This window comes from Opisthocomus hoazin, chromosome 2 (genome assembly GCF_030867145.1).
Source record: "Opisthocomus hoazin isolate bOpiHoa1 chromosome 2, bOpiHoa1.hap1, whole genome shotgun sequence".
NCBI classification, from domain to species: Eukaryota; Metazoa; Chordata; class Aves; order Opisthocomiformes; family Opisthocomidae; genus Opisthocomus; species Opisthocomus hoazin.
Genome location: NC_134415.1, coordinates 103184849 through 103696838, shown reverse-complemented (window position 1 = coordinate 103696838; position 511990 = coordinate 103184849). Strand labels below are relative to the sequence as shown.

The 511990-nt window shown below is 41.5% G+C and overlaps 5 protein-coding genes and 2 long non-coding RNA genes across 33 annotated transcripts; 5 read left to right on the top strand and 2 right to left on the bottom strand.

The window, feature by feature from the left end:
* Window positions 1-66614: 66614 nt before the first annotated feature.
* Window positions 66615-377054, bottom strand: DST (dystonin). 20 transcript variants are annotated; one of them, XM_075414626.1, is made up of 105 exons: window positions 376819-377054; window positions 376328-376389; window positions 360862-361050; window positions 342977-343184; window positions 279192-279253; window positions 257777-257866; window positions 257152-257250; window positions 254845-254922; window positions 252820-252912; window positions 233819-233985; window positions 217336-217448; window positions 217094-217200; window positions 216438-216557; window positions 216011-216106; window positions 215804-215931; window positions 212814-212907; window positions 212305-212459; window positions 210923-211382; window positions 210707-210835; window positions 210417-210494; window positions 210145-210306; window positions 209939-210043; window positions 208032-208127; window positions 206603-206728; window positions 206054-206206; window positions 205646-205800; window positions 205386-205512; window positions 204048-204231; window positions 202926-203083; window positions 202424-202602; window positions 202056-202194; window positions 201057-201250; window positions 198629-198791; window positions 197876-197959; window positions 197677-197784; window positions 196836-196934; window positions 193667-195241; window positions 185468-185602; window positions 182819-182907; window positions 182009-182144; window positions 175313-180925; window positions 174959-175105; window positions 174588-174803; window positions 173604-173750; window positions 172382-172615; window positions 170841-170993; window positions 168561-168794; window positions 167994-168275; window positions 165693-166238; window positions 163175-163351; window positions 160540-160663; window positions 158418-158626; window positions 157829-158146; window positions 157485-157651; window positions 156783-156939; window positions 156390-156516; window positions 153405-153467; window positions 152163-152398; window positions 151094-151223; window positions 149083-149282; window positions 147217-147712; window positions 144778-146252; window positions 134982-135143; window positions 133685-133855; window positions 132245-132411; window positions 129897-130056; window positions 129320-129646; window positions 129060-129144; window positions 127713-127954; window positions 126558-126764; window positions 121939-122058; window positions 121655-121762; window positions 119720-119938; window positions 116036-116239; window positions 112976-113207; window positions 112398-112624; window positions 111578-111700; window positions 110761-110862; window positions 108632-108733; window positions 107292-107465; window positions 106345-106500; window positions 103722-103919; window positions 103092-103220; window positions 100340-100510; window positions 98829-98984; window positions 98390-98596; window positions 96579-96698; window positions 92420-92589; window positions 91924-92083; window positions 90380-90574; window positions 89046-89174; window positions 85478-85621; window positions 84456-84644; window positions 83561-83690; window positions 82594-82757; window positions 82100-82262; window positions 80492-80646; window positions 80243-80317; window positions 79347-79364; window positions 76153-76270; window positions 73664-73732; window positions 72691-72890; window positions 72129-72239; window positions 69296-69419; window positions 66615-67873 (listed from the first exon to the last, which is right to left on the bottom strand). In XM_075414626.1, exons 1-105 carry the CDS (start codon window positions 376997-376999, stop codon window positions 67608-67610), a joined length of 25176 nt encoding a protein of 8391 aa, XP_075270741.1. In that variant the 5' UTR covers window positions 377000-377054; the 3' UTR covers window positions 66615-67607. The 20 variants fall into 20 exon arrangements, with proteins under 20 accessions (XP_075270741.1, XP_075270742.1, XP_075270743.1 ...); XM_075414627.1 differs by having other exon boundaries at window positions 376355-376389; XM_075414628.1 differs by lacking the exon at window positions 193667-195241 and having other exon boundaries at window positions 376819-377053.
* On the top strand, window positions 361043-375125 carry LOC142360610 (uncharacterized). Of its 2 annotated transcripts, none has more exons than XR_012763245.1 (5): window positions 361043-361145; window positions 362036-362120; window positions 363329-365071; window positions 365159-365332; window positions 371061-375125. It is a non-coding gene; the product is annotated as an uncharacterized LOC142360610 (long non-coding RNA). The 2 variants fall into 2 exon arrangements; XR_012763246.1 differs by lacking the exon at window positions 371061-375125 and adding an exon at window positions 366357-366949.
* Window positions 377055-377403: 349 nt separating the features above from the next.
* BEND6 (BEN domain containing 6) lies at window positions 377404-402582 on the top strand. 2 transcript variants are annotated; one of them, XM_075414623.1, is made up of 11 exons: window positions 377404-377492; window positions 379370-379530; window positions 391279-391340; window positions 391458-391686; window positions 391791-391936; window positions 392451-392549; window positions 392928-393105; window positions 394546-394763; window positions 396114-396306; window positions 397935-398073; window positions 400549-402582. In XM_075414623.1, exons 4-11 carry the CDS (start codon window positions 391491-391493, stop codon window positions 400814-400816), a joined length of 1437 nt encoding a protein of 478 aa, XP_075270738.1. In that variant the 5' UTR covers window positions 377404-377492; window positions 379370-379530; window positions 391279-391340; window positions 391458-391490; the 3' UTR covers window positions 400817-402582. The 2 variants fall into 2 exon arrangements, with proteins under 2 accessions (XP_075270738.1, XP_075270739.1); XM_075414624.1 differs by lacking the exon at window positions 391279-391340.
* Window positions 402583-409473: 6891 nt separating this feature from the next.
* On the top strand, window positions 409474-450709 carry ZNF451 (zinc finger protein 451). Of its 3 annotated transcripts, none has more exons than XM_075414620.1 (15): window positions 409474-409684; window positions 410095-410178; window positions 419318-419401; window positions 420625-420750; window positions 422271-422382; window positions 422998-423148; window positions 424650-424776; window positions 426724-426877; window positions 428898-429045; window positions 429598-431252; window positions 432353-432487; window positions 436466-436596; window positions 437554-437740; window positions 447169-447243; window positions 449562-450709. In XM_075414620.1, exons 2-15 carry the CDS (start codon window positions 410098-410100, stop codon window positions 449612-449614), a joined length of 3219 nt encoding a protein of 1072 aa, XP_075270735.1. In that variant the 5' UTR covers window positions 409474-409684; window positions 410095-410097; the 3' UTR covers window positions 449615-450709. The 3 variants fall into 3 exon arrangements, with proteins under 3 accessions (XP_075270735.1, XP_075270736.1, XP_075270737.1); XM_075414621.1 differs by lacking the exon at window positions 409474-409684 and adding an exon at window positions 409758-409852; XM_075414622.1 differs by lacking the exons at window positions 409474-409684; window positions 410095-410178; window positions 419318-419401; window positions 420625-420750; window positions 422998-423148 and having other exon boundaries at window positions 422272-422382.
* A 6555-nt stretch (window positions 450710-457264) lies between these two features.
* On the top strand, window positions 457265-466368 carry BAG2 (BAG cochaperone 2). The gene is made up of 3 exons (XM_075414619.1): window positions 457265-457561; window positions 463218-463327; window positions 464117-466368. Exons 1-3 carry the CDS (start codon window positions 457380-457382, stop codon window positions 464515-464517), a joined length of 693 nt encoding a protein of 230 aa, XP_075270734.1. The 5' UTR covers window positions 457265-457379; the 3' UTR covers window positions 464518-466368.
* A 2375-nt stretch (window positions 466369-468743) lies between these two features.
* On the bottom strand, window positions 468744-483915 carry RAB23 (RAB23, member RAS oncogene family). 4 transcript variants are annotated; one of them, XM_075414616.1, is made up of 7 exons: window positions 483828-483915; window positions 481524-481724; window positions 480598-480683; window positions 474843-474999; window positions 473243-473325; window positions 471862-471954; window positions 468744-471009 (listed from the first exon to the last, which is right to left on the bottom strand). In XM_075414616.1, the coding sequence occupies exons 2-7, from the start codon at window positions 481676-481678 to the stop codon at window positions 470870-470872; spliced, it is 714 nt and encodes a 237-aa protein (XP_075270731.1). In that variant the 5' UTR covers window positions 481679-481724; window positions 483828-483915; the 3' UTR covers window positions 468744-470869. The 4 variants fall into 4 exon arrangements, with proteins under 4 accessions (XP_075270731.1, XP_075270733.1, XP_075270730.1 ...); XM_075414618.1 differs by having other exon boundaries at window positions 481524-481760; window positions 483828-483899; XM_075414615.1 differs by lacking the exon at window positions 483828-483915 and adding an exon at window positions 483435-483699 and having other exon boundaries at window positions 481524-481760.
* On the top strand, window positions 483882-490239 carry LOC142360609 (uncharacterized). The gene is made up of 5 exons (XR_012763244.1): window positions 483882-483992; window positions 484098-484266; window positions 484922-484987; window positions 486518-486572; window positions 488309-490239. It is a non-coding gene; the product is annotated as an uncharacterized LOC142360609 (long non-coding RNA).
* Window positions 490240-511990: the final 21751 nt, after the last annotated feature.

Genomic DNA, 511990 nt, shown 5'->3' with positions numbered 1-511990 from the left:
GCAATCAGAAATTGTCATCCTCCTCCCACACTGTGAAAGCTCTCGATGTCTTTCTTTGTCTCAAGACAAATAAGTTCCTTTAGCCAAGTCTATGTAGACAGAAAATTCTTTCCTTGTGGAAACTCACAGGACTTACACTGAGCTAAACCCGTATTACCTAAATATGTTGAAAATTCGAGCTTTAATGACTGGAATTAAGAAAAATAGCTTTCTAAACCTATTCTTTTGTGTCTATTTTCTGCCTCCTGAAGTAGGAATTACATTGTGCAGCCCTTACTCTTCCTTCCTTAAGAAAAATTTTAATTTTACCATATTTTCTTCAGTGAAGATTTAAAGGATAGAATAAACAGGAACGTTGCTGTCTTAACTGAAGAGAAATGTTTGGAAAAGATAAAATGTACATTAATAAACTGTTTTTTATTACGTAGGTCTGCTTCTGTGATGACTTGCGCACTAGTAGCTTTACTCAAAAGACTTACGTGGTGTGCATGTTGGTGTGTGTGTCAGCATTTGCAGGGCATAGTCCTGAGGATGTGAGTCATGGAGGTAGCATGACTCATCATTGTAGAAATCATATGAAGGTCAATTCTCCCAAGACTCATTTCACCATACACAAATTCCCCTCCTCCTTCCCTTGCAGCCGCAACACACAGCTCTCTCCCATGCCCTTTGGTGTGGGGCAAGCAGACCTGAGGAAGTGGTAGGGCATGAAAGACTGGTCATGAAACAGCATCTTTTAAATTCATAAACAGTTCTGCATAATAGTTAATAAATACATATATTTAGATTTTTTCCAATGTAATACAGTGTTCAAGTCATGTAATTTGAGAGATTTCCATCAAATTCTGTATTTGTTACTAGTGATCATATGCAAAACTGTGACATTTCAATGTGTTATAGAAGGCTAGGCTGATATTACTTACACATTCAAGCTTAAGAGTATTTTCTGCTAGTTTCAAACTTAATTTCTAGTTTTCAGGTTTGGCTGGCCTGTAGTTTCAGTGAAAGTCTGTGCCTATGTGTCTTTTACTTTTAGCCATCCCTACAGTCAGCCAATAAACAGCAGGAAGCCAGCCAGGAACCAGCAAGCTCAGAGATGAGTGTTGATGCTGAACCAGCTCAATTTACACCTGTGCATGACAGATAATTTTCATGGGACCAATCCCACTCCTGGTAAATAGAAATACTTCTTTTCACCTCAGCAGATGCCTAGTAAGTAAAGTGTACGTACACTTCTGATAAACATATGTTTGCCTGTGAATGACAATATTTAGTAAGAGTTGAGGCTGCGTTTAGGACACCAGGATCACACCTCACACCCCAATGGGGGTGCATTCTAGACAGCTTTAAACTGTATGTGCAATCCTAATAAATACAGGCGTTGTAGTAATCACGCCACTTGGAATTTACGCTACAGAAAACTAGCAATGCAAGACATTTCTTTAGTTCTGCTGTCAGCAACCACACCACATGCTTAAACCATCTCGGCAAGATCAGGTTGTTTTTTAATGGACAGAAGTTTGACAACTTTATTGCACATCAGCGTTTTTGTATTTTGCATCATTTCTCCAATAAATACATTTTGGTTTACCATACTGGAATAGCCAAGATTCTGAAATGAATGCTGCATTATCATGATGAGAGCAGGGACTGGGGCTGGGAAAAGAGAAACTAGAGCTAATGCATGAGAAATAAACTGGAAAATAGTAGTTGGAGCCCTGGATTTGCAAAACAGAGTTTCCACAATCCCTGTCATTTAAGCCGTTGCTTAAAAAAGCTCAATGTTTGGAAAGTTGCATTTCCATAGTTAAAGTGATAGCTCTTCGTAGCTTAACGATGCCAATGCAGGCACTCTGGGCAATAGATACAGACACCTAAGCTGGGTGTCCACTTTAGGATCCCTATCTTTTTATGTAAACACTAAAGAGAGAGAGGCTTCTGCAAGATATATATGAGAACATTTTGGCTAGGTCTTTATCCTTCATTAATAATGCAAATCTGGAATGGAGTTACATGAAAAAATAGCCCTCATGGATTAAATCGGTCTTTCAAAAATGGGGTAGTACATTAGATTTTCAGTAACTGTAGTTGCTAACACAGAAGACAAGAGTATTTAAAATGCACAGAAATTTTTGAACTTGGAAAAAAATCAACTCCTTGGACTTGCAAGATTTTACAGCAATCTTACAGATTTCTATTCACACAAAAAAAAAGTAAACAAGAGCTAGGCTTCCTGCTTTTTCCTGCATAGTGTTATATTAATCCAGTAGGCTCATCTACACCTGTAGACCTTTCCAGAGTATCACACTCAGCACAACTCAGGATACAGAATCTGGTCCCACATATGTCATTTTCATGGAGTCAGGTCGTACAGAATGTTCTCCCAGATAAAATCACTCTGATTTGCCATGAGAAAAAAGAAGAAAAGGACAAAAGTAGGATTTATCACAGATAGAAGGCTGCACGTAGCAGACTCCAGTGCTCTAGTACACGGGGTGGAGAAATTCCAGCTTCAACAGCTGTCCTGTAACTCAGGCATTTTGTAAAGCACACCATGAGCTATTTTCTTCTCTTGTGAATTAATGTAATCCATACTGATCAGCTGAACCTCAGAACTGAATTTAGATGTGCTGTAGGCAAAAATTGTTTCCAGTGTACTTGACTTGCACAGGCTAACACACAAGATTTTTTTCTGTGATGTGATCACTAACTTAGAGCAGCTCAAAAATGTGCAGATCCCAAAACCAGATCTTGACCTTGTAAGTTCTACAAGAGTCATTCTAGGAAGCACCTCCATGGAGAGGTACTGCGTTTTAGCAGTGGTTACACTGTTGGTGCTTTGGATATAAAGGGAGCAAGAAGAAGGTTCAGTCCTGCCTCAAATGCTGCCTTGCCATTCACAGCAGTTACAGCTGGTGACTTCTGCACAAAAAAGAAACAAAGAGGTAAGTCAGGTAAGCCTAGGATTTCTCATCCAGCACACTCAAGAAGAACTGAATCAATAAGCAGCATTTAGAAAGTACTGTGTATAAGAAGTGTATTTAAATATTAGTCCTTTTTAATCTTAATTTATAGATGATTCTCAATATGGAAAGGCTGTAACTTTAATTTTTCGACACAGTCTCCCATAACATCCTCCTAGGGAAGCTCAGGAAGTGTGGGCTGGATGAGTGGTCAGTGAATTGGATTGAGAACTGGCTGAATGGCAGAACTCAGAGGGTTGTCATCAGCGGCGCTGAGTCTAGTTGGAGGCCGGTAACTAGTGGTGTCCCCCAGGGGTCAGTACTGGGCCCAGCCTTGTTCAACTTCTTCATCAACGACCTGGATGAAGAGTTAGAATGTACCCTCAGCAAGTTTGCTGACGACACCAAACTGGGAGGTGTGGTAGATACACCGGAAGGCTGTGCTGCCATTCAGCGTGACCTGGATAGGCTGGAAAGTTGGGCAGAGAGGAATCTGATGAGGTTCAACAAAGGCAAATGCAGGGTCCTGCACCTGGGGAGGAAAAACCCCATACATCAGTACAGGCTTGGGGCAGACCTGCTGGAGAGCAGCTCTGTGGAGAGGGACCTGGGTGTCCTAGTGGACAACAGGTTAACCATGAGCCAGCAGTGTGCCCTGGCTGCCAAGAAAGCCAATGGCATCCTGGGGTGCATTAGGAAGAGTGTGGCCAGTAGGTCGAGGGAGGTTCTCCTTCCCCTTTACTCTGCCCTAGTGAGGCCCCATCTGGAGTACTGCGTCCAGTTCTGGGCTCCCCAGTTCAAGAAAGATGAGGAGCTACTGGAGAGAGTCCAGCGGAGGGCTACAAGGATGGTGAGGGGACTGGAGCATCTCCCCTACGAGGAGAGGTTGAGGGAGCTGGGCTTGTTCAGCCTGAAGAAGAGAAGGCTGCGAGGGGACCTTATAAATGCCTACAAATATCTGAAGGGTGGGTGTCAGAAGGATGGGGCCAAGCTCTTTTCAGTGGTGCCCAGTGACAGGACAAGGGGCAACGGGCACAAACTGAGGCACAGGAAGTTCCGTCTGAACATGAGGAAGAACTTCCCTCTGAGGGTGATGGAGCACTGGAACAGGCTGCCCAGGGAGGTTGTGGAGTCTCCTTCTCTGGAGATATTCAAGACCCGCCTGGACAAGGTCCTGTGCAGCCTGCTGTAGGTGACCCTGCTTCGGCAGGAGGGTTGGACTAGATGACCCACAGAGGTCCCTTCCAACCCCTACCATTCTGTGATTCTGTGATATCCTTCAATTTGGATTATCTTTCAGAGATGGGGGGGGGGGGGGGTGGGGGTGGATAAAAACAGCTGTTACGATAACCTGTGGATTGCTCCAGTGGTGCAGAATTCCTTTCAGACTCTTGAATGCACCAGGGACATTTCAGATTTTTGTGAAGAGTATAACCCAAGTTCTGAGGATCAAAAAACACCCTCACATCCTTAAATGACTTCATCTGTTCCCATAAAACATGGGTGGAACATCTGGTAGAAGTGGAAAGTACTCCAAAACTTTTTAAGAGCCAGGGTTTAAATTTGTAAGAAATAATACTCATTTACAAAGGATCACACAATTTTCCTGGGACAAAAAGTCAGTGATGGTGGGTTGGAGCCCTGTGTCCAAAAACATGGAGAGTAAAATAATGGAAAGTTCCTACATATGTGAGGAAGGCACAGCAACTTCTACAGCAGATTTGTACCAAATTTTTACAGAGCAGAAAATACTAGCTACTCTTCTGGATTGAGAAACAGTCAAAAGATTATTCCTGAAGGAGGGACGGTCTTCTAAATTATGCTGTGCCTGAATCATCCCAACTACTTGCTATAGACCTGTGAGAAGTCAAAGTTTTCTGTTAAGTTTGTACTTTGAAAAAAAATAAAAAGAAGTTCAAGTTCAACAGGCATCATACAAAAATTGTCAAAGGCCATAAATTAGAGAACCAAAGAAGTTCATTTATTTGATTACTATGGAGATCCTCCATTTTTTGTCATAACTTTACTTACTGGATCCAGAATTCACAGGTAACCATAGACCACAGACTCTGGAGTGACTCCAAGGATGTTTGTGAATTCACAAGCTGCCGAAACACACGTTCAGATACCACCACAATGCTGGAACGGGAAAAATGGTTATTTATTTCTGTTCAGCTACAGACCTAGTGAGAATAACTTCGTCCCTACCTTGGGTTGACTTCTAAGAATGACAGTTACTTTGTAACGTGGCTTTTCAGCAGCACTGGAGAAGGCTTTTGGCTGACCAAGGCAGATGTGCTACCTGAGCAGCTGTATTCTGTCTTCTCTAAAGAGAAGTCCACAAAGCAAGTGGAAACAAAGAATTTCAAGCTAGATCACATCAGTCTCAGTCCAGCTACAGGCTAAACCTGTACCAAATGCTGACCCTGACTGGGCAGATGACCGTGGCTGCATGAGCCAGATGGCAAACTACGTAGATTGCTAAGGGTTTCAGGAAAAAGTCCGTTTGAAAAACATATTTTCGCTAATTATTATAATGGTTGGTAAAGTCAATTAAAAAGTCATCCTTTACTGTTAATTTCTAAAAAATGGTATCTTGAAGCAAGCTGAGGGCATGGAAGTCAATGAATCATAAACAGCAGGAGAAAAAAAGAAAAGAGGCTGTCAGGAGCCTTAAGAAATCATAGTCCCTGTCCTAAATCACGTCCATGGGGCATTTGTCTAATTTACTCTTAAAGATGTCCAGCAATAAAGATTTCACAGTTTACCCAGGCAATCTCTAATCAGCTTTATTTGCCAGCATTGTTAAAAGCTTTTCTTCTTATCTAACCTTATTTTTTTTGTACTGCATGTTATGCCCAGTACTATTATTTTACTCACTACTGATTTCAAGAGCAGATCATCTTTAATATTTTTTTTTCAGGTTCCCAATTTTAAGACTGATAAAATAGTTCTATTTGCTGTGTGCCTTTGCAAATATCAAGTGAAAAATTCTGGTTTTCATTTTAAGAGCAACATTTTTTTCATGTTAATTAAGAATTAATAACATTTAAGATCTTATCATAACCTATGTGCCACTGTCATTAAATCCACAGAAGCCAAAGTGAGTAAAGACAAAGTCAGACATTGAAAAATACTGCATCTGTGCTAGAAATTTATTCTGGATGTAGAGAAAGAAGTTATATGGATGAAATCTGACCCTGTTGAAAATCAGTGACTGATCTGCCATAGATTTCCTTAGGGACAGGATTTCAAGAAGTGAAACATATTTCCCTGTCAATGACTTGGTTTAAACAAAGGATCATCTTCCATTTTCTTTCCTCCCTCTCCATCATTTTTTCTTCAGGAGGTTCCTCTTCTTCTGTGTGTATTATTTTCCTGGTTTTGGCTTCGTTCAGATTTTTCAAAGATCTGTAAGTTGTAAGCAAGTGGGAAAATAACATTAAGCAGCATTACATTACTACATGAATAAACTGTCTAGTTCCTGTTCTAGCCTTGCATATAAAAGTTTTGTAACTATTGAAGTGTAAAAAAGGTTTGTGAAAAACACTCCCATCATAATGTACACTCCAACAGATGAAGATATTATATATTCACTTTCTACTGAAAAGTCACATATATCTATGAGTTTATATCAAATAAAGCACAACTCATGATTTCCAGCACAATAGATAGTAGTGCTGGGAATTATTCAAGGTTTGCATTGTTTGCCAGTAGACGTTTTTATGACTGAAACATGGGCTTTTTATTCTTATTCCATTATTCTAATACTCCATATTTAAGCACCCAGTTTTTATTAGGCTCCTCTTGCCAGCTTCAGGAGGCAGCCACTGTAAGGTAATTTTATACTGAGTACTTCTATTCCGAATAATTTGTCAACCACTCACTTAACATACTTTAACAAACAAGAAGATAGTTGTCAAAGTGCAATAAACAGGGGAATAATTATATTACAAAAATTTTATAATGGAGATTTTTGTCAAAGGATGTAATAAATTTAAGTTACTCAGAAATGCTCATGGTGAGTCTAAGACTGAATAGGTTTTTTTAACACAGATATCTGGATCAACTCCATGGTAATAGACTTGTGGCATCTCCAGAAATGGCAATTTTTCCCTCTCAATCTGCCTAACAGACACAAATTCCTACTAAGTAAATGGATTATTCCCCCTTCTCTTTCAAGAGCTAAAACATGAACATAGAGCCAGGAAAACATGGAAAGCATGGAGGGGAAAGGTAGGGAAAAAAAATCAGGAAAGAGCACATAAAATTGAATTGCATTTGAGGAAATACAGACTCCTGAAACGACATGCTGACTCAGTGCCGCAAGGCTTGCCTGGCTCCCCAATGGCTTGCTGCAATGTCTCGATGATTTTCTGACTCCTTTTCAAGACTGCTGGACCCCGCGTAGTCCAGAGAACAGGCGTGAATTTTCTTTCCAGTTCTGTAGATTCAAGTGCTACTGCTCAAAATATAATCAAGTCCATCCTGCTATTACACAAGGTTCAGCAATAAAGTGGTGCAATAAAATCATGACTCTAGCACAAAATCTGATCCCAGTGTCTTTGGGAACTTGATTTCTGGAAACTTAGGAAGTGAAGCAACAATAATACTTTCCTTTGAGATCAACAGATGTTAATATTCATGTCATAATCACTGGTTACTGCCCTTTTGCATACGGGAAAATTATGACAGATTATGTTTTGTGTGACACTGAGCTGTTTTTCCTTAGTAGTACACACGTGATGGACAGTAAACTGGCATCAAATAATGAAGGGGATGGTAGCTGAGAAGTCAAAACCCAGTTCAAGAAACTTAAAAAAAAATGCGTTAAGACGATGCCTAGAGAAGTACAGAAGTGAGAATGAGCTTCTTTTTGAAAGGGTGTAGTTTTACGTTGCAGTGCACTGAATCCTACCTTAACCCAAGCAAAGGGAAGAAATGGTTTTGCATAGGAGCTGAAAAAAAAAAACCACCAAACACCAAAACGCTGTTATGAATGAGCCAAATGACAGTGACTGCCATTGCAACCTCTCTGCAGCCCCAAAGTGAGGGAGGGCAGACAAGGTGCCGAGGTGGGACTGCAGGGTGAGTCATCCCAGGGTTCCTTTGCTGAAAGGTCAGCGGGGAACGGGACAGGGACCAACCAGCATTACTCAACTGCTCTGTGAGTTAACATTTCCCACACCCCGGCTTTTTCCTCTGACTCCAGCGTGTCCTTCCACTCAACATTTTTTTATGTGGAAAATTTGGACTTGGAAAATGTATATACTCAAGTTACTAGAAGCAGTTTTGTAAACCACTGCACGTCAAAAGCCAATGTCATCATCATACAATGTCATTAAGAGCATAACTTCTGGGATAATAGCATTAGCCCATGAGTACTCTTACAGTTTCTGTATAAATTATTTAAACACAATAGGGCAGTCCGAGTATCCCCAGCTATATGTTTAGAATTTAAAAAAATGATCCACAACACCAGAGCTCTTCTTGTGTACTTGATGTGTTCAAGGGGTTTTTCTTTATTTTTCAGTCTGTTAAGTTGGCATGCTCATTTTACAGCAAGCAAATTTTGTGATAAGCATTTTACACATCATCAAAATTAAATATTGTCAAGATGTGCTTGGAGTTAATTTTCTGAGGTGTTTTAATAATATTCCAGTTTGCAATCAGATTTTAAAACTGGATATTTTCTAAGTGATATCCGAGAAATATGGTGACCTGATAAACAAATCTAGCATTGATGTATAGACACAAAATATTAAAGATATATCTAAAACTATTCAGTAAATCTAGTAAGATATGTAGATATGTATGAAGACTTTGAGGTTTTGTTTCTTCTGAACGGTGCTGTGGTCTTGCTGTACCACAACTCCCAGAACTCAGACTGGCCATGAGAAGTTACTTCTGCCGGTAAACTTGGACTTGATTAATGTGCAAGACTTCAGTGAACGAGCCCAGCAAACTACCTTTCTGATTTTACATCTGGCATAAAAATATACAGACAATTATAAACCAAGCTTTTTTCCCCTATGCGCTTGCCTGTTTGTACCAGGATTATTACCGTTCAGTTTAAAAAACAAAAAACAAGTACACTATTTGCACATATGACATCTGTTTGCAGAGTGTTCACTGTTATTTACCAGCTTCTACTGAACTTCAAATATAAATATAAAGCAAGCTGTGTATAAGATTTGTATAGAGTACAGAATTTTGTGTATTCCACCATACATATTTAGTGGTATCATGTCTTCAGACTTTAACTCAAAGATCAGATAAAATACAGCTATAAGCAGTTTTGTCTAAAAATCTATACCATGTGGCTCAGAAAAAAAAACATAAACTCTCATAGTGCTGTGTACATCTAGCAGCAGCATTCAAAGTGGAATAATACTGCTATAAGCAATTAGTTTAAAAAAAGGGAGTAAGAGTCATTCCAGAACAAGATGCAACAGTTTGGTTTTCTCATCCAATTCATCGCAGAGATTTCAAAGTGTGCTGTCAAATAGCTTGGGCCTGATATAGATGACCTCATTTTGGTTATTACAACTTGGCATTCATTTTCCTCTAAAGAAAGAATGCTAGAAACACTCTATTGGGAACTACCCTTGTAAATTAAAAGCATTCCAGATCAATCACCCTATACACATTTAGACATAATCCTCCAGATGCTGAGCTCAATGCGTTCCACCACACACTCTGCCCACCTGCTGGCAGGGCTTTCAAAACACCACAGCCCTCACAGCCTCAGAATAATAAAACACATAATAAAGACGTTCTTGGACATTGAGTTTAATAGGACAAAAATATTTGTGGGGACTAACCGTGCTGGTTACTGCATCTTTCCCCTGCCCAGACAGTGGAAGAAATCAGGAGCAGCAGAAAGAGTACAGAAAGGGGAATAGAGGGAATTTTGAAGCACAACTGTTGAAGGGAAGAGCAACAGGCAGAGGTAAAGAACAAATTTTGGCAACAAGGCCAAATCCACTGCAAAAAAATCCTAAGCAGTAACAACACTAATTATATTCTTTCTCACACATATTGTAGAGAAGGCATTAAAAAAAACCTCCAAACAAACGAAAAAATAGGAGGTGAACCAAAATACTACATTATTTTAAACCCTCAGGATCTCTTGGGTCAGTTTTAGGATTTTGGTGCTTTACAGAGTACAGATTATTTATTCCAAATTATTTTCCAGAGAGGAATGATGTTCAGTTGTCGCAACATAGGGGGTCATACTGGATCACAATCTTAACTTTGACTGATCTGCTTCTGACAGAGTAGCACGTACAGAAGGAATAATATAGACTGTGTTTTAAATGTATTTTTAGCAGGAAAAATTCCAAGAAGATAACTTACCTTTAGATCTTTGTTGACTTCAAAGCCATTTGAAGGTTATAGTCCATAACTTTTGCCCCCTTTATCTCCATTTTCACCATGCTCAGCTCAAATTTGTGGGGTACTAACCACACTGGGGGATTTTGATCACAATTAAAATTATTAGCTCCCCCATAGTCTCTTAACTAGTCACCCACTATTTTACAACTTGTTCAACTGCTCCCTTGAACTGGCAAACCTGCCTTGAGTTACAAACCCAGGTGAGACAAAGGGAGAGCTACAGGTAAAAATGATCCACTCAAGGACTTGGATCACCTGGGAACAAGTACCTTGGGAAAGGAGCTTCATATCCTCAGTACTAACACTTTCTGCTATGGGAACACTGGAGTAGGCAAAGGTTTAAGACACATCCTTGTGACATTTTTCCAAAGCAGCTGGTTCCGCTCAAGAAAGGAGTGGGAGAACAGGAGCTGGGGCAGAGGGCACAGCAAAGCCGCCAGCTTCAGCAGGATCATCCTCCACCAAAAAGAGTGGGAAGAAAAAGATGAGAAGTCAGGGCAGCCCAGGCCCTTTTCCCTCTGAAAATGCTCTCCTGTAGCTGGTGAGGAAAAAAAGAAAGAAGGGATGAAATGTGGGCATGCGAAAGTTTACTTCTGCTTACATCCAGAAAGGGGAAAAGAATAAAAAAAAGCCTTTCCAATATATTATCTCATGAGATATATTATTTTCAAATATGTCCAGCTCAGGTGGAAGATACATATAGTGCTTTTACAGAATAGTTTAAATGGTGGCTAGATTTATACCTCCCTCATGTTCCTTATGTTTGAGTACATATTTTCTGATCTACTTCTGCCACCCAGTGGATAGCTGATATGAAATCTTCCTTTAGGGTTTATTTCAAAAGATGTCCTAGAACACACATCCATGTCTGTGTCATTCTGAGCAGGTAGCTAATACCAGGGTCTCAGTGAGCAGCCACCAAACATGAGCTACCTAGTCTGAGTATCACACTGAAGGTCCAATCAGCAGAACAGGGAGAATGGGTTGTATTAAGCTAAGTACTCTGAAAATTCAGGGGGTTTTGTGTGTTTTTAATACTGTAGTAGTGGCATTTTTTTCCCACCATGGTTTTTTCATTCCTCAGTTTCACACCTGTGAAGGAGAGATGAAAATACTCCTTTGCTGTACAATGTATTGTCAAATAAAACTAACTCATCTTTGTGAAACAGGGAAGACGCTCCTGTAACAGCTGCCTAAAAAAAGCCCTTCAGAAACTAAATGATTTTTTTTATAACAGCAGCTTAAATATGGTGAAATAAGAACACCTAGAGCCACATGCTGAACTCAGCAAAAGATGTAAAAGCTGTTACTGAGGCAGCATTATCTATTCTGTGCTCTGAGGGATTAACTGAAGCAAATGCTATTGCGATAAACACAATCATCAGGCTTAAATTGGGCTTTTACTAACATTGGAAAATTTGACTTTCCAACATGGAAAACGGACATATTGAGTTAAAACAGAAATTAAATTCATCTTCTGTCTAAAAGGTTTCTTAAAACATGCTTCAACTCCCATAAAAAAAAAAAAATGGAACAATGCGTTACTTTCTCTTCCACCACAAATGCTAGTTGTGAAAAGGGAAGGTGTTACAGAAGACTGAACAAGCTCAAGCTTTGAAATCATCACCTAGCTCAGCAAATCTTTATGTGTGGCTAGCCATAACAGTTGTGTGAACAATTTAGGGTTTGCCAGACTAGAAGGCACAAGGAAGCTTATTGCAGGTCTCTGAAATACCCACCCGCTACGCATTCAGACAGCAGGTACGGAGGGGCCATCTATGGGCTGAGATTTTCTTCACTGAGATGGAGAAAGCTGAGATGCTAAGATTTAGTTGAACTGAAGTATAAATGTATATTGTTCTCACCCCCGTTCTCCTAAATGAATAATAGAGGATAGGCCTTTTGGGAGAAATGATTGATAAAGCTCTGATCACACTGCGTATCATTAATTTTATTTATATACATATATTTTCCTACAAAAGCTGAATTGCTTAATGCAACTTTATTTTCACTGGCTGTTTATCATCAGTCAGTTGAACAAGTTGTGATAGTTTTGCAGAAGCCCATAGTTACACTGCACACCTTCAAGGTGTGTTGTACATCTACATTAACAAATCATTTTTCATCTTATTTCCCTCAGCCAACCATCACATCAGTCAGTTTGACTCGTCTGTAACTTTTGCCTCTGAAGTGGAAGGAATTGACCCTGCAGCATTGCTGAGGTGAGGTTAAGATCTTGAAATACACTATTCCTGGAGTAAATGTCATTCAGACCCGGGCAGCGCTAGCACACACACAGCGGTTCAGAGCAGGCTACACTTCTATTAGTTGCTACTCTGACTTCTGCTTGACCCAGAAGTACAAATCTCCAAAACAGATAAATCGCTTCACAAAACCTCTGAATTATCCTCACCTGCCTCGTTAAAGCAGCTTTAAAACACCTGTGCTCCCCAGCAGCCCATCCCCTCCTGTTCCCTCCCGAACCAGCTGATCCTTCCTGCCCGTTTTGCTCCTCCTGCTCGTAACTCAGTCTCATCACACTTACAGACACATCTTTCCAGTTTGCCTTGCATCCCCAAGGGGAGAGTTTGGGAATGATTGGTATTCCCAGCTTCCTCTCTCCCTTGACAGTCTCGCTGCGGAGAGGGATGCTAATAACACCAGAACAGAGGGATGTCTGCAAGTGGCTTAAAAGCATTAAACCCTCATTTCCCTTTGTCCAGTAGCTTCAAGTTTATGGTTCATCAGGGAAAACCTTAACTCAAGCTGGAAGATAGATCTAAAAAATGCAGTATGTCAGCTATCATTTCCACAGCAACAGGTCTGGCAGCCAAAACAGTGAATGAAGTAGCCTCTTGGCTGTATGAACTTAACCCCTCCTGAACCTCGTGGTCCTTTTTCTCTAGATCTCATATACTCGTGTTACATTAACAGGCATGAACCGTGTCTTGTTCTGCTGTTAGGTAGCAGGAGATGTTGTGGGAGAGTGGAGGAAGTTTGCTGCACTTTGCAACCAGGGAATGACCTTTTCTTTTTTGTTTGCTGGTTTGTTCCACGCCAGAATCACAGCGATCGGGCTGTGCAGGGTTTCAAAGACCAACAGGAAGAGCAGCTTTGATATTCTGTACGTGATAAAGAGTAAGGAAAAGAAAGAGGGAGCGTCAGAAATTGATAATTCAAACAAAAAAGAGCTCCAATTGAGGAATACGAAGTGGAGACAGAGATAGATTAGTCCTTCTGGAGGTACAAGAATATTACATTGAATGTGTACATATTGTCCTGTATGTAAGTACTTTCCTTACAGCTGTAACTCAGAGTAAAAAGCTTACTTTATAGGAGAGCTGGGGGAAAGCAATCATTCTGCGCTTTGATATTCTACCACCTGTGAAGATCCATAGGACCGTATCACGTAAACTTCATCTTAGAAGTAAGGAAAGGGAAACCAAGAATTGGTAATAACCTACCTAAAGCCATGATTTTCTGGATTGTATCTGATACACGATAATCAGAAACGTTAACAGATTTTCTGCTTTCCAGTCCCATGTTCTAGACTATAAATCTTCTCCAAAATACTTCCCTCCCTGCCCCAACAAATACTGTGCTCCTCCCTCAGCTACCCACCCCCAGGAGGGGCTGCTGGGGTCAGGGTCCAGTGAACAGCTTTGCAGATATGACTTTCCCAAGGGCTTGCAGGTGGAGCTAGCGGCTCACAGCTGCTATGGAGAATTGAAAAACGAACAGAGCTGAAAACACTAAACCACTCTCTTTGAGGATGCAAGGGTGCCCAAACTGCACTGCATAAGTAGTGGAATTAACTGTTCATATATGCATGCTCATTTAAAATGCTCCAACCCAGTGCACAAGCTGTTTATTTTGCTGTTACTGGAATGCATCAGAGTGAAAATACATTCTTATAGGAAATAAGCAATTCAGCAGACAAATGCAACCAGCCTTGTGAGATGGAATTGCTGTAGACATTAGCATGTGCTTGCTGCAGAGCTGTCTCCTGGAGTGCTCTCTGGGCCATGCATAGAGCATGGCAAGCAGCATAGGTTATATAGTCCCATGAAAATAAACACTACAGGCAAGAAACAAGGTCTCTGTCCTAGGATTTCCTGAAGTAAATACTGCAAACGGTCACCCAAGTAGTCAATTTTGCTGTTGATTCCTCCATCATTTTGCAAAGCAAACAAAATTTCTTGTTTTACAAATCTGTTTATTCCCTTAACCATCAAAATTTAAAGAACAAAACTTACCTGTTGGACCTTGGTTGCCTTCAAAGTCAACTAGTCCAAAACCTCTGGCAGCTTTATCTCTGTTTTCAGCATGCTCATCTAAAATTTCATGAGTATAAAAATTTTAATGTTTGCATTCAGGTGGAAAACAGTTCATTGTTCATAGAATCATAGAATGATAAGGATTGGAAGAGACCTTAAAGACCATTTAGGTCCAACACCCCTGCCATGGGCACTTTCCACTAGACCAGGTTGCTCAAAGCCCCATGTGGCCTGGCTTTGAACACTTCCAGGGAGGGGGCAGACACAACTTCTCTGTGCAACCTCTTACACTGCCTCACCACCCTCAGAGTAAAGAATTTCTTTCTTCTATGTAATCTAAATCTGCCCTTTTCCAGCTTGAAGCCATTACACCTTCACCCATCTCTACAAGCCCTTGTAAAAAGTCCCTCTCCAGCTTTCCTGTAGGCCCCCTTCTGGTACTGAAAGGCTGCTAGAAGGTCACCCCGGAGCCTTCTCTTCTCCAGGCTGAACAGCCCCAACTCTCTCAGCCTCATAAGCTCTCATAAACTTTGAACTTGAAATTCATTGAGGAAAAGACAATATTAAAGTTTTTCAAAGATATTCTATCTTTCAGTCTTTGTTTTCCAGGATCACCAAAATCACCGTAAAATCCTTGTACCCCATGCTACCTATCCGTTCCTTTCAACCTAAGATTGCCCTGTAAAATTCTTAACATTGCTGCAAATCCATGATTTCAATTCATATTAATTCTTCGTTGTTTAATTCCAATCAGTAACAGCAAACAAAACAAGTTATGCACACAGTGAAAATTAGTCCAAATTTTCAATGTAGAAAAAACAAACCAGAGACCTGATTCTGAACAGAGATACAGCTTCCCTTTTTTATGAATTAGACTCTTTAAAAATGCTCTTTTCTTTACACAGAAGGCACAGGAAAAAAAAAAACATAACATTAAAAAAATAATATTGAAGAACAACCTCACAGACCGTGGACCTTTGTAAGGGACCTTTCTAGCCTGGTTAATTGTATCTGTGAGAGCCAAGGATGTTTGTTCTAGAAAATGATCTTGTGAGAATAAGGGACAAAGCATCTACAGATGCTTGCTTTATTAGGAATAGTGTTTAAACAGTGACAGCTGATAGGTAGTGGTGAGAACCTGATCATGGTTTATTCTGTCGTGGGCAAGGAGAGGTCCTCCAGTCCCACAGGCCGCAGCGCTCTGCCTTGCCTCCCAGCATGACTGCGGGTTAGCATGGTTTGTAATTGGTTTGTATCTGGGCAAAGATGATGCAAAGATGGTAGGGAGTTTGGGAAAAGAACAAATATTCGATTCGCAGGTCACATTTGAAAAGTGAGGCTTGGAAGGTGTGGAGATACAGCGGAGAGACATCACCCCCTGCAGAGGAAGAACGCAGAGAGCCCACAGCAGCAGGAGGTGGAGAGGGAACACTAGAATCCACTCAGGAAAAAAAGGGGATTAGGAAGGCAAAGACTGTTTAGAGCAAAGAAATAGCATACAACAAAGCCATTTTATGTTTATTTAAAAGGACAAAATGAACAGTAACAAAAGCCTAGACATTTAACTGCACGGCGTGAAAACTGAGATAACATTGTGTACTTTCACTTTGGCACTGCTGTCTACATATCCTGAAATGTGTCTTAGGGGGAGTGAGAGCGAGGAGGGGAGAAGAGTTAAAAGCAGATGGGTTCTTTCAGTCTTATTAAATTGCTTGTAATACAGTTAGGTTATTAACATGTTATGTCTCTATGAGGTGGTAACGTTAAATTTACAAAGTGAAACAAGGTTATTTTTGCCTGTTTTCCAAACCTGGCACACAATCCCTTACCATTTCATTCCACTCTCAAAAGAGTATTTTGTCTATCTTTGGAAAGCATCACTAAAAATGCTTCACTACCATGGTATTTAACTCCAGATTTGGAAGAGAAGTTTTACTTGTTTAGAGTTCATGACACTGTAGGCAGTGGTCAGCAACAGGGTAACAAAGGTACATGAAGAACATATATGAAGATATATGAAGGCAAAAAGAAATAACACAGATACTTTTGCTGATAACTTTCTAAACTCTCCCCTTTCTTTTAGATCATAAGGTTTTGGCTGCAGCACAGTAATGAACGTAACAACTGCAATGAAAGATTTGGTTTCAAATTTGCTCTTCTGTGGTATTCTTTGCTGTAGGCACTAGAAAATACTAATCAACTATATATAATGAAATTAAGATCCCTTAAGGGTCCCTCAAGAAAGGGAAAGGTGAATTATGGTCCCTCAAGAGCTTTTAGATCAGTGGGAGATGAATACTGTGGTTATGAGTCATTGTGTCCTTTCAGAGTTGTTGAAAATACAGATACAGACAAAGTTTTAACACTGTTGCATATAATTTGGAGGTAGTTTTTTAGAAAAAGTTTATCAAATTATTGCTCAGCTTGTAATAGCTTTAAAATGGATTTATCTAATTTTTTACTGTAACTTCACTGCCTGCTTCTCAAGGCTAAATTTGACATAGCAATGATTTCAAGTACTTGCTTTGGGCATTTTATTTTGTTTTGCAGGCTTCTAATTTCTTCCATAGCTATTCAGTATTTGTTTTCCCTGTTGGAAAGTAAATTCCCCTGGTTCCTACTGAAGGAAATGGAAAACTCACTTCAGCTTTAGTTCAGTGAGAACAAAATGAAGTATAACATTACACCAAAGAAAGTATTTGCTGTTCCTCTACTTCATGTTCCATGTCACTTAGTGCTTCAGCTACATTTAGATTTGTGAAATGGGCCTATTTTCTCTCCTATTAAACTTACCTCTTGCCCAGAGTGTCCAGGAATATCCCTAGGTCCTGGAGAACCCGTCGGCACGTTTCTGTAGAGGGGGCAGCTGTTGGCATGTTTCTTCCTCATGCTGTCTGCAGAAGGTGAAGTTTGCTCTAAGAACATTCTTTCACACACTTCTAATTACATGAGTTTCTGGAAAAGGTAGTCCTTGTAGTTAAAGAGCTTTAGAAACATTAGGAAAATAAAGTAGAAACAGTTCCATCAGAAAATCCCTCCGAAACACCTCCTAAATTTCCTGTAATTATCTGGTTAACAATGTTGGGCTGTACTGCCCTCTTCTAGTATCCAGCTAAGGCTAAAATGATGTTTATAGTCCAAATATTCAAGTGTGATTATTTTTAAACATGGCTTTTACAAAAACAAGGAAAAATTTTACAAGAAAATGTCTGCGATCTTATCAGCTTCGATTAATTTCCTTGTAAAGTTAAATTCAGATTCAGTGAGCCAGAAATCTTCCCTAATGCGTTTTCACTGCCCTGAGGAATAACTTTTCGCCGGTTTTGTTCCCATTCCTATCCTTTTGACGTGTGAGTTATAATGATTTCCTGCTGTGTCGGCTGAATTTCATATATCTTCTCGTCACCCTAACTGTTTGGTACCCTTCATGATATTTTAGCTCAAAAAGAACAGCAAGTCCCAGAAGTGGTGCCACAGATGGAGCGGTGCCAGGCAGACCTCTGGCTCCAGGAGCACCTTTCTTCCTGGCATGGCCTTGGCAGCCAGTCTTCCCTGCTCTGCTTCATCCATGGCACCTTCAAGCTTGTGCAGTCCTTTGTCTCCTTTCCTAAACAAATAACTCACTTTTATAGCACTTTGTGAACTATGGCTTGCCATAACACCATCATAACACTTATTTAGCTCTTCCTGGCTTTATTCAATTGATTTTGCAAGGAGTTCGGGTTAGACGAATGCAACAGGAGTAGGGAGAAAGGAACAAATGGATCAGAAACATTTCTTTACTTACAGTTCCTTCAATGCATTTTTCTGCCATTTAAAACAAAACATAAATGTTGATATTGCATGTAATTTCAAACCCCAATTACTTCCCACCAGTTTACATATCAGCTTTCAGTATGTGTAATTAATATTTTGCAGTTTGTTAGCATCACCACAGAGATCCAAGCAACCTATGAATTATCCATCATGATGATGAAGATAGTGGAGGATCACCAATGTTTTATTCAGAAGTCTTGGTTGTACAAGATGAAAGATGTAATATATAGTATATGTGGTTGACAAAATACCCACAGGAGAAGAACAGCAAGTGTGAAAAAACTGGTAAAAATTACAAATACAAAAACAGTTAAAATACTATTTTAAGTTTAATTTCATTACCATCATGCACAGCGAACTATCTTTTCATCTCTTTTAGCCTATATACCTGGAAGACCAAATTTTCCCTAGAGCTAGAAGAAAACGTCTTGCATAAAAAAACATTTAGAAATCTCCATAAGTGGTCATTTTTTAATTAAAAAAAAAAACTTTCTTATTTCAATCATTTCCACTTCGAATGATGTGTGCTTTTTCTTTGTGACATTTAGTATGACAATGATCCTGATGGCTTTTATTCACTAAGATTTTTGAAAACAATATATTTTTCTTAACTTCTTCATAAACACATTAACTAGCTCTTAATTGGCAAGTTTAATTTGCAGATGTCATAGCATTTTAACACGTGCTATAAATTTATTCCTATTATTCGATATATCCTCTTACATTGGATATATTTATTCCTGTTACACACACAGGAAAATCAAATCACAAAATGTTTCATGACTTACCTGAATTTATTCTTAATTCATGGACGAGTGATATAGATTAAGAATCTCTGAGTTCTGGTCCATAATTGTTGGACTATGGGATTATTTCAGTGGGCATTTTCAAAGAACAGATGCTGATGATGGGCATTAGTGGACTACAAGCTGAATTAAACAGGCTGTTAATATTCAGGATTGTATTATTCAAGACCAAGAGGTATCATTCAGCCTCAGGCAAAAGATTTACACGCTAAATGAGGGTGTTACAGGTGTGTCTATGCCACAAGTTCAAGGAAAATAATCCTCTCCACGACTCTTTTCACCCTGGTTTTCAGCCTACACTTTGAGCCTTGCCTTAGTGCACTGACAAGAATACCAGAAGCCCACTGCCCACACGCGTGTGCGTACCGACAGCATGGCACAGGTGGTCACGGCAGGCAGCATGTTACTCATGCAATTACTAGGTTGTCTGGAGGGAAAAAAAAAACCCAAACATAGATATTTTGAACGTGCAAAGAACTGAAGGTCTCCAAACCTCTGTTTCACTTCTCATTGTCATAAGGCAAATAATGGAAGAAGCTTTCCACTGATTTACAGCCAGGTTCTTCTTAATTGCTATACATATCTCTCCAGCAGTGAGAGGAGTGGGAAGGTTTTCCCTGGACTGGTCTATAAAACAGCCAGGAACAGATCATGGCCCGGTGTATGTGTACCTTTTCTGCTTCATGGAAGCATTCTCAGGACATGGTTTAGCGGACATGGTTTAGCAGACATGGTGGTGTTGGGTTGACATTTGGACTTCATGATCTTAGAGGTCTTTTCCAACCTCAATGATTCTATGATTCTATTCTATGATTTAACACTCTAATGGAGGTGGAAATGACCAACGGTGGGTGTAGGAGCTCAGTGGGACCTCAGGCCCAGCCAGCGGCGCTGACATGCTTTTTGCCAGATACCGTCCGAGCAGTGGCAGTGAGCACCCCCAGCTTTTCCATGCTTCAGAGAGCACTGTGTTTGCACACACATTGTGGTATGGCTTGGTCATCGACAGTACAAAGCAATCACAGGAGCACTGGAAGATTTCTCCCTCAGAAGGGAGGATTAAAGAAAAAAAATTTTCAATATCATCTTCTGCACTTTATGGGTGTTTTTATTCCTGCAGCCACACACATTTACACATAGAAATTGGACATGTTTCCAACTAGCTGCTAATTTGTTTTCCGTATCTGTTTACCTCTGAAATACATTTCCTCTCCACTTTAGCCGTAATTGCCCTGTGCTGACTGTACTGTAATAAAAAAATCAAAGTGTCTAATCCTCAATTGAAAGCAAAGTCTCACGAGAAACCGTCTCTCTCAGTACCTCCTGTCCACGGCGTTCTGCATAAACCTGCAGAAAGCAGGAAGTGAAAATTATGGTAGTTATATTTCTTAGCTGCTTGATGGCTATTCATGTGAAGCCAAATCCCAAGCCTCACATCCATTCATGTTGATTGCAAAAACTGACTGACTTGATTACACGTAATTAGTAACGATTTAAATTCACAACTGCCCTGGGGAGACTTATGAGTCCTGGACTTCCAGGAAGTGCTGCTGTTCCTTTTGGACCCGTTGCTCCTTGCTCAGATTTATGTTTGGGAATCTGTCTGACTGCTGTGACCACTGGCTACCAAAGGAGGAAAATGAGAAAATTCTACTTAAGCACCTTTTGTTGTGACTCCTCCAGTGTGTATGTGTTTCACGTGGCTTTGGTCATCCATCTCAGTGCCAGCCAGCATGCAAACGACAGCTAGTGCTTGGTTCTTTGTGCTCTACTCTCCATTTCTCCTAGGGCACATTCAGCTCTAAGAAGAGCCATCCCCAAGAGCTGTTTCAGAAGCCAGTGACCACCTCCTCACCTAGAGTCTGCTGTCAGCAAAGATCCCAGCCAGAGAACTGCTTATTCCGTATCTGTTAGCACATGCTAAAATCCACTGAAAATTCTAATCTAGATTAAAGGAAAAAGTGTACCCTAACACATGCCTTCTGTGAAAATAAACCAGACTTTATTTCAGAAAGGACAATCCCAAACAGATCACAGCATGAAACATCGCCAAGTTTTGTCTGTCACTTTTGTTGTGTTCAAAAACCTTCAAGAACTGTGGCCATCTGTTCAAGAAAAATGAGCAACGAACAGATGAGGAGTGAAAAATCAGTTCTTCCTCAAGCTGCCCCAGGAGCTGAATCTAGCCAGAGCATTTGCAGATCTACAACCCTCTGCCATGAGCAACAAGAAAGGGCTCCCCAGTGCAATGCACAGTGGCAAATTTAGATTTTAAAGGCTAGTAACCAGAACTTACTTGCTAATGAGAAGGATGTATAGCTTCTTTATGATCCTGCTTATGATCTGGAAAAGCTGGATGGAAGTAAAGATGCGGTTAGTACTGGATTTTCCGTCAGTGTGAATCAGAGCTCCACTGGAAAGGACCTTCAATCTTCTGCCACTGAGTTTGTAGACTCAAAGTCATAGACATGTTCTGAGTCGCTTTCCAGTTTACATTTATGACAGAAAACGCTTTGGCATCTTTTCCTGCTCTTTCTCAAGCTGTCAAAATAAGTTATGTTGAAGAGAAGTATTTAAGCCATAATTAAATACGGAAAAGTTGGCTCTGAGAGAAAAGCCTCAAAGATTGTGCAAAGCTGGGTTTAGTCATTGAAAGAAGCTGTTTCCAGGCTTCCTTAGCATTTGCACGTCCTTTAGCATGTGTATGCAAACAGGTTTGCAGATCCCAGAGGACTAGTCTTTCCTAGTCACCCAGAGCTCTGTGGGTGCATACTGATTCTTATTTAAATTATTTCATCAGCAATTTTGAGCCATATGGAAGAGAAGGTGATGCCAGTAGGCCAGTGAAGCCTTCCTCCTTTATGCATTTCTGTTTATGACAGGCAAGAAATTCTCTTTCCACCAGCACAGCTCCAGCCTCAGCTATAGAAAATGGTGCAATTCAGTTGCCCTCCAGAAAAGACAAATGGAGCAGCAATGCTCTTGTAGCAGGTTTTGTGCTTTGGATGACCATGTGGCATGAAATAAAAGAGTGCCAAAGAATCCATAGGAGGGTCTAATTTCTGCAGCTGTGACCACCATATCCATGTTTTCAAATCCATCCCCTCCCTGCCCTCCTCTCTGCCTTTCCCAGGCCCACCGCCCTTCAGAGGAAGCTGACTTTCTACCACATTTATATAAAGTGTTAAAAATGGGGATGCCCTACAGATATAGAGTTAGCTATGTAAACAAGACAAATCAGCTAAACAGTATACAGAATTTGGTGGGGCTGGGTTGTATTCCATTTGTACAGAACATGAAAATTTAAATCAAAATGAAGAATTCAGATTTTGGTCCTAAAAACTATGCTTAAGGGAGTCCTCAGCAAAGGTGCAACAATGGTAAGCAGGTGAGGGACCATGTAATACATTACTCAGTCTTAACAGCTAAATTACTTATTTTATGAACTACAAACAGCAAGTTCCGAACAGTGACCAAGTCCGAATTCTGCAGAAATTCTGAAATGCGTACAGATTTGGGAAGGAGAGGGGAGAATATGCTGCAATACCAAAAGGTATACTTGTCTGCAACAAGTTCTGACCAACTTCCTACCACTCGTTTAGTAAACAGGCTCAGTGTCATTTAAAAAACTTTTAAAAGTGAAGGAAGGACTGCTGCATACTTTCTGAATACTTTTCTTAGCAGTGAAGATAACCAATAGTAGGGAAAATGGAACAAAGAAAGTAATGTTAACCTGTGCTTTAATCACCATTACTGTAAGTACTTCTTAAGATGGTAAACCACCAGACCCATTCAAACCTTTATCAGACATCACATGTTCATCAATTACAGTAGTTAAAATTTCACATATATAAAAATATATATAAATGTATATAAATTTATATATAAATTAAAATTGTTATAAACAGTTGTCTTATATCGTCAACTAGAGTTAGATTGGTTGAGAGCACACTGGATTTTGAGCTGCCCTATTTCTATCTAGGATTTTCCAGACACACACTTGCATATCTATGCACGTGTCTGTGTATGTGTACATATATGCATATATATATATATATGCACATACAAATAGTTATGTATGAGATGCACATACATGTATGTGTTTACTGCCCGAATGGGTAAACCCAGCACCCCTGGGCAGCATAAACGTGCTAGTGCAGACAGGCTCTGATCTACTTATAACCTGTTTGTGCAGTCCACATCGGATGCTTTTCACATCTGACACATGCACAACGCAAAGTGGTCCGAGCTCACAGCAGCCGAGTTAGACACAGTGATTTTGCAGGAGTTTTGAGTGGGTTGCAGGTGTCAAAAAGTCCCAGAAAAATGTTTTCCAAAAGTGTTTTAATTCTGACTACACTAAACGTGGTGTTGAAAAAGGAGGGTATGTCTGGATGAACTTGGATATTATTTGCTCTAATTAGGAGTTATTCTTTGTGTATGGATGTAACAATACCTATGTTATGGATTAAAATACTTAGAGTATTGCCGGAAGGATGTAATTAAATTTTAGTATACATTATTGCTTTGTAGTGAACTTTATACATTTTGCTGTAAAGTTTTAGACTTTATAGCTTGGAATCCCCGAACTCCCATAAACTAAAATTCTCCTTGATCTCCCTAACAGGTTAATAACAGCTATCAATATTAGACACAGATGTGTTACCTTTCCCAGGAATCTACGCCAGTAATGCAGCACACTGCTGTAGAGACTTCAATGCACTTCGTGTATCTTTACCTTTTTTAACACTTTATATACATAGTCGTCTGGATTTTGCAAATGCACACATGCACACGAAATACAGACATGGTTAGAGTGAACCAGCAATACACTACAGCAGTTCTGGGGAAGGAATAAAAAATGCTTCTATATCTAAAGACAGAGAAAGTTTTAGTCTCTCTTTTTCTGGGACAGAAAAGCAGAAGATAATTCAAAAACTTTGAGTAACAAGAAACAGGCTTCTGAAAGTCATCAGGAAAAGGGCATCGCCAGAAAGGCGTCATTTGATAAAATCCTGCAACAACACAGATTCAGTATTCACTCCGCGAGAAGACAGCTGTCTGTTGAGTCATTGGTATCACCACTTGCACACCAGGGCTCTTCCTACCATAGAACTAGTGCTTTCAAATTTCTTTCTCAGTTTAGAAACCATGATTAATGATCCCTGCAGCAGCAGGGAGACTTGCTGCTAAACAAATGATGGGTGTTTTGTTATGTTTTGTGACCTCCAATCCTTGCATATCCCCACTGTAATAAACTATTCAGCCTTACTTTCCTTCCATATCTTCTCCCAGCATTCTCATAGTTCGGCACATGGGGAAAAATGGCATAAGGTGCAACTGGTCCAGACTTCTGACACAGCGCAGCGGGCATTTGCTGCCTGACCAGCCTGCTGCTGCCAGGAAGAAGAGAGGCTGAGTTCTCTTTGTCTTGCTCAAAACATGGAGTGCTAACCCCAGACCCTCTCGGTATTTAGTCATCCCTGTTCATAAAGCTTGTAAGACCTTGTTCACTCCGAGATGAGTCACATTTTGTTGGAATTAGCCAATGGGACATGGAAAGACAACAGTCAGAGTGATGCAAAAGCTTCATGTAGGAGACAAGTCATAAAAGCAACCTTCTCTCCTTTCGCTTTGGTGTGTCCTCTCTTTCCGAGTCTTCCGGATACTCCCTAAAGGAGAAAACGTCATTTGTACTAACAGCTGCTTTCAGTGACAACAATTTTATGACTCTATTGTAACTGAAGGTGATGACATTATGTTACATGTATTTCAACTACAGACTTTAATAATACACTTAAACTACAGGAGACACACAAAGGTGTTCACGGGATAATTTACCATAGTCAAAGAACTATTCTCCTTCGAAAGAGAAATTCATTTGTAACACAGAAAATACTGCAGCGTTAATCAGCCTATCAACCAAATTAGTCGTTTTTATTTTGCTGATTTTATCTAATTTTCCAGGCAATTATACAAATTCAAGTGATAAGGAAATCGTACAGACCGAGTTTCTTAGCCTAAGGTGTATCGTACAGTTCTGTGGATTTTAAAGGAGTTACGCAAAGGAAACTTCTAAGCATGTAGCTTTGTATTATTGGTAAAAGAAGTTCGTTCTCCTCCCTCATGCTTTTATATTTACTATTTACAGATAAAGTATCTGGATAAAGATTTAGATGAAGAAGTGGCATAGCTCCTTGTCAAGCTACTGATTTTCACTTTAAGAGCTGATCTAAAAAAGTATAAAAAGAACATTCAGCTTGTTTGGTTTTCACATGTGTCAGACCTTTGAAAGCCACAGAATAGAAAGCAAAAACTATCACAGAATCACAGAATCACAGAATTGTAGGGGTTGGAAGAGACCTCTGTGGATCATCTAGTCCAACCACCCTGCCGAAACTATTCCATCCAACATGTAATCTTCTCACAGCTTTCTCACCTTAATACAACTACTATTGCCTGAAGAAAAAAAATGTTGTATTTATTAAGGAAATCAAAAGGAAAATTAATTGGAAACCTACAAAAATAAAAACCTACTAAAATTGTACAATTGTTCCAGAACTCTGACAATTCCGTATTCTACTGGGCCACCTAGAACTCAGCTAACAAGAGATAATTGCGATGTTTCATGATAAGTGAATTTATTATTGCAGAATTGTTTAAATGACTGCCCTGAAACGCAGCTCTTTCCGCTCACCTTCTAGTCACACTCGGAGCCAGAAGATGTTGCGGTTTTACCCTGTTGCTCAGCGCGGTGCTGGAGGACACGGAGGCATATGCAAAGAGAAGATGCTGCCGTTACCTACCCCGGTAGCGATCCCCACAACAGTGTATAGCCAGGGTAACACTCAGGGCTGAGAAACTAGCATTTCTAGTGCAGGCTACGGCATCTGGCAAGCATGACAGCTAAGCATGAGAAATCTTCACATCACACATGGACAGAAGTGTAATGGCACAGCGCAGATGAGGTCACGCAACAGTGCAGAGCCTACCATGACAGGAATGATTAAAACCTCTCAGCTTCCACCATGCACTTTTAGGTTTGGCTGCTAGGATGGCAGGTCGCTCAGAGTGGCACCAGAAAGCTTCAGCTTGGGAATTCATTTTTTTCCCCTCCTCAGAGAATTGTATGGGTGTGTTGATGTCTTAACAAATGGTTAAACTCTCAAATCCCTCAGCAGCCGTCCTCAGCGGGCCATGGCCCTTGCTTCCTTCTTGCTGAGAGGAGCCAAACAAGTCCTACAAGAGGCCAAGTTTGTAGAGCCCAGGTGCTTTTCCACAGCCGGAGGGGAGAGGTGTGGGAAGCCATTTGTAGTTTGTCATGGGACCACAGTGCACAGGCAATCCAAAAATTGTGCCGACCGACAGATTTTCACTCTTAAAGGGAGCAGAAAAACCGCACTGTTACTGGAGCCCAGCACGGCAGGAGGAAAGCACCTATACTCTGGCATTGCTGCTCTGCTTCCCACCCTCCTTGCTCCAAAGCTGGCTTGGTACAGAAGGATGAAATCGGGTTTTAGTATCAAAACTGAAGTATACGGCTACTATTTTTATAACTCTGTCAGACTGTCCTTTTTGCCCTTGATCGTTGTATTAAAAGAAAAACAGGGTATGAAGGGGGATCAGCAGCACTTCCACGTGGACACGCAAAGCTCCTCATGGACAGCAAGTTGTTTAATTACCTGGTGGCCCAGTGCTCCATGTCCTTGCAGTCTGCTGCTGGCATGACAGGTTTCCAGCGGCACCATGTTGAGCAATTCCTTCATGCTGGGAACAGAGATGCATTATTTATTTTCTGAGTCCTGGTTTCCATCTCAAGGCAAATTTGCCAGCAAATGAGTCTCAGTGACTCTGCAGGCAGGGGAGGGACAAGCAGTGGAGAGCTGGCAGGACTTTTCTTCCCCTGCATCTGGGAAGAAGATTTCCAGGACAAAGCCTGGACAGGCAGGGAGGAGGCAGAGGCAGATGGAGAGAAAAGCAGCCCGCAGCTGTGCCAAATGCAAGCAGCCAGCTGGGATCCCAGCGAGCAGCTCTCGGGAACGGGACTTGGGCCTGGCTTTGGTTTTGATTTCACTGCGTGAGGAACTGCAAAGCTGTTTCTTCTCAGAGTGCACTGGAGAGGTTGTAAAGTCCTATGGCAGAGCTGCCTCTTGGCACACACTGTGAGCACAGTCGCATCAATATTATGCAGCTCCTGGAATTCCCACCTCAAGCAGGACCTCCTCGGTTACCACCAGCTGGGCACCCGTGCCCCCCTTGGGAGGTGATCTACACTGCACCAGGCTGGCTCACGGGTACGGCAGCTCTGACCCATTCCCAGCTAGCAATCCCGTTCCGAACCCCCTCCACAGGCAGCACACACTGTGAACGTCAGCTTCTTCGTTTTTGACAAAAGCCATCTTGGTTTCCAAGTGCTTTCGCTTCATATGCCAAGTGAGTGGAGCCCAAAGCTCGCTCTTTCTGTCTATAATCTCATTTTAGCCGTGCAGTCAATTAGGAAGCTGCATGTTCTTAGACAATACAGAGAATTAGAGGGAACTGGTGAGCTAATATTAAGTAATCATCAGCAAAAGCAATCTGGAGAGCAAGCCCACAGTACTGGGAAGAGAGCACAGCCTGACTGTATCGGGAAGCTCCCGGCAGTCTTCCAAACAGGCTTTATCTGCATTACAGTGTATTTCAAGTTGCTTTAAGACTGAGAGACACATAAAAGAATTGCTTTTAACTACATACAGTGTGACACTAAGCAATAAACAAATGCATGAGTGAAACAAACACGCAAACCAAACCCCTAACCCTGTTCTGCTCCTGGACGCGGCTCGTCACCCTGCCAGCACGGCAGCCGCAGTGTCCATCAGCCCAGTGATGGCCCTGTTTCCACACAGTCTCAGACATCGTCCCGCTGGTTTCCCTCGTCCCTCCATTTTATCCAACACCAGTGGGTACCCCCCCACACACAAGATTTCAGGTCCTTTGGAGAAGCTGCAGACTCTTCTAAGCAAATACTGCCTAGGAGGGAATTACACCTCTGCTGATTTCTCTTTTTTTTCCAATGATAAATTAATATTCTTTCGCAGTTGAGATTTTTAGGTCAAATACTCACTGTCTACATATTTATCAGGAACAATACTCTTTGTATTAAAAGTATACCACCTAATTTTCATTTAACTGGTTTTCTCCCTTGTAATTTCTTCCATTTAGGATCTACAAAAAATATTAAAATTAACACAGCCAACTCTTTCACAATTGCTAGGCTTGGTTAGTAACCACAACACTGCATTTCCACACAGAAAGGATGCCACCGCTATGCAGAGCTGTGTGGCCAGATCAGGGTAAAGCCCACACGCGTGAAAGCTTCCCTCCTTTCTCAGCCCCACGGTCACCGCGAGAGGGAGGTGTTGGTTAAGCAATACTGGTTTAACGCCATACGCGAGGAAAACGCTGTCTGGTTGTGGATAGCTCTTACAAGAGATAACTACATAATAAGAAAGAAGAAAAACAAGTTTGCCACAAGTAAAAGCTCAGTTTTTCTGCCTCTAAAAATCAGAGCTTTTTTTTCTGACTTCTGTAAGATCCATAAATAAGGAAAAAAAAAAAGAATCTGCTTGAAGAGTGTTAAAAATTCTCAGTAAAAGGGAAAAATACAAATGTAAAGACTGCTTTTGTCAGGCTTAAAAACAAACCAAAAAAACACAAAACACAAACAAAGGATACTATCTGTAATGAAAAGAAGGCATGCCTTAAGAACATTCACAAGGAGCAGTTCACATCAGGGATGACGGAAAAAATGGGCACTTGTAAAAAGCTTTTTTAGGGAAGAAAGGTGGATAAGCTCTCAGAAGTACAACCCACTAGTGAGTGCCAGCAGTGAGGCTCCCTGGTCAAGCCGGTCAGCATCACGCACTGTCAGGTACCGGGAGGAAGCAAGGAGTGACCCACCTGGCCGAGCCGCTCGCCAACTCCTCAGCTGATGGGTTTCAGTGGCAAAATGCATTCATTTCTGCAAGCGCTGCTCTCCTCACTTATTGGGACAGAGTGGACCTTCTAACAATCAAGTAATAATTTTGCATTATTTTCTTTCTTACTCAGAGTTGTCTTGTGCCAAGAACCATCAAAAGCTTTCTTTGCATTCTTAACTCTGCTGAGCATGAGCTTTGAATCTGGCGGGGCACAGAAGACACCCAGAGCTTGCCTGTCTGTCAGGACATGGATGCTGACATGGGTATCACTGTCAGGACTGCTGACTTGCCATAAATCCCACCCAAGCCGTGGACTGACTTTCACAACCTCAAAGGCAGCAGTGATGGAGTACTCAGATGGGGAGCCGTATGGGTAAGCCACACTGTAAGAAAAAGACACGTAAGGCCTGCTAGAGTCTGCCTGCTGACAAATACAGAGAAGATCCATTCAATAAATCACATTTCTAATGGTTTTCACACAGCTATTTTAATGGCCCTGTAAAGCACCAGAGATACCCACATCAAGAGATGTTGAGGAATACATTTTAAGATCAGTATTTAAAGGATTTGGCTTCGTGAGGTTTCCTGATGCTAATTAACCATGTGTCTGGGGACTTCAAAGAAGAAAAGGTCACTATCTGCATTTTTATCTCGAGCATACATCTGCCGAAGACACCGGGGCTGCTCTTGCTGTGGGCCTGCGCAGCATTCAGGACTGCTCTGCCAGCTGTGCAGCAGAGCAGGCGGAGACGACCAAGAGCAGGTTGTCCCTTTACCTGATCCTTTGAGGTGGGTTGCCTTCCAGCACACCCAAAGGTAGCGATCTCAAGGCGCTTTTATGTGTATTGATTGCAATTAACACAATGACCTGTTTGTTTAGTAGTGTCTCATCTCCTAAAAAAAAACACAGAGAGCTTAATTTATAGCTTACGTAGAGCTTTTCCAGTGCTGTGTGGTAGGATTGCTGTGGTGAGTTACAGTTCATAAGCTGGATTCTTCAGCTCTGCTTATCTCACTTGCTTCAGACAATCCAAATCCCTGAAAAGGCTCAAACACTGCAATTTGGAAATAGTTTTATTACTTTAATTTGTTTGACATGGATCCACACAAATTTGTACTTGGTAGAATTTTCTGCTCATCTGTCTGACTTCAGTGCTGGAGTTGCTTTTTAGAGGTAGTTGCTTACCTAGAAACGCTGGCCTTCTGAGTGCCGCCAATAGAAAATGTAATTGTTGTGGTTATTTCCTAGTCTACCTTCTAAAGTCGTCAGGTTTGTCAACTCAAAGGAGTGAAGATACTGCCCTTTCAAAGAAGGTCCGTATGCTAAGGGCACGCAGGGCCCTGGTGCGGGCTGTTCCCAACAGGGTGACGGCTGCCCCCAAGGAAGTCAATCAAAGACAAAATTATGGACCTGCTTCTTCATAGCCTACTAAAACTGGAAGTTCACGATGGTTTGGACTGGAGAACACACAATCCCAGCTCCCCACAACTTCTGAATCTGTACCTAAATCGATCACTTGATTTCTCCTTTAAGAAAGCTCAGTGTGATTTTTATTAATTGATTTGTTTTGGCTACCTGGTGCATTGTACAGTAAATGCACTTTCAAACCAACAGACTAGTTGGAAGGTATGAGACATTTCCTTCCCCAGCTCTAACAATGACTTTTTACCCTGGGAAAAAAATATCTGCTCTTCACAATTGCTTATTTCATCAGTAATTAGAAATAAAAAGGGAGTGTTTTGTCAGGAAATGTGGTACTTATCCAGCTGCAAAACACAATTGCATCCACTTGCTTATTTTACATGTAGGCTTCAGTTTTGGGAGCTGAGCTGCAGTGCCTCACTGCCGGTAGCTTGCAGACTACGGGCTGTGACAGCGCTGGGTCAGCTGTACAAGTCTTGAAGCCAAGCACAGAACGCAGCAGGAGTGTTTCCATACCGATCTCCAGCATGCTCTACCAACTGGAGGAGATTTACCATTTCAGAATACAGTGAAAGACCCAAACATAGAGGTAGAAACACATTTGGTGGGTTACTTTATAAAACAGCATAATCTTTGGATGAAGAACATGTGTTTTCTGTTCATTTTCACAAGCCAGGAAAACATTTTAAGCTTAATGTTAAACTGCATCCCCAGTGAAGGTGCAGTTCCAGTGGGCTTCTAATTCTGTGTATACACAAATGAAATAAATACACATAAATATGTACGTATCTTAAAAAAATAGGGGAGGAGTATTCTAACAAAAGAGATCATTATTAATTCCATGAGCTATAAAATAATTTCTCTCAAAAAAACCCAAAACATGTGTTGTACCTTAATACTATTAGTAGAATTTGTTGGACTATTTCCATTTTAAAACATCATGGATAAAGTATGAAGTAAAAGCATCGTTACTTCTCTTTTCTTTTTCATTGTAGCATGTTTGTGTAACAAAGTATTTACAACCAACTCCAGACTAGACTTTATCAGCTATGAGGAGAAAAGGGTAAGAGAGAGCACTTTTATGTTTGCATACTTGTAGCATTGATTAAATACAGGCACAATGAATTACTCCAGGCACAATGAATTATAACCAGGAGAACAGAAACAACTTGAAACTACATTGTGTGATACATTATATATGTATCTATGAATGAAACATTTAATAGTTAATTCTGATCACTATTAATGATAGTCCACTACTAACAATCTCTTAAGCATGAGGCTTGCAGTGATTTTTATACAAAAATACATGAATGAACATAAATAAAATAGTTGATTGCCTTATAGGTGTTCTTATTTAATGTTCCTGAATCTCTCTCTAAAGACTCTCTACCTCTACACTGAACAAAAAATGTGTAAGTACTAGGAATGTAAATATCTCCTCACTATATAAATTAATGACCAAGAAATATACATTGCAATTCTTTTGAAACTTAGATTCAAGAATCATCCACAATGAGAAGGCAGCAAGTGGCATCTTCCATAGCTAGATTATTAATATACCAACTCCTCGCATTTGTTGAAAAAATAATAGCATTTCAACGAACACATATTAACGATATTCCAGATGTAGCACACAGAAGTAGTACAATTTAACCCTCTTTTACCAAGAAGTGACATTGAATTTTGAATGTGCCACTTAGAGTTTATTGTGAAAGTCCGCTCTAAGAATTCAGTTTTTTGCTCTTCTACAGACTTTCACTATATGATTAATGTAGCTATTCTTTTTCTTTTTTTACATGGTTTTGATGTTTTCCTCTTTCCTGTTTCCTGAATTTAATTAGCCAGACATGGATCATGTTTTCTTCATGGAAAGGTATGGTATTAAACAGATTTACTTCTTACCATTCTCAACATAAGATCCAGCCCTAAAGCTACTGATGCCAGGAGGAGTTTTGCTCTTAACTCGGTTTTAAAAAGATAAGGCTTAAAATTACTTATGGCAAAACAAATCTCAATTTGTTCAATTGATACCTGGAAAGCAAGCTTCTGCTTCCTCGGGGACTCCAGGGAGGCAGGGAGCAGCCCCCTGCTGAGAATATGTAGAGGTCAATGAGTTTCCCACTGATCAAACCCTTCTTACTCCTTTTAGTTCTGATCACCATTAGTGATCATCTGCAGCCGACCATCGACAGACTCACAATGTTGTGTTTGCAGCAGCGAGATCCTCACCACAGAGGGCTAACATGTACGTGTATGTACATAATGTCTGTGTGTGCATGTCTCTCTTGCGAAGAAGAATGAATGATCAATGAGTTCCAGGAACACCCTCCAAAGCCTCCCTGGAGACGACACAGAGACAGACCCTTCTTCTGACGCTGAGGCATTTTGGAGTGCTTCCAGCTGGGTAACTCCAATCCTGCATTTGAGCCCAGCCATACCCTGCTCGGCATCAAGCCTGCAATTGCTGCGTTTTGCAGCAGACAACCTGCATCACCATCTGCCCCATCAGCCTGTCTCTGGCTGTAAATAGAAAAAAGGCAGAGGAGTAAAGAGATATGCGTGTACTAACATACACAAATGCTTCTCAAAACATGGATAACAGCAGTAATATGCTATTAGGATGTTGCAGCAACAATAACAATATGCATTTGGAGCATAGCGCTTTAAATACTGATATTCAAGTAAATAACAACATCTAGAAATCACTTCCTAAAATAAAGATCAAAGGACTTCTTGAACGCCATCTTTCAAAACCTTGCTCTAAAATGTTCTAGTAGTATAGCCAGTTACTTCTATATCTCCGTATATTTAATATAGCGAAATGTTTTTATATCACCTCATAGCTATCAAAAAGCCATCTTTGTTTAAGTATGTGTATATTTACCTTAAAAGACAGCCTGCACATTTCTTACTTGATACCTTAGGGAAAAAATGCTTTTAACATTCCCGTAATACATTTTTAAAAATTTGTAAATCAGCTGCAGTTTAACCAGTTGATCCTTTTGGTATCCCAATTATTTTGAATAAAAGCACATGTTGTTATAAGGAAAAGGGAGAGAAATCAAATGTAAAAATTCCTCTAACACAGTTAACCATATGCTGCACTTTCGCGGCAGCGGGGACGAACAGCCGTCTTGGATGGACACCCTGTGGTGGGTAAAATTTTTGCAATACAGGAAAGCAACCACCACAAGCAAGAAAAAGTAGATCTTTGACAGGCAAGAAGCAAAACTGCGGTGGGAAGTAAAAAAGACTATGAGCACACATGGCACACACAGGCAAGCAGAAGGAAACATGTAAAAGCTGCGGATGAAACCAGACTCACAAGGATCCTCCCACCAAATGTCTTTTCAGCCCCACATTACCTTTGGGCACCGTTTTGCATCCCATTGCCTACAAACTCTGCCTCTTGCAGGAGAGTGGGTTTCCTAGTTTTTTGCTTCTCTTGGAAGGTCCCTTCGCCATTGGAATTGCCTGGAAAGTCTCACCAGGGCTGAAAGATATTCCTGGATTGCTCTTCTCCCATCTGCCCAAGAGCTTTCAAATAGGCGACAGCGCTTACAAGATTTTTCTTTTCCTTGTTTTACCTGAGGGTGGGTTTGTAGTATTTCAGCACATCACTTACAGTCCATCAGTAAGGGATACCTGTTGAACAAAAAATCTAACAAAAGTTTTCTAGCTGCCACTCTTCTGGAATTTTTGACTGCCCATTCACTACAGAACACAAGAGTTAATAAAAACCCTAATTCACTATAGTAAAATTGATTTTTGCTGATAATTAAAAGTCATAAGGAAACACTTCTTAACTATTCTCCTTATCTGAGGCAATTTTATTCATACGTGGAAGATTCTGCTGGACCCTGTGAGGCATTGTGTAGTAACAAGGTGCAATATTTTACAAGGAACTGGTAGATCCAAGAGAAACACATCAGCTGTGGGTAGAATGAATTATGAAGGCTCTGTCCTAATGATTCTGCTTGACTCTTAGAGATACCATGCAGAAAAAGAAACAATCAACGTTACAGCTGAGCAGTCCATTAGTAATCATTTATTTATTTCTCCTTCTCATAGCACCTTAAGGAGACTCCAGGTTGATGTTCTCCTTAGGCTACCCTGGAGCACCAGGACAGAGGAATGGGAGATACCATCGCTGACACTGGAATGAACCCAAAATACATCATTTGTGTCCTTTTGTGGTGTTCCAGCCACCCCACCAAATTATCCTTGAAAGAGTACATGAAAACTGAATAGTTGCCAGTAATCCAAACCATCAGTTTTGAGTGTTCGCTGAGTTATATTGTGTCTGACTGTGTGACTAGCAGCAGCACCAGGGGACCAGGTAACTCTCACTGGTACCAGAGTGTACCTCCTCATTCAACACTAAAATAGGTTCCAGGGAATACATGTGGTAGCAATTACTGTCATCTTCCATTGAGACTGCAAATGCTGAAAAATTCCTTTTAATCCATACTTTTTCCTCCTAGTAGACCAGATACTTCCGCATGTGATGACCAAGCCTGTGCTTTCTGTGATAGCTGCACACTCCTCTCCTATGAAGCAATAGCATTTGGCTATTTATTTCTTCTTATTTCATAAGAAGCAGCTCCCCACTCTCATCCAGAGCAGAAATTTCCCTTCTACCTTAAGCAAATCTAGTGTTAATGAACTTCTATTATATACCACCTACATCAAAACATAAAATTGTGAAAGGAAATACAGAATTATTATGTTTAAAAACATTAATGCCACACTGAGACTCCTCATTTACAAGCTTGAACGGAGTGCTTACCTGCATATTGTAGCCTTGGCATTTGCACAACTGCAATGTACAACTACCTGGTTGATCCTGCCAGTAGCATATGCTTGTCTCAGAGCTTAAGCCATGCACGTCTAAGTACACACGGGCAGTGCAGTGAAACTGCGAATGGCTCGTTAAATCAGTTATTGTTCCTTTGGTCACTCCACCCAGAAAACAAACTGTATCCTGGGCTGCATCAAGAGAAGGGTGGCCAGCAGGTCGAGGGAAGGGATTCTGCCCCTTTACTGCGTTCTCGCGAGCCCCCACCTGGAGTACTGCATCCAGCTCTGAAGCCCCCAACATAAGGACATGGATGTGTTGGAGTGGGTCCAGAGGAGGGCCATGAAGATGATCAGAGGGCTGGAGCAGCGCTCCTAACAGGAGCTAAGAGAGTTGGGGCTGTTCAGCCTGGAGAAGAGAAGGCTGCGGGGTGACCTTCTAGCAGCCTTCCAGTAGCTGAAGGGGGCCTACAGGAAGGATGGACAGGGACTTTTCACAAGGGTGTGTAGTGATAGGACAAGGGGCTCTAAACTAAAGGAAGGCAGACTTAGATGAGATATTAGGAAGAAATTCTTCACCATGAGGGTGGTGAAACACTGGACCAGGTTGCTCAGAGAAGTTGTGGCTGCCCGCGCCCTGGAAGTGTTCAAGGCCAGGTTGGATGGAGCTCTGAGCAACCTGGTCTAGTGGAAGACGTCCCTGCTCATGGCAGGGGGGTTGGAACCAGATGATCTGTAAGGTCCCTTCCAACCCTTACCATTCTATGATTCGATGATTCTGTGAACATAACCTTCATTAATTGCTTGACTTAAAACACTACAACAACAAGATTCTTTCCAGAGTAGCGTAATCGTCCATAGGTTTGAGGACTCTTATTTCATCTCCTGTTGCTCTTCAATGGCAAAATAGAGTTCTCTTCTATTCCTCTTAAAATTATCAGAAAAGCGTTCAGCTTCAATCTGCATGACTAATCTTGCTTTAGATTTCACAAAACCTGTATTGCAGGAGTGAGTATAGCATATTTTCAATAGATTTCTTGGTAGCTCAGTGAGAACACCTTGCAAAAATTTAGCAATAGCAAAAGATAGCACTTAGAGAAGTAGCGATGTAAAACTTGAATCAGGAGATTAGCATCATACCTATCAACTTGAGTAAAACAAATCCAGCATGGTAGCCATTAAGTAGCCTTCAAACTAACACGTCACCTGACACCTGTCCTGGAGTAACCCTTCCAGCCATAATACTCACACAGCAACTGCAAATTATATGAACATTTGAAAAAAACCATGGGCCATCCACACACAAATAGGTACCACCAAGTTTCAGGCTCTTCAGGCTTTGATTATCATGTGGCTCATTTTTATTTTCTGATAGGAATCACACCTAGTTTCTTGGGCTGAAAACAAACAGATCAATGTTTCTCGTTCTTGCTTCCACTTCCTCTGTTTCATATTAAAATATCAGAACAAAATCAGTGATGAAAATATTCATAGCCAAATGCAACAATTGTCACTTGCAGCAGTGGCTCAGCTGTATCTGTGCTCTGCAATATCAGGGTGGAAACCTAATGAGTTCCAAGGGAAGTCCTCTGCACCACCATGAATCAGCCCTGTGGTCATCAAAAGTCTCCCGTAGACAGGAAGATTCCCAGGCGTAGGCATGTAGTGAACACCTCTTCCAGCCACCTCAGCAACCCTCACAAATTCTGATCCCAGTGTCCATGGAAGGCTGCTGCTTCTTTCATTTCTGCAAACGCTCATTCCTTCAACAGCTGTCCTTTCTCCACTTCCACAGGGCATTTTTCCCCTTCAGCCCCAGTGACTATCTCAGTCTCCCGTTTTGATACAGTGGTTCTTCAAGGCTATCCTCTCAAACATTATTCAAACAAGAAAATATTTTAATAGCAAATGTTTCTAGATAAAATACTGATATTAGCCCTCTGCCAAGGACTACAGCTGGTACAAAGTTGCTAATGAATTAATGGCAAGGTCAACGCGTCATCACTGGTAAAAAAACACAGAAGTTATAACAATAACTAAGCACAAAAATCCACCCGCAAGCACAATCTTGCAGATTCCTCATACTCTTAGATCAAAATATTACAGTAGAGAAAGGAGACAATCTTTCCTATTTCCAGGTGTCTATTTATAAAATCCACTTCTGGATTGCTCTTCTGGTTGTGGTAGGAAGAGTAAAACCCTCCATAGCCTGAACACGTAACAACTCCAGGTCTGCACTTTCCCAAGTAGCAGATGGGTCACTGGTCTATCAGACAGAGCTTTAACATTTTGCAGTTTAAAATCAAAACCGCCTAATTTTCACTTCAGAAATGAAAACCTCAGGTTCACCTCAGGTAGAACACAGTGCCTCAATTACGGTTGGAGCAAGAGGGCCACAGTGGCACACATTCTAGCAGGGATTTTCTCTGGCTGGGCCAGGGGAGGGCAGCAAAATATTTACTAAAGAGATTCTTCTTTTAAAGTCCTCATCACCGAGCTGTCTCAACAAATGGCTTCATAAAAACCATGGAAGAGTTCAGTACTTCTTTGTTTGGCTTACAAGACCTTATGTATTTGTTTATTATAGCTAGAAATAAGTTTTTCTAATAGTTGAGACTATTTTTCACATCGGACATCGTGCCTTAAAACAAACAATGCTTCCTCTATAAATAACTCCGCGGTGCTCCCATTCTTTCCAGAGTTAATGACATCCGTATCAAGGGGAGGAGGGTGCTAATGCTCTGCCTCGAAGCCATCTAGTCTGTTCTCTGGAAAGCCTGCATAAATTTACCAGTGGTTTAAAGCCAACTGCATATCTCCAGCACAGCTGTACTGGCATACTGATCATCTTGCATCATTCGTTTGCTATGAGCACACGTTATCTCAGCCTTCAGTTTAATATAAAGGGGAGTCAGCAGTACTAATGGAATAGTTTGGAGACTGTGTCCTAAACTGCGAGCCAAATTAAAAAAGGAAAATATTTTAATGCATCTGTTAATGGATTTCGTGCAATTCTCTTTAGAAGAATTTGAATATCTATTATATTAATTTTACATTGATTTTTCATGAAAAGCTACTGATGATAACCTTCCACGTACGGACAGACTGACTGCAGAGAGACTGCTGAGAATAAAATACAACATGTGTAAAGTCTTCAGTCTAAATCAGAGGAGCTGTAAAATGTCTTTAACTAGGGAGTGCGCACGGGTTGTATAGCCTGTAAAAAAACTCACTCTCTTCATGTAGTTTTTGGGGCATCCTCCTGGAAATGAGCTTTCCTACTGATTTTTATAATGACAACAAGGCAGAAGGCAGAACAAAGAGGCACCACAGAATGGTTTGGAGTCAGGAAGGGAGCAGAGGCACTGCATTATGCCTCCGGCATCTGCTCACGCTTTACTCCGAGCTGGCCATACCTCCACCGCAGAGCAGCTCCAGCACTGGAGTTCACGCTGATAGGGGAGGGGAACAGATGCCGGCATCCCAGGGGTGACAACTGGTGTGCTTCTGGCTTTGGCTTTAAGCAGTCACTTCGGAAGGAGCACACAGTGGGAACGATGCACACGCTATGGTCAGAAATTTGAATCATGCGGGTGATTTTTCCTGGCAAACACTGGCAAAATCCAGTGTTTAAACTTATAACTGAAGCAAAGAGCTGTTAGGTAGCTGGATGCAGTTATATATAAACGAGTGTTTAGATAATGTAGTGAGTGCAGTGGAGAACCCTTCCTACCCCACAAAATGACCTGTAGGGAAAACACAACAATATTATCCCCAGTTACACCCCTGGAGATTCAGGACAGAGTAGCCTGTGCAAATGTAGCAAACCTCAGAAACAGAAAGGGTTTTGCTGTGTTTCTCACAAAGATATTGGCAGCTGCTCGTACTGTGGATACTTGACTGCAGACAGCGAATGTAAAGCAAAGCATCACGCAACAGAACCGCTGAAATGCAAAGAGCAAGGGCTCGAGCTAGGGGATGCAGCAAGCTACCGGGGCTTTCCTGGAGGACTGTCATACAGCCAGCTCCAGAGCATTTGCAGCTGATTCTTTAGAGAAGGTGAAATTCTTGATAGTTCAGTGAAAATACGAAAGAGACAGGCGATCTCTTAGTAAGAGGTGGAATTTCAACCAGGAAAGGGAAAAGCACTGACTTGGGGGAGGGGGGCAGAATTTTACGCAACACTATTCCTAAATTAATAAAGTCCTAAAGTAGGATATTTCAACATAAAACAAATTATCAACTTCCTTTTGGTGCTGGATGAACTATCCATAAGAAATACTTGCCTAGGTAGGATGTAACTATATGTAATGCATCATGACTAGTTACAACGCACAAAGTACCTGTACGTACATATAAATTCTACTTTATGCTTGCACTTGGCTGTGGCAAATTATTTTCACTGGCACACGCTGTAGTAAATGTAATTACAGAAAACACAGTGCTCACAGAGCAAGTGCTGGCACCAGAATGGAAATCTTGCAAAAGAAAACTGCTCTGCTTTAGAGTATGCGAGGATTGACCGAATAACCCTCCTGGACCATGCAACATTTCCAAGGTCACGAGCGTCTGCTGAAGGGCAGGAGGACAATCCATGCAGGTTTCATCCAGTGCAGCTTTTCTCAACTGGAAAGCATCGATATGATTTCTAAAGCACATGGAGCTGTCTTAAGTGGTTGTTTACAGTGGTATTAATTGCTACGGAGCCCTGATCAGATGGAGATGTTGAAAGGAACAAAGCCGGAAAAGTGAAACAATAGCAAAGAGGAGGAGTGGCCCCGTGCACACAATAACCAGGTTCACAGCTGCTGAAAAACATTTCACGGACCTGGCTCCCTGGGACTGAACTGTCTCGCCAAGGTTGTCCGAGAGACACCCATACAGACACTCGAGCTGGTCTTTCCTTTCCAGGTTTGCCGGCTTCCTGTCGGGCCTGGGAGAAACGCCCCGTCCTGCTCACGGCGTATTCCCTCCGGCTTTTGCTGTCAGGCTCCTCATAGCTTCCACCAGCCCATCTCTGCCTGCCTGACTCTGGCCCTTCCATAGCACCAAGCACCGCTAAAGGGTCAGGAGCTGCATCTCACCCTTGATGAAACACACAGCGTTGATGCCACCAGGATGAGGGTTAACACAAAACCTCTTCACAGCTGGAAGCCTGGCTGTTGCATGCTGAGGTGTCCCTTGTCTTGGCTGTTGCCTGGCCTGGTTCCCCAATATCTTCCCTGCCTTAAACCGCTAGATTACCTCCACCTTCTGCAAAAATATGGGCAAAAGAGATAATGTCTTTTACTCTTCTGCCAGCTCCTTGCCCCCATCTCTGCCACTGTCTCATTGCTTTCCTCTTATATTTCTCATTTTTAGTTAATATTTTTGCCAGGGCAGCATGCAGCTCACTTGGAGCAACAGCTCTGACCTGGGGTATAGCAAATTGGCTGTATATGTAATTTGCGCAAGTTCTGGGAGCGCACAGCAGGTCTCATAGGCCCAGAACACATAAAGCAAATTCTAAATGCATTAGCTATTATATATGATAGCCCTGACATCACGTATTTCTAGCTGGGATTTCCCAGACACGAACACAGAGTATATGCTAAGAGTCTCTCGGTCATAACTGACCCTGTAACTGTGGTTGGAGAAAACAAAACAAGAAGTATTACCAAAGGTAGCACAAGGGTGGTTTATACTCTTTTCCTGCAGTGAGAGATTAAGCCCACTGGAAAAAAAATACGCTAGGTACAGCTATGTGTTAATAAACAGCTCATGGAGAGCCCAGGAACAAGCAGCAAGGCAGAAATGAGATACATCTTGCATTTGTTGGATGCTTGGGCAGCGTAGCACGGTTCTGTTCAGGAAAACAGAGTTTGCCTGCACGGCGAGGTGGGTCCATCAGGGCCACAGACGGTGAGGGAGGCAGCCAGGGCTCCTGCCCTGGTCTGGCAGCTCCTCCCTGCCCTGGGCTTCCTTCCCTGAACCATGCCCAGCGGTGGCAGATCTGCAGCTGGGAGCAGAGCAGGAGCTTGCCAAGCGAGGGGGTGACTGATGGCGGGGAGGGAGGCACCGTGCAGCTGGGACACATCCCGCGGGCGCACACAGCACACCGAGCAGGCAGGGGCCCAGCAGCATGGCTGGCTCCTGTGCTAAACGATGGCCAGGGTCTCCGGGACGGAGAGGGGCAGAGGTGCTCATCTAATCGCTTTTCTCGGGGCTCCAAGTCTGAACTGCAGAATGGCTCCTTTGTCTCGGCCCCTTGCTGGGGCTAAAAGCCATGAGGCATGAGGCCAGATGGCCAGGGCAGGCTCCCAGGACCCAGAGGGAGGAAAAGAAGGAAAACTTCTTTCCTGAAGTTTGTCCCGATCCCTGAGGCTTAAAGAACAGAACTCCAGGGAGCACACACAACCTCTGAGGGTCTCAGACAGCTAGAAGGCACTTGCAAGGAAGGAGGGGAGCTGTGGATGCACCGACCTTCCGGCGACACGCAGGCTTAGCTGCTGAGACCTGCGTCACGAGAGGCGTGTGATGTCGAAGCGCAGCTGGTGAGTGGGATCTCCGTTCGCCTACCGTGCCACGGGCGTGCCAGGAACAAATCTAGTTTTAAAAGAAAGCCCCAGGACCTTGTGGTCCCCTGAGCAGCAGTCACTCAGGGAGCTTCCCGAAATAGAAACCGCGCAGTGGGTGCCAGAGGCAGCGGGGCAGCGTAACTAAGAAAATGGATGAAACACAAGTGCTGAGCAACGGAGAGGTATTTTTTGTATTAGCTCTGCCAAATGGATTATTTATGCCCTAATCTTCTGCTGTTGGTATGACCGAGCTTTTTGAAGGGAAGTTGCAGCCAGCTTCTGCTGGTTATTTAAATGAGGCAGATAAGCTCACACCTTAAAGCGTTTCCACCAACCTCTGGCTGCCACCCCGTGCATATGGATTTCAGGATAATTCTTAAGGAAGGCAGAAAGTGGCAGTTTACAAGGAGATATGCTGGGGCTGATGGGACATCAGGACTGCCCAGACTTTAAACAGACCTGAAGTAGCAAAACTACATCAAAGCACTGAAAGGATGTTGCTTCAAGAGAAACACCATGGCATGAAATGCTGATTAGAGGACCTGGAGCCTGGGAAGGAGTGGAGGTGGCCCAGGTGGTCTTTGCTGCCCAAGGGATGTCAGTGAAAGCTGACAGGCAGGCAGGCAAATGCACATGAGCAGGAGAGGGTTCTCCAGTTCATGGGAGTCAGGTGCCCTGGTGTGAGCACACAGAAGTACTTGGAGTACAGAAGGAAAAAGAAAGAAGCTGGACTCCAGAAACCACCTTGAAAGCTTCAAGGCTACCTCGAACAGTAGCATCTGACCAGCAGCACTTGACATCTACCAGTGGCCCAAAGCCTGCCTTTGGGTGCCTCCTTTTGCAAAGCCCTAGAGCCCCTCTTCTACATTACCAAAATCCAGGTGTCGCTCCCCGAGTAACTGAAACCACCTACGTGGGACAAGCAACAGATCCTGCCTCTTCCTAAATAGCTGTGTTCACGTCATTCTGGAAGAACAGTCATCCTCAAGTGTCTGTAAGAGACCATGCAGCTTACCACAGCTCATCACTGAACTAAACCTTCTAGTCAAACTTTGGGTATTTAGATATTTATATACATAGTGTGTATGTATAGACATTAATTTTGCAGAATTCTATTAATGGGCTCCTACCACCTCCCACTTCTCCTTTCGAGAACCTCCAGTGTTCAGCCATCTTTACTACTACAATAGTTTATTTTTCTTTAAAGTTTAACAGAAATCTCCCTTACTGCTATTTAAGGATATTGCTTCTTGCACAATCCCCACTGGAATAAATCCTTTATTCCCTTCCTCCTTGGAGCATCCTTTAAAATATTTTAACAAACACTGTTATCATGCCTCCTCTCAGTCTTCTTTTCTCTAGACTAAACAACCCCAGTGCCTTCAACTCATAGGGCACGATTCTTTTAAACCTCTGTCATTCTTTTTGTTTGCTTCTGGACTCTGCCCAGCTGGTCCACATCTTTCTTGAAAGTGCAGTGTCCACAGAATCACATCTGAAACTTCACCAATATGTTACATACTAAAATAGTTACTCCAGAGGTCCCATACGCGGTACTCCTGACATTACATCTCAGTGCTAGACTTGTAGTTTTTATTTTTCCCCCTTCAGGCTTTCACCAGTGAAAAATACAACTTGGGATGTTACCAAGACAGTTGGGGAGCATAGCACAGACTCCCGAGGCAGGAATCTGATGGCTCTGTGTATCAAACGAGGCCAGATACCAGGGTAGACTTGAGAGAAGAAGTGATACCTCTTGCTAGATGATACAGACTTGATAGTGAATTTAAGCTGAATCATGGTGATGCTCACAATGCTCTAGCACAACTATTTCAATACATCATGAGTGGCAAATGAGAGTACTTCTGTTGCCATTACAGCGCTTTTTGGGTTGTGGTTTTGTTGCTTTGTTTAAACTAAAATTACTTCTTGACCACTAAATTACTTCTTGACCCATTGCTAAAAACTATACCAATAGAAAAACTAAGGAGGAAGTACACACAAAATTACTTATACACACAGAAGTGTGTGCTGGGAAAGAAATCTTCAGTTTCCTAACTTTGTGAGGAAAAACTCAAGATTATGAAACCAGTGCCATCATAGCCAGCACAGACAGGAAAACAGTATAATGTATGGTTCACAACTGACGTTTATTTGTTCTGCTTAATTATCTAGTGGCAGGATCTACAAAAGTCTTCACTAACTGACATTGTAGTTACCTTTCTTCAATATGGAGATCTGCAAAAATTCCTCCATAGCCTGCAGTTCTATTTCTTCCTGTCTGGCATGAAATTTAGCATCTAATTGCACTTTAAAGTTTGGCTTATGATTGCCTGCGAAACTTTTTCTCAGAGCAGTATCTGACTCGTACGATCTGGCATCATCATCCCCCCATGGACTGTGTGTTTGTCTCAACCAGCCCAGTTCTATAACAAAAGCTTTCAAGGTTTTTCCCTTTCTTGGTTCTTCTTCTCCTGACCCATCTCCAAAATTTCCTTCTGTCTGGGCATGTAAGAATGCACAAATCTGCATAGCACTACCTAATAACCCACCTGCTCTTCCTCACAGTATATAGGCCATTAAAGATACTACCTGCTACTAATTCTGCAACACTCACAAAATTGCCTACATTTCATGTCCTAAAGTACCTTCTTTTGCCCTTATGAAAAGGAAGATTTCTCACCAGAACTGCTTCCACCAGTCAGCCAAATTTTTTGAGGCTGCACCAAAACCGTGAGCTTCTCCATTTTGTCATTCACCATGTGTCTCTTCTCTTCTGTGTTCCTTCAGTATCTGTGCTACTTTCTTTGTGGTCTTGTCCCCATCTATGGTCTTTCTGGTCTTGGTCACATTTCTAAGCGGACATTAATGTGGAGCCTGAGTCAGTGTTTAGAATTAGCAAACAGGTGGGTTAACGGATACTGAGGAAAGATCCTTGTGGGAGAGAGAAGCATGTACCTGCATTAGTCACACCGCTAACTTCAACGGTCTTCTACAACTGGTTTGTACCAGACTGCTCCAGGAGCAGGTTAGGTTTCTGGTTTAAAATGGTTGCATACCTTCACACTCTAGATTTAGAAACCGTCTCAGTTCCAAGCTTTACAATCCTTTCTTCTAATATTAGCTGCTTCTTCCACATTCTAGAGAAATAATGCGAAGTTCACACAAAACATCCTAAGATGTTCCAAAATCAGAATCTGTGGGGAGCACTGCAGTGGGGAACCCACCCAGGTCTTGCGCCTCACTCGGGACACTTGCAGTCGTCCAGAGGTGGACACAAAGACCAGTGTTTTAAATTCTCAACTGAACCTAACATGATCTAGTAAGCAACAAAAATAACAAAAGAAAACAAAAACGGAACAAACAAAGGAAAAGAAAATCTTTTTCTTTCAAATTTAATTTGGGGTGCTTACCACACAGAGAGGCAGGTATCTGTGTTGAACAGGCTGGAGATTAAAGTCCCTGTAGTCAGCATGTGGCATCAAGTCTCCTCTGAGATTTTATATAGTTAAAATAAATTTCATCCAAGGAAATGCTCAGTAGAGTATAGTATATGCCCAGGTAGATGGAAGAGGGAAAAGGAATGTATTGCATAGAGACCGATACAGCTTGTGGAGCTGGCAGGGCTCAGCACAGCCAGCACCAAGCTGGACCAGGCTCCTCCAGCAGCACATAGGCGTGTGTGGCCCGCTCAGGTCTGGCTAACATGCCCAGAGTGCTAAAAGCACGTTGCTGGAGAAAGCCGTGTCTCTGCAGGCAGCAGCCGAGGTGCAGGGAGGGTGGCCAGTGCTGCCTTGCAGAGTAGAGGGCTCAGTGCACATCTCAGTAGGCTTCAGCTGTTCTCCCCCAGGGACGGAAGGCAGTGTCTGGGCAGCTCTGGCCCGCAGCCTGCTTAGGGGTTGTTATCTTGTGTGGCCACAGCACACAGACAGCTGATCCACTTCTGAGCCAAAAGAGATCCCGAGAGCTGCTGGTGGGTCCACCGTACCTGTGCTAAAAAGCTCCTTCAAAGGCAGTAAGTTTATCAACAGCAAAAATCAAAACTGCCTAGATAACCAAGGATGCCAACAGCACCATAGGATGCAGAGTCAGGCCCTTGCCTAGCCCTTAATTTAACTTTTCTACCCAGCTCCCAGATGGCAGGGCAGCCAGAGTACACGCCACTTCCCAGGAGCGTTCGGTGGTTTAGCACAGAGCAGCACTGCACTCAATCCTGTCATCCAAATTCTTCGTTGTTCTTGGAAAACACACCAGCATACCATGGGAGCAGCTGGTCTAATTGCTTCCTTTCATTACCATCTATGGATGCTTCTGTCAAGCTAACCTCCTTTACTGACTGGGCTTCTTTACAGCTCTTGACCTTCAGCCTCGTGAGAGGGTTTGAGACACCAGCCACATTGTCCACTCCTTCCATGGTCTATTTTTTAACCACTCTCTGCCCTTCGTAGTCATTCACAGCAGTTACTCTTTCCACAACTCAGCCTGCTGCACAGCCTAAATTGCAGATTTTCTGAAGAACAGTCTGGATGGGGCATTTTCTGCTTCACACAGGCTAGTGGCCATTTTTTTTTTTTTTAAGCTTTCCAGATATTTTTTTTTGCTTGACAGCCTAGTTTCCAGTTACTTACTTTCAGTTCCTACAGAGAAGAGTTCTTCTTTGGTGTGAGGTACATATGGTAGAGGAACTGCCAATGTCCTATGAGCATCTCACCTCCTTCCTCATTCCCAGTACCCTGCAATGTTTGTACCAGTAATCAGTACCTAAATAATGTTTAGCAGAATGTCTGTGACAGCTAGTAGAAAATCACTCCCCATGCAAGATCGTTAGAAACAGCAGCAGAATTCCTGCAGGAGCAGCACAGCATTAGGTCATTTACTGAACACAGAGTGGAGTTGAACAGGTAGTGTTTTTCTAGACTTTGTAGTGGCTAATAATTAATAACCAGCCACTTAAATTTGTATAGTACAAATTTTATTTCCCTTGAGCTCTGTTTTTATTTCTTAACCCCGAGAGTAGACAGGTTTTAGATCCTCGGTCTAACACCACCGTCATGTGATTCCAGCAGCGGGGATACAGCAGTCCCACCAGACAGATCTCTGTCCGAGTGGCAGATTTCTCAGCTTCGCCTGCACGCCCAGTGAATTTGTGCTCAGCAGATGCTTCTGACAGGCAGGCTGGATTGCCCTCCAGCTGTGACATCCGCGTAGACAAACCAACACTTCGTTTGAACCTGCACAGAACAACTACAGCGTAGCTGGGCAGAGCTGGATTCCCTTTCACCTCTTGGAACAGAGACAAAATAAAAGACAGAAGAGAACCACAACCATTCTGGGCTGCTTGAGGACTAGTTAGAGGATTTGCATCCGCACTTAGCACCTGAGAGCTATAGCAATTAACTTTTGTAACGCTGGAGCCTTTTCTGCTTAGACAGGAACAACACCAGAACAACAGAAGTTGATACAGAGTGAAGGCACGAACTTAAAAAATAGATATAAGAAAAACATCAAGGAATTAAATCTACATTTGTGAAGACAAGTCCCAATCAGAAATTCAGTGTGTTAGCGATCCCAGAAAACTCTCCATCTTCACGTTTGTCACATATTCAGCTAGAGAGCAGGTTGCAAAGAAAGGGAGAATTCGTCTTGTGAGGCAAACCAGAAAAATGAACAAAAGGGTAGAAGTTGAATTTGAATCAAAAGCCAACAGCCCTCAAAAGCAAAAACATAAGTTTCCTTCATACAAGTGTTTTCATTACTTAGCTTGTGGAAAATTGCTCTATAATTAGAAAAAAGAATGAAGTGAGTTTTTACTCTTTATGTAGTAATATGTATTTTTTTCCGACAAGAACATTTGAAAGACCTAAAAAATTTTTGTCTTTAGTAATAAATTTGCAGAGTAAAGTAGCCTGACCAACAAAACACTACTATAAAACTACGAGATTTTAAAACTCTAAAAATCTGGACAAAGCTGCAAAGCCAGTCCTCCTTGCAGAGTTTACACGCTAGCCGACAGCTTGATGTGAGAGATGAGCTGAGATATCCACCAAGAGGACTCTAAAGGCATGATGCAACTATCCTTGAGGGTGAAAAAAATGAAACCACATAGTTTACAATAAATGTCAGCTTGAAATAATTTGTATTATAGCAGTACCCAGAGAGTTTCTTACACTGTCTATTGTGTAATATACTATGCAGTGGTTCTTTTTCCCTGGATCTTAAGTTTAAGCTCATATTCACACCGCACAGTAGATTGTCATTTTAGCGATGTCAAGGGTGCCTCTCAGCAAGACGGTCTGGGTATAAACATCATTAGCCAAAGCATCTGCTGTTGGCCGGTGTCAGAGACAGGATACGAAAACAGAGAAGCTTTTGATTTTATATTGTAAGGCGATGAGCTGCACAGAGATATTAGGTTGGGTCTCAGCGGCAGCTAAATGTTGCCAGCTCGAGTCAATTAATCTTCCTTTCGGGCTGTACAAGCTGGCCAGGCACAGCCAGAGCCACAGCGCTGCTCTGCTGCGGTATCTCCCCGGAGTTTAAGTCTCACTAACTGCGGGCAGACAGGCTGGGTGGAAAGGACCAGCCCGCGGAGGCCTGGGAAGGTGGCTGCTGCTCTCTCTCGTGTGAGTGTTGCTTGTAGGAAGTGGGGTAGGAGCTCACTCGCTGGGTGAGGGCACTGCAAGGAACAACACGTGGGGGAAGAGCAAGAGGAAGTGTCTGTGTGTCTCCAAAGACTTCTGTCTGCCTTAACCACGTGAAAATCAGGTGAAACTAAGGATTCTTACCATGAAACAAAGGCTCTTTAAAACATTACAGGAGATACAAATCAGTAGGTGCCATGAAATAATAACACCATGAACAAGAGTACCACTTACTGTCGGAAATGCGGACAAGGTCCAGAAGATGGGAGCACTGCTGAAGGACCCCGTCTGTGATCACCGTGCACAAGCGCTGTACAAAGGTGGGAGCGCTCATCCCAGCGCAGCAGGGCAGAACCAAGAGCTCTGTGACGAGACCAGACAAATGGGGAAAAAAACAAACCAGGCTGAAGAGACCAACTTGCAAATCCAAACCACGTGTGTCCCCCAGCTGAGAAGGGCGTAGTGCAGGGCACCTTGCATGGGACAAGGGAAGCCGTGCCAACGAGCCACAGGAGTCGTTACGCGTGCAGACGGGCACTGCCTCGTGGCAGGTTTTCAGGAGAAATCAGCATACGGAGGTGGAAGAAAACCACTGCGGGTCTCCAATTGGGACATAAATAAGGCTGTGCAAATAAACCACAGCTCACTCAGCTGTTCATGGGAGATGTGCTGGGATCTTCTGAGATGTCCTTCTGAAGGAAGATTAATAAATACACAAAACCCTTCACCCAAGAGCAGCTGGACTGGTAGCTAGCAGAATCCCCGGCACGGCACACTGAGCACCGCGGTTACAGCTGTACGCTAACCAGAACCGGGGCTGTGCCCCAGCACGCGGGCCAGCTGCCACGGACCAACCACCACCGCTAAATCCACTGTCAAACATATGGAGGGCTGCATCCAAAACAGGTATTAGCACAGGATGAGGACTGCTCCCAAACTATGCCCGGGAATTGCTTACGAGGGTGAAAAGTTGGTTCAGGCCAAACCCGCGCCAGAGACCTTTCCAACAGCTGAACTCTAAGGATGGGACTGGGTAGCAGTGCTCAGGCACTGGGTCACTCACTGCCACAAACACAGCTAAGTGACTCCCTGCCAAAGGCTAATTCCTGCCACGCACTCTGTATGCTACAGTTCAACTATACAGTAAGCTATATGCAAAGACTATATAGATCTTTATTGGGAGATGCTATATGCTACACAGAGACTGTAATTGTTCCTTAGTAATAACACCCAACTCCAGCTGCTGTTATAAAACAGTGACAGCAGCAGAAAAATGTAAAGTGGCAAATTCAGGGTTAATTTTTTTGTTTTTTTGAGGTCTATGTGACTAGAAGAGTTACTGACCAATACATTTGACCACTGGACTTGAGAAATTGGTAGAAACTGTAGGAAGAAACAGAAGCAGCAGACACTGCCCAACGTGCTAGCCTGTGGAGGAGCGTTCCTGGAAGAGAGGGAAGTCACGTCTCAGCGAACTACCAGAGTTACTGCGAGGGTGATACACCTGAAGTAGTTTTCTTGGATTTCCAAAAAGCTTTGAATAGGGTCCTTCCCAAAGACCTCTAATAAACTAAGCCTAGTGTATAGGAAAAGGGGAGATCCTTTCTAAAATAACATTTTTAAGGGTGGGAGGAGAAAAGGTAGAAATAAAATACAGCTTTCATAGTGGAGGTTATGTCCCTGTAGGGAACTGTGCCTTTCAATGTACCCATACATGGTATAGAAGAAGAGGCAGCTTACCACAGACAAAAGGAAAGAGTTGTGAGGATATCATAGACTCATAGAATGGTTTGGGTTGGAAGGGACCTTAAAGATCATCTGGTTCCAACCCCCCTGCCATGAGCAGGGACATCTTCCACCAGACCAAGTTGCTTGGGGGCAGTACAACGAAAGAAGCGGTTCAACACTGAACGGCCAGAGGAGGTCAGGGGGACAGACTCCCACGGGGCAACAAGCTTACAATCAGCAAGTCATGTTAAGCAGTGTAACGAGGCTGGTGAAAGACCCAGATAAGTTCTCTTCTTATTTCTACCATTCCTGGGGGTACAGCAGAAGAAGGCGACAGCGGCAGAGCAGATCATAGCCATGGTCTCAAATCAGCAACACTTTTCTGGGTCACTCTAAGAATACAGCTGGAAAAAATAAAGCGATTATAAATCTGGCAACAAAACTAATTTTATTTTTAGACTGCTGTCAAAATACAATGCTTAAAAACATCAGCGGTAATGGAAATTTCTTTATGAGACCCACCTCTGCCTTTATTCTTTAGCTATGTCAGTGGCTAGAATAAAATAATTTTTTGTGGTTTTATTCTATTAAATTGTGTGATTTTAAGCTCTGTTCTCCTTGGTTACATCTACGACACAGCACATGGTCTTCTCTCCTTATCTCCCATTGCACTTTTAATCCCGCTTTTCCAAACATCAGTTCTGTTTCCCCAGTCTCTGTTTCCTGCAGCAACCAACATTACTGCTCCTTCTGTAACATCTCCACAAGAGGGGAAGGATTTCGTATTCACAGGAAACACGGCTTCCTAATGGAAAATGTTTTTCCCTGCCACGCTTAGGTAACCGAGGCGCGGCACCCTGTCAGACAAAACGTGTTCTCTTGCATTTTAAACGATCTTCAGGCTCAGCAGATACCCAAAAGTACTGAATGTCGGACCCAAACACAGAACTCCAGTTCCTCTATTATTTCTGAACTCTGTCGAAATGCAGAACTTCATTGCCAGAAATCACCATTGCTCACATTTTAACAGCAAAATCGGAGCAGCCCAAGTCTTGGAAGATTTGCAGCTGGATCCCTTTGTTTTTACAAACAGCTGGATCCTGCTACCCCTTGAACTCTGCAGGCTTAAACTACATCTAAGAAACATGCTTAATGCAAAGACTGCGGAACCTGGCAGAGATGTAACATGCCACCTGCAGCACTTACCCAATTTATTCGCTTTAATCCCATATTACATGGTGCAAGGAGAGATGCGTTAGTTCTCCAAGACTCCTTCTGGTATCAGAAAATATAGAGGCGTACACAAGTCACACAAGAGTTGAAAAAAAGAATGTTTTTCTATTAGCAAATCTGAAAACAAGTGCATCTTTTGTTTTCTGTTGGAACAGGCACCTGATGAGGCCAGTCTATGTTGCATTCCTGCAGGGAGCACGCTGTTGCAGCATGTCGTGCATCAGATCCAGGCACGAACCCCTGAAAACTCACACTTGCCACAGGTGTTAGACATTCTTTGTTTTCTGGGTTCCAGGGGATTTACTTTTTCCAGTTTGCTGATAAATATTATCTGACAATGCCTGAAATATCAAACCTGGTGCTTGCAGAGGAATGACACCAAGGGTGCCTACACAAGCCCCAGCAACGTGGAGACCTCCTCCCCTCCAGGATGCCGTGCCGTGCCCGGCCGGCTCCTGCCCTGGCGGCTGCCCAGGCTGCCGAGCAGCGCTGAGAGGCGTTTTGGGTTTTGTCCTGCAAGACCTCAGCACTGAGACCATTCAGCACAGAAGCACTGCCCCAGTAAGCACCCGATCTAGCCTGCACCGAAACCATTCCACACAAGCTGAGGGAGGCTTTCATCAGGGTCTGCTGCTGGAGCAAAGCGGTTAGCTCCGTTCGGTCTTCAGCATCCCAAGGGAAACTGTCAGAAGGAGAGCAATCCTGCAAGCTGGGGAAAGAGCCGTCTTCCCCCAGTCTGCCCCTCCAAATGTACCGATCTAGGATTACAAAATGCCTCTGCATGTAGCAGCAAGACACAAGATGTGAGTCAAGCAGAAGAAAAATCATCACCAAAATTTGACATGACAGACAAACGTAGCAGGCATTAACAATAGCCAGTTTTTTCATAGCTTGCTTAGATCCTTTGGATAAGAGCAGGCACATGATTAACCAAAAATTCTAGCCAATAGCTGATGTTATTTCAGCATTTTTCAAATGCTTCAACTAGAACCTTGTCAAAATACACGGTGGATTTGTGCTGTATGTGCTTATATGGCAAGGTTGATCCGCACTGATACTATTACCGTGTTGTAAAGCATAAAATCTAGTTAATGGTTTCTGCCAAACCATGAATCAGTTGCAAAATAATGACCCGAAGTATGTTCTTTTTTCCATTTTCTAATAGTTCTTCACAGCACAACCCAAACAATTGCTCATAATTAAACTGATTGGAGGAGCAGACACTGGCAGGAAACACACCGCTGGCACCAGTCCGATAGCACTTCATTGTACTGAATTTAGAACAATTACATCAGTTCCTTTTATTTTGCAGAAAGGGGGGGGGGGCTGCTTTTTTATCGTTTGCTCACTACGAGCAAAATCAATGTTTATCAAATCTCCTGAAGCAGATTTGTATATGTTTAATGAGCAGCATAAATGCATCCTTGGGTACCCTGCTGCCTTTGCCAATCCTGTTTCACCTTCTTTATGGATGCTTTGTGTTATTAGTCAAGATCTGCCAGGGTTTTTTCTAGGAAAGCATGAGCAGATCAGCTTTTAGTAATGGAAGGACAGAGAATGAAATATATTATACAGCAAGCAAGCAAAGGTACAGAGTGAAACCAGACTCCACATTTAAAAATACGTGACTTGTGCCTTCTGCCACACCTCTACAGTAAGAGCCATGCATACGTATTATTGAGCAGAATGACATCCCACAGCACTGTAGGGAAGCTAAAGCCAAGTTTTTGTCTCGAGTGGACGTGTCCAGTTCAAACAACATCCGCAGAGAGCCCAAAGGGCATGCTGGCACCCACAAACAGTCGAAAGAACGCTGCATAAAACCATGACACCGCCCCTTCGATTTCACAGTAGTTTTGTATCCCAGACTAGACTTCATTCCCAGCACTCAGGAAACGTTCCTTTCCTACACAAACCTAAAAACTTTCAGCTCTGTTTAAGTACCTAAAACTCACAGCTCTGTACATGGATATCAGCCACATTTAGGAGGTCCTTCAGCCAAATGAATGACCTATATTGCACGGAGCCTTGTTTTCGGATCCCATGGCTACCTCACAGAATCACAGAATCACAGAATCACACCTTGACAGAGCAGGCAAGGACTTCTCTTCGTTCTGCAGTGCCTGGTCTACGGGGCAGCTCACAGAGTAAGAGGATGGGGTGGTCCAGCAGTGGTTTCTTGCTCCCAGCAGAACACGTGCAACTTTGGGCTTGTCCAGAGGCCAGCCACAATCTGGCAGTCAGTTAGTTACTCATGCACTCAGTTAGAGCGCTTTTTCTCTCACACATGCCCAGAGATGTAGCACTTCCCATGAGTGGCTGTGAATAGATCTTTGAAGAGGTTCGCACAGAATGAATGTACCTCTGTTTCCACAAAGCGCTGAACAAAAGGGCAAACTTGGTTCAGAAATATAATCTATATTAGTGTATTTATAACTAGCGAGATCTGTGCATTCATATCTCATTTGTTACCCATGCAGAAACAAAATCCAGAGCGTTCTGTGGGGAAGGCAAAAAAAAAACAAAAGGGCTTCTGAATAGAGCACTGTGCAAGGAATGAGGAAGATATGGCTTGCAGCTTGCCTTCAGCAAGTCACTTTGTTTCTTTGCCCTTCTCTTTTATGGTCCTAAGTCTTGTCTACCTGTATTGACAGCTCCTCGGGAGCTGCAGCTGTGGCTGATGCTCCTAGATTCATAGTACTATAAATATCAAATATCGTTAAGAATATGATTTTGTATGTCGTAAAGGTGAGGGTATAAGTCACGGAACCAGAGGATTGTTGAGTTTGGAAGGGACCTCTGGAGATCATTTAGTCCAGCCTCCCTGCTCAGAGGATGGCCAGCTAGAGCACTCCACTCAGGACTATGTCCAGTCAGGTTTCTGATGTCTCCAGGAATGGCAACTCGACAGCATGTCTAGGCAACCTGTTCCAGCATTCAATTACCTTCACAGCAAAAAGGCTCTTCTAAGTATTCTTCCTGTGTTTTCAGCTTATGCCCATTGCCTTTGGCCCTTTCATGGGATACCACTGAGAAGAGTCTACCTCCATCCCCTTTATTTTCCTCTGTCCCTCTGTCAGATAAACAGCTCCCTCTCTCTCAGCCTCTCTTTTTATGTAAGATGCTGCAGTCTAATCATCATTGTGGCTCTTTACTGGGCTCCCTCCAGTATGTCCATATCTTGTACTGGGGAGCCCAGCACTGGGCACAGTACCCCAGACGTGGCCTCACCAGGTCTGAGCAGCGCAGAAGGATCCCCTCCCTCGACCTGCTGGCAATGCTTTTCCGGACTTCGTACTTCCCTTTGGTGAATGTCAGGAGGTTCCTGCCTGCCATTTCTCCAGCCTGTTGAGATCCCTCTGAATGGCAGCACAACCTTCTGGTGCATCAGCCACTCCTCCCAGCCTTCTATTGCCTACAGAGCAAGTTCCAGAGCCAAACAAACACAATGTGGATTAGAACAGGAGCAGAAGTTCATTTCGACCTATCTTCCCAGTGGACCCTGGCTATACGGTTTGTGCAGCCCCAAAGCTGCTGAGGCCACCAGGACTTTAAGCTCCCCATCAGCTTGCCCGTCAGAGGCACGGCAGGGCCGCTGTGCAGAAAGGCCGTTTGTCTTGCTCGCGCTGCATCATGCCACTCTCGGTCATGAGAATAAATCAATTACACGGCAAAACGAAGGAGAAATAACAGCTGCTTACTACAGAAGCGCAGCAGCTCTGAGATACAAGTAAACTGTCAGCTTTTTTTATTGGATTTTTTCCATTTTCTGAACAATCTCCTTTTGCAGTTTATCTTTCTGCATAAGAAGGAGGGTGCCTACTTTCTATTTATAACTTTGCTGGGAAAGATTCAATGCTTTGATTTTATTAGAACACTATTAAAACAGAAACATTCCAGAGCCCCAAACTGAAAGATAAATTCATATTCATGTTTGTGTTTCCCTCTAGCCTGCGTTCCCTAGCAGAAACTCTTGATGGGCACAGTGTAGTGTAACTGCCTGACTTGAACATTTGTACCTAGCACATCCAGTGCCTTCTTTACCAGATAATCCTCTACGAGTAAACACTGACACTTAACTATTTTTAAAATTAATCATAATTTAAATTTCCAGATAACCCAGGATGTCTTTTCAGACAAAGAGAATTAAATTTAGGCTCCTAAACAGACTTAATTAAATAATGATGTGCCTGAAAGAGAGGCATGTTCTTTTCAGGCTGAGGACTTGATGAAGATCAGCTTGTGCCAACCCAGTTTCCTGATTTGCCAGCAAATTTCCTGAATATTCGCAGCCAAACTGCTTAATCAGCTTCCCTGTTTCCCATCTGCAAAGGCGGCAGATCCCCACTTCCCATCTTCCTGCATTTTAGCTCTCTCAGTTGTAAACCGGTAGGAGCAGAGCAGCACTCGCCAGAGGTCACAGGCACTAGAACAAGGGCCCAGCGGTGCCACAGCCATCACAGGTTTGTATTTAGGACACCTCCTACAAGGACTGAACACTTCTGCCCTGTAGACAGTTTCAGTACATGCTACCTTAGCAAATGCTCAAATGCCTCTTGTTTCTCTTTGGGCCACATAGTTCAGAGCAATTCTAACTTCACCAAGAAGTGTTTTTCTGCTCTCCCATCTCATCTGCTTTTTTAATTTTCAACATCTCTTTGGAGCAAAACCTAGATAACATGTTATCTCTAACATAAGAGAAAGTTTGGAAGTACACAGAATAGTCCTCCCTTTCAAAATCAGCCATCTATTGGCCTCGGGAAAAAAGAGGAGGGGAAAAAAAAAAGTGTTTCAATACATTTTAAATTCCATTCTCAAGGTTAACTTTGTTTGTGATATGCTAGGAAGAGGTATGTATGAACAGGAAAAAGTACCCTAAGGCAAACCATTGAAGATGAAAGTTAGACCTGCATTTATTTGGGATTTTTCAAAGTACTCGCATATATTCACTTTTGCTTCCTCACATTGCACTTTATTTCTCTGTTTTATTCAGCACAGGGGACAGAAGTACCAAATAGTCATTACAGTTTCTCCACCCAGAGCCATGAAATCCAAGCGCAAGAAAACCAACCCCCTATGAGCAAGAAATGCCATCTCCATTTTTCAACCCCTGCGAGTCATCGCTCTCGATGCAGCCTTCAGTTCCGCGAGAGAGGAGAAGCGCTGGCAAAGTGCCGCAACCACTTCACCAGGCCAGACAGCACGGAGTTAGAGATCTGAGAGGAGAGTCACCAACAGAAGTGCTGAAAACAGAACGTGTTTTGTTCGACTGATATTTATTGGAAGCACTGCACCACTGAAGCATTTCTGAGGCAAACCAAGATTATCCAGGAAACTATCACATATGGTATTTTTCATATTTCCAGTAATTTGACTTTGTTTTGTTTTGTTTTAACTATAGAATGAACCCCTACACAAGGGCTTTATACTGGTGGCTTACAGAATCGTGTCAAGAAATACCAGCTCAAGAAATGCCCTGATGTCATCCAGCCTGACACGCTAGCTTGCCTCTTCACACCCTTTTGCAACGTCCCCCTGTGTGAAGCCTCTCCCGATGTTGTATCAGCTTGAAGAAGCCCTCTTCATCTCCCACTTTGCTGCCAGAACAGAGCCCTGCCAAAGAATAGCTGTTGCAAGAGCTGAGGTTAAATCTGAGACTCCTTGTTTCCTTTTGGGCGGCCCCCCCTCCTCAAAGATTAACTGAAGAAAAACCTTGACAGAAAACACAACTAAACTATACAACTCTATTTAAAAAAATATAAATTAACTTGATTTTTGGCCATCTTTCTCCAGGCTTGATCAAGTCACTCGCAAACTCACCCCCCACCCACCCACCAGCTCAGAGCCAGGAAAACAGCTTTGTGCTACAGGACTTGCTGCTCACACTTTAATTGGCAAGTTCTGTCAGTTATTTCTGCTTGAATTGCACCCTGATTTCAGACTTTAATTAGGAACTATGCTTTAATAAGCTTTTTCTTTGTCGTCCATCGCAATGGCATTTTATCACTGTCATGTAGCATCCTTGGACAGGATACGAACTAGGACAAAACCTTTTGTCTACAGGCACATGGATTTGAGCCTTATTTCTGCTATTCTAAGAGGTATGAATAAATTATGCCATAATTTTCTCTGACATGTATTGTTTACTAGATCTCCCCAGCGACAGACACAGCTGGTGCTCCAGTCTGAGACTGCACATGTGAAATTACACAGTACAATTTATGGCAAAAATGTTTCCTTGCAAGTTAATATCACAACAACAAAATGATATCTTCTCGTCTTGGCTTTTAATCCAGCTGATTTTATCTCTAACTCTACCTTCCAGACCATGTATACAGCCTTGTGTTGGACTGCAAATGACCTCAGTCTGGTAAGCTCTCACACAAGAACTTAGTAACAAAAAGCCACCACCAACCCTCAAACACAGAACTCTCCAAATCATCACTTGATGTTAATGCAGCGGCCTAAAATATTGCCCATCCAACAGGTGCCTCTAAAGGTTCTCAGTACATTAACAATCATACCCTACATAATTATTCCACAATTATGTATTTTTTCAAAGGTTAGGTTTTTTTAATGGTCAAATGACATCACTTTGCCTGAACTAAAACTCTCTCAACATCATTTGAGTACTCAGCTGAAAATATTTGCTTCTATTTATGTAGAGTTGGAGACTACATCTTATACCCTAGAGTTTAATAACATAGCATTTAGGGCCAGAGGCTGACTACTAATATCTAAAGACATCATATGAAAAGACATTCCTGTATACAGCAGGCCATATATCTAGGACAAGGAAAATATTCCTTAATCTCTGCCACATTGACTGAAAAACTCAACTCCAGTTAATAATCCCCCTTTTTAGTTAGCGTTGCTATTTAGGAAATTCCTAACTAATTGTCTACTTCTACTAGTTTTGCAACAGACAAGAATAACATAAACAAAACAAAACAAAAAGTTCATAAAACAAAGGAATGGGTCTGTATTATCTACCTGTCTTTTCTGTCAAAACTAGGTTAACTCAAATCATGGTTAATAAAAACCACAGGAGACCATTCTGCCCCTTCCAACATAATGGCATTTTCTACAAAAGGAGAAATCTTTTCTCTTTTTCAAAGAGTTTTTAGAAGCATTAATTCTAGATTTCAGCCATATTGTGAGAGAAAAGGAAAAACTTACTACCTTCCGTTAGGAGGGGAAATGAGTACATCTTCAACAGTCCTTCCAACACAAAAATCACGGGGCTTTGTGAATAAAGAAACATGACCAAACTGGAAATCTCCACCACATAAAAATTCCTGCCCTTGAGGGAAGGTTAGAAGAGAACAATACATATCTTACAGGTCTGAGTCCCCCTACTCAGTTACTCCTGCGAGGTACTCACCTGCTGCAGCAAGTAGCACAAGTTCTGGTCCACCTACACGGACCAGCAGGACACACGAGGTGATGGCATGGTCCCGCTTTCACCTCCCATGCAAGTACTTGGAGCTATGGGCTCCATACACAGTTACACGTGCGCACCTTCAGAAAAGGAGATCTGGTTTCCCAAATTCCCACCTGCCACAGTCTTCCAGAGCGCCCCTGCTGAGGACACGAAAAGAAGATGCTCAGATTCCTGCCAGAGAGGACACGCAGAAGCAGCTAACAGGCCATGTCATTACTGATAGCTATTCCTGACTACGTACGGAGCTATTTATTTGCAGGCTTCGGAAATCACTGGGGTAATTCTCGCGCTACACGTGGCCACCACTTTGTGATACAGCAACTAATGGAAAGCAGCAGCCAGCCCTGAGCCTGATGAAGCCACCAGGCATTAGAAGAAGGACGGGTCCAACGTGCGCAGAACCTTCCCAGCACCAGGGGGGAAATCAGGCCTCTCGCTGCTGGGCTAGGAGCGTGCCCACCTATCGCAGAGGTCTTGTTCTCGTGGAACCAGGCCACCAAGCAGCTGCCAGCTCTGCCCGCAGACCGGCCACTGCTGTGTGTTGTGACCCTCTGCCGCGGAGAGGGCAGAGCTTCCCCCCGCGCTGACCTCCAAGCGTCGCTCCCGCAAGGCGACAGCCCAATGCCCCCGCGGCCGCTACAGCCCAGCGGAGCATTTGGGCTGGTACCGACCGGCGTTGTTTTACTGGATGAGGTCACGGCAATGTTTTTGGAAAGCCCTACGCACATCGCTGGCAACAGAGTGGGAGCTCGGAGGTGGCGAGCAGTGCTGTCACCTGGAAAGATTTAAAGCTTCCAAATACTAAGCGCTCATTCAGGGGCTGAAGTTTCCACCAGTAATTAAGGAGAGCTTTTCCATTAGCGAAAGCTACATTAAAATTCTTTTCCATCATGAAGAACAAAACCCTCCTCAAAAATCTGGAAAGATTTAATAAGTCCTCATGATCTGGGGAGGGGGGTGAGGGAAGAGGGAAATCCATCACCTCCCTGGGCAACCTGTGCCAGTGTTTCACTATCCCCATAGTAAAAAATTTCTTCTTTATATCCAGTCTAAATCTGCCCTCCCTTACTTTAAAGCCATTGCTCCTTGTCCTATCGCAACAGGCCCTGCTGAAAATATTTTCCCCTCCTTTCTTATAAGGCCCCCTTCAGGTACTGGAAGGCTGCTGTAAGGTCTCCCTGCAGCCTTCTCTCGTCCAGGCTGAATAACCCCAGCTCTCTCAGCCTTTCCTCAAAGGAGAGATGCTCCGGTCCTCGGATCATCTCCGTGGCCCTCCTCTGGGCCCGCTCCAACAGCTCCATGAAAATAGAGATTATTTCTTCACTATTTCACCTCCCAGGTAAATGCAGCGTGTCTGTATAAAAAAGAAATCGCATGGAAAAGTCTGTGTTGGCTAGATGACCACATCAGCGGACTTGTGTCGGCTTTCCAGCGCCTGCAAATGCTGCGGTCAGGCTAACGATCTTCCCGCGCATCGGCAGAAATAACGAGCCCCCGCTCGGCTGCCAGGCCTCCCGGGCGAGGAGGCGGCCGTGCCTGCGCGGGGACAGTAACCGGGAGGTTCAGCCCGAGTTCAGGAGCTGCGTGGGGCTCGCACGCCCGCCTCGCCATCTGGCCGCCGACAGCATCGCTCCGGCTTCTCTCAGGGAGCCGCGCACACGGCGCTGGAAAATTCAGCTCGCTTGTTTTAATAGGAAACGCTGCAGAGCTGCTGCACAGTTCGAAACAGCTGTACCAAGTATTGTCCAGCCTACTCCGCGAGGGAAAAATACAATAACAGTCTGTGGAAAGAGCATTCACTGCTAGCGTTGCCTCGCTTTTGAAACAGGCGTTAGGCTTGCCCAATTTAGTTGTGGTTTGTTTACAGCATCTCATTGCATTTCTACAGAACAAATTAAATTTGCTTTAAAATGAATGTCTGTGTTTTGCCAATATAATGAACTGTGCTCTGGATTAATTTTTGACTGAATAGAGAGAGCTACTCAAAGAAATAGTTTTCAATAAATATTCATCTCACCCAGAACTTAACACTTACATAACTAATTTTATATTTCTTTATTCCAAAAAGAGCTATTTATGCATGGCCACACTCAACTGTGCTTATTTAGAATGCAAATAGAGGAAAAAAAACCCAAAGCAACCACACCAAAGTAACGAACAGCTCGCGTCTTTTGGGAAACCCCCTTTCTGTTATCTTCCTCTGATCCGTAGGGCACGTGAAAGGAAGAGAAACACACCCGTATGCTGTCCTTTTCAGTGGCCCCAGTTTTCAAACAGTTTGGGTCTTGAGGATGTGCACGGCCTGCCAGAGTGTCCCATGAAAGACACCGTTCATTTACGCTGATGCCAGTGGATCCCAGTAGGATGAATGATGGGAGAACCCAAAGGGAACAGGATTTGCAGGCAGTCGGTGTGACTGGGAGCAACACAATGGGGAACACGGTTACTGCTTGCTGGGTTTCTGGCTGAAGGATCCCAGGAACGCTCAAAAGTTCCTAAAGTATTTGAGAGCGATAATGCAACCAGGTTCTCCACTCATCTAACACGGTTTGCGGTTCCTGAACGTGACTAGAAATGGTGCTAAATTCTATGATGATCCATGCTTTGCGTTCCCTAAAGCACATTTCGTGCACCGTAAGGGTGTGTGAGTGATAAAAGCCAGCAGCAGCAGAACTTCCAAACCATTTGTGAAAATCCCATCCCTTGTTACCCTTAGCTAGAAATAAACTCATTAATCTGGGGTGGGATTCGTTCCAGTTAAATTAGCCATCTAAAGGTTAGTGGGCTAGGGCCAAGCTAGTCACTGCAGGATCCTCAGCGTCAGTGGAAAGCAATGCGCACCTCCCAAGAGGCGCGGTGAATCACAGAAACACAGCGATGCTTTTTTCCAGAGCACCCTTCCAACAACTTCAGGAACTTCTGAGCCAGCGTTCGCAGCTTTGTGTTAAAACCTGTCAAGGGCTCCACTGCAGATCTCTTCCTTCTGTTAAAACTGACCACCTTCTCCTACGCTGTCTTTCCTAGCTTTTAACGTGCTATTTAACCTCATGAAGACTTTTCTTTTGATCCCCTGAGTGTTTACTTCTTTGAGAATTTGCGGTGAAAGAGCTAGCTCAATGTTTTTGGAAAGCCATGTGGTCCATCTCAAGCTTTGTCCACACTAACTGACCCTTTCAAGGGCTTCCAGGCAGCTTGTAAGGCATGACCTCCCTGCAGAAGCTAAGCCAACTCTTCCAAAGTACATTTATTCAGGTTTCCACTAATATGTCATTTATTATTGCTTCTATCATTTTTTCAAGTCCAAACCGACCAGCAGTTTCCCAGAGCTTACCGCTATCTTTTAAGAAAGAGCTTGCAATATATGTTCGACACTTCTCAGTCCTCTCATGCCCACGTGAGATGAGAGGACTCCGGGTACCAGCTCAGCTATTTCACCTTTCAGTTCCTGCAGCAGTCAAAGGGTGAACGCTACCTGCTCCCCGTTACCTCGTTCTGTTGTTTTCGTCCATAAAGCTTCAAATCAGTGTTGTCAGAAGTGAAGCTACACCCCCTCTCCTGATCAGCAAATGCGGAGCTGCTCAATATTTGCAGGATTTGCAAGCCTTTTTTTTTCATCCTCATTTTGAACTGACTTGTTTCCTGTCTTATACTTTGATCACGGGCTTTTAAATATAGAGGTATTTCTTTGTCGTATGAGCTCACTGCCTTTAAAATAGCCCAGACAGTACAAACTCTTCCACAGGTCCCTAGGTTCCCGTTATTCTGTGAATAAAAGAGGACTTGGAAGAGCTATGATCCAGCCCCAAAAAAAGGAAAGAAAAATTAAAGGTGTTGGATATTCTTCTAAATGTTGGAAAGACCATCATGACCCCCACAAAAATCTACAAGTCTGCTTTTCCTGTCAGGACAGAGCTATCATCACTCTGGCTGCCTCCTCCCAGAGGAACAAAAAACATTGTAGATGTTGACAGGGCCTGATTTATGGTTTGGGGTTCTTACTCATATTCAATCATCCAAGTGCTAAGAACACATCTATTAAGTTTCTCGTACGTACTCATCCAGGATGCCAGCTAAGTTACGCAACCCACCTTCATCACTCTTTCCTTCAACCTCCAAATACAGAGACACGGCTCGAGCACCCCGAGCTGCAATTCAGACTATTTGAACAATCTCAGTTCAGAAGAACGACTTCGTTGTGAAACGACAACCCCCAAGACTCTTCTAGCTTCAGGTTAGACACCACTTCACTTGCAACAGCTGAACTCTGAGCAAGTCTTAACAGAAGAACTTCAATCTGCATAGAAAATACCTCAAAAATATCAGCCAGCAAGCATTTTCATACAAGCTGCGTGAAATTTAAGCTGCTGCCTCAGCCATTATTGCTGAAGAGCTCCCTTTTCACAGAATCACAGAATGTTCGGGGTTGGTAGGGACCTCTGTGGGTCATCTAGTCCAACCCCCCTGCTGAAGCACGGTCCTCTGCAATGTTCTCCTTTTTAACAAATACAACTTTTTTCTACAGATATGAGTAACCTACCTGCATTTAGTCTGACAACATTATTAAAAAAAAAAAAAAAAAGCAAGCAACCAAGCCAACCATCTCTCCCACCTCCATGTCTGCAAACAGGTTATTCAAATTCAGCAGAGCGAAAAATTTTCTTCAGGAAAGCGCCTTTTCTTTGTTCCACAAAATTCTGCTCACCTTGCATGAAGATACAAACCTGCTGCCACCACCACTCCCCACTGCGGCCCGTGGTCAGAGCGACCATGTAGCCAAACGCCACTAGCCCAGGATGAGCTCGGATGCCACCACACAGCCCAAGAGCTGGAACCACCCGGAAGGCGTTAGGGCAGCGGTGCCCAGATGCAGCAAACCAGGTAACGCTCGCTTTCCACCCCCGTGGTTGTTTACCCAATATTACAGCAAGTGCTCAGCAACGTGTCCTCTTGCCACGCCACAACCAACATCTGGCAGCACTAGGGCCCCTCTCTCGTACGCAAGCTGTGGGGCGTAGATGGTCCTGCCGGTCCTACGGCAGACAGCAGCAGGGGCAGCTGCAGGTTCAAACGCTGCTGCTGACTATGGTACGCTCACTTCAGAGTTTGTTTTCATGAAATGCATTCATTTTTAAATCCTAATTGCATATAACCTCACCCCTACGCTTTTGTGAAGAGATGTGCCCCAGGCAAAGATTGAATCGCTGTCATCTACTCTATTGGCACGTAACTAAAAGGCTCACAAAATACCTGAACTGAACGAGCTGAGGATGCCTGGGCCACAAGTCATCACTAGCTTTTCTGATGGTGCATTTTTCACTCACAGCTTTCATCGGCAGATTTCAGAAAATTCTGTGGACACTTTCCTACTCTGAAGGCAGCAAAACAGAAATTCTGAAAGCTGAAAATGACTGAAAAAGAGCTTAGAACTGAGCCCGTTCTTCCACGAGCTAAATATACAGTATTCACTCCACAACATGGTTCTCACAGCCACAGGCTTTCCAACCCTGCTTCCCTCCCAGTCTCCTCCGCTCCTTCACCGCACGGGAGAACTACAGAAGACACAGGCGTAAGGGGCTGGGCCACACTAAAAGGTTGCCTCTACTTACAGTCGTCCAGTGGGCTGGGTGAATTCAGGATCAGCTCCTGCTGCTACAAGGAGGATAATAAATGGGAGAAAATGGATCTCCGACGGTGAGGTTATGGAAGAACTCACGCGACTGAACAAGGTGGGGAATTGGTTGTAGGGCTGATCCTTCCTCTTTCATTTATGTTGCTATCAAAGAAGAAATATTTTTGAATTACAGGAGGATTATAATTTAATACCTCTTCTTTCTTTACAAAAATTGTTCAACCAAACTGAGCTACCTGTCACTTACTGGTTAAGTCCACAACATGCCCTTTTCATCACATTCTGTAGATTTGCCCTTGGGTTAGACAAGTGCAGAGGATCCGACGTTTATTTTCAGACTCCCATTAGTATAATTTTTGCAATACAGGGGACAGAATTTTGCAAAGTCTCTTAGTTTTGGTAGTTCTTATTTTCAATCTAAAGTAGTTAAATCATTTTTGGAAGAAGGTAATTAACGAGGGTATAACATCTTGAGAAAGATTTGGGCTATTTCTTAACAGAAATCCTAATCCCATTTAATTTACTGTTGCTTTGGTTTCCAATACTGGATGATTCTCTGAAGCCCATAAATGAACTTCCCCACTTTGCCAGTCCCAGCCTCCTGTGCCTGGCAGTAGCCAACACGCCACAGAACTCCACTTGGCCCTTGGGTTCTTTAGGCTGACATTGGGTTTCTCAGAAGCTGGTCACAGCTCTTCTGTGAAGTTACGGAAAATTCCATAAAGTTGCATAACTAATCAAGTATTATGAACATATTTAAAGCTAGGACCACAATATACACACCTGAAGGTGCTTCAGGATGTGCCAACACTGCCTTGTACAGAAGGAGCCGCTCCGTCTCTTTGGGACGCAGGGAACCGAACTACGCGCCTGTTGCATGGGAGTGATTCAGGTTTGCCACCCCTGCCCCTTCTCCATCAGCCCTGTGGTTATAAAATGCACCGAGAATGTTACATGGGGCATCATCTCCTCCTCCAGCCAAGTTATCTGTGCGAGGGCCTAAATCCTACCCCTCTCCTTTCTCCCGGTGATGAGGAGAGATGCTTCAGTGCCTATCTGTAAATGCAGGCTACTTCACTCAAGGGTGTTGTGGGGTTCCAAAAAGCACTGAAGCCATCCTCATGGAGGAAGGAAGTCACTGGATGAACAGCAGCAACAGGAGGGGTGAAACACAGAAAGACAAAGCACCGCAGCTTGAGCGATGCTTTAGTATCCAGTAAATGTGTGTGCCGATTCCCAAACCAGCTGCGGGAGGGCTGGTTACTGTCTGCTTTCCCCAAACACTCACACAGCTCTGTGCTGGAGGAAATCCTGACACAAGTGGATTTTGGTTGACTGAATCATCTGCTGAGTATTCTTTTGTTTTTCTGTTTCTTATAAACCAACTGCGCGACCCGGCTTGTGAGTCTGCAGGAAGCTCTTGTGGCGACTCCGAAGACATCATCTTAGTCACGCTGGCAGTGAGTTCTAGGAGAGAGTGCAGGCATCACCATTGCCTGCGTGTAATTCACTGAGATTCTGCTTCATTTTCAGCACGTTAAAGGGACCAGCCATACACCACTCCTCCCCTAAAATTCCTCTACCAAAGGCACGGCATTTTCTGGTATGTGAACTGTCAGGTTTAGACTCTTTGGTCTGCCACGTTGGCCAAATTCTGCCTGAGTCTTTCTGTTACTATCAAAGAGCACTCTGAATTTCTAGGGATTCTGTCACTACTTACTAGAGCATCTGCCCAGCCACTCTACAGCAGTCCCATTTGAAGCTGCACCCTTTTTCCACTGGAAAAGAACCATTATTAATCCTTTCAAGGAATCCATGAATGGCAAAAATATTTCACCGACACAAAGAGCAAGTGAATTGCTCTTTTTGCCTTTCATACATGCCATTTCGATGTCACGGTTTAACATGGAGAAAATAATTGTCGACACAATAATTGGATATAATTTCATAAATGATATGGTATGTGCAATTTAGTTTTATTAAACAAATACAGCAGCTAACCAAAATCTGATTGCTGATAATGGGAAATTATATTAAAGCTTATGTTACTATGGTGATTACTGGTCATCTGAAATGATATACGCCCTAAATCATAACACAGAAAATCATCTTTCTGTGAAATAAGAAATACAATAGAAATAAAGTTAAGGGACATGTTTATGTCGGAGCTTTCTGCAAGCAAAATTGCTTTGATACAAAATGAGTTCAATGATACAGTGCTACCACCCACTCAAGCAAAAGAAAACCTCACATTTACATGAATGCACTTCATATTGATATTCTTACAGAATAACAGTTCAGATATCCAGAATGTGTCTGGCCTCGTTGAAAGCAATGGCACAGAAACGCTGCAAGGTATTGGAGTATCATATTACTGGCGAGTGCTTAATTAACTGTGAGTTCTCTGAGAGGCGCGGTATAAATAAGGGTACTGTGAATGTGGGTTTGTATTCCGTAGTAGTTTTGACATACATCCTTTAGTGTTTGTTTAGTTAGCTCAGAATGTGTAATTGTGTCTTTTGGCTTTTTAGTATTCTCTTTTTCTTTTTCAAAGAAAAACCATGAGGTATCCTTTACTGTTAACCAATGACATAGTGATAGGCCTATTCCATTCGGGCTGCAGAGACTTACTGTACATTCAGTACACTGTACATTCGGCAATTATTTTTAGTGTACTTTCTACACATTACTGTGTACAACTGTTAGTTTACATTAAAACTCTTCCCCCTTCTCATAGGATATGGCATAAACAAAACCAAATCTGACAAAAATTATACACATAAAATAAGAAGACAAATACACAAATAAGGCCATCTGCAGAATTAAAAATCCACCTCTTGCGATATTTCACAATAATTTCTACATAATATTTTACATCTTACGAACTTAAATACTTAATGCAAAAGGAAAAGACCTTTACGGAGCCAATCATATTATCTCTTCAAGGACCTGTCCGATTTGCTGGCTAGTGGCCTTCTCTGGGGAGTTGGAATTTTAGAAGGCTTGGCTGATCCTGGCCGAGAACCTGCTCGGGGTGTCGGTCTGCTTGTAGCAGGAACAGTCTCTGACATATCTGAGCATACAGACTGGATTTCTGAAATGTCAAAGTCAGATGCGTCACTGCCTCGGCGGCTACTTGACCTGCTGCCAGCCTTGCTTCCTGCTCGGCTTCCAGGTCTGCTTGGAGTTCTTCTGGTTTCTAGAAAGAGAAAAGATACCCATCAGTATTAGAGGGAAGGATGGAAAAGCTGTGCAGGTCCTTCCTAGCTCTTTGGCAACCCCCAAAATTCCTCATTGTACAAATTAAACTTTAGACCTCTGCCAGGCAAGCTAGAAGATGATGGAAGTTCCTCATGATAATAAACAAGAGCACAAAATAATACGGTATCTCCCACTAGAGAGAAGGAAATGTGAGAGCAAATGCCGAGACATAGTTAATTTGTCACTAGCACATCTCATTAAAATTGTATTATCCTGGCAACTTTTCTTGACTTGCTAGACATGCACTGTATATCCACTCAACAGCCAGATCCTTTCTTTCCCCTGCCATTTTCTCAGCTGTGAACTGAAAGAATTCAGTACCTGGCTTCTTCCTGCATTCAGGATTTCCCAATATATGTACCCTGGCAGACGAATATCCCAATTTTTAAATGTGTGTACCCCTCTTTTTTTTAAAAAATCAAACCCATACAGTCGAAAGCTGCAAGTAAACAAGCACAGAGTATACATTTCTCCCAAACACATCACTGAGTAAATGAGCAAGCCTGCTGAAGTGAAATCCTGCCCTGACAATGTGCCATGAAGAAAAAACCACAACAAAGAATCTTTAACAGAAAAACATTAATGTGGTTTTTCATAATTTTCCAATTACTTATTGAATCTTTTTGATCTTGACAAATCTGGTTCCCTGTATGTGTGAAGAACACCCAGCTGAAACTGAAATCTCAGGTGGCTCATTTTTCAAATCACCTATAACTTAAAAGACGCCTACTCTTTGAACAGGATTTTCCAGCACTGCTCAGCATGCTCTGCAGAGCTTAAGATCCGAAGGAAAGCCAGTAGAGCCACCTTCTGTTCTAACCATCTAGCCCTCTCTCCCTTACACAGAGCTGCTCTGAGGATCCTGGAAGAGCACAGCTTCACTGCTTTCTGTTTTAATACACCATTTAAAAAATCTCTGAGGGACATTCCATCAATAGAGTCATCTACAGCTGTTCCCTGCAGTTCTTCTTTCAAAAGAAATGGAAAAGTAATGATTAAGTGACCCCTTTGCTCCACCACAGTTGAGTATAACTTCAATACTGTGAAGAACCAAACCCTTTCTTTTTAAGTAAATGCTTCTTCCCTAGTTCCTTAGGCAGATACATTGCAGATACCACTGCCAAGAAGGCTGCAGTCATGAATTTGCACATGCAGAGCTGAACTTACCTGCTGTGCAACTACATGAATGGAGGACCATTATCCTGATAACGTGCAACCTAGGCAATACTAACGCAGAGACAGTAAGACTTTCACTCCTTCCCACCCTTGTTACATCTCCCTCACACCAGCACATGACCCTAAGGATTCAGGTGGAAAGCAAAGCAAGCAGTAGATCAAGCCCTGAAGTCCAGACACTCACCTGCAAACTGAGCTCTGACTCTGGTAGCTGCTGTTGAGAGGATGCCGCTGTCTTCTCCAGAGTGGAAACCCTTCCCTGATAGATATCCTGGCAGTCTGAGTTTACTTCCTTGAATTGGTGTTCCCTGTGTAAAAAAAACCCCGAAGATATGGGTTTTTTCAATTGTCACTACTGAAGACAAGGTCTGGTATTAGGTAATATGTAACTTAGAATACGATCATTGTAACAACATTTACTGTGAATCTCAAAGACTGGGCTGAGTCACTATGGACATTTTTCATGATTTGAAGTTTTGAACATTCCTTTAGCAGTTAGTACCTGAAGTAGTCCAAATGTAAAACAACAAAAAAATCACTTTAACAGTCTGCTTGACATTAACATTTTAGCACTCGTTGTGTGTATTTCAATGCATATGAAGAAAGAAAAATGCTACCTTCTTATAATTAGTCAAGCATGTAAGACTAGTTGATGGTACATGACTTCAATAAACAGAGACAAGTAGTTGAGGTTTTATGTCTGCATAGGTTGACTTTCCACCATTCTGACTGGTTATAGGTGGTTATATTTGTTTCAATTTTATAAATATTTTGATGGCAAAACAAAACTATAAAATTTCAAAACCTTTTGCTAGAAAAAGGCAGAAACAAAGACATTGGACTAATTAAAATTGTTCTTGTTGTCAATATATTGTCTGAAACGTTTCTACTCCATAGTCTCACCCTGCCTGCTCTCTCATTTCTGAGATAAAACAAGTCTTGATTTACAATCTACCCCAAACAGGAAGATTTCTTTCAAAGCCACAGGAATTAAATCCTCAAATCTCAAAATGCATGTAACATACTAGATAAGAAGTGTATGCAAATAAGAGGAAACCTACAGTATTCATATTCATTTAAACAACACAAAAATACTAAGTAAATATCCACACTGCAGTGACAAACGCAGCGCGCTGAATGGCCTGGATCCTGTGTTCCGTGCCCTCGAACCCCACACAGTAGTGGGGTAGAAATAGGTACTGAAAACCAAAATCCAGCAGAGTGTGTTGGGAGCTGCCAGAGCTGCCAGCTCGGAGCACTTCTGGCACATCTGAACAAAAGAGCACTGAGATGCTACAGAGCAGACAACCTGCTGGCCCTGACAGGGATGGTCACAACGTTAAACTCTCTGTAGAGCCAAGTACAAGTGCTTAACATCCAGCCAGCCACACCTCGGAAATCTGCTGTACAGACACTGCTTGGGAGGATAAGGAGCAAGGGAATGCTCTCCACTACCACCGCTGAAACTGCTGCACTTTGGGCAAGGCATTGGGAAAGAATCACTGGGGCAAGAAAAGATCAAGTTGTTCTTCAGTTTAGTCCTAAACACAAATGCAGTCTGCATATAAAATACATAACTTCTCCTGGGCAGAAAATGCTGCAGAATGCCTCAGAAATTCACTGCAACCTACCCCAACCTGACTTGTTCCATTTATAATCTTAAACCATGGTGGTTTACATACAAGAAACTCACTGAAACTACTGGCACTTGTAAGAGCAGTGAGAAATACAGTGCCCCCCTTTGGAATCAATGCCAGCTGCTTTCACCTCATTGTGACTCAATGAAAACACCACCTTCCATGTCTGTAAACCCTTTAAAGTACCATCAATTAATCTTACAATTCAGTTACCAGCTATGACATGGAAGAAAACAGAGGAATATATTAGAAACTGACAACTGACTCAACTTTCTGCTGTTGTTAACCATTCCAAGCAACAGCCCCGGTGACTGAAGTGCTGGACAAATACACACACCTGCAGTGTGCACAAGTAACGCACCCGCTCGCACGGAAGGAGGGAGTGAGCAGTGCGTTACGCACCTTTGAGCAGAGCCACGCTGAGGCCACGTAAGCTCAGCACCGGAAGGGATCACGTGAATGGCAACAGGCATCGAAGCGTGGATTTGTGAAAAGCAGATGCAACAGAGGTGATGGTAGCACAAGCTTTCCCTCAGCGATCCCTCCGTCTAACCCAGGGCAAGAGCAACTCCTACGAGTAACAAGTCAGTCTGCAGCCTGATCTGGCTGCAATCTTTCCACTGACTGTAACGACATCAGAGGAGACACTTTGGCTCCAAGCCCATTCAAATTTTGGTCATGCAGCTTGATTGCCAGCACAACCCTGACTGCTATACTAGCAGTTTCTATGTAAGTCATGGGCTGCAAATAAGACCAAAGCTTGTTTCCTGTTAGGTCATCAAATAGCTATCTCATTAGAGAGACGATTGGTCTCCACCCCCCCTAAGGGAAGCTTTCAGTTGTTGGAAAAATTTATATATCACAGTCAGTCTTTTGTGTCACTTTCTTCACAGTCATTGGGTATTTCTTTATTTAGTGGCTTTGCACTGGAGATCATAATTAATCTCATTCCTGTACTTCATGAATATTACAGTACATTATGAACTCAAAGTAAAGTTTTAGGAAAGAAACATGCAAAGTATATAAACTGATTAAAAAAAAAAAAAAGTACTTTTCCACATTTGCTCATCCAGTTCATCGCATACTGTTATGATCTATTAATCATTCATACTTCAAACATAAATTCATTGAGGCTGAGTTTTCCTAAAAGTCAAAAGCCAGAACAAACAGAACATCAGAAAAAAAAGACTCGGGGGGGGGGGGGGGGGGGGGAATAAAAAAGAGGAAAGAAATAATTTGACAAAGGTCTAAAATAAAGACAACGCATTAATATGCAAAGGATGTTGCAGCTCTGAAGCACTGAAACTCTAGTGGCTGTTAGCGAAGTGACAGTTTTAGTGAAGGAAGGTCATTAGACCATAGTCTCTGTCCTTACTGTACCTCTGCAGATGACCCTTGATAGTCTGAGGATTCTGGTGGCTTAGAAGGAGTTGACGTTTTGCTGTTTGTCAACCATGGTTTACCATAGTTGCGTGTTAAGTGATGGGGTGTCTGTATGAAACAATGGTAAATCAAAATATGAAGGACAGTAGATGGAAAACAATGTCATGGAGAAGGATACCTAGGCTTTCACAGGGAGATCAAATCTCATAGTAGAAATAAGAACTAAGCAGAAAGAGTTGATGACAAACGTTCTGAAATTAAGAGATGTCACAGCTTATTTTTTAAATGCAATGGTTCATTGCTCTTTTAGAGCATATTCCCAAATTGCCAGTTAGCTCATGTGGCACCTTAAATGTAAAGAATTCTTCTATTCCTGTGTTGCAAACAAATAGTGAAATACATTGAAAAGACTTCTCAGATCCTCCCCAGACTATGAAATAAAATTGAGATACTTCTTCCCCGTCAGCTAGGGAAAGCACCAATATTGTGGAGCAAGGGGAAAAAATCCAAATCTATACCCCATCTGTTAACCAGCGCAGTTTTGTATGTTTCTCCTTACCTTCGGTGTACTTGTAGCAACTGCTTGTGGGGCAGCTGCCTGGCCAGCCTGACTTGACAGAGAAGTAGATCTGTTGGGAGAAGCACCCCTTGAAGAGGGTCGTGATCTACGGCCCCTTGGTCGGAAAGCTGCCATGCTCTGACTGGCACCATCTGCCAAAATGAACTTTTCACGCAGCTCCACGTTCGTCCTCCCTTTAGCTGCAGCAAAGAAAGGTGTTCATTTAGTCAGATATGAAATTTGTCACCAGGCTGTTTATTGTCACTTTTGCCATGCCAACTCCAACACATCTTAACAATAAATAAAATGCATTACTGTGTAATGCATTTATTTTGGACACAGAAGAGTTATGTGCAGAACTCGCTTATTTCTAATACTTTATGCCAGCAGGAATGAACCACTGTCAAAGGAAGTCAGCGTGATAATGGAATGCTCAATGTGCTAAATCATTGTTAATCTATCAACTATTAATACACAGACACAACCTGACGAGCAGTTTTGCTAACTCTGCAGCTACTCATAATAAATAATACTTGCTTAGATGTTCCAGGAGAAATTGCTAAGTACAAATTACAGGAAAGCAGCAAATATATTTATTCAAAACTATGAAGTTACGTACTTTGGTGACATGCAATGATGAACATAAAATCCAAACTATGATGAGGTAACTGGTGGCTAAGCACTCACACACACATACAAACACACATATGAGAGAATGTTCCGCAAGAATAGATGCAAGACAGGTTAGCATTTAACTGTGTCAGTATGAATGACAATTGGTTTTGAAACACTCTTACAGCATGTCAAAAAAAATTAGCTTGCAAAGCACCAGCCCATGTAGGAACACATTAAGCTAAATGTGATGGGTGTAGCATATTGTTAAAAATATATATCTTAATAAAGTGGGAAGGAAATGAAGAGAGAGGAGAAGAGAAGGAGGAGGAGGAGGAGACAAAGAGAGGGGTTTGCCAACCTATAGTAGGCTGAGTGGTAATTGAAGAGTTTGATTCCGAACGTAACATTTTACTCCCGTGATGATGAACTAGAAAAAATGACACAGGACATGGGTCACATTAAAGAAAATCGTTAGCAGGAGAAGAAATCAAGTATAGCAGCTGCATATGCAAGAGACTCAGAGCACCAGGCCAAAAGACAGGATTCAGAGCAACTGCTCTGAGGCGAGTTTTCAAAGGTCCCCTAGGCAAAAAGCAAGTAGTGCTTGGATAGACTCAACTGCAGTCCCAAGTATACTTGTGTAACAGTATTTATCTGCTGACATAAAGAAGTAATGTAAGCTAAAATTATTTTATATAACTACGTTCAATACTCTTAAAGCTGTTTATGACAATAGTTCTTTGAAATGTGATTTATCTGAATACACAAGAAGCCCTTGATGGAAATGCGGATTTGCTACATGAAGTGCTAAACGAAAAGTCTGAACCTGCATCACTGACTTTAACGACTACTTGGCATCACTGACTTCAACAAGACCAGGTTTTAGGCACCAAAGCACAACGTCCAGTGTCTGGATGATTTTATAGAGATCAGTATTCCTTTAGACCCACTGTGTTGACTTAGTCATCTGCTCATGTATTTCCCACAAAAAAGGGATAAAGTACTATAGAAAATACTATAGAGATACATAGAATACAATATTTCTTAAAGAAGAGGGGATGAAGTTCCTCTTAATGGGAGGACAGTAATAAAGAATTCCGATAAATTAATTAGATAGTTATTAAGTAGTGTGTATCTCAGTGTCAACCCAAGCAGGAACTGCAACAGTCTACCTGTCAATGGGCCCAAGAAAAATGTTTGGGATACTTCAAATCTAACCAAGTTAACCCTTCAGTGAAGTCAGATATTTCAAGGCACATTTCATTTTCCACTACCATGCACTTTTGAGGAATAGGAGTAGAAAGCTATAAAGTAGAGATGGCTCTGCAGGCCTAAGTGACTTTCCTTATTAGCAGGTGCAGAATTAAGTGCTATATTTCAGTTAGACCTGTAGTCCAACACCAATAAATGTAATATTACTGTTACATTTCTTTAGTAAACAATATAAGCAATATGTTGGTAAGCAAAAGGACTATTTTTAATACTGCTGAAAAGCTCACAGATGTCATCACAAGGTTATGACAGGTCTTTTATGATACTCTGATAAGAAGTTTTATGGGTACCTTTTAAGCCTGTAGACAAAGGTTTCTAGGCCTTACTGGCACACCCTCAGCCTTTACGGGGTTTTTTGGTAGCTTCTTTTGGGATTTAACAGGGTTTTGTGCCAGCTTCTGTTTGGATTTAACAGGGTTTTGTGCTAGCTTCTTTTGGATTTAACATCCTTGACTTACCGTGACAACTACTACAAATACAATCTCCCCACCCTCTCAAAGTCTGTAGTAAACTGTTTAGAAACCTTGGTCTCAAAGCAGAAGCCGTGTGAGATAGCTGACACTGGAGTAAGGTCTACAGGACAGTTGATGTCTCGGTCTTCACTAGCTCACTTGCCTCTCCTGAACCCCTCTGTGCTGTTCTCGCGCTATTACAATACTGAGTATGGTCCTATAGAACTCCTGAGAGGTAACAATGCAGTAAACTTAATGCTGCTAGATAGTAGGACAGAATTACCTAGTTAAAAAACACCAGCTCACTCTGAACACAGTCTTTATTCTACTTTCTGCAATTTTACTACTCTGGCTATTATTTGACTTGTATCTCCCTCACCCCCTTCACAAATGGCTTCTTTCCTGTCTCCAGCTGTTTCTCCAAGAACAGTGCCAGACAGAGCCTACTTTCCCACTAGACAAGTAGGCTTTCCGAGAAACTAAGATGTCATTACGTTGCTGTGTACCGTGCTGGAGGGCACGGTGATAGAGCGCTCCCTGCTTCCCCAGAGCACAGAGTCCTCCTGACCAGAGCGTTTTCCACTTGCTTCGCACAAGGCTCAGCGCTCTGCAAGTGGTTCTGGGGAGGATGCCAGTGAAAAGACAGGGCTACAAAGGCAGAGCCTGACAGCCTGGGCACAGTCCCTGGCCAGAGATTTTTTTTGGTGTTGTTATAGTTACTCTTTGATTCAATTGCCTTATTTTGATTTATTGCCTTAAAACTTCTCCCTTCCTGAGAAGGTTTTATTGGACATTTCTGTGCGCTGCTTCTGCCAAGTCATACAAGCAGTTTACATGCAATAAACTCTATCTGGGCTAAGTTCAATTCTTAATTACACCACTCTAACGCTGGAGGAACTGCGCAGAAGACACCACAGTTATTCTAGACGTACATCAGTGCAAGTGAAGAGGATCTTAACCATGGGATTTAAAGTTTACAAAAACAGATCATTATGCGACGTTTAGTGAGATGATGTTTACAGAACTGGCATTTTATGCAATTCAACCTCCATTTTGAGACAATGAATGGTGACTGTATCCAAATAATTATCTGCATGTTCATTTTAACTGTGGTGTTACATACCCCTGCAAGGATCATTTTTCACTAAGAACTCATCAAGTGCCATCCAGCCACCTCCAACACGAACCATGACCGTACTTCTTAGGATACGAACAAGGCGCAGTTGTTGAGAGTCACCAAACTGCAATAAAAATAAAACAAGTCTCAGGTTCTCAGTCATCCAGATGCAGTCCAAAGCTGATAGGTTAAAAATTAGACACTTAAAGTTTATTTTGAAATTTAATTATTAGTAAATGCTAAAAAAATCAGATTTATTTATGCAGATTGTTAAAGCTGTTAAGATTTCAAATCAGATGCTGCTGCATTAATCCAAAGGAGATGGTAGGACGGCAAGGAAGAATCTCAGGTTTAATTTTATGCTGGATTCTCAAATGTCTGAGCTCATAAAAGAAGCAAAATTAGTATCACGTTATTTAATTGGTTACAATCACGTTTGTGCAAATTAATGAAGACCTATTTGCATTATTTCACTGTTAAATCTTAAGCAAACTCTCTTCTTCAACAGTCTAGATTTTAATGCTGTCAGCTGAAAGGAAGGCAGCATCGCTTTAAGTGATCAGTATGTGGGCTGGAAATTCAATGCATTATGAGTGTTGCACAGTTCCATCCATTGATGCATTTAGAGGGATATTTTCAGGTATAGCTTTGACACTCCTCACCTATAGTGAGGTGCAAGCAGTGAAGGGAACATTAAAGAAGCAATGAATGATTGATAGCTCTCGTTATTGCACTTTGTTATATAAACTGTTTGCCACTCCTCTGTCTACGAATCGAGGTTCTTCACAATTCAGAGATGCACAAAAACCTGTTTTGTACTAACTCTTCTACTAGCCCACTCTTCCTTTGGGCTGATGGCCAGGCCTAACGTATGTATTGCTCTTGAGACCTGTATAACAAAACCTGTATGCAGTATCTCTGTTCAAATCCAGATCAAAGAAAACATGATCAAAATGTTGACCCCCACGATCTCATAAAAGCTAACCAGAAGAATTCAGTACTTTTTATCCAATGCCACTAAAATGTTTATTTTGATATCAGATCATCAGGCCAAGTGTAGTGCTCTCACACGCAAACATGCAGAGCACTTACTGAAACCAACGGGAGTCAAAAACACGTTTTGGGACCATCTCTGGACCCTTGGAGAAGGCTGGCCGTAGTTCAACTGTACCTACTTGCTCCAGTAAGAAGGCTGAAATGCTTTAAATGCAAACCACACAAACGTGCTCCCTACTTGTTAAATGACTTTACTTTTTTGGTACTACTTAAGCCAAGAAGAGAGAATAAGTTTAAAGGAATATTACTTTTAGGAACCAAACAAAAGCAAAGCTTGCTGCTTAATTCAATAATATTTTTGTTTGTTATAAATAACAACATTCACATGAGCATTATTTGTACAGGCTTTTTAATAATGCATTCAGTATGTGTCAAACAAAGAACCGTTTTGTATATGTAGATCAAAGTTAAAAAAAGAAAAGAAATGGCATGCAAATTCATGCCATTTATTTTCATTGGCTTGTTTCTACAGAGATTTTTTCTAGAGGTTCTACAGATACTAGCTTTTTCTCTGTTTTTAAATTTTTTTCCCTATCCTAGCTTAATTCTTCATTTAGACCCCACCAAGCAACTACACCACGGGTCAGGCACAGTATCCTTTGCAAACTGCCTACCTAGGCTGTGGTTAATTCAGACAGTGGGGCTCCTGGAAAATAACACAGGTATCTATCAAGGCATTTTTCCTAATGGTAATTCAGTCCATTTCCTTCTTAAAATAGCCTGGATACCAACTTTCCTTGAACAGTATTTACTGTTGTTTCAAATAATCAGAGGTAAAAACACTGGACTAAAAATGTAAAGGAAGTCTAGTTTCAGCTACAAAAAGGCCTGTTCTTGACAACAGCCATGTAACATCACTGTCACTAGAGAAGCCTCAGCCAACTGGCTGTGGGTGATTTTTACTACGACGCTGTTCTGCACCAGTAAGAATTAGATGCTCTCAAAAAACGCTGTATTTTTCCTAGATCTGAAAGTACAGATGACAGATAAGAGGATTAGCACAATTTCAAACAGTCTTTTCAAACAGAGGCTTGTTCTATATACGGAAAACTTTCTAAATTATTACTTAGATATACTGCTCGAGGCATGTGGTAAGACTATCCAGTGCTCTTCGTGCTTTCTTCTATACTTCAACAGGCTTTGCCAATAAATGAGAATGCAAGTACATTTTCAACATCTCTAGATTTAAAACAGCTAATGCTGTTAACACTAGCATTTCCAGAATGGATTATACATATTATTGCCTTTATGAGAGCATGAATAAGATACTAATGGTGTCTGGTTTGTGTAAAGTATTTTCATTCTTGCCAGGTAAGCATGATTTACCAATTTAAGAAGCTGTGTATCAGTACGTACCACACGAGTAAGTGAGCTCTCTTTAGCGCATCCTCCCTGTACCACTGTACAGTGCCACTGCTGTACGACTCACTGATGACCCAACTGACAAAAAGCATTCTTAAACACAGCTCCAGTACATTACAGACCTGTCATAGCTCATTGAAAACACTCTGGGAGACAGAATAGTCTGAACTGGAATATCAAGTTTAATTTGCCTATTTCCAAAATACGTATTTGATGATTCACTGCGTTAGTATATAAAATAACAACAATCAGCTAGGTTCTTAATCATTCTGCTTGACAGCACAGGGATTTTTTTCTTCTGAAAATGAAAGTATTTTTTGCCTAATTTGTAATAAATAAGTGATATGACATTGCGATCCGTGTTTACTGTGATTAGCCTTTAATCTGACAGCCTAAAAAAATACAACACAGAATTTGGAAGCATTCCGCTATAAGACTGAAAACTGATAAAATAATACTAATTCTAAAATTTCAGTTCAAATGCTCAAGATTTTTTACTATGTGAATTGCTGCTGACCGTTATCTGGTTCCTTTAAAAGTAATCTCCTTAATGAGGAAAATGGCCAAAGAAAGCAGGTGAGGGACTGAAGAGGAGGGATCCTGAGACAAGCAATGCTCCATAGCGTTTAAAGAAATACCACAGCTGATCAGCAATGAATTAGCTGAAGATGAAAGGATGGCGAGAAGACTGACCATTGCAAGCTTAAATCACTATGCGTTAGAAAAAAAGGGGAAAAAAAAAGAAAAAAAGAAACTTCGTAACACATTCCACTGGTCTATACCTGATTTCCCAGGAAGAACTGATAAGAAATGAAAAATGGAAGAAAGACACGATTAGTTTACAGGAAATTCTCTATATGACTCTAGAACACATGCAAACTAACACATCAGACATTCTAAATAAAGTGTCTACTTCAGAGACGAGCAGGTAGCTAGCCATCCGGAGACTGAATATTGGAAAATATTCAAGGCCTTTGTTTCCTTCCCTTTGTTGTTTCTGTGGTCTTTTAAAATAATCTACCAGTATTTCGTAAACTCTCTTAGCAAATATTGCGTATTTCATCTGAAATTGTTCTGGTTATTGAATCTAGGGGTAGCAGATCTTTCTCTACAATGTGATATTTATTTTTCTGTGATCTAAAAGCGTTCTGCGACTATCTAACACATTTCTTGTACTTCTTCAGAAGGAACAGTGTGCTCAAATAAAATGACGAGCAAGTTTGATAAAAAATTGATTGAATACACTTTGGTAAAAGATTTTTCAAGTACAACACAATACCACAGGGAAATATCACTGGTTTTATGAAACTAACAGAAAAACAGCTACAGTTTAAAACACTTTGGGTATCCAGGCAAAAAGACTGTCTTTCAAGGAGCTGTTGTATGTCCATGTGCATGTGTGTATGTACGTATGCATGCAGTTAGCTTTTAAAAATTCCCATACATTGAAAACCGTTTCAGTAGATTCAGTGCAAATAAATGTAAGCAGTAGCATTTTCCCGTATTTTTAGCCTGTATGTTCTAACAAGAAAAAACCACAAAATTTAGGCAAGCTTAAGAAAAGATACAATTGTCATACAAAATTCCTGTAAATTAATATAGCCTAATTCCTTGCATAACCGTGTCACACAAAGAATCTTTAAGCTGAAAGAACTAAGAAAGTCCTTAGCAGACTTACCCTGTACTTGTTATCCCCAATTTGTTCCACTTGAAACCGTTTTGCACATTTACATTTAGCTACCTGCCTTGTAACCTGCAAAAAAACCACAACTGAATGATTACTTTACAGCTAATATCACATTTCTAAATATTTGTATATTGGTATAACTGGCAAACTTCCAATTATACAGGAGTGAAAACAAAATTAACTATTAAAGAACACGACCCCAGTAGAACCGAGTGCAATCTAAGAAAGCAGAGAATGTACCTCATCTTCAATCTTGTCAGCATCTGTGAGAGGCTTGTATGCATCCTTGTTTGGATGCAGAGCTGCTACAAATTCGTAGTAGTCAATATATCCATCACCGTCTCTATCAAAAATATCTGCAACAGCACTCATTTCAAGTCGGCTTGTTGGGAATTCTGTAAGACAAAGACAACAACAAAACCTGGCTTTTCAATCCCTTTATCACAAATATTAAAATGCTTTTCGGCACTAGGTGACAGACAATGCTTATCAAAAAAATAAAATTCAAAAGAGTGAAGGAATCTTTCTGAAAAAACAAAATGGATCTCCAACATTACCTAGATATTGGATTAAAAGGAATATTATAGTGTGGCTTGAAGAGCGACACAAAAGCAAGGGCACAGATTAAACTGTAAGATATATGTCTATTTTTTAACATTTTGACCTTTGAAGTGCATGAAATACCACAGATTAACAAGATAAATTGTTAGTGAGGAAAGGTCAAGTAAGAATTTCACTGCTAATTAAATTTGGAATTCAAGGCCTTCCCACTGCAGAAACATGCATGGTGTTTCGTGAAATCCTTCTTTAGATCAAATTCACAGCAGCAGGATATTAATCCACACCGAGATTCTCTGTGATACGGTCAAAGATAATTTCAAGGTGGTGAACAGGCATTAAGTCATGAGTATTTAGCAGTTGTAACAAGTTGATACAAACTGAGTTAAATGAGTAAGCTGTTTAAGCCCGTGGTGGTATCAGGGTTTTTTCATGAACTTCTGCCAATTCACGCAAAACAGCGATGTGCACATATAGTGAGTACATCACAGCATTTCCAAAAGCAGGGGGAAAATACATACACTACAATATTCTCCTACTGAGTAACTTTAACATGAGATGTTAAAAGCAGCCCAATTCTGAATCTTCAGCGCTCAAAGCAGAAGTCTCTATGCTCTGAAGATAAAAGATGATTGTAAGCAGTAGGCCCTTATCTGTTGTGAGTCAGTTGCTAAAGGGAAATGTGACCACACACAAACATGACGTTGCAGGGTTACATCACACCACCAACTGTGCATACCTAATGAATACCATTCCATCAGGAAAGCTGGGAAGAGTCCCTTCCTATTCTGACTGCTTGACATTTTGATCCTCAGTATACAGGCATATGAACACTGTCACAGTTCACGGAAACACTGGTTTCAAAATTACATTATTTCCTTCTATAATTTATACTATTCCATGTAAGTTCTTTAATAAAAATCATATGATCATATGACCTGATGTTTTATAAGGTATGTTCTACTATTTGACTAATCAATGAAAAGTGATTCCTGAAGTGGCTAGTGTACTGTAGGAATGACAATATGTGTCCCGTAAACCAGTAAACTATTAGTTAGCCAGTAGTATAAATGTGACACTCATTATTTGATTCACAATGTAAGAGTTTCTAGAATCTTGAATTATTTTCAAGTAAAATAATTATAGTTTAAATTAATCATAATTAACGACTTCAAAAGGGACATCTGTGACCTTCTAACACAATAAACTGCGTAAGGTACACTACATAGACAGTAAGACTTCATGAGATGTTCGTTCCAGGTTCAAGATACAGTTAATTTTAAAACTTACTTGAAGACAGAATCCCATCGATAAATTCCTGCCTTGTTATCTTTCCATCTTGATCTTTATCAATCCTCCTAAAGAAGTCCATCACACGAGACTTCTTATGGTTCATCCATCGCATGTATTTTTTCCTCCAAATATCAAAATCGAAGTTGGCAAATTCTCTCAGCTTAATAAAAAAGAGAAAGAACTTTTTTTAGTTAAAATCAATCAAGCTAGAAAATCAATGAGAGATATACCATCTGCGTTCTTTTGAACAACTGGGTCTTTGAGGACCTATATAAAAGATTTTAAACATCTTAACGCACCTCAGATCTAAAATGAGAATGACAGTTTTTAAAGCACATTAAAGAACATGTATCACAGGGTTTTTAGTTAGCTGTATCATACAATACAACAAATATGGAAGATGTTTACAGCATTCACAGTATTGACAATTTAAGCTAGGGTAAATGAAATTATGCAAAAAGTATATATGATCTGTAGAGTCCTTTTCTGACCTCTTCAAGTCTGTCCAAAGCGTCATTAAGCTTTCTTCTTCTTTCCAAGGCCAGAAGCCAGACTTGCTGCCATTTGCTGACTAAAAGGTTTACTCGTGGATTCTTGGTTTCAATTTGCGCCTGGGCTGCTGACGGATATATGCCTGGTGTCGGGGAACGCTTTCCTGTTAAAACATGATAAACGTGTAAGTCTCACCCAGTTCAAACACAAAAAACATTCACATGAAGGGTACTTGACCTTCTAAAACTACTCCTTCCTGTCCCAAATCATGAGCCCATACCCTGATATGATTCCATTTAATGGAATTATTTCTTTTTCCCCTACCATTGCTGGGGAGGGACCACATGGTGGTTGAACATCTTCTGTCTAGCCAGAAGTAGCTAGTGGTGGCTGCACTTCTGAAGCTGCACAGGTTAAACAAAATCTTTGCAAATATCTCTGAGTTGCAAAGTAAACAATCTGATTTTAGAAGCAGGTTCCACATATTGGTAAGTATAAAACACAATAGGTAAGTACATCTAAAAATACAAAAAGCAATTTCCTTACTTGATGATTCACTTTCTATTCAACTTCACTGAACACACGGTCTAATTGGATCCATATAATTTCATAGACAGTAATAGCAAAATTTGGTCTCTACATCTTTATGTAAAAGAAGTTGTTTGCACTTTCAGATCACGGTAGATTTGCAAAGACTCACCACGTGCACACTCTTGGAAGTTTAATAGAACATGAAAGGCTGCACACTTTAAAAATCAGTGTTCAAGAATTACAGGACAAAATTTAAAAATACAAGTCTGCTATGAGAAATTTCCTCACATTGAAAAATGAGAGACCAAAATGAGCCAAGAGAATTTCACCCTGTTTCACTAGAAGTTAATCAAACCTATTACATTATTAGTAATGTTATCTTTATAGATAGAGCAATGGTGTGTGTGACCTGCCTCAAAACACTTCATTACTTACTTCCTGCTCTCCCCTTATCAAGGACAGGAATATGAGATTGTACTGGAGTGGGTTCAAGTGCCTTTCTTTTATAGGTCTTTGTAACTTTATCCACATCAGGTTGTTTTCTGGTCATTTCCTCCATGAACGCCTGCAATCAGATAGAGGTGGTTTTAATTAACAATACACAAAAGTGACCACAGGAATGAAAAACATATAGAATAGCAAAACACCAAAGTCACAAGAATGGCACAGAAAGATTCTTATAATGCCAGCCTCACAAAAAAGAGGTTTTGTAGGTAAGAAAAATCGTCAGTACGAGCTTTCAAGACCACTGTGGCCTGGCTGTTAAAGTCTAAAAATCAGTTTGTCAAACTCCTTTATTAACTGTGTATGGTGAAGTGATGTACAACAGAATTTTGACTCCGAGTACTCAAGTGTTCCTTGCTGTCCAGACTGCAGTTCACAGCAGTGAGACAGCTCTGCTGTGTAAGCTGGGGTAAGCCTATGAGCATTCACCACATGTGCAGCTCCCTCTGGCACTTCATAAACATATTCTTGAAATTCAACCAGTAAAGCCACACTGCAACACTAGTTCTAAGGCAGCAGCACTACCATACAGTTCATGTGGGTCTTTTTTATTACTATTATTATCCTTGTTCCTATGGGAAGTTGTAGGTTTGCTTTTAGAACAATGTGGCACTGTATTTCTGTTTGGTTGGGTTTTTTACCTCTGTGTTGAATAAACTACAAGCACATCATACACATACAAAGCACACAACCGAGTACCTGAAAAGGGATTCGATTATTAGGAGAGAAAATAGCTAAGAAGATTCACACTTGATTATGAAGCCTAGCTGAGACATGAGCACCACTTGTGGAACATGTAGGATGCACGCCACTTAACGTGCCTTACCTGATGTTCGGCTATAAGCGCTTTAACTTCCTCAATCTCCTGAGGGATAACCTCTTTATCTTTTTCAGTAAGTGTAGTCTCTGCCCACTGCAACCAGGACAGCAAGGCTTCCAGCAATTCCTGGTTAGCAATAAGTCCAGCCAGAGCTCCTGCCAGTCTCTGCTGATGTTGTTTAGCCCACGCTAAGACCTTGATAAAAGAACCAATGCATGAGTATGTGCACATCTGAAATTCTTTAAAACGTATTTAAAATGGCTCTGCTAACTGTAAACCTAGATTGATGTTTGATTATCAAAGGTGCTAGATGTAGTGACTGATCACTAAAGGTGCTAGGTAACTAGAATTCTCAGTCCAATATCACATTTTTTTCCACAGATATTCAGTATTAGGTGCTGTTAAATGCAGTAAACAGCACATTCAGACAACATACGAAGAACTTTATCAAATAACATGCTGAAGTTAGTGAATCATGCAGGATTTGGTGCCCGTCTTCCTTCTCCTGAAGCCATACTTCGCTAACACCAGTATTCTGTGTTTCTTTAAACTTAATATACACAGAAAATACCACCTTAGCAGCTGAGACTGTGGTACACTCACTGAGACCTACTTGTAGCCACTTAAATAATTTGGAAATCTTCTAGATTAGGAATATGTTGGACTGAAATCCTCCCTAATGCAATCAGAAAATGCTCCAAGTTTGCCCTGTATTTTCCTTCCTCTGTAACTTTTAAGCTTCTCTGTAGAAACTAACAGCTTTCTTCACATAGGAAGTGTCAGGCAATATTTCCTTTAATACACACAAACAAAGAAGCTCGACCATCTGCTTTAGTTCTTAAAGCCTTGTAAGTTTTAAAATAAAACCTAGGGAAGCACGGTATTCACATCCATCACTGCGGGTGTTTTAAATGTTTAGTTCTCAACAGCTGGATCATTTCCTCTCAGTGTAACTACCATGTTAGCTGTCAGCTATGTTCCAGTCAAAGGTGGACTGTTGCAATGAAGACGGCTTGACATATACTGACCTCTTCAAACCTGGCTCTGATGATTGTTATCCAGTGCTTAATGGTGGTGATGGAGTCCGGGTGGCAGATCGCTAGGATAGCTTCTCCCATACTGGTTGCTTTATTCAGTTCTGCCTTTTTCTCTTCCAGTTTCTTCATAAATTCCTAAACCAGAGGTAAAAATTTCAATTAGATGTTGATAAAATTTGCAAGAGAATCTGAGTGCTTAGTCTGGAAGGTCACGAGCCTCTCAATTGCTCAAACAGGTTCAACTTGCAAGTTTAATTTGTCTGAGAAAAGTTAAAAATGTTTAAAAAGCCTATTCCACATGAAGTACTAAATGAAGCTCTAAAATCTTTACCCCAGCTTGCCACGCCTTACGAACCCACCATACTGTAAATACTTGAAAGACACGTGCCCTTATTAAAAAAAGAAGGAAAATCACAGCATTTTAGAACTGCCATAAATCAATTATATGATGGTTAGAATCATTATTGGCAACACTTCAGATAACTTGGTTTGTCTGTCAGTTACAGTAATTCTTCATAACAAACTCTCAAGTGCCTAGCAGAGGCTGGAAATGTCCAACTATAATTACATGTTCAGACAAGATGATAGAAAATGTCAGGAGCAGCTATACTAAACTAACACAAATGTGAAAACTCAGCAGCTGAGGGGGAGAGACATAGGAAGAACAGGGACAGCGACTGCTAATCAACCAGCTGTTTTCAGAGGCGCTGCCATGTGGGAAAAATCTTCTAAACGCAAAAGGATGTTTACAGCTTTAGACATCCAAGTTCACAGCCGTTGATGTTCCTAGGGAGTCCAGCAGAGGAAAGGGTGGCAGGACCAGAACGGGGTGCGGGGAGGGGGGGGGGGAAACAACAAAAAACAGAAGGACTTTTCACATCCTTTCTATTGTTTGCATTTCTTTTGCTTTAAATTATCATTACTACAATAATTTACTGTTCTGCCTATTTCGTTATATCTAAATGTTGTGTAAATCTGTGTGTCTCTGTGAGCACTGCTAAGTGGAACTGCCAACATCTCTCAGAGCCTAGCGGAATTTCTTGTTATGCTTTAACATCTTTAACTGGGCTATAAAATGGAATCATGCCTCTGAAAGTTTAACTCTTCCTCTCTCCATCTATGAAGGGCTATTTTTGATTCCAGAAATTAAGTATCAGCCAAGTCAGATGCTAGAAAAATTCATAATTACCTAAACATTGTAAAAACAGATTCTACAACAACCCATAATGACATTATCCTGTGCCTTTGCAAAGTAAATATGAAGCTATTATGAAATAAAAGCGTTAAAGATATAACATCTTCTACCTTTTCTAAAAGCCTGGAGTAGGCAGGTCTATATATATAAAGAGATTCATTACTAACTGTTTTTGACTTAAGCTTAAATTAATGTTTAAGACAAAATCATAATAGCATTCCTCTCAAAAATGCATGAGTTCTTACAATATTCCAGTTCAAAACGGTTTTCGAAAAGTTGAGGTGGGTTGCAGTGAGAGATCACTAAAATAAACCAGGGCCAGGAGGAAAACAGGCAACAACGACAACAACATTGTTTTCCTTCACAGCTGTAACAGAATAGCTCAAAATCTACATGAGTGACACACTACATAGAGTGTATTAAGCTTTCCCTCAGTAAAGGGCAATAATTGTATTAAACTCTGTGGCAGTCCAGTGATAGAGACACATTTACAAAAGAGGAGATGGGATGCTTCTCGTTAACTAATGCAGTGCATTAACCTACTATACCTCTTAGTCCCTAGAGAGGATGGCGAGTGACCTATCTGCCTGAGACAGCAGAATTTATTAAATCATGTGCAGTATTCAAGAAAAGAAAATCAGTAATGGGCATAAAGATGGACCATTTGGATAAAATACTGTCCTGAAGAAACCTTTCAACATGTAGCTGCATACAAATGCATTAAAAATATTTTTACAAGAATCAGCGATAAAAGGAAGATACATTTCATATTGATGTAAATAATGTCAGTAATATTTTTATATTAATATCACAGCATTATAATATAGACATGGTGTTTAAAACTAATATCACGTATTACATTTTCCCTTATTTTCTTTTTATTTCTTCCTGAATGCTAATGTTCTAAGCTTAAAGAGGAGAGATCACTCACTGAAGGAGGATTTTGCTATATGTGCTTACTGAGTGGTAAAGCAGCAGTGCCACAATCTTTCTCAGCCTGACAATTTCTGTATTTCTATTATTTGGCCTTTAAGAAGAAAATGTGGTTGGGAGAACATCTTCCAAAGCCTACTAAACAGATTTAAGTACAGTATGGCCACATCTGATGCTGAGGTTGGTTGTCTTGTGCTAGCGATTATCTTCCCCAGCTGGACAGGGTTTCTCAGAGACAAACTTTGCTTTGGTTTGAAGCTCCAAGTTATGCTTAAGCTTTGACAGCACAATTTGGAGCTTTTGTACACACATATTTTGTTAATCAACCTACACTGCAGACGGAGAAATTTAAGATGTTTTTTCCTGATGATTTCAGTGGACCTAAGATTTCATTCAGACAGTTCTTTCCTCTGTATTCAGAAGATCAAAAAATTAAAGGGAACTGATGAAGCACATGTGGAGGAAAGGCATCTAAAAGACAAAATTCATTGCACCAGAGACAGCAGGTTGCTACTGCCGACATTAGTCAGCATATGCTGATGCAGTCATACATTTGCCAGCTAAAGAACAGCACCCAGTTTCCAGGGCCCTAAATTAAATCTGAAAACTTCTTCAAAACATTGTAGTCCCAGTACCTTGAAAACTCCTTAGTTAAGAACCATTAGATAGTCATACCCTACATGTACTCCCCTGTGTAATAATATATTCCCAAACTCAGTTTAAACAAGATGCTTTTCCACTTTCCATTTCATAAGTTTTGTTGTAACTTTCTTCAGAGGGCACTGCTTTCTTGGTACTATTACTACTGCACTTACAAGAAATGTTATGTGTGGGCTTAACTGTGCATGTTTGTAGCCTCCTGTTTGGAGAGCGAAAATATGACCTCTGTGCTCCTTGCTTTGCCATTTTCCCATCTCATTACTGCAAAGATAGTTCAATGGCATATAATCTAGTATCTGCAGTACCTATGGCCCTGCAATATTTCAGTACCTAATGCACGTGAAGTATGACAGCATGCTGTTTCATCATGACAGATGGTTAATGGATGATAACATTATTCTGCTGACATTTACAAATGACCTTGAAAGAAAAGTATATGCTGTTTTGCTCAGTGGTGCTAAGACGACAGATCTACTTTTGCTACTGTAGCAGCTTGTGCTGTAATTGTCAGGCAGTATATACTCCACAGAGGGGGGCTGCATCCGTCTCGCAACGTTTACAGCAACTTTCTCAAGGCCCATTATTTTCTTTGTAAGCCAAGATGACTCAAACAACAGCCCAACACACAAGCTATAGCTTCTCTATAGAAACAGTTGCAAAAACAAACACTGGATGCTGGCTATTACTATATGGGATAGACTTTGCTTCATTTCCTTTATTCTACCCTCTACCAGACCTACTGGAATGAACCCTCTTCATTTTCTTGCTTACCCTGTGCTGGTCTATCAGTGTACGCAAGGCCTCTTCGTCATCTGGAAGGACTCCGTGGAAACGAAGAGCCTGCTCCGCCTCTGCCAGCCACTCCAAAAGGACATGGACAACAGAGTGGAATTCTTCTGCCTGTTAAAATATAAGAAGTAGTCACGGTCGCTCGTGAGGGGATCTGACAGACACACTGCAGCTTACACAAGGAGACTGAGCCCACATTTGGAGTCATTAATCATGCAGCAGTACTAGCACATTAACTTTCCATTAAAAAGTCAATGATATACAATACTACATTTTCATAACTGTAAAACTATCTCATGCTTCCCAAAAAATTACAGGAAGCCTAAAAGGCTGTTCATGCTTTTAGCCATCTGATTTATAGTGTATTTGCAGCTCAGTTGAGACTGTCATGCCTTTACGCTGACGAATTACACAGGAGGTGCTTTCATGGACCAGCTGGAGAGATGAGAACTGTATTTTCTGCATAGCTTAAATCACCAGCTAAGCAAAATAAGCCCGTTGGCAGCTGATTCTTTTATGCCTCGAGAAAACAAGAAGGTTCCACCTTTGGGCATAGCCATATTCAGACACAATTAGTGTTTGAGGTAGCTCAGGACTGTGCCTGTTGAGAGACCGGAGAGCTGGGCAAACACAGTACCCTGGGAAAAGCAGGGTAGGAATTTTTCTACACAGTGGAGACATCGCTATTGCAGGAGCCGCGTCCTAGCATCAGCCCACGCTGGTATATCTTCACAGAGGGGTATATCCATAGTATCTCAGGTTTGGAAACAATACACATGGACCTATCTGGGATCGGTACCAGCCAATACTCACATACACAGACTGTTCTAGCTCCAGAGCGTACTCAGCACCACTCCATTTTTTCTGCAATGTATTTCACTGTGCACTGTAACTGTGCCAATGTAAACAAGTTTTCTGTACACTAATTTACTTCTTTCCAATAAGGCACAAAGGGCATAAATATGATTGCAATCTCCAGCTTCCTGTGAAGCAGGCATAGTTCTTAATCACCCTCTATGCTTGACTGTAACTTCAGTGACTTCCTTAGATGGTAAGGTCTTTGAAACATTTGCTTTGTATTTGTGGTATAGACTAATAATAGCAGCAAAAAAAAATGCTAAGAGGCATTATTTATGTGCTGTGGTAAAGGGATGAAGGCAAGGTAAGCAATGCACGAACAAGAAAACTAGTATTTTCAAATTAAACTAAATCGAACAACATTAAGTGAAAAAGAAATTAAATTTTTGGCAACTGGGCTTCAACATATCTTCACTGAGTCTGATCAAGTACATGTAGCACCACGAGTATTCCCCTACCTGCCGAAGAGCCTGTTCCAGTCGTGTTTGCTTGGATACTGACAGGGCACAAACTGTCTCCCACCGAGTGCTAAGCTCCTGCATTTGGACTTTGACCCAGGAAGAGTCGTCACGACTGCCTTCTATCAGCTCCCTTGCAGAGCGCTTCAGAGCCTGGACACTGCTTGTTCTTTTTCCCAGCTCCTTTTGGAAAACCTAGACATCACCAAATATATTTGAATTGAAACATTTAATTCATGAAGGCATGATTATGTAAAGAATAACAAAAAACTCCTGGCTACAAGAAGAAATCAAAATACGGATTTAGTTCAATCAACAGTAACTCCATCTAAGTGATGCAAAACACAAAAGTTCTGCTTATGATTCTGTATGAAGATATTCACACTCTACCCTATCCTAATAAAACCAGAATATGGTAGGAAGATATCAGGCAGATCCTGAGAACCCACCCTGATGCAATGCACGGAAAATCTCGCCTCCTTACCACGCTGGCTTTACACTCTTTATCAAAGCAACTGATCTGACACACTGATTAACGCACAAGATTGCCGTGGCAGGAAAAGATCATATAAAATGTTAACAATCAAGGAGAAGATTTAAAATCATAAATACAGAAATAAAACCCCATCTGGGGGTCCAACTGTAAGGCTGTAGATCTTGTCACAAATTCATATATTTATATGACAGCACGGTCACATTTGCAGATAGAACAAGTTCCAGTTACATAAAGGAAATTCTTAAAAGAAGATATGGCAATTGTGCCACTGACTATGACTTAGTTGTGATACACAATGGGACTTCAGCAGCAATTCCAGCATATTTCAGGCTAATTTTTATAGACAATCCATGTTTCCAAATACTTTTTTTTTCCATGAGCAACAAAATCTCCTCCTTACTGAATAGTGTTTGGATACTGGAAGTCACTGGTAGATGAACAGAGGGACCTTCACCTCATAATCCTCGCAGGCATCAGACTGTGCGTAGTCTTTGCAATACCGGTAACTTCAACAGCTGTTTCTTCCGACATAATGAACTGCAAAACTGGGATTCAGAGGCACACTCCTACATCTCCTACTTGCTCCCATGTCCAAAACCACTTCAGTAACAAAATACTGCAGCTTGCCAATGTAGGCTTCCTGGGCCATAATCTAGTTAATTACTCCTGTGCACAACTGAAGCATTGCAACTACTTTTCTTGATGAATATACAGCAGTCCCGTGGGTTTGAAAGGCTGCTGCAGTCATGACAAGTGCACTGGACATTTGGTTACAGATGTACTAAATAAAAAGCTCTGTCTCCCCAAACATTTCCAGTAACATAATTTTTGCCACCTCTTGCCCACATATGCACATATTCGGAAATGCACACTTCTGATTTTTGCTATGATATTCATAAATACACATGATAGCAGCATTAAATGGAATATTTCAGCGCTAACTGGTGTCAATGAGTCACCAACAGGTGTTTTCTCCCATGTATGTTTTACAGCATTGTCCATTGTTAATGACAGTCTAGTAAATAAAAAAGACTATTTTTGGAATTACCTTATGATTGTCGATCAGATTCATCACTAAATCAATGTCTCCATGTACTGGCTGATCTTCCGCTAGCTGTGGTTCAATTTTGTATAACCAGTCAATGAGAGCTTGCAGGGCGTCAGTAAATTGCCCTGAAAATAACAGGGCTTCCTCCAGTTTATTTTGTCTGGGAGGGGGGAAATGAACACACACACACACACAAAAATAATCATTCCAACATTTTAAGAAAACATTTTCAGCATAAAATGTTAACAACTAAGAGCTTTAAAGCAGTGTTTCGCTTTCTGAAAAGTGGGACCATCCTCCCCTCCCAGTCTTCTTCCACACCATCAGGAAAAGTGTGCATTTCTAGTATTTTACTGCTTTGGTGCTCCTAATTACCAAACAAGCTAGCCACTCACTCTGGTTTTATTTTTACACAACAGAAGCCAAGACGGAAGCCAAAAGAATTCTTCTAAGCCTTTTTCTTATCTGCTGAATAGTCCAATTGGTTTTCATTTACCTTTCCACAGATTTTCCACAAATTGTATCCCACTTATCCCTTAGTTCACTCAGCATATCATCGAGTTTCAAATTGTCATCAGCCAAGGTGGTTTTCTCTTTCAAGGAGCGTCCAGTCCTATTTGTGGTATCATACACAGAATGTTTGGCACCAAGAGATTTCTGGAATTCCTATATATATGGAAGAAAAATAAAACGCCCATATAGCATTAGCTGCTTACAGATAACTGATCTGTGACATATGCAAAATTTCTAGCCTGCTAGTATAACAGTGCACCTGAAATTATATGGGGCTTGACACTGGAAGAGTCCCTGCCTTTTGTCCCTCTCTGGGGATGTAGCTCTGTGCCTACTGGAACAACTGCTCAAAAATCCTCCTTCAATGAGAGCAATGATTCCTGTCCTACCACAATATTCCTAAATTTCACTAAGAAGCTGCCTGGTAGTCAGAAGAATGTGAAAGAACTGCTACTTTGGGAGCCATGAACTGAGCAGTCTTCACACTGCATTTTCACATACCAAGATTTCAAGCCAGTGTAGAGCTACTAAGGTCCATTCTGTTTCAGCTCAGCATGGTCAAGCTGGGAAACCTCCAACCACAAGCATTTAACCCTCCTAAGATCGAAGCACACTTTGGGAAGAATCGTATGCCAAAAGCGTACATATCCAGGTATGAGACGCAGCCAGGTGACAACTCAGTAACTCAGTTTGGGCTGGAAGTCATGACCACAAGCAGGTTTCTGTGATCCAGGGACTTTGGAAGATGACAGTGACGCAGCAGTTGCAGCTGCCTGCCAGCTCTGACAGCTCCTTCTACACAGAGCCTCTGGAACCTTTTCAAAGGCACAGAGGAACACACAGAAACATAGCTCATCTAATACTGCAGAGGAGTTAACTGACTGTCAGAGTAAATAATTAAATAAAGGAACACTGCCAAAAGACAAAACCAGCCCAACGCAAGCAGCTTTTAAATGGCAGCAATGCTTAAAGTGTTTTATTTCACACCTTCATGAACTGCAAGCAGGAAAGCAGTTAAAAAAAAAAAAAATCACAAATTTGCTTTAGGAAACTCATCTATACAGAATCAAATAAAGAGGCATGTAAGGATTGCAAGGATTCCTCACGGTCACTGCCAGCACCTGTGTGCCTACTCATCGACTGGCAAGCTGCTCCCAGCTGGCCTGCACCAACCTGTGCCATGGTAGCTCACAACTCTTCCACCGATTTCCCATATGTCCACATGGTCATCTGCTCTTTTGAGATGTGAACGTGTGTCAGGGAAAGCTCAGGTGGAATGGAGGTGTCTTTAAGAAGTGGTAGGCATTGGGTTATGCCACGTGGACAGTATGACAACTTTACCTAGGGTGATTCAAGGTTCCTTTTTTAAAACTTGCTTGGCATTTTGCACTGTACTGTCGTTACTTTGGGATTATTTCAGGATCCAGAGGGAACTAAGGATCAAAATTCATCAGGGGAAAAAAAAAAAAAAAGACAGCATTTGTTTTGTAATTCAGTATATCCTTACTGTCCTTTTATTTTCCGCATTAGAACTACAATAATTTTCAAAATAATCATTTTTTTATAAAAGTTCCTTCAATAAAAACAGTATTTCTGTTCTCCTTTTATTTGATTTGGTTTATTAACTACCTAACACTACATGCAGTGTTACTTGATTCGCACAAGGGAACACAATGAAATTGCTGCCAGAGAAGGATCACACAGGAAAAACAGATTCAAAGGTGAACAAAGGGTTGCAGTTAATTCACTCTATGAGAGACTACACTTACTACAGTGTATCTACTTTAATTTGCTTTCACAGAGGTGTAACTGAGAGTAATTTCGGTTTAAGCTGCCAAGAGCAGACAGGTAAGATGAACGAAAACTCAGTAATTATCTACCTTTCTTCCAAGAAAGATGGGAACACACAGATAAAATTAGCCAGGTTCTTATAAATGTACTCTAAGGAACATTCAGCATTAGCACAGGAATGGACTGGGTGACCTAGTAAGGGTTTTTCCATTCCTGACTTCTAAAAAGGAGAAAAAATTGCTGATAAACAGACCGTGAATAACCCCCAAAAGTCCCTGGCAACATACTAGATACAAGTGCGAGAGAAAACATATTATCTTGGATTTTCTCTTTCAGGGACTTTTTACTTTTTTTTTTTTTTTTTGGCAGTAACAACTGGCAAAGAGCGAGTCCAAATTATTGCTTACAGCACACACACGCCTCACATTCAGTTCAGATAGCAAAATCGTTAACTAAATGGAGCAAGGAAACCTTCAAGGCTGGACAGAAAAGATGAAGACAGACACGGGGGTATATGTGGGAGTGGAAGGAAAAGACTCAAAATACAAGGAAGGACATCGCAGTGTTGGGAGGTTTGACAGCTCATTAAAAAACAATTGAGTTGATTTCTTGGGGGGGTTGTTTGAAGTTTAAAGTCACAAAGTTCACAGAACTCCCTCTCTCACACACATTCATCTTCTTCCTCCAAACCGCCAGTTTCAATCCTAATTTCCCTGTGCCACATTCTATCCAATTCCTTCATGAGAAAGGCGATTCAAGCGACTCCAGTAGCTATTCTCTACAGGCATTTTGTACAGAAAGAAGCTGGACAAAAGATATTGAGAGAGTGATGAGTCTGCCAATCCATCTGAGGAGGCTTGGGCTCATAAAATGTATTGCTGTTAAGTAAAAAGAATGAGTGGGATTATCGAGTTTAACATATCAGAAGAGGGGAGGAGAATAAAGGTAGAGAATCAAACCTCAGGACCTGAAAGAACCTCAAAGCAAAGTCACATGTTCACCAAACTTGTGAGAAGTTTGAACTTTAGATAAAGAAGGGAGGAGTGGAAGGATTAAAAAGACTGATCGAGTCAGAGAAGACAAGAAAGACTATCTTAACAGATAGATTTTTTTTTTCCTGAATTCCTATCGCTGACTTCAAATTCTGGCAACAGTAGCAATCCCAGAACAACTGAAACTGCAGAGTTAGCGTAACAGAATGTTAATGTAGGTTTTATCTAAAATTTTTAACAGCAAACATAGGTAAAACTATTTTTGCTTGACCAACAGCAAACTTTCCCACATTAAAGGAGAGTATTTCCCCGGTTGACGTACAATACTTAAACCATGATGTAAACTGAGAGATGATAAAAATATAAAGCAGACGGATGCAGTAACCAATTGTTAGTATACATGGCAAAACTTGTCGGAGGTAAAAGCAATCATCAGAAGCTACACTGAGTGGGAAAAAACTAGATATGCATACCCTTGGGGATATTGTGCAGAACGAAAAAAGTAGGAGTAAATGGAGAACAATAAAACTGACATGAAAAGCAGAAGTAAATGTATGCCAAAATGTAGAAAAATGAATACTCTCTCTCTGCTGAAACTGCTCCAAGACAAATCTTGAGACACAGTCTGTCTCTGAAGATTCTACCACTCAGCCACTTGATCCTCTGCAATTTATTATTCTAGCCTCTTTGCAAAAGTAAAAATGAAGTAAAGACTTCTTCCATCCTTCCTTTCGCTCTGTGTCTGATGGAACTACAGAGCTTTACCTTTATCATTATTAGTTTGAAAAGCCAGGTCAATCGTGGAGATTTTCACATTTTCACCTACAGTAGTTGGGTTTGAGGAAAGCTGGTTCTGGAATTTTGAATCCCATGAAGAGAAACAACCTTTACTACTAATGGTGTCATTGTGCCTTCTAGAGCATTTCATTAACATTTCCACTTGACATAAAAAGCAACTGCCAATCAAAATACAAGATTTTTTTTCAGATTTGAGGTGAACCTGTAGTATTAAAAGGAAAATCCCAACCCAAATAACTGGATGGTAAATTTGTGGTTTAAGGACTGAAAAAACCCTGTAATAAAACCTCTTCAGAGATTCCTATTCTGAGATAGTATTACTTTGGTTTTTAAAGTTTCCATGGTGCTGTATTACTATGTCTTTTCCTCTTCATAGGTAACCACCCTCCACAGGTGAGGTACTGATCCACTCAGGTACTGTCCACCTGTAACACACCACCATTTAATTTGCTGCTCATAAGCACTCCATTGTAGCAAGGCCACAAATCTACTTCCTTTGCTGATTGAACAGTACAAGGCCGATCTCACTGGGCACTTTGCATTTCATCGCTCTCTACTCACCTTATGCTGTGCAAGCTGCATCTTTATTTTGTCAGGGTCATTTGCAATTTCAAGATCTGAGTCCAAAGATTTCTCTGACTCTTCCAGCCATTCCATAAGTTTGTGCCAGGCTTCATGGAACTGCAAGAAAGTGAGATTTGCATGGATTTTAAAATTCACTGGTTCATAAAATAGTTTAAAAACATTAAACCCCAACCAATTCGCTACAGGCCAAACAAGTACTCTGCAGACTTCAGAAAGATTTGCTATGCTTTTTCTCCCTGGTCTCTCCAACAGGACTAGCCCAACCATGTGTCCACCGGACTTAGCCTCCCTTCTCCCAAGTGAATTAGCAACCTTTCAGGTACATGATCTGCAGACACAGTACGTATCTTTCAAAGACATATTGGTAACTTCTGTTGATGTGCTGGTCATTTAGATTCCTACATCTTTAGTAATGAATAGTAAAAACAGAGAGAACGGGGATTAGCTGTTGCCTTTATGGGACCACAGCAGTAAATCACTGGGGAAAACTCCCGTCTGGATGACTGCCCAAGATTTTCCCTGGGATGCTCATAAATGCTCTCATTACATCAAATGCTATCTTCACAGGCAAGGAACAGATTCTTGATCTTCCTTCCTGTCTCAACAAAAAGAGTGCTTCAGGGAAGGAAGCAGGGAAAGACTAAAGATTCAACCAGCTTTCACAAAGTGGCATTCCTTTGGGACTCAATTTTTCTAAGCTGGTCATTTCTCTCTCTGTGTCTCTTTTGAAAATTCTTCTTGCCTGGGCTGCCTGCACATGAAAGCACAAGAAACTAGTTCAGAAACCTCTCAAGGGTCCTGAACCCTGTTGTTCAGGGCTGTGGATCAGGCCTTGACACCAATATCCTTCAGCACTCCTTCCCAGCTCTGCATAGATAGTTGTCCTAAATTAGTAACTTCTTGCATTCAGCTCTCTAAATGGATACAGAGACAGAATTAATTTCATTGTAGAACTGCTGTGTGCATGAATGCACAAGAGAAACTGTTGGAAAACAAGTAACATTTGCTTGGCTCACGGGTCAATTTATTGCTCAGAGTTCTTCCTCTGTGAGCTGAGTGGTGGTAGCAGTGAGCATGGGAACGTGGTTAGGCTGTGAACATGACCAAATCTCGAATGGTCACGTTCACTTGAACAAAAAGCAGCTAGAACTTCCTATTGATGTTGGAACAGATTACATTCCTCTCACACATTTTGCATCTTACCATTTATGTTCGTCAGTGAGGGAAACATATCTAAGGAACAAAACACGAATGCTCACTGGTGAGGAAAACTGTGTAAAAAAAACTCTCCATGTTTCTGAGGAAATAAATGGAGATATCTTACCACACACAAGATACTGTCCTAGTAACTAACATGAGAGATTGAGGAAGTTAAGAGTATTAATCAGGGCACAATGTAAACCCAAGAAGAAAATACTAAGGAATACTCCCACAGATTAGTGAAAGGGGTTCACTGCATTCTTTAAAATATAAGAGGTTGATTGTGAAAACTTCTTCTCAAGGATAGATGGCACTAATATACATCTGGAAGCCATACTGTAACTTTCTTCTTTCAGACTACCCTGTATTGCAGACAGAAATCACTGCTTGGGTTGAAAATGACGCTTTCACCTCCCAAATGAAGTGCTCTATGATTGAATCACAGAAATTGCTCCACTAACTCAACAGTGTCTGTTACACTAAACCCTGACTTACTTGAAAGTGCTTTAAAGTACCATATTATTCAAGAGTCTGGATGTAATTACAGCTAAGTTCAAAGAGTTGTACAACAGCTGTTGTCCGATTACCTGTTTGGCTCTTTTCCTTGCATCATCCAAAGCTCTTCCCCTTTCAACTAAACGTTGAACTACTTTTTCCCATCGACTCTGTACACTAATCAGCAGATTCTTAATAAGGACAACATCCTGTTTCTGGCTGAAATATTTCAAATGGGTTCCAGTTTTGTCCAGCTCTATGATCTGATCTCGATGAGAATTCACTTCTGTGGCAAAAACCTTGGAAACAAAGGGAGAAAATTATTCTGAATACTACGTTGCTCAAGCACTGGGTAAACACTGAAAAAACCCAGTCTGATAAAGAATGATGTAGCAAGCAAGGCTATAAAATGCAATTCTAAAACAAATTAAATGTTTCTCCGAGTGCCAGCGTTACAGGGTTCATTTGGACATTGTTAAAGTGTTTCCACAGAGTGGGAGAAAAACATTACACATCTGTTTCTTCACATACCTTGTGTTCATCAATTTGAAACAAGACAGTGTCCAAGATAAGACTTGGCCGAGAAGCTGCAGTTAGGGTTTGCTCAGCCTGAGTAAGCCAGTTGATGAAATCTTGAAGTGAGTTGTGGAACTCCATTGCTAAATTGAGGGCTTCTTCCAGTTTGGTCTGTAAAGATAGGTCATACTTTAATAGCAGTTGATATTGTGCAGGAGCTTCAGGCAAGTAAACCACTTTAGTTCAGCATTTTGGAGTAAACCATTTTAGTTTAGCATTTAGTTTAGTATTTTAAAACATTTTTCTAACTCAAAGTTTCTGAGTTTTAAAATAACAGCCTACATTTGAGCATATTAAAGGAGATGGATATAAGAGTAACAGTAAAATTATGCATAACACGAGTGGAAAATACAGTATCAAGATAAAATTTTCCACACTAGAACACTGCATCTTCTACTACTTAATCCTAAGGGGACACATGGATTTATCAATTTCAATACAAACCCAGTAGAATCTCAGAAATCTAAGGTAGCAGTATGTTTGGAGGAACCTCAAAGAGGTCATCTAATGTACTCTCTTGCACTAAACAAAGAACAAGTCTGCCTAGACCACTTCTTTTTAACGAAGCCCAGTTGTCACTTTGGTTGCCTGAACCAAGACGAATCTTGGATATAGAATTTTTATCATGAGACAGCAGTCAAGAGTTTTTCAAACAATCGTACTGCTGGCCTAGCTGAGCACTCCAACCTTACAGTTTCCTGTAAGAAGGTGCTCATATTGACTATTAATTAGTTTGACATTCCCGCATTATATATTTACCTTAAGAGACATCACCATTCTTACTTTAAAATATAACTAAGTTTTGAGTTAAATATTTGTGCTTTATACATATCAGTGCTGTACAGACAGTTCCTCTGTTTGTAATTATTGATATTCTTCATTGTTTGAGGTAGAACAAATGCACAAACTTCGTGAAGGAATGAAAGGAAAACGAAATTAGTTAAGAAAACGTATGTTGCATATCAGTGAAATGCTATTGATCTATGTTAGAACAGAAGGTAGTCACTTGAAGTAAGAGGCAGAAGGCCAAGCATTTGGGAATTTTAAGGGAAAAAATGGATAAAAGCTAAGCAAATTAATGCATAAATTCTGTACTGAGAAGGAGATAAACTTCAAAGATCAAATAATTTTATTCACTCTCTCGTACCTGCTATTACTGTAATAAAAACCAGAAAAGCTCCTGTCCTACCAAACGAGCATTATCAGTATCAGTTAACTTATTGCTATGGAACAGACTTATGCCATTCTCACCCATCCCCCCCCCCCCCCCCCAGTTATGCATAATCAACTTACTGAATCCCATTTTTTCCCAGGACTTTCTAAACACACCAATGAATTCTGCATAACTGTCTCTACAACCGATTTTAAATCCAAAAGATCAAGAAAGTATGCATGCATAAAACCAATGAACATTAACATCTTTAGATACATGATTTACACTTCTATTTTTATGTAAAAACACATACTTTTCTTTCACTGAGCTTTGTTTGTACTGATTCCCACTTTTCTTTTAAGTTATTTATGTCCTGCTCAACGTTTGTTTCAGCAGACTCCGGGCATCTTGCAAGCATCTGCTGGCCTTTCTGCATTAGACGCTTGTATGTCTCTTCTTTGGCTTCAAAGGCAGCACAAAGTTCCTAAAAAAAGAAAGCACAAAAAAATAAGTCAGGTAGAAATCCAATACTCTTTACAAATGCTAGTATAATACTTATTCCTCCCTCAACATTTAGCGGGTATGATTAAGACTAATAAAGGAAACATATATAATTCATAAAAAGCCAAATGAGCAAAGAAAGGGCCCAGTTCTTCTGGAAATTAGAGCTTGTATTGTCTGTCAGATGTTTTCTCCAAGACCCAAAGCTTGGCAAAGAAAGTACCATGCCCTTATGGCACAAGGTTTGCTACAACTTGGTTGATTTAAAGTCCATCTGTAGCTGAAACACAAAAAGCACCACCATTACACAGTGCGCTGAAACCCCAGACCTATCCAATACTCATTCAAAAGTGGGTGGGTGGGACAACTTGGGAGGGCTGCTTTATTGTACATCGCCTCTGTTGTTTTGTCTGTAACTTCCTTCACTCACTAGGCAAGAGCCGTGAAGACATTTTACACTACAAAGTAAGCTGGAAGAGTAACAGTAACAACTGTTTTACCTGCTAACTATTCTAGTAACTATTCTTTTTTAACCATCCACGAAGTTGCTGCAGACTCCCAAATAAGGAACATCTTCCAGAAGATGGCTTGCCAATAGGAGGAAAAGAACTTTCTCCTCTGATACCCAGGACAAGAGCCCAAACCCAGTATTTTCTCTGGGTTGAGAGATACTGTACACAGGGCTGTACCTGATCACAGAGGACAGCAGGTTCAACCATGAACTAAGATTTTAACAGGACAGAAAACTTCGTTTTCTTTCTGAGGACTATGAAAAGTGATGTCACCCAGCCTGCTTTCCCCTACGCTCCCAACCGCCCTACAATACTTCTGGTTCCCGTAACCTCCCAGAGCATCTTATTTTACTGCAGCACAAGAACCCCTCAGAAGTGAACACAGGGAGCAGAGCACAGGTGAGAGACATGGCAAGGCAGGAGTGGCCCCAAACACTGGGGCTGGGCTCAGTCTAAGACAGGGGCTCACTGCAGTGGTTAATTCTGCAGTACAGTCACACTCTTAAGAGGGCAGGAACAACTGAAGTTATTTTAAAGGAGGAACTGAGAAAAATGATTGCTTTTAGAAAAGGAGAGGGATGTTCTGAGTGGTTCTGGGACAGCCAAAGAGGGGTCTTTTTAAGACCCTTTCCTGATGATGTCCTGAAATGTCTCTTCATTATCCTTTGTCTTCCTGGAGTTGCCTTAGCTGGAAATCTCAACTCCATTTGTGAACTTCTTATGGTTGAGGGCTCTTTTATTCGTATCTGTAGAAACAGACCTTATACTCAAGAAGATGATTCATAGCATTACTTCCAATAAGAAACGATCCAAAATACAGGGCAAAACTTTCTTCTTCAGTTTCACGCCACAAATTGACATGGTTTGCATCACTTAGGGGCAAGTCTGAGTTCGCAATTTATGATAAACAGTACTTAACATGACAAGTGGCCGAATTCACTGAATCATGATTATGCCTCACCCTCAAAAAAGGTTTTTTTTTCCTTAAAAAGTGAAGGAATTGGGGGAGGGGGGGGGGAGGTGAGCGTGCGTGACAAAAACCGCAAGGTTATTTCTGTGTTTTGTCCTAGTTTCCCATCATAACTGATTTTAAAACTGTAAATTATTTTCCTTCTCAAAAATAGTTACTGGTAAATTTTGGAGGAAAAAAAAGAAGAAAACAAACATGCCCCTCACTTGTGGGGCAATGACCTTTAGCATCATTCCAAAATAAAATCTGATTTTTAAAGCTGTAGCAATACAGCATTCTAATGGAAACTGTGTTAGGCATATTCGAGTTCAAGGACAGTTCAGTAAATATCACTGCTACATCTGAGCCAGGAGGTCAGGAGTTCAGGTCACTGAGTTTGGGATTATATCCTGGCCTAACAGCACAGCATGATTTTACATAACTGGAGGACTATGAACCACCTTCCTTTGAGGTAAGACACCAAGTTTAAGTGCTTTTTTAAAGCTCTATGATTCTAAAAGGCCAGAGAAATCCATAGGATGTTTCTTAAAGAGAAAGGAAGAGAAGGGAGTAATTCAGGCATCCTGATCAGCTTGCCATTTCTAATTAAAGCAGAGTCTCTATATGAGCCAGCAGTCCTTATTACTTCTGTGGTAACGATGACTTTAATGTCAGGTTTGGTTAGATAAAGAATAAAGGATCGAGTCTCTTAATTTAAGGTCCAGTGAATGTGGATCACTATTAGATTCATCTTCGTATCTTAGAAAAAGCAAAAATGCAGTTATAGGGAGAGAAGGGAAAAGAAGAACAGGAATCACTGAAACATCTGCAAACACCTTCTATTTTTCCTTCCGAGAATAAGGATGCAAAAGTTCTTTTAATTCTGTCTCAACACTATTAATGGTTCAGCTTTGGGCATCTCCCAAGGGACTACTTTTCCTACACTGAAAACACCAGTGTTGTTTTGAAGGCTATTAAAATTTTTTAAGATACTGGACAGACGTTGTGATATAGAGAACACGCTCTGTATTTACCATAAACACTCTTGAAAGATAGTTAGTCCTGAAATACAATTTGTAAAGCATTCTAATACTGATACTTACCATATGGGTATTAAGCTGCTCTCTTGCTGTTTCTGGTAAGCCTCCAACAGGTTTTGATGCCAACAGCTGACGTTCAGTGTCCGTCAGCCATTGCTGCATATCTTCAACTTCACCATGGAAACCTTGGGCCTAAATTATACCATATTATTTTAGAGCCTACTTAAAATGTTCTCCGTTCTAATACCTGCTCAGATGCAGAAGTACACTGGCAAGAGATTTAATCAGATATTTGCAATAATCAAAGGATATGAAAGGAAAAAGAAAAGAAAAAAACAAACCAACTCAAAATTCAAACTAGCTCAATCCAATCTAAATGATAAAAACAAAACCCATGGAAATCTTGAAAGCAGGCTAAATGAGCAACTGTGAGATCAATGTTTTCCCTGAATAATACACCTATACAGAAGTTTCACCCTTTAAAAATATGTAGGCCAAGAGCCAAAGTCTTGATTCAGCACTACAAAAGACAGTGGCCAGCTGTGGAAGATACAGCTGGATTCAAACTTTCTCCAAATTCAGGAGTGTCTGCTTTATGGTTTTGATTTATGCCAACTTCTAATACATGTATCTATGTAATTCATGTAAAAAGACACTTTTTCTGAGTTTTCTCCTTATTTATTTCCTATTCACCTGGATCAAGGCACTGTCCAGCTGCTGTTTCCTTTGTTCTGTTTTTTCCAACACGTTTTGCCAGCGCTGATTCAGGAGTTCCAGCTTGCTCCGTAAATTACTTGCTTCTTCAACAGCACTTGATTCAATCAGGTCATTTCCTGCTTTCTTAACTGCTTCCACTGTAGACTGATGAGCTAAAACATCATTTTGTAGCACCTACAATTGTAACACAGCATGTATGACTGGCCATGTTAATAAGTTATCGAATGAAGGCAATCACAGTGACTGAGATAGTTCTAATCCAGTGACAATGCAATAGTTTAACATCAGCACAGGTAATAGCAATTAAAGCTAGTAACTAAAGTCTCTTCAATCAAAAGCAGTAACAGACCATTCTGCCAAAATGCTACATTTTATTTTTCTGTCTTGGAAAAAATAATACATTCCTTCTGAATACATACATTTCTGAAATTATGAAACGTTTCTAGTACCGCTAGCAAAGAATTACTTCTTCACTTCCCTTCATTTACTACATACTTCCCTGTACTACGATTTTTCTTTGGTTTTGAGGGCACGGTGTGAAAACAGCGTTATATACAGTAGTGCAAACTGCTTGTGGAGCAGCAGCCTGAGAGGAGAGAGAGAGAGGAACAAAAATACTATGTGCCTGCTTGTGCCATAGAACAACCTGACTGCTGTGATGTCTCTTAACGCATTTCAGGTCTACAGCTCAGTTCACATTATGTCAGGCTACCAGAACACTTCAGCCGTGCTAAAAGCTGTGGAATGACTGCAATACTAACACCACAAGACCTCCTCCATTTGGTTGAACTCCTGTTGTCACCAACCACAGTAAAACCATAAAAGGCAAAAAAGTACATTTGGGAAACGGATGCTGTTTTCACAAAGATATAAAAACCAAAAGCTTTAAAATACCTGAAATAAAGAACAGAAAAGGAGAACATGCAAAATGGTTGGGAAGGGAATGGCAAAGCCCATCTAAGAAATTCAAGTTTATAACTGTTGTCTTCCATGGGGTCTGGTTCAAACTCACCTCCTTCAAAATGCTAGCATATAGAAAAAAATGTAAAGCTAAATACAAAGGAACTTTAAAATAAACTACACAGAGCACCTGATGAAACAGCAATTCACAAGTAGCCCTTGGAATACAAAACGTGCATCATGTGCTTTAATCCCTCTAAGCTAAACAGTGGAAGATATTTGCTATTCTGTTTTCCTAGCAGGTAGGAAAAAAAAAAGGGATGTTCACAGAAGCAGATGTATCTTACTCCTTCCTTCCTGCCGAGGCTCGCTAAGAACAAGGTCTATTTTTTCCAAAGTTATTCAAGAGATCGATGTTTTTCCAGGCTACCACAGGATGCGCTACTGTGTGAACTTTCTAACCTATAAACTCTAGTTTACGAACAGGAAGTAGATTCATTCTCGTATTTGCTGAATTTCTTCAGCACTGAGGGCAGGTGAAGTCATAAATGGTGTCTGGATGCTTCTTCAGTAGTAGAACACTTCCATTCGGTAAGAATATAAAAGGTTCATGGTGCACAAGCTGAGTTTGTAGGGGTTGGTTCGGTTTTTTTTGGTTTGGTTTGGTTTTGGGTTGTGGGGTTTTTTTTGTGGTTTTTTTTTTTTTTAGAGGACCTGTTTATATCAGTAGTCACATAGGGCATGTAGAGACTGCACTCTACTCAAGGTCCAACTGACCACACAAAAGGCTTCAGAAGCTGCATAGCTGCATTAACACAGACAATAAAAATTCTTTAATTATCTGTGTACTGTCAATTTCAATCATTTCTCTCTAAATCCAAAACGGACTCTGAATACTCTTCACATCATACGCAGGCCAAAAATTAAATGGCAGATTTAAAGAAAGGAGCGCATTTATGAGGTTAGATTGAAATCTTCAGGCCTAGAAAAAACACATCATCATGGACAGCACAAAGTCACACAAAGAGGTAAGGAAGATCTCTTGTTCCTGGAGATACTTTTCCAAATAAAGGCCCAATGGAAGCATTCTTTGACGGGCTCCGAAGTCACAATAATCAGTAAAAGTACTAAAACAAAAAATAAAAAATTAACCCTACATTGTATGGTACAGAGAGAAAAAGATGGGGGCATGGATACCCCTAAAGTTTGCTGAGATTTTCAGAGAAGTGTTCTCTGTGTTAGCTGGACCCAACTGAGATACAATTTTGCAGAATTCAGAACAACAAATCGCTGTTTTCTGAGATGGCAGAAACAAGAACAAAAGATGCGTAACAGTCGTGGGTTTTGTGATACCTGGCCTAAACACAACTAACCAAGGAATTTATTGCTTCAGGGAGAGCAGCAGGTTCAATAACTCTTGAATTCCCTGGGTCAAATGAAGGTGAATAAAGGTGGAAACTAGGGTGAGTTACAATATTTTGGCTAAAACCTAAGCCACTTGCAGGACATACGCAAGGAAGGAAGGAATATGGAGGAGTAAAAAGGATGATACCAGTTATTCCAAGCCTGCATTTCAGCTATATTCTGCATCTTCAAAATCTCTATAGAGGATTCTCAAGTGCCAAGTTTTACTACAAGACTTATCACCAAGATAAACATCAAAAGAACATTTCAGTTAATATTCATTACAATTACATACATGATGTTTGGCAAGTTCAATTTCAATAGCCTTGGGGTCTCCACCCACAGGTTTCTGTTCGTTCAGCAAGTCTTCTGTATGCGTCAGCCACGTCAGTAACTCACCCAGGGCATGCTGGAACTGCCCCAAGGCTAACAAGGCACCTTCCAGCTTGTGCTATAGTGAAAATAAAATTAACAATACAATGGTTTCACAATGCTATTGAATTGGCTTATATTACCATTAGTCACCATAATCCAGAGTGGAGTCCATGTATATGACAGCATAAAAACCAGGGAGAAACAGTTATCCAATACAAGCAACCCCTTTACAGTTGGAGCTGAGTCAGCAATTTCCTTGCAAAGTCTTACATTCCAGGCTTGAATTCCTGATCTTCCACGACCCCGTGCAACTGGAGCAGAGTTAAATTTGAAGGTTCTCTCATCAGAGATATGACAGACACTTAAAATATAATTTCAATATAAATGCAGTTTGGTGCATGATCTTTTTAAAACCTTTTCATTGTTGTGAAATGATTCAGTTCAGAAAAAAATGCACTTCAAAGCACTGATCTTTAAATCTCTATTTCACTTTGATAATTTAAGGAAAAAGCACTGAAACAGTTTAATATTAAGTTGTTCTATGGTTTGGGTTTTCTTTCAAGTGCTCAGTTCCGCAGCTAATATTATTTTGCACATATAAACATGTTTTCAAGTGCTACTGAAGATGTCATCAAATAACCAAAATAAAATACTGTTGACAGAGGAACTGACAAAAAATACTGCTAAGAGTTTAAAAACCATAAAAATTAATCTATAAATTCTAAAATTTAAACTCTATTATGTATAGTTCTGTAATTTTCAAACTAAAAGGAATAAATGTGTAAACTGACATAAACATCACACATAATAAAAAGCTTCTCTCAAAAATATGTCATGAATAAAGCCCCCACCTTCAAGTTCATTTACCTGTCTGTTTACTATTTTTTCTTCTAGGCTGTCCCACATTAGTTTGAGCTCTGAGAGTGGGTCTTGAACAGTGTGCTTGTCACTCTCCGCTGTTACCTTCTTCAGCAGCAGTTCTGCCTGATGGTTCAGTCTTTCCATTTCTATCTGCTGCTGATAAGCTTCTGTCTTAAATTGCTATGGTAAATAGAAAAAGAATACAAATTAACATATCACAAGTAATGACCTTCTTGCATATAGTATAGTTCAGCAATATTTACAATACTAATGCATTACTGTTAACTTTCATTAATTTGCGGGTTTTTTTCCAGGGTCAAAATGCTTGTAAGACACTGATAATCCAGAAAGTCCCAGCTAACTGAAAATATGCAACAATGCCTTACTATTCTAGCAGACATTGCTAACTGTGACCAGAGGATGATAAAGATGCCCAATAGGGAAGTATTCTCCAGTGATCTCCTAGTCTGTAAAAAAGGCAGAACATATCTTCAGTAACTTCCACCTCTTGTGGTTGTGATAATGTAATACTTTAAGCTTCAAATAGAATTATTCTTCAAAAGAGCTGAAAAGGAATTTTGCTCTAGTGGAACATCCTCTTGTACACGCAACTCGGGCATCAGTCTGAACACAACTGCACGTGTGTTCTTCTGAACTACGTAACATTATGGTTCATTTGAAGTTACATCATAAAATAGAGAGATTAACCTGCCCACAGCCAAAAAGACATACAAGTGAACAACAAAACTGAGGACATTCCCTGATCCTTATACCTCTCTGTTTTTTATATATAGCTTAACAGCCTACCAACATCAGCAGTATGATCAGTATATAGACAGGTTTCTAAATCAGCCTGAAATTTTGATTTTCAGCTTACTGATGTATTGGGAACGTTGTGATCTGTGTGAGCATTTAGATAAAGATCATAATGGCGGAAGTGAAGCTTCGGAGGCATCCTCCCAGAGCCTCAAGGAAGCTGTTCATGGTGGAAACCAGCAAGCATCAGGTCATAGCAAAAGAACTTTGTACATAATAACCTTTTAGCCTTTGAAAGAGAAGGAATGCTATTACAAGTAATTCTGGGCTATCAGAACATAGTCACAAAATAAAATGTAGTCTTGCCAAAATATGGAATAGATTTTAAAATGAAATACATTTTAAAATGAAAAGTTTGTAGTGAAATGTGCTTTAATATGTTCATACAGATTCTCTTTTACTAGAAATTTAAAATTTCTTATGACTCTTGAAAAATACAGAAAAATACTAAACAACAAAGAAAAACACTAAACTACACAGAAAAACAAAGACAGATGAAAATATAAATGAAATAAATTGCTAGTTCATACCTTAAGTTCCTCAGTTTGCTGCTTCACCGTCTCCAGATCTGTTCCAACAGGGGACATAGATGCTAACTTGCTGCCAGCAATGTCTACCCAGTCAAATATTGCCTGAAAACCACAGTACAAAACTCAAATGTGAGCAGAAAAATAGTGTCATGTTTGAAAGATGTATTAAGTAAAATATCAGATTATTTTTTTTTACCCCAGAGAACAATATTGCTGTGCTCTTTGAAAGAAAACAGCTTTCTTCAGCGAAACCTAAGTTTCCTTGCAATACAAGGGATCAAATATGAACTAAAGTATTTCATGTAATAGTTACAAGAATGTACATGTTGCAAGAGTGAGCTTCCATTAGCAGTAATATTCTGCCAGTACTATTCATGCTGAGCAGCACTCTACTCCTTGAGTAAAATCAGCAATTTTTATGAGTATCGTGAAAGGTAAGTACAAGACAAACTCTGTTCTGCAGTCCTCCAGAGTGAAAATGGAAGGCGGTAGCTGAACAGTAACAAACTTTAAATGATGATTACAAACAAACTTCTTTTGAAGGATAATGTTATCTGTGTAAGGAACATGAAACATGACCCATTCAGTACATACTAGGTAGTGAAGGGCTGTCACTGAGCTTAACTGGATCTCCGTAGGATAATGCACTTATAACTTTAAAAAAAAAAGTGGTGTCTCCCCAGTTCTGAGGCTTTGTGGGTACTTCTTTTGCTCCTGACATAACGCAGAGCAACCTCAAGAATACTCTACTTACAGATTAAGAACAGCTATATCAATCTGTGTAATTACATAGGGGAAAAAACCACCTCTGCTAGCCCTTTTCCTCCTGCCTGCTGTCTGTGATTCATTATGGAGAATGGCTTAGAATGGCGTGTTGGAGCTGCCCACTGCTACACAGCTCCCTGAGAAAAGAAGAACGATCCCCGACATGCTCAACAGGACGAGGCAGCTGCAGCTAACAATCTGCCCACAATACTTTTCATATTGTCTATTGAAATGAGCATAAAAAGGCATTTAAAAACGGTTCTTTCAGAAAGTACCAAGTTTGCAGGATGTACAACTTACAGCCACAGGAAATACAAAGCATTTACCCTAATGGCAGTGTTCTTAATGTAACCCTACAAGTCAGCCTCTGTGCAGTATGAACATACGAAAACTTGGAGAAAAATACATAGTGAGGGTGCACTGGGAAACAGGCATGTTGCGTTATTGGTAAGGAGTGTTCTGCTGCTTGATCTGCACTGAACACTCAAGCAACTGCCCTCAGTGTCATGTGAAACTCTAATTTTAATGAGCCATGAAAGACAATCATTCCGCTGGGCAAAAAAACAGCTTTGCAAAATCTGACCATGTTTGGAATCTTTTCAAATGTTTCAATCTTCTAGCCATCCACTGACAAAAGACACAAGGCATGCCACACAGCCAAAATACGCAAAGAATATGCAAAAAAACCCCCAAAACCCAGCACACAGAGAGAAAAGATATCTTAAAAAACCAGCTGGAAAATTTACCTACAGATTTACAAAGTGAATCATCTTCTAATGTATTGTGATTGGATAAATTATACTAAGAATAGTATAATGGTCCAGCAACTTTATGTTAGTAATATTTTTTGCTTAAAATAGTCAAATATTTGACTTATAAAAAAAATGGAATAGAATTGAAATTCTTTGACTGTCCTCCACTCAAAGAAAATAGCAGCAAGTGAGCATATGGACCTGCATTCTGTTTCTTTCAGATTATGTAAATGTGTCACAACTTCGACTCACCCATCATAGGAAGTAATGACTATCACAAGAACATATGTGCAGGATTACCATTAACGCATGCTTTCAAAAAACCTCTGCTCTTATCAATAAACAAGAGGACATTAAATTTGAATCTAAATACAGTGCAACAGATGAACAACTACATGAAAGAACCAACCCAACAGATTTATTCTTTCATGCAAAAATACCCCAAATCCAAAACCAAACAAGAGGAAAAAGTATCTGCCTACTCCAGAAAATAGTCACTATAATCAGAGTGATACATTACTTGCCACCCACCCAATCACAGGACATTTTTTACTACAACCACATTAAATCCTGTTGACTCCAGACTGGGTTAGGTATAGCACACATTCTTACCTGCAGTCCATCTTGATACTGAACAGCTGCCTGCATAGCTTCAACAAGCTTATCCACCCGTTCTTTCCATGTTTTGTTTAAGACATCCCAGGCAGAATTCAGCTGCAAGTAAGTGCAATTTTACTGCTGTATAATGTGCATTCACTAATTAATCACTGATCAGTAACACCAATAAAGTAAGCATGAGTAGTTCATATTCATTCCGTATTAACACTCTTGTTCTCCCTATCGCTGCATAGTTAGTTTCCTTCAGAATACACTAGAGGTTCTGGATTACAAAAGCTGTAAACTTTAATACTGATTACTGAATATTTTTATTAACATAAGGATTATATTTAATACAGCAAATATTATTATTAAATCATTTGGAGTTGCATCATTAAAATAAAAGGTAGTTTAAAAGAAATACACATTGCTGAACATGTACTCTGTAGTCATTCAAACAGGATTGTCTCAGTTAAGACGTCTCACTTGGCACAAACCAGACATGTCTGAAATTTATTCTAGCATTGCTTTTGAAAAAAGCAGTCATCTATTGTACTAATCATTGAGTAATTTTGCAAAAAATACTTTATCTTTTACAAAAATTTTAATCCTTAACTCAATAAAATAAAATTGTCTGTACATTGTAATCTAATCTGAGTCAAGATTCATTTACTTGAAAGGCAAACCTTACTGTACCACAAAGGCTTCAGGCGTGTCTCACTTTTGCCACAAAATTTTAGTTTCAAAATTTGTTGTGGGCAGGGGGGGATATACCAATTTCAGCTGATCAAGCATCTAACATAACAGACTTAAGCATCTGCTTTTCCCATACCTCATCTATACTCTTGTTGACAATAGGTTTGTCAGGCTCTCCACAAGCAGCTCTGAGTTCAGAGCCAAGGCTCACAACTGTTTCTAGTTCTTCTTGTAGCCCATCAATTTCTTCTTTAGCAGCCTACAAAGAGAAAAAAATCCAACACTGCTAATACTAAATTTAATAATCTATGTACAGCTTGCTTTTAAGACAGAACAGAGCAGGATTCCACCTTTGTTTTCTTTGAAGTCACTGGGACTTACAATTGGATGCTTAAACTATAAGCATCTGTTTGCAGCATCAGAGTGAAATCAACTGACATCAGTCTAAATTATAATAATGGCTTATGATGTCATTTAGTATGAGATGGAAAAAAAAACAGGAAGTATTAAATTAGATTTCTTTAATCAGAGTGTTTTCTTTTTCAGAGGTTATCATTCAACCTTCAAATCTTTTATCAGCATAAGTAATTACAGGCTTAGAGTATAACACATAGAGCATAATGCATCTGTACACCTTTCATTTAGATGGTACGTATTACTCAGGGAATCCAAAGTATGTGCAACTTCTAAAAGTCTCAGTGACGTGCTTATTACATACATGTTTATAAACAGATATGTAAATATAATGACAGGTACATGTTGCATGCTCATTGCAACTAAGCACTGATATGTGCTATTTACCGTAAACTCTTGAGATATCATTATAGTAAATGTCTATACAATTATCCCTCAATCTCTAAAATAAAAATTCTCCTAGGGTATTTCATAGTAATTCTGTCTATTCTCTGCATACTGTGAATAAAATACTTCAAGTCAACAAAATACTTTCTACTGACCTCAGCAGCTTCTTGCTGTTGCTTGACTACAGATGGGTCAACTCCAGGTCCCTCCAGTTCTCGAATGAAGTCCTGAGTATCTTTAATAGTAGTTACAAGAGCCATATGATCACACCAAAACTTTTCAGCTAGTTCCATTACATCCAACAGTTTGGCCTCCCTTTCCTCCGTCAAGGTCTGGATGTCTTCCCAAACGAGGACCATTTGGTCTAGTTTATCTTGAACAACTAAACAACAAAGGAACCAGATTACTACCTTGGCAAACAATTCTTGGCAATAAATCTCTCTACAGTTCTACGGAAGAAACATATGTGCACATTTTAAAATTCAGATTCTAAAATTGTTTCTTTACAGGACTCCTTATAATGTTAAGTGGAAACAACCAACATGGTCTTTGAAAATAAAACAAAGGTCATATCCACGATGAATTATTTTAAACGAATGCTTTGCTTTCATAAATCTTGAGCAGCTTCTCCAGGAGAGCACAATCCCCAGATTAACGGTCATCAAAAATGAAGATTTTTATATGCTGCAGCTTGCTGCACTTCCACTACATGAAACTTTCCTCAGTCTACTACCTTTAGCAGATATATCCTTATCAGCTCCTTCTGAGCGAGCAATCATTTCCTCCCCTCTCTGTTTAAGCGTCTCATACACCGGCTGAAGTTTTTCCAGATCCACTGACACATTCTTATTTTCACTGATTTGTTCTTTAATCTTCTCAACCTCCGCGGAGATCGAAGGTGGCTGCCTCAGACGTTCAACTATGCGTTTCAGACTCTCAAGAGTTGGATCGATCTTGTCATGAAACTGTGAGGGTGGTAAAGGACAGAAAGAAGTGGCAGAGAAATTAGAAAAAAGCCAGTGAAAAATGGCATCTGAAACTCTATCAGAAAAACGTACTTTAAAATTAGCATATTTTAACATCTCTACCCAACATATATATGTGCAACTTGCAATACCCTCCTCATGGTTCTTCCTCTCTTTCAATATCTATATTACAAAAATGACCTTGCAAAATGGTATTTCCTCTCAGTCCTCAGAATTTTACTATCAAGTCTGGGTTCAGTCCTGAGACACTCCATCTGAAGACACTGTACATGTGGTAGTCTCTACTTCCATCTAGTCCTGTGTAATTTGTACAGTAGTTTGTACCTCATTTTGGAGAGCCATGGCTTTCAGATTTCATCATTTTAGAAAGACATTTACTGTAACATTAAATACATACATTTCCATATCAGGACCAACATACTAGCATATAACCACCGATTCAGCTTTGATATATAAGGTCACTCGAAAAGACATTTGTTAGTGTCCAGGTGGTGCATGTTAGTGCAGTAAAGGTATGTTACTTTCTGCAACTAAAAGCAGACAACAGCGTGTATTATGTTCACTAACACCTGACTGAGCGCAGGCAGGTGCCCAGAAACTCAATTACAGCTATGTTAATGTGGTTCTTCCTTTGGTACAGGTCCAAAGTTAGCCTTTACTATATGCTTTTGGATCCATAAAGATTCCTAAAAATATCTCACCACCATGCCCCTTTCAAATTACCAAAACTAATAAACTGTGGGTGCATTTAATGATCCTCCAAGATCTACAAAAAGAACTCCTGACTACACTTGGGAAAGGTGCTGGAAAGAGCACAGCAAAACAAGATTACCTTATGTGAACAAATAGCTACATCCTTTCTATTCAAAGGAATATAGGCAATACAAATGCAATTACCTTTTCCCACCATACAACCCACTACAAATCAGACTCTGTGACTAATGTTATGGACTCAGTGTTTATGTTAGAAGCGTGAATATCCTACAAGCCAGCAAGATGTGTTATGAAAGCTAAGTAGCCTTCCCACATTAAAGACTACTGAAAAAATGATTATGGCAACAAAACCTTACAAAAGTGATTAAAACAATTTAAAATTGGCAATACTCAAGTCTAATTTTAGGACATGTATATTACATTTTTAAGTTGTCAGTGCATTCAGTAGGCGTCCCTGTATTCATACTTCAATGAATGAGACCAGGTGGTTTAGAACTTAAAAGGAAGAAAATGCAAGTCATTACAGCCTCTCATTCAGGCTCAATAGGTTACGTCCTGCCTTTGATACGCCATGTAAGTTAATGTAATTTAAAATCTGAAGAGTTAAATAATTAGTCTTCCAGGACTGTCTAGACAAACTTTGACATAGCATCATAGTACAGGGCTCTGTTAATATATATTTATGTATCTTAATAAAAAAAGATTATGTAAAATTACATTCTGGGCATTAGAATGTTCTGCTTTGCCATCTGCATATACATTTATGGACATAAAATGAACCTTAAAGTATTGCATATATAATTATTTTGTCAGCATCTGATTATATTATAGCTGTTACCAAAGAATGCACTTTTATTCTCGCTTTCTGTACTTAGCCAGTAGGTGTTAATGTCTATCACATACAAAGCAGGGAGTCGAATACTAAGTAAATATCTTGATTTTCAAATGTGCAGCTTGAAACAGTGGGAGGACCAAGCATTTATGATAAAGAAAAACACTGAATCTAAACAAACAGGCATGTTTCAGAGGTGTGAATAAGGAAGGTGTTTAGAATGACTGAAAATATAATGTCTATAACCAGTTCAAAAGCAAGATAATGTCACTTTTTTCCCTCAGGTTCTTGAAACTCAGACTGCAGGGGCTAAGAATATGACATTTAGTACCATTACCTATGACAAAAATTTAGAATATAGACTTCATGAGAACTTCAAGGTGTATTTCTTTATTTAGTATTTTAGACCTGAGCAGAATATAGCACTTAATTTCCACCTAACACAGGAAAAGAGGAATTTCCTATAAAAACAGCAGTATAGAAGTATAGAACAAAGTATTTTTCTTCAGGTTTTTGTATAAATTCATGTACACAGAGTTCTTATCTGAATTTGGGGTTAAGTAAAAGAATTTCAGTTTGGGTTCAATGACAATTAATGCAATATTTTAAAGTCTCCAGAATGTGATACCTCTATCGAGGTTCATTGCATAGGCTGATGAACCTAGGACACACAGCTTTTACGGACTTGATCTGAATTTTATGCTTATGATAACATTTTGTGAGGTCTAACTTTGCTTGCAATACTTTTACATAACAGTTCAAGCATATGCGACATTATGTTCTTGCGGGTCTCCAATGAAGAGCAAATGCTATTACCACTGTCATTCTACCCTCTAGTTCTATTGGTAATGGACTGTAGATAAAGCTGCCGAGTTCTAGATATAACTGTACTCAAGTTAACTGATCAACACTGATGTCCATACACTAATGAAGCATCAGCTAGTAACAGACCAGCAAGAGAAAACAGAATAAAGTGAAAATAAAATCCCAAATTTTTAGACCAAATGTTTTTTTTTACTAAAAAATTACGCAGCATTAAAATTCTTCAGCTGCAGCAGTCACACTACCGACCAATATATAAAATTATAATCCCTCAAGAAATAGAAAAATCCATGCCATAAGCAGTGATGTGACCATTCACAGGCCATTAGGTTGAAAAATCCAGATAAAACAGAAGTTTAGTCTTGATATGTGAGATGACAATGTCTGTGTATCTTTCCGTTTGAACGAATCCAATTATACTTTAAACTTAAATTGATACCTGGGTACACTGAGAAATGGCTTCATCCAGTGCCAGTGCCCGCTTTTTGACATCTTCCTTAATTTTACTGTAAAGGGTGTCAGCTGCCACGTATTTCTCTTGGATAAAAAAACCTTCTCCGGGGCTCAGCTCCAGCAACTGAGGTGCAGTTTTGTTCATCTTATCTATATGAGGCTTGTGCTCAGCGATCAGCTCACGCAGTTGCTATAACAAACAAAAAAATTTATCAGTTTTTTATGCTTGCACCACCACATTACAGCTGTCCACACTTCTAGCACATCCAGCTGGCAAGAAATTCCAAACAAATACCCTTCATTCTAATGTAAAGCACAAATAGTATCAAATAAAGTTAATGACTTCTCTGCCCGTGAGCTCTCCCATTCCAACAGAGCTACCGAGGCATAAAACATCACAATTGCAGACGCACTGGGAATGTCCATGCCATACTTTTGTAGGACATATGATTACAGGTAAAATATTAGATGCTAACTATGCTTATGATGCTGACAACAAACACTCCCTATCGTATCTAGTACCTATAATGACAGAAATGGCAACAATATTCCAGACGTGTGTAACACCACCACGTATATACTTTTCATGTTGATACTTGCCACTTGCCGCAAAGCCTTCCACTGAAAAACATCACAGAAAGAGGTAATGGCATTGCAAGAATATAAATTCAAATTATCCTTGATTTAAGAAGAGGAAACTAGCACAAGGAAGGGTCAAAGGCATCAGTGAAAAAGACAAAAGGACAACAAAGATTGATCAGTAGAGACCTCTCAACCTAGTTTAGCAGCCTCCCCTCCGGCCATGAGACCCCTCTGTCTTCACAACAGCACTATTACTTAACTGATCCAAAGTTTAACAAGTAATTAATAAGTTAATAAAATCTGATCTCAGCTTTCTACTCTTTCTCACTTCATAAGTCAAAACTGTGCAGAAGACTATGCAGAGGCTTGTGGAAGTGAAAGGTCACAAGGTGTCTTCCAACTTGCCTAAGGATTTTGGGTTTGTTTACTTGCACCCATAGATCTGACAAAATGGAAAGTTTTTTTGTGCGAGTAGCCCAATCCTCCCCTCCAGTTTTATTTACTTTCTCAGCTCACCCCTCCCTTTTCAGAAAAATCCCACTGTCTTTGAGGTACTGTCTGTCTCGGCGTTGTGAACTTCATGCGTTTCTGTCCTATAAGCCATGTGCTGGGACGAGAGGCACACACTCTGTTCCTCCCAGCTCAGGGTTTGTTTAAAATAATGAAGACACAGAAAAGGGCCAATATCAGTCCCAGTGTAAATAAACCCTCTTCTTTTCAACTAAGGTCCCTCCCTTAAAAAGAAATCCTGATACCAGTTTGCTTACTTGCTTCTCCCCAGCAGAGGAGAGGTTGAGAAGACTGAAAAGACAGTGACCATGACTCTCCACTGTCCCCGATGATAAAACAGCAACGAAAATAGAAAAAACCCTGCCTCTAGCTACTCACTGAGCATGTAACTCTGTTTGTACGCCAAACAACAAGAAAAATAATGTTGGTTAGCACAGCGAAACTAAGAATAGTTTGAAAGTTTTTAGAAAATAATTTGTGTGTTTTATTTTTGTGCACAAATAAGATGATTTGACACAAGCCACAACAGCGCACGCTTCTGGGCCCAAACCTTATGCTACTACTCGGCGCACAGCTAAGTTCAAACCAAACTGACTGCACGTTACTGACACAGCACCGACTCTATGAATTCCATGATTCCGAGTGGAACAAAGATAGTCATCAGTAAATATATCAGAACAAATGGAAGTGAATACAGAAAACTGTTTTCAATTCACATTCAGAAACTTTTTTTTTTCCCTAATAGAACAATAAACGATTTGCTCTTCTCCCTGATCTACCATTGGCTAAACAACTCCAGCAAATAAGTATCTCAGACCAGATTACGTGTTAAAATTGTCTAACATTAATCTTCTACTTAACAAACAAATCTCAGCTAATGGCATAGCCCAGGGAAAATGCAAAAACAGAAGCTCATCTGAAGGGCCTCTCACGCAAGCAGAATGATTAAAGTAGATGGGGAAAAATCCTTTAAGTAAAGCAAGCATGATTTGGTTCTTGGTGACTAAGCAAGATAGTTTGTAAAGCTTATGTTATATAGCTAGTCTTAATAGAGCATGTTTGCTCATTGTGGACATAAAAGGAAGACAAATAAGCAAACCCAGTTTTTACTAGTACGTAAGAGTGGCACATCTTCATTAACTGGTCCCAGAGTAAACAACAATTTGAAGCCAGGGTTCATCCTATCTAACTTGAATCACTTAATTAAGGAAGCTAAAAATAAAAAAAAATTGTTGCTCTATGCACAGCTGGGAGAGACAGGTATCTCCAGCAGCCATATGGGCTTTGCATGTGCCAAGATACACAGGTTTTTAACCTCGGTTGGATACATCTGGCTCCACGTGATAGTAGTAGCCATATAGGAAATGTACTAATTTTTATCCCAGCTGATTATTACTTCGTGTAAGAAAGCCCATATGGTGGCCAGCCTACAACACAGTTGCCTCTATTTTGTGATATTATGGTAAACAATCATTTCTTTTAATTATTACATAGCAAGCATATTTGACATGAGAAATTATTATGGGACTGGCTGGAACCCAAGCAATCAATTTTTGGCCCTCTAATTGTCCATCTTCCTGGCTCAACTAAGTTTAGTACCAACGATACCAACAAAACAAAAGCCGAATTTTTTACATGGACATAAGATCAAGATATGTGCATATTTCTATATAGACTGTACACAAAGGCGGCATTTTACCTGACAGCACAGAATGACAGAATGGTAGGGGTTGGAAGGGACCTCTGTGGGTCATCTAGTCCAACGCCCCTGCCGAAGCAGGGTCACCTACAGCAGGCTGCACAGGACCTTGTCCAGGCAGGTCTTAAACATCTCCAGAGGAGACTCCACAACCTCCCTGGGCAGCCTGGTCCAGTGCTCTGTCACCCTCAGAGGGAAGAAATTCTTCCTCACGTTCAGATGGAACTTCCTGTGCTTCAGTTTGTGCCCATTGCCCCTTGTCCTGTCACTGGGCACCACTGAAAAGAGTCTGGCCCCATCCTCCTGACACCCACCCTTCAGATATTTCTAAGCATTTCTAAGGTCCCCTCGCAGCCTTCTCTTCTTCAGGCTGAACAAGCCCAGCTCCCTCAGCCTCTCCTCGTAGGAGAGATGCTCCAGTCCCCTCATCATCTAGAGCAGGTACTCTAGTTCTTCAGACATTCATGTTTTACCTTCTTTTATTTCTTGCTACAACATCCCATGTCTGTTCTCTCTGTTTATGGGTTTGGTTTGTTCTAATACTGACATTAACATATGCTTTTAAATATAATTCTTAACCCTTAACTTTTGCGTGCTCAGCTCTTATTAGAATGGCAGTTTTTCCCCTTTAGCCCTCTTCTATGCTTAGACATTGTTTGCTGCCTTCCCCAGGGAATCTTGTTTGCATTCACAGTTTGGGAAACAGTACAAGCATGATTGAAAATCTATTTATTTTGTATTATTATTTTAAATAATTATTTTTTCAATAGATGTATAACTGTCTGGGTTTTAAGCATTTAGCAGAGTACTCCACAGTGTTAAGCAGAATAATACTTGGGTTTTTGACACTTCGTTTTTAAAAATTGGCAAAATGCTTACCCTATGCTCTTCCTGTTGTTGCTTTAAAGTTTCATATTCAAGGGCTGGTGCAGGAAGCTGAGAGATGATCATTTCTGTCTCAGTTAACCATGGCCAAAGTTCTTCATAAGTCTCCCAGAACTGGTTAACCAGGGACTGAGCCCGCTCCAGCTGCAGGTTTCTCTCAGAGTTCATTTGACAGACTGCATCATATTTCTGTACGAGGCTTTCCATTTTTTTCTGTAAAGTAATATTAACAAAAAATAGCAATGTTTGTTTTTCCACGTCTGCTACCTCCATTTCTAAACAATCTTTGCTAATCACAGCACAAAACTGCAGTGAACCAACTTTTAGTTTTGATAATGTTTCTACAGTACCAGTGTTTAAGGTGGACAGAATCAGTACTGCGGGAGATCAGACTGTGGCGGACTACTTTCAAAGTGACTAGATCATATTTAATGATACTGATACTTACAAATAACACTTCATTCACAGGGCTTCCAGCCAAGCTGCAAACGATTTGACTGCAGACCTTAACCCCGCTTACTTACTGAAGATGCTCATCTTCAGTGACACTTGGCAGAAACTATGTTTTCCACAGCATTTCTGCACCAAAGCATCATAAACAACACATAAAAATCTGTTGGTTTTTTTTATATCTGGCAAGAGAACAGGATGTACTGTTGTGCTTGTAGCTTACAAACTTGCAATAGAAACCACACAACATTATTTTCCAGGTTAGAACACAAAAATTAATGAGGATGTGTTACCATTAATAATAGGATAGAACTACAAGGTTTTAAACATTACAAGTCTACTGTATTTAGGCATAGATAATAAAAGAAAGTATCAAATAGCTATACATTTTCCCTGTGGAACAGTGCCCAGGTTATCATTTTTATGAAATATTTTATGTGACAATGCACATAAATACTAGCCTTGGAAAAACTAGACATACAAGCCAGCCATTGAATTTGAAGTAAAGAATCTTTCTTGGCAGAACAAGCTACCCTTTCATTTGTTATGTCTTGCATGTAAATTAAGTATAGAGATGCTATCCAAAGGACAAAACATAGCCTAAACACACAGATATACAGTATTTTTGACAAATACAAATATTTAATAGAGGCTCACACAAAACTGCTCTCCGTTACAGAACATCTTATCTGTTTTAAATTCACTTAAGAGCAAATCAAATTTATTCAGACATCCTGCAGCAGAACACAATTAGCGAAGTACTGTTGTTCAAGGAGGGTGGTCGCTGGAAGGGCTAAATTTACACACCAGATCTAGCCTCACTGTAATTTAGTAAAAAAACCCCAACCCCACAACTAACCCATTCTTAAATGCCAACAGGAAAAATCTGTATATATACACAGCCCCAACATCAGGCTCTGCGTGTATGTGTGCACGCGTGTGTGTGTATAAATAAAGGCTTAGGAATGCTTTTCATGGGCTGTGTTAGTTAACACGAAGGAATAACCTGTGGGCAAGTAAGGCCCACACTAAAATCAGCAGAAATGAAAGTAAAGATTCACGCTGAGGTGCACAGCCATTGAATCCGGCACAGAAGTACACACGCCTAGAGCGTCACTGGCTGAAGAGAACTGGGGAAGATTAAACAGACAGATTCCACACACACCACCTCACATGACTAATACCTATTCACTCCATCATCCACTGCCTAAAATACTGTTTACCATGGATGAAGATGATAAACAGGGTTTCAAATTAGCGTCAGGCAATGAAGCAAGTACACAGTGTTTGCTCTTTGAACATCCTGAAGGAAGAAGAGTGACACACAACGGTATTTCTTCTAGTATTACAATCCTGAGACTAGCAGTGGCTGTAATTAATACTTTTTCATTAGTATTTCAAGAAAGACACTGTAGGAATCCATCTGCTTATTTACTGCCTGCATACCCACCGCTGTAGCTGCAATTTAAGGAACTTTACCTTCATGGTCTGCTTCTCTTCTTCGGTGCAGGTGTTCATAATCTTATCCCCCGATTTAACAAGTTCATCTATAGTATCTTTGTGTCTCAAAATCTCCATGGTAAAAGCCTTCAAACACAATAAAAATTTGTCAACAATAATAACAAAAATAGAGTACATGGAGCAAAAACTATTTTTGAAGCGCATTATGAGGGACTGAAAATTAAATCATGCTAGTACATTTTCTAGATGGAGAGTGTGCCGGCCAATAATTAACATGACAGTTGGAAATGTATTTCTTTTACCTTTTGAACTTGTAGCTGAGCTGTGGTCTGGTCTCGCTCAAGTCTAATATCACCCAGAGACATCAGTTTCTTTTCTGTTTCTGCAATCCAGGCAAATTCAGCATCAGCTGCTTGATCAAACTAAATGATGGAGACATGAATTAGTTCAGCAGTTCTACAGACATGAAATTAGAATGAATGTTTCAAAAATTTTAAAGAAGATTAAAAAGCATACTTCTGAATTGTTAGAAAGACAGCAGTTCACTTTCCATACGAGGTTTTTAAATAAATGAAATACAAAGCCCAAAACGGTTCTGAGGGATTATAATTCAAACAGCTTAATTCATAAGTGTGACAAAGCAACAGAAGCAAACACATTTTTTCAAAGCCTACAGCTCTCTAGCAGACATAAAGGCAATTTAAAAAGCGTACAATTTCAGAATTTTAACTAGACTGTTTATTTCATTTTATTCTACTTCCACATATCTTTTCCACCTCTATGTTTATTATTACTGCTAGTGTTGCAATTATCCTAAAAGACAGTTGCTTGATGTTATCCTTTTAATCTTCAGAGCTGCTTTGGTATTAAATGATAAACACAGTTCAACTAAGTAGGTGGAAAAATCTCACTGAATTCAGAGCAGACAGGATTTCATCCAAAACTAGACCTTGGATTAAATATGAAAATTCTTCGGGTTCAGCCAGACCTTTTCCTAAAAGATTAACTTTTCACTACCATTAGTCAATACTTAAATGTTTCCAAAATTACCTCAAAGCACTAAAGTAATGAGAGGATTTAAAGGATCTGTTCCTTACTAATTTGCGAAGGAGAGCATGAGATCCTGAAAAGTACATGCAGATCATCTGAAAAGACGAAATTTAAAAAATCATTCTTTCTTTCTTCAGCTCAAGTTTATAGGCATGTACCTAAGCACACCACGCTGCAGTACTCAACAAGGGCAGCTTTGAGCTTAAGCCTACAGAAATATTACATGGGACGATCATAGAACCACAGAACAGTTTGGGTTGGAAGGGACCTTACAGCTCATCTAGTTCTAACCCCCTTGCCATGGGCAGGGACATCCTCCACTAGACCAGGCTGCTCAAAGCCCCGTCCAGCCTGGCCTTGAACACTGCCAGGGAGGGGGCAGCCACAACTTCTCTGGACAACCTTCAGATGCACAAAACAGTCATTGTAGAAACTACTAAGAACTTATTCATTTATTTAGAACTCTGATCCCCGCTGCAATTAGCTAAACATTGATATGGCTCTGAGATACTGTGAAAGTCTATCAGGATGCTTAGGTCAGAACCTGCTACTTGTATTGCTGACACCCACACTTTCCTCAGAAGTCTCTTTCTGACCACTCTCAAGTCCTCCGTGTCTTAAATCTGCTGCTCTGTGACTTTGTGGCAGTAGACCATGCTAGTCCTGCTCCTGTAACATAGCTGGAGTTCACTTCAGCCACTACATCAGTCTTGTCTTAGCGGTTAATCATGAGTCACACAAAAACAAAACAAGCAATTCTGAGATTTCATTCTTTATGAGTCAGTTTTGTCAGCCTTTATAATCCTTTTGTTACATGAAAGAGAGCACACTCTTCTTCACTGTATGTCATTTCTCATTTAAAGTAATAAAGTAAACTTTATCCTAAATAATGTGACTTCCTAATAGACAGGTATATTCTGAAAGAATCAGTACTGTAAATTAGCATGAAGCACATGCACCAGCGATAGTTAAATCCTGGCTTTAGAAACTGCAGTTCAAGCTCTTCAGAAGCCCATCTATTTATGATCCAAATGAAAAAGGTGATTTCAAATGCGTTAGATGTACAAATTAACTGCAATGTGACTTCCTCAAACCAAATATCCATGGATATGTGAGTAATATTGAGAAAATATTTATGGGAAATAACCAAATCAAGACATGGCAGTGAAACTTCTCGTAACACAACATCAAGGTTTAGAGCCACAACTGGGCTCTAAACTCCATTTGCTGAGAGTATAAGATTTTCGATTTGTGATGGTCAAACATAACATGAAGGAACAAAAAGCACAAAATTGGCACTCTCTGCATCCAAAATCTGAAGTGTTTTCTTTCCATTATGCATGACAGTTACTTATAAGCCCCCCCAAACTTCACTTGAATCACTATAAAATCATTTCACCCCCACCCATTTTAACTAAGCACAGTTCATTGTGGTACTTTTTCTTCCAACCAGGAATGACTGAAATCTGAATATGATGACATTGTGATTTGCTCTGTGAATGCCTTCTAAAGCACTCGGCCATGGCTGCTTTAGAGTGAAGAACAAGTAAGCCAAATGTAGAATATGACCTTCTGTTTCTACACAGCACCACTTGCACTAGGGTAAGACACCAACCAATGCCTTCAGTATCAAGAAATCCAGATTAAAAAATGTAGCTGAACTTATCTCCAGGATAATTCTAATCATCTGGGACCATTTTGCCCAGGTAGTTAAAAAACAGGACGTTGCATTAGTCTATTAAACCCTCCAGCTTCCATTCACAACAACAACATGCTTACCTGTCCATATAGCTTACTGCATTTGTCACCTTGGCCCAGTAACGTCCAGCACAAACCCCACACTACTCCAATGGAACCCTCATGTTCTTGGTGGCTTTGCCCTCCACTCAAAACATTTTAGTAGTACAGGCACTTGAACAAATTGCCAGAAGGTAAGCTTGCAGAGCACTAGTTTCTCCAAAAATATTTTTTGTTTTGCATGGTATTTCTCAGATCTACATGGAAAGTAGCTTAACCTTCACTAGAAGCATGTTAAGCCACTTGATATTTATCACAAGATATAGCATACAGGAGTATATTGTGGTGATGTGAGCTGGGTTGCAGCAGAGGTTATGGGTATGCGGGACTAGGGTCCAATGTGCCATCCTAACGTTAGCTAGTGGAGCACCAGCTCCAGACCTTTCATGCCTGGACTTGAATATCATAGAATCATTGAACGGTCTGGGTTGGAAAGAACCTCACAGATCATCTAGTTCCAACCCCTTGCCATGGGCAGGGACACCTTCCACTAGACCAGGTTGCTCAAAGCCCCATCCCACCTAGCCTTGAACACTGCCAGGGAGGGGGTATCCACAGCTTCTCTGGGCAACCTGTCCCAGTGCCTCACCACCCACACAGAAAAGAATTTGTTCCTTATATCTAATCTAAATCTATCCCCTTTCAGTTTAAAGCCATTACCCCTTGTCCTATCCCTACATGCCCTTGTAAAAAGTCCCTCTCCAGCTTCCCTGTAGGCCCCCTTCAGGTACTGGAAGGCTGCAATAAGATCTCCCCAGAGCCTTCTATTATTCTCCAGGCTGAACAACCCCAACTCTCTCAGCCTTCCCTCACAGGAGAGGTGTTCCATCCCTCTGATCATTTTTGTGGCCTCTTCTGGCACCGTTCCAACAGCTCCATGTCTGTCCTGCACTGAGGGCTCCAGAGCTGGATGCAGGACTCCAGGTGGGGTCTCACTAGCATGGAGCAGAGGGGCAGAATCCCCTCCTGTGACCTGCTGGCCACGCTGCTTCTGATGCAGCCCAGGAGACGGTTGGCTTTCTGAGCTGCGAGGGCACATATTCTGAACTTGTGCTAGGAGATGCAACATACTTGCATAATTCTGAAAAGCTGAAGGAGAGCCAACATACACTCTCCTATCTTGCCTTATCACTCACTAAAAAAAAAAAATAAATCACCCTTTATTTTTGAGGATTTGGTTAACGAGACAAGACAATATTCATAGCAAATCCCTTAAAAAGTTAAACATGAAGTTATTTTTAACCTCATTTATAAGGAGATCTGAGTTACTGCCAGCCTCTTTTAGTCAGCTTTCAACAAACTTTGAAACAATGTCACACATGCTTTCTCCTTGTCCAGTTACAACTGTTTATGGGAACTACTAGCAGAAACAGAAATCTTCACCAACATTTTTATGCCTGAACTGTAGGTAAACACTGGAAAATTGTGTCTCCATGACGCATTTATAAGCAAGGAGCTTAAATATGGGACTATTTAGTGACGAAATTAGAGTGCCAGTTCTCACACTGCAGCCACATATACACTTCCGTGTGCGCATAGAAGCCTCCACATTAAATAACACAATTTTTGAGCCCCAAGAAGAAAAGCATTGTGGATATGAAGAAAAGAAATTGTTATTTAAATCCTCCACTACAGCCTGAACAAGAGGATCCAGCTTTTAACTGTGGAAAGTACAGAGGAGCTAGACAATCAGCTGATGCTGACTGTGTGGCAACACTAGTGATTTCAGTGTTGCATCCAGTAAAACTGGCAAGGGCAAGGGATCTGGACCATATTTTACTCAACATAACATGACCTGCGAAAGATAAGGGCCATTTAGTTCTTACTTCAGCAAACTCCCGCTTAAGGAACCACTGGATAGTTACAGTGATTTTAGCTACAAGACTGATGTTTGTGTCAGCAAAAAAGCTGAGTTCTGGCATTCACATCTCAGCAGTAGAGTCCCACTCCACTCAAACAGGCCTTTGTTGCTCAGCCACAACAAATGTTCAGCAACTGTATGAAAGGACATGTCTTGTTCAGGTACACCTTGCCAGACACTACCTGTTAGTGCCCAAAGAACAGTTATCAGTACCTGCTGAGATCTCAGGATGGCAGCATCAATCTCATCCACCTTCTGAGAGATCATGTCGCTCACCAATCTGTAACGTTCATTGTCCTCTGTTATCATCTTGTCAAGCCCCTCCCTGGCCCTCCAGGGCACCAGCTCCAGGAAGGCACTGCCAACTTCATTCAGAGAGTCCAGTAAGCCTTTGTTGTTCTTCACTTCTTTGTTCAACTCCTGAAAAAGGCCATTTAAAGTAAACATGCCAGTATAGGAGCTGAACACACACAGCTTGCACGTATTTTTGTTCTTTCAAGTACTCTGAGTCCAGAACTGAAATGTTTTCCACGCAAACCAAAAGGGATAAATTACCACACTTCTTTTCAGCTCAGTTGTATTAGCTTTTTGATATTCTAAGTTGTTTGACAGAGAAATGGGTGATTCTTGAATTTTCTACAGAATATATCTTAAAATGTGTTCCTCCAGTCAGTATGGGAGTCTGAATTCTTTGCAATTTTGTAAAAGCTGCTAGTACTTACTGAAGCAACCAAAGAAAATAAAACTAACTGATGTTCTTTGCAACCTGCGACTCCATAGGGAATTCAAGTGCTTTCTTAAATTCTAAAACGGATTAAATTCCAGTCAAATTATCACACAATGCTTCAGGAATGAGTTTTTACGTGCACAGAACCCCCTTCCCCCACCTCATTTAATTTCTTTTTAAATATATAAGAAATATAATGGAATTATTTTTTTTAGCTTCCCCCCCAACATTGTCCGCACATGCAGTTTATACTACAATTTTTCTTTTGAAATAAATATCATTAAACAAGACTAGTAAAATATATTTTAATATCTAATTAACTGACTCTTTTTATACTTTACAGAATTTTATCCATGTCACAACTAAAAAACCAAAATAACTTTGTTTGACAACTTAAAGAGTTTTCCCAGGATTACGCAGCTGCTTCTCTTGTGCTAAAAATAAACCTCAGCCCAATTTCGTAAGTGATTATAACAGATGACTGTGGAAAGTGAGTTTGATTCTTAACTACTGTAACATTTCGTCAAATGATCTGATGGCAAAATTAGTTATTCTGAAAACAACTTCATGCCAAACAGAAGTTAACACAAAACCTAGCTGAATCATAGAGCAATAAATAACTCACAGGTTCTAAAACCTACTTTTTGTCTTTCTTGTACTTGGCTTAATTCTTCTCCCTTTGGTATTTGAGCTTCATATGAAATTAACTCCACCTCCACTTCATCAAGCCATTTGCAAAGCTCCTCGTGAGTTGAGTGCAGTTGACGTGCAAGCTGCAGAGCCTGCTCTAAGGTCCTGGATACATCAGAACTTAATTTTGTAATGTCTTTGTATCTCGTCTTAATGCCCTCCAGTTTATCTTGAATTATTACAACTTCATCACCTAAAATATCAGAAGGATGTTATTTTCTGTGATCACAAATATTTAATAGCAAAAAAAAGCCCCAAGCCCCACCTACTACAGAAATCTCAGTATTTCATTTATAAAGTAACCCAACAAGATGACAAGGTCAACCCTCAACAGTTGTAAATTATCCTACTGTCAATAAAGTCCACAGAGCTACGAAGTTTACCTCAGCTCACGATCTGTCCTTCTGTCTTTTTTCTGCTTTACTAAACCATTAGAAAGTAAAGACTTACAACCAATATTTAACACAAAAGTTCTTTAAAAATTCAACCCTTAAATTCAGAATACTTTTAAAGGAAAAAAAAAATTACAAATGGGTTATTGAAAACATGAAGGAAAAAAAAATTAACAAAATACTATTTTCAATTACACTAATATTTGACATCACTGTACACCCTCTTTACTATCCATTTGAAACACAACTCAAAAGGCTAAAATAAAAACAACCTACTGAAATTTATTAGCATATATTCAGATTTCATTACAGACTATGCATGATGCCTAAGTTTGGAACAGAAAGGGATACCTCCCTGCCTCCAACCACATGTGTGTCTTAAAGAGTTCAAGAACTTCAGCAGTACTAGAAAATCCGGACAGCTGTTGACCTGAAGAACAGACACGTTGTGTGCAACTGGAAAGCAACTTTTCCCACAGTATTAGCTCCAATGGACGAAGCTTTCCTCTTGCAGTAAAAGGTAGTCTAGTATCTCGTTCATCTGCAGATGCCTGCAGGGAATCGACTGCATCCACTGCCAAACAGCCCTCCATTATGAGTAAAGTCCATAACTTGCTATTAGGAATGGAATGCAGGTTCACTAAAATAATTTTCCACTAAAAATAATAAATGGTTCAGGGGCCAAATTCTCTATAGGCAAAAAAGGACTTTTGCTCACTTACATTAATAGTAAAATTGGCCCAAAGACATAACCTACCTTGACCTCAAACCTTTATTAAAATAAACAACTATGACTATTTTAACCAGCAAATATGAACTAGTATCTGCAAAGTTCCACTTCACTTTTCTCATAACCAATTACAAGAAGAAAAGCCTGCTTAATCACAGTTTTATATAAGGTCTCACCTGTTGTTTGCTTGAGAAGCTCTAAGCCATTTTGTATAGCCAAATCAACATTTTGTTTTCTAAGAAGAATCTCTTCCTGAAGATCCTAAGAGAAAAGGCTATTTGTGTTACCACAGACATAACATATTATATTATTTTTATTTGAAATAAGCATATTGCCATTTTAAACAAAATATATTAATGAAAAATAAATTAAGTATGGAAATACAAATCAGATTTTAAAAATGAACTAAATAATAAATGAACAGAAATCAAAATACCAGTAGTTCAGAGTGCTGTTTCTCAAGCAATTCTGTGTGGCAATCTTGGACTGACAATTTGCTCAGTTTATCATGGACTTCGTTCAGCCAGTTCATCAACTCAACTTCGTCCTCTCCAAAAATCTGAGCATTGCTGTAAGCTTGCTGGAGAAGTTCAGACCTGCTGTTGCTCTTCTCTTGAATCTCAATGTACCGGGCCTGAGAAGAATCTAGCTTTTCCTGCACCATATCTTTATCTTCCCTGGAGCTCATAGCCTTTAGAGACTCACCAATGCTAATGGCCTGATGTAAACCCTTATTGTGAGCTAGGACATCGTCTTCTAGGGCCTACATGTTTTTAAATAATGAAGAATAATGGAAAAGAAAATCAGAAAAACATAAAAGAAATGTCAAATGGAACTCAATAAAAATGGAATGAAAAAGGATATATTGCCAATGTAAACATATAAAACTCAAATTATAGGAAAAAAAATTCAGTATGGTAAAATATAGGTACACCACAACAGCTGTGCCAGTTGTGTTGTACTTTACAGAAGCATCTAAAAAGAATGACACAAGCGTGTGGTTTGTATCTTACTTTATGCTGAGAAATTTGCTGCTGCAATTTGGAGGCCTGCGTTCCAATGGGTTCTGCATTTGCAAGCCTCTTCTCTGTGGTGCTCAGCCACTCCACCAGCGGCTCCAGAGCTTCATGGAACTGCTGCGCTACCACCAAGATGCCTTCCAACTGACGGTTCCTATCAACATGCCAAGAGAAAGGTTATTTTTTGTGACGAAGTAAGCATGAAGTAGGAAGAAGCGGAGGAAGCACCTTGAATGCTTTGCAAAGAGAGACATACTTCTGTCCTATTGTAGGAACCAGTCCCGGAATGGAATAGAAGTATATCCATGACACTCAATGAAAAACAAGGTAAAGTTAAAATCAAAGAAAATTTGAAAAAAAACACCGCTGAAGCTGTTTGAAACACTTTTAGCTAATACACAAGTTTTGCAAATTTAAAGGCTATCACTTCATTCATGTACGTTTTGATAAAAATAATCTAGCACTCAATTCAGCAAAACCCAATTAGGATAGTTCTCAAGTTTCTAGCTGTCTTCAAGCATAAAGTTACATTCTCTTGACAATTTTACATGTTTTAGAGCCAGGCAAAAGCTTTATTGAACCAGAACGTACTGTCATGCTTCCTCAGCATTTTAAAATATCTTTAAACCTTTGTTCAATGATGTGAACAGAACTATATGGATCTACTTTTGCATCTCTTGTTCTGGATAAAAGCTCTCAATGAAGCTAGTGAGACAACGTTAATAAAGCACAGAGACTTGACCTCCAAATAAAACAAAGCACTATCTAAAACATTTCTGTTTCAGTTTATTACATTTCAGAGAAGGCTCTTGATTACAGGAAGTCTTCTCTACAACCACTGCTGAACAAATTCCATTCAAGCAGACTTTTAAGAGAGATTTGCCCTGAGTGAAAAACTTCACAATACTGTCTTTCAAATGGGGATATCTCAGTCCAGATAAAAGCTATGTTTATACGTGCTTCCCAAGGCTTATAAACAAGGTAGACCTGACACGCTTAGTCACAGAAAACTCAGTGAGGTTCTCTACATAATTTTCAAAATCATCCTCAAATCTCCTAATCATTTCTAGAGACTGGCCAAAGAAAAATGGAGACCAGCTTGCAGCTAATAGATGGCTTGGAAAAAGCTGCAATTTGATTTTTAATTAAATAGCACCAGACGGAGAGAATAATATTAAATTAAACATGACATGAACATTTACCCCAGCTAATGAGTCAGACTCCTTCAATTAAAAAAAAAAAAAAAGAAGGAAGTAATGGTCTATTAGTGGTTGACTCCACTAATTAAATAATCATATTATTAGTATGAGGTAACAAAAGAGGTTCAGAGTAAGAAACTAAGAAGGCTACCAGAAGTAGCAGGTGACAACAGAGGCGAGTTCAGTGCTTCTCTAAGCGCCCAAATCCCAACACTTTGTTCTTCACTGTGAAGCTTCACTGTTCACTTAAATTCCTTTTCTTCCAACATTCCACACCCTTTCTTGTTCTCAACTATATGCCTTTCTGAGGCCGCCTCTTATGCACACTCTTCCTATTCTGAACAAGGCTGTTCTTTTTCAAATCCCCACCCAGAAAACATGTTCAGCAACCCTTTCAACAAGGATTTCTTCAAAGACGCTTTACAGTAGTTGACTTTCCAGCTATTTTATATGTTGACAACAAATAAATCTACGCGTGTGTATACACAGATACTCTCTGTATGTTTTTTGGTTTAAACTGGAAATTGAATTGGATTGCAATGACTTTAAGAGACTCTTTTCTGTTTTGCTAGAATGTATCTGCATACTTCGATGGTCCTTTTCCTTCTTGAGACCTACGGGAGATAAGCACCTTGAGTAAGTACACCAGTAACTGACAATGTAAGGATCTTTAACTTGCAGAAACGAATTATATGGATGACACCAAACAGAAAACAGGAAGAAGAGCTGAGTGGCCCCTCCTCACAGCAGGTTGGGATTTTGAAGTTCCAAGGGAACATCATTATTATTTAAGTGTAAAATTTGCACTTGATTCTATGCAAAACAGGTTCTCTCATCAAGAAACTTGCACCCTAATGAACTAACAGAGATAAAATATTCAGAAGACACATATGCAGTTAATCCTAGCAGATTGTAGCATCTTAGGCTGAACTTTTTTTAAAAGCTTTTGGTCTGTTCAAATCACTTCTCCACTTTTCCTTCAAAGGCCCTATTCTATCAACATCAAAGACGCAATACCGTAATGTAATCACAAGAATGACAGTGCTCACAAAATTTGACACTATAGAGTTCAACATGCTGGTTCTAATCATCTGCTACATGCTACGTCTAAATTTTTCAGATCTATGAAAGAACTTCAAATACCTTGTCTCAGCTTTACTGAGCAATGCATCCCATCGACTATCCAGGAAACTCAACTGTTTCAAGATTTTCACTCTATCAGCAGGTTCTGCTGACTCGGCAATTTTCTCCCCTTCACGCTTGATTACCTCAACGGTAGGCTTGCGGTCATCCAGCAGCCTCTGGAGAAGCTACAGAGAAAACAATCAGGCACCAGGTTACTAAGAAATGTTGCGGTAACACCAGTGTAAAAACAGAAGAAGCTAGACTTCTTAAAAACCTGTTAAAGCAAAAAAAAAAAGAAAAAGCAACTCCTACATTGTCATTCAAGTGTGAATAATGCTAATCAAAAAGAGAGACACACACCACACTACACCACACACCCCTAACACATGCTCATTTTAGTTTCTCAACTGTTTTGCCATGAACAGCAGAGTTTCACCAAGCCCAAACAACGTCCTTGCTTTTTATGGAGCAAGGATGTGTAGTAGCCTAAAGAGTGAACATATAGAGGAAGAAGTTCTACTTAATACCATTGAGGGAAACAAGGTATTTAAACTATCTGACATGTTTTATATGAACATTTTTGAGAAAGCTGCATGCCCTTCTAGATTTGGCAAAACAAAGATAATTCTGATATATAGAGAGACAGGAAAATAGACAGAAAATATATTGTATAATCGACTCATCACCTGCTTGAGATACAATTGCGTTCACTGATATAGTCTAGTAAATTAAGTTCTCCCTCAAGAATAAAACAGACCTCTGCCAAAAATCCTCCCTTCCTCCATTGTCTAGTTGCCTTTGGTAACATTAACATTTTGCCTCTGTAGACATCCCAGCACAACAGCCTCTACTGACCAGAACTTTATGTTGAATCTCTCACTGGCAGTGGGCCACACAGTCCAACTGCATGGACTGTTCGTTTCATGAGCTACATTATACTTTTCTTTTCTATAATTATTACGAAGATTTGCAAAAGTTGACATCACTGATAGTGTTTCTACATCCGCACAGGCCATTTCCAACAGCACTGCAACTAACTACCAACAACAATCAGATCACAATCAGCATATTTAAGTCCATCATCTGCAATATTACCTTGGAATTATCACAATGAAAATTTACTAGTTTTTATTTCCTACTTTCCAAATGACCAAACACCAGATTTCATGCTCTCTCTTTTTCCAAAGAACCTTTAACAATTCCTTCCAGATCGTGTTAGTAATTCTGAACAGAACACAAATTGCACATTGTCACTCTTTGTCTTATGTCTCAGAAGATAAGCACTTCTCCCAATCCTGGACAGATGCCCGAGTATCAAACAGATGGCTGCTTTAAACACCTCAGCACATTTCAATGTAACATAAAACACTTGAACAGATTTTATGCTTTGCCAAAGACTGGGAATTTGTTCTCATTGATCCAGTGGAAGTAGAGATATTCTGAACGCGTTTCACTTACTTTCTGTTCTTGTATTTGGGCCTTCACAACTTTGAATTCAGCAGATGGTGGTTTCTGATTAGCCACGAGGTCTTCCGTATCAATAAGCCAGCTAAGGAGAGATTCAAGGGCATCCTGAAATCTCCCACAGTGAAGGAGTGCTTCCTGCAACTGCGCAGCACGCTGGGCAACCTGGAAAAAAGTACAGGATCAGACTGTACTCACTTTTTCCTTCTCTTTCTGTGAAATAAGTAGCCAAAATCTGTAGAATACCTGGCAATATCACAAACAGATAATCTCATTTTCATAGCTATTCATAATAGCACTATGGCACAATTTAGCATTAATTTCTCGGGGCTACAGACACCCAGTGACAAGAAGAGGTTGAAACCCAGTAAATCAGACTGTCCTAGGAGTCCTTTACAAGAGATTCACCTGTTTTACATAGCTGCAGTATTATGATATATACTGACAGGATGTTTGTGTTTCACATGGTCTTTATTTTCCTTATAGAAAGACCGAGCCAGGAACGCAAAGCAGCAACTCTCATTAAGGAGCACCACTCTCTTCAAAGGGAAGAAGAAATAGAAAAGGAGAAGGCAAACTGCAGAACCACGGGTGTCTGTGGTTCTTCTGCATCACTCCTTCAGGAAGGCAGAGCAGAGGAAAATGAGTGCTGTTTTGACTTCCTACCCTTTCCGTTTGCAACAGCAGCTGCTGCTGGAAGCGCGCTCTTCAAAAGCACAGAATACCTACAGTCAGTTTTCCAAAGCAGCGGTACCTTCTGACGTCCCGAGCAACACAATCCTTAAGGCGCCATAAGGGAAATTTGCCACTAGTTGCACAAAGCTGGGCTGTATCACTGCTCTGTGCACTGCGCAGGTACAACGGTGTCCATGATTATGGAGTGAAAAAATGCGTGAATAAAGACTGAAGAACTACTTAGAAGAAGCTGGCTACAAATGACAAGTGACCTTCCCCATGAATGTGTCACAACTCCAACCTCATTGATTGGGTTATCAAACTTCCCTCCTCTGCTTAAGCAGGAAGGAACGCATAGTCCTAGGGCAGTCTTTCCCGAATAAAAATCCAGGACAGACCTACAGAAAGTTTGACAAAACCTTATAAATGATAGCAGTACCTCTGGTTAGTAGCGATATATATCTTATCCTCAGAATTACCAACAAAGTGCTTGTGTAAAGTAATACAATTCATATTCTTAGTCAATATTTAATTTCCTGTATTTTGAAAGACATCAGCAAGCAAATAATCAAAAAGCAGAACACAACAAGAGCAGAATAGTACACAAAATAATAACCTTCTTATTAAGAGTCTTCCATCGCGTGTTAACGTCCTCAAGGTCATGTTCAAGGTTTTCTGTGTTGGTACTTTTGGCAGCGCTTTGAATAAGGCCTTGGCCCAACCAATTCACCTCCTGTTGTTTCACTTGGAGGGGTTCAATTTCTTCTTTCTGGAATACCTGCAGTTGAAATCGAAGACACACATGAAACACTGTATCTTCCAACATAAAACGCATCTGGTGTTTACACAGTATGCAACAAAAACTCGCTGAAAATTGGTGTCTGGAAGGAAGGAAGCCACTCCTCATCAGCACCTTCCTAAAAATAAATTAATAAATCTGAGCAGAATATGTTCAATCTAAAAAGAGTAAATGCAATACACCATAGAGGGAAAACGATGCACATTTCCATAGGTAATTTTAGACAGGAAGAAAAGGGAGAGAGAGAGAAAGGGGGAAAGTTTTTGAAGAAACAAAACAAAACAAAAACCCACAACTTCCAACAGAAGAAAGAATTCAAGACCAGAGGAACTCCTGTATCTGATTAATTACCTATCTACAAAATCTACCAAAAAATGGCACAGAAGGATTGCTAAATTGTCCTCAAATAAACAAACACACAGACACCAAGAGCGACAGCTGGGCTTTTTTTCACAATTTCGGACAAAAATCTCAAGTTAAAGGAGCAGTGAAGGAAGAGACATTTTAAGGTAGTTTTTAGGAGAATACAATGGTAACACGTGAGAAGGAGGCACTACAGATGCTGCTGAAACAGTATCCCAGCAGACGCCCAGGAGAATGGGTTTTCATTCAGAGGGATATTCTTGCAAATTGCCAGGGCTTTGACCGTACCCAAACAGCAGTTTGAGCAGTTTTCCATTTGCTTTATTTTACTCTTTCGGGTATTTTAAGCTTTTTCAGCGCCAGATTATTACAACTAGCAACAGCCGTGTAAATCTCCATTTGTATTCAGTGGCATCAGGCTGCACTGACACCAGCATCAATGAGATCAGAAACTGGCCCGAAGCCCCTGAATTAATTACACCGGCCAGTGAAAAATAACCAATGAATAAACAACGTGAAAGAATGCTCAACTTTTGACCCTAAATCCTTCTATTTCTATAGCAGCATTCAGTATCAGTGTTGGTGTACACTCCGCCTGTTCAAAGCAACCTTTCTCAGCGCCCTGAAAGCGGGGATCACCCCGGACACGCCAGTGACTCTCCTCTTCTGTGCTGAACGCCGCGGGCCCAATGATGGCTTTCAAAGCAGCAGAGCTTCCACCAGCCTGACAAGTCAATCTAGAAGCTAGAGCAACCACGCTAAACACGAAGGGGAAAGTTCATCGAGCACCCCTAAGAATTTTGTTCCTATGGAGAAAAAAAACCTGAACATGGTAAGACTGGTTACATGAAAACCAAGAGAGTGCAACCAGCTGGCTGCTCCCAGAAAATGGCAAACGCTTGTGTTTTTCTTGACTGTAGGGTAGGGAGGAGACAGAACAGTATTTCCACACAGAATCAGTAACATTCTTCTTTTCTGTGCCATAAAGCCTCATCTTTCGCGAGCAACGTCCTACCACAGAGGACTGATCTCCACAATCTGCCCTTCAAACACGCATGCATTCTTTGCAGAGTGAAGCTTAAAATAAATTACAATTATTGCTGAGGCCAAAGTTTACCAGAACAACTTAGCAACAAAGCTCGAAGTATCTCAGATTTCAACCAGAGTGGGAAGAAAAAAATTACAGACCCGATGAACACCCTTTCCTTATTACAAAGCTTCACTTCTTACTCTCTTACCTCATCCACTGCTTGCAAAGCGCTGCGAGACCCTGCGCTTGTAAAACACTACCGTAACGTCCGATCTGCTTTCTGGCATGCAAACGCGAGAGGCGGCTTCCAGCAGAGGCGGTGAGCCTTCCACCCACCAGTTCTGGGAACCACCAGGCTCCGATGCTGCTGCTTCTGCTCGTACCTTGAGGAGCGAGGCTGCCCGGGCCCACGGCATCGCCCTCGCGTCACCGCGCTGCCCACGCATGGCAGGCAGCGGGCAGCCCGGCAGCGGGAGGCACAGCCGCCCGCGGGGCAGTGAATCACCCCGCCCCACGTAGCTGGAAGCCATCTTCCCCCTCAGAACCTGCCCCCAGTTCGCTTTCTGAACTGGCCAGCTCACTGCTTCTGGACACCGCGTGTGTGCTATGCGAGTAACACCTATTTCTGCATCCGCCAAATTAATACAAAAAATACGTCTTTGAGACAATAAAACTGAAGGAAAGCTTTAAACAAATACATCTAAGGCCACATTATAACTATTCCACAAATCCATGGATTTTTTTTTTTTTTTAAATTACCTTGTTAGACAACAGGCCATTGCAGACTGTATCCAAGGTTTCTTGGATGCCAGTAGTCCAGATATTGCCTTTACTTCTCCCTGGGATAGCTTTTGGACAGTTTACAGTACTATCTAATTCAAGCTGTTGAACAGAAAATGCCCTTTGATTTGAGCCTGTACGTGCTACACCGGATTCCTCCGTATCAGATAAAATCTCGTACTTTGTTAAATCCAAGTCACTAGTATTTACAGCAACATTTGCATAATAAGCATCTACATGATGAGGTGCATCAGCCACATAATCCTCCTCCACTGCTGTGACTGGTGTTTTAACTTTATCATAAACTTCGTAAGCATTCTCCACTTCATTTTTGTCAAGGGAAACACTTTTTCCACCACCTGGAAGGGGATCATCATGTGACACAGTTTTTTCTTTGAAACCTTGTAAGTGAGAGTATTTCCTCCCCATCTCTTCCTGCTCGCTGTTACAGGTCTGTGCATCGCTTTGTTTCACTTTTCCAGAGGGTAAAATGTCATGCAAAGCCAATCTGCAGCTTTCTTTGGCAGCGACACTACTGCTTGCAAGCAGCGGGGTTTGCTGCTCTCTGCAAACTGCTGGCAAATACGGTCGGAACTGACCTTCTGCATGGATATCTTCTGCAGAAGACAAACTTTGGATCTGAGCTTGCTCCTCTGCTAACAGTGCATCGTGTTTTTCCTCCCTTTCTGTTGGAGGGCTGCATAAACCAGAATCATCCTCTTCTGAGGTAAGAGAATTCGTACCCCACCTGCATTTGCCCAATCTAGCCGTATCTGACATATCAGCAGTTTCATTAAAGGAGCATTCACTTTTATTCGTGTAATCCGAAAAGTTGGGTGGAACAAACATTCTCCACGACCGCCTATGCTCCTTCTTTTCTGCGTGAGACTTCGCTTTGGGTAATCCAGCTGTCCGAATTATATCACTGTTCAGTTTGAGAGCGTCAAAGATCATTTTTTCATCTAACTTGTTAGCTTCACGGTTTCGGAGCTCAAAAACACTGGAAGAGGTAAGGGCACCATTGGAGCACAAAGTGCTGATGTCCAGCGTTCTGTGACTGTAGGGCAGGGTCCGGTCCGTGAAATGCCTCGAGGAGAGGCTGCCCTTGGAGCCCGAATCGATCTGTTCGTTCAGCCGCACAGTGTCATAGATGGACCTCTGCGGAACGTAGCAGTCCTCGATATTTAGATCTTCATCTTCCTCCCCTTTGCCAACACATGGGGGATTCTGACGTAGACAGTCCGGCCTGCTAAGCGGCTTCCCCATCCTGAAAGTATTTGCACAAGCACACCGCTATACCTCCGTTTTCATGGATATGGGGGAAAGGCTTCAAACACACTAGCACTCTGAAGAATTATAGTAAACTTGCCATTAGCATAAGATGCATAGATACAAAATGTACATCATAACTTGTGAGGTGGCTGAGGTCATTCATAATCAGTGCATCAGTTGAAAAGCAACTTTACCTGGATGTGAGGGCTTTTTTTCCCCCTCTAGAATATAAAGTGCTTCAGTAAGAAAGTCAATGTCACAGAAAAACAAAGTATAGCAAAAACCAGCAGTGGCTCAAATATTTCAGACACTCCATGGAAGGCTTCACTTCTTTCTTCCACGTCGGAATGGGTATCTGAGATCTCCAGAGTCAGCCCCCCCCACGCACCCGTGTTACAGAAGGCAGCACGTTATCTTCTGTAGGTGACGGCTTAACTGTAATCCATTTAACTGGTTTGCAGAGTCCTATCCCCTTTATAAATAAAAGATGGTGCGGCAGCTTGAAAAGACGGAATCCACAGTGGCTGTGTACGGTCCAGGCCAAGGCACGGAGAAAATCTTGAAGGCGGGGGGGGGGGGGGGGGGGGGGAGGGGGGGAGAATAAGTTATATCCAGAACAGTAAGAATAACAAACCAGCCCTTTACTTTTTTTGGCAGCAGCTACAAATAACCTTGATCCGAAAGGCAGCTTATCCTCCTCTCGCACCAGGCTTGTCCGCGGTGCCTCCGCAGGTCCCGCGGGAAAACATCGCTCTCCCGCCGCCGAGCCGACGCGTTCCTCGGGCAGGCCGGCAGCAGCCAGGCGCTTCGGGCCGGCTCTCCGAGCGCCACCCCGGGAAGCCGCGGAAGGCCCCCCGAAGGCGCGGCGGGTTTACACTCCGCAGGTCCCGGCTACGGGCGGCGGCGAGCGGGCTGCCCGCGCTCCCTCCTCCGTCCCGCAGCGCAGCCGCGCAGGAGCAGGCGCGGGAGGGAAGCCCCCTCGGCCACCGCCGCCGCGCCCGCCCCAGCCGTGCCGTCCGGCTCCGCGGCTCGCCCCGCTCCCCGGCGGGCCGGCCGCGCCCGCCCAGCGCCGAGCTCCAAGCAACGCCCCGTTTCGCTCCTCAGGCAGCATCTGCTGCCGGCCCACCCGCTGCCGGCGCGGCCGCTCCGGGGGGTCCCCGCCTCCTCTCCGCCACCGCTCGCTCGCGGTCCCGCCGGTGCCGGGCGGCGCGGGCAGGGGCGGGGACATGGCGGCCGCCTCAGCGCGCCGGAGGAGGCAGCTGAGGAGGGGGCAGCTGAGGCGGGGGCGCGGCGGCGGCACGCCGCGCAGCCGGGGCGGCCCCGGCCGGGAAGGCGGCCTGCCAGGGCGCGGCTCGGTGAGGTGAGCCCGCACGGCTCCTCCAGCCGGCCGGCGGTGCGCGTCGCTTCCAACCGCCGTCCGCACCCCGTCACCCCGGCTGATAAAGCCGCCATCTAAACGGACGCTTCCACACGAAGTTTAAACTGAAAGTTTATCTGTGTTACTACTCTCAAAATCCCCCAAACTCGTCTTTAGCGGCTAGGTCTTGGAATAGTCACACATCACTCCATCCGACAGGCAGAGACAGACGCTCAGCCCGGTTTGGTTCCCTTCAGTCTCGGTTCCTGGCTCTGCGGCAACAGCTCAGGGCGGCAGGGTCTGACAGGACAACCACCGCCCAGGGGACACGGCCGCGCCACGCCACTGCCCTCCCACCCAGAGAAACATCAACAAAGTATTTCTATTTGGAAAACTTTTTTTACAGGACTTAGAGCAGCACAAAAGCAGCCTAACAGGACAAAGATTCAAGTTTTGGACATTTACACCTTTTAAACACCGTTGAACGCTTTGCGCCTACACTTCTAGCCCATAACCTGGAGGCGCAGGGCTGGGGGACTCACAGGTAACCCACCGCCAGTGCAGGAGCGGCTGCCACGAGCAAGCTGCTCTGCGCCGGCAGGAACCATGCCGCTAACGTCCAGAGACCTGCGCTGCTTGCGTGACAGCCGCCATCAGCTCCAGCGACGGTTCAGAGCTCAGTTCAGCGACAGCGTATGGCACTCAGTGCTAAAACTTAACACAGGGCATTAAAGTACAATCAGCCGGAGCTTTGAGAGTTAAGCAGTGAGCAGGACACACTGTATGCAAGAAATACAAACACACCACACCTTGTGTATTGATTTACTTGATACGCGGTCAGCTGCATATACTGAGTTCATGTGGGACAAATTCTCTCTTCTTCCTGTCCAGTGAGCAGCCATAATGTATTAAAGTTATGCCAAACAGATACTCACCTCTGGATTCACTAGTTGAGAATATATACTATAGTGGTAAAGATGAGAAAAGCATTTTTTGAGGTCCTGACATCTGTGGTTACTCTCACCCAAAACACCCACAAACAGATCCTTACTGAACTCAGAGTGCTGCACCATTTTATAGGAAAAGTATGTAACTGAAATTGGTATTTGTTCAACAGCAAAATGACTTTATTAACATTTTAATAATACTTTACCATTTTTCACCGTATCGACTTAAGACTTTCATACGATGCATTAGTCACTTTCAAATGCAATACTTCAAAGAAAAGCTTGAACAGTTGCTTATTTTACCTTTGCTTTTCAACACAGACCCTAACTGTAGGAAATCCCAAGGGAGGGGAGTATCTTATCCCAGGATTTGAAAACCAGTGCATGGGAAATGCAACACTTCTAGTTTCTTACTGAGCTTAAAGAGAAACCTCCGATTATTCTTTCAACATTATCTGCTTTCAAAGTGAAAATCAGAGGACAGAAACCCTCTACACAACTAACATAAGCCAATTAAAATCTTAGTTCAAGCTCACTGGCAGGAATACTCAGGGCAGCTAAAAACTCCCATTAAGTTCAATTAGAAGGCAACCTCTAATGACTACATCTACTTCCAAAAATTAAAGTAAAAATCAAATGAACCATACACTGATGAAAGGTGTAGCAGTGCCATGTTGGTTTTACTAAGAAGAATGCCTTTTAATGGCAGCACAAAAAACTCTGCAAAGGTTTCAAGAAGTAAAATAACTCAGCTTCTGCGTTTTTTCTTTCTCTGTTTCAGAGAGAAACTAGCTGCAAATACTGCTCCTACCGCAAACACCCTAGCACTGTGTGGCTGCCCAACCCAGGGCGTGCGGTTCAGCCCATTTGCACAATTCTTCTGTGTTTTGCTGTTGAAGAAAGGTGGCAGAGTCAGTGTACCTCAACAGAACTAATTTACTGACATTTGCTCTTAGTACCAATCTATGCATTGTGTACTGACTTTGTGGAAAAAAATGTCTAACAAAGCTGAGTTAATTACTAATTAATTTTGTGTGTTTTATATTAATTGAGACAAATTCTTTATTTGATTATACTCTTCCTGGAGTACTTTGTGAAGTAAGAGTCATGGTTCCACTTTCAAATAGACTCCACTGGAGATTTTCATTTACGGAAAGCAAATTTTATGTCTTCATTGTGAATAAATATAGTTGAACACTGACAATAAGTACTTTCAATTTAACACTACACTGACTGGAATAAGTAGATTACAAAGAAGAAACATAAATAAAACAAGTATGTATATGCATACACGTATTTTTATATATATATAAAAAATACAACCTCGAAGCCTGTTTATTTTTTTAAAATAACTATGTGTTTTAATATCATGCCAAGACGACGCACAGAGCTCTAACTCTTTGTACATAAAAATCGGTCAAACCACAAAAACCACCTCTGGCCCATTACACAAGACCCTTCCCTGAAGACAGTGAAGATTTCAAGTGAATAAATCTATTTACCAAAGAACAACTCTTCTCCTTCACTCCTGAGGAATGGAAGCTGATTGTACTTGACCACAGAAGCTAAAGACATAAGGAGCTAGGTGGTGGCTTTGTGGCCACAGCCACATTTTCAGGCTGTGTGTGTTTGCGTACGTGCACAAGCATGTCAGCAAATACGCCACAAGTGCAGCAGGATTTGTGGGAGCCAGTCTCCCTACAGTTTGCTGCCTCGGGTAAAAGGGTAAGGAGTATGAAGACGTACATTACCCGCTGTAATTCTGCTGTGCCCCAGGAACGCTCACACCAAGTATTAGGAGAGTAATTGGTGATCCTGATCCTCCTGCTATCAGCATCCACTTGCTACCTACCACCCTTACCTAGTTAAAATTTCCCATTCTGCACTTCCTATTTCCCTTCTTCAAAGGCTCCCCACTCTGCTGCTCTATTCTTGCATTTGCTCTTCACCTATTTAAACAAGCCATTCACCTTTTCATCATTTTTCATCTCCCGTTTAACGGCGTTGTCTTTTCACTCATAAGCAAATACATGGCCTAAAAGTTGCTGTGAGCAAAACACATTTTAAGCTTATAAGTATCTAATATAAATATAATCCTGGAGCAGACTTCTGGACACAAACATGCTGCTATCGCTGTTCTCCTTTACGCCTCTCCAGGTTTTTTGGTCTTTTCACCACAGAAGCTCTTTGGTTGCAGGGACACCATCTCCCCGCAGGTCTGCACAGACCAGAGCAGGCTCTCACTCCTGAACTGTACAATTGCTGGGTTTTGTCCAATGCCCTGACAAAGTACAACACTGAGACAACACACAGGGAACTGGATTCTTCTACTGTCTGCTCATCAGCCTGCTTCCCCCAAACGCGTCGTTCTTTGTAGCCAAAAAAAGACAGAGAGAAATATAAATACAGCAGCAAAGACCTGAAGCTACACCTAATGTTTGAAAACGCAAGAAACATGGTAAAATCAGAGATCACAAATTGGCTACAACTGAAACCCTGTGCAGTCAGTGTCAGCAAGAGCAATCACAGCGGGAGCTTTTGCTGTTTTCCAATATCCAAAGTGTTTTAGTAACCATATACAAAGAGAAGCCATTTGTTTCTCTTTGAAATTGAGATAGACTTGTTAGGACAGACTGGCATACAATTTTAATCCTCCCAGTCTAATGGAATCTCCTCATAATGTAACAATTTGTTCAAGATTTTTGTCTCTATTTATCTTCTTTATTTTGAAAGATCATCAAAGCTCACAGCAACTTGCATCCACAATTCCCAGATTAAAGTTTCCAGCTCTAGTTTTCCTTCCCCGCCCGGCTGCATTTAAACAAGCAAACCACCCCCTCTGTTGGGCCAAGCCCGTAATGACTTCTCCCAACAGCGCGGTTTATCGAATCCTGTTACGATTTTATGATTATGATGTTACGATTAATTGTGAACTAACGTACAAGTCATAGAAACGTTTTAATCAATATAAGCAGCACAGAGTATGCAGTGCTACTATAAAGCTGTTAGGAGATTTACGACCTTTATCAAACACTGCTTACATCTGTAGGATTTATAAATCTTTCCAGCGCGCACTGGAAATTCATTTATTGTAACCTAAACCAAGCAAATATCTGTAGTTCATTTCAGCACCAAAGCACAATTTACACCCACTGTCACCGCGACGCATTTTTCTGAGCTGGACAAGGATTGCTAACTGGCCTATTAAAAAAGCTACGCGCAGAAACGCCAAAGCACGTTTTGGACAAGGATGCTACAGCAAACTCCCTACATAAAAGGGGGTTTGTTTTACCTGATTTCTTCTTACTAGGATGTTTCTAGGTAAGGGTGGGATTCGGTGAGGTAAAACTGGCCAAGGTATCAGAACACCAAACAGCAAAAGGTAAGGTCTTAAATCTACACATGCTGATGCCTATACCCATGTGAAAAAACCCAAACTACTCAGATGAGCAAAGTGAGTATGGGCTGGTACATGACCACTGGAGTCTAAAACTTACGCCACAGTGAAGAAGAAACTTTGTGTAACACATGGACATCAGAATAGAGACAATACACAGTTCTCAAACAGAAGAGGTAGATGGACTGCATAAGGAAACAAGATAGTGAAGAGAGGTGAAGGAAGAACTGGGGTGCAGGAACTGTGAGCTGGGATGCAAAGTTATCAGTGTCTGACAAGCCGTAGAAAGGGAACGCGTCTCTGGAGCCCACAAAGATACCCATTTAAAACATATTCAAAGCATACAGGTAGAACTGACTGCTGTGAAACAAGACTCCTCTAAAGTCTGTCCTTAACGAATCCTTTTGACGATGGTTAATAAAATTGCATCGTGGTAAAATATAGCAGTAAGAGAGAACTCTTCCTACCTTGAATGTATTCAGCTGCTGATTAATAGTCTCTGTTTCCATTCCAACAGGACCTTGTGACTCTTCATGTTTTTCCGCTCTCCCAAGCAGACTGGAAAATTCTTTTAGCTCACTGTAAAACTCCTCAACACGGCTAATAGTACCCTCCACTTGATCTTCCCTGGCTTTTGCTCTGTCCAGTAGCTTGTTGCACTGTTTATTTAAGGCTTCCAAGTCTCTTTTTATACCAACAAGATCAGGAGAAGCTTCTGCTTCTGTGGCTAGCATCATTTTACAGTTTCTATTAGCATTTTCATTATTCATTATGAGATCCTCCAGCTTTTTCAGGAAACATTTCATGTCCTCTCTCTGTGCTTGCAGCACCTTGAGATCTCTTCCCACTGGAGCCATGCTGTCAAGTTCATCATCAAACTCTGCAAACTGAGAGAACATCTCTCGGATGCTGTTTTGGAAATGGCCAATTCCCTGAAGTCTTGCCTCTAGGAACGAGCACCTTTCTTCAACCTGCTGGTTCACTGCAGTGTATTCTCGCTCCAAAGACTCAGCCTGGAGCAAAAGGTCAGAAACACCTTCTGAATCAGAAGCTTCTACCACCAGGTCTTGGGCAAGCTTTTTTGCTAAATCAACATGAGGCTTTAAAGCCTGCAAGGCTTTCTGCTGGGCCTGCATCATTGTCAGGTGTTTATTACTGAATGACTGAGGTCCAAGCGAGTCGTGAGATTCCAGATGTTCTTTGGCACTTTTAAGTTGTTTTTCAGTTTCCCTGGAAGATTCCTGAAACTCCTTCAGCCTTTGTGCCATATTTTCCAAGCACTCTCTCTTCTTCTGCAATTGCTCTGTGACCACATTAACTTTCTGGTTCAGCACCTTAGTTTCTTCTTGAATAATTTCTTTATCTGTTTGACTTGCACTGAGCAAACTTTCAGCAGTATTATTTAACAGCTCCACCAGCCCATGGTGTTTATCCAGGTCCTTCTGCCAGGCCCTCACCTGAACAATAGAATTCTCTGTTTCAACAGGATTTATGCCAATTTTTAATTCACAAAGGTTGCTTTGGCATTTCTCTATCCATGGCTGCAGATTTTCTACATGCTGCTTGTATTTGAGAGCTTTCTCCAGACAATCTGTTAATTTATCTTGCCTTCCTTTTACCTGCTTATTCATTTCATCCCAGTTACTTCTGAGCATGGCCATTTGGGACTGTAACGCTGCTTTGTCAGCTCCCTGAGTCTTCTGTAAGATACTTTCTCCTTCTGCAACAATTCTTTCATATGAACTCATCTGATCAGTCAGGGTCTTCTCAAAGTCTTTCTGTTCTTCAATTAGTGATTGCAAGGCATCAAGTTTGGCTGATACAGGACGAGCCTGGTTCAGCTCTTCTTTCTTTTTGCCTAGCCAAGCCTGAAAGTCCTTAGACATTTGCTGGAACTGATGAGAAGTGGCATATGCTGACTGAAGCTGCTGAACATGGTTATCTACAAAAGAGAAGACAGGACAGAGGTTCATTATCAGAACCTGCTGGTATTCAATGAAGAAATAATAATTAATATTGATTGTATTATGAATGATCAGTAACCTGAAGAAAGCTGGTCCTCAGTATGTGGTGTTCATCTGGAAGACAACCAAGTTTTGTTACAAGGGACAGACTTGTGCCTATACTACAGCAGAGCAGTGAAGGCATTTGGACATGAATCAAACGAGGTGAGCTTAGCCAATCTGTGTCTGCATGAATCCCATTCATGCAGATTTGGGGGGTAAAAACCACACAGTCATGTTTCATGGTATTATGAAGTGCAAGCACAGGGAATATTAAATAATCTAGCCTATTAGCATCTAACTCATGGCTTGCAGGCAATATGTATTTTTAGGGAGATCCTTTGAAGTTCCTCACAACCAGAGGAAATTAAAAAGCTAAAACTTAGGCTGTTAGGGAGAACAAAGTCTGATATGGCTTGCAGTGTATTTACCTGTTCAATTCTGTGGCTCATAGGGTAAGGGAAGGCTGCAGACTACCAGCCCCCTTTTGTCACCAGCAATTTTATACAATTACGACTGCTTTTTTGCCAAGCCATTAACTGGTGCTTGCCTAAAAATTATCATTTTGGCTTACACTCTGCACCTATGCAGTTAGGTACTCGATGAACAGCATCCTCTTTTGGTATTCTAATTCAGTGAAGATGCACCTGAAGTAAGAGATGAGCAAAGCAGCCCTGCTGCTGTGCTTCAAATTCTCTCCCAAACTGTTCACTAGCGATACCAAGTATTGTTTCTACCCAAAGTATGGGCACTCTCCTAAATTCTAATGTACAAATGCATGGGGGTTGGACTGGATAGAGGGCTGAACTAGGCTCAGCTCACTTAACAGCTCTGTAAAGACAAAACAGACTATATGTTTTACTTTATGCCTTAGTTACTATTTTTCTTTAAATAAATACTAACCTGATTTTTGCTCAATATCCTTAAACGATTTTAAGATGCCATCTAACTGCCTTGTAAGTTCTGCTTTCAAATACTCTTCTCCAACCAGCGCTGACAGCTCTTCACAAAGAGCTCGAGCTGCATTTATGTTCTTCACCTCCTGTTCTATCTCCTCCTTCATTTCTCTAGCAATTTCCAGTTGTTGTTTCACAGTATCGGGTTGTGCACTCACAGCCAGGCTGCTGCTTAGTTTGCTATCCAAGGCACTTAGCTTATCAGACAGACTTCTGAGTAGACTTTGATACTCTGTGCTTTTCACGATGGCTTGGTCAATTCGGTCACATCTGTTCCTCAGCTGGCCTGTTAGACTGTCCCATTTTTGTGCCACAGCTGCCAGTTGCTCTTTTACGACTTCATGGGAGGGTGGATGTTCACCAGGTCTCTTCAGAATCCCTTCACCAGCCATAGCTAACTGCTCGTATTGTGGCTTTCTGGTGTCAAACTCTTTGAGCAGAATCTGGGAAGAAAGAAAATTTTAAAAAGCATTTACTTCATGAAAAAAAGAAGCAAAGTGCTTCTGACAAAAATCAGGCAGAATTTGTTGTAGCTAAGCACCCTTATTGAATAATCAGTCTCCGAGTTTAAAAGCCAGTGAAATAATTGCATCTTCTACACACAAACTGTGTTGTTTCCAAGCGTTTACATCAAAGAACCAGAAAAAATGAGGTTAATTTACACATCATCTAATGGAAATTCAATCAGCAGATACAAGTAAAAAATGAATTCTGTTACTACTACAGTAATTAAGTAACCGTACCAAGCAAAATAATCACTATTTTGTTTCAAGCAGTGTCTTTTTTCCTAGACAGTTTTGGTCTTTGTCTTAAGATAGAACTTCAAAGAAGGTGTATTCTGACATAATATCGCAATGTATTATTAAATCACAGAGAATATTTGGATAATTCACAAAATTACTTAATGTGTACTGTAAGACCTTTAAAGTTTATATCACTGGTTCCCAGTTTTGGGGGGGTTTTTTTGACAGTAAAGTCATAGCACTTGCAAAAGAAGGGACAAATAGCGTGGTTTTACTTTACAGAACATTCCAAACCCTCTCTTTTCAAGTCAATTAGCTTTAAATTTTAAGGACTGTTAAGTGATACGTGATAGTCTTATGCCAGCTGTTGAGATTTCTGAAGTGCTTATAAACCAATATTACGTCATTTTCACATAATCTTAGAATACAGTTCATGTTTTATACACTTCATTTTAATCAATATTGATATGCCAGTTTTAATAATATTTTTGCAAAATAAAAATGTTATTTCTCATCACAGTTTAAAGTAACTGGCAGCAACAGAAATGTCTGAAATTAAAATTTCTAGTTTCTGCAGCTTTGTCTGATTTAACTTTTGTTTGTTTTGTCTGCAGTTTGCTGTATTTCTGTAAGTAAATTACTCCACTTTTTCATTATACTTTTTCTTCTGTCTTTCACACTCTTGGACTCATATCTATTCACAGTACTGCATTTCACTTGCCTTCATATAGAGTCAAGTCAATACAATCTCAAAAAGCTACTTCTACAGCATAGACTGTGTATGACGACCAACCATAATATGTTACATACACACTCAAATTAATAAAACTTCAAAGGAACATACTCATTCGACCATAGAGAAACCACAGTATGGTCAAAACACACACTCTTCACTCGTGAGAATTTTTTTCTTATAATTACTGTAGTCAAGTATGACTTAAGCTGATTATTTGCTGATAAACAAATGTTAATAGCTCATACTAACTGTGATCTAAATGCAGAATAACACTTTGCTAATAGCAAAAAAGCAGAAGAACCGTAAATCAATAATGCACAGTGGCATTACTCACCTGAACCTGTTGCTTTTGTGTATTCAGCATATTAGGATCAATTGATAGTGGTCCCAGCACGCTGACCATTAGCTCCTTTTCTATAAGCCAGTGCTTTAACTGAGCTTCTGCTGTCTGGAACTGGGTCAGGTAGTTTGAAGACTCCTCCAGTTTTTGTTGTCTCTCAGATGTAACTTGATTGAGCTCTTTCCATTTGGAATCTAACAATGATAATGTTAACATATTGCACGCATGTTCTAGCAGATGGGTCGTCAGACAGCAGACTATGTATGAAACATAAACAGAGCTCTCTAATAAGGCTTTTTGTTGATTAACTCCAGATGCCTTATTGCAGTGACTCGGCAAATACATCTTTTAACAGTCAGATCCATATACACTTCAATGAAGGTCTGCAGCTTAGCACAGCCACGTGCGGAATTTTTAAAGCAATGAATATACAACATGTAATAAGGTTGGATTAGAATATTAGTAAGTGAAATACCACCAAATTAAGGCTTTGGTCTCAAATGACATAAAAGCCAAAGGGCTGTACTCAGTTTTAACTTAGGTGCCTGATTTAGACAGACAAATCTTGCTGCTTATTCAGTAAAAAGAAACAGGTACACTTCCAAAGGTGAGCAGAAGCTCTTATTTAGGCTGCTACTCTGAGCAGCCTTCTCAAGCAGCACACCTCTTCCCAATGTCTGTATTAGGAGCCTGTGGAGATTAACTGCCTCATTTAATGGCCTCAACTTGCATCAGGGGAGGTTTAGATAGGATATTAGGAAAAATTTCTTTACTGAAAGAGTGGTCAGACATTGGAACAGGCTGCCCCGGGAGGTGGTGGAGTCCCCATCCCTGGAGGTGTTCAAAAAATGTGTAGACTTGGCATTTCAGGACATGGTTTAGCAGGCATGGTGGTGGTGGGTTGACGGTTGGACTTCATGATCTTAGAGGTCTTTTCCAACCTTGATGATTCTATGATTGAGACATCTAAACCAGGTACCTATTGGCAGGTAATGAGAATATTTCTGTACACAGGTATTTCAAAAGTGTTGTGCGAGGTTCACACTTAGGCCAATCTATGGTCTCTTCCACTTGTAGCAAGTGGCTTCCAGAGCAACCATTGAGTCTTACAGTTTTGTAACTTCCCTCTTCCCTCTGTGATACTGTCAGTGCTTGCTCAGTCAGCTCTGATATTTTGCTCACTCATTTCCTGCATTTCATCTGTGTTTTTTCAGTTTCTTTTGCCACTTCACTGTCTTTGACCTCTGCTCATTCTGTGTTAATTCCCTTCAACACTACTCAAGTTCTTTTGGGAGACCTCAGCCGCTACTTAAACTTTTCAGAGTTTCACTTACAAAGAGGACAGATCGGAAAACTTCTCAGCTTTAAAATTACTTTTGGTGTAGCTATAGACATGCCTATCAGTATGAAACAAGATTGACCTATGATTTATTTAAAATATGACAAACCTAAGAAGAATTTTTAAAAGCTCATGAAAATTATGCATTGCAGTTATCCCAAAATCTACTGTCGAAACATGGTCGTTTCCTTTTTTTTTTGGCAAAATTTATGGAGTCAGTTCTAGAAAACAGTAAAAAGCCATCAAACCCACAAAATTACAAGGGCCAGTAGTGCATGGGAAAAAGGCATGCAGAAAAGCATTACCAACAACTCAAACTGTTCTTTACATGAAATTAGAATTCACTTGATTTGTTGTATTTTGTAAGAACAACAACATATGTATCCAGAGCACTAACTGACCAGTCAAGTCAAAGATTAAGCCCTCTCCAAGAGGGAGTGAAGCTATAGCCTTTGCTCAATTGCACCGACCTCAATTCAAAGCCCATGGTATCAGTGGAATTATTCCAGATCCACACTCTTGTAAAAGGGAGTTATTTCCACAGAATTTAAGTGGTAGGAGGGAGCAAGATATTAAAAATACTAATGATTGCTAATACATTAAAAAAACTCATAATAAAACAACTTCCAAATCAGTCTGAGCTATTGCTCAGCTTTACTGAAGTACCTATTTTATCCAACATTTGCCTCCACTTGGGTGCCTCAGGAGAGTCAGGGTTCTTCTCCAACAGCTCTGTCACTTTGTCCTTTAGTTCCTGCACTTTATTCGCACTTTGCTTTAATTCATTTTCAAAAAGCTGCAAATTCAAGTGACAAAATAAATAAGAGACTAAAGAAGAATTTTAAAGTGTAAAGTTTGAAGTCTATAATACTGAGATGCCAGGCATGAAGATAAACAATAAATATCTAGAACTTATATACTACTTTTCTGCTATGATTTAGTCTGAGTTTTAGGACTGAATGTTATCCAAGTCTGAGGAAAGTTAGTAGCTGTTCAGGTTCATTTTCAAGGCTGGTCTGCCAAATATAAAAGAAGAAACTCAGCTGAATCAGATTGTGTCCTTATTTATCCACAGTCACAGGCAAGGAAAGAATTTTCCCTATCCATTACATTTCCCTTTACAAATGAACCTTTACATGTGTAAATATTGTCCTTCATTGCTAGGGAAGCATACATCTTCAGTGTTGAAACAGGACAGAAGCTTACTGCTGATTCAGTGGTTTTCTCATATTCGTTACAAAGCGGGGAGGAGACTGCTGTGCAGCTATATAACTTAACAAGCATGACAGCTGCTGAAGAGAAACGCTGTCTTGGAACAGGCATAAGCTGCTGCAGCTGCAGAGACAGGGAGGGCTGTGGAGCATCAGTGAACCAGCAGCTGCAGAAACAGCTTTGGGATAGATACATCCCTCTGCATCTTATAAGCAACCCAGTATGCATCTCTAAACCACTAAGGAGATCAAAAAAGTTTACTGCATTATCAATATAGCCTCATCTATTTAAACTGGCCACCAAAATGATTATTTTCTGACCTGCACAACTCCCTTTCTGTGACACAGTGCTCCTTTTGGTCCACTGACACAGTTTGCCAGATTTGCTCTAAGCCTGACTGGCATGCTTACTAGGATCATTTAAATACTCTCTGCAACATTAAGCCAGGCTGAGATACAGGCTGTTCAAACAGGATTTGCACAATAACTGCAAGAAAGAGTATTCTTTTGAAAGGACAAAGTACCTTATGTTGCTCAACTTGGGCTTTAACCGCTTCACTATCAGTTGGAGCAGCTTCCCAATCTGATGCAGTTTTGTCCATTTTTTGCAACCACTGCATCATTGAGGTTGATTCTTCCTGAATATTCTGCATTTTTGAAAGCATACTTTCTAGTTCTGAAATCTTTTCCTTCAATAAAACTCCCAGATCTTCATAACTGTGATTTACATCAGACATGGCTTGTTGAACAGTTGTTAGTTCTGTAAAAGGAGAGATGCACAAAGACTATGTTAGAGGTTACAAGCTCTTCAAACAATACTTAGAATTCAAGAGCTTCTGAACAGTACTCTGAGTTACAAGAGATAATAGCCCCCCAAATAAGAAGTCGCTGAACACATTAAGAGTTCTTTCCAGATCACTCTAAATATGGCAACACTACATCTGAATCGCCTAATGTAAGTTGCTATTTGCAAGAGCTTCTCATTTCACAGAAATCATTACTTCAACACACAGGTACACAAATACCACAAGTACCTTACAATCTTTCTACCCATTGTTATTTTAATATTTAAAGCAACATTTCCAGGACAAAAAGTTGAACATACTGGCCTACAGTTCAGTTACTTATATGACAGCCTAACATTACTGCAATAATATTTTGCTCACATTCATGTCCCATTATAAATGTGTTTTTATCATTAAGAGAGCACAGCAGGCAGACTGTGTACTAAGTAAACTGTAGTTTAGGAGAACGGACACTGCAGACTTGGGACGTGGCTATCCATAAGCACACATAAAGGTCCTATGCAAGTTCCTTTGTTTCTGTAAAGCAGTTGGTCACATACAGTGATACACAGGTATGTAAAATGGGTGTCTTTGTACATGTATGCTTGTGTATGTGTTGTGAAAGCTGGTGGGTGTTAAAAAGTTTCAAACCACATACACACGTACTAGAATTTTCTCAAAAGCCCTGTGTTATATTAAAATAACTATCCCTGTATACAATTATAGAAGTACATACTGATTCAGAAAACACGGCCAGATTTGATCTGTCTTCAGAGAAAATATCAAAGGTAGGTATTTTTACAATTAATTTTAGTATCATGTCCTAGTCTATATAGTTTCCTTACGTGACAGTGATGTGAAATTTCAGTCTTGTAGTGACTGCTACAAGCAGATTTATATACAACATTTAAAAAAATGCTTCTACATTTAACAGTAAGTGGTAAGTATATTTCTTTATCATATCCTGAAATTTTCACTGACCTTTATTTTTCAGGAAATCCTGAGTTCCTGGAGCTCCTCCTTCACCATTTAACACTGTGCCACCTGTGGATCAAGAGAAACCAAGTCCCATGCTTATCTGGGCCTTTTCCCACCAAAATCCCAGCACTGCATTTCCTCTTCAAAACAACAGGATATATAGCTCTCATTAAAACATTAAAGAAATACCTGAATGTTAACCTTGTAATAGCAAATACTTTATTTAAACTGTTTTACCGTTTTTCAGGTTGTTTTATGTTTTAAGCTGCTTAAGTTGTACCACATACGTACAGCTTACACATAGTGGGTGGGTGTGCACACAGATGCACATATGCATGATGTATAAGCAGTCCTACCACTCATAATACTACACTACGACTATAGCGTAGCATAGTCATACTATGTTATGACTATAGCATGGCATAGAGTCCACTGACTATAGTGGAAAAATGCCTAGTGTCTACACCCTAGCTGTGAGGCCTACTCACATCCATATGGCAAACATCACTTCCTTCCTCTCCCCAAAAGGAATCTGTTCCCCACTGCCCACTGAGAACATGGTTTTACCCAGCCATGCCTGGGTATGGCCCAGCAGAGGGCTAGCTAGCAGACGCTGAGACTCTGAGGAAAGCATTAAACACTAACGAGCAAAAAAAGCCCAAAGTGGTCATTGCAAACACCACAACCAAAGGCACTCCTTACTCAGGACACCTTTACCCACTTGGGAAGTCACTGAGTAACCATCCCTGGAATTATTTAAAAGACATGTAGACATGGCGCTCAGGGACACGGTTTAGTGGTGGACTTGGCAGTGTTAGCTTTATGTTTGGACTCAATGATCTTAAGTGCCTTTTCCAAGCGAAATGATTCTATGATTAAGTGGTGCTGTACCTCTGCACAAAAAGCTCTTGATACCAACTGGACGAATTCCTCCCTATCTTGTCATAAGCAAGACTCAAGCATGTGCTCCATGACAGGGATTGCAATGTGGGGTTCTTGCTGTTACACATGAAGTCCTTACTGTCACTCAGAGGCAGCCACTCCCCCTGGCAGCCCTACCAATTATACATTGTTTCAAAGCCTCTGGAATGCGGGCTACATGGGCTTTGTAAAACACCATCAGACTACAGAGCTAAGGCACATGGTCAAGCCACAGAGAACTGCAAGGAGAATCACTTCCTGCTCTCCTGCACATATTATACAATCATAGAATGGTTTGGGTTGGAAGGGACCTTAAAGACCATCTAGTTTCAACCCCCCTGCCTTGAGCAGGGACACCTTCCACTAGACCAGGCTGCTCAAAGCCCCATCCAGCCTGGCCTTGAACACTGCCAGGGAGGGGGCAGCCACAGCTTCTTTGGGACAATCTGTTCAGTGCCAGGCCACATTGAGCTTTTCATCAACCAACAGCCACAAGTTCTCCTCTGGGCTGCTCTCAATCCATTCTCCGTCCAGCCTGTATTTGTGCTTCCCATATGTATTCCCAAGATGAGCAATTAACAGAGAAAGATTAACAGTTGCCTTGGAAAAGGCTATGCATCCCCTCTACAGTACCAGCTGGAGAGTGAGGACCACATTAGTGGCAGCTGGAGGGTGGCAAGAGAAAATAAACCGGATAAGAGAAGTCACAGGCCCCAGCCAGAGCCTTGTAAATCTTCATGCCTTATTAGCTGGACTCTGGTATTTATAACTGTGATGAAGTGATACACAGTATGGCTCTTGTCTAGGAGTGCGAATACTCTGGCCTGGAGGATTACAGCTGCTCTTATATGCTGGTTACTTAATTCTTTTTCTATTTGGATGCACAGGGATAGAGAAAGGGGCAGAGGAAGAAGCCCATATATCCCATATAAGGTTCCCAAATGTTCTTTGAATGATTTTTATTTAAAATTCAAACAAGAACGAAACCAGAGGCAGCTATGACAAAGAGGTATGAAAAAGAAAGTACTCTACTCTTGCCAAATAGGTATCCTCTGGTAGCTCCCATCCTCCCAGTCCTTTGCAGATGACCAATGAGGGCCAACACACTTGAACTGATGAGGTCCGGATATAAATTCAAGAACTGACTGAAAATGTGCTTATGGCCATTAAAACACCCTTGGTACCACATGCCTTGAACTATGGCTTGAATGATACTTAGTAGAATTACCAGTTTCTGTAAAACAGATTAACATTTAAACCCTATAGTACAGAAAAACATGGAAACAGATTTGTTGTCTTTAAAACTGGATTACTAGTACAACGCATTTAGCTGAAGCTCCAGACTGGAAACACATTTTGGCCTAGTTAAGTCATGCTGAGATATGGAGCTGATTCCCTTCCATGCTGTTGTTTCAACTAAAATATTGACTAGCATTAATTATGCTGTCATATTGGCATGAATAGGTTTGCTTAGGCTCACTGTTTAGATAAACCATGTCCTTACCACCCTTCTAACAAACACTCCATGACTCTGCAAACCTTTCTGTGTTTGCTTGGCATCACTCAGAACAGCCCTGTGGTCATGAACAAGGTCTCTCTGTGGCAGCAAAGGTGTGCAGGTACATCAGTGTTTGCAAAAGCAGGGTCCGTATTTGCCCTCCTTGCACACTTGGTGGATATGTGAAGCACTGAACACCAATCAGAGTAAGTCAGTCTCTCATTATCAGAAGTTTTCTGGGATGAGGTGAGGGCAACTGTGATACTGTTCATTTTGTCCTTTATCTAGGAATTACTTACTGAAGTAACAGCTTTAGGAACTGTTAATCATTTACATTAAAGCACTTTTCTGCTATTTGGCAGCGCAAAGCAATCAGAATGCGTACTGAATTACTGCAGCAGTTAGACAGTTTAAATGAGTCACAGCAAACAACGGTCAGAACAAACATGGCTAACTGACTTCTCACAAGCCATAATAGTCAGAAAGCCAATCAAAGGGTCAAATATTTTAATTTTGGTCTTAAAGGTTTTAAAAGGTTTAAAAACTTACCTGATTATACAAAACCATACCTGATTTTGCAACTGCTCGCAGTTTGGCAGGAGAAGTTACAGCAGTAATTAGACTACACAGCAATGTTCCTCTGCTATTCATTTTCTGCAGTTCAGGTGATTTTAATGTCCATTCATCTCTTAAATTCTGGTTAAAAAAAATAGTCATTTGCTCATTACAAAACTGCTTTCTGACTTCAAAAGACTTAGTGTAGAGAAAGGAACAACACTGCTACTTGGGAATCCCCTGCAGTATATCCAAACATGCAAGGGAAATGGGAATATAAATACAGACTGCAAGGTCTCTGGGCCTAATTAGTGTGACTGTTTCCCCCCTAAGTTTGTACTTTTCTGTTACTAATGCACGCCCTTTTTCCTTCAGCCGTATTTCACTTCTTAGCTACAATGTCTTACCAATGTATCTTCCAAAGGCTTCTTTAACTCCTCTGTATTCAGAGAGGGTTGCGCTGCTGGAATTCGTTCTGTCGTCTCTTTTATCCATTTCTTTAATGATTCTACAAGAAGCTCAAAAGCATCCATTTGTTTCTGACAAGATGATACATCCTCTTCTCTAGACAAAGACAACAAAAGAAATTGAGCACTGAATGTCAGTACTCCTTCTGACAATTAAAACAACAGATATCAATCTGATACTGCTGTTTCTAAATTCAATGAGTCACAAAAACTAATTTTATGGATATGAGCAGAATGCTGAAAATCTGGTCTTGCTGTACAGGTAACAAATGGAAGCTCGAATAACTTCTCCAGTTTTCCTTTGCAGCCTGATACTCTAAACGGTACTCTAAAGCAATTTGCACAAGCATCAATTTATATTCTGTCAGAGAAGGAGAGAAGCAGAGTTTGCTTAGAACTGACAGGACTCCCGTGAATGTCACAAAATTTGAAGAGAGTTACTTCTCTTTACAGCCAACATTAGAGTTCTTGAACCAGACAAACTACAGAGGCATTTCCAAAGAGTCTTTTTTTTAATAAAAGAACACTCTGCTCTGTGGCTAACTGCAATCTCTTGAGATTGCATGCAAGAGGACAGCAGTCATCACAACATTCACCCCATATTATGAGCCAAGGCGGAAACACTTTAATTATTCCACTTACTTTTCCTTTACAGTCTCCTCTACCTCTCTGAATTTCTTTGACAAAGTGTTTACTTTTTCTAATACCAATGCTTTATCTCCAGGAAGAGCATGGAATGAAAGTTCTTCAAGAAGCTGCTGCAAAACCTCCAGATCCTTCTTATGTTGCGCCATTTCTACACTAGCTTCCTGCAAAACAGGATTACACTCTTCATATTAGACTTTACAATCACTTGTTCAAAATTAAATTCTTAATTTTAGCTAATGAACCAAAGTTGGGAAACAAGCATGCCCTATTTATTGTTCAATCACTGAGATGAGTTAGACTAGAAATGCACAATATATAAAAATGGAATGGTACAGTACCTGCATATACTGAGACACTTCACTAACATCCTTTCTTGGTGCTTCTGTCTCACTGAGTGCCTGGTTTTTCTCATCTAGAAATGACTGAAGTTTTTCTGACAGATCTTCGAATAACCCCACTTTAGTCTTCAACTCCTCCATTTTCATCAGCTTCTCTTTATGCTTGTTACTTGCTTCAGAAAACCGTCCTGCAAGTTCACTCATTTTAGCCTGCAGTGTGGATGCAGTGGATGGATCTGCTGTTTCCATGAACTTCTTCACTTTCTCATTCATAGTGTTCATACTGCTTTGGCGACCCACAATGTCTTGTTCTAGCATCTGAAACAAGGAAGCACTACTGTGTATTGCTTATAACCAAATTTTAAGAAGTCAAACTGGTCCACCACATGAAGCAACAAATCAGTACAGCTAGACCATCAGTGTAGATCTATTTCAGCTACAAAACCCCTCATGTGCTGTTTTACTTTATGCAACAATCCTCTTTCTTAAGCATTTTGAATCCATTAAAGCTGCCAAACTAAGATTTCAATTCTTCCTTGAAATCTGAATTATCAAACAAATATTTCTTCTTTCAGAGAATGGTACTTACAATGCTTTTACTAATAATATCCTGAAGAGCAGCAGAATTCAAAGGCACTTGATCTTGTTCTTCAAGGCTCTTTTCAACACCTTCCATCCAATCCAGCATTTCATCCAAACCATCCTGCACGCTCAGGGATCGTGTCAGAGTGATTTGGAGTTTCTCATTCCTTTCATTCACAGACTTGGACAAATTGTCATACCTCTCCACAATATCATCTGATAAAGAGAAAACACATTTTAATTTTTTCCTTTACCCCAAACTACGCTTTTAACTCATTTTACCAGTTCTTACCACGTAAGTGTGAGTCAAAAATTGCCTACATCAGAATGAAGCAAAAACATCAGCTTTCTTCAGTAAGAACACACAAGCAAAGATCAAAACCTTCAAACAGAGCCAAGAAGCCCATGGGACAAGGGAAATGAGGGAGCAGCTTACAGCTGTGCTCCCCAGCTTTTAAAAGCTGGTTCCCATGCAGCTCTAGCTTATGACAGCTGTTGACTGTTCTCAAGAAAAAAAATAGCAGAGTAGTAAGACCGCTCGTCTATAATTATGTCTCTTATGTCATAGCTCAAACTGAAAGGTTCTTCCAGATGGTTCTTCACTAGATCTTCAACACTTTTGGAGTAAGCCTCTGAAAGTTACAGGTTCCATGTACCTCCCATGGAGTTTCATCACTGACTCTAAAGAAGCAAGTCCACAGTTGTTTTATTCTGTTGCTCTGCAAGTTACTTATGGGATTCCAGTAAGAGACAGATGTGTGACGCATAGAGAGTCTTCAAACTTCAGACAGTCATGAATGTCATGCTGTGCTACTTCTCACAAGTGACAGGAAAGAGTATTGGGTGGTTTTGGTAGTGGCAAGGTTCTAGGCCTTTGTGAGAAGAGGCCAGGGGCCGCCCCATGGAAGACATAGACGGTTTCAGACAGCTCCAACTGAGCCACCACAAGGCACAGCTGAGTTCCTCAGCCAAGCTGGTGATGCCTCTGAGAAAATGTATTTAAGAAAGTGGAAAATGCTGCCTGGGACTGAGAAGTGATGGAAGCAAAAGTGTGAAAAACAGCCCTGCAGACCATCAAGGTCAGACTAGCAAGAGGTGTTCCAGGTGCTGGAGCACAGGTTCCCCTAAAGCCTATGGAGCACCATGCTGGAGCAGACAATCGCCCTGCAGCACACAGAGGACCCCATGCTGGAGCGGGTGGCTATTTCCTTAAGGAACTGCAGCCCGTAGAGAACCCACCCTGGAGCAAGACTATCCTGAAAGATTTCAGCCCGTGGAGAGAACCCATGCTGGAGCAGGGAAAACGTGTGAGGAGCAGCAGAAAAGAGCTGTTACAGACTGACCACAACCACCCATTCCCCATCCACCCTGCACTGTTTGGCAGGGACGAGATGTTGAGTAGTTGGGGAGGAAGGAGCAATGGTGAGCCTGGAAAAAAGAGCAGGGTGGGAGGAAGGTGTTGCTTTTATTTGCCTTTGTTTCTCATTATCGAAACCTATTTTATTTGGCAATAAATGAAATTTAATTTTCCCCAAGTCAAGTCTGTTCTGGCCATGACAGTAATTGGTAAGTGATCTCCTTGTCTTTATCTCAATCTATGGGCTCTTTCATTTTCTCTTCTACCCCCATCCTGTTGGGCAAGGGGAGTGAGAGAGCAGCTGGGTGGGCGTCTGGCAGCCAGCCATGGTCAAGCCATTACAGACAGTATCTTGAAGTCAGAAGGAAATAATTCCTTGGCTAAGCAAACTTCAATTAATTGTTTGGAAACAGATAGTTGGAGTCATGTTCCTTGAACCTGAACATAGTCCTTCCCACTGGAGAACTTATGATCCTCAGCAAATCACGAACTCTGTTTGGTATGCCCATCTGTAACATGGGAATTAAACATAATTCCTATTACTGAAAAAAGTAGTCAAAAATAAAATGACAGCTCTTAAGTGAAAAGCATATGGGTCAATGTAGGAGACAGACCAACAATGAAGTTACTGTGTTGTAACAGCTTATGATTCAACAAAAAATGGACTTGAACAGTGACACAAGAATGTGGAAACTCTGTATTTTGTCTCTTCCAGTACCTGCATTCACACACAAGTGATAAAAAGAGGTATTAAGAAAAGTAAACATTTTACCCAGTGTTTTCTGAATCTCATCTTTGTCTGGTGTCAGCTCTCCCCTTGTATCCAATAACACTTCAGCAGCTTTTTTCAGTTTTTCTACAGCAATTTGGTGGTTAGACACTTGTCCCTGAAGAACCTGTAAAATTCCACAATTATCAGTTACACTTTTCAATACAGGTAATTGTTACACACTCAAGGCTTGAGATACGCCATATAACCTAAAGCTAGCGCTGGGAATCAAGTAACTCAATTTGTGACCTCTCCTTTAGAAAAATCTTCACCAGTGGCTACGACTGCTGTTGACCTTCTGGCCCTTGTGTTAGTTTATTCACCATCTTTTTTATCTTCTGTTTTACAATACTTCGCTGACTCAACGTATTTCTCACATGTAGCTTCAAAATGTATCTTTTGATTAATTATTTTTAAAGACCACTTGTACAGTCTCATATACTATTTAAAACAAAAATAAACATACATTTCAACTCAGCATCGGAGAACAATGCGGGGGAAAAACATACAGTCAGCAGCAGTAGTTACACAATTATGGCCAGCTGTATTGACAAAGGATCAGGCTGATATCGCAGCGTAAAGAGGAATAGCTTGCAACAAGCTGATCACCTTCACAGTTTCGGAACCTCCTGGAGCCAGTGTCACTGAATTTTGCCTAGGTTTGTCCATCTAACCAAGGAACACAGGTTTAGAGACTAGCCCAGCCATGACTCGCTCCAGAGTCAACAGAGACAAACAGGAAAGCTGAATCAACTTCTGAAAGTAGCTTTCTCTCTCCAGTATATAAAAGTACTTTCGGGTGAACAGACTTTCAATTATTTCAGGCCTCTGTGCTAGTGTCTGTGATGTGTCTTTGTTTTGATTCACTTGAACTTTACAAAAGTCCAAAATGAAGAGACTCCTCATTTATTTTTTGATACACACTGAGTGAACATACGACTCGAAAGGAATCATATCTGCCCTGTCAGGACAAAGAAGTCAGTGCATTCAGCACTGGTATCCCAAGCACAACAGTATGCCAGAATACAGTATGTCTTGCTGACCCACTTGACACAATAAAACTCAGATAGGCCTGAAGAGGAATTATCCTCACACTAGAGAAAAATACTGTACTTGTGAAAAAAAAAAAAAAAAAAGGAAAAAAAAAGAAAAAAAAAGATGTATGCTGACAGAAAGCAATCAAGCTAATGCCAGAGGCACTGAAGAATATTCTGAAGTACAGTTAATCCCCATAAAAAGATTAGATCCCACCATGCTGCCAAGGTCCGTGTGTAGCTGGATTATCAGCTGCCTGTGTTGGCTACAAGGGACAGCTTTAACTTGCAGCACCTGACTTCTTCAAAAATACTCTTTGTTTTGCGTTCATTAATTGGATTTCTTTCTTCAGCCTCCTGTTTTTTCTCTTCCTTTGAATCTTTTGACATGTTGTACCCTCTCCCTTCTTCCCAGCTCATATTCATTGAGTGCTCTTTTGTGTGGCAAGTAATCCATGTAGGCGTTTCATAAAAGAACCTTGGTACTTAGTCCTTTTGTATTACTTGCATGAAAATTGGCATTATATAGGATATAATTCGTTTTGGCATAAGGAACAAAAAGTTTAGATGAAGCTTCAAATTCTAATTGGTGTTATTCCTACTTTTCTAGTGCTTGGAAGCACAAATGTACCTAAATTGTTCCACTGTTAGGAGTTCCAAATTTACACTTTTAATTTTGTTGTCTTGCAACCTGGTTGTGATTTGTCTCTGATGTGTCATGCACCAAAGCATTGGGCAATTCCAGTGGCAGATTTGAAAGATACCATATGGTAAAGGTAACTCTGCCCAGGCTGATGTAAGGGAAATGGTTAAAGCACATACTTTCCAAGAGCCACTGACTACCATTTGTCAATAGCAAACATATCAGACCAGCATGGATACTCCACATAGCACAGACAAAACAATGAGGAAATGCCTGACCAACAGCCTTGCTCAATGAAAAATAAACAAACTTGCATTTTCATTATAGTACAGACCATTGAATGTGTTTACAAAAACATAAGAGTTAGTTCAAAGACCACAGACTGATGAAACTTTACATAACTCACCTTATACTTGGGTTTCTAAAGACTTCTGTAAACCTACATTTTATGCAACTAACCAGAGTTTTACCTTCACAAGCTCCATCTCTAACCTGTTTTGCCTCTACTAGGATCTACATAAAGTTGTGAGTTACACCAAAAACAAAATACTGTTTTTCCGTGCAGCGGAAATTACGTTATATTCACTTTCTGCAGGGCCTATAGTACGTCTTTATCAGGAACTCGGTCCCAAGCCCTGCTCTGACAGCAAACTGTAATCACTAAAACCTTTCTTGGTTCAAAATCTTTCCAGATTTCACCCTACCGTTTGCTCAGTGATACAAAACACATCTTGCTTTTACCACTGCCGATGGCATCATGGTCCTCCACTTTTTTTCACCCTTAGTGCTTTTCAGATAACACTCTGGACAGCTGAATTTGAGAATTATAAAAGTTGCATGCCCACATGCAAGGCAAGAACTTGGCCTGCAGCCCCGTGGATTATATTAGATCATCCTGTTTTTCAGACAAAAAGCAGTTCCTTTTAGGACAAAAGCACTTCTGCTTTTTAACACTTTTCACCTTGGTTTCTTCTAGTTGTCTCTGGAGATTTTTGGGATCCACTGCAATTGGCTCTGATAGTTGTTTGTTCACAGCTATTTCAGAGGCCTGGAGACCTGACAGAAGTCCAGATGAGGCATCTTCATAATGCCGGTATTTATCCACCAGGTCTTTAAGGTTATTTCCAAGGATGCTACACTAAAAGAGCAGAAACGAAACAAGCAAATACCCACACATTAAACTGTGTGCTGTATTTCATACCAACCTCAATGCAATACTGCATGATTTTTTCCTGTCATCGTTCTACTGTCTAACTGATCTTCGAACTGAGGCACCACAGCCGGAGACGCTACACACGTCTTCCCAGTCTGTGCTCCTCAAGAGTGATTTAGGCTCAATTCACTGACGCAGGTGGAAAACCAGAATTTAACCCATTGTACTAGAATAGGAAAAGCTTCACGAAGACTTTTTGATTCACCAATGTAAGATTCTTTCAAAGGTAGCCAGTGAAAGCTAGAAATTTTTCTTTTAAATCAAAAGATATGTGTATATTCACCAAAATACAGACAGCAAAGTACTGCTTTCATAGTTGCCTTATCTGCATAGCAAATCCAAAGTGATATGGCTCGTTATGGCACATACGCTTTTTTTTGGTCACTTAAGAATGTAATCTGACGAAGATGCTATCAGTCCTGTATGTTGGCATGCCCCACAATACATACAGTGAATCATCACGTAAAAAGGTCAGTGGAACTCTTGCAGTCTTTTTGGAGATGGTTTCATATGCAAAATCTGATTATATGAAGTCATAATATTTATAAACAGTTACTTTAAATATTTATATTCTGAACCTTCTGTACAGTGTATTTTAATATTTACATTTGCTACTTGGTCTCCATCTGGTGGGCAAACATAGAACGCACTCATTTACATACCCAGTTAACAAAGAACTGACTTTAAGATTCCTTCACACATAAGCCTATAAACTTTATGTGTGTGTGAATATATATAATGAAAATAAAAGAAATATAAATATTTATTAAAAGCAAAAAGCTTTTACAAAAGGCAAAATGGTTACTACAAATACATCTAAGACTTGGAAGATCTCACTTAGAAATTGTGGAAGATTTTGCTCTCTAAAATTCTGTCCTTGAAGTTCTTAAAGAGACTCAATTTAGTAAGAAAAGTCTACCTTGTGTTGGTTTTGCTTTGCACATTTATGGTCAAATCTTTAAAGCATGTCTATCATTTCTGTGCTAAATGTATATATGGAAAGGGTAGAATTTCGCAGTTTGACTAATCTGAGCCCACTAATCAAGCTGCTAGCACAGGATTTTGACACACTTAAAAATAAGCTCTCTGAAAATTTTGCAATTAGATCTTTACATTCACACTCAAACTAATCCAATAAACCACCGTTTCACTGTTCATAAAGGTTAAATAGGAAAATTAAAATGAGCAAATGGAGAGCCTTCTTCACAAATTGTTCAACAGAGTTTACATTGTTTTTCTAATCAAGCGATCAAATCCTTGACTTTACAGAGTTTATGTTTCTGAGTAAAAAAACCTTCAAAAGGTAAAGATCCTCAAAGATAGCAACTGCTGCAGACAAACACTGAATAAGTGGACATTGAAGCTCTACTAACGAGTTTGCACCTATGATCTTAGAAAATTATGAAATGGCATAGTTAAAGCATACAGACAGTAACTGTTTCTTAAATGGCTCAATTAATAATTATCTCAAATGTTTACAATTTCAGCATATTATCAATATTGAACACCACTTCGTTGGTTTTTTTGAAAATGGCTGTAGAGTCGGCATGTGAGACCAGTTGATGATGTTTGTCTTGTCCTACCAGACAGATTCCACACATGAACCTGGCACAGAGAGATGGATTATCTTCCCTCTCTAAGGTACACGGAGGATTTTTCACTGCTACTTTCCCATTAGCTAGAAACTAATCTCAGATTGCTAAGAATAACATGCTTACTTGGCAGAGTAGTGGAAAAGAATTGCTATCCTCAAATCAGTATGTTCATGTACGCCTAGTGCTGACAACAAAGGTCACATTGGGACAAACCATTTCAGGATACAAATCAAATTCAAATTTTGAATGTTAATCTTGGCATAGTTGCTCTCTTTCTAAACTCATTTTATTAGTAGGAAGCCAAGTAAATAAGCAGTTGTGGGAAATATCACAAGGAACAAAGAATTGTTATCCATCTAAAAGAATTACATTTTGTTTCCATGTGTCATAAACTCAAAGTGTCTGTTTAAGGCTGCAAAGAACAATGAGGAAATCTGGTCTGATTTCTCCCTTATAACACAAGGTAGAAAATTCCATCCATTCAGACCGTAAATAGTCTGGCACTTGACTAAAGCAGATCTTCTAGAAAAGCATCTTGTTCTGTTATCTAACTTTATAAAACAAAGAATTTATAACTTCCCACAGTATTTGTTTCATCAGCTAACCCCTTTTTATACAAACTGCCAAATCAATTATAGCAGTCTTTCCTACTCAGTATAAATAAAACTTACCTTAGTATAGAGAGATTTGAAACGATCTGAAGCACTATCCAGTTTATTTTGCACCTCAGTATATGTAGCCGAAGTATCAATACCATCTTTGTCAACCTTCACACCATCTCTTTTGCTACATGACCTTGCAGCATCTAAAACTCTTTGTCCAGAAATTGTAATATACCGTAAATCACCTTTGTGAGATATCACATCTTCTGAAAAACTCTTTTGCCTTTTCAGTTTGACCATAATACCACTGAAGTCAGAAGCACCTGCCTCCAAATTGTCCAGTTCTTGTTCTGCCTGCTGCAGCCAGGTTTCAAATTCACTGTAGTCTGCATCAAATTTCTCAAGTTCTTCTCTTAGAGAATGAGTCAACTTCATCTTCCGTTCTGATTCAGCTAAAGCAGTCTCGTACTGAGCCTTCAGCTCTTTCATGTTCCTTTGCATCTTCTCTTTTTCTTCAGGGGAAAGGTAGTGCCCCTGTTTCTCAAGCAGTGCCTGAGCAGACTGAGTTGCTATGATGACAGCCTGCTGCTGTGAAATAATTTTCTCATGTTGAGCCTACAAGAACAAACAGAATAAATTATGACCAGCACCTTCTCGGATGGCTCCTCAGAAGTGACGAGTAAAATAAAGTCCATAAAAATGATGAAAAGCTTTCCTAAATTTCATATTATTTGTTAAAAAACATTTTGTGATTAATTTAAGTGAAAGTGTGACTCCTGGTCATCACATTTCCATGTTGCAAAACTTTACAAAACATCCAATGGTAATTTTAGCCAGATATACAGGCCATGACCAAACAGGAGTCATCACTGGAACTTGGAAATACTAGGATATATATATATCATACAAGCACTTTCCCCTCTACTTTTAAAATACAACTCTGTAGAGTAAAACTCGGTATTATGAATCTCTAACTTTTTTACTCATAAAAATTATTTGCTTATTACTTAGCACTTACGGGAGCATGCTTAGTGTAATCAAAATTATCCTAATTCCCTGTCTCAAAATAGAATTTATCAAATAAAGCATTCAAAGGTGGGTGACTTTCCAAATCAAAACTGTTCCATCTCCTGTTACACACACTGTAGCTACCATTTCAGACAAACAGACCAAAAGGAGTGCAAGTGTCAAACTCTGAAAACAAGACAGATACTTTCTTCTTATATCGAGTGAACAAATAGTATTATCCAATTGTTTTAATTTCATTTTTCTATTTCAAGAGCAGTGATGCTTATCAAATATACTTGGTCATAAAACACGTCCTTTTGACATTAAAAAAATCAAGACACATTCTATGCATGTAGATTGTTTCAATCTCATAAAAAAAATAGTAAGTCATAGGAACTAGAACTGCATCCCAACTAAAATACATATTTCAAATATATTCTTTCAAAAAATCTCCGTTCTTGAAGGTCCTCTATTCCCATGTAGAAGAGCTACATAAAATAGATTGGTATGGTTTTCTTCCATGACTACAGTGGGCAATTATTCTGTAGGCATCAGGTGCGGAAAAGAAATGTCAAAAAAGTGGAAGTAAAAACATTATGTACACAAAACCAAATGATCTTACTTTCTTAGGAATTTTTTTTGTCTTTTTAATAAGAAAGGAAATCCAAAATAGTACCAGCAATCAGCGTAATCATTTTCATCAACACGTCCATCAAACCACACCTAAAAGTTCTTGATTGCTCAACTGTAGGTCAACAAATGCCATAAAACTGAGCTCTTATTATTTTAAATGCTTCCAGTTATCTTATCTGGAAAATGTATTTTGAAAATACTGCACTATGGTTTTATGTAACTCATCCTTTGAAGTGTTCAAACAATGCTTTGCCCATGTGTTAAAGTTATAGGGAATAAAGATTATAATTTCAGCAAACTATTATTTCCAGCTATTTGTAATCAGTGTTCACAGGGAACTGCAGGGGGTTCAATCATTTAGCTATTCAAAAGATTTCTGAAGAAGTCACATAAGGAGTATGAATTTATGTTGCTTTTTTTGCTTTTTATTTACTTGCTTGATTTTCTCACTATAAAAATTAAGAATAATAGACTCACCACGAGGATTCTTAACATTTACCTTTTAAAGTATGTCCTTTCTCTTACTTTGCAGAAAAAAATCATAGTAAAAGTGAACAAGTGACAAATTCGCATTACATTCTGACTACTGAAATTCCTACCACTGCGTATCACTAGCTTCCTAGTGCCTGTTCCAAAGTCTATGACAGAAAGGATGAGACTGAATTCTCCCATGTTGAATGAGCACTGACACGCTTAGCACCAAATGTTGAATAAACCCACCAACAGTACCTTGACTTTCTGATACTGCTGGTTCAGATTATCTTCTGTGCTTTTTACTAGTCCATCCATCTGAGTTTCAATGTCTTGCTGAATTTCCAGCAGATTACCATTGACATCATCCTCTTCTCCTTCCAAAGCCTTCACATCTCCCTCTTCAAAGTGTGTTCCATTCTGTTCTATCACCTGCTTAAATTTCCGGCCGTGCTCTGCTTCTTTATCCACATTTGATAACCAATCCAAGAGATTTTCTATTGTATTTTTACTTTCTTCCAGCTGCTCTATGGCTGCAACCTACATTGAAATTTTACAGTTTCAGTTCAGAGATCTGCTTTAGTCATTACAAAATATCACATGCAAACAGAGCATTTACAATATATTAACATTAAACAAAATTTTTGATTGACATATCTGTTGCTGTTTATTTTACAAAGAAAATAAACCAGCAAACAGCTTATTAGTCACCCAAATGAAATACGATTTTTATCTCTCCACAGCATATCAATAAGAAGTTGCAAGACTAATCCCCTAAGACATGCAAAAAGTTCGAATAAAGGTATGAAATGGTAGCCTAAAAACCTTTTCCGTTTCCTGCTTAATTGCTGTTGTCATAGCTTTATCCAGTTCTTTTTTGGACTCTTCTGCCTTCTGGCTAAGGAGCAAACACTTTGTCTTAGCTTCATTCAGTTTCTGTTCAAGAATAGTCTTATCTTCCCGTGACAATTTTTCTCCATTCTCTTTCAAGAAGGTTTCAGTATTTTTCACAACCTCTGCCAGTGCCTGGGCACTCATTCTCATGTCTTTTTGGATCTCCTTTCGAGAAAAAAAGAAAGCAAATAGAACTAAATTATTCACTAGATCTTTGCAATTAACTTCACTGGAACTATCTTTGTTCTAAGGGTAAGCCCCACACAGGTCCCTTCTAACTTGGGAGAGTACATGAGACATTACTAATTTGCAGATAGGATTACTAAAAAAAATAAAATCAATTCAACATCCAACAATGTTGCTGCAGCTCAATCTGTCTTTTTTTTTTTTTTAATTTCAAGTCTGTTGGCTTAACCTTCTATTCAGACTGAGGCCACTTTCTTCCTTTGTTTAGCAGCTCAAATATTGTATTTCCACGTACACAGAAGAAAATATATCTTAATTTTTTAGATATCAAGAGATAAAGTAAATCTGCTACACCATAGTTAGCAAGGTGAGTCTCCTGAGAAATTCCGTTTTATTACTATCCTAACAGAAAGCTACAGAAAATAAGACGACTGAATAAGATTCAGAAACTTGTAGTCATCTTTACCAGGTGGAAGTTTTCCCTTATTTCTTGGTTTTGTTCATGCCAGAAACGCCATAAGAATATTTTTCTTTAATTGTAATCAATCATAGTATTTCAATCTCCAAAGAAGGTTTAAATCCATTAAATTTCACAGGGACAGATGTTCAGTTTTTGTTTATCCAAAGCAGTTTGCCTACTCCTATGATAAGCATCAGATTAAAAAAATCTGCCTCCCAGTTGTCAGAGGGGAGCTTTAATTATAACAATAATTACGCTGTTGAATACCTTCACCCAGTTACTAAAATAATGGGTTTTTATCTTTATAGGCAGTGTAACACTCTTGAAGCTGCAAGACAAAACACTCGATTCTCATTCTAGACCACAGATCTTGCAGTACTTTTAGAACAGTTTGCAGTTAAAACTGCAGCTCATTTTAACACTTCAGCAAGTATGTTAGAAAGACTTTCCTGGGGACACTATACTAAGACAAGATTCTCCTTCTCTGACAAAGATCTCTGTGTTCCCTTTCAAACAGCTCACTAAGGATGAACGCTCTGACTTGATCTATATGAAAGACCTTTTCTAACCCCCCATTCCACTCCTGAGACACTTCTACAATGGTGTCTACAAGAAATTAGTCACCAAATAACAACTAGTCTGCTAGGCAGTCACAAACAGCTGATGGAAAAAAAATGAAGCGTATGCTGTATCAGTTCTTCACTCCCATGGGCATCCCATTTAGGTCATAAATTCTGAAGACAGGTAAGCGATATTAAGAGGTACTACAGGGGTGTCTGTATCTTTCCACTGACCATAAGGAGAACTTCAACAAACTAGATGTGTTACTTTGAAGGTAAGTAAAGCAAGGCAAAACTAATAAGGACATTTCTGCCTTTATAGATTACTAAACCTGATTTGGGGCGCTACAGTATGGTAAGCTACTACTAGGAGAAGAACCATGAATTCAATCAGTATCAGTCAGGACAGAGTAAATGCTTATCGATGACAGGACACGGCTGAAAAGCAAGGTCTCAATAGCAAGGCAAGCAAACTGGAAGGGCTCTGTTACACAAGGACACCAAGGGGATAGCAAGCAACACCAGAAAAAATCAGAAATCAAACCAAAACAAGACTGAGGCAATGGAAAGCCTCAAGCAAGAGAAAGCCTTGCAGCAAAATTCTTCAAAATACTGTGAACAGGAATAAGCGCTCCCCGATACCAGTTAAAAAGCTCGTTAAGTTATTCTAGTGTAATAAACAAGTGTGATATTATCATATCCAGCAGGAACAATCTTAAGCTAACAGATAACAAATATCAGGCCTGCTCCAAGAGGGCTTCTTGAAATGTGCAGTACATAGTCCCTATTCTAGTATCTCCTACTCTGAAAGCTTCTTTCCTCCCACTGGCACATACTGGAGTGTATTCATGGGCAACAGTTTAAATGCACGCCTTTACTTCTGGCAGCTCAAACAAATCTGTTTTACTCTCCTCTCACGTGACAGTCTTGTTATTCAACAAAGAGTCTAGTCAGTCTCCCATGCACCCAGTTTTCTTTAACTTATCCAATTAGAATTGTGCCTACCTCCTGTTTGGTCTGGTATTGTTCTAGCTCAGCCTTGCTGTCTCCAATAACAAGAGACTCTTGCTGTCCGATGAGTCGATTTTCAGTCTGCGTAAGCAAATCACAGATTTCCTGCAGTTTCTCTTTGCATTCCTGCTGCCGTTCAGCCACATCCTACATTAGAGTCAAATACAATCGAACAATAAAACAAAACTGTCCTCGCTTCAGGGACTAACAAACACTCTAATAGGAATTACCTGTGAACATCAATATTGCAAAGCAATAATTTTAGAAGTATGCTGTAAACATGATAGCAGTGGTACAAAGAGCAAGATGACCATACAGAAGTTATGGATAAACCTCAATATCTTGTAAGTAAAAGAGACCATGTTCGATGGAATTGCCCAATAGAAGTCTGACCATGCACATATGCGAAGGATGAAATCTCCAAACAACAGGAGGGAAAATCCAGTCTCTTAACCGCTTGAAACCTGTGATAAACTCTATTAATTCTGAAAAAAGGATATCAAAACAGAGGTTAGTTGTGATTGTGAGTTAGATCTTGGTGGTATGCATAATATGTTATCTGAATAGAAAATGTTCACTTTTTAAGCAGCAGTAAAGAACAAAACATGCAAGCTCATTATTGTTACTAATACCTAGGAAAGTTATCTGTGCCTTCCGTTTACTAAATTTTATGTTTCTTTCACAAAGTATGGTGGAAACGAATGTTCTTAAAACAGCAAAATAAAACAAAGTCTTCAGAATGCTAAAACGCCTTTCCTTATGCACAAACTGGGGGCTGAGATGGTGATTCTAAGTCTTAACAGTGCTTCTGTGAGAGCAGAGCAGATGAAGTTACCAGCCAGCCTCCTCTAACTCTCTAAAGGCTGCTTATGCTTGCCACCTGCAGCCATGCCAGCTGAAGAGGTAACTGTCCCAACTTGACTCTTAGCCTTCCCCGTGCCCAGAACTACAAATATCTTAGCTGATTTACTCATGTTTGTCCCTCTAACCTGCCTCAGCCAAAACATGCCATGCTATATCATCTATATGATGGTTTTAAACACATCTGGTTGACTATAAAGACCCAGAAAAAAAAAGTCACAGAAGCAGATGACCTGACAAATCAGAGGAAAAAAAGTCAGCAAGACAGAAGTAATGAGCGATAGTAAATTCAGTGATCAATGCAGCTGCAGCCAGAAGAGTTCACTGCTTTGTTTAATTACTGATATAGCTGCTAAACAAACAACACCTAGGAGAAACCTCAAGTAAACTACTCTCATTGCTAGCAGGAGCAGACCTGGTCACCTCAGGCTGTACAGATCCTAATGCCCAAAACTGTATCTGACCATAATCTAATATCCTGTTTCTGTGACTGTACCAAGGAAAGACAAAAATGACAGTTCCCTAAAGCTGATCAATACCATCTCTGTAGAATTATTAATGTATCTGCAGTAAAAACTGAGAAGACAGGAATACACTTAATACTGCATGCTGATATTAAAATTCCTCATCCATAGACAAAACCACTCCGCACACATTTACACACAAAGGCAAACCTTCTGATCACCCAGCTCTCGCGCTGCCTGTAACTGAGTCTCTAAACTTTCCACTTGAGATGTTATCGCTTCCTGTACTTCCTGAAAAGATTTTTGGGTGGTATTTAAGAGCCTCAGCAGCTGTTTGCTCTGATTAGGAGAAAGGTCTTGGGCGTTTTCAGAAATGAAGAACTGAACATCAAACGCAGTGGACTCCAGTTGCATTTTTTTACAGCTGAGCTCTGCAGCACTGTTCTGTAAATGAAGAGAAGGGAATGACTAACAATGAAGACAAATTCAGTACAAATAAAACACAAACATCGCCACCCTCTGTTCTTAGCTCCTGTTCCAAAACGCTTTTGGGAGACAGTAAGTGAAAACTCTCAGAATCATTCTGACACATTCAGATATGACATTTGAATTTGTGCATGGTTTGCCGCTCGGACAGTCCATGTCCACGTAATAACTAAGATGACCCTGAACATCTCTTTTCTTTGCCCTCTCAGACGGATGTCTGAAAATTGTCTGACCATCAACTCTGGAAGATTTATGGCAGGTTAGGTTTAACATTTCTAGGTTCTAGGTCTGAAGACCCAGAAATGTTAAAATAGTTACTTGAAAGCATTCCTATTCTTAACTCCACAGCAAGAAGCCCCACCTCCAGCAGTGTGGCAAATTCTGCCAATAGTTACACACTGTGCAGCCCCTATGACATTACCATGCATACTGGAACCCTATCAAAGCACAGTAAAATAATGTAATTTTTATCATTCATACATACAGTGGTGTATGAACCCTACTAAAAACTTGATCTGACGTGGAGTGTGTCTAATGAAGAGGCTTTCTATCTCTCCTCATCTTCTGTTCTCATATGTAATTGATATGGAAAGCAACTGAACTTCAGTAAAGATTCTGGATCTTATGCATAAATAGCAAATTTTAATAATTGAAATACTTGTATTATAAATTACCTTTTCAAAAAGGGTCAGATTTATTGCAACAAATGTAAGCAGAACCAATAGCTTTCTTGTTAAACCAAACTCTATCGTAATTTTTCTCAATATAAAAAACAAATCAACATGATTTTATTAGTGGATTATCAAGTAGCTGTCTTCTTAAGTAATTACTTCTAGCCGTCTAAGTGATAGAGGTTAATGAACAGGTATACAAAACCTAGCTAATAATTCATAATAAGTAGTAACATTTGTGAGAAGCACCAACACCTGCCATAAAGGATACTTACTCTAAGTAGCTGTAAACTTCTCTTCATCTCTTCTATATCGCTGGTATTCACTATGAAGTCATTCATGATTTTACTGTTTTCTGTGATCCAGTCTGAAAAACTTTGCAGCTTGCTTAAAAGTTTCTGGTGTAATACTGCAAGTTTAGACTAGAAAGGAAGTTGTATATTTATTTATGCCTCTGGAGTCTAGTCACATTTTCTACCACATTAAATACAATCATACATGTATTTTGATATTAACATAAAACAAAATAAAGCAAAACCATATCCTTTCTTTTTAGGTGAATTATCATGAAGAAAACCATTAACCATTAAAGCAACTCTAACAGCATTTCTTATTTGCTTGAGATTTGACCCCACTAGATGTGTCACTCCCAAGCTCTCTCCTACAAGGAAAGGCTGAGGGAGCTGGGCTTGTTCAGCCTGAAGAAGAGAAGGCTGAGAGGGGACCTTACAAATGCTTATAAATATCTGAAGGGTGGGTGTCAGGAGGATGGGGCCACACTCTTTTCAGTGGTGCCCAGCGACAGGACAAGGGGCAAAGGGCACAAACTGAAGCACAGGAAGTTCCATCTGAACATGAGGAAGAACTTCTTCCCTCTGAGGGTGATGGAGCACTGGAACCGGCTGCCCAAGGAGGTTGTGGAGTCTCCTTCTCTGGAGATATTCAAGACCCGCCTGGACAAGGTCCTGTGCAGCCTGCTGTAGGTTACCCTGCTTTGGCAGGAGGGTTGGACTAGATGACCCACAGAGGTCCCTTCCAACCCCTAAGATTCTGTGATTCTGTGAAGCTGGGTGCTTCGAACCATTGTAAGTAAATTTTGCATTAAAATCTTGGTGTCGGAGTAACTTAAGGGTTCACTCTCCTGCTTGCAGTAAATATGTCCCATTTTCAGTTTCCTGTGTAATATATTCCTTAAGTCTTCCATTAGTGTGTCAGCCATTTCTGGCCATCGTGAAAAACATACACCAATAAAAACATACCATTTCCGAGTCAACAGCATACACTATTTGTTTTACTCGCTTTGAAGACGTATCACAGACCACCAAAAATGCTTCCTGCAAATAGTCATAGCTTATCTTTAGCTCTTTAAGATTCTCTTCAGGAATATTCCTGTGACAAAACTTTAAAAATTCTTCTGTCAACTTCATGTCCTTTTTTAGGATAATTGCAAAGGTAGCCAGTCCTGATTCAAATGTCTACAAAGAGAATATATATAAAATGCATTAAGTTACTAAGCAAGAAAGATGCTTAAATCTGAATTACTTTAATTATATTTGAAATCTCGCTTTATCTGAGGGCTTTTCCTAGCACTCATCACTGGAGTAACAGGCATAAAGAACACTTTACTTACCTCTAGTTGCTCCAGTTCATCTTTTAGTATTTCCAGGTTGTTACTAATAGGCTGCTGGTTATTTAGGTGGCTTTTCATATCTTGAACCACTGCCAAATGTCCTCGCATTTTCTCTGTTAACTTTAAACACTGCTGTACTCCATCAAACTGAAATAACAATAAGAAAAACGTTTTCCAAATGAACCGACTTGAAAATAAGCAACAGAAGTCCTTGTTTTAATTATAATTGTTTTAAATTTATCATTTAATTTTTCAACCATTTTTCCAGTTTAATTATTCTCTCCTGCACTTGGAAGGATTCATGCGATTCCTTTAACACAGGATACATAGCACATACCAGCTGTTGTTACTTACCGTGCTGGTGGGGGTGTCCTCCAGGACTGCTTCTTTTGTTTTGAAAACAGGCTCAGCAAAGCCTTTGGACAAGCTGTCTGTCTTCCCATGTTCCTGGTCACTTTTCCAAGCAATGGCTGTGTCATCTGCCAATGTTTTCTCTTTAGCAATTTCTGATCCAAATTCCGACTGTTCTGTTGAGAAAAGAGTACAAAGCCCATCTACTCTGCCTTCACCCTCTCCTTCTGTTGTGATACCAGCAACCTGTGAGCTCGTAAGCAAACCACTTATCAGCTCTTCTAATTTGCTTGTACTTTCATCTCCAGGTGAGATTTGAAAAATCTCCAGAAGTTCAGAAGCAGTAAGTTTCGAAACAGGAGCTTTCGCTTCTGTTTCGCTCTTCCTTTTACCTAGATCCTCTGTCTTTTGCTTGCAGGATTCCTGCTTCAGAATATCACGAAGAAGATCAGGACTTCTGCAATCAGGCCAAAGCAATAAAAGAGCATCACTGTCCTTCGACTCCGCACACGGTGTGGTAACCTTTAAAGCAGTTCTAACAGCATTGCTTATTTGCTTGAAATTTGCCCCACTAGACGTGTCACTCCCAAGCTGGGTGCTTCGAACCATTGTAAGTAAATTTTGCATTAAAATCTTTGTGTCGGAGTAACTTAGAGGTTCACCCTCCTGCTTGCAGTAAACATGTCCCAGTTTCAGCTTCCTGTGTAATATATTCCTTAAGTCCTCCATTAGTGTGTCAGACAATTCTGGCCACTGTGAAATACCTTCCTTAACTTGAAAATCTTTGCAGGGTCCTGTTTCCTTTTGTGATGACTCCATGGACACTTCTTTTTTGAAACCATTTCCAAGGGAAGAAGTCTCACTGGCCATGAAATTTTCTCCCTTTGTGTTTTTCAGCGTCTCATGTTCCTTCTGGGCACCGTAATTGAAGTCAGCCCCTACGCTGCTCAGAACTGCAGAAGAAACATCAGTGGTATGGGTAGGACTCCCAGAACGCAGCACTTCACTCCCTTCCCCTGATTCTGTGGCATCCTGAATACCTCCTAAAGCATCTGCTCCTACTGGGGAAAATTCATTATCATTGCTGCTCTTGTTTTCTGAAAAGTCTTTAAGAACATTGCCAGTATTTTGACAGATAAGCCTCCTTGTTTCTTCAGTTATGCTAATTTCCTTTGGTTTCACTGTATCAGCTGGGGCAAAAGAGCAAGTGTTAAATTCACTTGAATGCATTTCTTCCCTGTTTAGCAGAAAATCCTTTTCATTCTGTATACCCTTTTCTCCTCTTTCTCTGTCCTCAAAGAAACAGGATTCAGTTTTAGCTAATTCTGAATGGTCATCATCTTTCATGTCTGTTGTATACAGTGTCAAAGAAGCAGAAATGTTGAAATCTCTCTTAAATTCATCTGATTCTGCACCACCTCCACTGTCAAGCAAAGCTTGATCAACATTTGCTTGTTCTTTACTTGAAAAAGGAGCTTCTCTATCAGCTTTAACTACTGATGCATCAAATATTTCCCCAAGGCTTTCCATCTGAATGGGACTTTTACTGAGCCCCATGGAATCACATTCCTCCATAACGTTTACTCTATTTTTATTTTCTGTAAGAATTTCAGAACCTCTTCCTATTTGACCATGCTTCCTACTGGTGACTGGATGTACTTGGTCACTAAGTGAACTATCACCATCATTCATATAAGGCATATCCACAAGCAATTTATTGTCCATTTGGGATGAACTCTCCTTCAGTTGTTCCATACCAGCCGTATCATTTAATACTTTTGCCTCTGCAAAAACTGCTTCCCTCTGCTTCTGCCCAAGATTCAAATGTAACACTGGCATGGTACTACTCTTTGTACTCATACTATGAATAGAGCATTCAGAGAGAAGCATATTTGTGTGAGTACTTTCATTATCATCAGTAGCTCTCTTTGTAATTGGGAAGGCTGTTAGGCTAATGTCAGATGCCTCAATATCATCAAGAAGCTGAGAACTTTGAACCTTAAGCTGTGTTTTATTATTTTGTTCACTCTTACAGTACATCCCTTTGGTGTCAAAGGTATTTTCAGACTGAATAGGCTCAGTGGTATCTTGTGGCATGTGTTTACTTTTGACACAAGTCCCATATTCTTCTTCTGTTTCCTGCTGCCTGTCTTCTTCGCTGGTACATGTAAGATTAACACATCCTTCCTCAGAAACTTCTGATGCAGATTCATATTTTCCTGAGGATAGTTCTTCATCTTCATGGTTAGACTGGCATTGCAAAGTATACTCTCTCTTCTGGCCGAAAGAATAGCAACAGTCATCAATATTCTGATTATTTTCATTGCTATTTTCCGTGTCTCCTAAAGAAATTAACTGCTGGTTACCTTTATCTATACATTGATGGTGTGAGTAAAAAATACCTGTTTCTTCATCACTGTCAGAATCAGTGTCAGAGTCATCATAACTATCATAATCCTCCTCATAATCCTCCTCCTGTGTTCCTTCAGATTCATCCTCATAGGAGTCACTTTCTGCTTTCATTTTATCTTCCTCATTTCTGTCTCGTACTTCCACTTTATAAATGTTCTGTAAAGAACTAAGGCCTCCCTTCTTTCCTCCTTCAGTCTCTAGAGTAACTGGTAATTTTTGCTCCTTCTCTCCGAAGCTCCCTGTTCTATGCGTCTCCTCCTCAGGGATTCTCTCCATAGTTTCGGCACTTGCAGAAGCTGTATTTACGTTCTCAGGTAGACCTGTCAGATTTACATGCACACTCTCTATATTACTTGCAAGTTCTTGAAAAAAGCTGGTTTCTTCTCTCAGGGTTATTAGACCACCTCTCCCCTTTAGAAAACCTAAAGGAACTGATGTTCCAGACTGTTCTGGCTCTGGTGCATCATCATCCTCTACCTGCAAGGTATCGAAACCATCATCACCTTGAGAAGTGTCATAGGAATCATCGTCATCAATTTGTGGAGTATCATAAACATCACTGTCATCATCATCAACCTGAGGCGTTTCATAGGCATCATCATCATCAAACTGGGAGCTGTCGTCTTCAGAGGCTACCTCACCACATGTATGCTGCAAGCAGTTATTTTCAAACTGTAGGATGCCATCACTCCCTTCTACTGACGAGTCAGAACTACTGTCACACACAAGTAACTTGCTGAATGTAAGATTGCTTTCTTCTACTGTTAGCCTTTGTGCTGTGCTGTTACTGTCCCCCATAGGTGGTCCACCACGTATAACAGTATCGCCATGCACTGAAGGCTTGCAGTGCACGTCTCCACTGTCTTCCAGACACAGCTTACTCCGCAAATCCGTACAACCCTCCGAGGGTGGCCTGCCACGTATATAAACACAGTCCTCTAGTGATGGCCTGTTAGGTACATCAGTGTAGTCCTGTAGAGGTTGCTCGCTATATCCATTACCTTCAAACTGTAGTGTGTCACCATACTGACTAACCATTTCTTCTGGAAGTCTATATTTAGTATCTGTACTCATGGAGGAACCAAGACTTCTCTGAAAATCGTATTTCTTGTCGCTACCCGGGACTATTCTGCTATTGTCAGCTTGCAGTATGTGTGGCCCATATTTTGTGCACCTTTCCAGCTCTCTCCAGGTTTCATTATCTGATAAATCTTTCACACTCAAGGAATTTTGTAAGGTTTTATTATTCTTGTTTTCATTACCCAGACTGGCTGCCACATAAATCTCTTCTTTCTCTGTTTCTGAAATAAGATTTGGATTTGAGTCATTTGGAAGATATCCTCCAGCGTTTCCTGATTTTGCCTTCTCGTTGTTATGCTTACACAGTTCTGTCCACTCAGAAACCTCCAGAAGACCTCTGAGTGTATTTCTGTTCATGGAATTTTGGGTGCTATTTACTACATTTCTAAGTTCTGTAGGGCTAGTTAACAATGTTTCCTGTGTATATTCTGATTGCTCAGTACCAACAGCATTGCAAACATCTGCTCTACACACACAGAGATCTTCTCCCTCTGAAGATATGTAACTCCCAAAATCTTCAAACTGACTTAATTTCCTGTTATTAGAAGTATTCTCAGCACCTGAGAGATCACCCTGAACACTGCCTGTGACATTAGGAAAGTGGACACTGCCAGCTGACTTTTGATTAATTCCTTTCGGGCTTATATATTTGTTATTAAACTCTATTTCTGACAGATCAGCATTGTATGCAGCACCATCACCTTCCAGCAACATATTGATGGCTTCTTGCAGTTGTCCATCATATAATAAAAGTCTTCCTCCAGTGTTTGCATCCATATAACTATTTATCATCAGATAACATATGAATAATTTCTTAGCTTGATCTAAATTATGACATACAGGGTCTTCTGTGGAAGAATCTTCATGTTCCTCCTCACGGTCATGAAATACAGATGGCAGGAACTCGTACGTCGATAACCATTTTGCAGCATTTTTACAAGTGGACTCTAATTCCTGTAAATTGGGCATTTTATCAGGTAAAGTCACATTGGTCAAAATAGATACAGCATTGATGTCTATTATCCCTGATTGTGCAGCCTTATCTAGACTGACTATTTCACAAGTTTCTGGAATGTAAAGTGCAGCTATTTTCTGTCTATCATTTAGTATTTTGAATGCCAGCTTGTTTGTTATCATCTCTTGGTGCAAAGAAGTTGATACGGGGAATATTTCACCAGTGTGAGGCCAAATAAGTCCAACAAAGCCTCTCTGTGCTTCTAACACCAGCAACGCACTGGTAGATGATATTAAGTTGCACTGCACAGCTTCATCAACAGTCAAGCGTTTTCCTGAATTTGGACAAAGGATTCCACCAGTCTGAACCTGATGTGTGAGGATCCCACAAGCAGTGTCCTGATCTATCATCCCTTGTCTCATGGCCTCTTCCACCGTCACTCGCTTCCCTGAGTCAGGGTCAACTATACCTCCAGACACTAACTGAGCACCCAGCAGCCTGAACATCGTTTCCCGATCGATGAGTCCTTCATGGGCTGCCCTCAAAACAGTTACCTTCCTTCCACATTTGAACGTGATTCTACCTTTTTCTTGTGGTCTCACAGGTAGGAGTCTTAACCCTGTTTTTTCATCCATTATGCTTCTACGAACCATCTGTTCAAGGGAAATCTTCTCAGCACAGCTAGGGTCTATGAGATCTTTACATGTGTCTTGTCTTTCCAGAAGCTTTGCATATAATGTTGGAGAAACCAGATTTCTCTGGAAAGCACTCTGCAAAGTCAGGTTTTCTCCAGTAGATGGCAAAATCAACTGCCCACTTGCAAGCTGATTCTCAAGAATTTTAATAGCCAAAGGTTCTGAAATTAGACCTTGTTCTAAAGCTGATACTACTGGAAGATTTGATAATGATGATTCTGAAATAAGCTTCTTTGCATTACTCAGTTCCTGCAACTGCAACAGAGTCTGCCCATCAATTAAGGCACAAGCTTTAGCTTCTTCCAAATCATAAGATACTCGTAATTCTGGAGAAATTATTCCAGAAAGGATGAGCTGATTCTCGAGCAATCTAATTCCAGTGTCATAGTCAATAAAACCTTTTAAAATAGACTGAAAGACTGAATGGACTTCTCCAGTCGTTTGGTCAGTAACACCAGCAATGACTTTATTCACCTAAAAAGGAATACAAAAGAAAAGCTATCACTATTTTCAGACTGCGCATTTTAAATTTTCTTTTGATTTTGAACGTGTGATAAGCGTAAAAACATGTACTTACCAGGCCTGGAGGAATGCTGTGAATGTTAGCAGCTCAAATGGGCAAGTGATCTATGTCAGTCATTCAACAGCACACGATGTGATAAAAGATTTTAAATCAACATGCATCTGTGAATTGAAAACCTATGCTTTGCACACATAAATAGGGTTAGTGAAAGACAATAGAAGACATGATTGCAGAGTAAGCAAATAGAACATATACCTGAAAGGCAAATTTTCATGCTCTAAATGTCTGTGAAAGGTTAGAATATTCAGAAACAGTATGTGATTCAAAACAACCATGCTATTCATGTTTACAGCATACAGCACTTCTTTATATACACCCAACAATATGGAATCAGGTACTCTAGCACCAAATGTTGCGTTTAGTTTGCATGGAAAGCATGAAGTCAGTTTGGCAACATTATCTGAACTAATTATACGGACACTGCCTCTGTGTGTATATGAGAACACTCATTTGCAACATAGTTTTTGATAATTCCATACTTCAGATTAAGATCCTTTAACAAATGTATTTGTAGTGCCTCAGAGCTAATGATGTTATGTGATCCCATTTTCATATCCACATAAATTTTAAGAAAAACTGAAAGTCAGTCTCTTCTAGGACATTTCTGAGTGATATAGGGAAGAGATTAACGTTATTTTATGGTGTCACTTTTGCAGCAGAAACAAAGATTCATCTAGCAGTCAAAGAATGGCTTTCAAGAGAAGAGTTAAGAGATGAATGATTTATCTTTCTTCATGCAAGGCACACATTATTAAGACTCTTTACAAAAAAATATGATGAGCAGAATGTTCATATGCACAGGTAAGGTCACACACAGTATTCCACAGCAAATGCACAAAACCTTCAGTCAATCAAATCTCAAATTTCTTTATACACTGTTAATCGCAGCTGCTTCTTTCACTGATCATGTGGGGTTCCCAAAACCATGCAGCAAACCTCAAGAGAGACTGAAATGCAAGTTTCTGTCTTGTTACCTTTTCTTCCATCTTTTCATCACTGAGATACTGTGCTTCCTGCAGCTGCTTCAAAGCTTCATTAGATAACAAACTGTAGCTCTCCTGGAGGGATCTGACTTGCCTTTCCATTTCATTTCTCTCTTCGTCTGTCATTCTATTATAAAAAGAAAAATTAAAATGGAAGAAGGAGATCGCCAAGTAATTTGTAACCTGCAGCAAGTGATCTGCTTACCTGTACTTCAAAAGGGGGGGGGGGGGGGGATTGGTAGAAGTAGTCTGAAGAAAATATAGCCTAATTATGACAATGTTCAAGAAAGCTACGATCTGCTTGTAGTCATTCAGGAAAAGAAACTACATTCATCTGTAATCTACTTTATCACTAAAGTATTTAACATTTGTGTGTGCCTTTATCTACTGATTACCAGTCAACACAGGTAACTTAGCTAGCAAGGAGTCATGATATATCTCAGCAATTTAGCAGCTTAAACAGTCTGATTTTGGACACAGATAAAAGAAAATAGTGCCACATAGTTCAAGTACTAGTTTACTACTAATTTGTTAATTATTTTGACTTCAAAGGAAAATTACTATCTAACATATTTTAAGCTGATCAGTTATACAAAGTTAGCCAAATTACTGAAATAAAAAAAACTGTATCAAGCTTCCCCCAAATGGGATGACAGAATTATAAAATTAAAGAAAAAGACTGACATATCTGTACGTGAAATGTAATTGGAACTGTAAGATGACAACATGATTTCTTTTCAAGCAAACAGTATGTACTGATTCAATTAATTTATATTACTTCAAAAATAAAAAATGACATACTTGTCACCGTGCTTAGCTAAAAATGACTGAGTAGTCTGCAGAGCTTCAGCTATTTGTTCTTTCTTAGTTGACATTTCATCCAGGGAGATCTGAAAAATAAACAACCTGTGTTCAAGACTTAACTACGCACATACATAAAAACAAAACCAAACAAACAACATAGTATTTCTATCTGGGACTAAGCTCAATAATATAAGAATTTGTGATTTTTTTTCTTTAAACACTCGCTGTTCCTAGAATGATATTATTTACTATGGAATTGTATCATTTATATATTGGTAAGTTGTCATGCTAAGCCTTTCGGTTGAATAAGTTACTTGTATTAGAAAACTACTGAGTGAGATAAAGAGAATTCATTTTTAAATGTTATTTGTTTCAAAATTAATCAATTACTTAAAACCACTTATTACACTTGACATAGTTTAAAGCAGCTTTATAAAAATATGTGTACAATGGTCATGTTCAAGAAGTTGCTCACCAAGATGAAAGGTAATAACTTCTTAAAAAAAACACACTAGATGGCAAAAAACCTTCATGAAATTCAATGCTGGAGACAATGCAGTATCAGTCACTTGAAAAAGAAAATAATTCTTTATTAATATTCTCCCCACTGTAATTTCTGTGTCACCCCCACTAAAGCACTTGCTTTGGCAGAGGAACTTGTGAGAATTTAATCTCTTAATTTTTCCGAGAAACTGCCTGCAGTCTCTTCAGGGAAAAACATTCATTTTGGATAAGTAAAGGCAAAGAATCCAAGGGGAGCCTAGGACTTCATTAGCAAGCCCGAGATATGATCAATGTTGGTGCTGCGAGAACTCTATGAAGGAGCTTGGGCCCTCCATGCACCTGGGTCTGGACACAACCAGTTCTGTCCCCGTATGCATTGCCTCAAAGGGCCTGAACATGTTCTTGAACACTTTGCCATCACCACCAGCAAGCCACAGTCCCACCACTTGTGCTGCCTGGACAAAAACCAAGAGAGCAAGCACTGTAAGCACCACACAAGAAGATGATGTGAGCAGGCTGAGGCAGCAGGTATGGTCATGAGCTCCACTTTGCTTGGGGAACTGGTATCACTGCAGCTGCTGTGTGAGCCCCATCACTACTGGCATCAGCTTCTCCACCCACTCCATGGCTACACCACACAGCAACCCCAAACCTCCCTGTGAAATGTATTTCAGCTGACTTTAGCTATCAAATCACTAGTCCACACGTTTCTACAAAACTTGTAAAGGCACCTGTGCTTGTCAGTGGAGATACACAACCAGGCACCTCTGGAGGGCGCTGCTAGCTTTCTGGGCTGTTTCACACAGGAAGGAAATGCCCTCGGCAAACGCCCATCTCCCATAGGCTTGCAGAAGCCAAGGTAGCTAACTCACGCATTACTCACTGAGGGTTCAGGCTGGATGGGGAAGATGCCACCCATAATTGCTGTAGTAAGCTGAGATGCTCTAAGGGGTTGAGCGCTAGCCCAATGCTGACAAAGGTTTGCGCTCTTGTCATTAACAAGGGCAGAAAAAACCAGTGTTGAATGTTTTTGCAAACCCTGATCCTAACTAGTAGTGACTTACCAATCAATATGCTCAAATCAATACTAGCTTACTTCCTCCTATAGATACAGGGACAAACTCTGTAACAGAACTAGCACTGGTCCTCTATAGAACAAGCAGCACGCTGGGACCAGTGGCCACCAGGACTGCCGACCTGCCCACCAGCAAGCTTGATTTATGCTCACCTTGCTCCAGTGGCTCTAACCAGCACAGATGACCCAAATAAACCCACAGGAACAGGCCGCCAGGAGGGCCAAAATCACATTTGCATGACCACACATCCAGCCCTGTACTGGGGGATACGGAAAAGACAGTGCTCTGTCCCTCTGCTGCTCGGTGTGCAGGTAGACTCCCACCTACTGACATCTTTTTAGGTGTCACTGAACTATTCTGTGGGACAAGCCTAACAGGGGAGCTGTTGGAAATGATAGGAAACTTCACAGATGGAAATTTATGGTCAGTTACAACTGTACAAGACAACCACCCATCTTCAATAGAAAGGCGGCAAGATGGGCCACCGCAGCAGCCTGTGGACTGGTGTGGTAACGAAGAGGGTTAGGCAAGACCTGCTGTGTTCCCTAAGACAGGAATTTTGACTGTTCTATAAGAAGAGGCCCCCTCAGAATAACTTTTTAAAAGCAAATGAAAAGAAACCTGGCCCTCAGGGCCCTCCTGCCCACCTTCTCCTTCCTGGTGCGAGGGTGGAAGTCACCAGGCGTGTCCACTGAACTACTGCAGGAGAAAGGGGCAGAGCTACAAAGCGCCGTCCTGCCAGGATGCACTGTCCCTCTGCGAAGGCTGAGCTATGGTGTTGCAGGGTCTAGTTTCTCTAAACAGACATTCTGCTCTGTCAGAATACATCACAGGCCAGGCCTGCAAAAAGCAGCTTGCACTTCTTCCTGAGTAACGTGTTTGCGTCCCTAAACACTGATGTTCATTTACCCGGCTCTTCACTCACAACCAAATGTGAAATTACATCTGTAGTAAAATGTGGATGGCGATGTGGAGGTAAAAAGTACTTATGCAATATTTTGTCATTCGAATCAACACAAAAAGCTAAAAAGAGGAAGTGTTATTTTACCAAAAGACATCTGTGTACCTGCTGCTTAGGCAAATCTGTCTTTTCAGCTTTTTCTCCTTCTTCTTTGCTGAGTGTCTTGCTGAGGTTTGACACCCATTTCAGTAAATCCCCAGCTTTCTCAACATGTTCCTTCTTTTCTTCTTCCACTGACTTCTGATGAGCACCACGAATTGTAAAAAAATATGTAAATGTAAATTGTTGGAATATTTAACATTCATGTTCATAGAAACACAGTTCTACCACAATGGCAGTATGATCATGTAAACAAAGTGATTTCTTTTTATTTATCACCACATGCATTACTATGACACTTTGATGTAGGAACAAAAATGCCACATAATTATAGACATAAATGATTTGTAATTACGATTACGATGCTTATTCATACAAATGTACATTCATTATAAAATGATTGATATTAAGAAAAAACACAGCTTCCCAGCCATTACTCAGCAGATAAAAATCTAACCAACATTTGCATATAAAGTATCTTTGAATTGCTGCCTTTGCATTACCCTCAGGTGTAGATATGTACAGCCTGCACAGGATATTACTATTTTGCAATCTATGAACATGGATTACTAAATTACAGTTAGGAAGAATACACTGCTTTTATGTCTACAGAAACAAAAACAATAAAAGTAAAATCCCAAGACTTCATTTTTTTTGTGCACAAGAAAATATATTTCTTTTTACAGTAGTACAACTTGTTAGTAGTTGGAAATTTATCAATACTTTAAAAACAAGCTTAAGGCCTTCCATGCATCATAAACAGAGCAAAAAAACATTTATTTTAATGATTTTTTTATTTGATATGTAATTGTAATTCATTGGCCTATTAGAGCATGAAAACTATTCTAAAAAAACCGCAACCTGAAGTGAGAGGAAAAAAAAACAAGATATGTAATTTTATGATGTGACTAGCCCATTAAAATTAATGAAATAGCAGTGTGAGAAAAGTTTCTTGTGCATACATGTTTACTGGATGGCAGATTTAACCCTTGCATGCTCTTTTGCCACTTTTGTAAAATAAATTTTATTTGCAAATTGGTTTGTGATATTAAATGAAGTAATCAGGTCACATAGAATACTGCACTGTCTTCATTTGCAAAATGGACACCTGATTTTTAATATAAGAATCCCATCCTAATCTCACCTAAATCTACCCATTTGCACTAACATTAACTTCGCCATCCTCAGTACAATCTCTGATTTATAGTACCTACCTATAATATCTTACAATGTCAGATAAAGCCTTCAGGTAAACCCTGAACACATATCTGCATTCTGAAATTACGAATCTGCCTAAGTTTATCTAAATATTTCAACTTTATAACAAATAATATATAAATCCAGGTTTCACATTTTAAACTAATTAGTGGTCTATATTAATTAGTTTTACAGCAACTCATTATTACATTAGACAACACATTTACAGTTTTCCATAAAGGTCATCATAGATCTTTTTCCTTGACTTGAATGCGTTTTAAAGCAGGCCCCAAAATGAGTACCAATATCTTTGTTCCATTATGAATTGTAGTAAAGACTGGAAATTCCCGTTTTCATGGGCTGAGCTGCTTCCAACAGTCGCAGCCCAGTGTGGCAATCAAACACAGCTCTGTCTAAAGCTTCTTTATAGGTTAACTTCTTCTTCGTTTTTGGGCATGTTATAATTTTAACATACAGTTTTTCATCTTTCATCTTCGTAGCTGTGACAGCATCAATAATACCACTCTTAATTGCATCCTCCAGCGTTAATCTGGAATGAGACTTTGGATCTATCAACCCACCAGTCAAGTACTGGTATTCCAGGCAGCGCATACCCATTTCTTTGTCTACAGCATTTAACTGCATAGCTTCAACAGCTGACAGAACTGTGTTCCTTACAGGGTGAATGATCCCGGTAAAGACCAGTTCACACTGCTCGATTTGCTTGGCACAACCATCATCAATTAACTCCCTTTGGAGGGCTTCTGAAACATTGTACCTTTTCCCAGTAAATGGATCAATTATGCCTCCTGTACTAACCTGAGCTTCAAGACATCGGAGGGCAGTAATTCTATCTACCAAGTTTTTGCGGGAGGCTTTTAAGACTGGAATTCTTTCATTGGTTTCAGAAAGCCAGAACCCTGCAATAGGGCTGTTTAAATCTTTATTTGGCTGTGAACTGCTAACTAAAATATCACCAAGCTCATTAGCTGTGATTAAACCCTCCTTGTATTTATTGACTAATGCTCTGCCAATTCTACCCCGATTTAAGCTCTCCTCAATATTAAACTGTATACCAGTTTTAAGATCCGTAAGCAAAAGAAAAGAATTCCCATCAGAGTCAAAACATGTAGACTCCTTCCAATCAAATTCCTGTTTTGAAAGCTCAAGATATGTAGCTTTATCAACATAATTTTTTTGATAAGCCTCATATGAAGTCATTTCAGCGCCTGTTTCAACATCTACTACAGAAATTTTATGACTTTTCTCTGCTGATGGGCTGCTTATTTTCCTTTCACCAAGTGGAAGCAGAAAGCATTTACTGCTTACACTGAACAAACACATTTTCAGCAAATCACAGTAGTACATCACTTTCCTGCAATTTGGATTGTGAAAACATTTTGCATTACTAGAAGGTTCATGCAAAAATTTTAAAATTGTGTTATTAAGCAAGCCAAGCTGCACAGCGGTTTCTGGAGGTACACGGACACTTCTTACAGGATCAATCACTCCCCCACTTGCAATTTGAGCCTCAAGGATACTTTTACCTTTTTGTCTTTCTAGAAGTCGAGCTTCCATAGCCTGATACACAGAGAACACTTTCCCAGAACAGCAATATCCCAAAACAGCTTTCTCTGCCTCAAGCAGTCTACTCTTGAATTCACTATCTGCAAGCCCTCTAATGACTGAATCATCAACAGAGAATTTCTGACCTGTTGTGGGATCAATGATGAAACCAGTAGCTGCCTGGGCCTCTAAAAATGCTAATGACAATGCTTTTGCTATGATCCTTCTCTTTGCTGCTGAAGCAAATGAAATTATTTCTTTGCTGGATTCAAGGTACAGCCCAGCTATAGCTGTAGGTTTAGTTAAAAATTTTTCAAGATTTTTCTGAACTTGATCAATAGTTTTCTGCCCTGAACGGAGCTGCTCAACTGTGAGCCTGTCTAGAAGCTTAACTTCAGTCAACTGCCTGGCAGTTACATCACATCGGAGACCTTGAAATTTAATATCATCACATTCCTCCGTAAAATATTCCAACTGAGTGTCATCATCAACAGTTTGCAAAATCTCTTCCCCTAAGAAAGAGCTCATCTTTGCAAAGTCTTCTCTCCTAAACCTTTCGGATGTTTTGTATCCCTCAAACATCCTCTCTTCATTACCAAAAGGCTTGTCCTTTTCTTGGTTTAAAGTTGTGACTTCAACATGCATGTCATACTGCTTGTTCTTCGCTATCTGTGAATAGGAATTTTTTGACACAGTGAGAAATACATCTGCAGAACTATGCTGTATACAATTCACTCCTAAATCCACCACCAGAGAAATAAAAGGGAGAACATGAATGTAAGTCAGAAAGGAGAACTGCTACTAGCATTGGAGAGCAGAGAAATATAGATAGCTAGAATTTTAAAGTGCACTTGCCATTTCAAATCTTTATTCAGTAACAGCAATATGACTAGACTCAGCAACAGTAACTGCTGCTTGTCACCTTACCAACTTAGCGCTGTTAATCAAAGCTCATTTGACCAATAATGATCCAATGGTGTATGTGAATTCCTATCTCCAATACAAAGATTTAAAGTAACATGTCTTAGATATTAACAAATCTGCCACAAAGGTTTAATGAAAAGCTTCTTGTGTAATGTAAGAATGAAGGGGTCCCCTTCACCAAGGTAAGAATATCAGAAATACTAGAGAGAATGCAGAATAGTGACAAAGCATAAATAAAACCAAAATAGACTAGTAACAACCAGCACTAGGAAGGCAAACCCTCACAAAACATAGTGTGTACCTCCAAGGGATGCAGTTTTACCACTCCTAATTCATGTTTCTTGTCTTCTCCATGTCTAACAGTTTGTCTGGAACTGTGCAGGTTCCTGTTTCTCATTTTTTCCCCTTCAGATGTTCCAGAGATTTGGCTTGCTTTATCAAAAGTTATCTGGAACTGCGTACTTGTTTGAGAAACAAACTCTGTGAAAGATTGTGGGCTTGCATCTTCTTCTAGCGACTGGTTTATTCTTGACATCTGGAACTGCACCTCTCTCGGTATCTTATCATCAGCACTCACGTACAATGTGTTTTCTTCTATCTGATCAGATTTAAAACCTGATCTCTCTTGTTTCTGCCTTAACAAAGGTGAGCTAGGCTGTGCATGTGGAGGAAGCTGCCCAAATTGTCTAGCTGTGGTGTCACTCAGGTAATTGAAATCATTCCCTCTTCTCTCACAGCTCAATTTAAATCCAGAATCTTGGAGTTTATTATTTTGCTGAACTTCATTCTGAAGCAAAAGAAACCTGTGTTCGCTCTCCTTGACCTGCAGGTCCATTTTGTGTTTCAAGCTCTCAACCGTGCGCTTCTGCACTTCCAATTCTTCCTCAAGTTTCCTGCACTTCTGGTGATAGTCCATTTCAGCCTGCTTCCCTTGCTGTAGTTGTTCGTGACATTTCTTAAGCCTTTCTTGCAGATCTTCCATTTGTATCTTGTACAACGTGATGTTCTCCTCAGCCAAATGCTTCTCCTGCTGAAGAGTAACACATTCTAGTTTTATGCCAGAAATGTCCTTTTCTGTGATGCTGTGGGATTCCAGTAATTTTTCAACTTTTTTCCTAAACTCCTCTGCAGAGTGTTTAAACTTGATGGATTCTTCCTGAAACAGAATCATCTTCTTGCGTGCCATTTGTTCATCCAGAGTCTTCTGATGGAGTTCATCCTGTATTTTTTTTAATTTACTACTTAGCTCTTGTATATGGGCTTGTTGTAGTTGTATCTTCTGCTCATTCACTCTCTTTTCCATAGTTAGAGCGTTCATTTGGGCATTTAGATTTTTAACTTCCCGGTCAATGGTTAGGGTGGAAGCACTTTGTTTATCACATTTTTGTTTATATTCACTAGCCAAGTCTTTTGTTTTTTCTAGATCAACTTCTAGGCTTTTGATTTTACATATGAATTCTTGCTCAATTATTGTTTGCTTGTGCAATTGTTCATTTGTTGTACGCAATTGCTCTTTGAAACCATCTGCTAAGGCTTTTAATGCATCATTCTTCTTCTCAATACTTTGTTTTTCCAAAGCCACCTTCTCTGATTCAGACTGAATTTGCTTCATCAGTAGTTCTGTTTCAGTATTCCATTTATTAAGGTCCTCTATCTTTTGTTTCAACGTTTCTGACACCTGATTACTTTTAGCTAATTCATTCTTCAGCATCTGAATTTCCTGCTGGTTTTCTTTCTCTGCTCTTGTTTTTTGAAGCAACTGTTCTTGAATCTTCTTATATTGGTCTTGAAGATTATTTGCTTCTCCTTTGCATGACTGTGTTCTGTGTTCAGCTGCCAGCTTCTCTTTTTGAAGAGAACTGATTTGTGAATTTAAATGTTTGATAGTGATCTCAGTTTTTGTCTGTGATCTAGTTAATTCCTCTACTTCTCTTTTTAGCTGTGTCTTCTCTTGCTGAACGGATTTCAGCTGCTCCTCATAGCTCATCTTAATTTTCTTAAGGTCTACAGCTTCTTGCATCACCTCTTCAGCTTTACCTGTGGTTCTATGCAGCTGCTTGTCCAGCTCTTTCAATTGTTGCAAATATCCCTGCTCTGCTTGGTCTTTTTCCTCCAACTTCATTTTTAGGCATTTAAGTTCACTATTGACTTTATCTAGTTTTTCTTTTAATAAACGAGACTTTTCTTCTGTTGATGATTTCTGAAGCTCAGTTTCATTCAGTTCATATTTCAGGTCTTTAATAGTTTTATCAGCTTTTTTGTTAGCAAGGGTTAGCTCATCTATCTTCTGTTTAAGCTCTTCCACTTTTCTAGCCTCTTGTTCCTTCTGGAAACTTGTAATTACAGAATCAGTCCTACACTGGCTGCCTCGTCCAGCTGTGAAAGTTGGCAGCGAAGTTTCTCTAGTTACAGAGTACCTGCCTTCAACAACCTTCCTTCTGGCTTCAGTTTTCTCTTTTTCTTGCAGCTTTATTTCTGATAGATTCACTCTAAATTCAAGATCTCGTTCCATTTGCTTTATCAGTTTCATAAGTTTCTCCTCTCCTTCTGTTTTTTTCTTCAGCTCCTGCATTAAGGTTTTTTTTTGTTGCTCTAAATCATGAAGATTAGTATCTTTTCTTCTTAGATGCTCTTCAAGGTTTCTTCTGGTAAAGGTGCTTTCTTCTATTTGACTTCGAAAAGCACGGAGGTTTTCTTCCATTATACTTCTTTGAGTCTCTGCCTGAAAAATGAGCTTCCTTACACACTCCAACTCCTGCTCTGCATCTGCTTTCTCTTTCTCAACATTCTCTAGATCTATATGACACTGCTTTGCCTCTTGTTCAGCTTTGGTTTTCTGAAGACAGATCTCTTCCATGTCCTTTTGCTGCTTCTTCCGCTCTTTTTCTGCAGCTTCCCTCACTTTAGGGAGCTCCTGTTCCACCTGGAATTTCTGTTTCTTCACATCTTCCAACATCTCCTCAAGTGTTTTTACCTTTCCCATGAGTTTTCTGTTCTCATCAATTATGCTGTTTTGCTGTGCCATTAGATTTGAATACGCCTCACGCACTGATGCTTCCTCCTTCTTTAAAATCTGTAAAAGAACGAGATAAGTTGGAATGTACTTTTTGGAATACAGCATATGAAACATGTTAGGCTCTTCAAAAAGCAGAATGGAAAGTACTTACTCATATATATACGGTATGTCCAGAAAGTAGGACGAGCAGTTCCCACCACCATCACCTTCTCTTGATACAGTAAGCTTCAGAAGTTACCATTAGCCAAATATGAAACCCTTCATAAAGGCATCCACAAAGCGAAGAAGTCCTGAAGCCTCTCACTTCAGTCAGATGCCTCTTAGTGGTAAGCAGCGTCAAACAACAGCTCGCATATGCTTTTTCTCCAAACAAATAGTTAGAGCAAACAGTGAGCCAAACACTATGTGCAAGAATTCCCAAGCAGTAAGTGGCCTACCATTTCTGGATCAGTTCAGCAGGCCTTGGAAGAAGGATTTTATTTGCTAGCACAAATAACACAAGAGAAGTTTAGAAATCCCCTCCAAGAAAAGAATCAGTATCTGTAGCTAGAGCCAAGATGCATCAGCTCCAGAAAGAGAAGTATCTAAACCCCAGGACTTCTATGCTCCGGACTGTGCTCCACAGTCCCAGTGCCTCCATGGGCTCAGCTGGGGGATGGCAAGAGCACAGCTGCTCTGCAGTGCAGACACCAAAGTATAAACACGGTAATCGGGAAAAGGCTAGTGAAAACCAGTTGGCTAGTAGTCTCTGTATGTTGGCAGATCAAGGGAAACTCTTATAAGCAAGATGTGTATTCATCAGCAATAACATGGTTGAAATCATACATACCTTGTCTTCATTAGCACTGTTACAACGTTAGTTAAGAAATGTGAGATAACATGAGGCAAGAACAGACCTATAAGCCTATGATCATACACACATGGCATGAAGGGTAATTACAGCAACATTTTCAAACAAATGTTGGTCTAGTTCAAATTTACCAGATTTACTTGATTTTTCATGATATATGAAACTTATTTCCTAAAAGGCTAATGCAAAGGCAGCTTCTTCAATTCCTCTCCGTATTTCCCATGTCACAATCTTGAACAGACCCCAGTGGATACACAACATTTAAATTGATTTCTTATCACATCTCCTTTTATGCTCCCATCGACACAAAATCTAATGTAGTATGCTTGAAAAAGAATAACTAAAAATAGAGATACTACTTTCATTATTTCTAATTGACATGGCTGAGCATCAGCTGGGTGGAGAGCAGGATGGTACTTAAATAATAATACAAAATAAACATAAAAATAAATTTATAAGAATTTAAAAAATTAAGCATCTCAAAATACACAGTAATTAATATATCATTAGCATATTAATTGTTTAAATTATGTTCAATCAACTTTAAATCACTTGACCTTGACATATTTTGCGATTCAAATGTTGATTTAGATTGGTTCAGAATCATTCTTAAATTAACTCTTTCATTTGCATTGCACAAAAACTCTGGTACCTTCACAATAGTTGTGCTCCTTCTCTCTTCATTATTTCTTTTTTTTTGCTTTTCTTTTTTTTCAAGTGAGGCTTTTCCCCCTGTTTTTTCACAGGATGTTTTCTGGAGTTGATTGTTTTTTCCAGGTACCTTTGTCCCCTTACCTGTACTGTCCATTTCTGCCACTAGCCATAAGTCTTTACATTTCTGACCCTGTTCTAATCTGTCTTCTCCATGCCACTTCTCCCCCCTCACACTTAAATTGTCCAAATCAGAAATTTTACCCTGTGATCTTTTTTTCTCGCTTTCTTTCTCATCATGACTCAAATGTTTTGCTAATGCATGTTCTGATAACGGAAAACAATCCTCTCCTCCAGAAATAATTTCTGAGAGGGCTATATTTGCATTCAAATCTCCAGCATCTCCTAAAAATTCTGTACCTAACCTTGGATCACTCTGCACCGGTGACAGCTCAAAATGTAATCGATAAGATTCTAGGACTTTTGCTGCACACTGATTCACTGAAATATTTCCTGAAGAAACCGCCAAAATTTCTCGTGTTGTACTCTTGACTTCATTTGGATTTAGATTTGATTTTTCTAGGATTTCCCTTCCTGCTATAAAGTAACTTTTACCCAGAGATGGCCTGTGCAGTTTGTTTGTATCCCTTTCAAGACTACTAGAAACACCTGGACTGCTCACAGATTGCAAATTTAACTTGTTTTTTACACTTCCATTGTGCGCTGCCAGTTCTCTAAAAGAGGACGCAACTTTCTCTGAAGGCACTGCATCTCGTACACCTGGAAGAGAGTTGCCTTTTTCACCACACACTTGAAACTCTCTGTCTTCAGAGTTCAAAGTATTATGGCTATTATTTTCTGTAAAGCAATGTTCTTTATGCCAACATTCAAAATGAGTTCTTGGTGAAAAATGTTGCTGCTTGTAAGGGTTGATATTCAGGGCATGCTTTCCAGTTTTTGGAGTAACATCATCACTCTTCGTTGTTAGCTCAAAATTAGATTCTGATTGCATCTCACATTCTTCCTTTGCTGGAACATCAGTCTTTGCCTTTCTTGAAAAGTTTTTTCCTGTGGTTTTGTGTATCACTTCCAATTCAGGCAACTTCTTTGATACTCCCTCTGTTTTCTGCCTCTCGCCATTAACAACTTGCTCATTTAACATTTCATCAGGATCCTCAACCACACTCACACAGATCTCAGCTGAAACAAAACCATTTTCTTCTTTACTTTGATTACCAAAACCCATTAAATTCTCTTGCTCTGTATGTAGCTTATTTTCTCTGTTGCCACTAATGCTACTTTCTTGACCACTGAAATTTAAAAATCGCTTTAACGTTCTATCAGTTTTGATTTTATCATATCTGTCTACATCTAATCTTCTTCTGTGAATTTCCAATTTATTTTCTGCATGTTTAGGTGAACTGGAAGAGTTATCTTTTTGCAAATATTCCACATCCATCATGCTCTCATTAGGTGTGTCTTCCTCTCTGAATTCAACAGCTTCATTACACCCCAAACGCTGAAAGACTTCAGTTGACTTCACAGGTTGCTGGAGTTCACTCTCTTCTGGTAAGCTCTGAGCACGACAGCACATGGATTAAACTGATATATGATGGAAAGCATCTTATTTTTTCCTTATTCTGTGCATTAATGCCATTACTGTGACTTAGGAAGAAAGACTGGCATGGAAGAAAATCTTGGAACAATCACAGACTTCAGAGGTCTGATCCCAGAAGAAAAAAAATTATCATTCCTCCTTTGAAAAGGTTTATTCATTTTCTGATTTGCTACCCTGATTACAAAGAAAAAACCCATCAAATCACGCTGAGACTGGAAACCTACTGAGGTTATCTTCAAAGAAGCTATCAAAGATTTAGAAGGCTGCTGGAAGGTGAAGCAGGCTAGCAGATGGGAGGTGTCTGATTTCCAAAAAGCAGTCCTGGAAATTCGGAGCAGACTGAAACTCAAAAAATAGTTTAAAACATTCCATTTGCTCCTGAAGAACGTGAAGCCTATCGGCATTCACAGGTTTCGTCATCCTTGTTTCAATTCTTGTTCTTTGTTTCACTTTTTATCCTGGATACCACCAGCATTATTAGTCATACTGAATTATTAATTATAATGGCTACTTATCGACAAACATTATATATTTCCATCAGTATGCTCCACCACTTCATGATGCACAGAGATACATGCTGTTAATGTTAGTTTGTCCAGAGGGATTCAATAGCAAGAAAACCCAGTAAAGCAAAGCCAGTACCAGCATTCTATAACGTTTAAGAACTCTGTTTTTCTCTGCAATAACATGAAAATTTATTCTCTTACAAGAGTGTTTTCCAATTTTATGTAACTTACATGGTCTACATTTAATATGGGCGTTATTCTAGAGATATGCACTGTATAAACAATACTGAAACACTGTAGTCCTTAAAGAGTGACTATACGATCTCTTTCGGAGAGAAACATTTCAAAAGAAAATGAAGTATTTTTTTCTCAATTGTGTGGAAGTTTGATTCCGCAGCAAGCATGTATTTTGAGTAATTTGTCCGCTCAATTTCAGTAACTTGCTCTTGTTAATAAGATTCAATATCTGTTTGACCTCAAGGAATCAACACAGTAGAAAGGTAGATGGAAAAAAAAAAATCTAAACATGTCAAAGGAACTTAAGAAATTAATTAAGAGGCTATTGCATCTCCCTATTTAAGAACTCCATTATATATTGTAAAGTGGACCAGAATGCATACTATGGAATATTAAGGCCTACATAGCATATAAACAGTACGCGCACACTAAGTTTGTCCTCATCCTAATGTCTGCATTTATCCAAAAGATTGAGCCCTAAAATATTAAAGTCTTAAAATGTACCGTATGTAACTACATCTCCATCAGAACTTAGTGAATCATAAGATCCTTCTAGCTGGAAGAACTGGTAAAATGTATGGATGGTATAGGATTTTGCTTATTTGGACGATAATGGTGTAATTTCATGCTCCTACATTCCTGTATAAAGTGCAGTATTTTAGGAATTTTAGTCTTTTGATGCTGTGAAAATCACTTTCACTTTCTATCACTTTCATATCTGTTGCTAACTTTGTAAATAATTCCAGCCGGTATAATGCTGTTTGCCTAGCTATTCTTTTTGCTCCGTTGCCTGCCAGGGTATGACCTACCTCTTCCTCTTCCAGTCTTTTCAAGGAGTCACCTGCAAACTTAATGTACTGGATCATCGAAGTCACTAAGGCAGTATAACGAGTTCGTAAATCCATGAACTGTAGAGAAACAAAGGGGGGATGGGGGGAAGAAAAGAGAGGGTAACACTCCCGTTAACACTCAAAGAAGTGATAAACACTACTCTAGAACCTATCCTGATTTTGATTGCAAAATCCTGACTGTGGAATCCAAAGTGCTAATTTTGACTCCAAAGTTGAATGCCATCAACAGGGTGCACTTGCACAAATAAATCCCAAGGATTTATGAGGAGATCCATAAGGAGACGAAACAAAGAATATGTTTTGACTTCATAGTCACCTGGTTCTTCGCCCCTGAAAGAACAAGTTATAAGATGGACAAGCCGTGCTGGTCACTACTCTTCTGTCTACCAGTCAGCAGGGAGACAGATTTCCCTTTCCCACCCAAATGAGGCTGATTTGCCTTGGAATCTGTCAAAGTGTCCAGACCTGGTAAGTTTTACCATAGCAAAAATGAAAGCTCTGATGAAGATCCAGCCCAGAACTAGTTCTAAATAGTTTTAGTGAGGTTCATTTCGCATACAACTTTTCATAATTTGGGGGACTTTTGTTCATCAACAGCAATATACTGTCTCATTATGTAAATGCCACATAATGACCAATAGGATATTTATCACATCATAGATCTATAGAGAGACAAAAATAACCTTGCTTGGGTTACTCTATTTAATAATTAATGAATCCTAAATCCCATTCTTGTGTTTACTCTGTTTTAAGCAAAGACTCAAAAAAATCACATTTCCCTGCCATACGAAATCCTCACCTCTTGAATAATGAAGTCTGATGAGCTTTGCATTCTTTGGCGTTTCACTGGAGATTTCTGTTGGGAGTCAACCATAGCTCTGTAAGTCATAGTCTGCAACTCATAGTCCTGTAAAAAGAAAAACCACAAAATGATCAGCATTTCACATGATATTGACACTAAAAAAAAAAAGGATTCTAAGTATAACATTATTTATTACCTTCACAGCAGCTGAGTATTGTTCCGAATACTTCTGGCACTCATCTATTTTGCTTTGTTTCATTTCAATCTCAGAAACCAGCATCTGTAAAATATGAATCTTCATCTTAAAAACTGATTTGTATTACTATTATTACTTAGCATTTATACTTTATCTAACATCATGAATTTTACATAATACACTCATTTCCACGTGTGCACAAGTAACTACATGCTCAAGCCCATGTCCTAGCTTTGTCAGGCTTACAGAAGTGAAAAAACCCTGTCAGGTTTAGTAGCTGGTGAGTGAACTTAAAAAGAAATTAGGAATATACCACTTCATGCATATAATTTGTTATTCTATTCAAGCTGCATTTCCTCCTTGCAGGAGAGAGCTGTTGAGTTTAGCCCTGCCTCCATGAAAATATTTCTATGTCCATAACTACCAAGAGCAGTACTGAGAAAAAAAAAAAAAAGATGTGATAAGGAGAGTTCAGAATTGCAGGCACTCTCTAAGGTTTTGCTCTTCTTGTAGATTTGAAGACCAAGACCACCTGGTCTATAAACTGGCTATAATCACTGAGTGATACATTAACAATGTTAGCTGCACTGTAAACATAAAAGCTCGTGATTATTTGTAATTTTACAATAAGGGCTGAGGGACATCAGCATTTCCTTTCAAGAAGAAAGACTGGCACGACTGGGTTCAAAACATATTTTAATTCTTTTTCAGTCATTAAAGCAGTGCTTTCCTACAATGAGAACCCTATCATACCTTATGTTGGTTCAGCTGTTTAGCCAACGCTTTGCTATTTTCAGGACGGATTTCTTGAATCTTTCGCTGAGTATCTTCCACTTGTTGAATCCACGTGTCCAAGGAATTGTAAGTATCTTTGTAATACTTCAGAGATTTATTAATACTTTCTAAGTCACGCAATCTGATTTTATTTTAGAAGATATGCCAAAAGAGAGAAGATTAATATAAAAGATAAAAAGTACAACACCAAGCCAAGTACAGCTTTAAAGGCTTCAGATGCCTTAGCTCTGCTATAGCTTACACTATAAACATACTAAAATAACAATAACAGTAAATTAATTTCTCAAACATGAAGATTCCCAGCTTGAAGAAACCTTTTGATTTGTCTTAGATGACATCCAGGAGAGATCTGACTGCAGAAGAAACACCTGCATGCATCCCTCTTTAGCAAGCTAAACTGCTTGAAACTCCATGGCCACAGGAAACCCCAAGCAAGAGGGAGGGCTCTGCAATAGCAATTAATTCTGTTACTAGGGAGAGTATTTCAAAGATGACCTATGTGAATCAAGGAGGAGAGGGCTGTGCTGCAGTTACGTAGGGGTTCACCATACTCTCTGTGCCTCCCACAAAACAACAGGAGTTAAACCAAAACTAAAGCCTTTGAATATTCTCACATGTCAAAATAATTGATTCTGTAAGTCCATTTTTAAATCATGTTTTTGACCTGAGAATACTGCGTATTTCTTGAAAGTGTTTTCCACGCTGACGAGGATGCTGACAGTTTTTCTTTCATGATCCTTATACTGTTACTTCAAAGATCATATAAATATAACTACTCCAAAACACTGTAGGATAAACATACTTAGTAAACTACTTTTTATAGCTTTACTCGGAATAAATACTTTGAAATGCTCTAGTGTCGTTCTTAAGATGCCAAAAGGAGAATGAAAAAGAGCAAGCAAAGGAAACCGTACTGCTCAAGTTTGATACTTAAGCTTGTTTTAAAGCTAATGACCATGAAAAAGAGAAAGAATCACGATAACTGCAGCCAATATTTGTACATACTTTTCGTATAATGATCATCAGTATCAAGCTGTTAGGAAGCAGCAGAGCAAATATTTGCAGAAAGCAGCTTGTTTACAGCTATATGCTGCAGCTACCACAATCTGTCCTATTTACACTAGAAGCTACTATGTATTAATAGTAATTTTTCAGTGTATTCTATTCAGGATACAGTCCTGTGAGGAGAGCATGTGGTTCATGCTTGCCCTCTGAGGAAATAACGACACTTCAGGACCTCATAAAACTACTGTTTCATCATTTAAATTATCTCATACTACCAGCTGATTAAGAAATCTGAGGTGGATTTAAAGCTAGCCATTCTGCAGTCAGCTTTTGCCCAACTTCCTTGTAACTTCCAGTAACATGAAACAGAGACAACTAAATGTGTTAATTACAAGTGAATAACTTCAGTATTGCGCCCGAGTGGACGTTCACCCCTTAGATAAGGAGGACAAAAGATGTGAAGGGTTGTTGTGTGAACTTTTACATCAACAGCACTATCTTTGATGCTCTTGTTCAGGTTATCTATAGTGACAAACTGAAGTAGATTTTAAAGGCAGTAAATTCAGGTTGTATAGCACAGACTTCCTCAACTTGCCCATACTTTTTCCTTCAGTCTCTATATATCTGTTTCCTTTGCATATACGAAATGGAACTATAGAGACTGAAGGAAAAAGTACTTCCACGAATGTCATGTACGAGCATCTCCTTCAGAATTACGAGTAGCTGTGTTCTGCTGTATCTGCACATCTGTGTAGGCATGTGCCTTTGAGTAACATTCTCCAATACCATCATGACGGTAACACTGAATGGCTGAATTTAGAGCAACATCTCAAGTGGATATTGAGACTGCATGAAAACAGTTGCACACTGAAAGAAAATACTGGCACTTCACCAAAAGTTATTGCAGCAAAATGATCACAGAAGTCAACGGAAGCTAAGGACTTCCAGACTTAGCACTTGAGTCCTTAAAAGCAAGTTAACATGAATCCAGTCATAACTGATGAATCAGCTCATCAGTTTAGCCTGTCAGAACTAATTATGTGGAGAAACAGATGGTACTTCCATAGGACAGTAAACCATTTCTGCGGGCTTTTTCTGGAAAGAAAAAAGACAATTTCTCTCTACTGTGTCCCAGTAAGTTGTAACTAAAGTTTCTGTATCTTGTTAATGTTTCGGTGCTCACTAGTCACAGACATTTCCTGTCAAGAAGTAAGACAACGATGCCAACAGCACAGAAAGGTAAGAATCCTTGATCTTAGCGCATTTCACAAATAGTTCAGAAAACCATCCTGACCTATTTTAACATTCATTTCTGGTTATTCTTCCTCAGAAACAATAAAACAGCATAAAATACAGACTATAATAAAAAAGTTATACAAACCTGTTTTCAATTTGAGAATGAATGTTCTGCCACCTCTCAGCTAACTGATCAACTTTTTCTTTACGCCAGTCAAAGTCAAGATCACGTTCCTTGTGCATTTTAAACATCTGATCACTGATCATCTTTGCTTTCTGCAGTTCATCCTCTAAGGCATGGAACGCTTGTCTTTTCTCATCTACTTCAGATCTCCATTGCTAGTATGTGATAAATGACAAATTGTAAATAACTCCTAAATTATGACAGTATTTTATACATGAGTAGAACGTATAAATGAATAAATGGAAAATGTTTAAATGAGTATTTTGCTTCTGGTTGCTCAAGCACTGCAATAGGACCAGAATGAGTCTCAAACAACTAATTAGCTACGAACTGCAGAATAATTCTAAGTAACAGCATCCCCCACAACACATTCATCAAAACACAAACTGAAAATTAATGCGCTTATCTTCTAAACTACAGCTTTCAAAAAAAATCATTAGGTAGATGCCAATCATTCTATCTGCATTACTCATCATTTGCAATATTAAAATGAGGCATGTACAGCACACAAAAAATGCTGAACTTCAGTCTTACCCCTTCTCAAAGATAGCTGTCAAACCTCCTAGGAAACCCTGATTAGTACACCATAAGAAGTAGCAGGAATATTATTGTGGCCACATTTATATAACAATATATTTATGTTACCTTAAGCACATGTCACCTTTTCAAGAGACAAGAAGTAAGTCTTAATGGAGCATTAACAAGTGCCACTCTCGGAAGTTCAGATACTTCAAAGCATTTCCTAACAGCATGAATGCACGTGCAAACCATGCAATTCCTAATGCTCCAAAGCTGTCATTTTTTTTGAGATGTCAATCCTAATACAGACTTTTCTCCAAATACACAAGCCAACTTTTGATACACTACACAGTATAGCATGATCAAAACAGGTGTTATAAGACAGATCACTTTGCTATTATTTTTTTATTTGCCCATGAAAAGGCACCAGCCAACTCTTACCTTTAATGTACCCATCAGATTTCCTATATGGTTTTTGTCAGCCGTTACTGCCTCTTCTGTACACAACTTTGTTTCATACATTTTTACTAATGTTTCTGCTTCTTGGATGCTCTTCAGCACCAAATTTACAGTTTCCAATCTGAAAAACAGTAATCTCCTGTCAACTGAACCATCAGTAACAACACTCAACACACTTGTGTTTTTCACCCTTTTCACGTCACAGGGTACTCCTTTATACAACGTTAAAATTACATTAACTTCCTTTTCCTTGATCACTATTATTCATACTAGTATCTCCATATATAATTTATTTTTAAGAGAAAACTATAAACTAAAACATGCATGATGGGAGATGGCCTATTACATACTTATCTATGTAAATGGAAGACATGGAATAAACTTGGTTCATGTTCTGAATAACAACATTGAGTTCAGAGCGCAGAGTAGGGACTGAGGGTGAACCAGCAGCTTGACTGAAAAACTCTTCGCATTTATCTGTGATGACTCCCAAGTCGTCCTTCAGACGATCCAGTTCTTCCTTCAGTGTCTGTAAAATGAGAGGTGATTGACAGATTCTACACCAATCTCATGTACAGTCTACATCTTATTATCAGTACAGGTCTGTTCTCCTTTGCTTGTTTCACGTGGACATCACTAAAAATTTTTAGAAAGGGACATACATGTAACAGGGAAACTAACAGAGTCACCATTCATTGGCATATTTTTTCTCAGAACCACAAGCTTCATCTTTGACTCTTGTCTTTTCAAGGTGGACTGCAAACCTTCCTGGCTACACTCAAAATGTCTGGATATATTTGTTTTAAAATAAAACACTTTTCCTAGGTAAAACAGTCCTTCTCAAAGGCTCACCGCTTGCTGCCTAATCCTGAGCAAATTTTCATGTACGTCATCCCTTTCCACTGGGGTTCGGATCTGCCGTATTAAGCGCTCCTCACAACTCTCCAGCTGAAGTCTGATATTTCTGACTTCGGAGATATACAGATTGTAAATAGATTCTTCCTGCTCCTCTGTTGAAAGAAATACAGCACGTATTACCCAACAAAGCCATCAGGTCATTTCCAACAAGACTTCTTACAAAACACATTCTAAAGTCACCATTCTACAGGTATTTTCAGGACTGCCTGAATTTCCATCAGTTTCCACTGGAATTTTGGCTGTAAGGCAGATTTTAGGAACCCTTAAATTTTAGCTATTATTAGGTCACCTCTTGACACATGAAAAATTCGCGTATATCTTTGACCATTCATCCCAGGCACAGGCATCATACCTTACGCGGGCACTGCTAAACTCCGTGACTGCTGCTTTCAGTTGCACGGTATCAGGGCCATTACTACAGCAGGCTCTCTTTCAGATGCACAGGGCAACACATCTTTCCCGAAGTGTAGTGAGCTATGCTCATGTAGCAATCGGCTTTGCGCTACTGTATTTCAAGTCATTAGCTACTTGACAGTAAATCAGAGCAGATATTTTAAGCTTTCTGTTCTTACTGTAGTTAAAAACAGAGTTAAGAGAGCAGAACTACGGGCATTCTGTGCAGGTAGAAGAATATCTAGGACACTTTCTTACCTTAACAATGCAAAAAAAGCTCTAGTTCTGTTATGAACCCAACAAAGTAATCAAGCTGCACTTCCAACATTCAAAAAAAGCAAGGCATGACTAAGCAGTGAGCTGCTGTGCACAGAATAAATTCTTGCATGTAAACTTTTTTGTAGTGCTCTGTATATTAAGTAACACATCAATATTTTTACATAGTTTAATATATACAAAGTCAAAAAAACTTAGAACTTCTGTACAATGTAATTGTGCACTCTGTTAAAATAATGACTCTGCTCAGAAGAACTTGGGCATTAGCAATACCAGTATGATAAAAGCGGTAATTCACTAGAGCTTGTATTCAGAGAGAGAAGTTTTACCAACAGCTACAATCTCTCTCGTGAGGGCATCTTTCTACATTTCTCAGCAAAGTTTTACCTCTTTCTGCAGATTTCAGAAGCTCTTGATAGTATTGCTTGCAAACATTAACTTCCCTTTCCAGTTGTGCAGTATCGGAGCTTGTAAAGATTTTGGACTCCTGGCTATCTTCCACAAAATCATCAAAGCGGGACTGTAAATTGCTTAGAACCTGCTGATGTTCGCCTGGCAGCATTGTCTTTATCTGCAACAGATTATAAACCCACAGCACGGTCAGCAATGATGCATCACTCGTTCCCTGTAACACTTTTTATCAAAAAGCAATATTGACCATTTACTAAGATGGTAAAGTCAAAGAATCAAGGTTCTGAAAGCTTGCTGTTCCTACGCTGGAGCCCACTTGACAGGCATCAGCATACCAGCTGATAGCTTACACTCACTATAAAATCCTTTTCCACCTCTAATGCCAGTAATGGGCTGTGTTAAGCCAATCCTGTACCAGACACCATTTTTCCATCTCATGCCACGTAGCAACCAACAGGAAGCCAGCAAGAGTCATAGAAGCAGGGACACTTCAAGGACTATCTCAGATTCCTTCAACAGCAACAGTGGGAAACTAGGAGTGAAAATGTCATTTGGGGCATTACAAATATTGTTGCATCAGTTTGTAGACAGATATCTACCAATGTTGTATAATAAACTATTCTATTAAATAGTGTTATGCTATACATCTAACATTGTGTAATTCAGTGATCTCACACACAGTTTTAATCAGACAGAATAGTATTTTGATCTGTATCGCAATCTCCTTTCTGACAAATTGGTCCTAATTAGGTATTTAACATTTCAAGTTACAGACATGTATAAGAATGAAAAATGCATTACAGAGGAATGAGTGTTCAGCTGCCTTCAGCTTGAAAGACTAAATGTTGCTTCACAGATGTTCCACTGTTAGTAAGAAGTTACAACCATAAGGAAATAACAAAGGGGTTCATGGAGATTAACCTTAGACTAATGAAGCAAATCTCCCCAGCTATCTTCAACATAAATGCACAAAGGTAGACTCTTCCAGAACAAAATTCAGTTTCAGTCACTGTTGAATTGCTTTTGAGAGATCCTGTCCCTCTGCTGACAACTGGAGTCGACAGAGATTGGTGCAATAAGGCTACAGTTAGTTCCTGTAATACGACCTCTCCGCTCCTTCCCCAAATGCATCTGTGCAGAGGCTGCTCACACCAAGGCAGAACGTGGCACAGTGGTCACCAACGTGGCCACTGCCAGCAGTTCCCACAAGACGAAGATTGCTGCCAGTTGTTGATTAAACACTACTTCTGAGAAATGTAACCCTATGACTTCCCAGCAAATGGCTCAGCGGCCCTTGCTAGACACAGCACATACCGAGGCAACATTGCCGGCTCGAACAGCTTCGATTTCGTTGGTCAGGTAATGCCAGGACACCACACTCTTCATGTTTACATGCGACTCGTGCCAAAGGGCCAGAACATTCTGAAATTGCTGTTCAATCCTGAAACATAAAAAGACTCCAACTTTAGATCAAAGTAACACATTAAAAGGATAAAAAAATTAGTCATTATTTTAACGCAAGCTTCACATAAATGAATTTTAAAAGAAAATTGGTGGGTTTGTTTTGTCCCTACCTGTTGGCTGTATCTATTGCTTCTTTGTTTGGTGGAGGAACTGTAAAGCACACAGATGGAACCATGGCCTCATTACCACTGGGGCTAATGACTTTCCATTTAGCACGATGGGAGTTGTTTGCTAATACACACTCATCATCTTTGTAAATAGTTATCTAGTATTAACAGAAAAGCAGAATAATTTAATGAGCTAAACATTACAAAATACTCTCACAAAGCACTTCTGTAAACGGTGTCAACAAATAAGCAACAGAACAACACAAACAATGTTCAACACAAGGATTTGCTCTTATTTACTAGGGTGGAAAAAATTTAGAGCCTAGTGTTCTCCAGAAAAAATGGTAATTAATGAAACTTTAGCCGAATTCTCACGTCTGTAATTGATTTGAGGAAATTCAAGTTTCTAACCTCAATTTGTCTATAGTCACAGATGGCTTTAATTGGGATGGATGCTTTGAGTATACAGTCAGAGTTCCTTGGCTTCAGCTGAATTATTGCCTTTGCTCTCCCAACAAGGCCTGCTACTGTGCTCTTATACTGCAAGAGTTGTTCTTTTTCTTCCTAAAACAGTCAAAGAAAAAACACATCACAAGAGATGGCCAGAATACAGTGCTGTTTCTTTGATCCTGTTGAGCTTTTCTTTTCCTGATTTATTTTACTGCGTTTCTTAAGCATAACACATTTTACAGCAACAAAGAATCTTTCAGAAGGCACTGTTTTCCCACAACATCTGGTATTGTAAAGATAAACAAATAAAACTGTATTTTAAGGATACGAAAAACAGTCACTATACGTGGATAGATGCAATTATTTAATTATAAGTTCTAAAAAACAAATCTTATTTCTATATTACTTCACTTCAAAGGAATAATTTTAACTCATATTTTATATCCAACTGTAATCTACACACTTCTTATTTAATTGTAACTCACACTAATAGCATCCTTGAATTCTTACCATAGACTCTTGGACAAGATCTTCCAGCCTATGAAGGCTGCTTGATCTATCACAACTGTATTTTCGATATATGGTATCTTTCAAATTCTTTAAATATTCCATGGCTTCTTTGGCATCACTGAAAAACTAGGATGACATAAACATCTGGGTTATTTTTAAACAACCTAAAAAGTTCACAAACAGCTACACTATGAATTTTTCTTTAAGTACTGCCTTTTTAAAAATCATCTTTTCTAGTAGCTTGAAGTGACTACTGCACCACACAACACTATTCATAATTTCACGCCCAAATGTACTGTTACAGAAGGCACACCTTGTAACACCAGTTATTCTTGGCACTATCTAGATGCAAAATTAATTCAGCAGTTATTGAACCTTAGTTAATTACTGATCCTTCAATGGAAACATTTTCCGAAGTGATTCTTGTTTCCCTTACAATTACAATTACTTTCATGTATAAAGAACAGAGAAAGCCTACAAACTACAGGAAACTACCAGCAAAATTCAGCAAGCACACTGGAGCAAATCTTCTGTGTCGGAGCGAAAGTGAGCTGCCACACCTGGCAGCTCTGCATGGGCATCTGCATCCCAGCAAGGCTGGGAAGGGAAATGCCCTGTGACAATCCTCACTCCATTCTGCCCCTGAAATCTCATTTCTCTAATCCAGAATTCCCACTTCTTTGCTTTACCACTAGGAGCTCAAATCGCTCAACTTTGTCTTCTCCAGCATCTATTTCCTAACTTCAGGCTCTCTCAGCCCAAAGGCATCTCATCCCAACATCATCCCCCTTTCACTTCAACCACCCAACCCAGAAGACACTAAGGACTAATCTTTATAATTTAAATATAAAACAGAAGTAGGTTTTTTTTTTTTTAATCAAAAACTGTCATATCTTGGATCCTTATGCATGTAACGGAGAAACCCTTCAATCTTTGATCCTCATGCATGTGACTGAGTACTGCACCATTTGCTGATGGGTGTTTTGTTGGGCGTGTTTGCTGTCAGGGTGTTCTTTGCTCTGTTCATTATTAATGCTGTATGTTCCATTCCTGTTTGGGTAGTCCTGGAACATCCAGGAATATGTTCTCCCTCAGCCATCATTAACCTCCCTCCATTCTACAGCATCTGCAAAACCTGTATTGACAGTACTTGTGTAAGTCAGGGAGAGAACACAGCACTGTTGTCAGAGCCTCTACTTGCAGCTGCAGCACTCAGAAAACACATCAGGCCTGACTTTCATCTGCTGTGAAATGATGTAATCGTAGCGAAAACAACGATGCAGGTGTGGTAATACCATGGGAGCATGGCTCATCATCTAATGATTGCAGATGACAAATGTCAATTCTACAACTACTGTGAGAGAGCAACTAGCACTTTCAGTGAAACTTTTTTACTATGGTCCTAACTTAAAACACTTCACATTCTTACCTCAAAATATGCAGCATTTTCCCTCAAATGTTGTTCAACACAGTGACAGAGCTGAAGAATCCAGCTCCACTGTGTCTGCATTGCAGCTCTATAGGCCTTTAGAGGAGACAAAGAGATTTTAACAAAAGGAAATGAAAATTAAAACAGGCATACATTTCCAGAATTTAGGAAACATAAAAGTCATGATGCAAACACAAGCATCGAAACCTGAGCTCCTCACCCAGGAAAAGCAAGCTGCAGCAAGGCAAACTCCAACCAGACGCGAGAAAAATCCTGTTGCTACAGCGTGGTCAAACAACAGGAAACTTGCCCAGAGCAGCTGTGAAATTGCCATCCTCGGGCAGGGTGAGAAGCCAGCCAAACAACGCCCTGCCACCGCTTTAAGCTGGGGCTGGACTACAGCTCCTGAGGTGCCCTCAGCCTAAGCCAGCCTGTGATTCTGTGGCTCTATTTACTCATTCAAAATAGCTGGATTATTCCCTGGATGCAAATCAGGTATTAAAGTAACAATGAATGCACAAGAAAAACAATTAATCAGGACTTGCTGCAATGTATAAATTTGTGTCACAGTGGCACAGGACTTTGCAGAACGCCACCCTACTCGAATGATGTCTCCTACACTGTCTGCAGGGTGCTGCCACGAGAGCTGCACTGCAGGAGCGTTCACCAGCAGAGGGTACTCCTCACTTTGTGAAAGCAGCCAAAAGGTTCAATTTTTCAATTCCACATGATTCTCGGGGAATTCAAAAAGTTTTTACATCGGCTTCAATGAACGTCATCCTGATGCATTAATGCATACGTTCTTCTGTAGAAAAGGCAGAAATTTCTTTATTTTTCTTTTTAAATGTCCCAGTATGGCATTACTGCAGACATAACCTGCACAGTCATCTTCACTGTGATGGCCTTGTTCCATAATATTTATCTTTAATATTTATCTTTATTCTTATTTTTATCTGTAATATATTCCTTATTATTATGTTATTCTTTTTTATATATAAAGCATATTAGACTAATAAGAACCCATTAGAACAGCATATACTTTTAAAGAATAGAATTCCCCACATTACATAAAAAGTCATTTATTATTCAAAGTAAATGTCAGGAGAAGGAAGGGAGGAGTTTTCTTCATGTTTCCAATTTACACAGATACAAGCTCACTGAGCTGAAGAACCATAACCGTTTTTTCACTCTTATATAACAAAACAGCTTTTCATTGTTTCCATTTTTACCACCCACTATCTGTATTTACTCTTTTCTTGAAGATCTACAGGGAAAAGCTTTTTACATTCTTTTTCGCAAACTTGTTATGACCCTACAACAGCTACGATAAATTTTCTGTAAACTGTTAACCTGTAATACAGAGCTTGATTCAAGTGTGAAGTAAATTGCATCACCTGGTCAGATTTTTAACATCCAAACAAGGTGCATGACGCATTGACAAGTAAGTTATCAAACCAAACCTAAACCATAATAGGAACCCATACGTGTAGTAATTGACTAGAAAAGCTCTACTGCAACTTTCTTCAATCCAACAGGAGAGAAACCACATATGGACTGTTCTGTGCCCTCAGCTTGCCAATGCAATTTGTATCAATAACTGCAGAAGCTGCATGCATGACCAGAAACATCTGTACAGACCAATCCTGGAAATTTTAATTTTAGACTTCAGGGGGATTTTATCTAAGCAATCCAAGATGTAACCGTGACTTCACAGAAGTGTTTTTACTTTTTGGAAACTGGAAGACGGATATATCAGAGATGCTGAACAGGAAAAAAAGGCCCCATCATTCAGAGGCTTGTTATTTAATTTCCTATGAGTTAGCACTTCCCTTCTTTTCCCCAAAAATCTAAGACCTATTAAATCAGAAAACTATTTTCCTGTTTGTGTGCTGTATTTACTCACTTACCTCAATGGTTAGCCTGGCTGGGTGATTTTCAAGAAGCAACTGCTCAGCTATTTCTTGTACTGATTTAATAACTTCTTCTTTTTGATCAAGTTCTCTCATTAATTCCTTTTATCCAAACAAAAAAAAAAAAAGATACAAAATGTTTTAGAAATTTCTTAAATTCCTAAATTTGATTATTCCCTCTGGGTTACATTAGCAATACTTACCGCATGGTATTCCTTTTTTCTTGTTATATTGGGATTTCTTTCACTCCAGTCATATGCAACCTCTTCCTCTTCTTTTTCATTCAGCCATATCAGCTCTCTAGTAGCACGAGACACAAAATTGTGAAGAGTATCCAGGTGCCTTTCCTGACTTCTCGATGTGTTCTTTATTGAAAAGAAAAAAAGATTTACAAAAATCAGAATTTAAAGCTCATCCCTTACCAAAGATGATGTACATTGAAAAGCTGAACATGAAAGAGGTGTGACAAACTTACCAAGAGTTTTGAATACTGACTCTCCAGTTTGTGCAATTTTTCTGCATAACTGAGTTTAAGAGGGGCAGTCATTTGGATCTGTATTTGGTACATAAAGTCAAAAGACAACAAAAAAGTTAGATTATGTTAAACGATTAGATCTCCTGATTTCATGATGTGTCATCTAGAGATCAGAATCAAACGTAAGTAAGACTGTGAAACCTAAACACAGTTCTAAAACGCAACACTAGTTTATGGGTCACCCAGCAGGAAAGTAAGTAACCAAAGAAATAAAGAATACGGTGCTGTACCTCACTGATTTTAGCTTCTTTAAGGCTGGATTCAAATTCCTCAATAGCTTTGTGGACATTTTTGTGATTTTCTAAATGGCTTTCAACACTTGGTAAATCTGAACCCCATTCTGCTCGATCAAGTTGCACCTTACAAACAAGAAAGAAAAATTCACCATGATCAGGAAGGAGTAAATACAATAATTAGGAGCGGACTGTTTCCGTAAAGATTGCTACCTGCATTTCTTCCACCCAGCTCAATAGGTCCTGAACAAATTTCATGTTCACCTCTTCTTCTGTTAAATTCTGATCCACAAAAGCTGATTTCATAAGAGGTTTTCTGATTTGCATCAGTTTGAGTGTTTGCAGAGTCCCACTGTCTACTCCTGTCACATAGCTTTGAGTTAACCGTGGTGGGATGCCTGGTGTGTAAGCTGGAGTGATGGTTGGTGTCAGCCTGGAAGCAAGACCTGATGAAAGGCCAGACGTCAAGCTGGAAGAAGTCAAAGTAGGTGTTAATTGGGTCATTGCAGCATTTATTTCAGGGGTTAGGTTTCTTGTAAATCCTGAGTTTAAGCTTTCAGTTATTCCTGATATCATCAGCTTTGTCTGCTCTGTTGTCAGTACACGCCCCTTGTTGTACACTGCAGAACATTCGGTCCTTATGGCCATCAGCTCATCACGAAGTTTTGCAACTCTATTAAAATAAAAGAAAATAAATAAATAAATACATATAATTTCAATGGATGCTTATGATTAAGGTTTATCATGCTGAATGGAACAGCAATACAAATTCACATGATCTCTTACACTTTAGTTGTGCTTAAGTATTTATAAATAAGCATTTATATCAGAAAGTATAGGGTATGTCAGCTTATACATAAATACATAAATATATGTCAGCTTATACATAAATAAGCTTATATATAAATACGGATAATAGACGCAGAAATCAGGCAATGACTAGAAAATCAGCATGGTATGGGCACTAGCATGCACCATTCACAGTTGCAGGGAACAATCAACAAAGCAGAAATCTTACAAGATACTACATGTTGATGCAGATCAAACACTTGCAGTTCACTGCCAATGAGCTGTTATGTGCTTGATCCCACCCTATTCAGGACGAATCCTGAAAAACTTTGGAGCCACTTCTTCATGAAATTGAATTACGCTGTTTAAATGCATCTTTCTGCCAAGACTGTACACATTGCCACATAGAAGCTAATGTTACCCCACTTATTACCTGTTAAGACACCTACAGCTATCACCAGAACTCTCGCCTCCATTTTTAAAATCAAAGTTAGTGAATTCTAAAAGCATTTTAGGCGCAATAAAACAAGTTAACATCTTTAAACTCAGATACCCAGTAAACATTATACATTTAAGTCGTGTTCTGGTGAATTACTTCATTTTCACAAATCAGGACAAACAGCTCCTCCTGTGTTCAGCAACTTTTGTGAACAATGTATCCACCAGAATACCTGATAATCTTTATTTGGGTGCCCAGCAACAGATTGAGAAGTTTTTCCATAAACAGAAAGATCTGAAAATGTTGTCCATAATGGGTATCCATATTTGGGACATTTATTTATTCATAAAAATACACTGTAAAGTACCTTTGCACAAGCTGGTCTGCCTGATAGTATTTTCCATCAATAAGAATTTGGGCATCAATCACTTGCTGGCGGAGAAGGTTCTCAGATTCAAGAAGATACCCAGCTATCTCTGCTTCATGTTGGAACTGGAGCCCTGACTCTAGTCGCTTGGTGTCCTGAACAAATAAGAGAAAGCCATTAAGCCCTGCAGCTAAAGCAAAGAGAAAAAAGCTATAACAATTCTGATTTTTTCCTCTTTTTTTAACACCTTCTGATCTTGAAACAACTGTGAAGCATTTTATCTAACTACCTACAAAAAAAAAAAAAGGTAACAGAACTCACTCTAGGCAATTTTTGGTATTTTCTTGAAGAAACGCTAAATTAACAGTACAACGAAAATAAAAGTAGCAGCTATTAAGTACACATTCAAAAATCCCAAAGAATTTTTTTTTTTCTGTTTTTTTCTAGTAGCCCTTCCACTGCAGGAAGTGCTCATGAACACAGACAAGAAAAATCACCGACTGACTTACAGCCTGCAGAGCATTCCGGGCAAGTATTAGTTTGTCCTCACAGCTCCGGCTGTCCCGCTGAATTCTGTTTGCAATCTGCTGCAGCATTTCCAACCTAGGTGATAAGAGAGCATTTCAGAAAAATAAATAAATATTAATGTTATTTATATTAGCTAGATATGTATGACTTTATAAACAAACAAAACAAACAGCATCTAAATCCAAGCACAAACACATATGCCAAGTTACCTGTTTCCTTCTAAGGTGCCATTACCAAAGCTTATACAAGATTTAATCAGTGTGGGACCACAATTAACAGAAAGGAAATTTTCATTAGAGTCAATGCTGGTTCCAGCACTAGTGCTGTTGCTAAACAGTGAATCACTGCTATGATAGCTATAACTACTGCTATTCATTTTTACATCCAGAGCAGGGTCCTTCTGGCTGTTTACATTTGCTGTAAAAAGAAAAGACAGAACTCCTACAAAACATACAGCTTCTAGGGATGAAATTTCACCACTGGCTTTTGAAACACCTAGCACGCCTCCTTTAAATAGGTTTCAGTATGCATATTCAAAGTCCAGCAATTAATATTCTACCAGCTCTTCAAAGGATTCTACCTGGGGCTATGTACGCTACCTTGCTTTTGGCTTCCCTGCCTTGCATTAAAGCTTTGCAAGTACAGACTAGGCAGCAACATTAGGGCGTCTCTAGGAAACAGACGTGCCAAATATTTTATTGAAGTGTCACTAAACGTCTACAAGCCAAATAAGAAGTCTTTGCAATGTTTCTCAGACTCTTCAATGAAAAATTTCAAAAAGGAGTAAAGTGAGAACTCTGCACCCCACAGTAAGGCACAAAACACCTCCATGTTGGGCTGATTCCTCTTCCTTCAAATGGAACTGCACAATAAAACTGGGGGAATATCATGGTTAATCAGCTCGTAACAATTTTATTTGAGACACCTGAACACCATCCAACCCACCATCATTACTCCACTGTCCAAGTATGCATGTTTACTAACTGCCCTGTCCCACTAATCTGTCCTCCTGCAAATTACCTTTCAACTTCTTCCACATTCAGAGCTAATTGCTTCTTGCTGTTCTGACCACAAAACAAGTAAGAAACATCTGATCCCTGCCCTTAAAGTTTACGTTTTCACACAGAATCTGGGTTAGGGGTGATTTTTTCAGTATTTCATCCCCCGTTTTCAGGACCTCCTGAAAAAACACCCCCACACTATAAGATGACTGTGTCTGCACAGGAGAGCACAGCCAAGGCAGAGACACACCCCTGCAGGAATGTCAAACTCTGCTAGTTTTGCAAACCAGAGCTCAGTTTGGCACTCTCCTCACTGACATCACATTAATTTTGATTCCATACACCGACCTGGCCACACGTCGTCCATCTGTGTTGATACCTTCAGATGTAGTTACCAGACTTGCAGGCAAGGTTTTAGTACTTACCAAATTTCAGTGTTAGCTGAGGTCACGTTTTTGCCACAACCAAATCCCAACCCAGGAGCTGCAGCAACACCTCCTATTAGTGAGATGCACTAGCAACCAATATGACAAACACGGATCAAGTTCTTGTGTCCAGATCAACCGACAATTTTAACTTTATCACTAAGCCAGAATCACTTCACTTCCCTCTCATTTTACAGTGACCACCCCACGTAGTGACCATCACTGTACGACCTGCCACTTCCAGTGTGTTTACCAGTCCTGAAACATGGAATAGAGTTTATGTTTGCCTACCTGTGCTCAGTCCATCTAAATAAAAAAAGAAATAAACTAATGCCATATAGACACATTCTCTACAAAGATAATCCAGCTTTCTGCAAGTATGAATAGAATTCCTTTTGGTGAATGCAGGCCCTGGGCAGGTCAGGACACATTAACCTACAAGATCTAGCAGACTGTATTTCTTCTGCTGCTTTCCAGTGTTCTGCTCTGCATGGTGGGAACAACTCTGTACTCCCCTACCGGAACGCTTTTCGCAGCAGGATGCTTTGAATCAACACCTCCCACTGAATCTGCCATTTCAGTCACGCTCTTGCTTTTGTAAGCATGACACATATTTAATCAACTTTGACTGTCTTTGGGATCTTCTCTGGCTAAAATCTGTCTTTCTGAGGACTTCCTACACAAAGGTCTGGATTGTTCACACCTAATTTCAGGTACCTAAACCACAGAGAATGATCACCCTATTGCCACCAGAAAGTCAGTGCCAGGACTCTCTAGAAAGTGATTCAGATCTTAGATGTCTCCTCTGGATGCTTGAAGTTAAGCAGAATTAATCCAGACCCAGGTGTCTATACCTACCCACAGGTAGAAGCCCAAAGAATCATTTAACTTAAAGAGTTAAATACAAGGGTGTTTTTGATTAATGAATGGGTAGCAGCTGTGTCTGCCACAGAACTCAAAAGAGGTACCATTAAAAAGCAGAAACATTCTAAGACTGCATCAAGATTTTAAATAAGTATGTTATCAGTGATGTACAAAACAGTGTCACACATTCTGCTGCCATGGAAGACTACTATGCGCTTTGCACGTCTGAACACTCTGTGTGCTCTTGAGTACAGACAACTTTTAAGCAACCTCAGAACAGGACGCTAGACCACAATGCTGTGCACCAGTGAAATACAAATTTCACATAAAGGATGAGGATGTTGCTTACAAGAAATCAAGCCCAAATGAGACTGTGAAGTGATATGAACCTAGCTCTGACTAACTGTACAAAGAAGGTGTTCATATTTGTGTTTAAGTGCTTTGATGATCTGAGACACAGATACTGTTCATCGTGACCTTCTGAAACCATCGAAGTTACTCTGATCTGGACCTGCTTCTATGAATTAGGTAAAGAATTTCAGGCCTGGAACAAGGGCAGAATTACTTGATCTAGAAAAATAATGTGGATGTTACCATGGAAGATGACATTTACTATTTTCAACAGCAGTTAAAATAGCAGAAAATATATTAACCAAGCCTGTCAAACATTCAGTAGCATACCTCTCCACTTCAGGCCGAAGGGTCTTCTCTCTCTCCAGCATGGCAATAATAAGCTTTCCCCACTCTTTTTCTATATCATTTGGATGGTAGCCTTGAGGAAGTCTGATGCGTCCAAACTCTATCCAGACCTTAACAATTCATACATATTTGTTACTTTAAGCCACAGAAAGGGAACTTGTATACATTTAAATGCATGTTAAAACTTACCTCTAGCAGTTTATATAGACGTTTAATTTTTGATTTATCTGTCTCCTTTGGTGGAATTTCTGTTTCTTTAAACTGTAAATATTGATTATAAAGTGCCTACAGAAACATAAAAACCATCATCAACTTTTACTTACAGTGAATATAACCTTACTCTCTAAACCCTCTCCTAATATTCTTTATGAACTTATGTTCTTATACTGTTCTACTTGAGTTCTACCAAAAACGATCAGCGACAAGCTAAAGATTTGCCTTTGATTATTCCTATGTTAGTAATGGATTTATTGTACTTTGAAGAGGTTAAAGAGCAGTACTGTTCTACAGTTGATTTGACTGTACAAATCAACAAGCACTTCATTTGTTCAAGCATGCTCTGAGTCAGCAAGAGAAAGTGTCATTCCAACAAGGAGTTTAAGACACCACACCTCACCTTCAGTTCCACAGGATTGTTGGGAAATGTTCTGTCAGACATTATTGTGACATGGTGTCTGATCCACTGCATGAGGTAGTTCACCATATTCTGATATTCAACCCATTTGACTTCAACATCCTACCAAAGCACAATCCAGATTACAGATCAGAAGGAAATCACCTGAGCGTTCATTTTTGCTTTATCTTTGAAGTCTGAGGTCTTCACACACATAGAAAAGAGATTTCTAAGCTCTGCAATTCTGAAACAATATTTACTTGCTTATTACAGCTCACTTAAAGCTCCCAAATATATGACTTCACTCTTTAATTTTGGTCCCAAATAATTTCACTGAAAACACAAAATTTTCTAGTTTAATAAACTTCAAACTAGTAAGAATCAGAGAGGCATAATTTATAGCTCCATGACTGAAAAGAACTTTGATTCTATCTTTCTCCAGCTTCAGGTATATTGTTTTTAGTTAAGCTCTTTGCATGAATATTTTCGTGTCCAGAACATGAAACAGCTGCTAAGCCTCTAAAATCTCAACCTAGCAAAGCACGTCAAAGAAAAGTACAACTGCAGTCCTACGAAGATGCAGCCAACAATCTGGAGCTGAAATCAAGAATTGTATTAATGAAGCTCACACACTGCACAAGTATTTTTCTCCTACTTACATTTGCACTGATGCCTTCACCACCTTCTGGTACTTTGGGAAAAGCATCATAAAGTGATGACACATAAGTTATTACTGACTTCTCATCAGGTGAGGAAACATCAACATCTAAAAGAGCAAGACAGAACAGTGCTTTATCACGTAGTTGTAAGAATGCCCACAAATATGCTACTACCTGCGGGCAGACTGGATTTTATTTTCATGCTAGGGGTTTTGCAACAGAGCCCTCTGCAGCTATCTTACCTTCAGGATCCAGAAGTCTGGCCACACCAAGTTTTTCTGCTACAAAAAAAGCATGTTCTAAATTTGCAAGGTTGCTTTGAACAGCAACGGTATTCATGTCTATCAGGTCCGGCCTGTCAAATAAAAACAGTAATACTTGATTACAACTCTTGCCAGTTTTAAATCACTGCTGTATTAGTAAATCAAATCAAGAGCATGGATGGATAGAGCAACAGCGTTTTCATGAAGAAACTTTTCACTAAAATCATGTGAATAGGCTGAGGTCAGTGAAAAACACAAGCAGCAGGCAACTACAACACTGTCAGTTCTTCTTCATCTACAAGCTAAAGTTTCTAGCCATCCCTTACATACATCTCTATTTTCTTATTCATATTTATTCATGTGCATTGTCATTGTATCATCGCACCTTGTCTTTTCCACTGCCCCAGAGGAGGTTGAACTCGCTTTTCTCTTAGGACTCATTTCTTTGAGGAAGTTCATTTCTACTGCCTTTACAAATTTTTAGTTATTCTCCATCAAAGTCTTCAGCGCATGTCAGAACGCACACAGAAACAAGTTCAGTCACAAAAACATCACTTTAACCTGGAAGACGAGTATTCTCACAGGGCTCTAAAGAAGTGTTGTTCAAACCGCATTGAAGCCCTGCTTTCAGACAAACACTGCTGCCAGTTCTCTTGCAGACAGCCCTCAGCCCCATGCACTTACACCTTCACCCTGCTAGACTCCATTGCCAGCCACAACACTCTTGGCTTCAATGGAATACATAACTTAAGCAAATCTTACCTATACACATTTTAAAGTCACATAAGTATTATCCTGTACCAACATCACTATTCTAATGTTTTAAATTAATGTAAAACTTAAAAATTAATATTGTCCTTTAGATTTGCTATGTGGTGCTTGCAATGCCAAGGGCAGAGTGTGTCACTGTCTGCCTCCTTCAGCACTGGGAACCCTCCTAGCCATAACAACTAAGAGGGAGAAGGGATTTTCAAAGATGCCGAGCAAAAATTCATTCCACTGAAGCCAACCACAGTCACTAGGGTCTGAACCCTTTGCTACTGAAATCCTATGTTCCTGAAAATCAGACCCACACTGAAAAAACTCTAAAACAAACCCCAAAAGAAAGGAATATTACATGCAAGCTTTAGTGAACAATTCAGTCCTTAAATTTTCTCGTTTTTATTCTAGAGAAACTGTTTTCTTAGTTTTAAATAATTACAACAGAAATAAAATTTAAATGCCACATTGTTCAAAACAAATGATAACATTTTATTTGGCAATGCCCAAATTCACTTGATCACAAAATGGTATTAACTTTGCGAAAGTCAATACAAGCTTGCCTTCAAATTAACTACAAGGGACTGTAAATAAAAATGTATTTCTTTTCAGCCATTTAGAATCACTTGTTTCCCTTCTGCTCTTCAGAAGACAAGCCTACAAGACAGATAATGATACTGCATCTATTATTTCCTGAAAGAACATTTAATTAATAATAAAACTTTAGCAGTGTAAAAAGAAACATAACCCTCCTAAACCAGCGGGACTTTCCACTTCCAATATGCTTAGGAGGAGCATGATCAAGCTCACACCATTCTTCTCTCAATTTCAGTGCAGTGAAAACAACACAACGAAACCAATATCATCCGTTGCTCTTAGCAGCACAGAAAATCCATGAAAAATAAAAGACAATACTAGAAAAGCGAACAGAGCACTCCAGTCTCCTATTTCAGTCACAGTAATGGAGACGGTATGAGCAATAAAGATTGCTTTCACAGCACAGTTTTGACGAGAGAAGCAGGCTTCCGTAGGTGTAACACCGTTGGTTTGGTTTGGGGTTTTTTTTCACCTGCCTTCTTTACATTTGTTTCACACTTTATAAAAACGGCCCAAAAACCACTTACACTGCCTGTTCGATTGCCAACTCTTTGAACAAGAAAGAACAAGTTGTTGTAAAAGCCTTGACTATTCCCAGAAAACGAGCTGCAATCTGCAGAGACACTGACACGATAATCTCCTTAGAATAAAGCCTTCATTTAGATGAAGAAGGGGTAAGGTTTTTCTCACTGCAGTACAGGTAAAAATCAGTAAAAACAACTGATGTGCAACACATCGTTTTACGTCGGTGCTGTGGCTTCACCCCCCAGCTGCAGAGCCCACTCCATGAGATGCCTCCCCCTCTTTTAAACTGACTTTCCCACCTCTGCAACTCCTACCACCATAGAGTTATTCCATTTCCCCTCCCAGAACAAGGGGAAATTGCAATGAATACTGCTGTTTTCAGTTAACTATATGCTTCACACATAGCATACTGACCTAGATTAACTGGTCTATATTTATCTAAACTCTTGATCTACCAGAAAATACTACAGCAGACAGCATTTGCCTCTGCCTTGATAGTGCTTGCCTCTGGTCTTCTGAAGCAGACAGAAGGCTCAACAGCTCATGGAGAACAAGCCCACTGATGGCATATAAAAGGGAGAAGACAGGTAAGGTGACTGGAATGCAAAAGTACCTGGTAGTGGCCATGGGACGTGTACATTGCCAGGGCCATGGGGCCTCCACCCTCTGCAGGTCACCCTTTCCCCTTCCCAAACAGGAGAGGAATATGTTGCAAAGCCACGGAAAAAGGAGCTTACCTCCCAGAGCTCAGAACAAGACTTTTTTTAGCCCCAGAAAAATGCATTCAAAAAACATGGCTCAGGAAATCACCAATTGCCACATTGTTCCTTCTGTTTAAGAGTGTTTTCTCACAATTTTAAAGAAAAATTAAAAGTAATTTTTATCTGCTGTAAGCTTGCAGAGATACCTGTCCACTAACTGGGTACTTGGGAATTTGCATTTGAGCATGCGCACACAGATTTCAGTGCTGCGATCACCGATCACCATCCTTCTCTGAAAAATCAAGGGAATCTGGTATTACGGAGCACAGATTGCGCACAGTGAGCGTTGTGGGGCTGTATTATAGAGGCTCACAAATATTTTCCAATATGTTTGGTATTATTTCACTTCTTTGAATTCTCAAATACTGCTAACTGCTTAAGTTGCAGTTGTGATGAGTATCCTCGTAACACATATTCATTTAACTGTCTTCAATGAAGTAAACACTAGATGCAAAAGCATCATCCATCATGCCAAATTTTTTCATTTTTAAGGCTAAAGAGAAAATATGCAAGTTTTGTAGAAGCTATTTGTCTTGTATTATATTTTATCTCAATTTGCATAGCACTATTAAGTAGTTTTACACAGTCAAGAATAAATTAAATTAAATGCTCTTTTAGAGACGATGACTCTACCTTCTGTCATAATATTGTGAGTCATCTTATGGCAGAATTTTCACCAGGCTGGGACCTTGCCATCAAAACACATACATGAACATCCCAAACACCAGCCGAGTTGGAACATTCCATGCAAAGGAGATGCTTCTGCTGCAGCCGCACCTAAGTCAAAGGGTTTGGCTTCTACATCACAAGTCATTAATCGTTTCATTTATAAAAAGACTGGTGCTTGCCCTTCAAGATCTTCGTGTAGGTGTTAGAAATTAGACACAATTTGTATCAGCAGAATGGAAAAAAAAAATGTGATTAATACCACTTCAATTAGGAAGCTGACAAAACTATGATCAATTCAAGAAAACAAACACCTAGCACAGAGAAAAGCAAGTGAACGGTATCCACAGGACAGCATAAAGAAATGAAGGGGTTTATAATGCAAGTTACATGGATCAAATGCAAGCTTTCTACTCTCCAAAGACTCCTTGAAATCAAAGAGTTGTGCATAATAAATAAAGTCAGTCACATGTAGATTTTCCCACAGCCAGAATCTAATACCTAGTAAAACAGTTCAAGATCCAAACTAGCAGCTACAATACTTGTCCATTAAAACAAACGGTTAGATTTGAAGAAAACTTCATGTTTCAAAGTGGGAAAAGATATTAAACCGAACTTTTATTTTCCCAGTCAATGATGAAGAAACCACATCCTTCTCTTCACTGGTCCCAGATGACAGCTGCCCAAGTCACAGCAATGTTTAACTTTATTAAAACGTATATACATCAGAGTAATGTTCCAGATGAAAACACTGTTAATGAGTTCAGGAGGCTAACTGACAAGCCTGAAGTTATTTACATGAACCAACTAAGCTGTTTAATCTGCACATCTCCGTTTCAGTCAAAACTCTGGACGCTGCCTGTGTAATACCTGATTCTGGGCTTATATTGAGCAGAAGTATTAATATAGCGAGTTTCAAGCAGCACTCTCAGAGAAAACACGACTGAATATGCAGAGTGAAATGTACACGTTGCTATAGTCCAATTAGCTTTTCCACTGCTGTAATTAGGAACTGTGTATAAAAATTAAACAAATTCTTGGCTTCATTGTTCACAGACAATTGAAAAGGACGGGTACCAGAAAGTCTCATGCATTTTTCAGGGATGGGAGGACTACTGAAACATATTAAATACCATGTCAGAATACACTGTCATAAAATAAATTTTAAAAGACAAGAATAGAGAGACTTCTCAAACAGATAGGATTCAACACTTATTTTAGAAGGGAGCACAAGAAATGTATCATCATCTACTCCAGAGATTTTGGTTAACAGCAGACAGATCGCAAAGAAAGGAATCAGAAATAGGAAACGCCCATTTACAACCGAAATTTATTCTCTATCTCTTCTAACATGTATCTCCTGTTACTTTCCCAGGAACTCTACAAATGAGATGATGAAGCAAATCTACTTAGTATTTAACCTACTATACAGTAATGCCTACCATTTAATCTATCCCTCATCAGTTTCAAAAGCGCTAAAAAGTATTTACATCAGCCCATATGCAGAGTCAGTCACGGAATCACAGAATCATGAAGGTTAGAAAAGATCTCTAAGATCATGAAGTCCAACCATCCACCCAACACCACCATGCCTGCTAAACCACGTCCTGAAGTGCCATATCGACACGTTTTTCGAACACCTCCAGGGATGGTGACTCCACCACTTCCCTGGGCAGCCTGTTAAATGTTTGGGAACTTATTAAAGAACATCAGGTACAAATTTAAGTCTTGTTCAAAAGAGTTTGCCAAAGAGTCTGCTTCAGAAAGAATGAGGCATAAACACAATGGGAATGAACCCTGGACTTCAAACATACTGTCCTTGTGGGCATTGTTATTGATGCCCAATGCTTGCAGAAGCAGTGCCTGTGCATTGTCATGACCATGAGATCTACTTATAGTGTTGGAGGTACCCTTTGCTAATGCACACGCCTAACGCAGTTATTTTCCTGATCTTTTTTCCATTGTCACATTGGAGCTTAAATACAAATGAAAAAAAGGCCATATAGGACTAGCTGGGTTCAGTAATCCAGTTTCAGAGAACTTGGGAACCCAAGTTTCAGGGAGCAGAATAATTCAGATTTCCTTCCACATAGTCTGATCACTTACAGCGGAGGAAGAGGAGAGTTTCTGCTCAAAAATGGCAAGCAGGTATGTACGACTTTGTGGCATTATGGAGGAACAGATCTCCCCCATCATCAGAATCAAGGCCACAACACAGACACACAGCACAAGGTTCTGTAGCAGGTTCCTTGGTGCCAAAACCCCCATACTGAGGAGAGGAGGTACAAGGTTGACTCCTGAGTCAACACTACGTTCCACTATACGCTAGACTATCGCACTTTCAGGAGCTTTGGATTACTTACAAAACTGTGGATTTGTCTCATAAGGATCTATGGACAACAATCACATGTGAGGAGGTCTTCCAGCTTCATTGAGTTTCTTGCTCTATGTTGGGAAAGAACCCTTCAGTCTCAGACATCAGTACACAGATGTGAGCACTGATTTCCATGCCAACATCTGCAACTGGCAAAATTAAGTTTTGAACCAGACGTCCAAATGTCTGAACCAGGTGACCTTTTTTGCCTGAAACTCCTTTGGCACTGGTTCTTGGGCTCACGTGTCTGCTACACGGTTAGTTTTGCACACTACTCACAAACATTTGAGTAGAAAAGCTACAAAATTAAACATGAAAGATACTTCATGAACATAAGTGTGATGGAGTATCTAAATGAAGAAGAACTGGCTGCAGCTGTCCTTCAGAGAAAACACTCAGTCACAGGACAGGCAGGACTTCTAATCTATAGTCACAACACCATTAAGCGGAGTCACACAGCAAAGAAGGTTTGCATGGAATTATGTGCACCCAGGTCTGACCATCAGTAACCAGCCTCGAGCATTCACAGGATTTGTAACTGTAGACTGTAACTTATACGGAGAATGGTTTTGGTTCTTTTTAACAGATTCATCTGAACGTGACAAGAAAGAACAGAGAAAGATTTGAGAGTCTCCAGCTTTTATACTTCCCTGAGATCACAAGGTCTCTATTACTTGTATGTGAGGATGAGGAAAGTAACCAGGGGTGAGACTCCGCTCCATATCCAGGCACCTAAATTCAGGTGTATACATGCAAGTGTCTATATGTATTTCATTACAGTCAGTGGAAACCTGGCCAACACATCCAGTGCAACCTACCTAGTACGCTATCCAGAACCTAAGAATTACTTGAGAGCGAGCCAAACCCACTGACCGTACCGAGTAGAAGTTCAGATAGCTGCAAAGCCGACATGAAATGTGCTGCCTCACTGAACATGCATGTTTTGAGACTGACACCTGCAGAAAAATAAAACAATACTGTACCTTTTAAATGCAGAAATGCTTAACTGGTGTTCTCACAGACTTTATAACAATGATTACTGCAGATATGCTTAGGACTTCTTAAAGACTTTCTCATTCAATTAATATGAAACAAATTCAAAAACGCTACCAAAATTTTACCACCGTAATTAAGGAGATGCATGGTATGTCGAGTCTGGTAGCTCATCATTCAGCACTTAAGTTTAAAGGTGAAAGCAGGTGAAAAGTACTCCATGAAATCCTTCTATCTTGGCCATCTGATACAGTTTATTTGAAGTAAGTTACATAGATATTCGACTACTTTTCAGAAACAGCGGGGGGGGGGTGTTACAGAAAATATTTCATGTAATCTCAAATGTGAGACTAAAATGACTGTTCAATCATAGACTTTACAATAACTTCTTCAACTACTGTGACATGGCAACACAAAAATTACCCCAACATCAAGCCACTGAGTGAAGCTGAGCAGTGTCATCACCAAAGTTAGGCAACACTTCAGAATTCAGGGAAAATGAAAATAATTTTCTAATTGAAAATTGCCATTACACAAATGTTTTGTCCTTGCATTTGTGATAAAACATGCTGCTAAATACAGCTCTGCATATTGTTTCCTCAAGTACGTGGCGAATTCTTTTCTCAAAGTCCACAGGTCCCCAGTCTCAACGACACACTGTGCTAATGTATTTTGCATAATCGCTGTGACTTCTATGCTCTTCTTAGCTTTGTTTTCTCTTGTGTTGGTATGACAGGAATGCCTGTACGATTCACGATTTTATGTGCCTCTATAGATTTCATTCAATGCCTCTCTAAAGATGAATAATCATGCTTTTTTATTCCCTCAAGAGCTGAAAAATCGCCATGCGATCTGGACTCTTCAGTCCTCCTCTGTGCATCTTATTCATAATTTTTCATACAGATTTTCAGATACAATGAATAATTCTGAAAAAAAACTGTGCAAATGATGGTGAGTTGGAAATACTGCAACAAGGGCACACTACTCACAGATATATTTCTTCTTGTTCTTCACATATTCCAACATACCAAGACTTCCAATAGAAAACCAACAAATGTTTCAACTGCACTAAAAATAAGGGTACCTGAGGGCTTTTCTTCTGCAGTCCCCAGCAATATATACTTCTAATTGAGACAATTCCTTCTATCATGCACGTCTCTGGTTTGACCAGCACTGAGTTTAATAAACCTTCTGAAGCCTCCTGTCCCACCTTTGTTAGCACAGCAAAACCTTACCTGTAACATGCCGCACCAATTGATTTAGATAAGGACACAACTGAGGCATTGCAACGTCAAAGACCTATTAGTTAAATGTTGAACTCAGCTTTAGCCATGTCTAACGAACCCTAATCACAACTTGGCAGTAAGTTTGGAACGTAGATTTCAAGCTCAGTATACACTTGAATGAAACTAGAAAGGATATCAGTCAGTTCTTTTACCAGCATTAAAACCAGATTTTACATTCTCTTCGTAACATGAGATGGTTTTGTCATTACAAAAACAGTAATGATACAGTAACTTTGCCATATTTTTGCCTATGATAAAATTTAAACAGGAACAAGGCTCATAGCTGTTAACCTCAACCCACACTGTGCAAGCTACAGAAACAACCATAACCTTTCCTTGGAGTGTTCGAATATCAAAACAACAATGAAGAAACCCAATCAAATTGTTTTTCTGTTCTCCTCCCTGAGAAAAACCCCTCCAGACCCCAGCAGCGACTGCCTGACACACTTGCTTCCCAGTGGGATTAATACAGTTACCAACAGGGAAGAAGGCTGAGGTACTGCAATGACTTCCCAAAAGCTCCCTGTGCCGTCCTCCCCTGGAGGCAACCAGTTCTCCAAAGGCCACAAATCTGAGAAAGGCACTGCCAGAAGACCAAGACCTCTCCCTGTCCAATTTATCATGGGCACAGACTCCACCCCTGCTCGGACACCATACCCTTTTGGATAAAGGCTTCAGACACTCATGGGTGTTCTGGTCTTTACAGATCAAAGAGTAAGAGACACAGGACACCTGAACAAAAAACTGCCCTTTCAATTCAAAGTTTTACTTTTCGCTTTACTCCCATTTGGCCTAAGCAAGAAAAAAGCTTTGATTTCATCCCAGTATTTTTTTCTTCTCAGTTATTGCAAAAAGAAAACTGTTATCTTCCCTTCAGCTGCTACTTAGCAGTAGGATCCAGCACAGCATACACAGGGATCATTTTAAGTCCAGATCTGAAATTAATCAACCCAACCGCCTGGAAGTCTTCCATCTAATACCCACTAAGGCTAACCAACACCACAACACAAGATGTTAAAATTGCAGGCCTGCTTCCAGTACTATTTTAATATAGCCTTTACCAAGAGCCATCACAGAATTTTTATGAGTGCATTCAATTAAACTGCAGCTGAGGTTACTTGCTATTTCTAAACCCATTAGTTATATGTATATGCATATTCAGGCAAGGAACATTAAAAGCACGTCTGCTTGTCAATATTTTTAATCATCCTAAATGCTGTTTGTATTTTCCCAACTTGTCAATTGTTAATGCCAAGTTTGTTTATTCTGCATAACAAAAACTGTTGAAAACAGTAACAACCAGGCTTCTGAACAACGAGGTGGGTGGGAAGAGGGGGTCAACGCAACCAAACCCACATTCTTCTTAAAACTGGGTAACAATAAATTATAAATCACAAAACAGCAAGCCAAAACTAGCAGACCCAACTAATCTCTTTATTTGAAAACATATCCCCTAGCACTTTAGGCTTGACACTGTGTAATACTTAGTTTCTTTCTCATTAGTTCCCCGAGGGTATTCAACGTGTTACTGCAAACTGAGGCACCACCATCCCTCCCCTTAAGGAATGTATTCATGTCAGTACCTGACCTGCCGCAACGTGTTCTAACATCAGAGGGATGCCACATGCACGGCCGGCTAGGAGCTTCATGTTCAACCAACTATACATACACAGCAAATCCGCCTGGGTAAGGCTGAAAGAGCTGCTTCTAAAGCAGAACAGTTACTTCGCAGGCAGGAATCTAACTTGCTCCCCACTATACCACACCCCCAAAACCATCCGCTTTGTAATTACAAAAGCGTACGGAGTCATTTTGGCAATATTTCAAAAGAAAAGCACTGCGACCCTGGAAAATTTGCCTCTCTCACTTTACCTAGCATTTATGGAGCTGTCACACCGCTGCTTCCTTTGCGGACGCGCTCTTTGTCGCAGCTTCTACTCCTCTCCCTCCCACACGGAGCACCCAGTGCACCTACGCTCTTTCGGTGCTGCATTCACTGTTAGCCTCTCTTGTTCCTCTTTTGCTTGGGGATAACAGCCATTTTCTCCACACTCTCTCTCTAAACTGTACACAGCTTGAAACTACAGGCATCATTAAGGTCTTGTGCAAAGTCTACCGGTAGCAAAGGCTCTTTTGGATCAGACCCCCACACTTCTTTGACAATACAGCAAACAACATTTTTCTTCAAGCTTGTGCTCAAAATGAACCCCTTTGAACTCCGTCACCACCTTCCCTCTCTGCAGCATTTCTAATACTTATCGTTCTTGTTAAGTGGTCCCGAAATTTGTAGACAACTGTCTGCACGTGGTCTCAGCAAGCCTTGATGGAGCACAACAAGAAATAAACCTCGCTTGCTGCCGTGTCTCACACCCTTCAGGTGTATACTACAGTCCTGCTTGCCTGTCACACTGCTGCCTGACCTAAACACAGGTTATCTACTTATTCTCCTCAACAGTGTCTTTCCCATTTTGTATAGTTGCTGAAATTCACCTAAAAGTCCACATGTAACCAGACATGACAATGCTGAAAGCGTACAGAAGCCCAGGTCAAGCACCTGACTGCTGAAATTACTAGTTCTTCCCACAGCACGACTACAGCCCACTGCCACTCTCACTCCCCCAGGCCCAGTTCAAGGGACAACAACGACCCAGGACTGCTCTCAGGAGGCTGCACCCTGTCTAGGGGCGGAGAGGAGAGTCCTGCCACGGGGATCCAAGCCCTGCTGTACCGCTTACCCACAGGGCCAGAGAGCAGGGGCTGGAGCCGCTTCATTTACGAGAACAGATCTTAAAACACACAGCTCTATCTGGGAACTGAGCTTGCAGCGCTTCCTGAACAGACACTACTTTTCACCACACAGACACCACCGGGGCTACTCATTAAATGCCATTATCTAGTTAAGCAAGAACATACTGCTCTTGCTGGAATTTTGTTTGTAAAGAGCAAAATTACCTCTTTATTATAAAAATTGTAAGAATAGAAAAATAAAATGCAGAAAGGAGTGCACACGTTGTTACAAGAAGTGTGTGTGTCTGATGTTCATCTTCTTTTCATATCCTCCATGCTCTTCTCTAGAAAGCAAGACAAGCTAGTCTGTAACCATGTCTGTTTTCTGCGTTATCAGTAGCCACTGTCCTTAAAGTGTCTACAGGTGCCATTTAACTGTAAATCTTACAGCTATTATTCTTCCTATTTCTTAAATTCCATTTTCAGACATTTTTTAACTGAAATTGCCCACAGTCCTTATGTACCAAAGGCTCAGTGCAGTCTGAGGTCAAAAAAAGGAGTTTGTTACTTTGGTATATTTAAATTTGCTTTGCTTTAAAGTAATGTATCTGTAAAGTGTAATGTAGATCTATAATTTAGATTACCAGCTCCAATCTATCATGCAGCTCCTAATGAAAGAAGAGTAGCCTTCATTCTCTATAGACACCAACTGTTTCTATGCATTTTAACAATGGGATACAGTTCTAAAAAATAAGTATTTCTTGTTCCTGGGCAAAAGGCATGTACGTAAGAAAATGAAAACACAAATCAGGCGCATTTGCCTAAAACACAGCCTAGTGACTAGAAATGCATGACAAAGCTGCAAGATGGAGACCCCAGCGCGTAGATGTTCGCACCATCTGCAAAAAAATCTGAGCATTACATGCTGATTAAAGTCAGCCTCCAACTTTGAAGTCTGGCTTACAGGTTTTTGCTACGTATGATATGATGCTATAAAAGAAACACCATGTACTTTTTTAAACTGCCTGAAGTCAGATTTCTTCCAGCACAACACACTGAAGCCAGTAACACACGTCTCCAATGAAAAATTAAGCTATAAAAGGCCAATAATAGATGAGACATACAGAATATTCTTCAATCTCCTGGGCATATGTGTAGCTTTCACTAATGGACCTGATCACACATCCAGAGAAAGGTGTGGAGGTTCAAAAAAAGTCTGAAAGATGAAATATTTAAATAAAATCTTACAATTAACAAACATGGTAATGTTCAGCATTAAAAATGACTTTTAAATCTGACCATTTTATTTGATCTTTCTATGTAAGGACAAATATTCACACAGAGTAACAACGTGAAAAGCAAAATCCAGGGCCTGCAATGGAGCCCTCTGAGGCAGCTCTCAGGGCTGGTGTGGAGCTCTGCTCATTTCCCAGAGGTTTAACCACATACAGGATGTTTTAAAATGGAAGCTTGATACACTCTTCAGAAGTTCAGCCAAGTAATCTTCAGTCTCACCTTATAAACACAGACCATTAGAACCTGCTGAAAATATAAGCAGCCTTCTCACATAGGAACAAATTACATTTTCCTAAATCTGGAGGAAAAAAATCCAGTTGTATATGGAGCCAAGTACCTCAAACAGAATATTTTTTTCCTCTCATTTCTGTCATTCATAAAATTATTTTCCTTTAAAGAACACTGCAAAATGGACTAGATGACCTCTAGGGGTCCCTTCTGACGCAAAACTTTCTATGATTCTATGAAATCACCAGAAACTCATTTATACTCTTAACAGAGGTAAGAGAGAAAGTGACTGAAGGCCCTTACGAAACGCTCTGACAATCTAATCGCTGTTGCTTGAGAAGAAAGAAAATAAATACCCTGCATTTGCTCAGGAGGGCAGGTGACTGACTTGAGTGGGTGTGATCTGGCACCTGCACGCTGCCCATGTCCCCAGGCTCAGCTCTGGGAGCAGGGCGCTGCCGGCAGGGCTGCGGGTGCACATGGGGCAGGGAGACTGGGAGGAACCTGGCTCACCCAGCCGCCACACACCGGCCTGCTGATCTCCGCTGAGGTGCTGCAGCGGGCGCTACAGTTAGTCATGGCAGGGAAATGTCAGCCTTCTGACATTCTTCTCCTGCTTCTCCCACCCACCCTGGGGGGAGCAGGGAGCCATGGCAAATCCATGCGCTATTCCTCCAGTTCTGCATCATAAATCTTCGCTGGCTTGTACCAAAAGGTGCTGGGATCCTCTGCTGGGACAGGAAACAAAAAATGGAGCCTGCTACTGGCAGCCCAGGTGAACAATCCCCACCTGCTGTTCAGAGCAGGCAGGCTGCCAGCCCCGCCGAGGGGAGAGGCTCCCTGCCCGCTGGCGACTGATTCACAGCCCAGCTCCTCGCCCAGCCCTCCACAGCTTCAGCAGCTTCCTGAAGTATCAAAGATGGTGCGTACTCGCGATTCAACAAATTGCTTATGCCTGGGAAGGAGGTAATTACAACCTGTCACTCCAGTCCCCTGCCACTTCGAACTGGACAGCAACATCTCACTATCTCACGGACAACCGACTGTGAGGATCATGCTGGATCTGTACGGCTTGCGATCTCGACGATGCATCCAGAAAGGGCCTCCCAGCCATGTTGTCATGGTTTGCCTGTCTGCGCTCAGGTTCAGCTCGGAGACGGCGTGGCTCCTGTCCTCTGGGAGCTGCCGGTGCTCTCGCCTCTGGCTGAGCTATGGCCCCTGCAACAGCGCAGCCCACCCAGGGGCCCATGTCCCAGCCTGTCCCTGTCCCCAGGGAGGTGCCCAATGCCCGGGGCTGGGGCTGCCCTGGTCCCCCACGGCTGCCCTGCTCCTCGCTGGGGCAGTGGGACGGGCCCTGGCTGCCAGGCCCTGCCCTGACACCCTCCATGGGGAGCCCCTGCCACAGGTGTGTGCTCTCCACCCAACACACCGCTTACTGTCACTCAGTACAACCGCAATTCTAGATACCAGTCTGGCTATTTCTGAGCCTCCTGGTTATTACTGTCACAGTGCTTAATGTCACCCTCTTAAAATAAGGACTGTGCCCATTGAAATCCCATCCAGGGCTGGCAGTTGTGTTTCTGCTGAAGAGCCCCATCCCCGCTCGCTGAGAGCGGTTCTCCTCCCGGCCCAGGGCACGCGGGGCTTCTGTAAGGAAAGGGACCCCGGCCAGCACGGCACACGAGGGGCTACAACGCCGCACCACAACTGACAGCCGCGCACCCGCGGGGTCCCAGCCCACCGCCCACGTCGGCGGGCACGGCAGCTCCCCGGGGCAGCATGCCAGCCGGCAGCATCCGCAGGATGCTCGGCCGCGCTCCCGAGACCACCTGGGATCCACAAACTGGGAGCCACTCAGACCAGACAGACAGAGCATCCGGAGATGCTTGCTGCCAGAAATGTGCACATTTTGCTAGTGTTCAACCTACTTACTGCTCAGAACGCAAACCAAGCTTTAAAAGAGCTCTCTGGAGTAAAACACTGTAGTTAAAAATATCAGACGACTGTTTGGAAAGACCATTCCTAACTTGTGAGCAATAGCTGGAAATTATTATCTGTTTTAACGGTACAAAACAGCAAAGGAAAGAAACGCAGGAGCTCACTGAAATCAGCAGAAAAATCTCACTGACTTCATCAGCAAGGTGGAGTCTGAGAACCTGTAACCTCTTGCAGCAAAAAGACATCACATAAGGCCGGTAAACACTCCTGGGGAGGACACGGGATCCTTACGTGGAGACGTTAGTTCGCAGGAAGAGGAGAAGCTAAATGGCAACTGGCACAGAAGCGCACTAAACGGGGACTCTGCTCCTCAGCCACTGAACCGTCTGCTTCGTGCAACGCACACGTGTCAACGGTGCCTGTGCTTCCGCCAGCTGAAATGCTGTGAATGAAACTCACGGAGCGCTGCCAGGAACACTGCTCCAGCAAAGCAACTGCAGGTACTCGCTCACGTCCCAAGGCATTAACAGTCACACAGCCAGAGGACAGAAATGAAGATCTTCATTATTTATTAACTGACCTGTACCACAACTACTCATTGCTGAGCTGTAAAGGCTACACTGCTCTCTGTAAGTGGTACAAGACTCTGAAGTAGCTCTTGGAAATTTCCATATTTTCCATTATTCCATCTCATTAAGCTCCTTCCTTTTTTGCCCTCCCCTCTCTCTGTATTTTCAAATTGTTTATTTCTGTAAACACTTGCCTGTGCTATGTTCATCCCTTTGTCTGCTCTGCCCTGAAGTAAAACAGCCTAGTCTTTTGCCAGGTATTTCCCTTTGCCTTGCCAATGTTCCTAAAAGCAGACTTTCTTGGTGGCATGCACCTCCACCGACTGGCTACCCGGAACAAAAGCATAGTCAGAAAAAGACCTCATTGCTTCTGATGCAGCTTCCTCTTACCACGAAGTTCTGCACTGCCCCGGCTAACGTCTCTAGGACTCAGAGCACTACATGCTATGCTTACAGCCTCCCTACACAGCACATGAGGAAAAGGCTGCATCTGCTTGACTCATCTCCCATTTTACTTCGGTGTCCTAGTCCCCATACCGTATGCCTGTTGGCTCTGCCTAGGCTTCCTTCTGTGGTGAGCCAAACGGTCCTGCAAGAGGAAAGCCAAGAACAGAATAACCTACTCAGGGTCTGCTCCCTGGAGCTAGATTAAAACTTACCAAATTAGTCTCTCCCCACTTGGGACACTCCTTCTGTATTATACCATGGAAATCATATACTCCCAAACTTCCTTATGATATGCCCCAGGGTATACAGCACCAACGCTCGACACATGCTATAATAAAACCCAGCAGCTGCAAGCCTTGCACAGTGAGGTCAAGTCAGTATACTCTCCCATGTGGTCCTCTAAGACACAAACCTCCTTACTCAACTCGGGAACAAAAAATGTACAAAACGAGACCGATGCCACTAACCAAGAGGGAACGCTCATCACAGCAATGATCTTAAATTGACGAGTTTTCATGTCCAAGTCAGCTTTGTCGAGAGAGACATGTTTTCACTTAGAATCTGAAATCCTCTCTTGTCAGTAGACTTCAACTGTATTTTAAGTAAGTTAATGTAGCGCATCCTTCAGCTTCTAGCCACAACCACCAGTGGTTCTACAAAGGTCTGTTTATAAGATTGTGGTCACAAAAGTCACAAAAGCATAGAAAGGGGGAGAAAGTGGCAGAATTCCCTTTTAAGGCTGAGAACATTCAAACCAGCTGGCCCCATTTTTCTTGAGAATACATTGCCATTTTACAGGAGACACATCTCAAGAGTAGATCTGGGCTCCAAGCAGAAATACCAAGGAAGCTCCAGCCTCTAGGTAGAGTAAAGTCATACAGAGAAGAATAAGGGGATCTTGGGCGCATCTTAGGTCACGCAGTAGCTGATGGATTTCACCAGAAATGCAGTTTTGGACTCTGGTGATCAGTTCTGACTCTACCCTGCCTCTACTTAAATGTCAGAACGACAAAAAGGGGACTGTGGAGAAGACTGAATCCCAGGGACATTCTTCTTGGCAGCTTGAAGGTGCCCCATGGGAGATGTACAGGATTAGTGGAGATGCTCCTCTGAGGAAGGAGGGACACGCAAGCACTAATGAGGCAGGCTTTGGCTGCGAAGAGCAGGGAACTGCCCATGAAGAGCTAGTGTCATCTCCACAGCTGCAGTGCTATTACAGGCATAAACCACAGAGTCCTCTCTCCGTGTACATTAAAAAGCTGTAATTATTGTTTTTCAAGAGAACAGAGTACTTACCTGTATCTATGGATGATGGCATTAAATAATCTTCCATCTCGCCAGCAGGTAGTGAAATTTTCACAACAGACTCCAGCATAACCCTCGGCTGTCTGCTGTGACCACAGGAGCAGTCTCTCCTTAGCAGACATGTCCTCCGACTCTCCAGTAACATGGATATCAGATATCTAAAATATAGTTAATATAAACATTACTATTACATCTAACACACGATCATGTTCAAAATATTGCAGAAAACCACTCTGCATTACTGAAGAATTTTCTGTCTGGTATCTGCATACATGAATATGTTGATTACCCATGTACTGTATTAATATTCTTTCATGCCATATCCTCATGCACTCTTAGCATCTTCAATATGAAATACAAAATTCATAGCTTCACAATTTTCTTCAGTTAGCTAGTTCTTAATTTCTGGGGACAATATAATACTATTACATAATAAAAAACACTTAAATATGTCTATTTTATGTTTATAAAGTGAATAATAATCTATTTTATGTATTACACCTATTATACATAAACGTTCTATAATTACATATAAAATACAACCTATTGTACACATACATATTCACATCTATGTAATACCCATATTTGTATTACATATTTTATTTAGCTGCAATGTTCCTCTCAAACCAAGTTAAATTATATTATATGCTGTTCTGGAATTCTGTAACAAAACAGTCATTTACAGTGAAAACTGACAGTAATGGATTTCGGACAAAATTTTCTGAGAAGCATTTTAGGAATGACTGAAAGGTTGAAGTATTATACGTAAAAATTTTGCTTGATAGAGAAGGTTTGTTTTTGTATTATCTGCACATTATCAACTTCATGACAGACGAATCAGGAAGGCAGGAAAGTACCGGGAAGTTTACACACAAGTACTACTTTCTAGTACCCTAAATTCTGCGCGATGAAGTTCGATCAGTTTGCCTAGAAAACTACCACTGCATAAATACGAAGCAGACATTTTCCTAATTTGCATGTGTATTGCTTGCACCTTATGTGATAGAAACTGTAGTCAATGCATACCTGAAATGCAAGATACAAGAACAAAAATATAACACGCCTTGATAAACAAAGTGGTATCACAGGTTGTCTTTCTTCTAAGTGGCCACCTTTTAGCACTTCAACAACCGCAGATAACATAATATGTCATCACGAAGAACACCAAGAACCCAGGCACTGTGAGGCACTGCACAAGGCTGAGGGGCTTGCGCAGAGGCAAGAGGGCTTGAGGCAACACCAACACTGGTGGGTGGACAATAAGCACCCCCAAGAGCCCACATGGAAGAGGCAACGCCACACAAGCCTACACGCAGCACCGCGGGGAGAGACAGGTCTCTCCGGCTCTGGAGCCAGCCTGGGGCCAGGGCTCGGGGCAGTTTTGGCCACAGACACCTTTGGGGCAAGGCAGAGAAGAGGCTGAGCTCTGGAGTGGTGCTAATTCCAGCAGTCTGTTCTAGTGTAGAACAGGGAGCTACGTTCATGAGGTCAGATGGGATGGTCATAACAATGCCTCCTGGCCTTGAAATCCCTGCACGCAAAGGTATCTTCTGCCTGGGCTCTTCCTGGGGGAATTCAGACAGCCTAGGCTGGAAACTATGGGGTTCTCCTCACATTGAAGCCCTGCCAACCACAGTGCCAGGAACAGAGATGCAGCTTTCCTACTGATGCTGCGCCATCAAGGTCTAACAGGAGGTGGTGGAAAGCACTGGGAAGCAGGGGACTAAAGCAAGAGCCTTGGAGATGTCAGAGCATCTGTCAGAGCTTCTGCAGCGCGCTCTGCCATTTCTGTTTAACCACCTCTCACTCTTCTGGGGGGGATGAGCATTTACAGCCATGCAGTAAGCTGTGAGTAACTTTAATGCAGGGAACAAACTAACTTACATTATTTTCTATGCAAGTATCCACAAAACACGAAGTTGTGAAAGCAGTTGTTTAGCTACTTATCTCAGGCCATCATATCTGCTGGCTGTAGGTAAGGGAGAGATACAGGCACCTATGCTAGAAAGCAAAGTAGTTTGAACTGTTCAACGAGCCCGTAACTACCTCCAAAGATCCGACGGCATTTTTTACATCCTACTGTCTCCAGCTTCCACACTGCACATTTTAAAGAAAAATCAAAGAAAAAAAAAAATCCCTTTTTTGTTTAAAACACTGAAGAGAAACACATGCAGCTGTGATTGTTTATAAGTTTCTAGGTACCAAAATCCCGCACAGAGTATTTACTACATGAAATCACACAAAATATAGACAGTATGAGTCTTGTAAGTAAAGACAACAGAGAATCCAACATGGCAAAAGACCAACTTAAAATACCTCTGAAAATTTTCTTGTAAAAATATAGGGAACTCATCTGCAGTGTAACACTGCCTTTCTACTGGTTACCTTTATTCTTTGGTATTTCACAGCAAGAAAGCAAACTAAATATTTTTTCAGTAGCTTTAGTTTCTATTCATCACAGAACAACCAGACCACAATATAAATTAAGTCAACCATGTACCACTTATCCAGACAACGCTTCTGAAAAAGATGTCATCTAAAGTGCCAGATGTCTAGCAAAAAAAAACAAAACAAAAAACTGATTTTTTCCCCGTCATTTTCTGAAAGCCCCCTGTGCGTAATCCCTAAGTATCACGTATTTTAATATATTCTAAGCAAGCTAACAATGTAATTTGCTAATGGCCATTCCTTACTGCTATGTTCAGACCTTTAGCCTCCTTCACGGTTAATTGACCAGCAACAGCTATGTGCATTTCAGACCACAGAGAGTGCAAACGCAGCATATTTGAGTGCACATTAGATTCCTCTGGCAACAAGTGACTTCAGACATCAAGGCAACTTCTGAAGGTCGTACTTGTATCTGTTGTTACATACAAACAACATTTGTAGCTATGGACACCAGCACAAGGAGAGTATTTCTCACTCTGAAAGTGACCACTGGGCAAGCTTGCAATCCAAATTTTGGATGGCTAAAACCTGAATTTATCTTATTACCGTAGGATCAACAGGTTTTTCAATCCAGAAATCTTCCAAGCACCATTCAGCACCCTAGTTGGCCATCTGAAGAAAAAGGAATAGACCAGACTGGGTTTAAAAACTGAAACTGCCTTTCACTGATGGAGGTAGCCCACTTACAGGTTAAAGTACATTAACATTAGACTGAGCCTTGAAACAGACCGAGCACTTCTGTTCTCTAAATGAAGTATTTCAGATTCCAAGGCTAATATTTCAGACTTTCATAAACACTGAATTCATATTTAAAAAGTAGAGAAATACACTGAGGGAAATGGTGAGTCAAAGAGCTATATTTTACAACGCTTACAAATACGCGCTCTGCTTTGCAAGATGCGCTATAAACTTGCAACTGCTTAATAACTAACATACTACCCTCACAAAATAAGGTGTCAGAGAGCGCACATCTTTCGTTTGACAACCCCATAAGGACAGTATAGATACTTGTCTACCAACTACGCATCACCATCAATATTCATAACATCATTTGCCACAAGAAAAAAATAAAGACTACTAAATTAGGAATACTAGAATAAAAAAGAAGTTACGAGGCAATCAAATCTTTTATTGTTCAAATTGTGTCCTTCAAAGCAAACAGTTTGTGTGAACCTCTCATTCTTACATCCCACAAGCCTAGCATTTACCCGCTTTAACCTGTTGCTAGAGGACATCTGTTCCTTAAGCGTGGAACAAATTATTGAGTTCGCATGACTTTGAACAGTTGTTTGCTACAGATCCTGTGCTCCAAATTATCTCAAAGCCTGTGAATTACAAGTTATGTAAGAAAAAGTGACAGAGGTAACTCTCTGCACAACCCATGCATATCAAGATCAAAGACTTCACTGGCACTAAATGGTCTATTTCTTGTTTGTAACTGGAAGAACTAATTCACTTCTGCTACCACAAGTGTTTTTCCTCTGCCTGCAAGTTCCCCCTGCCTCACATGGTACACGAAGTCCATACACCAGAAAGCCTCAAGCTCTTTGCTCGCACTGATTTCAGTGATGCAGTTGTGAGTCCAAAGAGCAAAGCATATCAGAGAACACCTTTCAAGAGATGGTGGTGCTAGATCTCTGAGGTTCATTTTTTACAGTGCAGAGGAAGAGCAAGACTGGTATAGATAGTAAGAAGTCCTCCCTCCAATTCCGTCTTACCCAAATGTTTTGAAGCAAGTCTAAACTTGACATAATGTACTTAACTGCACAAAAGTATATAATGGGCTAAAGATGTATGATGAAACATATCCTGATGTCAGCTAGCCCTAAACCAGAAAACTCTGAATATGGAGAGATTTTGAAATGCTGTTTTCCATCTAAGCTAACTAGTTAGTTATGTGCTGTGTTTGAAAAGGACTGTTGACAGCATGCTGAAGGAAGTACAGTTATACGAATGGAATTTGAACTTGCATGTGATCACAAGAAGTCATCTCCCCTGACGTTACGGTTGGACTTTGTGAGCTTCCATTTGGCCATAAATTCAAACACTGAATAGGATTCAGCTCTCGCAAGGCTCTGTGGAGCTGCGAGTCCAGCTTTGGGCAACACCCTTCAAAAAAAACACTGGATCAGCTGAAGGAGATTGAAAGAGAAAAACAAACATGACAAAGATCTAAAAATACATGGCCTGTTCGGAAAGACTGAAAAATTTGGTTTTTTTAGTCTAAAGTAGGGAAAAACAAGGGAAGATATGGTAATAGTCTTCAAATATGTAAAATGTTGTTGCAGAAAAGGTAATAAAAGGACTCTTCTGGGAATGGGAAAAGAATTGATGAGTTTAAAATGAGCATACCTGTTTTCAGCTAAAATCATGTTTCAAGACAAAAGACAGATAAGCAATAGAAGAATTACTCAGGAAGCATGTGAAACCACCAATAAAGCAGACACAGAAGAACAAGGATCAGTCAAGAATGGTTTTCATTAAGTTATCTTGCCCTTAGGTAGAGAGATGACCTAGATGACTTGTCCAGAACCTCTCCAGCCCTAGTTTTGTATTTCCATCAATGATTAGAGATCTCCTTCATTCACCAGTATTTAAGGTGGATTGCACCTATTTCTTGTATTACAAGAAAGTAAACAGTACTACGCCAATAAAGCAAAACTCCTTACTTTTGCACCTTTGCCCAGCAAATCACATTCCAGAAGACGAACTGGCATGTCTCCTTCCATTAACTGTACTACATGAACAGGTAACAAGTGTATAATGAGTGATAATAAGATAATGAGTAATAATGATATTGAGTAGACAGTGAGGTGGATTGAGAACTGGCTGAATGGCAGAACTCAGAGGGTTGTCATCAGCGGCGCTGAGTCTAGTTGGAGGCTGGTAACTAGTGGTGTCCCCCAGGGGTCAGTACTGGGCCCAGTCTTGTTTAATTTCTTCATCAACGACCTGGATGAAGTTAGAACGTACCATCAGCAAGTTTGCTGATGACACCAAACTGGGAGGAGTGGTAGATACACCAGAAGGCCGTGCTGCCATTCAGCGTGACCTGGACAGCCTCCAAAGTTGGGCAGAGAGGAACCTCATGAAACTCAACAAGGGCAAGTGCAGGGTCCTGCACCTGGGGAGGAACAACCCCATGCACCAGTACAGGCTTGGGGCTGACATGCTGGCAAGCAGCTCTGTGGAGAGGGACCTGGGAGTGCTGGTGGGTGACAAGCTGACCATGAGCCAGCAGTGTGCCCTGGCTGCCAAGAAAGCCAATGGGATCCTGGGGTGCATTAAGAAGAGCGTGGCCAGCAGGACGAGGGAGGTTCTCCTCCCCTTCTACACTGCCCTAGTGAGGATGCATCTGGAGTATTCTGTCCACTTCTGGGCTCCCCAGTTCAAGAAAGATGAGGAGCTACTGGAGAGAGTCCAGCGGAGGGCTACAAGGATGGTGAGGGGACTGGAGCATCTCTCCTATGAGGAAAGGCTGAGGGAGCTGGGCTTGTTCAGCCTGAAGAAGAGAAGGCTGAAAGGGGACCTAATAAATGCTTACAAATATCTGAAGGGTGGGTGTCAGGAGGATGGGGCCAAGCTCTTTTCAGTGGTGCCCAGTGACAGGACAAGGGGCAACGGGCACAAACTGAAGCACAGGAAGTTCCATCTGAACATGAGGAAGAACTTCTTCCCTCTGAGGGTGACGGAGCACTGGAACAGACTGCCCAGGGAGGTTGTGGAGCCTCCTTCTCTGGAGATATTCAAGACCTGCGTGGATGACGTCCTGTGCAGTCTGCTCTGGGTGACCCTGCTTTGGCAGGGGGGTTGGACTAGGTGATCTCCAGAGGTCCCTGTGATTATACAAGCTTATATGAGCTTATATGACGGTTGGAAGGTGTCTTGTTATCTTACAACTATTTGCAATAATTGCAATAAACAGATGACTATTTAGCCAGAAATATTCTAGTGAATATGCTGATTACAAATTATCTACTTTTTATTTTGTATAAAACACATATATTGCCTGTAACGTGACTCAAATACATGGGGGTTTTTCTTGCAGATTATTACTAGTACTGTAGCTAAGAAATCCACAAACATTATGTAGATGCATGGCAAAAAAAAGCTGAGGAACTTGCAGCCAAAACAACAGCTGAGTACTGGAAGTAGATGAGTGATTCTGTTTATGTATCAGATGTTATTTTCTAAAGAAAAGGTTAACATCTATAAACTGGAATTGAAACTACCACAAATTAAATTGGAAGAATAATGATAATACTTTTATGTGTATGACATCATACACATAAGTCAGTGGTTTCGACACAGGCTGCTACCACCAAAAACTGACGGTAACCCAAGCTGGTAGCTATCTTTTGCTGATACTGAATGAAAACCATAGCTTTTTTCAACACAGGAGACATCGAATATCACAGTGGCAGTGTCCCCTGCAGAGAAGCCAAAACTACAGCCTTGACTTTCTACTCTACCTACATTGTGCTAAAACATCACTGAGAAGGGGAAGTTGCTGCAGGAAACCTGTTTCAGTCTTGAGTCACAACTTCTTGACCTTCATGCAAACTATCATCTGCTCTATGACAGCCCTGCGTTAGAACTGTATCAGAGCATATCTTGCTTGAGGTAGTGATCTTCCTGTATTAGGAACAAGGGTGTAGAAATTAGGCCCCAGCAGAGAGTAAAAAACTTCTCTCACAGGTGCTGGTGAACAGCCAGGAACGAAGCTTCAAAACACCCTGCTTACCTGGATTTTGTAAATAGGAAGACAGAGTTAATGTGGTAGCACATATTTGAACAACAAAATTGTAATTGTTTTAGACACCTAAGACGACATGCCACAGAAAGAAATTCAAAAGGATATATCCCAGTAGTGAGGACTACGCTGTTGCAGAACGTAAAACATTGTCTCTCTGTTGCAGTGCAAATTAGCCTGCTGTACCAATGAGTGTCCTCTGGTGTCTGCCCCTCAGCTTGAAAAGCCAACACGCTTTCAAATAGCAGCCACATCTGAGGCACTGCGTAAGCTGAGAGTACATTACAGCATGGATTAGTCGACAAGGTGAATGGAGGCTACTGATCTCTGTAATTATGGTAAAGTACATGGCAAAAACTGAGATTGGTATCTGCAAACCGTGTGGATCATCTCTGGCTGATAACAGGAACTTTGTGGATTTGTATTAATAACAGCTTTAACGTTTTACACTGAAATGCAAGACATGAAAATACTTAGTTCTGAAAAGCAATCAAAAGGAAAAGGGTCATGACTTTGTAAAATAAGCTAGAGTCTGAAATCCAGTCTTTTTCCTGGCTTTGTTTTCAGGTCAAAGCTAGGAGCTCTTACAATTACTTATACTCACAACTTTGGGTGGAGAAAGGGAACTGAACTGAAAATCACATATTTCAGTAACCTGGGCATTTAGCTTGATCTGTCGGTAGATTTCATATTTGTACCATCATGCAGTGTTTTATTGATACCACCAACACAAGTCTCAGTACTGACGCAGGTGCTCAACAAAAGCCTCACGTTTTTCTGCCCCTTCCCCCTGTGGTAACAAGGTGTATACACCCAGTTGGAGCAGTAACTGCAGCAATACTAGAAGTTGTATTACTCTGATTATAGAGGAAAAAGCAGCCATGCTTGGCTGAACAGACAAGGCCTCATACTCTTTTACCTAGTAATGACGTTTTTTTCGAATCAAAGAACAACCCTAAGCCGTTACTGAATTCCAGCTAAGATTAAGAGGGCAAAGATCTCCGTGTATATTAGGAGGCTACTTGTACTAGTGTGTACTGTGTGTTGTAATTGGATGTGTTATCTGTATTTAAAAGCTAAGCTCAGAAAAAGTATAATGTGATTCCTGTTACAGAAGTAAATTATATAAACAATGGAAGTGCAGTTAGCTCTCTGCTGGAAAGAGTACCTTTGGCATATGTCCATTCCCTCTGTTCACTCAGCTTCAAGCTCAGATGTCCCTGTGAGCAAGGGGAATCACTTTTGGACCAGACCTGGTATCAGCATTTGACCCACACTTACAGAGTTCAGTTGCGCTGAAGATAAGCGAGGTAGAACTGGTAATAGGGATTGAACTGGTGAACGTGGATACCAACAGACAAAAAATCACTTTCCTTCCAATATTCTGCAACTAAGCTCATACCCCGGTTTCTTTCGTTGTAAAAGGAAAATAATCCTACCCTCGCAGGAAGGTGGAATTTCAATAATTAATAGGTTATACAAACATTCTAGAAGGAAAGACCTTTTAAAAGAAGCGTACAGCATTATTAACATGCCTTACGTTCACTTTTTCTATTTCAAACTGCCTACATATTTCTATCTTCTTTCATTTCCTATTGGCTATAACTGAAAAGAATTAGAAACATTCCATTGCTTGATACAGGACCCAAAGGAATTACAAGACCGTCAAAAGTTGATACGAATACTTACTGGAGATACTGAATGTGAACGTAAACAACTCTCTAAAATTCACTCCACCTTCTAGAACCATTTTATCACGAAAATCTTTTTCCTAAGTTAGGAAACAAATCAAACTACAGACAGCAAAACAGCAGAAGGATACACCAACACTCCTGAAGTACAGAGGTATTACTTAACTGGTGAAAAAGATGAAGTAATACGTTCTATCCTACGACAACCTGTAGTATCATAGCATGTAAAAGGCTTATATACAGCAAAGCGAAGATATTTTTGCAACAGTAAAAAGGCTGTTCCAATATTTATTCTTAGCTAACTTTCAAATATAATGTACTGTGCCAAAATATTTACCTTGCTCCTGTTTGGTGGAATGCTAAATAATGCCTTTTCTTTTGGCAATTCAGAAAGTGCAGCATCAGAAGAATAAAATCTCTTCTCTTCAAGCAGCGGATCGCTTTTGCTTTCAGAAAAAAAGTGATGCAACTTTTCAGATTTATTGCTTTCTGGGACATCATCAATGATTCTACAAGAAGTTGCTTTTAACCCTGTTTCTTCACACTGTCTGCCTAAAATGTGGATAGCAGAATCCAAGCTGGCTGCTTTTCTATAACAAAGACCATTAGATTTCTTCAGGAACGCTAATTCTCTCCTCCTGCCATCCTCTGAGTATTTCCTCCTTTGTGTACAGCATTTCTCTGAACTCCTCTTGTCTTGTTCCTTTAACCATGTCTCTGCTGCATCAGACTTGGTGAGCTTCTGATTATCACCATGAAAACTGTCCCCACAAAGAAAATCACTCTTTGTTTCACCCGGTAAAACTTCTGCTTTAACAAGATCAGCTGAAAGGTCTGTACTCACGGGCAGTGCACTACCAGCCACTGTCACTCTCCGGGGGAAGGAGTCAGCCAGTCCCACAATCTTGGGACGATTCTCGGTGTTTTCTGAAATCCCCACTTCATTCTGGCTTTTTTCTTCATTTTCTTTAACCTGTGCTGAATCTGGTCCCTCCCCGGTCGATTTCTTTCTCCTTTTTCTTCTGAAATATTTTCTTCCAGGGGAATGTTTAGCTGGACTTAACGGAGCTTTGGCAGGATCTAAACACTGTTCTTCCTTTTCAGCCCTCACACATCCACAGACATTCCCCATTTGGCTTTCGGTAACTCACAGTCGCATAGGCTCATTCATTCCTTTATATTTACATACACTTCAATCCTCCTCAGAAAGTTAAGAACCGCCGTTTGTGCCGTAATTTCTTCCAGACTTCACGTCCACCCTCCTCAGCACGTAGCCATTTTGCTTATGAGAAGCGCACACGCAATAAACGTGGTGGCACGGTGCCCAGGCCGGGCCTGTGTCCGATTAGACACTGTAGCTTATTTCTGGCCACCAATCCTCTTAAATAAACATCACTGCTTCAGCGCTGGGCTGTAATGCCGATGGCCTTTCACAGACATGACATAGCAGTTATGAGCAACAGAAAACTCTCACATGCATTTTAACTTCCTGTTTCATTTAGTAACTTGAGCAAGATAAAGTAGAAATCTATGCAGCAACCTTTGAAACTATTAGCTACACTTCAAATCCAAAAGCAAGCAGTGCAGCGAGTAGCAGGGATTTAGCTGGCAGATTTGGTTTGCACTTTGTATGTTTTTATTATGTATCCAATGATCTACAGAGGAGAAGATTAAAGTGAAGGATCAGAGATCGCTCTGACAGCTTGTTGGGGGTCAAATTGTTATTTGTGTGTGGAGTTTTCATAGCGGCTGTGATTTTTCACTGATTTGTCAGCTGTAAATAACCTGCTGCTTCACTACTATCACACAGGCACAATGGCTTGCTCAGGGGCATGGTGCTGTGTACTAGGGGCTGGAACTTTGCAGCAGATTTAAAGCTGCTGGCAGATACAGGCAAAGCAAATCATAAGAGCCAGTCTGTCTAGAAAACTGTCCACAAAGCTACTGTTTATAGAAACAGAGCTTTATCCTCCTCCTATGCTCCTGTTCCATGGGCATCTCTGTGTAGCTCTGAACATAACAGCCAAGGAGCATCCAACTACACCTGAAACTAGGTAGAAATGTACACTCTTAAAACTTAAGTCTAATCACCAGCACACTTTATTTGGAAAATATCTTTTTATGTTTCCACTTCATTTTTGTTACTGATATGCTAAACCTACTAAAAGCCACGCACATCAGCAGGGGTAGATGTGTATGGTTTCTCATGCCGAGAACGAACTACTGAGTGACTCGCCAAGCATTATCAGGTGCTGCCATTGAGTTTCCCTTGCTTATTAAAAAGGAATTGCAATAATGAAACGCAGAGACTTTATCCCCAGGGGCCAGTTCCACTGAAGTATTCTACAACATTTTACTGACAGGATCTAGAATGAGTAACACAGCAAAGAAGTAGCATCAGCCTTCAAAGAATTTCCAAGAACACAGATGCTCATTGCTGACTGCTCTCAGGGCACTGGGGTAAAAATTGACAGTAATGCTTCGAAAATTTTATACCGTAACACTAAGGGACTAGAAGAGTGTTACAGAATGCTGTGTACCACTGATAAAAGGACAGCTACGTACAGGCACAATGCTAACACATTTTTTTTCAAAGCAGATGTTTATGCTATGACCACACTCTTTCATGGCCTTGATTTGTATTTGCATTTGTAGTCTGCTTAACACAGAGGTGCGGTTGTGACACTTGCTCCCTTAACTCACAATAAAAAAAAAAGTTTTCTCAGCTTATAGCAGTGACTTTCAGACATGGCCCAGAGGACACGCTGTTTTCAAACACACTGCCACAAGTGACTGAGTTGGGTCCCGACGTGGGCCCCCTTAATTAACAGAAAAGCACATAGAAAAAAAAAAAATAGTCTTTGTTACTGACATTGCTGTCTTCATACAAACAAATGGCTTTTACCCCTGAAAATATACTTTTCTCCTCTCTCATCAGAAAAGATGATTCAGGACTTTGCAGTGCAACGGACCAAGACTGATTTAATTTCACACAGATACAGCTTCTAGTTTAACAACAACATGCCGAACAACAATAATCTGTGGTCAAATAGATCACAGTATAATAATATTTCATTATGTACTCTTATAAAAAAGACTTATGATTGTCTTGATAAAATAGAAATTATGTAAAATGTTAAAGTGTCCAGCATTTGAATGAACAATTGCAACTTTTCATGCTGTACTGTCTAATCAAATACACATTAAAGTAAATATAAAGTAAATTATTCAAGTAAATATAGCCTACCAAAAGTACACTGCCACTGTTGTTCTTCCTCCACAAATTTCACAGGAGTTAAGAATTTGCTTAAAAATACTGCAAATTTAAATTTTCAATGCATACTTAAATTAAGACACATGGGCACTGAAGTTTCTAAACAATAATTATATTAAACTATTTAACTGTTTTAATGAAGCATGATTCAGTACGTATTTGCTTTAAGCTATTTACATCTGTTTAATAGTCAGCATGATATCACCTTCTTCCAGAGAATGTCCTCAAAGCATTCTGTTATTTCAAAACTCCTGTTCAAATCAGTGGCACACTGACTGTCATTAAAATGTCAAATAAAAAAAAAAAGAAACAACAAACTTTATAGTCAAAAAAAAAGAAAGAAACAACAAACTTTATAGTCCCTTTAACTTTCTAAGTCACTTCTGCTCTTGAACCAAAGTAAAGATCAAGGACAAAAGAATTCACATATTGCATTTATATCAGCTGTGGCATTTTTTATATCAAAGAAAACCCTATGCAAAATGATATTCCATATTAAAGGAAGATGATAAATCAACATGCGAGTAACTAAAGACAAAATGACCACTTTCAGCTAACCGAAATTCTATAAAGTCATAACTGGTCTCAGCAAGGAAAGAGACAGGGATAAGAGGATTAAACTGGAGATTCAGAAAAGGGAAACTGAAATTTCTTCCAAAATCTGTCTGCTAGAGCAAAGAAATATGATACTATAAAGCATCAAAAGAGACTGTCACCAAAGCCTATGAGAACCACCACAACATAGCAAAGACCTGACCACACCAGAGGCTTGGTCTCCAACATCTGACTAGACCCGAGCAGAAGCTCAGCGCTGGCTAAAGCCAAAGATCCAGATGATCAAAGCTGTTAAAAATACTATGATGGGTTGTTATCTTTCTTTGCTTTTTTTTTTTTTTAAAAAAAAAAAACTAACAAAAAAGGCCACCAAAAATACAAATTTATACCCACCAATGCCAGAAAGTTTTAAAGAAAGATTAGCAGAAGACTTTCTGGCGCATAAACCCTTAAGAAGTGTAACATGAATAAAGGATTAGACCAACACTTGTCTGCAACTTGATCTGTCTTAGAGGCTACTTAATCACAAATGAGAGGTTAACACTAAGACATGGCAAACAAAGGATTAGCATCGCGACATGAAACAGCTCAGGCCAATCTGTATCGGTTTGCGTTTAACCACAGATTTCTGTAACTTGTCAAGCATGTCTGTGACTGGGGAATCCATTATGTTCTTAACACGGGACAGGTGTATTGCACATTATAGTGGCAATGTTGTTGAATATCTGCGTATTTGTTAGTCTGCAAAATGCTGAGACCATTCCATCCTTTGCACACTGCTAATTTACGCTTTATCATTGGTTTCATACGGTTAGCAAATGTTCTGAAAGGAAAGGTTATTCCACTTTGCCAATCAAACTGCACCTAGTATATTTTATCCTAGAATAACGTGATCAGAAGCCTACTAGGAATACATTTCAGGCAGTTTTGGATCTAAGATCCCTTCCCGCTCTACTTTTTTGTTTGTTTATGCAACACAGCAAAAGCGAGATGTCATTTCATGGTACTAAAACAGCATAACAGATAATCAGCAAGCATTTTGTTGCACAGCCCAAAGGTCACATGCAGAATGACAGAGAGATAGACATAAGTCAAAGAGAAAGTGAAAATTAAAGCTGCACAAGATAAAGAACAAGGCAAAAAATAAAGGCTTGCCAGCTCAAACAAAAGGTTATAATTGGAGCGGTTCGAGCCATACTGGCAACCACTCCTCAAAACTCTAAAGAGTTGTTCTGTTTTCAGGTACCGCTGAGCTACCAAAAGTCATGACCCTGAACAGGAGAGGTTTTACATCCAGTGAGATGGCTTACAAAAAGAGCAATTTGCTCCTTGTTGGTGGTTTTATGGGATTAAGGACACAGAGAATCAAAGAGATGAGCTAACTGCTTATAAATCTTATCCTGCTACAGATACCCACTATTTGTAGAGATATAGTCTAAATATGACTCTGCAACGAGCCTTAATGCCTCTTGTCCTTGCTGTGACTCAGATGAGTCCCAGAAATTCCTAGAACTCCACATTCATCTTCTTGCCTGAGAGTTAGCAATTTATTTTTTTTTTTAAGTGCTGAAGAACTCCAGAAGAGATAACTAGCAGTTCATCTGAGGAGTAAAATACAGGAAGAGTATACCCCACCAAACACTGAATGACAGCTCTGCTGCAACGGCTAATGACTGGGAATCGCAGCTGCCAGGTGGAACACAGTTTATCCCACAATCACTTACAGTCAGAGATTTGACAACTGGCTGCATAGCTCCATCTTTAAATCTTTGAGAAGATCAGACCTTGAACTGTTCTAGCTATTTCAAAGCAGAGGCAGATTAAACTTCAGTCCTTGGGCTCCAAGGCTCAGGGCTCGGACAAGACCCAGAGGCAACCTTCAGAACCAGCTGCTCCCAGCAGAAACGGGTGCCAGGAGAACAGCAAGCGAAGGCCAGCCCCAGCTCTCTAACTCCACATTTCCACCTCAGGAAAGCAGGCAGTATGTCTCTTGCACGGTGATCCTTATCATGGACTGAACAGCAGAGCCGCTGAAGCAGAGCAAGGTGCACAGGCCCCAGAACATCCCGTTACTCCTCTGCCTTCTGCACGTTGTTGACTGGAACGGGCCACCACAGCTGAGCTGTCTCCTCCTCTGGCCACCTCTCATACCTTGTATGAAGGTCATAGCCTACGTGACCAACACAAGAGCACTTCAAAATTATTACCTGTACTGCAGGCTCTTTAACACCTAATTGCAGCAAGAGTTATCAGGAACTTGAAAAAAGGCTGGATAGCTGTCCTTTATCTCAGCCAAGTCATCTCCAAACAAATCCACCCTTCTTACCTTTCCACCCAACACAGGTAAGTATTTAATTGCTGATCTGCTAGACCAAACCAACAGTCTGCAGACTGCTTTGGGGCAGACCGCTAAGAATGAATTTTGCTCGAAGGCTTCTGGGGAATCAACAGAGGAAAAAAAAAAAAAGTATTTTCTGGCTGACAAGAGAAAGGTGAAGAGGTGACCCGTGCCCGAAGGAGGCCCAAGAGACAGCAGCTGCTTGGCCAGGGGTGGCTGGAAGGTGCTGGAACATCTTTACCCACCGGAGCCCTGACAAGCAGCATCCTGCAAAGAGGCCTGACAGCAGGGAGCTGGGGAGGGTGGAAGGAAAAGTGTCTCACAGCAGCTCCTGAGTTGCAAAATGACGATGACACTGAAACAGAAAACATCTACCAAGTCATGACTTAGAAGATCCAGAAATTATCTAAGTTCTGAGTTCACAGAGGCCTAATTTTGACTGCCTGAAAGTTTAAATTTTCAGGTTTAGCTTTGTTTTGGCCTGTTTTTTTTTTTTCAACTAACTGCAAGTTATTCTAAATATTTAACATTTGTTAAATTAAAGAACGTTTGCAGTGGTTTGAAAAGAAATGATTGCCAATTTTCAGAGAAATTATCTTACTAAAACTGTGGTTACTTACTGAGGCCAAATTCTGCTTTCCTTTACAGTTGCTCATCTCCAGTGTCATCAGTGAAAATGTACTGGGTATTGAAAGAGGAGTCCATTTAAGTATTAATTTGGGTATTTATACATACAGCCTATAATTACACAAAATACTGTAATCTGATGTAGCATGTTCCACAGGTGTCAGGAAAATAACTTACAGTAGTTATTGCATTACAAAACTGAGTTTTAAAAAAGCCACATATTATTAAAAGCATGTGAAATGCATACATTGAAAGATTGCCTAAATCCTACTAGCATACATGTCTCAGGGATTTTCAGTACCCACAGGACAAATTATTTTCTAACATACTCAACTCAGTAAACCACCAGATCTCCCATTCCATCATTTCTGTATCTTACATGCAATTACTTGGGACACAGAACAATGTATAATCTCTGGACTTACGCAGCTGCAAGAAAAGTCAGTGGTATAACTTAGAAGAAAATTTATATTTATCTAATTATGGGTACCAAATCACAAAGCCATAACCATCTCTAGACATAATTCAGACACAAGAGAAACTTTATCCTCAAATGTGTATCATATTTTATTTTTGTTCATCATCTCTTTCCCCTAAATCATTCCTAAATTAATTCCAATACTCAAAAGGATTTTCTGTTTTGAGGAATTATTTTCCTCCAGATAAGTGCCATGACTCAGAGAAACAAGAAGCCACAATCAACAGCCAAAGAAAAAAAAAATCCCTGGCATCTTGACTACCTCCCAGATTGCAGCATTATTAGAACACATAACTGATGGAGCAAAGGCAGTAACATCCCGTAGCAAGCAGCTCCTTAGACTCACTGAGAAATCAACTACTTCTGCAAATGCCAGGAAAATTTAAGGGGCAGTTCAGATCAAGACCTAGCCAGCACATAAACACCTATATATAGACAGCTGCGCTGAGGTGTCTTAAAGAGCCCATTTTATTCAGTGGAAGCAGCATTTAAGTTTCTTGAACATGGGCTTCTAGAGCTCTTTGAGATCTCCTGTTATATCCCAACTGGCCTCCAGCTGCAGGTCTAGAAGAGCACAACTCTCTCCTAGATCTGGCATCTCATCAGAGAACTCCACATGCACGTGCTGGATACTCTAGCACACCTCAGATGTCACTCAAATACCACTTGTCTTTAGGAAACTGAATCAAAAGCCCTAGTTGGTACAGTTAATGCACCCTGAACAGCAATGTGTCACACCTGGAAGTAGAGACATAAGAAGAAAGTCAAGTGACCATCCAGAACATCTGAGCCACTTAGAACTATCTGAGAGAGCTATATGGAGATAGCAGATACACCACAGGACCTAAGGAAACTTGCTTCCCACTGCATATCCTGCTGGGCACGATGTGTCATCTCAGATCACACTAAGCACCTATGCTGGACAACTGTACAGCTCAGCAGGTGCTCTGGGCACCTACCACGAGCGACCTGAATTACTCCACCAACCCCACCCAGTGCACTCACTAGCCCTTCAAGCCTCACATCTGTTGCATTTACCACCATTTAAGATGCAGTTTATCCTGCCCTGATCTATCTCTTCCCAGATGACAGTGGGTTTCCCATAAGACCTACGTCATTTTTCACACGGGTGTCTCATAAATCTCCAACAACACAGATGTTTATGTTTAGGCAAACGGACTGAGCCTTTAGTAGCTGGTTAGCTGACTCACTCTCCAGGCTATACTAGCTGTATAGACTGATCTGTCGCTCAGATTATCAGATTACAGGGACAACTTAGAGAACACATTAACACAGCTCCCCATAAGCACCTGGATTTAAGTGTCTTAAATTCACACTGAATCTCACTGTAACTTGCCCAATATCTATAGGATTACTCCATGCATAAAACACAGTTACTGTCATGAAGCTTCATCCCTTTGTGAAGACTCTGCCGTTAACACTTTTCTGTTTGGATCTTTCCCTCATTAAAAATCTAAGGGAAGACAAAAAAACTATGCGAGACGCAAGTATGCACCTTCTTCTGAACCTCCTTACACATTCTGAACCCAAATCAGCCACACACGGGTGTCAGTGACACCAAACTGCCATATACTTCAAAAGAAGCGGCGTACAGGCAAACGCCACGGTACCACAGATTAGCACAGCAAGCGTCTCTCACTTCACCTTACGAATCCCTTCCGCATTCAGTGGAGGTACTGCAGCCATTCATAGCAAAAAGACAGAAAATACTTTTTTAAAAATCCTGCTCCCTAGTTATTTCACACAGCAACATTCAGTCATTCCCTAATTCTGTGGGTCATTCTTAAATATATTTAAGGCCAGCTTTCTTTCTCTGTATAACCATGCAGGAGCAAAGACTGACATGTCAGAGGGGAGCTGAGGGAACACTTCAGGTCCCTGCTAGTGGTGAGCAGTTGATGGTTTCTCCTTTACCCTGTGCACTGGCCCGGGCTAAGCTGTGCACCCTCGTTAGACCAGAGCCACATTGGCCCCCTTCATGTCTTCTGTTCCTCCTTAGGATTTGCAGTAAGGCAAATTAGATGCTAACCGTCTTTTTTCTTTTTTTCCCAATCATAAATCCAGTGCAGGATATTCCTTTTTCTGTATGATCATGTAATTTTCTGATCGCTTGAAATGCCTGCTCAGCACAGGGTCTATCTCTAACAACGCTGCAGTCACTAAATGGGAATTATCTGCCATCTGAATTACATCATCTCCAGCCACGGCCATTGTGAAAGCCCCATTCTGAGAGGCAATTTAACACCACGCGCTGTAAGGCTGCATTATACTGTACAGAATCCCGGCAGTGTACAACACCCAGAGTGCCACCTAGTGTGACCCGCACTGCCATCGCCGGCGCCCAACACAAACGCTGACGTGGTAGGGATGCTCGGAAAGGCGGACAGTGCTGCTTGCTGACATACTCGTTATCAGCAGAGAAACTCAGATCTGGAATGAAAAAAAGATTTTAAACTCTTCCTTACGTTTTAATATTCAACAAAAGAAGTCTGTAGAGTAAAACAAGACCAGTTTGCCCAAATGTTGGAAGAAATACACCAACCATTGTCTTTAATGATGCTCTAAAATCAAGATATTTTTGAATCTCACTCCACAGACAGGAAATTAGACAGTGAACAAACTACACCTTCAACTTCAGTCTACATCAGATAAGATACATCATCAAAACCTTCATATACACATTAGAAAAGAGTCATAATCTGTATTTTTGCACAGCCTATCTGGAGCCCTGTCTTAAGTTCACACATTCATCATAACTGTATGCAAGAATCCGACCAAAAACATAATGCCAAGAAAACTAGGCTTACCTGAAAGTGCAAAATTATGGTCCATATCAACCCCAATATCAACTTGGGATTCCCATCTGTTATGTCATCATTTCTAATGTTAACCAGTTTCACCTGCCATCGTGGAAAGAAAATACAGACAAAATTGAAATAAATATGCCACAAATACATGCTGCACTACACAGGCACAACTATAAAGGATGCATTACTCGCTTCCTGAGCCTACTCTGTTGATTTCTTTAATTCTCAAAAGCAGAAAGGAATTACATACTGGCTGCAAACGGCCCGCTGGGAATTGCCCTTTCCCAGCCACGCCGAGCTGAGAAGATCCCTCAGCTGTCACTACGCCAGCAGATCTGCTCCCTGTGCCACGCACCCTTCACCTCAGTCTGTGTCGGGGGGGAAGGCATGATAAAGGGGGAAAGGACAACAAGAATACAACAATCTGTAACTGTGATGTATCGGTCTCAGGAACTGTGAAGCTATCACCGCCTTTCCTCCACCCCACGCTCTCCTGCACCAAAGCAAGAATTCAGCAGCAGGAGAACTGCCTTGACAAAATCAGGAATTTAATACCACATTTAAATAACCAGTAGCTTAATCATGACAATGCTTCTTATCGCTTCTGCTGCTGTACTCATTCACAGTGCTGGAAACTTGAAATGGTTAACAGGATTAAAACAAAGGCTGACATTTTTGCCACTCCAATAAACTGAGATCCAGAGTGAGTTCAATAATTCTATTTTCTTTGTCATATTTTATTATTATATTTTTTTTGTATGTATTATGTACCCATATGGCCTGGCAATTAAAAATGACTCAGCTAAAAGGTATTATAAACTTATGTTAGTAAAGTTACATGCACATGATTTTTCACATATGCCCTGTTATCAACACCGAGCAAGCAAAGGCATGTGCTTCTCTTCATCTGCAGACATAATCTTAACTACTAGAATAAAAACAAACCAAAAACGTTCCCTTGGGGATAGAGTATATTCCACATTTCAAAAAAGAAATTAAAAACAAATCCAAATGTTTTCATCCCACCGCATTATAAAAACTGACTGTGTTTGGCAAAACTCTACAAGATAGCCAAATATGCCTTCTCTCCGTTGTTTCTTTTTTTTTTCCCAAGTTGGGCTTCAAAGTTATCCATACACAGGATCTCTCCACCTTCAAATCACAATAAAGTGTTGTATTTGGAGGTTATACAGCCAGCCTGAGCAAGCTACCTCCTAAACACGGTTTAGAAACACCTAACAGGGGTCTGAAACGTTAATCAAATGCAAGTCCCACTGGCACCTTGCTAAGACCACCAAAGCCCTACAAGCATTTTGTACAGTGGAGTACAACCATCTCCACAAAACCGTGAGGCTGAAGAGAGCACAGAAACCCTCAGATCACAATCGACGGCTGCGTGATGGCAACCTGCGCTTCCCAGTGACACCTGCACATTCACAAACACGAGGATGACCTGACCCTGCATCTCCTGTGCTTTAACACACATGGTCTCCCCTACACAAATAAGACATGGCGCAGCACAAGTCCAGCGGTCTCGCTGCTTAAAAATGCCGTCGTGACTGTCATTTGAAGTAGCCATTCATTTACTTCATAGCGTATTTGTTCAATGGCTCACTTCAGTTAACAGGGAAAGCTGGCTTTGAACTCAGCGAAGCAGAACTGCGTTGTCAGTGTATGTGCATTACTCAGTGACCCAAAAGATAGTTTGCAGTTTCACTCAAAATACCAAAAGGTATCTGTTTTTATAACCAAGTTAAGTATCTGTCTATGGCCTACTACCTCATATTTTTTCAAACCTCTAAGTAGCAAATAAAAAAAATAATAAAAACTGCTCAGAGAGGGGTGGTGTAAAGTTACCTTTGTCACACCTCTCTCAACCATCTCAAGCATGAGATGAAGCTAAGCATATACCAACAGCTGTTGTACAGCATGCATAAAAGACCAAGCAGAACACATTTTTATTTATTTATTAGCTACAGGTGACAAAATTTTCATTATTTCTTTTAATTAACATTCTCACCATACCTGGCGTTTTTTCAAATAGTCAAGTGCAATTTGGACATTCTGGAGCCTGTGAAAACGCATCCGACCTTTTTCTCGGGGCTAAAATTGGAAAACAATAGTTGTTAGATTCTCTTGTCAGACCCAAGAACAAACAATTCAATTTAAAAGACACCGTGTAAAACATTTGAAACACTACAGTTTTAACAAAGCCAATACCTTCGGTGGAAAAGTGTGCTTTAACAGTTTTAAACTGTAGTTGAAATTCTTTGGTGCAGTGGATGGCAAGAGAGATCAGTGGTCCCAAACTGCAACTCTGATCCATGCAAGGCTGATAGCTGTTTCCCTCTAAAGTACCGTTTCGGTCAAGAGGACTAAATAAGGCCCTACATGAATCTACCTACAGAAACTAAACTGCAATATATTATTATAAAAGATTTAGAGTATATTATGCAAAGCAAAATATAAGTAATGTCAGGGACCTTTATGTTGCTCTGGTAACCTGTGATGGCAAAGATTACCTCTGTATGAAACTTTATTATTTAATATTATTTATTATAATCTTTATGATATCGACACATCTTTATTTAAAGCATCTAATAAAGATAATATCTTCCTCCAAACAGAATAATAAAACATATACAGCCCTAGAGCGTAAGTTTAAACTCTTGACTCCAGAAGAACATTATAAAGCATGAAAAAAACTAACAAGTCACTCTTCTCAAAACAAAGTCAAAACTAGCAAGAAGAAACTGTAAAGTAAGCATGAGTGGTGTGTTAATGGAAACATGGCAAAATCGCATGCAGTTAGTGTAAAATCACCAAGAAGAAGAATCACACAGAAAAACCATATTTTACTTAGCTGTCACAGATCAGCAATGGGAAAGCAATTAAATTTATACCATCATCATCATATCCAAATCCTTCTATTCTTCTTCCTTATTTCAGATTTTTCAGAAACTTTCACAGCAATAAACTGAAGCGGACTACAATTGCTAGGGATAAGCCATGAATATGGGTATTTCCTCAGACAATCACTGCGGAACACACAGGTAAGCCCAAGCCTTCCTCAACTGCCTTTTTTTTCCCCCCATGGAGTACCAGATGCTTGCCAAAAGGAAACATGGGAAAATGGAGTTGAATAAGAAGCATAAACTAAAATACAAAGCATTTTAATTTCCATTATTGAAACTTTGGTTTAGCTCCTTGTTTTTCACACTGATAGCCCAGGAGCAAGTCCTGCAGCCCTTGCTACTGAGTAGCGTCCCCGGCCAGAACCAAGGACCGCAGACCTGGAATTTGATTTTCCACAACAAAGAGGGTATAAGGAATCCCAAACTATATAGTTACGTATAGAATCTCAGAGGGGAAATATTTTTTTTTTTAAATGTACAGCTAAAATGCAGCATTTTGAGTTATGTTATGCCCCGGAAAAAAAGCACACAAATTCCACTGAAATTGCAAGTGCAGCACAACACACAGGGAGCCCAGAAGGCACTCAGGCCCTACGACAGCAAGTTGCTGTAGCAAACACTAGTAATGCAAGGTCCACAAAGGCATGACACAGCTCACTAGGACTAACAAGCACTTCGCATTTTACACTTCGTAAGCCGATATTTCCCTTCTGGATAGTTAAAATACAGTGAAACGCTAATTCAGCATTTGTTGTGAGAAAGATAAACTCTGCAAACGATCTGTAAACTGTGTAGCCACTACGTAGTCCAAGTAGAAGTTAAGTGACAGCTCTGTCTCCTTTGATAAAAATAACTATAACATTTGATCAATTCTAACAAACAGATCTGCTCATCTGAAATACCTCATTTCAAAATATTATCCAATATTATGTGAAACACACCGTGGGTGCAGTAGACTGGTGCTTCTAATTAAGACCAATCAATTTTTTGCTGTTGCCTTCACTAAGGAGAGCCTTCAAGCCTTTGTCTAAATAACTTGTCTGTGGGCATTACTGTTTCCAAGTTAAAAAAAAAAATCTTGGTTTAATGGAATTACGGTATTTCCCTATTTATTATTTAAAAAGATTGTTTTATAACATCTTGACAACATTGTCCAGCACACATGTGCGCCATGGTTTTGTACAGTTTAACGAAAGAAAACAAATAGAACTCTTGAACATCTGCGTTTCAGAAAAAACGCTGAATAAAAGTGTCTTTACCATGCCTCCATCATAAGCATACATATTCTGGTTTACCAACGTGAGTTTTTTCGTCCTTTCTACAGCACACTACTGCAGCACACCGAACTAAGGATTTACATCAGCAGACACCACACTTCAAACACTACGTTAGTACAGTTATGGGGGTCGGCACCTACCCCCTTATCCTCATCCTCCACATCCTCATGCTGTTCATTTGCGCATGCTTCTGTTGAACTCACCAACCGTAAGGTCTTCAAAAAATCTCGCTCTCTTGGCTAATGAATATAACAGACAGGAGACAGGACAGCAAAAACACAAGACAGACCACAAATGAAAAGAAGAGCATGAAAAGAAGAACATAATGAAGAGAACAAATACCAAGCAAGGGAAGTAGTGCTCACAAAGAAAGGAAATGACACCTGAGGAGTGTGTTAGACAATTTCAGGGACACTTTATCCTTGCTATTTGTAAGTTATTCCCTTTAATGTGAAGAGATATTAAGCATCGAATACTTGTTAAAAGAAAAACTGTAAAGAAAAGGGAGGAACAGAAGAAGTAGCACATTACCCTATTAAGTATATCTCACTGACCACAAGCAACAAAGTGAACAGATTGCATTCCTCCGCAGAATTCATGATGGGATATTTTACCAACAGAAATACAACTTGTGGTTTTGGTATCGAGTCACAGATTATGGAAAACATCAAAGAAACCTCCAGCAGTCAATACGCAAAGAGTTAACAAACAGAGCAAATGTATATATAACAAACTGGAACCACTGCTTTTCACCTCAAAGCTTACCAAGGTGTCTCCAGAAAGGACTTCTAAGAGTGAGATCAAGTTATGTCCATCTCTTAGGTCTTCATATAGGTCATTCACATGTTTTCGAACCTGCACAGATAAACATAAACATTAAATATAAGATCCCCATTTATACTTGAGAACTCACACTCATATTGACATGGATCTTTTCACATACATAACACTTTCATTCAACTAAACTGGGTTGAGAAGGGCTGACAACCAGCAGATCCTGGGAGGCCAACCATGAGAGCAGGAAGAGAGAGACAGCTGAAAGCCCTAACTTTTCTGGCAGGCACCACAAAGCTGGGAGATGACTGTCCACAGGCCAACTTCTTGCTTCTCAGCATTAGCTTACTCAGCTCAAATATAACTTCATCTGAAATTTCTTTAACAATTTCAGCCAGCTGCTCATTAAACATGAAACAAAGGGCCTCACTTCTCAGAAGCACAGATTTTTGACATTGCCAGCTAGGGCAGAGGTTGACAGTTTTCCAGCTACCTCTCAGTGTTGGTTCCCTGGCATTCCCATTAAGATGCCAGACCAGAAACTTCCTAAGCTTCCAGAGGATAAAATATGACATAAAAATTTCTTCTAAAGCTATCACCTCTACTAGAGCCAAATTGTACTTCCAAACTGAGATCTATGGGACACTCCCCTCAGCACCAACATCTCTGCATGTCTGATGAGAACAGCAGGAATAAACCCAGATCTTCGACTTAATGCAACAGCTCTGTTTACCTGACTTTCAGGGGTATTTCTAGATCCATCCTGTTGAATAAATAACTGTCTCCATACTGATGATCAGCTTCACAAATGCTTTTTAGTTCAGGTTTTCTTACTTCAGCTTTTAAGTATGACATTACCCTGCACCCTGTTTTTACAAAGGCCATCATCTTAACTGGAAATACTATCAGAGCATACTTATGCTCGTGCTGAACACTAGCCAGAACAAGTCATCTAGAAGACTGTTCCATAAAGAATGACAACCGATAATATTTTCCAAAACATTTATACAGACTCTACATACGCAGTCAAGTTACATACATACCAGCACTCCTGTATGTATACATAGGTTGACATGCTCACACACATTTGCAAAGTAACATAATTTTAAATCCAGCTGTGATTTTAAAAAAAATCTTGTAAGCGAGAATGTTTTTAAATTAGTGAGACAAAAATTCTCTGATAATACTGAAGTATTGTTAAGCTGAACAAAGAAACAGAACAGATGTTCTCCTACTACATCTGTGGTGAGAAAAAGGAAAGGCAAACCTCAAAGATATCATTCAAGCCCCTGATATTTGACTTGATTATGCTAAATGCTTAAAAGATTAAAAGCACAATGATCTTTAATTTTTAACCAAAGCAACTGTGACTTCAATTTTTTCTATTCAAAGAACTATGCTGAACTGAGCTCTAAACTCTTTCTGACAACAGCAGGCAAGTCGTCTTTACAATAAAGCCCTATGAGAGGGTTCACCCCTGTCCCTGCCCCTCCAGCCAGGACGTGCCACTCTCCACTTCCCTCAGGAGAGCGGAATCCCAAGCAGACCCACAGCGCAGGCTGCTGGCCAGAGGCATCAGGTTAAGGAGAGAGGAAGGGGGTGTAGATCTAAAAAAGACACCGCACCAGCACAGCTGAAGAACTGTCTATGCAGCACCAAGTCAATGCCCACGCTCTTTTCAACGTAAAACTCACGGGAGCTGCCCAGTGTGCAGGCATCTAAATTATGGGGTAAGAAAATACTACTGTTTCTAACCTGTCTGCTTTTATTTTCCATTAGATGCAGGATAATTTTGTTATCCTGCTAGTCTGCTTCTCACAACACACATTTGTTGATCTTATGTTTGTGCCTTCTACTCTGAGGTTTCCAAAGTATTATGGAGACAACCACCTTCCCCACCTTATCTTTCTAGAAATCACAGATGCTTCAGAGTTGAACTCATGCTGTGTGTGAAGAAAGCAGCAGAGAGCTGTCAAAACAGGAAAACCAGCAGCACGCCTTAGACGTCTGTCTTGGTTCTGCCATTGGCTGGCAACTACGGTCAGGATTAATTACCGAGGACATACTATGTTGGTATGCTGGTACAGGACAACATAATAAGGAATAATAATAGTAACATAATAAGGAATAAAAAATATAAAAAATAACATAATAAGGAATTTCTTCCAATACCCTAAGCAGCAGATGTGCACCTAAAATGATATATTAGGCCAACTCATGCACAGCAAGTATGTTCACTCAATGCAGCAGATCACTTCTTTTAAAAGGAGAGTAAGAGATCCTACACTGCCACTTGAGGAAAAGCTTGCAAAATCATCTCTCTAACTATCACTTGGGTAAGTCTCCCCTCCCAATACACATGAGTTCTTAGATCTTTAAATTCACAAGAAATAAATATTACTATTTCATCACTGTTCTGCTGCCACATTCAGCCTCCTTCAGAACGCATAGTACCGCAAGTAACAGATGCAGACGGGGGTCCCTGGATAGATCTGTGGGATCTGCTGATACCATGGAATTTTATAACAGTTCTTGTAGCTTTTCAATAAAATTGCAGAATTGTCAGCCCTACATTTTGCAAGCTCCACATGCAAAGTAGCTTACATGCTGCCTCAGGCAACTTTTTGTAATATACCCACGCGAGTATGGCAGATTTGATAATGTGGGCATGAGAAGAGATTCTTTAAGGAAGATGTGGGAGATACTGGGTTGCTGAGGAGTATCTGACAAAAATTAAGAGAAGCAAAATGGCTTCATCAGTCAAAAGGAGACAGGGAGAACTTAAGGCACTGTTTCAGAAGTGATTCATCTTCTGATCTTTGTCTTCTGGCATGTATACAATGGTGTTTGTGGTAAGGAAAGCTCCATCACCCTTCATACAAGCATGAGGTATTTCCATACAATACTTTCCCAGCAAGCTTAAGCTTTGCAGTCAAGTGCCTTGGGGAACCTGCACCACCACTAGTGAAAAACAGCTTTTAAAACTGTAGCAGTCACAAAGCTGCCGTCTCACCCCCAGACTCCAGTATGTTAGGCACTTGATGAATGAAGACCACGAAGACGGTTGCTGTCCCCAAAAACCAGCAACCTTATGACCCTGCATAACTCACATAGCTTTATCGTACTGTTCAGCTGACACATCTGGTTCTCCTTACAGTCAAGTTGCTATCGGTTCCAACCTCACGTATCGTTCTGCTGCTCCAGTTACCACCCGGGCCCACCGGGCTTGGCTTCCTCCTATGTGGGCTGGCGTCACAGCAAATCTGTCACCACTACCTTCAGTCTGCCTCATTCTCCATCCCACCGATGGAGAACGAAGGCATGATTCAGCTGCCTGGGCACACACCTATAGGGCTGGCTTATGTTTATGTTTAGGGGGATGCCACTTGGTGTCCATGTGCTTCTCCAAAAAGACTAAGATTTGCCTAAGTCCTATTGGCCAGTCCCCCACAGATCTCTGTCCTGAATGCCCTTACATGTCTCAAACAGCCCTAGATGGCCATACTGAATCTGCACATAGTGATCTCCATTTTTGCCATGGGTCACAAAGAACAAGCCATCTTCTACAGCCAGCCTGTTTCTTACAATTGTTGTTGATATTATTACTTGTGTTGTGCTGGTACCAGAACAAAATCTATAGTTTTACACAGTAAAACCACAGGCTCCTTATGCTTGTACAGATAAGGGGAAGGACTGTCCCTTCTGCTTCTGCAGGCAAGACCAGCTTGGTCTTGAAAAGGACAGACAGAAGATGCACAGGCTGGAGTACAGCAGAAAGATCGCTCTCTCTAACACTGCCACACCTCTATTTTTTAGTAGGGCCTGTTGCGATAGGACAAGGAGACATAGTTTTGAACTAAAAGAGGGTAGATTTAGACTGGATATAAGGAAGAAATATTTTAAAATAAGGGTGATGAAACACTGGCACAGGTTGCCCAGAGACGTGGTAGATGCCCCCTCCCTGGAAACATTCAAGGTCAGGTTGGATGGGGCTCTGAGCAATATAATGTAGTTGAAGATGTCCCTGCCCATGGCAGGGGGGTTGGGCTAGATGACCTCTAAAGGTCCCTTCCAACCCAAACTACTCTATGATGATTCCATGGAAACACAGAAGAATCACACTCTTTTTCTTACAAATGTGGCAGGGAAGCAGGGTTGTGGCCCTTTCTGTCTACACGTTGGGTGCACACCCAGCATACGTATCAAGAGACCTCACAGACACCCGTACTAGGGCAGAGCATGTTCCAGACTAGCACCTAAAATAAGGGAGCACGTTCTCGACTGAGAGTGTAGCAAGGAGCAGAAACAGACATTAATGTGCTGCAGAATCTAGAGTCAAGGCAAAAGAGGCAGGAAAGAACATACAATCCAATCAGGCAGGAATAACTAGAAGTAACTGCCACGTACCAGAGGCCACCAGCACTCCCTGAGGGAGGTAAGGCAACTGCTGGGGGCCCAGCACACTGCAGAACTTGGAAAAAAAGTCAGAGTTCTGTGCTCACGCCCTTGCAATATTATCCATTTTTTTCACGTGAAGAAAACAGACTATTGTAACCAAGTATCTTAAAACATTGTGATTCTCCTTATCTATACTACAATTAAGCTGAACTGCTTTGTTAAGAGAACATGCCAAACCAGACCTCTCCTTACAGTTTCCAGAACAGCCAGCAGTCATAATCAAATCTCAGGCACGTTTATTTTGAAAAACTGAGTTCAGCTGATAAGCCCTTATAAAATCAGCGTCATCCCCAGGCGTTATCAAGAATTATAACATACTGGATCCAACAGAGCCTTTTCAGACCACAAAGCCTGGGAAAGCCTTTTACAAGCACCACTCTCTCCGCTTCTGGAAGCAAAGTTAATTAAATGCCCAGCCCAGACATAAAGCACTGCAGCTCTTCCAAAGGAAAATGGGATAAGGCTCAAAAGTTAGAACTGTAAGGGGTGTGTTTGGGAAAGAAGGGTCAGGCCTTAATTACCACTGAGGTCACCGATAAGTCCAAAGGACAGCTGGCACAAGGCCACCACCATTTTCACACTAAACTTCTAATTTATTCTTTTAAGAATCTGATTCAATGCCCACGGAAAAAAGATCCCTTAAGACTCCCATTCACTCCAGCTACAGTAAAACACCCTTCTCTGAGATAATAGCCACAGATAGTTAAGAGGAGCTATAATTACACTGTTCCACAGAAAATGCCATCAGCATTCAGAATGCTGAAAAACTGCTGTGGCCACTGCATGAGATCCTGACACCCTGACGAGTTTCCCTAGTGTTTCAGCTTCCTAAAAATGTACTTCACCTAGTTTTTAAGGGGCAAATTGTATTAAAAGCAGTACTCATGAGGAAATAGTTTTCTGTAAGTTTTGAAGTTTTGTACATTTTTAGTCCTTTCAACCTTTGAAAATTACGGAATCCTACCGGCAGTTCTAACTGCATGATAACAAACAAACCTATGCCATGAGTAAAGAATTAAACACACCTCATGTGAGAAGTTTTATTTATGTACATAAAGGTTTGCCATGCCAACACACGCAGCGTGATTTATGACACACTCTAAAATTCTGAACAGGTTGTAACAAGATCCTTGCTTACATGCAGCATGTAACTGCCGAAATGTCAGATTTGTCAAAATATTCCCACGTGACTGATCTGCCAAGCAAGGCTGCTTTCTCGGCTGTCTTCAAGGCTACTTCTTTTGCCCTACAGACCTCTTAGACTCCCCCATGTGAAGTACACGAGTGTTGCTCGATAGTCTGCAGGGCCACTCCACCTCAGGGAACTGCCACAGCCCAGCACACTGCTCGGTGCAGCGAGGTGCCGAGCTGTGGTCCTCGGTCAACCTGATGTCACCTCACCAGATCAGGGAGCCGAACTCACTCTCACTTTTCTCTTTCACTCACCATTCTGATAATCTGCACCATAGGAAACATTTCTTGTACTTCACTGAAATTAAATCATTCTTTGTTTCATAGTCAGGAGTAACTTTCTAGCTGTTTGACTTTGGATATTAATTTTCCCAAATAGCAGGCACGGCTAATGCTACTGCATTTCATAAAGTCCCTTTACCATTTCAAACACTTCCAGTAAGTCACCTTTACACTAGTCTGCCATACAAAGTGAGTTCAACATCCCTGATGTTTCTTCGTAACAGATGTTTCCTAACTGAAGATTCATCCTTGGGTTCATCCTTGACCTGCTCATCTGGCCAATGCTCTACACTCTATCAGCACAAGAGCTTTGTAAATTGAACACTCTTCACGTGTTCCACCTCTCCCAAGCCCTGTCCTTGTATCTAAGCTTGGATACGTCACCAACAACCTTCACATCTCTTCCAGACAACTCAATCATCTGATTAACTCATTGCTCTTGCATACTCTATTTTGTGTTTTATCCCCAGCCTTCGATTGTTTCATATGTATCTGGATAACTCTTAATAAACTAACCTTATTAAAAAGGACACTTCTATGGCTTTAAGGTAAATACACTGTTGCTCAACTAATTGAAAAAAAAAACAGGCTATTGCCTAATCTTGTCCTTACATTTTTTTTCTTATATTCTTACACTTGATTTCACGAAATGGCAATATTCTCCTAACGCTCAATCAGCAAATATTCAAGCAGGTGCATAATCTTACATGCATATAAAGCAGTAGGGCATAAACATGTACATCCATGAGTCCTCTTCTGGATTTCAGTAGTTGAGTCCTATCTGAAACACCATTATTGTAAAGAACAAGTTTAACCAAGCGTCTTAAAGATAAAAATCCTTCTTTCCCACCTCCTACAGAACAAATCAATTTTGTCTCCCTCCCAGCTCACACATCTCAAATCTTTTTGAAGTAATAAAAAGTTCGCTTCAACCAACACTGATCCAGCTGCTCAGACTAACTCTACGGGCCCTATTCCACTTACCACTATTACCACAGCACCACCACCACCTTTTTTAACACCTGCACAGTCTTGGTCAGCTGCTTGTAACTTCACGTATTAGGATCAGCTAATCCATCCGAGTGGAGCCCATGCTGTGCAGATTCACAAGCTCAGCAGAAACGGGTATCTACTAACATAATATGGACATCTACTACACTACTGCTACAATTTAATGTCCTAAAATACTAGTTTAAGTCACAGAGACAGCCAGCCAGCTTTAGTATTGATTTCACCAAAGTAAACTTCATTCTACAGACAGCCCTCGGTGAGCACGGGGGAACAGACACCACATGTGGCACATGTCATGTGAGGTCCCACGCAACTCCACGCGTCTTCTCGCACCAGTTTAGATTTTAATGCACAGCACGTCCATCTCTCTTGCCTCTTTTGCACCTCAGTAACCTTTTATGATTTTTCCTCAGCGCAGTACCCTCTGTTCAAACACTTTTGTGTCTGACTATATAAAGATATTTATAAATCTTAGAAAGACTAAAAAAAGAACCACTGCATTATAAACCCCTCTCTACATCTCTATCACAGTTTCTAGCTGTCAGGACATAGTCCTCAGCACATATGAGTCCCTCAGCACTGATGGCAATTGAAGTGTGACTCACAACCTGCTTAAAACCTCACTTGCAACATTCATCCTGTCCCCTTTGAAAAATATTTTTCTTACAAAGGCATAAATACAGAACAATGAAGAAATCAATGCAAACATCACTAACTTTCACTTTACAGGGCAGCTCACTCAAAGAGGGTGTTCTCACTGGTATTGTAGGACTGATGCAGACTGAAATCACTAATTTAATGAAAACACAAGTTTTAGTAAAGAACTTCGCATTGTTCAGCTCTAAGGCTTAAAGTTGAGCATTACTCTGCCAGAGAAGGGCCAGGCCTTACAGAATCATAGACTCATAGAATAATTTGGGTTGGAAGGGACCTTTAAATGCCTTCTAGTCCAACTCCCCTGCAATGAGCAGCACATCTACCACTACATCAGATCGCTCAGAGCCCTGTCCAACCCGACCTGGACTGCTTACAGGGATAGGGCATCCATCACCTCTCTGGGCGATCTGTTCCAGTGTTTCACCACCCTCATGGTAAAAAAAAAAGTCACCTAGAGCAGACTGCACAGGACTGCGTCCGGGCGGGTCATGAATATCTCCAGAGAAGGAGACTCCACAACCTCCCTGGGCAGCCTGGTCCAGTGCTCCGTCACCCTCAGAGGGAAGAAGTTCTTCCTTATGTTCAGACGGCACTTCCTATGCTTCAGTTTGTGCCCGTTGCCCCTTGTCCTGTCACTGGGCACCACTGAAAAGAGTTTGGCCCCATCCTCCTGACACCCACCCTTCAGATATTTGTAAGCATTTCTAAGGTCCCCTCGCAGCCTTCTCTTCCTCAGGCTGAACAAGCCCAGCTCCCTCAGCCTCTCCTCGTAGGAGAGATGCTCCAGTCCCCTCATCATCCTCGTAGCCCTCCACTGGACTCTCTCCAGTAGCTCCTCATCTTTCTTGAACTGTGGAGCCCAGAACTGGACACAGTACTCCAGATGAGGCCTCACTAGGGCAGTGTAGAGGGGAAGGAGAACCTCCCTCGACCTGCTGGCCACACTCCTCCCAATGCATCCCAGGATGCCATTGGCTTTCTTGGCAGCCAGGACACACTGCTGGCTCATGGTTAACCTGTCATCCACCAGGACACCCAGGTCCCTCTCCGCAGAGCTGCTCTCCAGCAGGTCCACCCCAAGCCTGTACTGGTGCATGGGGTTGTTCCTCCCCAGGTGCAGGACCCTGCATTTGCCTTTGTTGAACCTCATCAGATTCCTCTCTGCCCAACTTTCCAGCCTGTCCAAGTCACGCTGAATGGCAGCACAGGCTTCTGGTGTATCTACCACTCCTCCCAGTTTGGTGTCATCAGCAAACTTGCTGAGGGTACATTCTAACTCTTCATCCAGGTCGTTGATGAAGAAGTTAAACAAGGCTGGGCCCAGTACTGACCCCTGAGGGACACCACTTGTCACCAGCCTCCAATTAGACTCAGCGCCGCTGATGACAACCCTCTGAGCTCTGCCATTCAGCCAGTTCTCAATCCACCTCACTGTCCACTCATCCAGCCCACACTTCCTCAGCTTCCCTAGGAGGATGTTATGGGAGACAGTGTCAAAAGCCTTGCTGAAGTCTAGGTAGACAACATCCATGGCTCTCCACTCACCTACCTAGCCAGTCACGTCATCATAGAAAGCTATCAGATTGGTCAAGCATGATTTCCCCTTGGTGAATCCATGCTGACTACTCCTGATAACCTTCTTTTCCTCCACTTGCTTGATGATGACCTCCAGGATAAGCTGCTCCATCACCTTTCCCAGGATGGAGGTGAGACTGACCGGCCTGTAGTTCCCTGGGTCTTCTTTCTTGCCCTTTTTGAAGACTGGAGTGACATTGGCCTTTCTCCAGTCCTCGGGCACCTCTCCTGTCCTCCAGGACCTCTCAAAGATGAGAAATTCTTCCTTATATCCAGTCTAAACCTACACTATTTCAGTTTAAAACCATTTCCCCTTGTCCTGTCCCTACAGGTCCTGCTAAAAAGCCTGTCCCCATCTTTCTTATAAGCCCCCTTTAAGCACTGAAATTCTGCTATATGGTGTCCCCAGAGCCTTCTCTTCTCCAGGCTGAACAACCCCAACTCTCTCAGCCTTTCCTTATAAGAGGGGTGCTCCAGCCCTCTAACCATTTTTGTGGCCCTCCTCTGGTCCTGCTCCAACAGCTCCATGTGCTTTTGCTGGGGGCTGCAGAACTGGACGCAGGACTCCAGGTGGGGTCTCACCAGAGTGGAGTAGAGGGGCGGAATCACTTCCCTCAACCTGTTGGCCACGCTGCTTTTGATGCAGCCCAGGATACGGTTGGCCTTCTGGGCTGCAAATGCATGTTGTCGGCTCATGCCCAGCTTCTCAGGCTGCCCAGTGAAGTGGTGGACTGATAATCCCTGGAAGTGTTCAAAAAACACGTAGATACTGCACTTCAGGACATGGTTTAGCAGGCATGGTGGTGATGGGCTGACAGTTGGACTTCATGATCTGACACGCCTTTTCCAACCTTAATGATTCTATGGTTCTCATCCACCAGCACCCCCAAGCCCTTCTCACCAGAGCTGCTCTCATTCCCTTCATCCTCCAGCCTGTATTGATAGAGGGTATGCCCAGATATGGTTGCCCCAACCCAGGTGCAGGACCCTGCACCTGGCCTTGTGGAACCTCATGAGGTTCACATGAGCCCACTTCTCAAGCTTGTCCAGGTCCCTCCAGATGACAACCCACCTATCAGGCGTATTGACCGCACCACTCAGCTTGGTGTCACCTGCAAACTTGCTGAGGGTGCACTCGACCTTGCTGTCTATGTCACTGATGAAAATGTTAAACAGCACCAGTCCCAGTACGGACCCCTGAGGGACTCCACTCGTCACCAATCTCCATCTGGACACTGAGCAATTGACCACTACCCTTTGGCTGCAACCATCCAACCAATTCCTCATCCACCGAACAGTCCACCCATCAAATCCGCATCTCCCCAAAGAGAGAAGGATGTTGTGGGGGACCGTGTCAAAGGCCTTACAGAAGTCCACACAGGCAACATCCATAGCTCTTCCCTTGTCCACTGATCTAGTCACACCATCATGGAAAGTCACAAGGCTGGTCAGGCAGGACTTACCCTCAGTGAAGCCGTGCTACCTGTCTCAAATCACGCCCCTGTCCTTCATGTGCTTTAGCATAGCTTCTAGGAGGACCTGTTCCATGATCTTCGCAGGCACAGAGGCTGACAGGTCTGCAGATCCTGGGGTCCTCCTTTCTATCCTTTTTTAAAAATAGGCACAATGTTTCCCTTCTTCCAGTCACCAGGGACTTCACCTGACTGCCATGACCATTCAAATATCATGGAGAGTGGCTTCGCAATGACATCAGCCAATTACCTCGGGACTCTGCGATGCATGTCACCAGGTCCCATAGACTGATGTATGCTCAGGTTCCTCAGGTGGTCACGAACGTCATCTTCCCTTACAGTGGGAGGGACTTTGCTCCCCCAGTCCCTGTCTTGTGGTCCATCCCCTCGAGAGGTGTGGGAAGAGAGGCTGTCAATGAAGACTGAGGCAAAAGAGTTGCTGAGTACCTCACACTTCTCCTCGTCCATTGTTACCAGTTTGCCGGTCTTGCTCATAAGGGGGCGTATGCTTTCTTTAACCTTCCTTTTCTGGTTGTACCTGCAGAAGCCCTTATTGTTTTCAGCATCCCTTGCCAAGTTCAGCTCCAGCTGTGCCTTGACCTTCCTGACGCCATCCCTTCCTTACACAGCTCACTAGGCCGTCACAGAATAATACAACTATAAGGCTAAAAAGGACTCAACAGATCACCTCACCTGACCCAATGCAGTGGAGCAGACTGAGTTTGGCTAGAACACACCAGAAATGCTTCTCTAATTTATTCTTAAAAATTTCAGTGAAGGAAATGTAATATGTAATACATATACTTCAGTATTTTACTACACTTGCTTGCTTTTTAGAGAGGAGGATTTTTCCTCACTAATCTTCAAACCAAATCTTCTTCTGTAAAGTGAACTCAATTTTTTGTTGTCCCTCCCCTTAGAGCCTGACCTCAGAAAACTTCTGTTCATCAGCCTCTGCATAACCACTTTTTACACACTGAGGACACGTTATCATGTCACCCTTCAGTCTTCTCTGTTTCAGACTAAACAAACTCCAATTATCACAACCTATCCTTGATCTTACAAGAAAAGTTCTTAACTTCTTAATGCTTTATTACAGACAGCTACAAACCTCTTGCCACAAAGATCAGGAGTTGCGCAGCCAGGTAGAGTTTCACAGCCGCGTGCCCACACGCCAACCCACGCATCTATGAAAAGGCAGCATTACGAGCTGTCTCCTCATCTCCTAACCACCATGCTGGCCCACAGGCAGGGTGCAAGCTTATCTGTAGTTCATGGAGCTCGCTGGGCACAAGCCAACGCAGTCCAGTGCAGGTGACGGACTTTGCTAAGAACCGTGGCAGCGTGAGGGCCGCACTTGCTGCTGACAACGTGACAAAAGGCCTGAGCTAAGAAAACCACAGCCACAGCATTAGAGAAACAGGGGTATCACCACAAGGATGAAGTGACAGAGCTCAAATCCTCACCCGAGGACGTGGTATGGCAAAGGCACTGTGTGCTCGTGTTATACTCAGCAGTAAAAAGGGGAATAAAAATGTGAAATGGTAACTGAAATTAATTAGACTATTGCTGCTGTAGGTATTTTTGTAAAGCCTTACCCTTATTATAGTTAAGTTTAAGATTAACTATACTAGGTTCAGAGAAACTAAGAAACAGGATTTTGAATAACGTGTTATTGTTTCCTAAGAAGGACGTACCTGTCCAAAGCAGAACCAGAGAGTGATGAATCTCAAGAATACCTAGCGAGCTACGAAAAGCTGCTGAGACTGCCAAAAGAAACAGGTAACTAAGGGAAAGGTAATTTTGGCTCGGGGAGATCACGACCACAGACCCCCTACCCCAGTTACACCCCAGACTCAAACGATATAGAAACTGAGCATGTGCACTAATTTACAGGCTGAATGAAGAGATTTTAACCAATCATTTAATAGAATAACAATGCATGTGTATTAGAAAGATGAATATGGTAATGTTCAGTGCATAAACGACTGTCAGCTTGTGAACAAGGTGAGCTGTCTTGGGACAGACACCCGTATTTGCGCAAATATGCAGTAAAATACCTCTGCTCTGTGAGTATACTGGCGTACTGCACGCCGGGCAAACGAACCCTGATTTTTGGGATAACACTCGGATGCCATCTCTGGGTGGGAGATGGGTCCTTGCGCATGCACGTGGCTTCCTAGAGCCAGAGGGTGCTGCTGCAGCACCTGATGGCAGTCACGACGGCAGCAACGACCGACAGCACTGGCTATTCCTAGCACCAGTTCCAGCTGCAGCTGTTACTGATGGCAATATCCAAGCAAACTACAAGTGGGATTCTTTCATTCAAATTTTGTGACAGTAATCTGCTAATGAGACTACATGCGGTAGTACGTAAAGCAAATGTAGATATACCACGTCCACCGCTTCCCCTTTGTCCACTTGCTTTCAAAAATCAGCTGTTCAACAGCCTTCCCTAGGAAACTACCCTGCGAGGTCTGCAACTCCCCATTCTTTTCTTCTGCTTGGGACAGAGGTATTATGTTCACTTTAACTTCAGGCTCTTACGAGTCCCCCACCCTCTCTGAATTCTTAAATAAAATTATAAAATGTTATAAAACACTTCAATTAGCTTCTAACTGTTGGGTGAATAAAGCTGTGCAACCAGAAAGCACATAATCTATCTGAATATTCTTCAAACTGTTCTTTCTTTATCTGAATTTTACTCTCACGTTATTAAAAAGACGTTCCATCAAGTCAGTATTTTGTTGACTGAAAAGGCTGGAGTAATTCAGACTTTTCCACACCATTCACCTTGGTAATGCATCCATACTTCTCCTTTCTTCTTCATATTCTACCGTAACTACAGAACCTTTCTCCTGTGGACTTTTATGTCACACTAACTCCTTCCGGACCTTTTACTTGTCTGATTTTACTCCACCACACTTTAACTCCTTCATACAAATCTTTAATCCTGCTGCCCTTATTTCCACTTCTTTTACCCTACCATGCTTTAACTCCTTCAAACAAATCTTTAGTCCTGCTGCCCTTATTTCCACTTCTTGTATGGCTCCTTTGTATCTCACATCTCTTAAAAGCAGTAGTATATTCTATATGACACCTCCTATCTATCCTGTCTGTCTGCAGCCTGCCTTTGTGCCTCGAACACAAATGCCTTCAATGACTGCCAGATCTCCTGCACTCCTCCCTTTCCTGGATTACCACCCCAGGAGAGCCCATCTATTGCTTTCCCCAGTTCTGCTGCTTAGAAGTTTACTGTCCTTTTTTTACATCCCACTTCTCTCTTCTCTTTGAAAGGTAAGCCTGGGATTTCGCAATCACTTGCTGTTAAATTACCTTTCCTTTTTAAATTTTGAAGCAGTCCCAATCAGTCCAGCCCCAACCAACCAGCCGTTTTGCCAGGGACCTTCCAAAGCCAACAGCCTGAAGGTCTCTCTGGCTAGCACTTCTCTCTCAAGACACATGTCCACATCAGAGGCAGCCACCCCAACTCCTGCAGCAGGCAGGGAAAACAGCAGCAAGTGTGCCTGGATCTGTTTGCACACCTGCTTGGGGATGAGCTGAGCTGTGCCACAGAAATGCCTCTGTCTTGTATAGGCTACAGAGGGCATCTTTGTAGGTGTTCAAAAAGACCTCCAAATCTGCTCTTTCCGTCAGTTATGAGGAGAAATAACTTTCACCGCTGTTACACAGCCCTTCCTCCCAATGCTAGTTAGTGACCAAAAATCTGCTGTCGGCCTCCTTGTTCCAGTTCAACTCCTCGAATCGACAGCAACCAGTCACCTTCTCTCCCATTTTAACTTTGGCCAGAGACAAGCTGCAGCATTTCCAGTGCACCCAGTTTTCCTCACCCTTTGTGCTTCCAACTTGCCCCTCGCCTTTCCAGCTCTGTACTACGTGCTACCAAATACACCTCCTCAGGGATGGTTTAAAGTACGCAAATATAATGCTAATAACGTCAAATCCAGCCGACAAATCCGGCTTTCACAGCATGAAACTACAGGGATACACTAACTCAGACCAAAAGCAATACACTCCACACCTGCCTAAAGCAGGTAAAACATAAGGTTGGCAGGCATAATGTTATTCTGATTAAAGTCACGGTACTGTATTTCAGTACGTAGATGAGGATTTTAAACATTGTGTTACTGTCTTTAAATTTCCTTGTTCAAAGCACCATAAATGCCTTTAGCAAACAATGCATTCTTTACAGGCAAACTATTCTGATACCTTCTTCTGTCCCCACGCAGTCACACGTCTATGTTACCTGAGGGCAAGCCTGGCTTTCCAAATTATATGAAATGTTGCTGTAGAACAAAATATTTAGGTAATGCTTCTGACTGAATGTTTGAAGTCACTTACTGTCTGGAGGTATTAGGACAAATACCACTCCCACCGGAGCCAATGGCACGGTTACATTGTCCCTATGGGAGCTAGATCAAGCCAAAGTATTTCTAAACTGATATATAAATGATTATTAAATGCAACCACATCAAAAGTATATAGATAAAATACAATTCCATGCATAATTTAACAATTAATTAAAAAGCCAACATTTAATTGCAGATGGTAGAATTTTATCTTTTGTGCTCTCTAAGGAATAAATAATACTAAATAAAATCTATGCTGGGAGATAATTGCAAACAATGAACCCATAAAAAGAGAATGAATTAATATATTAATATATTAGTCTATCATAGGAAACATATTGATTTTAGTAGCTCTATTTCACCATACAGTAATCTCATGGTAGACTTAATTCTCTGTATACTCTTTCTTTCACATGTGAGCACCTATATAACACAATTTAAAAAAAAACCTCAAACGTCACAATAGAAAGGATCATAAAAATACACACTCGACTGGTTCAACAGTGCTGCACGCCACAAAAATATCGATGCACTCAAGCTATCAAGTATTTCATGCATATTTAATGTACTGTCTCCAATTATTCTCTTTGCTGCTCCCAATTAGTCATGAAGTCTGCATGCACCAAGAGGATCAAACAAACCTGGAATCCGCGGCACAGTTTTTATTGACTTGCATTTATTTATTTATTTGCTTGCAGAGAGATTTTGTGATGGGGCTTATCATTCGCCTCCAAAACTTTGTACAATTGCCTCCTCTTTTTCAGCTTTAACTTCTGGCATTCTGACACTGCTTTTCCTCGCTGTCTCCTGGTTACCTGCCTCCCTCGTCAAAACTTTGTCTAAACACCATAAAGTCCTGAGTTTGCTTGCTGATTTGCTTTGCAACCAGCTGTAGACTATACTAAGCAGATGAAAGATGCTGTGCAGTTTACCTCCAAGTGGAAGATTTTTGAAAAATTTGTATGCAGTGTGTGTAAACGATAATTGTGCATATTTCCAGGGACAACAATAAAATCAAATACTTCTTTACACCATTAACTTATGATCTCCTTCATGAGTTAATTTTCTGTATTTTTTGGAAGGAGCACGTCTCAAAGAAAAAACACTTCAAAATCTTTTATATTAGTCCTGAACACACAACAGCAGAAATTTTTAGGAGAAAATCTGAAATGTTCTTCTGCCTACTAAGAAGGCAATAGGCCTTGCTGAACTACTGAAAAACAAACGATACAAATAATTTTTTTAATTTTAAAAAGAATTTTTAAAAATAATTTTAAAAAGAAGCTACTGCAGAGTAGTGCTATCCGAAATGATAACCACGAGCGTCAGGCAAGTGCCAGCTTCCAGCAAGGGAATGACTGCGCTGCATCAGGAATGGGCCCTCTGCCATCAAGGGCACACCTGAACATTTCACCAAGCAATCGACCTAAGTGGCCATTTACAAACCATGTGCTGCCTGAAGGACGCACAGGAATCAATAACTTCAGGTTCCTACTCTGAATTATTCATTCAGTCTTGCACATCAAAGATCTGCTCTCCCTCTCTCTCTAATGCACTATCACTGCAACACAGTACAGGATTTTGACCATGGAGCTTTAAAACAGTAGTTTTAAACGCATTTCGTGCTGCTACTTCTAAAAGCCTTCTTGCTCATAAGACCTTTAAAAGTGACTTTTGGAGTAACCACTGACTGTGGAGGGATGCTGCCCGCTGCTCCCATCCCCAAAACGTGTCTCCCCGAGGTCCAGCCAGTCAAGAGTCCCACACCAGCCTGGGCTGCGGGGCTCCCTGCCGGTGCCATGGGCAGGACAGCCCTCCCAGCCCCAGGAAGCTGATGACGCACCCCAGGGTCCCATATTGCTGCTAGAAGGTCAATTAAGAGGCTCTCTACAAGCCTTTCTTCCACAAAAAAAGCCGAAACATTTTCCATTGGAGGGAAGATACTTGGGCGTTCACCATATTTTCCCACCAGAGAACTGATGCAGCCAGCCTCTGGTTGCCTTGCCTTTAGTCCTATTTTGCGTACATCGTACTTTCTGATAAAGACATTTCAAGTATTTCAAAATATCCCATTTACTCATAGAATCATTTGTGTTGGAAGGGATCTTTAAAAGTCATCTAGTCCAACACCCCCTGCAACGAGCAGGAACATCTTTAACTACATCAGGTTGCTCAGACTAAGATCTGGCACTACAGAAATGTTGTTAAATTGGTTTGAGAAAGGAACTAAAAACAAAGAAGAATTTATCTGCTTTTACTCCCTTTTCATCATCAACTTATTTATTTTCCAACTTTGATGTCATCCTCCCCCTGTATTTCACACTTCTCTCATTTGGGGTTTGGGATTCAAAGGAGTGTCAGGAAGAATTTCTGGGCTTTTGTGGAAGCTGGATTTCTTTTTCACCATGTGAACGCTACACTAGAATGAAACTCCTTTCTTTCACAAATTTACCGGTTCTTGTTACGCCAAGGGTTATTTACTGCTGTAGCAAGGACTAGAATTTAGCATCCTATTCTGACAACAGCAAAGTGGAACACTGGCTGGAAGCAGAGGCACGTTTAGAGAAGTTGAGAGATGAGATCTCCACTCCACCACCACTCTACGCCAGCACACGAGTCTCTCCCTGGAAGCTCATACCACAGCAGCAGGCGAGTCTGAAGTCCAATATCTCACCTCTCCAGCCCGCATGTCAACAAGAAGTGAAAGATAACGTTTAAACTTGAGCCCCACCATCAGACATCAAACAGTAGCCTTAGCAAGTGCAGTGCTCTAATCAGCCCTCAGAAAATCTCTTATCAATCCAAAAGAAAAACTTCAGCATTTAAAAAAATGTAGTGACAGTCCACTTGGTCTTCAATTGTGGTATTCAAAGATAACTTCAACAGCTGAATTTCGCAAATAACACATTCGGTACCTGTCTCTAAAACTACGTATCTCATGATCATTTGCAGGAAATATTTCTGCAATGACTATGTTTGTAGTTTAGCAAAGTACACGAATCCATGCTTAACTAGTCAGCTGAACTGACAAGGGACTAATCTTATACGCTGAAGTTTACTACACACTTAACGTGCTCTGCATCCCACGCAACTAAAGATGGGCAACCGAGGGCAGAGGGACAAGTATTTATCGGCCGTCCTGTTGTCTGTGGTTACTCAGTGCATCTCATAAATACAGAATTTAATTTGAAGAATGACAGTAAGCTTCCACACCATCCCCAATGCAAGACAGTAAACCGTAAAGGCATCGTGCTGCTGACCTAGAAAAAACTCTTTTGAATATACTGCTCTAAAGGGATAAAAGTCCAGTACTTTCCCAAGGACTGCAGGAGAATAAGAGATTAATTCAAATAAACAAGAAAAGAACTAAACAAGCAGGGGAAAAATAAAAAGAGACAACAGGAGAGAAGAAAAACAGAAAATAAAGCCAAAAAAAGAAAGAGGGGACAGAGAAAAAAAAGGAGGAAAGAGAAAGTAAGGAACATACGTAGGATGGAAAAAAGATGAAAGCACAATGCAATCCATCCCCATGCCCATAGCAGGGTCCTGTCCACATGCATGGTTTGGTGCTTTCCATGATCTCTCATAATTTCCATGATCATCTTCATCCTCTCCACTTCTTGCTGAACTCCACACAGTGACAGATAAAGCACACTGACCTCTTTTTTCAGTCAGTGGGGCAAAATCACTTCTAGGACACAATTCATCTCCCCCTAAGGTAGCAGATGTCCAAGACATCTAGAAGGGCTTGTTCTCTCTACTACCTACTAAAGAAGTCTGAATAACTAGTTCATAGCTACTGAGATGCCTGAAATAAGCTGATCCCCACCGTTGTTTGTTTGTTTGCAACAAGCTATTGGTAGTGAGTGGGCAAATAAGAGTTTCATGTACTTTGTATTAAATCCAAGGTAATAAGTACTCAAATTCAACTTAATGCATAGGCCAAGACAGATCTAGAGACTCTGCTAGAAATGTACTCATTTACAGTGATACTTTTTCTGCATTCCCTCCACGATATAGTTTTTTCTGAATATGCTCCTGTGTCTTACGGGAGAGCATTTGAAGGATTTGAAAGACTGATTTTCATTTTCACGCAAGTCACTGTCCTAGAAACAATGCTTTAAGAATACAAATTTGACAAACATATCACCAACTGCTTTCAAATTGAGTATTTCCAAAAGATAAAGTTGACTTGCTACATAAATTCAGAGTTAATGGAAGAGTCATAGTCAAACTATATTTGTGTAAGTTAATAAGCCTTTACTTGAATTCTAAAGCAAGCAATCTGAGATTAAAATCAAGCCCAGCAGTACAGACACACACACATATATGCCTACATATCTATATACAGATATCTATCTCTACAATCACTCACACTGAGAACTATTTGAAGCTGAAGGCCTAAGGCCACTGACCTTGGCAAGCAAATTAAAAGGATTTAATGCAAACTCTTCACTGATTTCCTTACAGGTTTAGAGTCTACATCTTTTTTAAGCTACTCCTGAAAGACTGACAGTATGGCAATGACGACCGTGCATGTTTTAAAATTACATAAAATAATGGTGTACAGAAGTATAACTTTCAGTACACTGCTCTTCTGTAAAAACAGGCATGGTTTTAAACTTAAGTTAAAGGATTGCTTGCCAATAAGCTTCAGATAGGCTTTTCCACATCCCAGAGAAAACTAAAACTACATCTTTAAAATGCATCTTTAATACAGAAAATGACTAATAACTTCTATAAATGAGGTAACAATTACCTTCAATTAGAAAATAGTTAATTTGGAGATTGCATTTTGCTGCCAGACTACCGGCAATATTCCTGTATGGTTTTTTTCTTTAAATCTGTCTGAAGTACTGGACAGTGGATACATTTCTTATATTACAAATAAGAGGTAAAATCCATAAAGGGAAGGCTGCAGCTCTGCAGCCTCTTGGCTTTTCTCACTGGCAAGACGACGACTTCTGCAAGGATGCAGGGCCACTCAAGCATTTCAGCATTACGGTGAGGAGGCGTCTACATAGAAGGGGTCCTTGGAGCAGCTGTTTCGACACAGCACAATTCCTTTGGGTCTAGCAAACCCACAAAGGCAAATCTATTGGTACGAGCAGCATTAAAGGCCATTCTGCGACTCCAGACTCACCCTGCGCATGGAAAGGTTGTGCGCAGCTGCTGCTGCTGCACAGAGGCTGATGTCAGCAACATTCCTGATGGCTCAGTCACACGGCAAGGACTGAAAGACTACTCTGGCAGAGAGGTCTCTTGCTAAAGATAAAATTGGGATCACCTTCATGTTCGGGCCTTGCTAGCTCCCTAAGTCATACCATTTCCAAGAGCTACCCTGCTTTTAAATTTTTAGAAGGTGCGAAAACAGAATTCTGCATGTTCTAAACATTCAAGGAGACCCTAAGGTGATCTCAAACCTCCCTCAAGAAACTCTGTTCTGCTTCAGTGTCCAGTATTTCTTAAATACCCACAAGTACAACCACAAGATATAATTAAGCTGCCCTTCAAAAAAAAAATAAAGTATTTTTCTCTAAATATGCAGGTGAGCAAATCTTTAGAGTAGTTTCTGAACATTATACACAATGCTCATTAATTAAATCTCAACTCTTGACAGCTTGCAGATACGTTTTTATTTAATGTGACTTCTACATGAATTCAACCTCAGGGGGGAGGGGGGAATCAAAGCAAGTTATGTTAAGTAATTATACAATCTGTTTCTCCAGAGAAATGTCTGGCCTAGACAGTTGGTGCTGAAACAGCTGATTAAATTTAGAACTGAAGGGCCATGCAGTGAAGGTGAACTCGTGGCTTTTAGCTCTCTGTTGACTAAAAGCTGTACATGTTGTTAAAATGATGTGCTCTGTCCCTGAGGCAAAGTTCACTGCTATTCAAAAAAAAGATGTTGAGGAGTGACTTTTGTCTCTAGAAAAGACTCTATTTCTAATCCATGAGCAGCGTGCTGATGCCGCGGGATGACCTAAAGCTATCCTTCTCAAGGTCATTTCCCTGTCCTCAACACAGCAGTTACAAAAAAAAAAACAAAAAAACCAAAAAAAAACAAACACCAAAAAAACACCCACCACATCACACAGTGGTGTTACAGCCATGACAGTCTAATGCCAGAAGAGAGTCAAGCTTTGCAGAAAGAAATCGTATCCCTTAAACTCTGACTCACTTTAATTTCAAATGCAAATGCAAGTATTCAAATAGATCACCTTGGGATACCAGACAGCAGCATTTCAACTCCCCCATGACTGCTCAAAGACAAAGCACATGCATAAATCTCACTATTTAAGATCCTCTTTATTATATGCAGCACAGCTGCATCCTGAAATCAAACATGTAGTTATCAGTCATCTAGACATCACAGAAACATCAACTGACCTTCATGAGATGCTGATTTATCCATTTTGTGAAGGTCTTCTTTTGTACTTTGTCCCGCTCATCTGGAGGTAAAAAAGAAAAAGAAAAGGGTTTAACAGCTCTACAAATGCAGGATATTTTTATTTTTTTTTTTTTAAACACACAGCTTTATAAAGTTAGCATTCTAATAAAGTTTAAAAAGAGAATAGCCTGTAAAAACTCTGAAATATCTAATCAAAATAATAGCATGCAAACACTTTTGCAGGACACCACAGCATGCCATGGAAAAGTTTCCTGGGTAGAAGTTCCAGGTGAGTTTCTGCATGGCGACAGCCCCTCCGGTACAACAGCAGCACTACTAACAAAAATGTAACTTCTTCCTACTTTGACCATTCCCGAAAACATACTCAGATCAAGACAAACTTTTAAGAGCTATAAATACTACTTATAGCCTCTAAAATACAATTAATTATTAAAGTGTTTACTAACAGAAAATCCCTTACTATATGAAAGCTGGCTTTTTTATCACTATGCTTTTCAACTGGAATGTCACCCTTGTTTCAACATGCCAGGATGAGCTACAGCGTCAGACAGAGAAAGCACTCTCTCTCTTTTAATCCTCTGTAATATAAACAGGGATGTCCGCTAACCCAGATACGGGACCCAGCGACTGCCAGCAGTTCACTCCCCAGCGTGGCAGTTAGCATCGACAACTGCCCACAAATACTGAGAAGAAACAGTCACAGCAACAGACCCCGGGTAAGGAAGCACCCCGCTTACGGATGCACAGGAAGCATGTACATGTGTTCTACAGAGCCACGTTAGAGAAACACCAACTGCCACTCCTGCCCCAGTTATCTCCACAAACCTATGCATGGTCACGAGCCATTACAGCTGCTACGGAGCCCACTCACGGTCCCAGAGCTCCCTGGAGCAGGAGCTGCGGTGCATTAGGACCGGGGCCATCTGTGCAAGCCTAAAATAGCAAGCTCCCTTAAGACCTCGTACAACAAAGCTGCAGCTGTTTCATTGACTCAGGCGATTTGCAGTGTGGCTGAGAATGAGCAATCAGCTCAGGTAGCAAAACAAGGCCCCCTCAGCAGCTACCGCCATGACTAGAAGACTGAATCAGACCTGGTATTTTACATAAAAAACCACTGGTTTCAGACTGGTCAAAGGTAACAGCAGTAGTAGAGGAAAGAAATAATCATGGAAGGACCATCTTTGTGGAGTTTCAGTCTCTGGTGAGACCCTCGGGTCTTTCAAAACAGCACAAGATCACCCAAGAATTGATGCTGGGTCCTACGCTAGTCCTAACAGTAGTGAGAAATTTGGGAACAAATGCAAAAACTAAGACAAGCAAGAGCCTGTGAAGCCTTTGTATACTCCTCCCTCACATGACTCACAGACTCTACGTGCTTGTTCGTACCTTCGCATTTAAGAGTCATAGATGCATTTTTTCCAATCCTTTTTTAACACACTTGAAACTTTCGCAGCCACAGCTCTCTGTGGCGATGAGCTCTTAGGGCAGTATGTGTAGTGCGTGTACAGTCAGCTCTGTACGGAATAGCGGCTGTTCCCTCAATGCCTTTTTCCCCTCCTCACAGCTTCAGTGTCTCTTATTCTAGTTGAGGACCCAAAAAAGGGGATTAAGAGACAAACGAAAGAGCAAAGCAGAAGTACTGGAGAAAAAAATCTGGCAGATTTAGAAAACCTTTTGCTATAGCCTTCATCTAGCGAGACAGCATTTCCAACATCAGTAACTTATCCTAATAAGGTGGAAACTCTGGTTTGGTAAACACAGAGAACAGAAAATCTCAGAAGTAAAAGAAGTCCAGAAATACTTTCACTCGTAACTGTTCCATTGTGGTAGCTGTTTTCAAAGGAACACAAGTTTTCAGAACTGAGAAATTAATATTCCAGCCCACAAGTGTACAATGTGTCTTTTTTCCTAGGGTAACCTCAGCTAGTTTTGACCAACTACCACAAAGTTTACACTTTAGGAAATGCTACTGCAACACAGTGAAAAAAAAAGAAAGCTAAAAAATCCACTTCCTTGGATCTTGTTAGAACATGCAGTGACTATTATTCAACTGTTTTGAATCAAAATGCGGACATACATAAAAGAAGTGATGCTTACTGTCCATGTTCCTTTTATATATGCATACATTACACATACACTCACTGAAAAACTATACCTGACATACACAAATGGGTAACATGGATGAAAGCTGTCACCTGTCATGTTGTGAAAAACACCAGGGCTAAAGAAAACACAAAACAAAACAACAACAAAAAACCCAGACAGCACACTTGTGATTTTTAATCAAAAAACCAAAGGCTTCCAGAGAAGCAAACGCACGCTAGGAGGAAAACCTAGCGCAACAGTATTCAGTGTGCTGGAGCTCAGAGCAGAACATACCCAATCAACTTCCCCAAGCGAAGTAGAAAACTGGCAGCTTGCTCCAAAAGAAACACCAAACTAAGGAAGGAAACCCCCGGAGAGCCTGCTGAGAGAGCTTCCCCCACGGAGAGCCGTGCTCCCTCCCGAAGGCAGCCCGGCCACCCTGCCAGCCCGCGTTACTGACCCATGCAGCACATTACTTCCACCAGCCTGGCCCTCCGGTCCTTTTCATCTTCCACAAACTGTCTCATTCTTTCCTCCAAAACTTCAGAGTTTCTTTTCTTTCCAGGGAAAGGAGAGCCAAGGAGAGACCAGGGCTTCTTCCAGCTGACAGAAGGTAGCAACTCCCCTTTTTAAAAAAATGGGAGCAAACAGCCCATCTGCTGTAACAGCAAGCAAACCTGCTAGCCCTCTGGATTTCACTCCCAAGAAGCAGTAAATGAAGCACCTGTGACTGTTTGTTTTCAACTTGTAGGTGCATTAATACACATCTGAGTAGAAACGTTGAGCTTTTCAAACCAGGAAGTGTATTTTTTTTTTCCTCTACCAGCAGTGAGTAGCAAGGAAAGAGCGTCACCACGAAGTGAGCAGCAGCAGTGCCGGTTAAGCCAAGGTAATTTAAGAACACAGGTGAGGCAGGAGCTGCAGAAAGAAAACACATCTTCCTACTTCTGTAGATCATCACAATAAACCCTCGTGGTTAATTAATCAACTTGAGCTTCTCTGCTTTTACCTGCTATTGCAGACACACAGATTGCAGACAGTATTCTGATGTATCAGCCACACAAACTGAAAGTCTCTTGTGCTTTATATGCCTGGAAACAGGCAACAAGATGTCTCCAGTCTTAATAGATTGACACCTACTGCATGAACCTGCACTACAACACCGCAGCATCTGAAGAGGCTCCAGATGAGAAAATCTGGACTTAAAAAACACTTGCCACAACTAAGGTATCTCACGGCGTGTTCTTGTGATTCCTCAATCCCAAGGACAAAATCAGGGACCACATCCTTCTAACACCAATGCCCTGTTCCAGGAAACCCTATGGCTTCCACGGACTGCGGTGTCTGCAGCCTAGAGTGGTTTCTCAAGAGGACGGGTTTCCCATCAGCGTTACACCAAAGGCAGCAAGTAGCAGTGACGCCCGGGAAGCAGCCCCTGAGGTCCTCTGCCTGCAGGCAACCCGACATCATCCCCGAGCAATCGCGCTGGACGCCACCAGGCCACACGAGCAGAACAGCGCGCTTGCCTCCACGCTGACTGAGGAAAGACAACAGCACAAGAGGACAAGACCCCTCGGTTTTCTAGGTGCATTTCCTCCACCTAGTAACAGACTGGCAAAAGAAATCTCCATTTCTCAGGCAACTTTTTGCATTGCTAAACTACATTTGCTTCTCTGCTCATACTTGTTTGCCTACATGAATGGCTAGACAGGCAACAGGTTCTTCTACCCTGTTAAGCAGTATTCCTTACTCATGTAGAAAGGCACAAATTTTTCTGCAGGTATCATTTCTATTTACAATACCCATTTATATTAAACTCAAAAAGCTGTGTTAAAAAGAGCATTATTAAGGTTGCAAAGTGAAGCATTCAAAAGTGGAGTTAAAACTGGCTGTGAAACCTTAATACAACCTTCTTAGGAATATACATTATGGTATTTAATTAAAAGATCATTTATTATTTTTATGAATCTACTGTATAGAAGGAATGCTACTCCTTTAAGGAATAGTTATTCAATAATACATTTCATATTGTTGTTGAATACAGAGCACGAAACATATTCATAAGGCTGGTAACTAGTGGTGTCCCTCAGGGGTCAGTACTGGGCCCAGTCTTGTTCAACTTCTTCATCAATGACCTGGATGAAGAGTTAGAATGTACCCTCAGCAAGTTTGCTGATGGCACCAAACTGGGAGGTGTGGTAGATACACCAGAAGGTTGTGCTGCCATTCAGCGAGACCTGGACAGGCTCCAAAGCTGGGCGCAGAAGAACCTGATGAAGTTCCACAAGGGCAAGTGCAGGGTCCTGCACCTAGGGATGAATAACCCCATGAACCAGTACAGGCTTGGGGTGGACCTACTGGAGAGCAGCTCTGTGGAGAGGGACCTGGGTGTCCTGGTGGACGACAGGTTAACCATGAGCCAGCAGTGTGCCCTGGCAGCAAGAAGGCCAATGGGATCCTGGGATGCATCAAGAAGAGTGTGGCCAGCAGGTCGAGGGAGGTTCTCCTTCCCCTCTACACTGCCCTAGTGAGGCCCCACAGAATCACAGAATCACAGAATCACAGAATAGTAGGGGTTGGAAGGGACCTCTGTGGGTCATCTAGTCCAACCCCCCTGCCGAAGCAGGGTCACCTACAGCAGGCTGCACAGGACCTTGTCCAGGAGGGTCTTGAATATCTCCAGAGAAGGAGACTCCACAAGCTCCCCGGGCAGCCTGTTCCAGTGCTCCGTCAGCCTCAGAGGGAAGAAGTTCTTCCTCATGTTCAGATGGAACTTCCTGTGCTTCAGTCTGTGCCCATTGCCCCTTGTCCTGTCACTGGGCACCACTGAAAAGAGCTTGGCCCCATCCTCCTGACACCCACCCTTCAGATATTTGTAGGCATTTATAAGGTCCCCTCGCAGCCTTCTCTTCTTCAGGCTGAACAAGCCCAGTTCCCTCAACCTCTCCTCGTAGGGGAGATGCTCCAGTCCCCTTACCATCCTCGTAGCCCTCCACTGGACTCTCTCAAGTAGCTCTTCATCTTTCTTGAACTGGGGAGCCCAGAACTGGACACAGTACTCCAGATGAGGCCTCACCAGGGCAGTGTAGAGGGGAAGGAGAACCTCCCTCGTCCTGCTGGCCACACTCTTCTTGATGCACCCCAGGATCCCATTGGCTTTCTTGGCAGCCAGGGCACACTGCTGGCTCATGGTTAACCTGTCATCCACCAGGACACCCAGGTCCCTCTCCGCAGAGCTGCTCTCCAGCAGGTCCACCCCAAGCCTGTACTGGTGCATGAGGTTGTTCCTCCCCAGGTGCAGGACCCTGCACTTGCCCTTGTTGAACCTCATCAGGTTCCTCTCTGCCCAGCTTTCCAGCCTATCCAGGTCACGCTGAATGGCAGCACAGCCTTCTGGTGTATCTACCACACCTCCCAGTTTGGTGTCGTCAGCAAACTTGCTGAGGGTACATTCTAACTCTTCATCCTGGGTACATTCTAACTCTTCATCCATCTGGAGTACTGTGTCCAGTTCTGGGCTCCACACTTCAAGAAAGATGAGGAGCTACTGGAGAGAGTCCAGCGGAGGGCTACAAGGATGATGAGGGGACTGGAGCATCTCCCCTACAAGGAGAGGTTGAGGGAACTGGGCTTGTTCAGCCTGAAGAAGAGAAGGCTGAGAGGGGACCTTATAAATGCCTACAAATATCTGAAGGGTGGGTGTCAGGAGGATGGGGCCAAGCTCTTTTCAGTGGTGCCCAGTGATAGGACAAGGGACAATGGGCACAAACTGAAGCACAGGAAGCTCCGTCTGAACATGAGGAAGAACTTCTTCCCTCTGAGGGTGACGGAGCACTGGACCAGGCTGCCCAGGGAGGTTGTGGAGTCTCCTTCTCTCGAGATATTCAAGACCCACCTGGAGAAGGTCCTGTGCAGCCTGCTGTAGGTGACCCTGCTTCGGCAGGGTGGTTGGACTAGATGACCCACAGAGGTCCCTTCCAACCCCGAACACTCTGTGATTCTGTGATTCATTTGCCGTTTTTCAAACCCTGAAGACAAAATCCATTTCACAAAAGGTTTTCTTCTGGCATTCCCAATATTCCTTCTCCAAACTAGACCCTGGTGCCTCAAACACCACACTCAGAAAACAGAGCACGAGCAATGTCACGGTCTCTTAGGAAAAGATTTGTGTTATGGCACTCACCCAGAATCGCAAAACTATCTAAGAAATATGGGACAAATCTATTTCTCCAGTCAGTGCTGAAACGCCTTATCTAGGAGGCCTTGCTCTCTGCTGCTGCAAACTTGACCTTAACTTCTCACAGGCCTTCCATGTCTGTTCCAATTATTCATTCTTGTTCATTAATTAAGAACCAGGGGACATCCAACAAACATATCACAACCTGAAACACTCTCTAGGAAGGTAAAATATCAGCTCAAACAAGTCTAGTTCGGAAAGCTTAAACTACTGGGTTTTCCACAGGCAATGGTTGAATAACCTCACTAACAGGTAATCTACCACATTGCTTATAATTAGTGGGCATTCTTAATTACAGCTAGGTCTAAACTACCCCTACCTGTAGGCCTCATATATCAGTTTTGACTGTCTGAAACAACAATTCAGCGAAAGCTACCTGTTACGAAGAACCGGGACTATCCTCAATCCTATGTAGTATTCTAAATTAAGATAAACTCACAAATTAATAAAACAAAACAAAACTCTTATACACAGTAAAGTGTACAACTACAGACCTATGCTATGAACTGTGTGCAACCACATCAAATTTTCATTAAGACTTACAGCATATAAAATCCTACATACTTTGGCAATGACTTCCAATAATAATAAAAAATATACAACCTTCCTGCCACAAAAATATCAAGGCTGAATTAGCATCCATGTTTCTAACAATATGACAGCTATGGTGAGGGTCTTGTAGAAATGCTAAAAAAAAATCCTCCTATGGGGATTTCTGCACATTCAACCCCACAACAATAGCCAAGATAAACACTGAGCCTGCAAGCCTTACAGTTCCCGGACCTGCTTTTGTGGGGTCATTTCTTGTACAAGAAGAACGACAGGAAAATGGGGAACAACAGTTCAACAGTTTCTAACCTTACTGCCCCTCAAAAAAAAAAAAATATACAAACAAAAAAAACATAAAAAACACACACCAAACCCAGACCCCCTCAAAATACTTAATAATTTAGTCACACAGAACTAGAATAGCAACATACATTTTGTGTGTGTCTTGAAAGATTAGCTTCTCAACTAAAGGATCTCAACTAAGTTCTTGTTATCTTCACCCCTAAAAGTCCTGGGTAAATATGACATTTTTCTCAGTGTAAGCTCACCCGACAACCCAGCTTTTTCTTAGGTATTTGCTTCCTCTAACAGAGCATATTTTGCTACAGATAGTGCTTTACATTCTTTTACAAAAGAATGCTTCATGCATTTTAATATATAATGCTGCTATTCTTAAATCCGCTCTTCTTGAAGAGCAGAAGATGTTTGTCAAGCTTAAAAGCAACATTTTGTATTTCACCACCTCTGCCATTTTTAAAATTTGATCAGCTTCCCCTTGGATTTACGAAATCAGAACTCTAACATTTCTTGTTTATGTCCCTGCTTGCATCCATGTATCAGGACAGCTTGGGGAATAACGCTAGCAGTTTGCAGGAGTTTGCCTTGGAGACAGCATCACATTACTTCTTTTTTTTAGGAGGACTGAATGAAGGCCTTGTCAGCCAAATACAAAATTAGAGGATAAGTGGAGGCAGACTGGTAAGGTGCACAGTCTAGACAATACAGAGGAAGAAAGATAGTAAGGGCATGGAGCAAGGGAGAGACATGGTCCATATGCGAGAAGTAAGAATTAAATATATATGTAGTTTATGAGTCTAGACAGTGAAATCTGGATAAGAGAATTCAGGATAGACATAATGATGGTGTTTCAACCTGTTGGAAGAACAGTCAAAAAAAAAGAAAAATCAAGAGGCAGCAGGACAGACAAGGATTATTTCACAGAGGATATAGCCTACTGTTTAAGAAATGCAAGCAAAAATCAATGCTGTTAGGCATTCATTAAGTGAGGCAGAAACTCTCAAAATGCACTGCCTAATTGAGGCTCACTTCCTAAAAACGATGAAAAACTTAAAACCCTCCTTGAAGGTCTTATTTCATTCAGGCAAAATGCCTTCATTTTCTTCCCCACTTACTGCTTTATTGCCATCACTTCCTCCTCCACGACAAGCTTCAATTCCAACTCACCTGGCTCACAGATGTGAAGTTTCAACTACCACTGACGTGCTCCATGCACACACAAAGGGGCATGAATGATGCTACCATTGCATACATACAAATGCAGCTTTTCAGAGAGAAAGTTCAGGCACAAAGTGCTCCTTTCTTAATATGTTACTCCCATATGTCTGAAATCTGGAACTGATGCAGTGCCACAGAGGAAGTTAGGTTATGCAAGAAAAACATCCATCAGCAACCAGAGAAATCTAACAGAAAGCACTCACACGCAACATATTTATTATTTAAGTTTAAACCCTATAAGAAAAGCTGGTATTCTCATCACTGTTTGCACTACTTTTAGCCACAAATCACCCAAGGATGGGAAAAGTACTACTGGATCTCTCTCCTACGTCTACCAAGGCACCCACTACCAGCTGCTGTCTGAGAAGGACACTGGTGAGGAGAAACTCTGCGCTTCCCCAGTGTGTCTCACAATCACCTGCTACCCTCACAAATAGAAATGTTTGGCAATTGGCACCATCTGACCCATCTTATTTCAGAAAATGCATCCCACTCAATTACTGCCTCCTCCGACAAGGTCTGCATTGATATGGCAAGGTTCTTTCAAAAGCATGGCTCCTCTTTTGCGTTCTCCTATCAGGCAAGCCATCAGCTCTTACAAAGCTTCATTTTGTACCTCATGTCAGATCATATATGCACATGGTTCTGGAAGCAATTCAAATTTACTACTATCCTGTGCTTTGCATTGTTAATTTAAATAGCAATGAAATATGAACCTCAGTTTAGGTCTTCTCTTTGTTTTTCTGGTTGCTCCAATTACTCTGTGAAGAATTTAAGTATCTCCAATTCAGGTTCCCCTCCTCTAAAAAGAATCAGGTTTCTTATATGCTGGGGTGAAAGATCACGTACAGTTGGCCTGATTACAAGGATAAATCAGGATAGAAGTTTTGCCCATTTATTCTAAAATCTGATGCCCCTTCATGCTCTACGTTTGTGAAACAGTGGACTACACGCATCAAGAGGTGAGGATGAACTGGAAATTATGTATTGTTCCTGGAGTTACAGTCAAATAGACCAAACTCAGACCTCGCTGAAGTTAACAGCTAACCTTTACTAAGTAAAACCCCCATTGGCTTCTATGTCATTAGGGTTCAGCCTTCATGACATAAAAACAGTCAACGTTTAGGATCTCTGATACATTTTTCAAACAGAGTACTTACATTTCTCTGTCTTTCACAAAATAGCATTGCAAATTCTACTTGTCAAATCATTTCTATGGGTATGCGTTCAGCTGCAAAAACGCAAATGTTTTCTGAAAAGATGTTCTTTAAAAAAAAAGAGCAGTGTAATTCATAGGCAGAATGTGAACTAAATTTGATGACAGACTGGGAATTGCTGAATTTTATAAGAGCTGCAGGAAAAAGCATACTAAAAATGTCAGATACTGAAAAGAAACTGGGTAACTTCAGCATTTTATTTTGCATTATTCAGTCATCCCTTAAGTGGGCTTCCCAGTGAAGTTGTCTTGACTGCAACAGCTGCAAACAGAATCCGAAGATACCATCCTTTCCTCTGCGTTTTACTTAATGCACGTTTGTTCCCACAACTCTGGCGACCCCCTTCAGCAGCTTCCCGGCCTTGCAAGTGAAGCAATACTGCAGATTAATTTGTGGAGAGCAGACTTAAAATACTACAAAATTTTAAACGTTGTGATCTGGAACCATACTTATCTTTGAAACTCTGCAATTCTTCATAACTAGATATCTAATCTGTTTGATATGTCTATTTATTAAAATGGATAGAACAGATAACAAAAACTGAAATTAATTGCTTTGATATGTTAGCAGTATACTTGCAATAAAATTAAAAGGCTTGCAAAATTAAAAAAAAAGTCTTTAGTCACATATAAACTGTTGTATTTGCTCTGCCATCAGCTCTTGTAAAATGCTCAACCTGCAAGATACATTACTACCCTGCTGTAAAATGAAATGCAGCCTTTAGACTTGCATCCCCAAAACAAGCTGTTCGTTGATTAGATGGGCTTATCAGGACTCAAATATAGCGTCAACAATAAAATGATAACATTAGCTGCAACGCCCCCTCCAGCTGTACACACACTAGTAGTTTATGTATTGTTTCTTAAACAAAAGACCCAATTCCGTATGCAAACAAACACAGTTTCCCTGAGTCCATGCAAGACAGAGATCAAGCAGAACTCCGACAATTAACTGGAGAAGACGACTTCTCTGGAGCTCAGGGAGCTCCCGGCCCCAAGGAAGACCCCAGTCTCCCGCTGTCGTACTCCGGACACTCTCCAGCAAGCTACTTTGGGTAACTGCACTAAAACGGCTGTACCTGGGAGCATGAATTTGCGCTCCGGTCTTCCCAGTTTCCTAACTAGCTGCTTCCCAGGTATATCGGATCATGCATGGCAGTGTCACTGTCAGACTTGTTTGACTGTAACATCAACATCCATAATCCAGACTGATACAGACTCATCTCAGAGATATTTGCCTAAACAGAAAGACAGAAGGCATAACACATACTATTGTTCTCTGTTACCACCATAGTTTGCTAGAAACAAAGTAAGACTTTTTGACATTTTTAGAGGTCATAGTTTAATCCTAATGGCAAATGAAGGAACAACCATAAAACTCCCATGGACTTTGACAGAGCTATGACCACCTCAAAAATCAAAATAAAGACCACATGCAGACAAAACCACACAAGAAATCTAAAGTGTGAGAGTGACTGGCTCACCATTTAGGCTTGTGATGTTCTGTAATGCACCGCACCTCAACCCTACAAATGCAGGCAAACATGACACCACAACAGGCAGTAAATAAATGCTTTGTGCCCTGAAAATATTCAAAAACTTGCTAATTGCACACCCATCTGGCTCAATAAGAAACTGCACTCATCATATTCTCACGTGGACTTTTTTTCTGCCACTACTTTCTATCCATGCTTGAAGCAGGATGAAGAGTTCAGCTGGCCTATGCCTGAAACACGTGGGGATAACTCAGCTATGGACAAACCTGCAGAGCGTTTATGCATTTACCATCCTCCACAGAAGATGCTATGTATATCTTCAACTACTGGAACAAGAGCTACACTTCTGATGTGATTTGTAGGAATACAAATTAATGACACCTAAATTAGTGAGCAGCTAACTCATGCCTAATCAGAAATGCCACATGATACAAGCTCAAGAAGAATTTTTCTAGTGTCTTCCAGTCCCAGCAATGAGTTCTCCAAAAGGTTTAGAAACCCAAATCAAACAAGGATACCAGCCCCTGAAAATTTATAGCTGAAGTACACAACAAGGAACCAATCACTGACACAAACAGAGGAGAAATACAATGAAATAAAGAGATAACAGCATTTACCTATAGGCCTGTTCCAGTTGAGGAAAACAAAAAGTGGATACAGCATTCAACTTTGTTATTTAGGCTTTTAAAAAAAAAGTAATTAGCCAATGCTGATTAACTCAAGTCATGTAGAAAACACGTCCTACGCAGCACTACAGATCTCCACGTCTGTTTCGTTTCTGACAAGACGATCACTCCTGGGTAAGTACTGCACTAGCACGATATCCTGTGAACAAAATTTCTAAAGCTCAGTGACATTCTCCTGCATTTCCTTTTGCACAGCTTTCTCCCTCAAGCCTTGTAGCAGGACAGATGGTTAACACCATTACCAAGAGCTCAACTAAGCAGAACTCTGCAGATGGCAGTAAGCATCACTGAAAAATACTTGTTCTCCAGTTTGATTCTGTTTTCAGTCTTGTTTGATTTCCACCTTTCATATGAGAGAGAAGACCCAGGTGAAAACGTCACATCCAGCTATCTAGACACATAAAACCTATATGCAGACCGAAAAAGTCTCTCTGTAGAGCTCACGCTGCTGCGAGGCATATCACAGCACCTCTTGACTTGTGGCTGTATCACCTTTTTACATCACCACCTCAGCCAGAATGTAAAATGTTTTTCTTTTTTTAAGTGAGAGATCAGCAAGTTTCGATACAAATTAAAAATGGGTTTCTACAACACCAGATGACAGCTTATACATTTTAAAATGTTGAAGCAAAATTTTAACAGAAATCCCACACTGGAAAGATATGCCTAACCAGAGAGCAAAAGGCTTATGAGACTAAAGCCTACTTCATCAGCCCGGTGCAAACTCTGGTCACAGCAATGAGCAGCACTGCACTGAGAAAACTGCAGTCATCTTCCCCAAGCACCCAGAAGCCAGTGGAGATTTACACTGACTCTATGTATCTGTCTTTTGATCAAGTCCTGCTTCACTTTTTACATTCTTCCTTGGAGAAACAGCAGGGGGAAACATTCCAAGAAATCCATGGAAAGGTCCTGAGAGAAGAAAAGATGACCCAGAATAGCGCTGCCTTGGCAAACCGTTCAGCCAGCCTTTGAAGTCCTGTGCTTGCAGCGACCACAATAACTCCAGACGGCCGCAGAGCACGCAGAACTGGAGGCAGAGCAGCAGTATTTCCACGTGACACCCATAGCCTCTAAACAGGACGGTTTACATCGCCATTTTCTCAATACAAGCTAAGACTATCAAACTTTAATGCAGTGTACAAAGTACATGAATACAGTCGCAAGCAGAGCCAAGACAGCTTGAAAACAGGGGCTAGGGGCAGAGACCTGGGATGCTGGGCTTGGCTGAATCAGTAGGTCTTGCTCTCCCTCCCTCTCACCTTCACGCACTCTAACATACTAACATTAAGGAAGATGAATTCAGTTTGCAGGCAGTGTCAAGACAACCGGAACAGGAATCAGAATCACTGGGCATTTAAAAAAAAAATCCGACCAGCTGATGTTTACACTACAGACATATATGATATTGCTCCTCATTCATCTCCATCAGCACACTCACCCGTTGTTCTGCCTTCAGTTTCACAAACAATGTAAGATTCTCCTCCACAACAAAGCAACATAAAAATAACTACTAGGATCTTTGCTGTGTCGCAGGAAGACAAAGAACACACACTCTGAAACTGCTATCGGACTTTCAGAGCATCAATGCCAGCTCACATAAAAAAACAGTTACTAAAATAAGAAGTATTCCAACAAATTTAATAGTACAGTATTTAAAGTGTTCCAGCCAAAATGAATTTGAAGACTTGGCCTAAAGATTACCGCACAAACCAAGGGTCAGAGTTGAAATGTTTCATATACATTTTGTGCTTCACCAGGAATATCTACAGCCTTAATCCATTTCACAAAGACTTAGTAACAAAGCAATTTTTTCATTCATATAAAGAGACACCAGTTGACTGAATTATCATGCTAAGATGTGCAAAATTATGTTGAGTAGGAAAATAGGAAAATCACTTACTTAAACAATGAGATGTGACTGTTCTTCAAATATAGTGTTGCTATACAGAATATATAGCTGTACAAACATCTGGAGAAGCAGTGGAAAGCAACTGGAAACCACATCTGTGTTTAACTGCATGCAGAGGGAGGTGGGAACCTACCTGGGTAGGCAGGTGGCCCCGATCGTCACCTTGCCTTTCCCATCATTCTAGATTTCAGAGTCTAAAGCATGCAAACTTGTGAAGCATCTACCCAGTTTCTGCATCTCCCCATTTAACATAGACTTACCATACATATTCACGGTCTGTATCAAACTGTATCTCTGCTTTTAACTTCCGTAGAGAGCTGTGAAAGCTTTGTGTGACTTTTGGTATGATCACTTAGTTGTTGCTCTTTATGAAACACTCTACCTATGCTAATAAAGGAGGCAAACCACATAATTCCTCTATGTGGCTACACTAGTGCTATTGAGTTAAATGTAAAAGCTGTGAACTCAGGGTACAGAGAAAGGAGTAACAGTGTTAATTTAGTCACATAAAAATTACCCTGAAATAATTATCACTATTTCTGAAAGTTAATTTCCACTTGTGAATAAACAATTAAAATTACATATTTTATTCAATGACCTGTTCCTTTCCCATATTCTCATTTGAATCATCTGTGCTCATGATGCAAAAATGATTTATCAAGTCCTGCGACAGTACTAAAGCTTACTGAACAAGAGGTCAGTGGGGCTTGGGGATGACAGAGTAAGCGCAGGTACCCGTTCCTTCATTAAACTTACAAATCACCTGAATGCCCCTTCCCATCCGATCTAACTGCACCGCCAGAGCCAGCCAGCTAGGGATTCTGCTCTGCGGTGCGGGCACCAAGGCAGTGCTGGAGGAGCTGAGACGCCTTTGCTCGCCTGATTCCCTGGAGCCTGGGACCTCTGAACTCACCCCAACACATATTTTACCCGTACTCAAAGGTCCATGGACCTCTGATGCCTTCATGTTCACAGCAGCTCCATGCTGCACCACAGACAAAAGAAGTGCCATCATGGATGGAGATTTTAAGGTTTCAAGGAGAAGCAAAGGTCACTTCTGAGAAGTCAGTGCCACATCTAAACAGCAGCTGATAAAGAGCAATACAAGAACAACGGGCAAAGCAAGTTTTGAGAATGGCACTGTCAGAAGAACAGGAAAATTTCAGGAATGAGAAATGATAGGGCAAAGAGGGCTGTGAGTGGCACTGAAGATAAGCACCAGAAGCTCATACGTTTTATAGTGGAAGAAAAGGATTCCAGGACAGCAATATAGGACGATAATGATTTAGGGAAAACACGTTGAAATGACTGTCGCGCGTTACAGTCTTAGCAAATGGTAAGTGCTCTCAACAGTGACAAAAAATAGGATAAGTGGTGATTGAACTTCAGGAATTTTGTGTATCGATATGATAGGGAATTGAATTTTGGCCATATTCCACCCAAGGGGTGGCACAGCAAACAGGAGACACAAACGAGATGGGGCAAAACATAGCTGAATCAGCTTTGCTACAGCAGCAGATAAAATCATGAGGATGGATTGGACTGCCCAGAAATACCAAATGAGAGATAAGGCCAACAAGGAGCCATCACAATCTCAACAGAGCAAGGAAAAGAATGACAAGGAGGACCTCCTTCAGGGAAAAGCCACTGGAACAACCAAAGAGAGAGGAAAAAGCAGGGGGGGAGGAGAAGTGCCATTAATTGCGTGAGAGTAGTCACAGAGGTCAAACAAGGTGAGGAAGGATTTAAAAAAGGAAAGCGAATGCAAAGCTCTGAATATGCCAAAACACTCCCTGGCATTAAACAACAGTCACATTTAAAATCACAGCTAAATGCTGGATTTTCGATGTGTATTATTTAAATATATATTTACAGTATTTCATTCTTTAAATGAAAAGCTAATGAGTAGGAACACATTGTGCATTTGTTCTTATTGTCTCATATTAAAAGGATTGCAAGCTCTAAAAATGATAAGCAGACTAGGTGTTACCATGAGCAGAAAGCTGAACCCTGGCATGTTCCAGAGCAGAACAGTTACAGGTGAAACATCTGCCAACAGCAATGACCTGCTTCACCAAAGCTCCTATTTCTACTGTCAGTAACGTAGCCAAGGTGGCCCTTCCTTAGAACAAGCAAGGCTTGCGCTACGGTTCAGACGACAGCTGGGTACCGCTGACCATCCCTGGTGTCACATGTACTGGCACTTCTCAACTTCCCTCCATAAAGAACTCCTGCTCAGTGACACTACTCCCAGCTAACCCTGCTGTCAGGGTCAAAGCACTATCTGGAAAACATCTGGGTTTTTCAAACGAGAGGCAAGGGCTTCTAAGTGAGACAGAAAAGCGTGGCAGCTTCCCTGCCCAGGCAGTCTAACCCGACTTTTAAAAATTTCACAAAGCTAATAAATATGTACTACCATGATCAGTGAAACCAAGGACAGCTGATTTCCTGTAAGTTGACTGACTCCGGTCTGAGGAAGTGCAAGATTCACCAGACTCTTCTCCTACCGGGAGGGCAGTGGGAAGGGAGCAAGACTCCTCCTTTCTCCCTCTCCCTCCCATGGCCTCAACTGTGGGTTCTCTGCTGTCTTACATATGGAGCCAGATGAACTCTCTAACACCTACATCCAAGTGCTACTACTCAGATTGAACGCAAACAATTCAGCAACGGTTTATGCGAGCCTAAGGAAGTGTCTTTATTCACGAAAGTTTTCTGGATACTTAGAACTGTGGGAGCTCCCCACCAAAAGCATCCAGCTACCACAAGAACTCTGGTGTGGCAGAACTCTGAAGATCTGGATCAAGCATCCACACCTACTCTGCTCATGTTCTATTTTACTAGGCCTTTCTGTCTACCTTATTTTCAGAAATTCCTCCTCTCAACTATTTTATTTACCTATACTTTTTATAGCATAAACACTTTTTCAGCCAAGTCCTGCACAAGATCTTTTTCACAAGTCCATAAATAAAACCAGCAGCATCTCCCAGCAACACAGCAAAAACGTAGCCTCTGTTACATAGTTGGTTTAAAAAAAAAAAGGCAAAACAAAAAACAACAAAACAAACAAATCGCATATTCGCAAATCTCAGACTCCTCAGTTAGTGACAAAACTCATGATTACTTCAGAGAGTTCACAATTTTCTTCTCTATTTAAATAATTATTTGCAAAAAGGAAGTTGTTGAAATAGTAGCCACATTTCTACTGTAACTGAAAGAGAAACATGGGGAGCTCTGTAACCTGAGGTAACCTACTTAACAGAAGAACTATCATTAAAAAAGAGACAGTAAGTACATTTAAAATGTTCTATGATTCTAAATAATGTTTCTGTATGAATAACAACTGCAGGACTTCACAGTTTTTCTGAAAGATCTGGTTTCAAATCAAGAGAATAAACAAAAAATTATCAGCAAAATGTACATTTGTATACTTAAGAGATAGCACATTAAATGTAGTCATGAACTTCCTCCCAACTTAAGCCCTGTCCTCATGTACAACCACATGAGTCTGCAAAAAGCAAGTGCCAGGCTGCTATTCTGTCCTCCGAAATTTAACAAGCGAGTTCTGTATCTTGTTTGAGGTACTGTACCTTACAGCAATAAATGAAGTAATAGATCTAAAACCTTCTTCAAAATTATGTTAGTATCATTGGTCATAATTGATCCCCAACTCCAGTAGGCACACTGAAAGAACCCAGGATTTTTCCCTGCTAAGACTATTCCTTTCCACCTCCACTGTGGACAATTTTAAAAATGAAAATGACAGAAGCGCAATTAATCTCACCTAACTGTGGATGTCTACAGTGCAGGTGCATCCAATTGAAGGAGTCACAACAGGATTTCTTTACCAGCAATGGAGAAAAACAAGCTCTTTCAGAACTGCCTTTTCTCTGCCAGACGGAGAAAAAGGACCTACACAGCTAACATATTAAAATATCTCCATTTGTTCTCATAAACCCAACCACAAGCCCAAAGCATACTCCAACTATTTAACTGGAAGGTAGCCTGGAAAAAAAAAACATTTAAATCAAATTTACACATTTTTCTGTTCTGCAATTTGTACAATGAACATTTTTAATCTATTTCATATCCTTTGTTACTGTTAGTCTTAAATTACCAAGTCATTTGAACACTTTCAGTAAAAAGAAAAGTCAAAATTAATCAAATTTGGTTTCCTGACACAATGTGTACAGATATTACATTTTTTCAACTGCAAAGAAGGTTCCATCGTCTGAAAAATGCTTGTGCCCCCAGGCTGGATATCCACGAAGCCACAGTTTGAAGCGGCTTCCAGCTTGCTTCAGATCTGGAGAACTGGAAGTATACAAAAGGCCTGTGGATCTCATCATACCTTTACGTCATACTCTGACAAATTCCAGCATAAACTGTACCGATACACCGCCTAACTCAAGTTTGTATTCCAAAATCACTGTACTAAAGAACCCCAGAAGGTCCTTCTTTTGGATTTAGCTACCTAGCCAGAAGCATAAAGGTACTCAGGTTTCATATGCATTATAAGGCCAAATGACTGCACTTGTACAGCACCTCTCTTCTATAGTGCCTGTAACTCATTTATCGGCTTCACTTCCCCTTGCTCTGAAATAATCCAGCCTTCTGAGCTTTTCATCCTCAAAGGCTTCAAAAGATTTCTGTAGCCAAACTTCCAGTTACAGTCTTACTCCCTGGTTTTAAAAGCCATACTCTATATATTCTCAACTCAGCAGAACATAAATTATTCACTAAAACCTTGACGGCCAATTTCTGTTCTTACAGGACTAAAAATATGCATATGCTGACTTCAGCGGCAGCTGATCTTCTTCAACACTGTAATTCAAATTTGTGTTATATTTCATTTAATCTCATGGGAGGGGGTGGAAAACAACATGGAAGAAACACCAAGTATCATGATTTTCTCTTGGAGCTCTGAAATAATAATAATGTGCTTCAAGCTTACAGACAAAAATGACTTTGCAGGTAGAGAGAAATCATGAAAAACTTAACTAGAATGCAAATAGTTCAGAAAATCTCTGAGTCCTGGGAAGAACATCAGATCAGAATATAGACTGATCTGTAACTCGATTACAAAAAACTTAGCCGCTGCAATGACTTTTGTTCCATGTTTGCCTGGCTCCCCCCAAATCTTTAAAGCTCTCTACTCAGCAGGAGAGCTGTGCTATAAGAGGAGATGAAATACAACCTTAAGAAGTCTGATGTACTCCAGGACAGAGCGCGCGAGCGCAGCAGAGACAGGATGACAGTAAGGGGGGCAGGCTGAGTGACATGCCACCTGCCTGTCCCAGGCAGAGGGATTGATTACCACCACCGGGGCTGCCAGACCAAAACTTGCCTCTCCATCTAAGCTGAGATGTATTTTTAGTCTTTGCAAATATTACTGGACTATAAATGGATTTTGTTCTAATAGGTTTTTTTTATTATTGCAATATAAAATTAACAGTGCTTTTATACACAGAGATTTAACAGCCTAAAAGCAGAAATCTTACATTAACTAAAAACAGTCATGAAACCTCATGAACCTTGGTTACTCCATGACCTGAAGGACTTGCACAGTGACACGCACCAGCCAAGTGCCAGGTCACGGAGGGTCCCTGATACACAAGGTTGTGTGACAGAACTCATGAAAGGAAACCAGGTGACAGGAACAACCACGGAGGAGGAAAGGGGCTCCCAGAAGAATCCACAGCAGGAATTCTGCAAAAGGAAACCGAACCAAGCATTCAGCCACGGAGATTTGCCTTCTCACTCACACTGTTGTTATTTAAATAGGAAGGAAACACAGCCCTGAGACAGCCCGGACGGAAAAAGTCACCCACCACGGTAGAGCCAGACCCACCCACTGTGAAACCACGAGCAAACTCCAGTGAAGGTTAACGGCACGAGGACTGGGCTGAGCATGCCCGGTTTCGCTCTGCTCTCTCGTATGTCACCACGCTATTTAGGGACAAATCCAAGTCTTACGTATGCAGCGACACATACAAGAAACACCACAAACAGAGTTTGTTAGGCCCAAATGGCTGTTTTGCAGCTTGCAGACGTGGCCAGGGCCGGTCCGGCCGCAGTGGGTAAGGCAGGGCACAGAAGAGGTCGGGGCTTGGCACCCAGCAACAGAGGCCAACCACTCAGCACCACGCTCCCTGCCTGAGCTGTCGCATTCCCCACACCACCTCACTACAAGCAAGCTCAGGTGCCACCCAAGAGTCCCCACAAGTCTCCCGGTCCTTTAAAGGGAGGAGCTGCTTTTTTCTTTTTCTTTTTTTTAAAAGCTAAGAGCCCAAAGCTTGGCTTGTAAGCCTCAAATAGTTACTGCCTGAGATAAAAGGATCAAATGAACTACTGTCTGAAATTACTGTAACGAAATAAGATACAGCCTGCCCAGTCACAAGATGCTGACAAGATGCACACTACTTGATTTTACAGTACTGCAGTAGCAGGCTCACTGTGATCTGAGGTGGAGAAAAATTTATTTTCAATTCAGTGGGATTTTGCTAACCACTGGCTTGTTCTACAAATCAGATTTGTTCTACGCTAGCTGCAGCAAATTCAACCTCATGAAATTTATATTATTTCATGTAAGGTACAGCTACAGAGAAATAACAGACCTGACCAAATGGTCCCCTAGAAAATCAGCAAGATTTTCTGCTAACAAAAATGAAGAAGGTGTGAATGAAACTCATCTTTGGCAAAGATGCTCCATGAATCACACGCAGACATGATCCAGCAAAGCCCCAACCCAGAGATCTTCTGGAACTGTCCCTGTGCCACAACGGGACTATGTATTTCTTCCACCTAGATTACCACAAGGAATATAAATTTCTGTGAGCCTTGGGAAAGAATACTAGAACCACAGTTATACAGACCATAAACTTGAACAAAGGAGTAATTGGGGCAGATGCTGCAGCAGCGGTCCATGACTGACAAACCAGCGAGCAGGACAAGATCTTTCAATCAAAAGTCCAAGATGCTTGTGCTAGAAGAGATTTTTGAAACACTACACTTCTACGACTGGAGAAGTAAAGACTACTGAATATTAACAATCAAAAGGTAAAGAATGAAAAAGCTTTGTAACAGGTTGGCCTGGCACCGCTGTCTTTGCAGAGGCAAACATTTTATAGGCTAATGGCTTACTGAGATGGCACACCATCACAAAGAAAGCAAAAATACAGTATTTAGTAACACTACAAAGCTTAGAGGCAGGATCAGAGACCAGCCTCCCAGGCAGATCAGTACTTTCTTGTACCAGTTACGCAGTGCTGAGGATTGCCTCCAAAATCCCTGAGGGACACATGACACTGCCACTGAGCGAGAGGAAGCCTATTCAGAAAAACCTGGATTTTGCAATGCATTGTTTAGAATGGCAATCACAGCAGAAGTTCTGGCTTCTGTGAAAATACAGTTATTTATGAAGGAACAATTTTCTTAAGATTGGCTCTGCCAGTGTTCTTAGGGAGGTTAAAAAAAAGTGAACCCAAGTTCACCTCTAATTCTTTGGATCAGTCAGCGCAGTGAAGACCTGAAGCAAATCAACAGCGCTCTGGACGCGTTTACAAGTGCAAATCTCTCCACAAGTTTCAAGGGCATGCCTTTTTTTAATCACACAGCCTACAGCAGCTACATTCCTCATTTCCAGGGATGCATAGGCACTGTAGGTGTGATGGATCTTAGCCTCCCCAAATCCCACCCGGAACAGCTGCACAAAGCCTACTGACTAATAAAGGGCAAGAATGTCACACTAAATTAACAGCTCCAGTTACAACACAACAACAGTGATTGTTAAAATACTCAATTCTAGGCAGCTTGCTGGGTTACAGATATATAACCTAGGTTTCCAGCTTTATGGTAAACAAAGCGAAAACTCTACCATAGGAAAAAAAAATTCAGAATCATTTGGGAAAAATACATTCATGTTTGCAATGTTAAAAATAACACAGATGAGTCATGGTTACCAACAGCAAACAGAAGCTCGTGTTCTGCTCAAAGCGGCTAGCTTAGACATTTTCAGAAAGAAAAAATATAAATACACAAACACACTCAAATTCAAAATAAATCCCCTTGAAAATCAAAACATTCTGAAACTTAATTCAGAAATAAAGTGATGATAAATGAAAAGCAGCAACATACCAATCGCTCTTTAGCTGTACATATTTAGGAAACTACCAGTACAATGGCGTACTAGCTAGTACATTCAATGTTCTTACAGTATTTTGTGAATACACTGGAGAATCTCTAACTTGCATTGAACACAGCTACATAAACAGGTAGTTAAAACTAAGTATTTCTATATGAAATGGAATAACAAAGCCACCAAAGCTAGTGACATCCTTCCCTGCAGTCAGCATGTCCTCTGTTCGTGCCTGTAGGCGTCGGATAAGCAGTTCGTTACGGTACTCTGACGGGGAACTCGGCGGCATCTGCTCCATTACTTGGCTGGGCCCTGCGTCTGCACTACAGCATGAACTGTATTTCACTTTTCAGTCTTCACATAACTGAGGCAAGGAAAAGTTAGGAGACGAATACGGGAAAAGGATAATAAGATATTTTACTGTATTTCTTTGTTAGTGCATTTATATTGTGGAAGTCACTGATTGTCTTCCATTGTGCCAAGTACTCAAAAAACACAGGAACAGACAGCTACCGCAAACATAATTTTTTTCTATTTTTATCTTTAGGCAGCACTTCTGCAAGAACTGTTTTAAATGAAAACCCCCACAGAGAAGAGGTTAAACGAAGTAAATGAAAATAATCTTACAGGTCCATTTGTACTTCTCCTTGTACCACCCAGTCCATCAGCAATGAATACCGAAAGCAAGGCAAGATGAAGCAACACAATGTCTGCCTAACAGCTTACATATTTTTTAAAAATTATATATTTATATATTTAATATGGACTTAAAATAAATTTAATTATTTTTAACATATATATTATAAAAATAAAATTCCAGGTTGTTACGTGATTAGACCATTGAAAAGAAATACAATTCCAGAATGAAACAGCAAAGCTCCTTCTCCAGAAAATTTTCCCTAAGAACTTGTCCCTCCAATACTAATTTTAGCATAGGATTTTATCATCCTACTAACTATAGTGCATGACCCATAAACAGCAAAAAAATTCAACTGGTTTGAATTGAATTTGAACCCATCCTCATTCATTCAGAAGGCACCTACAAGGTCCATGCTGCCTAGGGGTCAGGGACAATTCCCCTGAACTAGCGCCTAGAACTAGTGTTGATTTCCATGACATTACCGGAAGCTTTGCTGTAACTTTTTTTAATTTGCAATTTCAGAAATGCTAGGATTTTTTTTTTTTTGTGATATGCCTAATTCGCACAGCTACAGAAAAAAATTGAAGAGGAAGCACCTGTTCTTGAAGCAGTCAGAAAATAACAGAAATTTAAAAGAACATGTTTTTAAACTAATCTCACGTAAATTGATGAACACCATCGCCTTATGTTATTCCAGTTTAAACTCAATGGACAGACAAACTAGATCACAGTGGATTAAGATCAACAGAAATAAAACATTCCTCTGGAGGCAGCCCCTCCACCCAAGGAATCCTGGAACTGCACATATAGACAAGCCCTTTAAATCCCGCAATTAGATTTTAACGAGTGCTATTAACACCTAGTTAAGTCTGTTTTCAAGGCCCACTCATGTATTCTTTTGGCCAGATCTAACCGTAAAGATTTGCTGAAGTTTTCATCTTGGATTTGCAACTTTAATACTACCAATTCCTATTCCAAATCAGAGTATTTGATTTGTAATTATATAGCCTTTTAGCAAGAACTTTCAACTTAAAACAGAGACCCAAAAATATCAATCTATTCTGCTAAGAGACTAGGGCCTGCTCTTTCTACCACTCGTCCAATGAAGCAAATGATGACAAAAAAAAAAAAAAAGAAAAAAAAAAGAGGCCTTTACCTTCTACAGAGAACAGCCACAAAAGGAGGATGAGACACACTGTCTGCAGTTTCAATTTATTTTTGGACAGAAAAATTGTGCGCAGACCAAGTATTCTTGGACTCGGCTTCCAGGGTGTGTTGTCCAAAGCCCTTTCTCCACTGCAGCTCTTCGCATCCCTCTTCTGCAACTACCTGGCCTTTTGTGGCTCTCCGTCCTTTTTTCCCCGTCTCTTCCTTCTAAATGTCCTATTCCTGCTCCCCCTTCTCCCCCTTCAGTTTTCTGCCAGTCAATCGCTATTGATTCTTTGTGTTGCCATCCTTTTGAAGCCCCTGCCCCTACGCTCTCACTTTCACCTTCCTCTCACTCCTGTATTAAACTCTCCACCCACTGCGCTGCTCCTCCTCTCCCATTCCAGACAGGATCTGCGTTACACGAAAGTCAGCACCAGGAACGGATACACGAGAGACACCCTTGCTAATGTAATGTAACTGAGATGCTCAGCGTCTCCACATCACAGCTCCACCTCAGAACACACATCTGACCACATGTCCTCGAGGTGTGAGAAGAGCCTCGCTCTGTCAAAGCCACAGAGAAGACAGGCATTGCCTCTTCGCCCCAAGTTTTGTGGCCATGAAGAAATTATTAACTGTCTCAAGAGTAATCCTTTAATTAACATTTAATTAGTTGCAGCTCAAAGTTGGGGTTTTTTTCCTCATTTTAAGAGCCAATGTTCTCTCATTTTTTATAAACAGTTTACGTGTTCACAGTAGGTTAACTTCATCTCTTCATTTTAGTTCATTGCAACAGAACACCATCTGGCTGCAATCATGCTGTTATTAAAGATTACAACAGCAATGTTTACTAGTAGTAAACAACCTGATCTGTTTATATTCCTTCTGTCACAAAAGCTTAGCTATTTTAACTTATGATCAGTCAAGCCACTCAAACTCTCCAAACCTAGCTCTTCTCCTTGCAGAACTGGGTAACACCATTTTCTTCACCTTTTTCAACAGCTTTTGCTCTGTACATACATCTGTAAACACAAGTTACTGCTCTCTTGCACTTTTATAGCCATAAAAATAGCTTTCATTAAGGGGAGGCTTCTGCCGTTGCTCCCTCTGGTTCTCATGATGAAAGAATTGGCATGGTACCCATACACGGTGTCCGTAGCACAGCTTGGGTAGCAGCCTGTCAACTCCCATCTCCAGTGCAAGGCAGAAGACGGTAAAAGGCAATGGCCCTACTTAGGGTCCAGGACTGATGGGGTGAACAAATCACCCAAGACAGAATGAAAGGCTGAAGTGACCTTGTCTCACTGCAGCTGGAAGGCAGAGCACGCCTGACAGAACAAATTAAAACAAACAGAAACCTGTTCTGGTTAAGTAGTCCAAGAAGGAGAAATGACTTTATCTTGGTGCCAAGAAGGGGCGTGAGAAAGGACAGGGACCATGTGAACGATCACATACATCTTGTGCAAAACAAAGAGGTAATCTAGGTGACTACTGCAGCACTTCTGCGTTCGCCTTAGGCTGTCCGACAACACTGCAGCTGAACTGTTTGCCAAAGAAAAGAAATTTAGGGGAGAAGGTCTTGGGGGTTTATTTCTTCAATTTTTTTCACATCAGGGCACAGCTGGAGCCAGCAGCAACCTGGGTGCTGGGAACAGCAGGGGCTGCCCATGGAGGGTGTCAGGGCAGGGCCCGGCAGCCAGGGCCCGTCCCACCGCCCCAGCCAGGAGCAGGGCAGCCAGGGGGGAACCAGGGCAGCCCCGGCCATCGGGCACCTCCCTGGGGACAGGGACAGGCAGGGACATGGGCCCCTGGGTAGGCCCGGCTCCATGGGGCCCATGGCCGGGCAGGGCAGGGTTGTGGGGAGCTGGAGAGCGGCCCTGCTGCGGCGTCGCTGGGGCAGGGGCTGACGGACAGGGGGTCCTGGGCCGTGGGCAGGTGGGGAGTCCTGGGGGGTGGGCAGGGACAGTCAGGGCTGCCGGTGCCCTCAGGGCCCAGCCATCTGCCAGGCCCCAGCTGGATGCACCCCAGTAAGCTGCAGGTAAAACGCTGAACCATGCACATCTACCACTTCATCTGAGCAGTTTCGGCACGTCTAAGCGCACTCTTCCACATGAGACAATACAGGAAGCAGCATAATCAATAGCGAGAGAACACGACAAAACCATAAGCAGCTGTTTAGCAAACAGGAGTAACTACACAGGCAGCTGGCGTGAATTAGCTGCAGTTACGCTAACTGGCAGTGGCACACCTGCGAGCCGCAGAGAGAAAGAGACAGAGCTCAGCACGGCCTTTCCACGGACGGCAAAAGCAGAGCAAGCCCTGCGGTGACGCCGCCGAGACACCACGAGGGCACACGGACCCTTCTCACACCGCGGAAACCGCCAGTGCAAGGTATCGGGGTCTGTACAGGCAGGGAATCCACGCTTCCACCTGCACACGCTCCCACAGCCTCCTCGAATCTCAGCCTCGTAAGAGAGATTCAAATTCATCTCTTTATAAAATGTATCGAGACTGACAATTTAGTAGGCACAGGAAGGGCAGAATAATCTATTGCTGTTAATTTTCAGATACCACTGGAACATCAGCCAGGTGCGAAGGTCCAGACAGAACAAGAGTTCAACACCACCACGTATGCCAACTTTCCCATTAATGATAATCCAGTGAGCAGCGATAACGGATCCACCCATATTCTCACAGAGACAATCCGAAAGTTGTTTTGCTAGGATTCAGGGAATCATGGCACTCAGAAAAACATCATGTATTCCTGAATCTGGAGATCATTAACAATTACAGCAGAGGTCATTTTTCCTTAAAAATATGTACTGTTGATGTATTAGCAATTATTTTCTGTTCTTCTCAATCAAACCACACGGTGTTCATTCAGGAAGGGGGGGGGAAAGAAAGCACAAGACAACTACAGTAACTGAGAATATTAAACATTCAAAATAACTAGGATGAAACACAATTATGCAAGTCAAACATATGTGTGGAAAAGTTCACAACTTACTAATAACACATGACAAATTTGTCTTCTAGCAAATACTACTCACAGGTTTACACCACGTTTACAGTACAGACACTATTTTTTCTCCCCTTCTCCCCCCCCCCAGCTTATGGCCTAATTAAAAGTCATCTTTGTTCACTTAAGTTTTTGGAAGTGTAACAATATAGCCCTGAGGCGAATAAAGTTCCTTAAAAAACACAGAACTAACTATCTCTCAGGTTTTGCATGCACTTTAACAAAGAGCAGAAAATGGAGAAAAAAAGAAAGTGGGGATAAAGGGGAAAAAAAACTGTGCAAGCTCTGTAAAACGTGAAACAAAGCGCTGCCTTCATGAACAAAGTTATGTGCGGCATTGCGAACCCTTGGGTCCGATTCCTTCCCCCAAACCAGCACGATGACCTTTCACTGTTGCCTAGCAGGAAGCCTGAACCGTCCTCAGCTGACTTTCAGCCAGGCCTGGCAGAATCCGAACGTATGGCTCCCCTCGGGAGCCCTGCCAGCGAGAGCAGAAGCACCCCCACTGTGCAAAGACTGCCTTCTGACACTCAGAAAGGCTGCTGTAAAGAAAAAGAGTTTCCAGAAGACCCGCAGAGAAGAAAACAAATGTTCTCCCCATCCAGATAATTTTATTACATTTTCTAAGCCTTTCTGCTAGAGTTAGACATGAGTGGTATTGAAAACTGACGTAAATAAGTAATAAAAAAGACAAGAATGCTATCCAAAAAAAGCATGCCCACATTTTTAAATTAAAAAAAGGCAAATATAAAAAAAGTCAGCTTGAATGAAAAAAATCAAGGCAAAGAATTAACAATTTCAAAGAAATACAGACTATGAGAGATTAGTTTTATATTATTATATTTATATAAATTTTTTAACGTATACACTCTTCTAGCCAACCAACCTTTCAATTTGGTGGTATCAGGTTGAACTCAGAACAGGCACTTACCATAACAAGATAGGCAGAATTACAACTAATAGTGCATGCCAGAATGATGTGGAGAAAGTTTTTGTGAGATTTTTTATTTTGTTTTTTAAGAAGACTTACCTTGCAATTGTTACTTGATTTTAACTCTCCATTAAATATTCTGAATGAGGATGAAAAACGGGGAAAAAAAATACATTTTTTGAGTTATACTGAGAAATTCATTTAACAATAATTGGAAAACAAAATCTGGCAACTGATTTTTAATTTTTTGCATGTTAACATTAAACAGCTTTGAAAGCACAAAACTCCTTATTTGAATTTTACATTAATTTCCACATTACAAAGCTGTTGCCGGTGGCATCTGAGCTTCATGCTTATTCAATAGAAAACATAGGATTCCCCAGGTCTCAGAAACAATGTCGCTGGCATACTGGTGTACAAATACATAAAAAGGGGGTGGGGAGGGGGATCAACTCCAATTTCTAATGCATTCCACAAAGATTTTGCTTGATGAGCCAGGTCGTCTTCAATTAGCAATATAACCTCTCATAAGAGACATTTTAAAGCTACAAATGAGACATATAACGACATTCCACATGATGTGCATATGAATGTGTGTATTAATGCAACCTATTTACTTTCTGCAATGATTAGTCCCTATGATAAACAGTATCTACCAGCAGAGCTTACAGAAAACAGACCAGTTTGATGGCAAAATGTACAGAAACGGTAAAGGTACAGTGTTAGAATTTTACAGTGTATCAGAATTTTACAATGTATCTACTTTTTTCCCATTCAAGAAAGATGCCGTGGTTCAAAAACTGGATTTTCATCAGTAGGATTTACATGGACAGCCTGCCAAATCTTCCTCGTTCTCTTTTTAAATTGCCTTGTTATCCCATCACTGCATCCATTCCCATGCACTTTGTTTCCCTCCTGCAGGACACAGGTGCATCGTACCCAAGTGGCACTCTAATGGCAACATCTAAATAACAACGATGGGTGTGCCCTGCACTCACACAACTCCTTTGGCAACGTAAGATCACTGCTGACATTGTGGGACTTGCATCACTACTCAACACAAGTAAAACAACACCAAACTAAGCCAAAAATGATGAAATCAAATGACCTATCAGGTTCCAGGCACAACTAAGTTTTTCCCCATGCTCTTACACAAAAGCATTAGGAAGATTAATATATTTTTTTAACTATTTTTTCCCTTTGGTAAGGTCAGCTCCTGCACCAGTACAGGCTCTTGCTCTCCATGTCACACATTCAGCGCTGCATAAGGGACGTACTAAACACAGCCAGCTACTTTCTTCCTCTTCTATGGCAGGTCCCAGCAATAATTTCACACGATGCATACAACACATTTAGCATGTAGACTAAAAGGAAGCCTTGCTATTGCTATTACTTTTCAACTATTCTTCCCTAACTTGTTCAGTGCTAAATTATTTGCCCAGCACAAAGGAAATATCTTTATGGGTCATCACACTCGATGCATCACTCAGGTAGAAGACCTGAATGTACATACCCTTACAAAACACTAGCGATTTAAAAGCACAATAGAAATTTCTTCTGGGTGGCAGATGTCAATTCAGCCAACTGAAGTTTAACAATGACCATAACTTCAGTGCAGGCTTAGTGCTGATTTTAGCCACAGTCTCCTGAGCTGGTCACAAAGGACTCAGGAGTCTGACAGTATCCTCTGCTAATTCTAGCAAGTAAACCAGAAGAATTTTTTTTTTTTAAGTGAAAAAAGAACCCATTATTTTTAATTTCCATTCATTTTTCAGCAACATCTTTAAAATACCACACTAAAGTTTAGATATTCAGAAGTCATTCAGATATACAGCAGACTGATACAGAGATCAGTTTAATCTCAATCTCTTTCCAATCATCTGTTGGAGGTGCTCTTCATACTTTTAATATAATCATTTTGTCCATCAAATGCTTAGTAATGAATACATTGAGTCTATCCTACAGTGCAGGCTATAAAACCTCGCACATCCTATGCTATTCAAATTGTCTCCACAGCAAAGTCCTCAATTTAGGTAAGATTAATAACAAAAAAACAAACTATTCACTGTTTCTCCAATCTCTTCCAAAACACTGCCAGTTTTAGTTATTTGTTACAAAAGGGAGGAGATAATTTTGCTCCCAAAGTTACTGAAAGCATACCTGGCACTGCAAGTACCTTTGCTCTTACCTGTTACCATCAACAAACACGCACTCTGCCAAGCCCTCCCTGTTCACCTGGCCTCAACTTTAAACTGTCCTGTGGTACAAATACCCCACAGAAAAAACTGAGCAATCTCTTTTTTGCCGTGTACCAGTAGAAGCTGCATTTGGTAATTTTTTTCTCAGCAATTCTTTTTAAGCCATTCCAACTCCCTGTGATCTGGAGAGAATCTAGCTTCTGAATGTCAAAAACTTTCTGAATTTTTAAGTTCTGCCTATTTCCAACACTGAAAAATAAAGAACTGCTTAAAATTCATAAGGTTGTTTGCTTTTGTTTTGGGTTTTTTTCAATAGCCTCTCTTCCATTGCTTTCAGCTCTTGAATCTATTTTCAATCTTTAGCATTCATATTACCAAAACTTCCTCTATTACCACCCAAGACAAAATCTTACCCTTTCTAATATGACAAGGATTCTTGTGAAATCATATAAAACCAGAAATGCAAGCTTTTGTAAGCACAGCCAGTGCTATAAGGCACAAAATAAGATGACCAGTGATAGCACTTTATTTTTAGTGGAAGACATACTAAGAAATCTCAGAGAATTCTGATGCCAGAAGTGACACTTTCTTGTTTCATCCTGTCATATTTGTGTGACAAAAACAGTAGAAAGGTCAGATATTCATGACTTGATTCCATACTAGAGCTCATAAGTTTTACACTGGAATAACTCAAGTGACATGATAGTTACCCAAACACGCTGCACCACTGTGAAGCATAAGCATTTTGTTACTTCACTGAACACTGAGCAGTGGGGTTCAAATCATCTCAGTTAATACTAATACAAACAACTAAATCTTTGTATGCTTCTACCTCCTTAAAAACCTACAGTCCAAACAAAAGATCCTACAATCCCAGACAAATACTTTCGTCAACCTCAGTGAGACTGAGATCGGGAGTTTACCATAGTCCTTTCAAAAATACTACTGCCTGGGCGCTGACTGTGATTCAAAAGAGGAAAGTACCCCCATCCTTGTAGCAACAGCTGTGCAACCACCAATACCTGACCGCCCACAGGCAAAACCCCACTCCCATGGCCATGGTATGATGAGCATCCTAAAACGCATTGGCATTTTCCAAAGGGCCACCAAATGCAAGGACACAGGCCTGATGAAATAGAGGGAGTGACCAAGAGGGACAATGTGATAGTCCAAACTCCCAGCATCTGACTTCAGTTGCATAAAACTCCTGGGAAAACAGAAAGGCTTAACTATGGCTTTCAGTTACAGCACTGGAAAAGGCAGACTGTGACAAGCAGCAATGCTTCAGAACAAGAGTCATGTATAAAGTGAAAAATAATAGCATCAATTTTCAGTGGTGCCCTTTTGAAGTAGCTAAGAAATGGAGTGATGACTAAGACAATAAAAAGCAGTGACAAGTATAAACCCACCACGGATTTCAATACTATATTTAAATTATATTTGTATGTCAGTGGAATACTACAAATGAAAATGAACATCTTTTGTATTGACAGCTGCAGAGCAAGAGAAGAATCTTCCTGATAGTGACAGTCAGAGACTTAAGTTAGAAACCTGAGAGTTTTCAGACCTTCAGCTCCCACTTCTGTCACATACACGTTCGGTATCTCAGGAGACAAATGGCGAGGAGGCAGCCAAAAAGCTTTCTGACGCAGAGTTTTCTCTGCACAGGCATACACCTCCAGCAGCACCCATAGGAGCTTTGCACATCACAAATAGAGACCTAGCAAAGAGGCATCTTCCATCACCAGTATTTTTCAAGAGTTCCACTCCTTCTATTACATTTTTGTGAGTTATTTTTCATACTGTGTGATTCGAAAGGTGCACTTTTTCAATAACAGCAGACCATTATCTTTGTGTACCGTTAAATCTGGTATTTGTCTGAATAATCAGCTATGCAGTTTTCATAGACATTAATCACAACGAAACAAAAGAGGTGAAAATGAGAACAATCTACATTACCACCGCTCCTTTGGAGGGCAAATGCTCTCCTCCATTACAGGAAAATAGAATTGAGAGTTATGTAGGGACCTCTTGACACTGAGCTGGCTAGCTCTATTGTACATCTAAGCTTACAGACAGATTATTATAATAAAGATGGGTAGAAGAGGCTTGGGAATGCACTGCTGAATTGTTGCTCAATTGCTACTAAAAAAACATCCCATTAGGCAAAACGGAGGCATCCCAGTTAGACAGAAATGAGCACAGCAGGCATCAGCCAGAGGATGTAAGCTACAGATTTACCCATCCTCTGAAGTCAAGCATACAAAGATTCTGTAATGGTGAAACAACAGACAAGCAACATACAGAGTCACCTACTCCAGATCAACTGCTAGTTCACACAGGTCTACCTTTTTGGATTAGCAAACAGGGAGCAGGCAGCATCTGATGCGACTATTGACTGATGTCACTTTTTCACAGAATATGGACCCATACATTTCTGCACATAAACACTTAAGAGACATATAGAGTTCATAAATGCATAGAAGTCATGTTTAGAATCTGCTACAGCAGCCAAGTAGGAAACCGGATTTCAAAGCAATCTTGGAAGATTTAATTTTCAATATTTCTAAGCCTCTCATTTCAGCATCTAAAATCTGGATGCCAAAGTAAGAAAGATTGATCCAGCAGTTTGATAAAAGACAGTCAAGTAGCTACACTTCAATGTATATTCACGTATCAGTGTAATGCTTAAATCTTCAAAAAGCAACCCTAAAATACTTTTGGGAAATACTGACAACATAGTCCAACTGAATAAATTCACCTCCTCTTTTATCAGTCTTACACTGTTCATCTATTAAATATTTCAAACAACTAAACACTGATTAACAAAAACGTCTTCCTAAAGTTTTACTGTGAGGGCAATTGCCAGTACACAGTGTTATGCCAGCAAGGAATTGCCCTGTGAAGAAAATAAATAACATCATTTAATTTGTTTTTTTAAAAATCCCTAAGCCCTCTAATAACCATTAACTATTACTATCTAACAACATGTTACTCCACTCACTGTCTCTCCTCTAGAAATGAGATCCAAAGAAACACTGCTCAGTGTCTTTAATATAGAGAGCTGGGAGGTAAGGTTAATATTATTAGACTCTTCTAGGTTTCAATCCAGTGGAAACCTGGCATTGACCTGATACAGTTCAGGATGATGGAAGGGATGCAGAAATAGCCAGGGAATGAGACTAATTCCGTGTTCAGGAACCTGATCTGAGCGTCTTGAGCCATATGTGAAGTAGCAATGCCAGAATGCAATATGTGTTCCCACCAAGAAAATGGATTCAGCATATAAATAAATCAGAAAGAAATTAAAAGAGCCTTTTCTTTTCCAGGGATGAGAAACTGGAAAGTGCTGAGGGATTTTGTCTTGTTACCTAACTACTTTTATGAGGCGTCCCCGTACAGAGCTTCCAGAACCAGAATTGGCACTAGGAAGCACAGTTTGAACAGCAGTCACATTGCTAGTGGCAGAAATCTTACAGCTGTGCTGTATAAACAACAGGGATATATTTCCCCAGACCGGCCAGCTTCCTGATTCATATTCCCTCAAACTGCATACCCAGGACCTTAAAGAGCACTCTTCCAAAAAGCAGGGCAGGTGAAATTTTAAGCTTCTTTTCATTTGTTTTTATTAGTATTCAAATTCTAACCAAATTACTATTTAGTAATCTAATTCAAATTGCCTAAAAGACTACCTTCAGGAAAGGATGTAATTGTTAGCAATTTAATATTTCTACTCCTTCTTATTAAGCAGCAGGGCATCACAAAGAGCACCGCCGACAGTTTCAAGCAGTCTCCAGTAAAACTGTTTCTAAGGCTAAAATAAAAACACAAACAGGGAAAAAACGAAGTCCTCCATGATCACCACTGATGAAGATCTACACTATGAAACAAATTACTTTGGGAAAACAATAGAAAAGTAAAGGTTTAATATTTATCGTAAAGATGTGATTTTAATTCTAAACTTATCTTTAATACAAGTTGGTTCCTCCAGACAGAAGGCAAAGTGAAAAAATGGGCTGTCACTGGAAGGTCAACTGATCCCAGATCTGTCATAAGAGGGCGGAAGCCAGCTCCACCACCCCACAACACCAATGCTCGCCACCAGCCCCCAGCCATTTGCAGTCAAGAACTGCTACCACAGCTTGACCAGCTGAACCCAACCGTTGCGTTGGATCATGCTGAAAAGAAAAGGTAGCTGCTCAAGTAGATGCAACCTGAATCACTCTGAGTTCTAATTTCTGCTCTCTAAAATGTACCTGGAAGGGAACATCAGGTCTATCAAACTTTTGCAGAACTAGGACAATGTTCTCCAAACAGCCAAGTTGACTGCTTAGTTATCGTAAGTAGACAATTGGATTATTTCTCAAATTGGAAAGAGATAGAAAGGCTGGCAAAAGACCTTTTCTTCATGATACCTGAACCATGAATTAAAACAAACAAACAAAACCCCCATACCCAGAAATCCTTTCCCCTCTTCGAGGAGCTAGATGATTTTTTTTTTCTTTATTAACAAATTATATTTGTATAGTCAGAAAAAAAATTGTATCACCTTATAAAAATTATAGCCTATATAAAAAAGAACCTCTGATGACAACTAAAATTTGTGCTCTGTATTAGCTTAGCAGATTGCTGGTAGTGCTTATTCAGATCTGTGCAAGTATGTTTAGTATGCGTAGTTAATCATCGTAGCTAATACGTAGGTCAAACTGTAAGTATGCAGAAGTACCATGACACTTTTTTCCTATTTACTGCACTTCAGCACTGGCTCACAGTACATTACCATTCTGCTTAATAGTAAAACCACAATTTCCAAGGTGGGTTGGAGGTTTTTTTCTCCTTAATTTCCTGTTTAAGCATGACTTACAGGAGTAACTTACCTCCTCCAGCCAATTTGGTCTCCCCGATTTTGTGCGCCATCAAATAAACCGAAAAAATCTGACTGAAATATCAGAGTTACTTCACCAGTCGTAAGATCACACTGCTCCTGCGTTACAGCAAGAGATACTAGACACTGCAAGAAGGTTTTAAAATGTAGTAATATCATGAGATTAACAAGAGTCATTTATAAGCTTAAAACGAAAAAAACAGACGGAGTTTGTTTTGAACTTTCTGAAAGTATTATCCTGCAATTCAGTCTGTGTGGTTGCCAGCTTAAGAAAACCTCTTGCAAGGTGTCCATCCACAGTCCAACAGAATGCGAGGAGCCAAGGTTCACCTGGGACATGAAGGTACCAAGTAAATGGAAAGCCATAATTAAAAAAAGAGAAAAGATTGAACCATAACGAGACAAAATCTACTTTAAGCCTATATAATCACCAGACTTAGAACAAAAAAGGATGACTATCACTGATGGCTTTGTGTGTCAATCTTCTTTATTTATTGTGCCTCGGCCCAGGATGTAAATCAGTTGCAGAGGCAGGAACATTCCAGTCTCCAGACTGTTGGTAACAGGCTGCAAACGATTTCCCAGATGCAACGAGAAAGAATTTTATATCACATGTAGTCATACAGAGTGATTTTTCCAAAGGTATGAGATAGGTCAATTCTCCTTGCCAGGAAGCTCTGTCTGGCAGTCTCTGGCTTTTCCAGCTCTCCTTTAGCCAACAGTAAGACCAAAATAAATGTCATCTTTATCTGCCAGCTTCTGCCTTCCAATTTTCCTAGACTTTTCTTTAGTATGTTGAAAATTAATTATTGCAGACAGCAGAATGGGAAATTAGAACATCAGTGTCCTCTTTACCCAAAAACGCTTAGCGTCAATAAAAGCAGGAGGTAGAGATCTTTGCCATTCTGCACTGGCACAATAACACAGCGTCTAATAGTTAACCAGTCAACTTTCAAAGTCACTCTCTCAACCAAAAATTACAGAAAATGTACATATACATACACAAAATCCACCATTTTTTCCTCAAGCACAACCTGGGAAGCATATGGAACGGTCCAAAGAGACCTTAAAGAATTTCATTCATGGATATGAATCAATTTGGAAACATTTTGATCCAATATTGATTAAGCATTAAAGCATGTTTCTATGAACGAAACCAAAAGTCTTTTCATCACTGAGGAGGAAAGAGAAAACGGTCATGGAGAGGAAACAAACATCTTGCACAGCAAAAGCAGTTTTACTCAAGTGATGTTAACCCAATTACAAGGAGGGGAGAGCTGTGCTCTCACCCTCAAACCTAGTGCAAACAGACCAGTTAATCACAGCCAGCATGTAATTTTAGTATAACTCATACTGGGCAAGGGGGCTATCATGGTTACAAGAGGTAAAGGCGCTTATTTCAGAAGGAAAGAAAGCACTGAGGGAGGCCTGCAAGCCCTGATGCCTGGACAATGCAACTATTTCACATCGAGAGCATTTGACTCATTTTTTCCAGTGTTGAAAAGTCAATTTTCTGTCAATTGTTACTATTCTAGAAGTATGACTACTTTTCAAACTCCAGACTATCCAACATCATTAAAACAGCATTACTTTCAAACCATTTAAAACAGTAAAAAAAGACCACAGCTTCTTGTAAATAGACTTAGCAGAATTAAGGAGTCTCATCCAGGATTATCACAACCAGATGAAATACAGACTAAATAGGTCAGCGCAGTGCAAGCATTCTCTCTGCTTTACTGAACTGCTTATTTTTCACTATGAAGTTTCTTTCAAAACATAGCCAAAAGAAAGATTCTTTCAAAGTTTTCCCATTTCTTTTTCACTAGAAAAGAATAAAATTAAATTTTACTCTTTGGTGCCAGGTATCTGGTAAATCTCTCAAAAAAACCTCAATCAATAAAGTGGTGAACAATCCACCTTCTATAATGAAACCCAGGTATTTACAAGGTCAAATTTCAACTTCAGAGAAGGAAAATCATAATAGATCTTTTTAGTGGGGATTATGGCCTGGTAATTGTTTTTCCCCAGGACAAAGCAATCTCACTGTAACACAATTACTACAAAAACACGTAGGAGCTGCTTTACTTAGCAGGCCTCAGAAAACCCGCTACTAGAAAAATGATGCTCCTAGAGTTTGAACTTGAGACGATGTGTTCTCGTTCCACTAAGAAGATTTCTCGTCTCTGTATATATCTGCTTTCTTCTCTGCTTGGGACATTTGAGGATTTTTTTTTTGAAGAAGAAGAAGATTTCTTTTAGGAAAATCAGACAGAACTTTGGAGTGATATGACTAAGCTACTACTCTCCCATGAAACACAAGTGAAAACACTGAAGTGAACAATAATGAGCACACACTGTCCAGAGTCTGTTGTGGATGGAAGAGGATTTTAGCCACTGATTTATGTATCTAAAACCTGTTGCCATGGGACCCCATTAGAGCGAGATTTTGTTAGCCAAGAACATTAAAGGTCCTGGTAATTTTTTCCTCTGACAGTTAATGTATGTTTATTATCAGCGGTGAATTTAGCAAGCCTCTGAACTCGCTGAATCACACATCTACGGAAGGTTAAGTGTTGTTCCCGGGCCCAGCAATCTCCAGCTGGATCCTCAAATTCCCTGGGCTGCAGATGCTCCAGGAAGCTAACCTGCAACATCACTTAACTTTTAACAACTCCTTGCATTTTATTTGTGCCTATCAGATCTACCTGAGTTAATTTTACATATCAAGTAAGTTTAAATGGAAGCAACATATGCTATGAATTTTAAAACTCAGGAATTGACCAAAATGTGGGCAGGATGAATTTTCAAATGTCTGTTTGCATTCTGCAAGATTATTTGGCAATTACAAGGTAAGCTGTAGCATTCAGAATTGCCACTGATACTTAAAAATATGAAGGTTTTTAATTACACGAAATGCAAACTTTACAAAGATCTTTAGAAATATGATACCTCGTCACGTAAAAGGGAATGTGAACATGAAAAAATATATGTGCAAGTAAGAACATCTGTCAGCCTACAGACATATGTCATTCATAAGGACTAATGGTAAAATTAACAATTCTAGGTGTTCAACTATTTTTTTCAACAATATTTTTTTCATATGAGCCACAATTATTAAAACTATCACAGGGAAAATGTCAGAGGGTAGGTGGAGAAGTCATTATTTACAATCATAGGTAGATATGTTTCTCAGGAAGGAAGCGAAAGCAAATCCGTTTTGGTTAACAGAGAAACATCATCAGGTTTTCAGGGCTGGAATCTTCCACATTGGAGACCTGTTTCTTCCTATTATGTTTCTGTAATAAATACCCTGATGCTCTTTGAACAATCAGCTGCTTCCTGTGTTTAAAATTCACCATCACCACCTACTTCTGCAGTCCTCCTCTAAGTTCATCATCCTAATGAAATAAGCTTAGTAGACATCTGGCCTCGACCATCCTAAATGAAGCACAACCATGTGCTTGTGGTACCTCAAAAATAGCATGTGAGATCACTTCCTCAAAATAAAGGTTTTGCTCTCCCACACCATTACAAGCAGACTGAAATCAAGTGCTGTTCAGCAGCCGTTTCAAGGCTGAATCCACTGGTTCTAAAAATGAAATAAACCCTACAATTTAGGCACCACATAGTCTGTGAACGCGTGATTTTTGCAAAAAGGTAAAACAGAAGTTTCTTAGTCTTCCGCTCTGCCAAAGTCACTGCATTTGCCTCCCTTGTGCTACACCATCTTAGTCACCACCATTCTTCCGTTTTCAGTGGAGAAAGTCTTGACCCACAACCCATCAGCAGACTTCACTGCTTTTTAGGTTACACCTGCACTGCAGAGTATTTATGTTCTGCAGCAGGCTGTAAGTTTATTCAGACTGAGGACCTGATCTGAGCACACTACGGCTTTCTTCCACCTTCACACCTCTTTCCTTTTCTTGTAAACCAGGATTCAGGCTGAAAGGAGAAGCAAATGAAAAGGAAAATAACAGTGTGTGCTCAAGGCTCGCCCCGATATTAAAACAGGACATGGCCAGGCTGTGAGGCAGAACCTGGAAAGTGCTCCTGAGTCCTAAAGTTCAAATACAGCAAAAACAGGAGAACAGTCTACAAGCACAGGTCCCACCTCCATCCCACTGAAGTGCTTCACCGTTAAACACAGCTGCCTTCCAATTCCTTCCATAGTCAACAGGCAGAAAGGCACATGTCCAGAGAGTGGTTCCAAGCTTAGGCCCCACGCTCGCAATTCTGACAGCTCAGTGAGGTGCGGTTACTCTTGGCCACGTTTCTGTCTTAGCCCTGTGCACGCCCCTCAATATCCATCACAACTGGCAAGGGGGGGATTGTTCGACTTGTTTTTGTTTGGTTTTTCTGGTGGAGTTTTGTTTTGTGGGAGTTTTTTAATACAACGGTAAGCTCAGGAGTAAGAAGTTCAAACACATCATCCATTTATGTAAATAAAAGACAAAGCTATGAACACAGCAGCCTATTTTAGAGATAATGCTACAAAAGTCACAGCTTTGATCACAAAAACTGACATCAGACATAACAGGGTTTTTAATTCCAGCTACTCACAGTGTTTAAAAGTGTCACTGCCTAGCATTCTGCCAACAACTTGCAGAAATAGTAGAGTAAGTCTAAATATTCATATGACTTCTAAATATATCGAAATATGAATAAAATGTCATATGGAAAAACAAAGCTGCAATGGAATGATTTAATATCAATTCTTCTGTAACAAGTATCACACAGATATTTTTTAAAGTCCATGTCTGAAATAGTGCTTATGTATTTTTTTTTTTTTTAATGAGTAAGGGCCTTTAAAAACACCTCTCAGCAGCACTACTTAACATACCTTCCTCTGAAGACGATTCATGCAACCAGGGAAGTTACATTTTTTGACCAAAGAAGAGTGCAGATTGTGGAGTACTCTTACCACTAACAGATATGAACCAACAACAATTACTTGTATTTGATAGAGCCAGGGCAGTTTTGGGCACCTCCATTTTAAGCTATGCATCACCATAACTCATTGCAAAGAGGTATCAAAGGCAAAAAAACAGTTTTAACATCAGCTCAGACACCATTCATGTATCCTAACTTCAAAACACTTCTGCAGAACACCTTCTCCTACCTACAGGAAATGAGCCAACGCTCAATGACTAGACAAGGGGAGTGAAGCAGTGTTAGCGAAAGCCTTGAAATGCTCCTGAAATTCCTCATCTGTTAGACAATTGCGCAAAGCCTTTTAAAACATCTACCAAAAATGTATCGCCTTTTAGAGGTATAAATATACTTTGCCATAGTCTACTCAGGAGGGAAGAGAGCAACCATTCTTCTCTGCCCCTTCCTAACAGCAATCCATGGGTAGTCTTCATATTCAGAGCCAACCCAGCCTAGATTCTCAAACCCAGACCAGCTCGATGCTAAGAAAGGCTCCTTTTCCACACCTAAGAGAGAGGAAGAAGTGAAATATCTCATTTTCCTCAAACAAAAAAAGGCAAAACAAAATTGCTAGTTCTGCTAACCTTCCACAAAACCTCCCTCATTCGTACAGCTCAGCACAGATGTTCTACCTTTGCCTTATCAGACACTTTGGCCGCCAGGACAACAGAAGCCTGTACATATACGCACACCCATACACACACAACTTCATCCTCCCCATCCTGGAATTCTTGGTTAGTTGTAAACTCCTCATGCAAAGATTACTTTTCTACAAGACTTGCAGGAACAGTACTATGACATTTACCAAGGTCTGCAAGTGACGACTGAATTTAAATATCTCATTACAGCAGTGATCTGTTCAGCCCCCAGTGTGGGAAGGTGCCTACACCACCTGACGACTATGTGTAATGGTAGAGCATTTTTCACACCGGCTGTTGAAGCCAAGTACTAGCGAACAAAAAAGTACAAGCCAAAACCTATTTGGAAACTCCCTCCTCCTGAAAGTACTCTCTCAGCTGATCCCATAAGGAACATATGCACTTAAAGAAATTCAGATTCTTTATGTGGACTAGATCCCTGTCCTGATTTCTAAAATAAACTTTGGGAGCTTACTCCTTTTAAATTGATTAAATCTTTTTAACTGAGAAACTACTGTGCTCCTTTTCACAGCTTTATTTCTCACATGCAAACACTCCTATATTGCATGGTTATTATGCAAACACTCCTATACTGCACGGTTATTTACTTTCTCTTTCAAAAAAAAAGCAAACCCTAGCTGAATAAAAGGAATTACAGCCAACTAATGTTCCTATTCTTCCTACAAACTTCTACTAATACTATGCAGTGACCATGCCATAGGGATTTTTCAATTATGCAATGTAACTGTAACTCCAACATGGGAGAGAAGTCACAAATAAAATAATGTTATTTTAACTGTTTTCTCCTTTCCGCTAAAGACTTCAGATTTCCAAGAAGTGTCTGTAAATCACTTTATTATGAGTACCATGTCAGCAATCAACATTGGGTTGAAGGAGGACTTAGTCTTCTCGGGCTGGGTGGTCACAAATTCACATGCTTTCAGAGTATTCTAGGTTAGTAGGAGATTAATTCGTCAACGAACACGTTCCTCATACTTCAAAAGATTAACCTAACTCACAAAATACAGTGGGGGTATAAAAGGAACAATTGTGACTTTCGTAAGGCAAGTATTGCCTTTGATCTTATCTGCTACAAATTCCACTACCCCACCTCACCTCTGAAGAGCCTGTGTTGTGCTGCTGGGAACAGAGGAACAAGGTATCCATGGGACCACAGCATTTCAACCAGGTGATCTCTGCAACTTGGCTCGCACAAGCATTTGATGCTATTTCAGATCACAGAAAACTACTGAGCAAAAAAAACCAAATGCCGATTTAAAAATAAATAAAAGAAAAAAAAAGCACAAACTTAAGATATATACTACTTAACAACAGACTGAGGGCTTCCTAGTCTGCTGTATTTCCAGTTTAAAATGGTTCTATTATTTTACTGCTCCTGCTACGTACAGCTCTATAAGCAGCAAATATTCAGCTCTTCAGCATAGCATGATATTCTGAGCTCAGATCTGTGTATTCACTACAGCTTTCAGATCTATTTCTCCTCTTTTGGTCTTTTAAACACATCCTATTTTGCTGAAAAAGCAATTCTTACTAACTACTGTTTATTTACGTTTTCATTTCCTGCTGATTTTGCTACATCTTTACATTACTCAAACAGTGCTGGCAACTCCACCTCATTATGGGGTTCAGTTGCCTTGAAGATGAGTATAAAAATTTTCCCAAAGTCAGTAACTCAACCAGCAGCATCTAGAGCTGGAGAACTGGATGTTTCCTGCATTTGATCTGAATTCGAATTCTTCAGCCCAAAACCTGGGCACCATTATATTATATATTTCTGATGTACTGACACACAATATGCTCTTTGGTCATCTTTTCCCCTTGCCTCTATTGCAGAGGCAAATGAAGCTGAAATTTGCGTTAACTCTAAATGACATCCTATGCATTAAAATCTTTTCTTCTAGGGGGCTGATGCTTACTATTTAATTTGTCTAACCTGTCAGAGGGTACAACGCAAACCAGTGCAACTCACTAGCGGCTAACTCATCACCTTCATATCACAGTGAAAACAATGACTGAGCAGTAATCCAATTTCATCCTGCATCTCGCGTATTATTATTTACGGTGGCTGTTCTCCCTTGAGCTAGGCTATCTTGCCAAAAGGTAATGCGAGCAATTGCAGTTTTCAGGAAAGATATCACTGAGGACCAATGTACAACCTGACCTAAGACAAACTGAACGTGGCAAAGTGAACAGGTCAGAACCTAAAATTAGGTACCTAGAGCAAAGTCAATGTAAAGAAAATCTGTATGTTCTATAGCTGAATTAGACAATATGTTACAAAGTACTATACCGTATACCAGTTGCAAAGCAATGGCACCAAACAAGTAAAATTAGTAACTGGAAAACATGCATAAAATAGTAATTGCGTACATCTAAAACAAGAAAAAGAAATGTCAGCAATCAGGCCAAACATTTACACCTCACAAATCAAGCTACACTAAGTGAATACAAAATCAGCCACCAAGGCACACGCAAGGAGCAAACTCTGGTACTAACATACAGGCAGTATTACAATAAATAAATCCACCCAGCATAAGAAGATCCCTTCTAGATACTTTTCAGCTCTGCCTAGTGACAACACGTTTGTAACATTCACACTCTTCTGGCCCCCTTCTGTAAGAGTGGGTCAATTATAAACAGAGCATTTATCCATCTCACTGTGTTACTCCATCAAGTAGAAAGAAATAGGGGTTTGACATTTGTTCAGTTCTCATCTGCGGTCTTGATGCACTGTGCGTGCACAGTAAGATGGCACACGGATTCCCCAAAGACACCAACCACTGCAGATGGACCACAAAACACTCACACCACTGCTGCAGTTTAATGCATCTGTTCCAGATCTCATTAGAAAGAACCCTATCCAAAACTCCCAGCACATACTCTCCAGGAAATTGAAAACGATTTACATGGCACTCAGCCACACCATAAAACGTCAAAAGCTGGAGCATCCCACCAGGAGAGCGGGGTGTGGTGATCCCAGCCCTGCAGAGAGCAAGAGGTGGCTGCATTTCAGGGTGCCCACGCTCCCTGCTGTTCACTGGAACCCAAGGCACATTACCACGTCACTTTGGAAAGGTCACAGTCCCTCAAGGCTTGGTGCCTCAAAACATTTATGGGCTACCGCAGGATTTCCAACAGGCTGTCAAAACTTTGTTGATGCTGGACAGTAATTTTTCTGTCTTACCCTGTGCTTCTGCACAGAGAGTGACTGGCAATTCCTGAATATGAGTGACAGGCTGGCTGAATTTTGGTTTTTTTGTTTTGTTTTTGGCTTTTGGGGGAGTTTGGGGGTTGGTTTGTTTGGGTTTTTTTTTTTGCAGTTTCCAAATATTATTAACGTCTTTTTTTTGACCTACAAATGCCATTTTGAGATTTTTTAAATTGTATTTTTGCACTGAAGAAAGACAAAAAATCCTTTTTCCATAAACTTATTAACCAAATAGTTCGAATACGTATGGTCATTCTATTTAAAATCACTATTTAATACTGCACATCTGTGACATATGTTTGTGTGTACACAAGCACACAAATAAGTGCTCTCTGAAGGACTTCTTCAGAAGCCTTAAATCACAGTTACTCTGCTTTAAGGAGATAAGCTATTTTTAGAAAAAAAAAACCCTAAATTTCCACTTTCCCCAATTTTGAGAAAACAAAATTAATTTCTTCCATATGAAAGAGGCTTAAAAAATCCTCTTCCATACAAATCATCGATATTTTTAGAAGCAATAAGCCTTGCCTACAGGAATCATATTTTTCACATTTCACAAGCTCCTATTTGTAACAAACAAATGAGAAATACAACACTCCATCAACACAACCAAGCAAAATGACTTTTGCATTTTTCATAGTCTACTCTGCCAAGGTCTACGGGACAGACCACAGCAGCATACAACTGGTAGCCATTTCACATCCTCCCAATTTTTTTCCTGTATTACAATTCTGAAAATACTGATCATGTGCAAGGCTTCCACTTCTAACTCTATTGCAGATTGTTAATTACTCCCTTTTCTCCTCTAAACTAATAGGCATGTTTCCTCTTAAGCTCACTCCAGTCTGGACTTGACATATTTCAATGTTCAAATAACTTATCTACTACTAGCAATATCAAAATCTTGCTACAGCATATACAAGTGTTAGTGCATGCTCCTTGCCCATCCCACCTAAGAAGAAAGCGAGCACCTTTGGTTTAATCTATGCTTCATGATCTCATGCTAGTTTCTCAGTCAAGCACCCAACTTCTTCTCAATGCTCATATATAACTTTCTTGACCATTTAAGCACTGCTTGGAACATGTAGTAATAGCATCAAACCTTAAATTCACACCATTTTTTTGTTCCAGCCCTTCCTGAAATGTCACTGCTCTGAGTTTGCTTATCCTATGCACTGGAATACTCCCTCATAAAATACCAATTTTAAGCACAAACTGAATTCGTACCTGGACAAAACATCTTATAACGAGGTCAGGAAAAGCATCAGAAGCTTCTTATTCAAGCAGATGGAATAATTTATCAAACAAAAATCATAACAAATAATACTTTCATTAATTTGGACTTTTCCCCATAGCTTAGTATTCTGAAGAGAATTTTTTACTCTAAATCTGCACATGCAATTTTTCCAATCTTACCATCATGAATTCTCCTAAAAATAGGACATCAGAATTTAGATTGCTTAACATGATTAGAAGCCAACCACAACACTTATTAAAGCCTAGTAATTCTAAGAAACTAAAGTTGTAAAAATCTTTTTAGGACAGTTTTCAGACTACCTCTGTCCTAGCAAATTAAACACCAGCCTGGTGTTCCTGGGCACTGGAATTATATCCTCCAATTCTAGTAAGTTTTTGATGGAGCCATCCACAGCTTGCTTTCAGCCCATGGAAGCTGTCCATCTCCCAGACGATTCTCAAGCACAGTTCAGGGTTAGCATGGGTCAGGCACCATTCCCAATAGAGCTTGTCTACAGCCCAGTTTGGGGAAATAAAAAAAAAAGAATTTCAGACTACGGATGCAGGTTCTTCCATGGCAGTAGGCATCAGTCTCACAGAATGGTCCCGATTTATTAGCATTGGTTGTAACCACAAGACAAATAATTTTTGCCTCAACTTTTTAATCCAGGTTTCAAAGTACTGCAATGACTGCCCTGAACTCCCTACCTCTAATCCTTGCAAACATCAGTCACGCCTCTGCTGCGCTCTGGAAAAGGAAATGCCTTCCCAAGACAAGTGGGGTACTGCGAGGCCAGGCAACGGAGGGACACAAAGCCTATCAGATATATCACAGTTACTCTGAGGCAAATGTCAGCTGTGCCTAGAAGCACAGTGCCCGTTGAAAGAAGAGTTTGTTACATCCCATTTCACCACTGAGCAGAGCAGACGCCCAAGGCAGCTAATACAGATTAGCTCAGGCACTGGAATCTCTCCTTTTACTTCAGCCTAGTGCAACTCCTCCATTTTGCCACACCACACAGCAATTACAGTTCTTTCAGACGTAGACAGGAGGTGCATAAACCCGTGGTGCTTGCGAGGGTGGGTACTTCTGCAGCAACAACCACGTGCCCCGTGTCTCACTGGATTTATGGTGTGCAAAGCTGGTCACACTCTATTGCAAGCGAGTCAGTATGGCTCCCACTACACGACTGGCCAACACCATCCTCTCCAAGAGATGCATGAAAGAGCCGTTTCAGCTGCTGAAACACTGCTCTCCTGAACCAAACATTTGATTCAGCAGTTCAGTCCAAAGCGTACTGTTTTTCTGGCCCGGCTGTTTAATTTACCCCACACTGCTGCTGTGCGAACTTCAGTTCTCACCTATCCCTGAGGCAGGTGGAGGATGCAGCAATCGGTGTCCTGGAGCGAGCTCTGATGTTCAGCTGGACGAAAAGGTTACCAGACAGCTGATATCTTGGCAAGATTAACCAGGTTATGCACTTTAATATCATCTGTGAAGACACAGCTGTGCCTTCTTAACTTCCACATACCACAACAAACGAGGAGGCAACAGTCAGTAAAAGAAGCCACAACCTTGGGAACATTAAACATGTTTCCATTTCTTCTATATTAAATGTGGTTCTAAAAAGAAGCAAAGTTTTAGATGAAAAATCCATTATTCAGAAATGAACCACAGGAGAATTTCACGGTCCTGGTGAAATGCTGTTGCTTGGAGATTCAGGTAGAAATTTTTTGCTGAAATAACAGCTACCAAAAATAGCTCAAGTGATATTTGACTTGGCGTAAGGTCACGAAGGCAACATTCAGAGACATGTGAGGGGAGATTCACACATTTCAAAATCACCGGATCCCAAGCTGGCCTTGCAGCAACAGACTTTTTGACAGTTAAGAGAAGCTTTAGTATCAGGAGACAAGGATGAGATGCAGAAGATCTGTACCACTGGGTGGCAAGCTGAAATGCAACTAATCAAAACAAAACAAAACACAACCAAAACAAGATGCCTTAAACACAACAAATAGTCAAAGGCTGCCAGTAACAAAGTCTACATGAGACTGTGCAAGACCTTCCAAGAATCTCTTCCGTATCTCAGCTGTACATACCTAGCATGCTACAAAGAATCTCATCCAGCAGATAATCCCCTCTTCTGAACTAAAACATCCTGGACCTATGCGCAGCACTTTCTACCTGGAGTACTTAACCAGCCGGCAACCACGTCAACTGCTGCAGCAGTTCCTGCAGGTACTCCAGGTCTGGTTGGAGTAACTCCCACATTACATCGGGACATCAGACCATGACAGGCAAGAAAGCACATTAGTAGCCACAGAGACAGAGAGAGAACAAATGCCCCTTCTACCCACCTGAAAAACTCGAACAACCTTAAACTTTTCCCTCCAGAGCTACAGGACACTACAAAGCAGTCTCTATTCCATCATTTAAGGAACAGGTAACAATACTGGAAATAACCACTCTATGGAGCGGAAAAACAGAAGACCACGTGTAGGGCAGGGAAAGAATGAGTGATTTAGTGCGTGCAACCAGATTCAGCAGCAAGGTGTTTACTAGCCCACGCCGCAGGGAAGCTGGTGATGGTACTACTGGAGACCAGTGAGCCTTGGCAGCTCTCTTCTGGCCCCTGGGCACATCCCCACCCACGTGAGGCACCCGAATCACTGACCAAACCTGGCTACTGCCCCCAGGCCTTCCCCTCGGAGGCTGTGGGGCTGGCCCCGCATGCAGGGTCTCTGCAGCCGGTTACCACACCAGACTCACAGTCCCTCGCAGAGCAGCCAGTGCTCGCTGCTCCCCACCAAGTTCCTCAGTGTTTCCATCCTCTTCTCGGATGATAGATTAGAAGGTATTAAGGAGAAGGGAAATAATAGGTGTCTTCCAAATCCTCACTGCCATGTTCATAAAAACTGCTCCAGCTGCCTGCCGCAGCCCAATTCTGCTGGAATTTTTACAGAGCTTCCTATCACAGATTTCTGTGTGGATCCTCTGTTCTCAATGGAGTGCAGGACATTATCAGTGCTTTCGATAAAGACATCTACATCCTCGAATGGCAGTGTCATAACCTCTCTCGGAATTCTTGATGTTGACAGCTCTACATTTTATACAGGTTGTCAATGTTGAATACATTAGCGGAATTTCTTTGGCTCTAGTTCTTTGTGGAACTGTTACCATACAGTAGAGTTCAGTTCGGTGTTTCATCCTGTTCTTTGAATTTCGTATGAATATAAATATCAGCAAATAAAAAGCAATGACAGTCCTAGAGGCCAAAAGCAGAACTTACATTTTCCTCTCCTGCACACCAATCTATAATTTGCTTTCCTTTCGGACTTCTTACTCCTACACGTTTGCACTATAACTCAGATTTAAGGGAAAAACATTATATTCCTACCCAAACATCCAGAAACTTGTAGCATTCTGGGTTGCCGATAATTAAAAAACTCTTCAAGCTCAGAGAGGCCTAAAATTACATCTAATTCTCAGGCAAATACTCAAATAACTGTCATTCTTATGCAAATTCATACAGAAGCAGCTTTCAGTTTTGGATTAGGTTTCCCTGGTTAGTAAACCAAAGGAAACATTCAGGCAGTTTGCTGTCTGACCCTCAGTACACAGGGAACCCCAGGCAGAAGATGAGCACTTGGTCCCTGGGAATGCAATGCTTTTAAGCCAAACACTGATACTCCTCATAAATTCAGATGCCTAAAAAAGTTGGCAGCAGTAGAAAGCAGCTAACCTGGACTGGTGTGCAGAACATCCCAGTTTAGGGAGGATTTAGGATTGGATTTCGCCCTCCATCTTCTCTACGGTCTTGTTACACGCACCCTTACTGCTAAACGTCACTGAGTTTGCATTAAGGCTTAGTACCTCTCAGCCTTCATTTCTTGGTTGCACCAAACAAAGGAGCTTTCTGTACACTGGGTGGTCTCAGGGCTGGGTGTCAAACCAGCGTAACAACACACTGCAGAGCATTTCTTCCAAGGATCACAGTATTTTCCAAACATTAGCTAATTATTTTTCCAACTAGCGATACGTATGCATGAAGCATGAGGCTCTCCTAGCTCCTAAGAGAGCTCTCTTCCCAGCTCCTTAGCGTCTTGCTGAAGTTGCTTCTCAGTATCTTTTAAGTTGCACAATGAACTTGTTCTACAGCTCTTCCTTCTCCACCACTGGGTTGTTAGGCTGAAGGCTGAAGTAATTAAGCCTTACTAATAATAATAAAAGCCATTACCTTCGAGCACAAGTTTGATCTTCCTGTTGAGTCCTCATATAAAGCAGTGCCTTTATCTCAATTCTCCACCTTCCCTCTAACACTTTTTGATGCTTCATATTCTCTAAATATTTTTCCAAGATGTAGAGACGTACACCTCCTGAATGAAATATTTTACTGGTGCTACGTTTTAGTCCACTCAGAAATGGTGGGGAGGCATGGACGAGGCAAAACAAATTAAAAACAACACTAAGAAGTATTTAGCCCATCACATTTTAAGAGTAACTCAAGAGTTTCTTCAGGCACTTCATAACTATTCTTACAGCACCAAAGAGCAACAAGAGTTACTTAATGCAGCTGTGCCCCCCTAAGCAGACATGACAACTGCCAATTACTATGTCCACCTGTACTGAAATCACTCATCAGCCCTAAGACTGAACTTCTCCGTACTCCTTTCTGATTAAAAGCTCAAAAGCATGAAGAAAAGGCAGAGGCCTATTTTTTTCTCCACAAGTAAACAGACATCCATAATTGAGCAAGTGCAATGGAGATACCTGTCAGAAAATCTGAATTCAGCTTTACTAAAGCTGTATAAACAAATTAATTTTCTGTTCATAGGAACTGCATCAATAAAACTGTCTTAATACATCATTAAAAAGCATTATTTTCACAGAGCAGTTTTTTCAACTAGAAATTCTAGAATGGGCAGCACTAAACAGGGCGTGATATAACACAACTGGCCAGGAAGGTACAGAAAGTCAACCAGGTTTAAATCACGCTCTAACAGGAAAAGCTGCCATGCACATATCATGAGGCCAGGAGAGAGGACAAAATTACAAAGAAAGCTCCCGATCAGCACTGAAAAGGAAATTTAAAGAAGAGACACTAGGTGAAGCAAAAGATCGGCCTGCACGGAACCGTCACGGTGCAGCGGACACCGGCAGCTCCCTGCAGTCACGGTGCCAGGAGCAATGGGGGCTCCCCACGGAGGGTGTCAGGGCAGGGCCCGGCAGCCAGGGCCCGTCCCACCGCCCCAGCCAGGAGGAGGGCAGCCAGGGGGGAACCAGGACAGCCCCAGTCCCGGCCATCGGGCACCTCCCTGGGGACAGGGACAGGCCGGGACATGGGCCCCTGGGTAGGTCCGGCTCCACGGGGCCCATGGCCGGGCAGGGCAGGGCTGTGGGGAGCCTGAGAGCGGCCCTGCTGCGGCGTCGCTGGGGCAGGGGCTGACGGACAGGGGGTCCTGGGCCGCGGGCAGGGAGGGGGGCCCTGGGGGGTGGGCTGGGACAGTCAGGCCCATCACTGCCCTCAGGGCCCGGAGAAAAACGACACTAACAGCAACTGTGATACCAATTAAAACATAAAAATAGTTTTACCCTGATGTCAGAAGTAAAAACGGTCCAACGGGTGAGATACAAAGCTCCACTTGCAGATAAAACTGTTGTCACACTAAAAATATCAGCAGCAACTGACACACAAAAATTCCTGTTTACAAACTCCGCAGGAAGAAGCTGTCAGATCACAACGGGCACCACCCTTCATAAACCGGCCAACAGCGTCCATCAAGCAGTGTTCAGCGTGGGGAAGACGGAGCAGGAGAAGAGGGAAATATAACTATGTAGTTACCAAAGTTAATAAAAACGCCGTTAGTGCCGTTCAGATCAGAAAGAAAAAAAAAATTATACTTATACTATTATATATAAAAGGTTAAATCTTGAAATCTTCATTTGGTCTTATTTTGATTAATAGCCTCAAGATGATAATTTAACAAATTCTTCCCTGCATGATTACAGAACATACTGTCAGTATTTTGGACAAGATTGGGGATTACTTGTTTTTAGCAATGAGGAAGGCACTCCTGATGTCATCTTGTTCAAGTTTTGGAGACATTTTAGAAGATCAACATGAGGCCCCCAAACAGCTGAAAACCTTACTGCAGTTAAGATTTCAAAATGTTAAAAGTGATGCTGGATTCCAAAAAGGCAAATAGTAAGATCTTTAAATTAAAAATAACCAAGATTTAATGAGTAAAGCGTAACAGGCAAGTCACACAGAAGCATGAGAAACTAAAACTAAAGCAACATTACTCAAATACATAGCTTAACAGGAGAAAACAGGAGAACATTACGTAGTAAGGGAAATTTTTGCTTTACAATACACAAACCCCTCCCCCTATTTTTCTAAAATTTTCCCATCCTATACAAATACCACAGACATTGTTAGATGACGGAGGGATGTTATAAAGTCATTTTAAAAAAGGAAAAAAGTGCAATGTTGATCCCTTTTCACATGAACATTATGAAGTATAATTTACTTTGGTATCAGCAGGCTAGTAATCCGAATGCCCAATTCCAACAAGTAAACAGACACCCGCTACAGAAGTTTGCTACCCCAGAAACATTTCCTTAGCGAGACGGGAGCCCTACCCAAGCAGCAGTTGGAAAATGAGGGTAACAAACAAAACAAGAGACATAGCACCTACCAAAAAGAAAAGAGAATTTTGTTACAAGTCAGACAATAATGCATGTGTTCATGGATGATTGGAATCAGGGAGGCAGCAAGACTAGGCAAGCCACTGCAATGGCGAAGTATCTGAATGAACTCTTTCCCAAGCAAGGACCTAGTCTCTAAGAGGTCAATTCATTGTTCCTTTCCCCACAGCCTCCTTTACAGAAAAATTACCATGTTCCATCACAGGAAGGAGTCTCACAGAAGAAATGATGTAGCCGTACAGGAAACCTAAACACATCCACCTACAAGCAGCTTACATAGTTAAGTACCATCACCTACCACAAATTCAGAAAGAACTTCAGGTATCACAGAAAAAAATCTGTTTACAAACATTTACACTAAAATAAAGCCCTATTCTCCAGATTATTTGCAAGAAATAAATGAAGAAGCTTGAGAAATTACTGATGTAGCTCTGATTAGTTCCACTAGGAGTAACTGGAAAACACAAAACAAAAAAAAACCCTAAAATACTGGGAAAGATGCTGAGAATATAATGCCAAATTAATTTCTGCAATGATAAATCAAATTCCTCCATAATTGTTAGAACTCCCCTGAGTTCAAAACAAAGGAGGTGTGTATGTATATATAGATAGAGGGAAAATTGACATGTATCTGCAAAAGCTGACTAAAATCAACTAGGATATAACCTGTAATCCTTTTGTGGCCCGAAAATGACGTTCAGAACAATAAAGTCTTGAATTTTGGCTGCCTTCCAGCGCGAGAAGAGTGGTGTGGTTTTCCAGAAATCATCAATGCATTCTGCATTTATTAAAGCTTTGGAGATGGCAGTAAACAAAAAAAAGAAGATCTTGTCTGATGATACAGATTTTTCAGATTGGGAGAACTCAGAAATGTTAAGACTCAAAACCCAACCTATTGAAACTGCAAATATTATTAGACAATGACAGGATACGAAATACAATCAGAAAGTAAAAATGTATTGGAAATGAAGACGCTAAGCACCTCTGAACTACCAAGACCACCAGCAGAAAATTGCCTGCTAACTGCAAAAAGATCAACAGATCTTTACTTCATATTCTAAAACTATCTAAAAGAAGGAAAAACTATCAAAAGGAATTCTTAAATACATATCAAAGATATGTAATATAAAACAGTAACGCAACAAAGGCACTACATACAATCGCACTGTCTCATCTCAGAACGTACATCAATAGCACGAAAACTGAAGTGCACATACAGTCATTAAGTGCTTCAGTGCTATGGCACAGAGAGAACTTAGAAACACAAAGAGATTGTAGAAGATGAGATTTTTAATCATTAAATACAGAACTAAAAGCATTTTAACTGAAATACAAAAAAAAATATTGAAAGACCAAAAATGTGAGACTCCCCTTTTGCTTATTTGCTAGCCTGACAAAATCAAATTGCAAGCTGACTCCATTATCTCACATAGCATCTAAACCATTTTTCAACACTCGCTGCTAGTCACAGAGATAAATACTGTGATGGCCTGTTTATTTACTCAGAAGAATAAAAAAAAAGGCAAATAAATCAACTTAAAATAATTTATCAGCTGAGCCGTTAAGCCAATACAAGGAAAACAAGTCTTGGGGGTTTAAAATGCAGCTAAGATACAGCAGACATCTTTGTGCACTGCCTACTGAATTAACTCGGTCGCACGCAGCAGGGAGGGAGCATTTGCTTTCGTTGGCAGCACAAGGCCCAAGCACGGAACCAGACTGACTCTCCCACCCTACACAGCAACGCTCGCACATCCAGGTGCGAGTGAGAGTGCTGAAGCCAAGAGCTACAGAAACACAATCATTTCAAAAGCAGCGACGACGCCAGTGTCTGTCCCCTTGGCATTCTTCCCTGTCTCAGCACTTTCACTGCGGGGGATTAAACCCTCTGCTCGAAACGCTCTCGCAGCAGGACACCAGCACGTCAGTACACGACCTGAGACTCCAGCCCCAGCCGGGCTTTATCCTGACTCTAGGAACTCCAGCTCACAGCAGGAACCAGCGCACAGGCACATGGCCCGAGAACTCTCATCCCGCACAAACGCATTTTTTACATTTGATTATGATAAGGAACAGCTCAAAGATTTCTCTACAGCTTCAACTGCAGTTCAGGGAGCGAAGCCCATGCTGCTTCCTAGGACCGGAGCGAGGGTTCCGTGGGGGCTCTCCACTCCAGCGGCGGGCAGGAGGAGGCTGGAAGCGAGGTCTCCTCTTTTTCCACCATGACTGGGAAGGTACTCGTCAGAGGAGAAAGCATGACCCAGCCCTCTGCAGCGCCGGTACAGGGCGTGTGCAAGCGTGTCCCACAAGAAGCCCCACAAAGCAAGTCCATCTTCTGCTGGCGCTTCAGAGGTGCGGGCCCACAAGGAATCCAACCTACAACTAAAATTTAACTTGAAAGCGATGGAGGAAGGAAGAAACGGGAACCAAGGGCAGACTAACAGGAGTCACACTGGATCTTCCAGATGCTAGGAACAAAGTCTTTTAAAAAAAACCTTCCCCCCACCTCGAGGTATTTCTCACTAGGGAAACAGAAGAAGGCATGCAACCTTCAGTGAAGAAGTATGCCCTGAAGAAGGCAAATGACAGAAGATCAAAGGTGGACAGACTCAACAAAGTGTATTGGTTGGGGAAACACAAAGAAAAAAAATCCAACATCGAGCACAAAGATCCATCAATGTTTTAGTCATATATCCAGATCTCCAACAGACTGTTCACAATGTTGGTTACTGAAACAACTACAAAAATCTAGGCACCGAATTCAAAATACATTTCACTCTTAGAATAAAGACGATCCCCCACTTTCTAATGTTATTTAAGCAAAACCTTACATATGGTATTAAAATGCAAATTATTGTGGAAACATGCATGCCCTCAAAGTGTAAACTTAATTCTTTAAATTCTCTTGAGTAGTATGTGGTTCCTAAAAAATGCTTCAGTATGACAGTCAAAAAACCAAGGCATAAACGTGCATTGTTTCTAGGACACTAATGTAATCTTTATAAATCAGATTATAATTTAGATTATAGACATTTGATGCTGCAAACTACAGATAGCTGCTCAGTGCTACCGTAAGCCCACTTTAAACAGCATGTTGGACGGCTGAACTGATTCAGGGTAATACAAGATCTGAAGGAAATGTTTATCTGTGAGAAATCAGAAATAAATGTACAATTTAAGTAGAAATATATAACGCTCACATGAATCAATTTCATTTCATTTAATACAGTTTGCAATAGAAACAAGCAGAAAATTAGAATTTGGGTTGTTGTTCTCAGAGGTAGGCTAGATCTGGCCTCACAAGGAGTGTATGGACTTTATTAACAAGGGTTCTATTTAAAAAAAATGAAACAGAGCGATGCAAAAGTATCCTGTTGAGCATGGTAAAATTATAAACTAATTTCATCAAGGGACCTAATCAACTTTGGCTTTCTTCCTGTAGCTCATCTGTGTCCGTTCTTCTCTCCTTTAAAGAGACACTGAGCCAAACATCATTTAACTCTAGCGTAAACTGGATGTCAACAAAAAATATCTGCAAAGAAGAAAACCAAAAACCTACCCAAACCCACAACAAACGTTTCTCAGTAATTCTTTTGTTAAAAATTGAACAGAGGGTAAAAGTCACAGAGCCTGAGAAGAATGCTCTACCATATAAAGAAAATTTCAGTACGTGTGAAACATGTCATTATAAATTCTGAAATCAACTATCTTTCTAAAAATTATGATGACTTTTCCTCCAGAGGAGACTTCATATTTAAAACTTTTCAAAAACTGGGTTTTAAATGCAGAACTTCTCTGTAATATATTGTATTACAATAGTTTCCAGTGCCAGCTTATGATCTGAACAACGTATAGTTACTGGGAGCGAAGTTCCAAGGCACAAACAGCAGCAAAGTACCTGATTTCTACTGTAAGTCATTGGGGCTAGCAGTCAAATCACTATGCGTGCTTTTGAAAATATCCTACTGACAGCAGAACTCCCCTAGCAACAATACCTTATTCCCAGAAGCTATGTACGACTACGCAGCAGTGGCTTCTCCAGACAAATGCTTGAGTCATTTCCAAATTTCTAGGATGTATTGTAAGCCCTTTATCTCTAGATTAAAAATTTATCTACAGTCAAAGTAATTTAAAGCATTAAATATTTATAACCGTCAATAGCTAAGTTCCTGTCTCCTACCAAAATTAACAGAAGTTTTGTTTGAGTAAAAACCACAACATCGCAAGTGCCATTCCTCTCTTGAAAAAGCTCTTTTGCTAGAGCTGCTCGGGGTGCTTTATTATTGTTATTACTGTAAAATGTCTGTACAAATGACCACACACGTTTTCTAATGCCGCTTCTACGGTGCCTAAAAGACCTTGTCACATGAGGAACACTCAGACTGTAACCTGATCAGGCAGAAGAAAAGTCTCCAAGCAGGATGACAGAATACCCGCTTCGGTACCCAGCAAAAGACATTTGGGGACTTGTCTGTTCACTTGTAGTCTCATCTGTAAATTGCCTGAAACATCTCTCCGAAAGATGTCGTCTGAAGAGTCAGACTTTTATCCATTTTCTGAACTAAAACACACGCACTTCTCCCTAATCCCAGCATGGAAGAGCTTTACTAATTTTAGATCCAAGCGGTGCAAAGTGTCATAGCTGTCAGATAGCTGGATACCTGAATCTCGGGCCAAACTAATTTAGTTCTCCAACACAGTTAAGCCTATGAACCCCACTTCATTGCTGATCTGTATTTATATGCACTGTAGAACACATTATTAACTACAGTAATTTCACATATTAACTATGAAACTGAACAATTAAAATACATTTAAAAGCAAACCATGTACAAAAGGGCCATGTGGCTATAATCAAGAGCAGATTTTGGCCTATGCTACTGAAAAGCCCATCAGAGGCCTAATCCTCCTTGTCTTACAGAAATAGTTACACTAATTGTGTAATTGCAATGTGCAGAATTTAACCCTCAATATATTTGCCTAGCATCTTCGTCCTTCCACAGATTTACCTGCCCCTATTGTCAGTTTGCTTAAAATGTACAAAATCCAAGAAGCTGATAGATCACACTCCACAACAACATGATGTATTCATCAGGTGTAATAAAATTAAATTTGGAAACACTCTAACTTGCTTTCAATGCAGCTAAGGCCAAATTGGAATGCCCTAAAGGATGACTGATTCCAGCAGGAGTACGCCTTATTAAAGGCTGAGCTACTACTTGGGCCCCAGTCTTGGGAAGAGGCTCGCCTGGGTGGATTTCTGAAGCCAGCGTATTCCCACAAAAGCACCGGAGTCTGCCTACACAGATCAACTTGTAAGATCCGGCTATTAACATGTCCTTCAGGATTTGACCTGCGGACTGAAGTGTCTTTGTAAGCATTGTTTCACCTGTTTGAAAGCTGGGCTGACTGAGAGCATTCAGTACGTGAATATTTTCACCCACTACAGAAAATCAAGGCTTTGTTAAATGAAACGGCTTTAATGATGTTTTACAGGAAACATTTCAGGCATGCAGCAATAAGCTGCATTCATATTTGACATTTACAAAACTTTATTCTTTTATGCCTGAACTTATAAAATACTTGCACTTAACTTCAAGCATGTGAATAAGCCCATTTTTATTTTGCAACGCACTTCATTCCAAGTGCATGTTGAAGTTCTAGCAAAATGGTGGAATAATTCCTCAAATCAAGCATGTTTTAAACAGTTGAGGAAAAAAAAGAATGCATAATCTGTTTTTTTCTCTATCACTAGAGATTAGCAAAGTAGATCACAGCAAGCAATTAGAAACACCTCAACCAAAAACAACTTGAGCCAAAAGAAGTCTTCTAACACAACGTTAACTAAAGTTTATTTTCCCTTCCCTCCCCCCGCAATACTTCATCACCTCCTGGTTTTGGCCATAGAAAAGGAAATACAGAATATTCCTGTGAGCTCTATTTAAAAGATGTTGCTGACTCAATGGGAATTGGGAAGTACCAGAAAAGCAATGAAACAGACCTTTGCCCTCTGCCCCAGTGCACATAACAAAGGTATTTCAATCGATGGCCAAATTCTGCCCGTCTTTGTCATCCACACAGGTATCTTTTAAAGCCATGGAGATGCAACCACAGTTTCCGTATACCATCAACCTCAGCTTCAGAAACTGCTGCCCAAATCTTGAGGCCTCTACACAGACAAGACCTCGCTGATCTGGCTAACATTCAGGTTCTCATTATTTTATTTCAATGAAATTAAGACCTCTTCAACTTGCTCACACAAGTCAAACCAGCAAGAAAATCCCACCTCTAAGCAATTTCGAAGTGACAACTTTCTGCTTAAAGGAGGAGTAACGTTGAAATCGAATTAAAACTGCAGGTTTTACATTTATACATGGCCCAAGGAGTCCATTAACTTCGTCTGACTTCACACAGCAAAAATGCCATTACGTTTCCATCCCTAACTGAAGGCACTTCCTTGTTGGTAAAATCCTTCAGTCCCGGGAGGCTGACCTGCTGTAGGAAACGTGCTAGGAACAGGGGAAACGACAGCGTCATCATGCTGAAGACTTGCACAGTGGCAAAGAAAGGATTAGATGACGTGCAGCTGGATAATCCACACGTACGCTCCACTAGTCAGCAAAAAAACCTGTCCTATTGGAACAAAAGAGTGATCAATTCCAAGGCTAGATATTCCTGTCACCTGAAAAGAGGTGGAAGAAAACCATCCAAGGTGGAAATTCCTTATGCACCCTGCAAAACTAACACCTACATGCCACCAGTTCTTGTTACGCCGAAGGAGAAGGAAAATAATTTAAAAGCATCTATTCAATTACTCACTCCTTTATTTCTCCCTAAGTTCAAAATCAGAAGCCCAGAAGCAGGAGATCTGGTTAGCACACAGGCAAGAGACCAGAAGAGCCAGATTTCTGCAGACTGTAAGTTCAGGCCCCCGAGTCCAGTGCATAAACAAGGCAATTCAGAAATTCACAGATTCCAGAGCCAGGAGCATCTGCCACAGCCCCTCCTGTGGTTGCTCTACGAAGCCATCTCTGAAGAAGAATATCCCTGGACTAACTCCAATACCAAACACATTTAGGAGTCTCCAAATCCGCAGAATGCAGCAGCAGCTTCTTTTTCAGATGTACAAAACCCCCTCTGAGCAAATGGTCCCTTCCTGCAGTCAGCTCACAGGAGCTGGATGACAGGCATCCGGGGTTTTTTTATCTTAATTCAAAAACTGTACCCAAACAATGTCAGAACAGCTTTCCTTGACACTACCCTCAATCAATCATTAGAACAAATTACGTTACCTCTGAACCCTACACAGGTCACAAAACACATCAGATGACCTGCTAGCTCTCATCCATCTCCACTCGCCTTTGTTCTCTGAATACAGAAACACAACTGTTTGCCGTGCTTCAGCTGAACATGTAGGATCACACATCTTTTTCAAGCAAGAGAAATGCCAATAGCAAAACAGAATGCACCAAGGTTTAAACAACCCAACCTGAGTTCTGCTGTCCCCAGTCCCAGACTTACTCCTCCCTCCTATAGAGACAGAGGCTACGCAGTGAGCCCAAGGACCCCAAGGAAGCCGTAAACAGGCAGCCAACCCAAACAAAACATCCATGCGATACCCTTCCTATCACTAACAACAGTCAAGCCCCTGAACCCAAAGGCTGTACTTTCTGTGGGCAGTCACATCAAGTTGAATTTTCTAATAGATCTGGCTCCTATAGAGCCCAAACCTACACCATTAAATGGTCTGCACAGGCCAGATATCCCTATCTAGTTTAAAATTTTGTAGCTTACATGACTGTAAGAACATTCTTGAATAACTGTGATTTATTCAATACATAACTCTAAGAATTAGCTCTTTTTCAGAGACAGCAATCGTGCAGTCATGAACAGATGAGGCCATTTCAATAATGATGTCAAAGGGAGGCAACTTTGTTACATAATTGTTCAAAATCTCACAGGAAAAGAAGGTTGTTGCAACTGATATTTCAATAAATGCTTACTACCTGAACTGAAAAATCCAAAGGAGTTTTACCTGAAATGAACTATACATTTTCAGAGGGATCATATATGAAAATCTCGATTCTTGGCGTATTACTTAAGATTTATACCAGAGTAAATCTAATGAATGCACTGCAGTTAAAGTTTAAAACGGTGATCTTCAGATATTTAATATTCAAATAAAGTTGGTATGGAACAACGCATACCTATGTCATCTGATAGAGATGGCACTTCATATTTTAAAAATTAAATGCATACGAAATACTATTGTACATTTCCTTATTTATCTTATTTATAAGGCTGCAGCTAACAATAATTTTCTTAATTTTTGTTGCCAGGCAATGGTGAGATAAAAAATTAGTCTTGTTGCTTTGTCAGTTAAGTTCCTTACAGACATTTGTTAATATAACTAACGGTTCGACTTCATCTCAAAAACTATGTTTCAGTTGTATGTCTGCAAGATTTCTCATGTTCTTACTCAGTCGCAAACAAGATTTGAAATATGTCAAATGTTCCAGATAAAATATACTAGCCATTTTATTGCCTCTATCACAATAAAGGCTTTGCCTTTGAATTCTTAAAGGTGCTACTAATAAAGAAGCATTTTTTTTTTTCTCTGAATAAGTAGCTTGATTCAACATGATTTCTAAATCATCTGAGATAACATGACTTCTTTTCCCCCACCAAAATGCTCTAGAAATACTGCCAATGAATACTACATGAATCAAGGAAAAAAATATGACAACCAGCAACTGGGCTGACCAGGAATAAGAAAACAACACTCTCTTCTCCCATAGCAAACAGTTCTTCTGCGCTATCTCAGATTTAGCAAACAGTTGCCCAATTATTTACTGTCACAGCCAGAGACACAGTCAGCAGGCAGAATCTGGAGACATACAAACATCCTGGTTTCCACTGTTAAAGCAACGAGGTGCTTGGTATCGCACAGTCTTCAAGATCCGCAGCCAAAAGCAGCTGCGGAAATGGTTGAAACGTAAAATTTCACTGTTCTACATTTAAAAAGGACTGCTTATCTCTTCCCAAATCAAACTGCCTGAACATCTTAATGATGCGGCATCATACGATCCCAACCCTTCCAAGACAGGCAATGAATTTTGTACAGCTGACTCTGCTAGTTACAGTACTCAACAGCTGGGGCACAGATAATTTGGCACCCTGATAACGCCCTAGATGAATACGAGCGCGTTCTGCAGACTGTAAAAAGAAAAAAAAAAAAAAAAAACAAAAAACTATTTGCATTAAAATTACAGATTGGAGCTCATCTTAAAAATACAAAATCAACATGGATTGCATTTGATTAAGAAAATTACTAAAGGCAGTGTTTACAAAACTGAGAAAACTGGGGAAATGGCACTCCCTCTTCAAAGCCTATATTGTAGCAATTCTTTTCTGATTAGATCAGCTCCCATAGCAAGGCATCAGAACAACAATCGCTGTAGTGAAGTCATACTATTGGGACTCGAATGAGAAATCATGACTGGCTTGGAAAGGCATTTTAAAATATAATGTGTTTTCCAGGTTTCCAATATATCTTAATTAAAACAAGTCTGAATCTTTACCTTTGCTCCCAACAGCTGAACAACGTATACCTCAAGCAGCAAAAACACAGCAGACCAACATACTGAGTATGACACTGAAAACTAAGGCAACAGAAACCAGTTCCTTCTGAATAATCTCAGGATTTGGCTGTCACTGAAAACAGCATATGAATGGACCTGATGTTACCCCTACAATATGATACACTCACGTAGTTCCAGAACAGTGCTTTAGTTCCAGCAGAGATGTGGATTAGTTTTAGTTTATTTTAATTAAAATCCCTTTGTCCCCCAACACTTAGGAAACAAATCTTTCAGTCCTTTTTCTGACAAAGCTCTCACTGAAATAGGAGAAATTAGGCCTAGTATCTTTCCCAGCTTTTTAAGCAAGTAGACAAAGTGATATGAGAATGAACCTTATTAAACCTGGCTCTAGCAGCAAATCAAGAGTTCATCTAAAGCAGAACAGCAGTGCTTTGGATTAGAATCAGAACAGAAAACCAAGTTTTCTCAATGTTTTCTTTATTTACAACGTAAACAGTCTACTTGCTTTAAAATTTTGCAAAAATCAGCTCAGCTACATTAAAGTAATCGATGACTTAAAAAAACAGCAGAGAACAGAATAAAGATGTGCTTTTGAAGATGTTCTATCACAAACTGTAATTATTTCTCAACTAAAATGTACTAATGCTTTTTCAGTCCAGCAATAGTGCACATGCTCCATAGCTGCATTGACACAATGGGCAACAGACACAAAGGAGTCATTAGTCAATACTGTTAATGACACATGAAATCGCAAGGGACACAGGTATGAAGTAGCCTGGGACCTAACCAGTTCTCCTGTCACAGTAACCATCTGTAGAAGGTTTATTTTTCAAAATATCATCGCTAACCACACGGACTAAATAAAATCAACTGTCGGTATCTTCCAATCAGGCTGTCTCCAACTACGCCACTCCCATTCCTGTCAGTGGAAACCATTTAACCAAAATCTGCAGAACTGACTGCAAACATACAGCCGAAAAATTTCAGATGTAAAATCTAACCTATCTCTTCCCCAAAACATTACGAAAGGACTCAGCACCGCAAATGTCAGCGCAGGCTGCGACACGCTGTAAGAACTATTTCTGGGATGCAGATTCAACCTGGGCAGTTAACTCTATCCCTTTCTCACTCGAATCGAGATCAGACCCGTGACACTTCCGACAAGCATTTTCAGATTTGGTACCAGCGAACGCACTGAGGAACGGAGTAATGAATCACGCCTCCCAAACCATCTCTCCCATCCCGACTAATTTAAGGAAGCAACGCAATTTACATTTCCAGCTAGATGAATTTAGCCGCATGCACCTTTGTTGTGGATAAACGCCTTTTACTGTATTCCTCTGTACGCGACGAAAAACCGCAGGCGCTACGCGAACCAAGGCCGTGTCTTTGCCCGGCCCCAAAACCGAAATAAAAGAGGTCAACCCGAACTTGGTGCTTTAAGCACCAACGCGCACCGAGCCGCGGGCCGCCGTGCCCGCACCCCTCTCGGCAGCTCGTCTTCCGCACGCCGGGGAGCTGCCCCGCTGCCCAGGGACGCCCGGCCGGACAGACGGACCCTGCCCTGCCCTCCCCTCCCCTCCGCTGACCGCGGCCGCAGGCGGAGGGCTGCCCCACCTTTGTATCTCTCCAAGACGTCCTCGTAGGCTTGCAGGTACTCCTGCTCCTCGGCGTACAAGTAGGCGCCGGGGGACAGGTAGCCGGCCATGGCCGGGGCCGAGCCCTGCGCGGCAGCCGGGAGCCCCGCGGCCGCTACCGGAGAGCAGCGGGCGGCCACCGGCGGCGGGGGAGAGGGCGCTGCCGCCCGGCCGAGGACACGCCCCCGCCGGCCGCTCGCCGCTCGGCAGCCGCCCCTCGCGGCGCGGAGGGGGCGGCCCCAGCGCGGCGGCGGCGCCGCCTCCCCGCGGCTGCAGCCCCATCGCCCCGACACCGCCCGAGGGGCCGGCGAGCGCTGCCCCCGCGGCCGGGCCCTCAGCCGGCCCCCGCGGTTCTGCCCCGGTCCGCACCCCGCGACCTGGGGGGCGGCGGCCGCGGGGCGGTGGCGCTGAGGGGCCGCAGCACGACGGCGCCGCCGGGGGTCGGGGCCAGGGACCCGGCGGCGGGGGGCGGCGGGGCGGGGCAGCCCCGGCCCCACTGCAGGTGGCCCCGCCGCGCCTGCCTCCCGGCCCTCAGCCCCAGCCCCGCGGATGGCCGGGCCGGCTCCGAACCACCCCACTCCCCCCGCGGCTGCGGTCAGCGGGTGGCGAGAGCCCGGCCCCGCAGAGGATGCGTGACCCGGGGAAATGGTGTCCCGGGAGGGGGCCCGCGGAGTCGCGCACAAAGGGGGGGAGCACCGGTGACCGCGCATCTTCCTGCGGCTCGCTTACCGGCGGTCGCCAGGCAGCGGCAGACCTCCGCCCTGTTTTCGACACCGCGGACCAGCGCCCGCCCGCGCCTCCGGCACGCCGTGCGGCCCCGGCCCGGCTCCGGTCCCCGCCCCGGTGCCCCCCGAGCACAGCCCCGGCCCCGCGCGGACAAAGGCCGGCGCCGGGCCCCGCCGAGCAGCACCGGCCGGCTCCGCCGCGGGCGGCCCAGCGCCGTTCCACCCGGGGAGGCGGGGGGCCCCGCACCCCCAGCGCGTCCCCGCGGGAAAGTTTAAGGCGCGCACCTGCGCGCCTTTGGGCCCGCGGCCCGCTCTCCCCCACGCACCCACCCACCCCGAAAAGGCGGCCACGGAGCTGAGTCACCCCCCGGGGAGGGGACGGGGTCCCCGGGCCGCGCCTTACCGGCGATGCGCAGCACGGCCCGCTCGGCCGGGTCCAGCACGGAGCCGCCCTGGATCTTCCGCTTGGACCGCTGGTGCTTGGGCAGGTTCCAGGGCAGCGTGTCCCCCGGCGCCGGCGACACCGCCCCCGACCGCTGGCTGAAGTCCTCCTCGTCGGAGAGATCGGCGGAGGACGACATGGGGCCTCGGTAGGACGCGCTGCCGGAGCTCTGTGGGGGAGAAGATGGGGGGGGGGGGGTGGGGAGCGGCTCGGGGGCACCGGCCGGCGGCCGCCCCGCGCGGCGTGGGGGGCGTCCCGGGGGGAGGGGGGGGGGGCACAGCGCTCACCATTGCCGTGGGTTTGGGGGGGGGGGGTGTGCGTGTGCCGGCGCTTGGCGGCAGCGCGCGGGGAGGGCTGCAGCCCGCTCCCCACCAGCCTCCCGCCGCCCCACCGCCAGCCCGCCGGCAGCAGCGACAGCCGCCGGCGGCGGGGGGGGGGGGGTGGAAAGAAAAAACAACAACAACAAAAAACCTTCCGGGCTGAGAATCGGCAGCGTCTGGCTCCCCCGGCAGGGCGAGGGGGGATTTGCCGTCGCCCGGCTGCTGGCGGAATGACGGCCCGCGTCGGCGCGGCTGCGGGGCACACCCGGGTCCTCGGGCAGGCTCTGCCCAGGCGGCTCCGGCGGCCGAAGGGTTGGTCTCGGCTGGCCGACCGCGGGCACCCTCAGACCCCCCCCCGCACCCCCGAAAACGAGCCGTGAGCAGGTGCGGGGCGGGGAGGGAGGGAGGGAGGGGGCTGGAGCCGCCCTGCCGAGGGGGACGCGGGGTGTCGGGACGACAGAATTCCAGATGCCGGGGTGTCCCGGCACGACGCGGGCAGGGAGCCGTTTCTGTTCCGCGGCGTTTTGCGGCGGGAGGGGGTTGCCTGAGCAGAAGGGGATGGGCTTGGTCTGCGACTTCGGGTGGGAGCTGCCGGTGTTCGTTTCCAGGTGCCTGCTGCTCTCGGCTCGGGAGGCGCAGCGTGCTGTGTTACCCGGAGACAGCCCTCATTCAGCCCATCCAGATGCCGGATTTTTTGATACTAAACCAGCTGTTGTTTTAGGCTTGTATAGTAGCTCTTTTTTTTTTTTTTTTTTCTGAAGGGCTTAAAATGTACCTTCGCTTACAGAAGGAATTTGTACTGTGACTGAGATCTGATAAAATTTATGGTTGCTGTCTGAACGTTTTTACTGTCAGTTCTCCTGGGGTGGAGAAGTGAATCGTTATTATTACATTGGGGGGTATTTTACCCATTTTAAAACTCCAACCCTGCATAATCCAGAGTAACAACGTGATGCACTCTTTGCTATGCATAAAACTGCCAATAGCATACGGTTAAATAATCCGCCAAATAAGAGGGGATCTCTTCTTAGCGGTTGCTCCTCCTGACCTCCTTCACTTCTGTCCCAATCCTCTTTTCTCCTTCAACATTACTTCATGGGTGAAGTGCAGAAGGGGAGAGAGGGAGGGAATGAATACATAAAACCAATTAACTGAGTTCTTGTTCGCTGTATTGTGATGTGGAGAGAGCAAGAAGCAAGTGCGGAAGAACAGAAGCATGAGATGTCTGATCCCAGCTCCGATTGCCTTTGTAATTAGTTCTCATGCCAGGAATATTTTGCTGCCGGTTTCCGTAAGAAGCTAAAACTCCCTGTAGAATCTCAGAAAGCAGGATGGTCACAGACAGGCGCCCTCCTGTCCCCCTTGCAGCAGGGCAGGGAGGGCATTTGGCTGTACCAGCTGGGGCTAACAGGGCCCCTGATGTGTTTAGTCGGGGATTGGGTTTCTTGCGGCCTGTCCTTAGCTCCCGACTTTGCAGTGAAAGTGTTCCTTTAAATCCCAGCGCTGAACATCCTGCTTCGGGCCTGGGTCTGTTGCCTGCTCAGCAACCCTCAGTACCTTTGGATCACACAGAGCCATGGAGACAGCTTGTGCCTTTCAATTTCCTCGCCTGCTTCATTCCTAGTTTAAAATGTGAAAATCAGAAGGAGCCCAGAGACGGTGTTGTCAGGGTGCTGTAGCGATATTTTGTTAGTATTTATGTAGCAGTTCGGAATATGCAAGGACAAAGTACAAGAGTTGGTACTGAAGCTTTGAAGAAAAGATCTCTCAACTGTCAGATTTATCTTTGAAAGTATGCTATAATTTTTATCCAGTAGGATTTCCTTTTCTCAAAAGAGGCGTTAATAGCCATTCTTATTTTCTATAACAACAACTCCTTCTGTAGTTCCTCCTACCCTCAGAAACCAAAAGCACTGCTGAGTGATCACTCCATATAGACCACTGAACATATTCCCCATACTCTCTACGGAGATGTCAGTTTTAGGAAAAAGGAGACTGTCCTGGTCAGCTGTGCTACGATACTGGAAGACAGGCTATGTGAGAAGACCCCAGTCCCATGTTTTTGAGAAATGACACTGAACAGGCAATGGTAGAGCAATCTTTAGCCTCTGTGTGTATTACAACTAGCTATCGTCTTTGAAGTTGTCCTTCTACCTTAGTTAATGCATGCGTTGACAGAACGAATGAACAAAACCCACTTCAGCTTACTAACTCTTCAGGAATCATGTTATCTCATTTTCAGAACTCGGAAAGGAATTTTTCATAATAGCAAAATCTTACAAACTCGCATCTAAGAAATGCCAATTTCTAACTTAATTATAGTCTACTTTTTTTATTCAGCGTGGAGATACTTCTAAGTAACGTGTACACAGAGCTACTAAGCACGTAAGTATTTTTAACAATCTCAACTTTGCTATTCCAAAGATGCTTATAATGGGACTTAAGAACTGCCTTGCTTTGCTTGAGTAAATTAATAGCTTTGATAAGAAGCCTGTAATTGTTCTCTTTTTGTGCAGCCACTGTTCACAACGTGCTTACCACTCGTCCCACTGGATTGTTTGTTCCTAGCAAACACTTTTTCCATGCCATAGCTGTAAGTCCCAAATCAACATTCCATTATTACAGCAACATATTAACCAGTTTAAAAATACAAAATAATGCAGAACATCTGTACTATCCTGAAAAGGGTTTCTGGCCAATTAGGACAGCATGTGAAAAAAAATTGGTTATATTCTGTTAAAATCAAGACATGTAAGGCACTTCTGTTATTTTTCTATAAAGCATATTATTGTATGCAAGTGAAAAATGTAACTGTTAATAATAAACAACACTTTTTTGGGTTACGAGAGTGAGGTGTCTTTTATATCCACTAAAATAGTGATCAGACACATCCTTACTTAGCCTGGTCTGGGGCTTAGCGAGGGTCAGGGCTTGACCTGTCTTAGCTTGAAGGCCCATAAGGTCACAGCCCAAATGCTGTAGCTGCTTATTCTGTGCCTCCGATGATGCATTCCTCCTGCTCATCAGCCTAAGGACTGATCAGTAGCCTCTGCTGTTGATCAGCGGGAACTGCTGAATTTGCATAGCAGCTATGCGTGTAACAGCTTGGGCACTGAAGCCTGTTGGTCACACATAAGCACATCCAAGCAGAGTTTTGCCTGCATTCGAAGTACAGGATTAAGCTTCGTGCATCGTTTCACCGTCAGTACCACAGGAGGGTGCAAACTGCACGCAGAGCCCTCAGCGCCGTGTCTCAGGAGGCCAAGTGCTGCGACCAGCATTTGGGAGAGCAAAACTCCTTTCTGCCAGCGTCTATGGTTTTCTCTGTAATCAGGTGATCTGCAGCAGCCGCCTGAGAATCAGGCTTGCTATTGTGCTATAAAAGTGAACTGGTTTCCAGTAATGGGGATGATTTCAAAGAAGTATTCAGTATGCTTCTTGTAAGAGGGATTTGGCGAAGTACCAAGGCATGATTTCCTCTGAGGAGGGAAAGGAGGACTGTTTGTCATTGGTGAGGCACTGCAGAAGATCAGGTGAAAACTAGGTGGAAGACAATGTGGCAGGCAAATGGTATAAGGTAAAGCAGAACACCGTCTATTAGATAAGCCACCCCTAAATAGGATCTGATACCACCAGGAACACCAGTGGGTTTTGCACTGTCATTCCTCGAGGAGGAAGCATTAGCAGAGGTCAGGTTTTAAACTCGGTCAAGCAATCCAGCTGGCAAAAGCTGCCAAGATGTTGATACTGAATTATCATCATACTGCAAAAATTCCCCAACTTTATGACACATCGGAGATTGTGCTGGCCAGCTGAATTCTAATAAAATATTTTGTACATTCACATCTTATCTTTGAGAAGACTTTCCACTGCAGTGAGTCCTTTCACACTAGTTTTCGGAAGCTGTTGGGAAGTACAGGTCAACGCTGACTGAAACCTCATTTTCAGTTTAGTTATGAGTTACTTATATTTCACTGATACTAAGCTATCTCAGAATTCCTGGACTATATTTTCTCTTCTGTCATTGTGGGCAATGGATAAATATGAGCAGAACTGAAGTGTTTGAGTCATGGTTTTACTGAGTGTGTTTCAACAAAATTCCTCCTAATTTAGAATCATTTAGAATATCAGTTGAATGTAACAGGCTATTTTTGTCCTTTAACATCCCAGATTGAATTATATTAAAGTGGATCAACTTTTAAAGTAAAATAATAAATTTAAGCAAAATCTAGGGCAACTGAATGTGCCCATTAGTAAATCTTTACTACGTTAACCTAATTAGATGATAATGCAATGCAGAATACAAAACATCCAATGTATGTAATGAGGCTATGCAAGTCCCTTGGGACTGCATGTTGTCAGAAATTATCAAAATTCAAAACAGACACACAAATGAAAGTACAAACAAGGGCAATGTAAAACCAACTATGCTAAGCTTAAAAAAAAGAAATATCCACCAGTGGAGATGCAGCCATATTAAATGAGCATTTTTCTCTGGTTCTGTGCCAGTCATTTAAGAAGACGCCCATACCTGAAAGTGCCTACATTACCAGGATACACAAGCATAACTACAGAGCTTCTGGGTTTGTATTTAACATTATAAAGCAATGAGCAGAAAGCTGGAAGGCACATACACTAAATCCGAAACTCCTGAGCATCAAAGGTCTGGCTCTATGTTAAATTACCTTTGTGAACAGTTAGGTTTTTCAAACATCAAGACAAATGATTGCTTCACAGAGAGAATTTACATTCTTTCTAAAGTTAGGAGAAGATGGAAATAAGCATTCAGTGTGTATTCTATCAATGAATCACATGCGTTTTGAGCCTGTGATTGTATTTATACAAGGAAATTCTGATGCTTTCATAGGCTTTTGGAAGGAGGTGGGGTCTTTTCTGGATACTAGCAGGTCAATCTCTACCATTCCCCCACTTTTTGAAAATAACCTTACAGAGGCAGCTTTCATGAAAGAAATAGGTTATCTGAGGACATGAAATTCAAAATGGATAAAGGGCTAGATCCACATATGTACTTGGACATTGCAATACAGTTTTGTAACATCAAACTATGTTTACTGGATAACCGTCTACTTGATAGTAGGAACTAAGTAGTCGAAAAACCTTGGTCACCCAAGATCTTATTCTTCAGGGACACAAGACACCCCCAAATCTTCTCCTGAAATTGGTCCTCAGTTATCCTTTCATAACAGCAGAAAGCACTGGTTCCTTTTGAACAACAAAAGAAGTAAAGCAGCTGTTTGCCTTTTCCTTACTGTCTTAAGAAGCTTGAAACCTAGGCTCAAACCCTCATCTCCCAGCAGCCAGCCTGGAGACTACTCTGCAACAACCTCCTGGTTGTGGAAGTCGGGGGGGCGGGGAGAGTTCAAGATTTCTTGGTGTGGAATGAGAAAGAAGAAGAGGGAGCATAGCGCTGTGTGACGGAGCACACAAGGCTTTCTCTGGGCAGAAGGAAGTGCTGGGTTCCAGTCCCTGCTCCAATGACTGCTTATACATTCTGCTTTAAGTAGTAATTGGGTAAAATATTGAAGCAGTCCCTGGATGAGACATGTGCAATGGAGCCAACAGAAACCACAATGCACCTCATGTACCAATTCTGCAGAGATACACCAGATTTAAAGTACTTACTGGTCTGAAGTGATACCATCTTCTAGTAGCTAAAAAAAGAAATTTGTGAATATTGTGCTACAACAAGCAGAGTTTCTGTTTGCTTCACTTCAAGTATCGGTGATCTCTCTCAGAAGCAGCAAGTTGAGATGCTCCACATTTGTAACTCGCTGTTAACTGTGAGATGAGCTGAGGGATCAGATACTGTCAAGATAATCTCCAGAGATCTCAGCGACTTCCACTGAGGAAGATACCCATCACAAGAGAAAAATAAGGAAAATCTGCTTGATTTTTCTTTTTCAAATGAATACATTGAAAAGCAAGGCATACTTCATTCAGTGTAACCACGACCTGCATATAAATGGGGCCGAATAACATTCAGCTTAAACTGGCCATGTTGTGCTATAGCCACAAGTTCTCTTGAAAAGCTGCTTAGTAAAACTACGCTAACAAAAATGTGGATTCTTTTTGCATGTCACCTGAAAATTAATATCATCAACATGACAGCCCTGACATATAACATATTTAATTCCTTTCTTGATTCCTCACCTATTTCCTCTATTTAGTTTTTCAATATGAATTGCAGGATTTAATCCTGAAATAGCTTACCTACATCACAGAAGCTGACAGAAAGGTACTGAAGGTTTTGCAGATGGGAAGATAATATTTTGAGCTCTGAATTTCTGGGAAGCTACAGCATGTGGAATAGGTATTTTAGCTGAGTTTTATCCTAAAACCATCAGCAAGATAAAAGTGCTACTTCCATTATAATTATCTTGTTTCAAAACTAATGCTTCACAGATATTGATACCTAAAATGTCAGGATTTTATGGCCTCAAAATCATGAATTATTTCTGTAAAAGAAATGCATATACCTTAGATGAGTGCTGTATATAGCTGTTGCAAAAAAACTTCCCACTATCTAAAAATAAATTTTGTATTAGTTTTTAATTGCAGCTATCTTGCATCTGTTCAGATCTGCCTAGTCTGCCAGACACAGAAGCGAGTAAAATGATAGAACAACTGAGCTTTGAGGAAGGCACACAGAGTTTTACCTGCTTACTACGCCTACAAGGCCAAGCACGTAACAGAGGAAGAGTCTGGAATAAGAAATCATCCAGCTTCAAATACTTTCCTCAGCCTTCTAAACTTCTCATTGTAGACTGCATTATATTATATCTATATGTTTCAATAGCAAATCAAATTACTCCTGCCATACAGGGTGTATCAGAGTATGAAAACACTCTGGACAGCTAAGAGCAAATTAAAGTTTTAAGTCACTTTTTAATCTCTGATGGGCACAGATTGTTTTCAAGAAAAAAATAAAAGGAGGACTTAGAAGAACTTTTTTAAATGACATAATGAAAATCTAAAACACTGGTATTGATATTCTGCTTTCAGTAACAACTGAACATCCCTGACTGGTAAGTTTCCCTCCTTACAGAATTAAATATTCACTCGTCCTTTTCAAACTGTTTCAATCCCATGTTTTAAAACAAAGTTTCAAGACTTGATCCAGCAATGAGTCAACATTTAACTATCTGAAAATACATGTTCTTCTAATTACACAACACTAGTAATACTGTTAATTATTAAGTTACCAGATTTTTTCCTCTTATAAAATCCATTTTACGTTGCCTTATGTTTGGTTGAAAATATTCCCCACCGAAGGTTGAATTTACTTGAAAATTTTTAGTCAAAGGCTGACTGAGAAGCCTAAGAGCAAGACGATGAACATATCCAGTAGTTATTTGTCAACACTGAAAATAAATATCCCAGTGATCTTTTTTGAGAAGACTCTAAGCTTTGGGACGGCTACTTCAAATATGAATATCCTTTAAGCTAGACATAGGCCATTTGCCATCTTTGTTAAAAATCTGTCTACATTTGTCAGTGATAAGTCTTGGAGATACAGTATCATCTGTTATCCCTGGCATCAGAGAGTATAAAGTAAAGCTTTTGAAGTTTGGGTTTGATCTCACTGCTGTGATGAGAAAGCTGCTCCAGAACCTACTGCTTTCTTGATTACAAGTAATCTTCCTCTAGTTGCCACCTGAAACTTATTCCTGGTCTTTTGTTTTTTGCAACAACAGTGCTCATTTCCTTAAATACCTTTTTGCTTCCCTGCTGCGTTCGTAGCCTGCACTGTACCTCCTCTCAGCCTTTTTTGGTTTTGCTGAGCGAGTCGACTTCTTTTAATCTCTCCTCATCTGCTAGTAGTCCTTTGCAAAGTTAAATAGTTTGCTTTAACTATTCCTAGGGCCCAGGTGACTACCAATGTGATTTTACCAGATTTTTTTCTTTTTTAACAAGGCCATGTTTGAATTTATCAACTAAAATGTCTTCAATATATCAACTAACACCTCTTCAGATTGGTGCCTACTAAACAAAGCCTCTCAAGACTCTCACGGTCTTGACAGCTGCCGGACGAATACCCCACCACCACAGACTAAGCGAGCAAATTCCACCCTCGCAGCTCTTACCTCCGCTCTCAGGACACCTACTGTCCTCGCTGGGGAGTTGAGCAGGATCCTTCCAGCTCGGAGATACGGAGGCAAAACTAATCTTTCCATCTAATGGTTACCTGCTGTGGTTGCGGACTGGTGGCAGTGCGGGCAGGAGGCATGGAGAGCAGGGGAGGGCAGGCACCAGACCTGAGATGCAGGAGACAGTTTCTTTTATGCTCTCTGTGACTTGCTCAGCCGTGCTTAGCCAGCAAGAGGAGGAAGCCGTACAGTCTGAATGTAGAGAGGACAAACACCGGAACCGGTGCACTGGAGGAAAGGGCTGGAGAAATATGCTGGGACTGACATCCTGAGGGACAGACACAGAGACCGACAGGCTCTGGGAGCTGCAGCTGAAAGGTGTTCAAGGGAGCAGCAGACTCCATGGATAAAGACCGGAGGAGAAATGGACCTGCAGGGTAACCGCTGGGACTAGTAACCATCAATGCTGGAGAGAGCGGATCAGGGAGAGCTAAGGATCTGACGTGCTGGCACTGCCTCAGCAAAAGGCTTTGAACAAGGTACTCTGAACAAGGAGGGTAGGAGCTGTGTGTGAGGAGGTCTCCGAGAAGAGAGACAAGAGCCAAAGAAGATACGCATGGTGTATGCAACCAGAGGCCACAGGGAGACACAGAAATCAGAGGCTGGTTGAACAAATGCCTCAGAGCAACAAGATGGCTGACCAGGTGAGCCTGGGAAGGGCAGTGCAAGGGGGTGACGTGGAGGAGTGATGCAAGGACTGACAAAGCGAGAGGAGAAGGGCAGTCAGCAGAGGAGTGAGGACTGAGCAACGAGGAAGGACCCAGTGGTGGGGCAGAGGCAGGTCAGGAGCAGGCTGGAGGAGACAGGGCAGAAAGAGCCACGCTTGGGAAGAATGAGCGCAAGAAAGCACAGTGCCCGACAAAGCCTGGCAGGAAACAGAAATTTCACCCCAGCTCTGGCCATTAGCAGATATCTGAGAGTTTCTCTAGAAAAAAGTACCTCCTCCCCTATGTTGCTGATTCATATGGAGGAATACAAATATCATCAGTCTCTCCCTGAAATCCAATAGCAGAATTTTCTGTGTAGTAGTTCAAGTGTCAAAACCTACTGATGAGCCACACAACGGAACTTTGTTTTTAAGTTTACTTTTTTAACAACAGTAGGAAATTAAACACAAAGTTCTTGTTAAAATACTTAAGGTTGCAAAGTCAAGCATTAAAATGTTACCAAATCCCAGATTCAAGGTTCACCACGCAACCTTAGTTCAGCCTGTTTATTTGTACATCAAGATGCAGTCATAATGATGTGATCGTATGCTATTCCATCTCCACTGTCTTGCTCTTATTTAGTGCAAATGATGGGCAATACTCATTCCATGAACAGTTGGTCAATATTGTGTTTTGTCATCCTCTGTTCAATGGGCAGCCCCAGAATTTAACTTGTTTCATGCTGTTTGAATGGTGGTGTGAAGAAGAAATTATTATCTCATAGACTGTTTTGTGGCTCTGTAATATCTGACTGCTTCATGAATACTAATGATCTTTCCCATTACACAGGATGCAAACTGAAACCAGGAGGTCAGTTTTGATGCGTAGGTCAAATTGAGATGCCAAGGATCTGATTTTTAAGAGTTATTGGAATTACGTATCAGTAATACTCAGCACACGGCACACAGGGAGTTCAGTGGTGAATGGCAGCCTGAGAACGTCTATAAACCCAACTACATGCTTTGAGTCAGGCACTTCAAAAATGGAAGATAAAAAATGTTTTAAGCCAGTTGTTTGGCACGTTCACAGTGACCTTGTGCCCACTCTTTAATCTCCAAGGCAGCACTCACTGCTTTTTAGAGAAATGAGAGATCCTCTCTCCTCCTGAAATCTCCTGTTTTATTCATTTACACACTTTACAATTTCTGCAGGAGAACTCCTACACATAAGAGTCACCCTAAGAGCACTTCCATCCTACGATGAATACAGAGTACATCCTGTGAAAAAACAGTACGCCGTCATACAGTTAAAGTCTGTATGACAATGCAGATGCGTAATCGACTGAATTAAAGTTGCACGTGTAATCTTAATTCCAGCACTTCCTAACATTTGAATACTTGCCTTTGCCAAACTATTATTTTGAGATAACACCCATGTGCAATGTTACATGTAAATATGAATGGATAAGGGAGTCCCTTGCTATATAAAGATACGCTGTTTATGTGCCACAGTAGGATGTTACACAATACAACTCTGCAGGCTGACTCCTGTGGCAGTGAAGGAAAAGGAAACATCTGCATTTAGACTCTATAATTACTACACATCTATGAGACAATTACTGGTCATTTTTAAGTTGTGGAAACAACACCATCATAACAAAATCAGAGCTGATTAGTATTTTTTTTTAGCCTGCCTTCAGCTACTGCACAGAATTTACTATTTATGATTACTTACATGCAACATTTTTTCATACAATTAAAACCGCCAGCACCTTTTAGCAGCTTGGGTTTACATTACTACCTCTCACAGACGGACACTGGGATTTTAAAAATGGAAAATTTTGAACAGTTAAAAATTTAATTTCTCAGTGAGGCTGCGCTGCATACATGTAGTATAATTTTATCAATGAACACAAAATCCCAGTTGATACAAATCATGGCAAAATGACAGTGCCAAAAAAAAAAAAAGTATTATACATTCTTCAAGCCAGAGTTTTACAGTGCTATTTCTTTGATACAACAGTCGAATAATATTTTATCTCATTCACTTCTAATTTAGTAGCAAGTTAGCTTCAGCTCCAAGGACTAATATGATGCAAAGTCAGGTTTATCATGAAGCTACTGCAGTCTGAACAAAAATGTAATCCACAGTTCAGAAACGTCAAACCATCATATTGGCAAAGGTGTTTATTTGATAGTAAGCACTATTTTTACATCAAAAAGAGTGTAATTGGATATGCTGCTTGCTTCTCCCCCCCCCAAGACGAGCTACACCGCTTTCTTTTTTCTGAGCTTGTAAAAGAGAATAGAAGTCAAAGTCACATCCTACAACAAAGATCGCTGTATTAGCTTCATGCTGATGGTGCACTTTGACCCTCTTTCAACACTTTAGATCAAACAGAGCCAGGCTAGTTTAAGCTCTCATCCCCTTTTCAGTAAATAAGCATTTGCCTGGGGAATGAAAATTGATACAGACAAAATAAAAATTGTATGGAATCAGCTTAGCTATCAAGACTAAACTTCTTATATTAGAGGGCTTTGCCCACAGGTGTAGGATGATTTGAAACTGTGTATAGAAAAATAACATATATTTGATGATATTTGCAACAACCCAAGCGTAAATCTAAGTAAATACACTCAAGCATGATCATGCCACAGGGACAATTAATTCAAATTACCTTAACTCTCCAAATAAGAGCTAGCAGTGAAAAGTCAGTTAAAGTGCTCTAAATGTGGATTTGTACTGTTACTGCTATGCTTATTTCTATGTATTTTTAGGTATATGTGTCATTAATCATTATTAGCACTATTGCAATTAACTGTTTCTTCTGCACTATGCCTAATAGTGGTAATAATTCATCCACAGAAAAAAAAAATCACTAGAAAGGCAACTCAACAATAATTTTAAATCTCAGATCTAACTCTTCAGTGTTACCACCATGTTTTAACAAAACGTAGTTGTAAAGACATCACCTCCCTAGCCTAGTGAAACTCATGGCAATAAACCTTTAAGAAATCCCTTCAAAAATCTAAACGACCTGGGAGCTGGGCAAAAGGACTGGAAGAAACAGGCAATTGCTACAATGCACTAGATGAGCTGCAGGGTGGAGAGGGAAAAGCAGCCAAGAGGAAATCGGGAGCAGGCAGCAAGGGAGGAGGTCACAGAAGCTAGCAGAACAGCAGGAAAATGAAGTCTTTGTGCAAAACTGTTTGTGAAGAATTTATCAGTGAGGAGTGATTTGCTATAAGAAACACAATAAAACACAACAGTCAAGAAACAGATGTAACCAGTCTCTTGGTAAGCGTGTGTATGTTTGGAAAGAGAAGAGGTACCTCTGAAGTCAACCCAATGGCTACTGATGGCTTTCTCTTTATTTCAAAGATGACTGGATTTAGCGTGAATAGTTACATTTGCAAAGATCCTACACACCTAAAATAGGTTCCTAGAGGTATTTTAAAAAATGTTTAAGATGGCTAGATGCTTAAATTTTCTAAGAACTTTACGAATCAATCACCTAATAAACTCTCAGGTGCTTCTCAAAATCCCCATCAATATCCTTTAGGTCTTAGAGCAAAAAATGCAGTCCTTGTTTCCCTTTTTATATTCATTCACATGCTCCCTGCATTTCTTCATTATGGCTGAGCTCAAATTATCCTGAGAGAGGATGTGTGTCTGTGTGTACACGCACACGTGCATGCAGAGTCTGGTAGGTCACAGCTTTGTCATACGTTTTGAGAATATTAATATAGCGTTAATAAAAGTGCTGAAGGTGAAAGATTAAATGATAATGTTTTGCCATATTTGCTTCTAAATGTGATTCACAGGAGACACAATCCAACACAAGCAGATGTCTTCAAAAGAAAGAAGCTGTGAATGCAATCTATAGACTATATAGCTAATACTTGGAATTAACCAAGTCTTGTGCAAGGTGATGAGTAATTTTTGTATGCCATTTGTATGAGGTCATTCAAATATCATGTAAAGTACATCATGGTATTGGAAAACTAGTAAATAACACCAGAGTAAGAATAAATGGAAATTAACAAAATGAAATGGCAATTATTTAAAGAGATGTATGAAAAAACTCCTAAAAACCCTGTAGAACAACTTCATCCATATGAAAAATTTCATCTCAAGTAGGCTGTCAGCTAATACCCATACTACTTCTATAAATTATTTGGTATCAGGTGTTTAAAAATCCTCCAAAGTGTTTTTCTTACAGAATTGTAATACTGTTTTTCCGATAGGTTTTAAGGCTTAAACACATAAAAGCAAAAATCAGGATAGCTGAATAAGACCATGGATGGAACAGCTCATGGCTTTACATGCATTAGAAACCAATTTACTTTGCTGTCAAGCTTGCACCATCAGAGTCTTTACAGTGCAAGCTTCCCTTCAGTCATGGGAGTAGTCTCAGTGGAGCCAAATGAAGCTGCTCACATCAGTAGATTTTTCACATGTGTCCTCCCAGACATCTGACCTTCCTCTCAGTTCCCTTGTAGTGACTTGTACCAATGCTGCACCTACCCCTAAGGAGCTAAATTGCTTCAGCAAAGGGCAGTCTTTAAATACTAGAAACAGGTTCATTAGAAGGCAGTGAGAGATACCTACAAGCAGCAGTGCTTCTGAGATCGTCCTGAATAATCATTATTTGCCACCAGTTTGTTCTTTGTAGGTTGTTACTTCAGAGAAACATGTTTTTTTAACACTATTCAGTAAAAATCACCTCAATATTTGCCGTCGCTACAGTGCTCGGGCAAAACAGACCAAGAAGTTTGGATATGTAAAGTACAACGCTTTGGAGCAGAAACAGGGATTTCACATCTGAAAGTGAAGGAACCAGGTCTATATATGCCCCAGTCTCTGTAGTCTCCTCTGCTGTATGTCTTACAGTGATCCTATTATGACAAACACAAGTACAAATTTTGGTACTACGTCTCATGATCTTAAATAATCCGTGGTGGATGCATGAGTCAGGCAATTTAGGAGCCCTTCAAACTGTTTAACAATGGAGATGTCAAAAGATACTGCTTTGACAGCATCTCTTGTCAACTATGTATTTAGACGTACAGATGAAACTAGAAATTGGCAGAACCGTATGTTTAACTGACCCCACAGCTCGGGAGGAGTATGTTTACACAAACTCAAGGCTATCTTTTGGTTCCAGGCCAGCACAGGAAAAAAAAACTATTAATAATTTGCAGAGGTTTATACTTTTGCTTCAGAGCAGACCACTATTTGAAATATAGATAATATTTGCAAAATGCTTGTAATAAAACCCCCAGTTTAAAATTTTCCCTGGAGAAGTACTGGTAGACAGCAGCAAGCTCACAACAGGAGACTTTTGTGCACCCTTCCACGCCTTCAGAAAATTTAACTACCCATACAGAATCAGCTACCCGATTCTTGAAAGGAGTGGTATGTAACACTCCTTTGACTTGCATTAAGTCATGCTAATTTAAAGAACATAATTCTGTTTCTTGTCAAGAGTTCTCCATTGTGTTCAAAAACTCAAAGCACACTTCAGTAATAGGTATCTGTACTCTGCTTGGTGTGAAGCTGATGTAAAACTGTCACCTATAGAAAATGCCAGAACAAATAACACAGCCACCAATGAGAGGGTGACCCACAGGGCACAAGGTATAACAACGTGCCGTAAAAGGGGTAAGCTACACACCATTATGTTGATGTTGCACGGCTGTAAGATGAATAAAATCAAGTGAAAATGGCTATGAATTTCTGTCTGGTAAGGATCAGTAGTAGGACAAAATGTATTTAATGTCTTCATTAACAACCTGGAAAGTGTAAAAAAATTAATGAAATTTTCAGAGAAAACTAATGTTCTGTTTCTGCAAACATCTGTTCATGTAGATTTTCAAGGGGACCAATTATTGTCTTCAGCGGGATTACTCCCATACACACAATTACACTTAATTTAGTTCTGCCAAGATCAGGGACAATACTAGAAAGATCTCAGATTGCTACACAGGAAGTGAGAAATAATCCAAGCAAGTTCAGATAATTATAGCTGTGGCTAAGAAACTGCAAACCAAGATTTAGACACAACAAAACCAACCAAATACAAAGGAGTTGTACAAAGTTGTTCTAAAGGAGCAGGAATAAGAAAGCCTGGCATCTAAACATCCAACAATACTTTTAATCTGAAAAGTCTTTAAGCATATACCTTAATACAGCAACAAAACAGGCTAACAAATTTTAGGATTGATTACTCAAAAATTTCCTGGAGCAAAGAAAAATCTTTCCATAAGGCTGTTTTATAGTTACTTTGGAAATACCATTCTCTGGTGAGAAAATATGGACCAAAAAGCTCAAATAGGAAAAAAGCAACAAAAATGATCAGAAGGAGAACTGTTTTATGAGAGGAAATTATGTCCTCTGGTTAGCAGACATCATACATCATTTTTTTCAAGTGATGACTAAGCAGGATATGGCCATAGCTGCCTACAATAATTCCATAGTGTAAACATCAAGACAACAGATGATTTATTTAAAGTGGTTCAAGTGGGCACAGCTAGGAATAACAGGAAAAAATAATGGAAAGAGATTATGCAGACTAGAAAGAGCATTTCTGGCACTGAATCATGTAAAACTGTACAAGATCAAGGCCAAGAGTCTCATCTTCGAGACGCTGAGACTAAGTGGAACGAAGCTGCGACAAACTGCGGGATGGACAACGTGGTGACTGTGTGGAACTTCACAGCGCTGCAGTGATTTGTCATGGCATGGACCTTACGCACCCTGTCGCCACAGCATTAATAATACATTCAGAATAATTTACAACGTACATGAGAAATGAAATTGGTGACTTATGTTTTCTGGATCATAGTTTAATAGAGATAATGATTTATTCTTTTTTGTAGAAATGTGAGTTCATCGAGGCTGTTGAACAACAGGCTATCAAAAGAACTATATAACATTGCACATACTGCAAAAGCAATTTCAAGATAGTGACTTAATAATGACAGCACTGAGAGAACTTTTCTCTAAATCTAGGATTTACTGTTGTTTCAGTGGTAGGTCATCAGACACAGCAAGACCTATGAAATGACAGGAAAGTGAAGTATATAGTAAAACTTGCACATTTCCAGTTCTTACACTTTTTTTCTTTATTTGCTGGTCCTGAAGTCCCTGACGTGTTACTGACTCTTGGGAAAAGCAGGGCTTTCTTAGCTTCACTGATCCATTCTCTTCAAGGCCTGTTTTGCTGCTTACACTGTTTCCACAGTTTTAGCTCTTTAATTCAGCACCACTGATGCTTTTTTTCCCGTGTTGGTGATCAGTGGCAGTTGGTAAGAGCCTCAGCAATTACAGGCAGGCTTACCCTCGGCATAGGCCTGCCGTGGAAAAAATTAAGATCAAACAAAAAAGGAAATCGAAAAAACAGAAGTGGAATGGAAAATAATAGAGGAGATGATGGAAGAGATGAAGGAAAAACAACAAAGCAGGGAAAGGACCATAAGCAAGTAATGAACAGAGGAGAGCCTGGTGAGAGGCTGGGCGCTTCATAAGAATAACAGAGTTAGACAAAGTAGTCTGGAGAGCAAAACAGGATGAGAGTGAAAGAGAGATGGTTGAGAAGAAAGGAAGAGCAGATCCTTTACGAACAGTGTAAGACAGATCCATCAGATCAAATTAGACCACAGGAACAGCAGCAGAGTAAAATAAATAAAAAGTAGAAGCATGAGAGAACAGAGGAAGTTGAGGAATAGTGAAGTGAAAGCAGAGAAATGAGATCTATCAGCTAGAAGGTAAAAATTCTGGCAGTTGTTGGCAGCTCTGGCTTTCTTTGCTTTGCACAAGTTTCTTGCTCTCTCAGGCAATGTACTTCCACTAGGGAATACTCTTTCTCAAACCAACTTCAGAGCTCACTGATAGTTCTTGGTGCTCAATTAACACAAACTTAGGAAGGTTCAGTTAGGTTGGAGCCTCCTCGAGATAATCTTTTTTAGGGTATGCTCAATAGCTACCTTTTTAGTAATACTGGCTTAACAGAAGTAGTGCAACCTCCTTAACATTGGCACAGATAGGTTAGTCAGCAAATGCATCAAAGCAATGAGGTCTCATTAAAAAGAGAAATGCATTATGTCTGCAGGAAGTATCTTCACGCACATTTACATTAGGAACTGTGTAAGTGTTTCAATGACTTGCATTTCCTCACTAAAAGTCGGTTATCAGTATTAAAAAAACTATGTATAGATCAAGCTGAGGAGCAAAGAATGATAAGATTTGATACAAGTTTTGTTGAGCAGAAAGATTTTAAATACTGTATAAAGCATAATAGACCTCAAATTGTATCCAGTAATGAGATTTAATATAAATTTGGTTCAGTACCTAGAATCTCTGATAAATCTGAGTGAGGAATTTCAATAACTTACATGTGTGCTATAAAATCCTGTTAAGTAATATCACTATAAAACTATCAAATGAAATATCTTATTTGAATATTGACTATAGACTGAATATTAAATAAAAATCAAAATTCGAAACCCCCTTTTCAGAACTGGATTTTTTTTTAGAGTTATGCGTCAACATTAAATACAGTCTAACAAACATACCTAGATTTGCTGAACATGAGAACGGAAAAGTTAAACAGAGGAACAGAATATGGATGGCCCAATAAAGTAGAATTATATTACATGCCTCTGTAATATACTTTGAGTGCTATTTATCCCTAAAGGTAGAATACTCACAGGTTTTCGAGTTGGAGTAACTTGAACAGAATGATAAAATTCTGGTTGAACTCGGCTGCTTTTCTTGATTTTTCTTTTTCTTACAGAAGTTTCCTGCTCACTTAGGTGGTGAGCTTCCACTATAGGTTGTGTTTCCTCAAGACGAGCTGCTACACGTCTTCTAGCATGACGAGGACTTGATCTAAAGCCCTGTAACAGAAAAAGCAATCATCGTGTTTGACATCTCCCAGAATGGAGCCTTGTAACAACAGAAAAATCATACAGGATCTTAACAACAACTTGAGGTACAAGCATGCTCAAATTAATATAACGTCCATGTATACTGCATGTAACAATAAAGAGATGTTGCCAAGTGCTGTTGATATCATATTTGGTTTATATTTCTCAATTATATGTTTTATTGACACAGCTATTGGCAGCAACTCCTGTTGCTTTTCTTTATAAGCTCACACTTTTAGTTATTTATAACTAAATAGTTCTAATTTAAAATCTATCATTAAAATTTTCCAGGTTAAATCTTGGCCTCGTGAGAAATTGTTTTAAGGAGTGTAAGCTGAAAAGGTGTATTTTTTCCTGAGAGTGACAGTGAAGAAAAATTGGTAGCTGGCAACACTTAATTATGACTGACAGTTCTTGTTAAGAGTTCTGATGCTACTAGATTTGGGGGAAGACCTTACCATTTGGAATAAAATAATTAAGACAGAGTGCTGTCTTTTGCTGTTATCTGAGAAATACATGTATATTTGGCCAAATTAATAAATTTGGGAAAAGCTGCCCTTCACAAATGCTATTTAGAGGCTTGCTGTGAAGACCTCTGAGCATCATCCAGAATGTCTCATAGCCTTACAGAATTTCATTCCTTTAATGGCAACACGTATCATGTAGCCCCTGTACTGCTACCTGCAGAGCATTTACAATGAGCCCTCCCTCATTTCACCCAGTCCCCTCATGAGCATGCACAAGCCTGCCATGCGTCATTTGTACTGAATACAGTGTTGGTTGATATTAAAACTTGGCCAGGTTGTAAATAAGAGTTTAATTCATGTCAGTTTTCAGAATAAGTGAGCCAAATCTATGTTCTTTGTGACAGTCTGCAGTTTAAGGACTACATTCCCTTTCAAATCCAGGAACAGATGCAACAATTCCTAATTTTCTACCTTCTTATTTCTTATAGTAAAATATCTCCTCTGAAGTCCTTATGCAAGCGACCCAGCACTCTAGAAATGGCTAATCCATATAAAGAATCAAACTTCTGCAAGGTGGGATTTTAGTGAAAACTGCAGAAATCTATGCTGTAAATCTAAATATCCTGAGTTCCTGCAGCTGAAAACTAGTGGGAGCAATACATTCCATATAAACCTGCTGTTATTTTTTTCCCCTTTCCCTTACCCTCTTGGGTTTTGTGTTTTGTTTTGCTTTTTTTAAATTTTGTTTTATTTTAATTGGGGAATCAGCATAGAAAAGTTATGCTAAGATGTTGTTATGTTGGTAATTTAAAGCAATCAAAAGTCAGAGGTATGGCGCTCTGCAAATTTGATTTACTCCTCTAAAGTTCATGAGACTGCAAGGGAAGAGAGCTGCAGCCTGTTCTGGGCACTCTGACAGACAGGCAGCTGTTTTCATTATTGAAAGGTGTGCTCCATTAAGTAAATATACCCCTAAATAGCCAAAACACACAAACATATATTTACATACACATGCCAGTAATTGCTACAGATACACATTGCATGCAACAGATGATGTGAAAAGGTTGAAGAGCCAAGGTGCAGTATCAGGTGAAGTAACTTCCAGGTAGCAACCTTCTACTCCTGGACACTGGACAAGAGGGACAGGAATAGAGCCCAACTCTCCCTAGTCCATCTGGGAGGTTCATGTACGTGCTGCATCAGGGCTATGAAGTACATACGATGGAAAGATACGGCCAAAATTTCCTGAATACTTTTTATGATCCCACCTATTCTACTGAAGCAATAGTCATTCAGACTACACGTACGGCCAGACTTTGGCTCCTTGTATCTTAACAGAAGCAGGACCCTGTCCATATCAACCAACACAAGCAATGAAGTGACAGCCACTGCAGCCAGCAGACCTGCGCGGATTTAGGAAGATCTCTAAACATTCATAGATGTAGATCTGTGAGATATTCTGTCGCTCTCTTGCAGTAGGAACGCTTAGTGCCTCATTTTCTTTCTATACTGGGAAATAGCTGACGGATACTTACAATATATCATTTAACGTGATACTGGGACTGTTCAGGGTGACATGGATAAATATAATATGGGGAGCCTACTATTACAGAGCTTACTTCTTGTGGAAATTTTCTTTTACAAAAAAATGTTACTGTGCACCAGGGATTATTCCATAGTAAAATACTCCTTAAGAGACCAAAATACCCAGCAAATCTATTCTGAGTTCTGAAATCAGAAGAGATTTTCTAAATGTGAAATGCATTATGATTCATTTACAGATGATGGCTACTGGCCGAAGCCTGGTAATATACCCTACGCTACAGCTGCTCCCTCACCATGCTCCCATCCCCATTAGCTGGATAAAACTCTTTGGGAAAGTATGTTTATATAACAGAAGAATTTGGTAGAAGCTAAGCAGCTCTAAAAGTGCTTAGAGACGCATGCCAAATAGGGATTTAAGTATGTGGGTCTCTGCCTGAGTGACTGCACCTCAACATACTTCAGGGTTTACTGATTGAGTATTATGCTTCAATATGAAAACATCGCTTGTGAGTTCAAGAAAAGTCTGTTTATAGACAATGCTTCTCCTTTGTATTTTCTGTATTTTTCTCTTTTGCTGTTTATGGCTAGCAAGAAAATGGGGTCTTTATCTCTTTAAGAGCTCATCTGCTTCTGTTTGCTGACGCTTATTCTTCACTTGAAGTCATAATCTGCCTGCAGCATCACAAATGATTGCTCTGGGGAGGATTACAATGCAATAAAGGCAGAGGATCATGATTTCAGGTGGAAAATTAATTCCGTATCAACAAAGATAACGTTACAAGGGCAGAGTTCTCAGACCAAAACCCAAAATGCTTACTCATTCCTGAAATGAGACTTGGCCAGAGCAAAAACCCAAATCCGGAAAATTTCAACATTTGGTACTCAAGAATGAAGACAGGAGTCAAAAGTGATGTAACGTATGGGAGCTCAAAGCAAGACTGGAATGGCCAGTGATTCCTTCTCAAAGGTGAAATGAACAGACACTCCTTGTGTCATCTGTGTTATTTATCCTTCCTCTGAACCCAAAATTGAACACGTGTAATACTATTACAGCAATTAAAATTAAAAAATATGAAAATGACACAAATACCTGTTTGATAAAGAGCACGCTATTTTAGATGTTAAGCCAGCGCTCACAGGAGAGCAGAAAAGAATTACAAAATACTCAGGGATGCACAGTACAGCACCTGAGACCAAATCACTGAGCAAACGCTACAGATTTTAAAATCACGCTGGCAATACAATGAGGTTGCTGTAACACCATTAAGCAATTTGCAGTTTCCGGTATCATGTGAATGCTGTGTCACTGGACGGTGACAAACCTCTTCTTGTTCTTTGCATCAAGAGTTGCTCATTCCCTACTGCCTGACTCATTTTTATGCCTGTACAATTTAGACACAAGGCAAGCCAAACAAATAAGACTTCAAATATATACTTTTAGAAAATCTGGTTTCTTCCAAATACTAAAATAACTGCACAAAGAGCACAAAATTTACACTACAAAGTATTTTTCCTTAAAGAAACAACTTGGATGACCACCAGAACCCATTTTAGATATCACAGAGGAAGACAAGAGGCAAACAGGGATTATCTTCTTTTCAAAACCATCTGTGCACAGCCTTCTAGTTAGTCTGTTTGAATCCATGAAGACTGATCTTCCCAATCATCCTCTACAGCCAGTGGGAATAGAGAGGTGTCTCTAGAGGCCAGTGCAGGGCCAAAGCCTGGTTCACCCACACTCAAGAGAGCTTTTCTGTGTTTGGAAAAAGGCTGGGGAGATCAGCCTCTTTTGACTGAAATTAATCTTTGTGAATTAATCCTTTCTTCTCTTAAAATGTTTTTTTTCTGGAATGATGTGTGGTAATATTGAAAGGACCTGTTGCGTCTGTTTTTACACCAAAACCAACAAAGAGTGTTGCAAACTTGGGCGCTGCATGCCAGAGAGCACAACCCAGCGGCTGTGTAAAATTACCTCCATGGTAAGAGGTTCTTTAAAAAAATACCTTCTTATCCAGCCAGATTTTAACTTCACACCTCTGATTCAGTGACTGATTTATTGTATATAGAAACACAGTGTGGGATTCCTCTGACCGAAGCTCAGCAGACCTCCCCTCCCTGGGTTCACTTTCAAGTCACTGAAGTCAGCAGGTCAGATGAACCATCCCTGTACAGCACCTCTTTGTCTCCATTGGCCATGAAGGGAGCCCAAGCTGACGACTTCACTCATAGACATCTATACTGTGAGTATCCAAAATTAGATAGGATGGATCAGACCATGATGACTAGGTTTTGGTCTGCCTTCAATACAGTATTCATCATTCCATATATATTTAATCATCAGAGTTCCTCTTATTTCCTCCTTCTACATGAAAGAATTCCACTGTCTTCTATCACTTGTTTTTTGGGTGAGATTTTTACATGTCCGTATTCACAGACATCACTGTTGCTGGATCCCCATAATTCAACACGGTGCTCTTATAAATTTGTATTACTGCTATATAAAATAGTATAGCATGTTTTTCTGTTCTGTTTAAGTATTTCCCATCCCATATTCTTTTCTGATTAGGCTGTACACCTGAAAGAGGTCTTCACTGAATTGTCAAGAGTAATTCAAAAGGCCCTTTCTGGAGACCATAAACTTGAAAATTAATAAAGTGGATAAATGGCTTTCCTCTGTAATATATCCAGCCTTGCATTTATGAACATCGCGTGTGTTCATTCGCCCCATTCTTCAGAATTTCTTCAGTATGGTCTCGTATTTGATAAACAAGTATGTGACACTCTACAATGCTTGTTATGTTTTTTGCCTATTCCCATTTGTTAATATAAAAAACAGGATTTTGAAACTTCCAGAAAAACTTGTCTAAAATGCTTTTTTTATTTACAGATGAGGATGTTTTGGATGATGTGTTGAACCTTTTTCTTTCGCTTTCTTAGTTTTTCTGTATCTCTTTTTAATTCTTTGTCTGAAACTTTAAGAGCACCATAGGAATACATCAATGCTATCCGATGTGTGCATTATTGCTTTAGTGACATGAATCTTTGACTCCTCCATCCTTTCCATGTGTGATTGTATTAATTCACCAGGTCCTTTTCCCCTCCACTCTGGTTTCTACTATCCCTACTGCCTTCATTATATGTTATCTATTATGTTTATGCTTGATAAGAAACCATATTAATTCTTTATTTTTTTCCAGTGTTTAAGTATTTTATATAGAATATATGGGGTGATGGAATTCTAATCTTGGAATCCAACCTTTCCAGACAGTATGTGCTTTCAGAGTCACTAAAAATTAACTTCGAGACAAGTGACAGTGCATTATCTGATGTTCAGCTGAAGTCAACAGAAGTCTTTGCATTAACTTAGTGGACGCTGGACTGCAGCCCAGTTTACCTTCTGGCAGAACTTCAGTAAACCACAGAAAAAGCGCTAGCTAGCATTAAACCACAATTCAGCACACTGGGAGGAATGACAACAGAACTGAACTATGTTTGCAAATGCCTTTACAGATATTTGAGTGAATCCCATAGATTAAATGCACATTTGCAAGGGCATTAGTGAATATCAAAGCCAAAGGAAGCTCACATAGGATATCTAACTTCGTGTGTTTGCTTTTAAGGTTTTTGACAGTGGTTGTGTATGCATGAGAACTGACATCTATTACCATTGTGAATTAATGGCCTCAAGAAACAGTCTCTGAATTGTCAGTTACTGCCTGTTTAAAGCTTGGAAACTTTCATGTATATGCAACCTACAACATCTTAGGGCCTGGAGACATTAGTATGCATAGTATCAAAACCGTTCTCAAGATGCCAGAGTTCTCAGCTGTTTTGCAGCCGGGCTGAAATAGAATGAAACCCTGTAGCTGAAGTACCTACTTGAACTAAAAAGGCAGGTTTAATTAAATAACTTTATTGTATCAAATTCCCCTGCAAGCTGAAAAAGAGAAATTTGAGAGTCTTTCTACTGCACATATAAACACATATACATGCATCTGTATTGTAAGAACAGTTTTAAAGTAAAAGTGACCAAGATTGCATTATTTCCTTTCTTCTCCCATATTAATTTCCATCCCAAGTATCCTCAGTTTACAAACAAACAAAAAAACCACTGCAACATTTATTTAACTGCCAGTTCTGCAAGTTCAACCCAAAATCCAGGATTCAAGTTATGTCCTCCAAACTATTTATACATCCTCTCTAACAGCAAAGATTGCTAGTCAAACTAGGTCTTTGTTTTCTGTAGCAGGAAGATTACCTACATTCACTCAGTTTATTGTTTCACAAATGCACAAGGAGGAAGCAACTGCATTTGCTCTTTCTTGATTCTATCAGGTCTCAAAAATATGAGTGCAACCTTTTTTTTTTGTGGTTGTCTTGATCTTTTTTTTTTTTTATCTTAGCTAGGGGTTACTCCTATAAAGATCTGAATCAAGATTTAAAACATCAAATGTAAGATTTTACATTCAATTTCTCATTCCAGTCCCTCATTAACAAGCTTTCACTGATGCTTCTTTGCATGCTTTATATTTATTTTAGGAGATATTATTCTTATCTTCTAAAACCTAAACTCTAAGCAGTGCTGGAACCATTCTCAGATACTGAAGACTGTGATTTGGCATGTGTCATATTCCAAGATAAGTCCACACATTCAAAGGGATTAAAACCAATTGTCTTTTACATAACCTGAACAAGATTACTTTTTCAACTGAGTTCATGAAAAACAACATCAATAACCTGCTTTCCAGTTCCTAAGGGGGCCCCCCAAGTGTATACATACGAGCCCTTGTGTGAACCTAGGGTTTAGATGTGAATTTAGAACACAGTTTTTAAACCATGCTGCATTACACTACTGTTTTACATGATGTGTTTGTTTTTTCCTGTCATAAGGTTAGGTAAAAACCTGTCAAAGCAGGTAAGCTGTAACAGTAGGAAAATCTGATGATGTGTAAGCAAATAGCAAAACAGCATCCCCAGTCATGCCTCAAGATACCCTTTAAATACTCTTCCCTGTCCAACTCTATAAACTGCAGAAGCTGGCCTGTTCTCCAAGCAGTCGTATCATTCTCTGACAAGAAGGCTTGCAGCCCTCCACGGCCGCCTTGCCTTTGCGATGGCTTGTCCCAGTTCCTTCCCTGTTACCTCAGGGCACCACAAGGCTCCAGTAGGAACAGAACAATTATTTAAGAACAAAAATAAATCAAGAGTACTGCTTGATCAGTGGTCTGCAAGGGAAAGTTTAGTTTAGAATATACTAGCACATTCCACAAGCATGTCCCCCTTCCACCCCTGCTTCCTCTGTTTTCCATCTCATCACTTCTCCTCAGCTTGGGTAGTGTATGGTATACATTTGCCATCAGGAATTAACTTTAAATATTAAAAATAGAATAAGAAGAATAAGAAGTAACGCATAGATTGCTAAACTACGCAAGTGCTGCCTAATATTTAGTACAAAGAAATGACTCTCCTCTGTCCAGTGTGCTTGTTTGAAGTGCAAACTGGTGAGAGAATTTATGCCACTGCAGCATGTGGAGATGGGTCTGCACTTTGTCAAGCATCAAATAGATGCATAACTTATGAGACACTTAACAGACATATACTAAAAAAAAAAAAAGATACTTAGGGTGGAATTCAGATATCTATTAAGATACCTAGATTCAGATACCAACACCGTAATCGGAACAGGTCTCTCCTTCAGGAGCTACTAGTCTAAGCTCCCATTATAGCCAAAGAAAAATGTAGTCAATACATTCAGTGAAGCCTGAAGAACTGCTCAGCTCATCCTGAAGCAGACACCTACACTAGGTCAGCTGAGTAGCTCTACAGACTATAAACTGTAAATGCTTACAGCGAACTTATCTTGCTGTGTAAGAAGATGCTGGTTTTGCAAAGTCACTTTCCGATTGCAGCTGCACTTTACGTGCAGCAAGGTAGCTGCAGCAGAGCAGAAGGGAATGATGCCTCGACCTAGTTGTATCATTTTGTTCTCTCTAGAACAAAGAAGGAGGATAAATATAATGCCTCAATCTGACATGATTACACATTTCAGTGTAGCTAGTGCTACCAATTTAGATAATCATAAATTAAGTCTTCTAAGAACTGTGTTTCACTTCCAGTCTGCTCTACTATTTACCCTGCCATCCTGAAGCCGAGTGCTGTATTTGAGCAGCTGAGTGGACAGGGGTGATAAGGACGTTGGCACAACTTCCAAGAAATGTGTCTTTGCCCGAATGTCAACTGCAGTTAGTTTCTATAGCTGATGTAGTGTTTTCACACTTCAGCCATAACTCATGTTTCATTTCCGTTGATGAGTCAGGAGCACCAAACCACTGACTCTCCTTGATGCAAGGCAGTAGGGCACAAGGGAGCACAGTGGGGACTCAGGCACTTTGGACAGCAGAAATATCCAGATAACAGGTACCCAGGCTCGCAGGTGACACCTCTCCTGTGAAGAAAGGTTGAGACAGTTGGGGCTGTTCAGCCTGGAGAAGAGAAGGCTGCAGTGAGACCTTATAGCAGCCTTCCAGTACCTGAAGGGGCCTGCAAGAAAGCTGGAGAGGGACATTTTACAAGGACATGTAGGGATAGGACAAGGAGTAACAGCTTTTAACTAACAGAGGGCAGATTTAGATTAGATATGACAAAGCAATTTTTTACTATGAGGGTGGTGAGGCACTGGAACAGGTTGCCCAGAGAAGTTGTGGTTGCCCCCTCCCTGGCAGTGTTCAAGGCTAGGTGGGATGGGGCTTTGAGCAACCTGGTCTAGTGGAAGGTGTCCCGGCCCATGGCAGGGGGGTTGGAACCAGATGATCTGTAAAGTCCCTTCTAGCCCAAACGATTCTATGATTTTGTGAACTAGAAGCACAAGGAATCGGCTCAAAACCAGCCAGCTTTGCTAGCACTAGGTCAAGATCAGCCATATCACCTGTGAGCCTGATGACCTGCTCAAGCATCCCTGCAGCACAGCGCTGAGTCCTTGCCCAGGGGAGCTGGAGGGGCCTGAGCGTGCCTTCCTCAGAGCCTGAGGCCCCTCCGGACCGCAGAGCATGGGCAGGCTGAGAGGCCACGGCTCTGCGTGGTGCCTACTCACATTTGACACGGCCAGGCCAGGTCAGCTGAATTGGATCCTGCACGAAAACAGCAAGGTGACTTCACCCTGTGCTCTGCGTGGCTCTTCCATAGCACATCCAAAGTGCCTCTCCTTAAAAAATCTGGGAGAGGGAGAGTGTGAGTGACGTCCCCAGGCCCTAGGAAAACACATGTAACAGCCCAGGAGCAGAAGCAGCCTCAGGGCTTGTACTACCCTGTTCACGTGGTGGTTTCTTTCATTTAATAGCCTCAGCCGAAAGTGCTGAGCTGTTGCTGAAGGGGCATCCACAACCTGATCTGTCACCCTAATAATGTAACCACGGTAACAGAGAAATCAGTGTAGATGGTTAAGCTTTTCTGAGCTGTATGTGATCGACAGACCCCTGCACAATCCTTTCTGTTCAAGAACAGTTTCTACAGCAGATGTGGTCACACATGTGCTCACCACAAGTATGACCTCAGCTATTTTAATTCGCAGTTTCGATCTCAGGTTAGTTTCAGCCAAAAAGCAGTAGCTAGAAGTTCCCGTTCTGTACATGTGTGCACTGTGGCTGCTAACAGACGGATGCCGACAAGCCATGCTCCACTCGGGTCCCCGTGAAACCAGGGCTCTGCTTGCTTGCACCAGGAATGTGCACTGTAACTGGCATACAACACAACTGAAGCTGCAACCTCATCTAAAACACACATTTCCAGAGATAATGGTAGATACTGAGAAGCCTGAATATGTAAATACTTACATGATAGCTAGGAAGTTGTTGACATAACTGTATTAACGGGAAACTACTAAGAAGAACTTTTCTTACCTACCGGATTTTTACGCAGTGGTTGTCCCTATCCTGTTAGACGGCTGTGAGCGTGTCTTCATTTATAATGCAGGTCCTGATATGCAATGTGTCGAGACCATGCCTTATCACTGATGTGGACTGTGACACAATGTCAGTACTTTATCGGGCGACTGATGGAGCTAAGAGGAGATCCCCTCAGCATTTCAATGTTCTGCACACTGTCAGAAGCCATCTTCTTCTTCTGAATAGAGAAGAATAGAGACGCAGGCAACCAGACAGCCACAGAAATATATCCAGCATTTCTACACTACACTTTAGTGCAAAGGTACACTGAGTAGAGGTACCTGAGTTAACTCCTCTGGAGGTAGCTCAGGAACCCAAGCGGTCTTGCTGCAGCAGCCGGGGAACTGCCATATATTGTGTGATACAATTGCCAAACAGGCTATTTCTCAGCATAGACTGGTGCTTGCTGGGCTATCTAAGCACAGCACTGCGGTAAATAAAGCTGACAAACAGTGACGGGCAGACGACGTATAGTAAGCAGAATCTCAGTGGTACCTAGTCTGCCATATAACAGCTCAGTGTAACATACTCTCTCTGGGCCACGTTATTGGACACGTTATGAAAAATGGATAGAAGGATTTGTCCTTATACAGTGTAACCTGTATTTATACCCCTCCATTCATTCCTGTACATAAGTGCTTTCATACATCTAAGAAAACAATTTATTTTTGTCTCTGATTTATTTTCTCTTGAACCTGTTCCTTAACTCTAATACGGCTAATGGAAAAACAGTTTAAACATCCTGGGGGGAAAGTGTGTCAAACACAAAGGTAAAATATTTTCAGGCTGATTCAGCTCCGTGAAGACAAAGAGACATGCTTTGAATAGGTGAATGAATGTGTTTTTCTGCCTGGTCCTGTACATTTCTGTTGCTCCATGAATGCACTCCCTCCAACCGAACAGAAGACTCAAATTCAGCTTGGAGGGTCTGCTGATTTCGCTTTCCACTGGAGCTGTACATATCTGGAGCAGTTTATAAATAACTGCAATGCTCGGGATGAATTCTGGTGCGACTCTTCAAAGACTATTCATTATTGTTTTGTAGGATATCTAGAACTGTATTTTTAGGCAACTGTCTCACAATCAGCCTTGGAAGGGGGATGATTATGGCAAAGGTATGCTTAGGGATAAATTTATGAACACTTTTTCTGGGCATCAATTGTTGGCAAAGTCAATATATACATTTACCAGAGATTGTTGTACTATAGTTTTGCATCCATTATACCGTAATGGATGATTTAGCAAATTCATTTGCTCTTAAAAATTGTCATCAGTCTTGGCTGACCCATTTCACTACCAGTCGTCACAACAGTAGACTGAAAATGTATAACCTTGTAGTGACTGTTCAGTATACTAAGAAGAAAATGCGGGGTCTGCAAAACTCAAAGGACCAAATGTTATTCCTCTGCTACAGCTGTGGTTAATATATGCTGCCAGCCCTCCCAAAGAGTCTTTTCATGAAGTGTCAACTCCTGTTTGCCTTACTGGTGTGTCTAGCCCCACCAGACATGCACCTGGATTATGTGAAGTCAGAATTTACAGTGGACTGTAAAACTTCTACAGATTTCCTTCCTAGCAGGTTTATACCAGTAGATCTCAGTGGAAGCATTCTCACAGGAAACTCACCCAAAATACATGAGTCAAAATTAAATAAATACAAAAAGATACAGTATTGCTCCTGACTACCCACTGACACCTTCAGTTCCTGAAACTTTAAGAGCATACTTCAATCATACTATTTCTAATCTAAAAGGTAAGATACAGGAAAAACGTAAAGCTCAGAAAAAATTTCAGGCAAAAGATTTATAAATCTAGTGATTTTTTCCCCCCCCCAGTACTATGAAAATCATCAACTACTGGTTTAGCAATTAGCACAATTATCCCTTCACAATCTCGTAAAAAAAACACCATTTAAAAATCCTGAATGAGAACCTTCCTTTTCAACAATCCTTATGCCCAAATCATGAGATTTTAAGAATTACACCATTTGGATTAATTCCTTCCAGCTTAAGGGCCAGAAGCTTACTTCATTTTTAATTGGAAGGTAAAAAGGTCACATAATCCCATGGCTCCAGAGGGTTAGAGAATAAGGAAAACTAATTCAGAAAGAAATTTAAATCACAAGGAGCAGCAACACTAACACGTTAAGCAGTGCCTTTAAATTGTAACGTACAGAAAACACTCAAACTTTTTTGTAAGCTACTAAACATTTAAACATATCAAGCCCAAGCCCCCAAAGTACTCAGAGAAAATTCCTACACTTCATGAAAAACCAAACTTATACAGGGAGCACAAGAAGAATTAGGTCAGTGAATCACTGATAACATTCAAATTTTTGAATATACAAGCTATAATAATAATAATTTAAAAACCCAACATAGTCCCTGTTTTGGTAAAACTCTCACTGAGTTACATTGTTACTTTGGTGTGGTTTTGGCTGAGCACAGACATTCATTCTACAACTGATTCTCAAAATAAACAAAGAATATTGCAAATAGCTACATCAAAGTCTCATTTGTCATGTAAGCAATGAATATTTCTGTTGGAAATTTACTTGTTTTCTTTTTACAGCCATGGCATATCTAGGTCTCCCTCAGACTGGAAACATTAAATATTCTGGGTGCGATTTCTATGTGACTTCATGGAATATCTGTAGTACCTGGGGGATGGAGGGAATCTTAAGAGCAGTTATAATCATAATAAACTTAAAGGACTGCAATAAAAAAATAGACCTGACAAACTTCAGATGGTAGTAAATGAATGTAGGGGGGAGGCAGAAACACCACTGTATCATCTCAGGAAACTCTCAAGTCTTCTTCCTGGTTAATTTTTCTGTTATGAAGCATCATTAACAAAGACAGACTTTAACCTACTTTATATTCGTAATGATTCATGCAAATTTACCTCCTTCTGAGGCAGGGGGTCAAGTGTTTAAGTTCACTCTATAATGAGTAATACCTGCATAGACTTTTGCAGTATAATAATGAGGCATGTTTCGCAGAGACATGCAAAATCAAGACCCACAAAATCACACAAACTATTCATGGATTCAATTCACCAGTGGCATACAAAAACAAGAACAAAAGAGCTGATCAGGATCGTAAATGCATTTTCAAATTTACCCTCCCATAGTATGGTGTCTTATTTTTTAATATGGGGTTCAGTACTACGGGAAAGGGATTAAATAGTTCTCACTGTATACAGACAAGGACAATGTAGGCATGCACCATGAGAGCTGTGGCTCTGGCAAAGAACCTCAACATAAATCTGCTACACATCTATTTTTTTCCAAATATAAGGCTTTCCTGGCAGGCAGCCAATCATGCAGGAATTGCCAACTGTTCTGTAGATAGGGCATTATAATTCTCTGTGCAATGCCACTAGACCACCTGCATCTTCACGTGTGATGTAAGTCGGATTTGAACCCAGCTCTCAGGAGAGGAATGCCAACCCGCTGCTATTTACTACCAACCTATTTTTCATTATCTTTTATTATCATTAAGAAACACCATTTACAGCTGCACCTGACAAACAACTGAGCAAGTGAAAGCTAGCAGAGGGACCTTATGCTATAGAACTTGGAGTTGAGATGTTCTTATTTTTTGGGGGGAAGGGAGGGGGAATTATTCAAAGCCCATATTTTCATGTATCATGCTTTGCTTTCATCAGCATCTTAGTGGAGTTGGAAGTGCATAATGTTTTGTGCTGATACAGAATGAGAATGTCAAATTCTGTTTCAGATAATGCTGCTAATATTTGCATGGGAGTATGCCTGTAACTTGTTATTAATCAATTAGGTTAGATTCATTAAAAGAAGGTTTTGGAAAATGAAAATTTAATTACGTCAAATGAGTCATCATTTTCTCTTAAGAATCGAAAGTCTATCATCAGATAACTAAGGGGAAAACACCTCCACTGCTTACTTAAAAGGGCAGTTTAGACCATTAGCTGTGGTGTTATTCTGTCTTAACAAAATGTAGAAAATTATGAAAGAATATAACAGTTCTTATTGTTTTATTCTAGCACATTTCAGCAAATGGAAACTTCTAGGAAATATTTTAAACGTGTGTCCTAAATGGGTGATATGCAAATAACCACATGCTGTACGAATAAAAATAAATGAATCACTTTGCAAACTTTGCAGTCTTGCGTTTTAAGAGTCACCGTACAGGATGACATGTATTTCAAAAGGCCCAGGAGTGAGAGAATTTTACATGGAAACCAAGTATTTCATACTGGAGGAACTAAGTCTTGAAAAAATCTTTTGACTTCCGGAGGGCCACATTTGTTTGTTCACTTTACTGCGGCACTGTTCAGTCAACAATAAAACCAGACTCTTCATGGTTTAAAGGTAGGACGCTCCCTGTGTCATATGTTTGTGACAGTGCATACAAATTTCAAAATAGTTAGGAGTTTAAAACGAATTGCCAATACAAACCACATTGCAAAAATGTATCCCATGCACGCTTCTGAAAACATTACTCATAACTGGGTAATTTTCTCACCCACAACTGGGTAAGTAAAAATGCACATAATTTAAAAAAAAAAACCCTATTTTAGTGCAAAACTCTCTCAAGGCTTCCAGAGGAGCAGGCAATGGCATGAAAATATGCCGTAAACCAATAGCAGGAAACCAGGCAAGAGAAGTATCTAGACAGGAGCTCTGCGGGGCAGCCTGGAAACAGAGTAAATGCTAAAACAAGTATTTTCCATAGTTTCCCAGCAATCACGCTCCTCATTCAGAATCCCAGTGTGGCGGTGGCTGGGTTTTGAGTGACACTTTTAGCACTGGCATGTAAGAGTTCTCCTGACCTGTGAATACAGAGCCACGAAACGAGCCGCCTGCAAAGCAGGCTCGAAGTCTGGATCCTTCTGGGATCTCCCGCGGCGGCAGCGTCCGAGCCAAGCGGGCAACTTCCCTGGCCAGGAGCAAGGCGCAGGTGAGGGCTGGCGGCAAAGCGAGCGAGCGGCAGCTCTGCAGTCGCACAACCGACCGGCTCTGCACGTAGTTACAGCACGGTCGATAACCGGGCTCGGGGCTGCTTTTGGACAGAGGGAGGTCTGGCTCGCACAGCAAGCACAGATTTTCTTGAAGTGACTGACTGCTTTGGAAATGACACAGATCAGCAGGCCGGTTAGGATAATGCGAATGAAGAGACGACGTTTTGTGTGGAAAAAAACAAGAGATGAAAGAGGACGTTATGTCTGTCATGCAAAACGAAAAGTTTGCTACGTGATTCCATTAACACAAAAGACCACAACGATATGTACTCAGTAAATAGAACAACTTCTGACCTTGAAATTGCGTGCTAAATAAATTACCTCAGAGCGAAAGTGATGAGTTCTCATGACAGCATCTGGAAGGGAAGCAGAAAGACACCCAGGCTGCACCCAGCTCCGCCGCAGACCTCGCCCCGGCGAACGGTCTCATCCAACCGCTCGCCCTTCGCCGCACGTTCCCGGACGCGGTCCGGCTCCCCCGGCAGCTCCGCCCGGCATGTGTATTTATTAATTCACGGGGAAGAAGTTCAGCACAAAGTTCCAGGGGCCGGGGAGGGCTGGGGGGGACGGGGGTTCCCCGGCGCCCCGCTTCCCGCCCGCGGGCCGGGGTTTCGCCGGGCGGGGGGGGGGGGGGGGAGGCAGGGCCGCCGCAGTCCCGAGCTCGGCTCGGGCTGTCCTCAGCGCCTCTGCCCGGCTCGGCTGAGGCGGAGGAGCCGCGGGGTGGGCCGGGGGCACCCCCCTTTCCCTCCCCTCCCCGCCCTCGGGGACGAGCTGCCGCCTCTCACCTCGGCTCCTTGAGCGACCCGAAAAGACGGATTTGATGGGATGCCTCGCCTTCTGGAGCCTGCGGTGCCAGCAGCAGAAGAATAAAATCGTGGCGATGGTCCCCAGCAGCAGCAGCAGCAAGAAGAGGACGCACTGGATGCTGTAGGGTCTCAGCAGCACCAGGAACGCCGCGGCAATCATGGCTCGAGCGGCCGGCCGCCCCTCTGCCTGCGCGGGTCTGCGGCGAGCTGCGAGGGGCCGGGCAGCGGCGGGGGGCCGGGCAGCGCCGGGTGGCCTCTCCCCCCGGCAGCTGGGCGGGCATCGCCGCCGGCACCGCGCCGCTGGAGCCGGCTGCCGGGCGGGGGGCGGCGGCGCGGGGGAGGGGGCGGAGGAGGAGCGGGAGGAAATTCAGGCCGTGACTCAGCAGCAGCAGCCGCCGCTGTCACGGTTGCCGCGGCGGCGGCTCGCCGGTCCGCTGAGCGCCCGCGGGCACCGGCGGGGCGGGGCCGGGCGCCGCATGGCAGCCGGCGCGGGCACGGCACGGCGGGGCGGGCACCGGCGGGGGGAGGAGGGAAGGGGCGGGGGGGAGGAAGGGGCACGGCGCATCCCGCCGCGGCGGGGGCTCGGCCGGGGCGGCCGGTGACATCACGCGCTGGAGCTGCTGCAGAGGGAGGCGGAAAATGGCTGCTGCCAGGTACCGGGGGCGGGGATCCCTGGGGGGGGGGGGGGGGGAGACGGGCTGCCCCCGCCGCCGCGGCGGAGGGCACCGGCCGGTGGGGCACGGCGACCGCCCGGGAAGGGGGAGGGTCTGCAGCGAGCCCGGGGCGCTGATCGCGGCCGGTTTCGCGGCGAAAGCGGCCGCGGGGGAAGGGATCGGCGGAGGAGCCGGCCGGGGCCGGGGCCGTTACCGAGCGGCGGCGGGCGCCTCCCGCTCCCCCCGCCCCGCCGCAGCTGAGGCGCCGCGCGCCGGCGGCTGAGGCGGGCGATGGCGGGCGCGCGGCCGCCTCCGCCGCTGCGTCGCTCCGTAACCCCCGAAGGCTGCTCCGGAGAACGCGGGCGCGGACACCCCCCCCCCCCCCCCGTACTCCTAGACGCAAAAAAAAATAATAAATCACGTATCCAGATACCGCTGCGCTGCGGAGAAAAAGTTGGGGTTAATCGGCGGCGGGATTCCCGCTCTGCTTCGCACGTCCTTGGTGTGAGCGCAGAGATCTGAGGGACGTGCCCGAAACTTTATGGAAATAAGGAAACCCCCCGTGCAAACATCGCAGTGACACTGAGATACTGCTGCTTTATGAAATGTTACTGCCTTTTTTTTTTTTTTTTTAAGAAAAGCGTATGTGCCAATTGAAATTAAACTACCAAAGCTGCAAGCTGGAAGGACAGAGGGCGAAATATATCTGTGGTAGCTTAAATAAGGACAGGAAAAATGATCTCTAGTCACCGAGCTAATAACGTTGTAACACTTCACTGCACCCTTGGTGTTAGGGAAGTCCATTTTCACTGAAAGATTCTCTTGGTGCCGGCTTGGGGGGGCTAAGGAAAGGAAGAAAGAAAGAAAAAACCCATGTTGGCTGTCAGGTCTATAATATTTCATTCTGGGAATTTTGCATCACTTCGTACTGTGCGCCAGTACAGTGAGCGAAACAGCCTGCGGCGTTACTTCGTCAGATGGGAAGTTGCTGCGTCGCAGCCCTTGGTTCAGAGCTCTCCCTCGCCGCCTGGGAAGCGACACATGGCGTAGGGCTGCGCGGCGTCACGTGGCGCGGCGTTGGAACCCTTCCTCGCACCGCAGCACACTGCAGTCAAACGGCCTTAACGCAGGTTACCTGGCGAGGGTTCAGACGGTGCGTGTTACCTCACGGTAACGTGGAGCGGGCCGGTGTGATCCCCCTCCCCGGGGGGCAACGCGCTGCCTCTTCGCTGCGGAGTAGACCACAGGAGCGGGAAACTTTTCGACGCCTTTCGCTCCGCACTGATGCATTGTTTCGGAGTGGGATGGTGGGGAAATGTAGCACCACGGTGGCTTCACGGTAGATGGCAGAGGACGGAGAGGGAACAGTTATTTTCACACGGTTGTCAGGTGACAGTGCATAGTAAATGTTTGACAGACAAATCTCTGATGTTGGCTTGTTAGTTTAAGGCTTATGGCTCTTCACTTCCAAGACTTAGAGCTCATTGGTGTCTTGAGGATAATTTTTGGCCAAAAGGATACAATAAATTTCATGACAACTGCTTTTTTTTTTTTCAAATGCAAAAAAGAGTACAGTTTAGTACAAGAAATGCTGACGTGATTTTTCAGAGAGCTACTGCTCCGGGCTTCTGAATCAGCTGTCTCCTGTGTATACCAAACTGCTGCTATGGCTTTCCTTACAGTCATTACTGCTCTGTGTTTGTTAAATACTGCGGGGCTTGGTAGTGTGGTGAATAAAGTTTAAGTTGCTGAAATTATTTCACATGAAAAATAAGCAAACTACATGTGGGTAGATTATTTTTTCCCCCAAATAGTAATAAATGGAAATTAAAAGAAGTTCTATGTGTATAGTATTTTAAATCTAAGCTTCTTTACAGAATGTTTTTCAGGGAACTTTTCATGAATCTTAAGGATGATAAACAGAGAAGAGAAACGGAATGAAGAGAGAAGGTTAAAACAAAACCTCTTGGCTGAGATTTTACCTCAGAAGGGGAATCCCAGCGGTGACGCTATTACAGAGAAGAGGAAGTGAAAGAAGGTAACAAAGTCTTGCAACTGACTGTGACAGGAGCATGTGGAACGGCAGGGGAGGTCAGAAAACAGATCTGAATTGTTGAGAGGCTGAATCAAGTCCAAAAGGGTTTTACAATCTAAGAAGGCAGCCGCTGACAGTGAAATAAATAAGGGGTACCGCTGCCTTTTCAGAGTACGCATGATGTGGCCGCACTTCTACGGAGACGTGAGAAGGTGGGAGGTAGCATCCTGCAGATGCTTGTTCTGATGGGGATCGCAGGGAAACGGAGCAGCCACGAAGTCACGGGCACAGCTGAAGTCTTCAGCAGGAGGCCTGGAAGCAGCCTTTCGCTTGAGCAGTGCTGAGGGAGGAGGTGGTGATATGTACTTGGGCAGAGGGATGGAGAGGGGAAGTTCTGCTCAAGAGACTCCACAGAAAAGAGGCAACCAGCAAACATTTGTAGTGGGAAGGGACAGGACAGGAGGATGTTTCTCTGGTTGCAGCAGCTCTTAAATGAAGCTGTGTACCTGTTGTGCCAAGTTGCATAAGGGAGGGGAACAGCATGGAAATTAGGTCAAACTTCTGCAGTTTAATGGAAGAGCTGAGCAGGGAATATGTTGTAGCGGCAGCAGCCTTCCCGCAGGGAGACAAGGCAGTGTGAACCTCAAATATTCTTTCAGCCAGTCTCTCGTGATAACCTGTTCTGACTTAGCAGTCTTGCCCAGCAAGGCTGAAGGCAAGAGATACTTTCATCCCTTGCCCTGTACGCAGAATTGCAGTACAATCTATGGACTAGTGCATGTTCCTCAATAATGTACATGAGGTGCAGCAACGCTTTTTAAAAAGAAACTAAAAATCCGAGCAAAGTACCATGGGTTAGGCTGGAAGGATGAAAAAAAAAAAATGCAAAAAGAAAATATGATGGCATTTGGAGTGGGAAAACCATGTCTGCAGAGATCTGCTGACCTCCCACTATGTGAGCTGTGGGATTCAAGGGCACTCCACAACTCTGCGAAGGCACCTCTCTGCTCCTACAGATTCAGGCCTTGTGGACCTCATTTTGCAATTATAAGACTCTATCTATACCAGTGAGCCAAAAGAAGGAGGTTACATGCTAGATCTGGTGATGTGGACGTAAGAGTAGGCGATGATATATGATACGATTTCAGAAGAGTTGCTGAGTAAGTGAAAGGGTAAGATCAATTCCTTTCACTGGTGTGTAGGTAACCTTTAAGGACTGTGTTTTTCCTAACTAATTATAATTAAGTAAAATATTCTGCTTAAATGACTACTTAACTGCTTAGAAGGGTTCTGTAATCATCAAACACTTCTTAACAAAATATTTGGGTTTTTTTCTAATCAAACAGAAACCAAAGTAAATACATTAAAAACCAAAGAAGCCAGCAAAGTAAATACAGAAAATGTCGTAGTATCTGAGTATTATCAACTTCATTCAATGAAATAATTGACTTTCCCCCCCCATATTCTACTTCATGAGTTACATGCTGTCCTCAATGCGCTTCCTAGCAGTTTAAGCATGATGTGTGAGAAGATGTGGGAGTTTCTGGTAGATGATTAAACCTTATAAAATACATTCTTCAGCTGAAAGAAAATTTCCAGCTTGATACACACATCACATTTAAGAAAAATCTGTTATGTGAAATGGTATGTTCTAAATTCAGCGAGGTTATTGCAAATCTTTGTTCTGCAAAAAAATCTTGTTAAATTGTTTGCTCCGTACAGTGCTTTGTATGTTTGGAAGGCACACTAGCATTAGTTAATTCTCACAATATCCTTGAAATTAGGTAAATATGTATTATTATTTCAGATTCTTTGAAAAGAGAAGCTAAACCATAAAGGTTGTATGATTTACCCAAGAACTAACAGTGTGATTCCAGTGCTACTGACTAGACCCCTCCATGACAGGAACATTTTGCTGTCTGCAGGTGTCTCAGATGACCATATAAAACCAAATTGCTGCCTGCTTTGTATGTGTAGAGGTAATTGTCCTTATTTTGTAGATTCATCAACTCACACAACTTTGATGTTTTGATTCCCTGTTTATTAGATTGAATGTAAATCGAACGGAGTGCGAGCCATGCAGTTGTGCTCTCACAGCTTACAGTGTTGCTGGAAAAATGCTGGCAGGAATTCTGTGGGCATAAATTGACTTTGCAGACAGAGAGGCTGATCTTGAGCCTAGATGGAAATATACTGCTAAAGCTCCTATGGCTTTTTTTTTTTTTTTAATTATTATTATTACAGCAGCAGTATGCCCCTTTGTCCTTGGTTAAAATTTGCTCTGTATTCATTTTTGGCAGTGTTTAATGTAGCAGTTGTCAATCTGACAGTGGCCTTGCATCCCAGAGGGAGTTGCACTTCATTAGTATTTTATGTATATAATTGGAAGTTGTTTAAGGGTTGTTTCAGACTGATATACACCGGTTGTTCAGCTCATATTAATTTACAAAGTTAGGTTGAACTACATACACTAAAAAGACACTTAATTTTACGGGAGGGGATAAAATAGCTCTAATAAGGTTTGAGGTTGTTATCCTTGCAGGGAAGATACCTTTCTGTAAATTCTTTTAGGTGCTCACAGAACTACTCTTACTTGCAGTAATACCCCCTGGAGTAAGAGGACAACATATACGTCTCTTGTAGCCTATTACCTTTAATAGTAATGCAGAGATGTTTTTTTTAACTCGAAATTGTCAAGTTCATTCGCTCCTACCAACATGCTGCGAACACAGAGCAATTGAGGAAGAGCTTTGGGGTACAAGAGCAGGCACTTTGAGTATTAACCAGGCATGACTTCTAATCTGTCATCACTCACCTATGACAGCCAATAAAGACATATAAGTTGAGACAATTAAGATGGCACTAGATTATTAAATACTGAGCAGAGCTCAAGCCTGGAACTTCCTAGCAGCTATTTCACTTCTATGCTCTTAGAGCTGAAGAGAGAATGTCACCAATAGTAATGCTTTGGGGCAGCACAGCTTATCAGGAGATATAAGATAGCTTATGCCACCTTATAACAAGAGTAAGAAGCCTCCTCTTATAAAATCTCACACTTGGTTATCAGTAGGTTGGTTTGAACAAGTCCAATTTGAAAGTACATTAGTTGCATATGGAGCATATGGAAAAATATTATGTCTAATATTTTTTCAGCCTCCAAGGAAAAGAGTATGTGAGCGCTTGGCTGTTACACAGTAGTCAGACTTTCCCTAATGATTCTGCCTTCTCATAAACATCTTTAGACAAAATAAGTGAATACGTCACTAGTCTTTTACCTTTATGATTTGGGAGCTGTTACAATGTGTTGTGCTGAATTACCCAAGCCAGATCTGAATGATTATGGCTAAGTGTTGGACTCTACAGAGTCATGCTGATTTGTTTCTCCTCCCAGGCTACTTCTAAGAGTTTGGATGTATTAACCTGCACAGAAAGAGCTTTAATGTGACTATTCAAATTCAGGCATCTCATCCAGTTCAATAAATACACTGATTTTTATTGGTCTTTGTATTAATACATTTTGTTGAGCATAGCATTTGCGAACAAGCAAATGGGTGTTAGTTTTCCATCTGTCAGCTGTGAAATAGCTATTTAATAAAGATACTAATCTGTGATGTAGAATTAAGATAACTTCCTGCATCTTGTTATTTGGCATCTTGTCTTTATGAGGATCTTTCACCGAGTGTGGGATTAAGATGCAGATAGAATCATAGAATCATAGAAAGTTTTGGGTCGGAAGGGACCCCTAGAGGTCATCTAGTCCAACACCCCCGCAGCGAGCAGGGACACCGCTAACCAGATCAGGTTGCTCAGAGCCCTGTCCGACCTGGTCTTGAATGTTTCCTGGGATGGGGCCTCCACTACCTCTCTGGGCAACCCGTTCCAGTGTTTCACCACCCTCACTGTAAAGAATTTCTTCCTTATATCTAGCCTAAACTTACCCTGTTTTAGTTTAAAACCATTACCCCTCATCCTGTCATTGTTGTCTCTGCTAAAAAGATTGTCCCCATCTTTCCTATAGGCTCCCTTTAAGTACTGAAATGCTGCAATCAGGTCTCCCCGCAGCCTTCTCTTCTCCAGGCTGAACAAGCCCAACTCTCTCAGCCTGTCCTCACAGGAGAGGTGCTCCAGCCCTCGGATCATTTTTGTAGCCCTCCTTTGGACCCGCTCCAACAGTTCCATGTCCTTCTTGTGCTGAGGGCTCCAGAGCTGAACGCAGTACTCCAGGTGAGGTCTCACCAGAGCAGAGTAGAGGGGCAGAATCACCTCTCTTGACCTGCTGGCCACGCTTCTCTTGATGCAGCCCAGGACACGGTTGGCCCTCTGGGCTGCCAGCGCACATTGCCAGCTCATGTCCAGCCTTTCGTCTATCAGTACCCCAAGTCCCTCTCAGCAGAGCTGCTCTCGATCCTTTCATCCCCCAGCCTGTATTGATACCGGGGATTACCCCGACCCAGGTGTAGGACCTTGCACTTGGCCTTGTTGAACCTCATGAGGTTCACACAGGCCCACCTCTCCAGCTTGTCCAGGTCCCTCTGGATGGCATCCCGTCCTTCTGGTGTCTCGACCGTACCACTCAGCTTGGTGTCATCTGCAAACTTGCTGAGGGTACACTCGATGTCGCTGTCCATGTCATTGATAAATATATTGAACAGCACCGGTCCCAGTACGGACCCCTGAGGGACTCCACTCGTCACTGGTCTCCATCCGGACATTGAGCCGTTGACCACTACCCTTTGGCTGTGACCATCCAACCAATTCCTTATCCACCGAACAGTCCACCCATCAAATCCATGGCTCTCCAATTTAGAGAAGAATGTTGTGGGGGACTGTGTCAAAGGCTTTACAAAAATCCAGATAGATGACATCCATAGGTTTTCCCTTGTCCACTCTTATTGTTACACCATCATAGAAAGCCACTAGGTTGGTGAGGCAGGACTTGCCCCTGGTGAAGCCATGCTGGCTGTCTCGAATCACCTCCCTGGCCTCCATGTGCCTTAGCATATCTTCTAGGAGGATCTGTTCCATGATTTTCCCAGGCATAGAGGTGAGGCTGACAGGTCGGTAGTTCCCAGGGTCTTCCTTTCTACCCTTTTTGAAAAGGGGCACAATGTTTCCCTTTTTCCAGTCACTGGGGACTTCCCCTGACTGCCATGGCTTTTCAAATATCATGGAGAGTGGCTTGGCAACTACATCAGCCAGTTCCCTCAGGACTCTGGGATGCATCTCATTAGGTCCCATGGACTTCTGTACATTTAGGTTCCTCAGGAGATAAATAAATGTATGTGGTTATAGGCATGTGAGGTATCCCAGCTCCTATTTAAACTCAGCTCGATCGTTGGGGCCTAGAGAACAATTCAATTCCCTAAATTTATGTGTTTAGTGTCATTGGAGATGCCTGGAGTTAGCAACCGCCCTCAGGAGCGTGGAAGAGGATCTAGGCCCTATGTGAGATATGTGCCCATCAGAAGAGGCAGGTGGAGACCAGGCATAATAATTTATAGTATTTAAGGTTGCACCATGCTTTTATTTTCAGGCAACTGAATTGAGCCCTAGAGCATTTGAAATAAGCCGAATTGCTCTCCAGGGAGCTTTAATTGTATTCAACAGGGGCTTGACTCTTTTGGCTGTTGGAGGTGCTCAGGGCTGAGATGTCTCCAAAGGGATGGCAGTTGTGATACGAGACTTGTGGGAGATTTGCACTTCTGGAGCAGGCCAGGCAGAATACCAGAGGACACTGGTGTTAGACACCTCTACTTTGGCAGCCAAATTGATCCATAGATCTCCAGTGATTACAAGGATAACTTGGATACCTAGCGCGCCAGTGACACCTAAATGTAAGCATCTTAATCTAGAACTGAATCCTGTCCTGAAAGCACAGTAATGATGCCAGGTTGCTATCTTGAAATTTATGAAAATTAACACCATGTTTCACTGTTAGTTAAATAAATTATTAGTTAGAACAGAGGTCTAACACTTATAGATGTATTAAATATATCTGCCTAGTAAATTCTTCATTGTTCCTTTGCTGTCACTCAATGTTACAAATAAAAGTAATGGTTTCATGTAAAAATCGGAGCATTTCCAATAAATTTCTGCAAGCTTGTATTTTAAGCCACAGCTCTGTGAAGGGCTTTGGCATACTTAGATATTAATGTTATTGTATAGAACTTCTAGGTTGATAAAACTCAACCTGGAGGGCACTACTGTGAAAAATAATTATGGCTTCATGAATTCGATGGGCCAGTCAAATGGAGTTTAGCATGTCGGATAAGGTGTGGGCCACATTCTGCATAGAATCCTGTGGTTTGCGAATGCTGATGAGGCTTTGAAGTCAATGAGACGATCTGCGTAAATAAAGGCAGAAGATGTTGCTTTACCATAAATATCACCACTTCTTAGAAAAGTATCTCAGATCATTTCATAGCTAGTCACACCAGGATAGCAATCTACAGTCAGGAAGTGAGCTGTTTGATATCAGTAATAAAAATCATGTAGTTTTATCCTTCCTGTGGAAGACAGGATCATTTCTGTGCATTTATAGTCGAAAGTTGCAGTAATGTTCTGATAGATGCTCCCCCAGATTTCCAGCTGAATTTGGAACACAGCGATACTGATGATTCTGGAAAATCTGTACGCTCTATTTCTCATCCGAGAGCAGCAGATCTGTGCTTTTTAAGTCATAATTTCCCATAAAATGATGAAGATACCACATGCAGTAACAACACTTCTGCATTCTTCTGACAGTGCCAATTCCACTGAAATCATTAGTAAGTCTGATGCTGGTTTCAGGGGAATAAGGTTAGAACCCACAACAGGGCATGCAACGTATTTAAATAAGGTCATCTTTTCCATCGTACACTTGCTACAGAGAAACAAGAATTTTGAGACTTCAGTGCAGCCCAAGAGTTTTACACCAACATTGTATTTAATGTCCTGACAAGTTCAGTGTAAAAATGAACCTGAAGGGGGCCTACAGGAAGGATGGAGAGGGACTTTTCACAAAGGTGTGTAGTGACAGGACAAGGGGGAATGGCTGTAAACGAAAAGAGGGCAGATTTAGATTAGAGATTAGGAAGAAATTCTTCACCATGAGGGTGGTGAAACACTGGCACAGGTTGCCCAGAGAAGCTGTGGCTGCCCCCTCCCTGGCAGTGTTCAAGGCCAGGTTGGATGGAGCTCTGAGCAACCTGGTCTAGTGGAGGATGTCCCTGCTCATGTCAGGGGGGCTGGAACCAGATGATCTGTAAAGTCCCTTCCAACCGCAGCCATCCTGTGATTCTATGATTCTATGAAAATGACACAGTCTAAGTAACACAAACCAAAACTTGGACTACCATTCATTATGCTGAATTTGAAATACATAGTTTTGAGTGAGGCAGATGAATTTCTAGCCCAGTAAAGGTTGTTGTATTGTGGATTGGTTTTTTTTATTTCCAAGGAAAACTGGGATTATTGAAGGCTGAACTTAGAGGCTAGACAATATAAAATGTTAATACTTTATTATGGATCTGTGTTGCACGGTTGTGGCACAGTTTCTTGTTCTGCTGAAATCAGTAGCAAAGCCCTATTTTACGCCACAGCAGAATCAGACCCACTGAGTGGGCCTACAATCTCATGTTGTAAATTTGTAATACTTTACACTGCGTTTACTGAAAGGAAAGAGAAATAATGATCTCAGCATGCCATCTGCCAACTCTCCGGCTGAATGGAACAGACTATGTCAGTCTAAGGGTGAGATATGTCTTTAAATTATTTTTGTGGGGGTTTTGTTGTTGTTGTTCTGGCTTTTTGGGTTGCTTAGTAACAATATTATGTGTGCAAATTCATAGCATCTGTGCAGAATGTGAGGTGTTAACATGTTTGTAAAAATTAAGAGTCCAATTAACGTTTCCTCTGCAAAGCTTTAAAATTAAATGGCTCCTTCCTTTTTTTTTCCCCCTCTTCTACAAATTACCTGCTTTTAGAAAAAGTAAAGACAGATTTGTGCCTTAAGACAATGACAAACGATAAATTCGCATTTCAGTATTTCTCAAATAAGTAGCTAGTGTTTTTAAATGGAGAATATAGCAGAATTAAGCAACTTGCAGAACATAAGTGGCTTTCAAAGGTCATGTAATTCTGTCTCTGTGGTTAGTTGCTGCACACGTCTATGCACAGTTATATATCTTCCAGTTAAACCACTGAACAAAGCACTCGGTGTCAGAAATCTTACTTGATGACTTGCAGAACTGTGTTAGAAAGATTTACAATGGAGAACCAGATACACTTTAACAGACCTCATACTCCATCTTTTTTGGCTCCCTATAGCAGAATTGCTATTGCAATCTACCCTACCATTCAAAATCTATTCAAAAATAGAGGAAGCTAATATAGGATGGGATGAACCAAGCCAGCTTCTATAAGGAGGCATACCTACCCCTGTGTAGTCGTTGAATAGTCAGTGGAGAGAAACAGGCTCTCCCAGACAGTCAGTCATCTGCCGTCTTTTAGATGCGTGTCTTAGGGTGAGATGAATCACCTCTCTGTGGTGACTGAGCCAAACGTGGCTAGACAACCTGTCACGTTTAAGGCAGTTGAAGTTTGGTAAGATTAATCCCACTCCCCAAGATTTTTTTTTTCCCTGATGATACAGTATATTTTGGTTTTGATCTGTTCTGGCAAATAAAACATTTTAGAGGGGGGCATCTGCAGCAGTCCTGACTCAGACAAGGTTCACATTGACTCCAGTGGGAGAATAGGGTGAGAAAACACTGCAGGACTTCTCTTCCAGTAAGTGAAGCATTTTACTGTTCCTTTTCCTCGTTAGAGACATTTTGTTCTAACTTTCCATTCCCTTTAATCACTGGCTAGAGATGATGCCAGCAGACAGTTAGGTATTATCCCCAAGGCCCATGGATTGTCACAATAAATTCTGTGAAAAGACATAGTTTGATTAATGTCCACTGCAGGAGCTGAAGCCATAGCTCCGTAACAGAAGAATACTAACAATCAACTATTGCACCCTGTTCCTGTTACTTGGCAATGTAATAATTTCATCGTTTTATCTGTAATGCAAGAAGTTGAGATGATGCCCAGCAGAGCTGCAGCAGAGGAGAGGGGACCTGGCCAGTTGCTGTGGTTGCCCCACAGCTCCCTCCCTGCCTTGGGCCCCTTCAGAAGCAGCAGGAGCAGCAGGGCTGATCACAGCCAGCCTCAGGAAGCTGCCAGGAGGTTTCCGCACTCCTGCCCAGAGCTGAAGGAGTGGATCAGCCCCATCCCTCCTCCCATGGCTATTTGTGAAATCCGTTCCTTTTTTCTCTCAGCATCTGATGTAGCTTATATTTTAACTTGGCAGCTGTTAAGACTCGTGGTGAAATCAGTTTAGCTGTTTACTAGTACACCCTCCCACCGCAGGCAAGAATCTTGACAGCTTAGAAGAGCGTTATAGATAATGTAGACAAATTGCTGAGCTCCAAGTCCTGCCATGACCATGGTAAAAATTGTCCCTAGATTTCAGTGGCAGGATGGATTTTTGTGGATCTGGGTGCTTGTCTGGTGTAAAGACTACGCAAAGGATTTTACTGGCCATGACCTTCATTGTCTACCAGTGGCACCAGACCGGTGTCGTGGGCTCCGAACATCCTGAAGCCAGCACGTCCACTGACTTCATGAAGCTGTATAACACGTACGCCAGTCTGATACCTTCCGAAAGCTGTTGGACTTGCTACCGCTGCGCAGAGCGTTGGCACAGCGTGTATGTGAACAGCCCCAGCGCCATGGGGAATCCCCGCTCGCCCTCCGTGCTGTGAACAGCCTGTGTATTCAGTGCGTCCCTGCAAATCCCGGGCTGCCTTGCTAACCCTGTGCAAGCGCAGACCACAGGAAAGTCCCATGGCTCAGGCAGTATTTGTCTCAATACGAAATGAGAGACAATAAACAGACTGTTAGAGGCCTACAGGGAAACATTAAAAAAAATACAGAAGCCAGTCAATCAGCTGTTAGTCTTAGCACACTGGCAGTTCTAGCTTCGCTGCAATTCTGCTGATTTTGTGCGAGCTTTTAGGAGGGTAACGGAGTAGCTCGCAACTGCCAAGGGCCAAGGAGGGGAAAGCTCAAAGTACTTCCTTTGAGCACTGAAGAACCAGGTGATGGGGATTGCTGTGCTGGGTTGATCAGAGGTACAAGTTTACATCTTTGTGCCAGATGAGAAATGTTAAGCTGACGTGGGGAATATACTCAAAAGCGGTTTGAAAAAGAAGAAAAAATACCAATGGTCAGTGTGGTTGCATATACAGGCTGTTTTAAATTGTTGCTCAGACAAACACGGCTTTTCATTTTGGACCCCTCCTATCCCTAGTGACATCAGTGCTGACACTTTTCTTCCTTTGGGTTCTGCTTTGTCTGTATGTGTATTCATTTGAATTATCCCTTTCTGCGGCATGAGGATCCACTCGGCGTGGATTGGTGGCAGAATGAGGCCTCTGGTGATTCATGCTAGGCATAGACATTCAGGCTGCTTCCTCTCCAGAATTCGCAGGGGATGGATGTCTCCTGGTCTTTCTAACTCTCTTTAAAAAAAATTAATGTGAATTCTTGCAAGCACGGTCTCTTTTCTTCAGTAGGGCAGTATTTAACAATCCTACTGCTATCACACTCGACACATTCTGCATAAAAGCATGATTTAATACCATTTTTAATGGCAATTTCTTACACCGCTTGCCTCGTTGACATTGCTGCTTAGAGCACTGCAGCCAGATTTTCTCACTGTGACATAATAGCTCCGCTTAATTCTCCTTTTCTAGCTCTGAGTTACCTTTTTGACAGCCTCTGCATGAGGCACTAGATTTGCTTCCGACTGATTGAGGCCAAGTAAATTGCAAACCATGCTGTCAAATCTGGGATTTCGTCAGTTTGCAGCTCTGTAAAATTGCTTTACCTCTATGAACTGACAGGCCAAACCATACGTTTGTTGGAAAGATGACCAAGATTTGACAAAATCAGATTTTCTATCTATTGGTTTTATCTGATTTAATAATTTTAAAGTAGAAAATATCTTCTCTGAGTATAATGGAAGCACTAAAATGAACCGATTACATCTCCAGTAGAGTTTATTAATGTACATTACATTTCACACTTTCATGTAAGGCGTATCAGCTTAATTAGAAAAATAGAGCACAAAGTATGACTTGTTCCCTTCTCCCAGTGTGGAACTTCAGTGCTCCAGAAGTCCAGAAATGGTCCTTTGCTTTAAAAATACTGTTTTATGTAAGCAAAGGATTGAGCTGTATATTTGGGTCTGGGTTCTCCTTGTTGCTGATATTCTTCATGAAGCAGCCCAGCTCTCTTCCAGTCCTCAGCCTGTCATTTCTTTTGTACGTCAAGTTTTCTACTGCCAGAATGTGTCATACCTCATCCAGTCAGTTGTCCTGGGTTGTTCTGGGTTGGTTTTTTGTGGCTGCAGTAGTACATCTTGCTGCCTATGAGATGATTAATACAGCCCTGGAAGCCACACATCCCTCATAATGGCATGTAGAGCCGTCCCTTCCCTCATTCTAGGGAAAGTTATCACACCTGTATTTTTAGTCAGAGGCTGGACTGAAAACTTTTGTTGGGGCAAATGTAGTAGGAAAGGAGATCCTGGGCAGGAGATAGATTAGGCATGGTAGTAATATGGAAGCAAGGGCTCTATGAGTGAAAGCTGTTTTCTGTGCATACTTTTGGAGGCAACTATCTGGTGTACATGTATTGAACAGACCATCTCCCATCTTTCAGGGGAGACAGAACACGCCGCCTGGCTAGTTTTCACTTCCTTATCCAGGATATTTTCATACAAGGTAATTACCAATATCCAGGAATAGGAGGGTTGTTTGGGGCTTTTTAAAGTATTCTTGTAACACTCCTGTGGTGTGGCATGACACAGTAACAGCTATTTTTCCTATGACGTTCTGCAGGCAGTGTCTGTGTGAAAAGAAAACCAATTAACAATGAAAAAATTCACCCTATTTGATTTTGTAAATGATAATTCACTGCAAATTGGAGAGACGTCATGGATACAGGACCTTCCCAGTGATGGCAAGGAACTAGAAAGACTTCTGAAACCAAATGAGCACGTGCTAGTAAACTGGCCTGTGGGAGAAAGAAAGACAGAAAAGCATCTGGTGAAAGTTGTGTACATGAGCGGTGAGTGCACTTCCAGAGCATTTGTCTCACATGAAATTTTAATGTAGTTGTAAGGTATTGCCGCCTGATTTTCTGTGCTTTGGCCTATTTTTCCATCACTTCAGATGACCCCCAAGAGCTGGTGGAAATGATGCAAAAGATATTACAAGCAGATGAAATTACAAAAATACAAGTCCTTGGAAAAGGCAAGAGGAAGAGGATAGAAATGATATTCTCTGAAAGTGAGGACAGTGACTTGGATAAAGAACAGGTGAGATTCTGTCTTTATGTGCCTGATATTGTTAGGCCCACAATGGAATGAAATAGACTGTAACTACTGATTCTTCACAATATAATACATGGAATATGTATAATAAAGGTAGGAATACAGGCAGTCTTCACATGGTACCTCAGCACGATAACCTGTCAGAGTAATTAGTTAGGCCAATAGATTTTGCCCTGTGCTATTTAAAGAGAAAAGTGTTATTCAAGACTTGGATGCTCTGTAGCTCTCTTACATTTTCTCACGTAAGACAGAAATCTGGCCACTGCGTAAGAAAGGGAAGGGACAAGGTTTTCTGAGTTTTGCATTGTGCTGAGATCTGTAGTGACAAAATGTAGGGAAAGAAAACGTAAATCTTAACAAAACATTACAAACATGTTTTTCAAAAATACTAACCAAGAATGTCAAGTGCACAGTGAATAAAAGTTTGTACTGTACTATGAGATACTGTAATGAAAAGGTCTATAGGAATGCAAAGGCACTATTATGCTCTTGTTTGCAGGGGAGGATGATGAAGCATGTAAAAAGAAAGAAATCATTGCAGGCATCTGCTCCTGCCAACATCCTGAGTCAACTTGAAACATCTTTAATTAACAAACAGGTAAACAGCTCATCTTCATCAATTTTAGTGTATTAAGCAAAAGCAAACTGAAATGTATTTGTTTAGAAGAGCATAAGATTTTTGTTTTAGTGAAGTTGACAGTCCTAAAAGACACTAGCTTAGACAATCGGTGAATGGAGAACAGAGAGAGAAGTACCTAACAGTTACGTACACTGTTACACTGACATTGCAGTTTTAATTTTAATAGGAATGGTAATAGCTATGTTCAGTAACAGCTATTATTAAAATGCACTGAGTCTGTTTATACATTCTGTGTACAAAGAGAATATTCTGATTCAGCCAGATATTTTGTTAGTTTTAATTCTTTAATTTTTTGGTTGTTGCTCTAGATAGCACGGTTTTATCTCTTTTTTCCAGAGAGAACCGTATTCAGGAAGCAACTTTCTGTACAGTGAAAGTAGCAGTGATGATGAAGAGCCTTTATTTCAACTATCCAAGGTAGAACTGTGTGCCAAAATAAAAAGTCTCAAGAGGAAGCTGACAGACACCATGAGAGAAAACTGCCGCCTAAGGCAGTCCCTGGTGATGCTTCAAGGTAAAGTCAGGGGAAGTATTCTGATGAAGAGGAAAGCCTGAAGGTCATGAAAAGTTTGATTTATAAGAGGCCATTTGGGTGGGAATTATGGATGCTCAAGCACCTGACACAATCAAGGCCTACCATTAGCATCAAAGTCTTTGATATGTGGCAACATTTAATTCCAGCAGCACTTAGAAAAAATGTCTTACATGGAGGCCATGCAATCATAGAGTCAGAAATGGAAAAATCCATCAGTCGTTCCTAAGAGAAACTTTCTGTATGCTGTGTATAACCACTGGCTAAGCTCAAACGCTCCACTGAGCAGCCCAGCTAACCTTATTTGTTAGCAGTATTTCTTGATCTACTGAAATTTTATTTATCCTGGAATTATCTAATTTCTAATTAATTTGGTAATTCCTCATTATTGATAATCTGAGTTGGCTCCAGGCGCAACAAATTTAGTCCTTTCCCACAGCTGAACCATTTTGTCCTTCACGACTTAGTGATCATCTCTGAAGCCCCTCTTACTCGTCCCTGTCCCTTCCTCTGGGGCAGCCCAGACTGTATCCGAAAGTTGAAAACATTAGTGAATGAATGAGGTTGAAAGAGGATTTGCTCCTTCCCTTGCCAGTTACATCACACCACCCCAGACAGCCTAGTATCTCTTTTAATATTTTCATATGATTTTGCAGGCGCTTATCCGTTTCATTGCCTAGCTGATTCCATTCTGTACAGTATTCATGTTGGTTTGAATCATTCATCTCCACCTCTTTGAATATTAATTTTAAACATTTTGTTAGTGTCCAACAACTTTTCTTACATATCTAGGTCCATTTGCCATGCATCTTAAGCACTTTTGTTAGTCTTTTCCAGTATTTTCTGTAATTTAGTGATTCTGTATCTTGATGATTCTTCATCCCTTGCATCCTTTTGGCTCTGAATTGATTCTTCTTAATCAACTCAATAAAAGTTTATATTTGAAAATAAATACTTGGAGAAAAGGTTATTTAAAAGATATTCACTATAGATTAAAAAAGAGGAAAAAAAGTCTATGCAGTCCATGTAACTTTGAAGAAAAAAAAAATCAGACGTAACATTACTTAGCCCATATTCAACAGCTTTACAGACTTGCAGAGATTTTGAGATAGCAAAAAGAAAGAAGAGAAATAGCCTGCGTAATGCCACGATGAGCGTAAACTAGTGGTTGCTCTTAGCCTTGCAGAGAACAGATTTATCCTGTTCTAGAGACAGAGGCCAGGTCTTCGTGGGTGGGGACGGCAGAATGGCAGGGAAACATTTTAAAGAATAGGAAAAAAGTATGTTAAAGCCTCTTTGCTGGCTACTTTGACTCTTTTGCATTATGACAGGAATCTAATTGCAAAAATATACATGCTTATGTAATTAGAGTCTGAAAGCTTCAAATTACTATTTTATCCCTCACTTTCCATTTGATTTCAGTGTTGCCACAGGCAGTCACCCATTTTGAGGAACTGGTAGGGATGGCTGAAGCACTGCTCAAAGGGGGAGTGACATCATCTACGTCCAGTCTGCACTCACATGCTGTTTGGAAAGCATCTAATAATCCGTTAGCAGATTCATATGCAGCTATGCATAGTAACTCCAGCTCACCAGTAACTTTGAATGTGGAAGACAAGGAGCAACAGACTGAAAAACAGGTCAGTCAAAACACAATGTCAGGCATACAAAATAAAACTTAATACAGCACAAACTTTACTGTTATAGTATAACAAATATAAAAAATAAGCATCAGGAAAAATCACTTTATCATGATTCAGTTGATGACATGACTGATGAGCTCCTTTTGTGCAGAAGGCTCTTTCCATGAGAAACACTAGACTTAATTCAGTGTGCTGGTACACTCTCACACTCGCTTTGATTTCAGTGGCTTTGCACATCTGTGATTAAGGGCAGAATGTGGATGCATGAAGAAAATACTGAGATCCAGGGATAACTTCCAGCCGAATGTTTTGGATGCCAAAGGGGAATGGTAGTGTTCAGAGATAATCTGAGAAAAATACCATCAGTCTGTTTAAACTGTTAATAAGTAAATGGAGAATGGTATGTCTCTGCTCTTGTTCCAGACACTGGCCAGCAATTAAGTAGAAATACATATATACATAGATACCGAATACAGATGTTTCCCTGTTCTCCTTAATTATAACAGAACATATTGAGAAATGTCAGACACAGAGGCTGTACATGAAAAATGTAAAGACCCTACCAAAAGAATAATTCCAGCTTCTGCATTCACAATTTACATAAACATTCTTGTGCATTGAGTTGTGCCAGTTGGTGGAAATCATTCTTGTATGTTGTCATGGGTCCCCAAAACCAAAGAAATCTATTACGAATTATCAGGGTATGGCGTTTTGACTGAATATTGCAATACACAAAATTAGACCTACCATCTCCAAAGAAATAAAAAGAATGAATTTTCTAAGCAACCTAGCCTTATTAAATAGAGGTAGCTCAAAATTGCCCATTAGAAGAATTCAAATACTTAGGCTGCACAAGTGCTGTGTGTAGAAGTCACGCTCAAAGCCCACGACCAGATGTCACAGTTCTTAGGGCACGTCTGCTCGGAGGCAGGAATATTAGCTTGAGCGTAGCATCATGCTCCCGAGGCTGTACTGGGAGAATCCACGCCAGGACTGGACCACAGCCAGCCTGCCTGGAGTGCAAGCAGAAGGATTTAGATGTGTCTGAACATGTCCTGTCTCCACTAGTGAGTAATAAGGATCACTTGGTGAAGCATTTGCTGGGATGAACGGGGTCCTGAGTTTGCCCCACACTTGCTTCCGAAAAAAAATCGACCTGCGTGTACAGCTGCAAATGTGCAGTATGCAAATTTAGCATTTGTCTCAAGCACACAGTTTGCAGCAATTACTTTTGAAATTGTGGCTTGAAAAAAAGGAAAACTGCAAAAAATACATTTCTGAGGTAATACTATATAATATTTCTGGAGAACTGCAATAGTTATATCTATGACCCATTTTCTTTTCCAGTTCAAGATCGAGAAGTGGCAGATAGCACTATGTAACAAGAGCAAACCTCAGAAGTTTATAAATGACTTGATGCAAGCACTTTATACACATGAATACATGGCTACACACAGCCTGACAGGTGCAAAGTCCTCCTCTTCAAAGGACAAAGCAGCGAAACCAGCTATGAATCAGAATGAAGTTCAGGAAATCATAGGTGATGACTTGCTAACATTACTGAGTGTGGCGCTGGATTGACAGAGGGCTTTTTCTGAGGGAGGGGCTGTAGTGCTAAACAGCTGGTCTTCTCGGGTGATGTGCTGTTTCATGTTTCCTTCTTCAGCTACATACTTTTGTAACCCATCTGTTAGAAATATTGTCAGTGAAATGGTAAGTAGTAGCATTTCTATTGTGTGAATTTTGTGGGTTTTACTTAAGTGGCTACTCAGCACAGTGATACTACAAATTCTTTTTTAGCCTTTGAAAGGTTAATCTACAACAGGCAAACTTGGAGCGTGACAATAACAGATAAGGGCAGGCAAAGAGAGGACACACTTGGATCAAATTTAAAATAATGTCTGCTATGTTCTGAAGCTAGTGAACGTTATGAATTCTGACATTCTGAATAGTGCTGAAGGCAAAATGAGACAGTAAGTGCAGAAGACAGGAATAGCTATCAGAGAAGCAAACAAAATTTGTTTTATGCTGAGGTTTAAGGTAAAAAATGTTTGGTGCATAGAAAAAAGAATCATTTCAGATGGAAGTAGGAGCTTTAAAGAAAACAGTATTTTGTGAGCACATGAAGCCTGATTTTTAAAGGCCCAGAGTCAAGAGAGAGAAAAGGAAAGAGTGTGTAAGATGGTGAAAATATATTTAGAGGTGGTAAGATGAGACAATTTCACAATGACGTATGAGAAAAATTAAAAAGATTTGATGGGATGAGAAGAACGGTTGGACTCAATGATCTTAATGGTCTTTTCCAACCTAAATGATTCTATGATTCTAAGAGCTACTAGTGACATTTCTAAAGGTGGATTCTGGGGAAAGGTCTAGGTAAAACTGAAAAGCGGAGCAGAGAAGATAATCAGGACACTGAATACAGCATGCTGTGGGGAATTCAGTGGCAAAGGGGACCCTATAGAGAAGTCAAAGAAGTTTGTGAAGGAAATTAGAACAATCCTGAATTCAAATAGAAAAGTGTCAACATTACACACGAGAAGAAGAGAAAAAAGATGGAAGCCTGTGAGTTCTAGGACTGTAGAAAATGAGCGAGTAGATCAGATTATTTAAAGAAGATGAAAACTGTAAGACTTCAAAAATAAATGAAAGGGGAAAAATCAAGGGAAGGAAAGATGACAGAGAAGAGGGGAGCAGGAATTGCATTCCCAATGTTGAGTCCTGTTAGTATTGCATTCACAAAAGTTAGCCAGGCAAATCAAGGGAAATTTTTAGGGAAGGAGACATCACCTGCAAATGAAAATTGATGAACAAAAACTGATTCAGAGTCACGAGGACTGACAAGGACAGGAATAGGACTTTCTGATCAAGAATGGAACAAAGCAAGAGAGGATGAGCAAACACAAACCACTCACTACAGGAAGCCCTGTCGGCCCTGGAGTTCCCTTTGAGTTTGCCAAGGGCAGGCACAGCAATATGAAAGGCACAGAGAAAAGCAAGAGCTGGCGTATGCAAAATCTATGAAGTAGTGTGGGAAGACAGCAAAGTAACTAGACCTGAAGCTGAAGTAGCTGGAAATTTCAAAGGTGCAAGAAATGCTTTATAAATCATACCTCTGTTGTTTCCCTGATTTGGAGGCCTCTTATATATCATCTCTCTGTTTTTCAGGAATCACAAAACAGTTGTTTCCAAACACAGATGATGCTTTAATTAGGCGAATGATGGGACAAAAACTGAACAACTGCACCAAGAAGCCAATTTTAAGCAAAGATCTTAACTCAGGTGCTTTTCAGAAGCATGGTTTTTGGTAAGTCTTAAAAAAATATTGTAGCCTGCAACGTGTAATTCCATATACTACCCTGTGGTAACAAAATCTAAAAGCAGTCTTAAAATTACCATGAAGATACATGTTCGCATATGCATTGCCAAGTAGGTAAGTATTTTTGTAACCTTGTACAAAAAGTACATAATACAGAAGCAGTCTAACTTAATATTTCAGCACAAAAAAAATTGTTCATTCTAGACAAAGCAGCACAAGGCTATTAAATTACAGGAAAAGAATACAGAAGTAAACACATGGAGTTACTTTGATCAATATGTCTATTTTAGATTTGGCATTATTTACTTTTCTTACTGTTCTCTGTAGGCTCTCCAGAGACCAAGCAATTCCATTTTCATGTCGCCTGTTGTGCCTCGATTAACCCACAAGTAAACATAAACAAAATCACACCTCTTTTGTGCCTACTGTTAGAAGTACTGTAGGAGAGCTAAATTAGCGTTCTTTTACTGCCAGAAGAGCCCAAATGATTGGGGCAGAGGAATTATTAAATAACATCTTGCTTATTGTGGACATTCTTACCTTGTGAACAAGACTAGTCAAAAATTGCTGAACCCATCCCTAGCGTCAGTGAAGTCAGCTATTTGCATAGTACTGTCTCCATATATACCAAACGTACGTACCACAGAGTAGTTGAGGTTGGGGGGGACCGCTGTAGATTGGCTAGTCTAACCCTTGTTGCCCAAAGCAAGGTCACCTGGACCAGGTTGCTCAGAGCCATGTACAGTTAGGTTGAGTATCTCCAAGGAGGGAGACTCCACAACATCCCCAGGCAACGTGTGCCAGTCACCCTCACAGTGAAAAAGCGTTTCCTCCTGTGTTTCGGTTTCTGCCCATTGCCTCTGGTCCCAGCACTTCTACTGAGAAGAGCCTCCAGCTTCTTTACACCCTCCCATCAGATGTTAATACGCATAGATAAGATCCCCTTGAGCCTTCTTGAGGCTAAACAGCCCCAGCTCTCTCAGCCTCTCCTCAGGAACAGGATAAGAGATTAAAATCAGTGAGACAGGGAGAACAGATTTGTCCTTACTTAGGCTTTCGACACTGAAGTAATATTTTACTTATTCCTAGTTCAGTTCTCTCATGCATGTTTTAAAATTCGTATTTGCAACTGTAAGACACTTCATAAAAAAAAAAACTAACACAGACAAAACCACCCCAAGATACTTGACTGTGTTACGACACAATTGTTCAAAAAGTAGCAGTGCTTTGCTATTAAAATTCCCCTCTAAGCCATCTAGAAGTACTCCATGGACCACCAGTGGTCTATGAATTACTGCTTGAGAAATACTCAGATAATATCTATTGGAAGAATCCACATACATAGGTTTGCCCATCTGGAAACAATAAACAAATGCACTAGCCTGGTTAAATACAGTTTACTATGTTAATGCTTTTCTCCTAGAGATGAGAAGGTTTCATAAAACAAAGGTCCCCTGCATTTGTAACATACAGTGTGCATTGATTCACTGTAGTATTTTTTCTTGTCCTTGACACAGGCGGTAAAAACAACAGCACAGAAACACAGACTCTGTCTTCTTTGAAAGTATTAAATCTTAAATATTTTCTATTTTAAATCTCTATCTTCATCAGATTAATCCCTAAATTTTGCTAATTCCTAGTTCTTCTCATGTACAGACACAATATTCCTGAGACCTTGCCAGGAGGACCTTGAGCTACCACTCTAACAATTCTGGGTTGTGTTTTAATACTGCCTGTAGACCTTTCAGTTTAAATTTGGTATCTTAAAAATGTCTTTATGTCTGCGATTGGTAAGTGCTTACGTAAAATCTAGTCCCACATCCATTGAAACCAATGCAGATATTGCGTGCATAGTCTGTCTCGAATGGATGCTTATTAGAATGCATTTATAATGGATTCATTTTACATCTGTTCAGAATTTCCTCACTGTACAAGCATTTAAGCACCTAGTAAGGAATCAAGATAACGGTGATGATTCCTTTAACTCAGATGACACAAGTTTTCTGTGTAAGAAAATTAGGAGAATTTAGAAGTGCTCACAATCTCACAGTTCCTCCTTCAGTTCACCTTCCAGCAATGAAGTACAGAGAGGGGTCAAGAGAAAACCGTGTTGTGCAGTACCTTTAGTAACAACTTACACTAAAGTTACTAACTTTTAAAACTCATGATACAGCAGTTTGATCTCCTCCCTTGCTGCTTCTCCTTCCTTGCCCACCTCCTCCACCTTTCCCCAGAACATGATTACAATTCAGGAGAAGGAATTTGGAGTCAAATCCAACAAGACAGACAAGTCACCATCTCAGATCCATACGGCTGAGGTGAGACAAGGAAAAGGGGAACATGTCAATGAAGAAAACTAGTTAACTAGCTAATAAACAAACTCTGCTGCTCGGAAACTAAGAACAGTAGTAATCGCACATTTACCGTTAGTATCTCAATCTTAGTTATAAATTGTCTCAACAGTGGTTCAACAGCTGCTCCTCAGGGCATCGTCTCTTCTGCTGTTCCTCCCAGCACACAAGACCAGCAGGATGATGATTCACCAGCTGCTAATGCACAAATCCAGCAAAGTGACAGCCGTCAGACTCCACCACCACCCACCATGCAAGGTCAGCAGGAGTGCTTCAAACCCACTTCTGCTAAGGTGGAGTCTCACCTCTACAGAAGCTCACCAGCGCCCTCTCCTAACCAGGGTTGTGGCCAGGATCTCAGGAATTCAGACAGAGAATAACAGAAGGTATTTCATACCAGTTCGCATTCCGAATGGAGATTAAGGAGTAGTATAAAATAAAAAAAAAGAAATAATACCTAAATGGGCCTAGCAACAGTGGATAGAGATACTGCAAGCAGAACAGAATCCTGAAAACCATTTTCTCAAACAAATGAAAATCCCACAGGATAGAAAAAAAAAAAAAAAAAGAAGGCATATTAGTATCTTTGACTTTAAGATATTATTAGATATATGCATGCTACACGGTAATTCAAAAAATAGAAACTTGTTCTGAAGAATATAAGAAGAGTTCCCCTTCATTAGACAAAAACCGTTATTTAAAGTAATACCAAAAGAATGTATAGGAGGAACCTTAAGCCCCTTGCTTTCACTTTGACAGCTGATGGAAAACTGCATTACCCGTCAGAGAAAGCTATTGCATATTAATACAAAGAAGTTACAGCGGTATGAAAAGAGAATAGAAAAATCTCCTAGTGAAATGAAGACCAAGACCAGCACAGGGTTAGAAAGCACAGGGCCACATGAGCAGAGAAGAAGCAAAACAGATATTTAGGGATGTTTAAGCTGTTAACTTGGAAAGGAGAAAACATTCTTAGGGCAATGAAAGTGCAGCTCTCAAGACATCTGCAAGAAGAAAGCAGATCATTTTCAACCTCTGAAAGCTGGAAAGGCAATGAAAGAAGCCACGTTCCCTCTCAGCTCAGGGAAGAGTCCTCCAGGATAGCCTGTTTGGTGTGGAGGCCGTGGCCTCTCTCACAGGCCTTCTGCTGCTGGTAGCGCGGTGGTTGGGCAGCTCTCGCCCTCTCTTCTTCCCTGAACACCAGGTCCATAGGATAAGGGTACCTGATCCCTCCCGTGAGGAAACGGAGGCCAATCTCTTGGAAGCGACCAGGGAGGGGCAGAGTTGCCAGGCTCTACTCCCTGTGTTCCAGTTTTGGTATGCGAGAGAGAGGGTGGACAGGTAGAATGTTCCTCATGAGATCGGTACCAGAAAAATCCCAGTAACTCGGCATTTCCTCGAGATCTGACACCAGTTGTCCCAGGGAGCAGCTGGCAGTCACGCACCCTGGAACTGCCCGAGGAGAAGGAGGGAAGGTACATTTTCTGCCTTGCTGACTGATTGCAGGTTTACAGCGTGCGGGTAGCATGGGAAGGAGAGAACACTTGGATTATAGCTTTTGTGCTTGAGTGTACTTCTCCCAGAACAGAGAGTACTAACAGTTAGTCTATTTCATATGTGGCAAACAAGCAACTAAGGAATCAAGATTAAAAAAAAAAATAAAGTTGAAGAAATCTAGCCTGATTTCAGGAAGATTTCTATGACTCAAGAGATTTGAGTTACAGAAATAAATTAGAAATTATTAAGGTATATTATTAGGGTAATATTAGGGTGACTGCCTGGAAAAAAAACAGAAGGTAAGGTTAGCAGCCAAATACCTCTAAAGGAGAGTGCTGGGAACCTAACTGAACTGGAGCAATGCACCAACAAAATGCACTGTGGAGAAGACTTCTGTGTGGGCTGGGGAATGAATTGCGTGATCTGCTAGCCCTTTTCATCTCTCATGTCTGTCAGTCCCTTGCAGATAGGATCAGGGTGAAAGCAGGTATGAAATACGGTGTAAGCTCTATCTCATGATACCAACTACCGCCCATAAAATGTAACAGAAGGACATTTGCTATTATGTACATTTTGTATATGTAATTGTATGTACAGCACATAAGAATGTATATAGTTAATCATATTTTTGAAGCAACTTTCTATCAAATAAAATGAACATTACTATGTCTTAGTTCTGTTTTATTGTCCTTACTGTCTTCTGGGTGTTTTCTACATCAGCCCCTGTTGTACACTCTGACATGTAATGTTGTGTTTTTTTCTCTTGCTTGCCTTTTTTTTTTAATCTTTAATGACTGTTCTGAAGCCAGCTTCTATAAAGCTTGTAATTTTTAGCTGGGGAAGGGGTTGGCCCACCTGACATGGGCTCTCTACAGTCGTCGCAGCCGATACCGCCCGGCTGCAGCCGTCCCGCCGTTGGGGGGGTGCGGAAGCCCTGGGGCAGGCACACGGGGCGAACACGAGCGGCTGCTCTCCCCGGCGCTGGCGCAGCGCTGCCGATCACGCTGCACTGCCTGCTTTTCTATTCTGCTGGCCAGGTAAGTGGTCAAAGGAAAACCAGCGGGGCTGGCAGCTCACCACAAAGAGTAAAGGAGGATTTTTGTGGTAGAGTGAAGGGCCTACTCCCAGGCACAGGGCAGGGAGAGAGGTGGGTGTTCTGGACAAGAAGAACAACATAGAGAAGGAGACATTTTCAAGTTTTAGCAAAGGGTAAAGAGGGAATAAGCTGCAAACAGTCAGTTCTGTCCTCTCTCCTAAAGTAGAAGACTGATGTTATCCCACTGGATAAAAGAAGATAAATAGCTTTGACACAACTCCACAGTTAACAGAAAAGCCATACTCCTTGCAGTCCGACCAAAAAGGAAGAAAGTGTGACTGGTTTTCCAAAATGACCCTGACAAACTCTGAGAACACAAAACTGAAGACTAGATAATCACAGATCAGAAACTTCAGAAGTAACTGAAAGGGAGAGGAAGGCAGAACAGTCTAGGGCTGCTTCTCCCAAAATTTGCACTAAAATCAAAATTAATTGATGATGTGTAAATTTGGGGTGTCACGATATGTAAGATTGTTCTGAGTGATGGAGGATGCATTATTTGCATTACTCAGAGCTGGAGAAGGCTGACAGCTACTGCAGAAAAACCTGCCAAGCAGCTGTATCACTGTGCACTGTGTTTGCGTGGCAAGGGTTTGGTAGCGGGGCGACGTCTGTCAGAAGCTGCCAGAAACTTCCCCCGTGTCCGGCAGAACAAATGCCAGCTGGCTCCAAGATGGACCAAGCCCCTGGCCAAGGCCAAGCCCATCAGTGACGGTGGCAGCGCCTCTGGGATAACAGATTTGCGAAGGGGAACAAAAACCTGCAGGGGGAGAGAGGAGTGAGACAATGTGAGAGAAACAACTCTGCAGACACCAAGGTCAGGGAAGAAGGCGGGGGAGGAGGTGGTCCAGGCACCGGAGCAGAGCTTCCCCTGCAGCCCGTGATGAAGACCATGGTGAGTCAGACTGTGCCCCTGTAGCCCATGGAGGTCCACAGTGCAGCAGATCTCCACCTGCAGCCCATGGAAGACCCCACGCCAGAGCAGGTGGATGCCCAAAGGAGGCTGTGACCCCGTGGGGAGCCCTGCACTGCAGCAGGCTCGTGCCAGGACCTGTGGCCCCATGGAGAGAGGAGACCGTGCCGGAGCAGGCTTGCTGGCAGGGCTTGTGACCCCGTGGGAGACTCACGCTGGAGCAGCCTGTTCCTGAAGGACTGCACTCTGTGGGAAGGACCCACGATGGGGCAGTTCGTGAAGAGCTGCAGCCCATGGGAACGACGCGTGCTGGAGAAGTTCATGGAGAACTGTCTCCCATGGAGGGACCTCACACGAGCAGGAAAAGAGTGTGAGGAGGAAGGAGCAGCAGAGATGTGTGATGAACTGACCGCAACCCCCATTCCCCCTGCACTGCGCAGGGGGAGGAGGTACAGAAAATCAGGAGTGAAGTTGAGCCCGCGAAGAAGAGAAGGGTGGGGGAAGGTGTTTTTAAGATTTAGTTTTTATTTCTTCTTACCCTACTCTGATTTGATTGGCAATAAATTACACTAGTTTCCCTGAGTCGAGTCTGCTTTGCCTGTGACGGTAATTGCTGAGCTATCTCCCTGTCCTTATCTCAGCCCAGGAGCCTTTCGCTGTATCTTCTCTCCCCTGCCCAGCTGAGGAGGGGGAGTGATGGAGCGGCTTTGGTGTGCACCTGGCGTCCAGCCAGGGTCTACCCACCACAGACTGTAACTGGAGTAACTGGAGATTTAGTACTGAAAATATAAGCAATACTAAAACTAGTAATTTGAACTACTTGTTTCTATTACTGCATTTCAGATTGAATTTGAAGATTACCATGGAAAAGAATTTGGTCATTTTTTATTATGAGCTGCTCAGTAAGAACACTTGCTTTATCAAGAGGGAAGAATACTAGGATACGTGAAGAATGGGATAAAAAACTTACTGAAAAAGTATACTATCGAATAAATTGGGGGGATTAATGCATGTCAAGTTCCTGTCCCCTCTTATGATGGTGTATGGATAGGAGTCAAAAAACCCCGAACCACCAGACATCTAAATTTTCTACATCAAGAGTAAGTGGCAGTATGCAATGTTGACACAAGAGGGAAATCAACGATTAAAAAGGCAACGTTTCTCTCGCTTTAAGGAGCAAGGAGAGAAACAGGGATGTTGAAATATGTTTAAATTCCATGAAAGAAAATAATTAAGGGCACGTAATGAATATGTGGAATTAGTTGCTAGAGAGCCTTATAGAGTTTATAAAGACAGCCTGCTCAGAAACAGCTTCCACATCCTGTGTGGCACCCAGACGTCATCTGGAGGGTTGGACTTGGAGATCTTCACTTATGAAGAGCAGACCATGAGCACCCCCTGCTCTCCTAGGTCTGTCTGCTCCTACCTTTGGCAATCTGCTGCCTGTGTTTAAAAACGAATTGCCTACTCTCTCATCGAGCTAGGCAGTGAACGTGCATTGCAGGTGGCCCACCAGCCAAGAAGCCTGGCAGGCTACTCCTTTTCTCTTGTCTCGGAACCAAGCTCTGCATAAGAACTCTCCTAAACTGACCCAAACCGAGAAGCCTGTGCTTTCCCAAGAATGAGCTGAAATAATACAAAAATTCTGGAATTCAGAGTTTCGTTGGCATATTGGAAGTGTTGACACAGAATCACAGAATCACAGAATGGTAGCGGTTGGAAGGGACCTCTGTGGGTCATCTAGTCCAACCCTCCTGCCAAAGCAGGGTCACCTACAGCAGGCTGCACAGGACCCTGTCCAGGTGGGTCTTGAATATCTCCAGAGAAGGAGACTCCACAACCTCTCTGGGCAGCCTCTTCCAGTGCTCCATCACCCTCAGAGGGAAGAAGTTCTTCCTCATGTTCAGACGGAACTTCCTGTGCCTCAGTTTGTGCCCATTGCCCCTTGTCCTGTCGCTGGGCACCACTGAAGAGAGCTTGGCCCCATCCTCCTGACACCCACCCTTCAGATATTTGTAAGCATTTATTAGGTCCCCTCTCAGCCTTCTCTTCTTCAGGCTGAACAAGCCCAGCTCCCTCAGCCTTTCCTCGTAAGAGAGATGTTCCAGTCCCCTCATCATCCTCGTAGCCCTAAACGATCACGTGGCAATTCCCTTCCTATTTCTTTTCCTTAACTATGTTGTTTAAATACGAGGGGGATGTTTGGGTGGGTCATTGCAAGAGTAAACATTTACATGAATTACTGCTGAAAAATTTGTGTTCAAATAAGTGTTATTTTTATCGGGTGTCAGAGTTTAGAAAAGCGATGCCACCTTGCTGTTCTAGTAACTTGCTACTATTGCACCTCACATTATCTATTCTCAAGAACCTTACATAATGAAGTGCAAATGCAAGTGACAGAACGGCTGCTATCAATGTTCTGTTAGCAAATTTAGGTTGTAAATGCAGAATATGAAAGTTTAGGCAGCAACAATTACTTTAACTCATGTTTCCATTACTTTAATAAGGAAATAAAACTGCTCAAAGCAGTATTGTTTACACAGTCCAACAACAGTGATTAACTTGTACAATTTAAGGAGTATATAACTCGTATATATAACTAGCATCTCACTATGTCTATCTTCTATTGTAAAGCTATTTTTTCAGTCATACATGGAAGGAGGCTTAAAACTAACATTAGTAATAGTAACACTCCATTCACAAGAAAAATAAGTGCACTAAATTAATTGACATTAAATACCACATGACATGTTATTTCTGATAGTTGTTTATTCACAAAGCTCCCACAGCATCAACATTTAACATGCCACCGTGAATCCTTTCCCACCTGCGCACACAGGATTTGCCAAGCACGCATCAGTGAAGGGCTTTGTGTGCAAGAAGCTTTCTTCATGCAGATGCACAACTCAAAGGTGACATTTACACTGTTCAGCTTACTCACAGCCAATGCCTCGAGTAAAGATGATTCACACCAACTTTCACTTTGGGTGGCTCGAAGGAACTGCACGATGATGAAGCAGTAGAGCAGTAGCAGATAAATAGCAAGAATCACGGGCACGGCAGCCCACGTGATGCTTCCTCGACGCTGCCAGCGAGGGAGAACGAGGAGCAGGGCACTACTAGGACAAGTCAACAAATGGTTGCAGAACTGGTGTTGCCAACAAGCTTTTGAGCTGTGTGACCATGGGACCCTGCTTGCAGATCACCGTCTGCTGGAGAGAGATGAGATACGCCTCACCAAGCCGGGCAAAGCTATTTTTGCCAGTAGGACGGCTCACCGAGTAAGGAGGGCTTTAAACCAAGAGTGAAGGGGGACGGAGTGGGTAATCATCAGCCGCGTGAGGGAGCGATGGACATGGTCCGAGGGCAAAGGGCATGGGGTGATGCGACAGGAACAGAACACAAAATCAACAAAACGGGGCTTAAGCGGGGTCACCTCCAGCACCTGTGTGTAAGCAAGGAAACGCCTACACGGCACCACGCCGGAGAAATCCCCCAGTCCCTTTCCAGGGCACCAGCATGCTGGGGTGCCACCTCTATAAAGCGCCGGCGTACTAATGCATGCAGTATGGAGAACACGAGGAGTCAGTCTGTGCGCAGCGGCAGGACTCCAATCTTGCTGGGATGACAGCGACGTGGTGGGATGGCTCCCATGACTGGGGTGTTACAGTGAGGGGACACAGGCTCGTTAGGAAGGACAGGCTAGGAAAACAAGGAGGGGGTGTTGCCCTTGGTGAAATAGCAGCTGGAGTGCATGGAGCTCTGCCTGGGGATGGATCAGGAACCAAATGAGAGAACGTGGGTGAGTATTAAAGAGGACAGGTAAAGGGGACATTATACTGGGTGTCCGCTATGGGCCTCCTGACCAGGAACAACAAGCGGATGAGGCAGACAGATAGGATCAGCCTCACATTCGCAAGCCCTCGTCCTCACGGGGGACTTCAACCACGCAGATAGTTGCTGGAGGGACAGCATAGCAGGGCATAAGCAACCCAGGAGGTGCCTGGAGTGCACCGACAACCTCCTCTTCCAAGCCCCAAAGCAGCCAACGAGAATCAATGAAGACCAGTGCTTTGCTAGACCTCAGACCAACAAGGGGCTTGTTGGGCATGTGAAGCTCAAATGCAGCTTTGGTCGCAGTGACCATGAGGTGGCGGAGGTCAGGATCCTGAGGGGAGCGAGGAGTGTAGAAAGCAGGCTCACAACCCTAGACTTCAGGAGAGTGAACTTTGGCCTCTTCCAAGATCTGCTTGGAAGAGTCCTGTAGGATGAGGCCCGGGAGGGAAGACGGGCCCAGGAAAGCTGGTTAATATTCAAGGATCACCTCCTGCAAGTTCAAGAGCAGTTCATCCCAGCAAATAGGAAATCAGGCAAAAATGCCAGGAGGCCTATGTAGATGAACAAGGAGCTCCTGCTCAAACTCAAACACAAAAGGGGTACAAAGCACAAACTCAAGGGATACAAAGGCCAAACTCAAACACAAAAGGATACAAAAAGTGGAAGCAAGGATGGGTAACCTGGGAGGAATACAGAAACGTTGCTTAAGCATACAGGGATGAAGTTAGGAAAGCTAAAACCCAGCTGGAACTGGATCTAGCCAGGGATGTCAAAGACAACAAGAATGGCATCTGTAAGCACATGGGCGACAAAGGAAGACTGAGGAAAATGTGGGCTCATCGCTGCATGAGACAGGTGACCTGGTGACCCAGGACCTGGAGAAGGCTGAGCTACTGAATGTCTCCTTTGCCTCAGTCTTTACTAGCAAGACTGGCCCTCAGGAATCCCAGGTCCTGGAGACCACGGGGAAAGGGTGGACCAAGCAAGATGCACCCTTGGTGGAGGAGGATCAGGTCAGGGGACACTTAAGCAAACTGGACATCCTGCAGTCTGAGGGCCCTGATGGGATGTATCCACGATTGCTGAGGGAGCTGGCAGGTGTCATCGTGAGGCCACCCTCAACAATCCTTGATCAATCGTGGTCACTGGGAGAGGTGCCCGAGGACTGGAGGAAAGCAAACATCACCTCCAAGGAGGATGCACGGAACTACAGGCCAGCCAGCTTCACCCTGACCCCTGGGACGGGGCAGCTAACCCTGGAAACCATTCCCAGGCACTTCAGTGACAAGAGCATCGCCAGGAGCCATCAGCGCGGCATGGCCAAGGAGCGGCCACGCTTCATCAGCTGGATGGACTCCTGTGATGGAGTGACTGGTACGTGAGGGGAGCGCAACGGGGACTGCCCGCCGGGGCTCCGGCACGGCCCTCGGCACCGTCCCCCGCCAGGGCCCGGCAGCCGAGCTGCAGGCGGCTGGGCTGGGCGGGCGGGCGGTGAGGCAGCCGGGGGTTGGCGGCCGGGCAGCTCATCCCCCCCGTCCGCCATCCCCCCCGAGCTGCCGCTCCCGATGGCCGCCGCCACCCTCCTCCTCCTCCTCCTCCTGCCCCGGAAGCGGCGTGGGGGCTTTCCTCCTCCGAGCAGGAACTCCGTGCAACCCGGCCGCGGGCGGAAGAGGAAGTTATCGGAGGAAAGAGACCGCCCCGGGGGTGGGGGGGTGCCGCGCCATGGCGCTGTGGCCGTAGCGCCGGCGCCTGCCATGAGGGGACGAGAAGGGGGAGCGCGGCGAAGCGGGCGGCAACTACAAATCCCGTCAAGCTGCGCCGCCCTCTGCCGCCCCGCCTCTCCCCTCCCCCGGGCTGAGGAGGAAGCGGGGGCGCGCGGGGCCGGGCCACCGCCTGCCCGCGGGGGTGAGCGGGGCTGGGGCGCGGTGAGGAGGCGCGGGGCCGTCGCTTAGCAACCCAACCCCCCCCCGCAGGGCGAGCAGCGGGCGCCCGGCCAGGCCGCCCGTTCCTCGGCCGCCGGCGGGCCCTGAGTGGGGGGCGGCGGGGCCGGGCTGTCCGTGCGGATGGGGGAACGTGAGTCAGCAGGGCCGGGCCGCGGTTCCTCGCCGCTCGGCCGGGAGCTTCCGTGCGGCGGGACGGGGGAGCAGCGCGGCGGCGTGCCCCGGGCCAGAGCCGTTGGCGCTCGCTGTGGCGTTGCTGGCAGCGGGCGGCACAGAGCGGGCTGCCGAGCGCAGGCGGGCAAGGGAGAACGGCCGTGCGGTGAGAGGAAGCTTGCAGCAAAATGTTGAAGCGCGGTTTGCTTTCTTTCTGCGTAGGAAATGGAGCCTCACAGCTCTGCCAGCCTGCACAAGCGTGAGTCGGCAGCTTCCGACAGCGAAGACGAGATCGAGTTCGTTGGAGTAAGTCACCTCGCGCCGGCAGCGCAGCGCAGTGCATACAAAAAATGGCCCGGTGGAAGAGGAGGGGGGCTCTGTGTCCCGCGTTGGTAGCCTCGCCTGTGTTTGGGTGGAAAGCGTTGCGTTTGAATTTAGAGTTAGTTTAATTTGTAAATCTTCCAGGCAGATAACAAGTTTACCTTAAAGGTTTGTCAGCCCTTTCTTTGGAAGGGCGTAAGATGATGTCAGTTCGTCCTACTGATGCCGTGAAAAGCCAGAGTTGGAGACTCAGTAGTCGGCAGGCTATTAAGCAGGTATTCTTCATTAAGGCGCCAGGCACACGGGGGATCTCTCCTCCAGACGTGCGCGCCAAACACCCTGTCACTTCAGGTTAATCACAATATGCACATTCACTATATTTCCGCACGAAAGCACGAGAAATGCTTAGCATATTCCTGACTTTTCCAAGAACTAATTAGCATATGTTAATGTCTTTCACGCATGTCTGTTAGTATTCTCGGGTGGTCTTTGCGGGTCTCAAGATGAAGGCTTATGCTCCTCATCACAGTGTCCGCTGGTTGACCTTTGTTTCTGCGCAGACTCAGTTCTAACATCACCTATAGCGTGTCCTTCCAGGTTGTTTTGCTCTGGTCTTGTTGCTCGCTTGGTGCCTCTTTATCTCTGTAGCTTGGTGCATCTGCCCTCCCAAGGCCAGGCTGTCCAAATAACATTAGCTCTAAGCTCTACCTTAGAGCTTTCCTATCCCCCCCAAAACAGCAAGTCAAGCTTGTCTAAGTAGCGTTATTTAGAAGCCTCTTTATCTTAGAGCTTTCCTGTCTTCTCAAAACAGCAAGGATCTAGTTTAGTTTAATTACAATCACTCTGGTAAGTGGAAATTTTACCTTTACGGGTATCACTATAAAGAGAACATAGACTTGAGTATCTCAGCAGGCAAATGGGAGGTTACGGTGAGGTAGATGAGAAGTTGTTGCAGATGACTCTTCTGGTAGTTACATTGCATAGCATTTTGCTTCATGAGTAGTCACACAGGAGTTATGGAATAAAACACTCCTCACTCAGCAAAAGAATGTCAAAAACACTATGTTTAGAAGAGGAGGAGGAAATAATAGGTTAGAGGCCTCAAACAGTCTTCTGAAATTGTGAAGCACTCTACAACAGCTACAGTACAACACCTAGTCTCATGTTGACATGCGGCTTATGTGAGTGTAACTTTAAGACACTTACATCTGTTAGACAGCCAAAAAAAGCAGCATGTTTTTCATGCTACCTGTGTTCTGGCCTCAGTATGTCATCAGTGAAGTGGGGCTGGACGGCAGGGATACGTACAAGAACAGAAAGGTGATTTTCCCTAGGGAACAAGCTAGGTGAATAAGGTCGAGTAGTTAATTGATGCCAGGACTAATGGCTAATTTCCTGTGGATCTTTCATATTTTTCATGCTGAACAATAACTAGATATTTTTTTCCTCAATTTTGTATGGTGTTTGATTAAAGCCTAAGTTCAGTTTACAGACTTTTTTGTGCAGGGGTATTTAGGTGCTCAAGTATGAGGGACGTATATTATTGCAAAAATTACAAGTAGTTGATTGTCTCTGAGACTTCTTGGTCTTTTAGTTGATTTAGTCAAAATCAAATAATGAGTTCAAAGTTCATTATATACACACAAAAGCATTCACGTGTAACATAATTGTATAAGCTTCATTTTCTTGAAACACTGGGCAAAGCTTTGTATGTGCAATGATTGAATGGCTGCTGGAGCACCCAGAGCAGTAGGTGAAAGAAAAGAGACTTACTAAAATCAATGCTTTTGCTACTTTTTTTTTTTTTCCTCTTGTTTTTGTCGGTTTATAATAATTAGGGGACCGGAGCATCTCTCCTACAAGGAAAGGCTGAGGGAACTGGGCTTGTTTAGCCTGAAGAAAAGGCTGAGAGGGGACCTTATGAATGCCTACAAATATCTTAGGGGTGGGTGTCAGGAGGATGGGGCCAAACTCTTTTTAGTGGTGCCCAGCGACAGGACAAGGGGCAATGGGCACAAACTGAAGCACAGGAAGTTCCATCTGAACATGAGGAAGAACTTCTTCCCTCTGAGGGTGATGGAGCACTGGAACAGGCTGCCCAGGGAGGTTGTGGAGTCTCCTTCTCTGGAGCTATTCAAGACCCGCCTGGACAAGGTCCTGTGCAGCCTGCTCTGGGTGACAGGAGGGTTGGACTAGATGACCCACAGAGGTCCCTTCTAACCCCTACCATTCTGTGATTCTGTAGTCCCAGAGATGAGTGCTTCTGAGAGAAGCTGCTGTATATAGGAAGGTGACTGTGCGTAGGCTTGTTTGCACAGGATTGGTGTTCAGAGTTGAGACGCTTACTGTTGTCACTGATGAGTACAAGGGGAAAGGTGTGTGACCCTGGCTATCACCTAAGGTCAGTGGTGTGTCCTCAGCTCTCCCATTTGCTCTTCAGGGTGAGGATGAACTTGGACTTCGCAAAAGGATTTCTAAACTATTTGGGTAGCTTTGGATCATAGTTCCCGTATAAAAATGTGTGTGATTAGAAGTGTATAGGCCTCGTAAATGTTGTGTATGAATGCTACCTGATCATCCAAGTACTATTTGCTGCATGTCCTAAGGACCCAGTACACCAGGTGGTACTGTATAAGCTGAATTAGAGAAGCCACTTGGGTATCTCAGCCTGTGCTTGTGTTGATAGAAAACAAATATTTGTAGGCCATGTGATCTGTGTTTTACTTTTTTTTTTTTTTTCTTGAAAGTTGGATTTTTTGTGTGTGTGTGGGGGGTTTTGTGTTGGGGTTTTTTGGGGTCTTTGTGTTTTCCATTTCAATCACTCATCTTAGGATGTTTGAATTCTTACTGTAGGACTATGACAAAAAGTCCTCATTTGATGGAGCAGAAGCAATCTCTGCTGCCAGAGTTTCTGAGCTTTTACAGTCAGATTTTGCCTCATTCAGGAAATTTACAACTGTTCTTCCATAATTTCCCACCTCTTAATTCTGCATTACAACATATTTTGTCCACTTAAAATCATTAAAAGGTTTGCATACCAGCAGAAAAATATAATCTACAATGCAAGCCATTAGTCTTAATCGCTTCGTTTCTTTGGATAGGATGGTCTGGCCCCCATTCTGTTTCCTTGGGAAGGATAAGGCAAGAGTGAAGAGCTTTGCAGGTTTAATGGGGTCTGTAGCACTGAAGTAGACAGATTATTCGAGTTGCCACAGTCTGCACTGAAAGCACTGGAATCCTCCTGAGTTGTTTTGTGTTTGGTTTTTTGGTTGGTTGGTTGGTATTGATCCACTTGTACTTTTTTCTGACTTATTTCTTTAAAGACAAGGCTCATCATTATGCTGCTCTTTTAAAAAATGTAAGTTATCCCTGGTAAAGTTAGTGGCTTTCCTAGGCAGGGGCTTTACTTAGCATTGTAACTCTGTCGGACCTCAAAATAAAAAATAGTTTTATCAAGTGTTTAAGAACCTACTGACTCTGCTGTTGTGTTACAATGGCAAACACTTTTAAGGAGGGCATTTGTGTTCATTTTCTGTAAACATTTGTTAAGTAAATATAAAGATTATGTATCCAGAATAAAACTCAACTGGAAAATTGAAGATCTATGAATTAAAAATTATTTTCGTTTTCTGATGCAGTGTTACATTTATGCCAAGTTTTCTTCGCTATTGGTGATCTTTATTTCAAGAGTCTGAATTCAAAGGAAAACATACTTCCATAGGCCCTGGTTTATTCAGTAATGAGCTCTAAACTGATGTCCATTTGAGATCCAGGAAAAACAAACCTATACTTTGCAGCTTTTACTTTGTACAGTGTTTTAGCTGCACTTCATGACAAAAGATACAGCCCCTCTCTCTTCTGGAAGAGTTGGAACTTAACTTTCTTGCAAATGAATGTTTGTTTTTATTTTGAACATGAACAAGACTTCTGGTCTATTTTGGGAACCGATGATACTAGAAAAAATTATTCATTAAAAATGATTGCAGTGCTTTGAGTTCCTGCAGAGATCAGAGAACAGGTAAAGCTTTTCGTTTTCCTTGTAACTGTTGTTTTCCAATAGAAATTATATCTGAAGAACATTTGGCCCTGGGATATACCAAAATCAAGTGATTTGCTGAAACATGGTAGTTACCATTTAAATATTTTGTTTCCTTTCTCCCTGAGGTGTTAAATATTAGATACACAGACTCAAGTATTTGTGTCTCTGGCTTTCAGCTGCATGATATCAGGAACAGAATAAAATTGTAGAGGTGTCACAAAGCATCTCTGAAGCAGGACTTTTATTTTTGGTCCCAACCCAAGTCAGCTAAGGACTTGGATTTTTGTATTTGCTGGATTACGGAAGTCAAAACTGAGTAAGTTCACGTTGGTTCACAATGTTAGTTACTCAGCAGTCTTAAAGTTGGAAATCTGCTGGGACAAAGATTCAGAGCACAAATAGTACAACTTGTGTCAGATTTTCAAATTTATTTTGATGTAAACTTGTTCCATGATAATTAGTGTGTTTTCATGTGTATATACAATTATGCTCACATAATTATTTTGTCAAAGATATGTTGTCTGTAGTCACATATATTGAAAGCTAGTTTCATGCTTTCTGTATGCTAGTGTGTATATAATTATGGAAAAGTTTAATTGTGCTTTTTAAGTAAACTGGGTATTTGGTCTGAGTGCATGTAGAGCTAAAAACTGAACAAACAAACAAACTTACATGGCATGCCGGCGGACTGTTAGCTAGGCCTGATCACCCACAGATTGGTTGGAATGGGGGCGCAGAAGAAAGTGAGACCATGTTTTAGGACTTTTTGAGAAACCTTCTGAGGCAGTAAAAATGAGCTTCAGAGAACTCCTTGAGAAGAAACTGTCCTTGGAGATGAATGAGGCCTCATCTGTACTAGCCACCGATTAAACAGACTTGATTATATTAGCTGTTACGATTGGTATTTTGCATAGCATAGTTAAATTATAGTTTTGTTGATTTAATGCTAATGCTTTCAACCCAAGCTATGAATAACAGGAGAGACACCGCAGCTGCCTGGAGACTCAAAAGATACTTTTCTATCAATTAAAATCTAGAAATTCTTCTAGTAAATGAAATAGCTGTGATTTAGCCATTTGTTTATTGCTCAGTGGCATGGCTATTGGTTGGTGAGAAGAGTGGCTTTCGAAGGTTGTTTAGAGAAGTAATTAAGAAGTGGAGCATGGGGGGGTTTTGTTTGGGGTTGTTTTTGAGTTTTTTTTGGATGTGGAGGATCTGCTTAGAAGATATGAAGACTGAGCATGTCTCAGTACTGAGTATTTATGGCTTTCTGGGTGCCAAGTGTGCTAGTGTAGTCAGCTAGAGAGGCTGCAGCTTTCAGCTGTCCGTTGAGTGATTGTCCATGTTGTTTCTTCTGTAATCTTTGGCTCTTGTGTGCCAAGACACTTTTTAGCTGGTGATGTTCATCTTGCGGGGAGATATAGAGAGTTGGATGACGCTAACTGGTCCTCAGCTTCTTAAATCTCTTACAGTGATGGAATCCTCAGGGTTGGCACTATCTTTGAATTATGTTACTATTTAGTTTAACCAGTTGGAAAAAATGAAGTAATTAAACTTTGTTAACTTTCAGTTTGGGGCTCAGCCTGTGCCCTGAGCCAACAGGGCAACAGCTGAATTCCTGTTGTAGAGAATTCCCTCCATGTGGTACTGGAGTATTAATTGGGAATGTTTACTAACAATACCTGCCCTCTCTTGCTGGAAGAAAGATATGTTTCACCTGGCACCACTTCTCCAATCAAGATTAAAAATACAGGAGATCTATTTGAAGCTATGACTCGCATGAACTTCTCAGAAGGTTTCTGTGTACAGGGGAGAACAGTCCTAGACTTGGTCTCGTCCGTGAGGATGATTTCTGTCCTGGGCCACTGAATAAAGAGGCTTTGAACTTCAGCTTTGATTTTGGTATCAACACCTTTTGGCAGAGAGGAGCGCTGCTGTCAGGATGAGCCCGTGCTGAAGTTGCTGTCTCTTTAGAAGTAGTATTTGGAGTCTTTTCTGTGTAAGCACTCAGCTGGGATGGATCTAAACCAATGATAGCTTTCCATCAAGGTTCCTCATATATTGACTTAAGCAGTTGCTAAGTGGATATACTTGGGATGGGTTTATACTGTTTTCCCCCATTCTTATACTTTCTCAAAATAATCACAGGTGAGTTCTAGATCAGACCCAGGGTTGTATTTCTTGCACTCTTCATTTTCAGGGTTTGTTTTTAATCTTCATCTAAATGTTAAACTAGCAACCAAGGAAACACAAAGTAGCCTAAATACATGCAGTGTTTGGGACTTGCATTATTGTTCAGGAGTGTATACAGGCAGATGGTGTGGTAGTTCGCTTTTTTTTTTTCCCCCGTTTCATTTTTTGTGGAAAATAAGGGTGTATATCTTTGAGGAGCAGTACACAAAAATTGTGTAGTAAGAGGCACAGAATTCAGAAGGAAAAAAAGAATGTTTCATGTCTGCAAACAACATTTAAATAAGTGTAATATTACTTAATGTTAAATTTAATATAATGTTCTGGTCACTAGAACTTCCTAGGTTTGGAAGCAGCTCTGCTTTTCAGCTGTTTATTTCCTAACTTTTAATTAATTGCTGAACCCAGGCAGTAAGTAAACAGAAATAAGGAAAATCTCTTTGAAGAAGCTACAGCTGTTAAATTCAGAGTTGAACCTTTCAAAACACATTATTGAGCTGATTGGACAGTGAGGTGGTCTCAGTGTTTCTTTGAACTGTTACTTGCTAACACCTGTTGTTTAATAAAGATTTAATTTCTTGTAAGTTTATAGATGTCAGTTTCTACAAAAGCAAATCTGTCATGGATGTCTGTTTTAGATTTCATTTAGAAAATCATGTTCTCTTTGTTTACTGCATCATAAAAAGTTAAGCACTCTTTTGGGGTAATTTGAGGCCTGCAGCTTGATTCATATAAGCTTTTGTCATCTGTCCAAGATCTCATCATTCCTCCTCCCCAGCGAGACAATGAGGACTGTTTATGCCTGGCAGCTGAACAGCTTTACAGCCTTGAAAGGTGGAAGAATGTGAAGAATCAGGTGCAGTAAGGACGAAGGAGAGAATTGCATGCTGCTGTTCTCTCTGCTGCTTCTCATGAGGCAATAAATCTTCCTAACCTGCCCTAGCTGCTTGGTTTTTAAGATGTTGAGGACACTGCCAAATATATGGCAGAGATGGTGGATATAGTACTGCACCTCTTCAAAAAGTCAGTCTGCTGACTCTCCTAAGTCTTTCTGCTGCCTGGAGAACTTAACTTTCTAACAAATAAAGAATACCTTTGGAGTGTGTTACAGCTCTGTGGTATCTGCCAGCAGTATTGCCAGACAAACGGCTGATACTGCAGTTTAGTCAAAAATTCTGCAATATGATGTAGTTGGCATTGCATGTACAGACTTTAAAAAAAACAAACAAACCACCCCCTCACCCCCAACTCACCCAAAACTTAAACTATCTTTGTTTTTTGTTTATTTGCGTTCAGGTTAGATAATAACTTTCTAGAGTTTGGATGGGAAACTTTTTATGGTTAACTTTGCCTCTCACTGAAGGTGTGTACACATGTGACCATGGATTTGAGTTAGGGTCACTAGGTCTAGTTTTGTTTGGTGTTTGTAGACTTACTCATCCTGTTTCATATTCATTATACTGATTATTTAGTTGGCCTGTGATAATGTTGTACCATGATACAGGGTTTTTTTGCATGACATCAAATTATGTGGACATAGTGCTGCTTTTTTTGCCTTTAAAACCTGAAGACTTGTCACAGTAAGTGTGTATGGAGCTCCAGGCGTGATTTTGCACATCTTCTTTAAAAAACTTATGACCTATATGCTTAGTTTGGGTTGCTGATTTTTTTTTTTTCTTCTCTGTTTGCTTTTTGATGTTTGTGCCAACATTCTGCTGTCTACCAGAAGCTGGTAGTAGAAATGTTGCATTTGGTGTGAATGGAGAGTGAATGGGAATACGTACACACACATAGGTGTGTGGAAATACCAGACAGAATGAAAAAAAGGGGGCATATGAAGGCGTGTAAATCAACTGGTCTTGATACTGCCTGGACTAGCAGGTCATTGAGGTCACAAACCATCTACATGAAGTTTCTGAAGACAGTCATCAGGAAAGCAAGGGACAGCATTCACACAAATTAAACTCAAGGCTTAAACCATTAAGATGATTGCAGAAGATAAAGAACAGGGCTAGAGCCTTAAGGAGGAGACAAAAACAATTAATAAAGACTGAAGTACTTGTTGATAGTCAGGGTCCTTTGTCCTCCATATAGCTGCATGGAGTCCTGACCTGGCTTCCTGGATGCACATCTTTGCAACTGAGTGCTGGACAGACTATTTGGACATGTGTCTGTGCTTTTGGGTATCTGGTGTGAATGGGTGAAATGTGTTTTCCTTGAAAATAAAATTAACTGCCCCTTATTGTGATTCTGATACAGAGAAAACACCTGTAACCTGCTTATGGAATATCTGCTCAGAAGAGAGTAGCCTTCAGGGCTTAAATGTGTATGAAACTGTTTCCCCCTTTCTTAATGTTTGAAATGCCTAAGGAGTTTAATTTCTTTAGGAGCTAGAATTTAATTGATGTGTTTTTAAAAACAAACAAAACCAAAACAAACAACAAAAAAACAGTTAACATTGCTTAGTGAAATCTGAGGCTGTTGCTGTCTTGGTAACAGCCTGCTACCCTGTTACCATTGAATTAATGGCTCAAGTTGAGTGTCATTAAAAATGTAGATCTAAGTTGATTGAGAAGATGAAGAAGATAAGGTTATTAAGTAAGCCAGGTCTGTTAATTTGATTTTTTTTGTAGTTGATGTCTGTATGTTAAGTTGATTTTTTCATTATTTGTGAATACTTATTTATTTGCATGTTTTACCAATTTTGTGGATTAGTCTGTTACGTGGAAAAGGTGCTGTGCAGGAATTTCATTACTGCACCCTCTTGAAACTGTGGTGAAGTTCTCCTTCAGGTATTGCTAATGCTGGCAATGTGCTGTAATGCATGCAACACTTTATATCTGAGGAAGACATTTTAATGCTTTTGTGTGTGTGCGTTTTTAACACTTTTTTCAGGAAGGACCTTTAAGACCTGTACTTGAATGCATTGATCTTGTCAGTAGTGAGGATGAAGAACCTAACAGCAGTTCTTATGTTCATGTGAGTATGTTGTAATGTATTTTGGGACTTTTCAGTTGAACAAAATTATTATTCTCCTGTATTTTTTTCCATCAGTTTCTCTTAATAAAAAAACTTCTTAGAAATATTTTTAACAAGTAATAAATAAAAAAAACAACATTAAAGTCTTTTGATTTTTACCTACTACTGAGTGGAAGGCAGGAATGCCAACACTTCATTTTATCTAGAGCCACTTTTTGGCTTCTTGAAATGGTCTCGCAACTTTTATTTGGCTTTCAGTGGGTTTAGCAAGTGTGTAAAAGAAAAATCACTTTATGAGCAACCTGAGAAGTCATTGTCCCGTCTCTAGCTTGCAAGTATATCTGGCCTACTCCCAGGGCTTTTCCTTCTAAAATAACTTTTTAGGAGCAGTTTATAGGTTAGAGGACCTTATTCTGATGACAGCCTGGTATTAACTCAGCCTAATTCTTCATAATCCCTCCTAAGAATGAATGAGTCAGAAGCAGGCTGGTCAATCCATGTATCCCCCAAGCTTATTGTGACTACTCCGTGGGGCCTATGAGAGCGACAGTGACTGAGAGTAACTCTACTAGAGTTGGTTTTGGCAGCAGTGGCCATCTCTTGACTTCTGTTTTCCAGTGTTGCAGTAGAGGATGTGTGTAATAAACCTGGTTCTTAAGGAAAAGTGGATCTTCCGTACATGCACAGGCTCGTTCCACTGTGATGGTTGCTAGAGCTGATCGTGTCGCAGGAGCAAACGACAGTGTATGGCCTATCCCTTAGGCTAGAAAAAGTTTATGATCTGCCTTTCTGAAGATACTGGCCAGTGTTGTCTTGGAGCAAGAATGATATCAGTTCTCAGTTTTTCAGATGGGCTGCATGTTGGCTTTGAAATCTTCAGGATTTTTTTTTACCTACTTAGAAGAATTTACTTAATTTTTCATTTGTTGGAGACGTCTAGGACACCCAGCACAATCATCCATGTTCCTCCTAGTGCTTTGGTGAGGCAAATGTTGATGCTAAATTGCCTTGAATATGTAGAGGCGTGGGGGTTGTTTTTATTTGTTTTTTTAACAGAAGTTACAGACGCTGGTAAAGAGAAAGAGGAAGCTAGCAAGGTAGATAGTGGGACTTGGGATCGGAGTGTCTGCACTGAATTACATCCTTATGCTTGGGCATCGCTTTTGACCGTATCGGTGCCTGTTACTTAATTACCAAATAAAAGTTTAACTTTTTGATTGTAGAGAAATACCAAGCGTAAAGATCACATTGACTATCAGAAAGAACGAGTTGCATCTACCTTGGATCGTCTGGCACGCCATGTTGAAGTAGAGAAACAGCAAAAAGAAGAGAAGAACAAAGCCTTTAAGGTATTGGACATATTTTGTTTCAGTAGAATTGCATAATGCAGGCCTTGTAGTCATGAGTGTGTGTGTGTTGTCACTACTAAGTAAGCAAAAAGATTGGTGAGCCAGACCTGGAACTAGCAACTAGAGATTTTTGCTTCTGGGGTGTCCTTTGAAACACAACACAGACTTTGTCTCTTCAGTGGCTGCATCTGATAAATTTGCTAGTCTTATTGCAGTTCCTAAGGGGAGAAAAACCCCTAATTTCGTGCAAGCCAATGGCAAAAACTTCTTCTCTTGTTTGCATATATAGCAGAGGGACCTTAACAACAGTTATTCTGATTAAATAATTGAAAAATAACAGTTATCACAAATCAGCATGCAGCAAACCTAGTTATCTACCTGCTTTTGCGTGAGATTTTTGGGAAGCTATTTGCCACATTAAATCTCTGTATCAGGTAATTTTTTATAATGGGATAAAATTTTCTGTGTATAAGGCATAATTTTAAATTTGAATCAGATTAATTGTATTGTGCAGCTATTTGAAAAAGCGTGGATTTTTTTGTTTTTGTTACAAACTGGGGGGTGCAGTCAGTAGACTTAAGGGTAGGGCTGCTGTCAGCGGGACGTGGACAGTTTGAAGGAATGGGCTTATCAGAACCTCATGAAGTCAACAGGGACAAATGCAAATCCAGTAGTTGTGGAACATGCTGACTTTGCAGCCTAATTTTCTGAACACTGTTAATGGCTTTTAAAGTCACATAATTATACTATAGTTACAGCTTGTTATAGCCTGCAATAGACTATGCAACTGTAATACAACAGAGTAAAAGGCTCTTAGATGTAGTCCATGGTAGCCTTGAAGTCCAGAAGCCTACGTGCCTCTCCTGTGTCCTCTACTCAGAATCTGGCAATCTGTTAATGTCTCCACATACAGTTCTTCAACTGTAGAGTGGAGTCAAAGATAGCTGTGTAGCTTTTAAAGTAGTCTGAGAATGAAGGCCAAAAAATCCTTTTGTTAATGATGAATATTTTCCTGCTGGGCAGCTCCTCACTCATCAATCTGCAGAATTAAAATTACTCTTCCAAGTGAAACTGCCATGGGGTTTTTTGCCTTGGCAATGGGACAAACTGACTCTTTGGTTTCAATAACCATTTCGTGTTGCTTTTTAAAAAAAATAAAAAAATCACTATTTGTTGCAGTTTATAATCTTATTAAAAGTCTTCTTCGTTATGTACATGCTTCAGAAACTTCAGTAGGTGCAGTAAAAGTAGATTAATTGACCTAAGCTGTAGCTTTTATGTAGGGCACAAAAATTGGTACTATTTTGTTTATTGCTGTTACGTTCCATCTTTATTGTGTTATATGGAAGTCAGTCAAGTTGTAAGATTTTTTTTTTTTGTTTCCCCCCTTAGATTTTTGAGGAGTTTTTTTCCTTAGTATTTTAGAGACCCACATGTGAGTTTGGGCATACGTACTTAATATTGATTTTTTTTTTTTTTTTTTTTTTTTTAAATCTCATCTGATATGGCTTCTCCTTCAGGAGAAAGTTGATTCTCAATATGCTCAAGGGTTGCAAGAACTAGAATTTATTCGGGAACACAGTGACACAGAAGCTGCTAGATTATGTGTGGACCAGTGGTTAAAAATGCCAGGTAAGAACAGGAAACTAAATTTCAGTGATATGTTTTCCAAGTTCTGCATTGCAGAATAGCACATCTGGTAACTGTGCTGAGCAGTACTGACATTGAGCTTGCAGGTGCCTCTTATGCATAACCAAATCTTACAATATTAACTTCACTAATGTGTGGCATTTGAAGGTTCTTCTATGCCCATTTCTATAAAGGCTATTAATCTGACATTTTGCTGCGTAGAAAATGTAACGTACAAAGTCTAAAAACCAGTAGGGCAATGTTAACTACTTTTACAAGCAAAGTTGCTAGAAGGAAAAGTGTTACTGTTGAACTGTTGCTCAAGAAAATGTCTACGTAAGTAAGTATAAATTCAGGAAGATCAATCAATTTAAAATATTTCTCGGAGGACCTGGATGCGGGGTGTCAAAGTGTTTGAAAAGCAGTGCTAGTGGGGATTGAAGAGACAGATGCTTTAACTGAAAGAGCAGACTTACCGTAGTAGGATTAAGTTACAGTGCATTATTAGCTCGCTTTTGAGAATAAATCTGACTTGATTTTTAAATGCTTTAGGGTTGGTTTGTTTTGTTAAGCCTCTATAGTTCAGATGCTGGGCAAGTGTTTTGTTTTATAACGCAGATCTCAAACCAGGCACCATTAACAGTGGAAAAAGGGGTGTTTATAAGAGGGCAGGTCAGACGCAAGACAACAGCAGTCCCATATCTTGTCCTGTGATGCACTGCAACAGAAAGTTCGATAATAAACATCTTCTGATAGGTCACCTTCAAAGGTAAGGGCATAGCGCAAGAGCTCAGTGCACAAAATAATAATGAAAGAATATACTTGAACTTAGGATATCAGCATCAAGTCTACTTTAAACTGCCTATAGTGACAAAATTCTATTTGGATAGCAAATTAATCTGTTACAGATTTTATACAGATGATGTGATGAACTTCCTGGTTGGTTGTTTTGTTTTTTCTGTTTGGGGTTTTTTTTCATTCAGAATTGATTTCTTCCTGTTGTAATGAATGGATTTAGGAATGAAATAAACTATGTTTTTAAACCTTTACTAGTTAAGAGTAGTATGCTGCTTTTATGAATATAACTTCATTATGAGATTTTGAAGTTTTTAAATCTTTTTAAGATTTTAAAGCTTTTTTTAATATCTGGGTTTTTTTGAGAAACAAGATCTCTGTTTTCCAGTTCTGTTATTTTTTCACCTGAGCTTGAAAAAGAGCAAAAGGTTAACGTGTACAACTTGATAGTAAGATTAAAAAAATGCCCCTAATGAAGGGAACGAGGAGCAAGATGTATCATCCAGACATCTGTTCATAGCTGATCATTGCTAGTCAGGACTTGCTGTGTCTGGGGTCAGTTCCAGCATATACTGTCTTTTAGCTAGTGAATGTGTCATGGGAAGGTGGTAAGGAGAGAAACTGAGGGGAGTGTTGTGGGCTAACCCTGGTAGGCAGCTTAGCCCGCCACAGCTGCTCTCCCACTCACCCCAGTGGGATGCGGGAGAGAATCACAAGGGCAAAAGCGAGCAAGCTCTGGGCTGAGATAAAAATGGTTCAATAAGTAAAACAAAAGCTACGCACGCAAGCAAAGTGAAATAAGGAGTTCCCATCAGTGGGCAGGCTGTTATCACACGTAATGGTTACCTGGGAAGACAAACGTCACCACTCCAAACATCCCCTCCCTTCTTCCTCCTTCACCCAGCTTTTATTGCTGAGCCTCATACAGTGTGGGGTGTCCCTTTGGTCGGTTGGGGTCAGCTGCCCTGGCTGCGTCCCCTCCCAGCCTCTTGCCTACTCGCTGGCGGGGCGGTCTGAAAAATAGAGAAGGCCTTGATGCTGTGCGAACACTGCTCAGCAGTAGCTGAAACGTCCCTGTGCTATCAACAGTGTGGTTTGTAAGTCCAAAACACAGCACCGTACAAGCTGCTATAAAGAAAATTAACTCTGTCCCAGCCAGAAATAGTGCAGGAAGGTAAAAATAAATTTTTAAAATCCTTCTGTAGGAGTTGGAGTCTTTATTAGTTCTCTTGCTCTTAAAAACGGTATGATTCCTCTGCAAAATTATCGTTATAACAGGTAAGCTGCAGGGAGAATGGCCTTTATATAGGATACTTCAAGTACAGCTAATGATAGGGGAAGTGAGGAATTTTACTGTTTAGGTTGATTTGACATGGTTTTGTTCAACAGCTTCAAAAGACATAATTTTTTGCATTAAAAAAAACATTTTGGCTGTTTAGATGAGACTAGTTTGTTAATTATTTCTTCCTCTTCAGGTTTGATCATTCTCCTTGTGACCCAACAGTCACATTACATGGACCCCCAAATAATGCTGTTGCCTGTGTGATATGCTGCAAAAGATTTTCAACCTCTCAGCAGTACAGTGATCATCTTTTATCTAAGGCAAGATCGGAAGGATAAGTAGCTCGCGGGACTGAATGTAGTAGAGGATTTTCAAGACGTATAATTATGCACTAATTTTTTTTTTTCCGTTTTAACCCTCTTTCTCTCCCCTCCCATCCTGTAGTCTTCAAGGTAGTTTTTCTTATTTGCTGTGTTTCAAACACCTGGTGTATACTGACACTACTCCCAGTAGATGTGACTGTTAGCTTGTAGTTTCCAGTGTACTTTTAAAAGGACTGCAATTCTGTCTTAAACCTCTTGTCCCTCTATTGGTGCTGTCAAAAGGTATTCCCCCCCCCTTTTTTTTTTTTGTATCTCCAAAGCTATGAAAAATAAAAGCAAGAAGTTAGGGTGAAATAAGTGACGGTAAAGAGAAGCAGCAGAAAGGAGTTGGGCAAAAAGAGGCAACAGAATGGGAAAAGAAACTTGGGTGATTCAGACGCAACTGTTTCGTCTCTGTTTCCAGTCTCTCTGTTGGTTGATGTGTTTGCTGCTACTCACTAGTTAACTTACAGAAGGCGAAAGGATAATCTAGCATGTGAGTTTTGATTTGAATGTAAGCTAATAGTATTTGGGTTTTTTGTTGTTATTCCTCCCTATTTCCACTCTTCACTTTTTGTTTTTTGATGATGCTGTCTCTCCCTTCTGTTCATAACTTAGCACTGTAAAACTTTAGTACAATGACAGGTGCTCAGGTGTTATCTTCAGGGTGTGTGGTTTTATTTAAGCAGTCTGGTGTGTAATGGATAGCATTTTCAAAGTTTAGTGTTTTAATAACTAGTAATGCTGTGTACGCACCTAATGTCCAGAAGTTGGGTTAATTTCAGGGGAAGTCTCGGATACTCTGAAAATCGGACTGCTTTCAGCTAGTAGTAGTATCTCCTGTTGCATAGTCATACCTGACAAGCTTGAAAGATTGCATTATGGTTTGTCTCTGCTTTTTTTCCGATTGCTTCCAAGTTGTGTGCCTGTGGTGTGTCCAGGGGCGTTAGCAGGAGTTACAGGCTAGTTTGGGGAAAGAGAGTGCTCTTCAGCAGGCAAGAAGACGGGATTATTGTGGTGTGGAAGGATGGGGAGATAACCATAGAATCATGAAGGTTGGAAAAGACCTCTGAGATCATCAAGTCGAACCATCAACCCATCACCACCATGCCTGCTAAACCTTGTCCTGAAGTGCCACATCTACATGTTTTTTGAACACCTCCAGGGATGGGGACTTCACCACCTCCCTGGGCAGCCTGTTCCAATGTCTGACCACTCTTTCAGTAAAGAAATTTTTCCTAATACCCGATCTAAACCTCCCGTGACCCAACTTGAGGCCATCCTAAACAAAGCTGTGGAAGAAAGCATAAGCATGTCAGGAAGATTCTTTGAGTGGCATAAGAAAGGAGTAAGAAAAAATGTCAGAAGCAAAACTAAAGGATTTTTGCCCTGAAGGCAGAGCTCTGCAGTTGATGTAGAAGGCAAAAGGGGTAGAAGGAGTTGACTTTATCAGTCACGGGCCTGTTAGGCTACTCTGAGGAGCAACATTTTGAGAAGCTGGAGATTAGCAAGATTAGGGAAGAACCGACATGAGGAAAAACAGCTGCTTTAGTGACAGAAGGAGCTTTTTCCAAGAGCCTTGGTAAAGAGACTAGCTAAGAATTAGTGGAGCCTATAGTTCCTGGGGAAGGTGGTTGTTCCCAGTGGTGCAAGAAGGAAATGGAAAAGTTGCCAGTGTAGTAGGGACGAGTAGCTGAGTTTGACCATGGCAGTTTCGCCAGTCCCTTGTGTCTCGTGAGCTGAAGTGTGTAGGGGTAGGCTATAGATAAACGTAGATGTGGTAGCTGAAAGCCTAAAAGTGAAAATATTACCACAGAAGGGAGAGAGGAATGGAAGGACATGAGAAGAGCTGGGACTGGTTTATTGACTTAGTATTTTTGCTAACTAGTTTATTTTCTCTTCCAGCTAAATGAAAATGACGGACATAAAAAAGATCTCCCTCCTCAGCATATTCAGTGTTTCGCATGCCCAAACTGCTTTCTCCTTTTCACCGAAAGAGATGAATGCTTGCAGCATATGTCGGGAAAGAACCACTTCCTCCAGGTTTCTAAATTGAGTGGTATGTTGCTACTAAGCGTACTGCTTTTTATTCCTTCTGATAATTGATATGCATGATATGAAGTGACTTGTGTTTTTCTGCTGTGTAAAAAAGCTTAAGGTTTTTAAGTTTGTTTTTGATTAATTCTTATTTTTCTTTTAAGGTCTTAAATGTGATACAGTTCTGTAAGCGGACATGCTTTGGAATGCATATTTTTGTGTAGAAATTATTCGTCCATCATAGTTGCTGTAATGAGAAACAGACTTTCCTTTATCTCCATGCTGTCAGATCTCTCATGTAAGCTTCTCATCCTTCAGTGACTGTGCAGCTGCTGTCCTAAGGAAGTTTACATTTAGCATGTTGGTAGGAACTTGGACCAAAACATATAAATTTCATTTTCAGTTCCAGTCAGAGTGGCTGTGATGTTCCTTCCCCCTGTACTGTCTGAAGTCTACTGGAGGCTATTTTGCTTGTCGGTGTCCTTGCCATTCCTGATGGAGAAGACGTGTGGAAACTTCGTCTGTATATAATTACAAATTTAGCCTGCTTAGCTGGAGCAGTGCTGCTGGTCTGATGCCTTGCGCTGGCCGCACTGCCTACTGAAGGCTAAAATACTGGTTGTGTTGTGAGCTGGTAACATCCTGAACCGTACTTACAAGATTCTACAGAAGATATCTGTCTGATTATAGTCTTGAAAACAGGGGCAGTGACCATCATAGCTGTACTGACTTTTTAGCTTTGACAGAAGAAATAGGCATTAAAGCATTTACTTTACTCTTAGGTAAACAGCTGAGACAGGTGAGATATAGATGGAGTTGACTTCCTGTTCAAGAAGCTGCCATGTTTTAGGTAGAGTAGCTTTCAGAATAAACCTACATGGCCAGAAGGATTGGTATAGTTATCTCTCATTTTCACAGCTCTATCTGCTACTTCTGCCCTCCCCTAGAGTGGCTGTAGGAAGTGTACAGTAAAGACAGGCTGTGAAAGAATCTTCCTGCACTGCCGTCTTCATGGAAGTGAGAATCATCTGCACAGTTCTGAGTTCTCTCATGTATTGTAAATCTAATGTACTTTTATTCTCAAATAGGTTATTAATTCTGAATGTGCTGACTGCAGATGCCTTTGAAATCAGGCCATAGGTTTTGAAAAAGAGTACTGGTGAGCTGTTGCTTTGAAGAGATTCACAGCACAAAATAGTGTTTTCTTCTTTAGAGATGGATAGCACTCAGCTCAGAGCAAAGAAAAGAAGTGCTCCATTTTTTCCTTTGCGTTGGTAGGTCATCATAGTTAGTGTTGTCAGCATGGTCTGTAAGATCTGGCAGTGAAGTTAGTTGAAAGGCCTAACCTCAAATTACTGCCTGTTGATCATCACATCTTACTAAACAGAAAATTCAAAGAGAATTTGCTTCCTAAGATTAAGGAGGCAGAACATTAACAGCAATATATAGTTCATAAGCCATTTCCCATTTTCTTTTCAACAGAAAATTTTCTATTCTGCTCGTATCTGGAATTAAACATGAAGTATGTACTCAGACCAACAGCAAGTCCTGCACCTAAAAATTTAACGAAAATTAACATTGAGGATGGGGGAAAAGAGAGATGGTCATAGTATGTGGGAACTTGTTAAATTAATTGCACACTTTTTTCTTTTTTAAACACACTATGGCTTTAAACAAAAGTGCATGTAGTGAGAGTAGACAGGTAACGATAGATGGAGGGGAAGAAGGTCAATAAGAACCTTCCAGAGAGAGAGATCTGACCTGACCTTGTAGAAGGAGGAAAAGTGGAGTCAGTCACGGAGTATGAAATAACAACATGCAAACAGATTCAGATATGAGGTTGCTACAGAAGTTTAAAAAGAAAAATGTAGTTTTACTTAAAGCTTCCATTGCTCGATTACCGTGACTCAGCTGACACTTGATAACTTGCTTTCTGAACACTGTGACAAACGAGTACAATTGCTAACTGTCACCTGAGAGCTGAAATACTGTGAAAGAACTCTCTAATGTGTGGTTGCACTTTCTGCCATTTCATGTTGTAGATGAAATGGAGGCTGGCCTTCCTCTACCTTTCCCATCCTATGCAAAGAACCTTCTGGTATCTCTGTGCAAAGAGGTCCCCTTTCAAGTGAGGTGTATATCCTGCTACCAGATACTACGCTCGCATATGGAATTAACAGCTCATTTCAGGTTTGTGAGAGACAGCTGTCTTTATAATGTGAACATCCAAAGATCGAGGCAGATGTGTTCTTAGTGGTGCTAGTGGATTTCAGGGCATCTAGAACCATCTGAATGTTGACTTCCTGAGTCAACTAGAGTAAACTACCAAAAAACTGCACTCCTTTCCATGTGCTTTACCCCACATTACCCCATACAATCCACAGCAGAACGCTGATCTGTGTCTGTATCCTGGTTGTTACTTTCTGTAACAGAACAGCAGAACTTGGTCTCTGTTCCACTGTTTCGAAGTTGGCAGTTTGAGTTCTAAAATGTATTGAGTCAACATAAGCATGAATCTAAGTGCTGGTTTTGGAAATTAGCACCTAATTGTCTTTGAAGTGCAGAGACTAGATAGGCGTTACATGTTTTTGTTGACAAGCTAGGAGGTGAGTTTAAGTATACAGAGGACATTATTTGCACTCGCTAATTGCTGTAGCTAGTAGGTAAAGTTTCAAAGTACATCTGAAAGCTTAATGTTTCGGCTTATGGTATAACATCTTTATTTTTTTTAATCCGTTCTAGAACACGTTGTCATAATTCTGGGCCTGTGGCAGTGTCAAAGAAGAGCATCTCACAAGTTGCAGAGATATTTAAAGCAAAAGGTCACTGTGAGAACTGTGATAAACTGTTTGCGGATAAGAATCAGATCACCCAGCATAAGCAAACTACTCAACATAATGTTAAAGTGTTTACTACAATGGAAGAGTCCATCTTGATGTTCTGTCATATCAATGGAAAAAATAAAAATCAGTCTCACTTGTGCCATATTGTGGATCGATCAAGACCACTGCTTAAAAGACATTTGACTTTGAATGAGTCTACCAGTGAAATGGAATCTACTCCTTCAAAACGGAAGAGCGATTTAAAAGATAAAAATGAAGCTCACGTAGCAAACCAAAGTCAAGACAGTGCTTGCAAAGTAAAAGCCTGGTTTTGTGAATGCCTTCAAAAGTTTTTTACGGAGGAGTCAGTAGAAAAGCACATTTTATCAGCAAATAGGATCTGTCACAAGTGTGCTGTGTGTGGAAAGCTTGCTGAAAATTCAAGCATTATCCGCCTGCATATGAGTCGATTCCATGGGGGAGCACACTTGACTAATTTTCTTCTCTGGTGCAGAGCGTGCTCTGTAGATCTTCTTGGAGAAGAGGATATTATGGGACACGTGACTGAATTTCATGGTGGACATAGTTACTATTATGAGCAAGAAGCTCTAGAAGATGAACCTATGCCATCTGCTTCTGACACAGTGTGCATTTCTGCAAGTGAAAGGAAAGACCGCATTCCTAGTCCTATGGAACTCTCCCCTGAAAAAAGCCCTATTCTAGGGAAATGGCAATGCCGCATTTGTGAGGAGATGTTTGAATCTGAAGAGAGCGTTAAGGAGCATTGCATGTCCTTAGAAAGCCATGCATTTCACAGATACTGCTGTGGCTTATGCAGAAGTCACTTTCGGAAAGTAGGAACCTTACAGCGACACTTCCAAGAGCATCATAACGAGGAGGTACAGACTAAATACTTCTGTGGCCTTTGTGGTAATCTGTTCTTTGACACAGAAGAAGAATTTCTAATCCATTATAAGAAGATTCATAGTGTGGACTATGCATTTGTGCCTGAGCAGGTGGATTTGTCAATAAAAAAAGAAGAGGACTTCCTCCCAGTAGAAAAAGGAAACCGTTTAACCTGTGGTTGCCGGACAACTTACGTCTCCAGAATAAACAGGAGGAACGATTATGTGAATTGTCAGAAAGCCATGCTGCAAAAAGGAAACTTATGGTTTCGATGCTGTTTCTGTTCTGCAACTGCACAGAACTTTGACGATTTGAACAGTCATCTCAACAGTCACATGTCAGTGAAACATAAGGAAGAAATATATGTTGTTAGATGTGCTGCATGCAACAAAAACTTCGACGATCTTCAGAGCGCACATCAGCACTATCACATGAAACACTGCTTCTTGCAGAAACCTGAGCTATCACTTCTTGCATCAGAATCGGAAAATACAGTATTCAGGTTCACAGCAAGTGGAGCTTGTGTGGGCAGAAAACCTCACAAGGAAAAATTTCAAGCATCTCCATCCAAGACTCAGGCAAGACCACAGCCATCTCCTCCACGGGGACCAATACAGGCAAAGAAAGAAAAAAAAGAAGACTCGGCGTACTCTGAAGAATGTAGTGAAGGTTTGTAGAATTTTTTTTTAACACTAGAAAAATATTGTTGTCTTTAACATGCTCTGTTTCAGTGTCAGTAGAAGTATGTAACATACCATTTCCCTACATCCAGTCTGTAAATCAGCTCAGAATTTAGTATTTGTTATTTCTCAGAGCTGCATTTTGAATTCTCGGTATTTGAATTTCCAGAGCTTGGGCTCAGCCATTTATTGCTATATGCCATGTGCATGAAGTTTTTAACAAACACAAAGTAGACAGATGTGAGAACCCTGGGGCTGAAACATTTAATTTTCAAATTAGTTGTGAATATAATTTGATATTAAAAGGAAGAGGAGAATCAAGGACCCCAAATCTAACTCCTAGAAATGCAGAAGTGGTCTATAATACACACACATTCAAGAGAAACTTAACTTCTTTGTATGCAGAGATATTTACAAGCCTGGTAGTCCTTTCTGTGTGGGCAATCCATCTTCTCAGTTTCCTTTAGCTTGCCAAAAAATAATTTCAGCTGAGAATTTATATTCTTAGTATGTATTAGGGATTTTTGCCTTGAGCATGCAAATATTTTTTTTTTATGTTCATGTCACTTGTAAGAATGAAATAAAAAATGCTGAAGGTGTACCTTGTGTTCAAAAATTGGAAGTGTTTTTAATTAATCACAGTTTGATAATGCTTTTGATTAAGAGGTTGACATTTATGTTAGATGTACAGCAAAAAGTATGTTTCTAGCCATTTTATGTGCTTTTATGCACATGAGCAATTAAATGTCACAGAGACTTGCCATAGTAGAGGGTGCTCAGTTGATTATTAAATGAACTATTGAAATGTCTCAGTGCAGGATGACAGCTTTCTGTGCCTACCACAAAACTATCTAGCTCTATACCCATCGTATAGCTAGATTCTACTTTATTCTGTCTGGTTTGTGCATTACTAAATGCTACTTCTGTTGATTTAAAAACAGTGCAGTCGCCAAATAGGATGATGTTTTTGTAACTTAGCTTTTTGAACACTTGAATACATGAATTTTCAAAAGCATATCTAATTTGATGTATGTTGGTTGACCAGAAAGTCAGGTGAACTTAAAATGCATCCTTTTTATCCCATTGAAGATGGTGAACTTCCTGATCTTGACTACCTGAGTACCATGACTCACATTGTGTTGGTGGATCTGGACAACTGGGGAAGCTTATTCACGCAGCTGCCAACTAACCTGAACCAAGGGACATTTATCTGGGGCTTTCAAGGTAAAAAGTGGTTGTAGGAAATAGGAAAATAAGATTAACAGGTCTACACAAATACTTGAGCAGAGATTCTCTGAATCTGAGAGAATGAAGAACAGGAACAAGCAGCCACTAGGGCTTCTTTAGTCACAGTGTCACAGGCACCATGTAATAGAAATGTTCTTGAACTTTTCTAACTCAGTCTTCATCTCCTCTGCCCTTAGTGTTCCTTATAGAATATTGTTCCAGAATTGCTAGACGGTTTAGGAGTCTTTCTGGCTTCCCTGCTGAACTTTAGGCTGTATCATACTAGGTTTTCATAATTATCAGGACAGCCATAATACTCGCAGGTCATTTTCTTTCTAACTCCCAAGTCCTTGTCATAATGTTCTTTTTAGTTCCAAAAGGCAGATTTTACGTTCTTGTACTTGAATTTTGTTCTGTCTCTGGCTTGCTGCTTAAGGATGTCTCTGGTCATCCTGTACATCAGTAGATGTATCCGCATCTGGAAGATACCAGTAGTGGTACAGGGTGATTGATGGAACTCACATTGTTATGTGAGTAAACAAAAGTTTTTTTGTAAGAAAACTTTGTGAAGTCTGCCAATAGCATGCCTTTAAGTTGATACTTTTCCTTACCTGACTACTCTTGAACGAAATTGTCCACCTCATGATTTTTCTACTGGTTTTCTCTGTATCTGCCTTTATTTTGCCTGTGGTATATTGAGTGCTTCAGTAAAGTCTCAAAATATTTATTGCCTGAAACACAGGCATCATCTTAACAGACTTGCAGGAATTGTCAGGTGTGTTTTACACTTAGTAAAGACCATTGCACTGCACACTTCTTAAGTAATGTTCTTGACTGTCTCTTCCTTTAAAAGATAATCAAGAACATCTTGAAAGCTGAGAATTTGCTTTTTGCTGAGGTTGGACAGAAGGGCCTGTTGATGCCCGAATCACCTTTTTTTCCCCTCTTAGAAAGAGATATTCCAGTTAGCTGATGAAGGCAGAGGAAGTATGTCTTTTAGTGTAAAGTCCAGGTTCTTCAAACAGTCAGCTGTGGTCCTGGACCTGTAGTTTAGTATCAGGTTGTTAGGAGTTCTGGGAATGAATCCTCTGGTCTTCCCTGTTAAAGCGGGTTGTGCTCCCGAGTCTTGTGTTCCGCTGAAGCATTAGTTGTGTATCATTACCTGTATTGTCATTACCTAGCTTCTGACCTCTGTACAGTAACAGTATTCTTGTAAGTGCACACATACATGCACAAAGCCACAGAAAATACTGATTTGGGGGAATTTAGATTATACCTAGTCATCCTAGATTTCTATTTCATCCTTGCTGCCTGAATGCTCCATTTATTTATATTCTTTTTTCTCTATGGTTGAACAACCTGTTGTTCTTCCTATGTTTTGTGAGACTTTGCTGGGCTTGACTTCTGGTCAAATTTCACTTCACCTCTGCACTCCTTGACTTCTAAGGCTATTATGATTTGAGGTTTGGTCCTGCGTTTTAGTTGCTGAAGGTTTATTGTTTATTTCTGTAGTAATTCAATCCACTTGACCTTGGAAGACCTTTTTTTTTTTTTCTTTTTCTACAGACAAAACTAAACTACTAGGAATCCGAGTTGAAGAAATGTCAGGCCTGTTTGACATCTAAAGTCCAAAGCTACTCTGTCTGGGTTTTATAATTTAGTAAAGTATTATTTATTTTTCAGAGTTATGTCAAACTTTCCCCACTTGAATTCAGACACTTGCTTTCAGCTGGACTTTGTTACTTTATTTAATTAATCAAAACTGGTTTGTCATTAATTGACCCAAGCTTGCTTGTTATGACAGGATCTTCTTGGAAAATAATAGTAACAGCACACATTAAAATGCCCTGATTTATTCAGTAAGAAAAAATAGATTGAACCCAGGAATGTCTGAACTGTGTTACTGTCAGAAATGTCTCTTTTCTCACCTAGCTAAGAAAGAGAAATAATCCATATTACAGTTTCAGTGTTACTAATCTATTGTTAGGAACCTCTATTAATATGATAATCTTACCCAAAGGTACCTCTGTGTTAGGTAAGACACTGTGCCCAGGGATGTTCCAAGCACGGGTGCCTGCTCAGCCCAGGTCAGTGCCACTCAGTTTCTTGCTTCCCAGACGGGGTGACTGTATGCAGGCTGCCTCGTGGGAATGGCCCCTGGAGCACCTGAACTGAAAAACCCACGCCAAAGAGCTAACGGTGATTAGAACAGCTATATTAATATGAGAGAACACTTTAGCAGTTTATTAGCATCAACTATATTGTTACAGAGCCTGGGAACATTAAGGCTCCCAAGCACATTGGGATTTATTGTTGTAGGTGCCCTCTCGTAATAGTGGTTTACAGAGTTATTTGATGCATTCTGTTGTTGTTTGTTTAGCCTGTGAAAATACAGCAACATCCCTATGTCTTCTGATTTTTTTTTTCTGTTTCCGAAACAACATTTTTTATTATTTTTCTATTATACTTTTGCATTATTTCTGTTGTTTCTGTTGCTAATACAGCCTTAGCTTTGCTTTGAGTTCCTATATTGTATTGCCCAGGCTCAGTATTGTTTTTGTTCTCAGATATTCAGTTATCCTTCACCCATTTGTGGTCTAGCTCCACCAGCGTGAATACAGTTCTGTCATTGTTTTCAGCTGTCCTGGTCAAATGTTGACGTTGTACATTTATGCAGCCAAAAACCAGGGTTGGTAATTACAAGTCTTTCCCAAATAGCAGTGACCAAGGCTGTCACAACTTATGAGAACAACTTGCAAATACCATTTTTCTCCTGGGCAGATGCCCTTAAATCGTTTCTATGTAGTCTGTTACTGAATCTTTGAGGTCACTTTTGATACCCACTTACAGCCATTTAGGCTGAAAAGAGGGAAAAAAAAAAAGAAACCACTTAAAAACCCCAGGAGAAATCTACTGAAGATAGCTTCTACTTCTTTGTCAGACTGGGGGTGGGCAATTGGAATACACGATCCTCTGTAGCCTGTTTACTTGAGCCTTAGTCTCACCTGTCCTCACCTAAAGTGCCATCAATAACTGCTTTCACTTTCTATTCAAAATTCTTTCTTATGTCCAGCCACTCTATCCGGGCAGAAAAAGCAACATTTTTTCCTCCCCATTGCAGACCCATTATTTCTTAGCAACTGGGAGTGTCATGAAATTCTTCTTCACTCCCTTCAAATTGTCCTTCCATTTGTTTTTATGTTGTCATAGTAACTGCAAGCTCCTCTGTTTTTTCCCCCCTCTTCTTGAGAGATTTGTTGCTCCTTTCCTTTCCCTTGCAACCTGTTTCAGCCTGGTATTCTTTTTATCTGTAGCAAGCCTGTTACTCAGCTCATCTCTAATAAGCAACTATTTTCTCAGACAGTAACTACATGGTTTAGGATACTAATTTTTCCCAGTTACAGCCTCATTTTGCTTATCCTTGACTGCATCCAAGTGTTTGTCAGGACTCTAGCATTTGTTTCAGCTGTTGCTCCAGTTCTTGGATATTCTTTTTAAAGGGTTCTAACGTGTGATGTGTCGGGCAGTTATTGAGTGTGTTGGAAATAATCTTGGGCATTACATTAGTACAGGATTCCATAAGAGAAGCATTTCTGTTAATTTTACTACATTCCCAGAGCTCCTCTGCTTCTGCACATTAACCATAACTGTGCTTAAAACTGAAAAAAAAAAAAAAAAGCACATGATTTCTGGAAGATAGGTTTTCAGGATTAGAAGAAAAATTCATACAAAATTGAAAGAGAGGTTTTGTGTAGGATCAGGCTGGCTACTTAGCTAGGTTTTTCTTTTTTGCCTTCTAACCCAAGAACAAGGGATCTTTCGGGATTTTGGTTATATGTTTATTTTGGCGTTCACATTGGTCAAAATAAATCCTGTCTTTAAAGCCCGATTAATGTTTGCTTTTGCCTTCTTGCATTCTTATTTAATTGTGGCATTTCTGGGTGGTTTTTATTTTTTTTCTTTTTCACTGTTTAGGAGGATACAGCAACTGGAAACCTCCAGTGCAGTGTAAAGTTTACAATTATCTTAAGAGGATTGGGTGTTTCTTTCTTCATCCACGTTGCGGTACCAGAAGAGAAGCAGCAGACTTTGCTCTCTGTGTTCATGTAAGTTAGTGCACACTTTCTTTATTGTTGTGTTTCTGTACCCAGAGAAGAGTGGCAGATGATATCTGCTGTTGATGTTAAGTACTAATTACAGATGCAATTCTTAGATTCTCTTCACATGACTTCTGCGTCCACTGAAAAGAATGATAAATCTGTCACTGAATTGAGCGGAGACAGCCTGTTGAGAAGAGATTTACATTTTTTTTTTCTTTTTTTTTTCCATAGGAATATGAAAGTTAGCCCAAATAGGACATCGGTCTGTTGTGGGGAGGAAGGGGGCTGTTTAGGGAATGAAGAATAAAAAAGCACAATTGTTACAGTTTCTGTTTAGGAGAGAAACGTGACTTCTGCCTCTCCCTTCAGGTAGCCCAAATCTAGAGCCATCTTTAAGATGGAGTTGGATGGGTGCCACTTCCAGAGACCCTGATGGGCTGACAAAGAGCAGTGCCTCTGTTCAGTAGACCTTAGGGCTGTGGCTGGGTTGGGAGAGGTGAAGGACAGGAATCTGGGATGCCATGGGGACTCTTGTTTGTAATACAGTGCTTTATCAGTTAGATGAAACTACTTGAGGATCTAATTACATGAAGTAAGTGTGTTTTGAAACAGTGTTTGTACATAATGTTACACTTTTTAATGATTCTTCAAATGCTCTGCACAGGTGACTTGTTTTATGTGGCAATGGTTCTGAAATGCTGCTTTTTAGGAACTTGTTCCATATTCCATCTGTACCGTTCTGGTAGCCATTCCCTATATCTGTTGTCGTATGTAGAATAAATGCAGTGTCAAACTGTTGAAATAATACCTTTCATAATGGTATTGTGCATCAGACCATAAAAGTGGAGGTAAGTTGCTGTAGAGGGCTTTCCTGTGAAGACCTGTCTTACAGAAAAAGCTAGCCAAACCCCACGAGATAAAAACATGATCTCAGTTCAACATTTGTCATTTGATTCTGTACAGGCTGGTCGTCTGGATGAGCACCTGCCCAAGCAAATTCCTTTCACTGTACTTTCTGGAGACAAAAGCTTCCTGGAACTGGAAAATCAATTTAAGATGACCCAGCGGTCAGCTCGCATCCTAAATCCTCACCACATTGAAGGAGACATGATGTGTGCCTTGCTAAACAGCATTTCAGATACCACAAAAGGTAGAAAGTAAACATTAAACACAATCTTTCCGGTAAACCCGTGGTTTTTTCAATAAAATAATTGAACACTTGTGCTGGTAACACAAGCTGTTGCTTGATGCTTTTTGTATTGTACTGGTATTTGAATGAAATATAGATCAGAAAATCAATCTGCTTGGGGCAAGCTTTGAAACCAGACTTAATTAAGCGTTTTTAGTCAGCATAACAAACTCTGTCCTCCCTGTGTTCTTTATTATAGCAGGAGACAAGCTGTTGTTTCAGTCTGAGAATTCCTTTCTAGTTAAAGAGAAGCTGTTTAGAGCACTCTAGTGTGCGTATTTGTCAATTTGTACTCAGATCTTCTTTGCTTGATTTGTTCTGGATCTGAAACAAAGGTGACACTGCTAAAGCATCATTATTCCCCAGAATATCTCTGCTTATTTTAATTCTGACCTCTTGGCCACTTCCAGTTACTTGATATTTGCCTTTGCTGGCACATGGCTTACACATCTGTTTGGAGGAAAAATATCAGTGAAAGCCTTTAAGTTCTCTAAAATGCCATGTTCTAATTAATGGCACACTAAAACGATCACATTGCTTTATACAGGATAATCAGAGGTTATTTTCAGCCAGCTCATTTTCATGCAAAGGATACTGAAGCTGAGATGAGCTTTAATACTTCTCAGTGTTTTAAAATATTTTGAAGTAAAGTTTTCCTAGAAGACCTGACATTTCTCTGCAGACACATTATTGCTTTTCCTGGCTTCGTGGTGTGGTTTTGGGGGCTTGTAAATTGAGAGTGTATTACAGAAAGTTGTTTCTGAATTAGCCCTAAACAGTTTTCAGAAAATAGTGTTAGTGTTGTTGCAGGTGTGTGAGAGCTATCACATGGTGCTGCTGTTCTACCAGGAAGGTTAAAGTGGAGTCCTAGCACTGAATGGTGAATTGGCGTGGATCTATTAAAGGGAAAAAGAAAGATAGGATCATTAAATGGTTTCCTGAAAAAAATTGTCTGTGGTCAGAGCTGGAATTGATTCGTGTGCTGCTGATACAGAAGAGGTGCTTACAGAGTTTTCTGGCCACCCCAGGCATTGGCTGGTCTAGATTTTTCAGCTGGATTATGGAGATGTGATTCCCAGCCAGAAGCAGCCATACCACTAAAATTTCTTGGCGTAGTTATGCAACTGTCACTTTCTCTAGTGCTGTTGATTTTGCTCAAGGGGGAAGATGACTTTTCTCCACAGTTACCCATAAAGCTACACATTGAATCACTACATTCTCACTATGAATGTTTTCTTTGTAGAGCATATTGAATTTCCTAGACTGATAGATCTCTGCTAGTGTAATTATAGCTGTAACTATATATTGATGTGGGAGGCTGTTTTTGCTTTGGGAGCTTTGCATATTTTGGGGAGGAGGAGCTGGAAGAGAGCTGTAACTTGCAATCAGTCAATGTAAGTCAGTTTAGCTGTACGGCCTTCCTTTCTTGTACAGTTTGTGGTACGGCTTAACGATATGAGACAGTGAGGAGAGGGGAATGACTGCTCTGCTACTTAAGGGTACTCTAGCTCCCTGCCTTGGTAGCTCTGCTAGTATAGCTTTATTCACTGGGGTATACTGGCTCAGATCATGTGACCATTTTCTGTGTATAAATTATACTCCAGTGGTTTTTTGACGTTGGTCTTGTTTTCAGAACTTTACTACATTAATATTTAATTTACTCTTATGGTGATGGGCACTGTCGAGAGGCCCCAAACCTTAGCTTGCTGGCTGTCTGATCATTGTGCAGCCCACTTAGTCATGCATGTGGTGGTTTTTTGAAAAAAAAAAAAAAAAAAAAAAAAAGAAGAAAAAATAATTGAGCAGGAAAGTGATGGAATCACATACGAGTCCTTTGGCTGTTGGCATTCCCTGACAAACTTGTAAGGAACAGAATTGTCTTGAGACATCTTTGATCCCTTTCTCCAGTCAGTGTCAGCGGCGGGGCCCAAATAATGAAAACTGCCTTTGTCTCCTGTTGCTGCATTAGAAAAGTACGTTAGAAAATTCAGTTCTGATAATCAGCCTGTGTTCACTGCGTAGCGGGATGGTGTCGTTACCAAATGTCTATGAAGTGTTTTTTAAAAAGATAAACCCGCTGCAGAATAGGCATTTCACTGTGTGGCTCAGCAGCATCAGCAAGCATTTGGAAGTCTTCATGTGGCAGGACCAGTATCAGAGGGCTGAGACGGAAAGTTGTGCGGTGTATCATAGGCTGGTGTAACCTGTTGTCCTGTTACAGAAAGGCAGCTGCATATAAGGAAATACAAACAAGAACTGCTTGCTTTGTGACTTTCTCAACCCTATGGCTATTCTGGAGGGAAGAAGTGAGAAACAGTTACCACAGAGAGTTGTGTTGAAAAACATGAGACAGCTGTTGTTATTGGATGAGCTTCAGAACGAAAAAGCTGTTTTGCTGAATCACCTTCATAGAGTTATCATTAGCTTGTGAGCAGCTGGATTGTGTTTGGGTTGTGGCAGTTTATGACATTTGCACCTTGTGAACCGTTTTACCATGTCAGCAGAACTGCTGTGGAACCTGTGGTATGTGCATTCATTTTAAAATAAATAAATAAAAATAAAAGTTCCTGCATATGTTGCAATAGGATATCAACTGCATGTTACCTTGGGAGACCACTGATTTTAGTGGATGCGTGAATTTCCTTTGAGGTATGAAAGTAGTAGGCAAGACATTTATTCTTATTTGCTCTCTTCTGCTGCAAAACCTGAGTTGATAAATACAGAAGGGTTCTTCTCTTTCATGCTGAAGTCACCACACGGGATGGGAGATTGATGCATGTTAATAGAGTGGTTTGAAAAGGGTAGAAGAGTTTTCCATGTCTCCCTGTAATTCCTTTCCAAAGGAAATTTGTGGCATGCAGAAAAACACCATCATTCCCTTGTCTGTCTTGAGACTTGATACCTAGTGATGACAGTACTGCTCCACCTTACACTTTTAATGAGTGCTGGCGAACGCTGAGGGCAGAGCTGACGGCAGGTTAGGGGTCACCATACCTGTCCTGACACTGACAGGAATGCCACAACTTCTTGGTTGACAAAAGTGATTTTTGTGTAAGTTGATGGCTTTAGCTTAACTGTATTTCTCAGTCATATTCAAATAAGATCCTTTATTGACTGAGCTCTTAAGTAAAACACTCTTTTAATAAGAGGACCAAATTTTTTTGACTGTTTCTTCTCCTTTCTTTTAAAGAGCCAGACTGTCTCATGTGACTGTCAGAATAATGGTGCAGTGATGTACTGTGTCGTCTGCCAAGTAGCCACTGCACCTTCCACTGACCCCTAAGGTTCGTTTCCACTGTGCTCAAGAGGAGTTGTCAGCCTGCATCTGCAATCTGCTACAGTTGCCTGAAGGGTTTAAATACTACTGAATGCAGCTTCTGTGGGAGTTTATATTTGAAAGAGCAGGACTTCCGTTCATTTTGATGAACGTTGCTAAGCTGCCTAGCTCCCGCTATCCCAAAAAGCTTTTGGTTTACATACAGCCAACAAAAGCTTTTTAAGAAGAGTTAAGATTAATTTACAGAAGACATTGAGAATAATTGCTTGCCTTCTCAGTAGTCAAGTTTTTGTGGGTATTGAGGTCTAATATGAATACCACGTGACCCCAGTCTCTGCTTTTTCCCAGCCTTCAGTTAGCACAGACTGTGAACGACTAAAGATAAGTCACAGCCTCCAGCCCCCGCTGTCCAAACTGACTGAATGTGAAGGGCATGAGCATCTGCAGCGTGGTGCACCATGAATGAATGATAGTTATTCTAGTAAGAATCTATTCCTATATTTACTGTGTTCTTACAGTGGCCACAGCCTGTTGCAGTAAGGAGTGATAAGAAGGTCACCTTTGAGTTGTAACCTCGTGTTTAGCCACAACAGGAAGTTGTTACTGGCTTTGGTATGTCAGTGGCATCTCTGGTGTGCGTCTCTGAATATATGTATATGCCCTAGGGAGAAAGCTGTGTACTAAGACCCAAGATAACGAGTCTGAACAAGGATTGTAGCCAAGTGGATGAACTGGGAAGACCTCACCACTCAGACCATACCAAAAAAAAAAATTTTCAAGGTTTAGTTTAATCTGGTTGTGAATTTTAGAGAGGTGTCTAAAATGAAGGTTAAATGAAAGTCTGAGTGACCATGATGGTATTGGCTACAGTTTCAAAAAAAAAAAAAAAAGCAATTGGAGGAGGGGGGGGATTGAGAGCTTCATTTTTAGTCATGCTCCACTTTAATAAGCATCTGTACGGAGAGATATGTAGTGAAATTTTAGTTTGCATGGAGGAAGAGAGGTCTTGTGTATTTGTGAATCCTCAGCAGGGGGGAGCTGTACTTGCATTTACAGATTATGTCACCTTAATGAAGAAATGGAGATTAAAGCAGTAAGTATTGGGGAGGAGTATGTGGGAAGGATCCTCCAGGGACATTATTGAAGAAGGAATAAAGGAAAGGATTCTGGAAGCCAAGGAGCAGTATTTTAAAGGCAGCATGATCACACATACTGAACATGATTGCTAACAAAGGTAAAGATGGATACTGATATTAAGTTTTTGGTTAAGTAGCTGCTAGGATCCTGAATGAGGTAACTTTAACGATGTCCTTAAGGTGAGGTAGTACTAAGACTTCAGGCATCAACTGTAAAATGAAAAGGGTCAGTGCTATGAGAGAAAGTGAGCTATGTGTGATATTAATGTCACTGTACATTGGGATGGCAAAGAGGCAGATGAGATTAGGAGTTACTGAGAAGACCTGAAGAAGAAGCATTGTAGAAGAGAGAAGGGGAGGCAGGGTGTGAGGCTGCACAACATGTGAAGTAGTCAGGTGGTGTGCTAAGAAGCTGTGCGGCAAGGGAGGAGGACCAAGGCTGGGGAAGAGAAATCGAGTCTCCAGTGAGTCAGAGGAACCGGTCAACCTGATGGAAATTATGAAGAGGATGGTGGTAACTAGGGAGGTTGCAAGAGAAGAGGATCAGATACAGGGGGGAATTATGCTGAGCCAAGCGGGCAGCTGATCCAGATTCAAGCTGTGGCGCTTTGATGTCAGGACAGTGGGTGGCGCTTGCATGCTGTGGAAGTTTACCACTCTCTTCCCAGAACAGGTTTCTATGAGAGACACGTGAAATGTCAAAAAGTCACTATATTTGCGTTCTGATCTCTGAGCTCTGTATTCATCCAGAATTTGATTTCCTGTTTTTTTTGCTCTTCCAGCAGATATTTAAAAATACATGAGGACAGTAGTGAGCAGTAGGATTTCTTGAAGAGAATAGATATGGTCAGAGTTTCTTAGCTGTTGTTTATTTAATAAAATGTACTAGAGAAGAGGTCATATCTTAAGATCTCTTGGCTGAGAAACTGGGCAATTGCTTTTCCTCTGACCCCAGAGGAGCTGTGAGCTACAGAATATGCTAAGCACTTTAACAAGAGAGACAGGACACGTCTGCTTGCTGCAAATTAAACATTCTTCTTTACTCACCGTCATCAGAAGATGCCAGCAGTACCAGTGCTGATGAACTGTGGGCTGGATGAGCAGACTCTGAGGTGGATGGAAAACTTGCTGAATGGCCAGAACCAGAACATGGTGATCAGTGTTGTGAAGTCCAGTTGGAGGCCAGTACCCAGCAGTGTACCACAGGGGTCAACAGTGGGTCTGGTCCTGTTTATTGTCTTCCGTAATGATTTAGGTGGTGGGGCACAGTCTACCCTCAGCAGGTTAGCTGATGACACAAAACTGGCAGTGGCAGCTGATAGACCAGACAGTTGTACTGCTATCCAGAGGAACCTTGACAGGGGAGAAATTGGCTGACAGGAACCTCATGAAGCTCAACAAGGAGAAGTGCAAAGTCCTGCACCTGGGGAGGAACGCCCCCAGGCACCCATGTATGCTGACCAGGGGCCACCCAGCTGGAAAACAGCTTTGCAGAAAAGGACCTGAGGGTCCTAGTGGACACCAAGTTGACCACGAGCCAGCAATGTGCTCTCATGGCTAAGAAAGCCAACGGTACCCTGGGCTGCGTTAGGAGGACTGTTGCCAGCAGGTTGAGGGAGGTGGTGCTTTCCCTCTACACAGTGCTGGTAAGGCCATAACAGTCAAGTTCTGAGCTCCCCAGTACAGCACCTTTTTGGTAATATTCAAAAGCCGTCTGGACATAGTCCTGGGCAGCCGGCTCTCTGTGATCCTGCTTGAGCAGGGGGGCTGGACAAGATGACCTCCAAAGGTCCCTTCCAACCTCGGCTATTCCATGGTATTTGCATGGAGTGTATTCTTAGCTGGAATCCAAGATCTCCTTGAGAGCAGAGTTCAGTCACAGGGTACAGACACACTGTGAGCAATGTTAGATCAAGCACAGTGACCTGTCCCATGTGGAAAAGCAGCCTGGTCTCTTCTGCCTTGAGAATGCATCTGTTCAATCAGTTGGTCTTTCCTGCTCTTTGGCCAACAAGTGAGTTCTCCTCTAATAGTTCTTGCCATCTAGCTGCTAAAGGAAGCTGAATTTCTCCTCCCCACCCCCTTATTTGCCAGAGCATTTCTACCTAGGGTTTTTGCCTGCAGATGGGTTTTCTTCTGACTTTTACGGTCTTATTCCTGATTTCCACAGAGCCGTATCAGAACATCTTAAAATCCTCATCTTTACTGCTTTGGTGCTTTTAGTCTTTGCTCTGTGTAGGTTTGGGGAGGGAGGGGACAGGGAGGAACACTGAGGACAAGCATAACCATGTTTTTGTTTACGGGAAGGAAAGTTTCAGTGTAATTTGAGATACTGACATGCCTTTGTGTGAAAAGCTCCTAAATAAGATTTGGCTCTTTGTTAGCCTCTTAATAGGTGAACTTCCACCAACTCAGGATTTCAGAGAATCCAGGAACTGCCTTCGTGGGAAGCTGAACGTGCATTAATTCAGTTAAGTAGAGGGGAGAGAAGTCTTGCAAATAATGAGCAGTGAAGGCAGAGTGGAGCTCATGAAGCTTTTAACATTCTTCATAACCACATTTGACTCCAAGCTGATTTTTTTTTTTCCCCTCAAACTAACAGAAGATCATCAGTACTAATTGTTTTGAAGTTTCATAGTTTCTGGCAGTGGAATGGTGGTGTCTTCAACTATGCTTTAGAAAACCTGTTCTCTGTGATGTTGGTTTTTGCGTATCGGGTGCGGTGATAAATCACAGGGCAGGCAGCTTGTTTTAAAAATGTTTAAATGTTTTTCATGCCAGTTTGCATATACCTCTGTTCCAGTATGAATGTACACCCCACGTTATTACAGTGGTGTAATTAAGGTGGTGTGACTAGCAAAACATTTCGGCAAGATGAGGCCTGCATTAATATGTAAGATGAATCCTAAACATTTTCTTAATGAACTAAACTAATAAGTCTATCTACAAATCCTGGTTTAGCGTTCATAACTGCCCTAAGTGACAGTAAAGTCAGCTTAGCCGCTGATCTGCTGTATTCTGAGTAATGAGCATCGAGTTAGCCTGTCGCCTGGGTCGAGGAAGCCGGGGTGTACAGGACAGTGCTGTCCTCTAGCAGCGTGTCAGCGGGTTGCCATCGGGGCTGCATCTGTGGTGAATGCCAGCTGACTCCATAAGCAATTCCAGGAAAGTTGACTTCTTTAGACTGTATCTGAAAAGAAACTGCTGAATTTCTGAGTACTCCGATCCTCCGCTGTTTAACCATCTAGGCCGGATGCCAATCAGAAGAATACTGCCTTTCCCGTTTGGCAGCACCTGCTGTCAAGTTCCCTTAAACACTTCCCCCCCGCCCCCCCAACCTTCAGGAAAGTACTCTTAATGCATTTTTATTTGAAATAGAAGCAAACCAGAGACTCCCTTGTACCGTACCTTATTGGTCTCAATTCTTCCATTATACTTAGGCCAACAAATTAGGGAGTGATTGCTTCCACTGTTACACCTCTAACTGGTACAAAACTTCTTACAGCAGTTTGAAATGTCTTCTGGGCTGGAAGATTAAAAGGATGTTTAGTAGGGGAGAAGCCACTATGCAAAGCCTTTACAATCACTTATGAAAGGGAGGAAAAGTGCAAAGAAATGCCTTTTTTTGAGATGTGTGGATTTTTCTTTCTTTTGCTGTGTTTGCTTTGGAAGGTGATGTAAAAAATAGTATCGCTTCTGCCCAAAGACAGTAGGCAGCTTCACAGTCAGTCTGCCAAGTGACTGGAGAAAGACCATTTTAACTGCAGTGTATATCCATCTATTTCTGGCATCTTTCTGGGCTCCTGATCTCTGGTACCAGCTGTTGGAGTTTGTATTGCTGGCATTAGGAAAGTCAGCAACGTTGCTGTTCAAACAAGGTATATGTGTCAGGGGTTTGAAAACAAATTTTAGAAAGTGTACCTGTCACTTTGAATACCTAACTTGGGTCATTTAAAATGCCAGAAGTCACAGAGTCAGTAAATTAGATGTCCATGGCAGAATGTTCTTTGCCAGTAAATGTAATCAGAAGTACATTGGTGTACTAATAAATGTGATGACTTTATGGGAAGTGCCTCTGTTGATATGACCGTAGGAGAGGTAGCTGATTACAAATACTGCAAGACCTTATTACAGAGACCATCTCCCAAAATAGCAACAGCCTGTAGCAGGAGAATGAATACGTAACGTGACTCATGGACTTGTTTGTTTTTTAACCTGTAGTTTACTGAGAGACTGTTTAAAACAAATGAAAAAAAAAAAAAACAAAAACAAACACCTTAGGTACAGCAATCCCTACTAGATACTTCAAAACAGAGCTGTCATTCTGGAGCTGGAAACCAGCCTCATGAAGAGCATTGTTTAGAAAGGGAAAGGTGGTGGAGTTTTGGCCGGGCTTTGCTGCGGTGAATTAGATTAAACTAAGCATATCGACTTGTTTCTTCTGTGAGACTTGAACAACGTCTGCTGAATTGCACTCAGTTGAGCTCTAGCACTCCATTGTTCAAGTGGAATATTCCGGCAGCAAAACACAGCTAAGATCACGTGTAGGCGGAGACACTACAGCACTTCTTCCCATGATTAAATCCTTGGTACATTTTGTAGAAAGTGAGTAATGTCTTTTTTTTTTAATAACTCAGTATTACAACAAAGCAAATGCAGTAGACACTAACAGTAGCTTCTGTACCTGTTATTTCTTATTCCAACTTTAAAATAATATAAAATTGAAGCAGTATTGCTCCAGATTTGTCCCTCCAGATTTTGGGGAGAAAGGAGAAAAGGCAGCTGAAAAATAACTATGTGTTTTGAGTTGCTGTCTTAAACTACCACTATAATTTTATCTTGATTTTCAGATCACAACAAGCATAGTTCTTCAAATCCAACCTACAGTGTTGTTACAGCAAGACAAATGCAAGAGGAGACTCTTAACTTTTTTGTTAGAAGCAATGTGTAATTTATGTTTCATTTGTGTATTTAAGGTTCAGATAGCGAAGAGGATGAAGATATCAAATTAACAGTGAAGAGGAGCTTAGAAGAAACAAAGAAACAGGAAGGTCTGTTAATTTTTACTTTTTCTGTCTTCAGGAGTGCTGTTTATTATGGAAGATGCAGAAACTAAACTTACAACTGTTTTTATGGCAAGTGACCTCTTAGGAATACTCTGTAAAATATGCTGGGCAACCTTGAGTAGTTAAGAACACTGTGATGAGTTATCGAGAAAAAATAATTTCCTGACCTGAAAAGTATGTCAGCAGACTCGGTCTGTTTTACTGGTGCACCACAAGGCACGGTGCAATTAAAGACTTGACTGAGATCACTTTGTACCAGTTTAATATGACTGTGTTGACTCAGAGTAGAACGACTGACTAAATAGTTGAACTTCTGAATAAATAGTTCAAAATTAGGTATTATATCTCAGCAAAGCACTCTGTCTCCTAAAAGAGCTGTAGATTTATGCACAATTTTGAATCAGCAGTACAGCTGTCTGCTCACATCGTATCATCCCCTATTTGAAACTGGTTTCATCCTGTTGCTGTTGTGCTTAGTGGTGGTCTTCATATAATGTAGTCATTAACTCTTGGTGACAGACTACAGCACACTTTGAAAATAATGTATTATTTAAAGACTTGACTCTGCCCTTCCACCTAACGGAAACAAAACAAACTAAAAAAAGAATCAATAAATAGTTTGTACAAGGTCAGTGATAAAAGCGATAACTGAATCTTATATTCCCATAATTTATTCAGTTATAAATTTACCAGCTGTTAGGAAATACTGTTACTAAATGTCCAACATACTCATCTGCTGCCCTGGAAGTCTGCCATGCCCAGGTGCCCCTAGCAGTGGGTGATGCCATCGGGGCAGCAGTGGCGTTCGGTGCAGGCGGGAGGTCCCAGCTCTGATGCTGTGGTGCTGAAGCCGTCTGACCCTACGGAGCAGCCTGGCTGCAGCGGCCTTCACTGGCTGCCGGCGTGGTTAACGGCAGTCCTAGCATGGGCTGAGAGGGAGTGAGGAGGATCCACCCCAGAAGGGGGTAAAAAGGAAGAAGCACTAGCAGCTGCTGGAAGAGGAGACAGCAAAAAGCAAGTGCAGGAGGCAGAAAAAGCTGCCTCAGCAGCTCCAGGGAATAGAGGACAATCAGGTATATCACTGTGGAGCAAACTTCGCAGCAGAGTCACAGTTTGGACCTTATTCTCGATTCTTGCACGTGCTTAATGGCTAATTAACTGACATATTTTAATACAAGCAGTTGTCTGCAAATGGCTTTCTGCTTTGTTTTGGTTTCAAACTTTCTTTTTTGTTTGTGTGACCATGTAATGTTTTCCTTTCAGAAACTAACTTATCTCTTTGTCAGTCGTATCAGATGTTGCGAGAAAGTCCAGGTGAATGAATGTGGCTCTGCTGACACGAGAGAGCATTCATTGGTGCTATTTCTGTTCCAAATCTCGGCCTTGCATAAAACAGCCCAACAATAATTAAAGTTTTAAAATCTGATACGTTAATATATATAATTATTGTTTCCTTTGTCATAAGGACAGACAGCTTTCGTCATAGGATGTGCTTGTGTGCTTCTAAAGCGGAAGATGAGTAATTAAAGAATGGCAGTGTGTCTGAAAGCTGCCTTATTTTTTCCAACTATACTACTGGTATTAATATGTACTGTACATATAAACCTTGTCTTACTTATAATATTTAACTCACTAACACTAAACAGTGCCTAAAGCAAGCTAAATGTAATGAAGAAACAGGGTTTCTGTTTTGAGTATTGTGAAAGGTGTTTACGAGAGGTTGTTACCAAGTCAGATGAGTGCAATGCAGGCTTCCCCCCGACCATCAGAAATGTTACAGCCCTCATCCAGACGAAACTTGCTGCTCATATGACTTCTTCTCTACTGATCTCTGGTCTTCCTAGTAAGAGTTACAACAGTGGTGCCAAGTTAGGTGTAGGCAGGGGATAAGGAATTGGAATGAAAATACTGAAACCTCTTTGCTTGTTTTGTGTGCCTGTCTGTCTTGTTTTCATACTTTGTTTATTTTTCTTGGTGCCATACGTATGGGTTCTAATCTTGGTATTACTTTGACCAGTAAATACGTAGTTGGGTTGTACTCTGAAACTAATCACTGGGCTGCCCCTAGTTAATATAGTGGAAGGTTGTAGAGATTGTTCCTATATTCTGAAGTGTTGAAAAGATAGTGTAAGACAGAAGGAGGGAAAATAATTTCATTCTGTTTCTCTACCTTTTTCTGTAGTCTGCTGACTTTGCCCACAGAAGTAATTTGTTGCTTTATGTAGTAATATTAATGTAGCTGTGTTTATGACTGGGTATCAACCATAGTTTGAGATTATAATCGGGTTTTTGTACTTATACAGAGCAAGATGCAGAATTGGAAGAAGCTATCAAGAGAAGCCTTGAGGAAATGTAAATGAAGATACTTCGGTACACTAACACCATGTCGTCGGAGCTGCTCACAGAAACGGAATCTTGTTCATCTATTTACAAAGGTTCAGAAATACCACTTCAGACCCACGTCTCTGTCTTGTTAGATTTATAATCTGATGTCCTCTGTCGTGCTGATGAACAGCTGGAGTTTATGGATATCCGCTGCAATATAGTGTGTATGATAAAAATAAATTTTTAAGCCTTTGCACATGCTGTTTCTAATGGGTGATGACTAAGTCTCTCGGGTTTAGCTGTATAAGTTGTTGCTGAATTAGTAGGCTGGTCTTACTAGGTATTTTGGGGTTTTCAGTTTTGTTTGTTTTCTTTAAATTGGCTCTTGTGTTTAATTTTTCTGTCGCAAAATGGCATTGTCTTTATTTACTCTTTCATGTGGTCTTTGCAACAGATGAAAATAATAAACTCCAGTTATCGCAGATTTGCCTAGCTAATCTTGTTACAAAGAGCAGCTGAGACCCCAGGTTTATAAATTGAACATACGGCCTAACTCTTGCCTGTGGCCGGTCTCACCTCGCAGACCACAATTTTGTCCATGTCCTGTTTGTTGTGAGGGTGCGAATGAGGACCACAGGCTGTACAGTTTGTTTGTTAGCTTTATTTTTATAAATGTGTATGTTTTTTCAATAATAGTGTGGTAGAGTGTTGGATTTGATGGCTTAAAGTTTGTCAGGTTCAGTTCCCCTCCCGGATCTGGGACTGGAACAACTTTTTCAGGGAATAGAAGCTAAATAAACTTTCTAGCTCCTATTTGGAATAGATGTGAGAGCATTTAAGCTGTATTATTTCTCTATACCATCATCTTTGCTCCCTTCTGTTCATGAAGAGGTGGCCTTGGATAAATGAATGTAAATGTGTTAATTATTTTTGTACTGTCCTTATTTTAAGGTGAACAAATACTTCTCTGTTTCAAATGGTTATCAACGCCACCTTTCTCTGTTCCTTCGTTTAAAAATACCTATGCAATCTGTCCAGCTTTACCAGCCTATTATACTTCAGTTCATGATTGCTGTCAATCAGTAAGAAATCTCAATGTAATAAAATGCCAGCTTGATTTTTTTAATTACTGTTCATTAGCCTGTGAGCTTGCTTCTTAACTGCTATAAATCTAAATATTTATTGTGCAAAAAAAACCCCCAACTTTTTGTGGAGAGTAAGACAAGGTGAAGGCTAGATTTTTCTCACTCTCGATTCCAAAGAGTCAGAATAATGACAGCTGTCTGTTAGCAGGGTTAGAAAAGCTGGGAAACTGGTGCTGGTTTATTTCTAATCATGATTCTGATATAACTGAAAACAGAATTAACGAAGAATCTAGTGAGTTATCTCGGCACTCGTTAGCAATCGTACGACTTGAAGAAACTGGTCAAACACCAGGGAATAGTTTGAACACTTCCAGTGCCTTTGACTCTGCCATACAAGCGTTACAGAGGGAGCAGGACCTCTGAAGGTTTTTCCCTTGTGCCTGCTGCTTGCTTTCCCACTGCACATCTCAGATTAGTAGCACTCCTGTTCAGATCTGGGTGTGTCGCTCACACGGCTGCTGAGGAAGCCCGATGCTGGAAGATTTGGAGTTGCCTTTAGCTACTGACTCAAGCTAAATCGGTTCCGGAATTCTTCACACCAAGCTCTTCTAATAAAGGGTGCAATGAGACAGAAAACAATTTTCATCCTCAAAAACATCTCGGGCCAGGTTATAGAGGCTTTGGGGCAGGTTTGCTGTTTTTTAGAGTGCAGACTCTAAAGCTGCAAATTCCTTTCACATGAAAAGATGTTTCAGCTCGAGAAAGCTCTTTGCTTGGCTCAACAAACGGTTAAAACCTGGGTAGGTGGTCTTCTCCAGAGCCTGCGATGTTAGCTGTCGATCATGTGCTTTATTCCTCATAACTCTTTATTATGTCACAAATGTAAAGTTTGCTTGTACCTGATGGGCCATGACTTCATTGGTTGCATTAAAAAAAAAAAAGCTGTGTGTGCACACATTCTCTGTACGTGGAGCTCCAGTTATTAAACACCTTGTATTGGCCGCCACCTGTGCTTACCAAAACAAGTAGCAAATCCCAACCGCTGCTGCTATGGCTTGTGTAAAACAGTGAAACAGAGTTTTAGTCTCTGTATTCTCTTTCTGTTAAAAGTAGCTTCCAGAATTACTGACTCCTTGAAATTTGTCCTCCTTTTCTTTAGTCTCTTTGAGGTTCTCTTAACTCTGACGTTTCTCTTTGCAAAGTTTTCTGCCATGGCAGGCTTGTGATACTCTGTTTCCAGAAGAGCAGAGCAAATGAGATTCTTAAAACCCTGCATGTACAGGCGTGTGACTTGTTCCTCGCCAGCATCTTGCGGTGCTGCGCCTTGTTCTGCAGCTGGGAAAGGTGTCTTGGAAATGGTCGTGGTTCAGAATGGCATGTTTCTGGCTGGGGAGTGTTGTTAAACTGGCTGAAATTTTTGAGGTTTGCCCTGCATATGCCGAGAGATTTGTCTGCATTTACGAGCACAACTCATCTGTTAAAAGGAGCTTGCCCAGCATCCTTTACGTTTCTACTAGAAGTCGTTTGTCCTGCCCTTTTTAAAAGAATTTGGTTTTGTGGTGATGTTGGAGTTCACCCTTCGTTCGTCTAAAGTTATCCTGTGATGCTTTTTCGTATTTATCTTTAATAAGAGAAAAAGTGTAATTTCCACCTCGCTACCACCAGCTGTCCATTTTAATGCTCTTGATTTCTTTATGGTGCATGCGCAAGTTTTGTAAAACTGCAGTCGTGACAAGTCGAGATTGGTACAAGATTTGTATCTCTTTGGTGCTTTGTGTGCCGTGTTCTTCCATATCAGACAAAATCCTTCTTTTGGTCGTCTTCAGAGACAAGATGAGAGGCCAAGTCAGTCAGTGTAACTTTTATGAAAGTCAATGGAGCACAAAAACGTCGTGCCTCCCTGGTTGCTTCTGTAGTTTAAAAACGTTTTTAAAAGCCCTCCAAATTAAAAAAAAAAAAGATGAGCTTACTGTAAGCTACTTGCTTTATATATGTTTTTGGGTGGTGGGTTAGTTTTCTTAGCTCTTCAAGGTACGCAGCAGTGACCACTGCTGTTCCTATAGTGGTCACAGAATACAAACCTTGATTCTTTACCAAATATGGTGAAGTTTGCAGAGGTATGAAGTTATGCTGTCTTCTTTCTTAAAAGGAAAGTGTTCTATCATCTGCTCGTGCTGGCCTAGCAATGTTTACAAAGACTGCTGTAAATTGGAAGGAGGTGAGGAGGCTGGATGATGGATTGTTTCAAAATTAATTTGGAAAAATTGGCTGACGTTGGCACAAACATGCTTTCTGGCAGTTCTTTCCAGTTAAGTAGCTTTATTAAAGTCTACATCAGCATATTTCTTCGATGCTTCTAAACCTTCTCAAGTTTCCTGTAGAAAGTCTTAATTCGAGTGGTTTGGAGCTCAGTTGTAACAATCTGGGTCAAATAATATGGTCTGAGACATTATTAAAGTGGATGTAAGCGAGTCAGAAAACTTACGGCAAGTGGCAAGTACACAGAAAGCGTGCGCTCGGAGAGCAAAGCTCTGCGTGCATGGAAATTTGATGTAAAGTTCGCTTTGCAGATCTGTGCAGGCTCGCTTTCACTGACTGCAGTGTCCTAATTTCTGGGAGTCCTTCCATTTGTTTTTTTGTTTAGAGCTTCATCGACAATCGGCCGAGCACCTGCAGCTGTACAGAGTTCACTGGCTCATTTACTGCGCAGTTTTGGTCTTGGTGAGAATGAACTGCTGCGTGCCCCGGAATGGTCACACCAGCTTTCAGATTGCTTCTGAGATAGAGGACTTCAGTCAGACTCCTGCCAGGCGTGGGACCTCGGGGCTTGCCTATGCCATGAAACGGCTGTGACCTGTGCAGGCAAACCCAGGGCTAGCTTTTAATTAGCGTTGGTAACAACAGCAGCAGAGACACAGGTTCAGCAGGTGCTGAGTGAGGGGGCAGCCTACTGCGATAGCTGGTAAGTGTTTTGGAACATACCCTAAAAACTCACTGCTACTGCTGTTGTGATGCTGGGGAGACTGCAAGCTGGCTTTGGTTGGCTGGCCCATGCCATGGCTGCATCCTTCTGGTATGTGTGAGAACTGTGCTGTTTCCATAACGCCTGCGTATGAAGAACATTCTTCAGATGAAGTTCCTGTAGGTGAAGGAAGGAAAATAATCTGGTATGGCGTTTCTTGGGTGTGGACTTTCTCTTTGATCCTATTCCATGACAGCTCATGTATAAGCGCTAGGGTATGCGACAAGGTATGTACCAGGGTTTGGAACAAGGCAAAGCTGGAACTGAGGTGCTATTTAGCAACGTGACAATCTGTGGTGCTTTCGGTGTAGATCATCTCCTTGGCTCTGGGACTTCTACAGATACCTCAGATGTCCGAGACCTGGGCAGGCTGCTCTTTCTGCTACTTCAAGGGACCTTGAGTGCATCAGTGAGACTCCTCTACACGTTGCTCTGTTTTGCAAGTGGCACTCATTATTCACGATGGTGTAGGTCACGCAAGAGACAACCAGCGGCTTCACTACTGAGGTGGGACTGCATAAACCATGAGATACACACCCTCTGCTCATGTTCTCGCTGGTGCCCATAGTCAGAGCAGGCCTGTGCCGTCCATCCCATGAACACAGCTGTGCAGAAGACAAGGAGAGGGGGATGTAGGCATGGCAGCATAGACAGTCCTGACCTGGCCATCATCATTCTTCACCACAGACCACAAGGAGGACGATGAAATCTGTGCTATATTTCAGATCATAGAATGCTTTGGGTTGGAAGGGACCTTCAGAGGTCATCTAGCCCAACACCCCTGCAGTAAGCAGGGACATCTTCAACTAGACCAGCTTGCTCAGAGCCATGTCCAACCTGACATCGGATGTTTCCAGGGATGGGGCATCTATCATCTCTCTGGGCAACCTCTGGGGGTTGTGATGTTGTGATTTGGGGCCTTTCCTCTTCCCATTGCTTTGTGGCCCCGAAGGACCCAATGCCTGCCTCTTGTGTCCCCAAACTCCTCCTGATTCAGCTGTGAGTCACTTCCCTTCCTCCAGGGACGAGCTCCTCTCTTCCCAGCCCAGCCATCTATTATTTTGGAAAAACGGTGACAGCTGCCCCTCCACAGACCTCAGTAAGAGATCGAGGGGACCAGGCAATCTACCCCTCTTGAGAACAGGAAAAAGCAGTTCTCACCGTCCTTCCAAGTTTCTAAATGGGAAAATATCCCCGGCTGCACAGGCAGGAATGTCGAGGCCTGTCCCGCAGGGCCATTTTTGCTTCTAAACCTGCGCTTTTGTTCCAGGGTTTGTGCTGTTCTCCACTCCAGGGTGTAACACCGTTTTGCTGTCGGAGAGGGCAAGGCGCGCGTGGTCTGTCTGGACACCACCACAGCTGCTCCGTGCCTGTGTTTCTCTGCAGCTTCTGCCTGCCTCCACGGAATTTAACCCCTGCGCAAGGCAAAAAGTGTTCGTGGCTGTTCAGCCATTTTGATTTCTGCTTTTTAAACCCAATCTAATTGACACTTAATAAATTAGTGTGGGAAGAACGAAAGGGTCCTAGGAAGAAATCATTGTAAACTGTGTGTCATGGCTATGACTGGTTTCTGTTTGGGGTGGGAAGCGGTTTTTAATTATCTTCTCCAAAGACCGTAGAGAGATGGATGGAACAATTGTTTGAAGTTAATTCCATGAGCTCACGGGCAACGAGCCTTACTTACCCAGCTACGTAACACAAAGAAAACTCAGGCAATTAATTTAACGAGAGCACTTGGGACATGATTTCATTCTCGGTGGATGAGCCTGAGAAAACAGCTCTTTTGAATCACAGCGGAATAAGCGTACACAAGAGTCTCCCCGTGCAACAAAATCTCTCTTAGCTGGATGCCAGAAATGGGTCTGTCAGAGCCATGGGGTATTTGCCCGAACCTGGGCTTTTGGGATAAGCAAATTCCTTTTTAAATACTCACAGTGGTGGCAAGTAAAGCCCATGTGTGACTTGAACTGCTGGAACCAACACTCCCAGCAGGAACCCAACGTATGAGCGGTTTCTGTGCGAGCCATGCACTCAGCCCGTACAGTGGGTGCCCGCGAGAGGGAAGGCACCATTCCGCGCAGCCGGGTTAGATAGGGTCTGGGGACGAGTCATTACCAGACGTACATCCACTATGTTGGCTGCCGTGAAATAGATAGATATGATTGGGGGGGACCTGAAATAGATGGATTCATTGGGGTGGACCTGCTGGAGAGCAGCTCTGTGGAGAGGGACCTGGGATTGCTGAGGGACGACAAGCTGACCATGAGCCAGCAGTGTGCCCTGGCTGCCAAGAAAGCCAATGGGATCTTGGGGTGCATGAAGAGGAGTGTGGCCAGTACGTCAAGGGAGGTTCTCCTTCCCCTCTACACTGCCCTAGTGAGGCCACATCTGGAGTACTGTGTCCAGTTCTGGGCTCCCCAGTTCAAGAAAGATGAAGAGCTACTGGAGAGAGACCAGTGGAGGGCTACGAGGATGGTGAGGGGACTGGAGCATCTCTCCTATGAGGAAGGGCTGAGGGAGCTGGGCTTGTTCAGCCTGAAGAAGGCTGCGAGGGGACCTTATAAATGCTTACAAGTATCTGAAGGGTGGGTGTCAGGAGGATGGGGCCAAGCTCTTTTCAGTGGTGCCCAGTGACAGGACAAGGGGCAATGGGCACAAACTGAAGCCTAGGAAGTTCCGTCTGAACATGAGGAAGAACTTCTTCCCTCTGAGGGTGATGGAGCACTGGAGCAGGCTGCCCAGAGAGGTTGTGGAGTCTCCTTCTCTGGAGATATTCAAGACCCTCCTGGACAAGGTCCTGTGCAGCCTGCTGTAGGTGACCCTGCTTTGGCAGGGGGGTTGGACTGGATGACCCACAGAGGTCCCTTCCAACCCCTACCATTCTGTGATTGTTTCTTTTTTTGGCATAGAAAGAGAACATTAAAAATTCTTATTTCCAGTAAGCTTTTTTTTTTTTGTGTTGCCTCGGACAGTGAGGGTTGGGAGAGCGGCTCCCGTCTGCGGGCGGTCAGGGGACCCCTTGCTGCCGGGGACGGGGCCTCAAGGTCTCGTTTCTCGGGCGGCTGTTGAGGCTCTGCCTGCGGGGAGGGCCGCCTCCGGTTTACCCCCCTCTCCCCTCAAACAGGCTTCGGGGTTTTCAAAGCGTTTCTTGTTTTCTCCTCCTCCCGTTTCTTTGCCTTTTCAGAAGTTTCAGCTGTGCAGCTCGCTTTTTTGGTCGCTCCCTGTAAAACCAGCCGAGGGGGCGGGCGGCGGCGTCTCTCGCTTTCTTCAGCGAAGGCGCGAGCCGAGGGACCAGCCCCGCGGCGCGGCTCCCTGAGGTAACTCCCGCGCCGCCATCTCGCAGGCGGCCGGCGGAGAGACCGAGCCCCTCCCCGCCCTCCCTCGGCCTCTGGCGCGGCGCTTGGCGGGCCCCTGTGGCAGCCGGGGGCCTCTGAGCGCCCCAGCCCGCTCTCGGGGAGCGGCGGAGGCAGCGCCCGCGGCGGACGGGCCGGGCTGGGCCGGGCCGGGCGCGGTGCGTGAGGCGGCGCCCGCGGGGCCCCGGCGCGGAGGCGGGGTGGCCGCGGGGGGCGGCGGCGGGGCGGGCTCCCTGCTTTGGCCATGAGCGAGCAGCCGGCATTCGGCCGCCGGCAGCGGGACGCGGGGAGGGAGCGGCCGCAGCCAGGAGCCGCCGCCGGCAGCGGGCGGGTGCTATGGCCCAGGCCAGGATCAGCGCCAAGGCCAGCGAGGGGGCGCAGCACCAGCAGCAGCCGCAGCAGCCGCAGCAGCAGCAGCCGCAGTCCGGCGGGCAGCTCCGAGGCCGCTTCTACCGCTCCACCTCCATGGCGGACCGCTCGAGCCGCCTGCTCGAGAACCTGGACCAGCTGGAGCTCAGGTGGGGGCCAAGCCGGGGGCCCCCCGGCGGGAGGGAGGGAGAGGAGCGGGGCCGGGGCTCCCTGAGCTGGGCGAGGGGGAGAAGGGGCCCGCTTCGTGCGGGCGAGGTTAAAAACGGCAGCCGCTGCTCCGAGGTGAAGCAGCGTGGAATACGAGGAAACAGGAGGCTGTGTGTGAATGTATGGAAACAGGCTTTTTTTTGCGCTCTCTCCGAAAAGCTGTGGTGGCTTTGTGGCTGTTCACGCCCCGTGGGGCCTCTCGCCAGCGAGGTGCGGCGCGCAGTGCCGGGACAGCAGCGGCCCCATGGCCGATGGCATCCCGCGTCCGTCCCGCGTCCGTCGGGCCGGCGATCCCCAGGAAGGTGCAGGGAAGCCGAGGGTAAAACCTCCGCGAAGCCCTCGCAGGCCTTCGAGTCGCGGTGCCGAGGGCTCCCGCGCCCCCCTGTGCGCTTGCGGGTTCAGCCGCGGTGTCCTCGTTACCCCCTGCGCTCGCGTCCACCTCCCCCCTGAAACGCAGCGCGTCCCCGAGCTGCGGGGTGAGGAGCGCCGCGTCCTGCGGCTCGGGTCTGTTTTTCCGAAGTAACTGCGAACACGATGCGTGTTTCCTCGTTGCGCCAAGGTGCGGCCGGCCCGTCGCCTCCTGCTACCCGATGTTCCCCAAATAATCCCCTTGTTTGATTTTATTTTTCCCCCCAGTTCAGCCGCGTGAGAGGTGATTCCTTGCCTGTAATCACCCTCCTCATCCTCTCAGCCCTGCCTGATTACACAGGGTCCTCTCCGAGGCAGCCGGCCGGCCGCGCAGGGTGCCGTGGGTGTACCGCTGATTCACCTCCTCCCGGTGCTGCTTCAGCGCGCCCTTTCCTTCATTACAGCTGCATATTGATCAGCGGCTTTCGCAGAACCGCCCAGACTGTTTCTAGGACTTTCCTGTAATTAGAAGAGCTCTGGGCGGCACAGGAGCTGTGTTTTCCCCTTTCTGCCTGCGTTACTTTGCATTATTCAGGAGCGGACTTTGTGGGCGCTCACATCAGCCTTTCGCTCAGCTTCATTACGCTTCCTTCAAGTCCTTCGCAGACTGCTCCAAATTTGACTAAACAACGTCGCTGTCTGCAGACAGGTCTCGCTGCTCACATCCGGGTCTAGTCCGTGAATGTATAATTACAAAATGAGCAGCAGAGTATGCAAAAAGGTGTTTTAAGTTTGCTGAGCGACTCTGAAAGAAAGCAGACGGTTTGGTTAACCAAGATATTAAACCCCCAGTTAAACGTCCCAGTTTGCTGTGGGTCTTTCCAACAGGTGTAGTTCCGAATGCGGCAGAATTACAAAAAAAAGAGTTAAACTAATCAAAGTCACTCAAGTCTTGGTTTTTTTCTCCGCGCAGCTAATCAGCGTGCCTCAGTTCAGAGTTATTTGCATGGCAGGAGGAAGAGCTTCCACACTTCTTCCTTCTCCAGCCGGTTTGGGCTTAGCTGTAGACCCTCGAGGTGTTACTTGTAAATATTGTCAGTGGAAATTTCTCGAAGTGAGCTACAGCCTGTGATGAAACCCCTCAACAGCCCTCAGTCCTCCAGTTGCTTAGGATTGCCCGAAGCCCACGACACCGCTGGTCCCATCGGAACCGCTCTGGTTTCAACAGCTGCCCCTCTCCTCCCTGCCCTTCCACCACCGGCGCTGCCGCTCTGGCAGCGACGGGGCGTTTGCGCACCTCCCTGCGAGGTGTTTGCGGAGGGACGCTCTCCTGCGTGGGAAAGGGGGATCAGTTTGGCTGCCAGGGGGCAGCGAGGGGGGCAAGTGGCACCTGTGTGTGTGTGTCCCTTGGAAGGGTCTGGGCTGTCACGGTGCCCGGCTGTGTCGGGAGCAGCTGGAAGCGGGACCAGAGTCTCTGCTCGTGAGTAACGGTGTTCTGGTGGTTGCGTGTGAGTGAATGCGCTGTCCTAGGTGTAATGATACAGGAGAGAAGTCAGACCTTTGTTTATTTATTTTTTTAAAATTTTTTTTTTTTCTGTACTTTTCCTCCTGTTCTCTTTCGGAACAACCGTATTCCACCGCCATTCATCGGTGTGCTCGTGGGACCGCTCGCCTGAGGACGGGCGCTCGGCTGAAGCAGCTGAGGACGCCAGGGTGAAACCCCCCGCTTTGTCCCCGGCCAGTGTGCTCAGCTCCGTTTCAGGGAAAAAGCTGCACCGTCTCCAGACGTTTCCTTTTTCCTCTCAAAGCTGGTCTGCACTGTGGGCTTTGATGGCGAGCTGTGGAAGTCAGTCAGCAGCTCGGAGGACGGGGTGGCTGCAGCTGCCGTAAGAAAGCGGGTATCGAGTTTCTCATCCGGGAAGGGGAGCGCAGGCTGGTCCACCTGTTCTGTGGCGGAACGCTCCGCTCATGGGAATGGTATGCAGGGAAGAAAGGCACTGCGCCGCCAGTCGCGCTCCGACTGGGGAACATCAGACGCAAGGAATGTTTTTTTTAGTGTTAGGTAATAGATGGAATATGTAGTCGATGTTCAAAGCGACAGATACGCTCCAAGGAAAAATACAATTGGATGTTTGCATCTGTTAGAAAAAGGCCATACTGTTGCATTGAGATAATTGATAATCAGGCATAAATATGAGTATTTCATGTTCTCTTTGCCTGCTGTTCTTTGGTTGGTTGGATTTTTGAGACTTGGACTGTGTTTCCACCCTTTTCCACAGCAGTCACCCCCCCCCCCAGAGGTTCATCTCTTCCAGTCTTTTTTGTGTGTGTGTGTGCATGTCCCACCGCAAGACAGCAAAGATTTACGCAAACCGATGAAGTTTTAGGACTTTTTAGGAACGACGAGCTGAGCGGGAGGTGTGGCCCTGACACTGGTGCAGCGAGTAAGGAGGGAAAGGGGCGCAGTCCCTGCCGGGCCGGGGTCTCTGCCTTGCCTTGCGTTGCCTTTCTCGGGCCGTTGCCCCTCGTCTTCTGTGCGCGTGTGTAACGCCCGCCTGCCCCTTCGCCCCCGTGGCAGGGGCTGCTGCCCCTCCCTCACGTGCCGTTACACGGTGCCGGGGTTGGTATGCGCTCGCTTGGCTGCCGCTCACGGAAGCAAACACACTAAAATTAAAATCCCGGGGGATTTTAGTTGTGTGGCGCTCTGCACGGCCGTCGAAAAAGTGGTTAAAATAATTCCCAGGAAGCAATTACTGCAAATAAAATAGTTCTCAAGATTAGGTCGTATAAATTTCTGTAAAATCATGTCAGTCAAAGCTCTGATTGGTGAGTGGTGGGGGGTTTTTTTTCAGTATATGATCATTAATTCCGATAATTCGGCTTTTAGGTCCAATCTGGCATAGCAGGAGCTGGCTTTTGGAAGCAGTGGTGTTTCAGGCACTCTCTGTAGAATGGCACCGGTTCAGGATGCGGCTCTGCAATGCAGTTTTTCCACATTCTTCATAGGACCCAGCAAAGCCTATGGAAATCAGGGGCTGATCCACCTGCTGAAGGCAGACCTTTAGTTTTCAAGTCAGTAGAGTGATACACCGAATCTGATGTAAAAATACCATTAAAGTTGAAATTCTGCACTTCCAGATTTTAACGCTAAGCTTTCCGGGGACCACACTGCATTTTTTAAACGGTGAAAATACTAGTTTTTCTAAAAAGGCACAGCAAGGCAGTTATGAAAATATTGCTAGACTTCCTGAATTATAAAGTGCAGACATCTGAAGTATGAAATGACTCCACCTGCCTCCCTGCTTTTACTAACCAGTCCAAAATAATAATTAAAAGTATTTGCTCTCGGCAAGAATTTGCATTGCATTAACTTCTCCCACTCCTCCTCAGAAGGAACATGAAAGGCAAGGCCCAGAGCTGGTGCTTTCACTGGCTAAATTAGGCGAAGTGTTTTGTGAAACAGAAGCATTTAGTCAGCAGACTGCATGTGAATTGTGACTATTTATATCCTCAAATGCTCCCGTTCTGCCTTTTGTCGTTCTCTTTTCTCTTCCTGCTGTTCTTCCGAGGTTACCTGCCCTCAGCCAGCCTCGGAGGACGGAGCAGCACCCAGTACCCATCTCAGCAGATAAGCCCTTATCGATAGAGGCAGTGGTGATGAGGCAGCACCATCTTGGGGCTGTGTCCAGTAATGTTGAAGAGCACAGAGTGTCTCAGAGACTTAACAGTGTTTTGGTTTGTTTCCCCTTTTCTGGCCAGGTTTAATAAACATTTTGGGATGATGAATTCCCGCGCTGCTTACAGCAGCTAGACCTCCCGAGCTGTGCGGTGAAGGCACCCAGCAGCCAGGTTCATGGGATATTTTGCTTTTCTGTGGGGTCTGGGAATGCAGAATTGACATTTTTTGGCACAAGTCTTGCAGCCAGTTGCAGCTTCGCAAGCCCCCTGTGAGCCCCTACCCTCAGGTCTCCAGGGCAAAGTCAGGGGAGGGGGACATTTCCCTCTTGTCCCCAGTCTCCAAAGTGGACAGTTCCCAGAGCATAGAATCACGAAGGTTGGAAAAGACCTCTAAGATAATCAGGTCCAACTATCAACCCAACCCCACCACGCCTGCTCAGCTATGTCCTGAAGCGCCACGTCTACGCGCATTTTGAACACCTCCAGGGATGGTGACACCACCACCTCCCTGGGCAGCCTGTAGATGACTCAGCTGGATGCAAAAGCCCTCTCCCTAAAGCCGTGGCAGGGAGTAAGAGGTGAATTCAGGATCTAGGCTCGGATTTCTAGCGCGGCGTTGTCACATCACCCGGTGGGCCTGTACCTTGCGCCACGAGGAGGAGGGCAGCCGGCGGGCACGCAGCCACGCAGCACGCTGAGTTAACCAGCGAGAGCAGTTTCTGACAGGTTTTCCCCTCACCCCCACCGTGCGAGTTTCAGCACAGGGAACTGGATGGGAGAAGGGGACCTGTTTTAAGAGGGACCAAGTTTCCTGCTTCCGTGGAAGCCCAGAAATAGGAGCTGCTCCCGCAGACGCTTGCTCCTTCGCTGTGTGACTCACAGCGAGCGTCGCTCCGTGGGAAACACCAGCAACCGTGAGGGCAGGCGGCCCAAGGCACAGCACCCCGGGGGAAGAAGCCCTTGTGACGTTGATAAAAGCACGTGAGCTTTGTCCCTCTCTCTCTCCCTCGGGAAAGGGGTCTCTCGGCTACAAGGCGGCGTTGGAGTTCTCCAGAGCGTTCGTTGCTCTGTGGGTGGGTTCTGCGCTGCTGGCCTGGGGGCGGTGGGAGACCCAGAGCCCCTTTCTGCTTCCAGCCCCGCAGCTGCAGCCTTCACCCCCGGGGTTCCCCGATGGGGACTCAGTCCCTTTCTCTTCTCGTTAAGCAGCTGATAATAATTGCCAGTTAGCTGCAGGACTTCTGCTGCGGGGCTGTAGTACCGTCAGGCTCTGGATAGCCAGACTAACTGCAGAGTAGGATAGAACAGCGCTGCCAGTACAATAAAAGATTTAAGTCTGATCGAATCACTGCTGTTTTGTTTTTTTTTTTCCCCGTTTTTTTTTTCAAAATTATATTGAGTCTTGAAAAGTGAAGTTAAGATACGGGAGAAGGTCTTGAAATCGGAGAGTCTGGCTCACGGATAATTGAGGACTGTACTTCTTAAGCTGAAGTTTAAAAAAGCTGTTCTTGGCAGCTGTGTAGGTGAACGGCTATTTTGTTCTTTAAACACTTTGTTTGGTTCCGCCACGTTTAGGGTAGAGGCTTTCCGTGACGCAGCGTCTGCCATGGAACAAGAGAAAGAAATCCTGCTAGAAATGATCCACAATATACAGAACAGCCAGGACATGAGGCACATCAGTGAAGGTGAGACGCTGCTTTGCTGTACCCTCCCAGCCGACCCCCGGTGCCTCAGAGAAGTTGATAATGACGATGATTAAATATAGCTGAAAAACCGGCGTTTTATTGGCTTTGACTACCAGACAGGCAGGAGCACTACGAAGCGTACGGCCTGCAGGAACCTGGGGATTAAGATCGGTTGTGGTTGTGTAACATACGGCTTTAAATATATTCCCTAACTCTGTATTTTTCATACTAGGTGCTTTGAATTGCTGGTTTATTGGCTCTTCAAGAGCCTACATGTCAAATGTCCATATTTTAGGAAAAACCTAAGTTTTCAGAAAATAGAAAACCAGTTATTTTCATAGCCCCCAACTGCATCTGGTAGTCAGCAATGAGGTTTTCTCTCTGCAGCCTCCTGGGGTACTGCCTAAATCTCTCCCTCGCAGTGGCACAGAAGGTCCTGGACATGCCTGTCCCGTTAATGAGTAATGCTTCCCGATAATATCGTATGCTTGGCTTTGCTGTGCACAGCAAGCATTGTGGCAGCAGCGGAAAAGCATTGCTTAGGTTTTTAGTAGAGCTTAATGCCTCACTTAAAAGCAGAAGACGCTAGCTTCTGCGAAATTGCTAGGACTTGGGCAAATGCGAATAAACCCTCATTTCTGGCCCCTGGAAAGCTTGTTGATTGTCACTCACTTTCAGAAAAACCAAGCTGGTTAGTGTGAATTTGTAGCAGTTGGATGTCTTGATGATGTTACTCGCACAGGAAAGTGTTCACCTGTAACCCAGAATACTTTCTTGTTTTCGGTCTAGGCGAGAGAGAAGAACTTAATCTGACTGCTAATCGTCTGATGGGCCGAACCCTGACAGTGGAGGTTTCTGTGGAAACCATCCGCAATGCCCAGCAGCAGGAATCCCTGCTGCATGCCACGAAGATGATCGATGAAATTGTCAATAAACTTCTCGACGATTTGGAAGACGCCAAAATCCGCTTAATGTCGCTTTATGGCGCCTGCACATCTGACGTGCCAGCAGGACCCATCGACCAGAAGTTCCAGTCTGTGGTTATCGGGTGTGCCATTGAGGATCAGAAGAAGATCAAAAGGCGGCTAGAGACTCTGCTCAGAAACTTGGAAAACTCTGAGAAGTCAATCACATTGCTGGAGCACCAGAAATCATCTGTTCGACAGTCTTGCAACAGCAAACAGGATTAAACTGCCCTCCTGGCTGCTTCTGGCAAATCGCGGGACGAGCGAATCTCCATAAGGAAGCACACAGAAGCTAAGAAAAAAATTCTCCATGCAAGCACGCGCGTATATACGCACGCACATGCACCACAGTGTCTTCGATGGCGAGGTGCGAGCATTTAACGGGTTTTGGTAGCACTGGCATTTTCTTTTGGCAGTAAGGAACGCTGGCGGGAGTTCTCCTGTAGAGTCGGTACCGCTCTGTTGCAAATGGTAATTGTGCTTCTGCTGAACTGTCAGCAAGCATCAGAATCTAGCCTTTCCTCCGTTCTCCTGGGGTGTTTTTTTTTAAACTGAAGTTGTTTTGTCACGTGGTGAGACTTCAGCCTTTCTCTGCTGTATACGTAGTGTGCGACCTAGACTTTTTTTGGGGAAAAAAGACAAATCGTGGCAATAAATCAAAACCATTAATAAACTGTATATTGTATTTTCATAAACACCACACTGTCCTACTCATTACCATTTATAATTTTAATAATTTAGCACTACTCCTAAGTAGATCACAGTACTTCAAAGAGACGGATACCTCCAGTCTGTAACTGATAGTGTAGATTTGACTTACGCTGGCCTAAGTTACCGGCTTATTTTCAAAATCCCTGCTTCTGTTTGCCTTCCACTTCCCTGACTCCTGTGTCACCTGCCCCCCAGGAGGTCTGCAATGCAGCCATCGCTACCCCTGCTAAGCTTTGCGATGCCACAGCCATCAAAGATCCCGTAACTCTGAGCAATCGAATTCTAAAACCAGTGACACCGTCCTTGGAGCTTCTTGCACACAGTCCTACCTGTAGGACACAGCAAGTGACACTTTTTTTTTTTTTTTAACTGTAGTTTCACACTGCCTCTCTTAAACATGTATCCCTGTTAAAGGAACTCAAAATAGCTCAACAGAGTTGGCATCATACATGTAACAGATCAACAAAAGAGCAGATTCAAGTTTTTCACAATTTTCAAGATTGTGCTATTGGCTGTCAAAAACCTGATCGCAGTAGACAAAGCTCAACAGGCCTAGGCCAGCTGGGACAAAGGTGGGGTAAGATAAACCAATGAACTTTTGGTCCCGTTACCTCCTGAGCACTAAGTCAGGGCTGTGCTGACCTAAAAAATGCCTGACTATAAAAATGCGGGTTTTCTCACATTTGTGTTTTTTCTTTCCTAAAAGATGGCCAATTAATCCTTCCTGGGGTGTTCAGCAAGCAAATTGTTCTTCTGTGTGCAAAACTGCATGCAAGAGGAAGCAGGAGTGTATGGCCTTCCCCATTCCCGAGACAGCTGGGTACAAGGCGAGCTGTGTTCCCCCAGTTATCCATTTCTTTTCGGAAAACGCATCAGGCCTCCTTCCTCTCTCAGTAGCACTTCAATGCCACTTCCGATGTCTACAACCAGTCACTTAAACCTTGTCTCTGTATCAGCCAGACCAATGATTAAAAATAAAATGACCAGAAAGAGCAGAACACAATCTGCGTTTTGTATCTGAACTGCGTGGTGGAGAGATGAGCTCCGGGACAGCGTTCCTGTTCAGCTGGCACGCCCGCACTGGCTCCTCTGAGGGTCTGTGACGCGTGTGGCCTTGGAGCCCAGCTCCTTGCAACACACGGACTAGCACTGGGCACATGAGTTTCTCGAGCAGATTGAGGCTGCACAGCTATAGCATTAGAGCAATTTTTTTGCAATTTTAATACACTGACAATTTAATATAACCACAAAAGCAGTGACCTGTAACAGACCAAACAGTAATCAAATAAACACGTTTAAGTTGCGTGATACAACTCGTGTTCACTTAAGAGAGAACAGCAGAATTGACTCGTAGGGATTTTACAGGAACGGCGTACACAGAATATTCAGTTTTAAACATTTATTTTTTCCACTTGAGGATTTACTGTAAGTTGTGTTGACTTTTTTCCCCTAAAAATATATTACAATTTCTTGAGATCATGACAGTGCTAAACCCAGTTATGTACATTATCTGCTGTAACCATTTAGATGCACGTGAACTTGCAAATAAGTCATCTGTTAGTAACAATGCATCTTTATCCTCGCACTGAGAGCAGTATTTCTCCTGGTCCAGATTAATTTTTAGTTTTTTTGACCAACTTCAGTCGGCTCTGCTGAACACCATTTCTCTCAGTAAGAGAAGAAAGAATACTCACTCCACAAGCTCTTCACCAGTATTACCCTACCACGAGAAACCTGAGAATAAGTCTAGCTCAGGACTGGGACTCCCCTTGGCTCACACCGAACACTTCTTCCACGCGGAACTGTGGGAAAGCTGCTCTTGCTCTGTTACAGCACCTTTCATCTCAAATCTTAACATTACTGCATTTTTTCTTTTATAATTTTGATAACCTGTTTGGATGCCATATTTACCAGAGGAGTATTTTTTTCTGCCAGTACTATTTGGGCATTAAAAAGAAGATGTGCATGACTGCTGCTTGCTACGACAAGCCGGGAAGGTCGCTGGGATGGGCTCCCAGCTGCTGGGCCACGCTTTGCTCTCTGCGCTCGGGCGCTGCAGCTGCGTTACGCTCAGAAAGCAGCAGGGGCTTCGGTACCGGCACTGGGGTCCAAGCAGCAGGTGCGCTGGTTTGCTGTTGGACTGAACTCCCATAGGAGGGTTCCGCAGTGCCAAGAACTACTTCTGCCGTTGACTGGTAGCTATCGCCTTCAGCCGATGAGTTAGCGGGTGCAACGCGCAGGCTGACGGAGCGTTACGCACGGAGCCCTGCCTAACCTCCCGGCAGTACAAGGGGTTCAGCTGCTCGGTTCCCTTTAGTACGACACACATCTACGGAAGCGATGCAAAGGAAAGTTACGTGTCAGACAGGCTGTAGCCCAATAATGGACAGAAAAAGAACGACAAATTTTACTGAAGCATAAAAAAATGAAACAGGAAATGAGACTTGGTAATTCAGGCATTTTGACTAAAAAAGGTAAGCGTTGCCTTACAAAACACTGAAAATAAGAAAGCTCCAAAATTGTCTTAAGTGGAATATTTAATTTTTTTTAAATTAACCACACACACACAAGCACAAAAATCTTAGTGTGATCAGTCTTACAACTTTGAGACTTGTTATTTCCAGCTGGAAATACATCGCTAGCATTACTGCTTTGCACCGAACAATGCCCCGCTTACTGGGTGCACACCCATTCACTGAATGGATACAACACAGGAGGGACGGATGCTTTAGTGCCAGACTCTTCAGTCAATGCTTCTTCCACTACAGCATTAACCATCACTGACGTTTTCTACTAGTGGTAGCACTATCAGCTGAAAGCAAAGAATTCTGGCAAGATTCGGCCAATTCAGCCAACGAGCTATCCCAGGGATAGCAACAGGCAGGCCGGGAGTGCAGCGAGCTCAGTCTGACACAACAAAGCGCCGTGTCTCGTGGCAGGAACACCTGCGGCTCCTAACCCGGGATGCCCGCCTGCCACAGGAGTAGCAGAGGGCTGCAGCCTCTTCCACAGGCAGGAACACAGATGCGCACAGAAGGGTGTCTGTTACCAGCCCTGCCCCTGGAGGTTTCGGTAACGAAAACATACGGCATTTTCATGAGAACACTTTGAGAATGGGGCAATGCTGACAATAAAAATTATTCACAAGGGACAAAACGAGGGCTGAACGTTTAGGCACGTCTCTTCATCCCATAGGCAGAAGTTTCTCCCACTGAACAGTGATGCGAATACCTAAGGATTCCTGCAATGTGCAAGTCACCGGGTTCGCATCACACACTAACCCCAGCAGGATAAAAATCAAACTTTCAAGCAGTGTACATGCAGAGCACTCTCCAGAAACACACTGATTTGGACAGTCTCCATCTCAGTCGCACTGGAGAGCAAGCACTGCAAAGTCACACCAAAGAAAGAGCCACTTCAGATTTAAGATGGGAATGAAATGAAAACTCAATGTCACCCCATGCTGCAAATATATACTCCTACGTTAAAGTATGCGTACTGAATTTCAACATACCCCAAATTTAGCAAGTCTATCAAGTATCCACCTAGGAAAATTTCTACTGAGTTTTAGTCCTTAAAAGAGTTGTTTGTAACAACAGACCTTAAGTACAAATGGCTTATGTAATAGTACAATGTCTACAGTATAACGTTTAATAGTACAAATGGTCATTATATGTAATAAAGACTTATTTTTCAGTACTCAACAAAGTCAAACAAGGCAAAAAAGATGCTTCAGACACTTTGTGGTTTTGTTTCTTGTTCAAGAAAAATGAATTAAAAAAAAGTGAAACCAGCAGACAGACATGTAGAAGTTCCCATATGAAAACCAGTTGTTAAAATTCTTCACGCCTACACTCTGTCGTACATCCTGAAGCTGTAAGGTGGCCCCATGATGTCCAGTCAGAGTCTCATCCTCGGCACCTTACTTCTCAAATTGCTAAGACGGATAGGACTCGACTCCATTTATACATACATAAAGTGATTAAATGCACTTGTTAAAAAACTAAAGGCCTTTATCCAAGAGAAAACACAGGAAACATTACAGTGAAGAGCACACAGCTTTGATGCAACAGCAAAGGGGATCGGGAGCCTCGAAGGCCGCCTTCTTGCCAGCAACAGGAGATGCTCCTACAGCTCGTCAAAGAAACAACCGTACTCGGTAGAAAGTGTGATGCAGTAAACATCAAATACAGAGTTCAGAGATCTTTAGTGTTTGTGCATAACTTGCCACCCGCTTCTCTCCCTGCAAACAGCAGGGAAAATGAGTACGCTTCAGGTTTCACACTCATTGACTTAGGAACAAAGTCAGTCAAGCTTCCTACATGAGTTCACACAGTGAAAAGTCCTTCCTCCAAAAATATACAGGATCACTTGACTCCTTTTCATTCTCATACACCATTTAAAAAAAACTATTTTAAAACTCTGATTTTTTTCAAGCAGCATATTTTGCATTCATCACTGGCAAGTTTGTTGTAGAAATCCTAGAAAGTTAAAATCATATCATACCATACAAAAACATGTAAACAAAATGGATATTTTTTTAAAAGGCATGCATGCTCTTGAAGAGGATTAAAATGTGTTTATTTTTGGTCAATAAAGATACCTTGCTTAGCATTTTTAAAAGCACCTTAGTGATTTAGGAGCCTAAGCCCAAATAACTAATTTAGATTTGGGCTCCCGAACATCTAAATCAATTCTGTAAAATTACTTAAGCACTTTGAAAAATTTTTGCCATGTCTTCAATCTTGCAGAATTAAGATTTTCTGTAACCAGCAGCTAAAACCATTCAAGAATGTGTCATTAATGTCATGAAGTCATCAGCAGCAATTTTTTGGATCCTCCATAACTAACTTTATGGTATCTATGAAAAATTTTTCCAAGGAAGATAAGTATTTTGTGACCCCACTTTGCAAGTTCCTTTTTCATAGACCACAGAGGATACAACAATCAAATTTGAACAGGAATGTGATTATATTCTATGTTCCTTCTGAACAGATATCAGCATCAAAGACTCTGTTATTTGTTCGACCTGTTAAGACTGAGAAAGACAAACTTACAAAAACATCTGTAGCACAGCATTAGTTAAAAAGAAGGAGCATTTTTGGCACCATCCATTTTTAAATCTAAACTTTTAGGCCCAAAGTATAGCAAGTTAAACATACACAGTGGCAGCTGGGAAAGCCTCATCTGGAATGCAACACTTTTAAAGGAAAATTTTTGGGGGAAGATGCTATTTGATGATCATTAGCTGATCTCCGAGTAACGTATACACTGGAATTTAGCCTAGATATTCATACCAAATGTTCAGATATATACCTTAGCACTCATATATAAAATAGGAGTATACTGCACCAACAGAACTGCCAGAATCCACATTAATATAGTCAGGCATAAAATGTAGTGTCTTCTTTTTGCTCTTCATTTATCTTCTTAGCTTCCCAACTAACCAATTCTAACATTTTCTTTGAAATTTAGCTGCAAGGTTGCTACTTTACCTTGGGCCATAGTGTTATGGTCTGTACCTATACTTGTAAGTACGATCCTTATGTTAAATGTGCTTCGCAAGTCAGCAATACCTAGTTCATAGCTCTGTAAATAATTCCTTGGAAAAGGAGAAGCTTGCCTAATTTTTACAAAGTGCATGGGGCAGCCACGGGTGTGTGCTTTGCCACCAGGTGTCTCACTCCACACACCAAAAAACACGGCATCAGCAAGTTTGTATAAATCCGCCCTCTACCAAGGATCCCGTAGGCACAGGATTCGCTAAAGCGCTGGTAAAAATACCTCTACGGCTGGCTTTATTCTGCACGCAACTGCACAACTTCACCCAGTTCACTGCCTTGGTTTGTCTTCCTCCGAAAGCGCTCTAAGGTATGCTGCAGTTGCTAAAAGGACTTCTGGTTTTCTTGGTCCTCTGTTTGTTTGGTCGAAGGTTGATGACATCCCCACCATTAAGAGTGCTAGAATTTTGGTTGGAGTGACTTCCACCAGCCGTATTAAAAACACCTACAGAATTTACAGACAAGAAGAGCGTTTGTATTTCTTTACTACCTGCAGCACAATACATTAACACTTAAGACACAACGCTTACTAAGGCATGTAAGTGCACCTCAAATGCATACTCTAGTTTTTAAAGGCTTTATCTATTTCTGGATCAGTTTTGCAGATAAAGTTGAAGTAGAGCCAGCTGGCATTACTATCGGGGCAGTATTTACAGCTGGTAATTGAAGGGCAGCACACGCACTCATCTGCGTATGTGTATGCTACTAATTGCACGGTAACAAAGTTCTGGTTACTTGAGTAATATAATAAACGAGAAAAACATGACAATTTTGAAGTCAGAAACCTTACTGAGATAAAGGTAAGGAAAAAGCCTGAATAAAAAGGGAGTGCTTTAAGCAAAATAAATGAACTGACTCAGAAATGCTTTAAAGAAGGACTACAGAAGTCCAGTGCTCCCTTACAAAAAGCAGTTTACAAAGACCTTCTGATTACATGCCAGATTCTTTCATCGTGAGTCTCTTGTATATCCACACCAAGATGAGTAACACCGACACTAATTACATTTAAAAACCCAACAAGCAGCCTTTCTCAAGTCCTTACACAATGTTTGTTTAAACAGATTTAATAAAAGGGCACTTGCCAGACTTTAGCTAGAAACTTTAGTACATCAGTTTGACAATCTTGTACCTTCAGAGTCATAAAGTTATTTTACAGAAGGAAAGCAGACAATATCTTTAGCAAGGTAATAATTGGACCCTGATTCACCTTGTATTAACTCCATAAGGAAACAGACGAGACAATAAGCTTTGATGGCACAAAATACTGTTTTTTGGTTTTCTATTACAGTATACGTACCAATCTTATTACTGCTTGTATGTACTAGTTCTGGATCTTCAGCTGTTTGTTGCTTGAGCCTTTGAAGATACTTATCAGCCAAATACTTAAAAACTGAAATGTTAAAAAGAAAAAAGGTACTTCAGCGTATGCTTAAAAATAATCTTCATGTCAATAATACCTTCATATCCAAATTCTGCATGGTGTCAGAAGTGCATTCAACACCACAGGTTTAGCGTGATCTGGTTAAGCGATTCTCTCTCGGCAGGCCTATGTACCTGAGCAGAATCCGGGTGAGCCCAGTGCCCACCCAGGTCTTACAGTTTGCAGTACTAGGGTCCTACAGAGCAGACAGAAACATCTCAATGCTCCTGTAGCAAAGCTGGCACACACATCTTGTCAAATGTTCCAATTCATGCAGCTTGTAACTTTCTAAAATTATGTAGGAATTTAATATATATAGTTTTTTACAAGAAGCCTTAGAATAATAGCAGTCGTGTAAAGTAAGGCTATTAATAAAACTTGACAGCAACATTTTTTTAATTAACTAATCCTACCCTCATTCGTATCAGTGTATAGAAAGTCTGCCCAGGATTCTGAAAAAATCTACAACTATAGAGGAATTTTCAGAACCTATATATATTACTGTTATTTACATTTGTAATTAATAGCTCATGTAAAGATGATACAGAAACATTTTACATTTTCTCTTGTAGATGTTTTTTTCCCCCGAAGTGAACGACATTAACAGAGGAGAAACAATCAGTTTACTATTAAGTTTGTCTGATAAAATATAAGTTATCAGAGATGATAATTCATGATTATTCAAACCTACCCCACATAAGATAGTGACTGAATTTTATACAGTACTCTTACGAAATTAAATATATACACTAAAAAGCGATACTTGAGAACTCATAAAATATTATCAGTAGACAAAAGACTGCAAGAGATCCAGTCTTTTAATGTACTTTACTCAAATACAACTGAACTATGAAATAATTGTATATATCCATTATTTATTAGCTACTAACAATTACAAAATAATCTGTTCAACAATTTGTATATTGTAATAGCTGAACTTCTACACATCATTTCTGTACAAGCTCAGTGCTTCCTGACAGTCACTAGAACTCAGCAGCCTTAACACACAGGCACTTCTAAATACTGAAGCTATGCACCGTTTGGGGAAGAGCAAGGAAAGACACACACAAAGAAACAGGCCCAACACACTGACACCAAGAATTCTAGCTATGTTTAAAGCGTGCTGCTAAGAAATACAAAAAGGATTGCCAACAGCATGCGACAACATGGGAAGTAACAGATCAGCTCCGAACTAGAGAGGTGTACAGTGCTGCACAGCGGAGGGCAGGACAGACACCGACTCTGCTGCGACTCGTACCTTCAGTGACGTTCAGGTCTTCCTTCACAGATGCTCGGTAGAACCTTAATTTCAGCTTTTTTGCCAGTGCTTCTGCCTCTTCACTGCACAATGGAAGAAGATTTTGTAAATACTGATTTGTATTATTTGTCAGCATTTATTCTTGCAGGCGGAATGCTTTGCGGTAAGTTAAACATGGCAAGATGGGTTAAGAAACTCAGTCAAAAAGTACCTGATCCTCCATTTCTTTACCGTATCTCCACTATAACAAGAAGGTATTTTACATGTAGTTTCTTTATGACCAAAAGTAATTGCTTTTCAATATTTATTGACTTCACTAAAATTTCCCAAGGGTTCAAAGACAGGTGTCAGTAAAACCAAAAGGAAGGAGGCTGTCATTAACAGCACTAGAATCAGAACAAATACCACTGCAAAGTCAAAGCAACAGCAAAAAAGTAATCCTTAAGTGTATTTTAATAAAGCAGCAGACCATGCAATCAGATGAGTGCAGAGATGAAATCAAGGATTACTTTTTTCTGTGAAGCGAAAGAGAGCTGTGCTACATTTTAAGGAAAAGCTGACAAAACTTATGAAAATTTCACCAAGGCAAATCGCGTCATCAGAACAATGAAGTTACTGAGGCAGATGGAGTATTCCGAGAGCAAAACCTAAGTGACATACCATGAATAAAGGAGGAGTTCAAACGCAATTTTGCTTTTCCTTTGAAAAATCCTCAGTATTCTTTGCAGAGGGAGTAGAAGCTGATTTATGCCATCAATGATAGCAAACAGAGAACAAAGAAAGCCAGTGCAGGAAACACAAAAAGAAGAAATAATTTAAGTCTTTCAGGAAGATGGTAGAAATAAAGAGGTGGAGAATGATCAGCTTCATCATGCAGTATTTTCTACATTCATGCGTGCTGCGGTAAATAAAAGTTAGCATTTCTTAAGCTGATTTGTGGAAAGAAGGAAATCAGTCATATATACAAAGGCAGAATGAACTGACAGTAACATCTGTAAAGAAAAATATAGTGAAGAAGGATCAGCACCATGCAGTTTGACAATATTAACAGATACATATTTCTATTAGTTATAATGCTTTGATAAAAATGAGCAATAAAAATAAAGCAAAGCAAAGAATATTAAGATACTTTATCAACAACGTGTTTAATACTTCTTCCTCATTTTAGCAAGCATTCACTAGCCAAACTAGACAACATAACTTTGCTGGTGCACAACACAGTTTAACCATAACTGTAAATTTTAACAGGACAGCAAATTTACAGGTTCAGAATTTCTGACTAAAAAAAAGCGAGTGAATCGTATCATGGCACAACCAAACTCTTCATGCTATTCCTCTGTTTTTTTGGCTGACACTTCACAAGGTGGCGTGAAGCAAACAGAAAGCTCCCAGCTTGGCAAGTACCTCTGCCCAAGTAACTATACTCATGCAGCAATACCTGTCACCTCTGCTTCTAGGGCATGTTTTGATGCAGGGCATACGTTTGACAGCCTAGATATCGTTAAATCTTCACCAGAAACTCTCACAGAATTTTTTTTTTAAATGTCTGTATACAGGTGGCATATATTGTTCTTTAAAAACAGTAAGATAGAATTCCTACTTCTTTATACAAGAGTCATCAAGAAGATCAATCTTATTCTGCACAAGAACTGTGGGAATGTCTCCAACTTCAGTCACAACTTTCTCCTTCCAGGTAGGGATTGCTTTGAAGGACTCTCTGTCAGTTGTAGAAAACACAAGAACACATGCTTGGGCTCCTGAAAATATATAAATCAATTACAAATACAAATAAATACAAATCAACCAACAAACATTTAAAAAAAAAAAATCATATGGAATGTATTTCAAATATGAGGGATTTTTCAAGTTTCTCCCATAAAAGTGCACTTTCACCACCAGCTTGTGTCAAACCAGCGGTCATATATTCCCCAAATGAAAGCAGACTGCCATATTATTTCGATCATTATACCCACTCTCCATGACAGCTACAGGTCTGTTACCTTTCACGGTATTTCCAACAAGGTGCATGTATACAGGGGAAAGTGGTAAGAGGGGCTGTGGAAAGGCTGGAAGAAGGGAAAGGGAGGTTTTCTCACTGCTCACTGTTTTCCAGACAGGTTAATGGAGGCCAGAAGGCAAATATTTTTCCCTTTGCAGTATCTGTAAAGCACACTTCACATTATTCTCTGCGCTACAGTAATTTGGATTTTAAAAAGAAGAAAACTTCAAAGTTTTCAGAGAAAGTTTTGACTATTTCAAGTACATTGTTTTGTAGCTTTTTGGAGAAAATAAATGTATTTCTAATTCATACTCATTGTATCACAGCACTATGATAAATTATACAAAATGTTTTGTACCACTTTTATTATGGTTTTGTAACAGCCTCAGCAAACAATAGTTAAAACCCATGGATACTGAGAAGGTACTTCCACACTTGAAATACCAGTTAGTGGTCTTTGGACTGTCCAGTAGCCCTTTATTATCTTCAAGAAACTACTTTTCTTTGCACATAAACACATGGAGAAACACTTTATAATTTATATTCCTTCAATATACTTGATATTTAGTAACAGAATGTAAAAGGAATAGCTAGCTAATGTCTTTGAGACTCTGGTATTATCTTGTGGCGAACAGCCCAATCTAATTACATATAGCATGAAAAATTATTTCATCAGCATGAATTTTCTTTTATCTATGAGTTTCACCAAGTATCTTCCATTCCTGTATTCTGTTTGTTTTTGCATTTCTTTGACACAAAGCACTCAAGTTCTTTTATTAGGTTGCCTTTTATTTATCTTTTCAAAGCCAAGTTCAGCCTATCTTTACAAAAGTTTTCCTAAGCTCTTTAACATTCTTTCACATGCCATTAAGACCCTTCTGCTACAGTTTTATACAGAATAATAACTGCCCTCAGAATTTCCAGTCAGGCTCAACCAATAAAACAGCAGCAATGTAGTCTTCCATGATTTTCCCTACTACTTGTGTTCTAAAATGTTGGTTTTTTTCCCTAATGTCCACACCACATTCTAACGTATGGCCTGCTCTAGGTGACCCTGCTTTGGCAGGGGGGTTGGACTAGATGATCCACAGAGGTCCCTTCCAACTCCTAACATTCTGTGATTCTGTATCCAATTCTTCGGATGCAATTCCACTTAGAATCCTGTGAGACAGATGTAAAATTAAGTAGTATTTCCAAAGCAGGTTACTTAGCATTTGCCAATGCTGAATTTAACGTTATTGTCTTGCAGTCTAGTTTAATAAAGCCTCTCAAGTTCTTTGCTTTACTAAAGATAAGAATATTTATTAAAAGATTCTCACTATCTGTAAATGTCATCTTGTTCAGTTTTAAGACCAAGAAGCCCATTGTGAAATTTCCACTCTAAGGCATTTTCACTTCATCTCTCTCCTTCCACCCATTCCTTCTGAATGCTAAAACACAGCGACAACTAGGCAATAATAAGTTTAGAGGGAAAAGTCTTAGTACGTGGCAGGTAAAAAGAGAGTGACTTGCAACATTAGACCTCCTTACTCAATTCAGATATAATACAAGCAGAATGCAGTGGACAGGAACAGTAAAAGTAACTCAGCTTGGCCATATTGCTTTTTAAAGAGAATTACACGACAGGCTCTAGTTAGGAATCGAACAGAAATATTTTGAGGACCTTCAAGATTCTGACATTTAAAAGTTGTTACCAGGATGTTAACAAACAACAGTAAACAAAAGTGTCTTTCCTCATCAAGAGATATACCCATGTATCATCAATGACAAATTCTATACGCATATTCTGTATGTAATTGTGTATTTCCACATCTTCTGAAGGTTTTGATTGCTGGATTGTAAGAAATATCACAATTTAGTAATCCAACAACCTTGCAAAATGCTTATTTAAGAAGACAACAATAGGAGTATTCTTCTCAGGCTCAATTCAAAACAATACCAAATGTGATCTTTCTGAAAGTATACTTCAGTATGGTGCAAAAGTTAGTATGGCAACAGAGTTCACCAGAAGATGCTGCAGGGCAGAAATCTTACTAGGAAAGTTATTTTCACCTCCTAAGAATATTGCTAGATACTCAATATTTTTATTTAGAACATAACCAAATTTAAGAAATTACAATGTCCATGGAGGAGCTCTAAGGAGGAAAAAAAAACCCGAAAAAAGGCAAAACCCAGGATTTTGGCATTTGAAGCACCCTTCTGTATGCAGTGACTGACAGTATTCAAGAGTCAGTAACATTATTATCTCACTCATCTGCTCCAAACGGAGTCATACACCACCTCTGTCATGCAACAGATTGCGTACAACAACAGACACCGGCAGCAAAGACGCAGGTTAATGTCAGACAGGAGCATAACAGCTAAAACCAGGATGTTCTCGATGAATATTTTAAACCAAAGTTCTTTTGTAGGAAGTTGCTTCGTAAAGCTACTTTAAGGTACTGAAGAATGGACACTGGATATTTTGTGTGCAACTACTGCTTTGAAAACCCCTATGTCTTTATTTTAAAAAGGTTCCAACTGGCTGCCGAATCACTGATATAATATTCCTACCTAGACTCATGCAGAAAAAGTTAAGAGTGTAGTACTTGATTCAAGTAGAGCATGACCTTGTCAGCTGAGGAGGTCCCAAAGATCCTCAGCAGACTATCCCATCCTCATAGACTCCCTAACAGTATTTTCTCCTTTCATAATGATACATAGCGTATGTAATAGAAAATATGTACAGAAATTCCTTGCCATAAGCAGTCTCACACAGGGCTCTATACTTAGCACCTATTTGTTTCACTCTTCTGTTCTTTGCCTCAGCTTTTTCAGGCCATGACAGAAAACACATTCAGTATAAAACTGATGGTGGCTCCTTCAACCTTGAACTGAGACAGAATGCAAGGCCAATTGGTATCACCATCCAGACGTTCTTGCTTATTGTCGATGTTCTAACTGCTGTGGATCCTGGCTGTCTTTACCACACTTAGCTTAGCAGGGTTTAAGGTCTCACTAACCGTATGCAAAAGAGGGAGAAGGCTGTCTTGCTCCAAAGACAGAACAGAACAGTCTTGCAGCCCTCCCATTACCATAGTTACTACATCCAAAAGTGGTTGACAAGTGCAAGCCTGAGCAATGCTATGAAGACTTTGGAAATATGGAGTCTAACTATTGTGTAACAAAATGAGGAGCCTGAGAATTTGACAGCAACTGAATAACAGACTAATGAGCAAGACTTCTGTTTTCCATCAAAAACCTCGCAAGGGTCTACTCAAGATACCAGGGATAGCAGATGGAAGAGGACGCATGCACGAAGAACTGATCAAATACTGCTTTGGGAAACATCTGTAACATGGACACAACACATGGTGCTGCTAATGACAGTCACTTGTGTGTGTGCTTAGCATATAAATGAAGTACCTAGCGATTATAAAATGTGACTTCCATTGGATAGGAACTGGTAGGATGCATGATACAACATAAAAAAAGAAATTATTAAATAGATACAGAGCTTCTTTCAACTCTTGGAAGTTATGCTGCTAGACTCCCTGCGTGGTATGACCATGGCCATGCAGCTGCATGGGCTGCACATATTCACCTGTACACAGAAAACCACACGGCAAATCGACGGTCAGCTCCAATTTTGTTTCTCTGCAAGGCTGAAAGAATTTGGTCCCTGGACAAGAAGGGCTTGGAAACAGGCAGGTGATCCCTGAAGAACTGACAATACACAAGGTTCCAGAAGAGTACGTAAGCCCCAGTGTAATGATAGTGAGACAGTGACCTCTGGGAGAGGCAGACCTTGAAGTAACAGCCAGCATCTATCTTACCTACCTTAGAGGCATCCTCCCCTTACCAGCAATAATTGGCAATGAAATCCTTGCATTTCCAACATAAGCTTGAGGTTTTGCTTCCATAATATTGTGCTTGCAGACCTGAAGCTAAACCAGAATTGCATTCCAGGCTCTTACAATTTCCCTTGTCCTTCATGAGTCAAAGTCTAGTGCAGAACAGTCACTGTAGCTAATAGCTTGAACTGTGAATATATCCATCATGCTGTCTACAATGTATATCCACAGGATGACTACGTCCTATTTCACAGCAGCCCCTTCAGTACAAAGATCTTGAAGGCAGAGATCTAACTGCACTATGCTGGACATGAGTCATGACCAAGATTTCAAGATACTCAAGATACGTGGCAAGTGAGCTCGGTAAGTGTACTTTAAAGTTCTTCTGAACACTCCATATTTTAACATACCAGTCCCACTAAATAGAAGAAAAAGACTCTGGCTTGGAACAATGCAGGAGAGCAAAGCACACAAGAGAACTGAAGGCCAGGAGAGTAAAAAGGAAGCTCCAAGAGAATCAAGTACTACCTTCTAAAATTCATATGCTCGACTTGTCAGCTGTAAAATAATAGAACGATCTATTTCCACATTAGGATAAAACGAAATATGAAAAGAAATACCTTTCTCTGAAGAAATGGTAATCATCAATTACGAGTGACAACCAGACATACTACAAATCCCCCTCCCATTAGCTGCCAAAAATGATCATGAAATATAAGGTCAGAGGACTATACTACCCTGAAACAGCATGGCATAACTGTTTTTTCATCTCTAAATGAGATAATTTTTCTAAGATTTTATACTATAGTGATATATTTTTCCTAGCCATCAGGTAATTAGCTTGACAAGAACCAAACGATGGAATCTTTGCCAAGTCATATCTCTCGTGTTAAAAAACAAAAAGGAAAGATTTTCACAACCATTGTTAAATTATATGCAAAGAAAGCCTAAGTACGCAGTTTGTAACTAGCTAAACAGATAATCTACCTTTATATGACTGAGACTTCTACTTTATGAAGTAAATACGCTTTCCTTGTCACTCTGTTAATATGTTCAAGGCAGTCTGTACTAGCAAGAGAACTGTCATGCCTAGTAAACTGTCTTTCTAGGATGACTGGTGAATTTTTCTTCCTTTGGATTAATTTCTAAGTGCCTCAGCCATAGTTCTTGGAACATTTACAAATATATGTCTTACAGAAGTAATGAAACACTTTTAGAGGGAAAAATATAATTTTACATTTGACTGTCTGAATGGGTACATTCTGCACAGTTTCTATGCAGATATTTCTCTCATTTTGTTCTATGTTTTTGCATTCTGCACAGTGTGACAATTAAGGCAAGGATCTTACATGAAGGTGAGAACCATTTAAGAACTGAGAAAGGTGAACTAAAATGCTTTGCACACACACGAAATAACTAAAATTCTTAATACAGAGATAGAAAAATATCTTAGAGATGTGCAGACAAAAAAAAAAAATCACCACACAAAACGAACTGCCAAATAACAAACATGGTATTTTCACCTCTATAGTAGGCCTTAGTTATTGCATCAAATTCTTCTTGACCCGCAGTGTCCCATAACATTAGCCTGACATCTTCATCATTAACTCTGAAATAAACGACAGAGTTTTGTAATCAATACAATGAACCAGAGCAACTCAAAACAACTGACATGGAATTATTTCTATGTCTACAATACAAGAGCAATTCAGTTCAAATTTAACTTGATTTAAATATAACATAACTTAATATTGGTAATGGTTCACCTCTGTTACATGCTATGGCAGTAGTCCCTCAATCACATTACATGCTCTTTCCTGACAATCCACATCACATTTTCTTCTTCCTTTCCTCCTCTTCCTCTACATTTCCCTCTATGAGGAAAAATAATACAGACTTCAAAACAAAACGCAGGTACCTGAATAATGGTCCTTTGGTCTTTTTAGTCAGCTTACAAAATTTATAGAATTTTCTTACTTATTACCACAGTATTTTCCATTTTATCACACATGATTTGGTATTGTCTGCTTATATCACATAAAGAGACTAGCTCTATAGCGTATCTATTTTTTTCCGCGCTCATTTTAACCTATATTGGCTAATAAATTTGTGTAATCATTCTTTCATAAGCACTTCCACTTCCTCCACAAGAAATTCGAAAAAAAAAAAAAATCAACAGGTGGCAGAATACAAAGGAAACTTGTCAAAAAGCTGAGTATGACAGAGCCTCCAAATTTTATTTTTCTTTTGATTTATAATTCTAAATGTTGTATGGGAAACAGAATGACCTAATTTTAGCCCACCATGCAAGAGAGCAAACGACTCCCTTCACTGTGCTTTGGAGACTGCAGGACTTGCTTCAAGCCTTTCTAAATCTTAGGATTACAACAGAACAAAGAAATAGAGGGAATGGTAAAAATCAATAGTATGGCATCTGTTGAATACGTACTGGATTTGTCTTTCCAGGAAATCTACACCAATAGTTTTCTTGTAGTCTTTCGTAAAAATCCCCTTGCAATATCGCTGAATCATACTGGACTTTCCAACAGCTCCATTTCCTACGACCACCACCTTGATGGCCACCTCCATGTCTTCTTCCAACATCTTTGCAGCCCAAGTGACTGCCTAGTGTATTCAGGAAACTATGATTCTGTAAACAAAGTAAATAGCTATGTTCACAAAAAAGCTGTGAATAGAAAGCAAAAGGGAATACGATCACACATTAGGATTCACAAAGATTGCACAATTTATTTCCAGCTCTGCCACAGACTGCTTAAGCAACCTCGGGCCGGTTATTTACAGAATCACAATCACAGAATGGTAGAGGTTGGAAGGGACCTCTGTGGGTCATCTAGTCCAACCCCCCTGCCGAAGCAGGGTCACCTACAGCAGGCTGCACAGGACCTTGTCCAGGTGGGTCTTGAATATCTCCAGAGAAGGAGAATCCACACCCTCCCTGGGCAACCTGTTCCAGGGCTCCGTCACACTCAAAGTCAAGAAGTTCCTCCTCATTTAGCCAGGCTGTAGTTTGATGTGCTGCTTATTAATTGGAAACAAATATAACCGTCCATAAAAATATATCCCTGAAGTGGACGAATGTAGTGTCATATGTTGATTATGTTCCCGACGCTCCCCTGCCAGTACGTACAAGACGCTCAACTGATGAGCTGAGCACACAGCATCAGTCTGAAGCATGGCAGCTTCTAACTTCAGCCGCTGTGCTCTTACATGCAGTTCACATACGACTGCCTAACACCAACACTGATGCTCCGAAGACACAAACCTGTATCATCCTGTGATTGTAGCCCTCGCTCCAGTTCTTACGAACTTGTCTAAAGCTGTCTTTCTGAGGAAGCCGATAAAAAACATCATGAAATGAATTTGTGTGCTCTTATTCATTTAATTTTTGGCGTGCGAGTCAAAACACTAAATGTGTAAATATCAGTGGGTAGTTCTGAAGACAACGCATTTTCCAAAACTCTTTTTCAATGTGAAATTGAATAATTCAGCTGTCTTAAAACATTTTTTAAACGTTTAAACTCGTAAGATAATTTATCTTACCAATACTCAACACACAGGTTATTCACATTCAGAGAGTCTGTACCATCAGCGAATTAGGTGTGACCGCAACCTCGCATCGCACGGCTGCTGCAGGGGAGCCACCGCATTTCCCTCCGACTCAACCTCGCCGGCGTGCGCCGCACACTGCCCGCAGACAACGCCACGCTGCCGCAGGACGCGGACAAAGTTCACAGCGCAAGCGGTTGCAGTGGACACAGAGATTTCTGTATAAACTAAATTTAAACGTATGAAAATGCCTGCTCTGGGTGACCCTGCTTCGGCAGGGGGGTTGGACTAGGTGACCCGCAGAGGTCCCTTCCAACCCCTACCATTCTGAGATTCTGTGAAAATGGAACATAATTTATTTGGCTTACTGTAAAGACATGGCAGTCAAGGTTTGGTGTGGTGATTTTTTTTCCCCCCTGTGAGGAGGAAAGGGAGGCGCACATCAAAGCGATCGCCGCCGCACGGCCCAGCACCCGCAGAGCGGCTGAGCTCCCCCGAGGGGCACGGAGCGGGGAACACCCCCCCCCCCCCCCCCCGCACACCCTGCCCCCGCCGCCCCCTGCGCTGCGCCAGCCGGGCTCCCCCGGGCAGCGGCCGCTTCCGACCGCCCCTCGCACCGCCAACCCCCACGGCCGTGCTCTCCGCGCAGGGGGCTGCCCGCGGCCGCCGCCGCGCTGAGGGGGGAGGCTCGGCCGGCCGCCCCGGCGCCGCTCCCCGCCAGCGCCCTCCCTCCCGCCTCGCAGCTTCCCCAGCCGCCACCGCCGCGTCCCCGATTCCCGCCCGCCCCTCTCACCGAGCCCCGGCGGCGCTCCCTCGGAGGGCGCGGCGGCGGCTCCACCTCAGCGCGGGCGAAGGCGGGAGGCAGGGAAGGAGGGAAGGCGAGAGGAAACCGCTCGCTGGGGACGGCCCAACCCGGACGCACATCCCGGCTCCCCCGCCCGGAAGCGCCGTCAGGACCGGGGGCGCCGCGCAGGGAGGCGCCCGCCCGTCCTCCGCCCCCGCGGCCCCCGGCGGGGAGCGGGCGGGCCGGGAGCCGCTGCCGTGGGGTGGGCGGGCCGCGGGGGCAGCCCGCCTGGTTGTGAGGGGCTGTGGCCGGGGTTCCTGAGGAGCGGTGCGGGCGAGGCCCATCCTGGGTGGATGCGGTCGTCGCTCCTTCGCTCCCTGCCCGGCCGCCTTTGTTCCTCACCTCATCCTCCGTGGAACGCAGAGCTGTGCCGTGACCGTCCGAGGGCTGTCCTCAGGCTGGCTGTCACCGGAGGCGGCGGCCATTCCTCTGGGGAGCTCCTGCTTTTGGTGACCAAGCTGTGACCGCGCCGCGCCTCATGGCGGTCCGCCTGCTCCCACGCTTTATGTAAACAGAATATGACAGGCTTTAGCGTAATTGGAGACGTGATAGTCTTAAGATGTTCCTTTGTTTTGGCGTTTTTTTTTAATAAAAGATGTCCCCTGCTTTCAGATCCCTCTCTTTCCATACGGCGAAGCGCATCTCGTCGGCTGGGGCGGCCTTGAGTTAGAGAGCCCTTCCGCTAACTCCGAGAGAAACGTGTTGCCTGCCCGATGCCAAAGTAGTAGGTCAGAAACACTGTCCTGATGGTACCTCCCGGGTTCATCGTGGGGGACACGAGGTGCGTGGCTGGGGCTCGTCTCGCCGAACATGGGCATTGTCAGTGCTGGTGTGGTGCGGGTGGCCCTCGGATGGCTGTCGTGTAGCTCCCCCAGTGCCCTCCCTTGGCTGGAAAGGCAGCTTGTGGCCACAGCTGTGCCAGATCAGAGGGAACGTGTCCTACCCTAAGTGCCCCAATTTACACAGTAAGTTGGTGACTGCCATAAATAATTTGAGTTTTTAATTTTCTGTTCTTTGAATTCCATGTATTGGGTAATGCTTTCGTGAAGTGTAAGGCTAGAACTTGTACTATGACCTGTCTGTCATATTGGTGATGCGCAGATGTTTCTTTGTGAAACCCCAACAATTCCGTAAGGCTAAACCATTCCAGCACGTCTTAGGGGTATATTGAGAGCAATTCGGGAAACTTTTCTTACGATGTCCCAGGAGGGAAAGAGAACAGTGGAGGAACTGACACACCGATAGATTTCAAGGCTTTAGCGTATATGTGATTTGATGACTCACAATGAGATCAGCCAGCAGTGTGACTTGCTTGCAACTAAAAAATTTTATCTCTTTTGAATTTGTCTGAATTAAAATTCCGGTCACTGGATCTTACTACATCTTTTCACAGAGATTGTCTAGCTCTTACTCTTGGATCTCTTTTCCATTTGCAGGTACCAGGATGCACTAATGAAATCAGCTGTGAAACTTCTTGTCAACAAACTGGATACCCAAGCCCTGTAAGACGCCTGTCACAATGCTAACTTTTCACCATCTAGATGACTTTCTGTGATGCTCCTCTGAATGCTTTCCAGTATTTTGATGTTGTAAGCAGATGTACCAAATTAGGAAGCAAATCATACCGAATTAGTGTTACAGTAGTAGATGTACAGAGGTGAGGCAACTTCCTGCCTTCTACTCTGTATTCCCCTTTACAGACCCCCAAAGGGTCGCGCTAATCCCGTTTGCCGTACCATTTCACCAAAGTTTCCTATTCAGACAGTTTTCGGTACGTTCTCCTGTGATTACTGCTTTCCAATTTTTTTAACATGAGCATATAGCCCATATTCTTTTTTTTCCAGATGTATTGTGATGCAGTCAGCTACAATGAAATTATTTTGTTTGACTGCAAGGCAAATCAAATCAATCTATAACAGGAAAGTAATGCTATCCTTAAATAAAGTCATCTGTTTGTTAACGGCAAGCTTTACATGCATATCATTGTCTGATTAATCAATAAAAATGTTAAGTAATCTTTCACCAAGAGTCCTTGCGAGTCCCATTAGAGTCACTCCTTTTGCTGATATTTCCATAATCACGGCTATGTTTTGAAATCTCTCGGTGAGCCAATTTAATGCATCTGCTGCGTGCCCTGTTTCTTCCACACAGCGTACGCATTTCAGCCAATGCAATCCTGAAAAAAAACCCAAACCAGACAGCAGCTTCTTGATATAATTTGTTTTCTGTGAAAAGATGCTGCGTGCTGGACTTTTAGTCACTATATTTTTGTTAATGGGATGAAAATGTTTCCATTTGTATATGTTTATGTTTTACTAGCTTAAATCCTTTGAAAGTTGGATTTTAATGTAGTTGCTCATATAGAATACCTAGGAGCTGAACCGCATGCTAAGAAGTCATTAAGCTGAAGTAGAGCATACAGGGTCAGAGACACAGGTGAATGGTGATACGCTCCTTCGAGTCACCGGTTCCCATGAGCTCCTAATCTTATGGGGGTGACAGCGGACCTTGGCGTAGCGAGGCATGCTGTGAGCTGCAGTGATTCCCTGTCTCAGGCTTTCTCTCCTCTGTGCTCCACTGCTTGGCAACAAGATCAGGTTAACGCTTGCCAGGAGAGACCATTCTCCACAATTCAGCAACTCGGACTCATAGACGCAAAGCATCTGGACTTTTTGAAAGGTTTGAGTCGGAAGCCAAGGTTTGCCTCTCAAATCTGCTGCCACTGATATTCCTCGTTATTCTTTTCTCTCTCCCTCTCTACCATTACTAAGAGCCTTGCAAATCTGCAGTTCTGACCTACCATTTTCTTCCAACATACTGTCTCTGCTGCAATCACTTATTTTTGTAGATTTTATGTATTGTCCTCTCTATATCAGAAGAACTAATTTTCCAAACAATGCCTGTAAGGAATCACCTGAGTAGCCTAAAATAAAAATGTTCCCAAGCTTTTCATTAGATTCCAGGCTTACATGTCACACCCACTATAGTGTCCTCTCAGAGCAGTTTTATGTTTTCTGTCTTTCATTAAACAGAACCTCTGCTGAAAGCTGGAGAAGAAATATACAGCCCAATGACAGGAATATCTAGGTATGAAAAAAACCACTCACTTGAATGCTACAATGTAAAAGTATCAGTAGCTATGCAGTATCTGTGTAGTATTTTTTTACATGAAGCCTATCTGTGAAATATAAAGTCCCATTTTTTTAATCAATGTTTGCTTGCATTTTTGACACTAGAAATTTATTCTACAAATAATCCAGTTTTGCTTGGCATCTAAATGAAAAACCAGGCAAAAAAAATTTCTTAGAAACCATACCATTTTTCATTGCCATTTATTTTTAATTTTCATACTTTTCATTTATATATAATATTCACGTTTAATTTTTATATATTCCACAGACATATAAAAATATAAACTTTGACTACATTCTTTTTGTATCTTTATGAAACTGATGATCCTATGATACAGTCTGACATTGTCGCTTTGTAATCCCAGGGTTGGGGCTATGTCAACAAGGTCAGAGAAAGTGAGATGTGCTGCACTGAAGTATTTTTACGGCTATTTTTGTAATTCTGACCATACTAATGGTTAAGACTGCAGTTATTAATGCATTGTTACAAAAATCTTAAATATGCCCAAACCAAATGTCACCTATGAGTACAAGTTAATGAGCCTTGAGATGTCAACAGTTCTGAAGACATTTCTAATGCTGAAGGCAACAGTTTCTATTCTTAGGTGTAAATAAAGTAAATAAAACAAGATTAGTTGCTGGCAGCAGTGCTTTTAGGTAATGTTAACCAATATATAATAGTGATGCTGTTGAATTATCAGGTACAAACAGGGCTGTCATGCAATGACTAAGTAGAATTTCTAAATACAGTTATTTCTATTCACTCTACAAAGGCTGATAAAAAAATCAAAATAATTGATCTGTGCTGTATGTTTTTTGAGTAATTAAAAATGTAAAGGAAAGAGAAACAGAAATATTTGAGGACAACATCAGGGCTGAAACACTAAATATTAGATAATTCAGTTATAAGTATTGAAGTATCATGTATAGTTTTAATATTTGCTGTAACTTACTTCATCTGGAAACGCATTTGCCCAAAGAAAATGCTGAAAGCGTTTAAAGTTGTGTGTATTCAGAGTTACTGATAAATCGATATTAGCCGAGTTGTTTGTAGTAATGGACTTTCTTCTCTTTTCCTGCTCTTGCTACTTTAAATATGTATCCAGTGAAGGAAATATAATGGCTGCTCAAGAAAGAAGGGTCTTCCACCAAACAAGAAGGAAATGAAGATATTAACTTTAACTGGGCAATCATTTGAAATTTTTTCCTGGTAGCACAGAACACGCTTATGTAACATTTGACAGACAACGAAGGCACAAAGGCATAGCAAAGGAGGGAGGAACTGAATCAAAATTAGCAATAAAGAGCTTGTTATTAAATATTTGCTATGGCGTTAGCGCCATATTCCCCTGGAAAAGCAGGTTCTGAATACTGCTTAGCAATCTTTCGTGTGATGGATGTCCAAATCAAAATTTCAATGACCAGGGGTCAAAATGAGGAGTGCTAGAAGTAGAAATTATTTGGGGATTAGAAAAAAACCACACACCCTTCTGGTTAAAATTTGCTGCTGAAGGTAGCTGAAGAGAACTGTCTTAATGACAATCACAAGGCTTAGGCAGTCAGATATCTTTATTTGTAATTCATTCCTTTATTTAAATTTGGCAGGATATACAGACTCTTCTGAAGTATTTGGAGAACACAGTGCTTCCTACAGTCAAACAAACTATCAGCTTATTTTTACTTTCTTTTCAGGGAGTGTTGGCTGGAGCATTACATCTGAATTTCCAGAATTTGGAGTGATAGAAAGAAGTTTGAAGTTCACAGTGTTACATTTAGGCACCCAAGTTCATCTAACACCACGTAACAGGCTATGTGAATTTTGGATATATTGAGGACTTACAGCTTTTCTGGAAAAATCTGAGTAACCTAGAAAATCGTTACCTGTATATGTACATGCATGCATACATATATGTATGTACCTTACAGTACATGTGTATATGTTGAATGAAGTATCTTGTGAAAATGTGCTTTTTTACTTCTATATATTTTGTGAATAAACATTTTGACAGCATTTCTGGGAAGAATTAAGCAGCTAGAATAGAAACGAGATACAGGAAGGTGACAATAATCCTGTGAAATTAAAAAGATTCCAATTAACTGACTTCTTAAAACCGTGAAATGTCTAACAGAAAAAAAATTGAAATTATTACTGTAGGGAAATTAGCTTGCTGTTCAACAGCATAAAGTCAAAAGGTCTAAGAAAGTCAGAGGAAAGCAGACACTTCCATCACTTTAGTCTTGAGAACTTCTTGTGAAAATACATACAATTAATTAAAACAAAGCTACCCAGAGACCTAAGCTTTGAAGGGTTTTTCTTGCTACCCACTATCATTTGTAACTGCTGTTCAGACTTTCTGCAGAGCTATATTTTAATCCTCATGTGAAATTAGAGGAAAATGTTCTCGTGATGTGCAAAACCTTCCTCGTGGTAAACTAATACCATTCAGGAACTGGAATCACCAGAATACCATAAGTTATAGTTAAGTGAGGTCGTTCTGAGAGGCAATTATGAGTTTTACAAAGATAGTAATTTGCTTCTTTTCTTCAAAGATACGTTGTCATTCATCAACATTTCGTTTCCCCCACGTTTTTCAAGTTCTCTTTTGAGTCACTGAAGGCTTTATAGAAAATAGATGATTTGAGAAATACCTTGTGCAACCTTATCTCTTTTGTGGCCAAGTCTTGTCAGTCTTTTGGTAATTACACTGGTTTGTGTAGTTTTTGGCTATTACACTGGTAAGTAAGATGTACTTACCAGTGTAATAGCATTTGAAACTTGCAGTGGCAGGAATTAGAAAAAAAAAAAAAAGCATACACATGTGGATCCCTGTAGCTGTACCTATTTGCCTGATTGCCAGATTTTTATTATTTGAAAAATTTTTCAGGGACTGAAATAATTCATAATTGTCACATTAGTAGAAGTGGAAAAAATCAGCTTCGTGTACAATGAGTCATATGCGTGCAAACTATTTTTGAAGTAAGTTAATGTCTTACGTGAGACTGATGTAACCTTATTTTAAACCTGCTCTGTTAGATAGGAGGTGTTAATTTACTGTATTGAGTAGTCAGCATCTTTGTATCCTTATTTTTGGAAGTATTAGTTCTCCACGTTACAAATTTTGCATGCTGACGGGTGTCTTTGCAGACACTTGCTGCTAGAAAGCAGTTTAAATGTGGACTGCCACATTATGTGCTGCTATTCCAGTTCAAGCTGTGAAGTTCAGCCCATTTCAGACAAAAAGAAACAAGCTAACTGTTTGAGATTATCATAAACCAATTTTGTTTCAGGACATGTATTTCTGAAATCAAGACACTGATATCACCATCTGAATAAAGCTTTGAAAGATTGCACTACTACAAAACAGCACAAGTATTTGGGGAAAATATTGCTATGATCTACCACAGTCAGGAAGAGACTTGTGTTTACCATATGTTACAAATTTGTCTATGTGATAGCTCATCTGGTTTCTACTGTGAAATGCCATCTGTCTTGTGCTCAAAATCTATGGCAAAGTAACTCCTGAACTCTTTAACAAAGAGATTGTGGATAAACATTTTGAGATATAGTGCAGATCTGTAGGTATTTTATATTTTTGACTTTATGCAGACATGCAGTTATCTTTCAGCAGAACATGTAACAAAATTAAAATATACAATTGTTAAGATACTACCCTTCTGATGTTTGCAGTTAAAGGAGACCGGTGAGATACTGATGGTGCTCTGACCAGCCACCGGTAGATCATATGGCAGACGTTACCTAATAAAGTATTCCACCTGCAGTTACATCTTAAACATCATAGCACTGTGAGATGAAGGTGTCCTAATATACAAGTTCATAGGTGAAATTGTTGTACATATCAAATAGGATGCTTTTGGCAGAGGTGAAAATGCTCTACTTGGAGAAATGTGAATTTGCTTTCCCCCATGGTTAAGCCAGAAAAATTGCCTGCAGTCATGTAATGGTTTGGGTAATGTGGGATTTCAGAAAGTTGTTTCCTGGAATATGTCAGGACTGAGTTTAGATTGATTTTAGATATGTCTGTAAGTATATTTACAAAATTTAACAGAATCTGTTTTAAAAAAAAAGTAAACTCCACTTATTGTCCTTTTCTTTACATAAACACAAATAAACCTGTTAAATATAAATGAAGATGCCAACACTCCACAAGAGTGAAGCAGGACATTTTGCATTAGAGCAATCAGAAAACTCTCAGGCAGAATATCAAGAAAACCGGTGCAAGGATAATAGGTTAATTTGCTATGAAATCTATACAATTTTACTTCAATTCACACTGGATTAAACTGAATAAATCTGCTGCAAATGAAACAAAACATGGTATTTTATTAAGTGTATAGATGAAGAAGTACCAAATGTTTTAACTTTCCTCGGTAAAATACAATGTTAAAATAAACTGTTGGTATTTTTATGTGAGGCTGTGGTACCTTTGCTCTAGAAGTCCTTTCTAGGGTCTGCCTCACCGCCCTCTAACGAAGATCTCATTTTCTCTGAAACTCCCTTAAACTCTTACGGTCAGCAGAGCCTGAAGCTGAAGTGTGTTAATTCCTGTGGGGAGGGCAACTTGAAGTCACAACTGAACGGTTCCTCACCTGGACTGCGTGGCCTGGCCAGAGCCCACCCCGTGCAGCGTTACTTCTGAGCCTCCAGCGCGGGGTGAGGACGAAGCGGCCTCGCTGGGTTCCGCTCCCTCGGTGGGGCTGCTGGAGCGGGGACTCGGCAGCTGTGGGGGGATGGCAAGGCTCGACCGAATTGCTTGTTGTAGAAAATCCATTTTAAGCTTAGCACACGGTGTCCTTGACAGAACAAGGAATTTAACAAATCAACTCTGCGGTTAGCAAGAATGTGAAAAACAGGTTGCAGCTGGAGAAGAATGAGGGAGTATGGGCGGAGTTGACATTTAGCTGGCTAGCCAATAATGAGCTCTAACTTTGCAATATGTAGTAGCTAATTAATCACTCTATAAATTGTGTAACCAAACTGTAATAAATGAAGCTTGCTTATCACTCACATTGAGTCGGCTGCATTCTTCCGCCGCTTCTCCAGGTTTGCGACCCTCGGGGCAGGACTTAGCCGATCGCCCCGACAGGCAGCCACAGGGGGAACTTGTGTTCGTGACACTCTGCCTGGAAAACCGAGGCACAGATTTGTTTGGGGAGGGGAGCAGAGGGAGGAGAGCTGGAAAGCGTATCTTGGCCACACGTAATTTTAGCGAAAGCTTTGCCGGATAGTTGGGGTACGTATTTAATAAGCCTCCAATTAAGACTAACTTATTTGGGACTAAAAGTGCAGATCATAACAACTGATGAAATGCAAAAATATGCAAAGTCATTAATTGTACTATAAAAATAACAACTCATTTTCTAAGATTTTATTTAGTATTTTATCCAACTAAAATTTGCTTATTCCCTCTAAAGGAGTGAGATAATAATAGAAAAGCAATAAATTAATAAATATACAGTCCTGAGAGCAGTTATGAGTCTTTCTATGCCTACATAGTTATTTCTATTGTTCTCAACATACTGTACATTATAACTTAAAATTCTATAGGCTTATTTTAAATAACCACTGAAAAGAGCTACAAATATGAGTTACTTGATAAAAAAGTTGATTCCTACGTCCTGGTAGCTGACCTGTCATGTGCCTTCTCCATAATGCTGGGGGTTTGTACATTTGCCATCAAGTAACTGTAGATTTCTTAGCATTTTTTGTGTTTATGATTACACAACGTGATGAGCTTGGAGGCAAATTTATGCATATTGAAGCTGGTGTATATGTTTCATCAAAAATGAATTTTCATAAGGAAAAAATTTGCTGTGGGAATGCATTAATTGAGGTAAAATGACATTTGGTCAAACCTTCTCTCTCTGCCCAAGTAACTTGAATCATGTTTTTACCAATATGCTGGAAGGACACACTGGAGGGATAAGAGATTTGAGTTGTCAGGCAGAAGAGGAATGTGAACTAGATTTCAGCTTTCCAAATTGCGGCTCTAAGCACTGGGCCAGCAAGCATAAAGAACTGCCAGGATGCTGCCTCTTGCTTTGTGTGATGCTCACCCGACCATGACTCCTAGGGCAAATGGTGCCTACTGTTCTTGTCCCACTGTCCTTGGGGGCAGGCAGCTCGTAACATAATGGCAAGAGTGGTCTGTGATACAAGAGCTTAACTCTTCACCCTTTTCACCCTTGTATTATATTGGTTTTTAGCACACTTTCTGTTTTGGCATATGCCTTCTGACCATATCACCATATTCTATACCAGGGGCCATGACTGTCAGTGCCACTTGGCTTCTAATTTGCCCTTGCTGTGCCTGCTGCCAGCGACGCTGGAAGAGTTTCAGCTTCACAGGGCTGCTGAGGACCATCAGCATCCTATGGGCTAGGACAGACGGGTAGAGATTGGCATCACAGACCTCATCTTCACCCAAAGCACTGAGCGTGGCTGGTGCTGTTTCAGATGGGAGAGTGCCCTTTCTGTCCTCCACAGGAGCCAGAACACCTTCATGGGACCATATTGTCTTCCGTTTCAGGGATGACTAGTGATGAGCTTTGGAAAAGAGGGGCCACATCCAGAGTGCTGCACCCACTGCCCCACAGCGAGAGCACGCGTCCGTCAGAGCTGCTGTCAGATTGCCACGAGAACAGGAGAGAAGCCATCGTTTTCTGTGGAGCCTGGCCAGTCCAAATGCCTGCGTTTTAGCTGGGGGCGAGTTTGGCAGCAGCAAATCCATTGCTGTTTTATAGACTTTGCAATCATTTTACAGCCCTCCAAGGACACACATCACCTCAGAAAGGAAAGAAAATATACAGGTAGACAGGTAATTAGAAGGCAAGGTCTATGCTACAACCTGTGTCACTGTGGAGATATCTTTTTTTTTTTGCCTGCTCCCCTCCTGTCCCCTTCTTGGTAGTGGATATTCAACAGGGGACATAAAAAATGTCAGAAACATGTTAACAGAGCTAGGTGTTGTGAGTTCAAACCCCGTCCAGCTGCGATATGACTGGAACCCCCGATTTCCCAGGTCGTGGGTGAGTGCTCAGATATTTGAGCTTTTATGTGAAAGACCTTCTTCTCCAAAGGCAGATGATATTTTGAATCCTGAGTAAATGAAGACACTTTAAAATGGGAATTATTTTTTGGTGTCTAAAGCCATTAAAATAGGCCCACAGAGGAGCAAATGTTTTAGGTACATCTCTCTCTCTGCCATTTGTCGTTGCCTGGTTCGGTCATCTCGCTGTGCTAGCTGCTGCGAAGCCTGACCGGGGAGCGTCACTCTCTGCCTGACTCTGCATCGTTTCATAGGTAAGGTCAGGCAAACACCAAAGTGTGTTTTGTCGCCTCAATCATAGTCATGGGCAGAGAAAGAGGATGAAGGTTGGAGGTCCAAGAGAAATCTTGCAGCAGGGCTCTGCATGCCCCCACGGGCTCTGCAGGCTCTGCCCTGGCCCAGGGGCTCGCTGCCTGGGCTGGAGGCCAGATCTGGTACAGGGCAGCTGTACACAGAGAGCTGTGAGATACTTCTTTTGGGGGTCTCTTCTTCACCTGGGAGCTGCACTGAAGCTCAGGCCCTCGACCTTGGTCCTCGCCGGAGCCACGTTGGTCAGCCTGACCTGCTGACCTGGCCTCAGACCTTGCCTGGGCTGTGACTGTCCCTGATTACCATCACTGGACCTGCCCTGCTCTCCTTGCTGGGGCACGGTGGGATGTCCCTGTGCTGGTGAGGACACTGCCCTGCCACCTCGCTGTCACCCCGGCTCCTGGCTGGCCTTCCCTGGGGAGCAGCCTGCTCTCTGCTTCTTGCAAACCATGTACGGAAGATATTTTTTTTTCATCCCAGAATTTTATCCTTTTTTAACCTGTATTATTTGTTGGTTTTTTTGCTGGACTGGTTTGATGCATCTAGATTTTATATTGGTCTAGGACTGAGAATATATCTACCATCTAGCTGATTTTAGGAAAACAATCAAAATAATTCATAACGTAGAATTATATAGAAGATTTGTGGCCTATGAGTAAAGTAGGTCTTTTAGTGCTTTTGGAAATACCTGTCCAAGAAATCAGAAATAGCAGTGGAGGGGAAAAAACCTCCTAAAACTCATGATACCATAACTCACTCCTGAACATCAGCTCGAAGACTTACTTTTCCTCTTTTCTCTTTCACATTCATACATTGCTTATTTTTACTGTATGGCCGGCTACAGCTGAGGTGGGGTTAGAGGTCTTCCCTCAGCATTCGTTTCAGACGTTCATGTGCATTGCCAGTTTAGCACAAACCTCAGGAAAGCTCACAAGTTATTTTCCCAAAATAGCTGTTGAAGTCGACCATGTAACTTAACCTTTCCATGGAAAATACACATTGATAAAATTGGTGTCGACTAAAACGTCGCTGAAGAGAGGAGGGAATTGCCGCCTAGCTTTTCGCTGCGAGGCGTGGTAGCCTGGCAGAGCACTGCGGCTTGCCTTACACGAGCAGGTTGTCTGTAGCTCCTGTCAACAGAGGGACTGACTTTCTCCACCAGCGGCTCTGTTGAAATGAATACAGCTCACGCTTGACTTCCTAGTGGCACGGTGAGTCGTTGAACTTCTGCTAAACGAGCAGGCCATAGCTTCAGAGGAACCTGTCAGTTGCCAATCTGTGGAAATCCACCACTGACTGACATGTCAAAATGATTTGGGCTGAAAAAAAATCCCTCCTGTGATACCAGTCGGGTTAGGAATTGTATTTAGCCAAGCATAACTATATGGTCATTTTGCTAGATTAGAGATGAGATTTCTTTATCTTGAAAATGTGAGGGTTTGTACGTGAGGGTATCACCAGATCCAAATCCAAGTCCACCTCTTAGCAGTACTGTTCATTTGGGGATACGCTGTGCTTCCTAACTGTTCCGTAGTCCACAGGAACACAGCACCCAGATGATATTGCTTATCTCCACTATTAACAAATTCACCTTTGCAAAGTCTGTTGTCATAAAATTGAAAGAACCTGTTTTATATTTTGAGACCCCACTACTATGCTAAACCCGTTTCATCCTTCTGACATGGCATCCATTACATGAGGCATCTGTCCCATATGGGCCCAGCGATAAAATAAAGCCTTGTATTTTTTTCCTTCACCATTTCATACACTCTTGCTCCCAGAGAGTACTGAGGGTTTTGGTTTTGTTACTGGATTACTTTTCAAGCTTTCCTCCCCCCCTAGAAAGGCTAATGAAACTCAGTAAGTGCCAGTGCGGATCTGGAAAGTCTGAACAGTTGGGATAACGAATCTACTTTCAGGTTTGTCTTTTCGAGCTTTGCTGCTGTACAGCCTTCAGTAATATAAGCAAGGACATATTAATCTCCATAAATAAAAATCTTCTCAAAAATCAATAAAGTGTTCCTCAGGAAAAGACTTTTAAATGGGCAAATCTAACCACATTATATTGAATATCTCCACCCTCCTGAAGGAAGAATAAAAGTAAAATGTACTAGCCAAACGGCAAGGATCAAGAGCTCAATATATCTCTTCCTCATTATTTGAGGTTTTTAAAAGGTGACTGTGAGACTGAGGAGTGCACTTTTATTGTACAGTGGCAGGAGAAAATTAAAAAATGGGTCTACTAAATGTTCTCACTAGCTTAATTGCGACATATAACAAAGCACTTCATCTGGCTGGCTTTTATAGCCAATGACAATAGTAAGTATTTAAAAAGAGAGTAAAAGAGAAAAAAGGAAATATTGCATCTACGTGTTGTGTGGGGAGAACCTGTGGCATAAAATTCATGTGTAGAAAATGGAAAAGATTATTTTTGGTGGCTGCTTTATATGTAGAACTTTGCTATTTTATCTCGCAATCACAATAATTTTTGTGCTGCTTAGTTTCATGCCCATTTACTGATACTTTATACCTTCAGGTAAATATCAGTCTTCCTTGGTAATCTCCTTGTGATTCCCGAGTGTGTATTCTTGCTTGTCTCTTAGACACCACCCACTAAACATACTCAGCGACTGTATCGACTGTCTTTTCACAATGATTATACGTAAAGAAGAATCTTTGGCAACTGAAACAAAATATTTACATCACTTTAAAGACTGGTAAATACATTAGAAATAGTTTAAGGAAGTAAGGGCAAGTTGTGGCGTGCCTGCAAAGAAAGAAATCAATAAATTGCATTTATAGGATAGATTAAAACGAAGGCATTATTCTGCAGGACGTGGAATTAGGTAGGTGGTGTAGGTAAGCTCAACTTGGATGGGAAGGTTCAAATCAGTTAGGAAAGTTTGGTTTTCGGTATCACAAGGCAGACGGGAAAATACAGAATCTGAAAATATCTTTTTTAACATTGACTCTTGCTTCTGACAAAAGGTTTAAAACAGAATTTATGTGTTTAGGTAAAGTAGATTCAGATTGTCAAATGTAATTATCAGTTGGCAAAAGACCAAATTAAAAAAAAAAAAGAAAATACAGAAATATTACAGAAATGCAGAAGGGGATTATGAACATGCTAATAAAGTTATTCCATTGGCAAACCCCTTTTTCTTACATTTTGTAGTGTCAGTGAATGAAGATTTTGTTATATTCTCCCTAACATTTAAGTAAATTTAGGACTGGTAAAAATGAAGCATATGTGAGACAATCTTTGCTTCACTTACACATTATGAGGATTATAACAAAATCTTCAATCATCTACTGTAGGGTTTTCTTCTCTGTCATACTCTAGAGAAATAAATACCATAATTTTTACAATCTGACAGGCTATGTTTTAGCCACCGTTATGCAGAATCTTAAATTCTGTCAGAAAAAACAAAAGCAACATTTATTTAGTGGGCTGATAAACATCATTAACTCCTAGGGAAGTCAGTGGAAGCTGAGCAGGGACTCTGGCCCATAAATGTGGACACCTAAACTGGAAACTCTTTGTACAGGTGTCAGAAACAGACAGACATATAGGGAAAGAGCAATTCCAGTAACATTCAAAATTGTTCTGCGGGTCTGCTTACTCCCCCCATTGATCAGAATCACAGAATGGTTGAGGTTGGAAGGGACCTCCAGAGGTCACCTATTCCAACCCCTCTGCTCAAGTAGGGCCACCTAGACCCAGTTTCTAGTACCTTGTCTAGATGGGTTTTGAATATCTTGAAGAATGGAGACTCCACAAACTCCCTGTGCAACCTGCGCCAGTGCTCAATTGCTCTTAAAGTGAAATAGTGTTTTGTGATGTTCAGAACCTCCTATGTTTCAGTTTGTGCCCACATTTCCTCTGGTCCTGCCACTGGACACCATGAAAAGAGCCTGGCTCTGTCCTCTTTGCATCCTCCCTTCAGGTATTTATATTTATTGGTAAGATCCCCTTGTGCCTTCTCTTACTATCATCAATATAGTCGTCGTCGTCGTCGTCGTCGTTGTCGTCGTTGTCTTCATCGTCATCATTATCTCTTCTCATCATCATCGCAGCATCAAAAGCAGCGTGGCCAGTGGGTCAAGGGAGGTGATTCTGCCCCTCTGCTCCTCTCTGGTGAGACCTCACCTGGAGTCCTGCGTCCAGCTCTGGAGCCGTCAGCACAGGAGACATGGACCTGTTGGAGCAGGTCCAGAGGAGGCCACAAAAATGATCAGAGGGCTGAAGCACCTCTCCTATGAGGAAAGGCTGACAGAGTTGGGGCTGTACAGCCTGGAGAAGGGAAGGCTCTGGGAAGACCTTATTGCAGCCTTTCAGTCCTTAAAGGGGGCCTACAAGAAAGATGGAGAGGGACTTTTTACAAGTGCCTGTTGTGATAGGACAAGGAGTAATGGCTTTTAACAGGAAGAGGGCAGATTTAGATTAGATATAAAAAGAAATTCTTTACTATGAGGGTGGTGAGGCACTGGAACATGTTGCCGAGAGAAGTTGTGGCTGCCCCCTCCCTGGAAGTGTTCAAGGTGAGGTTGGATGGGGCTTTGAGCAACGTGGTTTAGTGGAAGGTGTCTCTGCCCATGGCAGAGGAGTTGGAACTAGATGGTCTTTCAGGTCCCTTCCAACCCAAACCATTCTATGGTTCTGTGATTCTTTGATTCTATGATTCTGCAGGCTGAACAGTCCCAGCTCTCTCAGCCCTTCCTCACATGCGAGATGCTCCAGGCCCTTAATCATCTTTGTAGCCTTATGCTGGTCTCTCTCCAGCACATCCATCTCTTTCTTGTACTGAGGGGACCAGACCTAGACACAGTACTCCAGGTGTGACCTCACCAGTGCTGCGTAGAGGGGAAGGATCACCCCCTCTACCTACTGGCAGCACTCCTCCTAATACAGCCCAGGATAACGCTGGCCACCTTTGTGGCATGGGCACATTGCTGGCTCATGATCAACTCTGTGTCCACCAGCACACCCAGGGCCTTTTCTGCAAAGCTGCTTTCCAGCTGGGTGGCCCCAGCATGTACTGGTGCCTGGGGTTGCCTTTCCCCAGGTGCAGGAGTTTGCAGTGCCCTTTTTTGAACTTTATAAGGTTCCTGTCAGCTCGTTTACAATAAATTTATAAGAAACAGAGAAATAAGAAATAAATTTCTTATAAATAGGAAATGTTTTAGACAATGAAAGATTATAGAGGAATAACATGTTTGTTCTATTTCCCTTTCCCTAGGGCAGAGCACCTCTGCCTAAGTCATTCCTGATAGACATTTGTCTTGCTTGGTTTTAACAAGTCCCAGTAATGAAAACTTGGCAAGTCCCCCCAGGTATTTCTTTACTATGAGAAGATTTTTCCTGATGTCTACCCTGAAATTTTCCTTGCTGTGATCATTGCTTTTCCTCTGTGATGTTTTTTTTGAAAATCATCAGGTTCCCACAACCTCACTTTCTTATATCTTTGTGATTTCAGATCTTTGATTATATTTGTTGTGTATCCTTCTTGAAATATGATGACCAGCTGCAAAACCATATTCATGACCTCACTTGTGGACTGGTGGTCTGGGCTTTTGCTGATGGCTCCTAGTGAAATTCTACACTCCCCCCCTCCCCAAAAAAAACCCACAAAAAAAACCACAAAAGAAGCTGAACAACCTTGAGCAGAACAGCCGTGCAAAAGACTTATTGTGCTCACCAAATTCAGTGAAGCTTCATCCAACTTTCATCATAACAATTAAAAAGACAGAGACCTGGGGTTTTGTTTGATTTGGATTAGAAAATTTCAAGCTTGCTTGCCATATCTCTAAAGTAACATGTATCAGCTAACTGTGATTTCAAGCTGTGTCTATGTAACGCCATTTCTTCACAGCCCAGCTGCAGAGAACTTCATATATACACTGCATAAAAGCAAGGGCGGGCATCCAGTTTAAAGTTATCATTTTGAATATCTCTGTACTCAGGAGAAAGAGGGAGAACTCCTGGAGGGTGATTCATCTTGGGATAAAGTAAGTATCAAAAATACACTGGAGATCTTTTGCTCTCTGAGACCACTCTCTCTCTCCAGTAATCACTGAGGCGGCCAAGTCAATTAGCTTAAATTAGACATTTAACCTTTAGATGGCTAAATTAGGTGAGTGAAATAATTAGCAACAATATTCTGTTTCAGAAATTCTCATTACTACTGCCAAAATGTTACTATTGCAGAAGATGACCTCATGAAATATTATCCTGCTGACTGCTTTGTCCAGTGTAACTGAACAAAAATGCTTGTAAAAACAAAATAGGCGCAGTTGTGGGCTATCTTCTCAATAAGCTGTACACGCACGTTGCAGCTAATGACCTGTGGTGAATCTGCTAAAAATGCCAAGGGTTGAATCACTGCAGTATGAGCAAATCGGGTGGTAGGATTTGGCTGGTTTTTCAGAGATTAAAAAATAATGTAAAACATCATGTTGAAAAAGATTTGCTTCAATCAGGCATCTGCAGCAGAGACTCAGAAATGTGCCATTTCTCTCAGTTTATGCAACCATTACCAGTGTTTTTTACACCACATAATCCATGGATTTGATTGTTCAATAAATTACTGAGGTTAAGTAGGTTTCAGAAATAATTGCACATCTGTTGTTATGGTCCCTGTTTTGAGTTGATTTTTTGGGCATGTGTAGCCATGCCCTGTGATCTTCTACAGGTAGGATATGCACAGCGTAGAAGTACTAAGCAAGGGCTTGTTGACTCACACAAAAATAGTGTTTTCCCTCTTGAATCCTTGAGCTGCCAACAATCCTGTCACACCAATACCTGTAATTTTTATTTTTATTGTCTCTGTACAGCCTCACAGCTCCCTTTCTGCAGTCTGAGCAGAGGTTGTGCAGCTCTGGTGTCAGAGCTGGCCCATGGATCCTTGGTACACAGACTGTTAAAGCCCTGGTGATGGGGAAGCTTGCAGTGGGGTACAGAAAGAAGGAGACAGGCTTTGCTAAACAGGATATACATTATTAAGGTGAGGGGAGAGAGTGAACTTGGAAAGGGCGTAAGATGCCATTCTTCAGGGCGTGCACCAGCTAAAGAGCAAAGTCAGGAAGAAACCGTCCTTCTATATCCATTCTTACATGGCTGCTTACCTCGTGGATTCTGTGGAAATTTCCTTTGCAGCATCTGGTACTGATCACTGTCAGAAACAGATCGCATTAAGTAGATGCTTGGGCTGCTCCTGTATTTGCAGCTCCTGCTCTTTGCACAGATGCACATATATGTGCAAAAAGACCTACAACCAACCTGTGTTCTGCCGTGCCCTGATGTTAGTGAGTAGACAGGGGAGAAAGTGATGTGAAAGATCTGTCAATGGATCCAGATGTTTTTCACCAAATAGTTCAACATTTCTTTCATCAATGTTACGGATTATCCACTTTTATTTCATTTGTACAAGCAAATCTATCTATGTTCACGTTTTCATATCACATTTTTATATAACTGATGTCCTTGGTGATAGTTGCTATGAAAGAATATTGGCACTTTAATCCAATGTTCCACTTGTGGGGCTAGTGCACAGTGGTCCTCGTGCTTTAGATTTACATTTTCTACATCAGTAGCTTTAGATTTCTTTCAGTACCAAGGCTCTTTGCCTAGTGTGTGGTTATCAGTCGCCTTAGCATTGATAAGAGTTAATTTTGATCTTTCCTATTTATTATGTTGACTTCCCCTGTCTTGCATTTGAAAAATATAGGAAACTGATTTCTCTCCTAAAACATCACATAGCTCAATCTTTTTTTAAAGAAAAATGTCAAGATGATATGTTTTTGTCACTTAGAAAAAGGACTCAATCATTAAATGTTTTCCTTCATGTGTGAATTTGTAACAGTTAAAGCTAATGCTACCTTCAAGATAGAATAACTATGATGATGAAAAATTGATGCCTATGAGAAGCCTGGATTGAGTTAACCGTGGCTCTCATCCAGGGAACTCCCTTGTTTCTCAACAAAGAGTTTCAGAAGTATCATTTGATCCTCTTTATTCCTCTTCGCCTTCCTACAAACAGGAGATACTATTTATTATTTTCAGATCAGTGTAACAGTAGTGAAGGAAATACCTTCATGCAAAGCAGGGTAGACTCTTGCTGTGAACCCTGGAAAATTCCAGGCCAGGACAAGCTTCACACGATATTGCTGAGTGTGATTAGGAAGGTGTGGTTTAGATCTATCATACAGGTGTTGCTAAGGACTAAAAATCCAGTGGACTTTTCTGTTTCCTTGAGCACTGCTTTCAGACCAACAGCCTCTGCAGTACTCTGAAGTAGCTGGGACATCTGGATATATTGGATGAAACTGCTAAATAGGAGTGCATAGGCTCATCAAGGTAATTAAGAGGATAAGCTGTTTGGAAGCTAGGACAAATGGGTATAGCCTGGTAACTAGAATTGAGTATTGTTTGAAGGTGGTGTTTTGGGGCAAGGACTGTGACTAGGCATGGAGGTTCACGTTGCTGATGCTTCTGTTGTGAACTGAAATTGCAAGGGGCAGGAGGGTTCAGTTGCAGAAGAAGGAGCCTGAGACTTCAAGCTTACACTGTTGCTCCATCTTTCATCTTACAACTTCATGGCAGGGATCCAGCATGGGAAGCAAGGAGACAAAAAGTGTTTGTCTGTTCATAGCAGCTCCACATACCTTGAAAACAGGTAAGTGTATGTAGAAGCTTAACATTTGAAGAAAATACTCAAGGTACTGCTGTCCTCCTCCCTGTGCTGTGCCTTTCACTCAGTTGCACTGGAACAACAGTTTGCTCAACATGGAAATTGGGTGATGAACTGAACTACTGTTCAAAAAACACTAAGTTCTTTTTTTCCTGAAGTCAAATCAGTTCCCTGATCTGCTTCACAGCATGTCACATCGTCATACAGGGATAAGAGAAAATGCCTATGCTAGCATCACTGCTATTATCATAACGTGAAACTATGGTGTGAGATACAATGTGAGATACTGAATATTCCATAGAACTGAATTCTAGCAGTCAGCATTTTTAAGGACCTTACAATAAAATACCTTCTTCTAGAAGACATACAAGAGAACTGAGAAAGCAATATTGTGACCAAAAGTGCTTTTTTTTCCTCATCAGAAACAACATGCTATAAGTTTGCAAGATTGGCACCATGTCACCTACTAGCATTGTCCCATTCCATGTGACCTTTTGTGGTGAAGACATGGACTCACTATTTGAGGAGCAAACACTGTCCACACAGCTGATCTCTGCTGACTGCCTTTGCAACCTAATACACTGCAGACTGTTGCTAATGTAATTGCAGAAGAAGAATTCTCTGAGTTGGCAGCTGGTAATGGTGGTGAATGATTCCTCCTAGTAAAAGTAGATTTCAAATAAGATAGATAGAAACCAAATAATATAGATACATAAACATCTCAAAGATGGCAAACATTCAACATGTTGTCTGAAAATTGGCAACTGAGTAGATGAAAGAGACCTAGATAAATGAGTGTGTTCACCAGAGGCAAGACTGCAGAAATCATCTGTCACTTCTGAGAGCCACCACTTAGCTAATCAGCGTCCAGGCTATGCTCAGCACATGTACTGTCTTCTGGCAGTGAGGAAGAAACCAAGGACCTAGGGAACAAGAATGGGTAGGAGTGTGAGGTTATTGAGTGTGAAATGGAGCAGAGGGTTGTGGGCATGCTAGGGGAAAGAAAAGACGATGATCCATAAAAAGCCAAACTGTATGTGTTCTCCTAATCATAGAACAAGCGCTGTACTTCTGATGCCAGGAGTTATGCCAGGTCCCAGACGCTCCAGGGAGACCTTCTTTACTCGACGACCTGTTCCCACAGGCTGTGTGGGTCACTCGCAATTCTCAGCCGAAACAAAGCTACTCAGAAATCCAGCTGTCTACACCACAGCAGGCACTGCTAGCTATATAGCTACACAGGGCTGGAATGAATAGTTTAGAAACATCTATGTGGAGCAGTGGGGACAGAGAGGAATGGACAACACAGCTTGTTATCTTTTCCCTTCTGTTTTTAGTTTATTTAAATTCTCAAGTGGATCTAAAATTCCAGAAATAGTGCGCCTAGAATAGTTCACGCCTGTAACAAATATAAGATACAAAGTCTTGTCAGGTTTGCTCTCCCGAGCTTTTGGTCTACTTATCTACAATTACAATTGCAATGAAGAAGCCAAAAACTGAGACGAGAAACTGGGCAACCATGTCACACTTTAATGAACTGAAACTGTTTTAGATATCAGATCACTGACAAAACTTCAAGTTCAGTATTTAATTTGACTATATTATCTGAAGACATTTAAATGCCTTTTTTCTTTATTGTTCAAAGGTTAGAACTACAATTGCGGAGATGTTGATGAAGTAAGCCTCATAATTCAAGTCGTTGGTTAAAATAATACCGACCAGGAGCTGATGCTGTGCTTCTTAAACTTCTGCCACTGTGAATGCGTGCAATAAGAAATAGCAATGCTTTGTCTCCCAGGGTCAGGATGTAGGTGTTTTTACAATATTATTCACAGAACTTACTGCATATCAAACTATTATTGGTGCATTTTGAGATGCTGATGCCACATCTTGCAGATGCGCTGGTTTGTGTGTGTATAATGAATTGCTTCTCCAAGAGCATGGCTGCTCCTACACCCCACTGCAATACTCACAACAATGAGAAGGAAGAAAAATAATTTGCTGCCTTTATACAAATGTTCTCAGCTAAAAATGTATTCAGCATACATAAATCCTATTCCTTTTTTAAAAAAAGCCCGTTTCAGATAGTTGAAGAAATCTGAGTAACTCAGCTGTAGTTAGCCTTGTGCAGCAAGCACAGCTGGACTCCAGACACTGACTCATTCTCCAGTTACCACTACCCAGCTTTTTTTCCAACAGGCTCTCTTCTGCCAATAAATCTTTCAGCTTCCCATAACATACTGTCAGGCTGAGGTCATGTCAATGTAGACATAAAAACTAAATCTATGTCCACGCCCATAAGGAGGAAAATAAGGCAAGAAATTTGGAACTAACTAGCACTAATGAAAGCAAAAAAACAACTGGGAAACATACAACTTCAGAACTTCTTTGTACAGATCACAGTGGAAACATTCTGCATCTGTGTTTACCAGGCCACCCACTGTAAGTCTGCTGTATTTCTGTTGCAAGCAGGAGAGGAAAGCAATTTATACTTAAGAAAAGCTACCCTTAGTTAAAAGTAACAAGACAACAAAATTTGACTTTGTAAGATGTTACAGCCAAACTACAGGAAAAAAACCCAAAGTTTTGGTAAATATGAGAAAATAAACAGTGGTCTCTACCAGCCCCTATCTTGCTGCATATGTGAATAAATAATTACTGATCTGAAGGACCATTTGCAACGTCCTGCTGCAAGTTTCAGATAGCTAAAAAGTTCTACGTTCTTGTGGATCATCAGTAGACCACAATTTAAAACAGATAGTTGTCACTGATGGAAAATGATCTGTCAACCACAAAAACAATCTAGAAATTTCACCGTTGAATTTCCAGACCTATCTCATTTTTTAAGAAGTTTTTACAGATATCCGAAGATTCTAGCCAAATGACTTCCTAGTTCTATGCAGCATGGAAAGATAATAGCCCAAAGTAAAAACGTGGCTGACAAACCAGCTAGTAGACAGTCCCAAGAGCAAAACAAATTGATGTAAAAATTTGGTTGGTTTTTCAAAATTTCAGCCAGGCATTTTTTTCAGTCTTTTTGAAGTTCAAAAATGTCAGGGAGAAGGAGTTTCTGACATTTGCTTTGTCTGCTACTGAAAACTCATCTATATTCAGGCTGTTACACTTGAACTTTGAAGAGTCTGTCATAGAAACCTTAAAAAAAAAGTTAATGAGTCCAACTTTAGCTTAGTGAGGGAGACAGGAACCTTGTAAGTGAACGCAGGTATTTTTATACCACGCTCTGAGGAAAACACTCAATAAAAATCATAGAAGTAAAACACTGTGAAGAAGGGTAAATGAAATTGGAAGTCATGCTGGTCTTTTGCCTCCAAAGTCAATAATCTGTAAAAGCAAATATATTTGTAATTATCTAAAATGTCATTACCTCCTCCCTCTTCTTTTTATATACCACATCACTGAATTTTCAGAAAAGCCCTTTGTCGGATGGTTTCCTTTGAATTTCAGCAGTGTCAGGAGCCTGCACCAGGAAGACTCTTGAGGGCTGGGAGGTGGGAGCTCTGCTCCTTTTCCCCCAACAGTCTGAATTCCATGGATGGCAAGGCTGAGGCGGATCCAGAATGAATCATAGAATCATAGAATCATAGGTTGGAAAAGACATCTAAGCTCATCAAGTCCAACCATCAACCCAACACCACCATGCCTACTAAACCATGTCCTGAAGTGCCACATCTACATGTTTTTTAAACACCTCCAGGGATGGTGACTCCACCACCTCCCTGGGCAGCCTGTTCCAATGCCAGAGCACTCTTTCAGTACAGAAAGAGCTGTCAACCAGCTCCCCAAGGTCCTTTTCTGCCGAGCAGCTTTCCAGTCACCAAAGTGCAGGACCTGGCATTTGGCCTTGTTGAACCTCATACAATTGGCCTCAGCCCATCGATTCAGACTGTCCAGATCCCTCTGCAGAGCCTTCCTACCCTCGAGCAGATCCACACTCCCGCTCAACTTGGTGTCATCTGCAGACTTACCGAGGGAGCGCTAAATTCCCTCATCCAGATCATTGATAAAGATGTTAAACATCTGATGAAGAACAGAGTCTGGATCGCTTCTGCTGTGACTTACTGAGCAGAGAGTGGCTGGAGATGCTGAATAAGCAGGTTAGTAAGTCGGGTGCTGGTGAAAAGAATTGTGGGAAGAATTAGGGCTTGCTATGGGGCTGCAAGTGACGGAAAGAAGTCAGCTATGGTGACATTATCCAGGACACCGGGCTGGTTGGGATGGGGTTAGTACTATTACTTCAACTACTGAATTACTGCTACCTACAAGTGAGGGGTGTCCACATATTTGGAGGTGGGGGATCTGTGCAGGCAGTAACACAAGTGCTGCCTGTGCAGGAGCCAGACCGGGGTAAGGAAATACCGTGGGGATGAGGAAAATGAACATCACAAGTTCCTGGGGCCCAGAAACTGTGAGAGTGGACTGAGATGTTGTAAGTGAGCTGGGGTGGCAGATGAGGAGGCTGAGGAGGTAGGGATGGCAGCCTAACCAGCATACTTCTGCGGACATCTGGGACTCTCCCTCCTTGTTTGCCACTGCCTGCTCTGTGCAACCCTCCTACAGCTTTGGCTTTCTCAGTGCCCTGTGTGGAATTTGCAGGCTGTGGCGGGCATACAAAGCACAAACGAGATGTTCCCAGGCCTGTAAATAAATTAACACTCTTGGCTTTGTTCCCTGAGAGTATCACCTGTGCCCTCCTGCAAGGCAATGAGATCAGTCGGCGTTGGATGAGGAGGTGTAACATGGAGGCTGTGCTGCCTGCCCACAACTTGCCACCAAAGCGCTACTGGCAGCTCTGTCACTGCCGTAACACTGCATTTTGATGTAGGCAATTCTCTGTTCACCTCTGCACAAGAGGTCCCTGAGAGATGACACAGTGGACTTTTAAACCCTAAGCATCAGTTACTGTCACAGAAGAGCATATATCCAATTACCTGATTTTCTCATTGTCCTTCTCGCTCCATTAAATCTTCAACTAATTGGACTTTTTAATCAAAACGAAATATAGTTTTTCTTTTATTACTCTTCTGGTATATTTCATTTTTTCAACTAACAAATATATCTATTTGTATACCATACGGGGTTTTGTTCTATGTAGTTTCTTGTACTAGCCTCATCTCTTTACTGTGTGAACAACTTCTAGGGGTATTAGGAATTTCTTCCACATGGTTAGTTCTTTCTGTCATACTCTTGTAAGAGGGAGAACTGTATGTGAAATCTAGTGCTTTGTTGGTGAGTGCTATTGTTTCATTTAAAAAGCATTTGTATTTATGATAGGGAAAGGAGGGCAAAGAAATTCTTGCACTTGAAGTAAAAGCATGGAAAGCTGCCTCCCCAAGCCTCTGTCATCTTTTACCTTGTTAGAAAGATGCTTTATTCCTGAGGAACAGAATTATTGACCTTAGGTAGTCCTTTGGCCATGGAAGTGTTTTTGTCCTCAAGAGTAGGAGAAAGACTTTGCATTCAATAGAAAGCCAGAACAGGGAACAAAGACAGAAACTTTTTTATAAAATTAATATCAAACAAATTTGTTGGAATACAACAAACAATTCAAACTAAAGCACACAAACTAAACCACTCTGAGATCTCTTTGTGCTATGTGACCCCTCAGCTGTGGACTTTGTAGAAAAAAATGTCCTGTGTTGCCTTGAGACTTCCAGTCTTCAGAATTGTTGAAAAAATGTCTGAAATAGTAGGTGATTGTAAACTACAGCAGCTCTAACACATGTGAATTTTCTGTTATTGTAAAACAAGACTTGGCTGGGTGTCTGAAGTGGAAAATTCAGTATTTTTGATGTGCAGCTGACCATTTTGCTGCAGCTAAACTATGCTCATTCTGATTTATTTCCCTGACCTCTAGAATCTGCCTATAGGTGCCCATTGCTTGGTAGCTTTGCTTGTCAGGTGAAGGTGGATGAGTGTGTGTGGAATTATTAGTAAAATTAAGGTTTTACATCTGAAAATTAAGGTTTATATGAAAAATGTAGCAGTGTTTACCCATTGAGGAAAAGCATGAAATCTAAAGGAACTCTGAGTATGGGACACAGCTGCAGCAGGCGTGTGAGGAATCCACTAACACAGCAACTCCCTGCAATGTACCATAGAGGACGGAACGGAGTGGAGACTCCGTGGCCCTGCTCCGTGATGATAAAGCGGGAAGAGATGGTCCTCTAGAACTGATAAGCAGCTCATCTGGCCCCCTGAGCCAACAGGTTTTCGAAACCTTGCCAAAGTGCTACCCTCTCGTGAACTTTGCTCGTTTTAATATCATTTTAATACCAAAACACACCTCCATTCCGAAGGCTACCCGCCTCCGAGATGCGACCACCCCTCTTCGAGTCTGCGCTCTCGATTTTTTGTAAACTATACCTTTAAACGTGAAGCAAGAAAATTTTACACCAGTAATGATAAAAAAGTATGTATGACTAGAGTCACTCAAACTCCACCTTAAAGGTAGAAAGGATATAAAAATAGCCAGGGAAATGGGGATTTTCGGAGAAGAAGATAACACCATTGATCTTCGGAGAAAAAGAAGATAACACCGTGAGCAAGTCAAGGGAAACTCCACCTCAGACTACCTCCGACAGCCGGGATCGGCCGACGGGCTGAGCCTTGCTTCTCCCCCCCTTGGGACGTCTTGGGTGAGACTTAAACTAAGCGCTTTTCTAGGGAATAGTTACTCCCTAATGTTTATAGCCAGGCTGTATTATTTACAACCTTTTCACATGTTTTATATTTGCACGTGCTTTCTTGCAGACTGTCACTATCACCGGCAATTCAAAAACCCTATATACCTGTTGCACAAATAAAACTGCACTGTTTCAGTAGCCAGTTGTCACAGTTTCTCACTGAACGCGACCAAATGCGGCCGTGCTAGTTCATGAGTGCGACTGGACTGAAAGTGCAGACTGCTATTAGTGTATCCAGAATCGTGGTAGTTTAATATACGTATTGAATGCGACTGGACTGGTAGTGGCAAATTGGACATCACTCAGAATTTAAACCTAGCTGCACCTAGCCTCTCACTCCGGTGAAGAGAGTTAGAACACAAGGGGGTTTATTTTCTGCCAAATTAACGCAACAGTGTGCGTACTCTGTACCATGCAATGGAGAGAGGGGGAAATTGGGAGAGTATGCAGGCTGTCAGAGAACAGCAAGAACAAAGAGCAAAGAGAAACACTGATTTTTACCTGCGATGGCTGCCACTGTAACTGCTGTACCTGCCTGACCAATCTTTGCTTTGTTCTACTTTCAAAGTCTACTTTTGCCTAAAGCCTGGTCTAGAAGATCTCGGAAGAACTTTCTCCCACTAGCATGGAGTATCAAGTTATCACGGACATCATCACAGTCATCATAAATTGGCGAGGCACTCAACACCTCCATATGTACTCAACACTCAATATATAGTTACATATCATTTATACTAATATTTAACTGCATACAGTTTATTGAGAAGGCAAAACTGCAGGCACTGAAGTATGTAATACCATGCAAAAATCCACATAAGTAATGGGTCCATAAAAACTAATATGTATAAAGAGAGCACAGTCACTTTTGAAAGCATTTGGGACACTATATGCTAGAAAAAAAATGCTGCGGCTTTTTTTGCAATGCGTCAGTACCACCTAAAATACGACAGTAAGGTACCAGATGGATTAATTTAGATTCATTGTGATCCACCCTTGCCATTTAACTGTTACCAGATTTGTTATAAAAATATTAGGTCTTCAATATATCTAATAACCATGTGGTTTTGAAAGCAATACATTGTTAATAGCTGTGCAACTGATAAACTTGGTTTCCTAACTGGAAGTATAAACATAGTAATCTCTTCTACTTAGTGTGGCTATAGTGTAGGAAATTTTAATGGTGATTTAAAAGTTACTAGGATGAGTCTCAGCGTCTAAAACTTATTATGCAAAGGTACCATGTAGTTTTCAAAACAATAATGTGTGTACCAGATTTCTACATATTCACGTAGGTGATCTGAAGAAAGATTGCCAAGATACTGGTGCCAATTGTTATTCTAGCTCTGTAGTCTGAAAATAAATCATCAGTTTTATCAGCAAGCCCTGAATTTTAAGGAGAATTATGGTAAGAACTGGTGTCCACAATGCTGGAGGACGGGGTTGGGGTTTTACATTCTGAGACTGCATTCTGCTTCCAGTGAAACCAATGCAGTTTTAGACAAGACTTAATGGGGAGAGGAGCCTTTATTTGAACTTTTCACCATTACATTTTGGTAAACTAGTCAGTGTTTCTTCTTTAGCTCAACTTCCCACAAAGCCTCAGACAAAGGAAGTGCTAGAAGAAGAAAAAAGCAATATAAAGACAAAACACTAAGAACCAAGACCAAGTAATATATTTAGTTTCTTGCCGGAAGGTGGCTCAAGAATTAGCTAGTATGTTAATCATCTTCATCTCATATGTTTTGCTCAGGTAGCTTCCAACTAATTTGGAATTTTCTTGCATAAGGAATGTAGGAGTTACCTCCAACTCCTTATGCTGGTATCAATTCGTAACGGGGAACAGGAAAGACAAGGGAGACTCTTTTCCCCTAACCTGCAAAAATACTTCAGTTTCCACTCTGTGCATCACTTAGACTTGAAAAAGACCACAAAACCCAAACTCAGAAAAAAGAAACCCCAATCGAGGTAAACAAATGCAAAATAAATCAGCTACCCCGGCACCTAAACTTAGGCTGGATTTCCTTTCAGACGCCAGCAGGATACCTACCTCTTTCCAAGTATTCCATGGGAAACTCTTTCCTTTAAAAGAAGAGCTTAAAAGGTAGGTGCAGGTTTAGTGGCTAGATTAGGCAGACTGGATCCCACCCCGGTGTTTATTTTGAGGGTTTTCACTTGTAATGGTGGTAGTGCTCTGAGTAAGTCTAACACAGAGATGTATTAGCAATTGGAAGGCGGCTGGCCACTTACGGTTAGTTCGGAATTTTGCAGACTTTTACACAGCGATTGGGTATTTGAGAACTCAGTGTGTGTCAGTACAGAACACGACATTTTTTCAGGATCAAGTCATAGGCTTAAAGTGGGAAATCTGCCTGTCCAAGTCTGTATTATTCAATAGACCTAAGTAAACATCAAAAAGGCTGAAGAAAATCCTTAAACTGCAGTGGGTTTCTTTTAACGGAGACAGAATAATATCTTAAAATTTTCAGACAAAAAGAGATTCTTCTTGTAAAAAAAATTTTAAACTCTTTTTGCATTATTCTGAATCCTGACAATAAATTCCTCATATGACTAAAAAAAGATAAAAATCCTAGATACATAGCTATG

Bases quoted from the DNA above. Each gene is read 5' to 3' on its own strand.
- DST (XM_075414626.1), bottom strand. From the start codon at position 376,999: ATGATTGCCGCGGCGTTCCTGGTGCTGCTGAGACCCTACAGCATCCAG. The intron at 343,185-360,861 runs GTGAGTATTCTA...TCTCCCCCACAG, and splicing joins TTACTCCAACTCGAAAACCT to AGCTCCGGCAGCGCGTCCTA. The intron at 80,318-80,491 runs GTACATTCTCTG...GTTTTTTTGCAG, and splicing joins CTGACAAGATTGAAGATGAG to GTTACAAGGCAGGTAGCTAA.
- BAG2 (XM_075414619.1), top strand. From the start codon at position 457,380: ATGGCCCAGGCCAGGATCAGCGCCAAGGCCAGCGAGGGGGCGCAGCAC. The intron at 457,562-463,217 runs GTGGGGGCCAAG...CGCCACGTTTAG, and splicing joins CTGGACCAGCTGGAGCTCAG to GGTAGAGGCTTTCCGTGACG. The intron at 463,328-464,116 runs GTGAGACGCTGC...TTTTCGGTCTAG, and splicing joins CATGAGGCACATCAGTGAAG to GCGAGAGAGAAGAACTTAAT.
- ZNF451 (XM_075414620.1), top strand. From the start codon at position 410,098: ATGGAGCCTCACAGCTCTGCCAGCCTGCACAAGCGTGAGTCGGCAGCT. The intron at 424,777-426,723 runs GCAAGATCGGAA...TTTCTCTTCCAG, and splicing joins GTGATCATCTTTTATCTAAG to CTAAATGAAAATGACGGACA. The intron at 429,046-429,597 runs GTTTGTGAGAGA...AATCCGTTCTAG, and splicing joins GAATTAACAGCTCATTTCAG to AACACGTTGTCATAATTCTG.
- RAB23 (XM_075414616.1), bottom strand. From the start codon at position 481,678: ATGTTGGAAGAAGACATGGAGGTGGCCATCAAGGTGGTGGTCGTAGGA. The intron at 480,684-481,523 runs GTACGTATTCAA...CGTTTATTTCAG, and splicing joins TTCCTGGAAAGACAAATCCA to AGTTAATGATGAAGATGTCA. The intron at 473,326-474,842 runs GTAGGAATTCTA...TCCATTGTGCAG, and splicing joins GATGACTCTTGTATAAAGAA to TGAAGAGGCAGAAGCACTGG.
- BEND6 (XM_075414624.1), top strand. From the start codon at position 391,491: ATGAAAAAATTCACCCTATTTGATTTTGTAAATGATAATTCACTGCAA. The intron at 393,106-394,545 runs GTAAAGTCAGGG...ATTTGATTTCAG, and splicing joins GTCCCTGGTGATGCTTCAAG to TGTTGCCACAGGCAGTCACC. The intron at 394,764-396,113 runs GTCAGTCAAAAC...TTTCTTTTCCAG, and splicing joins AGCAACAGACTGAAAAACAG to TTCAAGATCGAGAAGTGGCA.